Source organism: Narcine bancroftii, chromosome 3, assembly GCF_036971445.1.
Source record: "Narcine bancroftii isolate sNarBan1 chromosome 3, sNarBan1.hap1, whole genome shotgun sequence".
Taxonomy (NCBI): domain Eukaryota; kingdom Metazoa; phylum Chordata; class Chondrichthyes; order Torpediniformes; family Narcinidae; genus Narcine; species Narcine bancroftii.
Genome location: NC_091471.1, coordinates 132,367,806 through 132,944,521, shown reverse-complemented (window position 1 = coordinate 132,944,521; position 576,716 = coordinate 132,367,806). Strand labels below are relative to the sequence as shown.

At 40.8% G+C, this 576,716-nt stretch overlaps 3 protein-coding genes, 5 long non-coding RNA genes and 1 other non-coding gene across 28 annotated transcripts; 5 read left to right on the top strand and 4 right to left on the bottom strand.

The window, feature by feature from the left end:
- Positions 1–49,486: 49,486 nt before the first annotated feature.
- Positions 49,487–53,590, top strand: LOC138757573 (uncharacterized). Its single transcript, XR_011353706.1, has 3 exons — positions 49,487–49,649; positions 51,817–51,949; positions 52,104–53,590. It is a non-coding gene; the product is annotated as an uncharacterized lncRNA (long non-coding RNA).
- Positions 53,591–79,992: 26,402 nt separating this feature from the next.
- Positions 79,993–84,094, bottom strand: LOC138757572 (uncharacterized). The gene is made up of 3 exons (XR_011353705.1): positions 83,934–84,094; positions 81,634–81,766; positions 79,993–81,479 (listed from the first exon to the last, which is right to left on the bottom strand). It is a non-coding gene; the product is annotated as an uncharacterized lncRNA (long non-coding RNA).
- A 2,594-nt stretch (positions 84,095–86,688) lies between these two features.
- LOC138757571 (uncharacterized) lies at positions 86,689–109,451 on the top strand. The gene is made up of 3 exons (XR_011353704.1): positions 86,689–86,768; positions 103,982–104,082; positions 108,719–109,451. It is a non-coding gene; the product is annotated as an uncharacterized lncRNA (long non-coding RNA).
- Positions 109,452–152,403: 42,952 nt separating this feature from the next.
- On the top strand, positions 152,404–211,429 carry LOC138757570 (interleukin-8-like). The gene is made up of 6 exons (XM_069925154.1): positions 152,404–152,516; positions 168,153–168,409; positions 191,792–191,989; positions 198,511–198,646; positions 202,266–202,369; positions 207,680–211,429. The coding sequence occupies exons 3-5, from the start codon at positions 191,926–191,928 to the stop codon at positions 202,354–202,356; spliced, it is 291 nt and encodes a 96-aa protein (XP_069781255.1). The 5' UTR covers positions 152,404–152,516; positions 168,153–168,409; positions 191,792–191,925; the 3' UTR covers positions 202,357–202,369; positions 207,680–211,429.
- A 54,339-nt stretch (positions 211,430–265,768) lies between these two features.
- On the top strand, positions 265,769–269,855 carry LOC138757568 (interleukin-8-like). The gene is made up of 4 exons (XM_069925153.1): positions 265,769–265,904; positions 266,465–266,600; positions 266,720–266,803; positions 268,426–269,855. The coding sequence occupies exons 1-4, from the start codon at positions 265,841–265,843 to the stop codon at positions 268,442–268,444; spliced, it is 303 nt and encodes a 100-aa protein (XP_069781254.1). The 5' UTR covers positions 265,769–265,840; the 3' UTR covers positions 268,445–269,855.
- A 6,789-nt stretch (positions 269,856–276,644) lies between these two features.
- Positions 276,645–285,982, bottom strand: LOC138757569 (uncharacterized). 2 transcript variants are annotated; one of them, XR_011353703.1, is made up of 3 exons: positions 285,755–285,982; positions 280,670–280,796; positions 276,645–280,038 (listed from the first exon to the last, which is right to left on the bottom strand). It is a non-coding gene; the product is annotated as an uncharacterized lncRNA (long non-coding RNA). The 2 variants fall into 2 exon arrangements; XR_011353702.1 differs by having other exon boundaries at positions 285,809–285,979.
- Positions 285,983–335,631: 49,649 nt separating this feature from the next.
- Positions 335,632–575,016, bottom strand: prom1a (prominin 1a). 19 transcript variants are annotated; one of them, XM_069925132.1, is made up of 30 exons: positions 574,792–575,013; positions 544,183–544,216; positions 543,111–543,807; positions 466,483–466,541; positions 466,205–466,231; positions 464,147–464,352; positions 424,503–424,623; positions 424,361–424,424; positions 401,948–402,037; positions 396,231–396,448; positions 394,786–394,860; positions 386,135–386,198; positions 385,352–385,511; positions 384,418–384,570; positions 384,162–384,285; positions 382,728–382,831; positions 381,215–381,296; positions 379,687–379,833; positions 377,535–377,606; positions 374,758–374,850; positions 358,584–358,637; positions 358,050–358,130; positions 357,857–357,925; positions 355,137–355,226; positions 354,920–355,035; positions 353,950–353,973; positions 353,391–353,459; positions 351,791–351,884; positions 341,586–341,630; positions 335,632–336,587 (listed from the first exon to the last, which is right to left on the bottom strand). In XM_069925132.1, the coding sequence occupies exons 3-28, from the start codon at positions 543,331–543,333 to the stop codon at positions 351,815–351,817; spliced, it is 2,655 nt and encodes an 884-aa protein (XP_069781233.1). In that variant the 5' UTR covers positions 543,334–543,807; positions 544,183–544,216; positions 574,792–575,013; the 3' UTR covers positions 335,632–336,587; positions 341,586–341,630; positions 351,791–351,814. The 19 variants fall into 19 exon arrangements, with proteins under 19 accessions (XP_069781233.1, XP_069781235.1, XP_069781234.1 ...); XM_069925134.1 differs by lacking the exon at positions 574,792–575,013 and adding an exon at positions 573,254–573,705; XM_069925133.1 differs by lacking the exon at positions 574,792–575,013 and adding an exon at positions 573,174–573,234.
- On the bottom strand, positions 347,512–347,619 carry LOC138759694 (U6 spliceosomal RNA). The gene has a single exon (XR_011355036.1). It is a non-coding gene; the product is annotated as a U6 spliceosomal RNA (small nuclear RNA).
- LOC138757567 (uncharacterized) lies at positions 377,076–377,675 on the top strand. The gene is made up of 2 exons (XR_011353701.1): positions 377,076–377,277; positions 377,559–377,675. It is a non-coding gene; the product is annotated as an uncharacterized lncRNA (long non-coding RNA).
- Positions 575,017–576,716: the final 1,700 nt, after the last annotated feature.

Genomic DNA, 576,716 nt, shown 5'->3' with positions numbered 1-576,716 from the left:
CAGACACTGCCCAATCCATTGCCTCAAAGGTTTTTTTCAGTAACTAACTAAACATGTCAGAAAATTTATCTGGAAAGGTAAGATGACTAGAGTCTCCATAGAAAAATTAATATGGAAATATGAACCGGGAGGCTGACAACTCCCAAATGTTAAAATTTATTATTGGGCAACCCAGACTAAATTTCCTATCTCCCTATTGAGAGAGGAGATAAGTCTTCATGGGTGAAAATAGAATTGCATAAAGTGGGAGAAAACATAGCAGAGGATTTTACATATAAATGGGACTCAAAATTAATACCTGGTGAGAAAGAAGCCCCCTTGTTAAAACATATAATTAATATTTGGAGCAAAATAAATTTGCATATGGGGACTAAGGGGGACTATCTCCAAAAACACCCCTGACTCAGAATAGACTTATACCCTTAACAATGTGTAATAAGATTTTGGATACCTGGTCCTGAAAAGGAATCAGGTTTATTGAGGATTATTATGAGCAGGGATAACTTATGTCTTTTGAACAATTAAAACATAAATATGGTATTGCTAACAATGCAATATTCTGCTATTTTCAGTTAAGAGCATACTTAAAGGGATAAACTGGGCTGGACAATAAGTGGAGTGATATGGAGACTCTGATTCATAAGGGAAACACAAAGAAATGTATTTATCACTTCAAATGGGGGAACATAATTCAAGACCGAGATGGGAATCAGGCTTGAATATAAATATTGGTGACCAAAGCTGGTCTGATTTATGTCAGGACTCTATGACAAACACAATAAATATAGGATACAGATTAGTGCAATATAATTTTTTGCACCAGCTATATCTCACACTGCAAAAAAAATTAAAAATCAGACATTTCAGATCAATGCTTTAGGTGCAATGAGGAGATAGGAACTTTTTTACATTCAACTTGGGCATGTTCCAAGGTAAACACATTTTGGGTGGATCTGGGGAAACCAAGAGAAAATTACTGGAATTTAATTTCCACAGAACCCAGAACTATTCTTACTGGAGAATATTGCTGGTGTAAGACCTAAAATGAGGTTTGTCAAGATCACATTGGCAGTCACCAGAAAATGTAGAGCAGTTACTTAGAAGTCTGACTCACATCTAGGTGTAGCCCATTGGAATGCGGAAATGCATAGTTGTGTTCCCCTTGATAAGGTTACCTATAACCTAAGAAATAAGTATGACATTTTCTTACAATTATGACAGCCATATCTACAAAATGTAAGTGCAAATTTTTAATTGTGCCCTATCTCACCCACGAGACCTGCACAAGTATCCCCTTGAGATTCAGGTAAATTGTGAAAATGTGAAACTTGTGGGGTAGAAGATGGATCCCTGACAATCCCTCTTTCTCTTTTTCCTTTTTCTTTTCTCTCTTCCTTCTTCTCTTCAATCTTTTTATTTGAGACTTTCTTGTTTATTAACTTTTCATGGGAGGGTGGGATTATAGACATCATGTATGACATATCATTATGTTTACTCTGAATTAATTTTATTCTTTGTTTTTGGTGATTGCCTGTTTGGCTTTAAAAACTTAAATAAAATATTCAAACAAAAAGAAGCGGAGGAAGAGTTGGAGAATTTTAGCATGGATTGCTTCACATAACCAACAAAAAGGCTGAGGCCCATGTGGGTACCCATGGATACCCCATGGGAGTGGACCAGTGAGGGGCTCTGTGGCTGAAGAACATACAGATGGTGGGCTGTTGGTGACTTGAGGCAAGAAAATGCCACAGTTAGTGTGCTGCTAGTGACTCTGGTAGAAGGATTCACACCAGGCTGTGGACTGCTGGAGACTGGCTCGAGTCTGGCTGCAGGGGCATCAGGTATTGGAACTGGGATGTGAGAGGGTCTAAAGGGTGCTGAAGTCTTCAGGATTGTATCGGAGGTTTCGATCTGTGGCTCAGGTCACGATTGAAGTCTGTGGGCTGCTGAGGCTGTGGGCGTGGCTAATCCTTGGACCACCAGTGACTCTGGGGGAGTCTCTTTTGCTTCTCTTTTCTGACTATAAGGGGTGCTAGGCAATTTCTACTGTTGGTGAATTTTGATCAGCCATATGACAGACTAAAGTCAACTTGAAGAAAGTGGGATAAATGAAAGGAGAAGTTATTGAGGGTGAAGATAAGTTCTGCCTACTAGAGGAGGGTGTAGGAGGTGAGGGAGAGAAATCAGTCTGTTTTTTAAGAATAAATGAAGAGCTTTGAGGCCTTCAGTATGGGGGATAGAGGTGTAGAGCGATTGAATGTCCATGGTGAAGATAAGGCAGCTGAGTTCGGGGAACTGGAAGTTGTGGATGTAATGGAAAGGATATGAGATATCGTGGATGTAGGTGTGGAGGGACTGGACCATGTGCAATGAAATGGAGTCAATGTACTAGTTTGGTGGGGCAGGATCACATGGAAGCAATGGGTCTTGTGTGGCAAATGGGTTTATGGATCTTGGGTAGGAGGTAGAAGCGGACAGTGTGGGGTTGGAAACAATAATGTTGGAGGATGAGGACGGGAGATGACCAGAAGTGACAGCTTTATGATTTTTGGTGGGGCTCTTTGTTTGTGGTGATTGCCTGGTTCTTTCAAGAGGTAACTAAGAAGAGTTGTCTGAGAGCTGTCGTCTGGCCTTGACAAGGCAGAGATCAGTGTGTCACAACAACACCACACATATGCATCTTTATAGTGAGGTTATGGTGGGGAGAGATTGGAGGGAAGAATGTTCTGAGTGGTTGGGATTAGATAAGTCATGGGAGTGTGAAGTTGAGAAGTTTATGTCTAAGTGGAAGTTGAACGTGTGAAAATTAATTGTGGGCAGAAGGCCAAAATGAGGTGTACAAGAGGTGGATGCAGGTTCAAGGTGGGAGGATGGCTTTAGAAGGGGCTGAAGAATCCTGGTGGAAGAAGTAGGCATAGACACAGACGTTGGAAGAAGAGTTTATCTCTTTTTTCTTCATTTTTACTGTCTTTTGCACACACTCTTTCAGACGTGATACAGATGACCAATGGACATGATCCAATTTATTACCAGTTTTGACCATAGGAACAAAATTGCCATTTTCTCAGTAATGTTAGTTTCCTTGAAGTCGAGTGAGTGCCAATTTAATTACTCCTTATTGTGGGATTTTAAATTAAATTTTGAGAACTGCTTATACATAATTTACTTGTGCACCTTTGTAATATAAAAGTGAACAAGATGAAACATGATCACTGTTTCCATAGTTGATTGATTTAATTAGGAAATATTATTTAATGTGGTGAATGATTAGAATGGAAATAACATCTTCAGATTACGGCACCTTTTAGAGTGTGACAATCTTCAGTTTCACATCAAGGTACCAGGATGGATGATGTATTCAGCAACCTTGGTCATGAAGAATCGACCTTAAACTGAAGGCTCATCATTCCTCATCAGTGTGGGGTCGTGAGGAAAGAAATGAACTTCTCCAAGTCCTCCTCTACCCAGTTGTTGATTTTACCAACTTGATTGACATCTTGGGTGATTTGACAAAGAGGGTTGCTGAGGGTGGTGTGGTTAATAAATGGAATGGCTTTCAAAATGCCCCGGATAAAAAAAAAAATTTTGAATAGTTGAGAGAGCATGATGAGGCAAATGATCTCCTTCAGTACTCTATCACAGCACCATTATTGACAGAATTGTACCCATTGGATCCATGTGAGTTGGTTGAAATTTTAACAATGAGCAGGACTCAAAGCAGGGAGATGAAATATGTAATCACAAAATTGCATCTTTTATTGCATGGCAATTCTCAGTTTTCTATTAAGGTACCAGGATGGTATTTTAACATACACAAAATTTAATCTGCTCATTATGAAAATAAATTGCTGGAGAAAATCTCCATCCTTGGTCTCTATCCTCTGACAGACATTTCAAGCTAAGTCAAATTTATTGTCACTGATTTTGCAAGTACAATCCAATGAACAGTATTCTCCATCCTTGGTCCAAAACATGCAAACATACAACCAGACATAACCCACATGAAGACAAACAATACATATGCAGAAGAAGTAAACAAATAAATAAATATTGGTTTGTATATTTTAAAGTCTCTATTGGTTAGTGTGAGCAGTTTCTTTGGTTGTTCAGCATTCTCACTGCCACTTTCCCGGCAAGAGCAGCTGAAAGATACTGGGTGCAGGGTGGAAAGGGTCCTCTATGATATGCCCACCCTCATCAGACAACAATCCCAGTAGATCACGTCAATGTAGGTGAGTGAGAATCCAGTGAGCCTCTCTGCCACTCTTATGGTCCTGTGGATTGACCTCCGATCCATTTGATTTGTTGTCTCGACCTACCCAACTCCCTCACCACCCACTTCAACATTACACATATATTTTCTCAATTTTACAATTCTTATGAAGGGTCACTGACATAAATGTAAATGCTGTTCCGCTCTCTGCTAACCTGTTGGCTATCTCTTGTGTTTTTTATCTCTATTGCCAACTACTGGCATCACCAAGTTTTATCAATGACTGTTTAAACTACTAATTAATGAATCCCAAATTCAAGTTTTCCATAACTATGAAGCTGACACTCAATGCAGTTGGTAAATTAGAAGGTGCAGGGTTTTTTCCTTACACACAGAGAAAGCTGCTTAATTTCCAAGGCATGGCAGGAGTGTGACAGTAACTCTATAGTTCATGTTCAGGTTCCAATCTTCCCTGTTCTGACTTCTTGATTCAGCTTGGTTCTTCTTTTGTGTCTCCGATTAGCTTAACGCCAGTATTTATAATCTGAGGCTGAACAATTCATGGTTGGGCAAAATACTGGTTGTGCGGCCCTGAGGACAGTGATTGGTGCAGCAGAGAATATGGAGTTAATTAGAAAACTCAATATTAAAAAGAAATGTGTTGAAATTTTGAGATAGTTTCAAATATAATTTTGTAATTTGTTAAAAATTTAAAAAAAACTTGAAAAAGAGAATGAAGCTTTACAGAGCACAAAGTCAGAAGAAATAGGAACAGGAGTAGGCCATTCAGCTCCTTAACTACTTTCTCATTTAATAAAATCATGGCTAAGCAACATTCCACATTCACAGACATGTTCTATGCCAAAACCTTTGGTTCCCTTTGTCTCAGTTTTGAATATATACAAGTATTTATCTTTCACAGCTTTCTGGAGCAAGGAGTCCAATGATTCACAATCCATAATGAGAAGAAATTATTCCTCATTCATAAACATTTGCCTTCTTATTCTACGATGATGCTTTCTAATGTGAGATTTTCCCACAAATGAAAATATCCTAACATCACCTGAAAATGAAATTTCAGTTACAGCAAAAGCCTTGACAGAGTGATGTTAGATTTTGTGCAAGAGGATTTGCGTCCAGAAGTGGAGACTTCTAGCTTCATTTATATGGGGGTCAGATGAAACTGTATTCAATATTATTTTCAGGTCTGGTCTCCCTGCTTAAGCAAGGATACAGCTCTGATAAATTGAACTCAGCAAAGGTTTATCAAATCAATTCCCGGGATGGCAGCTTTGTCACTCTTGGAATGGTTAAGCAAACTCTGCATTTGTATTCTCCAGTTAGACACAATTCTTACAGGGTAGATTCATGATTAATCTATCCTCTGGATGATTTTTCAAGGATCGAGGGTTCTTAAAGGATTGTCCTCTCAGAATTATGAGAGAACAAATTTCTTCACCCAGATCCTTCGAAGACTCAGTTCAAGAGGACTGTAAAGGCTGGGTTACTGATTATATTTGAGGCAGATAAAATTAATAACTAAAAGTCTAAAGGATATGAAGTTAGTGCAGAAAGATGATGGTAGAAATTGGCCCTGATTTTATCAAATGGTGGAGGAAGCTTGAAAGGTAAATGGTTCCTGATACTAGTTTCTACGATTAAAAAAATAGCTTGATACACAAAAGTGTTGGAGAAACTCAGCAGATCCCGCAGCGTTCCTTCCGGAAAAGAGACTTTGCCAATGTTTTGGGCTGAAACCCTTCATCGTGGTATGAGCAAAAACCAGACAGGGCCTTGAATAAAACAGGGGTATGGGGGGGAGGGGTTTGGTGGGGGGAGGTGGGACAGAGGGAGGAGCACAGGTCCACACCACCCACAGCATAGGCAAGAGTGCTAGTTGGATATTGGTGGGGGGGGGGGGGTGGTAGAAGAAATAAAAAGCTGGGAAGTGATATGATGAGGGGATAATTCTCTGAGTGCAGAGCAAATGGAGGAAAGGAGACAGAGGGAAAGGGAAAGAGAGAAAGACAGAGGAGGGCCGTAGAGAAACTGGAGATGTTAACACCATATGGTTGGATAGTGCCCAGATGGAATATTAGGGTGCTCTTTCAATTCAAGGTTGGCCTCAGTTAGGCTGTGCATGAGGCCATTGACATATGTGTTGATGTGGGAGTGGGCCACAGAATTCAAATGGTTAGCCTCCGGGAGGCTACATCTCTGTCTACATCCAATTTCTGTGATGTAGAGGAGACCACAGATGGAGCTTTGAATGCAGTATACGACTCCTGCAGATTCCCGAGTGAAGGGCTGTTTGTGGCCCCGAATACTGGTGAGGCTGGAGGTATGGGCACAAGTGAAGCATTTCCTGGTCACACCTTGGTGAAAAGGAATGCGTGGTCCCTGTGGAAAGTGGGGATTAGTATGGTGGATGTTTTTGGGTGGAGGAGGATAGGGGACATCATGGTGGTAGGTGGAGTGTTTTGGGATGTGGGAGTGGAAGTGGAGGGTTGTGGATGAGATGGGATGGTGGAGCATAGGACAATCAGAGTGGGGAGGTGAAAGGTAGGGTGGTCAGAGGGGGAAGATGATAGGGAGATGAGAGGATCAGAGGGCTGGGGTGTGGGGAACATAGTCAGGGGATGAGTAGGGAGAGGTGTGAGGATAGGGTAGGGTAAGGAATGGTGGAGGAGGGATGAGGTAGTGGGATCTACCAGCAGATGTATCCAAGGCTTTAGGCTTATGGAGGATGAAGTTGGTGAGGGAGTTGGTGAAGGTGTCAGCATGGGCACTGGAATAGGGGTGGTTGTGACTGGGGTAAGACACTGTTTACATCCGGTACCGCATGGATGGCAGTCTCTTCAATCTGAGGCGCCTGCAAGCTCACACCAAGACACAAGAGCAACTTGTCCGTGAACGACTCTTTGCAGATGATGCCGCTTTAGTTGCCCATTCAGAGCCAGCTCTTCAGTGCTTGACGTCCTGTTTTGCAGAAACTGCCAAAATGTTTGGCCTGGAAGTCAGCCTGAAGAAAACTGAGGTCCTCCATCAGCCAGCTCCCCACCATGACTACCAGCGCCCCCACATCTCCGTCGGGCACACAAAACTCAAAACGGTAAACCAGTTTACCTATCTCGGCTGCACCATTTCATCAGATGCAAGGATCGACAACGAGATAGACAACAGACTCGCCAAGGCAAATAGCGCTTTTGGAAGACTACACAAAAGAGTCTGGAAAAACAACCAACTGAAAAACCTCACAAAGATAAGTATATACAGAGCCGTTGTCATACCCACACTCCTGTTCGGCTCCAAATCATGGGTCCTCTACCGGCATCACCTACGGCTCCTAGAACGCTTCCACCAGCATTGTCTCTGCTCCATCCTCAACATTCATTGGAGCGCCTTCATCCCTAACATCGAAGTACTCGAGATGGCAGAGGCCGACAGCATCGAGTCCACGCTGCTGAAGATCCAGCTGCGCTGGGTGAGTCATGTCTCCAGAATGGAGGACCATCGCCTTCCCAAGATCGTGTTATATGGCGAGCTCTCAACTGGCCACCTTGACAGAGGTGCACCAAAGAAGAGGTACAAGGACTGCCTAAAGAAATCTCTTGGTGCCTGCCACATTGACCACCGCCAGTGGGCTGATATCGCCTCAAACCGTGCATCTTGGCGCCTCACAGTTCGGCGGGCAGCAACCTCCTTTGAAGAAGACCGCAGAGCCCACCTCACCGACAAAAGACAAAGGAGGAAAAACCCAACACCCAACCCCAACCAACTAATTTTCCCCTGCAACCGCTGCAACTGTGTCTGCCTGTCCCGCATCGGACTTGTCAGCCACAATCGAACCTACAGCTGACGTGGACATTTACCCCCTCCATAAATCTTCGTCCGCGAAGCCAAGCCAAAGAATGTACCTGCATTGATGGGGTGTCGGGAGCACCTGTCTGTGGGTAATTGTGGCAGGATTTAGCAGTGGAGGATCAGTGGCTCCAGCCTGTGGAAGATCAGGATTGGGGTCAGGGGCAAAGTCATTGGTGGCTCTGGCATGCGGGTGGCCGGGACCAGGATGAGACTTGAAAAGGAAGGTTCCAGAACATGGGTGGCTGGAGCCAGCGTGAAATCCCACATCAAAATTTGCAGAGGGGACAGTCTCTAGGGAGGTGAGCTTGCAAACCTTGATGGACACCAGGTGAGAGAAGAATTAAGAATTACAACTGGATGTGTGTTAACAGTAAAACAAAATTGTAGGTTAATTACAACACTTTCAGTTTCATTGTAAAGCAATATTTGTTTGAATACTTGGTGCAAAAGTGTATTGGTTTAGAATGGAGGGGACTATTATCTGGAATACTACACACAAGCCTTCTTTCACACATTTTGCTTCTGTTTCTCAATTCAGTCACATACTGATCAATACCTTCCTCCATTTCCTCTATATATGTGAAAAATCTGGGCCTCTCAAATGTCACATTACGTTTAGGTATCCAGTATGCCTCAAACTGTTCCATTATTTTTTCCAATTTCATTTAGTCTCCTTCAGCAGCAAATGTGAAGTTATTATACACCTCCAGGGCTTCATCACCCACAACGTCTAAGAAAACTGACGCTTTCACTTTATCACTTTTCTCATCAACTCCGACTGCCACTAAATACAATTCAAAATGCTGTTTAAATCTGTTCGAACTTTCAGCCACATTACCTGTCAACTGAAGTTTTGCTGGTGGATGTTATCCTTCCACTTTTCTCTTTGTTAGCTTCTCTTCACTGATCCGTTGCTTATTTTAGATTTTACCTTTTAAAGTATTTCATTTTAATTTCCTTCATCCCACTTCTGACACAATGTTTCATTTTATATTTGTATGTGTGAGTTCTTTGACAACACATGGATGAAGGAAATGGTTCTTTACCTTAAAGTTGTTGTAAACAGCACCATGAAGCATGCCATGAGGCTGCAAGGCTCCATTACAGATCAAACATACTGTGCCTCCTGCTCTCTGTCAGCCCCCTGTTGGCAGCCAAGTCTAATCAAACAGTAACTGTAATCAAGGCCTTGCTAGTGGCCATGCAAATATGATCACTATCATTATATAGACAACATTCACAGCTTTTCCATAAGTTTTCCTGGTAACCTCCTTGAAAAACTCTATAAGATAGGTTAAACATAACATTACACATACAAAGCCATACTCAGTCCATGGCTATCCAAATACTTGTATATCTGATCTAACTGACCCATAATTTCCTGGGTTACTTTTCAAGTCTTTTTTAAACAACAGAACAATATGATCTACCCTCCAATTCTTCAGCACTTCACCTGTGGCTAAGGACATTTTAAATATTTCTGCCAGGGCCCCTGCAATTTCTGCAATAGCCTCCCTCAAGGTCTGAGGAAATATCTTGTCAGACACGTAGGAGTTATCCACCTTGTTTGTTTTAAGACAACAAGTACTTCCTCCTCTTTAATCTGTATGGATTCCATGCCCTTACTGCTTGTTTTCCTTACTTCCCATCACCCTGACATTTTCCTGTGTAAATACTGATGCAAAAAAAACATTAAATATCTCCCTCATCTCTTCTGACTCCATACAAAGCCAACCATTCTGATCTGCAAGGGGACCAATTTTGTTCTTTACTATCCTTTTGCTCTGTAGATACCCTTAGGAATTTCCTTCACATTGTCTGCCAAAGCAACCTCATGTCTTCTTTTGGCCTTCCTGATTTCTGTAAGTTTTTTTCTTGCATTTTTTTACTCCATGAGTACTTCATTTGCTCTTTGTTACCTGATATACCCCTCTCTTCTGAACCAAATCCCCAATATCCCTCAAATACCTAGGTTTCCTATGCATGTTAGCTTTTCCTTTACTCCTGACAGTAATATGTAAACTCTGTATTCTTATAATTTTGCCTTTGAAGGCTTTCCACTTACTGAAGTCATCCTTGCCAGAAAACAACTTGTCCCAATCACGCTTTCTGGATCCTTTCTCATTTCCTCAAAATTGATCTTTCTCCAGTTTAGAAATACAACCTGAGGAGCAGACCTATCCTTTTCCATAATTAACTTGAAACTAATGATCACTGGACCCAAAATGTTCCCCATACACATACTTCTGTCACCTGTCCTGTTTGGTCCTGAATAGGAAAACCTGTTTGCTTTCTCTCTGGTACCTCGATATATTGATTTAGAAAACGTTCCTGACCACATATGGTGAACTGCAAGCCATCCAGCCCTTCTAAATGTGACAGCTATTTGCAAGTAGTTCTATTTAAATAAAAATGAGGATCAACATAGTTCTGTAACTGGGGAGCCTTGGATATCAAGGGCTCTATGAAGTGAAAAAAGCAAAATCTCCTCAAAGCTTAAAACAGGGAAGGCCATTCAGTCCAGGGGGTATTGCAGGGGGTACAGAAGAAGTGCAGGGGTATTTAAGCAAAGAATTCAGGAGACTAGAAGGAGGGCAAAATATTAATGGTGCTTAAAGTTAAAAGAAGTTCCAAAGTTAAATATTTAAAGGCCAAGAAGATGACTAGGGAATGAGTAGGGGCTTTTGGGATCAAAATGGCCATATGTGCATTGAACCAGAGGGCAGAGGTGAATTCCTAATCAATTTTCCAATTTGTATTCACTACGAAGAAATGCATTTATATTTGTGGATTGTACAAAGGAAGCTATGAAATTCTTAAATGTGTTATCACTAAAAATAAATAATATTTTATTATTATGGAGCTTAAAGTGGATAAATCCCCTAGGCCTGCTGAGATATATCTGGGCAGCTATGAGAGGCAAGGGAGAAAATTGCTGTGGCCTAGACATGCTGGCCACAAATCTGCAAATGTCAACATCACTTTAACTGATGTTTTATTTTCCTAATATCCTCCTATTGTTTTTATCTCTGTTGCAAAAATACTTCTTGTGATTGCAGTATCTTTATTTACCCAACCCTAGCTTCTCTCTTTTTATTTTTATAATTTTTATTTAATAATTCACTGTGAACCACTTCAATAACAATTTTTCCAAACATTCATTAAAATATACACAGTGATATTTTTCCTCCATTTCTCCCCACCCCTACCCCTTATAACATAAAGCAAAACTAAAAGAAAGAAGAAAAATAAATAAACAATAAAAGAATACAAAAGAAAAAGAAAAAAAAATAGTGACATCCTAAATTCCATATTTAAGTATTTTTTGTTCTTGTAGCTTATCATTTTAAGTGATGGAGGTCTGAAATTGGTGGTTTCTAGTATACTTTATGTATGGTTTCCAAATTTGTTCAAATAAAGTATATTTGTCTTTTAGATTATGTAATTTTTTTGAATGGAATACACTTGTTCATTTCTATGTACCATTGTTGCATTTTTAAGGTTGCCTCCATTTTCCAATATGTTGCTGCTGCCAAGTGCAATCATAATAAATCTTTTTTTTGAATCCTGTCTATTTTAGGCCTAATTTTTTGTATTCTTTGTTGTTTAACAGGAAGATTTCTGGATCTTTTGGTATCTTATTTTTTGTAATTCTATTTAATATTAAGTTTAAATTCTGCCAAGAAGTTTTCATTTTTGCACATGTCCAAATTGTGTGTAATATTGTCCTAATTCCTTGTTTATCATGGAAACATCTGTCCAACATTGTTGGATTCCATTCTTTTAACTTTTGTGGTGTCACCTATAATCTAAATGCCAATTATATTGTATCATATGAATCCGAGTATTTATGGTTCCTGTGCATAGTTTCTCCCATGTTTTGTTCTTTATTCGGATTTTTAAATCTTTTTCCCAACCTTGTTTAAGTTTGTACATTGCTTCATCATTTTCTTTGTATTGCAATTTTCTATACATATTTGTGATCATTTTTTTTTACTATTGTTGTGTTTGTAATTAAGTATGCATAGCAGCTACTCTCAGGTCATCTAAAGCTAGCTCCCAATTTTTCTTTTAAATACATTTTCAACTGATAGTATGAAAATATTGTACGATGTGATATTCCGTATTTGTCTTTTAACTGTTCAAATGTTAATAAATTATTTCCCAAAAAGCAATCTTTTATTCTTTTAATACCTTTTCTCACCCATTCTTTAAAAAAATAAATTGTCTATTGTAAAAGGAATGAATGGGTTTTGTGTTAGTAGCATTTTTGGTATTTGATAATTTATCATATTTTGCTCCAGATGTATTCACTTCCATGTTTTTAGTATATGATGTAGTATTGGTAAATTGTTGTGTTGCACCAGTTTTTCATCCCATTTATAAAGTTAACGTTCTGGGATTTTTTCTCCTAGTTTGTATAATTTTATCTTGAGTCAGTTTGGTTTTTCTCCCATCTGATAAAATTCTGATAGATATCTTAATTATGCTGCCCTAGAATAAATTTTGAAATTTGGTAACTATAATCCTCCTTGTTTATACATCCTTGTTAATTTTTCTAAAGCTACTCTTGATTTTTTCCCCTTCCACAAAAAAATTTCTTATTAATTTATTCAGTTTCATTAAAAAAAAATCCTGTCAAGGGAATCGGTAGCATTTGAAATAGATATTCATCTTAATGCAGTTTACTCTTCCTATTAAAGTTAATGGCAAATCTTTCAATTTTTCTAAATCTTGTATTTTTTTATTAATGGTTCATAGTTAACTTATATAAATGATTTAAATTGTTATCTATCCTGATACCAAGGTAACGTATAGCCTGTGGTTGCCATTTAAAAGGGGTTTCCTTTTTATATTTTGCATAATTGAGTTTGTTCATTCAATTCACTTCACTTTTATTGATATTAACCTTGTATCCTGATATTTCTCCATATTCTTTCAATTTTATATATAATCTTTTTATTGATTTATTTGGGTCTGTTAAATATACTATAATGTCATCTGCAAACAAGCTAATTTTAAATTCTTCCTCTTTTACTTTTATTCCCTTTATCCTAGGTTCCCTTCTTATCAGTTCTGCCAATGGTTCTATGGCCAAAGCAAACAGGGAAGGTGATAGTGGACATCCCTATCTGGTTGACCTACTCAATTTAAAGTGATCTGAAATGTGTCCATTTGTTACTACTTTTGTCAAAGGTCCATTATACAATGCTCTAATCCAATTAATATATTTTTCAGGTAGTACTTTAAACAGATAATTCCATTCCACCCTATCGAAATATTTCTCAGCATCTAGAGTTACTGCTACAGTTGGTGCCTTATTTAATTGTGCTGTGTGGATTAAATTAATACATTTACAGACATTATCTGCCACTCTTCTATTTTTAACAAATCCTGTCTGATCTATTTTCACTAACTTTGGTACATAATCTGTCAATCTATTCACTAGTAATTTTGCAATTAATTTAGAATCTGTATTTAGCAAAGATATTCACTTTCCACTTGGAATGGGATGGATTCTTCAATGACATGTATTTCTGCCTTGGCAATCTCATCCTTGATGACTTCGAAGCCTTTACGAGCCTCCGCTGATGGGGGAAATTCCATTGTTTTCACTAATGACCAGGCCTTGTCCATGTAATTGGGAACCCATTGGGCATAATAAGAAAAGAACCCGAGGCATCTTTTCAGGGATTTCAGGTTCTGGGGCAACGGGAGTTCCCTAAGGGGCACATTCTCTCAGGGTCAGGGGACATGATCTCTCCCTCCACCACGTACCCCAATATCACCAGCTATAAGTGCAGAACACGCACTTCTTCTGATTATACATCAGGTTAAGATTTTTATCGTGACGAGGAATTCCCTTAGATTTGTATCGTGTTCCTCCACGTCATGGCCGCATATGGTGACATTATCCAAATACGGGAACATTACCTTTATTTTGTTGTTACAAGCCCAAAAGACTCCAAAACCCAGCAGCAATAGACAAAACAAAAGGTATTTTTAATCAACTTCAAACATGAAAATAGAATCAAACATTAACTCTTTACTTAACTAACCCAAATTAACCCCCTTCTAATTCTAAGCGCACGTGTATGCAATGTGTGTGTAATTCAAGAAAAGTTCTTTGGTTCGCAGTTCAATCTCACTTCTCCTTCCTCCAAGTTCTCTGGTTGCAGGCAATCACCATACTGTGCTCAGAATTTAACATGTATAAAGATCATCAGGCTTGGTGCTTGAAAGGTAAATGTTTACTGCTCAGGAAGGTTCTTGTAGGGTTTGCAGAGAGAGATATTTGTTGCTCCACGATTTCCACAACTGAGGTACCACCACTAGTCACCTCAGGGTCTCGCTGATGAAACTTGCCCCATCAGGGTCTTCAAGATGGTAACTTTGGTGGTATACCTACTGCAGGGGGCAATCTCTGTACCTGCAGGAGTGTAAGGAGACAGGCCAATCAGTCGGCCTGAATGGATCAAACCCCACCCGATCGGGTGTCAATCACCCTCCGGGATTATAAGCCTGTGCTGGCCTCCCGAGGCCTCACACTGAGTTGCTGCAGCCACAGCCAGCCTGGTTCTGTGGAGGTTTTTGTGGATTAAAGCCTGTTGTTCAGTTTTTATCTTGTGTGTGTCTGATTCTGTCCAACAGCACACCACAATTTAATCCACAAAATTTTCCCACAGCTGCCATGGAAAAACTCCTGTGTGCAGGGAGCCTCGAGGTCAACCCACGCCACCCGGAAGACCAGACATGCTTCGATATCTGGCAGCACGCGGTCAAAGCAATCATCGAGGCACACGAGGGCGACATCCTGGACTCCGATCAGAAGAGGTTGGTCCTACTCCGGTCAAAGCTGGGTCCCTGAGCCTTCCAGGTAACCAAAGGCTGCTCCACGTACAAGAGCGCAATGGAAACTCTTGAAAACTTGTACAAGCCCGCCATGAATGTGGTCTGTGCAAGGTATCTCCTCAACACCCAAGCCCAGCAACCCGGGGAGATGGCTGAGTCTTACCTGGGACACTTGCGAGAGTTGGCCCGACCATGTCTGGCTGAACCCGGGGTAGGTGAGAGGAGGTCGAGAGGCTGATCTGGGATGCCTTCGTCCGAGGGCTATGCTCGTGGGCCATCCGGCAGAAGCTGCTGGAGGACAACATCTATGCCCTAACCAGGACTGTGGAAGTGGTCCAAACCCTGGAAGCAGCAGCCAACCCTACACGTTGAAGCCTTCAATTCTGGGTTCCCCCAGGCTCTCTCATGGCCCTCTCACACTGCAGCTGCAGCCCCTGGCTGAGCTGGGGAGTAGAACATCGCTGCAGCAGGCGCCCAGCACCCCTGTAAGTACTGTGGGTCCTGGTGTGGGTCAGATCGATGATCATGCCAAAACTGCCCAGCTAGGAACCTATATTGTTCCCGATGCGGCAAGAAAGGCCACTTTGCAAAAGTGTGCCTCTCTAAACCTGCTGGCAGCTCAGCGCCCCTCTATGACCTCCCTACCTCCCCCACAGACCCCCCTCCACGTGCTCATGGCTGAAGGGTGCCATTGTCCCCGCGACGACTTCCGCCTTCCCCGACTTCGACCGCGCAACATCCGGCCCCGCCAGCAACCGTCGCAGTGTGTGCCCCGTGCATCTGCACCAGCCCTTGCCCTCGCCGTTCGCTGAGAACTACAGTGATGTCACTTCCGGCTGACTTAATGAAGTCACGGCCGCTGGCCGTGATGATGACACTTCTCTCGGTGCAGCGGACACGGCTGGGGAAGAAGGTCAGCCATGCAGCGGCTCCCTACGTGCCGCTGCCACCTTGGGCCAGGCACAGGGACACAGAGGGCCCCCGACGACATTGAGAATGATGTGGTCAACACGGGCGATGACCAGGCTGCCTTACCGACGCTCCCTACGCCTCCAGGTGCCATCAGCTGCTGAACCCCCCACCCAGCGACCGATGGCAACGTGGTCAACATGGGCGATGACCAGGCTGCCCTACCGACACTCCCCATGCCTCTGGAAGCCATTGCCTACTGCATGCTGCACCTCACGACCTTTGTCAACATGGCCAACATGGGCTATGACCAGGCCGCCCAATTGACGCTCCTCATCCCTCTTGATAGAGACGACTCCGACTCCGAGATGGTCCTGGCCGCCACCATGCTGACCAGGGACATTACCCACGATCTCGGGCACTCGATGATGGATGTGTGAGTCAATGGGCAGGTAACAAAGTGCCTGTTGAGCAGTGGCAACACTGAGAGCTTCATTCACCCAAGTGTGGCCCACTCCCTAAGGTTAAAGGTTCACCCCACCACCTGCTTGATCGCCCTCGCCACCAAGGATAAAAATGTTGGTACCCTCAGGCACTGCTCAGTCGATATAAAGGTGGGAGGGGAGACTTACACAGGATTCAGGCTCCTGGTCATGCCCAAACACTGCACACCACTCCTCCTGGGCCTGGATTTCCAGTGCCACCTGCAGAGTGTCACACTTGCCTTCGGGGGGCCCCAACCTCCACTCACATTGCACAGCACGCCAACCTACCAGCCCCGGCCATCCTGTGGCCTGTCCACACTGCACATTACCCCATTGGAGCTCTTCCCAGATCTTGCGCTAGGCTGCAAGCCGATCGCCGCCAGAAGTAGGCACTATTGCGCTGCAGACAAGGACTTCATCAAAGCGGAGGTGCGACGACTCCTGGTGGAAGGCATTACAGAGCCCAGTAACAGCCCTTGGAGAGCCCAAGTCCTGGTGGTCAAAGGGGGAAGTAAGCTGAGGATGGTCATGGATTACAACCAGACCATTAATCGGTACACCAAGCTGGATGCCTACCCCCTGCCGAGGATCGCCGACATGGTCAATGAGATTGCCCACTACCGGGTTTTTTCTATGATTGACCTGAAGTCGGCGTATCACCAAATACCTATTCACCCGAAGGACAAGCCCTACACTGCCTTTGAGGTGGACGGGAGCCTGTACCAGTTCCGCCGGATTCTTTTTGGGGTCACGAACGGGGTCTCTGTCTTCCAGCGGGAGATGGATCGCTTGGTGGATTGGCACAAGCTGAAGGTGATGTTCCCATATCTGGATAACGTCACTATCTGCGGCCGTGACCAGCAGTACCAAGATGATAACCTGGAAAAAATCCTCCAGATGGCCGCAGAGCTGAAACTCACAACAAAGAGAAGTATGTTCAGCACCACCCGCCTCGCCATCCTGGGGTACATCGTGGCCCATGGAGTTGTCGGCCCAGGTCCAGAAAGGATGCACCCATTAATGGAGTTACCCCTCCCCCCCATGCTAAAGGCCCTCCACAGGTGCCTGGGCCTGTTCTTTCATTACTCGCAATGGGTCCCTCACTTCCCCGACAAGGTCCGCCCATTGACCCAAGCCACAACTTTTCCATTCCTACCTGAGGCGCAGGTAGCCTTCACCTGCATCAGGCAAGACATCGTGGACACCATGATGCAGGCTGTGGATAAGGACTTCCCCTTCCAGGTGTAGAGCGATGCCTCCGAGGTGGCCCTCGCCACTACCCTCAACCAAGGGGGGCGCTGTCGCCTTCTTTTCCAGGACCCTCCATGGCTCCGAGCTAGGGCACTCTGCCATTGAAAAGGAGGCCCAGGCGATTGTGGAAGCGGGCCGCCACCGGCGCCACTACCTGGCTGGCAGGAAATTCATGCTCCTCACGGACCAGCACGCTGTGGCGTTCATGTTTAACACTACCCACGAGAGCAAAATAAAGAATGATAAGATCCTGCGCTGGAGAGTCGAGCTGGCAACCTACAGCTACGATATCCAGTACTGCCCCAGGAAGTTTAACGACTCCCCTGATGCTCTCTCTCTCGCACCTGCACCTCTATGCATGACGATAGGTTGCAGGTATTGCTTGAGTCCCTCTGCCATCCGGGCGTTACCTGGTTTTACCATTTCGTTAAGTCCTGAAATCTGCCATACACCATCAGGGACGTCAAGGACATGACCGAAGCCTGTTGGGTCTGTGCGGAGTGTAAACCCCGCTTCTTCCGCCCCCCCCCCCCAGGCCCATGTTGTAAAGGCTACTTGGCCTTTCGTGCATCTTGGCATGGACTTCAAAGGGCCCCTGCCTTCCACGAACCGAAATGTCTACTTCCTCACGGTAGTGGACGAGTACTCACGCTTCCCTTTCACCATCCCTTGTCTGGACACCTCCATGGCCACCATCATCAGGGCCCTGGGGCAGATCTTCACCATGTTTGGCTACCCCACCTTCATCCACAGAGACCGGGGGTCTAGTTCCATGAGCGACGAGCTGCGCCAGTATCTGATGGCAAGGGGCATCGCGACTAGTTGCACGACAAGCTATAACCCAAGAGGCAATGAGCAAGTGGAATGCGAGAATGGGGTGGTCTGGAAGGCAGTCCTCCTGGCTCTCAGGTCAAAAGGGTGGGCCGTTGAATTCTGGCAGGATGCCCTGCCCAAGGCGCTCCATGCCATTCAGTCACTGCTGTGCACGGCTACCAATGAGACTCCTCACGAACGTCTGTTCTCATTCCCCAGGAGGTCGGCGACTGGAATGTCACTCCCAGCAATGGCTCACGTCCCCGGGACCGGTGCTTCTGCGTGTGATAGATGAGTAAACTTGACATGAAAATATGAAAGATGGGGAAACTAGTACAGACACATGGAGTGATGGATTAAACCAGTATGAACAGGCTAAGCATTTCCATGCTTAGCCTGTCCATTGTGGCACTCAGTCCCCGCAGGGTAGCTGCAAACTCAGACATCAACTGGGCAAGCTTCTCCACTTTGGAGTGGCGCATTGCTTCCTCGTCTTCCCCCGGTCGGCAAGCATGACTCTCTCATGATTCAGCGCCTCCTCTGCACACTGGTGGTCTCTCTCACTGTCCTCCCTGTCAAGTACCAACATCATCGCCTACAGCTCCTTCATGAGAACCTGTCCCTTCTTCAGTTGCTGGCGCTTGCGTCTGGGACCAGAGGATGTGGGTGGAAACAGGAAAAGTGCATCAGCATTGGACTTAAATGCTTCTCCATAAACGCAACCTTAATGCTACTGTACCTATGTTCTCTGTTGAGAGTGCCGTCTCGCCACTTCCAGGGACAGTGACCTCTGCGTTCCCTCTCTCAGAGGCATCCAAATCTGTGGCTGCTGGGTCCTAGGCGGTGGCTGCCTCCTCCTGGACTGGCATGTCTCCTCCATTGCCGCTGTGTGAACCCTGAGATACCTCAGGGATGAGCTCTGGGGATTCAGGGGTCTCGAGAGTGCTGGCTACATTCAAGGGAGTAGCTGAGCAGCTAGCCCCCCAGAGAGTGTGGCACTGATCAAAGTACTGCCACTCCTTGCGCCCATTGCCGTTCCTCCTGTTGTGGTCCAGGACTGCATGGAATTTCTTCCTCATGCTCTTCAGCTTCGTGACCACCTGGTTTTTACTGCGCTGGTGCCCTTGTGCTGCGAGCCGCTCAAAAGTGGGACCATCCCTAACTGTCCCAGTGAGCTTTTCCTGGGATTCCTGAGTCAGATGGTCTAGAAGCAGTCTTACCTCTTCTTCAGACAAGTTACTAGCCTTTCTTGGACCCATTGTTCAAATCCACTGTTTCCATTCATTGCTAAAACAAAATGACGGAATCTGCACAAGCCTGCCTGCACAATGTGCTTCAAGATTTGTGCCAGGCATCTCAGGCTGGCGACGTCAGCAGCCTGACCTTTTAACATCCGCTTTCAGCCAGCTGCATTCAGGTGGCTGGGGGAGCCACTGAGCTGAGCTGATTATCCCTCTCTGAGGAGGATTACATAGCTCGCCTCAAGAGCGCCTCCTGCACATTCAGGTGGCCTCAAAACTGCCGCATATTGCCTAAACATGCGGCTTTACATGTGGGGCAATTGACCATCTAAAAGTGCCTATTGTGATCATCCACCATGCGGTCCATCTCCCTTTGGAATGTTGATACCCATTCGTCAGACCGAATGGCACTCTGAGGAACTGATACTGTTAGCCATCAGCTCCAAAAGCTGTGTAGGCCCTGTCCTCTGGGCGGGTTGGGATCTGATGGTATGTCTACTTAAGGTCTGGTGGAGAGGACCCTATATTGGGTAACTCATTCACCACGTCGGCAATTCAGGGTAGGGGGTGGGCATCCAGTAACATAAATCTATTCACAGTGTGGCTGTAGTCTATTACCACCCAGTTCTTCTCACCCCCTTCCCACCCCTTTTACCACCCACATCTGTGCTCGCCAGGGGCTGTTGTTGGGCTCTATGATGCCTTCGGCCTACAGTCTCTGGACTTCAGTTTTAATGAAACGTCTGTCCTCCAGGCTATATCTCCTGCTTTTGGCAGCTATTGGTCTGCAATTCTCTGATGTGGGGGCAGAGGGACCTGAAGGGCGGACAGCCCACACATACTGCCCAGCTTATTCTCATTGGCTGGGCTGAATTCTGCACCGTGATCGGGGGTGCTCTCTGTCAAACTGCATCGTTACACTTTCCAGCTGACACTGGAAGTCTAACCCCAGGATAACCAGCGCACAGAGTTTGGGAATTACCATGATTTTAAAATCCCTGTACTTCCTGTCCCACACCCTTAATTCTAACTGACAATACTCACACGTCTCTGCAGACTGGGCTTTAGATGCCAGGGATATTTGGCACTTTTCCAGAGACACCTTCAGTGCATAATGCTTTATTAAGTCTGGGTGGATAAAACTTTTGTGCTCCCTGTGTCAAACAAATAACCCGTGGCGTGACTGTTTACCTCAGTGTTCATTATCGATGGCGCCAGCTAGTGAGGCCTGTTCAGATCAGCATCTCAGAGGCTAGGATTAGGTCCAATTCAGAGTCACCATTGTACCATTCCTGTCGGTAATATGTCAGACTTGGCACCACAGAAGATGACCGCCCCCAGTACTCGCACATGGCTAGGACCAGAGGTGAAGTTAGCGATCGCTGATCCAAAGCCGGAAGTGATGTTAGCGATCGTCGTCTTAGTGACCGCTCCCCCAAAGATGGCGACTCATCCCTCAGATTGCACATGGTAATAGGCTGTCTCCGGCACACCTTTGCAGAGTGCCCTTTCTTTTTGCAAATTGAGCACACTGCATTCCTAGTCAGGCAGGACTTCCAGGGGTGCCTGGACAGCCTGCAGAACCTGCACTTGTCGGCCCCGGATGCCACTGTTGTTGGTGCCATATCCCAACATGGCAGCACCCTCATTCCCAATGAGGACACTGGACTGCCGACGGTGTAAGTCTCACAACTTTGCACTGCAGTCTCCATCGCCTCCCCCAGGTCCAGTACTTCTTGCAATGTGCAGTTTCCTTTCTCCAACAGTCTTTGACTTCAACTCATCGGCATACTCGGAGGCAATCACCATAGTACATGCACAGGCTCTAACCAGCTCTCTAATCGCCTGCTTGAACTGTGCAAAGGGCTCCAAGTGTCTTGACGCCGAGTCATTAATTTGTACCTCACGTACATTGGGTTCGTTGGGGTCCCGTACTGCTTCTACAGCAGGGTCATCACCTCATCATACATTCGGCAGTCTCTAATTATTTGAAATGCCCAATTGTCCATGGAGGCAAACAGGAGATCGTACTTATCTTCAACATCCCTTAGGTTGTGGTGGCGCATGGACGTCTGCATCCCATGCAGCCACCTCTTGTGCAGCCACCGTCTGTGTTGGGCTCCATGGGTTCAATCATGAGCATGGTTGGCTGGCAAACTTCTCCCATTACCCACTGCAGAGTTGATGCAGACCCCAGGGATGCATCTGCTACTGCACCACATGGTTGGCTCAACTCCACCATCTGTGGGTTGGGTGATCGGACATCTTCCTGATCACTGCTGCTTTGCCCTGTATTCTGAGCTTCCATGGCTTTTGTTTTGGTAATTAAATTGTGGTGCACATAATAATCACGTTGACATGATGGATTGATTAAACGGCTTTAATTACCAAAAACCTAAGCATTACTAATACACTACTTGGCCAGGTTCCAGGTACAGGAACAAGAGGGGGCAAGTCCCGGCACGTCAGCCTTTATTGGGAAATTCGGGGAGGAGTCAAGGGAGGCGTTAAGGAAGGTCAGGGTGGTTTGGAGTGGCCAGTCATAACATCTATGCAAATACCTTTCACCACAGCCCAGAGGATATCTATCTTTACTCACTGTAAGGCAGCAAGCACCACCTCCTCTTTAATCTCTATATGTTCCATGCCTCTACTTCTTATCCTGGCTTAAATTTTAAATTTAGACATACAGCGCAGTATCAGGGCCTTATGACCCAGGAGCCCATGCTGCCCAAATACCCCAATTAATCTTCAACCCCCAACCATTTTGAAGGGTGGGAGGAACACAGAAATGAGAAGATCATATAAACTCCTTAGAGATGGCACCGGATTCGAGCCTGGGTCGCTGGCACGGTGGTAGTGTTGTGCTAACTGTGCCACCTTGGTTTCATTGGCTTAGTACCAAAATGTTTCCTTCTGATTTGGCAGTTAGTGGTTTCCATTTCCTGGACATGAGTACCTAATTTAACAGTACACGAATTGGGAGAAATCCTTAATCAGTTGTATTTGCTGTGAATGAAAGACATGGGATTGGATAGATCCTTACAAGTATTTCTGGTCTGTATTTACTGTGGAAAAAGACATGAATGGTAGGGAACTCATGGAAGTTATTAGCGATGTATTAAAAAGAGACCAAATTACAAAAGAAGTGCTGGGGAACTTAAAACACCTACAGATAAAACCCCATTGTGAGAAGCTAGAGAAGAAATTGTGAAAGAGCCTGGCAGATTTAGCCACGGGTGAGTGCTGGTAGACAGGAGGACAAATAATATTATGCCTTTTTTTTAAGAAAGGCTGCAAGGACAATGCAGGGAACAAGATGATGGGGAACATCACATCAAGGGTGGAAAGGTTATTAGAGGGGTCTCTGAGAGAGAAGATCTATCAGCATCCAGAAAGGCAAGGACTGATTAGGGATAGTCAAAAGGCATTGTCTTAGGAAATAGAACACTTTGAATGTGAATGAGTTTTTTGAAGAGGTGACCAAGAAGTGTGATGAAGGTAGGATAATTGACATATTGACATCATCTACATGAACCTGAGCAAGGCATTTTACAAGATGCCACATGGTAGCCTGGTCCAGAAAGATAGATCATGTGAAATCCAAAGCCAGCCAGCCAAATAGATACAAAATTGGTCTGATGGTAGGAGGCAGAAGGTAGTGGTTTGGTTGCTTTTCAGGACTGTGACAAATAAACCAGGGCAGAATTTGCACAATAAATAGCAGGACCCTAAAAAATGTTGAAGAATAGGGAGAGCATAGGCATACAGGTGCATTGTTTCCTGGAAGTAGTAACACAGATAGACAAGGTGGTGAAAAAGGCATTTGGTATGTTTTCCCCATTGGTCAGAGGACAAGAGTTTGGACTTCATGTTATAACTATACAAGACATTGGTAAGGTTACATTTGGAAAACTGTGTGTTGTTCTGGTCATCTTGCTATAGGAAGGATATTATCACACATGCAAGAACATAAAAATATTACAGCACAGAACAGACCCTTTCAGCCACAATATATAATCCTATTCCATAACAATCTAACCCTTCCTTACCGCAGACCCTAACCCTCTATTTTTCTTATGTCAATGAACCAATCTAAGAGTCTTTTAAATGTTCCTATTATACCAGCCTCCACCACCACTTCCAGCAATGCATTCCAGGCACCCTCCACTCTTTATGTAAAAAACTTAGCTCTGATGTCTCCCCAAAACTTTCCTCCCCTCATCTTAAACAGATATCCTCTAGCACTTGTGTTATGGGGTATGTTAGAATGGTTATGGATAAATATGTCATTAAAAGAGATAAATTGTGGGGGTTTAGTGTAGGTTGTACTTCACAAACAGAGTGACACTTCACAAAAGACATCTCATTAAAATGCAAGAGCATTGCTGAAGCTAGACATTGAAGTTCCCCTGGTTAACTTTGCAGAAGCAATGAAGAATGCTGATCTATTGTGTATCGGCAATAAAGTCCAGGCTCAGAGATACTGATAGGATTTTTCAAAGATTGGGTTTGGAACCCTCTAAGAAGTCATATGGATTTTATAAGCAGAGAGAGGGAAAAAAATAAAACAGGTGATTTCTCTTTTAGAGAGAGAGAGAGAGAGAGAGAGTGAGAGAGAAAGAGAGAGAGAGAGAGAGAGAGAGAGAGAGAGAGAGGTCAGTTCTACAGTAGCAGTTGAGGCTGCAAAATTGCAAGCTGGCAGGCTTGTTGAAAACCCCATTTTAGAGACAGATTGTAGGTTCTAAGTTCAGCCTGTTCAAAACCCTTGTAGTCCTTACAAGAGGAAATGGCTGGCTAGAGTGTTTCTCCTGAAGTAAGAGAAACAAAAGGAACTCTGTGGTGACCTGGAAGAAGAGGTTATCATTTGGAAAACCCATGATGGGGCAAGTTTCTTTGGCAAGACACTGAAGTAACCAATTGGAGAAAATCAGTTTGTGTGTGTCCAACGAGCAACAAATTTCTCTCTGAAACCAACAAGAACCTTCCTGACTGGTAACCATTTAACTTTAAGCACCAGAGCCTGATGGAGATTAGAAATGTTGAATTCTGTGCACAGTATGACAATTGCCTGATACTGGTGAACTTGGACAAGTGAAAAGTGAATGATTGGACAGTGAAACAGAGAACTTTCCTGAACATATACACATTACATACAGATGTGCTTAGAATCAGGAGGGGGTTAAGTTAGGTTAAGTTGTTAATAGTAATAAGTTTAAGATTGATCTTGTTTAAGTAACCATTGTCTTGGTGAATTTCTATTTCTGCTGGGTTTTGGAGTCCTCTGGGCGTGAAACACTTGTGATTGTCACCCTGGGAAAAAAGTAAAAATCAAACCCTGCATACACTGTAATTGTAGTAAAAACACACTGAAATGCTGGAGGAACTCAATCAGTCTCACAGCATCGATTGGAGACAAAGATATATTGCCGACATTTCAGGCCTGAGCTCTTCTTCAAGGAATAAACAGAATAAATCAGAAGCAGGAAATCTCGGAAAGTCTCAGAATACAAACAATGAGGGAGGAATTGAGACCAACAAAAGGTGTTAATTGGATATGATAAGAATTTATCATGTCCATGCGAAAGGAGACAGGGAATGGAAATATGATGGGGGAAGGGAGGGGATGGTTAAGGAAAACCAGAGAAGTTGATATTAGTGACATCCATTTGGAGGGTACTCAATCGGAAGACGAGGTGTGTTCCTGCAGCTTGTGGGTTCTTTCAGTTTGGCAGTGCAAGAGACCATTAACAGCAAGGGAATGGTATGGAGAATTGAAATGGGTGGCCACAGGGAAATCCATGCTTTTGCAGGGGACAGAGTTGAAGTGCTCAACAAAGTGATCTCCCAGTCTGTGTCCAGTTTCTCTGATGTAGAGGAGACCACAGCAGGAATATTGGATGCAGTAGATGACCCTGCAGATTCACAAATGACATGTTGCTTCACTTGAAAGGACTGTTTGGGACCTCGAATGATGGTGAGGGAGGAGGTGAGGGTGCAAGTGGAGCATCTCCTGTGGTCACAAGGGTAAGTCTCAAGGGGATGACTGGTGGAGAGGGAGGAGTGGACAAGGAAGTCATGGAGGGAGTGGTCCCTATGGAAGGTGGAGAGGAGAATATGTATCTAGTGGTGTGATCACATAGTAGGTGGCGGAAATGGGAGAGGACCATATGTTGGATGTGGAGGCTGGTGGGGTGGTAGATGAGGACAAGGGGAATCCTGTCCTTGTTGTGCATGGGGGTGGAGGAGGCCAGGTCAGATATGCGGGTAATGGAGGATATGTGGGTGAGCACCGAGTTGATATTGTTAGAGGGAAAGCCACATTGTTTGAAGAAGGAGAACATCTCTGATGTTCTGGCATTTAAGTCTTTGTCCTGAGTGGAGACAGAGGAATTGAGAGAATGGTCTAGAATCCTTACAGGGGACAGGGTGGGAAGAGGTGTAGTCAAGGTTGCTGTTGGAGTTGGTGGGTTTATAGAAGATGTCTGTTGAGAGTTTGTCTCCAGAGAAGGGAACAGAGAGATCGTGGAAAGGGAAAGTGTCGCTAGAGATAGACCAAGTGAATTTGAGGACGGAGTGGATGTTGGCAGCAAAGTGGATGAAGTCAATGAGCTCATCATAGGTACATGAGGCAGCATCAAAGTAGTCATCAATATAGAGGAGGAAGAATTTAAGGGTCTTTCCCATGTAGACCTTTTTGTTGGCTCCATGTAGTCAACAAAAAGGGAGGCAAAGCTGGAGTCCATGCGGGTACCCATAGCTACCCATTTAACCTGGAGTAAGTGGGATGAGTCAAAGAAGAAATTATTGAGGATGAGGACAAGTTCTGCCAGCCAGTGGAGGGTGGTGGTGGAGGGGGACTGGTTGGTTCTATTGTCCAGAAAGAAACTAAGTAGCTTTTAGGCCTTCAGTATGGGGGATGGAGGTGTAAGGGATTGGATATCCATGGTAAACATGAGGTGATCGAGTTCAGAGAAATGGAAGTAATTAAAGTGATGGAGGACATGTGAAGGGTCATGGATGAGGGGTGGGGAGGGTCTGGATCGGGAGGGGAGGACAAAACAGAATCGAGGTAAGCGGAGATCAATTTGGTGGGGCATGAACACACAAGCATGATTGGTCTGGGACAATTTGGTTTGTAGATCTTGGGTCAAGGTAGAAACGAGTGGTACGGAGTTGGGAAACAATAATGTTGGAGGACGTGCCAGGGAAGTGATGGGAAGTGTTGGTGCATGATACAGTGGTTTGATGAGTTTTGGTGGGATCCTGTTGGAGGGGTGTCTGAGAGTTGTTGCCTGGCTTCAGCCAGATAAAGGTCAGTGCACCAGACCACAATAACACCACTCTTATCTGAAAGTTTGATAGTGAAGTTAGGATTGGTGCAGAGAGAGTGGAGGACCAGGTATTCCGAAAGGGTGAGATTGAAATGAGTGAGGGGAGGAGGAAAGTTGATATGGTTGATGTCACAGCAGCAGTTGGAAATATAAAGGACCAGAGCAGGCAGAAGACTGAAACAAAGTGTCTAGGAGGAGGAAGACATTTTAAAGTGGAAGAAGGGATCTGTAGTGGGGGGTGGAGAATCGTGGTTGTGGAAGTTGGCTTGGAGTTGGAGCTGACAGAAGAAGAGTTCAACATCATGATGTGCACAGAACTCGTTAAGGTACAGGAGAAGGGGACAATGGTAAGGCTGCTACTGAGGAGAGAGCGTTCATTCTCCAAGAAGGGAAGGTCAGAGGGGATGGTAAAGTCCTGGCAGGTATTAGGAGGAGGTTCAATGGGTGGAGGGTGTCAGGGAGGGGAGGAGGATGGTGGAAATCAGGAGGTGGAGGGTAGGAAGAGTCCAAGGGCGGATGGGGAGAGTTGGAAAAGTCAGAAGGTGGAGAGAGAGAGAAAGGGGGGTCCACGTGCTTCCAGAGCTAGGGTGGCAGTTCGTGAAGAAACTCAATCATGTAGGTTGCAGGGGCCAAGGTGAAAACCCATGTCTGAAGCTCGGTTCTGTCGGGAAATAGGTTCTGGCTGTCAACTCTATGTCTCTCATAATCTTATATATCTTTATTAAGTCTCCTCTCATCCTTCATCGCTCCCAAGAGAAAAACCTTAGCACTATCAATTTTATTTCATATGACATGTTCTCCGTTCTTCTGCTCCCTCTGTCTAAAGAATGTAAAAAGCATGCACAAGGATGTTTCTGGCACTCAAGGGGTTAAGAGAGACTGGATAGGCTTGGACCTTTTATTTTGGAGCGTAGGAGGCTGAGTGGTGACCTTGTAGAGGTATAGTATACAAAATCATAAGGGGTGTAGAGTCATTGTCTTTTCTCCAGAGTGGGAGAGTCCAAAGCTAAGGGAGACGGTTATGGTACAGGGGAAAATATATAAGACAACTGGATGTTGCATACATGGAATTAGCTGCCAGAGGAACTGGTGGAGGTGGTCAAAATTAAACATTTAAAATAAAATTTGACACGTTCATGGATAAGGAAAGCTTAGAGGATAAGCATAGACTAGCTCTGATCAGAAACCCACTTGGCATGAATGAGTTGGGCCAAATGATCTATTTCCATCTTGTACATCGTTATAGATCTGCTGAGAAGTTCTACACTTCAGATGTTTCAAGATTCATGAGCACAGTTTTAAAATGAAGGCAAAAGACATTGAGGATGAGAGGATTGTTTTTCACAGGGAATTGATACTGACCTGGAGCTGAATGTTTGCAAGGACAGTGAAAGAAAGACAATTAGGGTATCACACAGCAGGATAGATAGGCATTTGAGGAAAAATTAATTTATAAGACTAAAGATGAGGGAAAGGGACTGTACACATTTCTCCACAGGAATCTATAGAACCATTGAACCACAGAACATTACATCACAGAAACAGGCCCTTCAGCTCTTATCCCAGATACTTGGCCAATATTCATGCTCAAGCAAGATAAAAATAAAGTGCAGATATTTTTGTCACTTAAATCATTGTGGATTTTAGGAGCCATGCCATACACATGTCAATTATGCAGTTGGTTATAAATCACTTTTGGGATTCAAGAAGCATCAAAAAGAATAGTTAAATTGAAGGGAAAAAAAAATTCTACCTTAAAATGCTTGGTAGAATCTCCTTGTGGTCCAAGGAATGACTACAGTAAAAGTCTGAAGAATGAGTGAAAATCTAGGGATAAAAGCCTTTTTGATGCCAATAGCAAGGTTTCTATTTCCAAATTACATATATTGTTGGAGAACAAGAACTGAATGTTAATGCAAAATATGTAAATAAAGAGTAACAGTTTTATTTAAATCTAAATTGTTTTGCAGTTGTTCCTCTAGATCAGTGGTTCTCAACCTTTTTCTTTCCACCCTCATAGAGGTAAACAATCCTTTATCCAGAACCCTTGGGGAACAGTGTGTTCCAAATTTCAGATTTCAGAACAAAAACCAGCTGCCCCAGATTTAAGCCCACCCGAATTGTGCTGCTGCATCCACCCCACTTTGTGCTGGGGTCTCTCTCCCCCTCACCCACCAGAGTCACGCTGTTGTCTCTCTCCCTCCTCGCCCACCTGAGTCGCGCTGCCATCTCTCTCCCCCGCCCAAATCGTGGTGCCGCCTCTCTCTCCCCCCTCGCCCACCTGAGTTGCGCTGCTGTCTCTCTCTCCCCTTGCCCACCCGAGTCGTGCTGCCGTCTCTCTCCGCCTTTGCCCACCTGAGTCGTGCTGCTAACTCTCTCCCCCCCACCAAGTCGCACTGCTATCTCTACCCCCCCCCCCATCCACCCAACTTAGTTGAGCTGCTGTCTCTCTCTCTCCCTCTGCTGTACCAGCACCAGGATAAAAATGCTAGTTTTTGGAGATTTCTTGATTTTAGATGTCGGGATAAAGGATTGTGTACCTGTACCACTTTAAGTATTCCCTATGCCATCGGTGATCTATGATTAGTAAGGGATTGCTTAAGGTGGTATGTGGGTGGAAAGAAAAAGTTTGAGAACGACTGTGTGAGAAACAGAAGTACCTTTAAAGAAATTGCTCGAGACAAAAATTGAGAACAAAGAACATTTATTATACAACAATGCAAAGTTGGGTGCTTCCCCTTACCCTGGGAATACACACAGATACTGAGGCAGACCCAACTTTTATACATTTCATTTCAATACAGAGATACCTTCCCCTTAACATTCTTCTGCCTCCTGGATTGGTTTAGCATTAGGTAATTCTGCCCACGTGGATTCTAACTTCTTATCAGTTTATGTGGCTTCCTGCAAACTTGTTAGCCAGAGAAGTCTGATGTCTTTGTTCTTCACTCATTAATCAATCCCTAAGACTTGCTAAAGCTATCTACTTGTTATCCTGTTTTGAAGATCCTTAGTTTATTACACTTTTACAACCCTTCCTCTCATTCCAGCATCCCTTCACCCTGATTTAACCCATAATACTTCATCTCTAATGAGCACTTGCTTGACTCCTCACATTCCAGTATCCCTTCACCTTAAGTTAACCCATAATACTTTATTCTTAACTGGCACTTGCTTGACTCCTAACATTCCAGTATCCCTTCACCTTAAGTTAACCCATAATACTTTATTCTTAATTGGCACTTGCTTGACTCCTAACATTCCAGTATCCCTTCACCTTAAGTTAACCCATAATACTTTATTCTTAATTGGCACTTGCTTCCAGTATCTCTGGACTCCTAACATTCCAGTATCCCTCACAATCCACCCTTTTTCTTTAGCTACGCTTAGTAAATCCCCATTCGGTAGTGTTCTGTTAAGCTTGGTCCTTTTCCCAGCGTGTGAGTAAACGAACTGTGGCCTCAGCATCATCAGACGGAGTTTGGGAAGCATACATCATTTGGGTTGTAGTGACCTGCCGAAGGGCCCGTTGGATTAAACACTGCACACAAGTCTTTAGGCAGCGGAGCACCATAATGGCCAGAATAGTGAGTCCAGCTGCTATAAGGGCTATGGATATCAGACACCAATTACCAATAAAAAGTCTAGTTCATCCCACACCGGACGGACCAAGGTTGCCCCGTCTGAACCTGGGCATGGGAAGATTTTCGAACTCCTGAAGAAGTGTCTTTAACTGCCTGACCATTGTGAGCATTGTCCTTAACCAGTCTTTCACAAACGCTGCCTTCAGCAGCCAACGAGTAATCAAGAGCCAGACGGTTTTGTTGAACTGTGGCTCGTATCTGTCGTTTTTCTTCAGCCCCTAAATTCAGGGCCATTGCTATCTGTTCGGTGATGATCTCCAAGGCTGCCTGGAGTCTGATTAAACGATTTAAATGCCAAGCAGCTTTAGTATTCTGGAGCAGCTTACTTCGTTTACAGCTGGAACTCCCCTTACAGAGGTGGTTTTTTTAACATTCCGAATGTCTGTGTGACCCAAAGGATGCTTTACAGGAGACCAAGTTGGGGAGGGGTGTTTCTTGTCACTTAACCTGTGAGTTGCAGCTTGTCTGCGAACATTAGCATAAGTATCACTGAGCCTGTGAGTTGCAGCCTGTCTGTGAACATTAGCGTATGTATTAACTCTCTCTCTGCCACATGTACAATCCTGACTACCATTCTGTCTGTCTTTGTCCCACCATCTCCTTTGTGCTATCCCTTTAAAACTCCTCTCTTTAATACCTGTAGAGGCCAAAATACAAATCAAATCTACTCCTCTAGAGCCGTTCTGTTCCCCTGGTCCATGTTGGGATCCTATATTAACCCATACCCCACTATGACTATACTTTATATCTATGCCCTGTCTCTAAAGGTAAATAATTGTCACCTCTGCTGCCCCTATTCCAGGAGGACTTAATACATCGTGAGTAATTTAGGGATGTTCCAAAAACGGGGAACCAACAAGTAAACAATACAGTAAATGGTAAAAACAACATTACAGCACTTTTTCCCGGCGTAGTGTAACTTTCAGATCAGAAGGATGATGGACAGCATGCCCGGTGGAGGGTAGATCATCAATGTCTTTAGTCCATGGATCAGCAGCTTGTTTAATTCATTGTATTTGAGTCCACCCCTTTTCTTTCGTTCGCACTGCAGTGTCTGTAATCAAAAGTACACAATAGGGGCCATCCCAGACATGTTTTAGTTGGTGATCTTGCCATGCTTTTACATATACCCAATCACCAGGTTTAAGAATGAATAGGATACTCCAGGGGTGGGCAGTAACAGCTGCATGTCTATTTTCTCCGTGAGCGCAGCCTGTTTGGCAGCTGCATCTGCCTTTCTGTTCCCCTGTGCTTCAGGACTGTCACTACTTTGATGGCTCCGTACATGAACTACAGCTATTTCCTCAGGTAATGTGAGAGCATCTAGAGATTGGACAATTAAGTTTTCATGGATCAACTTTTGTCCTTTTCCAGTTATCATTTCCCGCTCTTTCCAGATCTCCCCAAAGTTGTGCACTACACCAAAAGCCTACTCTGAGTCTGTGTAGATCATGCCCACCTTGTTCTCTAGACCCTGGAGAGCTCTACAGAGGGCATACAATTCACAAGATTGTGCGGACCAATGACCGGGAAGGTGACCGGCTTCAATCACCACTCCTTCTTTCCCATCCACTACACTATACCCGCTATAGCGAGTGCCATCAATGCAACGAGAAGATCCATCAATAAACCACCTTTCACCCTCCTGTAAAGGCTCATCACTTAAATCCTCTCTAATTTTGGTCTGTAAATCTATTACCTCTAAACATACATGCTCTAACTCATTTATGGTACTGTCAGAATTTGGAGAAACCAAGAAAGCTGCTGGATTGTGTTCTTTATTCGTAATCAGGGTCAAATCATCCCTATCCATTAGGATCGCTTCATATTTTAAAATTCTAGAGTCTGTGAGTCACCTTCCAGCACGTCGTAAGAGAATATTGCGGACTGTGTGAGGGGTGTGAACTATCATCAGGGCACCAAACATAATCTTTCGTCCTTCCTCATCTAAAATAGCAGTGGCTGCGATAGCTTGCACACACTCTGGCAAACCACGACAAACAGGTCTAAAACTTTTGACAGAAAAGCAACTGGCTGTCTACAGTCTGCCCTCTCTTGTGTTAGTACTCCGGTGGCTACACCTCCTTTCGCATTGGTATATAGGTCAAATGGCTTATTTAGGTTGGGTAAAGCCAACACTGGGGCACTAATAAGGCACTGTTTCACCAAGTTAAAATCTTTAATCTCTTCCTCTGTCCAGACAACAGCTTCGCCCCCTAGAATCGTAAGTTTATAATAGAGAAATCTGACTAGGCTAGAATAATTTTATATCCAGATTCTACAGTATCCCACTAAACCAAGGAATTTCCTAAGTTCTTGGGCATTCTTGGGAGCGGGGGATCTGTAGAATACCACGTATCCTCTCTGGACTTATTTTCCTAGTTCCCTGACTTACCAGATGACCTAAGTATTTAACTTCTGATTGAACAAATTGTAATTTGGATTCGCTCACCCTGAGACCCTTATTCTCCAGAAAATTCAAAATTTCAACAGTATACTGTTTAACTAATTCGTAAGTTTTTCTCGTAATTAACAAATCATCAACATATTGTATCAACTGACAATTCTCTCTCCGAGGAGCCTCATCTAGTATTTGTTCTAAGACCTGGCCGAATAAATTTGGTGATTCTGTAAAGCCCTGGGGAAGGACCGTCCACCGGTATTGATTCTTGCGTCCAGTAAAAGGATTTTCCCATTCAAAGGCAAACATGTCTCTGCTCTCTGTTGCTAACGGACAGGTCCAAAAAGCATCTTTGAGGTCAATCACACTAAACCATTTACTATGTGGATCGATTTTACCCATTATCGTATAGGGATTAGGTACAACTGGGTGACGGGTGAGAATAATTTTGTTCAGCTCCCTCAAGTCCTGCACTAATCGATGGGTACCGTCTGGTTTTTGGACAGGTAAAATTGGGGTATTAAAAGGTGACATACAAGGTTCGAGTATACCATCTTTCACCAACTGGTCAATTACTGGCTGCAGCCCCTTTCGGCCCGCCATAGGAATTGGATACTGTTTTCGTCTAATTACTTGTTCAGAATCTTTTAAAGTAACTTGCAGGGGAGGAATATCTAACACTTCTCTATTGCCTCTTTCTGCCCATACTCCAGGATTTATTAGTTCTTGATCTTCCTCGCTTAATACATACAATTGAACCCCGATACCCGATTCCTGTGGTCTGGTGCCGATAGCCAATTGGTCCTGTAAATCTCATCCTAACAAACAAACTCCAGCTTGGGGAACTAGTAAAATATCCTCTGTTATTATCTTTTCTCCCATTTGTATTCTTACATCTCTTAATACAGGGACTGTAAAGTCTCTTCCTCCTACTCCCGAAATCATCACTGTCCCTTCTATCTTAACACCCTCGGGTGGTTGTAAAATACTAGACCGGGCTGCCCCAGAATCTACTAAAAAGGTCATCTTGTCACTGTGGGGTCCTATGCTTAAATTTACCAATGGTTCTCCGTGCAGCCCCACGGTGTGTATTGACTGAGAACCGTGACACCCCCCCCCCACTATTCATAATCTGCTTCCATCTGTCTGACTCTGGCTTTACTCTACCCTTAATTTAGTCTATGTGTCGTCTGAGCCCAGCGTGTTCGTTAAATGAAGTGATAGGAGAATCAGTTTATTACACAGCGCAGGAATAAAGCTTAACAAAGCTCTGGTTCAGTCATTAGTTCATAGGTCACCTGCACAGTGAGCTATTCCCCAAGACTGACCTCTACTGTCCAGTCTCTTTCTTTGGCTTGGCTTCGCGGACGAAGATTTATGGAGGGGGTAAATGTCCACGTCAGCTGCAGGCTCATTTGTGGCTGACAAGTCCGATGCGGGACAGGCAGACACAGTTGCAGCGGCAGCAGGGGAAAATTGGTTGGTTGGGGTTGGGTGTTGGGTTTTTCCTCCTTTGCCTTTTGTCAGTGAGGTGGGCTCTGCGGTCTTCTTCAAAGGAGGTTGCTGCCCGCCAAACTGTGAGGCGCCAAGATGCACGGTTTGAGGCGATATCAGCCCACTGGCGGTGGTCAATGTGGCAGGCACCAAGAGATTTCTTTAGGCAGTCCTTGTACCTTTTCTTTGGTGCACCTCTGTCACGGTGGCCAGTTGAGAGCTCGCCATATAACACGATCTTGGGAAGGCGATGGTCCTCCATTCTGGAGACGTGACCCACCCAGCGCAGCTGGATCTTCAGCAGTGTGGACTCGATGCTGTCGACCTCTGCTATCTCGAGTACTTCGACGTTAGGGATGAAAGCGCTCCAATGAATGTTGAGGATGGAGCGGAGACAACGCTGGTGGAAGCGTTCTAGGAGCCGTAGGTGATGCCGGTAGAGGACCCATGATTCTACAATTTATATAGCTCAACCTTATCATACAGAACAAAAGTTGGTTCTCTTTGCTAGATTTCTTGTATAAGATTTATCATAAGGAATTTCCTGCTCTGCAGTTATCTGGGTTGTAGAGCTCCCATCTTTTTAATCCTCAAGATCAGAATATCCTGTTGTTTTGATCAGAAATCAATTCATACCCCAGATATTTCTAATTATTTCTTTGTTCTCATCTGGCCATATTCTTCTGTTCTACTAAACACCTCCTTCTGTCTTAGCTTCTTACTGATTCCATTCTCTTTGTTTCTGACAGTCTCTGTCAGATTCTTTTTGTTTGTGCTAATCAACACCTCCTTTTGCCTTAACATTCCTACTAAATTGTTTCATACATATCCTCTCTTTTGTATTTTGGGACCAGACAATTCTAAACCTACTGTAATCAGCCAACTTTGCTACATACTGTGGCTGCCCCTTACTTACATTACTCTTTCCCTTCATCATGAGGTAAACATTAAACTGCCACAAACTGAACAGTACATAAGCACACACTCCACACACTCCCCACAATTAATTAACCCCTATATTCCAACACATCAGTGTGTAAGATCGCGTTTCCCTGGCTTGCATTGGGCATTCTCTCTTAAAATGTCCCTCCTTTTTACAATGGTAGCAAACTAATGCTCCTGTTTCCCAATTCCTACCGGGATTACCATGAGGTCCCGGGAATGGTCGTCATCCCCGGAATTCCCCTCGACCCTTGCCCCTGCTCTGGTCTCTACTCTCCCACTCCCGGAGCTTCTCCCACTCCCGGAGCTCCTCCCAATGTCCAGGAGCTGGCACACAGCCCCTACCCTTTCCTTGCTGTCCCTCCACGACTTCCTTGACTGCCTGCATCAAAATCTTAGCCTTTCCTTTCTGTTTATTGGGCATTCTCTCTTAAAATTACGCACCTCCGTACTAGTCAGGGGCACATTTATGAAACTGAGACCCCCTCCCATGGGAACTTCCCGTAAAGGTCTCATCCAGTTAATTTCTGGCTTATCTTCTCCTTTATAATGTCTAGATTCCTGCTCTCTGGGAAATGAATCAAAGGGTTCTGCCCTTTCTTCCCGGAGGGTCTCACACTGCTCTGAATTAAAGTCGCCTCTCTCTCTTGTCAATAGAGGTGGTAATCGAGTACTTTGTGAAGGGTCATCATTACCACCCCTACTTTCTTCTCCTTTCTTTAGCTGTGGGGGAGGAGGGGAAGGTGCAGCAGGGTAGAGCATAGGAGGGTGGGGAAAGATAGGAGCCGGCATAGGAGGAGCATAAGGTGGAGGAAGGGAATGTAACACATCCCATCCTTGTGTTTCAGGGACAAAAGGTTCCTCATCCTTCTTGTCCTTGCATTCCTTTTCATTCAAAACCAGTTGATCAACCGATCCACTGAGCCAGCAGGCTGTATATTCTCTGCTCTCAATATTATCTCTTTGATTTTGATAGAGTCAGATGTTCAATGCTTGACACCACCAGTCATCCTCGGATCCGAGCTTTGGCCAATATACTGAACTAGCTTTAATCGGACTTTTAACCCATTCCAAACTGGAATATCTGACCATGGTCTTTTTGTCCTTCCCACGGGTTCTCCCCGCACCCCAATCAGATAGCATTAATCCTAATGGACTTTGCTTAGTTATCTGATCGTCCCGTCCTTCCTTAGGACTATTTCCCTTGCTACTCACACCTCCCATACTAACAGGTAAGTAAAATTCCTCTTACTGGGATCCAGTAGCTATTCCTAGCGCACTTCCTTAACATCCTCCCGTCGTTTGTTCTCAATGCCTCTTCTCGGGTATCACTTGCTTCGTCCACTGACAAGTCACCCGCCGTCCGTGAGTCCAGCTGAATCAGCCGGGGTGCACCTACCCTCGTCGTCGGGCACTCTGTCAGTGGAGGGAGTGGGATCCCGGACGAGCCCCCATTTGTGAGAAACAGAAGTACCTTCACAGAATTTGCTCGAGACAAAAATTGAGACCAACGAACATTTATTATACAACAATGCAAAGTTGGGTGCTTCCCCTTACCCTGGGAATACACACAGATACTGAGGCAGATCCAACTTTTGTACATTTCATTTCAGTACAGAGATACCTTCCCCTTAACATTCTTCTTCCTCCTGGATTGGTTTAGCATTAGGTAATTCTGCCCACGTGGATACTAACTTCTTATCAGTTTATGTGCCTTCCTGCAAACTTGTTAGCCAGAGAAGTATCATGTCTTTGTTCTTCACTCATTAATCAATCCCTAAGACTTGCTAAAGCTATCTACTTTTTATCCTGTTTTGAAGATCCTTAGTTTATTACATTTTTACAACCCTTCCTCTCATTCCAGCATCCCTTCACCCTGATTTAACCCATAATACTTCATCTCTAATGAGCACTTGCTTGACTCCTCACATTCCAGTATCCCTTCACCTTAAGTTAACCCATAATACTTTATTCTTAATTGGCATTTGCTTGACTCCTCACATTCCAGTATCCCTTCACCTTAAGTTAACCCATAATACTTTATTCTTAATTGGCACTTGCTTCCAGTATCTCTGGACTCCTAACATTCCAGTATCCCTCACAACTGTTTTTAATCGTACCTAATTGACTCGTTCTGTGCTCAGTTTCATAACTCCAAAGGAAATGGGCCAATGACAATTTTTCTCAAGCAAAATATTTCAATAACAATTGGGTCTAGATCAGTAATTCTCAACCTTCCCTTCCCACTCATATCTTTGGCTTGGCTTCGCGGACAAAGATTAATGGAGGGGTAATGTTCACGTCAGCTGCAGGCTCGTTTGTGGCTAACAAGTCCGATGTGGGACAGGCAGACACGGTTGCAGCGGTTGCAAGGGAAAATTGGTTGGTTGGGGTTGGGTGTTGGGTTTTTCCTCCTTTGTCTTTTGTCAGTGAGGTGGGTTCTCATATATCACCTTAAGTAATCCCTTACTAATCACAGAGCACCGAGTTTGTGGGTATAATTTTACACTTTATCAATATATTTTCTCTCTGTATTGCATGGTATGTTTACATGTGTACATATCTTCTTGTTGTCAGCTCTTTGCACAATCAATAGGTAATTAAGGATTGTCTGCAGGAAAAAGAATCTCAGGCTTGTTTGTGATGTCACATTTGCACTCTGACAGTAAATTTGAACTTTTAACCTTGAAAACATCTGTTTTTTTTTGCTGAACCTATGGACTTGATATTAAATTCTATGGCCTGTATTGGAATTCGCCAAACCTGTAATCTTAGTCAGTTTGTTTCTTTCCATTAGCACAGCCTGACTTACTGGGGATAACCTGCAGCCTTGCATTTTGCAACTCTTGTCTGTGCTCTCTCTTTCTCTCTCTCTAACTGACCCCTTATTCCAGCCAGTTTAGCCAGTGGAAACCTCCCTCTATCTAATGTGGTAAGCCACATTTTGTACATTTCAGTGAGGGAACCTTTCATTCTTCTAAACTGCGTTTATCCTGATGGGACTTTTCCCAGTACTTTAAGGGAGGTCAGGGAACAAATAGCGGGGGCACTGACAGTGATTTTTCAAAGATTACTGGAGGAAGGGGTGGTACCACAGGATTGGAGGATTGCAAATGTTGATCCATTGTTCAAAAAAGGCAGTAAGTGTAGGCCAAGTAATTATCGGCCAGTATGTTTGACTTCGGTTGTAGGGGAGGTTATGGAGGATATTCTTCGAGATAGTATATACGCATATCTGGATAGGCAGGGATTGATTAGGGGCACCCAGCATGGGTTTGTAAAAGGAAAGTCATGTTGGACGAACACAAAAAAGGTGAATGAAGGTAGAGCGGTGGATGTGATCTATTTGAATTTTAGTAAGGCTTTTGATAAAGTTCCGCATGGAAGGTTAATAAGAAAGGTTCAGTCACTAGGAATTAGTAGAGAGATTGTGACATGGGTTCAGAGGTGGCTGGGAGATAGACAGCAGAGAGTCAGGTTGGAAGCCTGTGACAAGCGGGTTGCCTCAGGGATCGGTGCTGAGTCCCTTGTTGTTTATCATTTATATTAATGATTTAGAGGAGGGTGTGGTTAATTGGGTAAGCAAATATGCAGATGATACAAAAATAGGGGGAGTGGTGGATAGTGAGGTAGATTTTCTTGGATTACAGAAGGATTTGGTTTGTTTGGAGGAGTGGGCTGAAAGATGGCAGATGGAATTCAATGTAGACATGTGTGAGGTGTTGCATTTTGGTAAAAATAACCAGAATAGGACATATACAGTTAAGTGGAGGGCATGGAGGCACGCAGAGGAGCAGAGGGACCTGGGGTTATGGTACAGCGTTCACTGAAGGTGGATTCCCATGTAGACAGGGTGGTTAAGAAGGCATATGGTGTGCTGGCCTTCATAAATCATAGTATAGAGTAGAGGAGCTGGGAGGTGATGCTGCAGCTGTTTAAGGCATTGGTGAGGCCAGGTTTGTAGTACTGTGCTCAGTTCTGGTCTCCAAATTATAGAAAGGATATAGATAAGGTGGAGAGGGTGCAGAGAAGGTTTATAAGGATGTTGCCTGGCTTACAGCATCTGGATCACAGGGAGAGATTAAGGAGACTGGGACTTTATTCATTGGAACCTAGATGACTGAGAGGGGACTTGATAGAGGTATTTAAAATTATGAAAGGAATAGATAGACTAGACATAAACAGACTCTTTCCCCTGAGGGCAGGGGAGGTTGGAACAAGAGGCCATGAGTTAAGGGTCAGGGGGCAACACTTTAGGAGAAATATTAGAGGTGGCTTTTTCACTCAACGAGTGGTGGTAGAATGGAATGAACTTCCGAATGAGATAGTTGCGGCAGGGTCCCTTCTGTTATTTAAGAGAAGGTTGGATGTGAACATGGAGGTGAGGGGATTGGAGGGTTATTGGCAGAGAGCGGGAGGTTTGAGCTAGTGGAGTTGTTCTAGTGAACTGGTGCGGACTCGAAAGGCCGACATGGCCTGTTTCCACTACGTAGGTTATATGGTTATATGGTTAATATAATGTAGTTGTGAACTGGAGTACTAACACCTATGCCACTCCACTGTGTAGCCTCTCTCTCAACCTCTTTACCCTATTGACAATCCTCAATCTATGACAGAATATTATCTAAATACTATTTCAGTTGCCATTCATATTGTGCCTTATCAAAGACCATCTTAAAGTTCATATACAGCACATCTACTGGTTTTCCCATATCCATTCTGTTTGTTACAATCTCACAAACCTCCAAAGGTTTTGTTGAGCACTGTCGCTCTGTCTGTTGCTACAACAATAGCCTCCCAGTGGCCAGCCAATTTATTTCCACACACTATTCCTACACAACATGTTTATCCATGGCCCTATGCCCTGCCAAAAACTAAGGTTACCTGTAAATTGAGGAAACCCTTATATTCCATCTGGGCACTCTCCAACCAAACAGAATTAATATAGACTCTAGTATCCATTGAACCCCTCCCCGTGTCTCCCCCTTTTCCTATCTCAATGACTCCTTTACCACAGCTCCCCACTCCTTCCTTCCCTCTTCGATCAGAGAATACCCCTCCCCCTTTATCTCAGTTTTTTTTCACTCTTCTGCCCTCCCACCCATATCCACCTATGGCTCTGCTCTTTCACTCTGTCCCATCCTTCCTACTCTCCTCTTCACCACCCTCCCATCATTTTATTCTGAAATCTGCTTGCTTTTTAATTATACCTTGACGAAGGGCTCAGGCCTCAAATGTTGGTTACCCTTTGCTTCCTATAGAAGCTGTGTGACCTGCTGAATTTCTCCAGCACATTTAGGTATTGCTCTCAACCCCAGCACCTGAAGACTTTCTTGTTTAATTTCATAAATTCATGTTGACTCTCCCATTCCTATTATTTTTTCTTCCATAACTTAACACTTCCTTAATAATAAATAACAGCATTCCCCTGCTACTGACTTCAAGCTAACTGGACAGTCATTGCTTACTTTCTTCCTTCCAATTTTCTTTAATAATGGAGTCTTCTTCCAATCTGTAGGAACCATTCTAGATCCCTGGCAATTTGGAAAATGCTAAGCAATATATCCACTACCGTATATACTTGTGTAATAGTTGATCCCATGTAATAGCCCACCTCCCCCCTTTTTGACCCAAAAATTGCGTGTTTTCCATATGACCCATGTTGACCCCCTACTATTTTTGTTCCTGACTGCCCACACATTCTAGCTCCTGATGCTATGGCCATAAACTCTCACTTCATTCACTCGCCAAAGCGAGAACCTGACACCCTGACCTCCTGCCCTCCGAAGCTCCTGACAGCCTGACCGCATATCTTTGCCCCAAACGCCCACCCACTGGAGCTCCTCTAGTTCCAGCAACCTCCAGGGGTATATCCTCCACACCCTTTCCAAATTATTGACATCCTTTCTATAGCTGGGTGACTGGAACTGCACACAGTACCCTAAGTGTGGTCTCACCTATGCATTCTACAGCAAAATCAAGAGATCTAAATCTTTGAACTCAAAACCTCACCTAATGAAGGCAAGCATGTCAATGCCTCCTTCATCACCTTGTGTTCCTGAGTTACCACTTTCATGGAACTATGCAGTTGTTTTTTTTAATCTGTGACATTCTCCAAGGATCTCTCATTCACCATGTAAGTCCTGCCCTGTCTTGTCTTACCAAATTGCAACATTTCACACTTATCAAGGTTAAATTCTCTGTCATGTGTTGGCCAACCTCCCCAAATGATCCAGATTCTGGTGTAAACTTACATATTCTTCCTCAGTGTCCAGTATACCACTAATTTTGTTGTCATTTGCAAATTTACTAATCATGTTAACTACATTGCTATTTGAATTGTTAATATAGACAACAAACAGTAAATCCACTCCATCCCCACCCATCAGTAAAACATCATCCCACTACTAACCTCTGACTCCTTCCACTCATGAAACCAATCTTGAATCCAGTGGGCCAGCTCCCCTTGGATCCCAAGTGATACAACCTTCAAGACCAACTTGCCATGCAAGACACTGCCAGAGATGTTGCTAAAACCTATACATGCAACTTCCACTGCTCTGCCCTTATCAATCCCCTTTGTCACCTCTTCAAATATCCCCTCATCATATAAATGCCAATCCAAATTTAAAGAAAAATCTGATAGATATATTGCTCACAGTATAATATAGAAGGAAACCATTTAACTTGAGAAGTCTATGCTGGTTCTCTCATATCATTCAATCACATTCCCCCACATGTGATATATCTCTCACATTCATTGTTTTCCCCCAAATTTGTTACTACTAATTGATTCATAGTGAGAATAAGTCTCCCAACACATTATCAGAATATTGGATAAAACTAGAGCAGCTGGAAGATGACTACATGGTCACAGGAAAAACTTGCAAACTCCACAGGATATCAGCCTAGGAGCTGGGGCCAGGTCACAGCAGCACTAACTGCTGTGCCACTTTGCTCTGAGATCACAATACAACAAACTTCCTGTAACTGTTGAAATGGCTTTCACACCACAACTGCTTGTAGAACCAGCTCAGAAGTTTCTTAAAGTCAGCTCAGAATCAGAATTAACAAAAATAAATAAAAATAGTGCACAAAAAGTGAAAGTAAGGCTGTGTCTTTGGTTTATTGCTCATTCAGGAATCTGTGGTAGTGGTGAAGAAGCTGACCTTGTGCCGTTGAGTGGTCATCTTTTAACTCCTGTATCTGTATCTGGATGGTAGCGGGGTGAAGAGGGCATGGCCTGGGTGGTGGGGGTCCATGAGGATAGATTCTGTTTTTTTAAAGACTTTGGCTGGAGTAAAGTCTAGTGTCTGTAAAGTAACAGGCTGAGTTAACAACTCTCTGGAGTTTTTTCTTGTCCTGAGTGTTGGCACCTCCATACCAAACAGTGATGTAACCAGCCTGAATGCTCTCCACGGTTCACCTGTAGAAGTTTATAAGAGTTTTCGGTGACATACCTAATCTCCTCAAACACCTCACAAAGTATAGTCACTGGCGGGCCTTCTTTGTGATTGGATCAACATACAGGCTCCAGGACAGATCCTCGGAGATGTTGACATCCAGGAATTTGAAGTTCATGATCCTCTCCACTACTTAGCCCTCAATGAAGACTGGATCGTGTTCCCCTGACTTCCTCCTGAGTCCACAATCATCTCCTTGGTTTTGCTAATATTGAGTGCAAGGTTGTTGTTGTGACACCACTAAAGAACGGCTCTATCTCCTTGCTGTACGCTTCCTCATTGCCGTTTATGATTCTGCTGACAACCATGGAGTCATCAGCAAATTTGTAGATAGAATTGGTCAGTAGAGCAGATTCTCATTATTGGACTCAATGTGGTCACAGTTGGAAGAGAAACAAACAAAATAGAAAGAGGGTCAAACAAGTTGAGACAAACTAAAACTGAACCAGAAAAGTAACATCACAAAGGGTTAAAGTGGTTACTTGGAAGAATTACAAAAATATGTTGCCCTCATATATATATAGTCCAATTTACAAAAATGTTACTGAGGTTGGTGGACTTGAGTTATAAGGAGAGGAGGGATAAGTTTGGACTTTTTCTCCTAAACTCAAAAGACTGAGGGGTGTCCTTTTACACAAAATCATAAGATAAATAGCCACAGGGTTGGGGAGTCTAATCAATCCCATGATGCTCTCTCTGAATCCATCATGAGTCGACAGCATAATGTGGTGAAACCACTATGGTACATATTCGCTATATGTGAATTACATGACCTTTCCTGGTTAACCCTGCTCTCACTGGCCGGATCATGACTTCTCCCCTTTCTTCCCCATAAAGGCTGTCACACCACAAGCCTGCCCCCTAGTTCGAGTCCGGGTCAGTGTGAGTGAACAATAGAGGGATGCTGTTCATCTCTTTCAAATAAAAGCCTTTCATTTTCAGCAACTTCAGTCTTCGTGTAATTGATCATGAATCAATTTTATTTGCACTTCCGCCATCAGTTCCGGGGACCTGGGATGGCCGCACACACACACACCACGAAGACCGCTGACTGCAGTGATGTCACTTCCGCCTTCTACCCTTTCTCTTCTGGTGAACAATGATGGGGCTGTGTGAATGCCACGGGGGCTGCCATCTCAGGAGCCATCTTACTGGACCGCCAGCAGCCAACAGTACTCCTCAGACGACATGCTGACGCTGGCATCAGTAACCCTGGATCAGGACAGACTCCTTTAACTCTCCGGGGCCATAATGGATATTTAGGTAAACAGCCACCCCATCGCTTGCCTATTTGACAGTGGAAGTACTGAAAGCTTCATTCACCCTGACACTGCACAACACTACTTCCTTGAGGTGAAGCCTACAAGTCACAGTGTCTCCATGGTGTCCAAATCTCACTTGGCAAAGATTTGTGGCAGTTGCACATTATGTCGAGACTTTACACTCCTTGTACTGCCACACCTCTGTGCACCCATCTTACTGGGATGAGACTTAAAGTGCAACTTGAAGAGCGTCACCATGGAGTATGATAGGCCTCACACCTCTCACAGTCTGCAATGAGCAGTATTTAAACTGTCCATGCTCCCCCCTGCTCCCCACCATGGGGCCGACCAGCAGCTCCAAACCCAATCACCGCATCTGATATGCAGTCTCTCCATGCTCCGGATCTCTCCCCCACCCTTGTTTGCCAATCTCACCCCTGACTATAAGCCTGATGTCTCTAAAAGTCGGTGATATAGCTCTGGGGGAAGGGCATTTATTAAGCCAGAGGTGAGTTTCCTCCTTGCTGAGTGGGTGATAGAACAGTGTATGAGCCCCTGTAGAGCCCAGGTAGTGGTGGTGAAGAGTGGGGAGAAACACCGGATGGTCATCGATTACTACCACGGCTGGATGTCATCGCCAACATGGTGAACCAGATTGCACAATACAGGATGTTCTCCACCATAGACCTTAAGTCTGCATACTACCAGCTCCCCATCCGCTCCAAAGACCACCAGTACACCGCCTTCAAGGTGGATGGCTAGCTTCACCATTTCATGGATTCTCAAATGGAGTGTCAGTCTTTCAGAGGGAGATGGATCAGCTGGTGGACGAACACGAGCTGTGGGCCACTTCCCCATACCTCCATGTCACCATCTGCAGCCAGGATCAGCAGGATCATGATAGGGACCTCCAGAAATTCCTCCACACCATGAAATGCCTCAATTTGATATATAACACAGGGAAGTGTGTCTTCAGCACACGTCGATTGGCTGTTCAGGGCTGCATTGTGGATAATGGAGTCATCAGCCCTGAACCTGACTCCTTGTGCCTGCTGTTAGAGTTTTCACTTTCCCACTGCCTCAAGGCCTTGAAAAGGTGCCTGGGGTTTTTCTCTTATTACGCTTATTATGTGGAGAAGGCCTGACCCCTCATCAAGGCTATCATTTTCCCCCCGAGGGCAAAAGCCCATGAGGCATTTGACTGGATCAAAGCCAACATTGGAAAGGCTATGATGCCTGCAGTGGGCAAATCCATCCTGTTCCAGGTGCAGCGTGGTGTGTCAGACTTTGCCCTGGCTGCCACACTTAACCAGGTGGGCAGGCCCATAGTTTCTTCGTGCACCCTCCAAGGCCCCAAGATCCAGCACTCCTCCATCGAGAAAGAGGCACAGACTATTGTTGAAGAGGTATCGCACTGGAGACATTATCTCACCGAAATGCTTTTAATGTTGCTGACTGACCAATGGGCAGTCACCTTTATGTTTAATAATCAACAGCAGGGTAAAATCAAGTAGTGGACTATCAGTAACCACCAAGGCTAGGCTGATGGAACGATAGGCTTTAATATACAGAAGAACATTGCTGACCCAGACTCAGGTATGGGAATGAAGGGAAGGAAGAGGTGGCTCGACCTTTATGGCTCAAGACCATGGGGGAGGAGTCATAGGGTATGAGTCATCAGTGGGCGGGCCAGCTCCATATATACAGTAGCCAACAATAACTATATGCAATAGAGGAAACATATCACCACATTCACCCCACCTTTTAAAACAGAACCCCCGCCCCCCCTTAGTCTTTGAACACAATAAACAACAAAAAACAAACTGCCAAGGCAACTAATTCTGGTGTACCGGTGACCTCCTCTGTCCACGGGACCTGCAGGGAACAGGGATAGGGATAGCCTCCTGTTCCGCCGGCTGGGGTGTCTAGATGAGGGGCCACCAGCTGACTACTCGGAGAAGGTGTTGTCTGTGTTGGGGTGATATAAAACACAGGGTGATCAGAGGTGTATGGGATAGTTCTGGGCTCTCCGACATGAATGAGTTGCACCTCTTCGACCACTACCAGTCCTGAACGGGCTGAGCCTGGTGAGTGCCATTGCCTGTGGTGATGGTGAAACAATGACTGCGGCATTTGGTGTAGGCATTCACTCGAAGGCCAGTGTCCCAGAGGGGTGATCTACCCGCCTGGAGTCATTGAAAAGACGGGTACACTGGACATTTTTAATCCTATTGTTTCCACCATGCAGTCATCTGTGTGAAACATAATTGGTATGGTATTGTCTGCAGGGAGACCTCCTCCATTCTGCAGTGTGGTTTATCCCGAGCGTACCTGCTCTGATTTGGAAGCATTTGCAACAGATGTCGCACAAACATTATCAGCAGCGTCATTCCTGTCTCAGTTACAGTTGTCATGACTGCGAAGCTGTTCACGTCTGCGCTCGACAGCTGTTCAGTCATGTCAATCTGATGATTTAATTGTAGTGCACTATCAGAAACCACCAAGGCTAGGCTGAGGGAACGATAGGCTATAATATATAGAAGAACCTTGCTAGCCCAGATCCAGGTATAGGAATGGAGGGAAGGCCCAAGACCACAGGGTAGGAGATATAGGGAGTCCCATACTGAGCCCCAGATGGGGACTTGCCGGTCACAATGCTAAAGAAAACCGCTGGACAGACTAAACTTATGAGGGTCGGCTGACCATACCACACACCCCGGGAATTTCTTTTAAAAGAGAGGGTGAATGTGGTGAAACCTGTATTGTACGTATTCATTATATGTAAATTACATGACCTTTCCTGGTTAACCCTGCTCTACTGGCCGGCTTGTGACTCCACCCCTTTCTTCCCCATAAAGGCTGTCATGCCACAAGCCTGCCCCCAGTTCGAGTCCGGGTCAGTGTGAGAAACCATCACAGGGATGCTATCCATCTCTTGCAAATAACAGGCTTCAGTTTCAGCAACTTCATGCATCACATGTGTAATTGATCATGGATCACATAGATTTAGCTGAGGGGGAAAAGACTGAGGGGAAAATTTTTCACACCCAGGGCAGTGTATACATGGAAAGACCTCCCAAACGAAGTGGTAAAGGCAGATGTAAAACAACATTTAAAAGGCATTTAGGTAGGTACATAGATAGGAAAGCATCAGGGGGATATGAGTGATGTGCAGGCTAATGGCACTTGCTCAGGTGGGTACTTTGGTCAGCATGTTGTATGGCTCTATCTAGCTGTATTATTGTTAGAATCGATGTTATTTACACATATTGATCTTAACATGACCAATAGATCAACTGGTGCCAGTAGTTACCCAGGAACAGGGTCAAACAAAAAAGTGCCAAGAGAAAGCCAAAAGTTTGATCTGAGTTACCATTTATGACGTTGGACAGAGTGATCCTGAAAATTTAAAAAAATCACCTTAAAATTGGGATTGTCCTAAATGCTGGGTACAAAATCCAAAACTTGACAGCAAAGACTCAAAATTGCTGTTATCTTCCCGCCGGTTCTGACACAATCTCACACCTGCCCCGTTGGTTATTTGCAAAGTCTCAGTGCTCCTCTGTGGGGTCCATCTGCCCATTTGGACAGCTGTCGGCTCTGTACACAGGCTTTAAACGGCTTGTTACAGGAGCTGACAGTGGTTTATTTTAAAATAACCAAATAAAATTTAAACCTTTAAATGATAATTTGCTATTAAAATATTTGTGATTTGCTTTTAACGGCATCCATTGGTCAGAGGTAAGTGCCGGATTACGTGGGTCATCTTATACAAAGGGTAGAGCTCAAAACCACCATTTTAGGTGGAAATTCTGGGGTCGTCCTATACAGAGTCGTCGTATACAACAGCTTATAGGGTAGGATCATATTATTCAAGAGAGAACATAGTCATCACTTAACAAAGAAAATTTCTCTTCAGTCTCAGCTCAGATGAGCCAAAGTTTATCTTTATGGTCTTGAACGGGTTAACCCTATTGATAGAGGAAACCAATTTTACTTAATATGTAAAAAGCAATAAATAACAAGACTTAGATGTCAATTGTACCTCTTCTCAAAATTTATATGTAATACAGTTCAAGAATTTAATTTTGTTAAATAATTTCTTGTCCAAAATTCCAAAATGTTGTCATTCAAATACAATGATATCCTAACTGTACATTTATGTACAAAGTTAATGATACGCAGGTTTTCAATGAGAAGGAAGAGGTAGAAAAGTACTAGTAATCTCCAAAGTTCTGGACTGAATATCCTTGTTGTATACTACTGTGGTGCATGGTCCTGGAAAATACACAGGTCAGGCCACTTGTATGTACAAATTTAGTTTATGCCTTATGAATTCCAGGCCCCAATTTCCTCTCCCCAGCCTATAAAACTGGCACAGCTATTTGCTATTATTAAATATCTGGAAGATCACATTCCCCTGATGTTTCCTCTCAATCTGAGACAAATATCCATTCTTTGATGCGGCCATTTCTACTGAGCCCATCATGACATTGTCAGTCTTTGCAACAGTAGCACTGGTTGATCTTCCACTGCCCAATGATTTGAATTTCCAGCTCAGCAAGGGAAAAATGTTCAGGGTCAATAGCTCCAACCTTACCCTCTTATGAATGTGAAGAACATGAATTTCTAAGCTGGGTTCTTCTGCCAGATCAAGCTGCTTTCTAATCTACAGCCACTCATCACAGTCGATCGTGCTCCAAGACCCATCCTGTGGCCACCACAGTCCTGAAGCAATCTTTATTTGCTGTATTTCTGTTCTGCATTTGAGATGTTGTCAGTTTTTTTGCAGAATGGTTTAATGAGATAACTTATCTCTGAAATGTTTTTAAATAGTAATGAACACAGGTTAGTTTGAAAATTTGATAAGAATGAGGTTGAACAACAATCAACTTATTGCAACTCTAACTTGCCTTGTGAGCAAAAGTTGAATGAGGTGGGTCTGCACTAACTGGAACTTAAAAACTGAGAGGAGATCAGATTGAAACATATAAAATTCCTCGTGAGCTTGGCAGTCAGGTGTTGGAAGGATATTTTCATTTGTGGGAAATTCTAGAAGCAGAAAATCTTGTTGCAGGGTAAGGAGGCAGTTGACAATGGATGAGGAAGAGGCATGTTCCTGTACCAATCTTGTGGTCTCCAAACTACATTATCTTGTTCTGCTCTTTTTCTTTGAACTTTGATAAAATCTCCAAATTTCAACAGATTTCTTTTTACATATTTCTAACTGACTATATTTTTTCTCATCGATATTTTCTACTGCCTCAATGATGGTTTCTGTGGTTGGAAACTCATTATTTTGCACAACCAAGTTATTCAGCCTTATAAATACCAGTGATAAGCAAATTGAGGGCACAAAAGGAAAAAAAACCCAAACTGAATCAAAAAGGCAGAAGAGGGAAGATTGGAGCCTGAACATGAACAGTTGTGTTACTGTCACACTCCTCCTACTCCTGGGAAATTATGCAGCTTTTTCTATGGGTAAGGAAAAAACATTGCATCTTGTAATTTACAGTCAGAATTGAGTGCCAGCTTCATTGTTGTGGAACACTTGAACTTGGGAAGTAAAACACAAAAGTCTGCAGACAGTGTGGTTGAAGTAAAAACACAATGTTGGAGAAATTCAGCAGATCAAACCTTACCTTGATGAAGGGCTGAAGCCTGAAACATTGGTTCTGTATCTTTATCTTTACTATATAAAGTACACTGTTTGACCTGCTGAGTTTCTCCGCCATTGTGATTTTACTTGAATTTGGGATTTATTAGCGAGTGGTTTAAACAGTCGTGGATAAAAAGAGGTGATGCTGATGGTCTGCAATAGGAACAGAAATCACACGAGATAGTCAACACGTCAGCAGAGAGAGGAATAGCATTAACATTTACAGCAGTAAACCTTCTAAAGATGTGGAAAAGTTACAAAGTAAATATGCTTAATGTTGAAGTGGGTGGTGAGGGGTGTAGGTAGGTCAAGAGAACCAAGTAAATATCAGTGATAGAATAGTAAGCAAGGTTGCAGATTTTCTCCAGCATTTTCTGTTCACTATGAACAGATGAAATGCTGTGTATGTTAAAGTACCATCCTTATACCTTAATGTAAAAGTGAGGATTGCCACAGTGTAAATGGTACCATATTCTGAAGGAGATGTTTAACCCATTCCACTCATTCACCCCATTAAATAATGTCTCCTAATTTAACTTAATCATCTCAGGAAACAGCTGACACATTTAAACTTGTTTATCCTTTATAACAGAAAGTTATGCACAAGCAGGGCATGTCCAAGCAGTCCTCAACGTGTAATCCAAAAAGCCTCACTATAAGGTGCACCTAAAATCAACACTCTATCTGCTCCAAGATCATTTGCTCTTATGGTCAGAACTGGAGATAATTGGGATCAGGTTCTGTGATCATCTGTCCCAGAGGGCGCAGAAGGGATTTCTTGAATGGTTACTGGCAGGATGCAATACGGCAAGAGAGTTAAAGTGGAGAAGCTGGCTTGTTCTTTTTCAAACAAGAATACTTGAGAATTTTAATAGAAGTGTCAACAATTATGAAAGCTCTATAGGGTGTGACTAAGTTTTTTCTGATCTGGCCAGGCTGAGAATGGAAAATGGAGAATGACTTAATTCAAGGTTACATTTATTGTCACCTGTATCACAGAACTGTGAAAAAGATTTGTGTTGCAAGTCTATCCTTACATAAATACAGCAGAACAAAACAGAGCAATTTGAAAGGAACAAGGGCAACATTATCTTTCTAGTGTGAGTCTTTTTCAGTAGTCTGTTAATAGTGGGATAGAAACTCTCCTTGAACCTCATGATGCGTGATTTCACATTTTAATACCTTTTGGGAGGAGGGAAAAGAAGGCGTGGCTGTGATGAAATGAGCACTTCACTACTTTGACTGCTTTTCCAAGGCATTGGGAGGTGTCAATGCAGCAGATGGGAGTTTGTGTGATGGTCCAAGGTGAGTTCACAATTCTCTTTATTTTATTGCAGTCTTGGGTGAAACAGCTCTGATAACATGCAGTGATGCATCCTGACAGGATCATTTGAAGGTGCAGCTGTAGTTGAGGAATGCAGGACAATGCCAAATGCCCTCAGGTTTCGTCATGTAATGTACTGAAAACATAAAATGCAAGAAAATTCAACAAGCCAGGCAGCATCTGTGGAAAGAGGACAGGTTTTTTCTTTTTGTGTCCAGAGCCTTCATTAGACAAGAGTAAAAGAAAAACAAATGAATCTAGCTAGCAGGCAAGTTGAGGACAGAAATGATTAGAATAATGGAATTTTCTCTGACAGGCTGAAATAACATTACAGTTAAGGGGCAGTTAAGATGGAAATAATCCTGTCTATAAATGCATAGTCCAGACTATTTTATACAAAAAAGGGGGCTAAAAGTATGTCAGTCAAAATTGACCAATTCTCATACCATGACAAAGAAAGAATGAGTTATCTAAAGTTAGAGAATTCAGCGATGAGTCTATGAGCTACAACGTGCCCAGTTGGTGCATGAGTTAGGATTTCTCAAGATTACAAATTAGCTTGCTGTAACAGTGCAGAAGCCTATCATGAGGGCCACACTTAGAACAATGAATACAGTAAATCTCTATTAAAGAACAAATTTTTACCCAATGTCGTTCTTTTACAGATGTTTCTGTAGATAATGGTGATGAAACACGTTGTCAGTGCTCACATTATGTAAATAATGTGTTACCAATGAAGAGCTTTTCTGAATTTGAAATCTTCTCCAGTGGCACTAAATGTCCCCATACAGAAGTCATGTAAGAATTGTTCATGTATTTACATTTTCTTGTTTATATTTCAATCTGGAAGTGCAGATAAGCTGGAGAAATTGAATAAATGATGTATCTCCAGATCATCTGCCAAAGCTAAAAAGGAATTCTTACAAAATAAATCTCTTGTTATTTCTTTCAGAGCTATCCTAAGAAAAAGCCATCCAAAGAAAAAGATCTGTTTACACGGGCAAGCACCTTGGGTGAAGAAAATTATTGACTCTCTACTTAAAAAATCTACAACACCAGATACATTTTGAAGAGGTTCATTGCTGTCATGATATCCTGAGCTTTATAGTTGCAAATCTTTTCTTTAGTTGAAAGTGATTTTATTTCTGGAAGTAAGATTGATTATTCTACATAAATAATCCATCAAAGTATATGACTTTATAAAATTAATATGTTAAAACTGAATCTCCACTCCCTTCTCTGTTGAATAAATGCCTCCATCATCATACCATAGAATGAGAATCAGAGCAGATGCTTCAGTCTCTATGTCTCTGTGAGTTATGTAAAAAAGCTATTCAATTATCCCCCCCTGCAGCTCTTCATCTCCCACCTAACCCCTCCCTGCCCCATCAAATTCACTACCATTTCAGCCGTTATCAATAGACATCCAGGATTCTCTGCTTTAAAAGTACCACTCTCAATTGCAAGTTACCAGTAACCGGCTTCCTCTACATTTTCAGAACTACCATTACAGATAATAGCTTGTTTCCTTGACTTGTTTCTGGTGTAGAATTCTGTGTCCGCTGGTTACTGGGTCTTGTGTCTCTGGAAACAGTTCCATCTTACTTTCTCCATGTTATGGTTCCTGATATTGGATACGTAATTCAAATCTCTCCTTAACTCATTTGTCCTGGATAAAACTAGCCAAAATTCTCCACTTTTTCAGGGGCAGCGCAGTTGGCCGAGCGGTTAACGCAATGCCTTTACAGCACCCGTGATCGGGGCTGGACCGGGGTTCAAATCCATGCTGACTGTAAGGAGTTTGCACGTTCTCCCTGTGTCTGCATGGGTTTTCTCCAGGGGCTCTGGTTTCCTCTCACTGTTCAAAACTTACTGGAGGTCCACATTATGTGGTGTAAATTGGATGGATCGGACTCATGGGCTGAAATAGCCTGTGACCGTACTGTATGTCTAAATTTAAATTTAAATTTAAAAAATTTAAAGCAGAAGTTCCACAAAGATGGATTCATTTTCATAAATTTGCTCTGTCAGATTTGGATATTGAACTTGTAATATGTTGCCAATAAATGGAAAAAAATACTTCAGCTAGAAACCGAGCTAGTGATTTTTAATGGGTATATCCTTTGGATTTTGTATTCTGCCCTTAAAAGAAGAAAACAAAGAAACTCATTTTCATTTATAGCAGCTTTCAATCAATTTTGTAAATATCAATGGCTGGCCAGATGAAAGCATGGGAAAGTGCAATTCCTTCCTCATGTCATGACATTGGTGAGCTGGTGTGAGGAGTGATGAGCCTTCAGATTAAGGGTATGTCTTCATATTTTGAGCTATAAGCAATCTCGCACGGCAAGAAATTAGTCTGCAGATAAACGTTGCTATATTATCTGTATGAAACTTGATAAACAAAATGTTTTAATAAACTGGATTTGAATCCAATAATTGTATCCTTGTCATCATTTTGGTGGTATAGGAAGAGGCAAAAAGTGTGTAGAAGAGAGAAATACATGGATGGCAGGTTAGTGTAGCGATTAGTGCAATGCTGTTACAGTGCCAGTGAATCCCATGCATAACTGACATTTCAGGCTTGAGCCCTTCATCAAGGTATGGAAAAATGTTGACAGGTATTCACTTCTTCTTCCTTCCAGCTTTCCTGTTGTAACTAAATGTTCAAATGTATCTCTTCACATGATATGTCCAAAGAATTTTAATTGCTATTTTCTGATTCTTTTAAATGATGTTTGTTTTCTTTTTGTTTTTTTGTAGAACTTCTTCATTTGTTACCCTGTCTATATATGATGTGCACAACATTCTTCCGAGAAACCACATCTCTGCTGCATTGATTCTTTTTTCTATTGTGTTTGTGATGGCCCATGACTCGCAACCATATATCAACCAATATGTGAAGAATGTAGCAGCTGAGAGTTCTAAGACAGATGCCAATTGCTATTTACTTGCTCATTAGGATGTTTCTCATTTCTATAAATGCTGTTCTTGCCATTGTTATTCTTGCTTTTATGTTTATTTCGCATTTCCCACTATATGTTACCAATGAGCCAAGGAACTTGAAGTTGTGAACTTGTTTCAGGATTTCATTTCCCAATACGATGCTACAATTTGGAATATCAGGTTTCCTGGATATTACCATGTTACAGGATATGTTATAATAGTTATGGGTAAAATATGTCTTTAAAAGAGATAGATTGTGGGGTTTAGTTTAGGTTCAACTTCACAAAAGACATCTCCTTTAAAATGCAATAGCTTTGCTGAAGTGAGATATTGAGTCACCAGTGACTTTGCAGAGATAATGGAACTGCCTTGGAAAATACTTCAAAAGGAAGTACAAATGGAACATAATGTTGATCATGTCCAGGCTGAGATACTGACATGATCATTCAAAAATTGGGTTTACAGCGTTGGGAGAGATAATTTCATTTTTACAAGCAGAGAGAGGAAAAAACAAACAGATGATTTATCCTTATAGTGATGACTGCATTGGGGCAGCTTCATGCACCCATGATAAGTTCATCTACAAACTTCCATCCTGATCTCAAACTCACTTGGTCCATCTCTGCCAATACTCTCGCCTTTCTGGATCTTTCTGTCTCCATCTCACAAGACCAACTTTCCATCAACAAATATTACAAACCCACCAACTCCCACAAGTACCTGGACTACACTATAACAAAAAAAGAGTTGAGGGCTCTTGCCTATTTAGCCTTTCAGCCAGGATGGCTCCACAAAGCCCACAAACAAGCAGGCATAGCTGGGATCCACATTGGTATCCATGGCTACCCCTTTGGAGAAAGTGAGATGAGTCAAAGGAGAAGTAGTATAAAGTGAAGACAAGCTCTGCCAGGCAAAGGAGGAGGTGGTAGATGGTGACTGGTTGGGTTTCTGGTTCAGAAAGAAGCAAAGTGCTTTAAGACCTGTAATGGGATTGGAGGTATAAAGTGATTGGACATTCATTGTGAAAATGAGGTGGTCCAGTTCAAGGAATCTGAAGTCATTGAAGATGCCAACTTCCACCCCAATCTCTGCTGCCAACTTCCACCTTGATCTCAGCAATCCATGCTGCAAGCCTACACTGGCAAGGCCCTCCACTCTTTCTCTATTATATTGATGACTACATCAGGGCTGCCTCATTCACCTGCAACGAGCTTGTTAACTTCATTCACTTCATTGCCAACTTCCACCCTGATGTCAAACTCACCTGGTCCATCTCCGACAACCCTCCCCTTTCTGGATCTCTCTGTCTCCATCTCAGGAGACAAGCTTTCCACCAACATATATCACAAACCCACTAACTACCTCGACTACACTTCCTCGCACCCTGTCCCCTGCAAGGATTCTATTCCCTTCTCAGAATTTCTCCGTCTCCAGCACATCTGTTTGCAAGATGAGGTCTTATAGCCCAGATCATCTGAATTGTCTGCTTTCTTCAATAATCATGGCCTCCCCTCAACTCAGCCTTCATCTGCATCTCCTCTATTTCCCACTCATCTGCCCTGGCCACCTCTGTACCCAGATGCATAGGATTCCCCTTCTCCTTACTTCCCACCCCACCAACCTCTACATCCAACACATATTCCTCTGAAATTCCTGGAACTTACAACAGGATCCCACTACCAGACACATCTTCCCCTTTCCTCACCTCTATGCCTCCCATAGGGACTGCTCCTCCATGATTCCCTTGTGTACTCATCACTTCTCACCAATTGCCCCACCCCCAGCACCCTACCCTGTGGCTGCAGGAAGTGCCACATTTGTGCCCACACCTCCTCCTTCACCACAGGCCAGGGCCCCAAAGAAGCCTTTCAAGTGAAGCAACACTTCACTTGTGTATCTGCTGGATAGATTTACTGCATCCAGTGCTCTGCTTGTGGCCTTCTCTACATCAGAGGACTGGGCACAGATTGGGAGGTCGCTTCGCTGAGTATCTTTACTCTGTCCACACCAGTGACAGGGTCCTCCCAGTGGCCAACTATTTCAGTTCTGTGTCCCACTCCCATACTCGCATGTCTGTCCATGGCCTCCCTCCAAGGTATCCCGTAAATTGGAGGAACAATGCCTGATTTTCCATCTGGGCACTCTCCAGCCAGATGGCATTAGTTTCCAGTTTCGGCTAGCCTGCCCTCCCTTCCCCCCCCCCCCCCTTCTCTTCCCCCTGCCTTCTTTCCCTCATCTCTCTACCTCCTTCCGGCTCTATTCACAGAGCCATCCCTCCTCCCCCTGCTTGCTGCTGTGCCCTCTCTCCCTTCCCAACCTATTACTTCCTGCCTTTGTGACCATGCTCCTCCCGCCTTACCTTTATATACTGTATGCCTGCCAACAGTTTTCCATACCTTAATGAAGGGCTCAAGCCAAAATCATTGATTATGTATTTTTATCTTTCCTATAAATAGGACACTGTTTGACCTGCTGAATTTCTCCAGCATTGTGTTATTGCTTCAACCATTGTGCCTGCAGACTTTTGTGTTTTCCTACCATGCTGTATTGTTATGAGCCTAGAGGACACCAAAACCCAGCAGCAATAAAAATTCACCAAGACAAATGGTTACTTAAACAAAAGTTGCTTTTAATTAACTTTAAACATGAAAACAGGATCAAACTTTAACTTATTACTATTAACTTAATCCCCTTCTAATTCTAAGCGCACGTGTATGTAATGTGTGTGTAAATTCAGAAAAGTTATTTGATTCACAGTCCAATCTCACTTCTCGCTCCTCCAAGTTCACTGGTTGTAGGCAATTCTTATACTGTGCACAGAATTTAACATTTATGAAGTTCACCAGGCTTTGGTGCTTGAAAGGTAAATGGTTACTGCTCAGGAAGGTTCTTGTTGGTTTTCAGAGAGAGATTTGTTGCTCATTGGACACCCACAACTGATTCCTTCAGATCAGCCACTTCAGTGACTTGCTGAAGAAACTTGCCCCATAAGAGTTTTCCAGATAATAACCTTTTTCTTTCAGGTCACCAAAGAGTTCCTTTTTTTCTTTCCCTTATTTCAAGTGGAACATTATACAGCCAGCCATCTCCTTTTGTATGAACCAGAAAGGCTTTGACCAGACTGAACTAAGAATTCACAAACCATCTTCAAAATGGTTTTTTTCTACAAACTTGGCAGTTTGTCATATTCTAGTCCCAGCTGCTGCTTTTATCTCTCTCTCTCTCTCTCTCTCTCTCTCTCTCTCTCTCTCTCTCTCTCTCTCTCTCTCTCTCTCTCTCTCTCTCTCTCTCTCTCTCTCTCTCTCACACAAAAAACCTGTTAGATTCTCTCTGCTTGTAAAACCACTTGTCCCTTTTAGGACAGTCAACTGGACTCAGACAGACTGCAGCTCTGGACATAATCTTCCTAGTTTGTTCATCTGTTGTTTTCCAAAACAATAATCCATTGGTCCACAGCATGTCCAATTAACACCTACTTGTGAAGTTCTTCTAGGCATTCTTCAAAGTTTTTGTAAAGCACTAGGTCTGACTGGCTTGAGCAGAACTCCAACATTTTAAATGAGATCTGTTTTGAAGTTTTCGTATGTGACCTACACTAAAAAACCTGCTACAGTTTATCTTATTTAAAACATATCTATATACAAAATAAAAAAATAACATAATCTGTCACACCATTAACTAGATCTAGTGACAAGGATGTCCACTCTCTCCAGCTCTCTTTATTTTGGCTATAGAACTGCTAATGGAAGCAATTCACCAAGATCCAGATATTAAGGGATTCAGGATTAACCAGGAAGAATATAAGATATATTTGACAGAACCAATAACTTCATTACAGAAATTGTACTGAAAACTGAAAGAGTATGGGAACATTTCAGGTTATAAAATAAATTAGGATAAAAGCAAAATTATGCCACTTATGGATGGGGATTATAGTCAATGTCAAAGAAATACTCAATTTAAATGGTCACTGAAGACTGAACGAGATAAAATATTTAGGGAGTAAAAAATAATAATTTACAGAATTTATACAACTTAAATTATCTCCCCTTGCTTAACAATGTTAAAGAAGATTTGAACAGAGTCTAATATCTCTTTCAGACAATGCCATATCCATTGCCTCAGAGGTGTTTTTCAGTAACTAACTAAACATGTCAGAAAATTTATTTGGAAAGGTAAAATGACTAGAGTCTCCATAGAAATATTAACATGGAAATATGAACTGGGAGGTTTACAACTCCCAAACTTAAAAAATTATTATTGGGCAACCCAGATTAAATGTTTTACCTCCCTATTGAGAGAGGAGATAAGTATCTTTTTAAATTTTTTTAAATTTTTCACACTATGAACCATATTAATCAAAATACACACAAATATTTCCCTCTTGAATATACACAGTGCCATTTTCTCCCCTTTTTTCCCCCTCCCTTCCCTCCCTTCCTCCCACTTCTCTTCAAACTCCTTAAACGTTCAACATATACAATACAATAAACCCATTAAACAATGTCATCACACAAAGAAAATAAACAAGAAAATTGTGTCATCTACTTTTACACACTGGGTAGTTCATTTCGTCGACTTCTCATTCTATCATTTTAGGGGGTGGAGGTCCGCGGTAGGCCCTCTCTGTTGTGTTCCATGTACGGTTCCCAAATTTGTTCAAATAATGTGACTTTATTTTTTAAATTATATGTTATTTTTTCCAATGGAATACATTTATTCATTTCTATGTACCATTCCTGTACTCTCAGGCTCTCTTCTGATTTCCAAGTTGACATTACACATTTTTTTGTTACAGCTAAGGCTATCATAATAAATCTTTTTTGTACTTCATCCAGTTTGAGGCCTAATTCTTTACTTCTTATATTACTTAGAAGAAAGATCTCTGGATTTTTTGGTATGTTGCTTTTTGTGATTTTATTTAATACCTGATTTAGCTCTTCCCAAAACTTTTCCACTTTCTCACATGCCCAAATTGCATGTACTGTTGTTCCCATTTCCTTCTTACAGTGAAAACATCTATCTGATACTGTTGGATCCCATTTATTTAACTTTTGGGGCATGATATATAGCCTATGTAACCAGTTATATTGTATCATGCGTAACCTCGGGTTTATTGTGTTTCTCATAGTTCCAGAGCATAGCTTTTCCCATGTTTCATTCTTTATCTTTATGCTTAGATCTTGTTCCCACTTTTGTTTGGGTTTACAGCTTATTTCATCAGTTTCTTTCTCTTGCAGCTTGATGTAAATGTTTGTTATAAATCTTTTAATTATCATTGTGTCTGTAATCACATATTCAAAGCTGTTTCTTTCTCGTAACCTCAGCCTGCTTCCCAATTTGTCCTTTAAGTAGATTTTTAGTTGGTGGTATGCAAACATTGTACCGTGAGTTATTCCATATTTGTTCTTCATTTGTTCAAATGGTAATAAATTATTTCCCATAAAATTTTCTATTCTTTTAATTCCTTTTCTCTCTCATTCTCTAAAGGAAAGGTTATCTATTGTGAAAGGGATAAGTTGATTTTGCATTAATAATAATTTTGGTAGTTGGTAATTTATTTTTTCCTTTCTACGTGAATCTTCTTCCAAATGTTGAGCAGATGGTGCAGTACTGGTGAACTTCTATATTGCACCAGTTTTTCATCCCACTTATAAAGTATATGTTCTGGTACCTTCTCCCTTATTTTATCTAGCTCTATCTTGGTCCAATCTGGTTTTTCCCTTGTTTGATAAAAATCTGATAGATATCTTAATTGTGCTGCTCTATAATATTTTTTTAAGTTTGGTAGCTGCAAACCATCTTGTTCGTACCATTCTGTTAATTTATCTAGTGCTATCCTCGGTTTCCCCCCTTTCCATAAGAATTTACTTATTATACTTTTTAGTTCATTGAAGAATTTCTCTGTTAAGGGAATTAGTAACGATTGAAATAGATATTGTATCCTTGGGAAGATATTCATTTTAATGCAATTTACCCTTCCTATCAGTGTTAGTGGTAAATCTTTCCAATGTTCTAAGTAATCTTGTAATTTCTTCATTAATGGCTGATAGTTTAATTTGTATAGAGAGCCTAGATTATTATCTAGTCTAATAGCTAGGTATCGGATTGCTTGTGTTTGCCATTTAAATGGTGATTCTTCTTTAAATTCTGTATAATCCACATTACTCATTGGCATCGCTCCACTTTTATTTACATTGATATTTCTCCATATTCCTTCAATTTCTTATGTAGTTCTTTTATTGATATTTCTGGTTCTGTTAAGTATACTATGATTCATCTGCAAATAAACTGATTTTATACTCCTCCTTTATTTTTATCTCTTTTATTTTATTTTCTGTTCTTATCAGTTCTGCCAATGGTTCTATTGCTAAAACGAACAGTGAAGGACATAGTGGACATCCCTGCTTAGTTGACCTACTTAATTTAAATTGGTTCGTTACATATCCATTTACTGTCACCTTTGCCAATGGTCCATTATATAATGCTTTAATCCAATTAATATATTTTTCTGGTAGGTTGAACCTCTGTAATACTTCAAATAAATAATTCCATTCTACCATGTCAAAGGCTTTTTCTGTGTCTAAAGCAACAGCCACTGTTGGCATCTTATTTCCTTGAACTGCATGAATTAAATTAATAAATTTACAGATATTATCCGCTGTTTGTATTTTCTTAATAAATCCAGTTTGATCTAGTTTTACTACTTCTGGTACACAGTCGGCCAATCTGTTTGCTAATAGTTTTGCTACTATCTTATAATCTGAATTAAGTTGAGATATTGGTCTATATGATGCTGGTGTTAGTGGATTCTTCCCCGTCTTTGGTATTACTGTAATTATTGCTGTCTTACATGAATCTGGCAAGTTTTGTGTTTCTTCTATCTGGTTCATTACTTCCTGGAGAGGAGGAATTAATAACTCTTTAAACGTTTTATAGAATTCTATTAGGAATCCATCCTCTCCAGGCGTTTTATTGTTCTGCAGCTTTTTTAATATATCCTGCATTTCCTCTATTTCAAATAGTTTTTTCAGCTTGTTTTGCTCCTCTTCTTGCAATTTCGGCAGTTCAATTTTAGTTAAAATCCTTTCTATTTTGTCTTCTTTCCCCTCATTCTCAGTTTGGTTTAATTGTTCATAAAATTCCTTAAAGTTCTCATTAATCTCTATTGGATTATATGTAATTTGTTTGTCCTTTTTCCTGATGCCAATACCATTCTTTTAGCTTGTTCTGTTTTAAGCTGCCAAGCTATTATTTTGTGCGTTTTTTCTCCTAGCTCATAATACTTCTGCTTTGTCTTCATTATGTTCTTCTCCACCTTATACGCTTGTAGTGTTTCGTATTTTATTTTTGTCCAACAATTCTCTTCTTTTTGTTGCAACTTCCCTTGTTGCTAGTTCTTTTTCTGTACTTACTATTTCCCTTTCCAGCTGTTCTATTTCCCGATTGTAGTCCTTCTTCATCTTAGTTACATAACTTTTTATCTGCCCTCTGATGAAGGCTTTCATTGCATCCCATAATATAAATTTATCTTTCACTGATTCCGTATTTATTTCAAAGTACATTTTAATTTGGTGCTCAATGAATTCTTTAAAATCCTGTCTTTTAAGTAGCATGGTGGTTAATCTCCATCTATACGTTCTTGGTAGGATGTCCTCCAGCTCTATTGCTAATAACAGGGGTGAGTGATCCGATAACAATCTAGCTTTATATTCCATTTTCCTAACTCTCCCTTGGCTATGGGCTGACAACAGGAACAGGTCAATCCTTGAGTATGTTTTATGTCTACTCGAATAATATGAGTTTTCTTTCTCCTTTGGGCGTTGTCTCCTCCATATATCCAGAAGTTGCATTTCCTGCATTGATTTAACCATAAATTTGGCTACTTTGTTCTTTCTGCTAGTCTTCTGTCCAGTTTTATCCATCTTTGAATCCAAATTATGGTTAAAGTCCCCTCCTATCAATATATTCCCCTGCATATCTACAATCTTCAAAAAAATATCTTGCATAAACTTTTGATCCTCTTCATTAGGTGCATATATATTGCCAAATTCCAGAGTTCTGAATATATTTGACACTTTATTATTACATATCTCCCTGCTGGATCTATTATTTCCTCCTTTACTTTGATTGGTACATTTTTATTAATTAATATAGCTACACCTCTGGCTTTTGAGTTATATGATGCTGCTGTTACGTGCCCTACCCAGTCTCTTAATTTATTGTGTTCCACTTCAGTTAGATGCTGTCTTGGGTAAACTTATACCTCTCATTTTGTTCATTTTAGATTGGTCACAGTGTTTGAGCTACAGAAAGAAAATAGACACACACACCGAGAGCAGTTCAGTTTATACAAATGTTTATTACTAATTCAAAAGCTGATTTCACACTACAATATGTAAGCCCTTCCCAACTATACTTATCAACACTTGGACTGGTCCCAACTGCCAAAGCGAGGCAACGACTGCACACTTGTAGGTTGTCAGGGCGCCGGTAGCAGCTTCTCCACCTCCCCCGACCGGGACATTGCTCGGACTCTGGCTGTTCTTCCTTCTTGACAAGGGGTGTTCCCACCCCTCGGAGAGTCTAAACTTCAGCAGCAGGACCACAGGTTTATATACCCCAAAAAACAATTAATCATGCGCCTACTCCTTCTAACATTTGTCAGTCAAAATCAAAACTGAACATTATATTCTACAATTTAGAAGATTAATTATTATGGAACCAGGATGTTATGATTTCCTGGTTTATCTCGTAGATACAAAGACTTATTAAAACTTCTCGAGCAAGACAGGTTGTGACCAATTCATCAATTTCAGAGTGTTGCATTTGACAACTGTTTCCCTGGGCCTCACAGTGGAATTCCATTTCAAAGTGTATCTTCAGATAAATCCCCACGGCTGAGTTTAATTACATCTGTTAGTTCTCACAGTAAGGTGTCCTGCGTGTGGACCCAGTGTCGTCAGTTCCACAAGCAAAAAGCATCTGGGCACATGGTTTTAATCCTCCATTACAGATGTGTTTCCTGTACAAATGCTATATCTATTTTTTCTTTTTTTCAGTAAATTTAGAAGCCTCTTCCTTTTGATTTGGTTATGTATTCCGTTAATATTTATAGTCATATAGTTCAATATGACCACCTCATACTCTGTTAACATCTCATTTCCGCTTCCTCACCACCACCTTTCCTCTTTTCCCCATTTTCATTTCTCAGTTTTCCTTTTTTGAACGCACTGTATGACAACACTTCTAAAACATAAAATACTTCAACCACTCCCACATAGAGAAGATAAGTCTTCATGGGTGAAAATAGAATTGCATAAAGTGGGAGAGAACATAACAGAGGATTTTATATATAAATGGGACTCCCAGCATGGATCCCGCAGAGATCAACGCTGTCGTAGTAAAACTGCCCCCCTTCTGGACACATCGCCCATGTACATGGTTCAGGCAGGCGGAGGCACTGTTTCGCCTCAGGAACATTTCTTCAGATGGCACGATGTTTTACTACGTCATGAACATGCTCGATGAGGAGACTGCGGCCAGGGTGGACGACCTCATCCACAACCCGCCGGCTGAGAGTAAATACCCTACCCTCAAGAACCTCCTTCTTGGCACATTCAGTCACTCTCCACAGCAGCGTGCCTCCAGACTCCTGCATCTAGACGGGGTAGGAGACAGAACCCCATCGGCCCTAATGGATGAGATGCTGGTGCTGGTAAAGGATCACAAGCCCTGTTTCCTGTTCCACCAGATCTTCTTGGAGCAGATGGCTGAAGACATTCAGCTCCTGCTGGCGGTTGAGGACTTCACGGACCCTCGGTGAGTCGAGGCCTAAGCAGATACCCTCTGGCGAACCAAAAGAGAAAATGAAGCCGCTCTCAGCCAGGTCACCCGCCCAGGGCCCCGCCGGTCACAGCACCCCCCCCTCCAGCGCAAACTGGAGGAGCACCACCCCACTTGGTGCTTCTACCATCAACGCTGGGGGGCTCAAACTCGTAAGTGCAGGCAGCCCTGTACCTTTCAGGGAAACGACTCGGCCAGCCACCATTGATGGCTGTGGTGGCAGACCATGCAAACAGCCTCCTGCATGTGACTGATAAGTCCACCTGCCAGCGTTTCCTGATGGACACTGGAGTGAAACTGAGCATCTTACCCCCGACCGCCCTCGAGACTCGCACCCGAGCATGGGATCCCACCCTGCGGGCAGCCAACGGTTCTGCCATCAAAACCTTCGGCACCCGCAGGACGCAGATCCAGATTGGGAAAGACAAGTTCTGCTGGAGTTTAGTGCTGGCCTCACTGGGTACTGCGCTGTTGGGAGCCGACTTCCTCAGTGCGCATGGCCTGCTGGTGGATGTGAAGGGCAAATGACTAGTCAATGCTCGCACTTTCCCCTCAGTTTGCCTCGAAGGCACAGAAGTCTGCAAGCCGGAGATAGCCACCATCACCGCTCCCAGGGAAGAGTATTCCAGCATACTCGATGAGTTCCCCACCATCCTGCAGCCGCAGTTCACCACCGCCACGCCCCAGCACGGGGTCTATCATCACATCTCCACGCAAGGACCCCGCTGCACGCCAAGGCCAGGTGACTACCACCTGAGAAGCTACAGCTGGCCAAAGAGGGGTTCTCCTGCCTGCAGGAGTTGGAGATCATCCGTTGGTCCGACAGTCCCTGGGCATCCCCTCTCCACATGGTCCCCAAGACGTCTGGAGGCTGGCGACCCTGTGGGGATTATCGGTGCCTGTCCACCATAATTGCTTAAGTAAATCCCTTTTGCACACCCTCTGTCAGACGTGATACAGATGATCACTGGACATGATCGTATTTGTTACCACGTTTGATCATAGGAACAAATTTGCCTTTTTTTCAGTAATGTTAGTTTTCTTGAAGCTGATTGAGTGCCAATTTAATTACTCCTTATTGTGGGATTTTAAATTAAATTTTGAGAACTGCTTATACATAATTTACTTGTGCACCTTTGTAATATAAAAGTGAACAAGATGAAACATGATCACTGTTTCCATAGTTGATTGAGTTAATTAGGAAATATTATTTAATATGATGAATGATTAGAATGGAATTAACATCTTCAGATTACGGCACCTTTTAGAGTGTGACAATCTTCAGTTTCACATTAAGGTACCAGGATGGATGATGTATTCAGCAACCTTGGTCATGAAGAACTGACCTTAGAAACACAGAAACATAGAAGATAGGAGCAGGAGTAGGTCATTCGACCCTTCGAGCCTGCTCCGCCATTCAACGAGATCATGGCTGATCTTAAAGTTCAGTACCCTGTCCCCGCCTTCTCTCTGTAACCTTTAATATCCTTATACACAAAAGTGTTGTAGAAACTCAGCAGATCCCGCAGCGTTCCTTCTGGAAAAGAGACTTAGCCAATGCTGAGCAAAAACTAGGCAGGGCCTTGAATAAAACAGGGGTATGGTGGGGAGGGAGTTGGTGGGGGGGAGGTGGGACAGAGGGAGGAGCACAGGCCCATAGGCAAGAGTGCTAGTTGGATATTGGTGTGGGGGGATGGAGTAGTAGAAGAAATAAAAAGCTGGGAAGTGATATGATGAGGGGATAATTCTCTGAGTGCAGAGCAAATGGAAAAAAGGAGACAGAGGGAAAGGGAAAGAGAGAAAGACAGAGGAGGGCCATAGGGAAACTGGAGAAGTTAACACCATCTGATTGAATAGCGCCCAGATGGAATATTAGAGTGCTCCTCCAATTCATGGTTGTCCTCAGTTAGGCTGTGCATGAGGCTATTGACAGATGTGTTGATGTGTGAGTGGGCCACAGAATTCAAATGGTTAGCCTCTGGGAGGTCATCATTATTACAGCGGTCAGAGTAAAGGTGCTCAATGAAACAATCTCTCTTCTACATCCAGTTTCTGTGATGTAGAGGAGACCACAGTTGGAGCTTTGAATGCAGTATACGACTCCTGCAGATTCCCAAGTGAAGTATTACTTCACTTTGATGGGCTGTTTGTGGCCCTGAATACTGCTGAGGTTGGAGGTATGGGCACAAGTGAAGCATTTCCTGGTCACACCTTAGTGAAAAGAGATGCATGGTTCCTGTGGAAAGTGGTGAGGTGAGGGGAATATGTGTGTGTGGGTGGCAAAAATTGGAGAGAATAATATGTTGGATGCAGAGGCTGGTGATGTGGTAGGTGAGGACAAAGAGAAGCTCGCCCTAGTTGCACTTCAAAGCGAGGGGAGGCCAGAGCAGATGCTCAGAAAACAGAGGAAATGTGGAGTTGATGGCAGTAGAGAGGAAGCCACATTTTTTAAGAAGGAGTACAGCTCAGATGATCTGGAATGGAAGACCTCATCCTGAGAGCAGATGAGATCGAGATAGAGAAAATGAGAGTAAGGAACAGAATTCTTACAGGGGACAGGGAGTGAAGAGGTGCTGTCAATGTAACTTTAGGAGTTGGTGGGTTTTTAGCGAATGTCTGTCAAAATGTTCTTCTCCCAAGATGCAGAAAGAGAGATCGAGAAAAGGGAGGGTGTTGCCAGAGATGGATCAAGTCAATTTGGGTGAAACACTCCTCATGTCTTCATCTGCCCAGTCATTGATTTCTCCAACTTGATTGGAAGTTGCTATAAATGAAAATGGTGTTCTTTGCATTCGTCGTTTTAGCACAGAATCAAATTGAAAGGATTATGATAAAACCATCATAAATTTTGTGGTGCGCTGAGGTAACAGCAAGGAAGCACAAAACTCAAAAGACTGTACAACAGGCTTTATTCAGGTAAAAGTCTGAACACCAGTTCATGCTTCAGTGGCTCCCGTGTTACTGACTCAGGAGGGGCCAGCTCAGGTCTATATTCGGGTCGGCTGATTGACAGCCAGCCAGGTGGAGTCAGCCGTTAGGTGGTCTTCCTGCAGGATCAGAGATCGCCTCCTGCAGTAAGCTGGTGATCGCATCACCACAAATTTCCATTCAAGTTTCCAGACGAACTACTCTTTCAATTTCTTGGCATGCTATTGCAGGTTCAATATCAAATCCCCACAGAGCAGATTTTTGAGAACAAAACAATCTTTGTGGGATTTTTTTGTTATTGAAAGCATGGAGAATGTTGGATTGCTTTACCCAGGACAGATGAAATTATGGAGAGATTTAAAACATGTCTCCAATATCATGATCTATAACATGGAGAACGTAAGATGGAACTGTTTCCAGCCACACAAGACCCAGTAACCAGCAGACACAGAGTTCTAGTACCAAAAATAAGGCAAGGAAGTAAACTGTAATCGAATGCAGTAGATTGGAAAATGTGGTGGAAGCAGATTAAATGGTAACTTACAATGGAGAGTAGAAAATGCTTAAAAGTAGATAAACTTGCATGCCTTTGGAGAATAGTGGTGGAGTTTTGGTGCTGGGAAGAGGTTAGGGTGCAGGAGGGAGATGAAGAGCTGGAGGTGGGAATAATTGAATAACTCTTTTACATAACCCACAGAGATATACAAACTGAATAATCTGCTGAATTCCTCATTCTATGGTTTTATAATGGAGGAGTTTGCTTAACAGAGAATGGAGATTCAGCATTCGAAGTAGGACAACACATTAACTTTAGAAGGCCATGTACTTTGATGGATAATTTATATAGGAGAAACAATTTACTTCCAGAAATAAAATCATTTTGCAATAAAGAAAGAGTTTGCAGCTACAAAGCTTATTTCTTCAGCTCAGGATACCGTTACAGCAATGAAGCTCTTCAAAATGCATCTGGCATTGTAGAATTTGTCAGTAAAATGTCAACAAGTTTCTTCACCCAAGGCATAGACCGATGCAAACATATTTTATTCTGTGTCATTAAGTGAGCTCTGAAAGAAAGAGAGAGAGATTTCTTTTGGTTCATTGATTTTTTTTTTTGTTAGGATTTCTTCTTACATTTTGCTGGTTATCTGGAGATATCAATGCCTTACCCAATATCTCCAGATTATCTGTGATTCTCCATTGAAATATAAACAAGAAAATGTAAGTACATGAACATTTCTTACATGACTTCTGTATGTGCGCATCTTCTGCTACTAAGGAAGATTTCAATGTCATAAATTGACCCCAGTGGTACTTTTCTCTCTTCGTATTTCACGCATCGACATCGCATTTTCAAATGGTTATTTATAGGAGCCGCTGTTAAAAAATTACAAGTTGTAAAAATTTGTCCTTTAATGGAAGTTTTATTCCATTTAGTGTTCAAAGTGTGGCTCTCACTATTACCCTTCAGCACTGTTACAACAAGGCCAATTGTGAGATTGAGGAACTATATCTCATGTTCCATCTGGGCCACATCGCAGTCTCTGGACAACACTGAATTTTCTACTTCTATTATTATACCTATAGAATTGCCTCTCCAAACTCAGAAACATGAGGACATTTGGATTGTCCTGGCTGCCCTCACCTACAACATAGCCATCGGATTATCCTTTGAGGAAGCATCACTGCTATTTTGTCCAAGACTGAGATAAACTCAGAGAATTGTGAAAGTGCCTTGTTCTATCACACAATCTCCCATTTACTCCATCAACTCCATCTAAACCTCTCAATGTCTTGGTAAAATGGCCAACTTACTGAAGGGCTTCTCTCACCCCAGCCACACTCTCTTCTCCCTCCTCTCAAAGGGAAGAAGACTTAGAAGTGTGAAATCATGCATCAGCAGGTTCAAGGATAGTTCCTTTCAGAATGGGACAAATTGGCTGCGCTGCCAGAGCTACTGTAATGGTAGCACTGCCATTGGTGAATGCCCAGGCAAGCAGAGAGCAGAGACACAGCGCTGCTCAGAAGCCTTCAACTGTCTCATCCTCATGCCGATGGCTCTGCATGGCCTTTAACCAGTGTTTGTAAGTATAACCCTTCAACCAAGGGGCCCAAGATTGTGGCACCTGTGCTCAGACAGTGGCCACAAGAGGTTCCATAATCCGGGGAGCAGTTGCCCAGTGAAGTTCACCAAAATCTGGGAGAACTTTCCCCATTTCACACCCCCTCCCTCCTTCTGTTGAGATGGGGAAGCATAGGAGATGACTCTACAAGACTTTGACCACAGAAGTGGACTAGCAAGGGACTTGGTGGCTGAGGGACCACATAGGCTGCAAGTGACTTGTAGACAGGGGACCCACATGGACTGCAGGCTGCTAGAAACTGGTTCATGGGAATTAGGTATTGGAACCTGGATTCAAGAGGACGCTGAAGGGCAAAAGGGCTCCTGAAGGGCTTCAGGTGCTGAAAGCTTCCTGATTGTGTTGAGGTCTGGATCTGGAGTTTGGGTAGGCGATGGATCGAACAGGAGTCTGTGTGGCTGCAGAGGCTGCAGGAGCACTCCAGGCGAATTCACGACAATCAATAACTCTGAAGGGGCTCTCTTTTGCTTCTCTTCCTCTCTTTGTGCAAGGGGTGCCAGATGACACTAATAGCCATGCTTTATCTGCATTACGGTAGACGGAGGACAATTTTGTGTAATATTGCATGTTCTGTACATGACAATAAAGAAATCTAGAATCTTGAATCTTTCCTGCTACTATCAGACTTTTATAAATATCATACTAGTCAGTTACGTTGCTCTTATTCACAAGATGACAAGACAAAGGAACAGAAGCAGCCATTAGGCCCATCAAGTCTGTTCCATAAAATGACACTAAGCTACTCTACACTAGTTCCAATTTCCAGCCTTTTCCCCATATCCCTTGATGCCCATACTAATGAGATACTTGTCTATTTCTTGTTTAAATACTCCCAGTGATCTGGCTTCCACTGCTGTATGCAGCAGCGAGTTCCACAGATCCACGACCCTCTGGCTAAAGAAGTTCTTCCCAATCTCTGTTTTATATGGATAACCTCTAATTTTCAGACTATGACCCCTTGTCCTCGATTCACCCACCAAAGGAAATATCTTACCTACATCCACCTAAACCTTTCAAAATACAAAAAGTCTCTATGACATCTCTTCTCATTCTCCTATACTCCAATGAATACAACCCAGGAGATGCCCTTGCATTCCAGGAATTATCCTAGTAAATCTCCTCTGCACCTTCTCCAACAACATCACATCTTTTCTAAGATAGAGGCCCAAAACTGCACACAGTACTCCAAATGAGGCCACACCACTGCCCCATAGAACCTCAACAACACCTCCTTTCTCTTGTACACTATTCCTCTTGAAATGAATGCCAACATACCATTCGCTTTCTTCACTACGAATTTCACCTGGTCATTAACTTTTAGGTTTCCTTGCACGAGGACATCCAGGTCCCTTTGCACATCCAAGGTCTGAATTTTCACCCCATCCAAATAGTATTCTGCCTGTTTGTTTCCACTGCCAAAATGTACAGCTGTACATTTCTCTGTGTTAGATCTCATCTGCCATAATTTTGCCCAATCTCATAATCTGCCTATATCCTTCTGCAACTTGACGGTTTTCTACTTCTTACTCCGCCACCTATCTTGGTGTCATCTGCAAATATGGCCACAAAACCATTATACTACAATCCAAATCATTAATATAAATTGTGAACAGCAGCGGCCCCAAAATCGATCCCTGCAGAACACCACTAGTTACAGACAGCCATCCAGAACAAGAACCTTTAATTTCAACCCTTTGCTTCCTGCTTATCAGGCACTTATCTATCCATTTTAATAACTTCACTGTAATTCCATGGGCCCTCATCTTATTTAACAGCCTAATATGCAACACCTTATCGAAAGCCTTTTGAAAATCTAAATAGATAACATCCACAGCCTCTCCTTTGTCTATCCTACTTGAGATTTATTCAAAAAAAACTCTAATACGTTGGTCAGGCAGGATCTACCCTTTAAAAATCCATGCTGAGTAGGATCTATCCCGTCATGCATCTCTAGGTATTTCATCACATCATCCTTGAGGATCGAATCAAATATCTTCCCAACCACCATTAAAATCGATCCCTCAGAGCACTCCTACATTCTGTGCTGTATTTTGTTCTGATGTATTTACTTGCAGGACTTGTTGGGCAGCACACAAAACAAAACTTTTTCACTCTTACTCAGCAGAAGTGAAAATAAATGTAAACTTGAAGCTTGAATCAAACAAATGTCTTCTTTCAGTTGATATAGACTTTCAAAATCTCAGCCCATCCAAAAGTGCTTCTTTAAAATTAATGAATTACATTTGTTGTATATGTATTTCACACAGATATATACACAGTGCACTGTTGAAAAATGACCAGATAAGATGATTTTCAAGACTTTACTGCAGTAAAATATAAAACAGAACTCTGAGAGTTCCTACAATCTTCTTCAAATTATGGCATGTGATCTTATATATCCACCTGAGGAGATGGGAATTTAGTTCAACTATCTCATCTGAATGTCAGTGACTCCAACCGTACAAGATTCTTGTACAGGAGCACCAGCAGAAATGAATAATTGAATCCAAATCTTGACCTTATTACACAGACTGAGCATGCAGCAGTTGGGCCAATATCAACTATTATTATTAGGAGACAATGTACAAAGATAACTTTGGCAAAGTCTCTACTCATAAAGTATAAAAGCAGAATTGATGAAGCAAAGGTTGGAGTCAGTTGCCAAACAAGTTCATGCCAGATTCTGCAGAGTAATCTGTTAATTTCCATTTCTCCACTTTTCCCTGTAGCCAAACAATTTTATTCAAGTCACTATCCATCTTCCTATGAAAGGATCTGAACAGTTGACATCCACCTTTCTCAGCCTCCCCAGATTAGAGTTCTCTTTCTCCTCACACCGTCTGTTTATTCTGTTTCTCTGAATTTATCCTCTAAATCTTCCATGATTATTGAGACTCTTATCAAAATTCTGAAGCTTTCTTGTTCCAAGAAACCCTCTCCACCTTAAAAGTGCTGGAGAATCTCAACAGGTCCTACATTGTCCAAAGCAGGCAAAGATATATAACCAACTTGAGCCCTTTATCATGGTATGACCATAAAGCAGGGGGGAGGAAGTAAAAAAGGAGCAAGGGGCAACAGATAAGAGGCCATAGGCCCCCATGGATACGAGGGCAGGAGAGAAAAGGGGAGAATTGATCGGGGTTAGCTCTGTGAAAAGTAAAGCTGAGATAGAGCTGGAGGAAAGGAGACATAAGCATCGAGAAAGGGGAAGTTGTGGTTGGGAGAAGTTGCTGTTAATACCATCCGATTGCAGGGTGCCCAGTTGAAATATGAGGTATTGGTCCTCCAATTTACAGGTAGTCTCGGACTGAAAAGTCAAGTTGGTATGGGAATAGAGTGGAAAATTGAAGTGGCCACTGGGAGATGCCCACTATTGCAGCGGGGTGAAGGAGCTGAACAAAATGATCTCCAAGTTTGCGTCCAGTCTTTCCGATGTTGAGGAGGCCACAACAGGAGTATCAGATGCAATAGATGAACCCTGCAGATTCCCGAGTGAAATGTTACTTTACTCAGAGGGACTGTTTGGAATCCTGAATGGTGGTGAGGGGTGTGGGTACAAGCATAGCACCTCCTGTGGTCGCAAGAGTAGGTATCAAGAGAACGAATGGTGGGAAGAGAGGGGTGGACAAGGGAGTCATGGAAGGAGCAGTCCAAGTGGATGGCAGTGAGGGGAAAAAAGTGGTAGATGTATCGGGTGGTGGATCACATTATAGGTGGTGGAAATTGTTGAATGCAGAGGCTGGTGGTGTGGTAGGCAAGGGGAAGGGGAATCCTGTCCTTGTTGAATCTTGAGGTAGAGGGGACCAGGCCAGATGTGCGGGATATGGAAAAAATGTGGGAGACAACAGAGTTGATGTTTTTTGAAAAAGGAGAACACCTCAGATGCTCTGGAAAGGAAGGCCTTATCCTGGGTGCAGATGTGATGGAGATGTAGGAATCGAGAGAAAGGAATAGAATCCTTACAGGAAACAAGGTGTGACAAGGTGTGGTTGAGGTAACTGTGAGAGTTGTTGGGTTTATAGAGAGTTCTTCTCCTGAGATAGCGACAGAGAGATTTGGAATGGGGTGGGTGCTGCGAGAGGTGGATCAAGTGCATATGAAATTGGGGTGAAAGTTTGCAGCAAAGTGAATACATTTATGAGCTCATCATGAGTTTATGAGGCAGCACCAATTATAGTCATCAATGTAGCTAAGGAAGAATGGAGGAGCCTTACTTGTATCGGCTTATAACATGGATTGCTCCACATAGCCATTAAAAAGCCAGGCATAGCTGGGTCCTATGTGGGTCCCCACAGCTTCCACTTGGACTTGAGTCAAAGGAGAAATTATTGAGGCTGAGAACAGGTTTTGTCAGGTGGTAGAGGGGAACCGGTTGCGACTTTTGTTGAGAAAGAAACTAAGGGCTTTGAGGTCTTTGGTATGGAGGATAGAGGTGTAGATAGATTGGACATCCATGGTAAAAATAAGGCAGTCAAATTGGGCAGTCATATTTAAGGAATTGTAAGTTGTTGAAGAGATGTATTGTAGGTATTGTAGATGTAGGTGGGGAGTGACTAGGCCGGGGGGAAAAGGAGGTGAGATAATATGTTATCAGATGGGTGAGGCAAGAGCATGTGCAAATAATGGGTCTACTGGAACAATTGGGTTTGTGGATGTAGAAATGGGCAGTGTGGGGTTGGGAAACTATAAGGTTGGTGGCCATGGGAGGAAGATAACTAAAAGTGTAGAGGTCAGAGATGGTGCATGAGGCGAAAGCTTGATGTATTTTTGGTGGGGTCCTGTACAAGGGGGAAGTAAGAGGAGGTGTCCGAGGGCCGTCATTCAGCCTCGACAAGGTAGAAGTCAGTGCATTAGAACATAACAGCGCAACCCATGTCTGCGTGTTTAATAGTGACATTGGGATAGGTGTGGAAAGAATGGAAGGCAGAGCATTCTGGTGGTGAGATTAGAACAAGTGATGGTAGTGGTAAAGTTGAGATGGTTAATGTCTTGATGGCAGATGGTAATATTAAAGTCCAAAGTGGCAGAAAACTGGAATGAGATGTCCAAGAGGAGGAAGAAGGTTTTCAGAGGGAGAAAAATTCTGCAGTGGGGTGTGGTGAATCCGAGGAAAAGTAGGCATGGAGATGGAAATGTTGAAAAAACAGTTTGCCTATTTTTTTCTCCACTTTAACTCTCTTGCTGAAATCCATCCTGCCGTAACCATTCAAATAAATTGCTTCTGCGTACTCAAGAGGACCTGAAACAGATGAACACTGGACATGATCCAATTTATTACAGTTCTGACCATACAAACAAATTTGCCTTTTTCCCAGAAATATTAGTTTTCTTAGAGCAGATTGAGCGTCAATTTAAAATGCATCTTATAGTGAGTTTTAGATTAAATTTTGAGGATTACTTATGCACATCCTGCTGTGTGTACCTTCCTAATATGGAAGGTAAACAAGATGAAACGCCTCTGCTGTTTCAAGAGTTGTTTGAGTTAATTAAATATTGTTTAACGTGGTGAAAGAGTAGTGTGGGTGTAACATTTTCAGAATATGGCACCTTTTAGAGTGTGGTAATCCACACTTTTAAGATATCAGGATGGTACTTTAGCATACACAACATTTAATCTGCTCAAAGTGAACAGAAAATGCTGGAGAAAATCTGCAACCTTTAGCTCTCTATTCTATCAAAGAACTTTATTTTGTTTTCTCAACCAACCTTGGCCCCTTCACATCAACAAGTTAAAAAAAAATACTTAGTTTGTTACTTTTCCAATGGTTTTGAAAGATCACTGAGCTGAAATTTTAACACTGTTCGACTCTACATTCATTTATTGACTACTTTGTGTTTTTTGTTGCAATTTTAGACTATCGGAATCGCTGATTTATGTCGATGAGTGTTTAAACCACGAACTCAGTGGTTCTCAACCTCTTTCTTTCCACTCACATACCACTTTAAGTATTCCCTATGCCATAGGTGCTCTGTGATTAGTAAGGGATTGCTTCAGGTGATATCTGAGTGGAAAGAAAAAGTTTGAAAACCACTGTTTTAATCATATCTAAATGACTCGTGATGTGCACGGTTTCATAACTTCAAAGGAATTGGACCAATGACAATTTTTCTGAAGCAAAATATTTCAGTAACAATTGGGTTTAGACAAGAAATTCTCAACCTTCCCTTCCCACTCACATTCCACCTTAAGCAATCCCTTTCTAATCACTGAGCACTGATGGCATAGGGATTACTTAAAGTGGGATGTGAGTGGAAAGAGAAAGGTTGAGAACCACTGCTAACTAATGAATCCCAAATTCAAGTGTTCCAGAACTATGAAGCTGATACTGGATGCAGGCAGTAAATTACAAGGTGCAGGGTTTTTCCTTACCCATATAAAAAGCTGCATCATTTCCAAGGAGTAACAGGAGTGTGACAGTAACACTGTAGCTCATGTTCAGATTCCAGTCTTCACAGTCCTGTCTTTCTGATTCAGCCTGGTTCCTCTTTTATGTCTCCAATTTGATTAACACCAGTATTTATAATCTGAGGCTAAACAACTCATGTTGGGAAAAATACTGGTTGTGTGACCAAAAGGACACTGATTGGTGCACCAGAGAATACAGTACTATGACAAAATTATAGGCAATGAGAAACATGTAAAAAGAAATGTGTTGAAACTTTGATATCATATCAAAATAGATATTTGTAATTTATAATCTGTTAAAGATTTTAAAAAAGATAATGAAGTTTAACAGACCACAAGGTCAGAAGAGATAGGCCATTCAGCTCCTTGATTATTCTCTCATTTAAGGTTCCACGGTTCTGTCCAATCCCATGACCTTTGGTTCCCTTTAGTTCAGCTTTCAACATATACAAGCTTCACAGCTTTCTGAGGCAAGAAATTCTAATGATTTACAATCTATGGTGAGAAGAATTTCTTCCTAATTCATAAATGATTGCCTGTTAATTCTACAATGATGCTTTCTGGACCTAGACTTTCTCATAAATGAAAATATCCTCCTTTCATCTGAAAATGAACATTTATTTACAGCAATGAGAAAGGAAAAAAAGAAAAACCTTGATGAAGGGATGAAGGGTTCAAGTTTGAAAAGTTGGTTATGTCTCTTTATCTTTGCTCTTGTTAGGTCTGCTTTGTTCGAGAATGAGTGAGTCAGACACCAGACTGAGTCGAAATCAAGGTTCTTTATTACCGGATTGTAACACTTGCAACTAACAGTGTTAGTTGGAGAAGGCGCATTCTCCCGTTATCAGCAAGTGGTGTTTTTTTTATACCTCAGGACACGCACTTAGTAAATTATCATACCATTGTCCAATGAATAAGCTGTTGCTACCCTTCTCTGTTAGTCTGCTGCACATCATCTTGTTATTGCCACACTTATCTTGAGCGTACAAGGTCACACTTGCATCCTGTTACTCCTTAGTTCTGGGTGACTCCTTCTCCAGTCCCAACTCATGATGTTTTTACCTTACACTCTATAAAGTGCACTGTGTGACCAGCTGAGTTCCTCCAGCTTTGTGTTTTTATTTCAACCATGGTGTTTGCAGACTTTCCTTTTTTTTTCTAATGAGAAAGAGGATTTGAGTACTGGAGTAGAGACATCTTGCTTCAATTATATGGGACTCCAACAGTGTTGGTGTCAGAACAAATGTTAAAAGGAGATATTAGCGTGTTAGCAGTGCAAGGCTCATGAACTGACTTGGGTGGGGAGGTGCTGCTAACATCATCTGACGTAGGTGATGAGAGCGCTGCTTTTATTGCGTCAAGTGTCACTAAACACTAGTGATGCTTGACGCCAGCTAGTGATGCTGGAGGGGGTGGGGCAGGTCTGACAGCAAGCAATGGTCGCAACCATATGAGTGGGCACAGCACCTCCCCTGGGGGGACAAAACCCGCAGATGCCCCCCAGGTGCTGGCACTGGGCTCAGATGAAACTGTATTTAATATTATTTTAAGGTCTGGTCTCCCTACCTCATAAGGATACACTTGGATAGATTGAATGCAACAAGAATTATCAGATCAATTCCTCGATGGAGGCTTTGTCATACTTGGTGGGGGGGGGGTTAAGCAGACTCTGTATATGAGCTCTCCAGTCATACAAATTAAAAGATGAACTCATTGAAATTGATAAAATTCATAGAGGATAGATGCATGGATAATACATCCCCTGGATGAGATTTCAAGGGTTCTTGTAGGTTTGGCCTGTCAGAACTTATATGAGAAGAAATGTCTTCACCCAGATCCTGAGAAGTTTCCATCCAAGAGTATGTGGAGGCTGGGTTACTGATTATATTAGAGACAGATGACAATTGACTGCATTAATATCTTAAAAATCTAAAGGATATGAAGTTAGTGAAGAAAGATGATGGTAGGGATTGGCCCTGATTTCATCGAATGGTGGAGAAAGTGTGAAGGGCAGATGGTTCCTGATACTAGTTTCTATGATTAAAAAAATAATAACATGGTGTATATCAAAGTATAGCTTAATACTCAAATGTGTTGGAGAAACTCAGCAGATCATGCAGCGTTCTTTCTGGAAAAGATAAATAACCAACATTTTAGGCCATAGAATTTAGTCACGGTATAAGCAAAAAACAGGCAGGAACCTACATAAAATGGTGGCAGGGGTAGGGGGGGGTGAGAGGTAGGGGAAGAGCACAAGCAAGAGTGCTAGTTGGATATGGATGAGGGGACAGAAGAGAAAAATGCTAGGAGGTGACAGGGGGAGGAGATTATTCTCTGAATGAAGGGGTGGAAACCTAATCAAAGTCCTCCAGTAGCTCCATTGCAACCTATTCCTGTTGTTGGGGAACCTTTTGCTAGGTTTATTGTGGATTATGTGGGTCCCCTGCCTAAATATAAGTCTGGGAATCAGTACTTGTTAACAATTATGTGTATGGTGTCGAGATTTCCATGAGCTAAACCATTAAATATTAAACCAAAAACAGTGGTAAAGGCTTTGGAAAGATTCTTCACAGTTTTTGGATTACCTAAGGAGACCCAGAGTGATCAAGGATCTAACTTTATGTGTGGGTTGTTTCAGCAGTTGATTTATGAGTTGGGAATAAAACAGATCACTTCACCTTTGTACCATCCTGAAACTCTGGGAGCTTTGGAGAGATTTCATTCTATTCTTAAAAATATGATGAGGATTTATTGTCTGGAGAATGGGAAAGATTGGGGTGAAGGTATTCATTTACTGTTATTTGCAGCAAGGGAGGCTGTGCAGGATTTATTAGGTTTCAGCCCTTTTGAAATTGTGTTTCGACATCAGGTTAGAGGACTTTTAATGTTAAAAGAACAGTGGGTTAATGAGGATGTGCAGTTAGACAAAAAGAAAACTGAAGTAATGGTTGTTAGGAGCCCAGATGACTCCAAAATCCAGCAGCAATAGAAATTCACCAAGACGATGGTTACTTAAAACAAGTTGATTTTAATTTTCTTTAAATATAATAACTTATTACTATTAACTTAACTTAACCTAACTTAACCCCCTTCTAATTCTAAGCGCACTTGTATGTAATGTGTATGTGTTCAGGAAATTTCTTTGTTTCACTGTCCAATCATTCACTTTTCACTTGTCCAATTTCACCGATATTAGGCAATTCTTATACTGTGCACAGAATTCAACATTTATAATTTCTACCAGGCTTTGGTGCTTTGGTGGTTACTGTTCAAGAAGGTACTTGTTGGTTTCAGAGAGAAACTTGTTGCTCGTTGGATACACACAAACTGATTTCTCCAATTAGTCACTTCAGTGTATACCAAAGAAACTTGCCCCATCATAGGTTTTCCAAATGATAACCTCTTCTTCCAGGTCACTACAGCATCCCTCTTGTTTCCCTTATTTCAGGAGAAACACTCTAGCCAACCATTTCCTCCTGTAAGGACTACAAGGGTTTTGAACTGGCTGAACTCAGAACTCACAACCTGTCTTCAAAATGGGGATTTCAACAAGTCTGCCAGCTTGACATTTTGAAGCCTCAGCTGCTACTGTAAAACTGACTTCTCTCTCTCTCTCTCTCTCTCTCTCTCTCTCTCTCTCTCTCTCCCTCTCTCCCACCAAAGGAAAAATCACCTGTTTGCTTTTACCTCTCTGTGCTTGTAAAAACCAAATTACCTTCCCCAAGGCTTCAAACCCAATTTTTGAAAGATCTTGTCAGTATCTGAGCATGGATGTCTTTTGTGAAGTGTTACTCTGTGAAGTTTAACCTAAACTAAACCCCACAATCTATTTCTTTTAAAGACATATTTTACCTATAACATATCCTGTAACATGATAATATCCAGGAAACCTGATATTCCAAATTGTAGCATCGTATTGGGAAATGAAATCCTGAAACAAGTTCACAACTTCAAGTTCCTTGGCTCATTGGTAACATATAGTGGGAAATGCGAAATAGACATAAAAGCAAGAATAACAATGGCAAGAACAGCATTTATAGAAATGAGAAACATCCTAATGAGCAAGTAAATAGCAATTGGCATCTATCTTAGAACTCTCAGCTGCTACAATCTTCACATATTGGTTGATATATGGCTGCGAGTCATGGACCATCACAAACACAATAGAAAAAAGAATCAATGCAGCAGAGATGTGGTTTCTCGGAAGAATGTTGTGCACATCATATATAGACAGGGTAACAAATGAAGAAGTTCTACAAAAAAACAAAAAGAAAACAAACATCATTTAAAAGAATCAGAAAATAGCAATTAAAATTCTTTGGACATATCATGTGAAGAGATACATTTGAACATTTAGTTACAACAGGAAAGCTGGAAGGAAGAAGAAGTGAATACCTGTCAACATTTTTCCATACCTTGATGAAGGGCTCAAGCCTGAAATGTCAGTTATGCATGGGATTCACTGGCACTGTAACAGCATTGCACTAATCGCTACGCTAACCTGCCATCCATGTATTTCTCTCTTCTACACACTTTTTGCCTCTTCCTATACCACCAAAATGATGACAAGGATACAATTATTGGATTCAAATCCAGTTTATTAAAACATTTTGTTTATCAAGTTTCATACAGATAATATAGCAACGTTTATCTGCAGACTAATTTCTTGCCGTGCGAGATTGCTTATAGCTCAAAATATGAAGACATACCCTTAATCTGAAGGCTCATCACTCCTCACACCAGCTCACCAATGTCATGACATGAGGAAGGAATTGCACTTTCCCATGCTTTCATCTGGCCAGCCATTGATATTTACAAAATTGATTGAAAGCTGCTATAAATGAAAATGAGTTTCTTTCTTTTCTTCATTTAAGGGCAGAATACAAAATCCAAAGGATATACCCATTAAAAATCACTAGCTCGGTTTCTAGCTGAAGTATTTTTTTCCATTTCTTGGCAACATATTACAAGTTCAATATCCAATTCTCACAGAGCAAATTTATGAAAATGAATCCATCTTTGTGGAACTTCTGCTTTAAATTTTTTAAATTTAAATTTAAGTTTAGACATACAGTACGGTCACAGGCTATTTCAGCCCATGAGTCCGATCCATCCAATTTACACCACATAACGTGGACCTCCAGTAAGTTTTGAACAGTGAGAGGAAACCAGAGCCCCTGGAGAAAACCCATGCAGACACAGGGAGAATGTGCAAACTCCTTACAGTCAGCATGGATTTGAACCCCGGTCCAGTCCCGATCACGGGTGCTGTAAAGGCATTGCGTTAACCGCTCGGCCAACTGCGCTGCCCCTGAAAAAGTGGAGAATTTTGGACAGTTTTATCCAGGACAAATGAGTTAAGGAGAGATTTGAAATACGTATCCAATATCAGGAACCATAACATGGAGAAAGTAAGATGGAACTGTTTCCAGAGACACAAGACCCAGTAACCAGCGGACACAGAATTCTACACCAGAAACAAGTCAAGGAAACAAGCTATTATCTGTAATGGTAGTTCTGAAAATGTAGAGGAAGCCGTTTACTGGTAACTTGCAATTGAGAGTGGTACTTTTAAAGCAGAGAATCCTGGATGTCTATTGATAACGGCTGAAATGGTAGTGAATTTGATGGGGCAGGGAGGGGTTAGGTGGGAGATAAAGAGCTGCAGGGGGGAGTAATTGAATAGCTTTTTTACATAACTCACAGAGACATAGAGACTGAAGCATCTGCTCTGATTCTCATTCTATGGTATGATGATGGAGGCATTTATTCAACAGAGAAGGGAGTGGAGATTCAGTTTTAACATATTAATTTTATAAAGTCACATACTTTGATGGATTATTTATGTAGAATAATCAATCTTACTTCCAGAAATAAAATCACTTTCAACTAAAGAAAAGATTTGCAACTATAAAGCTCAGGATATCATGACAGCAATGAACCTCTTCAAAATGTATCTGGTGTTGTAGATTTTTTAAGTAGAGAGTCAATAATTTTCTTCACCCAAGGTGCTTGCCCGTGTAAACAGATCTTTTTCTTTGGATGGCTTTTTCTTAGGATAGCTCTGAAAGAAATAACAAGAGATTTATTTTGTAAGAATTCCTTTTTAGCTTTGGCAGATGATCTGGAGATACATCATTTATTCAATTTCTCCAGCTTATCTGCACTTCCAGATTGAAATATAAACAAGAAAATGTAAATACATGAACAATTCTTACATGACTTCTGTATGGGGACATTTAGTGCCACTGGAGAAGATTTCAAATTCAGAAAAGCTCTTCATTGGTAACACATTATTTACATAATGTGAGCACTGACAACGTGTTTCATCACCATTATCTACAGAAACATCTGTAAAAGAACGACATTGGGTAAAAATTTGTTCTTTAATAGAGATTTACTGTATTCATTGTTCTAAGTGTGGCCCTCATGATAGGCTTCTGCACTGTTACAGCAAGCTAATTTGTAATCTTGAGAAATCCTAACTCATGCACCAACTGGGCACGTTGTAGCCCATAGACTCATCGCTGAATTCTCTAACTTTAGATAACTCATTCTTTCTTTGTCATGGTATGAGAATTGGCCAATTTTGACTGACATACTTTTAGCCCCCTTTTTTGTATAAAATAGTCTGGACTATGCATTTATAGACAGGATTATTTCCATCTTAACTGCCCCTTAACTGTAATGTTATTTCAGCCTGTCAGAGAAAATTCCATTGTTCTAATCATTTCTGTCCTCAACTTGCCTGCTAGCTAGATTCATTTGTTTTTCTTTTACTCTTGTCTAATGAAGGCTCTGGACACAAAAAGAAAAAACCTGTCCTCTTTCCACAGATGCTGCCTGGCTTGTTGAATTTTCTTGCATTTTATGTTTTCAGTACATTACATGACGAAACCTGAGGGCATTTGGCATTGTCCTGCATTCCTCAACTACAGCTGCACCCTCAAATGATCCTGTCAGGATGCATCACTGCATGTTATCAGAGCTGCTTCACCCAAGACTGCAATAAAATAAAGAGAATTGTGAACTCACCTTGGACCATCACACAAACTCCCATCTGCTGCATTGACACCTCCCAATGCCTTGGAAAAGCAGTCAAAGTAGTGAAGTGCTCATTTCATCACAGCCACGCCTTCTTTTCCCTCCTCCCAAAAGGTATTAAAATGTGAAATCACGCATCATGAGGTTCAAGGAGAGTTTCTATCCCACTATTAACAGACTACTGAAAAAGACTCACACTAGAAAGATAATGTTGCCCTTGTTCCTTTCAAATTGCTCTGTTTTGTTCTGCTGTATTTATGTAAGGATAGACTTGCAAAACAAATCTTTTTCACAGTTCTGTGATACAGGTGACAATAAATGTAACCTTGAATTAAGTCATTCTCCATTTTCCATTCTCAGCCTGGCCAGATCAGAAAAAACTTAGTCACACCCTATAGAGCTTTCATAATTGTTGACACTTCTATTAAAATTCTCAAGTATTCTTGTTTGAAAAAGAACAAGCCAGCTTCTCCACTTTAACTCTCTTGCCGTATTGCATCCTGCCAGTAACCATTCAAGAAATCCCTTCTGCGCCCTCTGGGACAGATGATCACAGAACCTGATCCCAATTATCTCCAGTTCTGACCATAAAAGCAAACGATCTTGGAGCAGATAGAGTGTTGATTTTAGGTGCACCTTATAGTGAGGCTTTTTGGATTACACGTTGAGGACTGCTTGGACATGCCCTGCTTGTGCATAACTTTCTGTTATAAAGGATAAACAAGTTTAAATGTGTCTGCTGTTTCCCGAGATGATTAAGTTAAATTAGGAGACATTATTTAATGGGGTGAATGAGTGGAATGGGTTAAACATCTCCTTCAGCATATGGTACCATTTAGACTGTGGCAATCCTCACTTTTACATTAAGGTATAAGGATGGTACTTTAACATACACAGCATTTCATCTGTTCATAGTGAACAGAAAATGCTGGAGAAAATCTGCAACCTTGCTTTCTATTCTATCACTGATATTTACTTGGTTCTCTTGACCTACCTACACCCCTCACCACCCACTTCAACATTAAACATATTTACTTTGTAACTTTTCCACATCTTTAGAAGGTTTACTGCTGTAAATGTTAATGCTATTCCTCTCTCTGCTGACGTGTTGACTATCTCGTGTGATTTCTGTTCCTATTGCAGACCATCAGCATCACCTCTTTTTATCCACGACTGTTTAAACCACTCGCTAATAAATCCCAAATTCAAGTAAAATCACAATGGCGGAGAAACTCAGCAGGTCAAACAGTGTACTTTATATAGTAAAGATAAAGATACAGAACCAATGTTTCAGGCTTCAGCCCTTCATCAAGGTAAGGTTTGATCTGCTGAATTTCTCCAACATTGTGTTTTTACTTCAACCACACTGTCTGCAGACTTTTGTGTTTTACTTCCCAAGTTCAAGTGTTCCACAACAATGAAGCTGGCACTCAATTCTGACTGTAAATTACAAGATGCAATGTTTTTTCCTTACCCATAGAAAAAGCTGCATAATTTCCCAGGAGTAGGAGGAGTGTGACAGTAACACAACTGTTCATGTTCAGGCTCCAATCTTCCCTCTTCTGCCTTTTTGATTCAGTTTGGGTTTTTTTTCCTTTTGTGCCCTCAATTTGCTTATCACTGGTATTTATAAGGCTGAATAACTTGGTTGTGCAAAATAATGAGTTTCCAACCACAGAAACCATCATTGAGGCAGTAGAAAATATCGATGAGAAAAAATATAGTCAGTTAGAAATATGTAAAAAGAAATCTGTTGAAATTTGGAGATTTTATCAAAGTTCAAAGAAAAAGAGCAGAACAAGATAATGTAGTTTGGAGACCACAAGATTGGTACAGGAACATGCCTCTTCCTCATCCATTGTCAACTGCCTCCTTACCCTGCAACAAGATTTTCTGCTTCTAGAATTTCCCACAAATGAAAATATCCTTCCAACACCTGACTGCCAAGCTCACGAGGAATTTTATATGTTTCAATCTGATCTCCTCTCAGTTTTTAAGTTCCAGTTAGTGCAGACCCACCTCATTCAACTTTTGCTCACAAGGCAAGTTAGAGTTGCAATAAGTTGATTGTTGTTCAACCTCATTCTTATCAAATTTTCAAACTAACCTGTGTTCATTACTATTTAAAAACATTTCAGAGATAAGTTATCTCATTAAACCATTCTGCAAAAAAACTGACAACATCTCAAATGCAGAACAGAAATACAGCAAATAAAGATTGCTTCAGGACTGTGGTGGCCACAGGATGGGTCTTGGAGCACGATCGACTGTGATGAGTGGCTGTAGATTAGAAAGCAGCTTGATCTGGCAGAAGAACCCAGCTTAGAAATTCATGTTCTTCACATTCATAAGCGGGTAAGGTTGGAGCTATTGACCCTGAACACTTTTCCCTTGCTGAGTGGGAAATTCAAATCATTGGGCAGTGGAAGATCAACCAGTGCTACTGTTGCAAAGACTGACAATGTCAGGATGGGCTCAGGAGAAATGGCCGCATCAAAGAATGGATATTTGTCTCAGATTGAGAGGAAACATCAGGGGAATGTGATCTTCCAGATATTTAATAATAGCAAATAGCTGTGCCAGTTTTATAGGCTGGGGAGAGGAAATTGGGGCCTGGAATTCATAAGGCATAAACTAAATTTGTACATACAAGTGGCCTGACCTGTGTATTTTCCAGGACCATGCACCACAGTAGTATACAACAAGGATATTCAGTCCAGAACTTTGGAGATTACTAGTACTTTTCTACCTCTTCCTTCTCATTGAAAACCTGCGTATCATTAACTTTGTACATAAATGTACAGTTAGGATATCATTGTATTTGAATGACAACATTTTGGAATTTTGGACAAGAAATTATTTAACAAAATTAAATTCTTGAACGGTATTACATATAAATTTTGAGAAGAGGTACAATTGACATCTAAGTCTTGTTAGTTATTGCTTTTTACATATTATGCATAATTGGTTTCCTCTGTTTATAGGGTTAACCAGTTCAAGACCATAAAGATAAACTTTGGCTCATCTGAGCTGAGAGTGAAGAGAAATTTTCTTTGTTAAGTGACGACTATGTTCTCTCTTGAATAATATGATCCTACCCTATAAGCTGTTGTATACGACGACTCTGTATAGGACGACCCCAGAATTTCTACCTGACCTATACCCTTTGTATAAGATGACCCCCCTAATCTGGTACTTACCGCTGACCAATGGATGGTGTTAAAAGCAAATCACAACATTTTAATAACAAATTATCATTTAAAAGTTGAAATTTTATTTGGTTATTTTAAAATAAACCGCTGTCGGCTCCTGTAACAGGCCATTTAAAGCCTGTGTACAGAGCCGACAGCTGTCCAAATGGGCAGATGAACCCCACAGAGGAGCACTGAGACTTTGCAAATAACCAACAGGGCAGGTGTGAGATTGTGTCAGTACAGGTGGGAAGATAACAGCAGTGTTGAGTCTTTGCTGTCAAGGTTTGGATTATGTACCCAGCATTTAGGACAATCCCGATTTAAAGGTGAATTTTTTTAAATTTTGAGGATCACTCTGTACAGCGTCATATATGGTAACTCAGATCAAACTTTTGGCTTTCTCTTGGCACTTTTTTTGGTTGACCCTATTCCTGGGTAACTACTGGCACCAATTGATCTATTGATCATGTTATGTAAGATGTGATCAATATGTGTAAATAACGTCGATTCTAACAATATTACAGTTAGATAGAGTTAGATGCTGGGCAAGGTACCCACATGAGCAGATGCCATTAGCCTGCACATAACTCATAACTCCCTGATGCTTTCCTATCTATGTACCTACCTAAATGCCTTTTAAATGTTGTTTTACATCTGCCTTTACCACTTCGTTTGGGAGGTCTTTCCATGTATACACTTCCCTGGGTGTGAAAAATTTTCCCCTCAGTCCTTCTTAAATCTTTACCCCTCAGCTAAATCTATGTGATCCATGATCAATTACACATGTGATGCATGAAGTTGCTGAAACTGAAGCCTGTTATTTGCAAGAGATGGACAGCATCCCTGTGTTGGTTTCTCACACTGACCCGGACTCGAACTGGGGGCTGGCTTGTGGCATGACAGCCTTTATGGGAAAGAAAGGGGAGGAGCCACAAGCCGGCCAGTGAGAGCAGGGTTAACCAGGAAAGGTCATAATTTACATATAACGAATATGTACAATAGAGATTTCACCACATTCACCCTCTCTTTTAAAAGAAATGCCCGGGGTGTGAGGTGTGGTCAGCTGACCCTCAGAAGTTCAGTCTGTCTGGCGATTTTCTTTTGCATTGTGTACGGTGAGTCCCCTTCTGAGGCTCTGTAGTGCTTTCCATTGGTATCAGCTGATCCATCCCAGTTGACCAGGTGGGAGTACTTGGCTGCACTGGTGTTTGTGTGTGTGTGTGTGTGTGTGTGTATGTTTGTGTGTGTGTGTGTGTGTGTGTGTGTGTGTGTGTGTGTGTGTGTGTGTGTGTGTGTGTGTGTGTGTGTGTGTGTGTGTGTGAACTGTCAGATTTGGCATGGGTGGTGGGGTTGGGAAATTGGGCCCTGAAGAGCTATGGGGGAATGTTCCTGTTGGCTGGTTGTCCGAGGGTTGTGGTCCAGATGCTCTTGCGTGTGTCAGGACCTGGATAGATACCGTGACCTCATGCCCATCCATGAATGCCACGTAGGCGTACTGTGGGTTCGTTTGGAGCAGCTGGACTCACTCAGCCAGAAAGTCAGACTTATATCTCCTTACATGCCTACGGTGCATGGTCAGCCCGGGGAATGTCAACCAGGTAGGTAAGGTGGATCACGACGCCGATTTCCTGTGGAAAGTCTCTCATGAGGTGTCTCTGAGGTGGACAGACACAGGAGGGACTGGATAGCATGGAGCACCTTTGGGAGGACCTCTTGCCAGTGGGGGACAGGGAGGAGTCATGATCCGACCAGTGAGAGTCGGATCAAGCAGGATAGGTCATGAAATTCACATACAGCGATTATGTACAATAGTGGTTTCATCACATTATGCTGACAAACTCATGATGGATTCAGAGAGAGCATCATGGGATTGATTAAACTTCCCAACCCTGTGGCTATTTATCTTATGATTTTGTGTAAAAGGACACCCCTCAGTCTTTTGAGTTGAGGAGAAAAAGTCCAAACTTATCCCTCCTCTCCTTATAACTCAAGTCCACCAACCTCAGTAACATTTTTGTAAATTGGACTATATATATGAGGGCAACATATTTTTGTAATTCTTCCAAGTAACCACTTTAACCCCTTGTGATGTTACTTTTCTGGTTCAGTTTTAGTTTGTCTCAACTTGTTTGACCCTCTTTCTATTTTGTTTGTTTCTCTTCCAACTGTGACCACATTGAGTCCAATAATGAGAATCTGCTCTACTGACCAATTCTATCTACAAATTTGCTGATGACTCCATGGTTGTCAGCAGAATTATAAACGGCAATGAGGAAGCGTACAGCAAGGAGATAGAGCCGTTCTTGAGTGGTGTCACAACAACAACCTTGCACTCAATATTAGCAAAACCAAGGAGATGATTGTGGACTCAGGAGGAAGTCAGGGGAACACAATCCAGTCCCCATTGAGGGCTAAGTAGTGGAGAGGGTCATGAACTTCAAATTCCTGGATGTCAACATCTCCGAGGATCTGTCCTGGAGCCTGTATGTTGATGCAATCACAAAGAAGGCCCGCCAGTGACTATACTTTGTGAGGTGTTTGAGGAGATTAGGTATGTCACCGAAAACTCTCATAAACTTCTACAGGTGAACCATGGAGAGCATTCAGGCTGGTTGCATCGCTGTCTGGTAAGGAGGTGCCAACACTCAGGACAAGAAAAAACTCCAGAGGGTTGTTAACACAGCCTGTTACTTCACAGACACTAGACTTTACTCCAGCCAATGTCTTAAGAAAACAGAATCTATCCTCAAGGACCCCCACCACCCAGGCCATGCGCTCTTCACTCTGCTACCATCCGGATACAGGTACAGAAGTCTCGATTCCTCCCCCATTGTTTGAATTCTGAGACTTACTGCTTTTGATTTTCTCTGCTTATTCCTTGAAGAAGTGTTCAGGCCTGAAACGTCTTCTACAGATGCTGAAAAGATTGGCTGAATTCCTCCAGCATATCAGTGTGTTTTTACTACAATTACAGCATATACAGGCTTTCATGTTTACTTTTATCCCAGGGCGACAGTGTAATGCGCGTCGAAAGAACCAAAGACTTGTTGATCAAAACCAAGGCTTTTATTAACTAAAAGACTGGAGCATATCACAAGTAGGTCGACCAGTCCAGAATGACCTGGTCTGGCTAGGGGCAATTCTTTAAGACTTGCCAGTAGGTGTGGCTACACTCTCAGCCAATCACAGTCATCCTATAGTACCATCTGTACATATGTACATATACACATTGGTGATAGAATCTGTACTATCACAGACAGTCACAAATGTTTCAAGCCCAGAGGACTCCAAAACCCGGCAGCGATAGAAATTCACGAAGGCAATGGTTACTTAAACAAAAGTTGATTTTAATTTTCTTTAAATATAATAACAAGATCAATCTTAAACTTATTACTATTAACAACTTAACCTATCTTAATCCCCTTCTAATTCTATTGCACATGTATGTAATGTTCAGAAAAGTTCTCTGTTTCACTGTCCAATCATTTCCTTGTGTTTCACTTTGACCTGCATTCTCCTTGCACTCATATATTGGTACCTGAATATCCTGTTACCTTCACTTTTGTTCCATACATCTTTTGTCTCAGTCTAACCTTCATAATATCAGTCTCTGATATTACATTAATTTGTGCTCCAGTATCCTATTTAACTGAAATGTATATGTCATTCACTTCTAATCTCAACATCCAGTCTTTGTTTTCTTTCTTGTTTTCAGTCACAACATTTACTGCATGAGTGTAGCTTTGTTGCACTTGGTTCCTACAGCAACGGGCATAATGGTTGCTTTTGTTGCACATATTGCATGTTTTACCATATGCTGGACACTTTTTTGGTAGGTGTTGTGTACCAGATCGACGACATGGCTTTCGATTGTCCCTTTCATTCTTGTTCGCTGGTCACGCTTCTTTCTCCACTTTGGCGCGCTTTTTGTTAAATGGTTTTGTGGTGTTATTACACCACTAGGTTACCAGGGGCCACCACCTTGTCTATATAAACTAGTTGCAGCTCATTCTCCTTCACTCTGGCCTAGGCTTGCACAGAGGCAAGGCTTAGCTGTATATATTAGTTTATTAAAACTAGCATTTTACTTGCACTCTGTCTCATGTGGTTGATGCTAGTTACTATCAGGTTTATGTCTGTTCTTGCTCACTGCATACATGTTGAAGCTAGTTTCATGAAACAACTCTTTTGCCTGCAATTTTACAGTTTCTGTAGCCTTACAGAGTGCTATGGCTTTTTCCAGGTCTAGATTTTGCTCTCTTAGCAGTATTTCCCTTAGACTATTATCTGGAATACCACACACAAGTCTAGCTTTCATCAGCGAGTCGGTCAGTCCACCAAATTCACACATTTTACTTCTGTTTCTCAATTCAGTCACATACTGATCAATACTTTCTTCCATTTCTGTATACATGTGAAAAATCTGTCCTTCTCAAACATCACGTTACATTTAGGCATTCATTATGCCTCAACTGTTCCATTGTTTTTTTCCAATTTCATTTTGTCTCCTTCAGCAGCAAATGTGAAGTTATTATACACCTCCAAGGCTTCATCACCCATGACATATAGGAAAACTGATGCTTTCACTTTATCGCTTTTCTCGTCAGTTCCGACTGCCGCTAAATACAATCCAAAATGCTGTTTAAATCTGTTCCAATTTTCAGCCATGTTACCTGTCGGCTGAATTTTTGCTGGTGGATGTAATCCTTCCATTTTTCACAGAGCAGTTGCTGACTTTAGATTTTACCTTTTAAATTATTTCCTTTCAATTTCCTTCATCCCACTTCTGACACCATGTTTCATCTTTTATTTGTATGTGTGAGTTCTTAAGACAACACATGGATAAAGAAAAAGATTCTTTACTTTAAAGTTGTTGTAAACATGCCATGAGGATGTAAGGCTCCATTACAGATCTGCACACTGTGTGTCAGTTCCCTGCTGGCAGCCAAGTCTAATCAAACAGTAAGGCATTGCTAGTTGCATTGCCACCATGATCACTATCATTACAGTTAGGACTTTATTAAGTGGTGAATACTAGCTCAATTTTCACATTTAAGAAAAATTTGGGCAGGTATACGAATGGTGCAGGTCAATGGGACTCAGCAGTTTGGCAGAGATTAGAAGGGCCAAAGGGCCTGTATTCTGTGCTGTAATACTCTATGGTTTTATGGATCTGCCAGTCCATGTTTCCTAATTCATTTTAAAGGATATTGAAATTTGTCTTTCCTCTCTTCAGGACCTTCATTTAGGTACTGTCCTTATCCTTTACTATAACTACCTTGAAACATGCACAGTCACAGTCACTCTCTCTGAAATACTCTCCCACTACATGATCAGTACTGCCACCTGCCACTTCTTCAGATGGAATAGCTATGTACTGGCTGAGAGAACTTCCCTGTATGCAGTTTAAAAATTTCACTTCACAATGCTTTTTATATTAATATGACCCTGCTTAATGTCAGAAAAGTTGAAATTCCCTATTACTTCACCCCTCTTACTCACATATCCCTTTCCAATCTGTCTACATAATTGTCAGACTTTTGAATTTAATATTATTACAGGAGCTTGGTTGTATGTAGAGATGTCCTTGAATTGGAGTTCAATAAATTCGGGAACATAATTTATTTCATTGCCTTAGGCAAAGGGGAAATTGTTCAGTATGAGGACAAGTTCCATGAAGTAGAGGAGAGAGTTAGTAGATAGGGACTGAATGGTTCCCATTCAAGAAAGAAATGGAGGCCCCTGAGGCCTCTCTGATGGGGAATGGATGTGTAAAGGGACTGCACATCCATGGTGAAGATAAGACAATAGAAGTCAGAGAATTGGATACTTCAAAGACATGAAGAGTGTGGGTGCTGTCCTGAATATAGGTGGAAAAGACTGAATAAATTGGGGGGGGGGTGGGGAGGGGGAGATATCGTTGAGGTATGAAGAGATAAATTCGGTGGGGCAGGAGCATGCAGAAACAATCTGCCTTGCCCTGGCGGACCCAACAAAGTATTGGGAGATACACTGAAAGTCATATCCATAAATGTATTCAGAAGAACAAAATCGTAAGTAATGACAAAGTGAAAAGGGAAAGAGGAAGGGAGATAGAAATGAAATAATAAGAGGCTTTTGAGTTATAAAAAAAACAAAGAACTTTCTTCAACTATCACTTTAGCAACTCGGGATTATTTACCTTCTAAACAGTAGAAGAGTCTAGGACCAATATTCTTTTTTCTACTGTCATGTAATAAAGCAGAAAATGCAATATTACACAAAATTTCCTTTAGTCACTATTAGTGTCGCCTGGAACCCTTACAGTAAAAGAAAGAGAAAAAGAGTCACTGAGTGTCCTACATCCAGAGGGCTCAGATTCAGAATAAAAGGACGTCTCTTTGGAATACAGATGAAAGGATATTTCTTCAGCCAGAGGATGATGCGTCTGTGGAATGTGTTGTCACAGGTGGCTGTGGAGGCCAATTCATTGGGTATACTTAAAGCAGAGGTTGATAGGGTCTTGATAGGGCATCAAAGGTTATGGGGCAAAGGCAGGAGAATGGGGTGAAAAGGAAAAATAAATCAGCCATGATTTGAATGATGGAGCAAACTCAATGGGCTGAATAGTTTAATTCAGCTCCTAAGTCTTATGCTTGAATTCTCAATCTAAAGTACAGAACTAAATTTTTGGGATACTGATATTTTAATTTTAGTTCTGTACTCAGTCTCACTATGGCTGCATCTTTTCTTTAGTTCCTCCATTTCTTAATTCTTTGTGCACCTACAATCTGTTCCCTCAAAAAGTGGTTAGATGGAGACTTCCATGATTTTGATGCAATCAAAATGGAGAAAGACTGCTATATTTCTAAATTGCTGAGGTTGTGATTTGGAAGAGGACATAACTGAGTTAGGTCCTTCTGTGCACCTTCTGCCATTGACACTTGCTGTGGTTTAGGTTTGGAAGATCTGATTAGAGAAGCTTTGTGAACAATGGCAGTGTATGTTATATATGGTCCTTTCCAAGTCAGATGTTTGCTGGCATGCACCTCAGGGAAAGTACTTGTGGGTTCAGGACATGAGCTGCTCATCACAGAATATCCTGCCTCTAACTTGTATTGTAGCCAAAGATTTAGCTCGATTGGCAGATTTTGTCCTCTCAAAAGTCCTGAGCAAATCTGATGGATATTTGCAAAAATCTGGTAGTTTTATAGTCAGTCAACCTGATAACAACTACTTTTTACAAAAATCTGATTTCCTTCATTTATTATTGCTGTCATGGTAGACTTTGAATTCACGAATTGTTAATCCATATCTCAAGATTAATAGTTCAATTCCTTAATACACTTTGTCATAAACTCAATCTTATAAATGCTGAAAGTAAAATAGAAAATTTTGAAAATGTTCAACAAGTATTCAGTTTAAAAGTTACACCCTTTTCCATAACATTTTCAGTTGTCTGGTCCCTTCCTAAATCAAGATCTAAATGTGTATGTTCTTATGTTTCATTGTAGCTCTGTAGTAAACATAAGCATTTATTGCATGGTCATCTCTGAATAAACTAAAATCTCCTGGAAGATTTTTCAAATGGATAACTAAAACTCAATGTATTAGGAACATGTACAAATATTTCTGTTTAAGTTCTAAGCAAATAAAGGGCAGTTCTTTTATTTCTTTGGCTTGGCTTCGCGGATGAAGATTTATGGAGGGGTGTGTCCACGTCTGCTGCAGGCTCGTTGGTGACTGACAAGTCCGATGCGGGACAGGCAGGCACGGCTGCAGCGGTTGCAAGGCAAAATTGATTGGTTGGGGTTGGGTGTTGGGTTTTTCCTCCTTTGTCTTTTGACAGTGAGGTGGGCTCTGCGGTCTTCTTCAAAGGAGGTTGCTGCCCGCCGAACTGTGAGGCGCCAAGATGTACGGTTGGAGGCAATATCAGCCCACTGAAGGTGGTCAATGTGGCAGGCACCAAGAGATTTCTTTAAGCAGTCCTTGTACCTCTTCTTTGGTGCACCTCTGTCACGGTGGCCAGTGGAGAGCTCGCCATATAACACGATCTTGGGAAGGCGATGGTCCTCCATTCTGGAGATGTGACCCACCCAGCGCAGTTGGGTCTTCAGCAGCATGGATACGATGCTTGCGGACTCTGCCAGCTCGAGTACTTCGATGTTGATGATGAAGTCATTCCAATGAATGTTGAGGATGGAGCGGAGACAGCACTGATGGAAGCGTTCTAGGAGCCGTAGGTGATGTCGGTAGAGGACCCATGATTCGGAGTCGAACAGGAGCGTGGGTATGACAACGGCTCTGTACACGCTGATCTTTGTGTGTTTCTTCAGGTGGTTGTTTTTCCAAACTCTTTTGTGTAGTCTTCCAAAGGCGCTATTTGCCTTGGCAAGTCTGTTGTCTATCTCTTTGTCGATCCTTGCATCTGATGAAATGGTGCAGCCGAGATAGGTAAACTGGTTGACCATTTTGAGTTCTGTGTGCCCGATGGAGATGTGGGGGGGAGGGGGGGGCTGGTAGTCATGGTGGGAAGGTGGCTGATGGAGGACCTCAGTTTTCTTCAGGCTGACTTCCAGCCCAAACATTTTGGCAGTTTCCGCAAAACAGGACATCATGCGCTGGAGAGCTGGCTCTGAATGGGCAACTAAAGCGGCATCGTCTGCAAAGAATAGTTCACGGACAAGTTGCTCTTGTGTCTTGGTGTGAGCTTGCCGGCGCCTCAGATTGAAGAGGCTGCTATCCGTGTGGTACCGGATGTAAACAGCGTCTTCATTGTTGAGGTCTTTCATGGCTTGTTTCAGCATCATGCTGAAGAAGATAGTAAAGAGGGTTGGTGCGAGGATGCAGCCTTGCTTCACGCCATTGTCAATGGACTTATTGTCAATGGGCAGTTATTCTCTATATTAAAGCTTTCATTAAAGCTCCTAGAACGCTTCCACCAGAGTTGTCTCCGCTCCATCCTCAACATTTATTGGAGCGACTTCATCCCTAACATCGAAGTACTCGAGATGGCAGAGGCCGACAGCATCGAATCCACGCTACTGAAGATCCAACTGTGCTGGGTAGGTCACGTCTCCAGAATGGAGGACCATTGCCTTCCCAAGATCATGTTATATGGCGAGCTCTCCACTGGCCACCGTGACAGAGGTGCACCAAAGAAGAGGTACAAGGACTGCCTAAAGAAATCTCTTGGTGCCTGCCACATTGACCACTGCCAGTGGGCTGATATCGCCTCAAACCGTGCATCTTGGCGCCTCACAGTTCGGCGGGCAGCAACCTCCTTTGAAGAAGACCGCAGAGCCCACCTCACTGTCAAAAGACAAAGGAGGAAAAACCCAACACCCAACCCCAACCCACCAATTCTCCGCTGCAACCGCTGCAACCGTGACTTCCTGTCCCGCATCGGACTTGTCAGCCACAAACGAGCCTGCAGCTGATGTGGACATTTACCCCTCCATAAATCTTCGTCTGCGAAGCCAAGCCAAAGAAAGAAAGCTGTCATGGGCAACATCATTTAACTTTTAGGATTTGGTTTAAAGTAACTTGAAGAAGTAACTCCTTAATATTCTTATTGATATTAACAGAGTTATTTAAATATAAATATTTGCTTCAGAATTTATAAGATTAGTGCTGATATTCAACCCATGCCTAAGACTAGAATAGTGTATGCTTAGGTGTGTGAAACTGCAGGAGCACATCAGATCAACAGATTTTCTGTTTTAGCTGCCCATCATTGTAAAGTGGAGTATAGGATGAGACTTAATGCAGTGCAGTAAGATAATGTTGCCCTAACAGTTCAAACTGATCTCTCACTGTAACTGCACAGTTTTATCCAATTTTATATGCGTATGGATAGTCTTGCTGGGTAGGATATAAAACAAACCTTTTCCCTGAATCTCGACACATATGGCAATAAACATTCACTTGAAGCATAAACCTGAAGTATCATTAGACCCTTTATGTCAAAAAAGCCTCGTCTTCATGTGTCCAAAACTGAGAGGCACAAGGGATAGACATCAAGGGTCAGAACAGTGCTGTCGAGTTGGGATCAATAAGGTGCTGAGGACTGGCAGGTTCATATAGTGTAGAGTCAGTGAATGACATGAGTGCCAGTAAACCTATGTATGGATTTGGCAAATGTTGGCTAATGTAGGTTGGTAGTTAAGTTGGCAGATCTGTAGTCAAGGTGGGAAATATCTGCTGATTGTTGTGTTTTGGGTAGTGGTGATGGGTCAAGATGGCACCATCGAATCAAGGCCAAGGATCGTTATCTATCAGGAATAGTTGGATGGAAAAGGTGTACTCAGGGATAAGACAGGGAAGAAGTTCAACAGCATGGGAATTGCTTGAAGCATAAGCCACCATAGAACTCCATTAGGTTCCCTTTAAGAAATACTGAAGCAGGCCTCACATTGCAGTTAGTACTTTTTCTGCAAGAGAAACCCATCCTCTCTATAGGATGAACATCTTAAGGTGACATCTTGGTATTCCTTGCATAGAACAGTTTCTTGCTTCTCTGCACAGAGATTCCACAAGCAAAATTACAACACATATTTTACGTCTCTATAAGTTCCTGAATCTTCTTTGTTTATTTTTCATTAAAATTAAGTTACATGATACAACTTTCGGGCCTGAGTCCCTCATCAGGAAAGTGGATAAACAGGTAGATGTCTGAATAAAAAAGATGGTGGGGGAGGAGGAGAGCAGGGAGGAAGGGGAAGGTGCACAGATTAACAGGCAAGATGTATTAGGTGGATACAGATGGGAGGGTAGAAGAGAAAGAAGCAGAGAAGGGAAGAGGGCTTGTTAGCTTTCTGATGGGAGAAGGAAGTCAAGGGGGTGGTGAGTTTCAGGATGGATGGATAGGGAAAGAAAGATACCTTGGAAGGGGATTAATGGAAATTGGAAAAGTCAATATTGTTGCCACCTAGTTGGAGAGTGCCAAGGTGTTGTTCCTCCAAATTGCGATGGCTTTGATTTAACAATGCATGAGGCCATGGACAGACATGTCAGTGTGACTGTGGTGTGTGGGATTAAAATGGTTTGTCATTGGGAGATCCTTGCTGTTGCAGCAGGCAGAGTGAAGGTGCTCAACAAGATGATCTCATAGACGCCATCCAATCTTCCTGATGTAGATGAGCCTACATCAGGAACACTGGATGCAGTGAATAACCCCTACAGATTCACAAGTGAACAGTTGCTACACTAAGAAGGTGAATGAGGTGGTGCAAGTGTATATTTCTTGCGGTCTCAAGGGTTGTTTGGCGGAGGGGGGGTGGATGATTGGTAGGAAGGAATGAGTAAATGAGGGAGCTTTGAAGGGAGCAACTCATATTTATCTGGTGTTGGGATTATACATGACATTTTCCCAGATAGATCACTGCCTGTTCTACTATTCTTAACCTGAGATATACTACCCCGGGCTGCTTAGATACAGATTTGTACCATTTCTGTGCTGCTATAACCTGCTGAATTCTTATGTCAGCACTCTCAAGAGCTCCTGCTCAATTTCTTGAAATTTAGGTATTTATATGATCATCCTGAATCTCTTGGCTCATTTAGTCCAACAATGACGGAGAAATCTTTAGGGTCATTTTAATCCATATGGTAGATTGGTACAGGCATTCATATTTTTGAGTGTATTAATTATCAGTTAGCTTTGACTCTTCAAGTCCACATTCAATCTACTGACTATTGAGCACTTATCAGCTCTGCAAATAAATCTTGGGTGATGAGCAGGGGATACTGCCCACCATTAATTGGTCTGTTGAAGATAACCTGGTCATCCCTATATAATCACAGATCTATATAGATATAGATATATAGATATATCTATATATATATAAAAATAATTGGCACTATCGAGCAGAAAGTAGACACAAAACAAAGTCTGTTCAACAGGCTTTATTCCACATAAACTTTCACACAGAGCTGGCTGTGATAGTGCTGTGCTAGCTCTGAGACTGACATCATGGCCAGATCTAGCTTATATCCCAGAGGGTGATTAGCAGCCATCTGGGTAGGGCTTGGTCCATTCAGGTCGGGTGATTGACAGCTGGCCAGGTGTTGCCTTGTCCTCCAGTGCTCTTCTGCAGGTACACAGGTTTCCCCCTGAAGTAGGCTAGTAGTGTCTCACCACAGGGACCATTTATACTGGTTTTTGGTCTTATGTTCCAACTCATATCACTCCTCCTTGACTTGTAGGAGTCAACTTATGAACTTGGCTCCTGAACAAATAAGAATGTGGGGTTATACCCAACAAAGTTCCTTTACTTGTTCTTTACTTGTTCATGAAGAGATACTTGTGGCCCTCCAAAGCCTTCAGCAGGTTCATTCTCACTTGTTTGGTTGCTCAAAGAAAATCCTTTCCTATCATTATTGGATGTCTTGTCCAATTAGATACAATTAGTGGCAGGTTTCCCTCCAAGTCAAGAAGGAATTACAGAAGAAAATATGTTGGGAGATTGCAGATGGCTGGAAAAATTATAGGGTTGTATTATCAGGTGAAATGGAGTTCTCTTATATTAATTGGAACTGCCAGAGTGCTTGGGGCTTTGATGGGGCAGAATTTATCGAGTGGGTCTAGGTAAGTTTTTTCATACAATATGTAGATTGCCTTACTAGAGAGGGGAAACACTGGAGTATCTGTTGGGAAATGAGACAGGGCAAGTGACTGTCAGTGGGGAGCACTTTGGAACCAGTGACCATAATTCTATTATTTTTTAAATAGTTATGGCAAAAGACAGGACTGGTCTACAAATTGAAATGTACCAGAGGTTGTATGTTAATTGGATGTAATGGGTGGCATGGGCTTGTGGGCCAAAATGGCCTGTTACTGTGCTGTATGTTAAATTCAAAATTCAAAATTGGGTCAAAGTCAAATTGTAGGGGAAGTTAGGAGAAGTTAGGAGGCTTTTAAGTGAGTTCAGGGACATCATGTTCCTGTTAGAGTGAAGGACAATAAACAATTGGTGCAGGAGTAGGTCATTTGGCCCTTCGAGCCAGTACCGCTATTCAATGTGACCATGACTGATCATCCACAATCAGTTCCCTGTTCCTGCCTTTTCCTCATATCCCCTGACTCCACTATCTTTAAGAACTCTATCTAACTCTTGAAAGCATCCAGAGTATTGGCCTCCACTGCCTCTGAGGCAGAGAATTCCACAGATCAACAACTCTGTGTGAAAAAGTTTTTCCTCAACTCCACTCTAAATGGCCTACCCCTTATTATTAAACTGTGGCCTCTGGTTCTAGACTCCCCCAACATTCTGTTTCCATAATCTTATGATTCATAACTTCCTTAACCCTGTCAACATCTAACACCTCTGATACAGATTGTTGTCCACTACCTTTATCCTCATAATAAGGTTTCAACATATTTATATGACAAACCTGAGTTTTATTCTTTTGGTCTGGAATGTTAACAATGAGCTAGAGAGGCTAGTAATAGGAGGATGTGGAGGATGAATGCGTGGCTAAAGAACTGGTGCAGGGGGCAGGGGATGATTTTTGGATCATTTGGATCTCTTCTGGGGAAAGTTGGACTTGTACAAAAGGGACGGACTCCACTTGAACTGGAGGGGGACCAATATCCTGGCAAGCAGATTTGCTAGAGCTGTGGGGGAGAGTTTAAACTAGTTTGGCAGGGGGGTGAGGAGCAGAGTTTGCGAGCAGTGTCTAGGGTACATGGCCACCTAGTTAAGAATGATAAAGATAACAAAGGAAGGATGGAGGTTAAGGTAAGAGGTAGAATAGGGAATATATGTGAGGGTCATTCTCTGAAATGCGTGTACTTTAATGCAAGAAGCATAGTGAACAAGGTAGGTGAGCTTAGAGCATGGATTGGCACTTGGAATCATGATGTTGTGGCAATTAGTGAGACCTGGTTACAGGAGGGTCAGCACTGGCAACTAAATATTCCAGAATACAAATGTTTTAGATGTGATAGAACAGAGGGTAAAAAAAAAGGGTGAGGAGTTGCTCTGCTTGTTAAGGAGGACATTACTGCCATGAGGTGGCAGGATGGTTTGGAGGGATCGTCCAGTGAGACTGTTTGGGTGGAATTGAGGGGTGGAGGAGGCATGAGGGTACTAATAGGAGTGTATTATAGACAACAAAATGGGCCAAGAAAATTGGAAGAACAAATTTGTAAGGAGATAGCATATATGTGTAATAAACATAAGGTAGTGATCAGAGGAGATTTTAACTTCCCTCACATTGATTGGGATACTCATACAGTAAGAGGGCTGGATGGGCTAGAATTTGTCAAATGTGTACAAGATAGTTTTTTTAATCAATACGTAGAGGAACCGACTCGGGACGGTGTAATACTGGATGTATTAATTCCTGTTAGGGAACGAGATAGGTCAGGTGTCTGAGGTTAATGTTGGAGAACAAATTGGGTCTAGTGATCACATAACTCTATTAGTTTTAGGGTAGTTTTAGGGAAGAGCAAAGAAGGGCCTAAAGTTGAGGTTTTGGATTGGAGAAAAGCAAATTTCGAAGGAATGAGAATGGATTTGGGGAGTATTGATTGGGACATGATTTTTTCAGGAAAGGATGTAAATGAAAAATGGAGAATATTCAAAGAAGAAATTTTGAGAGTACAGAGTAGATATGTTCCAGTGAGGATCAAAGGAAAGGCTGAAAGTCATAGGGAGCCTTGGTTTTCGAGGAATATTAGAAATTTAGTTAGGAGAAAGAGGGAGGTGTACAAGAGGTATAAACAGCAGGGTGATGAGAAATTGAAAGAGGACTACAAGGAGTGTAGAAAAAATCTTAAGAAGGAAATTAGAAAGGCCAAAAAGAGGCATGAAGAGGCTTTGGCAGGCAGAATAAGAATACATCCAAAGGGTTTCTATAAGTACATTAAAAGTAAAAGATTAGTGAGGGATAAAATTGGACCCCTTGTAGATAGGGAGGGTAGGCTATCTGAAAAATCAGAGGAGATGGGCGAAATTTTAAATGGTTTAGTTTCCTTGGTATTCACTAGGGAAAAAAATATTGTACCAGTTGAAGTAAAGAAAAATAGTGGGGAGGTCATGAATCATATAAGGATAACTGAGGAGGTAGTGATGGCAGTGTTAAAAAAGATAAAAAGGTGGACAAATCTCCAGGTCCGGACAATGTATTCCCAAGGACACTCAGGGAGATTAGTGTACAGATAGTGGGGCCATTAACAGAGATATTTAGGATGTCACTGGTCACGGGGGTAGTGCCAGAGGATTGGAGGGTGGCTCATGTTGTTCCGCTGTTTAAGAAAGGGTCCAAATGTAAGCATGGAAATTATAGACCTGTGAGTCTGACGTCTGTGGTGGGTAAGTTGATGGAAAGTGTTCTGAGGGATGGCATTTACAAATATTTGGAAGAACAGGGATTGATAGGTTTTGTCAGGGGTAGATCATGCTTAACAAACCTTATAGAGTTTTTCGAGGGGGTTACAAAAAAGATTGATGAAGGGAAGGCTGTGGATGTTGTCTATTTAGACTTTAGTAAAGCTTTTGACAAAGTTCCCCACAGGAGGTTAGGAAAAAAGGTGGAGGCATTAGGTATAAATAAGGAGGTAGTGAAATGAATTCAGCAATGGTTGGATGGGAGGTATCAGAGAGTAGTGGTAGAAAATTGTTTGTCAAATTGGAGGCCGGTGACTAGTGGAGTTCCTCAGGGATCGGTCCTGGGTGCACTATTGTTTGTTATATATATTAACGATCTGGAAGAAGGGGTGGTAAATTGGATAAGTAAGTTTGCAGATGATACAAAGATTGGTGGTATTGTGGACAGCGAGGAAGATTACCATAGCTTAAAAAGAGATATAGGAAAGCTAGAGGAGTGGGCTGAGAAATGGCTGATGGAATTTAATACGGTTAAGTGTGAAGTGTTTCATTTTGGAAGGGCAAATCCAAATAGGTCATATACATTGAATGGTAGACGATTGAGGAGTGCAGAGCACTAAAGGGATTTAGGAGTTATGGTAAATAGTACCCTCAAAGTTGATACTCAGGTAGATAGAGTGGTGAAGAAGGCATTTGGAATGTTGCCCTTCATAAATTGGAGTATTGAATTCAAGAGTTGGGATGTTATGATGAAATTGTACAAAACATTGGTGAGGCCAAGTTTGGAATACTGTGTGCAGTTTTGGTCACCGAATTATAGGAAAGATATAAACAAAATAGAGAGAGTGCAGAGAAGGTTCACGAGAATGTTGACAGGATGTCAGGGTTTGAGTTACAGAGAAAGGTTGAGCAGCCTGGGGCTTTTTTCTCTGGAGCGTAGAAGATTGAGGGGGGATTTGATGGAGGTGTTCAAGATTTTAAAAGGGACAGAGAGAGTCAACGTGGATAAGCTTTTTCAATTAAGATTGGGGGATATTCAAACTAGAGGGCATGGTTTGAGATTGCAGGGGGAAAATTATAAGGGGAACATGAGGGGAAATTTCTTCATGCAAAGAGGGTTGGGATGTGGAATAAGCTTCCGGCAGAGCTGGTTGAAGCAAGGATGTTATTTACATTTAAGGAAAGACTGGATAATTACATGGAGGGGAGAGGATTGGAGGGGTATTGACCAGGTGCTGGTCAATGGGACTAGGAGGGTGGGGATTTGTTCCGGTATGGACTAGTAGGGCCAAACTGGCCTGTTCTGTGCTGTATATGGTTATATGGTTATATGGTTGTATGGTTAACATCATTCAGTTTTGATTTAACTACGACCAGTCCAGAAAATTTAGCTCTCAAAGGATTGTTATGTGTTGGAAACAAATTCAAAACTTTACTTCCTGTCTTAAAATTCCTCACTTGAGCTTTCCTGTCAAATAAACACTCCATTTTACCTTGAGCCATTACTAAATTCTCTTGAGCTAAAGTCCATACATTTTATAACCTATCTTTAAATTTAGAAACAAAATCCAGAAAGTCCAACAGCACATTCTCATTAACCCACTGTTTTTTCATCAACATTAAAGGTCCTCTAACCTGATGACCATAAAGTTAGATCCTTGATTACTCTGGATCTGTTGTTCAGGTTCGTGTGGGTCCCACGAGTTAAGAACCAGACCAATGTGCATGTACAAAGCACACTTTTATTTCAGGGATAGAATTGAAACAACAGGGTCGATATTTAAAGTAAACTTCTACACATACACAATACGCAGGGGGGCAAATGCACACTTTCGGATGACGAGGGGGAAACCGACAGAAACTGGGGAAGTTACAAAAGCATACACACTCAACAATGAGATCAAGGTGATATTACGTGCCCCCATCCCTTGACCAGAATGGACACGGCTCTGGTACCTAGCCTCGAGACCTACTCCAACCCAGTACAGAAGGTGATACTTACATGCCACGAGGAGTCTAAAGAGGCAGAACAAAGGGGCACATGGTCCTTTATAGTTCTGGGGGAAAGCTGGGGGGTGTAAGGTAAAAACATCATGAGATGGGACCGGAGAAGGAGTCACCCAGTACTAAGGAGTAACAGAATGCAGATGTGACCTTGTACACTCAAGATAAGCTTTGCACTAACAAGAATGATGTGCAGCAGACTAACAGAGAAGGGTAGCAACAGTTTATTTATTGGACAATGTAATGGTATGATAATTTATGATAAAGTACGTATCCTAAGGTATATAAAAAACACCATTTTCTGATAACGGCAGAATGCGCCTTCTCCAACTAACACTGTTAGTTGCAAGTGTTACAATCCGGCAATAAAGAACAAAGAACCTTGATTTCGACTCAGTCTGGTGTTTGACTCACTCATTCATGAACAAAGCAGACCTAACAATTTGGTGACCCCGATGTGATGGGTGAGTGGACACTGGACGACGGTTTCTGTTTTTCTTGACAATCATCTCAGCCGGCTGATAAAAAGGTCCAGAGAAGCCTGTTTTAACAAAATTCTCTCTTTTAAAATCTTTATGATTGTCAGTAAGAACTGGAGATCGGACAAATTAGACGACCATAATTGAAGGTCGTCACCTGCCGGGATTGTAACACGTAAGTGGTTACAGAGAGAAGAAAAGTCCTTAAGGTGGTTGAGTGACATTTGATAAGTGCTTCGCCGACAAACTACTAGAGTTTAAAAAGTCTTTATTGTGTCGTTGCAAAGTCCAATAGAGTGAGAAGGTGGTCTATGAACAATTGGGGACCTGAGTTTTCTGCCCTAAACTGGTTATTAAGAGGAGAAATCTCCCACGTGAAGGTTGGGCTTTGAAAGAAAACGAAGGTTCAGGCTTATTGGTCTCAATTGTATAAAAAGACTCACTTATAAATGTCCGCTAGGTATGATAATGTTTGTACACTTGAAAACTTAAGAATTTATTTCCCCAATTCGCCGTGGTGGAATACCACAGCGGACATTAGAGACCTTGAGACGATATAAAGAGTACTCAGGGACGCCTGCCTGGTGAACAAGGACGACGACGAAAGGCTGCAAAAGCTGTGTCCGGATCAGGTAGGAGATATCAATGAAAAAGTTGACAGAATCTTAAGAGACACCCAGTTTATTCGAAGTATTTTTGATAAGTTAAATGAGGGTATTCCCAGCATCACCAAGGAGATAAAGTTATGTAAATTCATAGATTGGTACAGGGAAACTGGACAAAAATATACCCCAGAAACTTGGTTTCCTAGTTGTAACCTAACTTTCAGACCTCTTTGGGAAAACAGAGAGTGGAAGACGAGCAATCAGAGTATACAGGACAGTCTGAGGTCCACCAGAGGACCAGACTTAGAGACTATTTCACTAAAAAAATTTTTTCATCCGGCCTGCAAAGAGACATTTTTAAAAGCAATTTTCGTTAACATAGATCCCCTAAATGGACAAGAACCTAAATTAAAAGAGGCATTAGGAAGCGACCCTGCAGCAATGGCTGCACAATTGTCTGCTAAGACCTTTGACCAAGTTATTAGGGAAATTAATCAGGAGTTAGGGAAGCGAAATACCAGTAATGTGGCATTGGAGAAACAAAAAATTCTCCGAAAATGTGTAGATCGCTGGAGGAAGATGGGGTGGTTACCTGGGAGCGCTGAGATGTTCCTGACAGGTGAGGGAAACAAAATTCTAAAGCGTAGGGTCTTAGATAAGCTGGAAGAAACATGACAGAAGGGAAAGGAAAAGTGCCTGTTTCCAGTTTCCAGCCACGAAGTGTCCGGGTTTGCTCTCTCCCTCCCTCCTTTCACCCTCCCCCCTCTCTCTTCTCTCCCCCTCTCTCTCTTCTCCCCCCCTCCTCTCTCACCCACTCCACCTCCCAATCCCAATCTGTGGCGGTGCTGCCCTGAAATCCCCAGGGCAGGGCAGAGAAATACAATTTGGTTTTAATTTTGTGCCCACAATTCCAGCTCCGCATCAAATGGGATCCTGTTTTATCCTCTCTCCCTCCCTCTTTCCCGCACCCCCACCATTGTGGGATCAGGGCAGACATTGTGGGCTGACGTGTAGCTCACTCGAGGTGGGAGGGAAGGAAGGAGTGATGGTTCCCAGTGGTGGGAGACCCAATCTGATCCAGACCAGTGATCACAGGATGAGAACCTTTTAAAGGTGTAACCATGAAACGAAAGTGTTAATCTGAAGACTTTTCTCCCAGTGGGGCCAGTGCAAGGCATTTTCTCTCTCTATCTCTCGTGCTCTGTGGATCTGCCTCTCTATCTCTTTCTCTCGCTATGCTCTCTCTCTCTCTCTCTCTCTCTCTCTCTCTCTCTCTCTCTCTCATAGTCTCTGGATGTATGTGATGTCATGTATGTACTCTGACAATAAATCATTTATAAGAGAGTCTTATACAATTATACAAACGGGACATAGAAAGGAAAATCATTAATCGAGAGTCTGCACAAAAAAAGATGAGAGATAAGGAGATGCAGTACTGCAATGTCCTAGCTATATTTGAAGAATTTGGTCTCCCCGATAACCCACCTATTATGGCCCCTGTAGAAATAGCTTGTAGACCCCCGCCCTATGCATATGTGGAGTCACAAGGTACCCCTGACACCCCAGACGGGACCCAGGAGTCACGTCCCTTATATCCAGATATTGAAACATTGGGACATGACAGGAACATCGGGAATAGGGACGCGTCAGACAAGGTACAGGCCCCTTTACTAAAAATAGAAGGGGGAGTAATAGATGTCGAGACCCCCACGGGATCCAAGAAAATAGAAAAAGACTTAGAGACGCAGAAAAGGAACATGAAAAAGGTTCAGGATAACATTGAAAACTTAAACAAAGATGTGAATGTGCTGGGGCAGACCAGCAAGGAACAAAAAGAATTAATGGTAGGTGTATTGAAAGAAATGGAAAAGATAACTACAACACTGTCAGCAGAACTCAAAGCTGGAGGAACAGTAATAGGAATAAAGGACGAAAAGTGTAGTACAGATGAGGAAACGAGATACGACCCACCATGGGAGGAAAGTAGCATAAAAGAACTCAGGGGGGAGAAGAGTAGACATGCCCGCCTGGACATAGTTAGGACGAAAGAGAAAGACGTGAAACCACTAGACTATGACCGAAAAAATTATCTTAGAGACGAGCGTGAACGATATACCTTTGACTCTGAGACATCAGAACCTGACGGGGACAGTGACAGTAGTGACGAAGAGGTGTCTGAACAGGGAGGACAAAATAGATGTATTCCAAGAGTAAGAAAGGAACAGAAATCCCCAAAATTGAGATATCAATGCCCATTGCTGATCACGGGGCGGGGAAATCAAAAATATGTACCCTGGTCACGAATGGACTTAGAGAGTCTAATGAAAAAACTTCCTCCATTGAGTAATGGGGCTGGTCCATGGATCTCTTGTTTTGAGCGAGAAACCTGTCAAGAACAATTAGCACTCGCAGATGTCAGAACTATCATGATAAAAATGAAGGCAGAAGGAGCCCTGAAGCAAATAGAGAGAATCCTTAGAAGCAGTAAATTGGGGGATGAAATAGAATTTGACCCACTTCGAAATAGATTTTGGGAAGCACTTAGAGAAACATTCCCTTCACCCTATAGTTTGGACGCCTTGGTAACCCTCCAACTAAAAGAAGGGGAGACTGCGCACGAGTACCTCTCTCAAGCATGGGACTTATGGGAGACAGGGACTGGAGAAAGACTCAACCACAGCCCCCTGGGAAATGCTCATTTTCGTAATGGGACAATAAACGGACTACCTGGTCCGGTTCAAGCAAAATTAAGGGACATTGTGGGATTAGAGAAGATGTCAGAGGACTTGTGGAAAAGACACCTGACACATGCACTCAAACGACATCGTCAATCAGAGCAGGCTAAGTCAGAAAGTGCATCCCAGAAGGGAGTGGACAAGACAACCGATAAATTGATGAGAGCCATAAAACAAATAGGGATTAAATTAGCGGCCCAACAGATAGTCCCACAGGCCATGGGGTCAGTGATAAATCCGGGACCCCACGTAAGGAATGGTTGGGAAAGACCCCTAAGTACCATGTATAGAGGAGAACATACCATATGCTGGCACTGCCAAAATCCTGGACACTACCAGTGGGACTGTCCAGAGGCAGGGAGAGGAAGGGGAAAAGGATTACCCTCTATGAGAGGCTATAGAGGAAGAGGAGGAAATTTAAGAGGACAAGCAAGGGGTAGGGGTGGACACTTTGATCGGCCCCAGAAAATTGGGGGATGGCAGAGTGATCAACAAGTCCAGGCACCCCAGTGAGATGACGATATTAGGGAAGGTGCTGAATTTGATTATTGACGGGGCCCTGGAGAATCAAAAATCACGCCTCCCTGGGAACCACCGAAAATTTGGGGGACGGTAAATGGAGAAAAAACTGAATTTATGATTGACACAGGGGCAGCGGTTACGACCGTGATTAAACAGCCCCCAGGGAGCACATATTCGGGCAAAACATTATCTACAATAGGATTCTCCGGGATAAGGGAAACACAGCCCTATACAGATAACATCGACATGACATTTGGATGACAAAGGGTTAGAGCACCTGTCCTGGTTGTGCCAAGTTGCCCCATTAATTTATTGGCAAGGGACATTCTTACTAAACTGGGAATAACTATACAATGTTCTGAGAAGGGCCTTCGGTTAACATACCCAGGGGACACAATAGAAAGGGAAGGACAGTTTATAGTAATGACTCCAACCAATGCTTCAGAAGACTCTGTGGAGGTTATTATTATCTGGAGTCGACTACTGTATGATGAACCAGGCCCGGGGTTGATTAAACAGTTTTTTGAGTGGAGGGCCAGTATTCCTCAGTATGGGGATTACCAATATCCACTGGATCCTATGCATGTAACATTAAACTATACCATCCACCCGGACCAGGAGTATGAGGAGAGGTGGGACTCTCTAAAAGAAGGGAAGACAGAAATGATACATTGTCCATTTATCTTTGTGGGTAAGGAGGGAATAGCTGCTATGGTTGTCATGACAGAAGAACAAATGGAGTGGTTCTGCTTAGGAGCAGAAAGTGTGCCACACGTAACCTTGGGAATTGCCAAAGATCACCACGCCCGACAGTTGGGTCCGATGGTGAAGGAAGCGATGGGGTGTAATTACAGGCAGACAGAAATCCCGGGATATTCCACCTCGGAGGGAGGGAAATTTATCAGACTGAATATTGAAGCATGGGACCGGGTAGTGAATGAGAAAGTAGAAAGAGACCGACCCATAAAAGGAGAAAATATTGATCACGGGGACAGACAAATATCTTTCTGATCTGAGTCCACAAATGTGGACAATGCCGAGGGCCCTATGGGCATTCCTGTTGGTGGGTTGCCAAACAAGCCAACAGAGTAGTTCGGATCCATGCGGGGCCAAAGTTATTCTGAAGATAGATAAAGACAAGGATAGCACCTTCCAGTTCGATCTATGCTGCACTTCTATCTCTAATAACACAGGGCAGATGGGTCACTCACTAAGGGGCTGACAAAACTTAAGGCATTGGCGAAGGAATTAAAAGCCCAATCTGGAGTCTCTAACCCTGTCAATGGAGTGTTTGGGAAATGAGGCACAATGTTGGGACAACTTTTCCTAGGATTGTTCATTTCTGTATCCATTTTTATCACTTGTGGCTGTTGTTGTATTCCATGGATTCGAACGCTGGTCACAAGGACCATTGAGAGAGCCTTTGCCAACCACGATGAGCTGCCTCCGAAATATCAAGCTATGCAGGCTGCGGAGCGGGACTATCTCACATCACAGGAGGCGTCAAAAGTTGCAGAGATCGATCTGGAGTCTGATGGAGAATGTGACGGGGAGGAGGGTTTATGAAATAGATTGTAGACTATATGTTAACTTGGGTAATTACTAATATTTGGGGGGTTAGCTAGTTATTTGCTTGGGGGCAAATGGGAATGAAACTTGTAAACGGGCAATGGGATCGGGGAAACGGATGGGGGTTGGGGGGAGCCCTCGCCCACCAGCCGAACAACCCCATGAACAGAACCCGTATAGAGCTTGGCAATAGTAGGCGAACTAATGTAACGTGGTGGTAGCGTAGTCAGGGCAAGATTGTCCTCTAAAGAGGACAAAGGAGGGATTGTAAGGTAAAAACATCATGAGATGGGACCGGAGAAGGAGTCACCCAGTACTAAGGAGTAACAGAATGCAGATGTGACCTTGTACACTCAAGATAAGCTTTGCACAAACAAGAATGATGTGCAGCAGACTAACAGAGAAGGATAGCAACAGTTTATTCATTGGACAATGTAATGGTATGATAATTTACTAAGTACGTATCCTGAGGTATAAAAAAAACACCACTTGCTGATAACGGCAGAATGTGCCTTCTCCAACTAACACTGTTAGTTGCAAGTGTTACAATCCGGCAATAAAGAACAAAGAACCTTGATTTCGACTCAGTCTGGTGTTTGACTCACTCATTCATGAACAAAGCAGACCTAACAGGGGCCATTCATAAGGATCAGTGTGGTTCCTGTGGCCAATGGCTCGAAGCCAAGTGCAGGGGCTCAGCAGGGGTGAACTAAACTGGATGCCTACCCCTGCCACACATCAATGAAATGATTAATCAGATAGCGCAATACAAAGTGTACTCCACTATTGACCTCAAAGCACCTGGAAATTAGAAGATAGCCTGAGAATACAGCAATGGTACATAGAAATGAATAAATGTATTCCATTGGAAAAAATAACATATAATTTAAGAAATAACATCACAGTATTCGAACAAATTTGGGAACCGTACATGGAACACAACAGAGAAGTCCTACTGCGGACCTCCACCACCTAAAATAACAGAAGGAGAGGAAGACGAAATGAACTGACCCAGTATGTAAAAGTAGAAGACACAAATTTCTTGTTTATTTTCATTGTGTGACGACATTGTTTAATGGGTTTAATGTATCATATATGTTGAATGTTGAGTGAGTGGGGAGGGGGCTGAAGGAGGGAGGGAAGGGAGGGGGGAAAAGGGGAGAAAATGACACTGTGTATATTCAAGAGGGAAATGTTTTTGTGTATTTTGGTCAGTATGGTTCATAGTGTGAAAAATTTTAAAAAAATTTAAAAAAGCAGCTTATCACCAAATCCCCATTAAGAAAAGGGAATAGCCCTATATGGCTTTTGAGGCTGATGGGGGTTATACCAGTTTAAAAGGGTTCCTTCTGGGATCACTAATGTTGTGTTCGTTTTTAAGAGGGAAATGGATAAGATTGTTAGGACGTATGAGTTACAGGGTACGTTTCCCTATCTGGATAATGTCACTATCTGTGGGAAAACACAGGCTGAGCACATCAACAACTTAAAGAAATTTTTTGCAACGGCTAAAGAACTCAACCTTACATTTAACAAGGGCAAATGTGTGTTCAACGTGACAGAGCTACCCATTCTAGGCTACATTGTCCGCAAGGGCGAAATCCGGAAAGAATGGACCCCCTTAAGAAGTTACCACCCCAAACTCAGCAAAAGTCCTTAAAAGGTGTATGGGATTCTTTTCCTACTACTACAAATGGGTTCGGGACTACGCCACGAAGGCACACCCTCTGTTTGACACTAAATCTTTTCCTTTCTCTCCAATAGCCTTGAAGGCTTTCAAGAGAATTAAAGCTGATATTGCCAAAGCTGCACTCTCATCCATTGACGAGGATGTCCCATTCCAAGTGGAAACTGATGCCTCAGATTGTGCCTTGACAGGAACCCTTAATTAAAAGGGCAGACCTGTGGCATTCTTCTCCTGCACGTAATGCAAACCTGAACTTAAACACCTTGTCATTGAAAAAGAAGCCCAGGCTATTATTGAAGCTGTTCGCTACTGGAGACACTTTCTAGCCGGGAGAAAATTTACTCTTGTCACTGATCAGAAATCTGTAGCCTACATGTTCAATACTAAACACAAAAGTAAAATCAAGAACGATAAGATGGCACGCTGGCGAATAGAACTCTCAACATAATTACGGGCAGGTTAAATGATCCCTCTGATGCATTGTCACGATCTGCTGCTGGTGCTCAGCTGGAGGGGCTAAAAGAGATCCATAACAGACTGTGCTACCCAGGAGTCATGAGATTCTTCCACTGCATAAGGGCTAACAACCTACCTTACTCTCTGGAAGAAGTCAGGGAATTGACTAAAAGGTGTCCTGTTTGCGCAGAATGCAAACCGCAATACTTCAAAGCTCCGGAGACCATTCTCATCAAGGCAACCCGACCTTTTGAGAGGATTAGCTTTGACTTTAAAGGACCGTTACCTTCCAACAACAAAAATGTATATTTCCTCACTGTAATTGACGAATATTCCAGGTTTCCCTTTGCGATACCCTGCCCTGACGTCTAGTCCGCGTCTGTCATTAAGTCATTTGACAGAATTTTCAGCATTTTTGGTTTTCCCAATTACATTCATACTGATAAGGGCTCAACATTCATGAGCACTGAACTGCAGTGAACCCTGCTACGAATGGAGATTGCTACTAGCCGTACCACGAGCTACAACCCACAGGGCAATGGGGAGGTTGAAAGGGCTAATGCTGGAAGACTGTTAATCTTGCTTTAAAAACATATGGTTACCCTGTTACCCAGTGGCAGGAGGTGCTGCCTGAGGCACTACATTCTATTCAGTCTTTATTGTGTACTGCAACAAATCAAACACCTCATGAACGTATGTTTGCCTTTCCTAGGAAATCAGGAATTGTGATGGACTGGCCAGCCTGTTTATCTGAGCCTGAAACCATGCTGCTGAAGAGCCACACTCAGGCGCATAAAACAGACCTCCTAGTCCAACTAGTTCAGCTACTGCATACTAACCCCAATTACGCTCATGTTAAATTCCCAGATGGGAGTACTGACACTGTACCCCTAAGAGATCTGGCCTCGCCTGGTTCGCCCCTTCCTCACACCCCTACTCAGAGTGAGCCTGAGAGGTTGGACTCATCCCCCCCACCCCCCCAGACTGTGAACCCTAGTCAGCTTTCAGATGGCCATGCTGAGGCTCCACTGCCTCACGCTGGTGATACTGGAACGGGTCCAGAAGTCAGTCCTTCCCACACGACAGACCCAGGACCTGTACCAGTTCCCAAGGTAGCAAAGGAGCCACCTGTTTTGAAATGAAGCACCAGAATTCGTAAACAACCTGATAGGCTGACATATTCATAAAACGTCTCATTATATTTCGATTGCTTGCTAGATACTGGCGTACTTTGGCTGTTAAAATATTCTCAAGGCCAAACATGGTATCCATGTATCGCTTGCTTCAGTCTTTCCTACCTTTAGATTTTAACCCTTCTTCTGCCAGGGGGAGACTATGGTGAATGTCTGCCAAGCTGCCTGTCTCCCCTCTGGCGAGCCTTGATGTACTAACATTGGCTGTGCATTATCTCTACTGTTAAAGACACTCCCCTTGGATATAACTGTATATGCACCTATTGTCTTTCATTTTTGTACCATGAGTTTCTGCTAATAAAAGCCATGATTATTGTTTGACCACATCGTCTTTGTCTACTTCATCAACTGGCACTTCACCCTTCAATACACTTTGGAGCATAAGAGGCCATTTTTCTTTTGGCCATCTTGAGCTCTCAGCAACCTTTTCAAAAAGCTGAAAATATGTATCTATACCTCCCCCATCAAAAGGAGGAACTAGATTTACCTCTCTACCAGTCAAAAGCCTCTTCCCAGGAGTTACAGCCTCAATCATCTTACTTCTCTCCTTCTCAATTTTTAACTTCTCTAATTGAAACTGTCTGTCCCTTTCAATTTCCTCATTCCGTCTTTCAGCTCCCTCTAACTCATATTCCCTCCATTTTTCAAAACTTCTATTGCCTTATATATCCTCTGTTTTTCAGCCTCTTCTCTTTGTTTTTCAGATTGGTCTACCTCATATTGTTGTCTCTACAACTCAAAATACCATTTCTCTCTTTCCTCTTCCACCTTCCATTTTCTCTTTTTTCTTCCACCCTCAAGTTTCTCCGACTCCAATTGCAATTCAACAGAAAATTTTCTAAGTCTTTCTCAACAAATTTTCCCTCACCTATATAATGTTTCACTATAATCCTCTGTATTTGTATTTTCCTCATCCAATGCTTGACTTCAGTCAGCTTTAATGCCTTAGAAATAGCCATCAGTTCCTCGTTTCTCTTGCTCTGCAGCTCATGGTTGTGACAAAAATGTATCAACATCTATTGCTGCTGTTTTTATCCACCAACAAGCTTAAAATAGCTTGAAAAACCCCAATTAACTAATAAATCACAAAAAAAAATCCAATTTTCAATCCGAAAGGACGATCCCCCATAAAATGTTTCGAGCCCAGAGGAGCCATGAACTCAGCAGCAATAGATATGTACCAAGACAAATGGTTACTTAAACAAAAGTTGCTTTTAATTATCTTTAAACATGAAAACAGAATCACACTTTAACTTATCACTATTGACTTAACTAACCTAACTTAACCTCCTTCGAATTCTAAGCGCACATTTATGTAATGTGTGTGAAGTTCAGAAACATACCTTGGTTCACAATCTAATCTCACTTCTCATTCCTCCAATTTCACTGGTGGCAGGCAATTCTTATAATGTGCACAGAATTTAACATTTATAAAGTACACAAGGCTTTGGTGCTTGAAAGGTAAACAGTTACTGCTCAGAAAGGTTCTTGTCAGCTTTCAGAGAGAGATTTGTTGTTCCAGGACATCCACAATTGATTTACTTCCATCAGCCACTTCAGTGACTTGCTGTCAAAATGTGCTCCCTCAGGGTCCTCCAGATGATAACCTCTTTCTTTCAGGTCACCACAGAGTTCCTTTTTGTTTCCCTTATTCCAAGTGAAACATTAGACAGCCAGTCCTCTCCTCTTGCATGAACCATAAGGGCTTTGACCAGCTGAACTAAGAACTCACAACCCGTCTTCTAAATGGGGTTTTCCAAAAGCTTGCTAGCTTGTTCTATTCCAGTCCCAGTTGCTGTTGCTGACTGTAACACTGTAGAAATTACCTCTGTGTCTCCCACTCTCTCTCTGAGAGAAAGCTTGTTTGACTCTCTTTGCTTGCTAAACCACATGACCCTTTTAGAACAGCAAGTTCCACTCCAGACAGAAGGTGGCTCCGACATCTGTTGCCATTTTGTAATCAAAAATCCATTGGTGAAGTCTCTTGGGCACTCTCCAAAGCTTCTGGAAAGACTGTTGGCCCTGACATGTCTAGCATTAGCAGAGCTCCAGTATTTTAAATAAGATCTGTTTTAAAGTGTTTGTATGTGACCTACTCTAAAACCTGCCCCACTTTATCTCCCAAAAACATACCTATATTCTGTCATTTGACAGACTTTGTATTGTTGAAAATATACAGTATTCATTTCAGTAACATGACTTGCAGGATAGTTTTGATTATTCCTCTGTCAATCAAATGCTGGCTAATGTAATTTTCCTCTCAACCCCATTCTCCTGACTTCCCTATAACCTTTGATACCCTAAAAAATTGAGAACCTCTCAACCTCCACTTTAAATCCACCCAATAACATTTCTTTCACAGCCGTATGTGGCAAAGAATTCTACCATTTCACCATCCTTTGTGTGAAGAAATTTCTTCTCATCTCTGTTTGATAGACATCCTTTTATCCTGAGGCTCTGCTCTCTGGTCTCAGTCTCTCCAACTACTGGAAATATCTTCTCGACATCCACTCTTTTCGAACCTTCTGATAGGTTTCAATGAGATCCCCCTTCATTCTTCCAAACTCCAGTGAGAACAGACCCAGAGCCATTAATCTTCTCATCCCTAGGATATTTCTTGTTAACCTTTCCTAGACCCTCTTTAAAGGCACATCCTTGTTTAGTTATGGGGCCAAAACAACTTACAAGACTCCAAATGTGGTCTGACCAACACTTTAAAAACCCCAGAATTGCATCCTTGCTTTTATTTTCTAGTCTTCTCAGAATGAATGAAATAACATTGCATTTGCCTTCCTTACCCTTTAATCAATGTGCAAGTTAACTTTTAGGGAATTCTGCACTTAAACTCCAAAGTCCTCTACTTCCTGAATTTTCACCCCATGTCTTTATTCCTCTACCAGAGTGTATGATCGTGCACTTTGATGTTTTATTTCATCTGCCACTTCTTTGCTTATTCTTCCAACCTGTCCAAATCCCATTGCAGACTCCCTGCTTCCTTAACATTACCAGCTTTTCCACCTAGTTTCATATCATCTTTCAAAGTTGGCCACAAAGCCATCAAATGCACCCCTAAATCATCAACGTGTAATGTGAAAAGTAGCAGATCCAACTCTGACCTTGTAGCCAGCCAGCCAGAAAAGGCCCCTTTTACTTCCACATTGCCCTCTGCTTACCAGCCAATTCTCTATCGTGTAATACCATGCCCCTATCTTGTTTCGCAACCTCACATGTGGTATCTTGTCAAAGGCATTCTGAAAATCCAAGTACACAACATCTGCTGACTCTTCTTTGTCTGACATACTTGTTACTTTTCAAAGAATTCCAACAGAATTCTCAGCAACAATCTCTCCTGATAAAAGCAGTGCTAATATCAGCCCATTTTATCATGTTTTTTCAAGTACCTGAAAACTCGTCTTTAATAATGGTTTCCAGGATCTTTCCAACCACAGAAATCAGACTAACCAGACTATAATTTCCTGTTTTATGCTTCTGTCCCTTTTTACAAAGTGGACTGACATAAGGAATTTTCCAGTCATCTAGAACCTTCCTGACTAGTGATTCTTGAAAGAACATTTTTCATACCTGTGGTGATATGTAATTACATCACTAGGTCACCAGGGGTCAACCCAGTGACCTTGTATATAAAGCAGTCCAGAGCTACAGTCTAGCCTTCCAGGTTCGTCTTGCAGAGAGATAAGACCTCTTAGTGTACATATTAGTTTATTAAAGCTGTCTTATACTCGCATCGCTGGTGTGGGTATTGTCAGTACAATTTAATAAACTAATATGATAGCTACTAGGATGGAAGCTGCTTCTGCTCCAATGCACATTCCCGACCTCCTGGAGACTCTTCCTGAGGAATGGAATTCAGGGACGACTAGCACGCACGTGCATCCGAGGACAGAGACGGTGAGGGACCGCTGTACTGGAATCATGGTGGAATGCGGGGAAGACCACAGAAGTACAATAGGGCAGGTAAGAAACGGCCAAGAGTCCTGCCTGCCCGTGGGTTCACCAGCACAGGCGCCGCCGACCCTAAACCCCGGTCCGATCAGAAAGGGGCCACTACAAGTGCAGGTGGAAGGATCTCCACAAGTTGTGCTCCCGACCGCCACGTATGTGCAGAATTCCTGACCACTCCAGAGCCAGGGAAAGCAGACACCGCTACCATCACTCCCCCCGCAGCAGTTTCCCCAGTACCATGGAGACTTGATGCTACCACTGGGATCCCCCCCAAGCCTGCTGCAAATGTCCCAAAGTCAGAGACCAGCCAAAAGCCCCAAGCACCCAGGTTACTCCTCCAGCAGACACAAGCCCCACAGAGGCTCTACCAGCAGCTCCCAGTACCCCAGGGTCCGCCCTTGCTACACCTAAGGGACCTGAGACTGCGGCTTAGCCACGTGCTGTAACCAGACAGACTGGAGCTCGACCCCAGAAATCCCGGAGCCAGCACGCACTTCGGCTGCTGGCAGAGATGCTTTCTGAATTACATGGAGGTTGCTGAGGCATCGGATAAAGAGCTATTAATGCTGCTGTTAGCGCAGCTGGGAGACCACCCTTATACAGGATGCCAGGTCCTACCAAGAGGCAATGAGCATTTTACAGAGGCATTACAGTAAGGGGCATAGTGAACTCCACTCCCGGTACAGGCTCATGACCAGGTCACAACAAGTAGGGGAGTCTGCCAGAGACTTTATACTCTCTCTGAAAGACCTGGCGAGAGGCTGCAACTTTAAAGCAGTATCAGCTCAGGAGTATGTGGAGGATCTTATTAGGGACAGAATTGCTGCGGGCATACGGTCCACTGAGACGAGACATCAATTGCTGGAGAAAAGAATGGTGGGGCTAGATGAGGCAGAGACTATTGCAGAAGCTTTAGAAAACATCATGAAAGAATTGGAGGAGTACTCTCAGGACCCTGGGGCTGGGACAAACGTCACACTGCTGGACTCTCCAGCCCCATGAAAAGAAAAGTATGGTGCCTCAAAGGAATTCACAGCAGCAGCAGCACGTCTTGAGGGTCCCGAGTGCTTTTTCTGTGGACAAAGAAAGCACCCCAGAGCCCTCAGCCCTGCCAGAAAAAATGTCTGTTCCAACTGTGGAAAATGTGGGCATTATGCAAAAGTCTGCAGAAGCCCCAAGGCCACAGCCAAGGCCCATTCTCATGCTAATGAGAGGTGGGAAAGCTCTTCTTTCTCCATAGACAAACAGAAGAAGAAGAATGCTATGTGCACCCGGCCATCTTGGACAAATGCTACAAAGCAGAGGATACAGTCTTCAGGAGATGAGTTCCAACTGAAAGCGCTGTTCCCCTACTTAGACAACATGACATTCTGTGGCCACACTCAGGAGGATCATGACATGAATTTAAAACGCTTCGCTGAAAGCACTAAAAAGGTGTTTGGAACTGTTCGTTTACTACGCCCAATGGGTCCCCAACTACGCTGACAAGGTGTCGGACTTTGGCTTTACCCTACCCTTAATTTAGTCTATGTGTCATCTGAGTCCAGCATGTTCGTTAAATGATGTGATAGGAGAAGGTATTCGGTTCAACAATCAGTTTATTACACAGCACAAGAATAAAGCTTAACAGAGCTCTGGTTCAGTCGTTAGTTCATAGGTCACCTGCACAGTGAGCTATTCCCCAAGACTGACCTCTACTGTCCAGTCTCCACAGTTTATATAGCTCAACCTTATTATACAGAACAAAAGTTGGCTTTCTTTGCTAGATTTCTTGCATAAGATTTATCAAAAGTAATTTCCTGCTCTGCAGATATCTGGGGTGTAGAGCTCCCATCTTAATCCTCAAGGCCAGAATATCCTGTTGTTTTGATCAGAAATCAATTCATACCCCAGATATTTCTAATTATTTCTTTGTTCTCATCTGGCCATATTCTTCTGTTCTACTCAACACCTCCTTCTGTTTTAGCCTTCTTACTGAGTTAGTTCCCATTCTCTTTGTTTCTGACAGTCTCTGTCAGGATTCTCTTTGTTCTTGTCTGGCCATCATCTCCTGAGCTATTCAACACCTCCTTTTGCCTTAACATTCCTACTAAATTGTTTCATACATATCCTCTCTTTTGTATTTGGGGAGCAGACAATTCTAAACCTACTGTAATCAGCCAACTTTGCTACATATTGTGGCTGCCCCTTACTTACATTACTCTTTCCCTTCACCATGAGGTAAATATTAAATTGTTACATAGTACTGGATTCATGTATACAAAATGAATAGTACATAAGCATATATTCTACATATTTTCTATGATTAATTAACCCCTATATTCCAACAAGGGCCAGCCCACATAAAAGCCTCAGTTTTCCCACTGTGCCCAGCAGCCACCAGAGCATTCAGGGACATTAGGGACCATATTGCTAAAGCTACCATGCGGTCCATAGATGAGTAGATCCCGTTTCAAGTAGAAATGGATGCATCCGATGTGGCTCTGGCAGCCGCCCTAAATGAAGATGGACGACCGGTGGCCTTTTTCTCGTGAACCCTACAGAGGTCAGAGGTAAGACACTCAGCAGTAGAGAAGGAGGCCCTAGGCATTGTGGAAGCAGTAAGGCACTGGCGACATTATCTGGCATGCAAACACATCACCCTTGTCACGGACCAACGGTCTGTGGCTTTTATGTTCGATAACCAGAACAGGGGGAGAATTAAGAATGACAAAATCCTGCGCTGGTGGATAGAATTGTCTACATTTAACTATGACATTCTATACTGCCCCGGCAGACTCAACGAGGCCCCAGACGCACTGTCCAGAGGCACTCGTGCCATCCTTAACCACACGTCCCAGTTGCAGAGCTTGCACAATGAGCTGGGCCATCCAAGGGTTGCTAGACTGTTTCACTTCATTAAAATCCAAAACCTCCCATTTTTGGTAGAGAAAGTGAGGTCAGTGAACAAGAGCTGCCCCATCTGTGCGGAATGCAAACCGCAATTTTACCGGCCAGACAAAGCCACCCTGATAAATGGTACCAAACCTTTTGAGAGCCTCAGCCTTAATTTTAAAGGCCCACTCCCATCCAATAATAGAAATGTCTATTTCCTAAACATAATAGATGAATATTCCCGTTTCCCCTTCGCAATCCCGTGTTCTGATGTATCAGCAGCCACCGTTATAAAAGGCCCCCAACCCATCTTCACCATATTTGGGTACCCGAACTACATACACACAGACAGGGGTGCTGCATTCATGAGCACAGAAGTACAGCAGTACCTGCTCGAGAGAGGGATTGCTACCAGCCGCACTACAAGTTACAATCCCAGGGGAATGGACAAGTCGAAAGGGAAAATGGCACTATCTGGAAAACGGTCCTCTTGACCTTAAAAGCAAAAGATCTGCCTGTTACTAGTTGGCAAGAAGTGTTACCAGAAGCCCTACACACTATACGTTCTTTGCTGTGTACTGCCACTAACATGACCCCACATGACCATACCTTTTCTTTCACAAGGAAAGCCACGACGGGCACAGTGCTGCCTAAATGGATGATGGCACCGGGAACTGTTCTCCTCCGGAAGCACTGCAGACCCCACAAAGCAGACCCACTGGTGGATCAAGTAGAGGTGAGGCACGCGAACCCCCAATACGCCTTCATCACATTCCCAGATGGAAGAGAAAACTCGGTGGCCACCAGGGATCTCGCGCCGGTCGGATGTGTGAACAACGCGGAGGAAACACAGATGTCTACAGATCAACAAGGAGCGCAGCAGCAGTCACTAGAACAGTCGTCCATCGAGTCACCCCAGAGGACTATGCCACCCACCCGGAAATCAGGACCCTGGGTACGCCCGCCCCACAAAATATCACCACCCTAGACTTAATGCCAGGACCTAATCCCATTCAAAAGGACCCCCAGCCCACACGGCCACATGGCCATCTAGTACTTCCCACTCCCACACCACCACCAAGAAAGGCCAAAAGGCAAACTGCACTCCCCACCCCTATACCACTACCAAGGAGGTCCAGAAGGCAACGGAAGGCACGAAAAATTTCTGACATGAACTTACAAACAAGGGAATGGGGGCGGGGGGGGAAATAATTTTTTTAAGGGGGAGTGAATGTTGTGATATGTAATTACAACACTAGAACACCAGGGGTCATCCAATGACCTTGTATATAAAGCAGTCCAGCACTACAGTCTAGCCTTACAGGTTCACCTTGCAGAGAGACAAGACCTCTTTGTGTACATATTAGTTTATTAAAGCTGTCTTATACTCGCACCGCTGGTGTGGTTATTGTCAGTACAATACCTCCACAGTCTCTTCAACTATCTCTTTCAGAACTCTGCAGTGTCATCTATTTGACCCAATTGACTTACTCACCTTCAGACCCTTCAGCTTCCCAAGTACCTCTCCTTAGTAATAGTGATTACACTCACTTCTGGCCCCAATATCAATAAATTATTTGTTCTTTATCAGACTGACACATTGTGTATGCACATATTCTGTTGTATTTCCTCCATTTTCCCAGTGACTATGTTTTCTAACTTCATTTGTCTTGCACTGAAACAGGCATCTTCAGCCCATCATGCCCATTCCAAATTTTTTGTCCACCTTTGCTCATACTGTTTGCATCACATCAGTCTCTTGTCAATTCAAGTGCCTGTCTGAATGTTTCTTGAATGTGGTAGTTGTATCTGATATCATTGCCTCAGCTGGTAGTAAATGTCAGATATCAATTACCCACTGTGTGAAAAGCTTTTCCTTCAGATCCCCTTTCAAACGCCTTCCTCTCACATTAAACCTATGGGCCTCTTGCTTTTCATACCACTACCACGGGAAACAACTCTGTCTATCCAATCCATAATTCCTATAATTTTATATACCTCTTATGAGGTCACCCCTCAGCCTCCTTTGCTCTGGGGAGAAAAAGCTCACAACTAAAGTCCTCATTCCAGGCAATTTCCTCAGTATGGTGAACAATAAGGAAAACCTGGGCCACCTGGCAGGTTACGGAGGGAAGGTGGATGCTGAATTGCTCCTCAAAGACGTCGAGGCTGACGAGGTAGAGGCTGCACTCAAGGAGATTAGGGAGGACAATGCTCCAGGTCCCAATGGAGTGAGGAGGCAGGGCCTGCTGCCACCAAAATGCTTTTCCCTTTGGGTAAAAGCAGGCATCATTCCAGACTGCCTAAAGACCAGTCGAATGGTCGTAATCCCCCCCAAATCTCTCCAGTGCTATCACATCCTTCTTTTAAAATGTTTTTCTCATTTCCATTTTAGGTTTGATATAAAATCAGGAGAGCTGAAGCGTAGAGTTGAGTGAAATAAGCAAATTAAGTTAAGGAAAATGGGGAAAAATAACAAGTGTATGAGTGTTTGAATGAGCCAATTGTAATCTCAGTGTCTCCTCAAAAAGCACATTTTTCCTTTCTCATACTGACTGTTCCCATAATCAAACCACAATTCATGCTGCAGATACAAAATAAATTCAGATGTTGCTGCAGTTTACAGGAGGCACCAAATTAATTTCTGTTCTCTCAACCAGGATTTGCCTTCTCTTAAAAACAAATCACTTTGAAACCCTTTGGGTGAAGCATGTAATTGAGATTTCCTGCTTGGTTCAGCTTGCAGCCGTCACTTTACCATGTATGCAACATTCCTGAAGGGTTCAGCATCACACTTATTGCACTGTTAGGTTTTCTCAACACTAAAAAAAATACAGGAAGTTTGGTAACTCTGACATAAGAATATTTTCAAATTGTCTGTCATGAGAGATTAATCCAAAACTCACCACTTCCATTAACTCAAGTCAGAGGAAATTTGAAATGAATTATGTAACACTGTATTAGAATAGGGGTCATTGAAATCCAAATCTTAAATGCAGTATTTGGTTTGTATGTATTTACATTTATAAATTTACATTTCTTATTTCAATGCAGTAAAGGATACACCTTTTCCAATTGTTCCAGTTAATGGATTAATATATTTTCCTCCTCTCCCCCCTCCCCGCCCCACCTTTTTATTTGGGCACCTACTTGGTCTTTTCTTCTTGATGAAGGGCTCAGGCCAGAATCATTTTGATACCTTTTTACTATAGATGCTTCATGACCTGCTGACCATGGTGTGTGAGGGCATGTGGGTGCATGTGTTGGCACCCTATGTGTTATTACTAAGCACGTTGGTTTTTGATTTCTTTGTATCAAAGGTAAATTCTGTCATTTTCCATTTACCGAGCAGCCCCAGCAACATAACCTTTGACTCTATCACCAAGAAGGTAAGGGCTGCAATTGCTTTGATGCTTTAACATCTTCAAGCAAACACTAATTTGACCTGGAAATATATTTCTCCCCCACTGTAGTTCTTCATTAATCTTTCTCTTTCTTCTCTCTTTGGCTTGGCTTCACAGACGAAGATTTATGGAGGGGGTAAAGGTCCACGTCAGCTGAAGGCTCGATTGTGGCTGGCAAGTCCGATGCGGGACAGGCAGACACGGTTGCAGCGGTTGCAGGGGAAAATTGGTGGGTTGGGGTTGGGTGTTGGGTTTTTCCTCCTTTGTCTTTTGTTAGTGAGGTGGGCTCTGCGGTCTTCTTCAAAGGAGGTTGCTGCCCGCTGAACTGTGAGGCGCCAAGATGCACGGTTTGAGGCGATATCAGCCCACTGGCGGTGGTCAATGTGGCAGGCACCAAGAGATTTCTTTAGGCAGTCCTTGTACCTCTTCTTTGGTGCACCTCTGTCACGGTGGCCAGTGGAGAGCTCGCCATATAACACGATCTTGGGAAGGCGATGGTCCTCCATTCTGGAGACGTGATCCACCCAGCGCAGCTGGATCTTCAGCAGCGTGGACTCGATGCTGTCGGCCTTCATTAATAATGTCAGAGAAAACCACATGATCATTTAAATGTATCTCAAGCATTACAAAAGATTAGAAAATTGATTTCTTAGTATCCTGAATGGCAATTAGTGATCATTGTAAATATTTATTTTTCTTACTTATGGTTTCAAACATCAATGTCCTAACCTGAGGGTTATTGTCTGTTCTTATCATGCAAAGTACAGATTGTATCTACAATGATTGGACATTATAAAGATTGCAAGTTTAATGGTTTGCATAGTGGTTGATACAACACTATTACACTCCCAGCAACTTGAGTTCGAATCCTCCACTGTCTGTAAGGAGTTTGTATGTTCTTCCCATGTCTACATAGATTTCCTCCATGTGCTCTGGTTTCCTCCCACCCTTCAAAATGTACCGGTGGTGTAGGTTAATTGGGTGGCACTTGTTCATTTGCCAGAAGGGCCTGTTACCATTCTGTATGTCTAAATTTAAAGAATCTAAACATTTAAATTTAAAATTTAATTTAAGAGCTGTGCTGTTGTCCAAGAAACTCATGTTATGAACCTGATGAAAGGTTTTGCTCCATCTATTCTACAAAAATGTGCAAGGTCAACATATGAAAAGTGTGTGCACACTCCTGTGTCAATCACACCATTCTTCCACAGTGCCCCAGCCTACACAATGGGTTCTAAAAATGTTTGAGGTACACTTTCCCTTTAAGAGTTACTTTTATCTATACAGATATTAAATGATGACGGGGCTTCCAATGTCATACACTACTATTATGTCCAAATGCAAAAAGCAGTCCCAATGCAACAGTTTGTTCAGTCAAGTCATTGCAATCAAATCTTGTGCAATCCACAAGAACCTCAATCATTTCAGAGCAGCACATTCTTCATAGGTGGTGTTAGAAACCATGCTTGTATCAGCTTGTGTGCATTCCATGTATGTGGGGGAGGTGGGGGGGGGGGGGGGGGGAAGAGAGAGAGATGAATTTTGACATATTTTAACACCAAAACAAGTTTTGGACATGGACAGATTCAAGATTATAGGTAACTTCTGTAGGTATTGTGGCAGAGGGACCAAATGACCATTTCAGGGCAGTAACATCACTTCCAAACCTTCAGCTACATTTGTGTAACCTCTTCTGTTTAGGATCACATTATTGACACAAAATGGTAGAACATAAGAAATTGACACAGGAGTAGATCATTCTGTCCCTTTTACCTTCATCATATCCCTTGATACCCTTAATATCAATAATTCATTGTCTCGAATGCACTGAATGACTGAATTGCCTTTTTGGTCAGTGAATTCCAAGGATTCACTGTTCACTAAGTAATTCATCTGTCCTGAATGATTAATATAGCATGGAGGATCATGTGAATCCTCCAGCAGGAATCTAGTCGAAAGCCACCACATCTGTCAATCAAGGTCAAAACCATCCACGGGAAGCGCACACCTTGCCATTGGCCCCTTTGAAGGAATACACACCACAGTACTGGCTCCCTTAATCACTTGCTCTATTTTGGCCATACCTGAGCTTGCCCCAACTAACCAGCTGGGAAATAAAGCCCAACACTTGGAACAGCTGGTTCTCTTTTTCGCTGAGGATGAACCTACACTCCACTTCAGGTCACAAACCATAGATGACGCTGGAGGGTTAATTACAAGTTATATGCCAATAATGGGTTGTGGGGTTATTGTGGTGCATATGTGCGAATTGCTCATTGTAACATCTTCCTTTCTAACCAACTGAGGTGCCTACCTGCACTGAGTTGAGGGAAGGCATGTATTGTTCTGTTTTTCTATTGTGTGTCTGGACATGACATTAAAATTTATTGTTTGAAACATAAGTGTAATGCCTAGACATACTGAAACTCATACTTGATGCAGCCACACTATACTTATGATACATTAGTATAAATTAAATTACCACAATGTGGCCTCAGGCAAAACAAAGATAATAAATATAGAATAATAGAGAAATAACTATTCATAGCTGCAGTGCAAAATAATATTTCAAAGGTATACTTTAAAAAAGGTGAACTTTATGGTCATCCTGGAGTAGTTTATGTTGAGGGGATTCATGAGCCTGATAGCTGATGGAAAAAAAAAACTATTCTTGAGCCTCAAAATGCCAGAATTAAGGCCTCAGGAGATAGCAGGGAGAAGAGATTATGACCAGGGTGAGAGGTTGCTATTTATTGTGTTTTCTGGTGTTCTTGAGCCAGCGCCTCACACAGATATTTTCAACAGATCAAAGGTTGATGCCTATGAAGGATTTGGCGAGATTGGCCACTTTCTGCAGCTTTCCGTGTTCTTGGATACTCAAGCTTCCAAACCAGGCTATGATACAACGTCAGTTTGTTTTCCCATAGTGCACATGTAGATATTCAATAGAATATTCAAAGGTATGCTGAATCTACTCAGCATTCTTAGAAAGTAGAAGTATCAGTGTGACTTCATGAATGCTTTGATGTGCTGGCTCCAGGAGAGGTCCTTCGAGATATGGATAACCAGAAATGAGAAGCTACTAACTTTCTCCACTGCTGTCTTGCTTAGTCCCTTGCCTTCACCTTCATAAATTTCACAATAAGAACTCTGGTCCTGCTGGTGTTAAGAGCAAAATTGTTAAGCAGCAATTTTATGTTTCAATGAGGTTACTTGCAGTTTTCTAAACTTGCACAGATATTGCAAACTCATCAAGGGGACATCACTGAGAAGTAGATTGTTCTCATGAGGGTGCAGATTGCTGTTCTGTGTGAACAGAGCTGAAAACTAAAAGTCCTCAATTGTCCGCAGGGACAGATGGATCCAGAGAGTTTGAAAACAACTCTTATTGCTCACTATGTCAGAGCAATTCTTTTGTCTAGGCAGCCCCAGAAGCACTCTATTAATATCATGAAGCATGAAATTGCTATCCTCCCACAAGCTATCAGTATTTCTATTCTCCTAGTGTTGATCCTGAACAATGCCTTCATCTCTGTCCATCAACCACTTACCCCACAATGCAGTCCCACATGATGAGGTGCTAAAGTCAGCTAATGCTCTTCACACTTGTCCATCACAATCACCTATTCATGATGGAGAGTAGCTTTCCAGGAGCCTGCCAACAGCTGTAGGGTGTGGAAGGGTCACAATGCCATTGTCTGAGCCAAGTAAATTGAGCTGGACAGTGTACACCAGAACAAAGCACTGGGCACACTATTGTTATTAATATGCATGCAAGATCCAGCACAGAGGAGCTTTTGGAGCAGACTATAGTTTTGAAGTCAAGAAAGTTGCACTTGTTTTTCCATTTTTGTTTTATCAGTTTTTCTCAATGTTGACCTTACAATCATTGGAGATTATAGTCACATTCATCCATGGGATGTGAACTTTGCAGGCAAGGACAGATTTTAATGCCTTTCCCTAGAACTGGTCCAGCCAATAAACCAATTCAGGAAGTAGCTCCAGGTAACAATGAAGGAATGACAATATATTTTCAATGGATAGAGTGCAACTGAGAGGGTAATTTGCAGGTGATAGGGTTCCTTTGAGTTTGTTTCCCTTGTCCTTCATGATGGTAGAGTTTGGGGGTTTAGGAGCTGCAGCTGAAACAGCCTGGATGAGTAATGACAGTACAATTTGTAGATGGGTCATTCCGCAATCATTGTGTGCCAGTGGTTTTGGGATTAAATGTTACAATGGTGGATACTGAATAGCATTTATCCATACAAACAGAGGATTCCATCACACTCCAGTTAATTGCCTTGTAAATGGTGGAAAATATTTGGGTTTCAGAAAGTGGAGTACTTATCCAGGATACCCAATCTTTGACCTGGCTGAACCTTTCTCTGCAGAAAAGGATGGAGATTTCAATGACATTTATATGTGAAGTTAACTAGAGCTGAAGATTGCTTTTCTGTGCATTCTTGGTAAATCACCAAGAAAACCTAGTTTTGAGGATGCACCCCCCCCCCCCCCCCCATCCTCAGTTAGAGGTTTAGATGCATCTGACCTGTTTGCCAAACCCATGGAAAAAGGACTCCAAAGTCATCTGGTGAGGTGGGGGTATTGGATTGGCTCTGGCAAGCAGAAAAGATGTCCCTTTGCTGTCATTCCCTGTGATCATCATTCCTTGCTACCTATGCTGCTGTCACTTCTCTACCTCCTCCTGCCTAAAGCTTCCTAAAGGCTTTTTGAGCTGGTGGTCATGGAACGCCCCCCCCCCCCACCCCACATGGCTACAACCAGCAGCTTCTGGGAGGAGGCTGCCTCGGAGGTCTCTGTAATGATACTTGGCTTCTGAATGCCTGTCCTTTGGGGAAATCCACAATGCCAGCGAAATGCCCTGCCCACTTTTCTTACTTCTATAGCCTGGAGTTCAAGTGGATGAAGTCCAGACCACAATCATTGAGTATGGATTTAGGAATTAAATCCCTGGATGAGTATTTAATGTAAAGAATCTGGTCTGAGAGCTCCAGCAGAATATCCAGATGGATTTTTTTGGTCTGCAGGAGAATCAAGAATGCTTTCAGCTCTGTAAATTGATGTGATCCCATTGTTGCAGATTAGACCAAATAATTAAAATGCCAATTCCAGTAGAAAGTTTCAGATCCCTTGCACTGTTTGGGTGATGAATATGTTCCTCAATTCCCCTCTACTCTCTGTAGCTTCTACCATAATACTGTGCAGTCTAGGGAAAAATAGGCCTTTCTTGTTCTGCTTAAGATTCTCATGTCGAGACACCAACAAACACATTCCTCTCCATGCCACCATGTCCTCTCCAACTCAGACTCTTGTGCTTTAAAATAGTTTCAACATAGCCAATATAACTACAGTTCTGGCAACATACTTCTTAACTTCCTCTTTACTCTCTCTAGTGTATTCACATCCTTCCTCTAGTTTGGAGATCAGAACTGTAAACATCAGTTGTATTTTGAGCTAAGAATTTTCATTGATTTTCTTGTATTCATTTTCTTTCATGTCAATTTTCCTTCTTTGTTACATTTGATCTGAAAAGATGTACAGTATATTGTATTAAGTTGGTCCATCCTAACATTGTAGCTTTTCTTTTCCTTCATCTACCAATCCTGTTAAGAATCCTTTGACTAGGTTTATCTTTTTCTGTCTGTTTGGGTTGAGCTTCACAGATTTCACTGCTTTCCTCCTTGTAGAGAGGGTCTCTTGGTAATAGAAGACCTGGCTACCGAAAATCTGACTTTCTGCAAATGTTTGAAAAAAAATAGGGAGGTTAGTTTCAGAAAAGCAAACTTCTTTAAGTTGGGGAATAAGGGTAGGAACAGTTCATTGAAAAAAAAACCAACCAGATTTTAAAAAACTACAGTATTTGCATACAACTTGCAGAATTAAGTTACCATTGCCTGTAAAGAATGAAGGCACTAGTTCCCAGCATGCTTTGGAAACTGACATGGCAATCTCTTCTATTGACACTTGTAAAATACTTTATCAGAAATACTTTATCAAACAACTCATGGATACTTTAAGGTCACTGAAAAGAGCCATTGGATGTGGGACATTCCAATTCTGTGTAATTGTAACTACACAGGAAGGCAATAAATAAATGTTCATGTTAATCAACCCTCATTAAAATTGTTTCTGTCTTTATGATAAAAATTGGTTTACAGAAAGTTTTCATGAGTATTATGAAGTAATAACTTATGTAACTAAGGACTGCCAGTATATATGTGCATTTTTATAATAAAAAAGAGAAAAGGTGCTTAAGTATGTGTTCTGGTTGGGGGGGGAGGGGGGAAATGGGACCGTGGCATACGCTGCAGCCAATCACAGAATGACTATTTCTGCTCAACTTGCCGTCAGCCAACTAACCCTGACTCTTTGATTCTGACAGCAGGCCAAAATATTGTAAGGTCATCCTGGAGGGCCTTCTTTCAAGACTTCAAGATTCCTTTATTGTCCTGAAATAAAACAGGTGTATGTAACACAAAATTGGCTTTAGTCTTCTTTAAGGCAGACAAGGATAAGCTATCAACAGAAATCGCCTGGTTCCCTTACAGTTGGAGAAAAAGAAGCAAAAGAGAGTACCCTCAGAGTCACCAAGTGCTATGGTTTTCGCAGCGTCCACTGCCACACTGACTTCAGTCCAAACCATCAACAACCCGAGCTCCAGATCCAAATCTCCAACACATTCGGGAAGCCTTCAGCACCCTCGGTACCCTCTTTCACTCCAGTTCTGATACCTGGTACCCATTCAGCCAGTCTCGGGCCAATCTCCATCAGTGAGCAAGGTGGTGTGAGCCATTTGACCGTAGTGTCCAGCCTTTCATGGGTTCCTCGCCTCGATTCACTAACAGCCTGTCATTTGTGTGTTCTTTAGCTGCAAAGCCCCACCTGGTCTGTCACTATGGTTACTGTCTCATAGGGTTGTTTTCTCTGCTGCTGCTCAAATGGTGGGGGATGGGGGGGGGGGGGGGTGTTCTCCCCATTTTCTGGTGCTCTGCGCTGCTTCCAAACACAGGATCTGCCATTTGTGTCTAGACCTAGATGTCACAAGATCATAAAATAAACTGCTTTTGGCTCCTTTAACCACTATTAGCACGTTTAAAAGCCTGTACAGAGCAGATGGTAGTCAGACTGGGTGATAGGACCCCATGGGGGGGAGTGCTGTGTCTTTGCTCCCTACCCTCCACAGGTCCACACCAGTCAACCGCCATTTTTTTCTGCAAACTCTGCCTCTTCAAACAAGGTGCCACCTTTCTTTGAGTGAAGAGGCATGACATGATGGAATATGATTGGTTGCAAATTTTATAGAAATGGCATGTGTGGAAGTACACAGTGCTTTAATTGAAAATATTGATTTTGTGTTTCCTTTTGTTTTTGTATGGCCTGGCCCATACTGTTCAGATCAGTAACAGAAGAAAGGCAGCAAAGGAGCTGTTGTGTGCAAAAGGAAACAAGTCTTATGTTAATCAAGACCATTGAGCACATGCTGTCCAAATACACCAATTAACCTACAAACCCCATTCATTTTGGGAGCTTGGGAGGAAATCAAAGCATTCAGAGAAAATCCATGCAGCTCATTGGAATAACTCCTTATAGGCAGTGACGGATTTGAATTCTGGTTACTTGCACACTGTAATAGGGCTGCACTGTGCAATTTCTGAAATCAAACTCGGACTTTCTTGTGTGGATTGTGGAGGGTCATGTGACTTCTCCATCTGGAACCTAATATAGTGTGGATTGTGGAGGATAATAGAACTTAGAACACTACAGCAGAGTACAGGCCCTTCGGCTCTCATAATGGTGCCAACTCATCACTAGTACTAAACCAACCCTACCTCATAACTCTCTATTTTCCTTCATCCAAGTGCCTGTCCGAGAGTCTCTTAAATGCCCCTAATCTGTCAGGACCAAGGTTGCCAAGTCTGAACCTGGGCATGGGAAGATTTTCGAACTCCTGAAGAAGTGTCTTTAACCGCCTGACTGTTGTGAGCATGGTCATTAACCAATCTTTCACAAACGCTGCCTTCAGCAGCCAACGAGTAATCGAGTGCCAGGCGGTTTTGTTGAACTGTGGCTCGTATCTGTCGTCTTTCTTCAGCTCATAAATTCAGGGCCATCACTGTCTGTTCGGTGATGATCTCCAAGGCTGGAGTCTGATTCAACGATTTAAATGCCAAGCAGCTGTGGTGTTCTGGAGCAGCTTACTTCGTTTACAACTGGAACTCCCCTTACAGTGGTTGTTCTTAACAATCTGAATGTCTGTGTGACCCAAAGGATGATTTACAGGAGACCAAGTTGGGGAGGGGTGTTTCTTGTCACTTAACCTGTGAATTGCAGCTTGTCTGCGAACATTAGCATAAGTATAACTGAACCTGTGAGTTGCAGCCTGTCTGTGAACATTAGCATATGTATTCACTCTATCTCTGCTACATGTACAATCCTGACTAACATTCTGTCTGTCATTGTCCCACCATCTTCTTTGTGCTATCTCTTTAAAACTCCTCTTTTTAATATCTGTAGAGGCCGGAATACAAACCAAGTCTACTCCCCTAGGGCCGTTCTGTTCCCCTGGTCGATGTTGGGATTCTATATTAACCCATACTAAATAAGGTACCCCACTATGACTGTACTCTATACCTGCGCCCTGTCTGCATTCTAAATACTTGTCACCTCTGCTTCCCCTATTCCAGGAGGACTTAATGCATTGTGAGCAATTTGGTGATTTCCCAAAAATTGGGAACCAACAAGTAAACAATACAGTAAATGGTAAAAACAACATTACAGCACTTTTTCCCGGCGTAGTGTAACTTTCAGATCAGAAGGATGAAGGACTGCACGCCCAGTGGAGGGTAGATTATCAATGTCTTTAGTCCGTGGATCAGCAGCTTGTTTAATTTGTTCTATGTGAGTCCACCCCTTCTCTTTCGTTCGCACTGCAGTGTCTGTAATCAAAAGTACACAATAGGGGCCGTCCCAGACAGGTTTTAGTTGGTGATCTTGCCATGCTTTTACATATACCCAATCACAGATTTAATAAAATTAATAGGATGCTCCAGGGGTGGGTTTTGAACTAATAAACCCTTCTGTCTTAATTAACTGCCAATGTATTAATTTTAATTAATATTGGTCAGTGACTGAAGTAAGAAGTCGTGATTTATGAAATTATCTCTGGTCTCTACTCTTCCACTCCCGGCGCTTCTCCCAATGTCCAGGAGCTGGCACACAGCCCCTAACATTTCGCTGCTGTCCCTCCACAACTTCCTTGACTGCCTGCATCAATCTTAGCCTTTCCTTTCTGTTTATCCTCAGACCTCTGGACGTATGCCCTTTGTGCGATCTGTAAAAGCTGTGTTATTCCCTGTTCATGCCAATTCTCAGTCTTCTGCAATTTTCTCCTGATGTCTGGAGCTGAATTAGTAACGAAGCCCGTTAATACCCATGTATATATATTTGGACCCAAAAATTGATCTAATTGTTCGGGACATCCTTGAGGATCCTCTATCAGGGAGGTCATTTCTCTCTTAAAGTTACGCACCTCCGTACTAGTCAGGAGTACATTTATGAAACCGAGACCTCCTCCCACGGGAACTTCCCGTAAAGGTCTCATCCAGTTAATTTCTGGCTTATCCTCTCCTTTATAATGTCTAGGTTCCTGCTCTCCGGGAAATGAATCAAAAGGTTCTGTCCTTCCTTCCCGGAGGGTCTCACACTGTTCTGAATCAAAAGTACACAATAGGGGCCGTCCCAGACAGGTTTTAGTTGGTGATCTTGCCATGCTTTTACATATACCCAATCACAGATTTAATAAAATTAATAGGATGCTCCAGGGGTGGGTTTTGAGCTAATACACCCTTCCGTTTTAATTTGTATAGAGAGGCAGAAAGTCCCTTTAAATATTTGGATATGTACTGGTCGTTAGCCTCAGGGGTAGGGGTATTAAAAGGTGACATACAAGGTTCGAGTATACCATATTTCACCAACTGGTCAATTACTGGCTGCAGCCCCTTTCGGCCAGCTATCGGAATTGGATACTGCTTTCGTCTAATTACTTGCTCAGGATCTTTTAAAGTAACTTGCAGCGGAGGAAATCTAACACTCCTCTATTGCTTCTTTTTGCCCATACTCCAGGATTTATTAGTTCCCGATCCTCCTCGGTTAATACGTACAATTGAACCCCGATACCTGATTCCTGTGGTCTGGTGCCGATAGCCAATTGGTCCTGTAAATCTCGTCCTAACAAACAAACTCCAGCTTGGGGAACTAGTAGAATGTCCTCCGTTACTAGCTTCTCTCCCATTTGTATTCTTACATCCCTTAATACAGGGACCGTAAAATCTCTTCCTCCTACTCCCGAAATCATCTCTGTTCCCTCTATCTTAACACCCTCGGGTGGTTGTAAAATACTAGACCGGGCTGCGCCAGAATCTACTAAAAAGGTCATCTTGTCACTGTGGGGTCCTATGCTTAAATTTACCAATGGTTCTCCGACCCCCCCTATTCATAATCTGCTTCCATCTGTCGGACTCTGGCTTTACCCTACCCTTAATTTAGTCTATGTGTCGTCTGAGTCCAGCGTGTTCGTTAAATGAAGTGATAGGAGAAGGTATTTGGTTCAACAATCAGTTTATTACAAGTACAAGAATAAAGCTTAACAGAGCTCTGGTTCAGTCGTTAGTTCATAGGTCACCTGCACAGTGAGCTATTCCCCAAGACTGACCTCTACTGTCCAGTCTCTACAGTTTATATAGCTCAACCTTATCATACAGAACAAAAGTTGGCTTCCTTTGCTAGATTTCATTATCATACAGAACAAAAGTTGGCTTTCTTTGCTAGATTTATCACAAGTAATTTCCTGTTCTGCCAGTTATCTGGGGTGTAGAGCAAGGGGGAGGCGGCGGCCCCAGTCCGGGCACAGGGAGAGCAGCGGCGGCCCCGGCCCCGGTCCGGGCGAAGGGTAGACGGCGGCGGCCCCGATACGGGCAGGAGCAAGGGGGAGACGGCGGCCCCGGCCTCGGTCGAGTGAGGCAGACGGAGGCCCCGGTCCGGGCAGTATGGACCGACCTAGGAGGGGAGGCAGGCCCCTCCAGCCCGGGTAAGAAACCTGCATAGGAGAAGGCCACTCCGATATAAAACCTACGACCCAAGGACCTCGCTGCCACGTCCCAGCTTGCTTGGCCACGGCACACGAACCATGGGTGTAAAGGGTGGGGCCAGTACTGCGCGCACTGCACTCCACCTAAAAGCTCCTTTGCGCAGGCCCGAGGACAGGTCCACGTCCTCCCCCTCCACGTCCTCCCCCTCCACGTCCTCCCCCTCCACGTCCTCCCCCTCCACGTCCTCCCCCTCAAAAGATGCTCACAAACTCAAGCTAGCATGCTGGAACATCAGAACCATGCTAGATAAGACTGACAGCCATCGACCTGAACGTCGGTCTGCCCTCATTGCACATGAACTCCTCAGACTTGACATCGACATAGCCGCTCTCAGTGAAGTCCGCCTGGCAGATGTAGGCAGCTTCCAAGAACGCGGCGCGGGCTACACACTCTACTGGTCTGGCAAGCCTTCGGATGAACGACGCCTATTTGGTGTAGGCTTCATGGTCAAGAGCTTCATTGCCTCCAAACTCGAAAACCTTCCGACAGGCCTCTCGGACCGAATCATGTCCATGCGACTCCCACTTCAAAACAAGCGTCACATCACCCTCATCAGTGTCTATGCTCCAACCCTCCAGGCGGAACCAGCAGAAAAGAACAAGTTCTACACCGACCTGCGCAACCTCATCCAACGTACCCCTACAGCCGACAAGGTTGTCATCCTGGGCGACTTCAACGCTCGTGTCGGCAAAGACTCAGAAACCTGGCCAGGAATCCTGGGCAAGCATGGCGTCGGCAAGTGCAACGACAATGGGCGCCTCCTGTTGGAGCTCTGCGCAGAACAGCGGCTTGTCATTACAAACACCCTTTTTCAGCAGAGGGACAGCCTTAAGACCACCTGGATGCATCCCCGATCCAAACACTGGCACCTCCTGGACTACATCCTGGTGCGAGAAAGTGACAAACAAGATGTGCTCCACACCAGGGTCATGCCTAGCGCGGAATGCCACACTGACCACCGGCTGGTTCGCTGCAAGCTCAACCTTCACTTCAAGCCAAAGCCCAGGAACAATAAAGCCCCCAGAAAGAGGTTCAATGTTGGAAAACTGCAGTCAGACGAAGCGAGAGGAAACTTCCAGGCAAACCTCAAAGCAAAGCTCGACGTTGCAACCCGCCTCACGGACCCGTCCCCTGAAACCCTCTGGGATCAGTTGAAGACTACCATACTGCAATCCACTGAAGAGGTACTGGGCTTCTCCTCCAGGAAAAACAAGGACTGGTTTGACGAAAACAGCCAGGAAATCCAGGAGCTGCTGGCAAAGAAGCGAGCTGCCCACCAGGCTCACCTTACAAAGCCGTCCTGTCCAGAGAAGAAACAAGCCTTCCGTCGCGCATGCAGCCATCTTCAGCGCAAACTCCGGGAGATCCAAAATGAGTGGTGGACTAGCCTCGCCAAACGAACACAGCTCAGCGCGGACATTGGCGACTTCAGGGGTTTCTACGAGGCTCTAAAGGCTGTGTACGGCCCCTCACCCCAAGTCCAAAGCCCGCTGCGCAGCTCAGATGGCAAAGTCCTCCTCAGCGACAAGATCTCCATCCTCAACCGATGGTCAGAACACTTCCAATCTCTTTTCAGTACCAACCGCTCAGTCCAAGATTCCGCCCTGCTCCAGCTCCCTCAACAGCCCCTAAGGCTAGAGCTGGATGAGGTTCCCACCCTGGATGAGACATATAAGGCAATCGAACAACTGAAAAGTGGCAAAGCAGCAGGTATGGATGGAATCCCCCCAGAAGTCTGGAAGGCTGGCGGCAAAACTCTGCATGCCAAACTGCATGAGTTTTTCAAGCTTTGTTGGGACCAAGGTAAACTGCCTCAGGATCTTCGTGATGCCACCATCATCACCCTGTACAAAAACAAAGGCGAGAAATCAGACTGCTCAAACTACAGGGGAATCACGTTGCTCTCCATTGCAGGCAAAATCTTCGCTAGGATTCTACTAAATAGAATAATACCTAGTGTCGCTGAGAATATTCTCCCAGAATCACAGTGCGGCTTTCGCGCTAACAGAGGAACCACTGACATGGTCTTTGCCCTCAGACAGCTCCAAGAAAAGTGTAGAGAACAAAACAAAGGACTCTACATCACCTTTGTTGACCTCACCAAAGCCTTCGACACCGTGAGCAGGAAAGGGCTTTGGCAAATACTAGAGCGCATCGGATGTCCCCCAAAGTTCCTCAACATGATTATCCAACTGCACGAAAACCAACAAGGTCGGGTCAGATACAGCAATGAGCTCTCTGAACCCTTCTCCATTAACAATGGCGTGAAGCAAGGCTGTGTTCTCGCACCAACCCTCTTTTCAATCTTCTTCAGCATGATGCTGAACCAAGCCATGAAAGACCCCAACAATGAAGACGCTGTTTACATCCGGTACCGCACGGATGGCAGTCTCTTCAATCTGAGGCGCCTGCAAGCTCACACCAAGACACAAGAGAAACTTGTCCGTGAACTACTCTTTGCAGATGATGCCGCTTTAGTTGCCCATTCAGAGCCAGCTCTTCAGCGCTTGACGTCCTGCTTTGCGGAAACTGCCAAAATGTTTGGCCTGGAAGTCAGCCTGAAGAAAACTGAGGTCCTCCATCAGCCAGCTCCCCACCATGACTACCAGCCCCCCCACATCTCCATCGGGCACACAAAACTCAAAACGGTCAACCAGTTTACCTATCTCGGCTGCACCATTTCATCAGATGCAAGGATCGACAATGAGATAGACAACAGACTCGCCAAGGCAAATAGCGCCTTTGGAAGACTACACAAAAGAGTCTGGAAAAACAACCAACTGAAAAACCTCACAAAGATAAGCGTATACAGAGCCGTTGTCATACCCACACTCCTGTTCGGCTCCGAATCATGGGTCCTCTACCGGCACCACCTACGGCTCCTAGAACGCTTCCACCAGCGTTGTCTCCGCTCCATCCTCAACATCCATTGGAGCGCTCACACCCCTAACGTCGAGGTACTCGAGATGGCAGAGGTCGACAGCATCGAGTCCACGCTGCTGAAGATCCAGCTGCGCTGGATGGGTCACGTCTCCAGAATGGAGGACCATCGCCTTCCCAAGATCGTATTATATGGCGAGCTCTCCACTGGCCACCGTGACAGAGGTGCACCAAAGAAAAGGTACAAGGACTGCCTAAAGAAATCTCTTGGTGCCTGCCACATTGACCACCGCCAGTGGGCTGATAACGCCTCAAACCGTGCATCTTGGCGCCTCACAGTTTGGCGGGCAGCAGCCTCCTTTGAAGAAGACCGCAGAGCCCACCTCACTGACAAAAGGCAAAGGAGGAAAAACCCAACACCCAACCCCAACCAACCAATTTTCCCTTGCAACCGCTGCAATCGTGTCTGCCTGTCCCGCATCGGACTGGTCAGCCACAAACGAGCCTGCAGCTGACGTGGACTTTTTACCCCCTCCATAAATCTTCGTCCGCGAAGCCAAGCCAAAGAAGGAGAGCTCCCATCTTAATCCTCAAGGTCAGAATATCCTGTTGTTTTGATCAGAAATCAATTCATACGCCAGATATTTCTAATTATTTCTTTGTTCTCATCTGGCCATATTCTTCTGTTCTACTAAACACCTCCTTCTGTCTTAGCTTCTTACTGATTCCATTCTCTTTGTTTCTGACAGTCTCTGTCAGATTCTTTTTGTTTGTGCTAATCAACACCTCCTTTTGCCTTAACATTCCTACTAAATTGTTTCATACATATCCTCTCTTTTGTATTTTGGAAGCAGACAATTCTAAACCTACTGTAATCAGCCAACTTTGCTACATACTGTGGCTGCCCCTTACTTACCCTTCACCATGAGGTAAATATTAAATTGTTACATACCGCATGGATGGCAGTCTCTTCAATCTGAGGCGCCTGCAAGCTCACACCAAGACACAAGAGCAACTTGTCCATGAACTACTCTTTGCAGACGATGCCGCTTTAGTTGCCCATTCAGTGCCAGCTCTTCAGCGCTTGACGTCCTGGTTTGAGGAAACTGCCAAAATGTTTGGCCTGGAAGTCAGCCTGAAGAAAACTGAGGTCCTCCATCAGCCAGCTCCCCACCATGACTACCAGCCCCCCACATCTCCATCGGGCACACAAAACTCAAAACGGTCAACCAGTTTACCTATCTCGGCTGCACCATTTCATCAGATGCAAGGATCGACAACGAGATAGACAACAGACTCGCCGAGGCAAATAGCGCCTTTGGAAGACTACACAAAAGAGTCTGGAAAAACAACCAACTGAAAAACCTCACAAAAATAAGCGTATACAGAGCCGTTGTCATACCCACACTCCTGTTTGGATCTGAATCATGGGTCCTCTACCGGCATCACCTACGGCTCCTAGAACGCTTCCACCAGCGTTGTCTCCGCTCCATCCTCAACATTCATTGGAGCGACTTCATTCCTAACATCGAAGTACTCGAGATGGCAGAGGCCGACAGCATCGAGTCCACGCTGTTGAAGATCCAACTGCGCTGGGTAGGTCACGTCTCCAGAATGGAGGACCATCGCCTTCCCAAGATCGTGTTATATGGCGAGCTCTCCACTGGCCATCGTGACAGAGGTGCATCAAAGAAGAGGTACAAGGACTGCCTAAAGAAATCTCTTGATGCCTGCCACATTGACCACTGCCAGTGGGCTGATATCGCCTCAAACCGTGCATCTTGGCGCCTCACAGTTCAGCGGGCAGCAACCTCCTTTGAAGAAGACCGCAGAGCCCACCTCACTGACAAACAACAAAGGAGGAAAAGCCCAACACCCAACCCCAACCAACAAATTTTCCCCTGCAACCGCTGCAACCGTGTCTCCCTGTCCCGCATCGGACTTGTCAGCCACAAACGAGCCTGCAGCTGACATGGACATTTACCCCTCCATAAATCTTCATCCGCGAAGCCAAGCCAAAGATGAAGACATAGTACTGGATTCATGTATACAAAATGAATAGTACATAAGCATATATTCTACATATTTTCTATGATTAATTAACCCCTATATTCCAACACATCAGTGTGTAAGATTATGTCTCCCTGGCTCGCATTGGGCATTCTCTCTTAAAATGTCCCTCCTTTTTACAATGGTAGCAAACTAATGCTCCTGTTTCCCAGTTCCTACCGGGATTACCACGAGGTCCCAGGAACTGTCGTCATCCCCGGAATTCCCCTCTACCCTTGCCCCTGCTCTGGTCTCTACTCTCCCACTCCCAGAGTTCCTCCCAATGTCCAGGAGCTGGCACACAGCCCCTACCCTTTCCTTGCTGTCCCTCCACGACTTCCTTGACTGCCTGCATCAAAATCTTAGCATTTCCTTTCTGTTTATTGGGCATTCTCTCTTAAAATTACTCACCTCCGTACTAGTCAGGGGCACATTTACGAAACCGAGACCCCCTCCCATGGGAACTTCCCGTAAAGGTCTCATCCAGTTAATTTCTGGCTTATCCTTTCCTTTATAATGTCTAAATTCCTGCTCTCCAGGAAATGAATCAAAGGGTTCTGCCCTTCTCTCCCGGAGGGTCTCACACTTGTTTTGAATCAGAGTCTCCTCCCTCTTGTCAATTGAGGTGGTAATCTAGTACTTTGCGAACAGGTCATCATACCACCCCTACTTTCTTCTCCTTTCTTTAGCTGTGGGGGAGGAGGGGTAGGTGAAGAAGGGTAGACCATAGGAGAGAGGGGAAAGGTAGGAGCCGGCATAGGAGGAGCATACGATGGAGGAAGGGAATGTAACTCATCCCATCCTTGTGTTTCAGGGACAAAAGGTTCCTCATCCTTCTTGTCCTTACATTCCTTTTCATTCAAAACCAGCTGATCAACCGATCAACTGAGCCATCAGGCTGCATATTCTCTGCTCTCAATATTATCTCTTTGATTTTGATAGAGCCAGATGTTCAATGCCTGACACATCCAGTCCTCATCGGATCCGAACTTTGGCCAATATACCGAATTCCCTTTTATCAGGTCTTTAACCCATTCCAGACAGCAATACCTGACCATGGTCTGTTTGTCTTTTCCGCGGGTTCTTCCCGCACCCCAATCAGATAGCATTAATCCTAACGGACTTTGCTTAGTTATCTGATTGTCCTGTCCTTCCTTAGGACTATTTCCCTTGCTACTCACACCTCCCATACTAACAGGTAAGTAAAATTCCTCTTACCAGGATCCAGTAGCTATTCCTACCACGCTTCCTTAACGTCCTCCCGTCGTTTGTTCTCATTGCCTCTTCTTGGATATCACTCGCTTCATCCACTGACCAGTCACCCGTTGTCCGTGAGTCCAGCTGAATCAGCCGGGGTGCACCTACCCTCGTCGTCGGGCACTCTGTCAGTGGAGGGAGTGGGATCCCGGACGAGCCCCCATTTGTGAGAAACAGAAGTACCTTCACAGAATTTGCTCGAGACAAAAATTGAGACCAACGAACATTTATTATACAACAATGCAAAGTTGGGTGCTTCCCCTTACCCTGGGAACACACACACACATAATGGGGCTCACCCAACTTTTATACAGTTCATTTCAGTGTAGAGGTACCCTCCCCCCCTAACATTCTTCTGCTTCCTGGATAAGTTTGGCATTAGGCAATCCTTCTGCCTACGTGCTGTTTCTGTGAACTTGGAGGACCAGGAGGTATCCTGTCGGTGTCCCATCATGTCATGGTCCTTATTCATCTGCCTTTGTCCTTATTCACACCTTCCCAACCCTCAGGGCTTACTAACTTATATGCAGAACTTGCTAACTGTCTAAGGCTTACTAATTACATATGTGGAACTTGCTGACTCTCTCTAAGGCTAGAAGACCCTTATCTTATTCAGACTTACTTCCTACATTCTATTATCTACCCTTATCCTATTCATACTGGCTTTATTTATTGCACATATTTTCATATTAGTTTTACTCATCTCTCACAGTATCATCCGTAAATTTACTGACCCATCCTTCTGTCTCTTCAACCAGATCATTTATAAAAGTCACAAAGCGCAGGGGTCCTAGAACAGATCCTTATGGTAACCTGCTAGTCACTATTCTCCAGGCAGAACATTTTCCTTCCATTTTCCTTCCATTACTACTCTCTGCTTTCTTCCTGCCAGCTAATGTTTTATCCACACTGATCCTGTGACTCATGACTTCCTGAATGAGTCTCTCAAGGGGGACCTTGTCAAATGCCTTGCTGAAATCCATGTAGACCTCATCTACCATCCTGTCCTCATCAATTTATTTTTTTACCTCCTAAAAAAAACTTAATTAGGCTCATGAAGCACGACCTTCCCTTCACAAATCCACACTGACTATCATTGAGTAGACTGTTTTTCTCCAAATGCTCACAGATCCTATCCTTAAGAATCCTCTCCAATAGTTTGCACACCACAGACTTTAGACTGACCGGTCTATAATTCCCAGGATTCTCCCTATTACCTTTTTTAAACCTTTTTTAAATGTGCTTTTTTAGCACATCCCCTGTGACCAAAGAGGATTCAAAGATCATAGCTATCTCTTCTCTGACTTCCCACAGCAACCTGGGGTATATCACATCCAGCCCCAGGGACTTACAATTTTGATGTTTTTAAGAAGAACCAACACTTCCTTAATCTTCACATTGTCCAGTACACAGGCCTGTTCTATTCTGACCTCACCCTGATCAAGGTCCTTTTCTTTAGTGAATACTGAACCAAAATATTCATTTAGGACAATGGTTTTCAACCTTTTTCTTTCCACCCACACACCACCTTAAGCAATCCCGTACTAATCACAAAGCACTTTATGGCATAGGGAATACTTAAAGTGGTATGTGAGTGGAAGGAAAAAGGTTGAGAACCACTGATTTAGGACCTCCCCGACCTCCTTCAGGCACATGTTTCCTCCCTTATCCTTTAGTGGACCCAATCCAATTTTATTAACCTTTCTTTTCTTCACATACACATAGAACACCTTGGGGCTCTCCTTAATTCCTCATGTCAAGCCTTTTCATGTTCCCCTTTGAGCTTTCCCAAGTCCTTTCTTCAGCTCCTTTCTGGCAACCATATACTTCTCATGAGCCCTTCCTGTTTCGTATATCTAACATATGCATCCTTCTTCCTTTTGATTAGTTTCCTGACCTGTTTCATCAGCCACAGTTCCATTTTCCTACCATATTTTCCTTGCCCCAGTTGGACAAACCCATCCTGAACCCAACACAAGAGGATCCTAAACTTCCTCCACATTTGTTCCGTGCTTTCACCTTGAACATCCATTACTAATTGTTCAACAATTGTTCTATTGCTTTAACCATATCTACACTGCAACCTAAAATTAAGGTTTCAAAGCAAAATCAGTATTTTTAACAGTGGATTTAAAAAAAAAATCAGGAAAATAAGGACTAAATAGAATTTAAACTAATAACCATATAATCATAACCATCTAACCACCTACAGCACAGAAACAGGCCAGTTTGGCCCTACTAGTCCATGCCGAACATTATCTTCCACCTAGTCCCACTGACCCGCATTTGGCCCATAACCCTCCACACCCATCCATATACCTATCCAACCTTACCTTGAATATTAACATCGATCTCGCTTCTACCACCACTGCTGGAAGTTCATTCCATACTCCCCACCACCCTCTGCATGAAGAAATTTCCCCTTGTGTTTCCTTTAAACTTTTCCCCTTTTACTCTCAATCCATGCCCTCTTATTTGAATCTCCCCCACTCTCAGTGGAAAAAAGCCTATCCACATTAACTCTATCTGTCCCCCTTATAATTTTGAATCCCTCTATCAAATCAGCCCTCAACCTTTTACACTCCAGGGAATAAAGTCCCAGCCTGCTCAACCATTCCCTGTAACTCAAACTCTGAAACCCTGGCAAAATTCTCATAAATCTCCTCTGCACTCTCTCTACTGTTTATATCCTTCTTGTAATTCGGCGACCATAATTGCACACAATATTCCAATCTGGACTCAATAATACCTTATACAATTTCAACATAACATCCCAATTCCTGTGTTCTATACTTTGATTTATGAAAGCCAACATACTAAATGCCTTCTTCACCACCCTATCCATATGTGATTCAACTTTCAGAGAATTATGTACCATGATTCCTAAATCCCTTTGTTCCACTGCACTCCTTAATTGTCTGCCATTTAACGTGCATGTCCTATTTTGATTAGTCCTACCAAACTGTAGCTCCTCACATTTATCAGTATTAACCTCCTTTTGCCATCTTTCAGTCCACTCTTCTAACTGTCCTATATCACCCTGTAAGCGTTGATAATATTCTTCACTGTCCACAACACCGCCAACCTTTATCATCTGCAAATTTACCTATCTAATTTGCCACTCTTATCATCTGGATCATTAATATATATGACAAACAGCAGTGGACCCAGTACCAATTCCTGAGGCTCTCCACTCATCACCAGCCTCCAATTCAACAATTTGATGTCTTTCTGTTATGACATGCTGCATGAGTTACAGGGATAAAATCTAACTGAGGTAAGGCAGCAAAGAGGTCAGAGTTCATAAAAGCCTCTGAAGGTTTTGCTTCAATGATTTGTCTTCGGAATGAAGAGTACAGATACTTAATTTAGCACTTGTATTAGTCACTCCACTTTACCATGGACTCAGGGCCAGAAAGGTGTGATCTTTCTATGTTTGAAGCCTAGGTAACTTTCAAACTTCTCTATTGTACTTGTTCCATTTGAGACCAACAGCTATTCTGCACGAGTATCTTGAAGATCAATTTAAATAAGGAAGTAACATCATTCAGGCTCTGAATGACTGTGCAGTCAGCAATATGTGCAAGATTACTTACACATTATTTCTAACCTCACCAAAAATGAATATGACGTCCTGAATGTGGAAATATTAATAAAGTCAAATCAAGGTGAGGAAAACCAAATGTAACTTACACCAAAAGATTTGCTGCAGAGCTGGTCTTGTAACTGCCATTCCCAAGCCAATGAACGCATTTGAGAAAGATAATTCTAGCCTTACCACGTGTCCCTAAACTATTCTTCCCGTCAAACATTGATGAAGTCCCAGTGTGTAATTGAATTACCAAACTTGTGGAACATTTTTTCTGATCATATTAGAAAGGCTTGACATTCAGTGAGCTTGACATCATTACTAGGTAAATTATTGGAAGGTGTTCTAAGAGAATGGATATACAAGTACTTAGATAGCCAGGGACTAATTATGGATAGTCAACATGACTTTGTGCCTGGTAGGTCATGTTTCACCAATCTGAGTTTTTTGAGGAGATAACCAGGAATGATGATGAAGGAAAGGCCAAGGATATTGTCCACATGAACTTTAGTAAGGCCTTTGAGAAGGTCCCACATGCAAGGTTAGTCAGGAAGGTTCAGACACTCAGTATTCATGGTGAGGTAGTGAACTGGATTCGACATTAGCTACAGAAAATGTCAGAGTGTTGGTGGATGATTGCTTTTCAGATACAGGACCTGTGACTAATGGTGTGTCTCAGGAATTGGTGCTGGCTCCATTGTTGTTTGTCATCTATATCAATGATCTCGAAGATAATGTGGTAAATTGGATCAGCATGTTTGAATGTGAACAGTGAGGAAGGTTTTCAAAGCTTGTAGAGGCATATGGACCAGCTGGAAAAATGGGCTACAAAATTATAGATAGAATTTAATGCAGACAAGTGTGAGATGTTGCATTTTGGATAGACAAACCAAGAAAGGACATACATGCTAAATGGTAATGCCCTGAGGGGTGAAGTAGAAAAGAGGGATCTCGGAAGACAAATACATAATTCCTTGAAAGTGGCGTCAAAGATTTGTAAAGAGATCTTTTGGCATATTGGCCTTCATAAATCAAAGTATTGAGTACAGGAGATGGGATGTTATTGTAAAGTTATATAAGACATTGGTGAGGCCAAATTTGGAGTATTGTGTGCAGTGTTGGTTAGCCAAATACAGGAAAGATAACAGCAAGATTGAAAGTGTGCAGAAAAGATTTACTAGGATGTTTCTCGCACCTCAGGAACTGAATTACAGGGAAAGGTTAAGTAGGTTAGGACTTTATTCCCTAGAGTGTAGAAGAATGAGGGGAGATTTTTTTTAGAGGTATTTAAAATGGAGGGTTTCTCCATGGCTTGGCTTCGCAAACGAAGATTTAGGAAGGATGCCTTCCCTGTCTGCTGTAGGCTCGCTGGTGACTGATGAGGCCAATGCAGGACAGACGTGCCCGGCTGCAGTGGATGCAAGGGAATTTTTGTTCTGGGTTTGGTGCTGCTGTGTCACGGTTGCTCTTTTTGTCATCAAGACCAGGCCTGGTGCATTCTCAAAGGAAAAGACAGACTGGTGTATATGCTCCAGAGTCTCAAGGGGCCTTGGAGAGGTTCTATTTAACTCTCAAACCCAGGATGAGGACCTATTTTGTGGCGCATGAGAAGGACTGGAATGAGGATGTCCATTGGCTTTAGTTTGAAGTACAAAAGTCATTGGGCTTTAGCATTTTTGAGTTGGGGTTTGGACAGAAAGTTGGAAAATCTTTTGAGTGGCTGAAGGAACAATGGATTAATAAAGATGTCTAGTTGAAATTCAAAGATCAGTTTCAGAAAATCTGTGAATTGGCCCAAGAGAAACTATTTAACAAACTCTCAAAGGTTAGTCTTACTGTTAATTTGACGAAGAGGGGACTTGGCAATGCTACTGTAACTTACTGTAAATATTTGTGTATAATGCATTCCATGTATAATATGACCCCCCCCCACCTCCCCTCACCCGCCAGAGTCGCACTGGCATCTCTCCATTCACCCTCCCGCCCGGCCTCCTGAATTGCACTCACATATCTCCGCCCACCCGCCTGGCCTCCTGAGTTGCACTCGCGTCTCTCCACTCACCCGGCCTCCTGAGTTGCACTCACATCTCTCCGCTCGCCGCCCAGCCGGCTGCCTGAGTTGCACTGGCATCTCTCCGCTTGCCCACTCGCCTTCCTAAGTCATGCTCACGTCTCTCTGCCCGCCCGGCCTCCTGGGTCGCGCTTGCTTCTTTCCGCCCACCCGGCCTCCTGGGTCGCGCTTGCTTCTTTCCGCCCACCTGGCCTCCTGAGTCGCACTCGCGTCTCTCCGCTCGCCCACCCGCCTGGCCTCCTGAGATGCGATTGCGTCTCTCTGCTCGCCCGCTCACCCGCCACCCAGCCTCCTGAGTCGCATTGCTGACTACCGCTCGCCTGCAGAAATTTAAAAAATTTACTCTCGTGTATAATGTGAGAGGAAAAAGGGGGAAATTTTTTCAAATTATACGTGAATATTTACGGTACCTTGGTTATATTGTTGGTCAAGACAAGTCTGTCCAGTTCAGACGATTTCGGAGTTCCCCATTCCCATGGGTAAGAAAACCACTGGGAGATTTTTAGAAATGTTTGGGCGGTACAAAGAGTTCTGTAAAAATTTTTGTTGATTGCCTTTCAAGAGATTAAGTTTGCCATGTTACTGAAAAATGTATATTTACCTGTGTTATGTCGTGTAATGTCCTATTTCTAGCATAATGGTTTCCATTTAAAAATTTGCTCTTACAGCTCAAATTTTTCTTTGACGGTGGAAGGTGTGACATTTCCCTCCATTTTCGAGTTCATTTCATTTGTGTGGGACTGCCTCTTTAGGAGACCAGATTTAGCAAAAGCCTGCAGGTTTTAGAAAGTGACTGTGAATTAGCAGCAGGCTTCGGATACAGCATGTTCTTTACTTGATCTATTTTGCACAGTGAAGGGGAGAAGCCCTGAAGCAGAGACCATGTGACCAGCTTCTTTAAAAGACAGGACACATTTTGTTCAAAAGGCCATTTTAAAAAGACAGCACAAGAGAAATGTCTCTTCAACCTCCTTTGCAAGATTGAGAAACCTCCTTTGCGAGATTCAGAAACCCACTTGACCTCATTTTGTGGTTATGGACATAAATGACAGATTTCCTCCTTTTGCTTACCGAGGGGTAAGAAACCAATTCGACTGACCCCCAAAAAGGGTTTTAAAGTTGCAGAAGAAATACTGCACTCTATTCGACTGACCTACGAGAAGTGTTCTCTGTTGCAGAAGAAATACGGCACTCCACTTCTACTGACCATAAAAGGGGTTCTAATTGCTGAAGAAAACCTTTGTATAAAAAGGACATTTCTCTGAAGTACCAAATCATGAGTTAATCAACTTTCTGTCATCCCTGGTCTCTTTCACCCACTTTATGAACTGCTCCTTCCACCTAACTGCACGTCTCACAATTCATCAAAAGGCCTGCATGCCTCAACCATTTAAAGCAGTGGTTCTCAACCTTTTTCTTTCCATTCACATACCACTTTAAGTATTCCCTATGCCATTGGTGCTCTGTGATTAGTAAGGGATTGCTCAAGGTGGTGTGCGGGTGGAGAGAAAAAGTTTGAAAACCACTGTTTTAATCATACCGTATTGACTTGTTATGTGCATGGTTTCATAACTCCAAAGGAAATGGGCCAATGACAATTTTTCTCAAGCAAAATATTTCAGTAACAATTGGGTCTGGAGCAGTGATTTTTGTGAGAAACACAACTCACTGATTAAATAATTTCACAGAGTCAATAGGTGAAGTGATATAACCTTTTATTCAGCGTTCTTGCAAGAGCGGGTGTTCTTCGGAGAAGGCACATACACTGATATTCAACAACCAATTTTTATACATTTCTTTGTGTTAATAACCACTCATTTGTTAATTTAATTGGTTAGTTAACTGAGTAATTGATATGTTAGTTTAACCTATCAAAAGTTGATCCTATCCTGTTCTTAAAGCCCACCTTGTTTACTTCTCCCATTCCCATAATTTTTGCTACCCCTACTCTTATTTATTCTATCCTTATTTGGTAAGATGCTTTGTCACATGTTCCCATTCTTTTGCAGTTTAAAAAAAATATCAAGTTGGCCTTGCCTGCAATCTCTTGCAGGAACTGTCCTTCCTTTGCATTCTAGCAGGACCCCTACCCCCCCTTTTCTTCTCTCATGTCTCATCTCTGCTTTCTCTGGACAGCCATTGTTAACACTGCTCATTACATTTTGCTGAAGGAGCACTTTGGATAATTTCGCATTCTCAACCTTCCCTTCCCTCGCACATACCACCTTAAGCAATCCCTTACTAATCACAGAGCACCAATGGCATTGGGATTACTTAAGGTGCTATGTGCGTGGAAAGAACAAGGTTGAGAACCACTGATTTAAAGTCTGTGTATCTCACCATTTATCTAGGCTTGTATGCCTCACCATCTAAAGCCATCATGTAACATCAATCTCAAGCCCACATATCATCATGGAATGTCTGAACTTTAAACTTGGAACTGCCTTGTGCTTTAGTAGCTTGAGGTATTTCACACACACCCCAATATATTCACACATAGTTACAATTTAAGTTAGATAATTGTATATAAATTTAGTTAAGTTTAGATAATTTAGTTACATTAGATTTGATGTTATATAAATATAACATCGTCTTGGCTAATCTTTATTGCTGCTGTCCTGTATGTAACAGTAATCAATACAACGGCTCTGTACACACTGATCTTTATGCCTTTCTTCAGATGCATGTTGATCTAGACTCTTTTGTACAGCCTGCCAAATGCGCTGTTCACCTTTGCCAGTCTGTTGACAATCTCTATCGATCTTGGCATCTGATGAGATGGTGCTGAACTTCAGCTCAGTCTTGCCAATGGTAATGCAGGGATGGGTGGTACTCTTCGTGAGGTGGGGGCTGATGGAGAACTTCTATCTTCTACAAGCTGGCTTCCAGTCCGAAGAGCTTGACAGCCTTCATAAAGCAGGATGTTATACGCTGCAAGGCTGTCCTGTGTAGGCAACAAGGACACCCTCGTTGGCGAAGATTAGTTCTCGAACGAGTTGCTCCAATGTCTTGGTGTGGGATTGTAGTCGCTTCAGGTGAACAGGCTGCCATTGGTGCGATATCAGATGTAGACACTGTCCTCGTCATCAAGGTCTTCTGTGACCATTTGGAGCATCATGTTGAAGAAGATGGTGAAGAGAGTTGGCACAAGACGCAACCTTGCCTTAGCAATATGCCATACTGTTTAAATCTGTTTTAAAAACCTACATAATCTTTTATCCAGATTAATTACTTTATGGTTTCATTGTACAAAATTTTTCAATAATAATAAATATATAAAAATGTAAAAATAGCAAATATTTAATTATTACAGCACAATAAATATATTAGGTTCTGTAACTTTGTGCATTCTTCCATACTCTGATGAAAGACCAGTGAAGAATTAATGAAATAAAGCTTATTTTGACAATGCTGCCAATTTCCTACTGTTATAAGTCCAGAGAACCCCAAAACCCAGCAGCAATAGATCTGTACCATGACAAAGGGGTTACTTAAACAAAAGATGCCTTTAATGATCTTTGAACATGAAAATAGAATCAAACTTTAACTTATCTCCATTGACTCACTTAACCTACTTAACCCCATTCTAATTCTAAGTGCAGGTATGTGTAATGTGTATGTAAGTTTCAGCAAAGTCTTTTGGTTCACAGTCCTCTCACTAGTTGCAGGCAATTCTTCTACTGTGCACAGAAGTTAACATTAATAAAGTTCACCAGGTTTTGGTGCTTAACAGGTAAATGGTTACCACACAGGAGGGTTCTTGTTGGTTTTCAGAGAGAGAGTTTTTTTTCTTGTTTCAGGTCACCACAGAGTTCCTTTCTGTTTCTCCTATTCCAAGGGAAACACTGGATAGCCAGTCCTCTCCTTTGACCAGGCCGTCTTCCAAAGCTTGCCAGCTTGTCCCTCTAAAGCTGATGTCTGTGTCTCTCCACTCTCTCTCTCTCTCTCTCTCTCTCTCTCTCTCTCACACACACACTCACTCCCTCCTCTCTGAGAGCATAGCCTCTTTTTTTCTGCTCTTTGCCTGCAAAGATCACATGACCTTCCAGACAGCAAGTTCTGTTTTCCAGACAAAGCTGCTACTGCACATTAGGGTTAAGAGTTAGGGTTAGGGTTAGGGTTGTTGCCTTTTTTAGATGTCCATCATGAGTCTGAGCTCTCCTGCAAAGGCTCCTGCAAAGATTTTGCGTTTTAAAGTGTGTGTGACCTGCTCTAACAAACTTTTCCCAGTTTATCTCCCAAACATCTCTATGTACTCTGTCACACTACAAAATAAGTTTTTTTTTAAATCCCGCAGTTTCAGGGAGCATAATATTATCAAAGATTTAAATATTTTAATCGCATAACCTCAAAATCACCACAAGAATATGGTCATCTGGCTGAATAACAACTCAAACAAAGGACGAAAATCACAGATCCAGCCTTTTGATGATTTTACATTTTACATTTAATCTCAGAACCACTGTCAACTATATTTTTTTTATCAACCACATAATTTAATTAAAACTCCATATTTAAATAATACTGTACTTTCAAAATTCAAGCAAATATTTATATCAAAGATTCAGTGGATAGATTTAAATCAATTCTTGAGAATTGATTTCACAAGAGGCTAAACCACAGTGACAGAACTGATGGTTGAAGCTCGTGTCAAGTCCCATGTACATCTCCACGGTTAAACTGCTTACTGTAGCACATGACACAAGGCGAGTACAGTCGATACTAACTTTACTGACTGCTTTCCCCCCCCCCCCCCCCCCCCACCACCACCTTTATATAGGCCTGCTGGGCCTGGTTGTCATGCTGTTTCTGGTGGAAATGACATCACTGGCTTGCCGGCTGAGGATAAGCCAGCATTCCCACTGGTGCTCAGTTTCCCACCCTGCGGCCGGCAGCCCGTGAAAAAAGCCAATTTAGTTGGCATGGTCCTTGCATGATTGCCACGTTCAGATGCCATCTTGTATGTCAGGTTGCCGTGGACCACAACATGACCCCTCCCCACCCCCCACCCCCAGAAATAGGAGCGTTATGTTGGCCAAGGCACCTTTGGCCTTCTGAAGTTTCCTCATTCCACAACCTCTTTTTGCTTCCCCACCATGAGCGAGAATAATGGGTGCATGATGTGGGCTACCGCCAGTATGAAGCAGTGATAGAAATTAATCATATTGATGAAATCCTGGAGGCCTTTTACCATATGTGGCTTGGTGAAATGCCTGACAGCCTCTACCTTTTCGGGCAGAAGTGTCGCCCCATGTCTATTGATTCTGAGATCTAGGAAGTCTATTGTCTCTCACCCAACTGGCATTTAGCCTGGGTTGATGGTCAGGCCAAACTCGCTGAGGCTGGTGCATAGTTGCCTTATGTGGGCCGTGTGTTCTTTTTGGTTGTGGCTGGCTATCAGAATGTCGTCCAAGTAAATGAATGCAAACTTGAGATCCCATGACCATCAGTCTCTGGAATGTCTGACCCACATTTTTAAGCCCAAAAAGCATCCCAAGGATCTCAAACAAACTGAAGGGTATGATAGCAATGTCCTTCAGGTGGACTGGGATTTAGTGATAGCCTCTTATGTGGTCGACCTTAGAGAATATCCATGCCCCCTGTAATTTGCAGTGAAGTTCTGTATGTGGGGCACCAGATACCTGTCCAGTGTGGTGGCCTCATTGAGGCGGCAATAATCCCCACACAGTCTCCATCCTCCTGCCGCCTATGGGACCATATACGGGGGGATGCCAAGGGAGCGTTGGACCGCCACTCTATTCCCAGGCCTTCCATCTTCTGGAACTCCTCCTTAGCAAGGTTGAGTTTCTCAGAGGGAGGCAGTGTGTCCTGGCATGTAGGCGGAGACCCTTAGTGAGGATGTGGTGCCATTCCCCATGTTTTGGTTCTGTTGAGGTAAATGATGGTACCACCATGGAGGGGAATTCCACCAGGATACATGCAAACTCGTTATCATCAGCAGAGATGGAAGGTAGGTAGGGGGTGGGGGTGTCTGCAAAGTATTGGCATGTTCTAACTGCCGTCCTTTTAGGACCACCAACAAGTAATGAGCCCTGAGAAAGTCTGCCCCCAGAAGTGGTTGTTGTACTGCTGCCAGGGTGAACCTTCACATGAAATGGCTGTTCCCAAAGTGAAGTGGGCTGGTGCGGGTGCTGAAGTTTCAGATGTTGGAATTGTTTGTGGCCCTCAGGGCTGGTCTTGGTTTTCTGTTATGGGTGTTACGACGCTGATATCGGCCCTGGTGTCATCTAGGAACCGTCGCTCTGATAGGAAGTCCAACATGTGGAGAAGGCTGTCTCATTGGCCAACCGCCACAGCCACTGGTGACGGTCAGTCATGGCATTTCTCTGAAATGCGCAGGGAGAGCGGCATTGACAGGCCTCCGAACAATACCATTGGTAATGGAAACAGTACTGCTCAAGGGGATTCCATTGGCCTGCTGGTCGTCTGTCGCAATCTAGTCATCCGCTGCACATGAGGCTTTGTGACTTGGCCTACCATGATGCTGGAATATCTCTTTGCTCTCCAGAGGATGTCCGCTCAAGCTGGATATCCTCCGGTAGTCATTCCAGGAAGATCTGCTCAAAGTGCAGGCAAGGCTTGTGGCCATCGATTAATGGTAATATACCATTCATGAGAGCGGAAGGGGCCCTGATCTCCAATCCATCCATGTGCAGCAGTCAAGCCATGGGCTTGCATTTCAAGAGTCCAAAAGTTAATAGCTCTTTGATAGCCACATATTTGCCCTGCTCTGAAGGCTGCCAGAGGAAACAATGACCCTGGTGGCTGTGTCCTAGTTGAGCAAGTTCACCATGTAGTAATACCTCTTGGCATTGGCTGTGATCTGTTGATTCTGGAACTGGGCCTTGGCCTGCTCTATCTATGCCAGCAGCTGTGAAGTCCAGAATGTCGACAGTTTCACTGAAACTGCATGGAATGTTGCTTGTTCCTCCATCCTTGGGTCCAAAATGCCATTTGGGTTAGTCAGGATCTCCAATGTAGTACGTGCTACGGCAGGACGTGAAAGCAAGTTACTTGCATGAGGTGAGTACAGTCAATGCTAACTTTATAAACAGTTCACCCTGCCTCTATATAGGCCTGTTGGGCCTGGTTGTCACACTGCTTCCAGCAGAAATGACATCACCAGTTTGCCAGCCACAGATAGGCTGGCATTCCCACTGGGCCTCGCTGTTTTCCTCCGTGGGGACAGCAGCCCTTAAAGGAAGCTGATTTAGTTGGTATGGCCCTTGTAGGATCTCCATGTTCAGTCGCCATCTTGGTGTGTTGGACACTGCGAACTGCCACATTATTAGACTTCTGTTTGCTTCATGGAACTATGGAAATTTCGTAAGGAATGAAGGCTATATCGTGCAATTTAAGAATAATTTAAATTCTTTATGAAAACTATCATAGTAAGAAAATTTGCTAAATATTTTGGAGAATCAATGATCAAACTTTGATACAATGTTATTATTTTGTGACAGTGGAATTTTGGATTGATGTAAATAATTTAAGAAAGGATCTCTCTGTAGTCTGAATGGTTTTAATTTAACTAAATATAACATAGGTGTAACATATACATAGTACCAGCTGAAGATATCCAATAGAATTTTATTGTGTTTCTATTGTCCCCCCTGTAGATTCATGGACATTAGGTAGGATTTTCCTGTCTGATCACATGGGTTAATAGGACAGAATGATTCAAAGTTGGGTGGTGATGCAAGCTACTCATCATTTCAATTAATTTTCCTCCTCAATTGCCTTCAGACATTCTTTCACAGCCTATCACAGAAATGTAGAGGGGATATTTTAGGCCAGCTTCAAGACTAATTTTCTCCTCTCTATCCCTCTTACAGCTAATCTTCATTCCCATTTGGTGAGCAATGTCAGTCTAAAATTATGCTGATAATGTCCCTGAATACTGGCGACAGAGGTCTTGTGGGACCTCCTTTTCCCCAGACAATGTATGTTCATTTATGTGAATTTTAATCTGGCATCTTTGCCCCAAGAGGTAAAACTTGAAGATTGAAGGGTAAGTTAACAGTGGAGTCTGTAGCCCATAATTCTGAGTCACTTTGCTCAATGCAGAAAGTTGTTAGCTGAGCATCATGTAGTAAGTAGTTTTAAAGGAGAATTGGAAATTGGAAATCTCCTTCTTAACTGCAAATTCACATGAATTCAAGGCTGCAGCTTTGATTTTAGCCCATGCATCTTCCAGAAAAAAGGAGCAGTTAAATAGAGAGTTAGAGTTGGTCAAATGTTTTCTGGCTTAATTCATGCACTTTGTCCGATAAAGCAGTGATATCTACACTATGGCAAATTTGCTGTGTACTTGAGTGGAGCAGGTTTGCTCTTCTGGCTCTGAGAGCACAGTTGCTGAGGGTAATGGAGTAAAACTTACCCATCGATCATCTGCATCCAGGCTGCGTCTGACTCCAGACAGACTCTGGTCTCACTTTTAAGGGTTGCACTGAGAGAGGAAAAAAAGTTGGCTCAAACGATCAGCTGCAACCCCAATTGAAATTACCATTAAAAGAAACGTACACGATGTTCACAGTGGGGACCTTCTGGGATGATTTCAATATTCTCCATAAACTTTGGGTGGATGAATTTAGACAATGTTTTAATACATTGACAGTGCAGGTTCATTCCTGACCTTCCAATCGATGCTGCTGCAGATGAGATAAACAATTAAATATTAGCCTTTAGCCTTTCTTGGATGTGTATTTTACTTAAACTTACATAAAGTTCAAAACAATTTTATATATTTTTACTTCTAATGATCATATCAATTCATAGAATTCTACAGCCCAGAAACATACCCTTTGGCCCAACTTTTCCACGTTGACTAAATAGTCCCATTTTCCTGCATTTGGCTCATACCCATCTAACCGTTTCATGTCAAATGTCTTTGAAGAGTTACAATTGTTCCTGACTCTACCACTTCCTCTGGTAGCTTGTTCTATATTCTGTACCTATTAAGACACCCTGTTAGGAGGTATTTTAGAAAGATATATTTGCTCATGCTTGTTCAGTTCCAGAAGGCAGAATAAAATATTTTGCCCAAAATGAGATACAATTCAATTTTTCCAGTTCTTTTAAATTATTAATTATCCCCGTTGTTTAATTTAAATTTAAACATACAGAATGGCAACAGGCCTTATCGGCCCATGAGACCGTGCTTCCCAATTTACACATTAACGTACACTCCCGGTACATTTTGAACGGTGGGTGGAACCAGAGCCTCCGTGGAAAACCCACACAGACATGGGGAGCATGTACAAATTCCTTACAGGCAGTGTGGGCTTCAAACCCCACTCCTGATCGCTGTTAACCACTTTTCCAATCCTGCCGGCCCATGTCATATCCTTGTTAAATTAACTTTCAATATTACTCCAGCTTTGATCGAGTTCATGTTTATGCCTTAGCTAATTAGTGAAAAAACAGACTCCTTGTCTTAGAGTGCATTCACTGTGATATTTTCCTAAAAAACCTTAGCCTGTGACATTCACATTTCTTTTACTTTCTTATATGGAATAATTGTAACCTCTGGCTACATCATCTATTATCCACTTAATAGATAATAGTAGATCCTAGAAAAATTAATGGCCTCCATCGAATGCTTTGTAATTTCTTAACTTGTTTGGAAGCTGCAGACGGCACAAAGAGGACAAGGATGCAGAGCATAAGTTTGCTGTTTATTATGCTGTCGAGTAGGATATTTTCTTTATCTTCATGCAGCTGCTTTCTCTAGCTAATCCACCTCCCTCAGATACTTTACATGTGTTGTCATTGCTGTGAATCAGCAATTTACGACTGCTTGGAGTTTCCCAGGAAATGAAAGTTTTATTTCATAACAAAAGGTAGTGACACAAAAACAAACACAGGAAATTATCCATTTAGACTCTAAGCTGATAAGAAAATATATCTCATGGAAATTTTTATATTTCACAAACTTATCCCCCCATTTTATCTTTTGTCTGAAGAAGCAAGCAAGGAATTGCTCAAAAACTTGGCAAAGATTGAGATGCGTTTAGCTAAAGGCTGCTGCCAACTTGGTGCAGTAAATAGCAAACATCCAATTGTCAGTAAAAATGTTATAGCTAAGAAGATCCAGAGTGAAAGGTAAAAAAGAAATAGTAAGGTGAACTGGAGCTACATCGGGGTGACGGGAGCTACATTGTGATGATAGGAGGTACATCAGGGTAACTAGAAATACCTCTGGAGAACTTGGCGATGCATCTGTGTGTCTGGAAGTTTGGAGGTCTGTCAGGGAATAGTGGAGGCCCATCAGGGGGATCACCGGAGGAGGGCAGGAGCATCCAGGAGTTGTGGGCATACATTAGGAGGAGTGCAGTTATATTGGAATACTGGAGGTATATCAAGAGGAGTGGAGGTAGATCGATCGGGAAGAGTGGAGCTATGCCAGGAGGAGGTGGAATAATGCAAACACTTCTTCATATTATCAGGTGCACAGAGCTCTTGGTGATATTTGTAGCTACTTAAATCTGCAAAGAGGATCGTTATTTAATTTTACACAGTTACAAAATAAATCATGGAACTTACTGCAAAAATTTTCAAAATTCTTTTACAATCTAGATTTATTCTCATTTCATTCATAATTTTATAATTGTTATTTACTTAATATTTGCATCATATTTTAAAGACCTCTGCTGTGTTGTAGTTGCTTGCATCCAACAAGCAAGCACAGCAGTTGTATTTCATAGAAACTAATTTATTTTTGTAAACTTTGAACTTTATTTATGTGTAACATTTTTAGATTTTTGTATATTTTAGTGAGGATTATCTGCAGGAATTATAGATCTATGATCTAATGTTATTAAAATACTAACACAGACATCACCACTATTTTCCCCTAATTAAACTTGTCACATTTCTTCATACTCAGCCACAGGATGTTGCTAACTGACTACGTGACATTACAGTCGTATACTGGAAAATGATGTTACCAATGATGCTACTGCATAAATGACCGATGTTTTGCGGCTCTAGGGGATTTTTGGCTATATTGCATGCAGAATTTTAAAAGCTACATTTTTTTCATGGAATACAATAATTTTGCAGGCTAAAAATTGAACTTTAATCAAATCAGCCCACCAAATATGATCAGATATTTTCCCAAAGAAATGACGAATGTATTAGAGATAATTTTTCAAAACTTTAGATTCTGGATTAGTTCCTGCGGATTGAAGGGTGGTAAATGTAACCCCACTCTTTAAGAAGAGAGGGAGAGAGAAATAGAGGAAACTATAGACCAGTTAGCCTGACATCGACAGTGGGGAAAATGCTAGAGGCGGTTATTAAAGAGGCGATGGCAGCACATTTGGAAAGTAGTGATATCATTGGACAGAGTCAGCATGGTTTTATGAAGGGAAAATCATGTCTGACGAATCTACTAGAATTTTTGAAGGATGTAAGTAATAGAGAACCAGTGGATTTGGTATATCTGGACTTTAAAAAGGCTTTTGATGAGGTCCCACACAGGAGATTAGTGTACAAACTTAAAGTGCATGGTATAGGAGGTATGGAAGTGAAGTGGATAGAGAATTGGTTGACAGACAGGAAACAAAGAGTAGGAATAAACGAGTTATTTTCAGAATGGCAGGCGGTGACTAGTGGGGTACCGCAAGGTTCAGTGCTGGGACCACAGTTATTTACAATATATATCAATGACTTAGATGAGGGACTAGAAAGCAACATCTCCAAGTTTGCAGATGACATGAAGCTGGGTGGCAGGGTTAGTTGTGTAGAGGATGCTAAGAGGATGCAGGGTGACTTGGACAAATTAGGTGAGTGGGCCAAGGCATGGCAGATGCAATATAATGTGGATAAATGTGAGGTTATCCACTTTGGAGGCAAGAGCAGGTAAGAAGATTATTACCTAAATGGTGTCCGATTAGGAAAAGGAGAGATGCAACAAGACCTGGGTGTTACTGTGCACCAGTCTTTGAAAGTGGGCATGCAGGTACAGCAGACAGTGAGGAAAGTGAATGGCATGTTGGCATTCATAGCAAGAGGATTTGAGTACAGGAGTAGGGAGGTCCTACTGCAGCTGTACAAGGCCTTGATGAGACCACACCTGGAGTATTGTGTACAGTTTTGGTCTCCTTATCTGAGGAAAGACATTCTTGCCATGGAGGGAGTGCAGAGAGGTTTACTAGATTGATACCAGGGATGGCAGGACTTCCATATGAAGAAAGGCTGAATTGACTAGGCTTATACTCACTGGAATTTAGAAGATTGAGGGGGATCTTATAGAAATGTGTACAATTCTTAAGGGATTGGACAGGCTTGATGCAGGAAGGTTGTTCCCGATGTTGGGGAAAACCAGAACTAGGGGACACAGTTTAAGGATAAGGGTCCTTCAAGACTGAGATGAGAAAAAAAATTCTCTCAGAAAGTGGTGAATCTGTGGAATTCTTTGCCACAGGAAGTTGTTTAAGCCAGTTCTTTATATTTAAGAGGAGTTAGATTTGGCTCTTGTGGCTAAGGGGTATGGGGAGAAGGCAGGTACTGGGTTCTGAGTACTGAGTAGATGATCAGCCATGAATGGAGTTGTAGGCTTGAAGGGCCAAATGGTCTACTCCTACACCTACACCTATTTTCTATGTCTCTATGTATGATGGACATGCATGGTGATATTAAATAATTGGTAATGCGTATCTTCATTACATCATTCACTCAACTTAACTAATGCAACATCAGCCAAATGTAGTTGAATGAGGCCATCTTTTCCCATTGCCCATCCCAACAAATGCCTCCCTCTAAAATCCCACAACCTATCATTCCTTCTTAAGGTTGGCTGAGGGGTAGCTCAGTTTACTGTGTTTATGCTGCTGTGAGAGAATCCCTCACTGTCGTTAAGCTTGTATTGAAAATAAGGAAAGTTGACACAAGAACAAGGAATGCAATGAAAGGAATGAAAAGATCATCTGTCAATCATCTCAGCAATCTCAAGTCAAAGGTGTGATGGAATCCTTGGGTCTTTATTCAGTTCAGGTGCAATAAAATCGTATATTTCAAAGCTGTCCAAAGAGAATGGACGGTTTCTTCAATTTTCTTGTCGTTAAAGCCATGGTTCTCTCCACTACTGCACACTGACTTCACTACCCACCAGATAATCGTACCAACAATATTTTAATAGTCCCCTCTTCCATGGAACCTCTTCATTGTAGGGCATAAGAGCAATCATATTATGAGTAGCCTGCAATTCCAATCCTCAAGTACGTTCCTCTCCAACTTGGATTGGCGATTAGAGAAATGCATGCAGAAGGAAACACAACCCCTCAGGCTTTCTGAACTGTGTATTTTGTCATTATTGCCTTTCTGCTTCTATTTAAAACATTTTTGAACAAAATTTATTACATTCAGTAATTTTTCTTTTCAGATCATTATTATCTTTTCAAATCTATAGGTCTGTGTTCATTTTTATTTCTGTTTCTTTTAATATTTGTCTTGTGTTATTTTTTCTATTCTTGATTTTTTCTACTTTCCTCTGTTTATTAGTATTTATTCAGTTTTATGCAATTAATATTAAATGTGTATTTTTCCTTTCCTGTTTTCTGGTGGTTACACGATCTTGTTGGCATGTTTATAAGGACAATGTTAAAGAAAGGGCTGATATATTGTCTGGAGCCCTGAGAAAACAGAATGCACCTTGGACTGACTCCACCTGTCTCCTGCTGGAGACATGTGGTGATTCATGTTGCTGAGATAAGACAAAGAGCTTCTGTCCATATTCTGTCTTTGAAATTACCTTGTGTTATGTCTCATTTTGATCTCCACCTCCCCCTTCCAGTCAAGTCACCATCTGAGGTGGAAAAATGAACAATTTCTGAGAATTTGCTATAATAGTATCTCGAATAAATTGCCTCTTTGCACTTCTGATGATTTATTTAAAAATAGGGGTATTTTCCAGATTCCCTACCTCATCAGAATTTGCAATTGAAATTTAATCTTTGCATCCTACCATTTCTGACCATAGAATGTAGAATCCACAGAGCTTGAAAAAGATTTTTAATTATAGAAACAGAGGTCGACTGCACAGAAATAGGCCCTTTGGTCCAACTTGTCCATGCTGGCCAAGCTAGTCTCATGTGTTGGCCCACATCTTAAAACTTCCCTAACCATATACTGGACCTGTCTCAATGACTTTTGGATGTTACAATTTTCCCTGCTTCTTCCATCTCCTCTGGCATCTCATCCATATACTCACCACCCTCTGTATGAAGAAGGTGCCCCTCAAATCCCCATTAAGCTTTCCCCTCTCATCTTGTCTATGCCCTCTAGATTTAGATTCATCTACTTTGGGAAAAGGACTATGACTATTTACTTTATCTTTGTGCCTCATGATTTTACAAACTTCTATCCTCCAAAAATACAGGGAAAAAAGTCGCAGCCTATCTAGTCTCTCTTTATAATTAAAGTCTAGCAGACCCAACAACATGCTCATTAATCTTTTCTGCATCCTTTCCAGATTAACAATATCACCCATGAATCTGGGTGATGAATACTGCTCACAATACTCACAAATGCAGACTTAACAACATCCTGTACAGTTGTAATGTAACACTCTGCTCCTGTCCTCAAGGCCCTAACCGATCAAGGCTATAACTATAATACCTGTTCCCTCAGTTCTTTGTTCTGCATTACTCTCAGGACTACCATTCACCATGTAAATCTTGTGCTGATTTAACCAGTTAAGTGCAATATCTTCACTTGTCCAATTTAAATTCCATCTGCCATTTCTTGGCCCATTTTCCCAAATCATCTATATAACTTTCTTCACCACCAATTTTGATTCATTTACAAAGTTATTACCATGCTAACTACATTGTCATCCAATTCATTAATATAGCTGACAAATAATAGTGAGCCTAGCACTCATCCCTGTGGCTCTGATGTCAAGTCACAGGCCTACAATCTGAGTAATAAATAATCCTCCACTCTGCCTCCTACCATCAAGCTATTTCAGTATCCAATTGGCCAGCTCACCTTGGATTTCAAGCAATCTGACCATCCAGACCAGCCTACTATGTGAGGCCTGTCAAGAGCCTTGCTAAAAACCAAGTAAATAGTGTCTGCCACCCTACCCTCAACAATAATCTGGCGGCCTCTACAAAAAAACTCAATCAAGTTCATGGCAGATGAATTCCCATCTGCAAGCCAAGTTAACTCAAAAAAACCCCACAGAAGTCTGCAGACCCTGTAGTTTTTAAACATTCAAAAAAAATTTTCACACTATGAACCATATTAACCAAAATACACACAAACATTTCCCTCTTGAATATACGGTGTCATTTTCTCCCCTTTATCCCCCCTCCCTTCCCTCCCTTCTTCCCACCCCACCCTCCTTCCCACCCCCTCCCTACCCACTAAACGTTCAACATATACAATACAATAAACCCATTAAACAATGTCATCACACAATGAAAATAAACAAGAAAATTGTGTCATCTACTTTTACACACATGTTCAGTTCATTTCGTCTTCTTCTCATTTTATCATTTTAGGGGGTGAAGGTCCGCAGTAGGCCCTCTCTGTTGTGTTCCATGTACAGTTCCCAAATTTGTTCGAATACTATGACTTTATTTTTTCCAATGGAATACATTTATTCATTTCCATGTACCATTGTTGTACTCTCAGGTTCTCTTCTGATTTCCAGGTTGACATAATACATTTTTTTGCTACAGCTAAGGCTATCATAATAAATCTTTTTTGTGCTCCATCCAAATCGAGTCCAAGTTCTTTACTTCTTATATTACTTAGAAGAAAGATCTCTGGCTTTTTTGGTATGTTGCTTTTTGTGATTTTATTTAATACCTGATTTAGATCTTCCCAAAACTTTTCCACTTTCTCACATGCCCAAATTGCATGTACTGTTGTTCCCGTTTCCTTCTTACAGCTAAAACATCTATCTGATACTGTTGGATCCCATTTATTTAACTTTTGGGGTGTGATATATAGCCTGTGTAACCAATTATATTGTATCATGCGTAACATCGTGTTTATTGTATTTCTCATAGTTCCGGAGCATAGCTTTTCCCATTTTTCATTTTTTATCTTTATGTTTAGAGCTTGTTCCCACTTTGTTTGGGTTTACAGCTTATTTCATCATTCTCTTTCTCTTGCAGCTTGATGTACATGTTTATTATAAATCTTTTAATTATCATTGTGTCTGTAATCACATATTCAAAACTGCTTCCTTCTGGTAACCTCAGCCTGCTTCCCAATTTGTCCTTTAAGTAGGTTTTCAGTTGGTGGTATGTAAACATTGTACCGTGAGTTATACCATATTTCTACTTCATTTGTTCAAAAGATAATAAATTATTTCCCAAAAAACAATTTTCTATTCTTTTGATCCCTTTTCTCTCCCATTCTCTAAAGGAAAGGTTATCTATTGTGAGAGAGATTGGTTAATTTTGCATCAATAATAATTTTGGTAGTTGTTAATTTGTTTTTTCCTTTCTATGTGAATCTTCTTCCAAATGTTGAGCAGATGGCGCAGTACTGATGAACTTCCATGTTGCACCAGTTTTTCATCTCAATTATAAAGTATATGTTCTGGTACCTTCTCCCCTATTTTATCTAGCTCTAACCTGGTCCAATCTGGTTTTTTCCTTGTTTGATTAAAAATCTGATATCTTAATTGTGCTGCTCTATATTAATTCTTAAAGTTTGGTAGCTGTAAGCCCCCTTGTTTGTACCATTCTGTTTATTTATCTAGTGCTATCCTTAGTTTCCCCCCCTTTCCGTAAGAATTTCCTTATTATTTTCTTTAGCTCGTTGAAGAATTTCTCTGTTAAGGGAATTGGTAACAATTGAAATAGGTATTGTATCCTTGGGAAGATATTAACATTTTAATGCAATTTACCCTTCCTATCAGTGTTAGTAGTAAATCTTTCCAATGTTCTAAGTCATCTTGTAATTTTTTCATTAATGGCTGATAATTTCTATAGATGGCCTAGATTATTATCTAGTCTAATAGCTAGGTATTGGATTGCTTGTGTTTGCCTTTTAAATGGTGATTCTTTCTTAAACGTGAAATCCGCATTATTCATTGGCATCGCTTCACTTTTATTTGCAATGATCTTGTACCCCGATATTTCTCCATATTCCTTCAATTTCTTATGTAATTTTTTTATTGATAATTCTGGTTCTGTTAAGTATACTATGATGTCATCTGCAAATAGTCTGATTTTATATTCCTTCTCTTTTATTTTTATCCCTTTTATCTTATTTTATTTTATTTTATTATCAGTTTTGCCAAGGATTCTATAAATGTTTCAATAAGACCACATAATATCGATCTGAACTTTTCTAGGAATAGAACTAGTCAAGTGAATCTCTTCAGGACTGCTTCCAATATTAGAATATTCCTTTCAAATTCAGGCAGCCAAAACAGTCTGCACAGATTGCTAGTATTTTACAATTCTCACATTGACAACAGCAGAACAAAACTGGGAACTGCATATTTCTTACCTGCTGATAAAAGAGCTCGCATGGCAAAAAGGACCTTGTTTATTCATTTCCTCAATTTGCTCAGATCAGAAGTTGTGATGTTTGGACTTTTCAGAATTGAGACTCTATTACCATTCATTTGAATTATTGGTGATCTCCCTTTAACTCATCTTCCTACATTCATTCCATTCACCTTAGTAGGCACGTGCTGCAATTTGTATTGATATTGTACTTTGGTCGACTTTTATGTCTTCCTTAATTTAAACAGATGTTCGAGTAAATATTTAATGTTCTTGTGTAAAGTTTACTTAAGATTTTGGTACTCAATTTTAATGATTGTAATCTGTTGTTCAACTGGAAATTTATTGATAAATTTGTGACATAGAATTATTAAGTTATTTTATAATTTTTAATTATTTTTTATTTATTTCTTTTCCTGATGTGAGGTCGCGACTGGAAGTATCAACAATTCCTTGCACCCTATAGATACTGCTCGACTCCTTGTGTTTCTCTAGCAGTTTATTTTTTACTCCACATTCCAGCATCTGCAGTCCCTTTTGTGTCTCAAATAATTAAAAAAATTTGTTCATTGCCAAATTTAGTGATCGCAAATTTAGTGATAAATTAGTGATATAAAATTATTCAATTAAAATATAATCCTTTTGCTCAGATGCAATGGGTTATTTTGGGGTTCTGTTTCAACCTTATTTAGCACGGATGTAGTTTGTGGTTAAAGGGGGAAATCAAGCTCTATTTATATTTGGAGAAGGTTATGGGCAAGAAATGGGCTAGAAATCTTTCATGAAGCACAACTTCTTCAGTGAACTACACAAACTCCTAATCTGCTCAGTAAATGTGATCAGGTCCTTTGCGTGTGCCGAGCACAAGACTGGATTCATGATCTATGCATAGCTCGAGGCTGCTGACATGCACAGTAAAGTGAGGAGAGCTTGTTTTGAACTTATACAGGCAAAATTTCCAAAGTTTCCTTTGAATCTTGTGAATAGGATAGCCTCCCATTCAAAGCAAGTCTCAGTGAGATGGAGGTAAGCAAGGAATCTGCAAATGCTGGAGAACTAGAGCAATACATAAAAATAGTGGAGGAACTCATGAGGTCATGAAGCATCTGTGGAAAGCAATAGGGAGTTGATGTTTTGTGCTGATTCCTTCTTCAGGGATGCCAAAGATCTGGGCATGGTGAAAATCTAAAACTCAAGCAAAAGATTATGGGATCACCCAGCAGGTCTAGAAATTTTACATATTTCCTCTTTAGATCTAATACTGTCATAGAGTAATAGAGTCGACAGCACAGAAACAGGCCTACGGTCTTTCTGTGGTTGTAAACTTATACCTCTCATTTTGTTCATTTTAGATTGGTCACAGCGTTTGAGCTACCGAAAGAAAACAGACACACACACACCGAGAGCAGTTCAGTTTATACAAGTCTTTATTACTAAATCTAAAGCTGAATTCACACTATAATATGCAAGCCCTTCCCAATTAAACTTATCAACGCCTGGACTGGTCCCAACTGCTGAAGCGAGGCAACGACTGCACACTTGTAGTAGGTTGTCGGGGCGCCGGTAGCAGCTTCACCACCTCCCTTGACTGGGGATGTTAGCTGGACTCTTGAAGTTCTTCTTCTTGCTGAGAGATGTTGCCACCTCTTGGAGAGTCTCAAACTTCAGCAGTGGGACCATGGCTTATATTACCCAAAAGTTGTTTATTTCAGATCTTATCTCTTTTTGAAACAAATGATTTAATTATCTTCAAGGTCTCCAGACAGTCTGCGACCAACAAAAGACAACGGCATCTCTGGGCCTCATGGTGGAAGTTGGATAATGTCTACTGATTCATATGCATCCCTGGGCCCCATAGTGCAAATTAGATAATGTCTTCTGATTCAGCTGTATCCTAGGCCCCATGGTGGAATTTAGGTGTGTCTACTAAATATGCATCCTGGGCCTCATGGTGTAAATTAGCTTATGTCTGCTGATTCTAAAAAACAAGCAGGTTCTCAGCCTTGTAGAAGCAAAGGCTGTAAAAGTAAAAAACAAGGTTTAAATCTTCCATTACAGATGCCAAAGATTTGGGCATGTTGAAAATCTAAAACTCAAGCAAAAGATTATGGGAACACCCAGCAGGTCTAGAAATTTTACATATTTCCTCTTTAGATCTAATACTGTCATAGAGTAATAGAATCTTACAGCACAGAAACAGACCCACGGTCTTTCTGTGGTTTTCCAAATGTTAGTTATAGGAAGCTAATGACCTGCCTTTCCCACTTTTTTTTGGCAACTCATTCCATATGCCCACCAACCTATGAGTAAAGAATTGTCCAATTCTGCCTCTTCTAAATCAAACCCCTTCACATTATAGTCATAGCCTCACCTTATAGCGATGCATTCTCATCTTAGATTCTCCTACTCCAGGAAACATTGTCACTATTCATATTATCTATGCCTTCATAATTGTATAGACTGCTTTGAGAAGAAGAACCAAACAGTGCCTACTAAAATCCCTGAAAAGGCTGAGGACCTTGTGATATCTGTATCTGAGGGTGAGAGCATCATTCAAGAGGGTGAACCCTCACAAGGCATCAGGTCCTGACGCCGTACCTGGCAGGGTACAGAAAATCTGTGCCAACCAACTAGCTGGTGTGTTCACAGACATTTTCAACCTCTCACTGCTGCAGTCAGAGGTTCGCACCAGCTTCAAAAGGGCATCAATGATCCCGGTGCCCAAGAAGAGTAGAGTGAGCTGCCTCAATGACAATGGCCCAGTAGCACTAACTTCTACTGTGATTAAATGCTTTGAGAAGGTCATCATGGCCAGAATTAACATGTACCTAAGCAAAGATCTGGACCCATTGCAATTCACTCAATGTCACAATCGCTCCATAGAAGATGCAATATCGTTGGCTCTCCATTCAGCTCTGGATCACCTCGAAAACAGCAATTCATACATGCAGCTGTACTTGGTCAACTACAGTTCAGCCTTCAATACTATTATTCCCTCAACGCTGGTCAAAAATCTACAAACTCTGGGCCTCTGTTCCCCACTCTGCAACTGGATCCTTGACTTTCTCTTCAGAAGACCACAGTCAGTATGAATTGGAAGCAATGTCTCCTTCTCACTGATTATGAACAAGGGCGCACCCCAAGGAAGTGTGCTTTGCTCACTGCTCTACTCATTACCCACCCATGATTGTGTGGCCAGGCACAATTCCTATGCTATCTACAAGTTTGCCAGTAACACCACAGTTGTCAGCAGAATCACAAATGGCAATGAGGAAGCATTCAGGAGGGAGATAGATCAGCTCCTTGAGTGGTGTCACAACAAAAACCTTGCACTCAATGTTAGCAAAACCAAGGATATGATTGTGGACTCCAGGAGGGAGTCAGAGGAACATGATCCAGTCCTCATCGAGGGCTCAGTAGCTGAGAGGGTCATGAACTTCAAATTCCTGGATGGCAACATCTCCAAGAATTTGTCCTGGAGTCTCCATATTGATGCATTCACGAAGGTGGCCTGCCAGTGGTTATACTTTGTGAGGTGCTTGAGGAGATTCACCAAAGACTCTTGAAAACTTGTACAGGTACACCGTGGAGAGCATTCTGGTTGGTTGCATCACTGTTTGGTATGGAAACGCCAATTCTCAGGGCAAGGAAGAACTCCAGAGGGTTGTTAACTTTGCCTGCGACATCATAAGCACCAGACTCCACTCCATTGAGGACATTTACATAAGGTGTGTCTTTAAAAAAAGCAGACTCTTCCCTCAAGGACCTCCACCACCCAGGCCATGCCCTCTTCATTCTGCTACCATCTGGAAAAAGGTAGAGGAGCCTAAAGTCAAGCACTCAGCAGCACATATTTCCATGTAATCAGCAAACTTACCTTGAAGCGTCACTGTCCAAATCATTTATGTATATGATAAAAATCAAGGGACTCAGTACCAAGTCCTGAGGCTCTACACTGTCATGCTCCTCCAGTTGGTAAAATGGCCATCAACAACCACTCGCTGACTTCTACCATGAGCCAATTTTTTGCCTTCTGTGTCACCAATTCAAAAAATTCTATTAAGTTTCTGAGAGAAGTTTCCCATGCACAACTTCTTTAACTTTCCCCTGGACATCCATATGAGGACATAATATCTTACACTCTTCTCCAGCAGTTTCTCTACCACTGATATCAAACCAGGTCTGCAGTTTCTCAGGTTGTCCTTACCATCCTTACCTTATTTTTTGAGTCCTGGCATTTTATTGGACATTTGGCTTTGTTGGTTGAGCTAACATTTAATTGGCCATCCCAAATAGCCTTTGAGAAGGTGGTGGTGAGATGTCTTCTTGCAATGCTATGGTCTTCAAGGTCTGGGTATGCCCACTAAACTGAGAATGAGAGCTCCAGGACTTTGGCCATACAACGGTGGAGGAACATTGATACATTTCCAAGTCCAAGTAGTCTATGATATGTAGGGCAACCTCCAAAATGTGGTGTTCCCATGCCTTTTCTGGCCTTGCCCTTCTAACTGACAGATATTGCATGTTTGGTTGATGCTGGTTAAGGAGCCTTAGTGAGATGTAGAAGGTACAAACAGTTGCTATGTGTATTGGAGTGTATTGGCTATGAATGGGATGTCTAAGAAGTGGGCTGTCATGTCCTGCATTGCACTTGTGAAAAATGGTTGTAAGTGATTAAACTCGCACCATTCTGTGAAAAGTGATGGAATGCAAAGTAAGTAGATTAGAGCTTGAGAGTAACAGTACGAGCTAGTGGGCCCCTTCTTATCTCAAGCCCCAAGGATGCAAGGATCTGCTTCAGGCTGTAGAGTGACCTAAGGTAGTCTATAGCTAGTACTGAGCTTGCTTAATAGAGACATGAATATTAACTTAGATGCCCCTAAGGAGGGGGTGAACTAATTAACATAACATGCGATGTATGAAGAGGGAGGAACTGAATGATAACTGGATTGATGGAAGGGAGAAGGAGAATGTTGTAATGTATTGGGATTCTGATTGGAAGAAGGTAAATGAAGGTGGGGTGATGTTGAGCACAGGACTGTACAAAGGAGTGATGATTCTGAACCTCCGGTGTGTCTCCAGACCAGGGATACCTGACTTTGCAGACTCGAAATAAAGCTGAACCTGTTCTCCAAGACTTTGTCTCCAGAGTAGTAATTGTGAACACTTTATATTTCAGAAGCTTGGGGACTCGTCCGGGATTCTCAACTCCCACCACTTGGTGACTGGCTATCGAAGAACGAGAAGGTGCACCCCACTGATTTTAGTGGTTTTCAATTTCCTTGCTTGCCGTCAGCATTTTGAGCAAGTGATATCGGACAGGAGTCTCTAGAGAACTGGACCTAGGGAAGCTCTGGTAGAAGGAGTGGAACAGAATGAAGCAACTCCGATAGGAGGAGTGATTCGGTCAGGGCAACTCTCGTGCACGAGACTCGGGTAAGAAAAATTTACTATTAAGTACTACTTGGGCGCCTGGGATTCTGTCAGGAGTGAGTGATCTGAGAGGGATATGGGTTATAAGAGTACCCGAGAGAAGAAGGGACTCCAGAGTGGGAGTCCCAGGATTGACATTCCGCCCGATAATCCATTGGGGTAGATGTTAGGAAACTGGGGTTCGGGTAGGACCCAGGGAAAGACTAAGGAAACTATGATAAAGTTTTGTTATTACAAATGACCTCAGACTCTGATTCTGGGGACTTTGGTTTGGTGGCCCCCGACTGGGGTCAGATGAAGATTGGATACGTCAGAAATTAAATGTATTCGTAAATGAAAGAAAGCCCTCCAGACCCAGAGGAGTCAGATTATGCAGCATGTTGGATCCAAGTGACCGAATTGTTTAAAGCTGCTGTGAAAAAATGAGGAGGAAGACGTACCTCCCTGGGATCCTTTGAAGCACCTCCCCCACTGTATGACAGTCAGAGGGGAGGGGAGAATCACCAGGATGCTGTTGATATCCCTCCCTAGGAACACCAACAGGTGAGAGAGACCGATGGAGGGGCAGAGGCCTGTGCCCCGGAGCTGTAGGAGACAGGACAGAAGAGCTCGGACAGGCAGGAAAAACATGAGAAAAAGAAAAACAGACCTGTAAAAGGGTCGGGTTGGAGACCAAGGAATGTCTCCGAGGAGATTTCAGGAAACTTGGCAGTCCAGGACCGTGGTTGAATAAGAGCTCAGGGAGCTCAGTTAAGAGTTCAGGGAACTAATCCGGTCAGGGACCGTTAATGTGTTTGTGTGTATGTGTGTGCTCAGGGAGCTCAGGTTTTGGGAACCTGAGGTACAATGGGGAATTGTGTCGATACAACTATCTGGAGGTTGAAAATATAATTCAAAAAGTTTCTGAGACGTCAAATAAAAGACTAGGGAGAGAAGGCTGGGCGTTGGGGGGGGGATACTTGGGATGATGAATTCATTAAAGAGCTCATTGGAAAGTGGCGCCTGTTAGAATAAGAAAGAAAAGAGATAGGCTTGCAGGTTGCCAAACTAATGCTGTAAAACTGGCAGAAGTGGGGACAGTAAACCTATGGATGTCCTCCAGAAAGAATGTGTACATAGAAAGGAGCAGGACAGGAAAAATCAGGAAAGGAAAAAAGGGTAGGCAGAAGAAGCCTCCTGCACAGGAGGATAAACAAAGACTACGTAGTCAAATGGAAGTCCCAAGGCTGATGGAGGAGGGAGAGACAAGTGATCCCGAGTACTCCTCGGGGACCCCCTAAGGACCACCACTAGCATATCATCTGCCTGTATCTAGACCCCAAGCCAGCAATACCCAAAGTATTTTCAGATACTGTTAGTGCTCGAACCATCCGGCCACCGTAACAAAGAAGTTAAGATTTAAAGTCTGTGGAAAATTCTAGAAGCTTTTATTAAAACACGTTTGTCTGCATATGCACAGTTTAAATATTAAGCTGTTCTTAATGAGGACAGAGAGAACTCAGCTTAAAAACATAAGATACCAGCCAGGCAAATTGGCAGGAAGCCCAGAAGAAGAGATAATGCAGCCATTTTGCGCCGAATACAACAGAGTAGTGAACGAAGACAGCCAGCAATACTCTTAAAGGGGCCACACAAGATACCAATTTGTTTGCAATTTAAAGTTGAGCACATACTCATGATAAAGATGTGATTCCTTAACTTAATGATGCAGCAGATAAAGTATCTAAAGGGTTATCAAGATTGGGACTCCAAAGATTTAGTCCAACATGAGTCCTCCTCAATGAGCCTTGTACCTTCCATCCAGGAGATCAGACTCCACCAGATAGAGAAATTGAGCGATGGAAATATTCCGGTTGTTATTATGTTGATGTACTTGAGTTTTGGGTAACCACAGCAGGCAGGGTGTTACTATTGTGGGAAAGTGGGACATTTCAAACAGGAATATCCGGAATTAGAGAGGGAAAAGGATGCTATCCCTCTGAATACTTTTGGGAAGGATTAAAGGTATCAGGGGTTTCTTCCAAGTGGGACCCAACAAAGAGGATGCCGTTTTTCTGGTAAACACAGAGGCCACTAGATCATCATTAAATGTTATACCGGAGAGAGAGTTAGATTCACTAGTCCACAATTAAAGGTATCGGGAGTAGGGGGGAGAGTCATGAAGACCCCCTCTGATCAAGGGGGTCTCTGTGAAATATCAAGACCTGATTCTGGTTCCTCAAGCTGGGGTGAATCTAATGGGACAAAATCTGCAAATTAGACTAGGAGTTGGTACTGCTCCAGTGGAAGGTCGTATAATGGTGAAATTGTACCCATTGAGGGAGGAGGATATCTGGGACATTGGGGACTGTGTTTCGGCTGGAGAGGGAAACAGGGGATGACTGCAAATATCCCCACTCAAAATAACCCTAAAGGAGGGGTTCCAGCCAGTACGGGTGGAACAGTATCCTATTTCGTAAGAAGGACGAAGAGGCCTTTAGCTGGTTATTGAAAATTTGCTGCAAGATGGAATGCTAGAAAGTTGCATGTCCCCATATAACACCCCTGTCCTCCCTGTACAGAAAACGGATGGGAGTTTCCGCTTGATCCAGGATCTACGAGAATTAAATAAGATTGTTCAGACACGTCATCCAGTAGTCCCAAACCCCTATAACATATTGAATCGAATTCCCCCGGAACACAAGTGGTTTAGTGTTGTAGATTTGAAAGATGCTTTTTGGAGTTGCCCCTTGGATGAGAATAATCAGGACTTGTTTGCATTTGAGTGGGAGGACCCTTACTTTGGAAGAAAACAGCAGTATCCATGGACAGTCCTCGCCCAAGGGTTTACAGAATCTCCCAATCTATTTGGACAAGTTTTAGAGCAAGTATTAGAAGAACGCCCAAGCACTCCGGGAACACAGTTAATACAGTATGTAGACAATCTGTTGATTTCATGAACAAAGGAAAATGAAGTTTGTGAAAGCACTATTGAGTTGCTAAACATTTGGGACACTTGATTAGCCAAGGGAAAAAAAAGAATCAGAGCTGAACGAATTGCTGGTATCACCGTTCTGCCTATAGCTAAAAATCAGAAGAAGTTCCTCGGATTAATTGGGTATTGCTGACTGTGGATAGATAAATATGCACAGAAAGTCTGATTTTTATATGAAAAACTAGGAAGCAAAAAAGAAAATGTGGAGTGGAACCTAGAGAAACAGGAGGAATTTAATCGCTTGAAGAAAGACTTGATAACCCAACAGAGATCAATGAAAACTTCAAGGAATTCTACGAGCAATTATACCAAACTGAGAACAAAGGGAAAGAAGACAAAATAGATGAGTTTCTAGCTAAAATTGAACTACTGAAATTGCAAGAAGAGGATCAAAACAAACTGATAAAACCATTTGAAATAGAGGAAATACAGGATATATCAAAAAAGCTACCGAACAATAAAACGCCTGGAGAGGATGGACTCCCGATAGAATTCTATAAAATATTTAAAGACTTATTAATTCCTCCTCTCCTGGAAGTAATGAACCAGATAGAAGAAACACAAAACATGCCAGATTCATGGAAAACAGCAATAATTACAGTAATACCAAAGATGGGGAAAGATCCACTAACACCAGCATCGTATAGACTAATATTTCTACTTAACTCAGATTATAAGATAATAGCAAAACTATTAGCAAACAGATTGGCTGACAGTGTACCAAAAATAGTAAAACTAGATAAAACAGGATTTATTAAGAAAAGACGAACAACGGATAATATCTGTAAGTTCATTAACTTAATCCATGCAGTACAAGAAAATATGATGCCAACAATGGTGGTTGCTTTAGATGTAGAGAAAGCCTTTGACAGGGTAGAATGGAATTATTTACATAAAGTGCTACAGAGCTTCAACCTACCAGAGAAATATATTAATTGGATTAAAACATGTATAAGGAACCATTGTGACAGTAAATGGATATATATCGAACCAATTTAAATTAAGCAGGTCAACTAGGCAGGGATGTCAACTATCTCCTCACTGTTCACTTTAGCTATAGAACCCTTGGCAGAACTGATAAGAACAGAAAATAAAATAAAAGGGATAAAAATAAAAGAGAAAGAATATAAAATCAGTCTATTTGCAGATGACATCATAGTATACTTAACAGAACCAGAATTATCAATAAAAGAATTACATAATAAATTGAAGGAATATGGAGAAATATCGGGGTACAAGATCAACGCAAATAAAAGTGAAGCGATGCCAATGAATAATGCAGATTTCACAAAGTTTAAGAAAGAATCACCATTTAAGTGGCAAACACAAGCAATCCAATACCTAGCTATTAGACTAGATAATAATCCTGGCCATTATAAAAATTAAATTATCAGCCATTAATGAAGAAATTACAAGATGACTTAGAACATTGGATAGATTTACCACTAACACTGATAGGAAGGGTAAATTGCATTAAAATGAATATCTTCCCAAGGATACAATACCTATTTCAATCGTTACCAATTCCCTTAACAGAGAAATTCTTCAATTAGCTAAAGAAAATAATAAGGAAATTCTTATGGAAAGGGGGGGAAACCGAAGATAGCACTAGATAAATTAACAGAATGGTACAAACAAGGGGGCTTACAGCTACCAAACTTTAAGAATTATTATAGAGCAGCACAATTAAGATATCTATCAGATTTTTAATCAAACAAGGAAAAAACCAGATTGGACCAGGTTAGAGCTAGATAAAATAGGGGAGAAGGTACCAGAACATATACTTTATAAGTGGGATGAAAAACTGGTGCAACATAGAAGTTCACCAGTACTGCGCCATCAGCTCAACATTTGGAAGAAGATTCACGTAGAAAGGAAAAAAAACCAATTACCAGCTACCAAAATTATTATTGACACAAAATTAACGAATCCCTCTCACAATAGATAACCTTTCCTTTAGAGAATGGGAGAGAAAAGTGATCAAAAGAATAGAAAATTGTTTTTTGGGAAATAATTTATTATCTTTTGGACAAATGAAGTAGAAATATGGTATAACTCACGGTACAATGTTTGCATACCACCAATTGAAAACCTACTTAAAGGACAAATTGGGAAGTAGGCTGAGGTTACCAGAAGGAAGCAGTTTTGAATATGTGATTACAGACACAATGATAATTAAAAGATTTATAACAAACATGTACATCAAAAAGAGAACGATGAAATAAGCTGTAAACTCAAACAAAAGTGGGAACAAGCTCTAAACATAAAGATAAAGAATGAAACATGGGAAAAGCTATGCTCCGGAACTATGAGAAATACAATAAACATGAGGTTATGCATGATACAATATAATTGGTTACACAGACTATACACCACACCCCAAAGTTAAATAAATGGGACCCAACAGTATCAGATAGATGTTTTAGCTGTAAGAAGGAAACGGGAACAACAGTACATGCAATTTGGGCATGTGAAAAAGTGGACAAGTTTTGGGAAGATCTAAATCAGTTATTAAATAAAATCACAAAAAGCAACATACCAAAAAATCCAGAGATCTTTCTTCTAAGTAATATAAGAAGTAAAGAATTTGACCTCGATTTGGATGGAGCACAAAAAAGATTTATTATGATAGCCTTAGGTGAAGCAAAAAAATGAATTATGTCAACCTGGAAATCAGAAGATAGCCTGAGAATACAGCAATGGTACATAGAAATGAATACATAGTATTCCATTGGGAATAAATAACATATAATTTAAGAAATAACATCACAGTATTCGAACAAATTTGGGATCCATACATGGAACACAACAGAGAGGTCCTATTGCGGACCTCCACCCCCTAAAATGATAGAATGAGAAAAGACAAAATGAACTGACCCAGTGTGTAAAAGAAGATGACATGATTTTCTTGTTTATTTTCATTGTGTGATGACATTGTTTAATGGGTTTAATGCATTGCATATGTTGAACATTTAGTGGGTGGGGAGGGGGGTGGGAAGGAGGGAGTGGAGGGGAGAAAAAGGCACTGTGTATATTCAAGGGAGAAATGTTTGTGTGTATTTTGGTCAATATGGTTCATAGTGTGAAAAATATTTTTTTTTTATTAAAAAAAAATTACACTGGACCAAGTGCTTACCGATAGCTCTTCTCAGAATTTGGACATCCCCACGACAAGACATTAGAATATCCCCTTATGAGATGTTATTTGGACTCCCATATTTGGGGCAGGTAGAAGTAATGCCTACAGTCGAAAGTAATGATGTTTTTTTAAGGAATTATTTACTGGCAGTCCCTTGTTCTCTTGCAGATTTAAAAGCTAAGGGTCTGCTGGTGCAGAGCCCTCCTCTGGATTTCACTATCCACTCTGTGAATGCGATGACTGGGTCCTGATCAAATTATGCTAAGAACCAAAAGTAAACAGATTGTTGGGCATGTGCGAAAATATCACACCATGGCAAGTCAGAAGTCCCCTTAGTAGCAGTCCCTCTCTCCCTACATAAATTATTTGTTATATATATACCTTGCCCAGCAACAATGATCCAACCACTGAAGATAAATACAAAGGGTGGTCTATACGACCAAAACCAACAAAGTCTGGAGTGTTGCTTCCTTTTGAGGAACCAATTAGGAGTTTCCAAATGCATGCAGAATTGGGCTGTCACATGACTTCAAATCCCTCAGCCTGTAAATGGCACATATTGGGTGTGTGGACATAAAATTATTCATGGTGACCCGCGGAAAAGGAAAGTTGGAATCGGACAAAAGGGTTTAAATTGACCCATACACTTAAAGGTTGGAGTGGATGTTGTTACCTGGGCTACTTAATTCCCCATTTCTGTGTTCTTAACCAGCTACCTGTACTAGTCTTGTCTCATGGGCAAAGCAAAAGAAGACGATCATCTCATGTGGATGTTTTTCCTGACATATGAAGCTGCACGAACTGGGGTTGAGATTCAAGAATTACCAGCCACCCTATATGAACTAGTAAATGATACGGACCTGGCGCTTTGGGAAGTCCAATCCCAAGTCCAGGCAATAACTACAGAAATGGCCGCCATGTGACTTAGTCCTCCAAAAACACATGGCCCTTGATTTTATTTTAGCAGAGAGAGGGGGGACTTGTGCTTTAATTGGCTCTGAATGTTGCACATATATCCTGGATGAATCAGCTAATATCTCAGATTTTGCAGTCCATATTAAAAAGTATAGAGAGAAGATCCTGAAGGCTAGAGACAAATATAAAAAAGGTGAAAGGGGTGACTGGACATGGGGAGATTGGAATTTCGAAGGTTGGGGGCCATGGTTAATGCACCTTGCTATATATGGTTTAATGATTCCACTGGGCTTATGGATTGGATTAGCCATCCTATGATGTATTATCGCTAGATTAATTTGCTCAGCTACTGGAGTGAAGCAAATGGTATTAAAAAACCCTATGGCAGATGAACAATGACATATTCAACTCATGTTACAACAACTTGAGGAAACAAAAGGTGAACAATAATGCAGTTTAATCAGAAATACATGGTAAAGAGAAAAAAGGAGGAATTGTGAAAAATGGTTGTAAGTGATTAAACTTGCACCATTCTGTGAAAAGTGATAAATTGCAAAGTATGTAGATTAGAGCTTGAGAGTAGACAGTACTAGCTAGTGGGCCCCTTCTTATCTCGAGCCCCAAGGATGCAAGGATCAGGTTCAGACTAGTACAGTGACGTATAAGGTAGTCTAAAGCTAGTACTGCGCTTGCATAATAGAGACATGAATATTAACTTAGACGCCCCTAAGGGGGGAATGAACTAATTAACATGACATGCAATGTATGATGAGGGAGGAACTGATTGATACCTGGTTTGATGGAAGGGAGAAGGAGAATGTTGTAATGTATTGGAATTCTGATTGGAAGAAGGTAAATGAAAGTGGGGTGATGTTGAGCACGGGACTGTACAAAGGAGTGATGATTCTGAACCTCCAGTGTGTCTCCAGACCAGGGACACCTGGCTCTGCAAGCTCGAAATAAGGCTGAACCTGTTCTCTAAGACTTTGGCTTGATTGTGAACACTTTACATTTCACACACTGAACTTTTAGAGTGCTGTTGTGACTGTATTCATCCAGGCACATGGGAAAGGTTCTATCATGCTCCTCAGATGAATCTTGTAATTGATAGACAAACTTTGGGGAGTTAGGAGGTGAGATATTTGCCACAGGATTCTTTACTTCTGATCTGCTCTTGTACCACATTGTGTGGGTGTGGATACTCCAGTTCAGTTTCAGGCCAAGGTAATCCCCAGGACAATTTCAGTAATAGTAACACTATTGAATGTTTTGTCATTGCCTGGTACTTGTGTGGGATTGTTGTGTTCAAGAATAGGATTGATGAGGATTGTGGCCATGCAATAAATTTAGACAGACCTGTTTTGGTTGAGGTCTCTGTGAAAAATACTGCATAGACATTCAAAACTTGAAAAATCAAGATTAACAATCAAAAATGGATAAAACTAGCACAAAGATGCCAAGGCAGCTGAGAGCAAAGATTGAAGAAGCTTCTATACAACCAGGAGCATCAGGTGAAAGTTCAAAAGGGAGTAGTGCAAAAAATGGAGATGGAACCAGCAGAACCAACTAAAACTGGGGAATCAGGTCAAGAGCTGAGCATCATCTCAGAAAAACTGGAGAATTTGAGTAACTGATTCATAAGTGTTGAAACAGTGATGAGAGATATGACAGAGAAATATAAGATTGTTGAAGACCTGATGGAAAAAAAACAAGTTGAGCAGAAAGTGAATTGACAAAAACCCATGAAAAACTTGAGGCTTTGGAAAAAAGTGCTAAAGAATGGGAGTTAGATAAACAAGGACTGCTTGACAAAATTGAGTTGATGAAATAATGTCCAAATTATTGGAGAAATTAAAGGAAGAGACCTGGTGATTTTTTTTTTCAAAAATGGATGCTATAAGAGTTTGGAGAAGATAAATTTGGAGAAAAACTGCATATCAAGAGAACTCACCAAACACTCGGACCCAGAAGAGCTGGCGATCAGAGACCAAGGCCAGTTATGGTGAGAGTTTTAAGCTACTGAGATTGGGAGATCATTCTGGGAGCAGCATATGATATCTCTAAGCAGAATAATGTTATGTCCAAGGTTGATCATGAAAAGATACCATTTTTTTTTAAAGATTAAATCTTGATTAAACAAGAAGAATTTGAAGATGCGAAAAGACAACTGCATGCTTAAAAACTTGAAATAATCAATGATACATCCTGCAATCTTGAGGGTCATAGTAGCAGAAAGGAACCAACGATTTCTTTCAAGACCAAGAACAAGGAGGAAGATTTTCTGCAAAGTTTATAAAGAAAAAAAGGTCAAGGTTGTGGAGGGAGAAGATTATGAAATGGAACTAAGTGAAAGAAGTAAAAGTTATATACTTAAAAAAAATTTTTTTACAAAACCATCTTTTTGTTTAAAAAAAAGTATATAGAAATGTTCATGGAGAGTTCAGTACAAGGAAGGAAGTCTGGGAAAAGTGGTAGCAGGATTCAAGCTCCTGTCAAAGGGGGAGAGTGGCACCTGGAAAGGAGTAGCAAAAAAAAAATTGTGCCAAAGGGAGGGGTTCTTCCTCAAGAGATTCCATGGGCTTTCAGAGCTCTACATATACGTCACTATCGGGGCGGGAACTTTGTCTGTTTTTTCTTAAAGGGGAAGGATCATTTTATTATTTAAAGAGTCAAAGAGATTTTATTGTTAAACTGTTTTAAAGAAGAATATGGATAGAACATTAAAAAGTATCAGTTTTAATGTTTATGGAATAAACGGGAAGATGAAGAGAAACAAAATGGAACTTGCAAAATTAAAAAGTGGATGAGTGGGGCAAGTAATATCATCTTCATTTGCATCTAAAGCAAGAGGTGTAGTGATTTTAATTAATAAAAATATGCCAATAATAATAGAAGAGACTTTAGCAGATCAAGATGGAAGATTTATAATGGCACACTGTAAAATTTATGCAGAATCATGAACATTTATGCCCCAAATTATGATTGTCTTTATGAAAGATATCTTTTTAAAAACCACAGGGGGAAGTTAAAATATATTGACTGCAGGAGATATCAATTTTTGTTTAGATCCAATATTAGACAAATCAGTGAGAACAGTAATAAGGGGGAAAGCTGCAAAAACAATATTGTCATTTATGAAGGATTTAAATTTAATTGATATATGGAGGCAGCTCAACCCCTTAGAAAGAAACTACTCATTCTATTCAAGGGTACATGATTCACATACAAGGGTTGCCTTATTTTTAATGTCTGACCAGCTTTCAAGTAGAGTGGTTAAAATGGAGTACTCGGCAAGACGTTTATCAGACCACTTGCTGTTAATGATAGTGATTACAAGAATGGAAATGCAAGAAAGTATGTATAGATGGTGCCTTAATGCTACGTTATTAAAGAGCAAGGATTTTTGTGAATTTATTAAAAGACAGAAATATTTTGATAAAACAATTTTCCTTTCATTGACATCAGTTTTCTAATATGGGGTACACTTAAAGCTTATCTGAAGGGACAAATTATTTCTTATACTAAAAATCTTCAGAGAATATGCAAGAGACATAGAATGTCTAGAGAAGGATATAACAAAATTGGAAAAGGACTATCAGATATCAGGAACACAAGAAAAAGAAAGAATATTGCCATACAAAAAGTTACAATATAACACACTATAAATTCATAGATGCATCCTTAGATGCATAAAAGGCATTTGACTGACAGGAATAGTCTTTCTTACATAAAATGTTGGAAAAAAATTGGTATAGGTAGAAAATTTATAAATTGGATAAAAACTCTATCATAAGCCACAAGCTAAAATTATAACAAATAATCAAATGCCATCTATTTTTCCCTTGAATAGATCAAGTGGACAGGGTACCCTCTATCTCCAGCATTATTCATACTAGTTATTGACCCTCTGGTAGAAATTATAAGAGATCTGGATGTTAAGGGCTTCAAAGTTGGACAGAAAAAACATAAAATTAGTTTATTTGCTGAAGACTTGCTATTATTTATATCTGACTCAGCTGAATCACTGATAAGATTACAAACATTAGAAAAATATGGAAGAATATCAGGATATAAAATAAATATGGACAAAAAAATTTTCCATTGCAAAACTTCGATTATAAAAGATACCAAAGTGGTAGTAGATTTAATTAGAAGAAAGATGGAATTAAATATTTAGGAATAATGACAGATAATAATTTACAGAATTTATACAAGCTCAAATATATACCTCTATTAGACAAAATAGAAAAATATTTACAGAAACTGAAAGATCTACCAATTGCATTAATCGCTTTCAATCGTTACCAATGACACTAGCTAAAATTTTCTTTAAATTATTACTTAATTCTTTAAGACAATTCCTATGGAATAACAAAGTACTGGAAAAATTAACACGTTATCACCAAGCAGTGGGCTTTATTTACACAGCGGAGAATTCACAAAAGGGAACGTACACACGAACACACAACTCGGAATAATACACAAATAGCTATACATCCGGTACAAGTAAATTCATGTTAAACATTCTGAACCCTCGATTGGGAATGCAAGGGTAAAACACACAATCATCATTCATCCACAGGCACAGCACACTAATGAACAGTAAATTAACTTGGGTGGCACAAACTCGTGGGCCGAAATGGTCTGTTACCATGTTGTATATCTAAATAAATAAATGAAAACATCACAACTAATAAGTACTGTATGTCAAATGAATCAGGTTTCCAGCATTGACCACAGCATGGGATCCATGATGGGCCAATTGCAGTCAGCCCTCAGGGAGTGTGAACACATGTGGGGGGATTGCAACATGATGAAGTGAGGTTAGACTGCAAATCCCTACTCTCCTCAAAAAAGTTGAAAAAACTATTTTAAAAAGGTTGAAGAAGATAAAAAAAATGAGAAGGAACAAGTGTCGTAAGACTTGGAAAGTAATTTAAAATGGCGCCAAAGAAAGAAAAAAAAGCTGTAACTACACAAATAGCTGAACAAAAAAAACAAGATAAGGAAGTTAGGCCTACCTTGAAGAAGGATTCTGTAGCTCTCCAGAAGGTAATGTCCCTTGGAGACAAGCCAGAAGCTGGTGTGATTAAATATGTGATAGATGTATTTGGGAGATAAATTGGTAAAATTAGAGTAGGTTACATACATACACACACTTTAAAACAGATCTTATTTGAAATACTGAATAATTCATATTTTTGTCATGATGTCATTAAAGCAACAAGCAGGAGACACTCTTGCTGTTGAAAGCTTTTGGCAAGGGTTTTAACAGAGTGCACAGAAAGGTCACTCTTGGATTTTTGTTTACCTAAAGACAACACCTTGAACAAGAAAACTAACCCCTATTTGCTGGAGAAGGTCAGGGGCTTTGCAAATAAGAGAGTCATATGGGTTTATGGCAGTTGGGGGGGGGGGGGGGCAGAGAGAGAGAGACAGAGACAGAGAGAGACAGAGAGAGAGAGACAGAGAGAGAGAGAGAGAAAGAGAGAGACTATTTAACTTTCTGCTAATGTAACCCTATCTGCCTTATGCATGAATGAAGTGGTTTGTGTAATATTGCACTTTATTACAGGACAATCAATTGAATTTTGATCTTGGCATGTTTAGCAGAATGTTCTTAAAGTGACAGTGACCCAGGTTCATATCTGTCCCCGTGTAAGGAGTGTTTTTATCTCACCCTTCACAAAATGGGAAGGTGAATGGGGGTATTTGTGTGGTTCTGTTCTGAATGTTTAAAGTTCCTGTCTCTGGATGTACAGTTCAGGAGTGAAATGTCCTGATGTCAATTCTTCTTTGTTCACACGTAGTAATAACTCAACCAATTTCTGTAGCGATGCAAATGCTGGAGAGGCTCAGCAGGTCAAGCAGTGAACTTTATATAGTACAGATACTTGCCCTGATAAAGGGCTCAAGCCTGAAATGCTGGTTGTGTGTTTATCTGAATACTGTCTGGAGCAAACAAACCAGGGTCTCCAATCAGAATTGGGTGGGGAGTTTTGTGCATTACAGTCCTATCGATGCAACATTTAAAAATCTTTAGGTTCATCTGTGTCTTAAATCTTTAAAGTTATACCTGCAGGACAATAACAGGCCCTTCACCCCCCAATTAACCTCCAGTCTCCAGAGAACAATACAGCAAAGAAGCAGGTCCTTTGGCCCTTCGAGTCTGTGCTGAACTATTATTTGGCCCATTCCCACTGACCTGCAACCAGTCCATAGCCCACCATACCCTTCCCATCCACATACCCATCCAAATTCTTCAATATTAAAATTGACTCCTCATTCACCATCACCCAGCAGCTCATTCCACATTCCCTCTACTCTCTAAACAAATTTCTTCCAATTTTCCCTCTCAACTTTTCCAATTTCACTCTTATCCCAAATCTGCTGGTTTGTCTTTGAGTGGATAACGCTGGCCTACCTTTACTGTTGTGAGAGATAATAGAATATAGGAAGTAAAGCTAGTTTGAATGAAATAAGGAATACTAGACTGGACTAGAGGAAGTTAAGTAAGTGCTGAGTAGGGATGAATTCCGATAAGAGTGTGAGGAAGGGTTATGCAAGGATAATAGAATAAGGGTCTTATAGTGATAGAAAGAATTAGCAAGTTCTGATATAGAATTAGTAAATCCTGGGGGTTGAGATGTGTGAATAAGGACAAAGGCAGATTCATGAATAAGGATAATGACATGATGGGACCCAGACAGGATACCCCATGGTCTTTCAAGTTTACAGAAACTGCACTTAGGCAGACAGAATTACCAAATGCCAAACCAATCCAGGAGGTAGAAGAATGTTAGGGGGGGGGGGGGGTGGAGGGTACCTCTGCACTGAAATGAACTGTATAAAAGTTGGGTGAGCCCCAGTATGTGTGTGCATTCCCAGGGTAAGGGGAAGCACCCAACTTTGCATTGTTGTACAATAAATGCTCTTTGTTCTCAATTTTTGTATGAGCGAAATCTGTGAAGGTACTTCTGTTTCTCACAAATGGGGGCTCGTCCGGGAAGGAAGTTATCATCTGGAGAACCCTGAAGGGACAAGTTTCATCAGCGAGACATTGAGGTGACTAATGGAGGTACCTCAGCTGTGGAAATCCTGGAATAACAAATCTCTTTCTACAAACCTACAAAGAACTTTCCTGAGCAGTAAACATTTACCTTTTGAGCACCAAAGCCTGCTGAACTTTATACATGTTAAATTTTGTGCACAGTATAAGAATTGCCTGCAACCAGTGAACTTGAGAAGTGAGATTGAATTAGTAGAAGGTTAGGTTGGGTTAGTTAAGTTAATAGAGATAAGTTTGATTCTGTTTTCATGTTTAAAGATAATTAAAAACAACTTTTGTTTAAGTAACTATGTGTCTTGGTGGATTTCTATTGCTGCTGGGTTTTGGGGTCCTTTGGGCTTGTAACACTGGGGAGACCTTGGACATTGCTGTGCAAGATCTCCCCCGACAATGGCCGCCTGTTACAGGTGAAGAAGTGACTCTGTGCATGTGCGATTAATGAGGAGGAAAGTTTTAACCTGTAAGTGATCTATATATTTAACAGATCCATAAATGGCTAAGAATATACAGACATAATGCAACAGGAGACCACTGCATTTTGAGTGAGTTAGTTGGGAGTATGGAACTAACTGCTGCGGAGTCATGAGTGCTGGTGTGATTTCCACCACAACTCAAATAGATTAGGATTTTAAAGATGCTATACTAATATTGTGAACCTTTTGGTGGAGGGTGGGAGGGTTTATCCTTTTATTGTTTCCCTTTCTTTCTTGTTCACCTAAATTAATCAAGAGCATTATGCAATATGTTGTTAATGTTATGAGAGCGAGAGGGGTGGGAGTGGAAAGGTGGATTGCTGACAAATTTAATAAAGATAATTGATGGTGGGAAAATTGAATTTTATTAGTATTACTATTAATGGGATACAGAATCAAATCGAAGAAAATATTAATATATATATATGAAAAAAGCAAAAATAGATATTGCTTTTTACAAGAAACACATTTGATGGAAAGAGAGCATAAAAAATTGAAAATATACTGGGTTGGAATGGTATTGGCATCTTCCTTTAATTTAAAAGCTAGAGGCACAGCAATATTGATAAATAAAAATTTATCAGTAAAAATATTATATACTTTCTGTCGATATAGCTGGAAGGTATGTAATGGTCAATTGTCAAATTTATTTAGAACAATGGACTTCAATGAATTTATATGCATCTAATGTAGATGATAGAAAACTTATACAAGATATATTTATGCAATTATCAAATGCTAAAGGGAAAATTTTATTAGGAGGAGCGTGGAAAATGGAGAATTTTGTAACAATAGACAGATGGAATACTGAAATGCAAAACTGTATACCATTAGAAAAATATTTTATAGTTTAAGGAATCAGATTGGGAGTTTTTAATAAGATTTGGGAATCATACATGGATTTCGTGAATAAAAGTCCATCCACGTCATCCATCTTACCTACCCCTCTCAGCTAATAATTAATAAAAGATTGTTAGTAAATATTAATTATGATAATAATGATTAAAATATAGATTTAGGTGTTTGCTTTGTTCTTTATTCCTTTCTTCCGGGTAGGGGGAGGGGAGTTGGAGAGAAAATAGAAAAACTTATTTTATCATTTTTTATTATGTTGTTACAAGTTACTATTTTCATTGAGTAAATGTTTGTATTGATGCAAATGATAAATAAAAATTTCCAAAAAAAGGGAGTCTGAACACAGATGGTTACAGGGAAAGATTAAATTGGTTAGCATTGTGCAAAATCATTGCAACAGCACAGGGACAGTCGAAGCTCCTTGAACCCTGCTCGCAGCGCCAAAAGTGTTCAAGTATAGGTTCAAAGGTTTCAAAGAGAAGGAAGGCTGGACAGGTATAAACAAATAATAGTATTAATTTACGTACAGGGAAATTCACAAAGGGGAACACACACACACATACCAACCCAGAATAATACACAAATATGTACACATCAGGTGCAAATAAATTGCTGCTGAGCATTTTGAACTCACGATTGGGAATATAAGGATTAAACATACAATGTCCATCCATCCACAGGAAACCACACTAATGAACAGTAAATTAGCTACAACTAACAAGTACTGAATGTCAAATGAACCTGGTTTACAGCATTAACCACAGCACAGGATCCAGGATGGGCCTATTGCAGTCAGTCCCATGATGCTCGGCCATGGCCAGCAGCTTAGACTTCAGTGCTGTTCTCAAGGCAGCGCCAAAAAAAAGACTAAACAGGCCCCATGCATTGCTCTTTTCAATGCAGGGCATGTTCACGTGACTTGCTTGAACCAATTCACGTCAGACACACCTGTGGGCAGATCTAACAATTGATTGACACCCAGAGGACCAATCACACATGAGCTGCAAGAACCAATCACACATCAGCCTCATGGATAGTCAGATCTAACCCTTGATTGGCAGGTGAGGTCACTTCCGATCTCAGGCTTACTGGAGAGGTCACTTGACCACCTACAATCCACACTACAGAGGAGAATGTTAGACACCTGTCAGTTCTGGCCTGAATATTGCTGCATTTGGTTGCCATCAACTTCATTATCTGAGCTAACACAAATGGTACTGAAATGTGCAATCTGTGAACATTTATTTATGAGGTGTCCATTCCTTTTGCAAAAACAACAAATGCATACACCCTGTATGTGTGTGTATATGGTAATATATGGTAACCTATGACTATGTTCTCCTTTGGAATGGCCACCCTACTTACAACTGAAGGATAGTCATTGGTGAAGCAACTAAAGATAGTTGGGCCTAGGACATGATCAAAAGACTTCCTGCAGAGATGTTCTGTGGGCCAAGGTAATTGACCTCCAACTACCATGACCATCTTCCTTTGTGCAAGGTATCATTCCAACCAATAGAGAGTTTTACTCCCAATTCCTCTTGACTCCAGTTTTGGCAGAGCTGCCTGAGACCAAACACAATCAAATGGTGCCTTGATGTCAATGTCTGTTACTCTCACTTCATCTCAGGATTTCAACTCAGGAAGATCCCAAACTGAGTTTCCATGAATAATGTCTTTCATAGGCGAAGCACGTGCTGCTTGATAGCACCAATGCTCATAGCAGCTTATATCTGACATCAATTTACTGATGATCAGGAGGAGACTGATGGGGCAGTAACTGGCCAGCTTTGATTTGTCTTGCTTCTTGTGAACAGGGCATACCAGGGCAATTTTCCACATTGCTGGGTAGATGCCAGAGATATAGCTGCACTGGAACAGTTTAGCCAAGGGAGCAGAAAATTCTGGAGCTCAAGTATTCAGGACTATTGCTGGAATGAGGCCAGGGCCCAGTAGCAGATATCTTTAGTCAATTCCTGATATTACCTGGAGTAAACTGAATTAGAGATTGACTAACATCTATTGTTCTGGGGACAACTAAAGAAGGCTGAAGATTCTTGCAAGAGCTTCAGCTTTTGCTCTAATGGGCTGGGCTTCCCCTTCTTTGAGAATGGGGATATTCTCCTCCAGTGAGTTGTTTGCTTGTCCACCATTGTTTGCTGCTGGATGTGGCAGCCCAAGAGCTTAGATCTAATTCGTTGGATGTGTAATTGCATAGTTCTAACTATTGCATGTTGCTTATTTTGCTTGGGATGCAAGTAATCCTGTCCTGCATCTTCAGCAGATTGAATCCTCCTGATTTGGAATGCCTGGTTCTACTACTGGTATGTCCTGGTGCATTCTTTGCTGAATCAGTGTTGATCCACTGGTTGATTTTTTTTTATTATTCTTTAAATGTTAGCTTTTGCCTGTCTATCTCATGCCTTGTGTTGAATCTTTCCAATTGATCAGAGCCACCTCACTTCTCAAGCCTTGATCCTTTCTTTTGTTTATATTCTGTTCCCTTATTTCACATTGAACTATTATACTTTCTTTCTTGTCATGTATTCTTCAATTTAACTCTTATCATGGGGGCTATACAAGAGGCAAAATTGTGGAAGATTAACAGCTCCAATCCTCTAATAACTTCCTGCTCAACCTTAACTAAAGACTTAAGATACACAATAAAAACAGACATTTATCACAAGCTTCCACAAGTCTTCTCATCATTAAGTAATTTGATGCAATACTTAAGTTCACCATTCCCACTGTGATAAACAAATATGACATGACCATGGGGTATACTGGTATGGGATGGCCATCTCAAGAAAGCTGAGAAGGAAACAGCGTTGTTGATTCAGTTCCAATAAACTCTTCAAGAGATGTATCAAAACATCAAGTCACAAAGGACTGATGGAATCAGGATAAGGAGATCAATAGACAAAATGTTGAGATATGAAATGTACCAGCTGGCTAAAATTAGCCATAAATGTAGAGCAAGATTTAAGCATTAAAAACATAAGACATTTTAGAGTGAAGATATTTGGCACCATTTAACAAGGCATTGAAGCTAAACATCTTGGAGTTCATGTGTTTTCTAGCATTGAAACACAGAAAGGGAAACAAAAATGATTGGGCCCCATGTCTCAGACTTATGCATGGATCATGGGAAGCTCTAGGTTAGTTACTTTTCCATCTGGGTACACCAAACATGGTCATGGGCAAGTTTGATTGTCACTCTATCTAAAAAATCCAAAATTTGATGCATTTTATGTTGGGGATGGCTTGCCAACAGATCTCCCTTGCATGTCAGCTTGTGCTGAATAAAGGCCTGTTTTATTTATGGCTCTAGACCAAGTGAACCACTGTGGTAACAACCTATTTCAATAGTGTTGTCAGTATCAACATTATCAATCAATGCCAATAATTGCAGTTTTATTAAACATCCATTTGATTCAATTAATTAGCTGTGTGTTGCCAAGACCAAATGTTGTTGACACAACTGTGCTTATAATTTGAGACACAAGCATTGGAGATGCTGGAATCTGGAGTTTGCCTCTCCCTTGTTCATCATTCCCCGACTGACCTTTGTCTCACTCCTGTTCCCACCCATTTGTCCTTTTGTTGCCTGTCTCCTATCAGTCTTGGTGAAAGGTTTTAACCCAAAATGTCAACAATTACTTTTTAACCTCTACAAATGCTCTTTGACCTACTGAATTCTTCTAATGGATTATTTGGAGCTTGTAAATTCCTTTGCTGCAGTTGCTATAGGATCAAAGAGGTTTTTGTGGACTAGACATTGTTTGAAGGCTAGAGTTTTATTACATTATTCATTGTTGCTTGTAATTCCCTATTAATCTATAACTATGCTATTCTCTCTCTTGTCCCTCTCCTTCTCTCTCTCTCTCTCTCTCTCTCTCTCTCTCTCTGCCCCTTGCAAGATTTACAATGATGGTTTACATCAGATACAGATTTAAATCAATTGGCAACAGAACTAGAAAAGAGGTAAAAAGAAATCCTTTTAGATTGCCTGTTGTTAAGTTCTGATTTTTGCATCCTGAGCAGAAGAGCAAATTCAAATGTAATTTTCAACAAGCCAATGAGATATGTGTTTTTTAAAAGAAAAAAATTTCTAGGCATGAGCAACTGGATCAGACTTAACTTAGAATCCCCTAACGAAACTAGCACAAAGACAATTTTGTTCATTACTAATGTCATACACAATGGAAATTTCCTGAGGGAGGGTAAAGAGCTAAAACTGATGACTCTTGCACACAACTTTTCCTCCATCTCAGCCCAGAAGAATGAACAGAGTAAGAATTGCTAGAGGAGTTCAACAGTTCTGGCAGCATCCCTGGATGCTGTCCGACCTTCTAATTTCCTTCAGTAATTCTTTGTCTGAACAATAATAGTCATAAAAAATAAATCATAACATTGAACAAACAGAAACTTTAGAAGAAGAATCAAATGCATTTGATTTTTTTTCTTAATTTAACCACAGTAAGTTAAATGGATATAATTTAACTTCCTTTCTTCCCGGAACAAAAACTCCATTCAAATGATTGGGTCCTTATAACCTGTTTGGGTCTAAACTGACATAGGTTAAGTGGAAATATTTCTCATCATTGCCACATATCTTATCTTGATTTTTTAAAATTATTTTTCCATGTTTATTAATATCTATTCAATGTTTATACGGTATATATTTTATGTGTTTTTATTACTTCCTTTTTCCCAGAAGTTTGCTGAAACTTTTAAAAATTGAATTTGGCATATTTTATAAAGATAACAAAAAAAGCACAGAATGTGGAAAATCACCAAGAAGTATATCTACTGATGTCCAGAAATGTGGACAAAAAAAAAAATCCCACACCATGAGGTTAACTCTACTTGTTCTATCTCACTGATCTATCCAGTGATTCATGAGTAAGTCTCCAAATACCATCTGTTGTAGACCACTGTTATGCCATGTTTGGCTGGATGGACATGCCTCCTGAGACCGATGATACCCATAGCACCTTGCATGCTCCCCCTTTCACTTTGCTTCTATAAGTCAAGAGGTAGACTGTTATTCCAGTCTTTAGTTAATAAAAGCCTGAGTGTTTCACAACTCCAGTTTTTTGTGATTATAGATGGTACATCACCATCCATAAAATAACATCAATTTTTTAAAATCTTTGTCTCTTCCTGCTCAGCCACTTCATAGCAAGAGTGGACAGGATAAATTTTCAATATGGAGCAAAGAAGGAGATCACCTGATACGATTCTGGTGATTCATTCAGAGTTTTGCTTTTTTCCCCAGATCCTTTGTTTTTTTTAATCAGATTTGGTATTTTGCCTGCTGTTTCTCTTAGTCACAAAAAGCAAGACAAATCTAATCTGGTTAATGAACTTCCAATCTGGCTAATCTAAATCAACAAATGAAAGCCGTTGTCAACTATCCTATCAGGTGGCATCTACTGATAAATAATTTCACCATTGCCCAGTTTAGGTCTTGTCAGCTACAGACCTCTTGACAGCTTTGGTCAGGATATGGTCTAAAGAGCTGAATTCCAATGTGCATATGATTGCCCTTGACATCAAGGCAGAATTTGACCAAGAGTAGCATTAAGATACCCTGGTAAAACTGAAATCAATAGGTAATGTTAGAAACAGAATTACCTTTAAAGAAATTGCTCGAGACAAAAATTGAGAACAAAGAACATTTATTATACAACAATGCAAAGTTGGGTGCTTCCCTTTACCCTGGGAATACACACATACACTGGGGCTCACCCAACTTTTATACAGTTTATCTCAGTATAGGAATAACCACCCCCCCTTACATTCTTCTGCCTCCTGCTGGAGAGGTTTGGCATTAGGCAATCCTGCCTGCCTACGTGCTGTTTCTGTGCACTTGGAGGACCAGGGGGTATCCTGTCGGTGTCTTCTCATGTCATTATCCTCATTGTCCTTATTCACAACCTTGCCCTTGTCCCCATTCACACCTCTCAGAGCTACAGTCTCTTCATATGCAGAGTTCGCTAATCCTGTCTAGGGTTTACTAGTTTAATATACATAACTTGATAAATCTGTGTAAGGCTTACTAATTATATATGTAGAACTGGCTAATACTGTCTAAGGTTTTCTAATTATTTATGCAAGCCTTGCTAATTCTATCTGGGGCTTGGAGACCCTTATCTCGTTCAGACTAACTCTACTTCTATCATCAATTGTCTGTCCTTATCTCCTTTCAGTTAGTGAACTTGCTGATTCTCTAGGAGATTCTTATCTTACTCAGACAGTGTCAGCTTCCTGCCTTCTAATATCCATGTCTCATGTTGTTTGTACTGGCTTCATTCATTTACTTATGTATCAATTTTATTTTCTTCATTTCTTCATGTTCATATTGCAATATCAGTTTTTCTCATCTCTCACAGTAACAATGGGAAACACCCCAATGGCTGGAGACATAAAGGTTGTTGTCTCAGGCCAAATATCTACATTGCTTCATCATTGACCTACCTTCCTTCATAAGGTCAGAAGTGCAGATGTTCACCAGTGGTTCCGTGGCATTGCACTCCATTCTTATCTCCTTAGCAAATGAAACAGTCCATGTCTGCAGGCAGCAGGACCTAAACTCCATTCAGGCATAGACTGACAGATGACAAGTAAAATCTGCGACACATAAGTTCCAGTAGAGTCTACCTCCAACAAGAGATTATCTAACTATTCACCTTCAATATTTAATGGTATTACCAACAGTGAGCCCTCCATCATTAATATTATAGATGTCACTATTGAACAGAAACTCAACTAGACCAGCCATATTAATGCTACGGCTATAAGAGATATTGGATAGATAAGAAAAGTCCAGACTAATGAATGACTACAGCCAAACAATTAATTTTTTCACACTCCTGGACGCGTACCTCCTCCCTCGAATTTGGACATGGTAAATGAAATTGCACAGTACCGGATCTATTCGACCATCGACCTGAAAGCTGCATACTATCAGTTAACTATCCCTTCTGAGGACCGCCCCTACATAGCATTTGAGGCAGACAGATGGCTCTATTGGTTCCAGAAGGTCACTTTTGGTATCACCAATGGGTCTTGGTCTTCCAGAGACAGATGGACAAAATGGTTGACCAGTACAGGTTGAAGGCAACTTTCCCTTATCTTGACAACGTCACCATTGGTGGACACTCTCTGGAAGACCATGACCATCTGTTCTCAGTTCTTCAATCACAATCCATTGCAGGAAAGAAACTTGTAACCCTGGTGCTCAGGGAGTCATGGAGTTATGTTTGCCTCAATCTAAACGGAAATAGGACAGTACCAATTCACAGCTGCATATTGGATGGCAAGAATTGATGACACTGAAATTGGGATAATCTAGTAGAGTTGCAATATTTTCCAACAGTATTGAACAAAGGTGGTGAGGAAGGGGTGTTAAGTTAGGATTGAGTTTATTAAGAAACTTGGAAGGTGAAGATGCTTAAGGGTTGGGCTAAAGCTAAAGGATTGAGTATGAGCATGAGGGATAATGTCACTTACACCAGTACAACCAAAATTTTTAATTGCTGCAGCACACAGGTTAGACACACCAACTGCAATAGCATAAATTAAATAAATTACAATAACATGCCAAGACAGAAAAAGAGATAATAAAAATATAAGGATAGATAAATAAATATTCATGTTAGAGTTAGCCCATTGAAAATAAATGTTTCAATTGTGCAGGCTGATCTATCGATGATCTCAGAGTAGTTTATGGTTAAGGTGAGGGTTGCAAAGGGAGGTTCATAAGTCTGATAAATGATGAAAAAGAACTGTTCAGTGTCAGAGGTAAAGAACAGAGAATGAAGAGATGATTTATCAAAGGCCAACCATTGAGATAGGATAAAGGCAAATGCATAAGTTGAATATGCAGTGTGTCTGAAAAAAAATATTTGATCCATCAAATAATGAGTCCTGTGTTTCTTATCATTGGTTTTAGGATTGCATAACTTCCTGTTTTCAAGTCAAGAAATTCCAGCTGGAATTCCAACTGAAATATAAAGACTGAGAAACAGACCACAGCAGCACAACTGTGAAAAATTATTTTTTAAAAAGCTGCACCGTGAAAAGAAAATGAACTCCAAAGTTATTTTCACCATCTTTGCTCTTTTTGTACTATATCTGCCTTCGACACAAGGTAAGAAATAATCAAAGTAACATCTTAAACTTTCAGCTATCATTAAAAAATCCTGCATGATGAGTCAATAATGGGAACAGGGCCAGGTTCTTTTTCTATTGTTCAGCATGGGAATCTGGCAGTAGGATAAAGTATTGCCTCTAGACATGCATGTGCAAGCAAGAGTGTTGTATATCATTTTGTTCTGGCTTTGAGTTTTGCAATAGGAATTAATGCATGATCAACTTCTGAAGATGACTGAGGTGCATTGCAATTTGTTCAGCCGGAGGGGAAAACCTGAACTGAATTAATACTCAATGTCGGGGGCAGAAGCTGATAAGGGAGAATGTTTGTGACCAAGTGGTGGAGGAAGGGCATGGGTGGGAGCTCGGGGTGAGAAAGAACAAGCAGAAATTTCATTCTTTACAAGAGATGAAAGGATAGGGACTTGTCTACTGAGGTATCCTTGCTTTTGCCATTCTGATCTTCTCTTTAGCCTCTCCTTGCGAATCACAAATTTCCTTTCCAATCACCTCGTGATTCTGATCCTCCAATCATCTTGGGGATCCCAAGCTACCCCTCCAACCACCTCAGGGATCCCAATCTTCCTCTCCAATCACCTCAGAATTCTGATCCTCCCTTCCATTACTCTTGGGAACCCCAATCCTTGTTAACTACTTTCTCTCATGAACACTCATAGTAAGTCCCATTACAACCTGCCCTTATTGATGGGACAAAATTATGACAATCCTACATCAGCATGAAAGTTGATCCAATGAGAAGAGAAATAACCAATTCCACCTTTTAATAGTTTCATTTAGTCCTTGAATGATGGACTGGCACCAGCATACAGGAGTGAACATCACTATAATCACAAAATGAAACAATGCGGAAGAAGCTATTTAATTCATTCTATAGGCTTTTTGAGTCTCAATTTTGACTTTCTCCCCATAGTATTGCAGCAAATCTTCATCCTTTTGATATATATTAAATTCCATTTTGTAAATGACTATTGAATTTGCATCTACCAATCATTTAGGAAGAGCTCTCTTGATCATAGTAGGGTCATAACAATGTCACTAAAAATTCTTTTGCCAGAAATCTGTTTTCTCTAATCATTGAACCTGTTGGGTCCCTCCTCATTTAACTTTTTAAAACTGTTAACACTTTTGGAACATCTATATCAAATCTATCTTAATCTTCTCTCCTTCAGAGAAAATAAATCAGTCTCTCCTGGATCTCCACATAATTGTGGACCCAGTAATTCCTTTCATAGATTTTGACATTTCAAAATTTATGGCATTCAGAACTTGGTTAATTCTCCAGCTAAGATGTAACCAGTGTTTTCTCAGGTTTTAGAATGATTTCATTGCTTTCAATCTCACTATTTATAAAATCAAAATCATTCTTAACAGCCTGAACAACATGTCCTTCTACCTCAAAGAGTTATAATATCTCTGTCACTTATAATTTTGTAGAGCTCTGTAGGGTCTCCCATCAGCCTCCTCTGCTCCAAAACAACCCAGCTAATTCACTCCCTTCTAACTTTGATGCTGTATTCCAGGAAATAACCAGGTTAAAAATAGCATGGTGGCTTTTAGCATCCTCCTCCCAGCTGATCCTACAAATATTCTACTCTCTATAAAATTAACTGCCATTTATAAACATAATAGTCTGCAGCTTTATTTTATTTTGCACTAACTATAGTATTGAGAGGTTGATTTGTTTGGATAGCCCATAAGACAAAGTTTTCCATTGTATCTCAGTAGAAGTGATGATAAACATTTCAGTTCAATCAATTCAATTTCATCTCCTCTGCACCCTTTCCAGTGCATTTAAGTCCTCCTGTAGAGCAGAGGGAAATGAAAACAAAGAAGAGCATTTAAAAATCAAGGCATTGGTTACCTGGGAAGTGATTGAAGAATAGGGTAAAGCGGTAATGGTAAGCAAGAAATGCTTCAATTTAGGATGAGAGAGGCAAAACTTTGGATGACCTGAAGCTCATGCAATGTGAAAGGTGAGTCTAGAAATGCCTCAAGCATTAAACTGTCAGGCAGATGGCCTTTCTATTGGGAACCATTGGCTGTCAGCCAACTTGCCTCAGTCACCCAGGAAGTTGGGCAGACATGACCTCCAAACCTGCAGTTGGATTTGCTGTCACCCAAGGGATGGAGAATTGAGGATGGGTTGGAGTTCCTTTAGTGTTTGCAGTCATGTTTATCTCAATCATTTGCATTGATTTCAATGGTTCTTAAATGCTTTATAATTAGATACATTTAAAAACATCATAAAAATAACAGCCAAATGATGTCAGAATATTCTAGGGCAGACACCTCTCGAGGGAAGAAGGTCAGCTCATTCAGTCCTTCACACTGTGAAAGTGGCAGGTGCACAGTGAGTCTGGACATTAACTGCCATTGGACATTGGAGGACTTTGGGGGATGCCCACACAATTCTGTATTGCATATCCCTTCCACCGTGCAGATATTTTCTTTCTGCTGAATATCAAGTTGAATTTATTTGAAACTAGACTTACAATATATCAATTACTAGATAGCATAGTTTTACCACACAGCATAAACTCAACATACTGAGTTTCCATGGGTGACCCTGCCTGTTAGTAAGGGCCTCTAAATGTATATGGAAAGGAAGAGAATGCCAAACTTAAGTATGAGGCCTCTGGCCACTGAGATGGGAAATGAACAACAATAAGTGAGGACATGCCAGATAAGTTAAATTGATACTTTGCATCAATGTGCATAGGCAAAGATGTAGCCAATATCCCAAAGATATTAGATGGGCTTATTTCAAAGAGATTAGAAAAATTTGCAACATTCCCTATCACAAGGGACAAAGTATTATAAGAAAGGCAGATGAACTTAGAGCTTGGATTGGCATGTGGAATTATGACATTGTAGCCATTAGTGAAACTTGATTAGAGGAGGGGCAGGACTGGCAACTCAATCTTCCAGGCTTCTGTTGTTTTAGATGTGATAGAATGGAGGGGATGAGAAGGGGAGGAGTGGCATTGCTCGTCAGGGAAAATATCACAGCTGTGCTTAGGCAGGACAGATCAGAGGGCTCATCTACTGAGGCGATATGGGTGGAACTGAGGAACGGGAAAAGTATGACCACACTCATGGGGTTGTATTATAGACCATCCAATAGTCAGCGAGAATTGGAGGAGCAAATCTGTAGAGAGATAGAAGACAGCTGCAGAAAACATAAGGGTGTGATCATTGGAAATTTTAACTTTCCACATATTGACTGGGACTCTCATACTTTAAAAGAGCTGGATGGCTTGGAGATTGTTAAATGTGTTCAGGGAAGTTTTCTAAATCAATATAAAGAGGTGCTAACTAGAGAGAGTGTAATACTAGATCTCTTATGAGGAAATGAGACAGGACAGGTGACAAAAGTATTTGTCAGGGAACATTTTGGGTCCAGTGATCATAATGCAATTACTGTAGTTTCAAGTTAATTATGGAGAAGGATAGGCCTGGGCCTCAGGTTGAGATTCTAAATTGGAGAAAGGCCAATTTTGAGGAAAAAAGGTTTTTTAAAAAAAGTAAAGGTTCTATTATTGTCACATAATATTACATTTAGAATGTAACATATGAGAAATTATCTCAAATGCATGGATTGAGATAAATTGTTTTCGGGCAAGGATACGCGAGGTAAATGGAGGATCTTCAAAGGTGAAATTTTGAGAGTACAGAGTTTGTACGTTCCTGTAAGGATCAAAGGCAAACTTAGAAGGCATAGGAAACCTTGTTTTTTGAAGGAAATTTGGAAGAGAGGAGTATACCAGGTATAGGCAACATGGAGCAAATGAGGTACTTGAGAAGTATAAAAAATGCAAGAAAAACCTCAAGAATGAAATCAGGAAGCTAAAAGAAGACATGAGGTTGATATGGCAGACAATATGAAGGAAAATCCAAAGGGCTTCTAAGTGCATATTAAGAGCAAAATGATAGTAAAGGACAAAATTAGTCCCCTTGCATATCAGCATGGTTGGCTTTGTATGAAGCCAAAAGAGATGGGAGAGGTCTTAAATATTTTTATTTTAAATCAATATTCACTCAGGAAATGGACACAGAGTTGTGGGAAGTAAGGAAAACAAGCAGTGAGTTCATGGAACCTATACAGATTAAAGAGGAGGAGGTATTTTCTATCTTAAAGCAAATAAGGATGGATACATACCCAGAGCCTGACAATGTATTCTCTCAGACCTTGAAGGAGGCTAGTGTAAAAATTACTGGGGCTCTGGCAGAAATATTTAAAATGTCCTTAGCCATGGGTGTGGTACCGAAGGATTGGAGGGCATCTCACATTGTTCCGTTGTTTAAAAATGGCTCCAAAAGAAACACTGGAAATGATAGACCAGTGAACTTGAGTCAGTAGTAAGTAAATTATTGGAAGGTGTTCTAAGAAGTCCAATATACAAGTATTTGGATAGCCATGGACTGATTAGGGATAGTCAACATGGCTTTGTGCGTGGTAGGTCATGTTTAATCATTCTTAAAGTTTTTTGAGGGGGTTACCAGGAAAATTGACAAAGGAAAGGCTGTGGATGTTGTCTACATGGACTTTAGTAAGGCCTTTGAAAAGCTCTCACATGGGAGGTTAGTCAGGAAGGTTCAGTCACTGGTAGTGAACTGGATTCAACAATGGCTAGACGGGAGAAGCCAGAGAGTAGTGGTGGATGATTGCTTCTTAGATTGGAGACTTGTGACTAGTGGTGTGCCTCAGGGATCGGTGCTGGAACGATCGTTGTTTATCATCTATATCAATGATCTGGATGATAATGTGGTAAATTGGATCAGCAAGTTTGCAGATGACACTAAGACTGGAGGTGTTGTGGACAGCAAAGAAGGATTTCAAAACTTGCAGAGGAATATGAGCCAGCTGGAAAAATGGGATGAAAATTGGCAGGGAGTTTAATGCAGACAAGTGTGAGGTGTTGTATCTTGGAAGGACAAGCCAAGAAAGGACATACATAGTAAATGATAGGGCACTGAGGAGTGCAATAGGTCAGAGGAATCTGGGAATACAAATACAAAATTCCCTGAAAATGCCATCACAGGTGGATAGGGTTGTTAAGAGAACTTTTTGTATATTGGCCTTCATAAATCAAAGTATTGAGTGTAGGAGTTGGGATGTTATGTTAAAGTTGTATAAGACATTGGCAGATAAAGGGTAATCTATAGATGTAGCATTTTCACATTTCCAGAAGGCATTTGATGAGGTAACTGCATGAGTATTGAGGACTGTTTATCACAAGGAGGAGAGAGAGAGAGAGAGAGAGAGAGAGAGAGAGAGAGAGAGAGAGAGAGAGAGAGAGAGAGAGAGAGGATAAATAGGTCTTTCTGAGACTGAAAGGATATAACTTTGGGAGGTCAAATGTAAAGGGAAAGATTTCAATTAATGTAGGAATCTTATAAGCAGAGATGTGCAGAGACACATGGAGGTCCAGGTTCATAGCAGGTAGGCTGGTAAAGAAAGCATATGGAACGCGTAGCTTCATTGGATAGGGAATTCAGTATAAATGTAGCTATGTTGCAGCTATGTAAAATTTGGGCTAAGGCATACTTGCAATACTGTGTACAATTTTATCTGCCCTATTATAGAAAAGTTATGGAGGCTTTGGAGATTTACCAAGATGCTGCCTGGATTAGAGGGTATGAGATATGGGGAGAGGTTGGATAAACTTGTGTCGTTTTTTTTCTGGAACATCGGAGGTTGAGGGGAAACCTATAAAAGTTTATAAAATTGTGAGAGGCATAGACTATAGACAATCAGAATCCTTTTCTCAGGGTAAAAATGAGGGATTTCTAAAGAACAGTTTGACTGCACCAATCATAATTGGCCCCAGTGACCTGGGTTCGAATTCAGTACTGTCTGTAAGGTAAATAAAGATAAGGGAGGCAAAATTTAAAGGAGATCTGCAGGGCAAAAGTTTTATAGAGATTGGTGAATGTCTGAAACTGTCAGCCAGGGTTAGTGATGGAAGCAGATATGATAGTGGTGTTAAGAGGCTTCTACACAGACACAGAAATTTATAGATACTCAAGGGATATATATCATGTGCAAGCAGCAGTGTTTTAGTTTAATTTAGGAATTTTAAAAATGTTTAATTTGGAATTTTAATGATTTAACATGATAGAACTCTTCCAGCCTATGGAACCCACATGGCTCAACTTCACCCAATTAACCTACCAATCCCATACACTTTGGAGAGTGGGAGGAAATCAAAACATCCAGAGAAAACCCATGAGGAGAATGTACAAACTCCTTACAGGCAATACTGAATTTGAATCCAGCTCACTGGTGCTGTAATAGCGATGTGCTAACATAATGTTTGATGCAGTCAGCCTGTTCCTGTGCTGTACTGCTCTATGTTTTAACGTAGTTAATTACCTGAGAGAACTCATTAGGTCAATATTAAATTAAGAAACAATTCAAGAAAAGAAATGCAAAATTCCAAAATGTTAAATTGAAATACCAGCTACAATAATTCCAATTCTGAAATGTTTTTACAGGCATGTCTATCATTATGCAGACTGACGAGCTTCGTTGCATGTGCATCAACTATGTCTCTAATTTCATCCCTCTGAATAAAATGAAAGATATTGACATTTTTCCAAAAGGACCTCACTGTTCAAATGTTGAAGTGATGTAAGTTAATTCATAAATGACTGTGGAATTTATGAAGTGCTGGCTTTACCTTTATACATGTGTTCTGGATTGATTAGGGTCTATTAAGTCTGGTAATGCAATGAGGAATGGAGAATGAGACAAAGAAATTAAGCTGGATACCCTTGGTGATGTTGACCAGAAAGGTGTTCATGGGAAATGAGTATTGATTAGTGGGTAAGAGCAACAATATAAATCTTCTTAGGACCAACGAGGTAATACCTGAGTGATTCAATATGGCTGATATCGAAGAGAGGTCCACATGGTATTATTAGTATTGTACAATTTGAAATGCAGCCAGCATCCTTCTTCGGTGATAAAAGAGCAAAATATAGTTCGAAGTTCAGATTTATTGTCAGAATACATACACAACAACACATGTAACCCCAAGATTCTTTTTTCCTATAGGCTCGTCAGAATTTCTGCTAATCAATAATGCAAAAAACTTTAAGAGAAAAATATAAATATAAATAAGAAGGAAATGCAAACAAACTGTCCAATTTCAATACATTTTCAATAATAAATAATACACAAAGTAAAAGTGCTTAAATGAGCCTCTAAATGAGTTTGTTATTGAGGAGTCTGCTGGTGGAGGGGTAGTAACTGTACCTGAACCTGGTGATATAAGTCTCTTTCCTGATGGCACCAGCGAGAACAGAGCATGACCTGGTTGGAGTGGATCTTTGATGATTGCTGCTGCTCTCCAAAAGCATCTTTCTCTGTAGATTTTCTCAATGATAGGAAGAGTTTTGCCTGTGGTGGACTGGGCTGAGTTAACTAGCTGGCCTTTTCACTTAGAGCTATTGGTGCCCCCTATGCTAGGCCATGATGCACATTTGTAAAGGTTTGCCAAAGTTTTTGATGTCATACCAATTTTTTGCAAATTCCCGAGGAAGTAGAGGTAATGACATGTTTTCTTCACGATGAAGTTTGTGTGTGGCATCCAGAAAAGGTCCTCTGAAATAGTGATTCCCAGGAATTTAAATTTGCTTGCCCTCTCCACCTCTGATTCCCCGATGATCATTGAATCATAAGCCTCTAGTTTTCCCCTCTTGAAATCCACAACCATCTCCTTGGCTTTGGAGATATTAAGCATGAGGTTGTTGTTAGTACACCATTCAGCCAAATTTTTATTCTCTCTCCTGAATGCTGACTCATTGCCCCACTTTTATTTAACTCATTAGCATGTCAGCAAATTTGTAGATGGTGCTATTGTCACACTGAGCCACAGTCATGGGTGTAAAGCTAGTAGAGCAGTGGGGTAAGAAAGCAGCCCTGTGGTGCTTTGGTACTGATGGAGATTGAGGAGGAACTTTTCTTGCCAAACTTCACTGATTATGGTCTTGAGTTGAGGAAATCCAGGATCCAAGTCTTGGAGTTTACTGATCAGTTTTGAGGGGATGATGGTGTTAAATGCCGAACTGTAGTTGATAAAAAGCATCCTGATGTATGGATCTTTACTGTCCAGGGCTTTGTGTAGAGCTAGTGAGATGGGATCCGCCATATTGGAATGGATCCATGTCACCACTCAGACAGGAGCTGATATACTTCAACACCAACCTCTCAAAACACCTTCACTGTGGACGTGAGTGCCATTGGTCAGTCATCATTTAGGCAGGTTACCTCACTCTTCTTGGGCACTGGTACAATTGAAGCATACCTGCCAGAGGGGGATTTTGAAGATATTATTACTTCATTGGAAAGTTGGTCAGCACAGGTTTTCAGTACTCAAATGGGAATTCTGTCCGAACCAGATCCTTTCCTCGGATTCACTCTCTTTAAGGCAGTCTGCATGTCATCTTCAGAAACTAACAGTAGAGAATCATTAGGGAACATGGGTGTGCTCAGGGAATCTTCCTTGTTCTTGTGCTCAAATCGGGCATAGAAAGCATTGAGTTCATCTGGAAGTGAAGCTTTGCTGTCTCCTAGTGCATCAGATTTGGTTCTGTAGCAGGCTATGTCATTTAGATCTTGCCACAGCTGTGGAATGGCCTTTGCTATTTCCATTTGCATCCAGCATCTCCATTTCTCCCAGGAGATGGCTTTTTGTAGGTTATATCAGCTCCTTGTGTAGTGTTCTGGATCTTTGGACTTAAATACCTGTTATCTGGCTTTCAGCAGGTTCTAGATTTCATTATTCATCCAGGACTTCTTCTTGTGGGAACTCCTGAATGATTTGCTGGGGACTCACTCACCCACAATTTTTTTGATAAAGTCTGTAATGGCACTGGTGTAATCGTTCAGATCCTCAGCTGAGTTCTTGGACACCGCCCAATCCACTGACTCATGGCAGTCCTGTAGCCATTCTTCAGCCTCCTGAAACCACCTTCTGCCTGTCCTAATCTCTAGGGCCACTCTTTTTAATCAGAAATTGTCCTGCCAGATGATCCAACTTACCAAAATGCGGTCTCAGGAAACAATGGTAGGCCTTCCTTATCTTGCAGATTCTGCAAGTCGAAGCCAACAAAAGAAAGAAGATAATTAAGTTATATGGACAATTGAATATGAAGAGATGTGCTTAGATATGCATATTCAGAACCTGGTCTGTCCCTAATTATCCTGAGAAGTGACAATGAGGTGCCATCATGAACATCTGCAGTTCCTATGGTGCTGTTGACAAGGAACTCCAAGATTTAGGGTCAGCAATATGATAGAGCCAAAATTCTAGTCTATTTACAAGTCTGCTAGCATTCATCTTGGTAGAGAACCTGCAAGTTATGATGTTCCTATGGTACTGGTGCCGTTGAATTTCTTGTTGGTCATGGTTGCGGCTTGGGAGTACTTGTTGGATAAGCCTGGGCAAGTCCAATGTGCATCTTTTAGACACTACAAAAGCTATGTGCTGGTGGTGAAGGGAATTGATGTTTAAAGAGGTGGATGTGGTCCCCATGGAGTTTTTTACCAGCACTTAGAGCAATCCCATTCCCCATTTCTTTCTTGGTAACCTATTGTCAATTCTTCTTTGATTCTACTACCAGTCACCTACACAATGACTAATTCATAGGAGCCAATCAGCAACCAATCATCACGTGTTTGAGATGTGGGACGTAACTAGTGCATAAATTCACAACAGGAAGATGGTAGCTCCAACACCAAACCTGGGTCACTGGACCAATGAGGCACCATGTGCCACCTGTGGCTACTTTGACCTGGCTGATGTAAATCATCTTGGAAAGCTATTTGCATGCAAGTGGAAAGTTTTACATCACATTCTTAACTTGTGCCTTTTGGATGTACCTTGGGCTGTCAACACGTGAGTCATTCCTCAAAGAATATCCAGCTTCTAGCATGTCTTTGTAGCCACACTATTTGATCCAAAAATGTGTCTGGATAATAGTGACCTCCACCATTGATAGTGAGAACAGAGTGATGGTGATACAATTAAACGTCGAGGGTAAAGGTTTAGACTCCCTTTAGTTGGAGCAGGTCTTTTGCCAAGCACTTTCATGGCTTGAAAGTTACTTACTACATATCTTGCCTGAAAATAGTCTAGTTCCGCTGCCTGCAGGTGTAAGTTGTTTCACTTAGTGAGGAGCTCTGATACTTTTTTTGCTGTGTGAGGTGTTAACTGATAAATTGAAATAATGTTTTTTTTTTCCAGAGCTACACTGAAAAATGGCAAGAAAATTTGTCTCTTGGCTGAAGCTTCTTGGGTGAAGAAAATGATTAACATAATTTTGAACAATATTTGAACAAATTTCCTGAGTAAGTTCCCTTTACTGTTTCTGGTTAGTAAATAAGGAAACTTTCATTTTGACTTTCTCTAATCACTAGGAGGGACAGATTATCAATTTGAGATAATTAGTGGCTGCTTATGTGAAGCATGTTTCATTTCAAAAAGTCAAGTCTACATCCATCTCAACAACATCGTGAAACTGTGGCTACTAACATTTATGCTAATAGTGGAAATGTGCCATCTCTTTCATTTTAACATTCTTATATTGAGGCACAACATCTACCAAAAGCAATCTGCCTATTCATTCCATTTAATTAACAAACTGAACCAGGCCCACGTGAAAAGAAAGTACCTGAGCAGGATACATTTTTATCGAAGAGGGTGCAGTGAAGATTTATGAGGAAGTTGCCAGGATTCGGGAGGCCTAAGCTGTAGTGAGAGGTTGAGCAAGCTAAGGCTTTATTCCTCAGGGCACAGGAAGATGAGGTATACACAATAGAGAGAGACAAAATCATGACAGGAATAAATCGGTGTCTTTTTCCCAAAGTAAGGGAACCAATAACCAGAGGCCACAGATTTAAGGGGGGGGGGAAATGGGAGAGATTTAATAAGAACCTGAAGCGTAACTTTTTTAAACAGTGGGTGGTGTGCATATGGTACAGGCTGCAGGAGGAGGTGATTGAGACAGATACTATTGCAGTATTTAAGAAACATTTGGACAGATTCATGGGTGAGATAGGTTTAACTCAAGCAGGTAGGACTAGTATGTTTTGAGGGGGTGGGGGGGTGGGGAAACATTTTGATTGATGTGGGAAAGTTGACCAAAGGGCCTATTTCTTTGTTGCATGGCTCAAGAACAATTTCCACTGTGACTTATCTGTCCTTGGCTGCATCCACTGTCAGGGTGAAGCTAAATGTAAACTTGGGGAACAACACATTATACTCTTCCTGAACAACCTAAAACCTAATGGCATGAACACTGATTTTTCTAATTTTAGATCACCCTTACACCCATCTGATCCTACTGTTTTCTTTATCGACTCTTTATTTATTCTCTTTCTCTCTACCCCTTCCTAATGGTTTTCCCCTCTGCTGTCTCTCTCTGCCTCCCATACCTTCTATCCTATACTCTATCACCTCTGCGACCCTCCCCCAGCTTCTTTTCCCCTTCATATAAATAATTTAATCCATTCTATCTTTGTGAAAAACAAAAGTCTGCAGATGTTGTGATTGTAGTAAAAACACAAAATTGCTGGAGGAACTCAGCAGGTCACTTAGTGTCCATAGGAGATGAAGATATATAAACAACGTTTTGGGCCTGAGCCCTTCTTCATACCTTGTCAACTATGAATATTTTTTATTTATTTTTGTATCTATCTTTTCTATGTATTGTCATTTGTTTTTCTTTTCTCTGGCATCTTAATTGTACTTAAATGATTATTTGCTTTAATTATATAGGAAGCTGCAGCCAGTCAGACTTCTAGTGCAGCTGCACTTTGTACTTACTATATGCAATTGACAAAAATCTCTCATTCATTCATTCGTGTCAATTAAATTAATTAATCAATTTAAAACCTCCAAACTACAATTGATCTAATTTCTCTTCCCTGTACAACATGCATCTCTGTATTTGAATGGATACATCATTCTCAGCTAGAATTTTACCAAATCAGCACAGATAGGATAACAGTTAGCACAACGCTGTTACAGCGCCAGCGACCGGGGTTCAAATCCAGCGCTGTTTGTAAGGAGTTTTTACGTTCTCCCTGTGCCTGCATGGGTTTCCTCCCACTGTTCAATAACGCACTGAAGTTGTAGGTCATTTGGGTGCAATTAGGTGGCATGGGCTCGTGGGCCAAAAGGGCCTTGTTACCATGAAATAAAACATAGCAAGTCATCTTTCCCTGCCCTTGCACACATCTCAATTCTTGATGCTGCTTCACAAGTATTTTCCACCCCTCCCCCCCCCACCCCCCACCACCAAAGTGAGACATTTTGATTATTTACTATTAAGAAACATGCATTTAAGTATCCCAGAGCACATTCAACAAAAGATTGAAGGAGTTTTTTTTCTGGCAGAATTTAATATATCATTTTAAAGAACCTCAGGGATATAAACAATTGCTGTTTTAGATTTGTAGATCCATTTGCTGTTTGAATGAAACATAAAATTGCTGGAGGAACTCACCAAATCACAAGCATCCAAGGAAAGCAGCTAGCATTTGATGTTTCAGGCCTGAGACTTTCACCAGTAATGCCAAAAATCAGGAAACTGCCTGAATAAGTTGGGGGGGAAGGGAGGAAGAGGAAAGCGCACAAGCTCATAAACATTGATGGCAGAGGGTAGAATAAAAGGAGATATGAGATGATAGGGAAGGGACAGAGGGATGAGAAAGATCCTCTCTGATTGGAGGAAAGAAGGGAAGAGGCTGGGGAGCTGGAGGCAGAAAGGTGTAGGTGACTGGCTGAGAAAAGGAAAAGAAAGGAGTCAGAGGGATGTGGGAAAGCGATGGGAGGGGAGAAAAGTGAATGGGGGAGGGGGTTACTGGAAATTGTAAAAGTCAGTACAGATGCTGTTTGATTGGAGACTGTAGTGATGGAATTTAGGGTGTTGTTTCTTCAATTTACACGTGGCCTCAACCTGGCAATACATGAGGCCATTGGCAGGCAAGACAATAGGATGTAGAATTGAAGTAGTTGGCCACTGGGAGGTCCTTGCTGTTGCACCAGATGGAGTGAATGTACTCAATGAAATTATCTCCCAGACTTCGGGAGAGGTGCATCAGGAGCTCCGGATACAGTAAATGACCCTCACAGATTCACGTGAAAAATTACTTTACTTGGAAGGATTGTTTGGGACCCTGAATGGTGGGGAGGGAGAAAGTGAAAGTGCAAGTGTAGCACTTCTTGCAGTCACAGGGGTAGGTACCAAGGGGGAAATTCGTGGGAAGGGGTGAGTAGATAAGGGAGTCGTGGAGGGAGTGATCCCTGCGGCAAGTGAAGAGGGGGAGGGAAGATGAATGGAAGGTATGTCTGGTGATGGGATCCAGATGTTGGTAGCAGAAATTGTGGAGAATAATGCAAAGGCTGATGGGGTGGTGAGTAAGGACAAGGAGCACCCTCTCCTTCTTATTTCTGGTGAGACAACTGGGTGGTGGTCAAGGGGCTATGGCAGGGGTGCAGGAAATAAACTAGATGCAGTTAAGAGCTGAGTTAATGGCAGTTGAGAGGAAGCCACATTTTCTGAAGTCCTGGAATGGAAAGCCTCCCCCCCCGGGAGCATTTACAACAGAGATGGAGACTGGGTGGGAAGAGATGTAGCCAAGATAACTGTGGGAGTCAGTAGGGTTGTAAAACATGTTTATAGATTGATTGTTTCATAAATAGAGCTCAAAAAGGGGATGGAATTACTGAAGATGGGCCAAGTGAATTGAGAGAAGGGTGGAAGTTGGCGGCAAGTTCTTCATGGGTGCAGGAGCCAGCATCAATGTCGTCATCAATGTAGCGGAGAAAAATTTGTGTAAGACTGCAGCATGGATCGTTCCAAGTAGCAAATGAAAGGACAGGCATCGCTGGTGCCTGTACCATTACTCACGAACAGGAAAGTTTGCAGATGCTGAGATTGTAGTACAATACACAAGAGTGCTGGAGAAACTCAACATGTCATGCAACATCTATAGAAAGTAAAGGGTAACCAACATTTTGGGCCTGATCAAGGTATGAGCTGGCAGGTGCCTGAGTAAAAGATGAGAGCAGGAGAGGGGAGAAAGGAGGAGGGGCAGGAGGAGGGGCACATGCTAACATGTAAGAGGTCAGCTGAATATGGGTGGGAGGGTAGAAGAGAAAAAAATCTGAGATGATGGGGGGAGGGAAAGGGAAAGGAAAGGGTGTGGTGCTGCAGGGAAGGAGTTGAGGGGTAAGGAAAGAGAGGCACTCGGAGGAGGGATTTAATGGGAACTTGAGAAGTCAATGTTAATGCCGTCAGATTTGAGAGTGCCAAGAAAGAATATTATGTGTAGTTTTTCAAATTTGCAGCTAGTCTCAGTTTGAATGTCCATGAGGCCATGGACAGATATGTTAGTATGGGAATGGTGTGTGGAATTGAAATGGTTGACCACCTGGAGGTCCCTGTTATTGCAGCAGACAGAGCGAACATTCTCATTGAAAAGATCTCCCAATCTGCATTCGGTCTCTCCTATGTAGAGGAGGCCACAACAGGAACACCATATGCAGTAGATGAACACTGCAGATTCACCTGAAGTGGAAGGACTGTTTTTGGCCCCAAGGGAGGAGGTGCCTTCGCTTTGTCCGCTGCCATAACAGTGGCAAACTGTTTTATTTCCACACACCATTTCTACACTAATATGTCTATCCATGGTCTCATGCATTGCCAAACCAAGCTACCCGCAAATTAGAAAGACAATACTTATATTTCCATCTGGGCACTCTTCAGCCAGATGGCATTAACATCAACTTCCCCAGTTTCCACTGAATTCCTCTCCTGAGTTCCTTTCTTTCCCTATCCCTCTCTCCTTTCCTCCAGCTCCCCACCCCCTACCCTTCCCTCTCTATTCAGAAAGTTAGCCCTCCCCATAACTTCTCAGCTTTGTTCTCTTCTACCCTGCCATCTTCTTCCACCTACGACCTCTTACCTGTTAACCTGTACTCTTCCTGCTGCCCCCTCCTCCCTTCTCTTCTTTCCTTCACCCACCTCTTTATTCAGATGCCTGCCTGCTTTTTGCTGAAGCCTTGATGATGGGTTCAGGCCTGAAATGCTGGTGACCTTTACTTCCTATAGATGTTCTGTGATCTGCTGAGGTTCTCCCGCATTTTTGTGTTTTGCACTATTGGAGAAAGTGGGTTGAGCCACAGGAGAAGTTATTAAGAGTGAGTACGAGTCCTACCAGGTGGAGGAAGGTGCTGGTAGAGGGAGACTGCTTGGGACTGTTATCTCAGTGACCAGCCACATCTATTCTATATCTCATTACCACACTGAGATATCTATCCATGGCCTCATCTTCTGCCAGTTTGAAGCCACTTATATAAATTGGATGAACAGCACCTTATATTCTGCCTTGGGAGTTTCCAACCAGGCAGCACCAATGTCGACTTTTCCAATTTTCTAGTAGCCCCTTCCCCATTCTCTTTTTTCTCCCCTTTCTCTTTCCCATATCCCTCTGACCCTTTCTTTCCCTTGTCCCTGCCCTTCACCTGCACCTCCCATGCATTGAGTAGTGTACTACAAATGAACCTGAAATATCCCATTTTTCTTCATTCTGAAATATTTATTTCTTGATGCAATAATGTATTCTGATTTTATTTATTTGTTCTTTCTGTAGATCATATGATACTGAAGAAGCTCGGAAAAGATAGGCCATCATTGACGCAGACGGATCAGGAAAACATCTTTGCTTCATCTACGCATAAGTGCTGGAATGTAACCTTAGCCTTTGGTTTGTTTCATTTCTGGCTGAATTTCACAAAACAATATATTTACTCATCTACATAGCTTCTTCATTTACATTTAATTAAACTGTAACCAGAACAGTGATAATTAAACTAAGAATAAAATAAAGATTGGAGTGATGTAACCAATCAGAATCATCGAATGGTATGGTTCAGAAGAAAGTGGTTGACTCACCTGCCTCTCTCTTCATCTATAATCAGTAATCCAATCTATTCTCACTTCCCTATTCTTGATAGCAGTTTGTGGGGAACAACTCCTTGATATTTAGGTAAGTTTGGATACAAAGAGTCGCAATACCTGTACCAGATGTGGGTTCAGAATCTTTCACTAAGAGGGAAAAGAATTATTCTGCCTTTGAATCCTGTAACCTTTCTTATTATTTTAAATTTATATGGGCCTGGTTAATAAACACCCTAAAATAAATAGTTCTTCCTATTTATTTTGTCCTGAGTGGGCAGAATTTGATACACCTCCAAGTAAATCTACCTTCAATCTCCTGTATCAGAGAAAAGAATCCCAGTTTAGCCTCTTGCTAACATTTTCCTGTCACAGCAGCCCTCTTGCTGTGAACTGACGAGCATTTTATGCTTTTCGAGCAACCTCACTGTTTGTCTTATAATTAATTTTTATATAATTTTTTATAATTAAAAAAAGTATTCATACACCTTCCAAAAATTCTAAACTTTTGTTTTGTTACTTTTGAGGGCCTACAGGGTCCACTGAGTATTGTGTTCCAACATCCCTTTGCTCCTCTATACTTCTCAATATTATACCATAAGTCCTCTGTATTCTTGACACATGTATCGTGCTACATAAATTCCATTTCCCACTAATCTGCTCACCAGCCCTTTGTCAACTTCCTGTAATCCATATCCTTCTTCCTCACGATGAACCACAAAATACATCATCAAGCTTATACCATATCAGCTTTCTTACAGATGTAAGAAGTCTAGTGCTGGGGCCTGAGGAATCTTATTTGGAAAAGGTTTTTCAATTACTAACAATTACTAAACTGTTATTGTTTGATTCCATTCACTGAATTAGTTTTGGATCCATTTCCACTTCCTCTAAAGTCCCATTTTATTTTCCTGATTCACTTAAATCCAATACCTTGATAAAGTTCTTGTTAAAATTGGTGTAGTGGACACAAACTCATTATTCTCTTTATTCTTCCTTATCTTATCAAATGTAATTGTTAGATACAGTCTTCTCCTAATGAATAAATGAAACCTTTGTAAACTTTATACTTTTAACTGTTCAATAAGTACATTACATGTCCCTCTGACAAAGCAAAAATGTCTATTTCTGTTCATACAAAACATATATTCATTATTTTTGAAATATTATGAATTGGCTATTTCACTATTTGTTTATGCATGTTTACATATCACTTTCTTTGCATATATGGATTTATAATGCTTTTGTTTTGTGACAACCAATAAAACATTTCCATAGGATTCATTTATAATTAACAAGAATATAAATAAACATTATAATCACCAGCATCTGTAATTTGTCACATATCTATCCTAGTCTTATCATCAGCTTTTAAACTAAATAGCATTTTGGTACCACAATATCATGTAAACCCAAGTATAAATGTGTAGAGCGTCAATCAATCTGGAACAATTTCTGTTTTCACATTATAAAGAATACCTGGTTCTATTATCTTATTAATTACCATATTTTATACATATAACCAGTGACTAATGTGTACACTATACAAGAATATTTTTACACGTTGAAAGAACATGCACAATTAATAGCTGCCATGGGAAAGACATGGCAGCAAATTATAGTGAGCATGGTAACATTAGCAAGCGTGGGAATATAATAGCAGCATTGAATAAATGCACACAATTAATCACAGACATGGGAAAGATGCACGGCCAATTTATAGTGAGCAGGGGAATATTGTAGCAAGTATGAGAACATAATAGTGCCAATGAAAGAATGGGCACAATTTATAATGGACCTGAATGCCATGGTATTCCTATAAACAAGACATTTTGGCTAGGGCACTGCACCTTATCAATGTTAATTGTCCAGACTCATCCCTGAGGGAGGAGATTAACATATCAAGTGCCTCTGACAGCATTAGAATTTCAAATCCTGCTTAACTCTATCCCCTTTCACACTTACATCCCACTAAATTGGCCATTCAGTACCATGAGATAGGAATGGGGGTTTGGCCTTTCACTCTAGATCACTCCTAACTGGGACACTTGCAAGGGTTTATCCCTGCCATTTGGTCTGTTCTACCTTCAATAGGAAGTGCTTGCAATATAATTGCCTGTTTCACACTTGCCTAATATCAATGCTGGCATCTACAGACACCAGGGATTATACTAGGGATCGAGGCCGGCACTCCCCGGCGTGAGATGACGTCATCTGATGCTGGCATTAAGCAGATTTTGCTTTCACACTTGCCACTTTAAAGGCCAATGGGCGTTCGATTCCTGGGATCACTGGCTAGTGTGAAAGGGGCTTCTGAAACCTATCTTTGATCTATTTAATTGATTTTCCTAAAGTGTGTTAATGTGTTGCAGCAGGATATCATTTTTTAATGGTGATTGACACCTCTGGGGGGAAGTTGATTGGGTGTTAATTGCAGGAGATTAACTGTGACATGTGCTTTGTCTCATGTCCCATTTAAAGGCAAATTGATTTTGCCAGTCAGAATTTAGAATACAACACCAATACGTGAGATGTGTATGCGTGTTATACAAAAATTCTTTTACAAATTTATGATTTTCTGCATGTTATATGCATGTGTGCGTTATGAGTGAAATATGGTATACGTTGAAACAATGGACTTGCACAAACATGGAAATCAATGCAACAATTCTGGAGTTATTGACTTTAAAAATAATTTACCTCCATGACTTAGTTTACAATGGAAACAGTTTTGTAAAATGCTGGAAAAGTTGGCAAAATATTTGTATGAAGTCTAAATTAACCTTCATTCCATGAGAAAAGAAAACCAACAGTAATTTCCACGAATAAAAGGAAGAATTTAAAAAAGTTTACAGTATAAACACATGTGAGAGATAAGTAAAACTAATATGAAAATATGAGAGATGAATAAAGCCAGTATGAATAGGATAAGGATAGATAATAGAATGTAGGAAGTAAAGTTAGTCTGAATAAGATAAGGGTCTTCTAGCCTTTTAGACAGAATTCAGCAAGTTCGCCAGTATGAATAAGATAAGGATAGATAATATAGGAAGGTAAAGTTAGTCTGGGCCTTCTAGCCTTTTAGACAGAATTAGCAAGTTCTGCATATAAGAAGTTAGTAAGCCCTGAGGGTCGGGAAGGTGTGAATAAGGACAAAGGCAGGTTTGTCAATAAGGACAATAAGGACAATGACATGATGGGACACCGACAGGATACCCCTTGGTCCCCCAAGTTCACAGAAACAGCACGTAGGCAGACAGGATTGCCTAATGCCAAACTTATCCAGGAGGCAGAAGAATGTTGGGGGGGGGGAGGGGGAGGGTACCTCTACACTGAAATGAACTGTATAAAAGTCGGGTGAGCCCCAGTGTGGGTGTGTATTCCCAGGGTAAGGGGAAAGCACCCAACTTTGCATTGTTGTATAATAAATGTTCTTTGTTCTCAATTTTTGTCTCGAGCAATTTCTGTGAAGGTACTTCTGTTTCTCACACAGGCAATACTGCAGGAATGCATGGATGTAAGCTACACTTGGGATGTCTGAAAGTGCCATGGTGTTGTTGTGGTCCCAGAGATCATGGCCTCTGGGCCACTCTGCCTGTGGCAGTTAATTAAGGTCTTTTTGGCACCTTCCTTTCTGCCGCTTGCCTTTTGTTTTCCAGTTTGAAGCATCTGACTCCAATAACATTTTCCAGCGCAGCACTGAATGAGGCCCTATGTTTCAACACACAAAGAGGGAATTGTTTTCTTTTTCAAACAACATCTGTGGAAAGAATTAACATTTTATCAGAACTCAAATAATATGTTTTTAAAACAGCTTGCCCTTTCCCTAGTCAGAGATGGAGGGGAAAGAGTGAGAGCAGATGTGCGGGAAATAATGAGATTGTAGTGGCTCACCAGAAGCTTAATCAAACTGACTGGGGAGGTTCCAAGTGATGACACCATTTGGAACGCGCGGCATTTTAAAAAGCTGCATGTGACTGTTTGAGCAAATTACTTTTACTGAACTTCGACTCAACTATGTCTGATCATTTTCTTGTTCTTCATTTCGCACTGTGACACAGTTCCTACATTGGTGACCCCGACAGGCCCAACAGAATTTGGACCCAACATGGACAATGCAGCGGTTTTGTCAAACTGCCTGTCTTTTGGACGACTCAACCTGAAGATTTGTTTGGGCAGGCTGAGGTGCAGTTCCACATTCGCAAGATAGAAGTGGACGCCACTATGTACTATCACGTAAGCACCCTCGACCACGACACGGCCAGTTGAGTAGTGGATTTCCTTTGGGAACCACTAGCTCTCAGCAAGTACAAAGGCCTAAAAGTTCTGGATTTATGGTCTCTCATGGCTTGAGCAAGCTGCACGTCTCCTCCATATTGATGGCCTGGGGGAACCATGCTCCTTCGGAGTTAATGAACGACATGTTGGCACTGGCAAACGGCCATAAGCCTTGCTTGCTCTTCAAGAAGTTGTTTTTAGAGCATAAACCGGAAGACATCTGTCTCATGCTGGCTAACGAGGACTTTGATAACCCTTGAACAGTGGTCACCCATGCAGCTATTCTGTGGCGTGTAAACCAGCAAGGCGCAAGGCTCACAGAAATTAGTGCTGCATCACACCCAGAGGCACAGGATCCACGTGTAACGGCAACAAGGGTGCACATTCTCCCTCACAAGCATGATTCCATTGCAATGGCTACAGCGACTGGCCACTGTAACAGCCTACTCTACGTCTGGGACGAACTCTCCCAGTGCAAATTTCTAGTGAACACTGGAGCAGAGGTTAGTGTCCTTCCTCCTTCGTGCTTTGACACCCCTACCAGGAGTGTCCACTGCTCACTGTGGTGAATAACAGTTCGATTCATATGTACGGCACCTGGACCATACCCCTGAAATTCAGTGACAATAAGTTCACATGGAAGTTCATTCTTGCTGCTGTGTCCCGGCCATTGCTGGGTGCCAACTTCCTCAGAGCCCACTCATTGGTTGCAGACTTAAAAGGACACCAGTGGGTGAATGACACAACATTCCAGACTTTCTGCCTTTGAAAAGCCAAACTAGCCACCCCACCCCTAGATACCATGAAGGACTCGAACAATGAATTCGCCAAACTTCTTGCAGAGTTTCTAGACATTGTCACTCGCCAGTTCTCCACTGACACACTCAAACATGGCATCGCACACCACATCCTCACCCAAGGTCCTCCTCTACTTGCCCAAGCCCGACGCCTGCTGCCCAACAAGTTGAGGCTTGCAAAACAAGAGTTCCACAAGATGGAGGAACTTGGAATCATACGCAAGTCTGATAGCTCATGGGCTTCTCCACCACATATGGTACCCAAAGCCACAGGAGGCTGGAGACCTTAAGGGGATTACACACGTCTCAATGACACTACCACTGCAGACCTCTACGCTGTGCCTCATATACAGGACCCTACTGCTAATCTTCATGGGGCCAGGATATTTTCTAAAAGTGACGGTGCGTGGGTACCTGTAAACCTGAGGATGTGCCCAAGACCGCTATCATAATGCCATTTTTGGCTCAAAAATATTGTACAAACATTCCAGTGACTAATGGATGCAGTGGGGTGTGGCATGGACTTCCTTTTCATATACTTGGATGACATACTCATCGCCAGCCACTCCCACAAAGAGCACTTGCAGCACCTCCATTTACTCTGCCTCCGCCTACAGGAGTTCAGACTAACAGTGAACTCTACCAAGTGCAAATTTGGGCAGTCCTCTATCAAGTTCTTGGGGCATCAGATCAGCAGCTGGCATGTTATTCCATTGCCTAGCAAGGTGGAAGCCATCCTCAAACTTGTGAGGCCCAATACTATTAAAGGACACCAGGAATTTGTGGGGATGGTCAATTTCTGTCACAGTTTTCTACCCTCTGCCTTTCACATTCTGAAACCCCTCTTCGACCTCATGTCCAGCGGTGCCAAAGAACTCAAGTTGACAAAGAGACGATGGTAACATTCCAGCAGACCAAAGACGCCCTATTGAAGGCAACGTTGCTGGTCCATCCACAAATGGATGCCTTGATGATAGACACATCTGATGCGGCAGTAGGCAGGGTCTAGGAACAGTACACCAATGGACAATGGAAGCAATGGAAGCCTCTGGCATTTTTTAGTAGGCATCTTTGCCCTCTGGAAACAAAATACAGCACATTGGAAAGGGAACTGCTGGCGCTGTACCTAGCAGTTCTGCTAACTTTTGGAAGGCAGGGACTTTACTGACCATAAACTGCTAACGTTTGCCTTCATGAAGGTATCAGGTCCCTGGTCAGCCCACCAACAATGCCACTTATCATATGTTTCCGAGTTTTCAACCAGGATTAAACATATCTCCAGTAAGAGTAATGTGGTGGCTAACGCCCTGTCCTGCTCCTTCATTTCAGCATGTGCTCAGTGTTGGGATGATGAACTCCTGGCTCATAGAACTTCTGTCACGACCCTGAAACTCAAGGATGTAGTCTTTAGTCTACAAGATACCACTCTCCTGTGCAACATTTCCATAGGTCAGCCTCGCCCTATGGTCCCTGCTGCGCGGAGACATTGCATTTTTTTATGCCATTCACAGACTGTCCCACCCCTCCATTCGAGTGACGGTCCACCTGACAGCTGACAAGTTTGTGTGGCATGGACTCAAAATGCAGGTCACACACTGGGCAAGGACGGGCACAGACTGTTGGTCTACAAAAGTGCAAAGTGTACGTGAAGGCGCCATTTCAGCCTTTCCAGCCTCCGCAGCACAGATTTGACCACATGTATGTCAACATTGTCTGCCCACTTCCGGTGTCGCGAGGGTCTAGGTACTTGTTTATGGTGATCGACAGATTCACTAGGTGGCTGGAGACAGTTCCTATGATGGACTCATCGTTCATGCACCAGGGCTTTTATTTCTGCCTGGGCATCTCTGTTCGGCCTACCCTCACACATCACATCTGACAGAGGCCCACAGTTTATCTCCACATTCCGAGACATTTTGTCATGACTGCTGGGAATGCAGCTCCACCACTCAATAGCCTACCACCAGCAGTCAAATGGCCTCATGGAGCAGTTCAATAGGCACATGAAGGTTGCACTAATGGGCCGCTTCCAGGGACTTGATTGGGTTGATGAGCAGCCCTGGATTCTCCTGGGAATAACAACAGCACTCAAGGAGGATCTCATCTCCTCATAGGCAGAGTTAGTTTATGAACCCCCCGCTCATTGTACCTGGGGAGTTCATGCCTGCAGTACATGGACAGGAGGTGCCACTGACTGAAGTCTTTGACAGACTTTAGGAGTGGGTTTGAAAATTGGCCCTAGTTCCCACGTAAAGGCATGGAACAATGACACCCTTCTTCCCAAAGGAACTCCAGGATTGTGAGTTTGTGTTTGTGCGTAGAGGTGCACACAGGCCACCCTTACGGAGGCCGAATGAAGGCCCTTCAGAGTGCAATGAAACAATCGTACAACTTGTGTACTGGACATTGGGGGCATCCAGAGACATTTATGATTGACCAACTAAAGCCCACTCATCTCAACATAATTAGCCCTTGCCACGACCCCGAATGCAAAGGCACGGACAACTGCCCAAGAATGGTAGTTGGTAATGGCACCAGAGGTTTAGCCTCTTATTGCTGGTTCTGGGGGTGGGTCACATAGTGGCTCACCAGAGGCTTAATCAAACCTGCTCGGGAGGTTCTGAGTGATGTCATGATGTCACAACGCGATGATGTCATTTGGAACATGCGGGGTTATAAAAGCTGAATGTGACTGTTTGAGAAAAAGACTTCTACTGAACTTTGACGCGACTATGTCTGATCTTTTTCTCATTCATTTTGTACCGTGACACTGTTGCTACAAGATCCATTCAATAATTTAGTTTACTGTGCAGAGAGGAAGCTTTAGGGCAATAATGTACAATGATGGAGGTGATTTCATTTTTAGCTGTGCAGAATTATTGTTGATTAAAGTCAGTCTTCCATCTCTGAATGGTCAGTTGTTCACTTCATGTGTTTCCTGCTGGAAGTTATTCCAAAGCTTTGGAGGTTTTTTAGTTTCAATGGCAATTAAATCACTGGATCAGAATACCAATTCTGTAGCTCAGCATTGGACATGAGGTCTGATGAGATGGACCCATGTGTCAGGAGACCAGATGGTTCACTAGCCCTACAAAAACAGCACTGAGGGAGGGGAGATTAATGAGAGAAGCGAAGATGTGATTGCAAAGCCAGAGGAGGTTTAAAACTTCACTTATGGGGACAAGGTCACTGAACCAGTTATCATGGGGTGGTAAATTGGGTTAGTAAATATGTGGATGATAATAAAATAGGTGGAATTGTGGATAATGAAGAAGGTTTTCAAAGATTGCAGGAGGATTTGGATTGCTTTGAAGAGTGGGCTGAAAGATGGCAGATGGAGTTTAATTCTGAAAAGTGTAAAGTGCTTCATTTTGGAAGGAATAATCAAAACAGGGCATATGTAGTAAATGGGAGGGCACTGAGGAATGCAGTGGAGAGGAAAGATCTAAGAATAACAGTTCCTTGTTCCTTGAAGGTGGAATCTCATGTGGATAGGGTGGTGAAGAAGGATTTTAGTCTGCTGGCCTTTATAAATCAAAGCATAGAATACAGAAGTTGAGAAGGGATGTTGAATCTGTTCAAGTCATTGGTGAGGCTAAATTAGTATGGTTGGGGGAAGGGGTCCATATAAAGGAGAACAGTAAAGAGAAGATTTGTACGCAAATAGAGAAGGCTTGTAGACAAAGTTTGGGGTGGAAAGGTGATCAAAAAGGAAAATTATCATTGCCATGATGGAGGGGGGGATGATGGTAATAAATAATAGAGTTGTCCAAAGATGGAGACAAGCAGAAGTTAATATTTGGGAAATCTCTGAAATGCAGTTACTTTAATGCTAGGAATATTGCAAAGAAGGTGGACGAGCTGAAGGTGTGGATAGACACTTGGCAGTATGACGTGGTAGCAATAAGTGAGTCATGGTTGCAGGGAGTTGTCACTGGCAGCTAAATATTCCATGATTTAGTTGCTTTAGGTGTGACAGAATTGGAGGAGTAAGAGGGAATAGTGTGGCATAGCTTGTCAGGGAAAATATTACAGTGGTGCTGATGCGAGATAGATTGGAGGATCAAGATAGATCAAGGGAAGTGTTGTGGATGGAATTAAAAAATGGAAAAGGAGAAGTTACATTTATAGGGGTGTATTATAGACCATCTCACTGTCAAAAGACAAAGGAGGAAAACCCCAACACCCAACCCCAACCAACCAATTTTCCCTTGTAACCGCTGCAACCGTGTCTGCCTGTCCCGCATCGGACTTGTTAGCCACAAACGAGCCTGCAGCTGACGTAGACTTTACCCCTCCATAAATCTTCGTCACAAATCCATGTTGAGTGCTCCTGATCAGACCCTGTCTATCCAGATGTTTATAAGTACTATCTCTAAGAATTTTCTCCATTAATTTACCTACCACAGACGTCAAACTTACAGGCCGATAGTTGCCAGGCTTCCTCCTTGAACCCTTTTTAAATAACAGAACCACATGCGCAATGCGCCAATCCTCCGGCACTATCCCCATATCTAATGACATTTGGAAAATTACCGCCAGAGCCTCTGCTATTTCCTCCTTCACTTCTCTCAATGTCCTGGGGAAGATCCCGTCTGGTCCCGGAGACTTATCCACCTTTATATTCTTCAAAAGCCTTAAAACTACACCTTTTGTAATCTCTATATTCCCCATATTTACCCAATTTGCTTTTTTTATCTCACATCTCCCAATATCCTTCTCCTTAGTGAATACCGAAGAAAAGAAACTGTTCAATATCTCCCCCATTTCTCTAGGCTCCACAAACAGTTTTCCGCTCTGATTTTCTAAGGGACCAATTTTGTCTCTAGCTTTCCTCTTACCATTAACATATTTGTAGAACTCTTTTGGATTAGTTTTCACCCTGCTTGCCATAGTTTTCTCGTACCTTCTTTTAGCTTTTCTAATTCCTCTCTTAAGATTCCTCTTTCATTCAATGTATCTTTCAAACATCTCCTTAACTCCATGCTTCTTATATCTAATGTACGCCTCCCTTTTTCTTCGAACCAAGTTTCCACTATTCCACTATTCCTTGAAAACAGTTCATCATTCTTTGAAAGTGAAATCTCATGTGGATAGAGTGGTAAAGAAGGCTTTTGGTATGCTGGCCTTTATAAATCAAAGCGTTGAATATAGGAGTTGGAAGGTGATGTTTAGACTATAAAAGGCATTGGAGAAACCAAATTTGGAATACTGTATGCAGTTCTAGTCCCCAGATTACAGGAAGGATATCAATAAGGTAGAGAGGGTGCAGAGAAGATTTACTAAAATGTTGCCTGGATTGCAGTATCTAGAATACAAAGAAGGAGTGTAGAAAGTTGGGGGGCGATTTGATAGAGGTATTAAAAATTATAAGGGGGATAGATAGAGTAGATGTGAATAGGCTCTTCCCCTTGAGGGTAGGTGAGATTGGAACAAGGGGTGATGAGTTAAGGGTTAGGGGGCAAAAGTTTAGAAGTAACATGAGGAGAGGGAGCTTCTTTACTCAGAGTGCCAGCTGAGTGGAATGACCTTCCGAATGAGGTTGTTGCAGCAAGGTCAATTTTGTCATTTAAAAAAAAGTTGGATAAATGCATGGATGTGAGGGGATTGGAGGGTTATGGACAGGGAGCAGGTGAGTGGGACTAGAGGAGATCACTTAAATTGGTATGGACTAGAGGGCCCAAGATGGCCTGTTTCTGTACTGTGATTATTATATGGTTATACTGTGTGCAGTTCTGGTCACTGGATTATAGAAAGGATATCAACAAGGTAGAGAGGGTGCAGAGAAGATATATGAAAATATTACCTGGCTTTCAGAATCTAGATTACAAAGAAATATTGAGCAGATTAGATCTTTATTCTTTGGAGCATAGAAGGTTGAGGGGTGATTTGAAAGAGGTATTTAAGATTATGAGGGGGATAGACAGAGTTGATGCAGATAGGCTTTTTCTCTTGAGGGTAGGAGTGATTGAAACAAGAGGTCATGAGATAAGAGTTAAGGGGCACAAGTTTAGAAGTAACATAAGGTGGAACCTCTTCACTCAGAGAGTGGTGTCTGTGTGGAATGAGCTTCCAGGAGAAGTAGTGGTGACAGGGTCTATTTTGACATTTAAGGAAAAATTGGATAGGTATATGAATGGGAGGGAAATGGAGGGTTATGGGCAAGGTGCAGGTAGATGGGAGTAGAGGAGAGTACTTGGTTCGGTGTGGACTAGAAGGAGTGAAATGGCCAGTTTCTGTGCTGTAATTGTTATATGGTTATATCTGCCAACAACTCCACCACTGACAGTAGTTCAAGTACCACACCTCCAACATTCAGCGAAGAACTATTAACCTCCATTTCCACTCACGCATTGATGCCTTGTATGCCAGCTCACCACAATGAACACCAATTCTACTCAGAGCACATTGCAGATCAGGACTGATGGTACCGGCTGAGAGCTGGCAGGTGGCAAGAAAGAAAGTCTAGATTTATACTTGCAAGTCATGACTGTTCCTGAATTCACCCTCATCAACATGAGACTAGAGGTTAGCTCCTTGTCAAAGCTCCACATCAAGTCAATGGAACAAGTTTTGGCTGCAGTCTCAGCTTTCACTGCAACCAAAGCAGAGCCAAGCAAAGCATGCTGCAATGAAGTTTAGAATTTTACCATGTATGCTGAGCCAACTGTGTCCTAGTCCAGGATTCCAGTGTTCCAACAATCTATCTGTCATCAGGGGCATAGGATTGATAAGGCATTCTCTTGGGTAACTGAGATAGGTGCATATTCTGAGGGAGCTCTACAGGAAGTAGTTCAACAGCCAAACCAGTGTTGATGACCAGCACAAAACACTTACACAAGAATAATTGAAATTCATTGCACAAGATTTATGAAATCTAATATGTGTCAATCTTTTTTGCTTGTTTCTTGCTCTAATTATTTATACGCAAGAGGATGAGCAACAGAGGGATAATTGTACAGGAATTGTGTCACTTATGTGAGAACTTATGTTCCTCACTGATGGATCATGGATATTGTCTGGGGATCAGGATGAAACGATCATCGCTAAGGTACCACTCTCCTGATCAGATGCAGTGCTTGTCATGAAGAAAATCTGAATTACACCAGATTTGATTTTTTTTTGTTATAATGAGGGTAGTTCAAAATTAGTTGATGTTCCAGTTCTCATGAATTTGCAAAGTTTTGGGGTGTACAGAGTTTACAGTGCCAAGCTAGCAAACCAGTAGAAATAGATGATTGATCAACCAAGTTCAAATCTCACTTTGACTCTGTGAGATGAATTTGTTTTCCTTTAAAGTATGTCAAAAATGGAAGTTCAGGCAAAAACTACTGGATTGGTGTAAACATTGATTTGGATTACCATTGCCCTTTTGGGGAGGAGGATATTTGACACTCTTACTTGCTCTGCCCTACATTTGATCCAGAATCACCAACGTGGTTGACCCTTAAATGCCCATAGAAACATTCCCGAGGTTACATCATAACTATAATGTTGAAATGCAGAAAAGGTAAAAACAGACTTAACCATGGCACTAAAATCAGACACAAGGATGCTCCCAGCTCAGTCAAGGTCTCATTCACAAATGTTGGAGTTTGGTGTCTAAAGTGGGAGAACAGTACCCCAGGCTAGTCAAGTCTGACGCAGTCATCCTTGCGGAATTGTAGCACTCTAGACTTGCCCATCTCAATTCCATTGTCTGCCCTGTCCCACAGGATTTATGTGCTGGTATGAGGGGTAGGTAGAGACCAGAGGGAGTAGCCTGAGAAGTCTTCAACACTGACATGATCACTATGCACTCTCATGACATCAGCTCTATACAGTCATGGAACCTCATTCTGATTGCCACCTACTAATCTCCACACTGAATTAACGCTCCTCCATGTTAGACTTGGAGGAAGTGCTGTAAGTAGCAACGGTCTTAATGTTCTCTAGTGGTGTCTCTTCATCAATAATGTCTTGTTAATACCATTGCTCACCAAATTGGCAAAGTCCCGAAGAACATAACTACCACCCTGGGTCTGTACCTAATAGTAAGTGAACCAACATGCAATAAACATACTTGACCTTCCTTTCACCAGTTTACCTGTGGCAGATACATCTGCCAATGGTTGTATCAGTAGAGGTGACCTTTGCACATCCTTGCTGAGACAAAGCCAACGTCCTTTATCATCTTGTGTAGCATGTGGGAGAGAATCAGAATTTTCTTAATCTCCCAATCAAAGTTACCATTTGACCTTTAAGGCAGCTCAATTCTGGGTATCCATGGGCATTTTTAACCAAGTGAGCAACAGAAATGTACAGCACCACAATCTGTAATTTCATGGGCCAGAATATCCCTCACTCTCCCATTAATGTCAAGGTATGTGATACACATTGTTTCAATGAGGAATGCAGAATTTGCATGTGTGTGCTGAAGGCTACAGTCAGTTGGTTGTTATTCTCAGCGGATCTATGAGCTTTAATGAAGGCTAGCCCTCAGGCTTCAGAAAAGGAAAGAGTTAAATTCCAACATGCACATTCCAGAGCATGATCTAGAACTTCCTTTTCCTGTTTGTCTCTTGGTATGAATAATTCTTCATGCATTTCCTTAATTTATAATGATTTGATGGTGTAGTCACTGATGTTGCCCACACGTGTGAGATCATTGAACTATGCTGCAGTATGTCTCTAGCGCTTAGCTTTCAATTACAAACCATCTTAGGAAATGAAGCATTCTAGTCAGGCAGAGTGAGCTTCAGTACTTTTCCATATCCAGGGGAGTACAGCAAATAGAGAGTTATTACATTATACATCCAGCAGCGACTCTGAGGGGACTCACTTTTGCTTCTCATTCTCTGATTGTTAAGGCACCAGGCAATACTAATAGTGAATCTTTGTCTTCCTTACAGCAGACTAAAAGCAATTTCATGTAATTTCACTGAATATTTCTGTTTTATTACATGACAATAAATAGTATCTGATCTGAGGTACCTGGAATCAGTCAGATGTATAAAAGTTCTGAACCACAATCACCTTGACAACCATAGCATTGTAGATAGTTCTCTTCATAGATATTTTTAATGCTGTTGACAGATTTAGCAAATGATTTACGAAGCTTTATTTAAGGGATTAGAAAATTGCACACTAAGGACCTTGTTAAAATGGACTCCCAGTGAGAGAACTTCTCTCCTTTTTTCTCAATTTGCAGCATGTTTTTAATGAACTGAAAAAAATTCAGCATGGGTTAACCATTCCCTCTATGAAACTTCAAATAAGTACAGGGAAAATGCAAAAACATTTATCCCTGGCATCGACATCTACGGCAGTGAAACAAACCAGGAATGGTGATGATGGAAGGCTTGCTATTGGATGCCAGTGACAATTAGTGCTAGGGCTCTTGTTGTTTGTAATGCATGGGGAGGACATGGATGTACATGTAAGAGGCAAGATCTGTAAACTTGCAGATGTCACAAAGATTGAGGGAGTTGTTGAGAATGTGGATAGTCTTAAGTGGCAGAGCCATGTTGCTGCTTTGGTAAAATGGACTGAAAATGGAGTTTAATCCAGACCAATGTGAGGTGATGAATTTTGGGAGCACTAATGAGAATAGAGCATGCACCATGATGGGTAGGGTCTTTGGTAAATATTGAGCCAATCTATTGGCCAACACTTTTGCTATAATTTTATAATCTACATCCAATAATTATAAGAGGTGGGGATCAATGGGTTGCTATCTTTTTTTGGGATCACCATAATTGTTATTGAGAAAGATTCCAGAAGGGTATGTGTCCTCGCTGCCTGTTCTACCACCTTCATAATAAGGGATAATAAAAAATCCTTAACCTCTTTAAAAAAATTCAGCGGGGAACCCATCCTCCCCCAGTGATGTTAGCCTGTAATGAGCCCATGGCTTTCTCAAACTCCTCTCAGACCCTCTTGTTTGACTTGATCCAAGCTTGGTAATTCCAATATAAGCAAGAAATCATCTATTTTAGATGATATTTTAGTCTGATTCTGATTTATATAACTCTGTATAGAACTTTCTAAATGTTTCATTCATCTCCTTTGGTTTATATGAAATCTTGTCTCTCCCCATTTGTTCTTGACACCTCTTCCACCCCCACCTGCCAAGACAAGATTTATTGGGACATTTCCCCAGCTCATAATACTATTGTTTAGATCTTAGAATCATCCTTTCAATCTTATATGTTTGCATTGTGTGGTATTTGAGCTTTGTGTTCATTAAATTCCTATATTTTCCCTCAGATCCCGATTTTTGATCATCTTTTTCCAATTGGGTTATTTCCTTCTCCAAATCATTTATCTCTTTCATATACCCTTTTTTAATACTTTTGGTATATCCCCTTAAATAAAACTTCAGTGAATACAATAGTAAGAAACTATTGTCAGTAAAGGTACAGTTCATCTCACAGAACAAATCTATCTGAAGTCTAATGAAGCTACAAAATTCCAGGTTTCCCAATAGCAACAAATTAAGGCGGCATCTATATGCTGTGGCCTGTTTATCTGGCATTCTAATGGCCATGTACTCGGTCTCCACTATACTACCCTCCAAATGGGCTGATGCCAAAAATAAATCAAATCTAGTATAGGAATTGTGTTGTTTCAAATAAAAGGAATAATCCCTCTCTCTCTCAGATGTTGCCTTCTCCAGACATCTACTAAATTCAACTCTTTCATAAAGACCATGGAGATTTGGCTGCTCTGCCCCTTGTTACTTTCCTCACTGATTTGACCAACACCAGATGCAGACAAAAATTAAAATACCCTCCAATCAAAACATTCTCACAACCCTCAGTTACTTTCAAAAATATATTTTGTATAAATTGTTTGTCATCAAAATTCAGGGCATATATATTCATAAGTATCCAATATTCTGGGTATATTTGACAATGAATTATCTCATATCTCCCAGCTAGGTCAACGACCATGCCCCAGACCACCACCAAAACATTTTTTCTTATGAGGATAGCGACACCCCTGGTTCTGGAATTAAAGCAGGACATTACCATCTGGCCCACCCACCCCATTTTTAACTTTACATGTTCTTGATTTGTGAGGTTGGTCTCCTATACTTCTATCTGTTTGCATTTTTTTAGGTGTGTAAAAACTCTTTTTCTTTTTATCATCTGTTCATCCTATTTATATTAAAACTCACAAATGTAATTGTCTTATCCATTATCCAGAGCCTCTCCATTATTTCCATGATACTTACCCTCTGTTCATCTTATCTTCCACAGATTTCTGACGCAGACGGGCGTGCTCAAAATAAAACCTAAACTGAAAAACTATAGCCTACAAATCAGAAAAAGACAAGAAATACCCCCATATAACCCCCCCACCAAATTTTCTTAATCCTCCTTGACCTCCTCTTCCCCTCCTGGCACCAATATCCGAGATACTGTCGCCAACTCCCCCATTATTTTGGTGTGTGCCTACCACACCCATCTAACTCCTTCACTATTCTTTTCCCATTCTTAGAGCTCTCCATATTAATTCTTCATTTAACTTTACATTCATCTTTGAAAACAATAAAACATTCCCATCTAAATTCTTATCATTTACAATATTTACAACAAACTATTCCATTAATTCCCCCCTTTTATGTCTTTTTTTCCCACATTGGCATTTAGTCCCATGAGAATGGCAAGGTTTTACGAAACACATTACCTCCCTAGCAATCTGTAAAAAAAAATTCTTCTCCCATCCAGGTCTTATTATTTTTAAAGTTGCTGCATGAAGGAGGGTGAATTCTATCTCCTCTGTCTTAATCGTTTTTTTAAAAAATTGGTTGAATTCTTTTCTGCAGTACAGTGCAGCTCTAATGTCTGGATAGAAGAGGACCTTCCTTCCTCCATATTCCGCCGGGGGGCTCCCCTTTCCTTCGCTCCCATTGCCACCACCCATAAAATTCTCTCTCTGTCCTGGTAGCGAAGAAATTTGACCAGGACAGAGTGGGGTCTTTGATTTGGGACCAAGTTGGGGAAGGGGGTGAGAGTCTGGTGGGCCCTCTCAATTTCTAATTCTCCCTCAATTTTATCCTGTCCCAGCACTTCTGGGATCCATTTTCTGAAGAATCCCACCAGATATCTTCCCTCCACACCCTCCTTTATCCCCATTATTTTAATACTATTCCTTCTGCTAAAATTTTCCAGGGAGTCCACCTTCTGCCATATCTTCTCCCTTTCCCTCACCCACACATCCATCTGACTTTCACTCTCTTTCAATCTCTCCTCCACTCTTTCAATCCTATCTTCTGTAATTGTTACTCTCTGTTAGATTATCCAATCTTTCTTTTATCACATTTTGGCCCATCACAAGTGTATTTAATGTTTTCTTTAACTTGCCTGATGGCCTCCATGATGTCCCTTGTAGAGGGCACTGTGCCGCCTCCTTCCTTTCCCGTCTTTCTTTCCCCACAGTCCATCACCCTAATCACTTTCTTCCTCTTCCTCCCCATCTGAATCATGCTCCTCATCTTCTGACATTATCAGGCTATGGCCACCCATCTTTCCGTCAGGTCCCAACACCTCCATGGTTGCGTCGCTCCCACTGCCCTCTAGGTCCGTCATTTTGTGATCTGACCGAAGTTTTTATTCACCTTTCTATGTGAGTTCCTCTCCTTCTGGGTGGTAAGAGGCTCCTGTCCTGCCGCCGCTGCTGCCAACCTCTCTGCATGCCTGGGTCGTTCTTTCTGTCTGCAGGTCCCACCTTCTCATGCACCTGACAGTGCTCTTGTCACTTCAACTGTGGCTTTTTCTCGGCTCCCTCATAAATTAACCTTACCTAGGCTGCCTTCACTCACCCTTCCAGGTGAGCTTTCTTCCCACAGGGTGGTCCGGGGCTCCGCTCCTGTTGCCGCTGCCATTGATTTCAGTGTAGGCCCAAGGTCAGCCTCTCTGCCCCAGCTGTCATGAGGTGAACTTCTCCCATTCTCCATCTTTTCCATCTTTTTTAGATTCGCTGTCTTTTGCTTTGTGCCCATTTTTTTTCACTCTTTCTTGTTTTGTCAATTTCTTCTTCTTTTCTAGGTCTTTTTTTCCTGTGGGAATTTTCCTTTGTCTATCTATTATTTTCTATTCACTGGGGAGCTCCAAGTTCCACCTAATACCCCATCTTGGATCTGAGAGAGTCAATGTTCAGGGAGAGAGAGGCAGTCATTACTCACTGGCAGAGATGTTTCAAAGACCTCCTCATCTGCATCTCTATTCTTGATCTGACTGCTCTAGATTCCATCCAACAGCAGCATATTCAGACAAGTCTTTGTCCCACCCTGGATGGACGAGAAATTGCAAAGGTCACATACCAACCAAAGGATAAGGTCTCAGAAAGAGCTGATAATCTTGTTGAAGTTTCAGTCATGACTCCACAACCTCACTACTCACATCTGGTATCTCAGAGACTCCAGGGACTTCCCTTTTAGAATGCCACTATTGTGAATTTGAATGACCCACATGGAGACAGAAGCTGTCAATGTAAAAGGTTTTTATTCACCATGACATTCTGGAAGAAACCCTCTACAAATCATCTCAAAAGAATCTGTCGGAACTCAAAATACAGTGAGGATTTTTATCCTTTAATCACAAAAATAATAGCAGGAGATTAAATAAAATTTTGATCTTAACATTTTGCATCTTTTTCCAATCTCGCACTGTCTGTACGTTCTCTCCGTGTCTGTGAGGGTTTCCCCGGGGGGCTCTGGTTTCCTCCCACTGTTCAAAATGCACCAGAGGTGTAGGTTAATTGGGTGTAAATTGGGTGGCATGGACTTGTGGGCTGAAATGACCTGTTATCATCCTATATGTTTCTTTTTAACCATGTGGGCTGGTAGCTCTGTAGGATTACATATTTGCAATAGGAGTGCATCTCAATTTAGAAGATAACTTTGAATATGGATGGTTTGAAGAGTTTTGAGCACAAAACCCCAGACATTCAAAATATTTTTATTTTATCACAATTTTCAGGGATGCACCCAAACTATTAATTGACAGAGCAAATATATCTAACAATACATTGTAATGGGAAAATTTATTCAACTATTTGTAACAAGATGGGCATTTAATCCCTTCTCTGATCTCATCCTGGGAGTTTCAAAGTGGACTAATTAAACCAAATTTTCCCCTTGCTTAGCATAAATAATAATGAATCAGAAAGTCTTATGCCCAAAATATGCTTTCAATATCTATAAATTATTAATGGATTTGAAACAGAAGGTCTCATCAGGTTGTATATGTACAGTCAGATGATAAACCTGAACTTGAATTTAATTAATGTTCGTAATGTTTTCTTGACTAGAACACGTTGACTTTGTTATCAAACCAATGATGAGATAATCAACAGAGAAGAAAATGAAAGAGAGGAACTTCAGTGCAACAGTGTATATTTTTCCTCCCTAGTGGATGTCAAAAGGATGGTCTACAATGGTTACTAACTTGAAAGGTTTCAGCTGCAAGATCAGACTATGAATTAGATTTGTTATTGATGCAGAAATCAGAAAAGGTTTCAACATGGAAGATAAAGAAGACTATTTCCATTAGAACATAGTTTAAGGCCCAGGAAATTGAACTTTGATTACAATATCTGTAGAAGGAATATAGATCAAAGCATTTTCTTATTCTGTCTAATGGTGATGGAATTAGTCAATCAGGACTTTCAGCAGGGAATTGGATAGACAGGAGGGAAAATCATTTTGCTGGTCCATGAGAAAAGAGTGTAGGAATGGAACAAAAGGGATTGGACTCCAGAGAGTAATCATCTAAATGGCCTTTTCTGTGCTCATTGATTTAACATAGTTCCTTCAGTGTTTTTGCATAGAACTCTCATAAATTTGATTACCTGGAAAGCCTGAGTTCACAGGGTTCCCTGGGGGGGAAATAAAAGGATAATGCTACAGTGCAATAGGTAATAAAAATGAGAATAATATCCAACAGTCCAGAAAATCTATTAGTCTGACACAAGCAAACTCCCAAGGGTATTGGATTATTGGAGTTCTACTGTGTCTGGATGTTAAATGAGGGACTACAATTGTGATGAATTAGCTTCAAGGAGCAAGCTTTCTGCTCCAGCTTCTGAAATTATCTTTCACACACTTATCGTGATGAAATGAACTCGAAAGAAGGTGCAGAGTACACAAAGCTCTTGTTGTAAGTTTTGAACCAACGGTGGCAATTGTGAAGAGTTTCTCACTCAATAATAGCTTGAAAGCAGGCAGATATGTTAAGCAAGCAGTGTCTACTCTGCCTAATAAGAGGTGGAATTTATGACTATTCACTGATAATTATAATTAACCCAATGATTTTTTTTGAAATCTGAATAGAAAATTTACCACGCTACAAAAAATACTCAAGTAAGTTACTCTCTGTGAAACGGTCAACCAGTTTACCTATCTCGGCTGCACCATTTCATCGGATGCAAGGATCGACAACGAGAAAGACAACAGACTCACCAAGCCAAATAGCACCTTTGGAAGACTACACAAAAGAGACTGGAAAAACAACCAACTGAAAAACCTCACAAAGATTAGCATATACAGAGCCGTTGTCATAACCACACTCCTGTTCGGCTTCGAATCATGGGTCCTTTACCAGCATCACCTATGGCTCCTAGAACGCTTCCACCAGCATTGTCTCCGCTCCATCCTCAACATTCATTGGAGCGACTTCAACTCCAACATCGAAGTACTCGAGATGGCAGAGGCCGACAGCATCGAATCCACGCTGCTGAAGATCAAACTGCGCTGGGTAGGTCACGTCTCCAGAATGGAAGACCATCGCCTTCCCAAGATCGTGTTCTATGGCGAGCTCTCCACTGGCCACCGAGACAGAGGTGCACCAAAGAAGAGGTACAAGGACTGCCTAAAGAAAGCTCTTGGTGCCTGCCACATTGACCACCGCCAGTGGGCTGATATCGCCTCAAACCGTGCATCTTGGCGCCTCACAGTTCGGCAGGCAGCAACCTCCTTTGAAGACCGCAGAGCCCACCTCACTGACAAAAGACAAAGGAGGAAAAACCCAACACCCAACCCCAACCAACCAATTTTCCTTTGCAACCGCTGCAACCGTGTCTGCCTGTCCCGCATCGGACTTGTCAGCCACAAACGAGCCTGCAGCTGACGTGGACATTACCCCTCCATAAATCTTCGTCCGCGAAGCCAAGCCAAAGAAGAAGAAGAAGATTGCTTCTGTATTACTGCTGCTGATATGCTTCCAGTGTTCGACACAGATCATGAGCATACACCTCCACAGTGAATTGTGCTGTTGGCTAAACAGTCAGCACAGTTGACCAGCAACTCCTGAACATAACAATTACAGCACGGAAACAGGCCATTAGGCCCTTCTAGTCCGCACCGAACCAAACACCCCTCTCTAGTCCCACCTCCCTGCACAATGCCCATAACCCTCCATCTTCTTCTCATCCATATACCTGTCCAACCTTTTCTTAAATAATACAATTGACTCCGCCGCCACTATTTCTCCTGGAAGCTCATTCCACACAGCTACCACTCTCTGAGTAAAGAAGTTCCCCCTCATGTTACCTCTAAACCTCTGCCCCTTAATTCTTAACTCATGTCCTCTTGTTTTAATCTTTCCTCCTCTTAACAGAAATAGTCCATCCACATCCATTCTGTCTATCCCTTTCATAATCTTAAATACTTCTATCAAATCCCCTCTCAACCTTCTACGCTCCAAAGAATAAAGACCTAATCTGTCCAATCTCTCCCTATACTCTAGATGCTTAAACCCAGGTAACATTCTGGTAAACCTTCTCTGCACTCTCTCCACTCTGTTTATATCCTTCCTATAATTAGGCGACCAGAACTGCACACAGAACTCCAAATTAGGCCGCACCAACGTCTTATACAATCTCAACATCACCTCCCAACTCCTATATTCCATGCAATGATTGATAAAGGCCAGCATACTAAAAGCCTTCTTCACCACCCTATTCACGTGAGTTTCTACCTTCAGGGAACGATGTACCGTTACTCCTAAATCTTTCTGCTCTTCTGTATTCCTCAATGCTCTCCCATTTACCACGTATGTCCTATTCTGATTCTTCTTACCAAAATGAAGCACCTCACACTTATCAGCATTAAATTCCATCTGCCATTTTTCAGCCCACTTTTCTAAGCAGCCCAAATCCCTCTGCAATCCTTGAAAACCTTCTTCATTATCCACTATTCCACCTATCTTAGTATCGTCTGCATATTTACTAATCCAATTCACCACCCCATCATCTAGATCATTAATGTATATAACGAACAACAATGGGCCCAATACAGATCCTTGAGGCACACCACTGGTCACCGGCCTCCAACCTGACAGACAATTATCCACTACCACTCTCCGGCCTCTCCCTTTCAGCCAATGTTCAATCCATTTGACTATCTTAAAATTTATACCTAAAGACTGCACCTTCCTAACTAACCTTCCATGTGGTACCTTATCGAAGGCCTTACTGAAGTCCATATAGACAACATCCACTGCGCTACCCTCATCCACATTCCTAGTCACCTCTTAAAATTCAATCAGATTGGTCAAACATGACCTTCCTCCCACAAATCCATGTTGAGTGCTCCTGATCAGACCCTGTCTATCTAGATGTTTATAAGTACTATCTCTAAGAATTTTTTCCATTAATTTACCTACCACAGACGTCAAACTTACAGGCCGATTGTTGCCAGGCTTCCTCCTTGAACCCTTTTTAAATAATGGAACCACATGCGCAATGCGCCAATCCTCCAGCACTATCCCCATATCTAATGACATTTGGAAAATTACCGCCAGAGCCTCTGCTATTTCCTCCTTCACTTCTCTCAATGTCCTGGGGAAGATCCCATCTGGTCCCGGAGACTTATCCACCTTTATATTCTTCAAAAGCCTTAAAACTACACCTTTTGTAATCTCTATATTCCCCATATTTACCCAATTTGCTTTTTTTATCCCACATCTCCCAATATCCTTCTCCTTAGTGAATACCGAAGAAAAGAAACTGTTCAATATCTCCCCCATTTCTCTAGGCTCTACACACAGTTTTCCGCTCTGATTTTCTAAGGGACCAATTTTGTCTCTAGCTTTCCTCTTACCATTAACATATTTGTAGAACTCTTTTGGATTAGTTTTCACCCTGCTTGCCATAGTTTTCTCGTACCTTCTTTTAGCTTTCCTAATTCCTCTCTTAAGATTCCTCTTACATTCAATGTATCTTTCAAACATCTCCTTAACTCCATGCTTCTTATATCTAATGTACGCCTCCCTTTTTCTTCGAACCAAGTTTCCAATATTCCTTGAAAACCACGGCTCTCTCAAACCTTTTGCCCCTCCTTTTAACCTAACAGCGAACAACAGAATGTGTCTGCTGTCTTTGTACCATATGAATTTGATATCACTGTCTACCCGAATGGCACATCTTAATTATATGGGAATCTAAGCAACCAGTTCCTGGAAGAACCCAACCACTTAATCAGTGCTATTTCAAAGAATTCTCACTGCTTGCAAGTTTACTAGCTGATTGGATTGTACAATGTTGCCTTATCTTCACTGCTGGATATCTTTTAATTTCTGAATTAAGGTGTGAGGCAATTTCTGGTGTTGCACAAGAATGCTCCTTGAGGCACATAAAACAGAGAGAGCTAAAAACTATCCGATTTAATTACAGCTTTCACAATGTTAAAGTCCCATCTCACCTTAGATTAAGAAGGTGAGCCAGAGTATTTAGAGGGAGGGCCTTCTTACCCGATTATCTGAACCCTAATACCTATCTGAACTTCAGGCTGCAGAGATCCAGAAAAAGAATGACCCTCTCAATTGTTCTATGATTGAACCCCCAGTGGCGGATTAGTCAAAGCTGGTTGGTTTAAGCAGACTTACACCATAATCAACTTGGTACTGTCAGTTAAATTAACAATCATGTTGAACTTCTAAGCTTGGATTTCTTTGAAGCAAATGATTGGAAGGTGAATCACTTCTCAGTAAATAGCACCACACTGGAGGCTAGGAAAGCTTTCTGTACAAAGGAAATTAAGAACATTTCCTTCTTCTCAGATAGAAGACAAGAGGGATGGGCTTTCCAATTGTTCTAAGGGCTCTGTTCATACTTCTGAATTACTAAAAACTGACAAGGGATTCAATTGCACAATATCTGGAACCATGATTTGAAAATCACCGGCATAGTTCAGGCATGAAGGAAAAGGCACCCAGTTCTTTCTACCTATGCTTCAGATCAAATGATGGTAGGCAAGTGGGGGCAGAGAATCCAGAGTGAGTGTGCTATCGCATCCTCTGTAATCAAAGACCATAAGGCTTATGAGCAGAATTAGCCCATTGAGTCTGTTCCACTATTCAAATCATTGCTGATGTATTTTTCCTTTTAACCCCATTCTCCAGTTTTCTCCCCATAACCTTTCACGCTCTTAATAATCAAGAACCTATCAACATTTACTTTATATATACTCAATGGCTTGGCTTCTACAGTCAGATGTGGCAACAATTCCATAAATTCATCACTCTGGTTTAAAGGAATGACCCTCTGGTCCTTGACTCTCCCACTATTGGAAACATCTTCTCCACATCTACTGTCTTTGATGAGATTCTCCCCCCCACCCCCATCCTTCTAAACTCCATCAAGAACAGACACAGAGCTATCAAATGTTCCTCATAGGTTAATCCTCTCATTCCCGTAAACGTCCTCTGGACGCTGTCTGACATCAGCACATCCTTCCTTCGATATGGGGCACAAAACAGTTCACAATATTAAAACCTGATAATTAATTGTCAACACTTGCACTCAGGAAACAAGAACACAATGAAATAGGAGTTGGAGTAGACCAGCAAGTCCTGAAACCTGCCCTGGCATTCAAATTGATCATGACTGATCTGGTCCAGAACTCAACTCCTCTTCTGTGCCATATCTCCATAGCTCTTCATCCCTGATTTTTCCAAATTATACCTACTTCCTCTTTAAGTATTTCTGATGAATTAGCTTTCACAACTTACATGGGTAAATAATTCCAGAAATATAACATAAATTGGAAGGAGAGGAGGTGTGAAAGGCCACTTTCTTATGGCTCCGTAGTTAAAGGCACATTGATAGCTTTGTACTTTCAGAAACCCCTAAATTGAATTCCTATTCAGTTTGGTGTTTCAGTCATTGATTGGTCACCATCTTCTACTGCAAGATGCATTCAAGTTTTACTGGAACATCCTGCAAATTATGTGAGAGATGTGGCTGCCATGATAGAAACTTTGGCTCTATACAGAATCTGTGTATCCTGGGGAGAATAGATTCGACAGGTTCAAGAAGTAACAAGTCCTGGACATGTATCAGTAGAAAACAGTGATCTATATTTACACATGGGAGAACATACTCACACACACAAAGAAATTATGCAAACTTCATGCATATAGCACCCAGCTAAACAACTGATACAATGCTACTAATTGTGACTCCAGATTGTGAAATGAGAGTTAAATAAACAGTACCCATATGGTGAAACCATTATTATGTGTGTAAATGTTATGTTCCTGCTCTCAGTGGCCAGCTTGTAACTCCTCCCCTTTAACCCCCATAGAGGCTATCATGCCACATCCCTGCCACCATATCGAGTCCGGGTCAGTGAGAGCCAGCAACATAAGGGATGTTAGCCATTTTTTGCTACTAAAAGCCTTCAGTTCCAGTAACTTTTGTCTTTGTATAATTGATTGTGCATCATTTTTATTAGCAAGAGATGGACAAATACTTGAAGCTGGACCACCTAGAGATCTACCTGAGAGAACCTGAAACAGCCGACAAATTTGCTCTCTGGCGGTGCTGTTTCGAAAGATTCCTCACAGTCTCTGAACCTGCGATCCAGGACAACAAAGACAAGCTCCATCTGCTATTTTCAGACATCGGGCACTGAGTCTTCCAGATGGTCTGGGCCTGCCAGACATACAGAGACGCCATGGGCACCCTGAAAGACCAGTACAAGGTACAGGTGAATGCACGGCACGCATTCCACTCACGCAGGCAGTGGCCCATAGAAACATCTTGCAAAAGTCTGTAAATCTAAGCAAGCCCTCAAGCCCAGCAGCACCACATGTGAATGGGAGTTGCCATCTTTAATGCAGTCACTTCAGCCGCCACTGCTGGGAACCTGGAATGCCCACATGTGCATGCCACGGAGATCACTGATCGCAATGACATCACTTCTGTCTTCCCCTTCTTCCCTTCCAGTGAACGATGACCGGGCCACTGCATGCCATGAGGGCCACCATCTTATCGAACCACTGGCAGCCAACGGAACTCCTCAGACGACGAGTTGACATTGGCATCAGTAACCCTGAATCAATGCAGACCACAGTAACTTTCCAGAGCCATGATGGACGTCCAGGTAAATGGCCGCCCCACTGCCAACCTATTGGACAGTGGGAGCACAGTGAGTTACATTCACCCAAACACCGTTCAGCTCTACTCCCTCAGGGTGCAGCCCGAGAGGGAAAGTGTCTCCCTAGCCTCCCAATCCAAATCGACTAAAGTTCATGGTAGTTGTACTATAACACTAACTATTCGAGCCACAGTATATCATGACGTCAAACTCCTTGTTCTGCCACAGCTCTGCGCACCCATTTTATTGGGGTTAGACTTCCAGTGCAACTTAAAGTGAGTCATCATGAAGTGCAACAGGCCCCATCCTCCTTTCATAGTCTGTAACAAACAGTTTGTAGACCGCCCGCCCCTTCCTCACCACATAGCTGACCAACAGCCTCAAACCCAATCACCACAGCCAATATGCAGCATCTCCATGCTCTGGATCCTGCCTCCCCCCATCCCTTATTCGCTAACTGTAAGCCCGTCACCACTAAAAGTCGGTGATATAGTGCCGGGGACAGGGCATTTATTAAGTCCAAGGTGAGACGCCTCCTCGCCAAAGGAATGACAGAGAAGAGTACGAGCTGCTGGAGAGCCCTTGTCATGAGTGAAAAGTGGGGAGAAACACCAGATGGTCATAGACTATTCCCAGACCATCTACAGGTTCAACCAGCTTGACGCATAACCCCTACCCCGCATTTCCAACATGGTGAATCAAATTGCTCAATACAGGGTGTTCTCAACCATAGACCTTAAGTCTGTCTATCACCAGCTCCCCATTCACCCTGAGGACCGACAGTACACTGCTTCTGAGGCAGATGGGTGACTGTACCATTTTCTGAGAGTCCCTTTTGGAGTCACGAATGGCGTTTCCATTTTCCAAAGGGAGATGGATCGGGTGGTGGACGATCACAGGTTGCGGGCCACTTTCCCATATCGATAACGCCACCATCTGTGGCCATAACTAGCAGGACCATGACGAGAATCTCCAAAAATTCCTCCACACCGCAAACCACCTCAATCTGATATACACACAGGAAAGTGTGGCTTCAGCTCATGTCACCTGGCTAAACTAGGCTGCATTGTGGAGAATGGAGTCATCAGCTGGAGCCTGACCTCATGCGCCCACTGTTAGAACTCCCTCCCCCCGCCCCACCCCACACACACTACTCCAAGACTCTGAAAAGGTGTCTGGGGTTTTTCTCCTATTATGCTCAGTGAGTCCCCAGCTATGCAGAGAATGCCCATCCATCATCAGGGCCACCATTTTCCCACAGCATCAGAAGCCCACGAGGAATTTGACCGTATTAAAGCCAACATCACAAAGCCCACGATGGACGCATCAGACTTTGCCCTGGCTACCACACTTAACCAGGTGGGCCGGCCAGTGGCCTTTTTTTAACGCACCCTCCAAGGCCCCAAGATCTGGTACTCCTCCATGGAGAAAGAGGCCCAGACTATTGTTGAAGTGGTACAGCACTGGAGGCATTACCTATCCAGTAAGCATTTTGCCCTGCTGACTGACCAATGGGCAGTTGCCTTCATGGTCAACAATCAGGAGTGGGGTAAAATCAAAAACGACAAATTCCTGAGGGAGAATCGAGCTCTCCACCACCTACAATGATGATGTACCTGTACCAGTTCGGAAAGCTCAATGAGCCTCCTGACCCCCTGTCTCAAGGGACATGTGCCAGTGCGCAGATGGCCTCTGCCACCCTGGGATCACCCATTTTTTTCACTTCATCAAGGCCTGTAATTGCCCATATTCCATTGAGGACATCAGAACGTTGACCAAAAATTGTCGGGTTTGCACGGAGAGCAAACCACATTTCTATCAGCCCAACAGGTCACATCTGATCAAGGCCACTCACCCTCTTCAAAGGTCCCCTACCCTTTACGAACCACAACGTGTACTTCATAACATCAACGATGAGTACTTGTGGTTCCCCTTTGCCATCCCTGCCCAGACATGACTGCAGCTACAGTCATAAAGGCTCTGAACAATCTGTTCACAATTTTCAGATACCCCTGCTACATCCACCATGATAGTGGTTCATCCCTCATGAGCGACAAGCTGTATCAATATTTGCTGTCCAAGGGCATTGCCTCTAGCCGTACCACTAGTTATAAACCCCCAAAGGGAATGGCCAGGTGGAGTGGGAGAATGGCACAGTCTGGAAGGCAGTACTACTGGTCTTAAAGTTCAAGGGTCTCCCTGTCCTTCATTGGTAAGAAGTCCTCCCAGAGGCCCTCCATGCTACCACAATAAGACACCTCATGAGAGACTCTTTATATTCCCCAGATCAGCGTCAGGAACTACCTTACCCACCTGGCTGAAGTTCCCCAGGCCTGTCTTACTTCACAAGCACATGAGGACCCATAAGTATGACCCTCTGGTCGAGAGGTCTGGCTACTCCATGCTAATCCTGCAGTGAACTGTCTGTATGTTGAATAGATGGCCGACCCCTCTTCTTTGCTCTTCCCCCGTGGGCCCCAATATAAACCCTGTTTTCCCGCATTACCCCAGAATGACCTGAAGACCTCTGTAAATACTGGCCATAAATAAAGAATGACAAGATTGTGAAGTGGAGGATCGAACTCTCCACCTATAACTATGAGATACTGTATAGGCCATGTCCACTCAATGAGCCCCCAGATGCCCTATATTAAGGAAGCTGTGCTGCTGCACACACCGACCAGTTGCGGTCACTTCACGATGAGCTTTGCCACATGGGCATCACCCGCATGGTCCACTTCATCAAGGAACGTAACCTGCTCTTCTCTATTGAGAATATCAGGGAGATGCCTAGGTCATGCCAGGTCTGTGCCAAGTGCAAACCACACTTCTACCGCCCCGACAAAGCACACCTGATAAAACCTTCCCGTCCCTTCAAATGACTCAGCGTCGATTTCAAGGGGCCCCTTCCTTTCACCAATGGAAGCATGTACTTTCTTAACGTTATTGATGTGTACTCGCATTTTACTTTTGCTACCCCTGCCCGGACACCTCCACTGCCAAAATCATCAGAGCTCTGCACTCCATTTTCACCATGTTTGGGTATCCCAGCTACGTTCATAGCGACCGGGGCTCATCATTTATGAGTGAAGAGCTACACCAATACCTGCTCATAAGAGGCATTGCTTCAAGTAGGATGATTAGCTACAACCCCTGGGGGAATGGACAAGTTGAAAAGGAGAACACAACTGTCTTGAAGGCTGTAAAACTGGCCCTTCCAGACTCAAGCTGGCAAGAGTTTTTGCCCATCACGCTCCACTCCATAAGGTCGCTCTTCTGCACTACAACCAATGAGACTCCTCACGAGCTAATGTTTGCATTCCTGAGGAAATCCACATCGGGGATCACTCTTCCAGCATGGCTAACGACACCAAGATCAGTCCTGCTGAAAAAGCATGTGAGAAGAAGTAAAATAGCCCTGTTGGTGAAGAGAGTGCACCTACTGCAGGCAAATCCGATGTATGCCTATGTGGCATACCCGGATGGCAGAGAGGATATGGTCTCAATCAGAGATCTGGCACCTTCAGGAACTGAGGTCCCAATGCCTACAGTGTGCCTAGAACCTCCAAACACCCCATGCAGTGTTCTGGACGACATGGTTCCAATGGAGCTACCATTAGACCCGGGACCCCAACAGGCACCCCAAAGTCCCCCTCTGAGCCCCATGACACAAGAACCACAGGAGACACAGGAAGTTCTGGAAGAGTGAAGTCCACCAGTACTAAGGCACTTGACCAGGATAACCAGACCCCCTGACAAACTCAACTTTGTAAATAACTGTAAAAAGATTTTTCTGAATGTAGTCTCTGTTTTCGCATGCAGGTTCTTTTCTGAAGGAAGGGGTGAATGCAGTGAACTGAAATTCACTGTCTGTATGTAGAGTAGATGGCTGACCCCTCTTCTTGACTCCATCCCCGTCAGCCTTGATATAAACCTTAGCCCAAAATGACCAGAAGACCTCTGTAAATACTGGCTGTTAACGTGTTTGTACTCACAAGTCTCTGAGTATGATCAATCACGTTACAAACCCACAGTACACCTACGTGACTTTCCAGAATAAACCATCTGGGACCTGGCACACGAAGGAGCATCTGGACTACCCTCCCCCACCTTCAACCATCCAACAGGTACACTCCTCTTAACTCTCCAGGGCCTCAGATCCCTACCCTCATCACCTTGGCCAACCTGCCAGTCAACACACATGCACCCACCCCCTCCCCCCAGCTCAACAAGCACCCCGACTGGGCCAACTGAGATGGAGCAGTCACAGCTGATAGAGACCACCACAGACCCCAAGTTGGGGCATGCTGGTCAAATGCCAAAACAGACTGAACTTATGAGACAATTTCCGCCCCCCCCCCCCCCACTGGATTTCTTTTAAAAGAGGGGTGTGAATGTGGAGAAACCACTATTGTGTATGCAAATGTTATGACCTTATATGGTTGACCCTGCTCTCACTGGCCAGTTCGTTACTCCTCCCCTTTATTCCCCATAAAGGGTGTCATGCCACATCCCTGCCCCCAGTTCGAGTTCAGGTCAGTGTGAGCCAGCAACCCAAGGGATGCTGTCCATCTCTTGACAATAAAAGCCTTCAGTTCCAGTAACTTCAGTCTTTATGTAATTGATCGTGCACCAAACCACCATTCCTCTCTCACAAGAAGGCACAAGAAGTAACTATAATGTACAAGTCTAGTTACAAACTTCCAATGAGTGAGATACTACTGTCTCTGTGGGTGCATGCTACAAAAAAAACCCCACACTGTATTGGCATATGTTCTCTAGTGTCATAATCTGGATTAGACCCCTCAGAGTTGGTCATCTGATGACGCCCATAGCCTGTAACCTGGAGTGGAACTCAAGGGAAACAAAAGAGGGTGATCTGCTTCATGTATTGGCCTTTATTCTGCAGCCGGCTAGAGGGGTTGGCCCAGGAAAATGACCTAGGAGAACCAATTGCGAGGCAGACTCACCTGTGGGGAGATCTAACCTTGATTAACATGGGGAAATAAATTTTGACTTGCCTCCTGCCTGGCTAGTCAGATGATCCTCCAGAAGCAAGCACATGAAATTTCCTTAGCTTGGACCAGTTTCCTGTCCAACCTGTTGTATCATACTCTGGGTAACAGATGTTTATGAATGTTTTGGTCGTTCAGAGCACATGTTGGGTGTTGTTGACCGGTGAATGATGGGGGTTACAAAAAATACCAGCTGCCAGAGGAAGACAGCGTGGCAATTAGTATCTGCAGAGGCAGAAAGATAACTAACATTTCAGGTCAAGACCCTGTGTCAGAGAAGAAAGCTAGCAAGGGAAGGATGAGACAGGGACTGCAAGCAACAGTCTGACCGAGGTGAGGGGTGAGATGATGTGCAGCTGGAGCCAGATAGGAAAGGGAGGATGAAGTCAAGAGACTGGGTGATGGGGGATTGGTAAATGAGGAAAGAGAAAGATGGGAGACAGAGCTCAGTGGTAGGAGGTAGAAACAGAGGCTGGAAATAAATGGTGAAACAAAAGGCTGCATTTGCTGAATATGCTAAGTAAGGAAGGGGATCTTCTTTTCTTCTTTGGCTTGGCTTCGCGGACGAAGATTTATGGAGGGGGTAAAAAGTCCACGTCAGCTGCAGGCTCGTTTGTGGCTGACCAGTCCGATGCGGGACAGGCAGACACGATTGCAGCGGTTGCAAGGGAAAATTGGTTGGTTGGGGTTGGGTGTTGGGTTTTTCCTCCTTTGCCTTTTGTCAGTGAGGTGGGCTCTGCGGTCTTCTTCAAAGGAGGCTGCTGCCCGCCAAACTGTGAGGCGCCAAGATGCACGGTTTAAGGCGTTATCAGCCCACTGGCGGTGGTCAATGTGGCAGGCACCAAGAGATTTCTTTAGGCAGTCCTTGTAAGGAAGGGGATATGTTGAAAGTAAATCACAAAAATCTGTAGACACTGTGGTTGAAGTAAAAACACAACCTGCCAGAGAAATTCAGCAGGTCAAACAGTATCCTTTATGTAGCAAAGGTAAAAATACACAACTGACGTTTCAGGTTTGAGCCCTTCATCAAGATTTGAGAAAATGCTGACAGGCATCTGAACAAAAGAATGGGGGGGGGAGAGTGGCAAAGGTAGGAGATGATGTGGAGTAAGGAGGGAGGGACAGCAGCAATAAGGGGGAGAGGAGGGATGGCTGGGTGGGTGAAGGGAAGAGAGATGGCTGGGTGGGTGAGGGGAAGAGAGAGAGAATTGGAAAGACAGGAAAGGAGGAGGGAAAAGAAAAGGCGAGGAAGTTTAATTGAAAGCAGTAAAGTCAATGTTAATGCCATCTGACTGGAGAGTGCCCAGACAGAAAATAAAGTAGTGTTTCTCCAACCTGTGGATAGTCTGGTTGGAATAGTACACAAGGCCATGGACAGACATGTGAGTCTGGGAGTGTGACTTGGAATTGAAGTGGTTGGCTACTGGGTGGTCACTGTTGCAGACGGAGAGATCTCCCAACTGCAGCCGGTCTCTCCGATGTAAAGAATTCCACAAAGGGAGCACTGGATGCTGGTAAATCAGTACAGTGGATACACAAATGAAGTGTTGCTTCACTTGAAAGGCCTGTTTGGGGCCCTGGACCATGGTGAGGTAGGAGTTGTGGGCACCAGTGTTGCACCTTCTATGGGCATAGGGGAAGGTGCCGGGGGTATGATGGGTGAAGAGGAATGACCGCATGAGGGAATGGTCCCTACAGAAGATGAGAGGGGAGAAGAGGAAAATATGTGTCTGATGGTGGGATTATGTAGTAATGCTGGAAATTCTGATGGATGATATGTTAGATGCAGAAGCTGGTGGGAATGAGGGAGATTCTATGTTTGTTGCATCTGTGGGCAGAAGGGGACCTGGGCCGATGAGTGGAAAATGGAGGAGATGCAGGTGAGGGCTAAGTTGATAGTGGTGCAGGGGAAGCCATGTTTGTGGATAAAGGTGAACATTTCAGAAGATCTGGACTTGAAGACCTCATCTTGGGAACTGAGATGGAGAAACTGAGTGGATGGAATCTTGCAGGGGACAGGGTGTAAGGATCATAGTCCAGGTAGATGTGGGAGTTGGACAGATTATCCTATATGTCAGTGGAAAGCTTGTCTCCTGATATGGAAACAGAGAGATCCAAGAAGGGAAGAATGTTGTCAGAGATGGACCAGGTGAGTTTGAGATCTGGGTGAAAAGGGATGAAGTTGACAAGCTCATCAAAGGTGGATGAGGCAGCTCCAATGTAGTCATCTATATATGGAGAAAGAGTTGAGGGGTCTTGTCTGTGTAGGTTTACAGTATAGTTTGCTCCACAAAGCCCACAAGTAGTCAAGCGTAGGGGGATTGTCACATAATGATGTTGGGGCCAGGATGGGAAATCTGCCTCCTCTGAGACAAAGTTTAAAAAAAGTGAAGAGAAAAGCTTGAAATTCATCTGAATAAATTATAAACAAATAAAGGAAAAAACTCAATGCTGCCAAAGAAAGACAAAGAAGAAGAAATTATAGAGAAAGCAGAAGAAATTATAGAGAAGGCAGAAGAAAAACAACTGGAGGAAAACAAAGACTTACCTTGGAGAAGAGGCCGGGACCTGTAGTGAAGCCTACTCTCAGATCAAAGAGGGCCTCCTGACTCACCTCCCAGTGAGCTGCAGCATCCCTGCAACAACAGGGACACCTGGATGAGTCAGGGAGGGGAGTGACTCAACTCCGCATGCGTGAGGAGTTGCAAATGAGCAGTAGACAGCAACGGGAGGCCCCCAACAGAATGGCTCACTAAACCCACTAGACAGGCTGTAGGGCAGTATGTGGAGAAAAAATTATTAGAGCTGGCAGATAAAGAAGAAGAAGAAGAAGAAGAAGAAGAAGAAGAAGAAGAAGAAGAAGGGATAAGAAAGAAAGTTAAAGTTATCTCAAAAGTTCAAGACCCACTGGTTATGATTATGGAAGAGTTAAAGTTAATAAGATGTGATATTAAGAGATCAGAGGTTAAAGTTAATAAAGTATGTGAAATTGTTAAAGAAATGCAGAAAAAGTACCAGGAAGTGGAAGAAAAAATTCAAAGCATTAATTTGGAAAATCAATTTCTTCAAGAAAAAGTAAATAAAATGGATGAAGGATGAGAGCAAGTTGTTGGCGATGAATAAACAATTGTCTGAAAAAGTGGATTCATTAGAAAATTTTAGTCAAAGAAATAATGTTAAGATATTAGCCTGAGTGAAGGAGAGGAAGGAGAAGATATTATTCCATTTATACAGCATTGGATCCTTCAAACATTTGAACAAGAGGAGGAGTCACGTGATGGAGTAGAGGCCGGTAGGAGAATACCAGCCCTCTTCAGAAAAGAAGAAATAAAGTGAAGAAAAAACAAAATTAAAGAAATACAAAACACAACAAATAAAGGATAAAGTTATGGAGAAAAGAAAGAAAATGGCACCCAAGAAGGAAAAAGTAAAAACAGTGGGTAGAAAAGACGCCGGAAGAGAAAGGAGAAGGCTTTACCTGCATGAAGAAACAGGGAGCCATCGTGGAGAAAAGAGTCCACTCCCCAAGGTTGGTGACGACCCCACAGAGTCGCGACCTCCCGATCGCTGGACTGGAAAAATGGCTGTCTGAGCCAAACAGAAGTACACAACTGCACATGCATGAGGAGTCACACATGCGCAATGTGCACACTAAATTAAAAAAAACACTGATGGGAGGGGGGCCCAGCTGAGGAGCGAACTAACACAGCGTGACCAGCTGAGGGATGGCCGACATCAGGGCTCTCAGCTGGAAGAAGAGGAAAGCGACAGGAAAGGGAATGATAGGAAAGAAGAACAGCAACAGGAGGCCCAACAGACAACTAGCCCAGAAGAAGAGGACCAACAACAAGAAGCCATGCAAAAAAATGCCCAGCAAAGTGAGGCAAGCAGCTCAACAAGAAAGTCAGAAGAGACACAAATACAAGGAAGAGAAGTAGAAGACACAAACACAGGTGCAGACACAGAAGAAGAGGAAGAAGAAGTCCAAGCTCTGCACAGATGAATAGAAGGTAAAATAGATGGACAATATATAGATAAAAAAATTTCAAGAACAAATGAGAGCATTAAAAGAATGGTTGACATTAGAATTTAGTGAAATGAAAAGAAAAATGAAAAGTACAGAAGAAAAAGTGAGTAGATTAGAGCTGGTCATGACAGAAATAGAGAAAAGATTAGAAAATGTGGAAGAACGAGAAATGGCTGTAGAAATGGAAGTGAATGACTTAAGAAGAATATTGGAAGACAGTGACCAAAAAGTTAAAGAGTCACAAGAGTTGTTAGTCAGAAGATGGATATAATGGAAAACTATAGTAGGTGAAACAATATAAAGATAGTGGGCCTAAAGGAAGATGAATAAGGCACAAATATGAAAGAATTTATAAAAGAATGGATCCCAAAGGTCCTGGGAATGCCAGAAATACAGGAAGGAATGGAAATAGAAAGGGCACACAGAACACTAAGCCCTAAACCACAGACACAACAAAAACCAAGATCCGTTTTAGAAAAATTTCTGAGATACTTGACAAGAGAAAATATACTGGAGAGGGCAATGAATAAAATTAGAGAATACAAAAGACCATTGGGATACAAGGGTCAAAAAACATTTTTTAACCAGACATAAGTTTTGAACTCCTAAAGAAGAGGAAGGAACACAGCAAAATCGATCCTATGGAAAAAAGGCTATAAATTTAAGTTAAGATATCCAGCTGTGCTTAAAATATTTAATGCGGGGGAGCAAAATGGACTGTTCTCGGATCCAGAGAAAGCACAAGAATTTGCAGAATGCCTGCAGGACAGAGGGAGAGATGAAGAGATGTAACAAGAATGAAGAACAACGACAAACTACATACAAAGATGTAAAAATAATATATAAGTAAAAACTAAAGAAGGAAAAGAAAAGGGAAGAAAGGAAGTAAGGGGGAAAGAGGGTGAGCTTTGTTATATGTGAAGATAAAAGTCTTTTCTGGAGGGGGTTGGGGGGGAGAGAATAACAGTCACTGTGAAATCAGTTGACGCTTGTGAGCGGGTTCGCAATCCAAATGGAGAGGGGAGTTGTGGTTGCCCGGCAATGGACAAGGGGCAACAGAGGTGGGGGGGGATATTTGGGGTTAAGGGAATTTTAGATGTGGGAATTGTTGAAGTATTTTATGTTTTAAAAGTGCTTCAGGACACGAGCCCCCATTTGTCAGAAATAAAACTTCTCACACATGAGTCTCTTTAAAACTGATGACACGACAAGCTTTATTTACAAGTCTGCAGAGTTGGACTCAACTGGCTTCTCACCAGTTAAGCCCCGATACATACAGTGCATTGATTTTTATACCCTTATTGTTTACCCTTCCCCTTCTTATTAATACTGTTTTAATTGGTTAGTATTGCAAAAGCATTCTAAGTATAACTGCATTTTTAATTATCACGTTCGTTACGTACGCTGCGAACTCTACATACACTAAATTCTCTTTCTCACCCTTCTTATCAATCTTTTGTCTCCTGCATGTCTCTCACTATGACCATGAAAAGATATGTTTAAAAAAAACATATCCAGCTGAACCTTTTGTCCTTGGCTGCTAATAAGCTCCCTGTCCGTTCTGGCTTCCCTTTTTATGATTAATCATCACATTTTAACTTAAGTCATTTTAACCTAAATTCTCTATATATAACATCATACATTGAATTCAAAAAGGGAAAACTGAGAGATGAAAATGGAGAAAAGGGGGATGCTGGTGTTGAGGAAGCGGAAATGAGGTGTAAACAGAATATGAGATGGCCATGTTGAACTATATAACTATAAATATTAATGGAATACATAACCAAATTAAATGAAAAAGGCTATTAAATTTCCTGAAAAAAGAGAAAATAGACATAGCATTTGTGCAGGAAATGCATCTAACTGAAGTGGAACATAATAAGTTAAGAAGAGACTGGGTAGGGCACATAACGGCAGCATCATATAATTCAAAAGCCAGAGGTGTAGCTATATTAATAAATAAAAATGTAACAATCAAAATAGAGGAGGAAATAATAGATCCAGCAGGGAGGTATGTAATTATAAAGTGTCAAATATATTCAGAATTCAGGTATTTGATCAATATATATGCACCTAATGAAGAGGATCAAAAGTTTATACAAGTTATTTTTTTGAAGATTGTAGATACGCAGAGGAATATATTGATAGGAGGGGATTTTAATCTTAAGTTGGACCCAATGTTGGATAAAACTGGACAAAAGACTAGCAAAAAGAATAAAGTGGCCAAATTTATGGTTAAATCAATGCAGGAAATGAAATTTACGGATATATGGGGGAGGTAGCAACCAAGGGAGAAGGAATACTCATATTATTCGAGTAGGCATAAAACATACTCAAGGATTGATATGTTTTTGTTGTCAGCCCATATTCAAGGGAGAGTTAAGAAAACTGAATATAAAGCTAGATTGCTATCTGATCACTCACCCCTGTTATTAGCAATAGAACTGGAGGACATCCCACCAAGAACATATTTTTTTCTTTGGCTTGGCTTCGCAGACGAAGATTTATGGAGAGGTAATGTCCACGTCAGCGCCGCTGCCGTCTTCCCTGTGCCCGGACTGGGGCCGCTGCCTCCTTCTTTCTGCCGGGACCGGGGCCTCCACCTGCCTCACTCTATCGAGGCCAGGGCCACCGCCTCCTCCTCGCTTTTGCCCGGATCGGGGCCGCCGCCGCTTACCTTCTGCTCGGACTGGGGCTGGGGCCGCTGCTGCCTTCCCTGTGCCCGGACTGGGGCCGCCGACTCCTTCTTTCTGCCCGGACCGGGGCCATCGCCTGCTTCGCTCTACCGAGGCCAGGGCCTCCGCCTCCCCCTCGCTTTTGCCCGGATCGGGGCCTCTGCCGCCTACCTTCTGCTCGGACTGGGGCCAGGGCCGCCGCCTCCTTCTTTCTGCCCGGACCGGGGCCACCGCCTGCTTCACACTGCCGAGGGTGGGGCCACCGCCTCCCCCTCGCTTTTTACTTTTTACACCCCAGTTACACAGCAGTAAGAAAGGGTGTGACTCGGTCAACCAAGAACATATAGATGGAGATTAAACTCCATGCTACTTAAAAGAAAGGAATTTAGAGAATTTATTGATATAGAAATGAATAAAATAGGTGAAAAAGGATCTGAAGAATTTCTATATAACTGGATTGAGGTATTATTAACTGGAGAAACAGGTACACTAATATTAAAACATTTGGTTGGAATGTGGCATAAGGTACAGATGTTGATGGGAGTTAAGGGGTATGGATTAGTGAGGACGCAACTGAGCAAAATAAATTGATCCTGTTTGCATTGAATAATATAAATTTTATTAATTAGTCAAAATGGAATAAAATTTTAAAAAGACTTTTATCAAGGCAGATGACATCTGGCCAATTGAATGCTAAATATGGAATACAAAATAATACAATATTCAGATATTAACAATTAAAGGCTTATCTATGAGAAAGATTAACTATATCTTATTTACTGTTAGAAGATGATGAAATAGAAACAATAATATCAAATTCAAATACAAAAACTTCATATCAGTTATGTTTTTATTACTTTTGAGGGGAGTAAAGAAGAAAGATTTTTATAAATATAAACAGAGGTGGGAAAGGGACCTGGGTATAGATATAAATGATAAAAATATGACACAAATATGTTATTATAGTATGAAAAATACAATAAATGTTAGATATAGAATGGTCCAATACAATTTTATAAATCGGTTATATTATACAGCACAAAACCTTGATAGATTGAAGTCAGATATTTCAGATAAGTGTTTTCAGTGTAAACAGGATACAGGCATCTTTTTACATTCTACAGGGTCATGCCCCAAATTGAATTATTTTTGGACTAATTTGATAGATTTTCTTCAACAGGTAATAGGTGTTAAACCCTCAAGAAACCCTATGTTGTTTCTTTTGAGGAATATATCAAGGATTAGTCCAGATTTAAAATTGGATTAGTTTCAAAAAGAATTTTTAAAGATTGCATTGGCAGTTGCTTGGAAATGTATAGCTGTTTCATGGAAATTAGACATGGATTTGGTATTAGATAGGTGGCATGGTGAAAAATGAAGTTGTATATCTCTGGATAAGATTACATATAATTCAAAGAACAAATATGATAATTTTTTGAAAATTTCATTTCCATATATGCAAAAGATTGGTGTTATTACTTTGAAAGTAATTACATTATGTCAATTGATAGAATTTGGTGTGAACTTTTGTCACTCCTGACCTTCACCTTAACGTATCTCATTTTATTTGACTTTATTAGATGTGTGGTCTTTTTTTAATATATATACTTAGATTTTGATTAAGTGTCATGTATTCTACAGCAATGTTTTATTTTACTATATACTTTATAATTAAAAAGTATAATGATTGAATCGGGAGAGGTCATGGCTGTCATGTGAGGGTTCTCCTTCCTACCTAGTCGGAGGACACACCAGCTGCCAATCAAGCTCCTGTTTTGCCCCACCTATCAGCACACACCTTGTTGTTAATTTCACACCCATGTTAATTACTGCACTACACCCTCCAGCCTGCCTATACTTGACCTCAGAACATTGGCTGCCATAATTAGATTAGCCTGCCTGGCACGGAGCCTTTGGCCTCCTCAGTCAATCACCTAGGTTGGACTCCCCAGCTCTCTAGCACTGAAAAGGTGTCATGTGTCCTTTGTTCGCTCTCTTGCCATCTTCCAGGGATCCCCTGCTCTGCCCTGAGCTGAGAAACTTGGACCTGTGCTGGAGAAGCTGCTGGTGAGATAAAGGTACTGTTTAATAGGGGTTGGGAGTGCTGATCAGTGTCCCTAGATTAACACAGAGTCAAGGGGTGGCAGGATATGAATTTACTTTTCCCTTGATTAAATGCATGTGTGCATCTTTTTTCCCACACCTGTTTATTACCTGTGCGCATGTGTTTCATTGCCACTATTATTTTTCCCATGCTATCAAATTCTTATTGGCAACCGTGCGGTTCCCACGCTAAGTAATAAACTGTACGCGTTTGTTCACCATTATTCCGCCCTTCCCATGTTGTTGTATATACCTTGTGTGTGTGTGTATGCGTGTGAGTGTGTGTGTGTGCGCGTGCGTGTGTGTGTGCGTGTGTGCGCGCGCGTGTGTGCATGTGCGTGCGTGTGTGTGCGCGTGTGTGTGTGTGAGTGTGTGTGTGTGTGTGTGTGTGTGCTGTGTATAACCTCATTTTTCCATGACTTCACTGCTAGGAAATAAAGCTTTTTGCTATCGAAACCTGCTTCCTCACTCATAACAACGATAGCTGTAAGTGTCAGAATAATTAGGTCATAGTTTATCCATAAGGTAATATCCAGTATTGTTTTAAGATCAGTCTATTCTTTCTTCTTTATTTCTTTGTTATTTTCCTTTTTCTTTTGCTTTCTTTGGGGGGTTTTCTGTGTGGGAGGGAGTGGGTGAGGGGGGGCGGTGTGAGGAGAGAAAATGAAAGAAGAGCATATTTTGATAGATAGAATTTTTGGCTCTGTATGCAATTTTGTTACATGTGCCAATAGAATTTTAAAAATTAAATAGTGGGCAGGCATAGCTGGGACCCATGGCTACTCCTTTAATTTGGAGGAAGTGAAATGAGTTAAAGAAGTTATTTAGAGTGAGGACAAGTTCTTCCAGGTGAAGGAGGATGGTGGTAGAGGGTGACTGCTCAGGTCTTTGGTCCAGGTAAGTTGTGTGGGGAAATGGAGGTATAAAGGGATTCAACATCCATTGTGAATCTGAAGTAATTGAGGAGCTGGAGGGTGTGTGAGGTGTCGTGGATGTAGGTGGGGAGGGATTGGACCAGGGGACAAAAGGTGAAACTAGTTAGGTGGGGCAAGAGCAGGCAGAAACAATGGGTCTGTCTGGATGGGTGGGGTATGTTGAACTGGATAAGGGAGGGATAATGGGCAGGGGCCAGGCAAGCCTGAAATGCAGTGTGTGAGAAAGCGTGGGTGATGGGCAGATGGAACTGAGTGGGTATGGGACAGGTGAACCAGAGATGCAATGCATGAGGACAGCAAAACAACATATATATATATATACAGAGGCTTGTTTTCCTCCTCTGTTGTTTTCCCTCTGCAACACACAGCATGCACTTGAAACTATATATAAGGCAGACCAGAAGTAAGACAGGAACTAAAACCCCTCCATTACTCAGGGACCAGCCTCACTTTCAAAACAGCTCATATTACAACAGGGTCAGGGACAGGCGAACCAGAGACCATGTGAGGGTGGGGAGTGATGGGCGGGGGAGGAAAACAAGAAAGACCGAGAAAGGCGCAGATGTTCCAAAGTTCATACCATTGGGTTGTAGGCAGAATATGAAGTCCTGCTTTTAATGGTGATGAAAAGCAAAGACTCATTGTAATGATGAGGGATGAGGGTGAGAGTTGGCTTCATGTGATGTTGGGGTCACTATTCTTGATGATGGGCATGTGATCAATGAACTTCTTGCAATGCGACATCAATATTCTTGGTCTTTATCCCTGTTATCGGCCTTTATTGCTACTTCCAGCCACCTCTGCCTGAGGACTTCTGAGTCTCATGTGACAAAGGACCTCTGCCATTCTCTCCAAGCGTCTGCAACCAGACCACTGCAGAATATCAAAGTATCTGCTCACCTCTGGATACCTATGTCTAACTGAAAACCCACCAGCAGTTGCAGCCACAAAGCACTTCATTGCTCAGAGTTACAGGGTTCATTTCAATCTCATAGCCACTACTCATGTGGATGTGCACCAAGGCGAAGTAAGAGTGGCTGGTGGCTGAAATCACTTTGTCAATGTTGAAGCACAAATGCTCTGTGCACCTGATATTGTGTCAAACGCCTTTCTACTGCTGTCCAATTTGGTCACACACCTGGTTGGAGCAAGATTCAACAGGTTGCTGGCAAGAGAACACTTAGTTAATAAACAGCATCCTCTTTGCTGAATGATTCATGCTATGTCATATTTTAACCACATTAATTATTCGTCAAACTGAATAAAGAAACTGCATTGAAGAAATGGTTTATCTTTGTCATTGCTATAATCATGGGAAAACTCAGCCAAAAGTCCCTTTCAGGTGGACTTTCCGCCTTGAGGGTGGCGGCAGGAGCGGATCTTAACTTGCAGACTCACCTTTCAGGTGGCAGCCCTAAAAAGCTGCTGCTGCATTACCTGGTCCACCTGAAAGGGCCTATTCATATCCAGAGGTGCCTCGTAGCACCTCCAGATCAAATGGAGGTGGGGTGACTGGTGCCGCAGCGCCACCCTTCATAAATATGCAGCATAGCAATGACCGTCTTCCCTACCTATAATCCCCCATGCAGGTGGAACTGCTCTGTGTTTCCCACAACAGTTCCAGCTGCAAGGGAGATTATGGGTAGGGAAGACCGCTATGCCGCATTTTGAGCCACAGAGAGCAGCCACGATGCAGGAGCGGCCAGATGATCTGTGACTGCCTGCACCAGCCACCTGCCAACGTACCCCGCCGGCAGCCCCTGCTTTGATGTCCCCCACTGGCCGCCCCTGCCCTGACGTTCCCCACCTGCCAGCCCTGCCTCGACGTTCCCGGCCAGCCGCCCCTGTCCTGATGTTCCCTACCTGCTGCCCCTGCCACGATGGCCTCCACTGACCTCCCCAGTGTGGCAAGGTCTGTCAGGTAATGGGACAGTGGGGGGCTGTCAGGCAGTAGGTGGGGGCTGTCAGGCAGTGGAGAGTTGGGTCGGCGGCTGATAGAGTCTCAGCCCGCCTCCAGACAGCCGCTGTACATTCAGGTGCCTCTGTGAAGCCGGGCACTCTGCCGATTATCCCTTCCCAAGGAGGGCTGCTGTCGGTGCCTCAGAGGCACTTCTGCTGCATTCAGATGAGTATGTGCTTAGTCACAAGGGGGGGAGATTATGCAGCTTTACAAGGGGGTGTTCAGGCCACCTGGAAGGGCCTAAAGTTAACCATAACAATAGTTATTAAATTCTCTCTGAAAAGTTCTAACAATGTGTGTTATTGTTTTCAACATGTTCAAAGCAGACAAATAAATGTTTAAATCTCACAGCAATCTGCGGGAGGAACTCAGCAAGTTGAACAGCACTGGTGGGAGAAAAAGAATGATTGAGTCTTCAAGCCTAAGCCCTTTATTTTTGAGGCTGGAGAATATAGGGAGGAATGCAGCTGGAAACAACCATTCTGTTTCTCCCTCTGATGCTACTAAGACCATAAGATATATAGGAGCCGAAGGAGGCCATTCAGTCTGTCAAATCTGCTCTGCCATTCCACCAAGAATTAATCTGTTCTTTTATTCAACTCCACTCCCCTGCGTTTTCCCCATAAGCTTTGATACCCTGACTATTCCGATACCTATCAATATCTGTCTTAAACACACCCAATTACTTGGCTTCCACAGCTGCCCTGGCAGCAAATTCCAGAGGTTCACCACTCTCTGGGTAAAGAGAAATTCCAGTATCTGCAGTCTCCTGTCTGTCTCACATTTTTAAGCCTGCAAGTGTGCTTCCTTATGAAGATCTGACTGAGCATCCCTCCTTGTTTCTCACCTGAGAGAAAGCAGGTTCAATGGATGTCTGTTAACATATACTTCTCTCTAACCATGGCCCAAAATATGACTGGTGAATGAGGGTCACCTCTCATTAGCTATGATCAAAAATCAGCCTGAGATAGAGGGACTCCTCTGCCAAGTCTGCTGTTGAACAATGATTCATTCTATGTCACATTTTATCCACTCCAATTAAAGTGCACTCTCTCTCTCTCTCTCTCTCTCTCTCTCTCTCTCTCTCCTCTCTCTCTCTCTCTCTTTCTCTCTCTCTGTTTCTTTCACATAAAGCTCTTCATCCATTCAAAAAGTTCCATGGGTGAATGGTGTTAGGACCGATGAAGTAATTATTAAAAGTCCTTGGTTGCTAAATTAAAGACAGTGACTATAAACCATGCATTCTTGCACTAGATAGAAGGGCATTTTTGGCAGTTCTGGTCTGAAGGGACCTTTTAGGACCCCTTATGCTCATCCCTAACTATGACCCTGTTAGAAAGAGAAGTACCTTCACAGAAATTTCTCGAGACAAAAATTGAGAACAAAGAACATTTATTATACAACAATGCAAAGTTGGGTGCTTCCCCTTACCCTGGGAATACACACATACACTGGGGCTCACCCAACTTTTATACAGTTGATTTCAGTATAGGAATACCCTCCCCCTTGCATTCTTCTGCCTCTTGGATAGGTTTGGCATTAGGCAATCTTGCCTGCCTACCTGCTGTTTCTGTGAACTTGGAGGACCAGGGGGTATCCTGTTGGTGTCTCATCATGTCATTATCCTCATTGTCCTTATTCACAAACCTGTCTTTGTTCTAATTTACACCTTCCCGACTCTCAGCTACAACCTCTTCATATGTAGAACTGGCTAATACTGTCTAGGGCTTACTAATTACATATGCAAAACCTGCTAATTCTATCTAGGGCTAGAAGACCCTTATCTTATTCAGACTAACTCTACTTCCAACATTCTAATATCCATTTCTTATCCAGTTCCTACTGGCTTTATTCATTTACCCATATATCTATATTAATTTCCTCATCTTCATATTTTTATATCGGTTTTACTCATCTCTTACAATCCTCACTTTTCTTTTAGATCAGTATTACTGATCTCTCAATTGAAATGTATTACTTGCAAACTTGATCTTTTTCCCAGCTGGTCAGTAAACGAACTGCAGTCTCAGTATCATTAGACAGAAGTAGGGAAACATACATCCTTTGGGTTATAGTGATCTGATGAGGGGTTCAATGAATTAAATACTGCACACAAGTCTTTAGGCAGGGGGAGCACCATAATGGTCAGAATTGCGAGTCCAGCTGCTATAAGGGCTGTGGGTATCAGACTCCAGTTACGAATAAAAAGTCTAGTCATCCCACACCGGACCAAGGTTGCCACGTCTGAACCTGGGCATGGGAAGATTTTCGAACTCCTGAAGAAGTGTCTTTAACTGCCTGACCATTGTGAGCATTGTCCTTAACCAGTCTTTCACAAACGCTGCCTTCAGCAGCCAACGAGTAATCGAGAGCCAGGCGGTTTTGTTGAACTGTGGCTCGTATCTGTCGTCTTTCTTCAGCCCCTAAATTCAGGGCCATTGCTATCTGTTCGGTGATGATCTCCAAGGCTGCCTGGAGTCTGATTAAACGATTTAAATGCCAAGCAGCTTTAGTATTCTGGAGCAGCTTACTTCGTTTACAGCTGGAACTCCCCTTACAGTGGTGGGTTTTTTTTTAACATTCCGAATGTCTGTGTGACCCAAAGGATGCTTTACAGGAGACCAAGTTGGGGAGGGGTGTTTCTTGTCACTTAACCTGTGAGTTGCAGCTTGTCTGCGAACATTAGCATAAGTATCACTGAGCCTGTGAGTTGCAGCCTGTCTGTGAACATTAGCATATGTATTCACTCTATCTCTGCCACATGTACAATCCTGACTACCATTCTGTCTGTCTTTGTCCCACCATCTCCTTTGCGCTATCCCTTTAAAACTCCTCTCTTTAATCCCTGTAGAGGCCAAAATACAAATCAAATCTACTCCTCTAGAGCCGTTCTGTTCCCCTGGTCCATGTTGGGATCCTATATTAACCCATACCCCACTATGACTATACTTTATATCTATGCCCTGTCCACATTCTAAAGGTAAATAATTGCCACCTCTGCTGCCCCTATTCCAGGAGGACTTAATACATCATGAGTAATTTAGGGATGTCCCAAAAACGGGGAACCAACAAGTAAACAATACAGTAAATGGTAAAAACAACATTACAGCACTTTTTCCTGGCGTAGTGTAACTTTCAGATCAGAAGGATGAAGGACAGCACGCCCAGTGGAGGGTAGATTATCAATGTCTTTAGTCTGTTGTTCAGCAGCTCGTTTAATTTGTTGGATGTGGCTCCATCCCTTTTCTTTCGTTCGCACGGCAGTGTCTGTAATCAAAAGTACACAATAGGGGCCATCCCAGACAGGTTTTAGTTGGTGATCTTGCCATGCTTTTACATATACACAATCACCAGGTTTAATAGAATGAATAGGATACTCCAGGGGTGGGCAGTAACAGCTGCATGTCTATTTTCTCCGTGAGCGCAGCCTGTTTGGCAGCTGCATCTGCCTGTCTGTTCCCCCGTGCTTCAGGACTGTCACCACTTTGATGGCTCCGTACATGAACTACAGCTATTTCCTCAGGTAATGTAAGAGCATCTAGAGATTGGACAATTAAGTTTTCATGGATCAACTTTTGTCCTTTTCCAGTTATCATTCCCCGCTCATTCCAGATCTTCCCAAAGGTGTGCACTACAACAAAAGCATACTCTGAGTCTGTGTAGATCATGCCCACCTTGTTCTCTAGACCCTGGAGAGCTCTACAGAGGGCATACAATTCGCAAGATTGTGCTGACCAATGACCGGGAAGGTGACCGGCTTTAATCACCACTCCTTCTTTCCCATCCACTACACTATACCCGCTATAGCGAGCGCCATTAATGCAATAAGATCCATCAATAAACCACCTTTCACCCTCCTGTAAAGGCTCATCACTTAAATCCTCTCTAATTTTGGTCTGTAAATCTATTACCTCTAAACATACATGCTCTAACTCATTTATGGTATTGTCAGAATTTGGAGAAACCAAGAAAGCTGCTGGATTGTGTTCTTTATTCGTAATCAGGGTCAAATCATCCCAATCCATTAAGATCGTTTCATATTTTAAAATTCTAGAGTCTGTGAACCACCTTCCAGCACGTTGTAAGAGAATATTGCGGACTGTGTGAGGGGTCTGAACTATCATCGGGGCACCAAACATAATCTTTCGTCCTTCCTCAACTAAAATAGCAGTGGCTGCGATGGCTTGCACACACTCTGGCCAACCACGACAAACAGGGTCTAAAACTTTTGACAGAAAAAAAACTGGCTGCTACAGCCTGCCCTCTCTTGTGTTAGTACTCCGGTGGCTACACCTCCTTTCGCATTGGTATATATGTCAAATGGCTTATTTAGGTTTGGGTAAAGCCAACACTGGGGCACTAATAAGGTGCTGTTTCACCAAGTTAAAATCTTTAATCTCTTCCTCTGTCCAGACAACAGCTTCGCCCCCTAGAATTGTGAGTTTATCATAGAGAAATCTGACCAGGCTAGAATAATTTTCAATCCAGATTCTACAGTATCCCACTAAACCAACGAATTTCCTAAGTTCTTGGGCATTCTTGGGAGGGGGGGATCTGTAGAATACCACGTATCCTCTCTGGACTTATTTTCCTAGTTCCCTGACTTACCAGATGACCTAAGTATTTAACTTCTGATTGAACAAATTGTAATTTGGATTCGCTCACCCTGAGACCCTTATTCTCCAGAAAATTCACAAGTTCAACAGTATACTATTTAACTAATTCGTAAGTTTTTTTCGTAATTAACAAATCATCAACATATTGTATCAACTGACAATTCTCTCTCTGAGCAGCCTCATCTAGTATTTGTTCTAAGACCTGGCCGAATAAATTTGGTGATTCTGTAAAGCCCTGGGGAAGGACCGTCCACCGGTATTGATTCTTGCGTCCAGTAAAAGGATTTTCCCATTCAAAGGCAAACATGTCTCTGCTCTCTGTTGCTAATGGAGAGGTCCAGAAAGCATCTTTGAGGTCAATCACACTAAACCATTTACTTTTTTTTTTCTTTGGCTTGGCTTCGCGGACGAAGATTTATGGAGGGGGTAAATGTCCACGTCAGCTGCAGGCTCGTTTGTGGCTAACAAGTCCGATGCGGGTCAGGCAGACACGGTTGCAGCAGTTGCGAGGGAAAAATTGTTGGTTGGGGTTGAGTGTTGGGATTTTCCTCCTTTGTCTTTTGTCAATGAGGTGGGCTTTGCAGTCTTCTTCAAAGGATGTTGCTGCCCGCCGAACTGTGAGGCGCCAAGATGCACGGTTTGAGGCGATATCAGCCCATTGGCGGTGATCAATGTGGCAGGCACCAAGAGATTTCTTTAGGCAGTCCTTGTACCTCTTCTTTGGTGCACCTTTGACACGATGGCCAGTGGAGAGCTCGCCATATAACATGATCTTGGGAAGGCGATGGTCCTCCATTCTGGAGACGTGACCCACCCAGCGCAGTTGGATCTTCAACAGCGTGGATTCGATGCTGTCGGCCTCTGCCATCTTGAGTACTTCGATGTTAGGGATGAAATTGCTCCAATGAATGTTGAGGATGGAGCGGAGACAACGCTGGTGGAAGCGTTGTAGGAGCCGTAGGTGATGCCGGTAGAGGACCCATGATTCGGATCCGAACAGGAGCGTGGGTATGACAACGGCTCTTTCCCGCTGATCTTTGTGTGTTTTTTCAGGTGATTGCTTTTCCAGACTCTTTTGTGTAGTCTTCCAAAGGGGCTATTTGCCTTGGCGAGTCTGTTGTCTATCTCGTTGTCGATCCTTGCATCTGATGAAATGGTGCAGCCGAGATAGGTAAACTGGTTGACCGTTTTGAGTTTTGTGTGCCTGATGGAGATGTGGGGGGGCTGGTAGTCATGGTGGGGAGCTGGCTGATGGAGGACCTCAGTTTTCTTCAGGCTGACTTCCAGGCCAAACATTTTGGCAGTTTCCGCAAAACAGGACGTCAAGCGCTGAAGAGCTGGCTCTGAATGGGCAACTAAAGCGGCATCGTCTGCAAAGAGTAGTTCACGGACAAGTTTCTCTTGTGTCTTGGTGTGAGCTTGCAGGTGCCTCAGATTGAAGAGACTGCCATCCGTGCGGTACCGGATGTAAACAGCGACTTCATTGTTGAGGTCTTTCATGGCTTGGACCTTCGTGATGCCATCATCATCACCCTGTACAAAAACAAAGACGAGAAATCAGGCTGCTCAAACTACAGGGGAATCACGCTGCTCTCCATTGCAGGCAAAATCTTCGCTAGGATTCTACTGAATAGAATAATACCTAATGTCGCCGAGAATGTTCTCCCAGAATCACAGTGCGGATTTCGCGCAAACAGAGGAACTACTGACATGGTCTTTGCCCTCAGACAGCTCCAAGAAAAGTGCAGAGAACAAAACAAAGGACTCTACATCACCTTTGTTGACCTCACCAAAGCCTTCGACACTGTGAGCAGGAATGGGCTTTGGCAAATACTAGAGCGCATCGGATGCCCCCCAAAGTTCCTCAACATGATTATCCAACTGCACGAAAACCAACAAGGTCGGGTCAGATACAGCAATGAGCTCTCTGAACCCTTCTCCATTAACAATGGCGTGAAGCAAGGCTGCGTTCTTGCACCAACCCTCTTTTCAAACCATTTACTATGGGGATCGATTTTACCCATTATTGTATAGGGATTAGGTACAACCGGGTGACGGGTGAGAATAATTTTGTTGAGCTCCCTCAAGTCCTGCACTAATCGATAGGTACCGTCTGGTTTTTGGACAGGTAAAATTGGGGTATTAAAAGGTGACATACAAGGTTCGAGTATACCATCTTTCACCAACTGGTCAATTACTGGCTGCAGTCTCTTTCGGCCAGTCATCGGTATTGGATACTGTTTTCGTCTAATTACTTGTTCAGAATCTTTTAAAGTAACTTGCAGGGGAGGAATATCTAACACTCCTCTATTGCCTCTTTCTGCCCATACTCCAGGATTTATTAGTTCTCGATCTTCCTCGCTTAATACATATAATTGAACCCTGATACCTGATTCCTGTGGTCTGGTGCCAGATAGCCAATTGGTCCTGTAAATCTCGTTCTAACAAACAAACTCCAGCTTGGGGAACGAGTAAAATATCCTCTGTTATTACCTTTCTCCCATTTGTATTCTTATATCTCTTAATACAGGGACTGTAAAGTCTCTTCCTCCTACGCCCGAAATCATCACTGTCCCTTCTGTTTTAACACCCTCGGGTGGTTGTAAAATACTAGACCGGGCTGCCCCAGAATCTACTAAAAAGGTCATCTTGTCACTGTGGGGTCCTATGCTTAAATTTACCAATGGTTCTCCTTGCAGCCTCACAATGTGTATTGACTGAGAACTGTGACCCCCCCCCCCCTATTCATAATCTGCTTCCATCTGTCGGACTCTGGCTTTACCTTACCCTTAATTTAGTCTATGTATCGTCTGAGTCCATCGTGTTCGTTAAATGAAGTGATAGGAGAATCAGTTTATTACACAGCATAAGAATAAAGCTTAACAGAGCTCTGGTTCAGTCATTAGTTCATAGGTCACCTGCACAGTGAGCTATTCCCCAAGACTGACCTCTACTGTCCAGTCTCTACAGTTTATATAGCTCAACCTTATACAGAACAAAAGTTGGCTTCCTTTGCTAGATTTCTTGCATAAGATTTATTACAAGTAATTTCCTGCTCTGCAGTTATCTGGGGTGTAGAGCTCCCATCTTAATCCCCAAGGCCAGAACATCCTGTTGTTTTGATCAGAAATCAATTCATACCCCAGATATTTCTAATTATTTCTTTGTTCTCATCTGGCCATATTCTTCTGTTCTACTAAACACCTCCTTCTGTCTTAGCTTCTTACTGATTCCATTCTCTTTGTTTCTAACAGTCTCTGTCAGGATTCTTTTTGTTTGTGCTAATCAACATCTCCTTTTGCCTTAACCTTCCTACTAAATTGTTTCATACATATCCTCTCTTTTGTATTTTGGGTGCAGCCAATTCTAAACCTACTGTAATCAGCCAACTTTGCTCCATACTGTGGCCGCCCCTGACTTACATTACTCTTTCCCTTCACCATGAGGTAAATATTAAATTGTTACATAGTACTGAATTCATGTATACAAACTGAATAGTACATAAGACATATTTTCTATGATTAATTAACCCCTATATTCCAACACATCAGTGCGTAAGGTCGCGTCTCCCTGGCTTGCATTGGGCATTCTCTCTTAAAATTACACACCTCCAGACTAGTCAGGGGCACATTTACAAAACCGAGACCCCCTCCCATGGGAACTTCCCTTAAAGGTCTCATCCAGTTAGTTTCTGGCTTATTATGACTAGGTTCCTGCTCTCTGGGAAATGAATCAAAGGGTTCTGCCCTTCCTGGAGGGTCTCACACTGCTCTGAATTAAAGTCGCCTCTCTCTCTTGTCAATAGAGGTGGTAATCGAATACTTTGTGAAGGGTCATCATACCACCCCTACTTTCTTCTCCTTTCTTTAGCTGTGGGGGAGGAGGGGAAGGTGCAGAAGGGTAGAGCATAGGGGGGGGGGGGGAAAGATAGGAGCCGGCATAGGAGGAGCATAAGGTGGAGGAAGGGAATGTAACACATCCCATCCTTGTGTTTCAGGGACAAAAGGTTCCTTATCTTTCTTTCCTTGCATTCCTTTTCATTCAAAACCAGTTGATCAAACAATCCCCTGAGCCAGCAGGCTGCATATTCCCTGCTCTCAAGATTATCTCTTTGGTTTTGATAGAGCCAGATATTCGATGCTTGACACATCCAGTCATCCTCGGATCCGAGCTTTGGCCAATATACAGAGCTCCCCTTAATATACAGAGCTCCCCTTAATCAGGCCAAACAACAATACCTGACCATAGTCAGCTTGTCCTTCCCACGGGTTCTCCTTGCACCCCAATCAGATAACATTAATCCTAACGGACTTGGCTTGGTTATCTGATCCTCTCATCCTTCACTAGGACTCTCTTCCTTACTACTCACACCTCCCATACTAACAGGTAAGTAAAATTTCTCTTACCGAGGTCCAGTAGTAGTTCTAGCGCGCTTCCTTAACGTCCTCTCGTTGTTTGTTCTCAATGCCTCTTCTCGGATATCACTCGCTTCATCCACTGACCAGTCCGTGAGTCCAGCTGAATCAGCTGGGGTGCACCTACCCCCGTCGTCGGGCACTCTGTCAGTGGAGGGAGTGGGATCCCGGACAAGCCCCTATTTGTTAGAAACAGAAGTACCTTCACAGAAATTGCTCGAGACAAAAATTGAGAACAAAGAACATTTATTATACAACAATGCAAAGTTGGGTGCTTCCCCTTACCCTGGGAATACACACATACACTGGGGCTCACCCAACTTTTATACAGTTGATTTCAGTATAGGAATACCCTCCCCCTTACATTCTTCTGCCTCCTGGATAGGTTTGGCATTAGGCAATCTTGCCTGCCTACCTGCTGTTTCTGTGAATATGGAGGACCAGGGGGTATCCTGTTGGTGTCTCATCATGTCATTATCCTCATTGTCCTTATTCACAAACCTGTCTTTGTTCTAATTTACACCTTCCCAACTCTCAGGGCTACAATCTCTTCATATGTAGAACTGGCTAATACTGTCTAGGGCTTACTAATTACATATGCAAAACCTGCTAATTCTATCTAGGGCTAGAAGACCCTTATCTTATTCAGACTAACTCTACTTCCAACATTCTAATATCCATTTCTTATCCTGTTCATACTGGCTTTATTCATTTACCCATATATCTATATTAATTTCCTCATCTTCATATTTTTATATCGGTTTTACTCATCTCTCACAACCCTAATTCTAAAAAGGAAAGGACTAGATAAAGAGTGCAAGTCAAGGCTGTCCTATCACAAGGCTAGATATAAAAAGCATGATAATTCCAAAAGGGTCAGGAAAACAAAAATCTACTTGCAACCTGCAATTGGGTGACCCAGAATGTGAAAAACCCAAAGGCAGAACAAGAAAAGCTGCCTGAAAGCTCTCAACATAACCTCTTTCCCACAGGGAGGCCACACAGATGAAGTCCACTTGAAGGAAGAAAGTGGGAAACACAAAAATGACCTTGTCTTTCAAAGATGAAAGTGACAAGCAAAGGTGTCATGTTGTTTTGGAAACAACAGCATTAAATGCTGACGTTGCCAATATCCCACAAATGAACAAAAACCTTCCTAGTACACCTTGCTGGTCACCTCAAAATCCACTGACCACAGACTACGCAAGACAGCACCATCAGAACAGAAAAAAACATGCCAAAAACAATCAAAAGAATCTTGCCAGGCCAATTAGCCTAACATCAATTAGCCTAACAATGTTGGAATGCATTATTAAGCATGTGATAACATGAGCATTAAAGCATAACACAATTCAATAGTTAACTTAAATTTATGAAATTAAAATTTGATGATTAATTGGCTTTGTCAGTCTTCACCAACAGTGTAACTGAAGAGAAGACAGTAAATTGGAGGTATTTACAGATTTTTAAAAAATCATCTGTGAAGATCCCATAAAAGATTAGTGCTATGAGTATGAGAGTATTGAAAATTGAATATCAAACAGAAACTAAAAAGTGAAGCTACTGTATATTGAACAATTTCAGTTTGGCAAGCTGAAACTAGGCTGCTGCTATTCACCTCCATGAATTCACAGTCTGTATTGGTAAAGGGACAAGATGCGAGTGAATTTATAATTGCTAATGAAACAAAAAAAGATAGAAGCATAAGTTTTGAAGCCTAAAGCAAATAAAAACTGCTGATGCTGGAATCTTGAGCAAATAATGAGAAGCTGGAAGGACTTTACAATTCAGTCCGCATCCGTGGAGAGAAATCGACAATCTATGTTTCAGATGGGGCCCTTTATTGAGGCTCCTGACCTGAAATGTTGACTGCCATTTGTCTCCATAGATTTGGCCTAGTCTGCTGAGTCTTTCCAGTTTCTCTTTGCAAGTTACAGAATGAAGGCACTACAGAGGATCTGTGGAAGATATAAACATGTTAAGTGATTGCCCAAATAGATGGCATATGGAGTTTATATGGGTCACTAGAAGATTATCTATTCTCGTAGGAAGAATCATGGCACAGAAGAGCTCTTGAAAAGAGTAAATTATAATAATCCACTGCTGTAAATTGTTTGCAAATCCTGGTGTTTTGGCATCTGACTCACCCAGTCCGGTTTCCCTGTTCCATTTAACACACTGATACCACATTTCCTGTGCTCCCTTTAAATTAACTAGTTCCCTGTTTACCTGCTCTCTTTCATAAACAGGAGCCAGTTGCCACTCCTTAGTAAATCACAAAATTCTGTAGGCATTGTAGTTGAAGTTAAAAATGCTGGAGAAGCTCAGCAGGTCAAAGTGTCCTCCAGCATTTTGAGTTTTTACTAAGTTGGCATTCCTTTATCACACCAGAGCCCTAGTTCTTGCTCTTCCTTTGTCATGTCAGGCTCCAGTTCCTGAAATCCATCAAACATACCAGTACTCTGTTCCCACTTTCCACACTCCCTTTAACATGCTAGGACCTGTTTTCCATGCTCCCTTTAACACAAAGGGACCCAGTTTTCTGCACTCTAACACAATCCCTTTGATGCTTACACTCACTTTAAAATTTTGTTGTTCTTTGGCAAGTTTATTGTACGATGAAAACACAGAATTAAAAGCACATTACTGTATCAACAGTAGTAGTAAATCTGCCAGTCTGAAGGTGCCAGACTATCAAACTATAAAATGATTAAATAATTGTGTTCAGAGTGACACAGATGTCCTAGTACAAGTAACACAGAATGTTAACTTGCAACCACAGTAGGGTATTAGAAAAGCAAGTGGAATGTTGACTTAAAGGCTGTGGTATGCAAGAAGTTTTACAGGCAGCTGAGGCAAGGTGATGAGGAATTTCATCTTTGAAAAAACTGAGGATATTTGGACCCATATGGATATTTATTCAAATTAATTAACGGAAGTTTCATAAGCAGAATCTACTGTGAACAAAATGAAATCTAGGATTCAGCTCTAACCTTGATCTGATTAGATTGATTTGGAACAAAAATTGTGTTGAAACTTCAGAAAGTTTAATGGATGGTCAATGTAAATTCAGAGCTCATATTTAACGCTTTGGACTCCATGTTCTGGTTTACAGGAACTATCAACAAGCACACATATATACTTCAGATCCCAGTTTTCCGGGACTAGTTTTATACCCAATCACCAGCTGGTTCACACTGGTGCTTGTACTGAAAAGGTTTACCCATGGACCCAGCCTGGATAAATAATTATGAAAGGTTAAAAATGGCCGGAGTCCAAAGGGTCAGCAAGTATTATTGCCTGCAATCTACAGGCTAATTTTAGAATAAGTTCAAGACCATAATGACATTTATTAATTATATTGGCAATATTAAGATGTGAGTGGGGTGGAGTCATTTAGGAATTATAGTGGAGAGCACTCGTAATTTATACTGGGCCTGCTAGTTTAATATCATGGCTACTCCAATTAGGTGAGCTTTTTTTAATGTTAAAAGGTGGCTCGGTTGGCATAGCAGTAGTGCAACACTGTTACAGCGCCAGCAATTGGGACTAGGGTTCGAATCCCACACTGTCTGTTAGGAGTTCATATGTTCTCCCCATGTCTGCGTGGGTTTTTTCCTGGGGCTCCGGTTTCCTCCCACCATTAAAAACGTACCAGGGATGGTAGGTTAATTGGGTGTAATTGGGCAGCGTGGGCTCATGGGCTGAAAGGCCCTATTACCATGCTATATGTCTAAAAAATTAAACATTTAAACCTACAGTGTTACAATTAGAATGAATTATATCATATGAATATGCTGCATTCATATGCTTTTACACACACTCCCTAGGTAGTGGAGTCTAAAATTAAATGGCATAGGTTTAAGGTGAGAGGGGAAAGATTGAAAGAATATCTGAAAGGCAAGTTTTTCACACAGAGGGTGGTGGGTATATTGAATGAGCTGCCAGAGAGAGTACATGTAAAAAAACATGTAGATAGGAACAGTTTAGAGGGACATGAGCCAAACCAGGTAAATGAGCAAACTTAAGGAGGCATCTTGGAGACAATGGATGAATTGGGCTGAAAGGCTTCTTTATGTGCTGTAAAATTCTATGACTATGACTTCCCACACTAGCTGTCTGTACTTGTATTTCATTGGATGTGATGAGGTTGTTTAAGCAGAATCAATAGTTCATTGATACATCAGTTGTTCAATAGTAAATAAATATTATTCTATTGCTTTAACCATATCTACACTGCAACCTAAAATTAAGGTTTCAAAGCAAAATCAGTATTTTCAACGGTGGATTTTTTTTAAATCAGGAAAATAAGGACTAAATAGAATTTAAACTAATAACCATATAACCATAACCAAATAACCATTTACAACACCATTTACAACACAAACAGGCCAGCTTGGCCCTACTCGTCCGTGCCAAACATCATCTTCCACCTAATCCCACTGACCTGCATTTGTCCCATAACCTTCCACACCCATTCATATACCTATTCAACCTTTCCTTGAATATTAACATCGATCTCACTTCTACCACCATTGCCAGAAATTCATTCCATACTCCCCACCACCCTCTGGATGAAGAAATTACCCCTTGTGTTTTCCTTAAACTTTTCTCCTTTTACTCTCATTCCATTCCCTCTTATTTGAATCTCCCCCACTCTCTGTAGAAAAAAGCCTCCATATTGACTCTATCTGTCCCCATTATAATTTTGAATACCTCTATCAAATCACCCCTCAAATTTCTATGCTCCAGGGAATAAAGTCCCAGCCTGCTCAACCGTTCCCTGTAATTCAAATCCTGAAACCCCGGCAAAATTCTCATAAATCTCCTCTGCACTCTCTCTAAACTGTTTATATCCTTCCTGTAATTCAGTGACCAAAACTGCACACAATATTCCAAATCTGGCCTCACCAATGCCTTATACAATTTCAACATAATATGCCAACTCCTGTGTTCTATACTCTGATTTATGAAAGCCAACATATTAAATGCTTTCTTCACCACCCTATCCACATGTGATTCAACTTTCAGAGAATTATGTACCATGACTCCTAAATCCTGTTGATCCACTGCACTCCTCAATTGTCCACCATTTAACGTTCATGTCCTATTTTGATTAGTCCTACCAAAATGTAGCTCCTCGCATTTATTGGTATTAATCTCCATCTGCCATCTTTCAACCCATTCTTCTAGCTTTAATAATCTTCCTCACAACATCACCAACCTTTGTATCATCTGAAAATTTACTAATTCAATTTGCCACCCTATCATCTAGATGGTTAATATATATGACAAACAGCAGTGGACCCAGTACTGATCCTTGAGGCATTCCACTTGTCACCGGCCTCCAATTCCACAAACAATTTTCTACCACTGCTCTCTGGAATTTCCCATCCAACCATTGTTGAATCTATTTCACTACTTAATTTTTCTAACAATCTGTGAATTTTTCATCCTTTGTGTATATTGTGGTTTAAAGGCATTGACTCATTCCCAGCCTTTCAACCTTTACTGGTGTTGTGTAACTTCCTGGAAAAATTTCAATGACATCATCTCACCATTGTGTAACAGTGCTATGAGTATAAGTAGAGGGCTGCACAACAGAGATCTCTTCAGGATCACAGCAGTAGTGAAAAGTACAGTTTCAAAACTGATTAAGCAAAAGAAAATGAACAGCCAAGTTCTTCTCGCTACTCTAACTCTGCTTTCACTCTATGTGGCATCTACACAAGGTAAGCAATAGTCTGGGTTTCTCTTTATCCAGCAATATACAGAATCTACAATTTTGTGAAAGCAGTTACACTTATTTATTAGATACATTTAATGATGGTTGCTTTAGCTATACAACTGCAAGATGTTTAGTATTTATAATTTTGTCACAAACATTAAATATATTAACACTTCAATCAGTTGTCATTGCTATTAATGCTTGGTATCATTTATAGGTTTTATAAGAAGATTCAAAAGATACTGGTAGTATATAACATTTCAGGGCTTGCTATTGAATATATTGATGTGACATAATGGATTGTTAGACATAGACTATGCAGGATACTTCCAGGAATACTTGTTTGATCAATGTAGGCTAGATAGTTGTGGATCATTTACCACTGAATAATTTAATTATAATTGCATAAATGAGGGATTACAATAACCTCAAGACTTCTGTGAAGAGAATGAACCATTGTCGTGTAGTAGTGACATGATATTTTCTCTAAATGGTATATATTCATTTATAAGGAAAAAGTCACAGTGGCATTAATGAAGTGTATACCATTGGTTCTTTCCATAGCCGCATCTCTTGGAAATTCCAAAGTGACCCTGCGCTGCCAGTGCATTAATACCAACTCCAAATTCATCCATCCAAAGCGCATGGAGAATATTGAAATTATTCCAAGTGGTCCACACTGCTCAGAAGTTGAAATCATGTAAGTTTTCATTAGAATGGTTATTGATAACACATAATTCATATGAAAAATATCAGCACAATTTTATTGGACATAATTATAATTTGTATTGCAATAATTGTTATCTTTCATTCCTTCAGTGCGATCCTTAAAAATGGTTCTTCAGTATGCTTGAATCCTGAAGCTCACTGGGTGAAGAAAATCATTGACATCATAACCAAGAGGTAGTTTTGAGTCTTATTTCCATTAAAACAATCGTAGATTGAACCTGGAAGATGAATGGATTGAATTTAGTAATGAGCTCTCCCAGACACAAAACAGAAATCAAAGGAAAGAAAGACACAAAATATGCAGGATGAATTTTTATTTTCTCAATCTGAGCAGATTGCTTGTCATTCATAGAAACACACTTCAAATTGTAAATGAATGTCAAGAACAATCTGGAAAGAGAAGGAGAAATGCTTCTGCAAATAGTCTCCACACAGTAAAGGAGGATACTTACTTCATGGAGTAGGGAAGTTAGCAATGGAATTTGCAAAGTTTTCAGGGGAGGTAGGATGCTTTTTCATCAATGATATTTGTTCAACATTTATCCTTGTTAACAGCACCTTAAGGGTTAGATAATGAAGAGAGATTATAGAAATTAGACACTCTCTGGAATGTGTAAGAGATAGTGTTGATTCATTTAAGGTTTCGTGAGTTTAAATGGATCTGAAAAGAGGGAAATAGAAAGTTTCTGCTGATTGGAAGTCTGGAATAATAGACTATAATTTAAATGAAATGCATTATATTCATAGGAGAAATTAAGGAACAGTGCTTGATTTAAAGATTTGATTTAAAAAAATCAATAGCTCCGAGCTCAGTCAATAACTTTAGCGTTAAGATTGATAGTTTGATTTTTCCAATGTAGGCTATTAAGAGATATGTAAGGCGTCCCAGGTGGCTTAGCGGTTACCGTAATGACGTTAGAGCACCAGTGATGAGACTGGGGTTCAAATCCCATGCTGTCTGTAAGGAGTTTGTAGGTTCTCCCTATGTCTGCTCTGATTTCCTCCCATCTTCCAAAACTTACTGGGGGTTGTAGGTCAATTGGGTGCAATTGGGCGACTCAAGCTTGTGGCCAAAAGGACCTGTTACCATGAAGTATGTCTAAAAAAAATTAAATCAAACCAATGCATGCAGTTCAATACAAATCAATGGTAATATCCTTGAATGACAGAAGAAGTTTATTCTTTTATTGAAGCAATAATTCTTAATTAGACTGCAGTGTTGGGCGCAACAGCGCACCAACAGCCATACAGTGCAATACAATGATACCTTACCATGTTCAAGGTGAATAAAATTGTTGTTTATGTTTTTGTGAACATCAGCCTTGGGAAAATTATTAATATGCAGTAGAAGTCCAAAATTCCACATGCCAGAAATCTGGACCACCCGAGAATCCAGACTTTCCGAAAACGCTCAAACTTTTTAAATTTAGTGGCTTTTGTGTGTATAAGTGTGTGCATACATAACTGCCACAGATGTATAGTGGCAACAAGCAACCACATTATTTTCTTTAAAACTGCTTGTTTTAATAAATGAAGAATGTTGTATTTGCTAAGGAATAAACTATCAAAAGTTAGCTGTTCATCTCTTATTTATTCCTCCTTAAATTTGAATTTTAAAAGTACTGCCCAAGAATCCAGAAAATCCAAAACTCCTGAGCAGTCTGGATTTTCATACTTCTACTGTACTAATTTACTGGAATAAATATTTAAAATGTTTTTTTTTAGAAATTGACTGATTTTTAAACATTTTTATGATGTGTGCGAGTGATTTTAATAAATCTTTATATTTTCTATAGATCCAAGAAAGCTCACTGAAAGAAGATCAAAAATATGATGCTTATCCGCAAAATGGGATTCTAAACCAGCTGAGGAATGTGCACTAACTTGCTTTTATGCTCAGACCTGAAACAGATTTATATCAGCTTGTGAAAGAATGTCCAGTTTCAAAAAATGTTATCTCTTTTTAACTATGAGGACATTCAGTTCATCTATGCCAGTGGTTTTCAAACTTTTTCTTTCCACTCACATACCACCTTAAGTACTCCCTATGCCATCAGTGCTCTGTGATTAGTAAAGGATTACTTAAAGTGGTATGTGAGAGGAAAGAAAAAACTTTGAAAACCACTGTTTTAATTGTAACTAATTGACTTGTTATGTGCACGGCTTCATAACTCCAAAGGAAATGGCCCAATAGGAATTTTTCTCAAGCAAAATATTTCAGTAACAATTGGTACTAGAGCAATGGTTCTCAATCTTCCCTTCCCACTCACATACCACTTGAAGTAATCCCTTACTAATCACAGAGCACCTATTGTAAAGGGATTACTTCAAGTGGTACATGAGTGGAAAGAAAACATTTGAAAACCACTGATCTATGCTATCATTCAGTTACTTACATTCCTCATGTAAGGTTTTGCAATTTAATATTTATTAATGTATTATAATGGGGATTTTACTAATTTAAAACTGAATTCAGCATCTGGTGATGGTACTGTGGTGAGAGATCAGTATGAAATGGAGTAATAGTAAAAAGAATTTTTCGATATCTCCAGGGCTGTTCTGAACCCTGTTCAGGTGATGGAAAGGGTCCAATGAAAAGTAGGGATATGGGTGTTCTCTTTGTTAATATTTCATTAATAGCTGATGCATCATCAGTCACTCAGGAGACTATTGTGGAAAAACCAATAGGCTTTAATTCACTTGAGAACATAGCATATCCTTACTGTTCAGCTGTCCTGCACTGAGTTGCAGGGGACTGTGGAACAGTCACCTTTTTCAGGAGTCCATGGGGAGGGGCCACAAGTACAACCAGCCAATAGGTATGCTTGACCAGATAATTATACATTTCAGTGTTGTACCACAATGGGTGTGGTGTAGAGATGGAATATATTTTTAAAAACTTGGAATTCTTTGATTCTGTTATATTAACAGTCACTTGGTATCACCTTATGGTTGTGTAAATGTAATAACTTGAGGAGAAAATGATTTGCATTATCAGCGCAGAATATTGGCAGTATTGTCACTGATATTTATTGTAATCAATTTTAGTTTTATGTTATTTTATTTATTTCCCCTGATATTTAAACATTTATTTATATCTTTTTATGGAAATATTTAATAACTTTGATATTGCAGTGTATGTCAAATTGACTGGTAATTTTTAATTATAAACTATTAATTATGAAATTCTGCATTTGAATAAATGAAAATTTGTTTTCTATCCTTATGACAATTTTTTTAAACAATTGGTCTAAATATTCTTTTTACTGCCAAACATTTGTATCCACACTGTGGGTGAATTCCAGCTGAAATCTTTTGTTTTCATGTAATATATTCCTGGAAATTCAAACCTCTGTCCCCTTTATGTGGGTGGCGATTGCAAATGGAGGGTCTGACTCCCCCAGGCCATGTGCTAGGAAGCAGAAATGTTTCTTGATCATTCACAACCTATTCGTTCTGCTAAAGCATTTCAGTATCTTCAGAATATCAAAGACAAAACAAGTGTTGAGCTGATGGAGATGTTTTCCAAGAGAATCATAATTTCCATCTGACCTCTTGCACATGTTCAGTATTTTGTTCAGATAACAGCTGGATATCTCTTGAGATAAGGGTGGGAACCATAAATGGATACACTAATTATCAATCATATTGGTATTAGATTAGCATAATTGTGTTAATGCATTCTTCCAGTTCTTCAGTGTGTCAGGTAAGCTGTGAGTACGGCTTCTCAATAACCACTTGAATGGTCCCAAACCCATCCACAGTGCTTGGTCATCCTTATCCCACTCATTCTTATTATTAACTATTTCATCTCCATCTTCATGGGTGACACTATTGGTCATAATTGTAAGAGTCTGTTTAACAGGTAAGGGATACCAGTCAGCTGTAAAGTGAGTAGACAAGGGGGCTAAGTATGCAGCTTTGTGGTGCTCCGATACTATTGGAGATTGAGGCAGAGATGCTCTTACCAATTCTCACTGATTGTCATCTGGAGCTGAGGAAATCCCGGATTCAATTATGCAGTGGGGTATTGAGGCCAAGGTCATGGAGTTTGATGATCAATTTTGAGAGGATTACGGTGTTAAAAGCCAAACTGTAGCCGGTAAAGAGCATCCTTATGTATGTCTCTTTGCTGTCCAGGTGTCCAAGTATTCCAGAGATTTGTGTAGCACCAGTGAGATAGCCTCTGCCAAAGACCTGTTGCTGCAGTAGGCAATTTGGAAATGATTCATGTGGCTGCTCAGATGGGAGCTGATGTGCTTCAACTCCAGCCTCTCAAAAAACATCCTCATTGTGGATGTGAGTGCTATTGGTCGATCGTTGGTTATCGAGGCAGGTTACCACACTCCACTTGGGCACAGGTACGATTGAAGCCTATATGAAATAAGCGGCTACCATGGCCTGCTGGAGTGAGATGTTGAAGATATCCATGAATGCATTGGCAAGTTAGTGAGCACAGGTTTTCAGTACTCAGCTGGGGGGTATTCCATCCAGATCAGATGCTTTCTTTGGATTCACTCTCCTAAAGGCAGCCCGCACATTATCCTTGGATACGGACAGGAGAGGTTCATCAGGGCACAGGGGGTATGCAGTGGCTCTTTGTTCTGATGGCCATATCAAGCATAAGAAGGCATTGAGTTCATCTGGCAGTGAAGCTTTGCTATCTCTTAATGGTTTTTTTAGAAGGTTATGTCACTTAGACCCTGCCACAAGTGTAAAAATCTAATTAATATTGTTGGTGAATTATACTCACCTAATTTAATCCCACTGAAAACATTTTGTGAAACTGAATTTGGTGGAGTAAACTCTCAAGTATTTTGAAAAAGTATGAGTTCCACTGCACCTTTAAACTCACAGGTACCAGAGCAGTCATCTTTAATGATTAAATCGCAGATAAGCACAGATATTTCCAGACAGGTTGTGCCTTTGTAAAAATATTTTGTTCAAAAATGTACCGGTGGTTAGTTGTAGGTCAATTGGGGGGAATTGGGTAGCATGGGTTCATGGGCCAAAAGGGGCTATTACCATGCTGCATGTCCAATTTTTAAAAAATTAAAAATTAAAGGCAGCACAGTTGGCATAGCGATTAGCACAACACCTTTACAGGCCAGTAATCAGGACCAGACTGGTTTGAATCCCGCACTGTCTGTAAGGAGTTTGTACATTCTCCCCATGTCTGTGTTGGCTTTCTCGGGGAACTCTGGTTTCCTTCCTCCCTTCAAAATATACTGGGGGGGTGGGTGTAGGTTAATGGGGTGTAAATTGGGTGGTACAGACTCATGGGCCAAAATGGCCTGTTACAATGCTGTCAATCTTCAATTAAAATTCTTTTCTTGGCATTCAACACCTCCCCCCTCCACTCAACTGCCCCTACAATAAATGCATTTCTCTTTCCTCCCTTTACACCCAAGATTTAATCAATTTGATCACTCTCCATGCCCCAGGTTTTTATCACTGATATTTTGTTAAGAAAAACACCCATCCTCTGCCAGGCAAGGATTTATTTCCAAAGTCCCAATTCTGTTTCTGAAATTTGTAGATAGATTTTAGATTCTTGAAGTTTCTGCATCCCTTGTCTCGCCTCTGGAGGGTCAGAAAATATTATTAGCTATTTTAAAACAACAAAATCCATTATGGCCCTGTTTCAGATCCCAGGGTTGGAATTTATCATTGTCAAAACATATCCATTTAAGATTGAATGACTTGAACAAAAGAAAACATTTAGCTAAGAGTTAATTTAGCTGCAAGCTTGGCCACACTGGCATCTTTACAAGAAATTCCTTAATCAAGCTTGTGACTAAAAACCTTTGCCAGTCCACTGTGAAGATTCAAAATCTTACAGAGTACAGCAAACTATGACCAACCTCACTTCCAACCAAGGAAAGTGTCCATCTTCATCAAGGATGATAAAAGTTGGGATTATACCTCAATTTGAATGCAATCTAATTTCAACAAACCCAATTGATTTATTTACAAATTCCAATTTTTAATGTGTGGAAATCTTTTATCCAAGATTAGAGTCTCCTGCAGAACTAACAATAAACTGACCATTGTGAAATTCAGATCTTTATTTCCTCCAAAGTTGTTACCTTTGCACTGAGCATGTTGCTATTACAGCGCCAGCAACAGGAGTTCGAATCCAGCACTGCCTGTAAGTTTTGAAGTTCTCCCCATGACCTGCATAGGTTTTCTTTGGGTCATTTGGTTTCTGCCCCCCTCCCCACCCTCCAAAAACATACAGGATTGCTAGGTTAATTAGGCATAATTGGGTAGCATGGGTTTCAATGGGCTTCTACTGTGTAGTAAATAAATTTAAATATTATTTCAGATCAATACTTATTTGAGTAAGGGATGTGCATGAAAATTATTATTTGTTGCTATTATACAGGAGCTTCGGAAAACTCAAAAACATTAAATATAACTGGAAAGAAAATAATTATCACATTTGAACCATGGAAAACTACAGCACAGAAACAAACCTTTCAGCCCATCTAGATCATGTTGAACCATTATTCCACCTCTTCCAAACAAGAACTTTTTCGTTATTCTACAAGGAGGAGCAGGTAAACGTTGATTTGGAAAGTCTGTTTGCAAGTAAAGATATATCTAGTAAATAGGAGGCTATTCAAAGTGAGATTGGGAGAGTTAAGAGACAGCAAGTTCCTGTCAGAATGAAAGGCAAGGTTGGCAGGATTAGGGAAACCTGGTTGATGAGGGATATTGAGGGCTATGGTCAGGAAAAAATATAGAAAATCAAGTAAATTCTTCTGTGTGTATTATAAATGGAAGAAAAAGCAATAAAAAAATTAGCAGGGCACATGAGATAGTTCTGGCAGATAGGGTAAAGGAGAATCTAAAGAGATTAAATAAATATTTCTCATCTACATATGATAGAAACATAGAAGATAGGAGCAGGTGTAGGTCATTCGGCCCTTCGAGCTTGCTCCGCCATTCAATGAGATCATGGCTGATCTTAAAGTTCAGTACCCCATCCATGGAGAAAGTCATGGAAGTTAAGGTATTAAGGGAAATGAAGAGTGATGTCTGAGAACAGTGGTTCTCAAACTTTTCCCCCACTCACATACCACCTTAAGTAATCCCGTATTAACCACAGAGCAACTATGGAATCCTATGCCACCCAGCGCACGCTCTGTTCTCTCCTCTGCCATCAAGAAAGAGGTTTAGGTGCCACAGGACTCACATCATCAAGTTCAGGAACAGCTGCTCCCCCTCCACCATCAGTCTCCACAGCAACAAACTCATTCAGGGACTCATTTAAAGACTCTTGCCATTGTACTTTATTGATTTTATTTTTATTCTCTCTGTATTGAACAGTCAGTTTGTTTATATTTGTTATCTATTTACAGTTATTTGTTTACATGTATACGCTGTGTATAGTTTTTTTTTGTACTACCAATAAGTGGCAATTCTGCCTCACCCGCAGGAAAAAGAATCTCAGGGATGTGATGTCATGTATGTACTCTGACAATAAATATGAAATCTTAGAACATATTCACAATTATAAAAGAGGAGGTGCTGGCAACCTAAAAGCAAATTAAAGCAGATCAATCCCTGAAATTTGATCAAGTGTATCCTAGGTCATTATGGGAAGCGAGGAAAGGGATTGCTGGGGCCTCTGACAGAGATACTTTGCCACATATGTAGCCATGGACAGGAACATTGCTAATGCTTGCTTTATTGAAAAAGAGCTGCAAGAAGAGACCAGGTAAGTGGGGGTATTTTATTTGAGGATATTTTGAGAGACAGGATCTACATGCTTTTGGAAAAGCAAGGATTGTCTGGGATCATTCAGCATGGTTTTGCATAAGAGAAATGTGTTTAATATATTTGAATGAGTTTTTGAAGAGGTAAAGAAGAGAATTGATGAGCTCTTTGACTTTGACTTTGGCTGGTCCAGAAAGTTAGATTACATGGGGTTCAGGGATTCAAATTGGCTTGCTGGAAGGAAGCAGATGATTGTAGTGGACAGTTGCTAATCAGATTGGGAACCTGTGACATGTCACAGATATCTGCTGGGTCCACTGTTGTTTGGCATCCACATTCGTGATTTAGATGACTATGTTGTTTACATTGTTAGCAAGTTTGCAAATGACAGCAAAATTGGCAGTACAGTGGACAATGAAGAAAGTTATCTAAGATTACAACAGGATTAAGAACGGTGGAATTCAACATTTGTTTTCCACTCACATAACACCTTAAGTAATCCCTTGCTAACCACAGAGCACCTATGCAATAGGATGCCATACCTAGGGGTTTTTACCGTAAAATTAAAAGCAAAATTGGTCCCCTTGAAGATCAGACTGGCTAGCTTTGTATGGAGGGAGAAGGTAGGGGAAATCTTAAATGGTTTTTTTTGCTATAATATTTACTCAGTAAACTGTCACAAAGATGCAGTGAGGTCATGCAACAAGACACATTAAATAGGAAGAGGTGGTTGCTGTCTTAAAGCGAATAAGGGTGTATAAATCCCCAGGGCCTGACAAGATATAGCCTTTCACCTTGAGGAAAGCTAGTGTAGAAATTGCATGGGCTCTGGCAGGAATATTTAAAATGTCTTTCACTATGGGTGTGGTGCAGTAGGAGTGGAGGGGAGCTCATGTTGTTCCATTATTATAAAAAGGCTCCAAAAGTAACCCAGGAAATTATAGGAAGGTGAGCCTGACGTCAGTAGTAGGTCAATTATTGAAAGGTGTTAAAAAAAAATCAGATACACAAGTATTTGGATAGCCAGGAACTGATCGTTGTTTGTCATCTACATTAATTATCTGAATGATAATGTAGTAAATTGGATCAGCAAGTTTGCAGATGACACTATGATTGGTGGTGTTGTGGATGTTGAGGAAGGCTTTCAAACCTTGTAAAGAGATTTGTACCAGCTGGAAAAATGGGCTGAAAAGTGACAAATTGAATTTAATGCAGAGTAGTTCCCCTCAGGGCACTGTCCCCCACCTCCCTCCCTCCCATACCATTTCCAACATTATCCCAACATAGACAGCACCCTATCCACATAGTCAGATGGTGAACCCCATTTCTTGACACCCAGCTGGCCGAACAGCAGACCACCCCCACCCCTGCTCCCCACAGGTCCCGTAGACAGAAGAAGTCACCAGTGTGACTGAATCTTTAGTTTTGGCAGCTTTTTTTTCTTTGTTGTTCAAAGACTGAGGAGGGTTCTGTTTTAAAAGGAGGGGTGAATGTGGTGATATGTTTCCTCCATTGGATATAGTTATTATTGGCTACTGCATATATGAAGCTGGCCACCCACTGATGACTCATACCCTATGACATAAAGTTCAAGCCACCTCTCCCTTCCCGCCATTCCTATACCTGGATCCGAGGCAGCAAGGTTCTTCTATACATTAAAGCCTATCGTTCCCTCAGCTAAGTCTTTGTGGTTACTGGTAGTGCCCTACAGAACAAAATGTGGGTCGGCACACAAACAAAATGGTGAGCGGGGCAAGAGGGTCAAGGAAAGGAGCACTCTCTCATAGGCAGGAGGTAATTGGTGGATAATGGAGGGAGGGCACACCAGTAAACCAGGGGAGAGTGGAAGGAAAGTAGACAGAGGGATGGTGAAGGAAGGTAGAATGGAAAGCAGGCTATAAGAAACCAGAGAATGCCATCAGATTGGAGAGTACCAAGAAGGAAAATTAGTTGTTGGTTCTCCAATTTTGGATGATTTGGGTTTGACAGTACATGAGGCCATGGACAGTCATGTCAGCATGTGAGTGGGAAGCAGAATTGAAATTATTGGCCTGGCTCAAGGACACACAATGGAGATCCCTGTCACTAATGCAGACAGAGTGAAAATGCTCAGCAAAGTGATCTTCAAGTCTGTGTCCAGTCTCTCTGATAGAGAGAAGGCCACACTGAAGACTGTGTTACTTTTGCATTGGATGTATTTCATTTTATACTTACAGGATGGAATGGAATAGTGTGTGGGCACAGAAAAATCATCCCATCTCCCTCATTTAAAGCAAATAAACATAGACCATTCCAAAGCAATCAGTGTATTAATGGTAGTAAAGATGAAAGAATTTAAATATTACATTCAATAATAGATATGCAAAGAGACAATTAGTAAACAATATAAACATAACAAAATAGCCAATTGGAATATTTCAAAAATGCATACATCTTTTTTTCGCAAATTTGTTGAGATTTTCTGCTGTAGAAATGTAGCATGTACTATGATTATTTAACATGTAGAGAATGGAGAAATTACAAACACACATATTAATCACATTACATTTACATTTTTAAAATTTAGACATACAGCACGGCATCAGGCCCTTTTGGCCCACAAGTCCATGCTGTTCAATTACACCCATTTGACCTCCAACCTCCGGTATGTTTTGAACAGTTGGAGGAAACTGGAGCCCCTGAGGAAAACTCATGCAGAGAAGGGCGAACATATAAACTCCTTACAGATAGTAGGGGATTCAAACCCCAGTCCTGATCGCTGGTGCTGTAACAGCGTTGTGCTAACTGCTACACTAACTGCGCTGCCCTAGGAAGGATAATACTGGCAATAATGATCTGATAGCAAGTTTATTATCATACATCTTGTTAAATGTGCACCTGCACCAAAATTCTTGCTGTGACTAGGCAGCAAGCCATTGACATATAGTATAGTTAAAGCATTGACAGTAGAAAGGATCTTGATTGTTCTTATCAAGATTAAATTTGAGGAAGCAATGAAGAAGACTGATGAGAAATTTGAATTTGATATTTTAGTAAAACCTTTAACAAGTTGTGAGATGAAAAACTGGTCAGAAAAATTAAAGCCCAATGGGACCTCTGAGAAAGACTGGTTAGATCCACAGATGACCTAGTGAACAAAAGCAGAGTAACAATTGATGAGTGTCGAATTGATGAAACAATATTCACCATGACCAGTGAGTTTATGCAGAACTATTACAGATTCTTGATGTGTTCTGGTATCTATCAATACATTGATATATTTTTGCATCATGATTAATAAGCTTCTAGATGGACTAAAAGCACCACACACATCTGATCTACTGTTCCCATCTCTCCTATTTTTTTTTGGTCCCCTTAATTTTTATTTTCCCCTTCCTAATGATTTCTTCCTCTTCCTGTCTCTCCACCTCTCACACCTGTCCGCTATTGCCTCTGGGCCCCTCCCCCTGAATTTTTCCTTCATTTTACATTTTTATATATTGTCTTGATAAAGTTTTCAGACCTGAATTGTTGACTGACCTTTTCTACTCATGAATGCTGTCTAACCTGTTGAGTTCCTGCACCAAATATTTGTCTGCTCAAGATCCTAGCATCTGCATCTTTTGAGTCATACCAGTGTTTGTGATAGGAAGAAAGGGAGTTATCAATGGACTGGTGGCAAGAGATATTCATTCTGAAGGGGTGTGAAGTAAAACATTTGGGGAGGACAAGAAAGGCAAACGGTTGTAGAATACTGAGAGAAAGAGAGAGTCATTAAACTGCATGTCTGTAGATTCCTGAAGGTAGTAGGATGTGCAGGTAGATGGTTCAGAAGTTATATGTGATACACCACTACTGGCTTTGCACTATTCCACAAAGTGCTGAACCTTTATAGTGTATTAGGCCCTGGGATCTGAACACTCAAGGAAAGTATTGCACTCTTCTTTAAAGTGATGACCAGGAATCTGCCATGATCGTCTTCCCTCTGCATCGCCACTTGGTGTTGTGAGGAGTGAACTGTCAAGGCAGCATGTGGAGACTGCTACTGGGTGATACTTGGGAAGTCATGTAACAACTCAGTGCTGAGGAGGTGTGGGGATTAGCAATGTATGCTGGTCAGCTGATACTTTTAAATATGATGGACACTGCCACTCTGTGAGTGCAGAGATTTCTCCAGGTTACAAGGGCAATGGCAGTCATGCTCATCAAGCCACAGAGAAAGCACTAGGATAGGAAGAACCACACAGCCAATTGTAAGAAGAGGGAGACCACAACTTATATTCCATCCAGCAATCATAAAGAGAGACCATAGAATCTGTCAACACATGGAGTGCATGATGTTAGTTCCCAGCAATGGCCTGCACTCGCTGTGACAGCCAGGTTTTAGCCCCTAGCCCCATATCTCAGTGCTGAGAGAAGCACCACATGCCCCAATTCTCACAGCAGTTGTCCATTGCTTCTGGGGCTCAATGGGGCCACAGGGCAATCATATCACTCTAGCCATTTCATTGCAGTGGTAAGTGCCAGCAAGGTCGCAGCCTCATCAGATTCTTGGCACAGCAGTGAACTCAGTACTGACTCTACCTGTATACAATACAATATGACCGTTTTTAGCTACAATAGCCCTTTCATTCCCAGGAAACAGCCTGAGCTGTCTGTGTGGAATTTGTCTGTTATCCCTGGGTTTTCCATAGGTGGATCTTGTTTCCTCCAAAATCCCAAAGATTTGCTGACAGGTTATCTCCCTTTAGTAGCAGGACATATTATGTAAGACCTGGAAAGTGGTGCTAAAACCGTGTAAAAACTGCTGCGTATCCAGAATGCTGCACAAGTCTGGCCATTGTCAAGCACAAATATATTTGCAGGGGAGTCTTATTTAACTGACAGGTTCAGTGAATTTTAGTTGCGAGTTAAGACTGCTGTGGCTTGCCACTGTTTTCTTTGGAATTTAGAAAATTTAGAGCCATTTTGGCTCACAAGTCTGTGCCGCCCAATTTACACCCAATTAACCTGAACGCCTGTTAAGTTTCGAACAGTGGGAGGAAACTGGAGCATCTGGGGAAAACCCACGCAGACAGTGGGAGAACATACAAATTCCTTACAGACAGCATTGGATTTGAATCCCAGTCCCAATTGCTAGCCTTGTAAGGGTGTTGAACTAACCTTGATGCCAACTGTGCCAATAAGGAACCAGGAAGGCATGAAGGAATTACTGGTGAAAACTGAGAATATACATGAGAGGAACTAGGAGAAGATTGTTGGTAGGTATATGCCCCTGGCAGCAAGGAACAGATATGCCACAGCTGTAGGTTTGACAAACTCTTGTCTTTCACAAAGAATTGTGAATTTCACTGTTCCCTATGAATTAATGTTGTTCTAATATCTGTACAGGAATGCAGGATGAAGAGATCCACACAGCACCAAAGGATGAGAGGTAAATCAGAGTAAACCTTCTATGGACAGAATCACCTTGCTCCATTTTTCTCATTGCAATTATATATGTGATCTTACTATATTTTTTAGGCAATGTCATTTTATATTGCCCTACCCAAGTAAATTAGCTCCCTTATCTCTTAATCCAATACAGAAATTGAAACATACTCAAAAAATTCTTTCAATTATTTTCTAAAATCCTGTTAATCAATATCTTCACCCAAGGGGATTCAGGGTTTAGACAAACATCCTCACCAGTCTTGAGCGAGACTCTGAAAAGAATTATAAAATTAAATCAATCTTTCATGAATCGACCTACCCAATGTAAATTTAAATTATAATAATTTTTTTCAAATAATATTTTTTTAATTTAAATTTTTAAAATTTAGACAGCATGGTAACAGGCCATTTCGGCCCATGAGTCCTTGCCGTCCAATTTACACCCAATTAACCTTCACCCCCAATGCATTTTGAACAATGGGAGGAAACTGGAGCCCCCAGGGAAAACCCACGCAGACAAGGGGAGAGCGTACAGACCATGTAGGGTTCAAACCCCAGTCCCGAATGCTGGCAATGTGAAGGCATTGTGCTAACCGTTACATCAACCATGCCAACCACAAATGTAACAAGCTTAATTCTATAGTTCCCTTTGGACATAGTGATCAATTAAGCATCACATTTTATATGTTGCAGGAAGTTATTTAAGTGTGATTTCAGCATATTTATGTGTGATTTTTCTGTTTGAAAACAAATGAGCAAACATAAAATGCTGAAGATATCCAGAAGATTGGCTGCATCTATGGAGAGTGAAACTGTTAGTATGTCAAGTCACATGAAAGTTGAACTAAGTAAAATAATAAAGTTAGTAATTTATAAATGCCACTATGAATCAATTAGACTTACATTATTTCTACACGTGGGCAATGAGGACCCTTTGGTAAAATGTCAAGATCCTTCATTAATCTTGGATGGATGAATCCAGAGACAAAAGTGATGCAATAGCAGCGAGGGATCAATCTCTCCATTGTGTCTGTGGAAGGAAAATAAGACAGAATTTTAATTGAAATTTCACACCTTAATCTAATTATGGGCCTTTCAAGGATTGTGAATGGTGCCAGGACAATACCTCTCACTCAATATCACCAAGACCAAAGAGCTGGTATGGACTTCCAGAGGAGCGTCAGATCTCTTTCCTGCTCCATATCAATGGTGCTGAGGTGGTGAGTAGTCAGGTTTAAGCTCCTGTGGGTGATCACCTCCAGTGATTTGTCCTGGTCCACCATATTGATGCAATGGCCAAGAAAGTGCATCAGTGCCTCTGCTTCCTCAGTAGACTGAAGAACTTTGGCAGCAACATCCCTCAACCATTTCAACAGGTGTGCCATTGAAAGCATTCTATCAGGGTCCATCACTGGGTGGTACAAGAACTGCTCTGCCCAAGACTGCAAGAAACTGAAGGGGGTTGGGAATGCAGGTCAGTCCATCACTCATCGACTCAATCTAGAACTCCAACTGCCTTGAAAAAGCAGCAATCCTACTGAAAGATTAATTCCTCCCCAGCCACAGTCTCTGAGCCTCCCTATCAGGATGAAGATTATTGAGTGAGTCAAATGCCATCAGATTCAAGGACACTTTCCTTCCCACCATTATACTGAAGGAACCAAAAAAAAGTAAGATTGTGTTGCTTTTGCTTTATCCTAACATGATCACTGTAACCTTGAAGAAGGGCTCAGGCTTAAAACATTAGCCATATATCTTTTCTTCCTAAGGATGCTGTGAGAGATACTAAGTTCCTCCATCATTTTTGTGTTTTTATTACAATCACAGTGTCTGCAGACTTATATTTCACTCAATCACTGTAACTCTGTCCTTCTGTTCTTTAGTATTTGATGTGTGATGTATGAAATGTCTACCGATTTGCTTGCAAAACAACCTGTTACTGGGACACTGCACCTTGGTTCATGTGACAATAAACTTGCTTTGGCTAAAGGTTAACTTTGTTTGAGTGAGTAACTAGGCACTCATGACCCATGCACACTGCTTGCTTTTGTGCAGTAATTGCTTCATCAAAACATTTGTATAAGATCTTGGTGGAGGGGGGGGAGGGAGCGTGCCACATGATGACGTGGGGCTAAACTGTCAATCCCTACTCTCCTCAATAAAGTTGAAAAAAAGTGATAAAAAAGTTATAAAGAGAAGAAAGAAGTGTTTAAAGATATTCTTTGGCTTGGCTTCGCGGACGAAGATTTATGGAGGGGGTAAATGTCCACGTCAGCTGCAGGCTCGTTTGTGGCTGACAAGTCCGATGCGGGACAGGCAGACACGGTTGCAGCGGCTGCAGGGGAAAATTGGTTGGTTGGGGTTGGGTGTTGGGTTTTTCCTCCTTTGTCTTTTGTCAGTGAGGTGGGCTCTGCGGTCTTCTTCAAAGGAGGTTGCTGCCTGCCAAACTGTGAGGCGCCAAGATGCATGGTTTGAGGTGATATCAGCCCACTGGCGGTGGTCAATGTGGCAGGCACCAAGAGATTTCTTTAGGCAGTCCTTGTACCTCTTCTTTGGTGCACCTCTGTCACGGTGGCCAGTGGAGAGCTCGCCATATAACACGATCTTGGGAAGGCGATGGTCCTCCATTCTGGAGATGTGACCCACCCAGCGCAGCTGGATCTTCAGCAGCGTGGACTCGATGCTGTCGACCTCTGCCATCTCGAGTACTTCGACATTAGGGATGAAAGCGCTCCAATGAATGTTGAGGATGGAGCGGAGACAACGCTGGTGGAAGCGTTCTAGGAGCCGTAGGTGATGCCGGTAGAGGACCCATGATTCGGAGCCGAACAGGAGTGTGGGTATGACAACGGCTCTGTATACGCTTATCTTTGTGAGGTTTTTCAGTTGGTTGTTTTTCCAGACTCTTTTGTGTAGTCTTCCAAAGGCGCTATTTGCCTTGGCGAGTCTGTTGTCTATCTCGTTGTCGATCCTTGCATCTGATGAAATGGTGCAGCCGAGATAGGTAAACTGGTTGACCGTTTTGAGTTTTGTGTGCCCGATGGAGATGTGGGGGGGCTGGTAGTCATGGTGGGGAGCTGGCTGATGGAGGACCTCAGTTTTCTTCAGGCTGACTTCCAGGCCAAACATTTTGGCAGTTTCCGCAAAACAGGACGTCAAGCGCTGAAGAGCTGGCTCTGAATGGGCAACTAAAGCGGCATCGTCTGCAAAGAGTAGTTCACGGACAAGTTTCTCTTGTGTCTTGGTGTGAGCTTGAAGGCGCCTCAGATTGAAGAGACTGCCATCCGTGCAGTACCGGATGTAAAGAGCGCATCGGATGCCGCCCAAAGTTCCTCAACATGATTATCCAACTGCACGAAAACCAACAAGGTCGGGTCAGATACAGCAATGAGCTCTCTGAACCCTTCTCCATTAACAATGACGTGAAGCAAGGCTGTGTTCTCGCACCAACCCTCTTTTCAATCTTCTTCAGCATTGTGCTGTTAAAGATATATAGAACAGATAAACATGCCACCAAAGACAAAGCTGCTACAGTGACACAAGAAACTGAACAAGAAAAAGACCAGGATAAAGAAGGGAGGCCTACCTTCAGGAAGGATCCTGGAGCTGTACGGAAGGTAATATCCAAGGGAGATAGGCTAGAAGCCATGGAGACTTTGGACACTGCTGTGCAGGGTCTCTCCCAACAATGGCCAACTACAATGGGAGAAGAAGTGACTCTGATTACATGCGAGGAGTCACGCATGCGCAGAACACATAAAAAAGGGAGTAATTTAAAAGAAAAACATTCCTGAAGCCTCCAGCTCCAGTAAACAAGACAAGTACCTGGAAGAACAAGGAAAGTGTCCAAAACAAGGAATTTTGAAGCAGAAAAAGGAAACAATTACAGATATTTCTGTGGATGCAGCTGAAATGAAGAATATGGAAACTTTTCAGCAGTCTATGGTGTCAATGGCTGATGAAGTAAAAAAAATGGATAGAAAATTGAGAGATTAAAGCAACAGGTGGACATGAGATTTGAAGTGGTGGATGGAAAAATTAAAGGTAATGAGTTTGAGATTCAAGGCATTAAAGAACAGATGAAGAAAATATAAGATGAAGGTGCTGCAAAGAATGAACAATTAATGCAAAAAATAGACATTTTGGAAAATTTCAGTGGAAGGAACAATATCAAGATTGTTGGACTTAAAGAAGGTGATGAGGGTCAAGACATAAAAAAAGTTTTTATAATGTTGGATACCAGAATCTATGGGACAGGCTGAATTCCAAGGTGACCTGGAGATTGAGAGAGCCCATCAAGCACCGAGATCAAAGCCATAACCTGATCAAAGGTCTCATCCAATACTTGTTAAATTCCTTTGGTATGAAGTGAGAGAGAAGATATTGGAATTGACAGCAACAGGTGAACGAACTCAGAAGATTGGGTCCGGAGCCGCAGTCTGTCTGTGTACAGTTGGCTGTTCTAAGAAGGTTGTGTGGTTTTCTCTGAGTGAGTGAGTGAGTGAGAGAGAGAATTAAGTTCTATAGCTCAGCAGCAGCAGCTGAGACTGGAACAGGACAAGCTGGCAAGCTTGTGGAAAATCCCAATTTTGAAGACAGGTTGTGAGTTCTTACTTCAGCCTGGTCAAAACCCTTGTGGTGCATACAAGAGGAGATGGCAGGGTGTATAATGTTCCACTTGAAATAAGGGAAACAAAAAGGAACTCTGTGGTGACCTGAAAGAAAGAGGTTATCATCTGGAAAACCCTGATGGGGCAGATTTCTTCGGCAAGACACTGAAGTGACAGTTTGGAAGGAATCAGTGTGGGCGTCCAACAAGCAACAAACCATTCTCTCTGAAAACTGACAAGAACCTTCCTGAGTGGTAACCATTTACCTTTCAAGCACCAAAGCCTGGTGAAATTCATAAATGTTAAATTCTGTACATAGTTTAAGAATTGCCTGCAACCAATGAACTTGGAGGAGTGAGAAGTGAAATTAGACTGTGAATTAAAGAACTTTTCTGAACTTACACACACATTACATACATGTACACTTCGAATTAGAAGAGCGTTAGGTTAAGTTAAGTAAATAGTAATAAGTTAAAGTTTGATCCTGTTTTCATGTTTAAATATAATTAAAAGCAACTTTTGTTTAAGTAACCATTTATCTTGGTGAATTTCTATTGCTGCTGGGTTTTGGGGTCCTCTGGGCTCAAAACAATAGCAGGTTGGGGACTTCACCATTGTGAGGAGCTGAAGTAGCCTGCTGCAACCTTGTGCGCACCATCTCACCCACATTTTACTTAATTTGATAGAATGGTTCAGCATGCAATTGGAAAAAAAACATTGGGTACTATCTCAGAAGCTCACAAAATATAGGAGAAGTAGATCCATTGGCCCATCCCATCTCTGTCATTCTAATCATGACCTGATCCATCCTTCAACTCAGCCCCACTCTCCACATCTCCAAAATGTTCTGCCACTGACACTTCCTCCACCAGCTACATTCTCTAAGGCAAGGGTCAGTGTGTTATTTTCCCTGTTGGTCTATCTTCTTACAAGGTCAAAAAGCTTACCTGGACATCCCCTCTGTGCCTTTTACACTAAAACAATCCCACATAATATCCCCTCGAACAGTAACCCTATTTTTTGTCTCCATATTTGTTGCTCTGTTGACTTTTAGGTGGTCTGTAATATATTCCCAGCAAAACGATGACACCCAATTTGCTCCTGATCTCTTCTCATATGGCTTTGTATGAGGAGTCCTCCCGGATATTGTCCTTGAATTCAGAAATAATTCACTCCTTCACTAAAAGTGCAATTTTACCTCCTCCTTTACTTTCCCCTCTGTCTCACCTGAAAATTCTTTACCCTAGGAAACTGAGTAGCCAGTTCTGTCTGCTTTTCAACTAAGTCACAACATGCAGTCCTATATGTTAATTAAAGCTTTGATCGGTTTGCTGAAAAAATAAAACTTAAACAATCTGATATGAAGGTCTGTACTCACCGATTAGATAGAAATTTTAAATGTTGACCAAAGTTATTCTGCACCATTTCTTACCTTGAGCGGTAGACACACGTATCACAAAAAGAATAAAAATAATAACAGGAACTTTGGCATTCATTTTGCTTCAGTTTTCTGATTTAAAAAAAAATCTTACTGCTGGAAATTGCCTCTCATTCCTCACTGCTCTATCAGAATGTTTAAAAACCAAAGATTTTTGGCTTGAAAAGAAGGAATTATGCAATCTTATAATCAAGATTAACAAACATGAAGCTAATCGTTGATAGGTCACGTCAAGTTCATGAGCTGGAGCCCATCTGTAAATTAAAATGCTTTCCAATTTTCATTTAATGCACGTTTATCCACTTGGGAAGAAGAAGGAGAAAAGCAAATCATTTTTAAACAGAGCAAAATAACAAAATACTGCAGAACAATCGGGTTGATGGGGATGTGAATTGTCCAGCTGCATGTTAATGATTTGGAAAATGAATTGAATATTGGCCTCTTATGACAATGGTGAAGAAGAGAAGTTTAGATGGAACTTTATAAAGCACTCTTTAGACCAGAGCTGGAGTAAAGTGCATGGTTTTGGTCATCATATCCAAGGAAGAACTGGACTGGAGATACTGAATTTTCCAATTCCAGCAAATTTACATCTCTCAGAGGTGTCCTCCCTCCCATCTAGTTTACTTCTCCCATTGTTCATCTCTCCCAATGCACCTGACCATTCATTTTCCCCACTCCCTATATCAGGTTCCATCTAAAATGCCTCCAGGCATCTGTTACACCCCCTTCTCACCTGGTTTTATCTGCCCATCAATTAACCCCCTCCAGTCTGGTTTCATTTCTCACCCACCTCCCTCTGACCCATCCCTCCGCCACCTGGATCCATCTACTCTTCATCCTCTTCTCATCTGCTTTTGCATATCATTACCAGCCTCTGTTACCCACCCCCACCCCCCCCATCCCCACATTCTACTACACACTGACAATCTTCACATCTGTTCTGCTGCCAGATTATTGGTGTACACCTTTTGCCTCCATGGATGCTGCTTGAACCATTGACATCTTCCAATGCTCATCTTTTGTTCTAGATTTGAACATCTGTAGTCTCTTTTGGCTTCATACTACTCCTTTCAATATTTTTATTTGTTTCATTGTATAAATGTTATATAGGTACATGAGAATAAAAAAGAATATTAACAAATCGTATAGAATAATACAGATGATATAGTTACCTATGTTACATTAAAAAGAAGCAAAAAAAATTAAACTACTGTTCTATTTATATACCCCCTCCCTACAGAGGCTATTGGCTTAACATGGACAGACCTCTACTAATAATAAAAAAAATAAGGAAATCAATGGGGTTAAAAACCAGAAATTAGTTAATCTTGTAAATTTTGAAAATATTTAAGAAAAGAAACTAATAAAGAAACAAAGTTAAGATTCATTTCAGTCGTGGAACATCTATTTTTTTTTCCAAAGACATACATGTCATCATGTCAGACACCCATTGATTATGGGACAACATCTTTCCATTTCATTAAAATGGCCCCTCTTGCAATAAGGGAGGCGATGACAACAACATGGGATTGTGAAGGAGTCAGAATTAAACCTGTTGGCCAACTTATTCCAAAGAGAGCAATAAAGAGATTTGAAATCAAATTAATATTAAGAACTAAAGACAAGGTACGAGTAATGGAAGATTTAAACCGTGTTTTTTACTTTTGCAGTCTTTGGTTCTGCAAGGCTGAGAACCTGCTTGTTTTTTAGAATCAGCAGACATAAGCTAAATTCCACCGAGGGGCCAGAGATGCTGTTATCTGACTAAAGGATATCTGCGTACCAAGAATATTTAATCTTCCTACTTCTTTTGGTCACAGATTGTCAGAGGCCTAGCCTTGATGCAAAATAAACCATTGTATTCAAAGTGATAAGCTGAAAATTATGTTATTCGATAGAAGCCTAGCATGCTAGCTGGCTCGCTTATCTTTCTTGCTGTGCTGGGAATAGGTGCTTGGGTAAGCAGTTTTTGGGTAATACAAGCCATGGTCCCACTGCTGAAGTTTGAGACTCTCCAAGAGGTGGCAACATCTCTCAGCAAGAAGAAGAACTTCTAGAGTCCAGCCAACGTCCCGGTTGGGGGAGGTGGAGAAGCTGCTACCGGCGCCCTGACAACCTACTACAAGTGTGCAGTCGTTGCCTTGCTTCGGCAGTTGGGACCAGTCCAGGCATTGATAAGTATAGTTGGGAAGGGCTTGCATATTGTAGTTTGAAATCAGCTTTTGAATTTGTAATACACATTGGTATAAACTGAACTGCTCTCGGTGTGTGTGTGTCTATTTTCTTGCGGTAGCTCAAACACTGTGACCAGTCTCAAACGAACAAAATGAGAGGTATAAGTTTACCCAGGACAGTATAAAATACTCATTCCCAAAAAGTGGGAAGAGAAGGACATACCAAAACATATGATACAGTGTACTATTATTTTATAATTTGGCTTTGGAACCTTTAGCAGTGATTTTTTGGCAATCGGCTGATATGTCAGGAATCACAAGCGCAGGTAATGTTCACATGGTGTTGCTTTGTGCAGATAACCTTTTGTTGTATATATCTAATCCTGATCAGTCGATCCCATCCATTTTATCACCTTTATCAATTTGGACAATTTTCAGGATATAAATTGAATTTTCAGAAGAATGAACTGTTCATTTTGGGTTCTTCTTGCTCTCTATTCCTTTTAAAATAGCTAAAAAATTAGTTCAACTATCCAGGTATTATATTACTAAGAAATTCAATAATTAGTTTCAAGAATTTTTTTTACCTTAATGAGTCATTTTAAGAAATCCTTGACATAGTGGTCCCCTCTTTCGATGACATTAATTGGAAGTGTCAATATTATTAAGATGAATAACCTTCATAAATTCTAATATATTTTTCAAGCTGTACAGTTTTTTGTCCCCGAATCCTTCTTTGATTCATTGGATTCTATCATCTCTTTTATATGGAAAAATGTGCCCCCGTTTTAGGAAAGTCTTCCTACAAAATTTTTTTTTAAATGAGGTTTAGCGTTGTCTAACTTTAGATTTTATTATTGGGCAGCTAATATTAGATACATTACCTTTTTGGATTCATCATAGGGAAAATTAAATTGCATTAATTTAGGAATTAAATCCACTCAAAATATTCTCTTCTTTCAATACCTGGAGAACCTTTACCATTTTTTGGCATCTAAATTAACTGATAATTTTGTTGTCAGATCTGCATTGAGAATCTGGTTTCAATTTAGGAAACATTTTTGGTATCATAGATTCTTATTAATTAGACCTATTTTAAATAATTCCCTTTTTAACCTTCAGATCAAGATATCGGTTACCATCAGTTAAATTTAGGTATCCAATCTTTTTTAGATATTTTTACTGACCAAAATTTTGATTCTTTTGAATAATTATCCACCAAATTTAAAATATCTGGACATCATTTTTTTCACTATTTACAGGTGAGAAGCTTTTTAAATTCTTTAATTTTGAAGCTCCCCAAAGACCTAGAACCTAATATAATAGGAATGATTTGTAATTTTCAACCTAATTATAAAGGGGTGGTATTTATGAATTACTTCTAAATTCTAGGGATAGTTCCCTGGACAGAATTTAAAAATTATCCAGACAGGATTTTCAACAGCCATTTTCTGAAACTACATGGGACTGTTACGGCACTATGGTGGCCCTATAACTCCCATGAGGCATTAAATTGACCATGTGACATCAGTGCATGATGACATCAGCGTGTGTCGAGCATGTGATTCTGGCTTTTAAAAGTTACGTGGGTGATAAAGAGTAAATCCGTTTGATTCACTCTAGAAACACCTTGTGTGGTTATTTTGTTGTGTTGGCAATATGGCAATTGGCAATGGAAATTATTAGCATTCTTTAGCCTTCATCTTCGTGAAGCAGAGAAGAAATACAGTGCTTTTGATGAGAAGCTTTTGTCCATTTACTTGTCTATTCGACACTTCTGTTATTTTTTGGAGGGCAGAGATTTTACTACGCTTCTGGGAGTACCTCTTGCCACTGGGACACATTCATCCCTCTTGCCTTTAGGGCCAACAGGACTGTCCTCGACATGGTGCCATTTTCCCTCTCTACCTGGCCATTTCCTCAGGGGTTGTAGCTGGTGGTTCTATTTGTCGCTCTGCCCCTGGAAAGGAAATAACATCACAGCTCCTCACTAATGAATGCTGAACCCCAGTCACTATGCACGTACACAGGGTACCCGAACAGAGTGAATATGGTGGGGAGCGCTTTAATGACCGTGGCTGTGGTCATGTCTGAGTAGGGAATGATGAATGGGAAGTGCGAGTATTTATCCACAATGTTCAGGAAATAGCTGTTCTGATTCGTGGATGGAGGGGCCCCTTGAAGTCTATGCTGAGATGTTCAAAGGGGCAGGTGGGTTCTTTCTGGCCTGTAAAACTGTGGCTTGCATTCCGTACAGACTGGACAATTGTGTGTCAGGTCTTTGACTTCCTCCATCGAGTAGGGTAGGTTACAGGCCCTCGTGAAGTGGTATAGTCTTGTGACCCTGAGGTGGCAGAGGCAATTGTGGAGGTGTGGAGGTGATCTACTTGCACCCTGGTGCAGGTTCCCCCGGACAGAGCGTCAGGCAGCTCGTTGAGCTTACCAGGCCAGTACAAGATCTCGCAATTATAGGTGGACAATTCAATTCTCCTTCACATGATCTTGTCATTCTTAATTTTGCCCCACTGTTTGTTATTAAACGTAGAGGCAACAGCTCTCTGGTCCGTCAACAGGGTGAATGGCCTGCTGACCAATAGTGCCTCCAGTGGTGCACGGCCTCCACTATAGCCTATATCTCCTTTTCCACAGCAGAGTGTCTGTGTTCGGGGCCCTGCACGGTGTGTGGAAAAAACTGCCACTGACCTGCCTGTCTGGTTCAGTGTGGCGGCCAGGGCGAAGTCGGAAGCATCACACTCCACTTGGAATGGGTCTGACTCGTCAATGACATGCATTCCTGTCTTGGCAATTTCATCCCTAATGCTCTCAAAAGCCTTATGGGCCTCCACCATTGGGGAAAAGGTCATGGTTTTCACCAGGGTTTGGGCCTTGTCAGTATAGTTGGGAACCCATTGTGCATAATACAAAAAAATCCCCAGGCACTTTTTTAAACCCTTGGGGTTCTATGGAAGAGGTAATTCCAGGAGGGGGTGCATGCACTCAGGGTCGGGGGCAACCACACCATGCTCCACCATGTACCCCAGGATCGCCAGCTGCTCCATGCTGAACACACACTTCTTCTGGTTGTATGTTAGGTTGAGGGCTTTTGAAGTGGCCAGTAACCTCCATAGGTTATCGTTATGTTCTTTCTGGTCATGGCCGCATATGGTGATATTATCCAGGTATGGGTAAGTGGCTTTTAATCCATTGTCATCTACCATGTGGTCCATTTCCTTTTGGAAAACTGACACCCAGTTTGTGAGGCTGAAAGGGTCCCGTAAGAATTGGAACAGTCGACCATTAGCCTCAAATGGTGTTAGGGCTGGTCCTTTGGGTGGATATGGATTTGACGGTATGCTAACTTGAGATCTATGGTCGAGACAACCCTGAATTTTGTGATCTCATTCACCATGTCATCAATTTGGGGCAGGGGGTAGGCATTCAATAGGGTGTACTGGTTGATGGTTTGACTGTAGTCAATCACCATCGGTTCTTCTCTGTCCCCTTTACCACCAGCACCTGTGCCCACCATGGACTATTACTGGGCTCTATTATGCCCTCCCTCAGCAACCATTCCCCCTCAGACTTAGTGAATCCCTTGTCCTCCAGGCTGTACCGGCTACTCTTAGTGGCCACAAGCCTACAGTGTGGGGTGAGGTTTTGGAACAACGAGGGTGGAAGGACCCGTAAGGTGGCCAGACCACAGGTTGGTAGTGCTGCCCGGCTTTCAGGTGCATGATTGGGCCTCTCCAGGAAAGGGGAAAGAACCTTCTGGAACTGGTCTTTCCTGACTGTGAGCAGAGTATGGGGGCCATCAAATGGCATCAGTACCCCTTTTAGCTGGCACTGGAAAAATGATAATAAATTATTAATAATGATAAATTCAAAGAAAAGTTTCTTGAGAGCTCACGTCTCTTCCATGGTCATTCCAAGAACAAGAAAAGAACTCCCGGTCCACTCGGATATTATGACATATGATGTCATAGTAACTATGGTAACTCTACAAAAACAATTAATCCTTAAAGGAAAAGTACAAAATCATAAGCACAAGGTTTTAACCTCTACATTTCTGTCCATAATTATTATAATAGACATTAATGACTAATACATAATAATTGGTATTACAGATACAAAAGCAAATATGATAAGTATCAAATTAAAATTCAAAACTTTCTGCTTCTTGTAAAAGGCAGATTTTAGTAATAGTTCAATTTAAGTAACCAGTCTTGGTTTTAATCCGCACTTGCCGAACGAAACCTTTCTTGTCCAGAACTGTTTCCATGATTTTCCCCAGCAATCAAGAATTTCTTGGTGCAGAATCATCCATAATAATTACAATGTTTCCACATACAAGATTGTGTTTAGCTTTAGTCCATTTTTGTCTTTCTTGTAATAATGAAAGATATTCTTTAATCTATCTTGTCCAAAATAAATCCGTACTAAACTACACTTGTCTCCAACTGCATCTTGCATAAATATCTTGATTCGGTGTAAGTGCCTTGATGTTATTTGAATTGATAGAAACTTTAGTTATTGGATGACTATTTAAAATAGCTTTAATCTCACACAATACGGTCTGAAGATTGTCATCATTCAGCATTCGATTATTCAAAATTGAATTAAGAATTTTCTTGATTGATCTAATCATTCTTTCCCACACACCTCCATGATGTGATCCTGTGGGTGGGTTAAATATCCAATTAATTTCCTTTTGAAGTAATGCATCATGAATTTGATGTTGATTCCAATGTTGAATTGCTTTTCATAATCTAGTTGGCTAGACCCATTATCAAAATATAACTCCTTCACTTGACCATGTCTGATGATAAAATGTCGAAGAACATTGATAAAAGAGTCTGTATCAAGTGATGACGCTACTTGAATGTGAATTGCTCTTGTAGTCAAACAAGTAAAAATAGCTCCGTATCACTTTTCAACACTGCTCCCTTGTTTTACTTTTTCTGGCATTATTTACAAGAATAGAATTTAACTTGTAAGTATGAATAGCTTTTGTAACATTCAGATTCTTCTTCAATTTTAATATTTCAGTATCAAACACTTTGCTCAGACAAAAACGAATTATCTCTAATTCACCTTTTTTCCAATTCATCAACTGACAGAAAACAGCTCCTTTGGGACTTCAAATTTCTTGATATGATATAAAAACATAGGCTTTAATCTGAGAATCCATGCTACTGCCTTTTTCCAATTTAAACCACGAGCAAATTAATTGAATAATCAGATCTTCCTCATTAGATATTTGAATTGTATTCACATTAGTGTTTTGGATTTCTGGATCCTCCAGAGAAATTTTCTTTACCTCTCCTGGATTTTGAGGCCAATCGTCTTGAGATTGCATAAGAAATTGAGGACCAAAAACCCAGGTGTTGGCTCGTTTCAGAAACGATTGAACTTTTGAACCTTGTGAAGCCATGTCAGTTTTAACATATCTCCATTGATTAACATGCAAAACCTTCTCAATCTCATTAATTGTTAGTCACAAAAGAACGAAACCTCATGTTTTTGTTATTAATGTATTTAAGCACTGATATACTATCAGACCAAAACACAGAATCTGCTAACTCCATCTGTAATTCACTTCTTAATACAGTGTCCATTTTACTTGCCATAGTAGTGACAGCCAATTTCATTTGAGGTATGGTGACTGGCTTTAATGGAGTCATTCTGGTGTTTCCCATTACAAATCCACATGTATTCGCTCTTGATTTTTTGCAGTACTAAATAACTGACAGCAAAATGGTGTAATTGAGCAAATGTGACAATTCCAAAGTCTGTTGGTTTTTAAACATGTCGACTTCAAAATTTTCTAACATTTTAAGACTTTCAACCCAATTCATCCAATCTTGTGCGATAATTCTTTCAACAGGTAGAACGTCACATGGGTTATCATGTCCAGCATGACATTGGTATATTCCAAATGAAAGGAAGGATTTCTCTTGAATTTTCTCTTCAAATTCAGCATTCGCTGTTCTGCAATTATTTTATTATCTGGGACACAAATTTCTCTTTTCTTCAAAGGTAATGCTGTACAGTAATGACCATCAACACGTTTAACAGAATTTGAAACTACATCTAGAATCTGTTTACCCTCTTTCGAAGGTTCTTGACATTCAGGGAAATCAATTTTAAACTGTTGTTCCCATAGATCATTAAGTTTGACAACTGAAATTCTGTTGATATTTATATTCAGCGACTCCTGATCATGATTCATTTTTCCTCCTAATGGTCCATTAATTGTCTATCCAAGCAATGTTCTTACAGCATAAGGTCCATCATTTTGACTCCTTATTCTCGAGGTTCAAGAGCCTTTGATATATCTAATCCGATTAACATCTCGATTTTAGCATCAATCTTGGGTAAGCAAACATCTTTTAGATGATCCCATTGTTTGATATCATCCTGAGATAGAATATTCTCCCTATTCATAGCCATAGTCTTCTGAGTATATTGGAAGATCACAAAATTCATTGCTATCTAATTTGGCAATCTGTAAACCTGAAACTATATTAGTTTCAATGTTCCTTTCATCATTCATTGTCTTCAATAAGATTTGTTTTCTTTTACCATGAAGATTAAGTTTATTCATTAATTCAACAGTACAAAATGATGTGGTACATCCTGGATCAAGAAATGCATAGGCCTTCAGTATGAAGCTTCCTTTTCTAGCTTTAACTTGCACAGGAACTATTGAGAGAGCTTTGTCACCAGCCCCAGTCAGACTGTCTGAACCAAAGCTGAAGTGTACTCTTTGACTATGTCTTTAGTCTTGGATTCAGATTGTTTGACAGCCTTCTCAATTTTATTTCATTGAATATGCATAATTTGGGATGCTTTAAACTGCATATATCACAACTGAGTCGCATATTACAAGTTTTGCTGATGTGTCCTTTGCACAAGCAGCCAAAACATATTCCATTCTTCTTTAAAAAGGTTAATTTCTCGTCATACAATTTTTTTTCTCCAATTGTGAACATCTTTTTAAAGCATGTTGTTCCTTACAATCAAACAGCTTTTCTAAACAGCTTAATCTTTTTTTTTCATTGTTTCCTTTTCCTTTCTTGTCCTTGTATCTGACACAGCAGTTACAAAGGTACTTCCCTTTGGTTTCTGTCAAGACGATGATTTAGACTTCTTTACAGCCTTAGGAACTATTGAGATATCCTTAATATTTCCAAATGCTGGTCAGGTATAAACATGCACATGCCATTCTACAAATTGTGCAACATCCTCAAAGGTAGCATCTTAAGCTCTGTGACTTTGGTTCTTCATAAGTCCTTTAACTTGTAAGGTAATTTATTGACAATAATCGTCAAATTAGCAAGCAAATTCAGTTCTCATTGTGTTACAACTTCCTCTCAGAAAGAATGCATCTGCTTGTAAAGCCTTTATGTCCTCTGATTTTATTGCTGGCCAAGCAAGAATCTTGTCTCTGTGGGCCCTTGTGATATTATGCTCATTGCCTTAATGATGATGCAATAATTCTTTTACCCTTTTGAAACCTTGATCTGGATCCATATGTTGGTGACTTTTGACTAACATCTTCACTTGTCCTCCAGTATACTATTCCAGGTAATACAAACGATCTTTGGCATTTTTAGTATTACTTTCAATGTGATGTTCAAAGGAATTCATGAACGTCAGATATTGTAATGGATCACCATTAAAAGCTGGAATTACCTTCTTAGGTAAACCATATGAACTTTATTGCTGCACTAACATAGCAGAAATTTCATTTTGTTTCACTATGAGTGATAATATATTGTCTTGTCCACCAGGGCTTGCTTTTGGTTGTCTTGTTGTCAATGGAGTTGGCTGAACTAGAACTGGTGCCATTGGTGTTGGACCCTGATATGTAAGTGATGGCATTGATGGGGTTCCTTGGTATGGCTGTGATGACATTGGCGGAGATCCTTGACTTATTGCTGGTTCTTCAGCAACACATGGTTGAGATATCAGTTGTCAAATATGATCAACTCTGGTTGAACCTGGTTGAGATACTCTACTCTCAGGAAGATTCATAAATTGTGCACTCGGAAAAGCTAGAATGTCGCTAGCCTTTTCCACAGGATTGCCCATTGACATTCGAGCATTAGCAGCACCACCTAAGGCTCCTTGCTTAAGTCTACTCGTTTCTTGAGGCTGTGGTACCCATTGACCTGCTGGTGGCTCTTTGGATACTTCAGGCTGAGTGATAGATCTTGCAGAAGCCTAAGTTAATGCTTTTACTCCGGCCAGCTTCATAGCATGCTGTTCCTCAAGCTCTAGTCTTTTCTCTCTCAAAAATAATCTTTTTGTTCTTCTTGCTGGAATTGTTGTTTCTTCATTTCAGCTTCCATATCTTCTAAAGCATGTTTTTTCACAAACATAGGAACATAGGAAGTAGGAACAGGGGTAGGCCAAAAATGGCCCATTGAGCCTGCTCCGCCATTCAATACGATCATGACTGATCTAATTTATGACCTAACTCCACCTACCTGCCTTCTCCCCATATCCCCTAATTCCTCTATCATGTAAAAATTTATCTAACCAAATTTTAAACCACTTCCCTGGTTAGAGAATTCCAAACATTCACTACTCTCTGGGAAAAACTATTTTTCCTCATCTCTGTCCTAAATCTACTCCCCCGAATCTTGAGACTGTGTCCTCTCGTTTTAGTTTCCCCGGCCAGCTCAAAAAACCTTCCTACATCTATCCTATCCATACCCTTCATAATCCTATATGTTTCTATAAGATCTCCTCTCATTCTTCTGAACTCGAGCGAATACAATGCTAGACGACTTAATCTTTCATCATAAGTCAACCCCTTCATCCCAGGGATCAACCTAGTAAACCTCCTCTGGACCGTCTCCAAAGCCAGTATCCTCAAATATGGAGACCAGAACAGGACACAGTCCTCCAGGTGTGGTCTCATCAGTACCTTATACAGTTGCAACATTACCTCCCTATTCCTGAATTCAATTCCTCTAGCGATGAAGGCCAACATTCCATTTGCCTTATTAATAACCTGCTGCATCTGCAACCTAACTTTTTGCGATTCATGCACAAGCACTCCCAAGTCCCTCTGCACAACAGCATGCTGTAGTTTTTCACCTTTAAAATAATATTCAGCTCTTTTATTTTTATTGCCAAAGTGGATAACCTCACACTTACTAACATTGTTCTCCATCTGCCAAACCTTTGTCCACTCATCCAGCTTAACTATATCCCTCTGCAGACTCTCTACATCCTCATTACAATTTGCTCTTCCACTCAATTTGTTGTCATCCGCAAACTTGGCTACACCACATTTTGTCCCCTCCTCCAAGTCATCAATGTAAATGATGAACAGTTGTGGGCCTAACACTGACCCCTTCAGCACCCCACTACCACTCTCTGCCAAACCACTCACGTTGTGCAGACAGTAGTCAAGTCTGCTTGCGTCCTAGCATGCATAGCCGATATGCTTGAAGTACACAAAGCTGTACTTGCTCTAGATATCTTTGAAGACTTCGAAGATCTTCCTCTACTCATAACCTTGGAAATACTACCATCAGGACTCACTTCTGAATATTCAGATATCGCTGATTGAGTCTCTATCTTCATCATTTCACTTGGTACAGCACCAGTGAGGCTTTGCAATGTACATTCATCTGTTCCAGTTCCACTAACCTCTAAACCAGCCATTGAGGTCTGCAGTGCCTTAATGGAGTCTTCTTCCTGCTTAGTAGTTGAAGCCACTTCTTCTCTGGCCACTGACCCCAACCTTCCACCAAGCCTTATCCATCCACCTTACTGGCTGAACTCAAGATCAGACAGCTCTGTGAGAGGATCTGTTTGCTCAAGTCTCTAGCCCGACAAGATTTCTTCTTCTCCATATTGGATTCTTCACATTGCAGTCTGTCTTCTTGGCCTCTTCTTGGAACTGTAAACAAATTTGTATCCTGCGTGGTCCCTTTATAGTATTCCTGGCTGTCATAGTTCTGTGTTCTGTAGTATTCTCCACACACTAGCTTTGTTATCTATGTTTATAGAACACAGGATCTGGACTTCCTGCCAATTTACCTAGCTGGTAAATTGTAGCATCTCTCATGTTTTTCTCTTTCAAGCTTTCAGCTGCCTAAAGATGCCCTAACTGTAAAATTTCCGAGATGTTCTCATAGATGCTTCCAGAATTTTCTAACAGACTTTCTTTAAATCTTAAATTCTTTCTTCCAATAAAATTCACAATTGTATAAAACACATTTTTCTTTGAATAAATTGTAGGTGACACTTCCCAGCTTGTAATATTTCTCAATCTCAAAACACGTCACCTTCCAAGAGAAGTAAGCCTCGATATTCCGAATTATATCTTATTCATCCAAATAAGTCAAACTTTGTAATTGCAGCTGTAAATAACTTTAATTTTTCTGTTGATAAAAGCAAATAAACATTTCGTAACTTTGCATTTCATAACGATGAGTAAAACAAGGCATATTGTAAATGCTAACGATACTTAACTTCAAACAAATATAAATGAATAAAAATGATAATAAATGATTAATAATGATAAACTGAAAGAAAAGTTTCTTGAGAGCTCACATCTCTTCTATGGTCATTTCAAGAATGAGAAAAGAACTCCCAGTCCATTTGGATATTATGAAATATGACATCATAGTAACATTGGTAACTCTACAAAAACAATTAATCTGTAAAGGAAAAGTACAAAAAACAACCATAAATCTTAAACACAAGGTTTTAACCTTTACACCATACTCTAATACTGTTGATGAATGTCATATGGCGTCTTATCGAAGACCTCTAAGCCAAAAGTTGTTGAGCACAATTTTCCTTTTAGAAGTCAATATTGATTTTGCCCAATACTTTTATTTTCCATGTGTACTATTTCCATTCTCTTAACAATCTTTCAGTATCTATATTCCATCGATTGAATACAATGGATTCTTCAAGAAGGCAACCAACTTCATAAAGGACTCCCACCATCCTGTCACCACCTATTCCCACTGCTACCTTCATGCAGAAGTGACAGAAGCCTGAAGACCATCATCTTTAGGCTGAAGAACAGTTTCCTTCCAACAACTATCAAGCTTTTGAACTTCCCCTTGTTACATCATGGACTGTTCTGACACCGCAAAAGGCTTGCCTGTGCTATCACAAAGTCACTTTATTTTCAACAAAGAAAACTGCGATAATTTATTATCTACCTTTTTTATTTATTACCATTTTAAATCAATTGTGTTCACTATTATAGTTTTTTTTCTCACAAAGTTCCTGTTCAGTTGCACCAACTAAGAATTTTGGTGATATGTCAAGAGAATACAGTGTTATGTCTGAAGAGAATAAAGAAAGTTGACTCAATTTGTATAAAAATACATAAATCACAATAATTTGAGGCCTAGATTTAAATCCAGCAATGTCTATGAGGAGTTTGCATGTTCTCCCATTTCTGCGTGGATTTCCTCCAGGTTCCCCAGTTTCCTTTCATTCCAAAGATGGGCTCGTAGGCTGGGACAGCCTGTTATTGTGAGCTATCTCTAAATTTTTTATAAATATTCAAATTAAAGTCTTCATTCTGCACCCCCTTTCCTCCAAAAGAGTATATCAAATACAGAATTGACATGATTGAAGATCAAGGGGAAAATCAGTTTTGAAGCAGCATAAGAAATAAATTGTTCAAAATTTTAAGATTTTTGCAAAACACTAAAGGGCGAGTTAATGGATAATGTTAAGAAAATATGTGGTAATTATTAACCTATTTGGAAAATAGGTATGACATAAACATGGTTAAAATTTTAAAATTTGCAAAGAAGTTGAGGTAAACAACAGCAAAAATCGAACAATGTTGAGAGAAATGGAAATAAAGAATTACACCAACAAAAAAAAACAAGAATAAAGCAATTTCTGTTTCAAGTTTCTCCATTTTTTTTTCTGAGCATCTAATTCTTTAGCTGCAATATTGACTTGATGCTGGAAGATCAGATCTGACCTGCCTCCAACTCATTGGCAGGCAAATTGTAGTCATCGAAGACTTTGAACAAAAACAAAATATCTTCACAAAGGTTGTGCCTGATTATGTATGTGTAAGTAAGGATGAAATTAGATGGTCTTTATGTCATGGCAATTTCTTTCTGTATAAAATTTCCCTCCATGAATATAATCACCCACATCTAGTTTGTGACTATCGTAATTTGCCAAATCCTTTTCTCTGCCTCAACAACATTGAGAGGGTTTATGCCAGAATAAAAGGAGGATAGATTAGTCCAGCGATTCTCCAGAAATACACACAGCAGTATCATTCAGATGTTTGCATTCAAGAAATGAAAAATTGGAGAAATCATACAAGATAATGTAAAATAATGTTTTTCAATATAAGCTTTCTGTTTTAATGTGAAGGCAAATAATGCAGTCAGATAGAGATCGTGAGAGGGAAGAAAGCGCAACTGGTCATTATCTTCATGTTACGTCTGGACAGATTTCATCAGTCAAATTATTTTTTTTCCATTCACGTAGCCCCCAATTGGTGGGGCTCTCCTCAAACTTAACTAATGTGGTTTGGCATTTCTCATCTGATTAATTCTGACATTAATTTTCAGTTAGATAGGTGGTTCTCAACCTTTTTCTTTCCACTCACATACCACTTTAAGTATTCCCTATGCTGTAGGTGCTCTGTGATTAGTAAGGGATTGTTTAAGATGGTATGTGAGTGGGGAGAAATTGTTTGAAAGGCACTGCTTTTATCGTATCTGATTGACTCGTTATGTTCCTGCTTTCAAAACTCCAAAGGAAATGGGCCAATGATAATTTACTCGAGCAAAATATTTCAGTAACAATTGGGTCTAGAGCAGTGATTCTCAACCTTCCCTTCCCACTCACATCCCACCTTAAACAATCCCTTACTAATCATAGAGCACCGATGGCACAGAGGTTGCTTAAATGGTATGTGAGTGGAAAGAAAAAGGTTGAAAACCACTGAGTTAGATTATATATGAAGGATTAAATCTGTCTCCTGGCCAAGGTACTAATTATATTTAATGGACTTTGGCATGTTCCAATACCTGAGACAGAAAAGTGACAATTCCATGAAAAACATATTTCATCATGACTCCATTCTCTAAACAGTATAATTATCATCAAATGACACTGATTCTCCCCCTCTGATTTTACTCCTCTGATTCCACCCCTCTGTTTCTATCCCTCTGTTTCTCCCCCCTGAGTTTCTATCCCTGTTTCTCCTTCTCTTTCTACCATTCTGTGTTGCCTGATTTTTCTCCCCCTCTGTTTCTACCACTTTTACCCCTCTGTTTCAATCCTTCTGTTTTTACCCCTCTGTTTCTATCCCTCTATTTTAATCCATCTGTTTCTCCCCCATCTGTTTCTACTCCTCGGTTTCACCTCCTCCATTTCTACCCCACTTATTTTACTCCCTATTTATTTCAAAATGTATTTATGGAGCATCAAAAACAACTTTGTACACATTATACAGATTTACATTGTGTTATTTTAATTTTTTTAACAGAAAAACCAACACACATATACAGAAATGTTCACATACACACTTGGATACACACCCAGATCCTCTATCTCCTGACCACCTTGGCACCTTTGCTGACAGTATCATCAATATATTATTGATTATCCTAGTAAAACCATCTCACAGTTAGTCTTTTTCTCCATAAGCATGTAATTCTGAGACAAAACACATAAAGGGGTGCAATTTTTTCTAATTTGGCAAGGGATCAAGACTATTACAGATCACAAGTCAAATTTGTGAGTTCAGGACAATGATGCCTCACCCTCCAGACAGACGGAACACCTTCTGTGCATGGTTTGATGGGAAGAACAGGATGATACCAAAAAAAGCTCTGTCCCCCTGATGAACAAGCCTCCTGCATAGCGGTAGCCAAGGTGAGGAGAACATTATCCAAGATGAACCCACACAAGGCAGCAGGATCATACCTAGTTGGGTACTGAAGGACTGTGTAGACCAATTGACGGATGTCTTCACAAGCGTCTTCAACACCTCACTGCAACAGTCCATCATTCCTGCAGGGGTCAAGATGGCTACCATCATCCCAGTGCCCAAGAAAGCAAAAATAACAGGCTTCAATGACTACCATCCTGTGACACTGACCTCCACCATTATGAAATGCGTTGAGTGTCTGGTGATGGAACACATCAAAGCACACCTCCCAGAGACACTGGATCCATTTCAATTCACCTATAGAAGATACCATTCCACAGAAGATGCTATAGCCTTGTCACTTCCCTCCACCCTGGCCTACCTGGAGAACGACGCTTCATATGCCACACTGCTGTTCATTGACTTCAGCTCAGTATTTAAGCAATCGTTCCCCAGAGTCAGGTGGTAAAGCTGTCCTCGCTGGGGCTCAACATCCTCTCTGTAACTGGATCCTGGACTTCCTACTGGAAAGACCACAGTCTGTCTGGGTCAGTTCAGAATATCAAGCATTTCCATGATTTTTTTTGGTATTTGTCCAATTTCAATTTTATATTGTTTTCATAAATATCTCCAAGTAAAAATATTATTGGATCCTCTGGTATCTTTATCTTCATAATTTGCCTTAATAATAAATCCAGTTCATTCCAAAACCTTTCCACTTTTTCACAAGACCACACTGAATGCAAAAAAGTCCCTATATCTTTTGTGCGTCGAAAATACTTATTTGAATAATTAGGATTAAGTCCATTTAACATATGTGGAGTATAATACAATTGATGAAGAAAATAATATTGAACCATTTGATATGTAACATTTACTGTATTCGTAACACTTTCATAACATAATTTTGACCAAATCTCCTCCGGAATTTGTATATTTAAATTTTTCTCCCATCGGATTTTTGATTTACGTAAATCTTTTTTCTTCTGGTGATTTTATATACATATTAGTAATAAATTTCTTAACAACAAATGTATCTGTTATTTTATCTTCAAATTGACTTTGTTTAGGGAGTCTCAAATCTGGCATGATCACCAAGACAGCCCCTGTGACTGCTTCGCCAGGTCTGTTGCTGCTAAAGCCTTACCTTTGTCATTTCTGGAGTCAATTCTTCTAACACTCTCCAGCCAGCCTCCTATTTTGTACCCTGAATTAGAATTTATTGTGAACAAGTCATGAATTTGTTGATTTGTGGCAGCATCACTGTGCAATCATTCATATAAGCCACCTTTCAAAAAATAAATAAAAATAGTGCACAAAAAGTTAAAGTAAGGCAGTGTCTTTGGTTCATTGATTATTCAGGAATCTGATGTAGCAGGGAAGAAGATGTCCTTGTGGTGCTCTGTGCTTGTCTTTAGGCTCCTGTACCTTTTCCCCGATGATAACAGAGTGAAAAGGGCATGGCCTGGGTAGTGGGGGTCTTTGAGGATTGAGGCTGCTTTTTAAAGACACCACCTCATGTAGATGTCCTCAATGGAGTGAAGTCTGGTGTCTGTGATGTTGCAGACTGAGTTAACAACCCTCCGGAGTTTTTTCTTGTCCTGAGCATTGGCACTTCCATACCAGAAAGTGACACAACCAGTCAGAATTCTCTCCACGGTGCACTTGTAGAAATTTTTGAGAGTCTTTGATGATATACCAAATAATATACAATAACAACAAACTAATCGAAAGCTTAACTGGCACTAGATTCTTTTTATCTCTTGCCCCTGTTCTCGTTAACTTACACTACATTCCTGTCTTGAGGTGGTTCACATATGTAAAAAAATTCAATCTTCCTTTCACATTCTTCAAAATTCTTGCCTTTCTTTTTCAATGTAATCGCCTCAAGTTTAACAATGCTCTGACGTTTCTGTGCAGTTCCTATTATTACCTCTCATACATCTCTGGTACTAATTGATCCACCACTAGCAGTTCTGACATCAATGATTTTGACCTTAAATATACCCAATACAACTGGAGAGCAAGTTCTTACACTTGCTTTTGGTGCCAGACATAGCTATGTCATCATCCCAAAACATGACTCTTTCTTGCCACAATGTTGCACCTCAGGCCCTTAAAAGATCTTCTGCAGAGGTGCAGCTAATCTTCAGAATTAATGGGGCTAAGGAGGACATACCTGAGCAGTCAACTTGCCAATTGCACAGGACACTTGCATTGTGCAGGGCCAGATGCTGAACTATTGCCACTTTTACTGAAGCATAGAAGAGGGTGTGCCTTACACTCAACATCCGCAAGATAAAGGTGCTTTTACATTTTGAGCAGATGTCAACTTGAGATTTCCAAGAGTCCTGGAGGTTTAGCATTTCCTCAGGGCAATTTGCATGTATCTTGTTCCTCTATCTGATCATTTCTTCCCATGACAAAGCTCAGTGTTCGATGTCAGACATATGAGGCATAACCAGACCAATGTTGCTGCCCCTTGGTGCATCACACTGCCTTCAAGCAGTAAACATGAAAAATGTGAACCATTTCTATCTCTCATTAAAGGCAAACCCTGTTAATGCATAAAAGTAGCCTTTATTGTGTTTGATGATCGATCTCAATCTTGGCATTGAAATCTTGGCATTGAAATCTTGCCAAGATCTCAATCTTGGCATAAAATGGTTGACAGAGCATCCAGAATCCCACATTCCTATATGGAGACTGAGACTACCCACAGCAGGCATCTCAGAATTCTGAAAAAATATCACCAGTACTTTCTTTGCAAACTCCTGCAAAATCACTCTAAAGATGTGAAATAATATGAATGTTATGTCCTGAGAATACATCCCCAAGGAGCTGGTTGCATTTGTTTCAAGGTTAGATAGGTTTCTACATCCTAAGGGAATGAAGGGATATGGGGAAAGACAGATAGGTGGCCATGAGCCCATCATCAGATCAGCCATGATCACATTGAATGGTGGAGCAGACTCGATAGGCCAGATGGCCTACTCCTGCTTCTATTTCTTATGTTATTATGTTTTCATGACCGTAGAATGCTGAACAAGTCATGAATTTGTTGATTTGTGGCAGCATCACTGTGCAATCATTCATATAAGCCACCTTTCAAAAAATAAATAAAAATAGTGCACAAAAAGTTAAAGATTCCTGTCTGACATGGGAATAGACAACCAATCAGTGGCAAGATTCAGAGATATGCTCAAAGCTGCATGGAAGAAATCCATAATTCCCTGGAAATCGTAAGCCCATAACTGTTCAAAGTGAAGAAAGAGCTTTCAGGATGATACTGAAATTTCCAGGTAATGCATTGGGATCACACAAATTATGTGGAATGAGTGGGCTACTTCACAGAATACCTCAAGCAAACAACTGTCACATTGACTTAATTTATTACCTTAGAACTGTGGTTCCCAACCTTTTTCTTTCCACTCACATACCACTTTAAGTATTCCCTTTACCATCAGTGCTCTGTGATTAGTAAGGGATTTCTTAAGGTGGGGTGTGGATGGAAAGAAAAAGGTTGAAAACATCTGTTGTAATTGTACCTAATTGACTTATGGTCCAAATACAATTTTTCTCAAGCAAAATATTTCAATAACAATTGGATCTAGAGCAATAATTCTTAACCTTTCCTTCCCACTCACATTCCACCTTAAGCAATCCCTTACTAATCACAGAGTACTGATAGTATAGGGAATAGGGTATGTGAGTGGAAAGAAACAGGTTGGGAACCACTGCTTAGAACAACAAAACCAGAAGTCACTTATGACTGTCCCCAAGGGACTGCCTAGGAAGAAAAGGCCAGTGAAATTGGCAAAGGGAATAATTAAATTATCAAACTGGATGATACTGAAGTGGGAGGTGGGTTTGCAGTTGGGACATAACTTCAAAGAGAAATACTATATTAGATTTATAAGATAAATGAAGGTTTTTGAGATGGAGCTGGTAAATGCTAAAATGTTGGGAGAAGCAGCCATGATGAGGAATGATGGTATACCAGTTAATTCAAACCAGTCCATTTTAAAATGGAACCTCCAAGGCAGCATTAGGTCCTAAAATAACAAAGGCAACTGTGTAAACGAGGATCAGATTTGGGAACAGAGCAGGTTACAGACTCTCAGCTGGAGGTCACTAAATAATTTTGCTTTGGAAACTGATGAGACAATCTCTTATCAGAGATGCATGAGTGACAGCACATGTTGGAAACTAGAGCAACACACAATTTGCTGGAGAAACTCGATTTGTGGTGCAGCATCAGTGGGAGAAAGGGAATTGCCAAAGTTGCAGGCTGGAATCCTTAAATTGGTTACTTTTGGAGCTTTTTTTAAAAACCACAGAACAATGTGAGCTACCCTCCAATTCTCCAGCACCACACATGTAGCTAAGGACATTTTAAATATTTCTGCCAGAGCCCCTGCAATTTCTACACTAGCCTCTCTCAAGGTCAGAGGGAATAACTTGTCAGCCCCTGGGGATTTATCCACCCTTTATTTGCAACATGCAGACTGGAAAGGTTCCATGACCTCACTACTTTTTTTTACTTATCTAGAATTTATGCTAGTTTTCTGAGTAAAAGAACTCGTTTTACATCTCCCCCATCTCTTTTGGCTCCATACTTACCCAACTATTCTGATTTTCAAGGGGACCAATTTTGTCCTTTGCTATCCTTTTACTCTTAGTATACCTGTAAAGACCATTGGAGATTTCCTTCACATTGTCTGCCAATGCAACCTCATGTCTTCTTTTACCTTCCTGATTTATTTCTTGAGGTTTTTCTTGCATTTTTTATACCCCTCAAGAACTTCATTTGCTCCATGTTGCCTATACCTGCTATGCACCTCTCTTCTTATGAACCAGATCCCCAATATCCCTCAAAAAAACAAAGTTCCCTATGGTTGTTAACTTTGCCTTTAATCCTGACATGAACATACAAACTCTGTACTCTCAAAATTTAATCTTTGGAAGTCGACCATTTACATCACACATCCTTGTTCAAAAACAACTTATCCCAATCCACATATTTTAAATCCTTTCTCAATTCGTCAAAATTGGCTTTTCTCCAATTTAGAATCTCAACCTGAGACCTAGACCTATCCTTTTCCATAATTAATTTGAAACTAATGGCATTATGATAACTGGACCCAAAATGTTCGGCTACAGACACTTCGGTCATCTATCCAGTTTCATTTCCTAATCTAATTTTACTACAAATTTTACATACATAAATTATTTTACTGGGGTCACTCTTCTGGAGGTTTTGCAAATCATCTTCTTTACCTTATGTTCTTTGTTGCCTATAAATCCTAAGCATACCAACAATCCAGTTGTGATCAATACAATAAAAATTTGATACCAAATGAGACATAATTTCAATTGAGCAGCTGCATCAGTTCAGGATCTCCTAAATAACAATCATTTACTCTCACCATTAGTTACTATTTTTTTTTATTGTATGGCAAACTAATGTTATCAAATGTCTTTAAGACCTCTAAGCAGAAGATGTGAAAAGACTAACAACTTGAATTACTCAATGATATATCCCACAAGTTTGAGAGATGAAGTAGTGGCGATTTTTCAAGACCAAGAACATGATGGAAGACTTTATGTGAAGTTTGTGAAAATGGAAGAGAGATTAAGGTTGCTGGGGGAGAAGATTGTGAAACAAAATTGGAAAAATATCAGATATCAGGAACACAAGAAAAATATAGAATATTATAGAACAAAAAGTTACAATATAACACACTATAAACATATAGAATAGAAAAAACGATCTTATAAATGAAACCAAAATATTATGAATTAGGAGGACGTGCACACAAATGTTATCTTGTCAGATTAAAACAGAGGAGTAATCCAGAATGATAAATGCAATAGAAACAGAGGCTGAAACTATAACATATAATCTAAAAAAATAAATAATACGTTTACAAAATACTATATGAAACTATATAACTCAGAATTAGTAGGGGATAAAAATGAGATGGAAAAGAATTTTTAACAAATTTGAACTTCTTAAACTAGAAGAGAGAAAAAAAACATGACTTAGATGCATCTTTTACAAGGGAAGAAATAGAGAAAGGTCTGGGTACTTTACAAGCTAATAAGTCCCTGGCAGAAGATGGGCACCCCTCCTGAGTTCTATAGATAATTTAAAGATTTTTTGATGTCTCTTGATGGTGGATATGTTAGACCAGGCAGTGGAGACCCAAACCCTCCAGGAAATGTTTCAAATGCTATAATTACAGTGCAACCAAGAAAGGTAGAAACCCATTAAAAACCCCATCATACAGACCAATATCACTCCTGAATGCAGAATATAAAATACTAGCAAAGGCACGAGCCACAGACTGGGTGAGTGTTAATACATCCAGACCAGGTGGGATTTGTTACAGGAAAACACTCTTCAAATAGTCCAGGTAGATTATTCAATAAAATACACATGGCAAAATCAAGCTTTAAAAAAAAATTGTTTAAAGATTTTATAAAACTATAAGCATAACAAAAAAGAATACAACATACAAAAGAAACAAAATTCCCCTTCCCCCTCCCACACCCCCCCCCCACTCATCTAAACTATCACCTCCCAACCCAACCCCCTCCATCGGAGCCTTAACAAAAAGTTTGTCCAGGTATTTAATATTAACTGTTTGGTATGCCAACTCTGTACATATCATTTACTTAAGATCTATGGCCATATATTCTAAATATAAACTCCACATTTTAACAAAAAAAGAATCATTATTTCGCAAATTATAAGTTATTTTTTCCAAATATAAACACGATTGTAATTCATTGTGCCATCAACTCTACATCGTTTTTCCATGAAACTGCTATACATTTTTTTGCTACTGCTAACTCTAATAATATAAAAGCCAATTGTGGTTTGTCCATCTGCAACCTTGCAATTAATGCATTCATATTCATATAACCTAATAAACACATCATGGATCCAATTGCAGATGAATTTTAAATAAATCTCTCAAAAACTTTATAACTTTTTCTCAAAAAGTTTTGACTTTTCCACATGCTCAAACAGAATGCATAAAAGTACCTGTCTGTTCCCCACATCTAAAACACAAATCTGACGAACTAAAACCATATCTCTTCAACTTTTCAGGAGTTAAATACAATTGATGTATACAATTATAATTAACTATATTATATCTCACATTGAGTAATTTCATAACACTGTCAACACACATATTTGACCATTCTTCCCAAGACAAAACAATATCTAAATCCTTCTCTCATTTTTCCTTTGTTTTATATACATCAATTTTATCTATTCTTTTCTTGCAACAACCTATACATATCTGAAATAATCCCCTTATTTCCTTTATCTGCAATTAACATCTCAAATTTTATTTGACCTGGTAAAACCAAATCCCATCCAAAATTTGTTGGTAAAAAATCTCAAACTTGATAATATGCAAAAAAAGATTTCAGTGAAATACCAAACTTCTCTAGTAATCTATTAAATGTAGAAAATCTACCTGCCTCAAAACAATCCTGTATCATACTTATTCCTTTCATTTCCTAATTTTTCAAATAAGGATTATTTAAAGAAAAAGGAATTAATTTATGCTGATATAACGGTGATTTTACTGAAAATTTTCCTTTAGATCCTATGTTGATCTCGCTTGTACCAAATATCCATTATATGTCTCAATACTGATAACTTGTATTTTTGTAACAATAAATAAAATGACTTATTTTATTTTCAAAAATCTGATCCAATTCAACTTTTGCCCACATAGGTGGTTGTTCAATATCAAATAACCTATTAATAAATTTCAATTGTGCCACCTTATAATAATTTTGAAAATGTGGTAATTGAAGTCCACCTATTCATGTCGCCATGTTAATTTTTGCATAGAAACTCTTGAAAATTTACCTTTCCACAAAAATAGTCGAATTACTTTATTTAATTCCTTAAAATATTTCTTTGGTACTACACTTGGAATAGACTGAAAAATATATTGTATGTGGGGATATATATTCATTTTTATAGAATTAACTCTCCCAATTAAAGTTAATGGTAAATCTTTCCATCTATGTAAATCAGCTTTAATCTTATTTAACAATGGTATATAATTTAAACTATATAAATCCTGAATATTTAATTTTATTAGACCATCTAAACTTAGTAATTCATCTACAATCTGTGTAATCCATCTGATATAGGTAATATTTCACTTTTTTCCCAGTTAACTTTATAACATATCATATCGATTTAACAAATTTTGTAAAGATTAGGGTATGCCAAATATATCAACACATCATCTGCAAACAAATTGATTTTCTACTTTTGTTCATCTATTATAATTCCTTTAATACTATAATCTTGGCTTAGAGCTTGAGCCAGAGGCTTTATTACTAAAGCAAACAAAGCTGGTGAAAGAAGACAACCCTGTATAGTTGATCGAGACAAATTAAGTGCCAATGAAATCTGTCCATTTGTCATTACTCTTGCAGAAGGACTAGTATACAAAGCTTTAACCTAGCCAGTAAAGAGCGGACTAAAATTAAATCTTTCAGGCACCTTAAACAAAAAAATTCCACTCAACCTGATCAAAAGCTTTTTCTACATCTAATGCTACTATCATTGGTTGATTCATCTGTTGTTATTTAAATCATTTTAGTAATATTGTCTGCAGAGTATCTGCCTTTAATAAAGTCAATGTGTACTAATTTTGGTAAAAAAAATTAGCTAATCTATTGTCACAATTTTGCCACAATTTTATAATCCACATTTATATGAAGCCACTTTTTGGGGATCCTATTTTTCTTTGGAATGACAGTTATCAATGCCCTTGAAAAAGAATCTGGAAATGAACCAGTTTCAGTTGCTTGTTTCAAAACTTCTATATATACTGGAAACAACAATCAACCCTTACACTAAATTATGGCTCCTTTTTTTTAAAAAAAATTCCTTCCTAAATCTAATTAAGAAAATACAAAAAAAATCCCAACAGAAACAAAACTTAAAATTAATACAAAAATCCCCTCCCCCTAAAAAAAAACTGCAAAGCAGTACCCCCCTTGTTGACCGGGTGTGGTCAATACCACTAGTGGCAGAAAACTTCAAATTCAGCAGGGTCATCGACCTCTCCCCGACCAGATTTTCAAAAAAATATAGTTCATCATTTTATTGTCCAAGTTGACTTTGAGTGTCTTCCATCACTTCAACTAGTTGCACCGTTTCCATCTTCTGCATTCCATTGCCATTTCCATTCTTAGCCTTGACAATGTTGACTTAAGGTTTCCTGGAGAGGTCATAACTTATTATCTGACAAAGAATTGGCAAAAGTTAGTGCATCCTGACCTTTCTCAAAAAACTGATTCTGATATTGCCCATAGAACACCTTTAACACTGCTGGATATCTAAATGCTGATTTATAGCCTTTCTTCCACCGTCTTAGCCTGATTAAACACCTTATGTCTCTGTATAACCTCCTGACTTAGATCAGGATAAAAGAAAACCCTGCTGCCCTGAACCATTATTGGGTTCTGATCAACACAGGCTTTCTGTACCGATCCTGATATCTTAAACATCTAATTAAAACCACTCATGGAGATTTCCCCTGAAAAGGCTTCCTTCTTAATGCTCGATGGGCTCTGTCCAATTCCAATCCTTCTGGAAAAGATTCCTTCCCCTAAATCTGGATATTAAGGGCTTCAAAGTTGGACAAGAAGACATAAAACTAGTTTATTTGCTGATGATGTGCTCGTATACATGTCTGACTCAGCTGAATCACTGATAAGGTTACAAATATTATTATAAAAATATGGAAGAATTATCAGTATATAAAATAAATATGAACAAAACTGAGTACCTGCAATACCATTGCAGAATTTTGACTATGAAAGATAACAAAACGGTAATAGACTTAAATGGAAGAAAGATGGAATTAAATACTTAGGAATAATGACAGACAATAATTTATAGAATTTATAATAAATAAGCTCAATTATATACCACTATTAGAAAAAATAGAAAAATATATATAGAAATGGAAAAAAAACATTCAAATGCTGGAGAAACTCAGCAGGTTAAACAGTGCCTTTATGTAGCAAAGATGAAGAAACATCACCAGCATTTCAGGCTTGAGCCCTTCATTAAGGTATGGGGGAACATGAGAGATGTTCAAACAAAAGGGGGAAGGGGGGTGGTAAGGGAAGGAGATGATGGGGGGAGGGGGGTATATAGGCTAGGTGGAGAGAGAAAGGAACTAGGAACTGGAATTACTAGTGAAAGGGGGAGGGGAGGTGGAAAAAAGCAAGCTTATTAATGGAATACAGTGAACTCAATGTTCATGCCCTGGGGTAAGAGGGTGCCCAATTACACTCAATTGACCTACAACACTGGTACATTTTTTTCTCCCTATTTCTACTCCTGTTTCTATTCCTCTGTTTCAACCACCCTTTTCCTACCCCTCTGTTTTAACCCCACTGTTTCAATCCCTGTTTCTACCCCTTTGTTACTTACCCTTTTTTCTTCCCTTTTGTTTTTTTTCTCCAAAATATATTTGAGCATTTAAACTTTGTTCATTTATACAGATGTACATTATAACCACCCCCCCCCCCCCCACCCATCCACCCCCCTCCCTGCCTTTATTACAGAAAACCAACACATAAACCCTCAGATACACGACCAGTTAAGGGAGGAGTACAAATAGGGAAAAAAAATGTACCGGGGTTGTAGGTCAATTGGGTGTAATTGGGTGCACAGTCTCGTGGGCCAAAAGGGCCTGTTACCATGCTGTATGTCTATATTTTTTTTAAAATTAAGAAAAGTCACAATCTACAGAGCTCCTGCGAACTGTATTAATAACATAATATTTCAAGTCAAGTTTATTGTCATCTGATCGAACAAGTACAACCCAATGAAACATTGTTCTCCAGTCCTTGGTGCAAAACATGCAGATACACAACCAGATGCTAAGGTTGTAAATGGCTCAATTCAATCTTTGATGGCATGTCAGAGAAGAGTTACTTGGAAATTAAGATTGCAAAAAGGATTAAAATTCCAAAGGGGAGTTAAGTTTGGAAAGAAAGTGAAGATTCTTGCCTTTCAAATAGGTGAAAGCAGAAAACTGCTTTTCATTCAGTACTGGAGGCAATTATAAGCTGTGAAAGCCAGAGTATTGTAGTCCAAGATTCCTTGATGTTGGTCAGGAACCTTCCACAATAGGGAAATTAAAACTGTAATAAAAAATTAGCACCATATTCTGCACTGTTAATCAACTAACCCATTTAGAATAAAGCTCTTTATTTACCAATTATATATCTACTAATTTGATGGAGCTCAGGACATCAAATTCCTCTCACGATAGATGATATCTGGAAAGATGTACATATAGATTCAGAACTATAGTCTGTTCTTCTAACATTGACTGTAGTTGCAAGCATTTTTTCTTTTGGTTTGGCCAACATCATCAGCTAAATTTCTGAAGCATTGCCTCAGCAAAATGTACATGCATTGTGGATGTGTCTTGAAATTTGTTCTTTAGATGCAGCTGAATGATGCAGAACAAGGTGTGAAATTACTATGCACTACAATTCTGTAAGTACAAGATTTTTAAAAAAATCAATAAATAGTACAAAAAAGAGAAAAAGTGAGGTAGTGTCCATTGGTTCATTATCCATTTAGAAATCTCATGGTGGAAGGAAGGAAGCAGCTGTTTATTTAATGTTGAGTGTGCATCTTCAGTCTCTTGTACTTCCTACTTGATGGTGGCAGTGAGAAAAGAGCATGACCAGGGTTGCGAGGGTCCTTGATGATAGATGCAGATTTCTTGAGGCATTAATGGAGGGAAGATTAATGTCCAAGGTGGTGCTGGCCAAGTTTGATAGTCTATTCCTGTCCTGATTATTGGCACCTCCATACCAGACAGTAATACCACCAGTCAGAATGCTCTCCATGGTGCAAACTCCAATCCAAGCTTGTAAGAGTCTTTGGTCACATACCAAATCTCTTTAAACTTCTAACAAAATATAGCCACTGTGTACCTTCTTCATGATTGTATTGACATGATAGTTTTTCAGAGATGTTGACACCTGCTGAGTTTCTACCGTATATTTGTGCTTTTCAAAGCAGAATATGTTTTATGCCTGATTTGTCTATTTTAACTTGGCATTGAAAGATAATGTCATTAATTGGCTGTGATCTGCAAGCTTAAAAACAACTAAGCATGAAGGATTGAATAAGAAACTTCTGAAATATTCCTATTTCATGTAACAAACTGTAATTGCTCAAGTTACCTTGGTGTTTTTAAAACATATAGTGCCATCTACTGTTGAAGAGCTGAACACCAAAAACAGAAGTTTAGAGTTTCAGAAATACTGTAAGTCAGATTCCTTATGGATTTTGGGCCTAAAATACACACTTCTGATGAGCCACAAATACAGTAGTCTGGGTGAAACCTTTTTTGCAAATTTAGGCCTGGAGTTCCTGTTAACTTAGGTTGCTATTTCCAGGCAATATCACCCAAAATTATAGTTGGAGTTCAACAGTAGGGAAACAGGCCCTTCAGCCCAACTTGTCCATGCCAGACAAGCTCATTCCATTTGATTGATTTTAGCCTATTTTCACCTAAATCTTCCCTATCCATGTACCTGCTTTGATATCTTTTGAATGATACAATTAACCCCATTTCTACCATTTGCTCTGGTAGCTTCTTTCATACACACACCACCCTGAAGAAGGTGCCCCTTAAGCTCCTTTTAAATCTTTCCCCTCTCACCTTAAACTATTGCCCTCTAGTTTTAGTACTCCACTTTGAAAGAATGACTGACCTTTTAGCTTATTTATGTCCCTCATGACTTTATAAATCATACAAGGTCTCCCCTTAGCCTTCATTCTCAGGAGAAAAGTCCCAGCCTCTCCTTGTAATTTAAGTTTGCCAGTCCCAGTAACATTCTAGTAATCTTTTCTGAACACCTTCCAGCTTAATGACATCTTTCCAATTGGCTGGGTGATCAAAACAATATTTTAAATGAGGTCTCAATCGGCATCTTGCACAGTTATAACAGGAAACTCCTGTTCCGGTACTCTGTGCCTTGACCGATGAAGTCAACCTTGCCAAATGCCTTCTTTACCACCTTGTCTACCTGTATCACCATTTACATGGCACTAGCATACTGGAACAAAGGATATAACTTGCCAAAATACTATAGGGATTTTTCAATGTCGATTTTCACCACCAAAAGCAATTTCTGCAAAATTTTCCAGTATAAAAATCTCTTGTAGAAGCTAACTCACAAAATTATCCTGGATGAATTGAATTGAAGGCATGGTTAGTTTTCACTGATTGTACCATGTGCAGCACTTTCAAAAGGGTTTTAAACATGTTCTCTTAAAAAAAGTACATGATAAGGCAATCTTTAAATATTTTTATTATTTTAAAACTAATCACTGTACACCAATGTAAACAGAAAAACGTTTTGAAAGCAATCATCAGTTCTTTTAAATCATCTTTAAATCTAACAACTTGCTGGTAAATTGTAGAATTTCACGATTAATAATTAGGAAAGCCAGCTATGTAATTTCATTCTATCAATAAATACAGGTACAGTACAACTCCGATTATCCCAAATGTTTGGGACCAGTCCTATGTCAGATAAATGTTTTTTTCGAATAGCTGCCTATTTTTTAAAAACAGCCAAGTGGCAATGGCAAATCTCTTGTTTTAATGTTTAAACAACAACTAATAACAAGGGAAGGCTTTTTAATCATTAAAATTTTAATTCTCACCAAAAAAAAATGCTGTCCGCAACACCGCCGCCGCTGATCCCTGACATATCTCCACCACTGCCACGGATCCTGGGAAGTCTTCTTGAGCCAGTGGAACACTCAATGGTGAGTCGGCCAGCTTATGACTCCCCGATCACTGGAGCTCCCGAAGGCAACGCCTGAGTTCCGACGTCGAATCCTCCCTTAGGCCCAGGGGAGTCTGGTAGTAAGCTGAGGGGAGGATTTGGAGTTGGCGTCGGGAACTCCGCTGTACTGATGAGGAAAAGAGAGAGGGAACACCATTGAGCCCAAGGTCCTGTTGCTGCTCTCCTTGATTATGCCAGGAGAAGGGATTCTTCCGACCACTTGTGGCTGGGAGGCAATGGCACGCAATTTCAAAAGGGAGAGTTGGAGAGAAAAGTCAATAAGGGAAGGTAAAGAAGAAATGGAAAGGGAGAGGAGAGGGAGTTACCCGAAATAGGACTGTCGTTCTAATTTCATGTCGTGTATTTTTTTTCAACCTAAGGGGTCAGTTCAGCTCCAAAAATATATTGGATAAATGAGGATTTCTGATTTGTTTTGGATATCCTCATTTATCTGAAATTTTTTTTTAAATTCAGATAAATGAGGATTTCGGATAGTCTGACTTTGGATAATTGGAGTTGTACAGTACTATATGGAGTTCAGCAGCAGAACTCCATCATGCAGAGATTCCCTGGTGTACAAGAACATCATCAACTTTTGACCTCTAGTCTGCCAAGCCAGTCAATGAGATCAAAGCTAAGTTTCTTATCTCAACACCATTTTTCTGCCCTGTCCCTATTTTCTTTGATTCCACTGATATCTTGAAATCTGTCGGTTTCAATTTCAAATTAAGCCTCCAAAGACCCAGGTCAGGGAATTCCAAAGTAAAAAAAAATATCACTAAGCATTTTATACTTACATTAAAAGCAAGAGGATAACCACCCAAGGACAAAGGAGTTTTGCTTGGAGTCTGTGATGTGGGAAAGGTTCTAAATAAGTACTTTGCTTTAGTATAGACCAGAGAGGACATAGAGGATAGTGACAGGTAGCATTGTGAGAATGCTAATGTGTAGGAGCATCTTAAGATTAAGAAAGACATGGTGGGGGCGGTGTGTAATGCATAAGGGAAGGTGGACTTACAACTCTCCCGGGGAATTAAAATATAAAGCACAAATTAAAAATTGATTTTAAATTTAAAATATATTAAAATCCTCTGGAACATACTTGGATATGGCATCTAGAGGGAGGAAAATAGCAAGAGAGAAGAAAATGGTAAGCAAAGATACTAAAAAAAAATGAGGAAGAGTGGCCTACCTTACAGTTGGATCCTAGGCCTCAAGTTCCAAAGCCCCCATGACTAACAAGGGCGATGATGGCTTACTTTCAGCCAAAGCCAGCCCCATCTCCTGCGAACACCGGAGAATATCTAGATTTCCCCTGAAGAATAAACTAACCTTATGCACATGTACAAAGGTTCCTCTCCATGCATGCATGAAGAGGAAGAACATGCTCTGGAATCGTTGCCCCATAGTGCCATTCCCAGTAGTGCTAGTGGAGTGAAGGAACTGCAGACAGATATACCAGACATGTCAAAACTATTAGGAGCATCTGCAGTTTTGATAGCTGGTGATCAAGAGAAGAAGGGAGATCAAGAAGAATCAGATCAAGATGAAGATTATCAAGAAGATGGAGAGGAAATACTGGGGGGTGATTGGGTCTTGGGGGGGGGGGAAAAAACAAATATGAAAGATCTTTACTTACTAATAATGGGTCACTATTTCCAGTTTAATTCCATTTGGAAAATTTTCTTCTCCCAAGATTCCAGGAATCAATTTTTGAAAAAATTCCACAGGGTCACCACTTCCTTCAAAATTTTCTTTTAGGCCATAAATCTTAACATTGCTCTGTCTACTTTGATTTTCCAACATACCTAAAATTTCTTTCCTCTGTTTTTCCCAAAGTGTATCTGAATTTTTTCCCCTTTCAATTCTATCCTTGTAGATGATCATTTAATTTTTAACTCTCTACAGATCCAAACTTTGGACTATTGCTTTAACTTCATCCACTTCTCAAGCATGCTTCAACATTTCAGTTTAACCTCTTTCATTTCAGATGACATTTTTAAGATCAGCCCTCATAGAGCTTCACAGAAGAAACCACTGCCAAATTAGCCACCTAGAGCTGTAATTGATTAAATGTCTGTGACATCAAGATAAAGAAAAATGTTAAGATTGGCAGAACATGGAGTCTATGATTATTGATGGAATTAAAATGTTCTTTTATGCAGATTTAAGTAAAGCAGTGGTGGATAGAAGAAAAAAATTTAATCCAGTGAAGGTGATTCTTTGGAAGAAAGACTATAAGTTTACTTGTAGATATCCAGTTATGTTTAAGGTGTTTTTGGTGAATGAACAACCCAAGTTCTTTATGGATGAAGAAGCAGCAAATATTTGAGGAATCACTTCCTACTATTAAGGAAGAGCAGCAAGAATTGTAAAGTCCTCAACGAGAAGTACAAAGAGAAATGTTGAGGATCCAAATTACACTGAAGAAAGCTGTGCCGAAGCAGATTGTAATCTGTCAAAAAGAGTCTCAGTTGAAGCTAGAAACCCAGATGGAAACATATTTAATTGATGATAATCAAGTTGATATGGACCTTGAAGTAGCTGGTGATTTCTTATTTCCTAATGTGCAACTAATAAATTTTTACCGTGAGGTGGGGGTGGTTGGATGTTCTTCCTTGCTTGGCTGAACCATTATGTGCCATATCGTGGCAGGAACCACAAGCCATATGGTGGAGGGAAATAGTGCTGTTATATTTTTATTCAGCACTTTTTGGGTGTTTTTTAAAATTATAGTTTTAAAAGTAATATTTCTTTTGTTCAAATACTAATTAATTTTTCCTTTTTTATTTCTTTTTCTATTTTTTTTCTTAAGAGACAGAAATGTACATGGGATTAAGTTAGAGTTGATAAAGAGACCTGGGAGAACAGGACTGGAAGGGATTTTGATGCAGGTTAGTGGATGATAAAAATATATTAACTTTTTTAGTTTTAATGATGGGATAAACAGTACAATTAAAAGGAAAAGAATATTGCTATGTGAAAAAAGATGAAGGTTGATATTCCATTTTTACAAGAAACTCATTTGACATAAAAAGAACATTCCAAATTAAAAAGGGATTTGGTAAGCCAAATTATAGCCTTGTCTTTTAATTCGAAAGCAAGGAGTAGCTATATTAATTTTTTTTAAATTATCAGTAATTTTTTTTGATACTATAATGGATCCTGTGGGAAGATATGATTTGATTAATTGCCAGATTTATTCTGAAATGTAGACACTTATGAATATTTATGCACCAAATGTAGATGAAAAGTATCTGAAGAATACCTTTTTTTAACTTTGGTGGAAGTGCAGAAAGTTTTTAATAGGAGGTGATTTCAATTGTCTTGATCCATTATCGGACAAATCAACTAAAAGGTTAACAAGAGCTAAACTGGCAAAGGCTATATTAAATTTTTTGAAGCAATTAAATTTAGGAGATATTTGGAGAAAGTTGAATCCTAAAGGAAGAGATTATTCTTTTTATTCTCATAGACATGACTCTTATTTGAGAATATATTTTTAAAAAATATTGGCACAGTTACAAGGAAGGATTAGTAAAATTGAGTATAGAGCAAGAATACATTCTGATCATTCACCACTTTTATTGATATGTTCAACTTTAGAGGAAAAATATATTCCTTATAGTTGGAGGTTTAATATTGCATTATTAAAAAAGAGTAGATTTCTGTGATTTTATAAGAAAACAAATTCAATTATTTTTAGAAGTGAATTTTAATTCAATAGATAATAAATGTATTATTTGGGATATGTTAAAACCATATATAAGAGGTCAAATAATGTTACTCCGCTAAAATTAAAAAAGGACTATATAAAGGAGACAAATCAATTAGAAAAATGTTTACAACAATTCTTCTGAAGAAAAAAAAACAAGCAATTAATTAATAAAAAAAAACAATATAACACTAGTCAGAGATAGAGAACAGAAAAGTTAATTTAAAGAACTAAACAGATATTATGAATGAGGATAAAGCACTCATAAAGTTCTTGGCAATTGAAAGCAGAAATGACATCTAGACTCATTAACACAGTTTCAAAAATCTCCAGGGACTATTACATATGAGCCACAAAAATAAAATGATGCATTTAAGGAATTTTATTCTGAATTATATCATTATGCTATGAAGGTATATTCTCTGCCGGAATCCTTATTAATTGCAATTATTACAGCAATTCCAAAAAAAGAGATCCAATGAAACCAGTATCTTCTAGACTAATTTCATTATTAAATGTTGATTATAGAATATTAGCTAAAATATTAGCAAATAGATTGGCAAAGTATTTACTAAAATTAATATATATGGATCGAACTAGATTTGTTAAGGGTTGGAAATCTGCAGATAATGTAGCAAGGCTTCTTAGTTGATACATTTGGTTCAAAAAAGGGGAGACATGAGTGTGGCAATGACTTTGGATATTGAAAAGGCATCTGATAGATTAGAATAGGATTTCCTCTTTAAAGTTTTAGAGAGAAATGTAGATTGGGTTCAATGTTTTTAGAATGGGTTAATATGTCATATAAAACCCTATTGCAAAAGTAGTGGCTATTTGAATTAATGAGATCAAGTAGACAAGGTCACCAGTATTATTTGTTTTAGCAATAGAACCATTAGCTGAATTAATAAGACAAGATTCAAAGATTATGGGTATTAAGGTGAAGCAAGAAGAATACAAAATAAATTTATTTGTAGATGTTTTATTTAACAGATCCTTTCAATTCTTTGCAACAACTTAAAATTAGAATAAGAGAATATGGAGATATATCAGGATATAAAATAAATTGGGAGAAGAGTGAGATTATGTCTTTAGTTAATGGAGATAATCAGAAATGTAAGGAGGTAAGTAAATCTAAATGGCCAGACCTTGGAATAAATTTTTTAGTTATTCATGTTTAATAAGATCTGACAAAAATATTTAAATTAAATTATTTGTTTTTATTAAATTAAAGAAGATTTGGAAAAATGGAATATGTTACCTATCATTCTGATTGGTAGAGTAAATTGTGATAAGATTAATGTTTTTCCTTGAATACAATATTTATTCCAATAGATTCCAATTTCAATTCCTCAAAACAATTTTAAGGAATTAATGTTTGTGTTAGAAAATTTTTATGGAAAGGAAAAATGGATAGGGTTTCTTTGGAGAAATTGATAAGTAAATATGATTTAGGTTTACAGCTCCCCAATTTTATGAATCATTATAAAGCAGCACAGCTGAGATTTATTAATGTAATATATGAGATAAATAATGTTCTAGCATGGGTGAATATAGAACTTGATTAAATAGGAGAATCAGATACACAATATTTTATTTATAAATGAATGCAAGATTGTTAATAGCAAATAAAGAAACACTCATAATGAAATATTTAATTGAACTTTGGAATAAAATTGATAAAGAGATTGGAGGAAGAGGTTTAATGTCTGGAAGAACACTATTTCAAATTAGACTTATTCCATTTTCTATGGAAAATGGATTTTTAAATATTTGCCAAAATTGTGGTATTAAGAAAATTAAAGATTGTTTTGAAGCTGGGAAATTTATTATTTTGTAGTAGAATTAAGGAAATTTTTAATATATTGGAAAATACAAAATGTTGTTATTCTCAAATTAATAGATTTCATCATGAAATTTTTGGTTAAGATTTAATATTATCACCAGAGACGGAAGTAGAACTATTATTAAGTAATATGGATGTAAACAGATTTATTTCAGAGAGGTATTAATTAATTACAAAAGAAGGCTTGAAAAGGATTCATAAATCAGGACATAATTGGAAGGTAGATTTAAATAGGCAAATAGGTGAACGTAGATGGATTCAAATTTGTAGATAGAGTATGAAAAATACAATAAATGTGAGATATCTGTTAGTTCAATATAATTTTATTCATCAGTTATATTTAGCAAACCAAAAGTTATATAATATGAATTATATTTATGTTTTACATGTGGACAAGAAGCTGGTACTTTTTTTGCACTCAACTTGGCAGTGTTCCACAATTAAACCTTTTTGTCTTGAAATGGGTAATTTGAACAAATAACTGGAGTAAGATTCCCACAGGATCCAATGTTATTTTTACTGGGAGATATTAGAGGGATTAAACCTAAATTAAAACTGAAAATATATATATCAATATGTATCAAGTAAAATTTGTTCAAATTGTCTTGGCAATAGCTATCAAATGTATTGCTATAACTTGGAAATTGGATACCAATTTGGGAATGGTTAGATGGCATGCAGAAGTTCAGAGTTGTATTCCACTTGAGAAAATTACTTACAATTTAAGAGATAAATATGATACATTTTGTGAAATATGTAGCCCATATTTACAATCCATTGATATTAAAATGTAAATAAATCTTTAATATACCTTTTCTCTTATTGGTCTCTATGAATATTTATATATTTGAAAGTATCGGATAGTGAAGTTCTGTTGAGGTTTTCTTGTCCCTCTTTTTCTTTTTTTTTTAAAGTTTGCAGGGGGTTGGGGAGGGGGTGGGAGATTAATAGTGGTTTTTCTTTCTTTTGTATTTCTTTACACTTTTTTTTTATAAACTACCACATGTATTTCGATTAAGTTTGAAATATTGTAATATGTTTCTAAGTGGTTTTATTTTAAATAAAGTTTTTAAAAATAAAGAAAGAGGCAGAGCTAGGTCTTTTGAAGAGTACTAAGTTGATAAATCTGAAGATTTGAGTGTATTTATCCCAGGTTATTGAAAGAGGCAGGGGAGGATATTGTTGGATTCCTACATTCTTTGCATCAATAGCAACTAGTGAGGAATCAGAAGATGAGAGTGTAGCCAAGGTTGTTCCTTTGGTAATTAGGGATAATTCAGTGAGCTTCATTTCAGTGATAGGGACACTATTGGAGAGGAAATTTAGGGACAGAATTGACATCATTTTGTAAAGGCATAGCCAGATTAGGTACCATATGCATGGCTTTGTGGGAGGCAAATCATGACTTGCAAAATTATCACATTTTGAGGTGATGAAGGTGGTTCATGGAGGAAGGGTAGTGGATATCATGTACATTGACTTTAGTAAGGCATTTGATAAGGTAACTCATGCTAGGATGAACCAGAAGGAAAATTACATGGGATCCATGGTGAATTGATAGTTTGGATTCAGAATTAATTTGACTATAGAAGACAGAGGGTAGTGGTTGAAAGGTAGTCATGCTAGAAGGATAGCATTCTGGCTGGAGATCAGTGACTGGTGGCGTTTCATGGTATTGGTGCTGGGATTCTAGTTTGTGATATTAATACATTATATACGACTTGGATGGAAAAGTAGATGGGTTTCTTAGTAAGTTTGCAGATGGGAAAGGTTGATAGAGTGGAGGACAGTGTAGAGCGCTATCAAAGAATGCAGTAGAATATTGCACACATTTAGATCTGGCAGAGAAAATGGCAGGTGGATTTTAACCCAGACAAGCCTGAGGTGTTGGACTTTGAGAGGAAAAATGCAAGATGAAAGTACATACTGTAGTTAATGGTAAGTTCATTAACAACATTGTTGTATGGGGGATCTTAGGGGAAAATGCCACAGTTACCTGAAAGTGGCCACATAATTAAGCCACATGGCATGCTTGCCTTTAATGGTCAAGGCATAGAGTACAAGGTAAGAAAGTCATGATGCACCTCTACAAAGCTTTGGTTAGGCTGCATTGGAGCACTGTGTGCAATTTTGGTTGTCCCATTTCAGGAAAAATTTGCAGTAATTGAAAAGAGTACAGAAGAGATTTATCAGGATGTTGCCTGGACTAGAACATAGGAAAGGTTGGACAAATTTGGGCTGTTTTCCCTGGAGCTTCAGAGGACAAGAGGAAATGTGTTGGTTTATAAAACTGAGAGGTATAGATTGATTAATATTATCAAATGCTAGAGGACATTTATTTCAGGTGAGGGGAAAGGTTTAAAGAAGATGTGTGCAAGTGTGCCTGGAATAGACTACCAGCGATACTGGTGGAAGCAAACATTTTAGTAGAGGTTTGGAGATTTCTAGATGGACACGCACATTTGCAGGGAATAGAAGAAAATGTATCATGTGCAGACAGAAGAGCTTTGGTACCAAGTTTGGTGCAGACATTATCAAACCAAAGGCTTTGCTGGAGGAACACTAGTCAGCTGCATCCATGGAGCCAAATGGACAGTGTCCAAATGAAGACTGGGGCTGAGGTATGAGCTGCCTCCCAAATAAGCCATGTCCCCATTGGACATCTGCAGGCTCATCTTTGCCACTGGAGCAGGGAGATGGCATCGAAGATCTACCACGCATGCCCCAGAAGTCATGCATGCGTGGATGAAAAGAGGCCCCGGAGGCAGCTGGAGTCACTAGCGATTTGCTAGTGGTAGCAGATACCAATCTGCAGCAGGAAATCATAGAAAAGTGACAATGAAGAAGATGAAGAAGATAAAGAGGAACAATTAATACAAGAAAAAATTAAAGTTTCTATGAAAGGTAAAGGAATAAAAGCTAAGAAACAATACGTTGAATACTCTAATGTAAACTTGTTGAGAGGGAAACCAGGATGTTAAGGAGAATTAAAGAATACAAACAGATTTTAAAATATTTTGCTATTGCGAATAAGATGCAAGTTACTTTTGACAATATGAATGAGAGTTAAAATGTGAAAGATGAGTGGAAAGTGTACAGGAAAGAGTGGAGAATGAAACTTGCATGGACTACAGAAAGGAAAAAAATAACTTTGGGAAAAGGTAGATATATTAGAAAATGTTAGTAGAAGAAATGACATTAAGATTGTTGTTCTCAAGAGGGTATTGAAGGTCAAGACCTGATAGTTTTTTTTTCAAGAATGGATACCTGAAGTTTTTGGAGTGGAAAAGTTTGAGCAACCTATTGAAATTGAGAGCACACATAGCTCTTAGACCACAAACCATCGCCAGATCAAAAGGCATGCTCTATACTGATAAAATATTTGAGATTCACTACAAAAATTAAATAAATTAGGGGGCGTGGCAAGATGGCGTAGGGAACAGACGTGCCTTCCAGACCTCTCCTGACTCTGATTTATTGTTTTGTCTTTAAGTGCCTGTTAAAGTTCTTTTAAAAGTTTATAAATAATAAGAGGTGTTGGATTAGTGCCTAATGGTTTATATGCAAAAAAAGGTAAAAGAAAATATCAACAGACTGTTAAAAAACTACATTTTCCGAAATTGTCTGAGCCTACTTGTTTACAAGAAGCCAGGACTCAACGTAGAATGGATCCAGAGGAGGACGTGCAGAGTTCGGCATTGAAGCTTTGTTTTAAGCCGGTGAGGCTCTCTGAAGGTCGCACTCAACAGCTTTCAGAACAAGGGGCTGGACGGATGCCAATGTTTCGCACGGTGGCCACTGCAGATGTTGTTGCTGAGGCTTTGACAGTTGAATCAGCTGGGGCGCCACCAGCTGGAGAGTTAAAGAGTTGTCATTCGACTGCTATAGTGGTGGCGCTGCAAAATGCATCTTCAATTACAACGGTTTTTCCAGACATCGATTCAGTGAAGATGATTAAAGAGATTTGGCTTAAAGATAACCCTGATCTTCAGTCTCCTGGCATTGCTGGGGGGACTTTGAGAGGGATTTTTATACGAAGTCAAACTGCTAGAAAAGAAACTAAATTAAGGGAAGGGACAGAAGATCCCATGGTCTCTAAGGAACAGCAAGACCCCATTATGCCTGAATCTACTTCTGTTGAAATGTCTGTTAAGGATCTTGAAGATAAGATATATTCTGTATCGAGTCACTTAGCTAATTTTGTGAACCTGTTTATTTCCAAGATTAATGCGATGGCAGAAGTCATTAATGGAGCTTTTAAGCTTGAAACCATTGAAAGATTTGAAATGTGTGATCAAGGTTTAGTCGATGCACAGGATCAACTGCAAGATGAAAATAGAATAATTGAAACATTGCAGATCCAAAATAAAAATTTAGCAAAAAAGGTTGATTATTTGGAGAATCAATCTAGATGGAACAACGTGAAAATTGTTGGTTTGCCCGAAGGCATAGAAGGACCAGATCCAAGAAAATTTTTTACTGAATGGATTCCACGAGTGTTAGGACAGGATAAATTCCCTGAAGGTTTAATACTGGAATATGCTTATAGAGTTTTAAGAAGAAAATCTTTTTCAGGACAGAATTCAAGATCTGTTTTGATCCGTTGTTTAAACTATTGTGACAGAGAGACAATTTTACGTACGGCTATTAGAAATGCCCAGCAAAATAGATCTCCTTTGATGGTTCAGAATAATCCTGTTTTCTTCTGTCAAGATTTGAGTCAAAAAATTATGTTTCAACGACGCGAATTTAATTCTGTGAAAGAACGGTTGTGGAAAAAAAGACATAAGGGAACATTCAGGTATTCTGCGGTACTGAAGATTTTTTAGGATGGAAATTAGCCAAAGTTCTTTGACAATCCTAAAGAGGTTATGGACTTTGCTCAGTCTCTACCAATCATGCAGTTTCAGGAACGATGTAGTCCTTCAGGTCTCCAAAGAGAGTAGAGATGTAAGGTGGGATCCAGTTTTTTAAAAGAAATGGAAGTAATGGTGACCGAAGTGGTAACATTGATTTAAAAAAATAAATCTTTTAACTTTTTTTTGAGAAGAGTTTAAATAGTTTAAATAATGATGATAGTTTAATGAAATGGGAGAGGGAACTGGGTGGGCACTAGTTTCCAGAAGTCATCAGCTACCTGTGAGTTATCTCACACCCAATATTTTGGGGGAGTTACCGCTTTGGGCGGTTTAAACAGGAGGAGGTAGTTGTGACCTCCGACCTGTTTTTTTTTCTTTTTAATTTTTGGGTTAAGAAGTGAAGGTTTTTTTATTATTATTATTTTTTAAATAAATAATTTTTTTTAACTCTTTTTGTTTTCTGATTGTAATTGAGAGGGAATTAGGATGTTTTTTTCTCTCATTTTTTCTCTTTTTTCTTTCTTTTTTAAGAGGATGATGTCACAGAAGATAATAAGTCAAAAATTGAGGATGTTGAATTAGATGAAGAGGAAGATGAGGGGAAAGGTGATAAGAAGAAAAAGAAGAAAATTAAGTACAAATACATTGAGGGAGAAGAGTTTAATAAAATTAAGTTAATTTCGATAGATGAAGAATATGGAGAATTTTATAAGAGTTTGAACTTTTTTCTTTTTTTTTCTTATTTTTATATAAGGGGAGGGGAAGGGAATCAAAAGTTTATCTGATTGTTTTTCTAAGGGATGTTTTTGTTCTCTCGATGAATTATAAAGGAAACTTGGTATTAATGGAAATTCTGTATTTATGTATTATTAATTATGATTTTTTTGAATAACAGATATGTGGTTGATATATGATTTTAATATTTGAACTTAGTTTTAAAGTGGATTTCATTTGTTAACTACATGTATTATGTTTGATTTAAATATATGTTTAAGGGTATTATTTTAGTATTGATTTTTTTTGTTGTTAGTAATTTTTTTTGTTGTTAAGTTTTATCCTTTTTTTGTAAGTGGGGTTTTTTCTATTTTATTTACAATATTGTTAATTAATTCTTCACTCTTTATTTTGGGGGGAGGGTTGGACTAATTTTAAATTAGATGATTAATGTTGTGTTATAATTATTGGGGGGGTGTTAATTTGTGTAGTTTAATGATGTAGTATTCTAATTTTTATTATCTTATTTTTTATTATTTCTTTAAATGTAATTTTTATTTTATTCATGTCATAAAATTTTAAATAAAGTTAAAAAAAATTAAATAAATTGAAGTCACATCTATCAGATCAATGTTTTAGATGTGGCCAAGAGGCAGGCACTTTTTAACATTCTACTTGGTCTTGCTCCAAAATGAGACCTCTTTGTTAAAACTTAGCTATTTATTTGGAACAGGTTATAGGAATTAAATTTCCACAAAATTCATTGTTATTTTTATTAGGTAATATTGAAGGGATAAGACCCAAGTTGAAGTTATCTGTATATATCAAAAGGAATTTTGAAAGATTGCCTTAGCAGCAGAAAGAAAATATACTGCAGTAACATGGAAATCTGACACCCACCTGGGTATGGAATGTTGGAACGTAGAGATGCATAGCTGCATTCCTTTGGAGATCACATAATCTGAGAAATAAGTATAATGTATTTTTGAAAGTTTGGTGTCTCTATTTACAAATTGAGAAAATTAACTTATAGAGCTTTTCCTTAAGTTCCAAACCTCATTAACCTCCTTGGATGCATTAAAAGATATAAATGACTAATGCCATGTGGTGAGGGGGACCCTCCGGCAACCAGGTTTCTATCCTAGTTTTCTTACTTCTCTTTACTCTTTTTTGGATGTCTTTTCTTGTTTTCATTTTTTTCTCCTTGGGCATTTGTTTGGGGGAAGGGGTTTGGATTTATATTATCATGTAATGGATTTGATATTAATGTTTAATTATTTAACTTCATATTTGTCTATGATTACATGTATGGAAAACTTTTAAATATATATATATTTTTTTTAAATGCAGAGAAGATATTGACTGCAGCAGCAGGAGCAAAAGCAAGAAGTGGTCCACTTGATTATCAAGGAAGCAGAGTTTTCTTCTGTCTAGACATAGGTGCAGCATTATTGAAGCAAAGAAAATTTAACCCAGTTAAAAATTATCTTTGGGGGAAAAAAAAGATATAGATTTATTCTACGTCATCCAGCCACTTTGAAGATTTTCTTGCTGGATGGCAGAAAATTCTTCTCAGATAATGACCGGGCAGAGGAGTTATTGCCAGATATCCAACCAGCGGAATGACTAAATTAATACATTATTTCTTTTGGTTTAATTAAAATATTATTTTTGAATATGAAAGAATGATTAAAAAATGTGTGGTTAATATCCAGGTTGGGAGGATGGTTGGGGGTAAGGGGTGACTGACTACTGAGTCATGTGTTTTTGTGGCATTTGCCACAATCTGCATAATAAGAGGGGGAGTAGTTAATGGGGGGGGGGGGGGGGGTTGTAGTTTGTTTATTTTCAATTGTTATGTGTATTATACTACTTGTATTTTAATTATTGGTGCGAGAACACAGCCTTGCTTCACGCCATTGTTAATGGAGAAGGGTTCAGAGAGCTCATTGCTGTATCTGACCCGACCTTGTTGGTTTTCGTGCAGTTGGATAACCAAAGAAAAGGTACAAGGACTGCCTAAAGAAATCTCTTGGTGCCTGCCACATTGACCACCGCCAGTAGGCTGATATCGCCTCAAACCATGCATCTTGGCGCCTCACAGTTTGGCGGGCAGCAACCTCCTTTGAAGAAGACCGCAGAGCCCACCTCACTGACAAAAGGCAAAGGAGGAAAAACCCAACACCCAACCCCAACCCACCAATTTTCCCCTGCAACCGCTGCAACCGTGTCTGCCTGTCCCGCATCGGACTTGTCAGCCACAAACGAGCCTGCAGCTGACGTGGACATTTACCCCCTCCATAAATCTTCGTCCGCAAAGCCAAGCCAAAGAAAAAGAATTTTAATTATATCTATCTTTTGCTTTTGGATTGCTGAGGAAGGTGTTCTCTAACACAAAAGAAAACAATTGATCAAATTACTGGAGGAGGTACGCGGAGAGGTGAAGAGGGAACATAAGAATAGTGTTCATTTTTTTTATAGAGAAGTAATAGTGAAATTTATAAGTTTCAATGTTAATGGGTTAAACGAGAGTGAAGAGAAAGAGGGTATTGGCACACGTTAAGAAAATGGGAACTGACAGCCTTTTTACAAGAAACTCACTTAATTGAGACAGAACATGAAAAATTAAAAAGATTGGGTTGGACATATTATAGCCTCTGTGAGGGAGTGGCAATTTTGTTGAGGAAGGATCTTCCAGGGGCGTGGCAAGATGGCGTAAGGAACAGACGTGCCTTCCAGTCCTCTCCTGACTCTAACTTATTGTTTTGTCTTTAAGTGCCCGTTAAAACTTTTTTTAAAAGTTTATAAATAGTATGAAGTGTTGAATTAATACCTAATGGTATATTCGTTAAAAAAAAGTAAAAGGAAACATCAACAGATTGTTAAAATTATATTTTCCGAAATTATCTGAGCCTGCTTGTTTACAAAAAGCCACGACTCAGCGTGAAATGGATCCAGGAAAACAAGCGAAGAATTCGGCCTTGGAGCTCCGTTCTGATTCCGAAAGTCTTTCTGAAGGTCGTTTTCAGCTGCCTTTAGAACAAAGGGCTGGCCAGATGCCAGTATTTTAAACAACGTCTACTGAGACTTTGACTGCTGAATTAGCTGGGGCGCCACCAGTTGGAGAGTTAAAGAGTTGTTATTTGACTGCTATACCACCAGTTATAACAGCTCTTCCAGATACTGACGTAACGAAGCTTTTAAAGGAGGTTTGGATCAAAGATAACCCTGATCATCAGCCTCCTGATACTTCTGGGGGGTCCGTGGCAGGGGCTCTTACACGGAGTCAAATTGCAAGAAAAGGTACTAAATTAAAAGAAGGGATAGAAGGTCCTCTGATTCCACAAGAACAGCAGAATCCCACCTTGTCTGGATCTACAGATGTTGATATACTTTTCAAGAGTCTTGAACATAAGATATTTTCTTCAATTATGCATTTAGGTGATTCTATGAATAATTTTACTTCTAAGATTAATGCACTGGTGGATGTCAATACTCAACAGATGGCTGATTATGGAGCTTTTAAAGTCGAAACTATTGAAAGACTTGAGATGTGTGATCAAGGATTATCTGATGTACAAGATCAATTGCAAGATGTCAATAAAACAATTGAAACGTTACAGATTCAGAATAAAAATTTAGCAAAAAAGGTTGATTATTTGGAGAACCAATCCAGACGGAATAATGTGAAAATTGTCAGCTTGCCAGAAGGCATAGAAGGGCCAGATCCAAGAAAATTTTTCACTGAATGGATTCCACAAGTGTTGGGACAAGATAAGTTTCCTGAAGGTTTAATATTGGAACGGACTCATAGAGCTTTGAGAAGGAGACCTTTTTCAGGACAGAATCCATGACCTGTTCTGGTTCGTTGTTTAAATTACTGTGATAGAGAGACTATTTTACGTATAGCTATTAGAAATGCACAGCAAAACAAATCTCCTTTGATGGTTCAGAGTAATCGTGTTTTCTTCTATCCGGATTTCAGTCAGGAAATTATGTTTCAACGGTGTGAATTTAATTCTGTGAAAGAATTATTGTGGAAAAAAGGATACAAGGCAACATTTAGATACCCTGCAGTACTGAATATTTTTCAGGATGGATATCAACCAAAGTTCTTTGATAATCCTAAAGAAGCTATGGATTTTGCTCAATCTTTACCAATTACGCAATTCCAGGAACGACATGGTCTCCAAAGAGGGCAGAGCTGCAAGAAGGGAATTTGATTTCTGGAAGAAATGGAAGAAACGGTGGTCGCAATGGCAAACGAAACTCATTTAATAGATAAGGAACATTTGAAACTCAAACGTGAATGGGTTGGGCAAGTTTTTTATTCTTCGTTTAATTCTAAGGCAAAAGGTGTGGCAATTTTGGTACATAAGAATCTACCATTTCAGTTACAGAGTGAAGAGAAAAATGGTGGAAGATTATTAAAATTAAATTGTACAATCTTTAATGAGGCATGGACTTTACTTGATGTTTATGCTCCTAATGTTGAGGATACAACTTTTGTTGTGGATATGTCTTTATTACCTGAACAATCGAACTCTAATGTGATGATTGGGGGAGATTTGAATGTGGTGTTGGAGCATTTATTGGATAAGTTCTCAAGAGTAATTAAGAAGTCTAAGATGGCAATCCAAGTGATTAATATGATGGCAGATTTGAATTTAATTGATATTTGGCGAAGAGTTAATCCTACAGAGAAAGATTTTTCTTTTTATTCCTCGCGACATAATTCTTTTTCTAGAATTGATTATTTTTTAATATCAGCACATTTTCAGGATAGGGTTACATCTGTGGAGTATAAGGACAGATTGGTTTCGGATCATTCACTATTATTATTAGAATATTTGAGTTCACAAGATGTGCAGAAAGCTTCAAGATGGAGATTTAATACTATGCTAATACGACACGAATTTAATTCTGTGTAAGAATGGTTGTGGAAAAACCATTCAGGTATTCTGCGGTACTGAAGATTTTTTAGGATGGAAATTAGCCAAAGTTCTTTGACAATCCTAAAGAGGTTATGGACTTTGCTCAGTCTCTACCAATCATGCAGTTTCAGGAACGATGTAGTCTCCAAAGAGAGTAGAGATGTAAGGTGGGATCCAGATTTTTAAAAGAAATGGAAGCAATGGTGACCGAAGTGGTAACGTTGATTTAAAAAAATAAATCTTTTATCTTTTTTTTTGAGAAGAGTTTAAATAGTTTAAATAATGATGATAGTTTAATGAAATGGGAGTTGGGAGAGGGAACTGGGTGGGCACTAGTTTCCAGAAGTCATCAGCTACCTGTGAGTTATCTCACACCCAATATTTTGGGGGAGTTACCGCTTTGGGCGGTTTAAACAGGAGGAGGTAGTTGTGACCTCCGACCTGTTTTTTTTCTTTTTAATTTTTGGGTTAAGAGTGAAGGTTTTTTTATTTTTTTTTAAATAAATAATTTTTTTTTAAACTCTTTTTGTTTTCTGATTGTAATTGAGAGGGAATTAGGAGGTTTTTTTCTCTCTTTTTTTCTCTTTTTTTCGGGGGGATTTTCTCTTTTTTCTTTCTTTTTTAAGAGGATGATGTCACAGAAGATAATAAGTCAAAAATTGAGGATGTTGAATTAGATGAAGAGGAAGATGAGGGGAAAGGTGATAAGAAGAAAAAGAAGAAAATTAAGTACAAATACATTGAGGGAGAAGAGTTTAATAAAATTAAGTTAATTTCGATAGATGAAGAATATGGAGAATTTTATAAGAGTTTGAACTTTTTTCTTTTTTTTTCTTATTTTTATATAAGGGGAGGGGAAGGGAATCAAAAGTTTATCTGATTGTTTTTCTAAGGGATGTTTTTGTTCTCTCGATGAATTATAAAGGAAACGGTATTAATGGAAATTCTGTATTTATGTATTATTAATTATGATTTTTTTGAATAACAGATATGTGGTTGATATATGATTTTAATATTTGAACTTAGTTTTAAAGTGGATTTCATTTGTTAACTACATGTATTATGTTTGATTTAAATATATGTTTAAGGGTATTATTTTAGTATTGATATTTTTTTATTGTTAGTAATTTTTTTTGTTGTTAAGTTTTATCCTTTTTTTGTAAGTGGGGTTTTTTCTATTTTATTTACAATATTGTTAATTAATTCTTCACTCTATTTTGGGGGGAGGGTTGAACTAATTTTAAATTAGATGATTAATGTTGTGTTATAATTATTGGGAGGGTTTAATTTGTGTAGTTTAATGATGTAGTATTCTAATTTTTATTATCTTATTTTTTATTATTTCTTTAAATGTAATTTTTATTTTATTCATGTCATAAAATTTTAAATAAAGTTTAAAAAAAAAGAAGGATCTTCCAGTTAAAATACAGAATGTAATAACAGATCCAGCAGGGAGAAATTAGAGAGGCCAAAAAAAGGCACAAAGAGGCTTTAGCAGATAGAGTAAAAATAAATCCAAAGGGTTTCTATAGGTACATTAAAAGCAAAAGATTAGTGAGGGATAAAATTGGACCCCTTGTAGATAGCGAGGGTAGGCTGAGTGAGAAGTCAGAGGAAATGGGGGAAATTTTGAATGATTTCTTTGCCTCAGTATTCACTAGGGAAAAAATATTGAACCAGTTGAAGAAAAGAAAAATAGTGGGGAGGTCACGAAGCATATAAGGATAACCGAGGAGGTAGTGATGGCTGTGTTGAAAAAGGTAAAGGTGGATAAATCTCCAGGACCTGACAAAATTGTAATTTTGTAATTGTAATTCAGTTAATAATAAATTTATTATATGGAATGTTCTGAAAGCATATTTAAGATGACAAATTATAAATGATAATTCTAAGATTAAGAAGGATTTTATAAGAGAGGTGGAACAATCAGAAAAGCGACTATATTTGGAAAAAGACCTTCCAAGGAGAGGATCTGGGGATAAATGTAGATAACTTGTTAATAAAAAAAAGTATAATAGCTTTCGAACATAAAAAGCAATAGTAAGAACTAAACAGAACTATTATGAGTTATGTCAGTGGTCCTCAACCTTTTTCTTTCCACTCACATATCACTTAAAGTAATCCCTATGCCATCAGTGTTCTATGATTAGTAAGGAATTGCTTAATGTGGTATGTGAATGGGAAGGGAAGGTTGAGAATCACTGCTCTAGACCCAATTGTGTAGCTTACTGAAATATTTTGCTTGTGAAAAATTGTCATTGGCCCATTTCCTTTGAGGTTACAAAATAGTGCACATTACAAGTCAATTAGGTACAATTAAAGCAGTGGTTTTCAAACTTTTTCTTTCCACCCACATACCATCTTAAGCAATCCATTGATAAGCACAGAGCACCCGTGGTATAGGGAATATTTAAAGTGCAATGCTAGTGGAAGAATATATACTGTGATCCATGTGATGCGTAGCAATTTATTGGCAATCCTTTCTTCTTCCTTTGTTTTTCTTTCTTCCTTTTTTACTTTTCCATTCTTGACTTTTTTCTTTTTCTCATTTTGGGGTTTCTCGGGTGGGAGGGGGTTGGGGGAGTGGGAGATGTAACCATCATGAAGTGTATAATGGATTTAATTTTTTTCTATTTTCACCTCACTGACAAAAGGCAAAGGAGGAAAAACCCAACACCCAACCCCAACCAACCATTGTTCCCCTGCAGCCGCTGCAACCGTGTCTGCCTGTCCCGCATCGGACTTGTCAGCCACAAACGAGCCTGCAGCTGACGTGGACTTTTACCCCCTCCATAAATCTTCGCCCGCGAAGCCAAGCCAAAGAAAAAATTTTTTATCTTTCCAATTTTGTAACTGACTCTATGTATGGACAAAAATTTTAAATGAGATATTTAAAAAAAAGATGGCCACACCCAGCGACGCCAACTATAAAGTACGTACACACATTTTGGCTCTTTCATGCCCTGTATCCCTAATATAGTTTGTCAAGTACAACATAAACACGTAAATTTTATATAGTTTCTTATTTTTAAAAAAATTCAGTTGTATTTACAGTCGGACACAAGTCACATAGGTCACAAGTACTTTTAATTATTTTAAAATGTTTGTGCTTGTAGGTGTAAACTTCAATAATTTTCAAGTTTATTCTAATAGAAAGATTCTCAATGGTAGGAGGATTCAAAAGCATCCATGTAGCTTTGCGGCCTTTGCTGTCAAAGATGAAGCTTAATCAGGTCAGGTGATGAGCAGGATAAGTCACTGAGGACTTAGTAATGGTTAGTGGAAACAAATTGGAAAATTCTGCCATAACTATGCAAGATAGCAATTATTAGAAATCCACACAAAAAAGAGTGGGAGAGTGAAAGGAAATACGAATAAAGATTGCCACCCAAAGCCACCGCTTGTTTTCACCTCCCCAAAGGGTTCCTTGCCAAATGGAAAATGTGACAGAAGAGCAGCCAAGGCCCCTGTTGCTTAACTTTCAGTATCGAAGTCTCAAACATCTTGGCAAAGGATTAAAAACCAGGAATTTGGAAGCCCTAGCAAGGTCACATGCCACAGCTGAATTCATTTAGGGATCTAATTGGGTTGGTGGGAGAAGAGCAACAATTTTAAAATGTAGCAAATTTTTCAGTTTGTTCCTTGATTTCCAATTGCACCTTATTGTGGTGTAATGCATAGTCAACATTTGGAATTTTCGTTGTCAAACATTTGGATCTTTTGCACAAAGTATCACAAAAAAACAATATCCAAGACATTTTATTGAATATTCAAAATAGAGGAAATTCCATAAATCTACAACTTTTAACATTATTTACAAATTAATTTCTAAAAGAAAATGGATAAACTATACAGTATTTGCACATTCTACCTAACAAGAAAATCAAATGAGCTACACAATGCCATAACAAACTCTAATTTAAATATTTTGACCACTGTATCCTTTTAATTGATGCACATGATTATTATTTGGTATGACAGCAATATGGTCATTTCAAAGTTCTAACCAATTTCAGTAAAATACTCTAGTCTTTATTAATATTTTCAAAAAAAGTTAGTCTAAATTAGAAAAGTATTCTTATTTTCCATTGAAAAACACCCTTCAAAAGCTTGAAATGTATTTTAGGATTCATTGCTATTTTTAACAAAAATCTCTTAATTTGAACAGCTATCCATATACCACAACAGCACAAATCCAATTATAATAGTGTATTGCTGCATTCAAACATTTCTAAATTTAGTTTCACAAAATATTTAATCCAATTCACAGTTATGTATACAAAACAATCTACGTTAGAAAATGCAAAATGCAATATACGTGGCTTATCTGGAAACACATTTAAACTGGGAGTTTAATTTTTTTAATAAACACACACGTATCAAAATGGTTAGCACACGTGTTAAAGTAATAAACTAAGTCAAAAGAGAAAATTCATCTCATACCAAAACACGCGAGCAGCATTTTGTGGAACAGTAACTAAATACTGCTCAAAACAAATGTACAAATAACATTTTGTGATGCAGAAAAAGAGTATCTGATTGTCTTTAAACTATCACTGAGCAAGATTTGTTAATAATGTTGATACCTTTTGACCATAGACCTCAAGTTTGTTTTTCTAAGTGCACGGTATATTCAATTGTATATTCCCAATGCTTCTTAACTCGTGGTTAATAAGGTGCACGTTGACTGGAATTATCTGCAGGCCTTCTGCTGTGAACTGTTGTACCCACCAATGTACATGAGTTCCTCCTATTGAAGGCAAATAACACAAAGATGTGAAACCAGGCCATTATCAAACTATGCTTCCAAGAATAAATTAATTTCTTGCGGAGTGCTCATTTGAAGGTTGTTAATTGAACATCTGAAAGTTTTCTTTAAAACAATTTCGACTTTACACTTGCTTTAAGTTACAAATTTAATTTATCCTTAATTTCTTTCTTTTTGTTAACATTGAAATTTCACACCCAAAAATAGAGTACATCCAGATATGTTAAAAGTCAAACAAGATACATTACCCTTAAATCATATTATTTCACCCAAGGTATCCCACATTTTAATCAGATTATATTGTAGAGATATTTTATTATTTTTTAAAAAATCTAAACCCACTACCAAGAAATAAGCCATTGGCCAAAAAAAAAGGAAGGCAGAATCCTTAAGAGTGATAAATTACCCCATTAGTCAATAGTTCCACCTTCATAACAAATCAAAGATCATAAAAGTAACTCAAAAAGGGTGAGGCAGGTGTGACTGACTGCAAGTATAAAACAGTAATTGACCAAATGTGGTAGTAAGGAACCCTGGCAGAAATGAAATCATTGGACTTCAAGGGAACATGCCAGTAGTTGGGAGTTATACCATGCACAAATAAAAGGGTTGTGGCTGCAGGGAGTCTTCCCAGTCCAAAGGTGTTCATCAGCAGTGTCTACGGCTGAACTATATTTAGTTGCTTCATAGTATCAGAGATGGGATCACAAGCTGGTGATGGCACAATGTTCAATTCCATTCATGACTCCCCATGAAATGGAGTGGTCCATGTCTGAAGGTAGCAAAATCTTGGCACTGCGGTATTGGACAATGACCATTTCCAACAAAAGGTCTGTGCAGGAGAGTAATCTCTGGCCCTCACCAGTTCCTTAGCATCATCATCAACAAGAAACTCAGACAAGGTCAGAAACTGGGCATCATCTCACAAAGAGCGATTGTCCTCGAGATCCAAGATCTTATCACTATTCACCAGACACAAATCAGGACCAATTGTAATACTCTCCACCTATCTGGAGCAAACATCACCAATAACTCTAACTTCGTGGATGATAGAGCCCTCTTTTGAATTTCTTCCTTTTTTGAATGTCTGCTTTCACCCCTCCCTCCCCCCACCACACCCAAAAGGACAAGGTTCTCCTTGGCCTCCCCTTTCACTGCACTACACCCTACAGCTGGTACATTATCCTTCATTTCCACCAGCTACAGAGTGTTCAGACCATTAGCCACATCCTCCCCTCTCACCCATCTCCTTCTACTGGATCCACTCTCCCTAGGATTCCCTAGCTCATTCATTCATCTGCACTCATATCTCACCAACCCCTGGCACCCTGCAACTGCAGGAAGTGCATCCCTTGTTACACCTTCCCCCTTAACACCATTGTATCAGCAGCAAAGGTAAAGATTCACATGCACCTCCTCCAACCTTGTTGATTGTATGAGGCCTCCTCTCCAGTCAGCCAGACATAGTGGCTGTTTTGCAGAGAACACCAGCCCTCTGCCCAAGCTCGAATTTGCATGCCATTTCAACACTCCTTCCTGACCACAGACCAAGCTGTCTGTCCTCTGACTTCTCCAATGTAAGAGTGATGCCAACACAAACTAGAGGAACATCTCATATTTCCTCCAAGTAGTCTATAACCAAATGGTATGAACATTGAATTTTCTAATTTCATGAGGCCCTCACCTCTGTTATGTCCCTCCTGATCCAACTCTATTCTTCCTATTTTTGTCCCCTTTCCCATACCCTTCCCCAATCAGTCATTTATATGTTTTTCCCTTCCTGATTCCATGCACCTATGACTCACACATTTCAAAAGATCACTTTTGCTAGCTGTCCATCATACGTCACCCTTCCTCAATCCACCAATCACTTTCTGGCCCTGGCTCACCACCTCTCATCTTCATTATACTGTCCATTTTCCCTCTATTATTATTCTTGATGCTGGGTCTTGACCCCAAATATCAACAATTCCTCCTCTATCCCAACATCCCAAAGAAGCTGCTCAACCCATGTCCCTCCAAGAATCCCCTTTTGCAGCATCTGCAGTCTTGCATTGCCAATGACCAAAGTAGCTTGACACTATCAAGCCTGATTGGCATTGCATCAACTACCCTAAATATTCATTCACCTCTCCACCAATGCACTGTGGATGTTATTATACTATCTACAAAACTCTCTCTTTCACTTGCCCAGTCTACACTGAAAGCACCCTTCCAAACCCATGACCTCAATCACCAGAGTTCAAAGCCACCTGTAGGTCCCCTTCTGACCCCTACAACATCTTGATTTAGAGTTACCAGACTGTCAGCATTCCTGGATTTAAATTCTGGAACTGCCCACCCATCACCTTTTGGAGTAACTTCTCCAGTATGACTGGAGTTGGTTCAAGCCAGGTAATGAATGCTGGTCTTGACAGTTATGCTCATATTGTGGAAAATGCTCCAAACTATTTAGACAGCTTTTAATTAAGTTTATAGCTTCACTTTATGTGGTGAAATGACCACCAGCCTACTACAGGGGGCGATCTCTGTACTTGCAGGAAGACCACCTAAGGGGCTGACTCCACCTCGCCGGCTGTCAATCAGCCAACCTGAGCCAGTCACACAGGGACCACCAAGGCTTGAACTTGTCTTCATACTTCTACTGGAATAAAACCTGTTGTACAGTCTTTTGAGTTTGTGCTTATTTGCTGCTACTTCAGCGCACCATACTTTATAAACTTAAGAAAATGATTATAGCCTTACAATAACAGTAAACCCTAGCCTCTCACACTCAATAGTCTTCTCATTCTTACAAATATTTCAAATAACCATATAACCACTTACAGCACAGAACAGGCCAGTTCGGCCCTACTAGTCCATGCCATAGCAAATCCCCACCCTCCTAGTCCCACTGACCAGCACCCGGTCCATGCCCCTCTAGTCCCTTCTTATCCATGTAACGATCCAGTCTTTCCTTAAATGTAACCAATGATCCCGCCTCGACCACGTCTGCCGGAAGCTCATTCCACATCCCCACCACCCTCTGCGTAAAGAAATTTCCCCTCATGTACCCCTTATAATTTTCCCCCTTCAATCATAAACCATGCCCTCTAGTTTGAATCTCCCCCTTTCTTAATTGAAAAAGCCTATCCACATTTACTCTGTCTGTCCCTTTTAAAATCTTAAACACCTCTATCAAGACCCCCTCAATCTTCTACGCTCCAGAGAAAAAAGCCCTAGTCTGCACAACCTTTCCCTGTAACTCAAACCTTGAAATCCTGTCAACATTCTCGTGAACCTTCTCTGCACTCTCTCTATTTTGTTTATATCTTTCCTATAATTTGGTGACCAAAACTGTACACAGTACTCCAAATTTGGCCTCACCAATGCCTTGTACAATTTCATCATAACCTCCCTACTCTTGAATTCAATACTCCGATTTATGAAGGCCAACATTCCAAATGCCTTCTTCACCACACCATCTACCTGAGTATCAGCCCTTTTCACTTGGTCAAAAGAAATTGTTGAAATGTAACTAAGTGAAGACATTTCATTGAAACCCATCTCCAAAGCATTGCTCTTCATTTCCAGGTATGAGTAAACATCTCTCCACACCCTCCCCACCCCCTGCACACAGTGCGCTAGTAAATAATGACTACCTCCCTAACAGACATTTGAATTTCTTAATCTCTGTGCCAGTTATTTACAGCTGCTTTCAGAAATGATAACCAGCTATTATCAATGCAAATATATTGCCCATAACATGCAAGATGCTACAAATATTGTTCCTGTCTGAAATCTTGCTCAAGCTCCAAAGTACTTGTGCTAACCTGCACTTAAGATCAAAATAAAAGTGGATCTGTTCTGTAGACTGACTTAGAAACCCCAAAATTATTTCAACATTGTTAAAAACACAAAAATAAATGCAGAACCATAGAACATTACAGTACAGAAACAGGCCCCTTCAGCTTCTAGTCTGTGCCGAAACATTTTTTTGCCTAGTCCCATTGACCTACACTATCCATAGCCCTTCATAGCTCTCCCATCCATGTATGCACACATGCAAATTCTTCTTAAATATTACAAATGAGCCTGTATTCACCACTTCTGCTGGCAGATCATTCCACACTCCCACCACTCTCTCTCTGTACTTTAGTTTTTTGGCTTTGTATATCACATTCCCAGTTCAGTGAAACTCTTGAGATTGTAGTGTAGATAAAAGCTCACACTCAACTGGAGGGAGAACTAACATTTTTAATAGCTTACAACAAAGATAGTGTTCATGAACAGGCTTCAGAGGGGTTCTGGGTTTAGACAGGAAACCAGGGTTATATACGGGCCCCCAGTGGAGAGGCCAGGAGGCAGAACCAGTTGCTAGTACAGGACACTTCTAGTGAATCCCAGTTCACTATAGAGACACAAGGGACAAGTTAACAAGGCCATCAGGATTAGATAAAGGGATTGACGGATAGGCCATAGAGAAGCTAATGTTTCCATTTGTAGCAGAGACTGGAAAAAAAGAGCAATACATTTAAAACTGAAATTTAGGGAGAATTTAGAATGTGTCAAAGTCATAATTTGAGGGGAATAGCTTAGATGTGTTCATAAAACCAACTTGGGAGAAGGAACCATAAAATTACTGAACAAAAATATATTGAAGAAGTGAAACAAAAAGGAAGACTTTGAATTTAGAGAACATTACAAGAGAATAGAAACACTAGATAAAGCAAAACAATGTCTGGAGTGAATGAGAAATTTGTGCTTTTCTTCCAAGTATCCTAAAACATCAAGAAGAATTTCAGTTTAGTGCCCTAAGAACATGAATTGCAGAAAAGTTGCCTCTCAGCTTAGTTTTCCATTAAGAGCACTGAAAATATCTGGTTACATACCAAAATAATAAGAAATGTCCTAATATTCAGCTGCATTTTCAATTAAAACTTTTGAAACCAAATGTAATTCTATTTAAATCAAAATTATAAAGACAATTAAGAAACATACCTTAAAGAAACTGCTCAGTTCCTCTACCAGTATTCCATTATACTGCTACAGTGTCAGGAAGAAATGCAAAAGGTTAAACTCAATACAATTACTTCACTTTCTGCATTTTAGCTATTCCATTTCATTTTTTGAAATATCTCATCCATTTAGTTCAGTGAAAAGCTTTTCTCAAGTATCTAATTTGTTTGTGTAGCATTGATAGTCAAATTCATATTGAATATTTCTACATATTTACCTGCAATGACATCTTTAAAATACAAGACATTAAATTCAAGTGAAATATTTACATTATTAGAATAGATTTGGATGGCATAAAACATTACACACATCTGAAATTCAAAAGTTGCCACTGCCCTCTACTGCTAAGAATAATCTACAAAATAAGACAGCAGTTTCAACAGTGCTGGAGAACATTTAGAAAGATTTTTAAAAGACAAATTAGGAGAAAGTTTTTCACACTTTCTTTCTCAGGCAACTCCTGGTGATCCACTTTAAATTAAGCAAACTGAGTCTCCCTTTGAAAATTGTTCAATTCCTTTTCAAGATCTCAATGAGGAAATTATATTGTTGTAAATAAATTAAGTGGAATGCAAGATTACTGTCCTTCCTATTATGTATCATTCATAAGTAACATCCAAAATGATTCAGTACACAAAAATATTGGGGAAAACTCAGCAGGTCTTACAGTGACCATTGGAAGCAAAGATATAACTAACGTTTCGAGTCTGAACCCTTCATGAAGGTACGAGAAAAAAGCAGGCGGGTGCTTGAATAAAGGAGAGGTGGGGAGGGAGAAAAGAGGTGGGAAGAAAGGTCAGAGGAGGAGCAGAGGCCAAAATGTAATAGATCATAGATGGACATGGATACGAGTGCAGAAGAGAAAAAAAGCTGAGAATTGATCGGGGAGGGGGTACCTCTGTCAATGCAGAGCTGGAGGAAAGGGACAGAGGGACAAGGAAGAAAGAGACAAGCTAGAGGAAAGGAGGCAAAAGCATTGTGAAAAGGAGAAACAGGGCCGACCTGATAGAAACCAGAGTTGATGTTAATGCCATCTGGCTGAAAGGTGCCTGGATGAAAAACGAGGTGGTGTTCCCCCAATTTGCGGGAGGTTCAGTCTGGCAGTGTACAAGACCATTCATAGACATATTGGCAAGGGAATAGGGCAAGAACTTGAAATAGGTTGCCAGTGGGAAATCCCAATTATTGCAGTGGACACAGCAAAATGCTCAACAAAGCAATCTCTCAGTTTGAATCCAGTGAAGTGACAAATTGTGACAAATAGAGTAGTGATGTCGTGTCATATGATTTCAGAGAAACATAAATGGAAGAGAGAGAGAAACATTTTGAAACCAGTTGGAAGAATCCCTACTTCCAGTGAATACAGGATTGCTTTCTCTGTCAAGAGAAGTTTCAAAATCATTTGAAAAGGATCTGTGTTCTTCTTATTAAAAGAAGGAACACCCAGTGGTATTTTAAAAGAAAATAGCCACTCTGACTGCTCTTTTAGGAAAAGAGAGGCAGCCTCATTTGTGTCCAGAGGAATGGTCACTTTTGATTAAGAAGTTTGAAATCATTGTGAAAGATACAAATGACGTAACTGCTAAGGAAAATAGAAGGAAGCTTGTGTAAAATCACTCGTATGGAGGATTGAAGAATTTCATTCGTTTGAAAATGACTCTACAAAAGGAATTTGTGAATTTTAAAGCAGTCTGATCATTTGATGTTTCAAAATACTTCATTATTGGTTTTGAGCAACAATTTTAAGAAATCTGATGCTTCACTCTAACTTCATAATTACTTCTGAACCACAATTTAAAAAGATCTTCAAGTTCAACAAGATGTTTGAAACTGGACTTTAAAATTGACTTTTTCCAGAATCAAGCATAAACCGTAACAGTTTGGGATTTAAACACACATTTGTGCATAGTGGGGTTTACGATAGAGTTAAGTAAGAAATTTTATTATTAATAGTTTAATAAAAACTATTATTTTGAATTTACCAGTGGTGTATTTTCTATTGTTAACCATATAACCACTTACAGCACAGAACAGGCCAGTTCAGCCCTACTAGTCCATGCCGTAGCAAATCCCCACCCTCCTAGTCCCACTGACCAGCACCCGGTCCATACCCCTCTAGTCCCCTCCTATCCATGTAACGATCCAGTCTTTCCTTAAATGTAACCAATGATCCCGCCTCGACCACGTCTGCCGGAAGCTCATTCCACATTCCCACCACCCTCTGCGTAAAGAAATTTCCCCTCATGTTCCCCTTATAATTTCCCCCCTTCAATCTTAAACCATGTCCTCTAGTTTGAATCTCCCCCTTTCTTAATTGAAAAAGCCTATCCACATTTACTCTGTCTGTCCCTTTTAAAATCTTAAACACCTCTATCAAGTCCCCTCTCAATCTTCTACGCTCCAGAGAAAAAAGCCCCAGTCTGCACCTTTCCCTGTAACTCAGACCCTGAAATCCTGTCAACATTCTCGTGAATCTTCTCTGCACTCTCTCTATTTTGTTTATATCTTTCCTATAATTTGGTGACCAAAACTGTACACAGTACTCCAAATTTGGCCTCACCAATGCCTTGTACAATTTCATCATGTTGTTCCTTTGTTAGCATTAATAAGATCTTATTAGTTCGTAGAAGCCTGCATTAAATTACATCTGCTTTTTTACAGCCTATTTTTCTGGCTGGTCCAGATCCCTCTGCAAGTTTTGAAACTTGCCTCGCTGTTCCCTATACCTCCAATCAATCATTGTGTAATCTGCAAGTTTGCTGACCCAATTTACCAGATTATAATCCAGATCATTGAGGCAGAGTACAAGTCACAGGCCTGCAATCATAGAGGCAATCATCCACTACCACTCTCTGGCTTCTCCCACAAAGCCAATGACTAATCCAATTTAATAACTCACTATGAACACTGAGTGAACATTCCTGACTAACATCCCATGTAGGATCTTGTCAGAGGTTACTAAGGTCCATGTAGGCAACATCCAGGGTCTTTCCTTTATTAGTTTTCCTGGTAACCTTGTCACAAAGCTCTACAATTTTGTTGAACATTTCCAACCACCCACAAAGCCATATCCCTAATCAGTCCATATCCATCCAAATACTTGCATATCTGATTTCTTTGAATACCTGCCAATAACTTACCTACTATTGACATCAGCCTCACCTGCCTATAATTTCCCAGATTATTTTTAGAGCCTTTTTCAAACAATGAAACAACATGAGCTACCCTCCAATCCTCCAGCACCTCACCCATGGCGAAGGCCATGTTGAATACATCTGCTAGGGCCCAGGCAATTTCTACTCTAAGCTCCCTCAACGTCTAAATAAATACCTTGTCAGGCCCTGGGGATTTATCCACCTTCATTTTCCTTCAGACAGCAAGCATCTAGTCTTCTTTAATCTGTACAGGTTCCATAACTTCACTGCTTGTTTGCCTTACCTCATAGACTTTGTGCCAATATCCTGAGTAACTGCAGATGCAGAAAACCCATTTAAAATCTCCCCCACCTCTTTTAGTTCCATCAGTAGCTGACTACTTTGATATTCAAGAGGATCAAATTTATCTCTCACTATACTTTTACTCTTAATATACCTGTAGAACTTCTTTAGGATTTTTCCTCCTTTCCTACCAAATGTCTTCTTTTAGCCCTGCTGCTTCACTTTTGTTTGCATTTTTATACTCCTCAAGTACCTTATTTGCTCCTTGTTGTCTATACCTCCTATAAACTTCTCTCTTCTTCTTAACCAGATCCCTCGAAAACCAATGTTCCCTATGCCTGTTAACTTTGCCTTTAATCCTAATACTTAAAAATTTCTCTCAAAATTTCACCTTTGTAAACCTCCCACTTACAAAGCACATCCATGGCATAGAACAATCCATCCCCAAAAGAGGACATCTCAGATGATCTCACATGGAAGACCTCTCCCTAGGAGTAGATGAAAAAATTGCGAGAAAGGAATCAAATCCTTATTGGGGATAGTGTGAAAACAGGTGTGGTCAAGGTAACTGCAGGAGTTGGTGGGCTTGTGGAAAATGTCTGCCGAGTTTGTCTCCTGAGATGGAAACAAAGAGAGACTGAGAAATGGGAGAGTATTGCCAGATGGACCAAGTGAATTTGAAGTTGGGTGGATGTTGGCAGCACACTGAATGAGGTCGAACACATCATGGGCACATGAGGCAGCACCAATGTAGTCATCAATGATGCAAAGAGTTGAGGAGAGTTGACTTGAAGGCTTGTAGCATGGATTGCTCCACATCGCCAGCAAAAAGGCAAGACTAGCTAGGGCCCCACCTGGGTACCCATAGCCATCCCTTCAACTTGGAGAAAGTGGAATGAGTCAAAAGTGGTTAGTGAAGGCGAGGACAAATTATGCCAACCGAAAGGTAGTGTAGAGGGACTGGTTAGGTCTGTTGTTGAGGATGAAACAAAAGGCTTGGAGACCTTTGGTATGGGGGAGGGAAGTGTATAACGATTGTATGTCCATTGTTGTTCCCCTATTGCTCCCTTTCCCTATCTCCTTCCCTCCATCTCTGCATTCATGGAGCTACTTCCCTACATCAATCAATTCCCACCTTTTTTCTCATGCCCTTCTATGCATGTCTTTTCTGTTGGCCTGTGTTCCTCCCTCTGCCCTTCTTCCCTCTTCCCCTACCTTTTTATTCTGGTACCTGCCTGCTTTTGCTCATTCCTTGATGAAGAGCTAAGGCCTGAAACATTGGTTGCATCTTTGCCTCCAATGGATGCCGTGGGACCTGCCGAGTTACTCCAGCACTTTTGTGTACCAACTAAAATCACAGCACAGCATTTGTTTCACTCCAAAATCATGTGTCATGGTGTTCAGTGTCATTTTTTGATCCAATTCAGTATCACAGCAATTTTTACACCAACATACATATATTAACTTATTCCGTATTAATCAATGAAAGGGGAAAGCCTAAGAAATTTTTGTCAGAAAACACTTCTGCAGTGGCAATAGCTTTTAATTTACACTGCTTTTGTGCACATTCATTTCCGCTCAATTACCAATCAATTATTCTTTGGAATTTACCTATCTCCTGCTTCCCTTTTTCCTATTGCTAGCTTTGTTGCCAGATTGAAATAGGTTTTAGCCTTGGAATCTGGATCTGCCTAGGTTAACAATACGCATTTTTTTTATTTTGAAGAGCCTCGACTTGCTGCTGAATGGGTAGTTGAGACAGGATTGTTATTTTTCAACTGCCAAAGCTGTGAGTCAAATGGCTTCCTTCAGAACTAGATTGCTTCTATTATTTTAGATTTAACTCTTCTGTTGACCTGGGTCATCATGGGAATGGAGAAAACAAGCATCAGCAATTCTTACATGCAAATCCTTTGTGGTAATAAATGCTGTGAAGTAAATGGGTACCAGAATCATACTGCACCCTAATTCTCTTTATAGAGGGAAGTCTGCATTAGCTTGCTTACTCTATTCAGGATCAGTGGAATTGAAATCAACTGGAAGACAGGAGAATTTTGGAGGGGAAGATCAGGCTTCACGAGGAAGAATATTACAAAACAGTATTTTAAAATATTCTTATCAACCAATATGAAGAACTGATTAAAGGTTACGTATTTGTTATGCATGACACTTGATTTCACATTCGTTGGTACATTTTCTTGCTTATCAAGCACTACTTTTCAATTAGTAGTAAACTGAGACTACAAGATACAACTGTACTCCATCCATAATTAATTGCATATTTAAAATTAGCTAACAACAAATCCAGTGTCCAACAATAACATTAAAGTAACCACTTTTTGTTAAATGAAAGGTAAATAACTACTGCAGTGTTGTGCAGATAAATTACAGCATCTTAATAGACAATAACAGTCAAATGTTATTGACCACAATATTTCAGTCAATAACTGAAATGTTATTGGTATTTCTTTGAAAATATGGAACACTTCACAAATTTGCATGTCATCCTTGTGTAGGGGCCATGTTAAATCTTTTCTCCATCGTTCCAATTTTAGTTGATGTGCTGCCGAAACAAGCACGCTTGCTATTTTCAATTAGAAAACAGCTTCTTGATGGTATTTCCTCAACAGACATACTGCACAAGTTTATTAATTCTTCATGTGGATTTAAATTTACATCTTTTTCAGGACAAGTAGAAAATGCTCTTCAGGTTTTAAAAAAATCATTACCTTTATGAAAACATATAAGTAAATATTTTGACAAATATGAACATGACAATCAAAACTATGCATGTACAAAGAGCCACTTCAAGAAAAAAAAATCCTAATAGTGGTATAAAGTAGAGAACAGCGGATATCCAATGAAATCGTTCAGTAAAACAAATGGTCATTCTTTAAGTACAAGGGAAATTGTCACAGAAAAATATCTTGATAGAGTCAATAAATCAAATGATATGGAAGAATTTAAAATATGATCAAAAGAGTTACATTTGGAATCATGGAACTTACTAAATATAAACACATTTAGTAAGGTGAATATGCTAACATCACAATGTTGAAAGAAATGGACAATAAATGAAGAATTCAACCATTCTTTAATAGAAAAAAAAACACCCAAAAGTATCCATGCCAAAAACATACCACATCTCTGAACAAGTTAATGTGTCAAATCCACTGGATGCTCCTGGAGGGAATAAAGTTGGTTTTACTGAATCATCAATAGATGGGATTTTAATGTAAGGTGATATAATGTGACGTAATGCTGCACATGGAAAAGATTCTAAAAGTGGAAGCCATAAAATAAATTTAACTAATTTTAAAACAGATGACGGGGGGTGGGGGGGGGGGGGATTACACCCAAGGGTTCTGAATAATAGCTAATTCTTGTGCATCAAGTTAAGATTATTTGACTTCCATTGATCACTGCCTTCAGGAGCAGAGCGAACCACATACCCCTGTCTCTATCAGTGATGCTGAGATGGAGATAATGGAGAGCCTTAGTTAATTAAGTGATGTGCAAGACAAGACTTTAAATGTCACCATCAATGAGTCCTGCTTCAACCATGCAACGTAACAGTGCATAAAAGCCTCAACTTGCTCAGAAATAAAGAAATTTGGCACATGCCCAGTGACAAGTTTTTAAAAAAAATAGATGCATGATTGCAAGCGTCTGGTCAGATTGGGATAACAGATTGGGATGAAACTGCTCGGCACACGATGGTTAAAAAATTGCAGAGTTGTGAATGAAGCTGAGGCCATCATGTAGACCAATCCCACCCCGCTCCGTCGACTCAATTTTCCTGTTGCCTCTGGAAACCAGCCAACATATTGAAAGGCCCACTTCACTCTCTCTTCTCCCCCTCCTGTATAGCAGAAGAGTTTGAAAATGCATATCACCAGATTTAAGGTCCTTCCCACTGTTATCAGACTATTGAACAGAAACAGACCTTTCAATTATAAAATAAATGCTGTCCTTGCACTGTTTTATCTAAACCTTTTCTCTCTGTAACACTGCACTCTGTACTTTATATATATATATATATATATATATATATATATATATATGTATATGTGTGTGTATATATATATATATATATATGTATATATATATATATATATATATATATATGTGTGTGTGTATATATATATTTATTTGGCTTGGCTTCGCGGACGAAGATTTATGGAGGGGTAAAGTCCACTTCAGCTGCAGGGACGTTTGTGGCTGACAAGTCCGATGCGGGACAGGCAGACACAGTTGCAGCGGTTGCAAGGGAAAATTGGTTGGTTGGGGTTGGGTGTTGGGTTTTTCCTCCTTTGTCTTTTGACAGTGAGGTGGGCTCTGCCGTCTTCTTCAAAGGAGGTTGCTGCCCGCCGAACTGTGAGGCTCCAAGATGCACGGTATCAGCCCACTGGCGATGGTCAATGTGGCAGGCACCAAGAGCTTTCTTTAGGCAGTCCTTGTACCTCTTCTTTGGTGCACCTCTGTCTCGGTGGCCAGTGGAGAGCTCGCCATATAACACGATCTTGGGAAGGCGATGGTCCTCCATTCTGGAGACATGACCTACCCAGCGCAGTTTGATCTTCAGCAGCGTGGATTCGATGCTGTCTGCCTCTGCCATCTCGAGTACTTCGATGTTGGAGATGAAGTCACTCCAATGAATGTTGAGGATGGAGCGGAGACAACGCTGGTGGAAGCGTTCTAGGAGCCGTTGGTGATGCTGGTAAAGGACTCATGAGTTGGAGCCGAATAGGAGTGAGGGTATGACAACGGCTCTGTATACGCTAATCTTTGTGAGGTTTTCCAGTTGGTTGTTTTTCCAGACTCTTTTGTGTAGTCTTCCAAAGGCGCTATTTGCCTTGGCGAGTCTGTTGTCTAACTCGTTGTCGATCCTTGCATCCGATGAAATGGTGCAGCCGAGATAGGTGTATATATATGTGTGTGTATCACACTTTTGCACTCAAGAATGACTAACTTGACAAGATAGGAAGCAAAACCAAGTTTATCCCACAGCATCTTGAATATGACAAATTCAATTCATTTCAATTGGAAATGAAGGTTTTTATGACCCAAAATTACAATCTTCATGATGTGGAAAGATTGCTTTCCTCTGGCCCACAAATTGCAACATAATGCACCTCTTTGGTGCTGGAATTGGAAAGGTAGAGTTTAGTTATAAAAAGATTCCTCTAATTTAACCTCAATCTAACAGAACAGCAAATTTGGGAAATGTGGACCCATTTCCTATGCTAAAGGAATTCCAAAAAATGGGAACACAACCACAAAACTGGAGCAAGCCACTCTGCAGCAAAATAACCACATAAAGAATTATGGAAATGTAAGATTTGCACTCAAATAAACATGCATATCAATTAAAAGTATTTTGTACCAAGATCAACAGGTATCAAGGAATTTGGATTGATGTTACATGAATGAAATTGATCATTTAGAATTTCAATGAAGCGTGGACCAAGATTGAAACATCTTCATGTTCCATTTCAATTTGATATCTTAAGGTGAACAGAGCTACAATTCCTTCATTCAAGTCAGTTTTGATTATTGACCTTATTTTTTGTAACATTGCAGAGAATTAACACATCAATCACACCAGTTTTGGATTATTCTTGGCTCCAAATCAGATGGCTGTTGATTTAAGTCCCCTTCCAAATATTTAATCACTAAAATAAAGACAGAAAAGCAAGATCGAGAGTACGACTGAGGGATTCTGAAATTGTTCGAAAGAATATCTGAGATGAGATATAAGCCTAGCTCCATCAGCCCTCTTAAGACACAAGAGATCCATCACAACATTTGTAACCACAAACGATGGCTCATGTACCCTGGGCAATGCCTACACTAGGGTTACCAACACGATGATAATAGACATATTGCAGGTGAAACCACGCAGTTGAATCTGCTCTCAGAAGCCAGATCTGTTGACCTTTGATTCCCCAGTACCAAAGAGATTTACAGATCTGAAGTGGTTTGTATTGTTGCTTTCTCTGGGATCTAGTGGCAATGCTGAGCTCTTCCCAAGTTGTGGGCCAGCTGCATCTCCAGCCCCTGCTTCAGCAGATGGCTTCCGACCAGTAATGTAGACCAGGGGTGGCCAACCTTTTAATCTAAACATACAGCATGGTAAGAGGCCATTATCGGCTCAAGAGTCTGTGTCACCCAATTACCTACACCCCTGGTACATACAAGTAAGTTGAAATGGCCTGTTACTGTGCTGTATGTCTAAATTAAAAATTAAAAGGTTGGCCACCCATGATATAGACAGTGGCAGCGTTGAATTGGTTTACCTCATCAACCAAATAAAAATAAGCACATATATGCCTTGAAGTGCGAGCAAATTTGGAGCCTCTCAACCATCCTACAGAAAGTGTAGGGTCATCAGATACTCCATCAGATACTCCTTTTATAGTGCACAATATTCGGGAATACCTGCCCCTGCCCCACAAGCATCTCTGGAAACATTGTTGAATGCATCAAAAATCATCCAGGACATCCACATTTTCTCTTTGACGCAGAAATCTCTGTACAACATGGTGCAGCAGGCAGTCCTACTCTACATATCAATTAACATTCAAGAACAGATTATCTGGACATTGCCATCAATGGGATCTTACGTTTCCTACACTTCAAAAGTAACTGATTGCACAGCACTAAGGTCATAAAAGGTTATTTAGTCTTCCCTTCTTATATAGTGCTGTCTCACAACATTTCAAGTGAAAGATGTAGTATATCTAGTACCTTATTCCCCAAGATGGGAGTGTCTCACCAACCAGAAAGCTTTGGAGGAGCGGAAGCTCTGGGAAATCTGGTCAAAGTATCATATGGTGGAGCGCTAATATGACAAAATAAAAACCCAGAAGCAATTGTTTATTGCATCAGTTAAACAATTAAACACTCAATTTAGAGACTATGCCATTTATAGTAAAACAAAACTATGTATTCTTTATTACCCCATTCTTTGTTTAAATGGAAGTAACCATACCAAAAGTTATTACAAAAATGAAGAATTTTAATTTCTGTAATGGCTGTATTTCTCAAAGTTTCTACATTTAAAATAATAGCAAAGTGGCAAACATTTGGGAAAAAATACAAATCTCATGAAACTATCAGCTGACATGCTCAAATTTAATAAAATGATTGAAGTTTGGTGTTTTATTCACAAACTGAATATTTTAAAGTATTGATCAATTCAAATCAAGGTAAAAGGTTTACAATCATCCATTTACTAACATGAACTGTTGCCAGTTCATATGTTGGAATTAGCTTGCTTTTTAAATTATTTAATGCAAAGCTTCCAAAACTATAATGCATCATCTTAAATTCTGATACTTCCAGTTTTGTAACTGAAGTTAACTAAAATATTTTAATCCAAAAGATATATAGAACCCTTGCTCAAATTGATCCAAAAAAAGACACCAAGACTTGCTTCACCTACATTTTTATATAAATAATATATTCAGCTTTGCATAATTAAAAAAAATGGATTATGATTATTATCCACAACAATGGAAATACTTAAGTTATGTTTTGATGTTCAAGTCTGATGCAAGAAACTACAGGGGATGCAACCTTAAAAACTGGCCACGCACAAAAAAAAAACAAAACATGAGAGCAATTTTGAAACCAATACGGACAACAAGCAAACAAATATTCTCTCTGCCATCCATTGGAGATGCTGGAAAAAATAGGTCATATGAACTTGCGTACCATGCCCAAGAGAATCAACAGATCTGAAATACCATCTGAAATTACCAAACACTCCACTGTTGGAACAATACTGAAAAATTGTCATATGCAGTTATTATTTTTCATCCGAACATTTGGTCCATACTCATTAGTTGACACAAAGCCAATATAGATCATGAGCTTTAAGATGCATCTTGAAATCTTCTCCTAGAATTTAGCATTTTTTAGAAAAAGATCATACACTGATGTCCAGATATATTCTGACAGCAATCAACTAACCAGACACCAATTTCAGGTCCAAGTCAACAATCAAATACATAAGAATGATCATGCTGTAACCTTCCACTCATGTATTTTTTTAGATTTTCATGAGATCACAAAACAAAAAAAAGTGGTAAAATATTTGTTTACAATGCCTTTTAAATTTTGTTAATCAATTCCATTTTCTATGGAGCTCGGTAAAATGACTGTCTATTAGAAGTATAAATAGCCCCACACTGTATTCATGCAAGTTAGTTAGAAAAGCATGCAAAAGTTTGAGGATTTTCACTGATTAGCTTGAGCAGTAAATATTTGTGTTAATTATAGATATATTTGTAGCTTGAGGGGGAAAAAAAAAGTAGCATGCAGAGATTCACATCAAGGCATTTACCTTATGAAAACTGGACTTTGAATATCATGAGAATGTTCATTATGATAACCATTACTACCATTTTCCAAACTGCAACAAAAAATAAATAATATGCACAGGGAAATAAAAGGAAAGTCTGGGATGTGAACGTACTCATTTTTTAAAAACTGCTTGTGGAAAAATGAAAAATGAATTGAAACCTATGTTAAACCTATTTCAAATTCATTTCAAAAAAAGCTATATATTTCCAAATCGCAGCATTATCCTATATTAGTTAGACTATTTTACAATAAAGTTATTAATATTTACATGCAGTTTTATCTATAAATGCAGGCAAAAACAATTCAAAGCATTTGTGCAAACAATTAAAGTGCATGACAATATTTTAATTCAATTATTTTTCACACCAAATATTGTGCTCAGTAAGTATTTTGGATTTAAGTGAAATTTTATTTTAATATACTACTGCAATCCCACATTTCCATGCAATACCATAAGTGCAACTCAGTTTGTGAACTATAACCCTGTCAGACTTATAAATTTAATCCCTAAAGTGCACCAGTATAAAACAAATTCTTACATTTTCATGGGAATATTCTCATTGCTACACAGGAATAGAAATGGTAATACTGTTAATGTGAACAAAAAGCATCAAAGCAGTGCCTATATTTTTTACGTGAATAATGTTTATGTGCCTGTTTTATTGGATGTTAAAAAAAACTTGCATTAAGTCTATTCACTGGCCTTTAAATGGTTAAACTCAATAAAAATATTTTAGAAAGAAAATTTACACAAGAAAAAAAATATAGTGATCATCAAGTTTTCTACCTTGCATTTGACACTAACTGAAAGCACCAATGAATGTCTCAAATTTAAAAAAAACTGAACTGAAAGGAAGTGGAAAGGGTACCAATGGTTATCACAAAGTAAAATGCCAAGTCCCTGAGATAGAAGAACTGTAAAGGAGAAAAGAAATATGCAAGATTTAGATTCTAAAAAATTAGCAAATGAACTGAAATGATCAGCTCTCTACATGACTTACTAAGAGGCAAAAAATGAAATTCAAGAGGATAATAGAATGGGAGAAGATGATTACTATTTTGCAGAGCACGACATTTGTCCAACACAAGGATTTTTTTTTGAGGACTAAAAAGAGCAAATAGCAAACAAAATTTTTTGATCAGTCCCGAACAAAGACACTTAATTTGTTCTCCATTTTACTGGAGGAACACAAGGATAACTCAGATCTGAGGAGGACAGTTGTTCAAGTCGAGTTCATTTAGTTTTATATGAAATCAGACAATTTGAACAGCAATTTATGTACAATGGACAGAAGAATTTTGTAAATTATTTGCTCTAATCACTATTTATTCAACTTCGGATTAAATAGAATTTTCTGGAAAATCAATTTTAATAAATGCTACGTATATTAAAAAATAAAATTTCCTAACAATCCCAATTTGTGTTCACAAATCCTTATATTTTACAAAATGGAGAAAAGACCAAGAACATTAAAAATATTGCAAAAATAATGTTCTCAATGTACTCACTCATCATACACGTCTTCAGTATCCATTCGTCGATAGAATTTGGCTAATTTCACAGCAATTATAATGCTTGGAATTAAAAATATTGTACAGCATCCAAGACTAAACCAAAATCCATTCTAAAAGAGAAACAAATACAGAAAACAGTTCTTCTTAGATAAATACATGATCAAAACAAAAGCAACATGCACGACAAAATAGATGTTTTTTTTTCTTTTACCAGGGAATCCACTATAAAACCGCATAGTATCATATCAACTGTATCCACCACATCAGCAACTGGCTTACAGACTGCAACCTCGTTGTTCATCTATGAAAGAGAGCAAACATTATTTTGAGGAAAATGAATCCCCCTCTTCACAAAACCAGCTACTTAATTATTTTGAATTTAAAAAAAATAAATAACAGCAGTAATGCCAGAAAACAAAGTAACCCTAGATATTTTAAGGGTGCGTGGTAGAGGGTGGAAGGAAGTGAAACAATCCTGACTGGGCAGATTTGATCCTTGTTATTGGGTAACAATTCCAGACTTCCACACTCACAGCACATTCACCAAATAAATAAAAACAGTTCATGACCAGCATTTTACCAGCAACTTGAAAGGTCACTGGAGTGTTGCATTTTAAAAAAATATACAAGCTGTTCCCCTAGCAGATCCACTCCTTACATTAATTTGGCCCTATATGTAGGTTGATTTGCCTGGATAGCATGCAAAACATTCTCCACTGCATCATAATTGGCACAACAATAAACAATTCAATGAGCATTGGCTAATAAATGGCATGACTGCTAAATATCTCACAGGTCAAACCCAGAAAGTTACACTATCTGCCCTTTTGGTAAGGAAGAACAGGGCAGGACCAAAATATTGGGTACCTCTCAAAGTATCAAATTAAATGGAACACGTTTTGGCAAGTCTAATCACTTGGCTTTGCTCCTTCTGCCTTCATATAAAGCCAGAGAAGAGAGGCTCCAGAGATCAGGACAGTAAGGAGGTGGATGTGGGAGGCTGAAGAACAGTTACTGGACTGCCTCATGACAGTGGATTGGGTACTGTTCAAGAACTCGGAGGTGAATCTAAATAATTACAGCAGGGCCATTACAAACTTTATGAAATCTGCTGTGGTTGCGTGTCCTCACCAAATAGTTCAGGTTTTCCCCCAACCAGAGCCCTGGTTAAACAATTAAATCTGGAACCTGCTGGGAGCAAGATCACAGGCACTTAAGCCAGGAGATCATGAACACTACACAAGGCGGAGGTACAAACTATGAAAAGCCATCTCCCGGACAAAGTTGAGAGTCTGGACAAGAATGCAATACACGAAGGATACCCAACAATTGTGGCAGGGCCTAAACCTGCTACAAAAACAAATCCAGTGCAGTAGGAGACAGCAAAGCTTCACTCCCAGACAAATTCAATGCCTTCTTCACCCAATTTGATCTCAAGAATAAGGAAGAACCACTGCGCTCCCCCATGTCCCCTGATGATCCTCTCCTGTTAGTATCTGAAGAGGACTCGTGGGCTGCCTTCAGGAGAGTGAATCCAAGATTCCTTTATTGTCATTATTACAGAACATGTAATATTACATGAAATTGTCTATTACCTGCCTTAAAGCAAAGAGCTACCATTGATATCAACAGGTTCCCCTTGCAGTACGAGAGAAAGAGAAATAAAAGAGTGTCCCTTCAGAGTCGCTGAGTGCCCGTGAATTCGCCTCCAGCATTCCTGTAGACTATGCAACTGCAGAGACTCCTGTTTGATCCATCAGCAACCTGAGCTTCAAATCCAAACCTTCAACATGATCAGGAAGCCTTCAGGGCCAGATGACTTTCGGGAGCCCTTCTTGATCTCAGCACCCATTCAAATACCAGTTCCAATACCTGGTCCCATGAGCCAGTCTCTAGCAGTCCATGTGGGTCCCTTGACCACAAGTCACCTGCAGCCTGTGTGGATCCCTCACTGGTCTGCCACCATGGTCACCATCATATAGGGTAGTTGTTTTGCTTCTCCTTCTCAATATAGGATATTCTGCACGATTCTGGTGCCCTGCGTCGGATCACTGCTCCCTAGAGTTGACAACCCCTTGTGCTTGTCGCTGAAGGACTTTAGTTAAAAAACACCATTGGCTCCTCCAATGCCTGATTTAGGAGCGGAGCTGTTAAATCCATGGGAGCACAGTCAGTACAGTCAATCCAAGGTATCTGGCCGAGCACAGGACACCTGTGGTAACAAACTTGCCAATATATCAACAGATATCTTCAATATCTACAGCAGGGCACCATATTCACCTGTTTCAAACAGGCCTCAATCGTACCAGTGCCAAAGAGTGTGGTAACCTGCTGAAATGACTACCAACCAGCAGCACTCACTCCTACAGTGATGAAATGTTTTGAGACTGGTGTTGAAGTACATCAGCTCCTGTGTGAGCAGTGACATGGATCCATTCCAATTTAGCCACAGGTCTATGGAAGATGCCTTCACACTGCCTCCACACCAGGGATTCCCAACTTTTTTGGGTGGTTATCCCCTTGGCCTCTGGCCCACATCGTGAGTGCTCTCCCCCCATACAAAGGTGCTGGGGGTGGGGAACGTTGGTGGCAGCATTGAGCGGGGTGGGGGGTGGCGCTTGGGATGGGAGGGTTGTTAGTGGCGGCGATGGGTGGGAGTGGGGTTGTTAGCGATGGCGCTGGGTGGGAGAGAGTTGTTAGCGGCGGCGCTGAGTGGGAGGGGGGTTGTTAATGGCGGCGCTGAGTGGGAGGGGGGTTGTTAATGGTGACGCTGAATGGGATGGGGTGTTAGTGGCGAGGCCGGGCAGTGCTTGTTGGGGGCGCGGCAGGGACGACACCCCCTTTTTCCTCACCACACCCTTGGATCTTTTCACTGCCCACAGTTAACTTATTCAAAACATCTCCTTACAACATAGGTTTGAAAATACTTACAGCATCCTTGGCCCATTCTAAATATTCTGTGAAGTAGCCAATTAGGGTCTTGAGGAAGTAATGGATTTCCTGGAGAAAAGGATGTATTTTAGGTATGCCATCAGTTACGTGAAGCAGATCAAAAGCAGGGTGTGAGGCACATCATATAAATCAAAGATGAGATATTCTGCTGAATGGTTAAAAAACATATTACCTGCTTTACTATCTCTGTGCCATTGTGGTGGATCAGATACTGAGCAGATTCAATGGCTGTAATAATACTTTCCACTTTCACCTGTGAAGCAGTAACACAAAGTAATCTACCAATTTCTCACTCAAGCACAAGAGCTCATGGAAGAACAAGAGTACTTGCCAGAAATCAAGTTGCTGTAGAACAAAGTAAGACGACACAATCATCAATGGAAGGGAAACAAATTTAATTATTCTCAATCCTGAATGAAGTTACTTACAACAGAGAAGTTGCAACTTAAGTCTGCATGGGTCAAAATTGAAACCCATTAGCAATTCAATGGAAATAGGTGCAAAGAGAAATTTCATATCTACTAGGAAAAACTGATTCAAGCTTGCCACATGGAGCTCAAGTGCACTGGAGTCAAAAGTGGCTTCTCCTTCTTGCACTGCATTCTTTGTACAATCCAGGATGGGTCATCAAACATGAGCAAGTACCAGCAAGAATATACAATTTCAAGATTAATCAAACATTCAACAAAATACATAAATTGTTTACCTTTAAGCCTGCTGCTACGTTCTGCAGTGTTCCAATACTTTGGTTCAATGTGCTCTATTAAAGTAAGCAGGTCATTTAAGTTTAAAAGCAGAGCAATATTTATAAATGTCAATACCAGTCATTGTGCAAAGGAAACTTTTCTTCCCTCAGGCTATATGGAAATATCCAGTTTATCCAACCGAAATTGCAAGGTTATAGAAAATAAAACATTATTGATGATGGCCTTGTATAATATTGTTACAGTGTAAAAACTGAGAAATAACCCAAGATGATGGATTTGAGATTTTTTTTGGGGGGTGGTGGGGGGGGGGGGGGGAAGTGGCTTAAAAAGTAAAATAATCTGGGAATGATGGAAAGGAACGATATTCCACTCGAATATTAAAATTAATTTAGAGATCATGACATGTTCTGACTTTAAAATAACTGGCACACCTAATAGTTAAGGACAAATTTCCACACAAAGGAATTAAGCTTAAGGGTTCTTAGGATTGAATAAACCCTTGAAATTGATCAGAAACTAATGTGGGCAGAACATGATCACCTGAAGGATAAAATGGTTAAAGTACCCATTACACAAAATAACAGATTTGAACAGGGAGTGGCAATTAAAAAATTGGAAATTCATTTATGCAGTAAAGTTTAATGTGAACAAATACATACTACCATACAAGGAAACAAAGAGGTTGAGAAAACTACGGTAGATAAATTTTTGGTGCCTGAAGAAACACGATCACTTAACAGGTGCAAGGAAATCAAATCCACACGCGTTGAACTACATTGCCAGAACCACACAAGATGTGTCAAAACACTGAGTCACCTGACCAAATCAAGTTCAAGTTTATTATCATCCAATTGCACAAGTACCACCCGACGAAACAGTGTTTGTCATTATGTGAAAGGGCCTATTTCCGTATTCATGGGATATCCTCATGCCGAATTTATCAACAAGATAGATTATGTGATGCTTTTAACAAACCAATTCCCCAAGCTGTGCTATCACTCCAGACCAACATCACCAGTCAATGTAATGAAGGGAGTGGTGAATGAGATATTTTACTTATTTATTTTTATACTGGCTGTAATTTGCATTTGTGGGAGAATAAAATTCAAATTCCAATTGTTCAGAATTTCAAATGGCTTGGCATCTGGTTCAATGGGGCTCCAATTCCCACACTCCCTTTAAACTTATTTGTTTCCCACATATTCCAGTGAGCAACATCTTTTTTTAAAAAAGTGTCTTCTGGAGTGCTAATGGGTGTAAATATTTAATAGACAGAAAAATATATCTGTGCTACACCAATGTCCCAAAGGAGATGGCTTATTGGAATTTTACTGTATATTTACCTGACCTCAGTTGGAGATTATACAAAATTGGTTTTAGTATAAAATTGTTTCAGTAAAGTGCATAACTATATGGCAAAGAGTTCTAAAATCTTCCATCTGTTCTGTCGCTCACATTACTGGGTGCAAGCATAGTTGCATTCCAATCAGAATATTCAAATACCATACAAAGAAATTGACAAAATATTATATCATTGTGTGAGTGTATACATTTGCACAATGACAGAGCAGAAAAAAACATATTACAATTGTTGATGTACATCCACCCATAACTCACCAGAAATTTAACTCTCTCCCCTACTTAAAGAACAAGGCAAAAAAGCAATCAAGAATGTTTACATTTGTTCAATAATACTGAGCATACATGCTATTTGGTTTAAATTAAAATGTTGAGATAAATAACAATCCAAATCTAAAACTTAAGTTAAAAAATAATAAAAGGCTAAATAAGGAAGAGCACTGTGGAATAAGTTGGCACATACAAATGTATGAACATTGCAAAACATGTTCAAAGCTATGTCGGAACAGGAAGGGGGCAATAACCCTACTATTATCAGCCCCCAATAGTATCAGAGACATTGAGAAGCAGATAGGCAGATTCTAGAAAGGTGCAAAAATAATGTTGACGTGGTGGATGATTTTACCTTTCCTAATATTGATTAGCACTTTTTCTTAGAGTGAAGAGTTTAGATGGAATGAAATTTGTGGGATGTGTTCAGGAAGGTTTCCTGATACAACATGTAGATAGCCCAAGTAGAGGAGAGGCCATATTGATCTGGAAAAGGGAAATTAACCAGGTCAGGTGCTATACCTCTCAGTGGGCAAACATTTTGGATAAACCAATCACAATTCCCTCACCTTTAGCACAGTGCTGGAGAAGGATATTAAACAATTTGTTAAAAACATTTAACTGAGGAATGGAAAAATATGATGCTATTAGGCAGGAGCTTGGGAGCACAAATTATGAGCAGATGTACTCAGGACAGTGCACAGCAGAAATGTGGCAAATGGTCAGGGAACATTTGCAAGGTGCTCTGCACAATTCCATTGAGGTATGAAAAGGATGATAAGGTGAAAAAACCATGGTGTACAAGAGATAGGAGAGTCTAGTTAAGAAAAGCTTACAAGATGATTAAGAAGATAGGAGCTGATAAAGCTCTAGAGAATTACAAGTCTGTCAGGAAAGAGCTTTAATAAAGGATTTAGGAGAGCTAAAAGGGGTCATTAGAAGGTACTGGTGAACAAGATGAAGGAAAACACCAAGGGCATTCTACAAGTATGTGAAGAACAAGAGGATGAGTCATGTGAAGGACCAATCAGGAGTGATGGTGGAATCATGTGCACAGAGTTGAAGGAGGCAGTGGAGGTCTTTAATGAATACTTTACTTCAGTATTTATCAGTGAAAAGCACCTTGGCAGAGGCAAGCAAGACTTAAAGCAGATTGAAATGCCCGAGTATAATGACAATAAGAGGATGTGTTAGACCTTTTGAAAAGCATGAGGCAAGTCACCAGGACCAGACAAAATTTACCAAAGTTTACTGTGGGAAGCGAGGGAGGAGATTGCTGAGCTACTGGCGATTATCTTCACACAGCCACTAGGGACAGGAGAAGAGCAAGAGGATTAGAGGGTTGCAAATGTTATTCCCTATTCAAGAAAGGGGGTAGAGTTAATCCAAGAAATTATAGACTTCAGTGCTGGGCAATTTGTTAGAAAATATCCTGAGGAACAGGATTTACAAGCATTTAAAGAGGGATAATCTGATTAAGGATAGTCAGTTTGGCCTCTTCATGGGAAGGTAATATCTCACAAGCCTAATTGAATTCTTTGAGTATGTAACAGAGCACATTAAAGGTAGAGTAGGGTATGTAGTGCATATGGATTTCATTAAGGCATTTGAAAATGTTTCCCATGAAAGGCTCATTCAAAACATAAAACTGCAGAGAATCCAACGAGGTCTTGCTTTGTGTATACAGAATTGGCAGTAAGCAAAGAGTGTGGATGGTTCATAATCTGTAAGGAGGTCAGTGAAAAGAGATATTCCACAGAGATCTTTTCTGGGACCTCACCTCTTGGTGATTTTTACAAATAACCTGGATGAGGAAATGGAAATAGGTTAGTAAATTCATGGATGACATAAAAGTTAGTGCTGTGGATTGTCTGGAATAAATATAATATACCTAAACCACTTTTTTTTTTAAAGATGCTTTCAAATTATGAAGAAGTTAATCTGGACCTTGAAGTGGCAGGTAATTTATTATTTCCTAATGTGTGACTCGACAGCATCGAGTCCACGCTGCTGAAGATCCAGCTGCGCTGGATGGGTCACGTCTCCAGAATGGAGGACCATCGCCTTCCCAAGATCGTATTATATGGCGAGCTCTCCACTGGCCACCGTGACAGAGGTGCACCAAAGAAAAGGTACAAGGACTGCCTAAAGAAATCTCTTGGTGCCTGCCACATTGACCACCGCCAGTGGGCTGATAACGCCTCAAACCGTGCATCTTGGCGCCTCACAGTTTGGCGGGCAGCAGCCTCCTTTGAAGAAGACCGCAGAGCCCACCTCACTGACAAAAGGCAAAGGAGGAAAAACCCAACACCCAACCCCAACCAACCAATTTTCCCTTGCAACCGCTGCAATCGTGTCTGCCTGTCCCGCATCGGACTGGTCAGCCACAAACGAGCCTGCAGCTGACGTGGACTTTTTACCCCCTCCATAAATCTTCGTCCGCGAAGCCAAGCCAAACAAAAGAAGAATGTGTGATTAATTAATTTTTTCCCTTGTGGGGTTTGGATGTTCTTCCTTGCTTGCCCGAACCATTATGTGCCATATCATGGCAGCTGCCACAGCCCGTATGATGGAGGGAAATAGTTTTTTTCTATTTTTATTCAGCACTCTTTGAATTTCAAAAAAAAATTAAGTACTAATTTTCTTGTTTGTTTTTTTAATGGATTTTTCTTTTTTTTTTAAACTCATTTTTTATTTTCTTTTTAAGGGACAGAGATGCACACAGATGTTGGTTTGAGTTGATAAAGAGACCTGGGAGAACGGAATTGGAAGAGATTTTGATTTGGAATACTGAATGATAAAAATATATTTTTTTTAGTTTTAATGTTAATGGGATAAATAGTACCATTAATTGGAAAATAATATTAAGTTATATGAAAAAGGTGAAGATTGATATTGCATTTTTACAAGAAAACTCATCTGACAGAAAAAGAACATTCTAAATTTAAAAATATGACTGGTTTGGCAAGTTATAGCTTCAGCTTTTAATTCTAAAGCAAGAGGGGTGACTATTAATTTTTAAAAATTACCAGTAAAAACTTTTGATACTACAATAGATCCTGTGGAGAGATATGTTTTGATTATCAGATTTATTCCAAAATATGGACACTTATGAATAGTTATGCACCAAATGTAGATGATGAATATTTTATAAAGAATACTTTGTTTAATCTTAGTGGAAACACAGGAAAAGGTTTTAATAGGCTGACATATTGTGGTCTTGATCCATTATTGGATAAATTAGCTAAAATGGTAATAAGAGTTAAAGCGGCGAAGGATATATTAAGTTTTATGAAGCGATTAAATTTAGTTGATATTTGGCAAAAGTGGAATCCTAAAGAAAGAGACTATTCTTCTTATTTGCATAGACTTGTTCGAGAATATATATAGATATATATATCTATATATATATTTTAGTATCGGCACATTTACAAGGAAGACTTAATAAAGTTGAGTATAAGGCAAGAATACTTTATGATTATTTGCCACTTTGTTCATCTTTAGAGGGAAAATATACCCTATAGATGGTTTAATCTTTCTTCTTTGGCTTGGCTTCGCGGACGAAGATTTATGGAGGGGGTAAAAAGTCCACGTCAGCTGCAGGCTCGTTTGTGGCTGACCAGTCCGATGCGGGACAGGCAGACACGATTGCAGCGGTTGCAAGGGAAAATTGGTTGGTTGGGGTTGGGTGTTGGGTTTTTCCTCCTTTGCCTTTTGTCAGTGAGGTGGGCTCTGCGGTCTTCTTCAAAGGAGGCTGCTGCCCGCCAAACTGTGAGGCGCCAAGATGCACGGTTTGAGGCGTTATCAGCCCACTGGCGGTGGTCAATGTGGCAGGCACCAAGAGATTTCTTTAGGCAGTCCTTGTACCTTTTCTTTGGTGCACCTCTGTCACGGTGGCCAGTGGAGAGCTCGCCATATAATACGATCTTGGGAAGGCGATGGTCCTCCATTCTGGAGACGTGACCCATCCAGCGCAGCTGGATCTTCAGCAGCGTGGACTCGATGCTGTCGACCTCTGCCATCTCGAGTACCTCGACGTTAGGGGTGTGAGCGCTCCAATGGATGTTGAGGATGGAGCGGAGACAACGCTGGTGGAAGCGTTCTAGGAGCCGTAGGTGGTGCCGGTAGAGGACCCATGATTCGGAGCCGAACAGGAGTGTGGGTATGACAACGGCTCTGTATACGCTTATCTTTGCCCTCAGACAGCTCCAAGAAAAGTGTAGAGAACAAAACAAAGGACTCTACATCACCTTTGTTGACCTCACCAAAGCCTTCGACACCGTGAGCAGGAAAGGGCTTTGGCAAATACTAGAGCGCATCGGATGTCCCCCAAAGTTCCTCAACATGATTATCCAACTGCACGAAAACCAACAAGGTCGGGTCAGATACAGCAATGAGCTCTCTGAACCCTTCTCCATTAACAATGGCGTGAAGCAAGGCTGTGTTCTCGCACCAACCCTCTTTTCAATCTTCTTCAGCATGATGCTGAACCAAGCCATGAAAGACCCCAACAATGAAGACGCTGTTTACATCCGGTACCGAACGGATGGCAGTCTCTTCAATCTGAGGCGCCTGCAAGCTCACACCAAGACACAAGAGAAACTTGTCCGTGAACTACTCTTTGCAGATGATGCCGCTTTAGTTGCCCATTCAGAGCCAGCTCTTCAGCGCTTGACGTCCTGCTTTGCGGAAACTGCCAAAATGTTTGGCCTGGAAGTCAGCCTGAAGAAAACTGAGGTCCTCCATCAGCCAGCTCCCCACCATGACTACCAGCCCCCCCACATCTCCATCGGGCACACAAAACTCAAAACGGTCAACCAGTTTACCTATCTCGGCTGCACCATTTCATCGGATGCAAGGATCGACAATGAGATAGACAACAGACTCGCCAAGGCAAATAGCGCCTTTGGAAGACTACACAAAAGAGTCTGGAAAAACAACCAACTGAAAGATGGTTTAATACTGCATTATTAAAAAGAGTTTCCGCAAAGCAGGACGTCCAAAATGTTTGGCCTGGAAGTCAGCCTGAAGAAAACTAAGGTCCTCCATCAGCCAGCTCCCCACCATGACTACCAGCCCCCCCACATCTCCATTGGGCACACAAAACTCAAAACGGTCAACCAGTTTACCTATCTCGGCTGCACCATTCCATCAGATGCAAGGATCGACAATGAGATAGACAACAGACTCGCCAAGGCAAATAGCGCCTTTGGAAGACTACACAAAAGAGTCTGGAAAAACAACCAACTGAAAAACCTCACAAAGATAAGCGTATACAGAGCTGTTGTCATACCCACACTCCTGTTCGGCTCCGAATCATGGGTCCTCTACCGGCATCACCTACGGCTCCAAGAACGCTTCCACCAGCGTCGTCTCCGCTCCATCCTCAACATCCATTGGAGCGCTTTCATCCCTAACGTCGAAGTACTCGAGATGGCAGAGGTCGACAGCATCGAGTCCACGCTGCTGAAGATCCAGCTGCGCTGGATGGGTCACGTCTCCAGAATGGAGGACCATCGCCTTCCCAAGATCGTGTTATATGGCGAGCTCTCCACTGGCCACCGTGACAGAGGTGCACCAAAGAAGAGGTACAAGGACTGCCTAAAGAAATCTCTTGGTGCCTGCCACATTGACCACCGCCAGTGGGCTGATATCGCCTCAAACCGTGCATCTTGGCGCCTCACAGTTTGGCGGGCAGCAACCTCCTTTGAAGAAGACCGCAGAGCCTACCTCACTGACAAAAGGCAAAGGAGGAAAAACCCAACACCCAACCCCAACCAACCAATTTTCCCCTGCAGCCGCTGCAACCGTGTCTGCCTGTCCCGCATCGGACTTGTCAGCCACAAACGAGCCTGCAGCTGACGTGGACTTTTACCCTCTCCATAAATCTTCGTCCGCGAAGCCAAGCCAAAGAAGAAAGATTAAAAAGAGTAAATTTTTGTGATTTTATAAGAAAAGCAAATTCAATTATTTTTTATGTTAAATTTAATTCAATATACAAGAGGTCAAATAATAAGTAATTCAACTAAAATTAAAAAGGAATATATAATAGAGAAATCAATTAGAACAGGGCATAGGTAAATTAGAAAAAGATCTACAAAGTAATTCTTCTGAAGAAAACAATTAATTAATAAAATTTTCAATATAACACGATCCGGACAGAGCAGAAAAATGAATTCAAAGAACTAAACAGAGATATTATGAATTAGGAGAAAGAGCTCAAAGTAGTAGCATGGCAATTGAAAGTTCAATAGACATCCAGTCATTAATGCAGTTAAAAAATCTTCAGGGACTCTTACATATAAACCACAAGATATCAATTATGTATTCATGGTATTTTATTCTGAATTATATCATTCAGAATCAGTTCATGATGAGAACAAGATTGATAAATTTTTAATCTCAAATTAATTTACCTAGTCTGAATGATAGGGAGCAGAAAGATTTGAATGTAATATTTATGATAAGGGAAATTAGTGAGGTAATGAGTTCAATGCAAAATAATAAATCGCCAGAAGACAGACTTCCTGTAGAATTTTTAAGAAAGTTAAAGATCTTTTAATATCTCCATTTATGGAGATGTTAAATTATGCTATGATGATACATTCTCTGCCAGAATCCATTTCAATGGCAATTATTACAGTAATTCTGAAAAAAGATAGAGATCCAATGAAACCAGTCTCTTATAGACCAATTTCATTATTAAATATTAATTTCAAAATATTAGCAAATAGATTGGAAAAATATTTACTAAAATTAATATATATAGGTAAAACTTGATTTGTTAAAGGTCAGAAATTTGCAAATATTTTAGCAATACATTTGGTTTGAAAAAAAAGGGAAGATCTGAGTGTGGTAATGATTTTGGTAGCTGAAAAGGCATTTGATAGATTAAAATAGGATTTCCTCTTTGAAGTTACAGTGAAATGTAAATTGGGTTCAATGTTTATAGATTAGGTTAGAATGATGTATTAAAAAAGTAGTGATAAATGGACAGATTTCAACATCTTTTAAATTAACGAGACCAAGTAGAAAAGGTTGCCCATTGTCATCAACCTTATTTGTTTTAGCAATAGAACCGTTAGCTGAATTAATAAGATTCAAAGATTGTGGGTATTCAGGTAAAGCAAGAGAATACAAAATAAATTTATTTGCAGATGTTTTATTTAACAGATCCTTTAAATTATTTGCAACAACTTAAAATTAGAATAAAAGGATATGGAGATATATCGGGATTTAAAATAAATTTGGAGTGAGATTATCAGAAACGTAAGGAAGTAAGTGAATCTAAATGGCCAGACCTTGGAATAAAATTTTCAGGTATTCATGTGCAATCAGATTGGACAAAAATATTTATATTAAATTATTTATTTTTAATTAAATAGATTTGGAAAAATGGAATACATTACCTATCACTTTGATTCATAGAGTAAATTGTGTTAAGATTAATGTTTTTCCTTGAATACAATATTTATTCCAACTGATTCCAATTTCAATTCCTCAAATTTTTTTTAAGGAATTAAATGTTTGTGTTAGTAAATTTTTATGGAAAGGATAAATGGATAAGGTTTCTTTGGAGAAATTGACAAGTAAATATGATTTAGGTTTACAGCTCCCCAATTTTATGAGAAATGCTGAAAGCATAAAGCAGAACAGCTGAGATTTATTAATGTAATGTATGAGATAAATAATGTTCTAGCATGGGTAAATATAGAACTTGGTAAAATAGGAGAAACAGATACACAATATTTTATTTATAAATGAACACAAGATTGTTAATAGCAAATAAAGAAACAATGAAATATTTAATTGAACTTTGGAATAAAATCGATAAAGAGATTGGAGGAAGAGGTTTAATGACTGGATTTATTCCATTTTCTATGGAAAATAGATTTTTTTTAATTTGGCAAAATTGTGGTACAGGTACACAATCCTTTATCCGGACCCTTGGGGGACAATGTGTTCCGAATTTTGGATTTTGGAAAGCTAGATTTAACCCTACCTGAATTGTGCTTCTGTATCCACCCCGACCTGCTTCCAATCGTGCTGCCGTCTCCCCCCCCCCACCCCCACGCCTGCCCGACTCGTGCTGCCGGTTTCTCCCCCTCGCCCGCCCGACTTGCGTAACCGTCTCTCTCCCCACTTGCCAGATTTTGGAGCTTTCTGGATTTTAGATATCCGGATAAAGGATAAAATTAAGAAAATTAAAAATTAAAGATTGTTTTGAAGCTATGAATCTATACAAGTTTAAAGTATTGGAAAGAGAAATGCTCCTGTTGTGGTTTTCTTGTTCTTTTAACTTTATAGAGGGTTTGGGGGAGGGGGTATTTACAAGTAATTTTTCTTTTTTCTTTCCTTTTTAATATATAAAATACCACATGTATTTGGATTGTTTGAAATTTTGTGATATGTTTGCTAAGTGGTTTTATATTAAATAAAATTTTTAAAAAAAGATACTTTCAAATTACTATCACACAACTTTCAACATTGTACCAACCGGATTTAGTTGATACTTTTTATTTTCATATTTTGAACCTTTCTCATAAAGGTTTAATAAGCAAGATTTAAAACAAGTTATTAAAATTGTAATCAAGTTCTAATGACAAAATTAAAAGGGCCTGGGAAGAGGAACTTCAGTTGCATCTTCCAAAGGATTTATGGGAGAAGATCTTTGGATTAGTTAATACCTCTTCAATATGCGCTTATCAATTTTTGATTCAGTTTAAAGTGGTACATTGGGCTCCTATGCCTGAATTTTATTTTCTAACATTCATCCTATTTGTGATAGTTGTAAATCAGAAGTGGCTTCTCTAACTCGTATGTTTTGGTCATGTCCGATGCTGGAAAGGTCTTGGTTAGATATTTTTAATACTTTGTTAACTATACTAGATATCAGTTTGCAATCTAACCCATTGACTGCTCTTTTTAGAATTATTGGGATGTAGCCTTTTCCACATTGCTGGCTAGGTCTTATTTAAATGGAAAGATTCTAATCCACCTACTTTGACTCAGTGGCTCTCTCAAATTAAGTCATGTTTAAGTTTAGAGAAAGTTAGGAGTTGAATTTTAATATTTCTGTTAGATTTGAAGAAACTTGGCGACCTTTCATAAATTAATTCTACGTGTACAATTATTTTCCCTTCCGGACTATATTTTATTTCTTTTCTCTTTGCTGGTGAAGGCCAGATGATTAAATTTTATTCACAAATTCTCAGGATAGGCTGCCCACTTTTTTTAAGATTAGGTGGGGTTTTTTTTTTTAATAATAATTTTTTTAAAAATTTCTGTTTGAGATAAGAACATATTTAGTAATTGTAGTGTAATGTTATATATGATGTCATAGTGAATTTCCCCTTTTTAATTATGTATTCCTATTCTCAAGTATTATTAATTTATAATATGATTAATTTAAAAATTGAAAAAGAAAGTTGTCTGGAGAACTCAAGAGCCATAAGGAAATGTTGCAGCAAAATAAGACCCTCGCTAGACCCCACTTGAAATATTGGATTGTAGAGCATGCCTTCAGGATAGGTTGAGTAAATTTAGTCTTTTCTCCTTTGAGCGACAGAGTTGTTTGTGAGCTATTTCCTAATAATGTAGAAAAAATGTATCCTAATGGTTTCTTATGCATGTTGGCCTCCAGCTAATTAGAAGCTTGATGACAGTTTGAGCATCTTTGATCCAGCATCATTGAGCTTCTTATTATAGGAACAATCTCAGGAGCAAGAAGTTTGCTAGGATGCTTTGTTTGGTTGCCATTTTTTGTAAGAGGTATTTAAATGTCCTGAAAACATGTTTCATTTTCCGAAGGCAGTGCGCACTTTAATTCAAGAAAACTCATATTTTTTTGCCTGCACACAATAAAAGACAAAACACAAATGTGTATTTTAAATGTTTGATATGACTGTACTTGGATCCAAATTCATCACATTAATTTATGTTTCAAAGTGAGTGCACTTTAGCAGTACAAAGACTGCTCCCTCATTAAAAGGCCACCATTGCAGTAAAAGGGTTTCATGTTATTTTTTTTTTAAAGATCCACCAGCCTTCGCTCATCAACAAAAAGCTCCAACATCTGGGTAATGAACATAACTCAAAACATTTATGAAAAAATATTTACAACAGTTAGGTAACAAGGAAATCTTACCCGTGCTTCAACATATTTCTGGTAAGCATTAAAAAAATTGAATACAAATTATTTAAAAAATTTAAAAACAGAGACAATAACTTAATGGGGAAAAATATATTGAGCCATTCATAAAAAAAGTGAAGAAGTGAAAATGTATAAAAAGATAAGATGTTGGAAGGACCTTGAACGACATAACTGCCAACCTTTGTAAGTTTCAAAATGAAAGACAAAATAAAATTACTCAGGGTCACAGAAATATTTTTCATTTTGCAGACTTCTCTCAATAATTTTGGTATTGTCTGGAAAAGTTCCAAACCTCATGTTTTGTTTGTACAATGCCAGTGCAAGACAGAAGATCAATTTAATTTCAGAGGAGTTGATACAGAGAACACCAATGATTCATGGTCTGGAATTCTTGCTAAACACATTGGACTGCTTGGTAGTTACTCTACAGCACTTGGCACTCAAAAGTAGTAATTGTATGAAAGCACAAATTCAGCATTTACACTCATCCAGCCTAAATCTGGAAATTAAATGACCAATAATATAAATTTTAATGAGGAGACACAGCATTGTAACAGGCCCTTCTGGCCCATAAGCCCTCACCACCCAAATACACCCATGTGACCAATTTTGAATGGGGGATGAAACCAGAACATCCAGAGCAAATCCACACAGACATAGGTAGAACATACAAATTCCTTACAGTCAGCTCCAGATTCAAACCTGGGTCACTGGCACACACAGTAATAGTGTTGCTCTAACCATGATGGTGAACAAGATATCCCTTGCTCAAATTCTGACATAAAAAAATATTAGTCAAGTTTTCACATACACGCTTTTCAGAAAGTTTGTGAAGAGCAAGCAAATTTCTCTGGAAAGTGACACAGTGCTCTCCCATGGCAAGGTTACAAAATGAAAAGGTGATAATTATACAAGTGATGGAAATGGGTATTATGCTGGACAAAGCTGATAGAGAAATCAGTTCTTTTTTAAAATTAAGACAGAATGTGCAAATGAATTCAAGGCTTCTAATCAGATGCACCTAAATGGTTAGCTTTTAATAATTGATATCCTCAACGAAGGGCAAAGACCATAAACATTGGTTATATGGAGCTGCATGACCAGAGTTTCTCCAGAAATTTTGTATATTTACTTCCGTCAAAGTGAAGTCTGTGGTTTGTTGGGTTAACTTTGTGGTAAATTGAAAACTAGGTCAAAACTTTTGATTTCAAATTAATAAGGTCTAAAATTTTGTAAGATTGGGATATTTTATCAGATTCTCACTACCATGTAGCCCATGCCCCACAACTTTCTGAATGAGTCTACATGGGAATCATGTCAAATGCCTTATTGAAATCTATCTGAACCACTGCCCAAGCTTCATTAACTTCTTTTGCCACCTGTTACGAGCCCAGAGGACCCCAAAACCCAGCAGCAAGACAAATGGTTACTTAAACAAAAGTTGCTTTTAATTATCTTTAAACATGAAAACAGATTCACACTTTAGCTTATCTATTATTAATTTATTTAACCCAACTTAACCCCCTTCTAATTCAAAGTGGATGTGCATGTAATGTGTGCTTAAGTTCAGAAAAGTTATTTGATTCACAGTCCAATCTCACTTCTCATTCCTCCAAGTTCACTGGTTGTAGACAATTTTTATACTGTGCTCAAAATTTATAAAGTTCACCTGGCTTTGATGCTTGAAAGATAAACGATTACTGTTCAGGAAGGTTCTTTGGAGGTTTTCAGAGAATGATTTGTTGTACGCTGGACATCCACAACTGATTCCTTTCTAATCAGCCACTTCAGCGTCTTGCTGAAGAAACTTGCCCCCTCAGGGTTCTCCAGATGATAACCTCTTTCTTTCAGGTCACCACAAAGTTCCTTTTTGTTTACCTTATTTCAAGTGAAACATTAGGCAGCCAGTCCTCTCCTCTTGCATGAACCACAAGGGCTTTGACCAGGCTGAACTAAGCACTCACAATCCATCTTCCAAATGAGGTTTTTCACAAGCTTTCCAGCTTGTCCTGTTCCAGTCCCAGCTGCTTCTGCTGACTATAAACCTGCAGAACTGATCTCTGTGTGTGTCTCTCTCACACCCAGAGAAAACCTGTTTGACTCTCTCTGCTTGCAAAAGCACATGACCCTCCTAGAACATCAATTTCCACTCCAGACAGAAAGCTTCGACAAGCTCTTTCATCTGTTGCCTTTTTGTAAACAATCCATTAGTGAAGTCCCTTGGGCACTCTCCAAAGCTTTTGCAAAGGCTCTGGGGCTGACATGTCTAGCATGAGCAGAGGTCCAGCATTTTAATCAAAATCTATTTTAAAGTATTTGTATATGACCGACACTAAAAGAAAACTACCCCAATTTATCTCCCAAAAACATATCTATATATCCTCTCACACTTCGAAAAGCTCAATTTGGCTTCTAAGGCATGATCTTCCCCTCAGAATGCCGTAGCTGCCATTAATTCTCAGTACTGAAGCTACCTACCTCAATCTTTAAAAGGGTTTGAGGTTTTGATTGATAACACATGCACAATACTAAAATCTTTAGGAATTATTCCCATGAAGTGGGCAACTTACTTTTTTTTTAAACCACACTTGGTCTGGAAAGGATACAACAAAACCTTGAGCCATTACAATAAACTTGCATTCACAACTAACTGGATTTATGAACATTTAGAGAATCATTGTCTTCTTAGGGATCGCCAGCATGGCATTCTGAGGGACAGGTCAGGCCTCAAAAGCCAAATTGAGCTTTTTGAAGTGACAAAAGAAATTAATGAAGCTTGGGCTGTACATGTGGAACATATGAATTTCATAAGGCATTTGACATAGTCTCCCATTGTCGGCTCATTCAGAAAGTTATGAGGCATGGGCTGCGTGGATTTGAAATTGGCTTGCTTGCAACATCCTGACTGAACATCGGTAACTAATGGCAGGGATGTGTTCTGGGACCCTGGCTTTTGTGATTTTTATAGATGATGTTTGAAGTGGTCAGTAACTTTTCAAATGACACGAAGGTTGGAGGTGTGGATAATCTTGAAGATTGTCACAGGTTATAATGGGATATAAGCAGGATGCAGAGTTGGGTGGAGAGATGACAGATGGAGTTCAATCCAGACATGTGTGAAGTGATGCACTTTGGAAGGTCAAACTTGAGGGTACAGTATGTGGTTAATGGCAGGATTCTTGACAATGTAGAGGAATAAAAGGATCTTGGGGTCAAGTCCAGAGACCCCTCAAAATTGCTGTACAAGTTGATGGGATGGTTAAAAAGGAGCATGGTTTGCTAGCCTTCATTAGAATGAATTCAAGAGCAATGAGGTAATGTTTCAGCTCTATAAAATTCTTGTTAGGCCATACCTAGTATTGCATGCATTTCTGGTCACCTCATTACAGAAAAGATGTAGAAGCTTTGGAGAGGGTACAGAGGAGATTTATCAGGATGCCACCTGGAATGAAGAATGTCTTATGAAGCAAGATTTTCTCTTTGAAGCAACAAAGGATGAGAGGAGATTTAAAGGTATTACAGAATATGAGGGACATAGGGCGGATAGTCACAACCTTTTTCCCAGGGAAACAATAACAAGTACTAAAGGACTTTTAAGGTAAGCGGAGGAAAGTTTAGGGGATTGTCAAAGTGGTGGATACCTGTAATGCATTGTCGGGGGTGGTCGTGGAGAACATTTATAAGACTCTTAGAAAGGGACATAGGTGGCATTATTATGGACTAGATTTACAGTCAGTGCATATCATGAGCAGAAGAATGGTGTAACATTCTATTAAATGACTGAACAATAAATCAGGGAAGTTTGTTAATGAGAACAATTTACCTCCCAAAATAATCTATAAAATGAAAAAACTCTGTTTTCACTGCTCTATTTTAACTTTCAGCTGAAACTGCCAGGGCCAAGAGATCCACCACCAATCTCTAAAATATCTTTCAGAACAAGATTATTCTTGGATTACATGTAATCTTTGGTCATTTTTTTTGACTGTTTTTCTTTTAAGTGCTTAAGACTCACCTAACTTTATCAAACACATTTGTCTTATTATGTTATCTTCTACTTTATATGGTGGAAAATACCTTTCACCATTTTTAACCATATTACTTTGATCTACGAGCTGCTACACTAGTTAACAGCTGTAACAATAGAAACTGATTTGAATTGGCAAAGTTTGCTTCTGGACTTTAAGCAAAAACACACAATGCAAAAATGTTTTTGTAGTCTATTAAGGCAAGAAGATTACAGCTGAAACATAATTCTGCATTTCATTAGTAAATAATACGGCTGTCAAATTTTATGCAGAATACATCTAAAAGAGAGATAATGACTCCAATCCTGTGCAATACATACCAATTTGACACTGTTATGAAAAAAAATTCTCTGCACGTCTTACCATTGCACCTTCTAGAGGTAGGACTTGCTGCTTGTAGATTTCACGAACATTATTTGCATGGCCTCTTAATGCATTTGCCAAGGCTCCTGCAGGCTGAAAAAGTTGCACATTTTATTTAGACAGTCACATACTGGAAATACCAATAAATTACAAAGACATGCCCATCAGTGGAGTATTTGAATGTTCAAGCATCTTTAATTCAATCAAATATTTGATTTGACTGATGTCTATAAATTAGTTATTTAATTTATGATCTCAGAACAGGATCATCCCTCTCAGCTGCAAATTATCCATTAGCAGCATTCAAAGTCCTTACAAGAATCTTGTGTTGCCTAATACGCCAAGTTCTGCAGAAGCAACTGTTGGTTTCTTTTGATTGAATTGCCACTTACAGCTGAGGCACGGAAAAGGAACAGACATTTAAGAGCAACCAACAGTGATGGAGAAAACCAAGATAATTAGTGCAGAAGTACTTATCTCAGTCCCTCTTAATGTTCAAAACACACTTTAGGTAACAAAAAACATACATGGGAATGTAATATCACCACTACAACAGATATAGAATGAATTTTTCCAGGAGGGACTTTTATTGCTTTATTGTTGCACCTTGTTCTGCAACAAAGAATTAATTTGCAAAATCCTTAGTTTAAAAACTCAAAAGCTTTCATTCTAACAAAAATAATTAAATGAGACCAAGGTTTTCATCGACATGGATGATAAATCAAAGCTATCATAATTTATTTGAGTTGTTTTTGGAACTCTGGAGTTACTATTTTAAACTACCAGTAAATAGTCGGGGGGGGTGGGGGGGGAATGTTCAACAGGTTGGAAAAGTGCAGATAAAATTAAAGGGAAGATGGAGACCATCAGACAGATTATTGAGGTCTCCAGAATAAAGAGGACAAAATTTAGAAAGGGAAAATAAAATGTAACCACAGGTAGCATGGAGACAAATGAAAAAACAGTGAATGAAGGACTGAAGGTTTTTATTTAAATGCACGCAGCGTATAAAAGAAGCCAGATAAGCTGAAATTGCAGGAACAACATTATGGGCATAACAGAGTAATGGCTGAAAGAGAATCATTCTTTGGAGCTAAAAACCCAAGGATAGACATCCCATCGAACAAACAAGCAGATGAGCAGAGGGGGTAGGATGGCCCTCAGTGAAAAATGAAATCAAATCCTTGGCAAGAAGAGACATAGGATCACAAGATGTAGAATCCAAAGAGAGTTCTGAAACTGCAAGTGTGAAAAGAACCTGACTGGAGTTATATACAGGCCTCCATATAGTGGCCAGGACGTGGGATACAAATAACAATAGGAGTTAGAGAAATTGTGTATTGAAGGCAATGCAGTGGTCATGGGGGACTTCAATGTCCAAGTCTGGGAACATCAGGTTGGCAATGGATCCCAACGGAAGGAATTTGTAGAATACCCACGATAGCTTTTTTGGAGGAGCTGGTGATCGAGCCCACAGGGTAAAGGGAATTCAGGATTTGGTGTAAACCAGACTTAGTTAGGGAGCTTCAGTTAAAGAAACCCTTGGAAAGCAGTGATCATGATAAAGAACCATAGAACACTACAGCACAGAAAACATGTATTTGGCCCTTCTAGTCTGTGCTGAAACATTATTCTGCTAGTCCCACTGACCTGCACCCATTCCATAACCCTCCAGACCTCTCTCATCCATGTATCTATCACATTTACCATGTCAGATGCAGCTCTTTTCACACTCCCACCAATCTCTGAGTGAAGAAGTTCCCCTAAACATTTCCCTTTTCACCCTAAATTTGATAGAATTCACTCAGCAGTTTGAGAGGGAGAAGCTAAAATTGGATATTTTGGTATAATACAAGTAAAGGTAAAAATTGGAAGTGGACCCTAGCAGGGCAGATGGTAGAGCAGCAATGGCAGGAGTATCTGGAAGTCATTTGAAAGACGCAGGATTGTTTCACTCCAAAGGAGCATTCTAAGGGGAGGGTAAGGCAACAGTGGCTAGGTTGAGCAGCAATGGCAGTATCTGGAAGTCATTTGAAAGACGCAGGATTGTTTCACTCCAAAGGAGCATTCTAAAGGGAGGGTAAGACAACAGTGGCTAGGTTGAGCAGCAATGGCAGGAGTATCTGGAAGTTATTTGAAAGACGCAGGATTGTTTCACTCCAAAGGAGCATTCTAAAGGGAGGGTAAGGCAACAGTGGCTAGGTTGAGCAGCAATGGCAGGAGTATCTGGAAGTCATTTGAAAGACGCAGGATTGTTTCACTCCAAAGGAGCATTCTAAAGGGAGGGTGAGGTAACAGTGGCTAAGAAGGGAAGTCAAGGCAACAAAGAAGCAGTGTTACAAAAAATGGCAGGAAGCCTGATGATTGGCCACTTTTAAAAAGTAACTGGAGGCAACTGAAAAATAAAGCAAAAAGGGAAGAAAAGTTAAAGAAGAGGATACCAGAAGTATTTTTTAGATGGAGTTAAAAAAAAAGGCAAGAGTGGATATCGAACCATTAGAAAATGTCAATGGAGAGGAGGTAATGGCGAACTAAGGAATGATGGACTGAATAGCTATTTTGGACCAGTCCTCACCATGGAAGACACCAGCAACATGTTAGGAACTGAGGGTCAGGGGCTAGTATTCATTTCAAGGTCTAGAATTTATTTAAAATTTTGTCATACTGCAAGGGTACAAGCCATTTCAGCCCATGAGCTTATGTGTACACAGAAACACACATGTATGCATGTATGCAACTGGCAAAGGTATAGGAGAAAACAAATTTCAAAAACTTACCAATGTATTTGCTCTTGTTTCCAGATCATTTGAAAATGTCCAAAGATCCACCTTCGTTACCTTTTTTTTGATCTGTAAATGACAAATCAATTCTGAAGAGAACTTGTTGGATAAAGTTGAAATACAGATTGCAGAAAATCAGTGAAGGTTACTTCTTGACTATATTTTGAGGATCCAAATGAATGCAAATCTAAGTAAATGTACTGTACACTGGTAGACAGGAGTAATGAACCATATCATAAAGCAGAACAGGCAAAACATCAAGCAAAAGTAAATGGTCACAATAACCATGTTTGTTTTATTGTGCATTGGAGACTTTTTTTTAGATAGTTTCAAATGTAGGGAAAAAAATGGGTCTTGGTGACAACATTTTCAAGGATTAAATTGGACATTCCAGATTTTATTCAAAGTAATTTGTACACATTTTGGTTTGATCATGTGGCAATTGCAGCACTTTTTATACATAGTCCCATCATATCAGGGCACCATAATATTTGGGACATAACAATTGCATGTAAATTAAAGTAGTCATGTTTAGTACTTTGTTACATATCCCTTGGATGCAATGACTGCTTGAAGTCTGTGATTCATAGATATGACCAGGTGCTGAGTATCTTCTCTGGTGATGCTTTGCCAGGCCTCTACTGCAGCTATCTTCAGCTCTTAGCTGTTTCGGGGGATTGTCCCCTCAAGTTTTTTCTTCAGCATTGGAAAGCATGGATTTAGATCAGAGGACTGATGTGGCCATCAAGAATTTTCCAGTTTTTAAGCTTTGTAAAAGTATGAGGCACAGTCCAATGAGCTTGGAGACATTTGCTCAAATTTACATTTCAGAATTTATTTTGCGACTGCCATCAGCAGTTATATCATTAATGAAGATAAATGTACTAGTACTGTATGTGTGACATATGGCCAGCCCACAACACTCCTATCACCACGTTTCAGATGAGGTTGTATGCTTTGGATCTTGGCACTTTCTTTACACCTCCACACTTTGATCTTGCCATCACTCTGATACAGGTAAATCTTGGTCTCATCTGTCCAGAAAACCTTTTCCAGAATTGAGCAGCCTCTTTTAAATATTTCTTGGCAAACTGTAATCTGGCCATCCTATTTCTGTGGCTAACTAGTGGTTTGCATCTTGCAGTGTAGCCTCTATTTCTGTTCATGAAGTCTTCTGCAGACAGTAGTCACTGACACATCCACACCTGCCTGCTGAAGAATGTTTCTGATCTGTCAGACAGGCGTTTGGGAATTTTTCTTCATTATGATGAGAATTTTTCTGTCTTTAGCAATGGAGGTCTTCCTTGGCCTACCAGTCCCTTTGCAAAAACAGATGTCCTCATGTTGAAAAATGACAACTACAGACTCCAAAGATTATCAAAACCTTAGAAGCAAGCCTAGCTCTCTTATACCTGCACCAATGAAGCAATTAAGCATACCTGAGTAATCACCTGTGAAGCCCAATGTCCCAAAAATTATGGTGCCCTGAAAAAGGGAGGGGGGTGGGCCAGAAACATGGTATGTATAGTGCTGTAATTTCTACATGCTCAAACCTAAATGTATACAAACAACAAATAAAATCTGGAATGTGCACTTTAAACTGTGGAGCACGGGGCAAATAAAGGAAAAAAGTGTATTTGTTCAATTCATCATGGAGGGCACTGTATATCTGTGATGGATTCCAGATTTTGGGAACTTGTTGCCATTTTTTCCTGTGGTCAGTGTTACCAAGGTGCCAGAATTGGAGCATGTGAAATTGGGAGACTGCACAACAGAAAGAGGTTTAAAACATAGAAAATATAACAAGTCAGGATGAGAATGTCACACGGGATTGGTGGAGTGGGGTATGAATACATGCTTTCAAAGGTGATAAAGAAGTAATTTTTAAATGATCATCTCCTTTGGTTATGGAAATTTTTTTAATCAAAACCTCACTGGGCAGCCAAGGTAAAATTTTGGACTTGTTAAAAATTGTGTTCAAATATAATGCAAGAATAAACTCTCATCTTATGCATATCAATTCAATTAACATTTATTGCAAGATGTTTCTGTCTTGGTGTAGCATAACTGGGATTGATCATGTTTTAATGAATACCTTCAATCAGCAAATGTTTCATTCCATTAAAAAGCAAGAAAACTAAAGTGATACCTCATTGAAGTAAGCAGTAAAATGAATTTTGTCAATGCCAGTATCAATGAAATCACGAAGACCATTTTTTGCCTCTTCATCCAGTATTATTATACTACTGAAGTTCACATCAATGTTGCCAAATTTGTCTGTCAAGTTTGCTGTATACTGAAAAATACATCAGTGTTATTAGAAAACCATACATATGAACTGCTTTTACATTCACTATAATTTTTGTACTATTTACATCCAAACTTCATCAAGTAAGTAAATATTCAGCCACATAAACAGTGTTTTAGTATAGCAGCCTTGGTTTGACCAGGTAGAAAAAAAAATCAAAATAGAACCTTAAAAGCTACTAGCAAGCAAATAAAAATAATGAAGTCCAATATTAACATCTCCACCTTCAGGTTTAGTCAGGGTCCAAATTCTCCACTTCAATTCAAATTCTGCTCCATTTTAATTTAATTTTCTGAGAGTAGCCTTTTGCATTCCTTTCAAAAGACCTTTATTTTAACTGCCATGCACTTGGTTGGGCGGGGGGGGGGGGGGCGGGATGCAAGAGGCAAGTTCTTCACATAGTGAGTGGTGGGTGCATAGAATCTGCTGCTGGAAATGGTGATGGAGGCAGGTATAATAGGATCTTTTAAGAGGCCATTAGGTAAGTACATAAAACAGAGAAAGAGGGTTATGCAGTAGGGAATTTCTAGGCGGTTGGTAGAGTAGGTTATTATGTTGGTACAACAGTGTGGGCTGAAAGGCCTTTACTGTGCTGTAGATTTTTATGGTCTGCTATTACAGTTCCAGAAAACCAGGTTCAAATTTGATGCTGTCTGTAAAGAGTTTGCATGTTCTCCCTGTGTCTGTGCTGGTTTCCTCCCATATTCCAGAAGAACAGGCTTTGTAGAGTGATTGGTCACATGGGTGTATTTGGGCAGTGTAGGCTTGTGGATGTTGAATGTCTGAATTATGGACATCCTCTGGTCAACATTTGAGGAAAGAAAAATTATTTATCGGCTGATTCAAATCAGCAAGTTAATTCTGTAATTATATGGTGGGTTACTGCAATGAGATGTTAAATTAAAACATGCAATTTCCTTGATGGAAGGAGAAAAGAAAAAAATCCAAGTGCAATTTTATAGCAACCGTTAACATTGATCAGGGTAGTACTATATGTAGATGCTCCATACTTTCCCTCTTTAGCCAGATTGACAGAGATAGAAAACACAAAAGGCAAAAAAAAAAAACCCTTCCAAGCCAATTTGCCCTGAAGACAAAACTGAACTTGCACAAGATCACAGGTTTTAACCAACTTTTGGTCTACGTCTCACTTCAAAAACAATTGAAATATAAAATTTGTAATGACCATAAAGCAAAGAGCAATGCAATACAATCACAGCATTTGCATACTTTTCTGATTAACAGCAATGTTTTAGTGCCATTTCTCTGCAATTGCAAACTTGTCTTTTCAACTTTGAGGAATTAATTACTAATTAATTACTGCTTTATATTATTCTATCCATAGACAAGCATCACTTCTTTTACTTACTGCCTTGAAATTTAGATCATCAATATTGAATAAATTTTGTAGTTCAAAGGCTGAATATACTCCTTCATTTCTGCGGCACTTGCTGCATAGAAATTAAAATGAGAATTTGATTTAATATATATATGTACACATCTTTTTAAATACATAGTACTCAATAAAGACAGACCTAAAATGATTCAGATAATTCCCATAGGTTTTAGATTGCATGACTCTACCCTTGGCAGTCTCCACTATTCCATCCTACTTTGAAAGTGCTACTTCGAATATTTCCATTTCTGTGTCAAAATAGTACAGCAAACCACTCATTGGTATTCTAATCAGATCCTAATGCTGAGATCAAAGGCTTGTGTGGTTATACAAGTTCCATCTGGTATTTGTTAACAATTTCAACAGAGAAACACATCACCAAACAGACATCTGCCAGATGATTTTGCAAGACTGATAACAACAAATATGAAAATCTGTCTGCCAATGTGATGTTGAGACTTGATAAGATACTGGTGAGATCTTACTTGGAGTATTATGAGCAGTTTTGGGCTCCTCATTTAAGAAAGGATGTGCTGATGTTGGAGAGGGTTCAGAGGAGGTTCACAAGGATGATTCCAGGAATTAAAAAGTTATCATACGAGGAGCATTGACAGCTCTTGTCTTGTACTCACTTGAAACATTTCGAATATTGAAAGACATGAAAATAGTAGATTTAGAAAGATTGTTCCCCATAGTAGGGGAGCCTAGGACAGGAGGACACAACTTCAGGATTGATGAGTGTCTCCGCTTCTCAGAGATATGGAGGAATTTCTTCAGCTAGAGGATGGCTAATCTGTGGAATTTGTTGCCAGATTGCTGTGGAGACCAGGCCATTGGGTGTATTTAAGGCAGAGAGCAATGAGTTCTTGATTAGCCAGTGCATCAAAGGTTATAAGGAGAAGGGCAAGCAGTGGAGCTGAGTGGGAAAATGGATCAGCTCATGATTACTTGGTAAATGGCAAGTAGACTTAATGGACTAACTAGCCCATCTCTACTCATGTCTTTCTAGTCTTATGTATTAAAATACTGATACAAATATAAAATTTAACTCTCATGAGTGCTAGAGATATATCTCTATTCCCAACTGTGGCAAAGCATTAATAAATGGCTTGTTAGCACACTTGTGAGAAGTTTCCTAATGGAAGAAAACTAAGGCAGAGGCCAAAACACCAGTACACTCCAAGATTGGTTTGAATGTGTGATAGGAAAAAAAGGATGAAAATTCCTTTCCTGGAGCATGGAAGCCATTCCCAAATCCTATTCATATAGGCATGACAAAGGACAGGGGAGAGCTTTCCTAGTCTCAAATGAATGAATAATCAGAGCATGACTCTGTTCAGACTTCCTTGCTTGACAAACCAGAATCCCTATCTTAGGGCCAATCATCTCTATTGGAAGATGCTGGTGACCAAGAGTTCACCGAAATGCAAGTTTTCTTTCCCAGGAAACAAACATCAAGATTTCGCAGTAAACTTAAGCATCTGACCTGTACACACTCTGAAAAGTGAGGTTTATGTTGTGTTCAGAAAACAGAAATCCTGAGAGGAAGTTTTTCCACTGCGGGTTCAATAAATAGGGAGTATCCAAAAGCTTGAAAATAGAAAAATGGCAGACTTATAAGCAGAAAATTAAGTACTATTTCCACAAACATGAATTTTCCTAAATATTTCATGTAATTGAAACTTATTTTTTAAGCAATTTTTTAAAGGAACATACAATCATTAAAATACCAGGATCTAGACACAATTGATTTTCACCAAAATAAAAATTATGAAATCAAAACAGAAATCTTACTCCTGCTGATTCAAGACATTTCAAGTAAGATTCAATATTTTATTATGTGCTCTTCAACATGGTAACCAAGGATTCCTTAATGTTAGTAAGAACCAAAACCACTTAGAACATGGGATCCTATTTTATATTTCGCTGATATTTGAGATTTCAGTAGTTATTTGTTAGATATCCCGAGCTTCATCAAAACAATCAAACTTGGCATCAAGCTACAAAAGGAGGTAATGGGCCAAAATCTCCTCCCAGATGAGTATACCGGAGGTTTGCATGGTCCTTCCACAAGTTTTTGTTCAGCTGAGTGACACATACCAAAACACATTTCTCCATTCCATTGCCAAATCCAGAAAAAAAAGTTGGAAGTTCTAGAATTCATCACCATAATACCTGAATGATCCTTTGCTTGTCTGACCTGATATATGGTCAGAATTCACATTCATCTGACAGCTCCCAAGGAGGGGAAAGTCCAAGCACTTTCACATATTTTCATGTCTTAATGAGCCAATCTCCTTGAGTGCTTCAATTTAAAAATGTTAAAACTTTTATTAAAAAATGCTCAAACAAATTTTTAAATGTCTTGAAATAAGAGTACTCATAACAAGACATTTGGACAACTTTGACCAAGATGAAACTTTCAGGGAGTTTCATGGATAGGGCCTCAAAAAGTGCAGTAGCTGGGGCCAAGCTACCATTGATGCCTTGCCACATTCATTGCCAAATTGCATTTAATCTAAACCAGGTTTCAGGGAGCAGGGTGAAGTCCACATTTCATGATCCAAATGTACAGGGCACATAGGGAAATGTAAGCTACTGTAGATAGTGTATTTACACACCTGTTTGGCTTCAACAAGCAAGAATTTTGTCAACTGTACACTGTATTTGTGATCTCTATTCACGTTTAAGAAAAAGCTCAATTGACAGCTAGAACCTAAGGATCATCTTGAACAAGAACGAAAGAGACATTAGGATAAGGAATCCCAATGTCTACAGCCTTGACATCTGAAATGGCTACAAACTCATGGACATCTAAAGACCCAAATGTTATTAGACAAAAGAGCTCAAATTTGGCTTAAAATAATCAGGAAAAAAACTGAAAAATCTTTGTTTCATTTCCAAAGATCTTGTCCATTACCTTAAATAAACTGTTATCTTTAAAAGACTGACAAGCAAGCCTTTCAACATTTCCTCCTGCAAGAAACGTGACCACAACTACCAGCATCAAAAGCCAAGAGAAGATAAAACTGACTGCAACACCTCTGAAAGAAATGCAGAATCAGAAGAGGTTATAAAGTTCCAAATAAATATCAGAAAAATTTATGTCTATTACAAAGAATTGTGCAATGCATTTGCAATCTGTGTGAGAACAAAATTCTTGACATTTCACTTACGCTAAAAGAAAGTTGCCTCCTGTGTTTGATACACAGCCTCTGGTGGTTGGAGAAGCATGTTTGTCAAAGCCACAGGATCCACACAGCAAACCAAGGTAGTTGAAAGTGAGGATAAGTACAACTAAACAGCAGAGTGCAATTCCACCAAGCCATCTGTAAACATGATGACAGATCTGAAATTAGTTCTACTTTCAACTTTCCTGCAGATTTTCACATCACAATGCCATGAAGTGGCATTGAAGGCTATGCACGACCTTAAAACATTTCAAGTAAACTGAAGGAACACTGTGGCATAGCTGATGTGTTACGCTGAGACCATACATGCAACTTACTCACTTTATGTCAGCTCAAATAAACTGGGAAACATGCAAACCAGGCACATGTTATCAACTTGAGATGAATATTTTCAAAATTGGTGGGTATATACCAATTAGTAATTTTGAGTTCCATTTATAAATAAATTCCATCATAGATTTTTCACCAATTTTGTCCAATTCTATTTTAGCCCAAGCAGTAGATTTCAACACATCAAACACTGCATTAATAAATTTTAATTGGGCTGTCTTGTAGTAATTCTGAAAGTGTGGAAATTGTAAACCTCCCGATTCAAATTTCCATGTCAATTTTTCCAAAGATACCCGATTAAAAAAATGAAAATTTTCAAGTAATGATGCATCCGAATTTTTAAAGCCACAGTTGGAAAGCATTAAGATGTAAAAAATTAAAGAATAAAAAATTAATATTAAAAGTAAAAGAAAGATTAAGAAATTTTAAAAATGCTAGAAATACTCAATGTCTGTGGAGAAGCAGGAGTTACCATTTCAGCCAGATGATATTTCATCAGAACTGATTAAATAATCAGTTATAGTCTTGAAAGCTAAATATTCCTTTTGCCAAAGGTGCCAGTATTTTACTTTTGAGAAATAAAACCTACCTATAGAAATCGTAAGTTTCCAAATATGGAAGATACTCAAGAAAGTATCTCTGACCCTGATCAAGATATGCAGTCGAAGTACTGATTAAGTCATCAATATCAGGCTTTTTACTGAAATCTGAAACCATCTCACTAATATCATTGAGCAGTTTCTTTACATCTGCAAGAAAGAAAAAATAATACAAAATGCACAACTCTCTGCACACACTTTCTATTACTGCAACTACTGAATGTAACCAATAGAATGGGCGCATGAAAAATATACTTTGGTATGGAGAGCTTCTGCACAGGTGGCAAAGTTCGTTCAAGGTATATGATCGATACAGATCAAAACATTTATCTGAATAAAAACATTAAGCTACTATGGAATTGTTATATTTTTCAATTTCTGCATAATTAAAACAATTTATTGAACTCCCCGGGCATACTTGGTTCATTTTAAGACAAGAAATTTTACAAAAAGATGTACATCTTCTGAAAACCAATTGCAATGGAATTAGAAAATTAACTCTGATGCATTGCAGACAAACACACAAAAAGACACAGTATGTCACTGCCTTTACATACTGTTCTTGAGCTTTGCTCAAACTTACGAGGTAATGCTGCAAAAATGAAAAAGTTGATGCCGTAAACAAGAGAAAGAGTAGCAATTAATTGGATAAGTAATTTTCACATTATTTTCATTTGCCACATCTATTTTAATAAACTATTGGTTAACATTTTTTACAAAAGACATTTGCTAGAATACAAAATCAAAAAAAAGTTAATTTTTTGTAACTGTACCTGATGAAACAGACTTGGTTTCATTTTGAATTAATTCTGGTGTATTATTAAATGATGAATGTCCCTAGAAATATATAAAAATAACATGAACCAATGGTAAATATTGTGAACTACTTTATTGCTTTCAATAATAGAATGAGCAGACAATTTGATGCAACATATCTTCAAAAAATCCATTGGAGAGAAAGAAGCTTTCTTTTTGAAAGAGTTTGCTATTTTCTTTCAATCTGGAATCTACTGCCCTATAGGATAGAGTCAGGAAACTCAAAAATAATCTGTATTTTCCAAATAATAAGCATTCTGGCACAGAAATACATAATTCAATTTGTATCACACTATCTGCATCCCAGGCACCATTACAACAAAAGCTGCAGTTCAGCATTGAGAACAATTAGCAACTCGCCACATATTATGGCTTTGTCAACAAGGCTCATTTCAGTAAAAGATCAAGAGATCTGCACTCTTCTCTTTAAAATACAAACAAGCTGCACAGCTTTAGGGGAAAAAAAATGCAAAGACCAACTAGCCAGCAGCAATCACCATAACCAAATTAGTGTTTCTTAGGAAAAAAAGTACAAATTTCTTTGTTATGTGTATTTTAAAGATTCCTTCATTATCATGTAATACTACACAACATGTAATATTACACAAAATTGCCTTCTTCCAGCAATAAGGCCGACAAAGAAGCTGCCATTAGCGCCATAAAGCACCCCTGAAAGTACAAGGGAAAGAGAAGCAAGAGAATCTGTTCAGTCACTGAATGTTCATGGATTTGCCTCCTGCAGCTGCACTGACTTCCCGTTCAATTCATCGGCAACCCAAGCTTCAGATCCAAACCTCCAGCACAAAGAGGAAGCCTTCAACACCCAAGGCCCTTCTAGTGCTCTTCTTTCCCTCTGTACCCTCTTGAATCACCAGTTCCAATACCCGATGCCCATGAGGCATTCTCCACCCTGTGCTGTTCCCCTGATTGCAAGTCGCTTGTGGGTCCCTTAGTCATTGAGCCCCTCGCCAGTTCACTGCCATGGTCATCAGTCTGTAAGGTTGTCTCTTCTGCTTCTCCTTGTCAACGGGGGTGTTATTCCAGTTTCTGGTATTCTGTGCCAGTCCACCATTTGGGCACAGACCAGTGGTTGCAGGATTATTTTTTTTGAATATTTTATTTAAAATTTTCTCCATACATGTAGTAGTCAAAAATTAATATTATACAAATTACAAAAAATACAAACTAGAAACTACATAAATGATGGTATATATCCACAAAACCTTCTCCCCCCCCTCAAAATAATTAAGATACAATATAGTTATGTAAAATAGAAGAAAAAAATTCAGGATTGCAGAGGGATGCCGTCTAACATACATGTTTAAACGGAGTTCCTTAATACAATTCAGAGCAGATTCTCACAGATCCAGAGGCACAGGAAGCACAAAATTACAAATTTAAACCTAATATTTGAGGAAACAGACACCAAATCTGTAAAAACGTAGCACATTTATTTCTTATTGGGAAAAAAAATTACATAAGAAATTCAACTTGGAATTTCTGCATTCCATCCTGCCATACCCAAATTCATAAGTAACATTTCCTTGCAACAACTAATACAAATTTGAGAAATTCCAATTGATATTCTGACACTTTTAGTTTAGGTCATGTCCTTCAATATTTCCTAATAAAAAATAAATCTGGATTTTGCAGAAATACAACATGTTCCAAAAAGTTCCCGAAATCCACCCAAAAGGGTCTTGCCTTAGGAAAAGACCAAGTTGAATCTAAAAAAATTCCTACATCCTCACCACATCTAAAACATTGATCTGATAAATCTGATTTCAATCTATTCAATTTTTGTGATGCAAGATATAACTGACGTAATAAATTATACTGAACTTATCCATACCTTACATTAATAGTGTTAAGTCATATAATCTCTGCAAAGATCTGCTTATCTTTGCTCTTCAATTGTAATATTCAAATCTCGTTCCCATCTCTGTCTAGAGTTTTGAATTCCATGTTTAGGAGTTGCTGTAATGGAGGATTAAAACCATGTACTCAGATGCTTTTTGCTTATGTGGAACTGACGACACTGGGTCCACACACAGGTCACCTTACTTTCAGAACTAGCAGATGTAATTAAACTCAGCCATGGGGACTTATCTGAAGATACACTTTGAAATGGAATTCCACCGTGAGGCCCAGGGAAAGCAGTTGTCAAATACGACACTCTGAAATTGACGTATTGGTCACAACCTGTCTTGCTCAAGAAGTTTTAATGAGTCCTTGTATCTACGAGATAAACCAGGATATCATAGCATCCTGCTCCATAATAATTAATCTTCTAAATTGTAGAATAGTATGCTCAGCTTTGATTTTGACTGACAAATGTTAGAGGGAGTGGGTGCATGATTAATTGTTTTTGGGGTATAAAAGTCTGTGGTCCTGCTGCTGAAGTTTAGACTCTCCGAGGGGTGGGAACACCCCTTGTCAAGAAGGAAGAACAGCCAGAGTCCGAGCAACGTCCCGGTCGGGGGAGGTGGAGAAGCTGCTACCAGCGCCCTGACAACCTACTACAAGTGTGCAGTTGTTGCCTCGCTTCGGCAGTTGGGACCAGTCCAAACGTTGATAAGTATAGTTGGGAAGGGCTTGCATATTGTAGTGTGAAATCAGCTTTTGAATTAGTAATAAACATTTGTATAAACTGAACTGCTCTCGGTGTGTGTGTCTATTTTCTTTCAGTAGCTCAAACACTGTGACCAATCTAAAATGAACAAAATGAGAGGTATAAGTTTACCCAAGACAGTTGCTACTTGTAATAAAGAACATATTGTAGAAGCAAAACTCTGAACAATTCCTCTCCTAATGAGAATTTCTACTTCACTTCAACCAGGTAATAATATGGTGGTTCCTAGCTTGTCCCTCAAATATGCTTTCAATTGAAAATAACAAAAAATAGAGTATTTTGGGTTCTTCTATATTTATTTTTCAATTATTCAAATGATATTAATCGACCCCTTTCATAACAATCTTCAACATTTATAATCCCCTCACGAAACCAAATGTCAAAAAATTGATTATCTTTTGAAAAAAAGATGAGAATTTTGAGTCAAAGGCATTATAGGCGATATACGTCCTCTTGCACCAATTTCATTATTTATTTTATTCCAGGTATTAATCAGGTGCTTCAACAATGGGGTTTCTTTTTCAACAACCATCAATTTTTCATCCCATTTATTTAAAAGTTCTGCTTTTCTCTCTCATTTTATTCAATTCTATTTTAACTCATGCTGGTTTTTCTTCTCTTTCAAAAGAAAAGTAAGAAATGTTATTTGTGCCACTCGATAGTAGTTTTTGAAATTAGGAAGTTGTAAGTCTCCCAATTTATATTTCCATGTTATCATTTCTATAGAAACTCTTGACATTTTACCTTTCCAGAGGGATATCCTTACATATTTGTTCAAACCTTGAAAAAACTTTTGAGGTAATAAAATAATTTATGTTTGAAAAACATATTGTATTCTTGAAAATATATTCATCTTAATACAATTAACCTTTCCCACTAAAGTTAAAGTAAATGTATCCGTTTGTTAAATTTTCTTAAACCTTTTTAAGTAATGATAAATAATTCAATTTATATAGATTCTTCAGATTATTATCTGTACAGATCCATAAATATTTAATACCATCTTTTGGCCATGTAAACTGGGCACTGACTAAAGTCCCCTTCCGTTAATAACATAATTTCACTTTTATCCCAATTTATTTTATAACCCAAAATTTTTCCATATTCTTCCAACATATTGTATTTTTTTTAGATTATAAAGAAGCCTCAGGTCCAGTGAAATTTGCTAAAACATAAGGAAAAAATTAATTTTATGTTCTTCTTGACCACCTTGAATCCTTTAATTTCCAAATCATTCCGAATACTTCTGCAAGTGGTTCTATATTGAAAATAAACAAAGATAAAGATAAGGGACATTCTTGTCCACTTGACCTTGCTAACTGAAACGGTGCAGATACATGTCCATTAGACACCTCTTTAGTTTTTGGATAATTATATAATGCCTTAATCCAGTTTACAAAGGTCGATCCAAATCAAATTTATCCAACACCTTAAACAAAAAGTCCCATTCCAGTCTGTCGAAAGCCTTTTCTGCATCTAAAGCCACTGTAACACTAAAATCATCTTTTTTTTTGCACTGTGAATTATGCTAAGTAACCTGGCCACATTGTCAACTGACTGTTTCTTTTCACAAAACCTGTCTGATCCATATTTATTAATTTAGGTAGTAGTTTGTAATTCTATTTGCCAAAATTTTTGCAACAATCTTCTAATCTACATTTAATAATGAAAGAGGTCCATAAAATGAAAGCTTTCAAGGGTCTCTGTCATTTTTAGGTATCACTCACACCGCTGTGTAAAATGAAGATTCCATGGAAATTTTCACGGGAACTTTCCTGTGAAAAGATCAGCCCAGGAATTTTAAGTGAATCTGCGATCCTATCTACGAGGTAGGGCCACGGCACCAGGAAATATTCCCAGACCACCCTCTTCCTGCAGTGCCAAGCAGTGAAGCAGTGCTTGTGTGGTATATCACATAGGTGATTAAAATTAAAGGATTCATACATCCTGACAACAGCAGGTGCTTCGGCATGTCATGATGGCAGCACAATCTGGGATGAATGGCTCTCCTCGTTAACCATTATCCCTCACACAGCTGGAACCACTCTATTTCCGAGAGCAGTTCCAGTTGCGTGAGGGATTATGGGAAACAAATTTGGCCATTCATCCCGCATTGTGCCACTGTCACAACCTGCCAAAGTGACCCTGAAGCGTGGGGGGGGGGTGGGGGCAGGTGACTGACTGATAGGCAAATGGTGGGGGGAAGCAGGCAGGCATCGGGGGGGGGAGGGGAAGTGAGCAGGAGAACAACTGACAGACGGCTGGGGGGGGGAGAGAGAGAGGGAGTGGTAGGCGAGCAACCAACCAATCGATGACGAGAGAGGGGAGGGGAGGGGGCATGAGAGCAACCGACCAATCAACGGACAGCCAGGGGAGAGGGAGCGGGCGGGTAAATGACCGAATGACAGCCGGGGAGGGTGCGGACAATCAATGGCCAGGGGAGAAACCTACTCTCACTCCTGTAAGTGCATAATATGTCATGGTTAGGGGGTGGGACTCCCCCTAAATTGCTGAGGAGGGCAAATTCCCAGGAATTCAGGACCACAGTGTGAAAGGTCCGGGAGGTCCTGAATTCCTGGGAATTTTTCCAGGACAAAGTAGGATCCCCACACACTTTCAGTGTGAAAACGCCTACAGTAATTATTGCGGTAAAAAATGATTCAGAGGGAATATGGGTTTCTGAAGCCTGATCTAATACTTCCATAACAAGGAATTTAAAAAAAATTAAATTAAATCTTTATAAAATTCAGACTGGAATCTATACTCTTCTGGAGGTTTATTACTTTGTAATAAACTCATAGCCTTCCTCACATCTAACTGAGTCAAGGGAGCATAATTTGCTCTTCCAAACCTAATTTAGGTAAAGTTATCTGTAAGGATTTAGTTTAAAAATACAATCAGTTCCTATAACAGGCAATTTAATTCCTGTACAGAGCCACTGACATAAGGGACCAAGCAGATGAACCTCTCTGCCAATTCATAATTTCATGATAATTACAAAGTAAATTTTGAATGTCCTCCCCCACCCCCCACACCCCCCCTTTAATGGGTTTAAGAACTAACAGTGTAAAATTGCAAATTTTGCTTTTGTAAATGAGTTTTATTTGTTTCAATTCATTTCTTAATGATCACCAATTCTTACCATAAAGCTTGCCATTATGCAGTATATTTGTCAATCTCACTTTTATTAGTTAAATACAGAATGACATTCTTGTTTAAGCAAAAGATTAAAAATGAATTGAATTAATGCAGGTGACAAATGTTGAATATTGTGATATAGAGTCGTTGATCCAATTTTGAGAGCTTGATTTTACAACATTTCCTGAATGAAGGGAAGGAAACTGCTCTCTCCAACAAAGTGTACAACTAACCTGAATGTATTGCACCCCAACTCTATTGTCAACTATTTCTAAACCTGACAAATATCAGAATATTTTTGATAAATTACTAAATGGTGCTATAATGTAGTGACAAATCTTCACATTACAACACAAAGAATCAGACACACAACTTTGTTAAAAATTAGTTTAAATTGAATTACTTGGAGGCAAGACACTTCCTAAAAGGGTCTCAGAAAATATTGTGCAGCTGGTGGATAGCATGGATAGTACAACCGTCATAATCGGGGAAGGAACCTTGTTCCACAGACCCCAAGATGAAACGAGCTAAATATTTTTTACTGCAGATCTAAAGCACTGTTTTGGCAAGGTTTTCATGTTTTTGGATGTTGCAAATTGTTTGAAGCACAGAAAAAAAAACAACTGAAGCGAGCACATCCTACATGAACAAGGCAAGCAGCTATGATCACCTCAACCAATATAAATAATTGAGTATGAGGTGCAAATCGGTGTACTTGAATTTAATGGGAAATCAATGAAAGAATGGACTGATGAAGAATAAAACAATGACTTTTCAGTTCCATTTTTTACAGCTTTTTAATTTGCACGTTTTTGAATAAAGTGCAAATATAATTTAATCATCAGATTAACAGGCATGCATCCTACATATTTAGCATGCTTATGCAATCATCCAAAATCATTTATTACACAAAACACAAAATACATTGATTTCAGATTTATTGTCAGAGTACATACATGACATCACATACAACTGAGATTCTTTTTACTGTGGATGAGGCAAAATTACCACTTATTGGTAGTGCAAAATAAACTGTACACAGTGTATATATGTAAATGAATAAAGAACTGTCAACATATTCTTTGGCTTGGCTTCGCGGACGAAGATTTATGGAGGGGTAATGTCCACGTCAACTGCAGGCTCGTTTGTGGCTGACAAGTCCGATGCAGGACAGGCAGACACGGTTGCAGCGGTTGCAAGGGAAAATTGGTTGGTTGGGGTTGGGTGTTGGGTTTTTCCTCCTTTGACTTTTGTCAGTGAGGTGGGCTCTGCGGTCTTCTTCAAAGGAGGTTGCTACCCGCCGAACTGTGAGGCTCCAAGATGCATGGTTTGAGGTGATATCAGCCTACTGGCGGTGGTCAATGTGGCAGGCACCAAGAGCTTTCTTTAAGCAGTCCTTGTACCTCTTCTTTGGTGCACCTGTGTCTCGGTGGCCAGTGGAGAGCTCGCCATATAACACGATCTTGGGAAGGCGATGGTCCTCCATTCTGGAGACGTGACCTACCCAGGGCAGTTTGATCTTCAGCAGCGTGGATTCAATGCTGTCGGCCTCTGCCACCTCGAGTACTTCGATGTTGGAGATGAAGTCGCTCCAATGAATGTTGAGGATGGAGCAGAGACAACGCTGGTGGAAGCTTTCTAGGAGCCGTAGGTGATGCCGGTAGAGGACCCATGATTGGAGCCCAACAGGAGAGTGGGTATGACAACAGCTCTGTATACGCTAATCTTTGTGAGGTTTTTCAGGTGGTTGTTTTTCCAGACTCTTTTGTGTAGTCTTCCAAAGGTGCTATTTGCCTTGGCGAGTCTGTTGTCTATCTCGTTGTCGATCCTTGCATCCGATGAAATGGTGCAGCCGAGATAGGTAAACTGGTTGACCGTTTTGAGTTTTGTGTGCCCGATGGAGATGTGGGGGAGCTGGTAGTCATGGTGGGGAGCTGGCTGATGGAGGACCTCAGTTTTCTTCAGGCTGACTTCCAGGCCAAACATTTTGGCAGTTTCCGCAAAACAGGACGTCAAGCGCTGAAGAGCTGGCTCTGAATGGGCAACTAAAGCGGCATCGTCTGCAAAGAGTAGTTCACGGACAAGTTGCTCTTGTGTCTTGGTGTGGAGCTTGCAGGCCACACAGATTGAAGAGACTGCCATCCGTGCGGTACCGGATGTAAACAGCGTCTTCGTTGTTGAGGTCTTTCATGGCTGCAACTTTACAAGGTACTGCTAAGGCTGCATCTGGTGTACTGTGTGCAGTTCTGGTTTCCTTTCTTCAGGAAGAATGTAATGGCTTTGGAGGCAGTCCAGAGGAGGCTCATCAGGTTAATTGCAGAGACAAGGGGGTTAGTCGATGAGGAGATACTGAAGTGTCTAGGTATGTACTCACTGGAATTTAGAATAAGGGGATCTTATAGAAATGTATAAATTTATGAAAGGCATAGATAAAATAGAGGTAGGAAAGTTGTTTCCATTGTTAGAGGAAGTCTAGAACTAGGGGACAGAACCTCAGGATTTGGGGTAGTAAATTTAAGATGGAGATGAGGAAGACTATTTTTTCCAAATGGTGGTGAATCTATGCCCATTCAGCAGTGAAATCTGCCTCAGTAAATATATTGAAGATAAGGTTGCATAGATTTTTACATATAAAGAGAATCAAGGAATATGGGGAAAAGGCAGAAAGGTGGAGATCATCAGATCAGCCATGATTTCATTGAATGGCAGAGCAGGCTCGACTGGCCTGATGACCTGCTCCAGCTCCTATTACTTATTTTCTCATGTTCTCAATGTTGTAATTAGCAATAATGCAATACCATATCTTGGAAATTCCACAAAGAATCAAGTTCTAGTTACCTTCTGAATCAAGGCTTCAAAATCAGTTTTCATCACATCATTTACATTGGCAAGTTCAGAATCCACATCTTGTAACTGAAATGTTCAAAGTGAAATGTAACAGCAATCAACAAAAAGGACACATTTATAAGCCATAATGCACTTTTTCAGATTAAATGTATTTAAGAGTCAATAAAGTAATATTTGGTAGCTTCAGTGTTTCCTTCATGGAAACAAATTTGAATACACAACACTTCCACAAAGTGATAATACCAGATTATTTACTGGAGTTAAATTATAAATTTTAACTTAGGTTTTTCATCTGTTCCACTCTTTGAAACCATGTCAAGGGAGGATTGTTTTAGAAAACAGACAGACGCTCATTTAGTGTTTCATCTGAAAGACAGCACTTCTGACAATGCAGCTTTCCAAGAGTTCTGGACAATCTGTGAATTTGCATTTAAATCAACATGTTTGTTGCAGGAAATGTGTAACTTATTGAGTTCCATCTGTCAAGGAAAACCTTCAGGTTAAAAATGTGACAACACAATCATTACTTAACAATTAAGAAAATTTAATTAAAATTTTAAAAATTCAAGCAGATTTTATTTTCTTTCAGATGTCTTAGTAATGCAAAGATATACCAATAAATTAGAAACATATAACATTACAATATTATTAACACTATGTTTAAACTCCAAATTTTATGAGTTGTTCATGACAAATTCTGATATATACCTGTAGTACATCGACCTGGATTTTGAGTGAATTCTGTAGAGTCCAGAGCAACAAATTTACAAGTAAATTTATAGCAAGATAAAACTCAAAGAAAGCTCTTGCAATACCATTTAATTAAAATGTCAGTGAGGAATATCTACAGATTGAGAATGGAATAAGTCAAAATTAACTCTGAAGAGTGAAAAGTTTTCTCCATAATCATTAAAAAAACAAGATGGCATAGGGTTAAAGGTGAGGAGCAAGACAATCAGAGGGTGCTGCAATCTGGAATACATAGTCTGAGAAGGAGGAGGGGGCCAGAACTCAGCATACAAATATCTGATCAAGTACTTGAATTGTCAAAGCATAGAAAACTAGACTGATGACTGACAAACAGGATTGGTAAAAATGGGTATCCAATGGTCCTCATGCACATAGACCAAATTGCTTTTCCTTTGGTATACAACCTTTGAATAACCTTAATGAAAGTATTTTCCCAAGAGTCACGCTGGCATCCTAATATCCACATTTTAGAGGTGTTGTTTTTTTCTTATGTTTGTGTAGTAAATAAACAACCTATGAGAACCACCGTAACCTCTTTCCAAATTAGTATGTAGGTTGGGATTGTGGAGGTGGGGGGGGGGGAGAGAAGAACTGTGAAGAAAAGGCAAGACAATATTAAGCACAAGTACGCATGTGAAAGGCCAAACAAATTATTGATAGGTGCAGCAAGGGGGAAGAGGTCCTACCTGGTTAAAATCTGCATCTATGCTGAGGGTGTCCAGTGAATCCCTTACATCATTACAGTGGTCAACTGATCCTGGAACTTTGCAAGCTGCATCATTCAGTGTGTTGTTGAGATTTGTTCGAACATCAGTCAGGTTTGCCTCAAGTTTGCTGGTTGCTTCCTCTAATGTTCGCTTGGAGACAATTACATTTTCCAAAGCTCCCTTGCTTTCTCTGATGGCTGCAGATTTAAAAAGGTCAATCAAAAGTTAGTCCATGGTCCAAGTGAAACATTTAACATTTATCTGGCTTGACAAAACCACCATCATTGTGTTCCATTCTGCCAAAGTAAAAAATATATTCCCAGATTTTGATGGAAAAGTGAGCCAATCAATAGCATTTTTTTTCATTTGAAGAACAAACTTGCCAAATAGAAATCTGAAGTCACCAATTTCTACCAATGTTGAAGAGGTAGCCAACCTCCATTACTTACTAAGGCAAAGGAACATATCCTGCACAAGGGAGGACCTGACACACATAATGCCTCTGCATCATATTGAAGAGAATAATGCATAAACTGGTTAGGTGATTTCCTTTCCACATTTCAGGGTATTAATGTTTTGTTTTAAATATTAGAAGTATCTCAGAAAGGAATATACACCTTCCTAAAAATCTGGCAGCCTTATTTAGAGCATATAGGTATCTCGCTGGTGCCATTATAGGGTTACAATCGCCACTGACCAGCCATAGACCACTGTAAAGATTTTAACACTGTGGTATTATTGTGTCTCCATATGTTTTATTGAAAGCACTGACAATGGGATGCCTTTTTTTGGGTTTCTTTTTCTTTATTCTTTCCCTATTTAATAGGGCATATAGAGGGGAGGGGGTAGAGGGAGGGGCTCTCTCGATGCTTTGTATTTGGTATGATTGTTGATTGTTAACTATATTTAAAATGATACACAAAATATTTTTTAAAACTTTAGAAATATTTGATTGAACAAAGTTTTATAAATAATTTAATAGCCTGCAAATATTCTTGAATGACACAAAGAGCATTTTAAAGCTTTGATACACACTGAGCTAATGGCATAACACCATGGATTGTCAAAATTATTTTGGCTTTCCTATGGGTGGAGCCGTTTGTTAGAAGTTCCAGCCTCTGCAGAGGCTCTCTGTGAGCAAGTAGCGAACTGCAAATTTATGATGACAGAAACACATTTGCTGTATGTGAAATTGGTGCAAAAGTACATATGCTGGGGCCAAACATGGTGTGTGCAGATGCTGGAGAGAGTCATGCAGCAACCATGGAGCAATAGGCAGTAGTCATTTTGGGCTTTCCCCCTTCTTCTGGATTGCCCAAAATGAGGCAAGTGCCCAAATAAGATGGGGGGGGGGGTGTGTTGAGGAAGATGCAAGAAGGGGAAGAAGCACAGGCTTTCAGGTATATAATGATACAGGTGGGAGAAGGATGAGGAAAGAGCTGAGATGTGATGAGGTAGAGGACTAGAAAGATGCTCTATAATAGGAGAAAGGAAAGGGGTTGTGGAGCTGGTGGAAGGAAGGTGTGGGTGATGGACAAGGGAACATGATTCCACTGAGCCTGTACCAGGTTTAAGGTTCAATGGTTCCTTTTATTGTCACATAATAATACATTAAAACTGCAATATATATTATATACCTCGTCCACTGCAAAGCAAACTAATAATTGCCATGAGCATTGCTGGGCACCCCTAACAATAGGAGAAAGAGAAGCAAAGAGAGTCTCTTCAGATGCACCGAGTAATAGTGGATTAATCTGAAGTGCTCCTGCAGCCACACAGACACCAGTTCAAAGCATTGGCAATCTGAACTCCAGATCCAAACCCAATGTGATCACCAAGTCTTCAGCACCAGAGGTTCTTCAGGAGTCTTTATTACCCTCAGCATCCTCTTGACACACAATTCCTGGTTCCCCTGAGTCTCTCTCTCTCTCTCTCTCTCTCCTGCAGCCCACATGGGTCCCTTATCAGCTGAGCACCTCCCTAGTCCACTGTCATGGTCACCGAACTGTAGGGTCATCTCTTCCTCTACTGGGAGTGCTCTTCCCTTTTCCAGAACCCTGCACCCGTCCACTGCATACCCTCAAACTGCAACACCTCATGGTACACTATCTAGCACAGGTGCCGCTATCTTGGGTACAGAACCTGTGTTTGCAGGTCGTCGGCTCTTTAACAGGCCATTTAAAGCCTGCAAGGCATGAACCATCTGGGCAGTAGGACCATGTGGAGTAACACTGTGTCTCCACTCCCTGCTCTCCTGGGTCTTACATCAGCAGCATCCCTGCCATCACAGCAGCTCCAGCAGCACTACCCTACAGTATTCAACCAACAACAGCTGCTGCAGAAGTTTTATAACACTACCTACTGTTACAGGGTCTTTAAAAGAGAGAGATTGAGGGGATTTAGAGTAGGTCACCACAAAGATACTTACAAAATAGATCTCATTTTAAATGCCAGAGCTTTGCTCAAGCCAGACAGTCCAGGCTCTGAGTGCCTTTGCAAAGACAATGAAATTGCTTTAGAAGGGACTTCAGAAGCAAATGCAAATAGCTCAAAGCCCAGGCTAAAGTGCTGATAAAGACCTTTCAAAGATTGGGTTTGGAGCCTTGGAAGTGGTTGTTTGGTTTTTACAAGCAGAAAGAGAGGAATGACTAAACAGGATTTCTTTTAGGAAGGGAGAGTTCTGCAGTGGCTTTTGAGGCTCAACATGACAAGCTGGCAGACTTGTTGAAGACCCCATTTTGAAGACGGTTGTGAGTTCTGGGTTTAGCCCGGTAAAAAGCCTTGTAGTATTTAAAAGAGAAAATGGCTGGCTAGAGTGTTTCTCCTGAAATAAGGGAAACAAGAGGAACTCTGTGGTGACCAGGAAGAAGAGGTTATCATGTTTGAAAACCCATGATGGGGAAAGTTTCTTTGGCAAGACATTCAAGTGACTGATCAGAGGAAATCAGTTTATGTGTGTGTCTAACGAGCAACAAATATCTCTCTGAAACCAACTAGAACCTTCCTGAGCAGTAACCATTTATCTCTAAGCACCAGAGCCTGGTAAAAATTCATAAATGTTAAATTCTGTGCACAGTATAAGGAATGCCTGATCCCAGTGAACTTGGAGTGAGAAGTGAGATTGGACTGTGAATCAAGGAACTTTCCTGAACATATATATATTACATACATGTGTGCTTAGAATTAGAAGGGGGTTAAGTTAGGTGATGTTAAGTTAATAGTAATAAGTTAAAATTTGATCCTGTTTTTATGTTTAAAGAATATTAAAAGTAACTTTTGTTTAAGTAACCACTTTGTCTTGGTGAATTTCTATTACTGCTGGGTTTGGACTCGTAGCATTACATTCATCTAATGTGTACAATTGGAGAGTGGAATTTTATTATGTTTTTAATACTATTGATAGGTTCAATATCTGAACGTTAAAAATAATTACAAATGCAATGACAAAGACCATTGGTGAATCTGGGACACAGCTGCTGCAGCAGCTAATAATGCCATTGTGGGTGAAGACCTGCTACTTGTGCTCAGAGGGGGGTTTAACCCATGCTGATCCATCTTTACCTATCAACCAAGTTCCCAATTGAACACTCCACTAAGCGGCAGATGACAACATCTAGCCTCAATGTCCTTTGTCCTCCCAACTTTGAACTGAAGGAAATTTCAGTTCAGCATCTAGTGGTGCAAATATTCAGAGCAGGAGAACAACAAATGGTCAACTTCAAAACCTTGAAAGATCCAGCAGAACATGGAAAACAATATTCAAAAATTGTACAACAATTAACTGGATTTTACTAAAAAAAATCACTAGCTTTACCCATGGTCTGCAAACAAATATGGTTGTTTAGTGCCATTAAAAAGCTACTTTCTGAATACTTTTCCACTTTTTCATGCAATATTCCATTAAAAACTCTTCTAAATCTGAAAATGGATCTTTAAAGTATTTAGTGTCAGGCATGTGTTTATATTGAAATATTATCCATGCCTTTTGAGGATCTAACATAAAATGATCACTCCACTAGGTGGCTACCTCTTTCCAACATCATTTTCACAACTGGTGTGGAAAAAGTTTTAAAAATCTAATACTAAAGCATACAGGAATGAAAAATACTATATTTTGAATTTGTACCATTTAACTCAAGATTTATTACAAATTGTCAAATTCATTTTTAAAAGGCTTGTTTGCATATTTGCTCATCTACAATTGTTAAAAAATGACCGACAATCATTTTTGAACAGTGGTACCAATCGAAAGGAATGAATTGTGCAAAATATTTGAGAATCAAGACACGTTCAACGGGATTACTGAAATACAATTTTTATTTAAATCATACCAGAATAGAACTCTTTCCGACTGGTGGATTTTGTGCAAATGATTTTCAAGATGATTGAAATAAATATGACTAGCCAATAACGTCACACCAAAGTCAAGTACAACAATATGGATTCAGTTAAAAAAATCTCAAAAGATCATGAACAAACAAGTATACAGACTTCACAAATCTGATGCCAAAGTTACCTTTTATAGCCCTTTTCACTGTGGCTTCAATGCAGGGAAAGAAAGCAAAAAGATAACAGGAGAGTGTAGAACGTAGCAGGAATAAGGTATGTTGGTAACTGCTAATAATTGACACATGTCCTAACTTTTCTTGGTGTGTGCTATATTATAAATGATCACCATTTATTTTCTATAAAAACTTAACATTACTGTGCTTAAAAAAATATCTACCTTATGAGTTGTTGACCCATATCAGATCCTATTTCAGATTATTCTGTCAGCTGATTCCCATCAGAATATTAAAGGAGAAATCAAATGAACTGACAACTTTTTCCACCTCGTGCTCTTGCAGAGTATTATAAAGTGTGCAGAATGTACACTTTAATTTAACTACTGCATTCTTCCCTCCCACCTTCGAATAGACTAGCATCGCAAATCAATGACAAACCAACAGAAAGCTGGACATGGCACCCATGATCAGAAAAAGTAAGTCACGGAATTGAAGAGAAATATAAAAACAAAGCCAAAGGTAGAAAATTTAGAATGAAGATGGAGCCAACTAAAAAAGCTTCAGTGCAGAAAATATGGTCAAAAAAAGTACTTGCAAAATTAGACATATTTTCAAACTTATCGTCAGGATAGCCAGAAATTCTAACAATGCAATTTTTAGTCACTAATCTGTTTCATTCATTTTAGAGAAACAAAAAGTAAATTCTAAATTCATTTTAGTCCCAGCCTCAAGTGGTCAAGTGCACAACCTTATAGCAAGTTTTCTATTCTTTAAGGGACATAATGAAACTGATGAACAATTTCTTGTTTTTTTTTAAATCATGTGGCCATGTTGATTGCAAGAAATGTCAAGAGTAAGTGCAATTACTTTAATAAGTAAACATAAATGAAAGAAAATGATCCATGGAACTGTTTTAATTTTTTTTGACTAAAATAGGTTTCTTTATATCGCAGCTCAGTAAATTCTCCGCATAACTCGAGAGAGAGAGGGAAAATTTCTGCAGAAATATGCTAGAAGTGTGAAATTTGTCTAATTAATAACAGATTTTGGTGAGAATTTCAAATTCTTCATTGTGTTAACCCGGTAGAATATTTTCTGCATGTTTTGACATATGTCCAAATGAATTTCTATACTACTACCATTGAAAATATTTTGTAATTGAAGTGCAACACAGACTCAATGCATACAAACCTCTGGCCATATTGAAGGAAGCATCCAGTGCAGGAATAACATCCTTTGCAAAGCGAGCTTTAATTTTACCACCAAGAACACTGTCAATTTCTGCAATGGAGAAAGAATGAAAAATTTAGTTTGGTGAAATGCTCTTGCATCCAAAAAAATTGATAGATTACCTATACATCAAAAAAATATTCAAAAATAATAAAACTGACAAATATTTTCCTTTGGAAAATAAAACACTGATTATTACTGCTCCTCAGGCTTGTATTCTGCACTTGCGCAAAACCGAAAATGTTTAGAAAACCGATCTCAAAGGGAAGTGAATAAAGCTCTTCATGAAGTGACTCAGTGATTGAAAAAGAAACAGGCATTTCCCCACAGATGGTGCCTTACCTGCATTTTCCCTTTATTTACATACTTACATTCGCTTTAACGAAGTAGTTCAAAAGGAAGAAAGCAGTATCATAATGTGGAAAATGGCAACCGAGGGCTTGCTTAGAAGTTGCTTTTCAATGAAGCAATAATGATGGAGTTGGAAATAAATATTTGAAGAAAAAGTTTACATAGAGCAAGACAATGCATTTCAGATGATACCAACAGTGGATCAGAAGTGAAGCATGTAAGCAGACCAAAGGACCTGAAGCAAGTGTGAACAGAATTCATCATTGTAGCTCCAGGAAGTCACTAAAGATCGTATGAACAAGATAGCATTTGAGAAGTATCAAAATATGCAAATACAAACTTTTTTTCATAAGAACATAAGAAATAGGAGTAGGAGTAGATCATCGAGCCTGCTCCGCCATTCAATAAGATCACTGCTGATCTGATCATTGACTCAACTCCACCTACCTGCCTTTTCTCCATATCCCTTAATTCCTTTTTTATGTAAAATCTAACTGAACCTTAAATATGTTTAATGAAGTAGCCTCAACCGCTTCCCTGGGTAGAGAATTCCACAGATTCACTACTCTCTGGGAAAAAGTTTTTCCTGATCTCCGTCTTAAATCTACTCCCCTGAACCTTGAGGCTGTGTCCCCTAGCTCTGGTCTCACCTACCAGTGAAAATAATTTTCCTGCCTCTATCCTATCTATCTCTTTCATAATTTTATATGTTTCTATAATTTCTCCTCTCATTTTTCAGAATTCAAGTGAGTATAATCCCAGACAATTTAGTCTCTCCTCGTGGGCCAACCCCCTCATCTCTGGGATTAACATGAATACTATTTTTCTTAATGGAAAGATTCTTCTGGAATGGTATAAATTTTACTAAGGAAATCCTTAAATATTCTCATTCACGACTCTAATATTCTAATTTGACTCAAGGGTCCTAAACTGGAGCTTCCAATCATATTTACAAGAATCCACTTCAAAACTGGAGCAACAAATCTGATGTCCCATTTCTCTGCTCCTTCACCATTACCCATCCCCACCATCCACCTTAACACCAAACTAAAATGTTTACTAGTTTTAGAGAAGCTGGTGTAATAACTTCTGAATCACAAGAATCATGAAGAAAAAAAGCTAAAAATGATAAACTAAACGAATCTAACTCCCTCTGGTCAAGGTTATCTTTTCTGTTTAGTAATGAAAAAAGAATGAACCACAGAACAATTACAGAACAGAAACAGGTCACCTAGGCCTAGTCTATGCTGAACCACTTTATTTTTGCCTAGTCTCACTAACCTGCACTCAGTCTTTGGCCCTCCATACCTCTGCCATCCATATGCATGTCCAAATTTCTTTTAAATGCTAAAATCAAGCCAACATCTACCTCTTCAGTTGGAAGCTCTTTCCTCCTCCCACCACTCTGAGTGAAGAAGTTCCCCCTCATATTCTCCCTAAACTTTTCCTCTTTCACCCTTAACCCATGTCCTCTTGTTTGAATCTCACCCACCCTCAATGGAAAAAGCCTATCTACAATTACTCTGTCTATTCACCTCATAATTTTAAATACACCTATCAAATCACCCCTCATTTTCTGACGCTTCGTGGAATAAAGTCCTAACCTGTTTAACCTTTCCCTGTAACTCAGTTCCTGAAGACCAGGCAACATCTCGTAAATCTTCTCTGCACTCTTATTGATATCCTTCCTGTAGTTAGATAGCCAAAACTGCACACCATACTCCAAAATTGGCCTGACTAATGTCTTCTACAACTTGAACAGAACATCCCAATTCCTGAACTCAATACTTTGATTTATGAAGGCCAATATGCCAAAAGCTTTATTAACGCCCCATCCACGTGTGACGCCACTCTCAGGGAATTATGTATCTGTATTCCAAGATCCCTCTGTTCTACTTCACTCCTCAGTGCCCTACCATTTACCATGCATGTCCTTTCTTGGTTTGTCCTTCCAAAATGCAACACCTCATGTTTGACTGCATTAAATTCCATCTGCCATTTTTCAACTCATTTTACCAGCTGGTCCAGATCCCTCTGCAAGCTTTGAAAACCTTCTTCGCTGTCCACAGCACCTCCAATCATAGAGTCATCTGCACATTTACTAATCCAATTTACCTTGTGATACAGATGACAAACAAATCAATAATAATGTGGAATCATTGGCGACCCCTGGAGAACAGGCAAAGAATCACTGGAACATAAAGTAATATTTAATTCTTCTAATTATTTTAAAAATTATAAAAATGGGCCCCATAATTTCATAAATTGAAACATTCTACCTTTAATATTATATCTGATTTTATCTAAACTTAAATAGGACATTACATCATAAAACCATGGTGTAAGAGTAGGGGATGAATCGCCTTTCCATTTCAATAAAATAGCTCGTCTGGCTATCAATGTAGTAAAAGCTAAGACTTTTTCCTAATATGCTGATAAAGGTTTATCTGAGTCACTAGAAAAATCAAACAGAGCAATTAATGGGCATGGTTCCAAATTAATCTTCAAAGTTGTTTATAAGAGTTTGAAAAATCTCTTCTTAGAATCTCCCTAAAGCTTCTAAAATTTTACATTTCTCACCAAATGGATCAATATCTGCATAGACATTGTTCACTGACAACACAACTGTGATGGGCCTGATTAATAAGAATGACAAGTACAGAGATGGCTTGCAGACACTAATAGACCTGCGTAGAGCAACAATCTGTATCTGAATGTGAAAAAAAGAAAAGAGATAGTTGTCAACTTCAGGAGGGCCCAGGGGACTGCCCTCTACTGACCATTGATGGCTCCACTGATGAGATTGTCAAGAGTATTAGGTTCCTCAGAGTGCATTTGGCAGAAAATCTCACCTGGTCCCTGAACACCAGCTCCATAGCCAAGAAAGCCCAGCAGCACTTCCACTACCTGTGAAGGCTGAGGAAAGTTAATCTCCCATCATCTATCCTCTCTACATTCTACAGAGAATATATTGAGAGCACCCTGTGCAACTGCATCACCGCCTGGTTTGGTAGCTGTACGTCTTAGACCACAAGACCATGCAAAGGATAGTGAAGTCAGCGAAAAAGATCATTGGGAGCTTTCTTCCTACCATGAAAGATATCTACAACACTCAATCCAGGTGAAAGGCAATAAACATTGTGAAGGACTCCACACACTCCTCAAGTAAACTGTTCACCTTCTGCCATCTGGTAGGAGGTACTGCAGCACTAGAGTCCATATATCCAGATTGGGTAACAGTTTTTATTTCCCCCAAGGCCATCAAACTCCTGAATTTCCAGAACATATGTGAATAGAGTACCTTGGTACTGAGGACTCTTACAGCATATGTGTTAATATTTAATATTTTACGTATTTAACTTCTATTTTACTTACATTTATGTAAATATGCTGCATGGTCCTGGAAACACATCATGTCATCTTTACCATGCAAGCATGGTATAAATGGTAAATAAAGGTGACTTTGTTGCATTTTGGAAGGACAAACCAAGAAAGGACTCCAAAACCCAGCAGCAATAGAAATTCACCAAGACAAATGGTTACTCAAACAAAAGTTGCTTTTAATTTTCTTTAAACATGAAAACAGGATCAAACTTTAACTTACTACTATTAACTTAACCCCCTTCTAATTCTAAGCACATTTGTATGCAATGTATGTGTAAGTTCTGAAAAGTTCTTTAATTCACAGTCCAATCTCACTTCTCACTCTTCCAATTTCATTGGTTGCAGGCAATTCTTATACTGTGCTAGAAAGGTTCTTGTTGGTTTTCAGAGAGAGATTTGTTGCTCATTGGACACACACAAACTGATTCCTTCCAATCTGCCACATCAGTATCTTACTGAAGAAACTTGCCCCTTCAGGGTTTTCCCAGATGATAACCTCTTTCTTTTAAGTCACCGCAGAGTTTTTTTTCTGTTTCCCTGATCTCAGGCGAAACATTATACAGCCAGCCATCTCCTCTTGTATGGACTACAATGGCTTTAAACAGGCTGAACTCAAAACTCACAACCCGTCTTCAAAATGGGGTTTCAAACAAGCTTCCAAAGCCACTGCAGAAAACCAGCACTCTCTCTCTAACACACTTCGAGAAAAATCTGTTCCGACTCTCACTGCTTGCAAAACCACATGACCTACCTAAAACAGCCCACTCCATCAAAACAGCTTGCTGTCTCCCCAAATCAATTCATGAGAGATCTTATCAGTTTTCCGAGATGGACCCTTCCATTTGCACCTCATTGTGAAAATCTCCAGCACAAGAGTCTATTGTCTTTACAGACTTGTAGGCACCACCTTATGCATAACTCTTGCATTTTAAAATGAGTTCTGTTTTGAAGTGTCTGTATCTGTTTGTGTCCTACACTACTCCCACAATCTATCTTCCAAAAACATATCTATACTTAATATAACATCATCTTTCACAACTTGACAGTGTTACAAGATCAAACCAGCAACCACAAATAAGGCACATTACACAGGGGTAAAGATGAACATTTACTTTATTATCAAAAATTCACTTTCAAACTTTAATTCAAAATCCCCCCCCCTCTTTTATAACAATGCCCACTGGTTACTATGCAAATTTCTATAACAGAGTAAAAGTAATAAATTACCCAGCCTAAATATAACATATGTAATTAAAGTCTAAGTTATATTTCCAACCAGCCCACAGAAAAACTTAAAACACAAAACAAACACAAAACACACAACACTCACAAAACTTTGATCTTAATCGAAGCAAAGACCATAAACAAAATTCAGTTTGTTTGGTAAACTGAAGCCAAAAGATGAGGATGAGAGAGACAGAGACAGAGAGAGAGAGACAGAGACAGAGAGGGAAAGAGAGAGACAGAGAGAGAGAGAGAGAGAGAGAGAGAGAGAGAGAGAGAGAGAGAGAGAGGAGAGAGCACAAAATTCAAAATTGTCTTCTAGTGTTGCTTGCAGAGGAGAGGAACCAAGGCTTGGTCTGGATCCTTCCGGCTGCCTTCGGAATCTTCCCCCCTTTTAAAATGCCCAACATTCCAAGCTGTCTCCCAGACAATGACTCATGTTTTGGGCCTCCTTCCACTCCACAGCACACCCAGTGGTGGTTTGTTTTCCAAGTCCAGAAATTTCGAGATCATTTTCTGCACATGCCCAGTCTGTCTCCCACTCTCTCAGCAGTCCACCTTCACCTTGGAAAACTGTCACTTTCCAACACAAAACCACACAACACATATACCAGTACACCACACAGAATTCTGTAACAACAGAAACAAGATAATTTAAGTTTGGACACGAGTTCTATCCACCACCTTAAATTGTAATAAGCAATGTCTTGCACAAAATGAGGATTCATTAATCACATTGAGAGTAGAGTTCATCTGAAAATGTGATGATCAAGTCTTATTTCCAATCTCTTGATCCCAGCCATGGGGACTAAAATTAAGTCCAATAAATTATTATAAATACATGCTATTCATCCACCATGAAAATAAAATCATATATTAAAAACAATGCGATGGTACTGAAAATACAATTCCCAGACCCACAACTGCCTGAAAAATATTTCTTTCCAATGACTTGTCCCCATTCAGATTCAGTGATATTGCCATGATGATTATTGTAAGTTGAACAGATATTTATATGTGTTCAAATCCAAAGCTCAATTGGCCCACTTTTCATTGGATGGTCCATTCTGTTCCTTTGCATTATCGTGGTTGTTTCTCGACACAGTTGTGCCTGTGAAACTCTTCATTCAAATCCAATAATCTTGTGTCAGACAGAAGATCAGCAACTACCTTGGTGCCCACCAACCTAATATTACTCAGCTCGCAAATTAAGGTTTTACATTGCTAGTTCTCTGATGTGTTGTAGTTGCCCAAGTTAAGAAGATCTGGTGCTGAAGGTTGGGCCTCAAGCTGAACTAACATGAAGCATGTAGTCAATGGCAAAAATCATCTTGGTTCGGCTGGGAGTCGAAGGAGGAGCTTGGAGAGAGTTGGGCTTTGAGTCAGGAGGAGGAGCTTGCTGAAAGTGAGGAGAAGGTAAGCTATTAAAGTCGGGGGCTTACTGGGGCTTGGGCCTACATGGTTCGGCTGGGAGTCGGAGGAGGAGCTTGGAGAGAGTTGGGCTTTGAGTCAGGAGGAGGAGCTTGCTGAAAGTGAGGAGAAGGTAAGCTATTAAAGTCGGGGGCTTACCGGGGCTTGGGCCTACTTGGTTGTTCGGATGGGAGTCGGAAGAGCAGCTTGGAGAAAATCGGGCTGTGAGTCAGAGGAGGAGGAGCTTGCTGAAAGTGACAGGGTTAATTGGTCAAGGGGCCAATAAAAGGAGTGAAAGGGGGAGGGAGTGGGCAGCGAGGAGCGGCTCAGTGAGTGAGTGGAAAGCAGGCAAGGAAAAAAGGTAAGCAGAGTTATTTGCCTTCGTATTCAGAGTCGTGCCAGTAGGGTTAGTGCTCTGTACTGGGTGTCAGATGTGGGAACAATGGGTGACCTCCACCCTCTCAAATGGCCACATCTGCACCAGGTGTACCGAGATGCAGTTACTAAAGGAGCGAATTAGGGATATGGAGTTGCAGATTGATGACCTGCAGCTTGTAAGGGAGAGTGAGGAGTTAATCGACTCAACTTTCAGGGTGATAAATACTCCAGAACCCATGTCAGGTAAGTGGGAAACCGTCAGGGGGGGAAAGAAAAAAGCGAGAAAAATGGAGAGCACACCAGTGACTATCCCACTCAGCAACAGTTATGTTGTGTTGGATTCTGCTGAGGGAGATGACCGGTCAGAAGATGGCCAAGGGCACCAGGTCAATGACAATGAGCCTGGCAGAGTGGTGCAAAAGAAAAGGAAAAGGAGAAATGCAGTAATTTTTGGGGACTCTATTGTCAGGGGTACAGACAGGAGGTTCTGTGAGCCAGATAAGTATACTGGCATGGTGTGCTGCCTCCCTGGTGCAAGTGTACAAGATATCACAAATCGGGTCCAAAATATTCTGAGAGGAAAGGGAGAGCAGCCTGATGTCTTGGTACATGTGGGTACAAACGACATTGACAAGAAAAGGGAGGAGGTAATGAAAAGGGATTACAGTGAGCTGGGACGAAAGCTGAAAGACAGGAATGCTAGGGTGGTGACCTCGGGATTACTACCTGTTCCAAATGCAAGTGATGAAAAGAATGTAAGGATAAGGAAAATGCACGTGTGGCTGAGGTGCTGGTGTACAAGGCAAGGATTTGGCTTCTTGGATCATTGGGATCTCTTTTGGGGAAGGCATGATCTTTACAAGAGGGACGGGTTGGACCTAAATCCAAAAGGTGTCAACATTTTGGCAAGTATGTCTGGTGCAGCAGTGGAGCAAGGTTTAAACTAATTTGGCAGGGGTATGGCAACCAGAGTGATAGGGAAAAGGGTAGGGAAGATAAAGTAATGGTCAGGAAAAGTAAAATAGGAAAAGTAATGTTGGGAGGAGAAAGTAAAAAATCAGATGGTGCAGTGAGTTTTCGGGTCAATGATAGTGTTAAGAAAATTACAAAGAAAAATAGTGGGCAAAAAAATCAAAAGAAAAGGTTACAGAAGTCTCTAGATATTAAAAGGACAAAGAGCATAAGAGCACTTTATCTGAATGCCCGCAGTATTAGAAATAAGGTTAGTGAACTTGAGGCGCAAATCGGTACCCATGCCTATAATTTGGTAGCCATCACAGAAACATGGCTACAAGGTGACCCTAAATGGGAATTAAACTTTCAAGGGTATCAGGTGGTGCAAAGAGATAGACAGGATGGTAAGGGAGGTGGAGTTGCACTCTTAATCAAAGATGAGCTCCAGGCAGTAGTGAGGGATGATATAAGATCTAAAGAGCATAATGTTGAGTCCATTTGGGTAGAGATAAAGAATAACAAAGGGAAAAAATTATTGGTGGGTGTTATCTATTGCCCACCAAATAACAATAGTTTAGTGACACAGGAAATAAATAGAGAGATAAGCGAGACATGTAATAATGATACATATGGCAGAAGTCATGGGGGACTTTATCTTCCACATAGATTGGGAAAATCAAGTTGGTCGTGGGAGTCTGGCAGAGGACTTCATAGAATGCATCCGCGATAGCTTTCTTGAGCAGCATGTTAAGGAACCAACAAGAGAAAATGCTCTCCTGGATCTAATGTTGTGCAATGAGATAGGTAGAGTAAATGATGTAATAGTCAGAGACCATCTGGGAAATAGCGATCATAGTATGATTGAATTTCTCATTCAGATGGAAGGGGAAATAGTTAGATCTAAAACTAATATATTATGCTTAAACAGGGGTGACTACCATAGGATGAGGGAGGAATAGGGCAGAATGGACTGGGAGCACAGGTTAATTGATGAAACAGTTGAGGAACAGTGGAAAATTTTCAAAGAAATATTTTGTAATGCTCAACAAAAATATATTCCGGTCAGGAAAAAGGGCAGCAAGGGAGGGAAAAAGCAACCATGGTTAACAAAGGAAATAAAGGAGAGTATAAAATTGAAGGCGCAGGTATAAAAAGCTGCAAAGAGCAGTGGGAAACTGGAAGATTGGGATAACTTTAAGAGACAACAAGGGGTTACAAAGAGGGTAATAAGAAATGGGAAAAAGGATTATGAAAATAAATTGGCACAAAATATAAAAACAGAAAGCAAAAAATTTTATAAATATATAAAATGGAAGAGGATGGCCAGAGTTAACATAGGACCCTTGGAGGATGAGAAAAGAAAACTGGTAGCAAATAATGAGGAAATGGCCGCGGCATTAAACAAATATTTTGTGTCAGTCTTCACGGTGGAAGACACATCCAGCATGCCCAAGTGTGGAGTTAAGGATGCGAATGCGAAGGGGAGGGCCTTGATAAAATAGTTGTTACAAAGGAAGTAGTGATGGAGAAACTAATGCGACTAAAGCCAGACAAATCACCAGGTCCTGATGATATGCATCCAAGGGTTCTGAAGGAAATGGCAGAAGTTATAGTTGATGCATTGGTGGTCATATACCAAAATTCTTTGGATTCTGGGCAGGTCCCGGCAGACTGGAAGACAGCAAATGTCACGCCACTTTTTAAGAAGGGATGTAGGCAGAAGACTGGAAATTATCGGCCAATTAGCTTGACGTCTGTAGTTGGAAAAATGCTTGAAGCCGTCATTAAAGATGAAATAGTGAAACTTTTGGAGCGTAAGGGTTCAATCAGGCAGACGCAGCATGGTTTTAGAAAGGGAAGACTTGTTAGGATTCTTTGAGGATATAATGGGTGCGGTGGATAGAGGGGAACAGGTTGATGTTGTTTATTTGGATTTCCAGAAAGCATTTGATAAGGTGCCGCACAAGAGACTTCTCAGTAAGTTACAGGAAAGTGGAGTCCGGGGAAGTATATTGGCCTGGATTGAAAATTGGTTGTCTGACAGGAGGCAGAGAGTCTGGAAAAATCGGAGTTTTTTAGTTTGGCAGAGAGTGGTAAGTGGGATGCTGCAGGGGTCAGTGTTAGGCCCACAACTGTTCATCATTTACATTGATGACTTGGAGGAGGGGACAAAATGTGGTGTAGCCAAGTTTGCGGATGACAACAAATTGAGTGGAAGAGCAAATTGTAATGAGGATGTAGAGAGTCTGCAGAGGGATATAGTTAACCTGGATGAGTGGGCAAAGGTCTGGCAGATGGAGTACAATGTTAGTAAGTGTGAGGTTATCCACTTTGGCAATAAAAATAAAAGAGCTGAATATTATTTAAAGGGTGAAAAACTACAGCATGCTGTAGTGCAGAGGGACTTGGGAGTGCTTGTGCATGAATTGCAAAAAGTTAGGTTGCAGGTGCAGTAGGTTATTAAGAAGGCAAATGGAATGTTGGCCTTCATCACTAGAGGAATTGAATTCAGGAGTAGGGAGGTAATGTTGCAACTGTATAAGGTACTGGTGAGACTGCATCTGGAGTACTGTGTCCAGTTCTGGTCTCCATATTTGAGGAAGGATATACTGGCTTTGGAGACAGTCCAGAGGAGGTTCACTAGGTTGATCTCTGGGATGAAGGGGTTGACTTATGATGAAAGATTAAATCGTCTAGCATCGTATTCGCTCAAGTTCAGAAGAATGAGAGGAGATCTTATAGAAACATATAGGATTATGAAGGGTATGGATAGGATAGATATAGGAAGGTTTTTTGAGCTGGCTGGGGAAACTAAAACGAGAGGACACAGTCTCAAGATTCGGGGGAGTAGATTTAAGGACAGAGATGAGGAAAAATAGTTTTTCCCAGAGAGTAGTGAATGTTTGGAATTCTCTATCCAGGGAAGTGGTTGAGGTTGCCTCATTAAACATATTTAAAATTCGGTTAGATACATTTTTACATGATAGAGGAATGATGGGGAGAAGGCAGGTAGGTGGAGTTAGGTCATAAATTAGATCAGCCATGATCGTATTGAAAGGCGGAGCAGGTGCGATGGGCCATTTTTGGCCTACTCTTGTTCCTACTTTCTATGTTCCTATCATGTTATTATTCAGCTGCAAAGAAACACCTGCTGATAATCAGTCCAAGGTTTTGATCGCACTATGCAAAGTAATGCATCAGACATATAAGATGAAACGTAGGCCAGATTGAAGTCTTTAGTTAGGGTGGAAGAGATGATGGAGTTCAACTTTAGTCCAAGGAGCATATTATGTCATATGTTTGCATTTGTATTATTGCATCTTTTTGAAAAAGAAATTAATAATATACGAAAATCAGTGAAGAACAAGATGCTCGTTAGACAAAATAAACTTTCTGGAACAACTTCTGTTTGGAGGCTACAAGATCCCAGCTTCAAGACTATCAAAGAAAAGTAATACAGTAAAACCTCTGATATTCAGAATTCAAGGAATCAGCAAAAAAAGGAGGAAAATGAATTAAAAATATATAAAAAAAGAATAAAAGGTAAAAAAATACACTTGTTTAAAATTGTAAAAGTAAACACTCTCTGAAGTAACACTAAAACCTTTGCTGAAGACGGGTGCAAATTCAGTGGCAAAGTACTTTGGTTGTTCTTTCTTTGGCTTGGCTTCGCGGACGAAGATTTATGGAGGGGGTAAAAAGTCCACGTCAGCTGCAGGCTCGTTTGTGGCTGACAAGTCCGATGCGGGACAGGCAGACACGGTTGCAGCGGAAAATTGGTTGGTTGGGGTTGGGTGTTGGGTTTTTCCTCCTTTGCCTTTTGTCAGTGAGGTGGGCTCTGCAGTCTTCTTCAAAGGAGGTTGCTGCCCGCCAAACTGTGAGGCGCCAAGATGTATGGTTTGAGGCGATATCAGCCCACTGGCGGTGGTCAATGTGGCAGGCACCAAGAGATTTCTTTAGGCAGTCCTTGTACCTTTTCTTTGGTGCACCTCTGTCACGGTGGCCAGTGGAGAGCTCGCCATATAACACGATCTTGGGAAGGCAATGGTCCTCCATTCTGGAGACGTGACCCACCCAGCGCAGCTGGATCTTCAGCAGCGTGGACTCGATGCTGTCAACCTCTGCCATCTCGATACTTCGACGTTAGGGATGAAAGCGCTCCAATGGATGTTGAGGATGGAGCGGAGACAACGCTGGTGGAAGCGTTCTAGGAGCCGTAGGTGATGCCGGTAGAGGACCCATGATTCGGAGCCGAACAGGAGTGTGGGTATGACAACGGCTCTGTATACGCTTATCTTTGTGAGGTTTTTCAGTTGGTTGTTTTTCCAGACTCTTTTGTGTAGTCTTCCAAAGGCGCTATTTGCCTTGGCGAGTCTGTTGTCTATCTCATTGTCGATCCTTGCATCTGATGAAATGGTGCAGCCGAGATAGGTAAACTGGTTGACCGTTTTGAGTTTTGTGTGCCCAATGGAGATGTGGGGGGGCTGGTAGTCATGGTGGGGAGCTGGCTGATGGAGGACCTCAGTTTTCTTCAGGCTGACTTCCAGGCCAAACATTTTGGCAGTTTCCGCAAAGCAGGACGTCAAGCACTGAAGAGCTGGCTCTGAATGGGCAACTAAAGCGGCATCGTCTGCAAAGAGTAGTTCACGGACAAGTTTCTCTTGTGTCTTGGTGTGAGCTGCAGGCGCCTCAGATTGAAGAGACTGCCATCCGTGCGGTACCAGATGTAAACAGCGTCTTAATTGTTGAGGTCTTTCATGGCTTGGTTCAGCATCATGCTGAAGAAGATTGAAAAGAGGGTTGGTGCGAGAACACAGCCTTGCTTCACGCCATTGTTAATAGAGAAGGGTTCAGAGTGCACATTTCTGTATCTGACCCGACCTTGTTGGTTTTCGTGCAGTTGGATAACCATGTTGAGGAACTTTGGGGGACATCCGATGCGCTCTAGTATTTGCCAAAGCCCTTTCCTGCTCACGGTGTCGAAGGCTTTGGTGAGGTCAACAAAGGTGATGTAGAGTCCTTTGTTTTGTTCTCTGCACTTTTTTTGGAGCTGTCTGAGGGCAAAGACCATGTCAGTAGTTCCTCTGTTTGCGCGAAAGCCGCACTGTGATTCTGGGAGAATATTCTCGGCGACACTAGGTATTATTCTGTTTAGTAGAATCCTAGCGAAAATTTTGCCTGCAATGGAGAGCAGCGTGATTCCCCTGTAGTTTGAGCAGTCTGATTTCTCGCCTTTGTTTTTGTACAGGGTGATGATGGTGGCATCACGAAGGTCCTGAGGAAGTTTTCCTTGGTCCCAACAAAGCTTGAAAAACTCATGCAGTTTGGCATGCAGAGTTTTGCCGCCAGCCTTCCAGACCTCTGGGGGGATTCCATCCATACCTGCTGCTTTGCCACTTTTCAGTTGTTCGATTGCCTTATATGTCTCATCCTGGGTGAGGACCTCATCCAGCTCTAGCCTTAGGTTTCTGTTGAGGGAGCTGGAGCTGGGCAGAATCTTGGACTGAGTGGTTGGCACTGAAAAGAGATTGGAAGTGTTCTGACCATCGGTTGAGGATGGAGATCTTGTCGCTGAGGAGGACTTTGCCGTCTGAGCTGAGCAGCGGGCTTTGGACTTGGGGTGAGGGGCCGAACACAGCCTTTAGAGCCTCGTAGAAACCCCTGAAGTCGCCAATGTCCGCGCTGAGCTGGGTTCATTTGGCGAGGCTAGTCCACCACTCATTTTGGATCTCCCGGAGTTTGCGCTGAAGATGGCTGCATGCGCGACGGAAGGCTTGTTTCTTCTCTGGACAGGACGGCTTTGTAAGGTGAGCCTGGTGGGCAGCTCGCTTCTTTGCCAGCAGCTCCTGGATTTCCTGGCTGTTTTCGTCGAACCAGTCCTTGTTTTTCCTGGAGGAGAAGCCCAGTACCTCTTCAGTGGATTGCAGTATGGTAGTCTTCAACTGATCCCAGAGGGTTTCAGGGGACGGGTCCGTGAGGTGGGTTGCATCGTCGAGCTTTGCTTTGAGGTTTGCCTGGAAGTTTCCTCTCGCTTCGTCTGACTGCAGGTTTCCAACATTGAACCTCTTTCTGGGGGCTTTACTGTTCCTGGGCTTTGGCTTGAAGTGAAGGTTGAGCTTGCAGCGAACCAGCCGGTGGTCAGTGTGGCATTCCGTGCTGGGCATGACCCTGGTGTGGAGCACATCTCGTTTGTCACTTTCTCGCACCAAGATGTAGTCCAGGAGGTTGTACTTTGATCATAACAGCTGTTTGGATAAAGTTGTGTGAAACAGCAATGGTGTCACCCAGGATGGAGCTGGTTGATACTGCTTACCATTGGAGTGACTCTCTTAAAATGTTTCCTTATCCCTGATGAGTAAGTTGCCCCAGTCTGGGGCCTTATCTGTAAATTTGGAGGAGGGGGAGGTGAACTATCTAACATGTTATTATTCAACTTCAGGCAGCTCATGGAGGAGGAGTACGAACCTGCATATGCAGCAACGGTTAAATGATTTCAAAGAATGTGACTGAAAATAAGGAAAAATGCTTTAAGATTTATATATTTGTGCAAGTGAAGTTTGTTCAGTGTAAGTACAGCATAGTATTTTTGTTTTTTAAACTGTTTATTCTTAATGCAGGTGTATTAGTTAGGCATTGTAGGAGCAAGTCTCAAGCAACCAGAAAATACACTTGGGTGTTGGATATCATAGGTTTTACTGTAATTAGAATGAGGAAACTAGACTTTAATCTTTAAATGTATACTTAAACTCACCAATACCACATTATGCTTGATTAAAATTAATCATGCTGTCTAGCTTGTCAATCCATCCTTCCCCACAAAAATGCAGTGCACTCTCATTTATGGTTATATTTTATTCAACCAGCTTCATTACCAGAATATGAAACTAAATGGTTGACAGCTACAGGAACTCGTAAAGGGTAAATTCCTGCTAGAGATCGCTTGTTCTTTTTCAGCAGCTTGAGATCAGCTGCAGGTGCTTTGGCTTCAATCTAATCCACAGATCATAGATCAGAGAAAAAGGAGAGAGTTCTGGAGCGACTTGGCATTCAAAATATGAAAGTGACAAGCAAGGGAGAATGCTTTCCTGATAAACACAAGTAACTCAACTAAAGACTAATGTGTCCTTCAGTTGACAGCAATTTAAACCAAAATAGGTCACAGCTTTCAAATGGATCTCTTGAGAATTAATTGAAGCTTCAATCTGCAATATTAAATTATATGAAGTAAATCAGATTATAATAATTTAAAATTAAATAAATCACAAGATATTCAATCACACCTCACTTTGCTATGCTTTCCTTCAGAATATCAATATTTATATACCCCAAGTGATCAGAAAAATTTTGGTACAGGAAACCTTGTCCCAAGATAGATAGATAGAGAAATCCTATTGCCTGTATCCTATGCTTCCCATATTCCAATCAAGTTCTAGCAGCTTCAAACACCTATCTACATGAGGGTCAATACAGTGGCTATTCAACCTAGCAAGCCGCACGTCTTTATAATACAGGAAGAAATCCACAGGGCCACAGGTAGAACATGCAAAGGATACCACCAGAGCTCAGGATTAAATCAAGTTCATTGCACTAAGCCACAGTCTGCCACCCTATAATTATAGTTTCTCCACCCTGTCTCAAATCATTAAAATTTACACATAGATTCAATTAATTTCAGAAGAATTTTGAAAAGGAGTGTGATGAGCATGCAGTGCTCTTACTCCTGTTCAACACTAAAGATGAATTTCAAGTGGCAAGATGGAGTAGAAGGAAGACGTGTGTTCCACCTCTCCCCAGCTGGATCATTAAATACCCGGTTTTTCAATAGTATAAAAGTGATTAAAAATAAGATTTACAGTTATTTAAATAACAGTGCTTTATGATGACATCTAATGTGAAAAAATTTAAACCTCAGCTTCAGTAAAAACTACCATATAAAAGTGCGGAAGAATTGAGGCCTACCTGCCTAGCTGAATCCACGGAGTCGTTGCTGGGAGTCTCCAAGTCTCAGAGGACTCCAGCCCCTTCGAGTTTGACTCCGGCGCTGATCCTGCATCCGCAAGATGGCACTGGCACATCGGTGAATTCGGCCTTTGCCAACCCGCGTTCACATGAAAAAAAGCTGTGTGCGCAGACGGCACGGCCGATAAGGGGACCCGTGAACCCGTGACCTCGCTGGGCGGCCCAGTGGCGTCCAGGGTAGCGTCGGAGGATGCCTCTGCGCGTCCGACAGCCTTGCCTGGCCAGCGTGCAGCATTTCGGGCCCGAAAGCTGTTGGAGAAAGTCGGTGCTGTGGGCGAGCCTGAACGCCGGCATCCCGAAGAGGTTAGGGTGCCAGCGTCGGGTGTCCAGACCCACAATCATTCAGTCAAAGGATCTACGATGACTGAGGAAGAAGAGGAACTTACCTTATTGGAATTCGTCCAGGAGGAGGAGCCTGCAGTTAAAGAAGGTGAATCTCAATAAATGGAAGTGGAATCTGAACTGGATTCAGTGTTCACTGTTTTGGAAGGGATTGCTTGTCAAATATAGCAAATGCATAAGATGTCAAAACAAATATCAACTCAAATGAATCAAGGATTTATGGAGATGAAAATAAAAATTAATACTTTGTGTGATGAAATGTCAATGTGAAACAGGAAATGACTGTAGTTAAAAGTGATATTAATACCGGCATCACCTACAGCTCCTAGAACGCTTCCACCAGCGTTGTCTCCGCTCCATCCTCAACATCCATTGGAGCGCTTTCATCCCTAACGTCGAAGTACTCGAGATGGCAGAGGTCGATAGCATCGAGTCCACGCTGCTGAAGATCCAGCTGCGCTGGGTGGGTCACGTCTCCAGAATGGAGGACCATCGCCTTCCCAAGATCGTGTTATATGGCGAGCTCTCCACTGGCCACCGTGACAGAGGTGCACCAAAGAAAAGGTACAAGGACTGCCTAAAGAAATCTCTTGGTGCCTGCCACATTGACCACCGCCAGTGGGCTGATATCGCCTCAAACCGTGCATCTTGGTGCCTCACAGTTTGGCGGGCAGCAACCTCCTTTGAAGAAGACCGCAGAGCCCACCTCACTGACAAAAGGCAAAGGAGGAAAAACCCAACACCCAACCCCAACCAACCAATTTTCCCCTGCAGCCGCTGCAACCGTGTCTGCCTGTCCCGCATCGGACTTGTCAGCCACAAACGAGCCTGCAGTTGACGTGGACTTTTACCCCCTCCATAAATCTTCGTCCGCGAAGCCAAGCCAAAGAAAGAAAGAAAGAAGAATAAATGTATAAAATCAGTTGATACCATGCAAGAACATTTTAAGAAAATTGAAACAGCTTTCTCTGAGTGTCAAACTCAGGAAGAACGTAATAGAGAAAAAATGGAAAAAGTGTAAGGTTCTTTTGTAGATTGGGGGATTCAGAAAAGAGATTTAATGAAGATTGATTCGTTGGAAAATCAAAGTCGGAGGAAAAATGTGAAAATAGTTGGTCTCCCAGAGGATATTGAAGGTGCTGACCCTATAAAAATTTTTAAGCACTGGATCCCAGAGGTGCTGAGTAAAGAGCTTTTCCCTGAAGGTTTGGAATTGGATAGGGCTCATAGAACTCTGAGAAGACGACCTCTTCCAGGACAAGCACCGAGAGCAGTCTTGATTAGTTGTTTAAAATATCAAGATCGTTTAAAATATCAAGATCGTGAAATGATTTTACATATGGCAGTGCAGAACGCAAGACAGAATCGATCTCCATTAATGGTTCAATATAATAGGGTGTTTTTTTTTAAATGCTGATTTGAGTCAAGAGGTTATTAGAAGATGACGAGAATTTAATACAGCTAAAGATGTTTTGTGGTGAAAAGGCTACAAGTTTACTTTTCGTTATCCTGCAATTTAAGGTTTTCTATGGAAATTTTCAATCTCAATTTTTTGAGAATGATCATGATGCTTTGGTTTTTGCTAATTCTTTGCCGGAATTGTGAAGAAATGGATCTTCTCCACCGTTATCTCCTAAGAGGAGAGTAAACGGAAATGAAAATGGACATGGGAATGGAAAGAATGGAAAGCATGGAAAGAATAGAAAGAAAGAAGATGACATAAAGTCTTCTTGATGTTGAAGATCCGGAGCAGTCGTTGGGCTTGGAATCATTGGGCTGAATATATGGACTATATTTGACTGTGTTTGATTAAATAATTAATATGTATCTGGCTGGGGGGGGTGGGGAGAAAATTAGATATAAAGCGATCAAGGTTGAATTCATGGACATTCATGGACAATTATCATAATTTGATTATTAGACAGAGGTGCTCTGGGGATTTTCTATACGACGTCTGAGAGCTGATAATCGATTCTTTACCATTTATTTGCTAGTGACTGGGTTTAGTGGGAGGGGTTAGATCAGTATGGGTTTTTTCTTCTTTTTTTTCTTTTTGTTTTTTTTCTACAAGTAGAAGAGATTGGACTATTTGGATAACCACAAAGAACATCTCAACATTAAAATACGAGGTGAAATTCTCATAAGGATTTTTCACTTTTTTCAAGAATTATCTAAGACCATATATAATTTATACATGACTCATTCTGTATTGCATTATATAAAATGATACAATTAATTAATGTCTGAAACATATATATGTAATATTTCTCTCCAACAAATTTTAAATATTTTGAAAAATAGGTGCAAATGAGTGACAAAAAAAGTAATGTTGCAAAACAAAACTTTCCATCAATGCTCCTTTGGCTAAAATACATAATGTGACATCTTGAGGCTTAACATAGACTGCAGAATGTTTGCCAATAAATTGGAGATGAGCACAAAAGACATCCATGGAATTAAAACAAAAATTTGCTGGAACTACGCAGTATAGGCAGCACTCGCAAGGAAAAGTTAGTTTTTAAAATTCTGTTAAGTTTGCCTGGTACTTCTATGTTGATGGACAAAATTCTCAAATTGTCCATCATTTTAATATTTAAATAATGACAACTTTAATGCAAAGCATGCCTAAATTATTAACTGACTGCTACACCCAAATTCAAGATTTCTTCCCCAGGCCTTTCTGCTTTCCACTGGGAAAATTCACTCCATTACTCTCTGGTTGGCACATCCCTCCCCATCCACTTCTCTGCTCAGGAAAAGCAACACTTGTTCTCTCCTTCACCATCATCTACGGACCTTTCAACTCCTTGAAAATTATCCATACTCAGAGCTTTCAATATGGACTCCTCTATATTGGTTAAATAAAACACAGAGAACCTGCTGTGGGACACAAAGACCATCAAGTTTCCAGTTACATATCATTTCACTCCCCTTTCCACTCCCATATCAACCTGTTTATCCTCAGCCTTCTCCACTGCCAGTAAAGTCAAACAAAACTAGAATACCACCAAGTTTATTGTCATCTGATTGAACATAAACAACCCAACAAAATAGCGCACACAGACACACAGTACACCCTACACTCAAACAACATATATACTGTGTATAGCGATCCAAAATAAATAAAGATAAAAATAATTTATGGGCTTCTCAAATTGTTCAGCAGTCTCACTGCCTGTAGGAAGAAATTGTTTCCCAGCCTGGCAGTCTTGGTTTTTATGCTCCTTGAAGGTAGAGTCTCAAAGATAGTGTGCTGGATAATAAGGGTAATCAATGATTCTCTGAACCCTCTTTAAGTACCGCTCCCTGTAGATATTATCAATAGGCAGATGATAGACACCAGTGATCTTCTTGACAATTTTAATCATCTGCAGTACTGATTTCCAATTTGATGCTTTGCATGGCCATACCATCATGCAGCCAGTCAGGACACTCTCTATTGTGCTCCTGTAGAATGTTGTTAGGATGATGGCTGGTAGTTTTGCCTTCCTAAATCTCCTTTGGAAGTGTAGGCACTGCTGTAGCTTCCTGACTAATGAGGTATTGTGGGTCTAGGATAAGTTGTCATTTAAATGGACGCGAAGGAACTTTGTGCTCCCCATTCCTCAATAGAGCCATTACTAAGTTCTGCTGATATGACCATCTTGTATTCTATTACACTATTCCCTGCCTGTTTTTCTTTTTAAAATTCATATTTAAACTGCTCATAAAATTAATCCAAGATTTAAGAATACAGAGTGTGTATGTTCCTGTCAGGAACAGCAAGTTGGATCAGCACGTTTGCAGATGACACTAAGATAGGAGGGGTTGTGGACAGCAAAGAACATTTTCAAAGCTTGCAGAGGGATAAATGGCAGATGGAGTTTAATACAGACAAGTGTAGGGTGTTGCATTTTGGAAGGACAAACAAAGGTGGGACATTCATGGTAAATGGTAGGGCACTGAGGAGTGTGGCAGAACAGAGGGATCTGGGAATACAGATACATAATTCCCTGAAAGTGGCGTCACAGGTGGATGGGGTTGTAAAGAGAGCTTTTGGAATATTGGCCTCCATAAATCAATGTATTGATTTATAGGAGTTGGGATGTTATGGTAAAGTTGTATGAGATATTGGTGAGGCCAAATTTGGAGCATTGTGTGCAGTTTGGTTATGTTACTACAGGAAAGATATCAATAAGATAGAGAGTGCAGAGATTTATGAGATGTTGCCCAGTCTCAGAATCTAAGTTACAGGGAAAGGTTAAACATGTAAGGACTTCATTCCCTGGAACATAGGAAAATGAGGTGAGATTTGATAGAGGTATTTAAAATTATGAAGAGGATAGAGAGAGTAAATATAGATAGGCTTTTTTCCAGAGGGTAGGTGAGATACAAACTAGAGGACGTGGGTTAAGAGGGAAAGAGGAAAATTTTAGGGGGAACACAGAGAGGAGTGGGAGTGTGGAACGAGCTGCCACCTGAAGTGGTGAATGCAGGCTCAATTTTAACATTTTAAAAAGATGGACAGGTACACAGATGGGAGAGGTGTAGAGGGCAATGGACTGGGTGCAGGTCAGTGGGACTAGGCAAAAAAAAAAATGATTTGGCAGACAAGAAGGGCCAAAGGGGCCTGTTTATGTGTTGTAATGTTCTATGGTTTTATTACTGCACAAATGAGAATGCTGCTACAACCATGCTCATAGGAAGAAAGAGACAGCCTCCAAACAAGTAAACTCAAGAATCATTTAGCTCATTGCATAGGTGAGGGTATGTTTCCTCAAAATCTTGTCCAAGATCTCTTTACTAAGTTAAATACAGCATCAAATGTTTGGAACTGAAAGGATGAAAGCTTTTAAAGTGTTTGTTTCAATAAAAAGATCTGCCTAACTTTCTTTGCACTGTGCACACCAAAGCAGCAAGGTTTTCAAAACAATTTTAATTATTTTTTGTAAGCTTCTGGCCACCACTCCCCCCTCCGGTAGCACTGCTCATCACACAAAATATAAATCACTGGAAAGAATAAATATGTTTCCTCACTTTGCAAGCTTTCTCTAAAGCACAAAGAACCTGCTGCAGGAACACAGCATCTACGGAGGCAAAGGGATGGGCAATGTTACAGGTCAAGACTCTGCATCTGGACAACCCCTCTGTCTCCACAAATGCTGTTTGATCCACTGAGTTCATCCAGCAGTTTGGTTTTTTTTGCTCCAGATAACAGCATCTGCATTCTTTTGTAGAATCTTCAAATGGACCAAATGTAAGTAGTTGATAGTTTATTTAGAGCAAATTGTTACGAGCCCAAAGGACCCCAAAGCCCAGCAGCAATATTCACCACAACAAGTAGATACTTAAACAAAAGTTGTTTTTAATTATCTTTAAACATGAAAACAGAATCAAACTTTAACTTATCACTATTAACTTAACTACCCAACTTAACCCCCTTCTAATTCTAAGTACACGTGTATGTAATGTGTGTGTAAATTTAAGAAAAGTTCTTTGGTTCACAGTTCAATCTCACCTCATTCTTCCAAGTTCACTGGTTGCAGGCAATTCTTATACTGTGTACAGAATTTAACATGTATAAAGTTCACCAGGTTTTGGTGCTCGAAAGGTAAATGTTTACCACTCAGGAAGGTTCTTGTAGGTTTGCAGAGAGAGATGTGTGGTTTCAGGATTTCCACAACTGAGGGACCACCATTAGTTACCTCAATGTCTTGCTGAAGAAACTTGCCCCATCAGGGTTCTCCAGATGATAACCTCTTTCTTTCAAACTACCACAGAATTTATTTCTGTTCCTCTTATTCCAAGAGAAACATCAGACAGATAGCACTTCCAGCCATCCGCCACTCTGGAGCTTATGTTTCAGTTCCAACAAGCTTCTCCTGGCTTGTTTTAGCTGTGTCTCTATCGGAGATTCAAACTGCCAGCCACATGTCCTTCACTCTCTCACTTGCAGAACCCTCTCCTTCTCAATCAAACAATAGAAGTTAGTCTTCTTGTTCAATCTGTTGTTTTTAGGTAAAAAAGAACCCAGGAGTGACCTTTCTGTGCACTCTGTCAAAACCCTTGCAAAGAGCTATCAATAGCTCCTGCTTGTTGCTTTAAAGACAACACTCCATTCATTTATAATGTCATTTCAATTAGCACCTACTTGTGAAAGGTGCATAGCATTCTCCATAGTTTCTGTAAAGTCACTGAATATGAATTCTTCAGTTTTTCAAATAAAATTTGTTTTAAATTGTGTGTATGTATGTAACCTACTCTAATTTTACCAATTTATCTCCCAAAAACATCTCCAAATATTCCATCACAAAACAAAAATGGACTACTTACGGTTAAGATCAGAGAATGCTTGGTTCTTGGTTGTGTCATATTGTTGAGTGATGTAATTTATTTGCTGAAAGAAAAATCAATTATTGCTGAAATCCACCACTTCTTAAATCTTCTCTCTATATTCAGTCAAAATCTTTCTTACAGTTGGTGCTTGATTGAGCAAGGTGTGTAGATCCTGGAAGTTGTAGTTCACCAGCTTCTTAACTCCTTTAACTTGGTTTGTGAGGTTTTGATTTGTTGCAAACATGCACAGAGTTCCCACCCTAGTTTTAGTATGCAAAAAAAGTTACAAAATAAGCAAAGAACTGTTTACAGATTATGCCAAATTTAATTACACACCGCATAAATTACTGAAGAAACAGTATCTGTTAAATGATCATAATTTAAATTTATCAATATGGATCAGTAATTAAAATCTGAATTACACCAGGGTCAAGTCTTTATTCATTCTTGCATTATTTTGGAGTTTCTAAACCAATCAGCACTCTAAAAAGTAGAAAAGAATTTTAAAATATGTTTCATCAGCAAAATTTCACAACTTTAAAGACCTGGGTAATTTTGCTTGCATCTCATGTGCTATTTCCATGAAATCAAATTAGTTTGCTCTAAGATTGTAATTTTTGTCATTTTATGAATATGTCAAAATAAGTTATTGGTGTTGGTACCAGTAAACACGAATTATTTAATCAAATACATACACCTGTGTATTTATGACATGGATTATAAATGCAAGTGAATCAAAAGCGATCAAAAATATTAATGCTCAAGGATGAACCAAATGCAAATGGAGGAGTTTTAATTTCAATGCATTTTATTTACTTAAAATTATGAAAGATACAATTTGCAGTGTAGATTAGTCAGCCCTTCATGCATATTCCACAGTTGAATAAACTATTTTTAACCTCAGTACCAAATATCATTGCACGCACTGAATTTCCACAGCAGCAAATGTATTTTTTAAACTTAACTTTTATTTCCATGAGCAGTCTTATACAAAAAATATACATAGATCATGTAACAGATGTATACAGCGCATCAATCTATCTTATTTGAGTTCTGTTCCTTAGAAACATCGCAGATTTGAGCACCGAATTAACCTAATTCTAATCAATATGCAGTCACCTATATATTTAACCATGCATTTCTTCATATGCCCATTGTAACACTTCTGAATATAAATAGGAGAGGGTCAGAGTAAATCTTACTCAATTTATCACTGTGTCATCATTCTATATGCACTTGTGTACAATCACAATCTCATCTGTACACATTACTCCAATTACATGTAGAGTGCACCAGTCGAACTCCTCCCCACCACTGAGATTACCGAGAGGTTATATTCTTAATCTTGGTAATGGTAGTATTACCAGTGATCATTTGATGTGAAATCATCAGCCCTTCGTTGGAGTTTAGCTGTTATGCTTTCCATCAAATATACACTTTTTAATCTTTCCCTCTATTGTTGGACAGTTGGTGGCTTTATTTGGAAGACTACACAAAAGAGTCTGGAAAAACAACCAACTGAAAAACCTCACAAAGATTAGCGTATACAGAGCCGTTGTCATACCCACACTCCTGTTCGGCTCCGAATCATGGGTCCTCTACCGGCATCACCTACGGCTCCTAGAACGCTTCCACCAGCGTTGTCTCCGCTCCATCCTCAAAATTCATTGGAGCGACTTCATCCCTAACATCGAAGTACTCGAGATGACAGAGGCCGACAGCATCGAGTCCACGATGCTGAAGATCCAGCTGCGCTGGGTGGGTCACGTCTCCAGAATGGAGGACCATCGCCTTCCCAAGATCGCGTTATATGGCGAGCTCTCCACTGGCCACCGTGACAGAGGTGCACCAAAGAAGAGGTACAAGGACTGCCTAAAGAAAGCTCTTGACCATTGACCACCGCCAGTGGGCTGATATCGCCTCAAACTGTGCATCTTGGCACCTCACAGTTTGGCGGGCAGCAACCTCCTTTGAAGAAGACCGCAGAGCCCACCTCACTGACAAAAGACAAAGGAGGAAAAACCCAACACCCAACCCCAACCAACCAATTTTCCCCTGCAACCGCTGCAACCGTGTCTGCCTGTCCCACATCGGACTTGTCAGCCACAATCGAGCCTGCAGCTGACGTGGACTTTTACCCCCTCCATAAATCTTCGTCCGCGAAGCCAAGCCAAAGAAAGAAAGATTTCTACACAATACTGTAATCATCTTCTTTGCAATCAACAGCAAAACCCCAAGTAAACATGCCTGGTTTTTGGTATCTATATCCTCTGGAGTCTCCCCCAATATAAAAAAATATGTTGGCTCCAAAGGTGGGTCTACCACCATGACTTGCTTAATTTCCACCTGAATCTCTCTTCAATATTGACATAGTTTGGGACAGTGGGTATGATCGCCAATCTTCCCACATTCTCTCCAGCATAATTCTGAAGTTCTACTGTATCTCCCCAACACCTGAGGAGTCTTAAATACTCTCATTTTATTTTCCATTCAAACTCCTTCCTAGCCAGGCTACTTGTTAACTTGTGACCACCAAGGCATGTCTTTTTTCACATTTCATCTGTAAGACAAATATTCATTTCTAATTCCCATTTCTGTTTTATTTCCATAGCATTTCCTGTTACATTATCTTGAAGTCATCTGTATAATTGAGCTATCAGGTTCGTCTTTATCACTCCCTCCATAGTCAGCATGAAAATCTTTTCTAATGTTGATGGTTTTATACATATCTGCTCCCAATCTGCACGTGTCTGGAGTGCCACACTTGAATGAATCTTTAAAAAAAATTAATCCCTGATAAATCAAATTCTTTCTGAAGATGTTCATATGATTTCAAAGTTTCCCCACAAAAAAGCAAATCCACAATTTGCCCATTTTCTAAAGCCATTATCTACTATTCCAGGTAGGAATTCTGGGATAGTTACTATTTTTAATGCTTTGGATGTAGAGTTAAAAAGGTTTAGTTGTTTTCTAAAAGCCAATCAAGTTTTCATTGTGAATTTAATCCATTCATTGTCTATTTTTAATTTCTTCCAATTTTCTTGGTTTAGGAATGGTAGCCCATCCAGATACTTGGGCTTGAATTTTGTTCTATACTCGCCCAACCCATTTCCATATCATTTGCTATCCATGTCCGCTCCGTAAATGGTTATATGGTTATGTTATCAGGGTCCTCAGCTATGCTGTCCAGTAGTAATATGTAATGTTGGGCAAATTGAGGCCCCCTTTTTGTCTTAAGTCTAACTTCAGGTTTTTTTATTTTGCCATACAAATCTTGATATCAATTTGTCAAGAGCTTTAAATACCACCTTAGGAACTCCTATCAGCAAAGATTGGACTAAAAACAGTCTTGGCAAAATATTCATACAGATAGTTTCAATTCTACTAATTAATGATAAGGTGAATATCTCTCAACTGAGCATATCTACCTTTATCTCCTTCAATAACTTTCCATAATTGGCTTCATACAGTTTTAAGATGGAAGGAATGATAATAACACCTAGGTACCTAAAGCCCTCTCTAGACTAATAAAATCTGACCTGTTTATCTATTTGTGATGGCCACAAATATTGCTTCCGATTTTGATCATTAATTCAGGCACTGAAGAAATAGGGTCGGTCACATACAGCATGATACCATCCACAAATAGGGATCATTTATGTTCCACTCCTCTATCGTCTTTTATACCCTTTATATTACCCTCTTGCCAATAATTTCCAAAAGTGGAAATGTATATAGAAGAGCAGAGGACTCAAACTGTTTTTCTGCCTAACTCCACATTTCAACCTGAAAAACTGAGAGCAACATCCATTCATCCTCGCTCTTGATCTTGGGTTTAAATATAATACATTCACCCATTTTATAAATTTCAGCTGAAATCTCATCTTATGTAATGTATGGTTGAGATAGACCCAGTCTACTCTATCAAAAGCCTTTTGTGCATCTAAACTAAGAATCATAGATGTCTTATGTTTCTTTTTTCCTCATGACATAATGTTAAGAACATGCCTAATATTATTGTCTCCCTATCTACCAGGTATAAGTCCTGTTTGAACAGAATGTATCAAACAGACATGCAGACATGTCTTCGATGAGCTCTTTGTGAAGAGTTTTAATTAGATGGTTTAAAAGTTTAAAGTGAAGAATTTTTTCACTGTGCATGAACAAAATGAACACTAAGAAGCCAAGACATCAAAAAACAAAATTGAAAGAGACACCGACTCAGCCACGAATATCGAGTGAAAGCCTGAAAAGGTATGGCACAAGAACGATCTTGGGACCGACTGAGCCTGGCAGTGCTGGGGGGTTGGGGTTGGCGCGAGACCGGAATCTAATCCTGGAAGAGACTTTATGCAAACATTTCACGAGTGTTGAAACCGCAATGAGAGATCTGTCAGGGAAGATGACTGAATTTAAACAGTCAATTGAATGAGTGAATGGGCCAAGTGTAAGTCGACTTGGTTAAAATGCAAGAAAAGCGAAAGCTTTGGAAGATGACGCGAAGAAGTGGGACTTGGATAAACAAGCTATGCTGGATAAGATTGACCACATGGAGAACTTCAGTAGATGGAGTAATATTCAGATTATTGGATTGAAGGAAGGGACCGAAGGGAGAGACCTGATGAGTTTCTTTGAAACTTGGATCCCAAGAGTGTTGGAAGAAAAGAAATTTAACAGAAAACTACAAATAGAAAGGGCTCATCGGACCAAGAAGATCTGACAAGCAGCGACTACAGCCAGTTCTGGTAAGACTTTTAACTTACTGGGAACAGGAAGCGATTTTGGAGGCAGCATCTGATTACTCCAAGCAACACAATGGCTCGCTTGAGGTCAATGGAGGAAAGATGTAATTCTTTCAAGACTTTAGCCCAACTTTGATTAAGCAAAGGAAGGAGTTTAACGATGTAAAAAGGCAATTGCGGTCAAAGTACATAAAATACTCAATGATATATCCTGGAACACAGTGGGTCAAAGCAACGGAAGGCAATTGACATTTTATCAAGACTAAGGAAGTGTAAAAATTTTTTAAGGTTATGAAATTATTAAAGATATTAAACAAGAATATTAAGAACAATGTTTATAATGGGACCAAGTAAAAAGTTTATTTTTTGAACCATCTTGTATTTATTGTTGAATGTTATGGGAATTTACATCGAGAGCTCAAGAAAGAGAGTGAACTTGTTAAAAAATAGTAGCAGGGTGGAGACACTGGTCTAAGCGGGATAATGGCGCTGGGAGAGGAGCAGTTTTGTAAGATGGCACTTAAGGGAGAGGTTCTTCTTTCTCAAAAGATTCTATGAGCTTTTTTTTGCAGGCTTCCGGGATTTTTTGTTTCTATCACCGTCAGAGCAGGGGCACTATGTATGTTTTTTTTAATATAAAGGGGAAAGATCACTATTATTTGAAAATTCAAAAATGGTTTTATTGCTGAATAATATTTGTTTAAAAACTGGCATGGATAAAACATTAAAGTATATTATTAGTCTGAATGTTAATGGGCTAAAGGGGCCAGGAAATAAGAAAAGTATCTTGGCACACTTAAAAAAAAACCAAATGCAGATGTAGTTTTCCTGCAGGAAAAACACATTACTAAATTGGAACATGCCAAATTAAAAAGAGGATGGGTGGGGCAAGTAATATTGTCCTTTTTCGGTTCAAAGACGAGTGGAGTAACAATTTTAATTAATAGAAATGTACCAGTAATAGTAGAAGATATATCAATTGACCAAACCTGAAGGTTTGTAATGGTACATTGTAAAATTTATGCAAAATCCTGGACACTTATGAATATTTACACTCCAAATTATGATGATGAAGCTTTATAAAGGATATCTTTTCAAAAGCAGCAGAAGGTAGACAAAATATATTGGTGGTGGGGGGGGGATTTTAATTTCTGTCTTGATCCAACATTGGATAAATAAGTGAGAATGGTAATGAGAGCGAAGGCCGCAAAACCGACACTATCATTTAGGCAAGATTTAAATCTGATTGAAATCTGGAGACAGCTCAACCCCACAGAGAGAGACTACTCATTCTACTCAAAGGTCCATGACTTGCACACATATTTTTAATGTCTGCACAGTTAAAAAGCAGAGTGATAAAAATGGAATACTTGGTGAGGCCATTATCAAACCACTCACCATTAAACTTAATTATTGCAATCGTGGAAAAACAAGAAAATGAGTACAGATGATGTTTTAATGCAACGTACAGACCTATGAGTTTATTAGGAGACAGGTGGTCCTATTTTGTGAGACAAATCTCTCCTCCATTTGAAAATTTATTTATCACTTGTATCAATACCAAACAATTATTCAATTATATATAGATAATACATTCAAATCAAAATGATACAAGAACTTTTATATTTTTCATCCAAACCCCCCTCCCCCAAGGAGGAAAGAAAAAAAAGACCAAGACTATATATTAATCATTAAACATATTCTCTTGATATAACGATTGTATCGCCTGATTATTGATTGAGAGAAGAGGGTGATGCGGATGGGTTTTTATTAACAAATTCCAAATATGGTTCCCAAATCTTATAAAAGTCCCAATCTAATTCCTTAAATTATAAGTAACTTTTTTCTAATAGTGTACAGTTTTGTATTTCAGTGTTCCATCTGTCGATCATTATAAAATTTTCTATTTTCCACATCACTGCTACACATTTTTTTGCTACTGCTATTGCAATATGAAGAATTTTTTCTTGATATTTATCCAACTTCAATTTCACATCTTCTTCACATATATATTCCTAAGTAAAAATATTCTTGGATCCTGTTGTATTTTTATCTTTATAATTTGTACTAATAATATACTCAAATCTTCCAGTCGTTTTTCCACTTTTACACAGGACCAAACTGAATGTACAAAGGTCTCTACTTCCTTATTACATCTAAAACTTTTATCAGAATAATTTGAGTTTAATCTTTTTAATTTATATGGAGTATAATACACTTGATGTAAAAAAGTACTGTATCATTTGATATCTAACATTAATTGTATTTGTTACACTCTCTAGGCACAATCTTGACCAAATTTATTCTTGAATTTGTATATTTAGTTCTTTTTCCCATTTTTGTTTGATTTACATAACTTTTTTTCATAGAATCTTGTAATTTTATAAACATATTTGTAATAATTTTTTCAATAAATGTATCTGTTATTAAATATTCAGTCTTAAACCAGCAGTCTTAAACTCGCACCTATTTTCCCTTTTAACTATATTTTAAGTTGATAGCATGAAAAAATTGTATTATTTGGTATTTCATATTTCTTTAATTTATTCAAAAGTCATAAAAGGAACCTAAAATCTTTCATTCGCTGTATACATTTATTATACCAAAATAACAAAAAAGGATATTCAAAGTAATTTTCCAATGAGATGCTTTAATATCATCTTTAGTACTTGATAATTTTTAATTCCCCTTTCCATACCTTAAGCAAATGCTTTAATATTGGTACTTCTGTTTTCTCTTTCAATAACTCATTATTCCAATTATATAAAAAGTACTCTGGGTTGATTTCTCCTATTTTATTCATTTTAATATGAACCCATGCTGCTTTTTCTCCAATTTGATAACAGGAAGACAAGAATCTTAATTGAGCTACTTTATAATAATTTTTAAAATTTGGTAATCTTAATCCTCCTTGTTCAAATTTCCAATCCAAGACAGTCTTTTCTTGGCATTTTAATCTCCAAATAAATTTCCTTATATTTTTATTTGGCTCTTGAAAAAACTTCTCTGGAAAAGGATAGGTAATGATTTAAATACTGTAATTTTGGAAAAATTTTCATCTTGACATAATTTACCTGTCCTATTAAAGTTATTGGCAAATATTTCCATTTTTAAAAATCTTCCTCAATTTTTTTAAAATAATGGTATTTTATTCAATTTAAATAAATTATTTTATCTATCTATTTTTATTCCTAAATATTTTTTTTTCCATTTAACTTTTGTCTTATTTTTAAAAAAACTTTGTGTATAATCTATATCAACCATAGGCATCTCTTCACTTTTACCAACATTTAACTTTATAACCTGACACTAAACTATATTCTGCTAATCTTACATTTAATTTTCACAATGATATTTCTGGTTTTGTTAAATAGATGATAACATCATCTGCAAATAAACTAATTTTATGTTCTTTATTGTCTATCTTGAAACCTTTAATCTCATTGTCTCTTCTACTTATTTCCACCAAAGGTGGCCAAAGCAAATAAAAAAGGTGATAATGGGCATTTTTGCCTAGATGATCTCTCTAATAAAAAAGACTTTGATATCTTCCTATTTCTGACCATTTTAGCTTTTGGTTGATTATATAATGCTTTTATCCAATCTATAATGTGACAGATGATATTTTATATTGTATATAAATATGTTTGAAAAAAGGAGATAAATTGTGACAGGTTTTTATTAGTGTAGGTCATATACAAGCACCTCAAAACAGATCTCATTTAAAATGCCAGAGCACTGCTCAAGCCAGAGAGAGAGAGAGAGAGAGAGAGAGAGAGAGAGAGAGAGAGAGAGAGAGAGAGAGGGAGGCCTGAAACATGACAAGCTTATGGAAAAAAATACATTTTGAAGACAGGTTGTGAGTTCTTAGTTCAGCCTGGTCAAAGCCCTTGTGGTCATACAAAGGGAGAGGACTGGCTGCATAATGTTTCACTTGAAATAAAGGAAACAATAAGGCACTCTGTGGTGACCTGAATGAAAGAGGTTATCATCTGGAAAACCCTGATGGGGCAAGTTTCTTCAGCAAGACACTGAAGTGGCTGATAGGAAGTAATGAGTTGTGTGTGTCCAGTGAACAACAAATCTCTCTCTGAAAACAGACAAGAACTTTCCTGAGCGGTAACCATGTACCTTTCAAGCACCAAAGCCTGGTGAAATTCATAAATGTTAAATTCTGTGCACAGTGAAGAATTGCCTGCAACCAGTGAACTTGGAGGAATGAGAAGTGAGATTGGTCTGTGAATCAAATAACTTTTCTGAACTTACACATACATTACCTACATGTGCACTTCGAATTAGAAGGGGGTTAAGTTAACTGTAATAAGTTAAACTTTGATCCTGTTTTCATGTTTAAAGATAATTAAAAACAACTTTTGTTTAAGTAACCATTTGCCTTGGTGAATTTCTATTGCTGCTGGGTTTTGGGGTCCTCTGGGCTCATAACAACAAAAACAGTGAGAATTCCAAATATACTTAACACCTTAAATAAAAAGTCTCTTTCTAATATGTCAAATGTTTTTTCTGCCTCTAATGCGACCACTACTGCTGGTTTTTCTTTTTGTACTACACTTAATAAACATAAATTTAACTAAATTATTTAGAGATCTTCTATTTTTAATAAACCCTGTTTGATCCATATTTATTAATTTTGGTAAATATTTAATGTATAATCTAATAATTTAGATAGTTTTATAATCTGTATTTAATAATGATATAGGTTTATAAGAGGAAGGTTGTAAAGGATCTTTCCCTTATTTTAGAATAACTGTTATTAATGCTGTTTTAAAAGATTCTGGAAGATCATGTGATTCTCTCATTTGATCTAATACAGGTACATAATCCTTTATCCAGAACCCTTGGGGAACAGTGTGTTCCGAATTTCTGATTTTTCTGGATTTTGGAAAGCCCACCCGAATTGTGCTGTCGTATCTACCCCTTCCAGTCGCGCTGCCAGTCTGCCTGTCTCTTGCCCGCCCGACGCGCGGTCTGCCTGTCTCTCGCCCGCTCGACGCGCGGTCTGCCTGTTTCTCGCCCGCCCGACGCGCGGTCTGCCTGTCTCTCGCCTGCCCGACGCGCGGTCTGCCTGTCTCTCGCCCGCCCGACGCGCGGTCTGCCTGTCTCTCGCCCGCCCGACGCGCGGTCTGCCTGTCTCTCGCCCGCCCGACGCGCGGTCTGCCTGTCTCTCGCCCGCCCGACGCGCGGTCTGCCTGTCTCTCGCCCGCCCGACGCACGGTCTGCCTGTCTCTCGCCCACTCGATGCACGGTCTGCCTGTCTCTCGCCCACCCGATGCACGGTCTGCCTGTCTCTCGCCCACCCGGCACTGCCGTCTCTCTTCCCACTTGCCAGATTTTGGAGCTTTCCGGATTTTAGATGTCCGGATAAAGGATTGTGTACTTGTACTTTCAATAATACAGGAGTTAACAATTCCTTAAATTCTTTATAAAACTCCAGAGGAAAACCATCTTATCCTGGGGCTTTATTATTCTGTAATGACACCAGATTCTCATACACTTCTATCACAGGAAAAGGATTAGATAACTCTAATTTTTTTTCTATATTTAACATAGGTAATGTAAATTGTGACTTTTTTTCATCTTTCAGAGATTCTGATATAATGTTTTGTAAAAATCTCTAAAAATTATCATTTATTTCTTGCATCTTATAAGTGATTTGGCCAGTTTCCTTCTTCAATGCAACTATTGTTCTTGATACTTGTTCAACTTTTAATCGTCATGCTAATACTTTGTGAGCTCTTTCACCTGGTGTATAATATTTCTGTTGAGTTATCATGATATCTCTTTCTACTCTAAGTTTGTACTGTATTAAATCTTAATTTTTTTGATTCCAATAATCTTTTCTTCTCTAAATTTAATATTTCCTTTTCCAAACTGGTCTATCGCTTTCATATGTTATTTATCTTAGATTTATAACTTACTATTTCACCTCTTAAATATGCCTTCATTTTCATTAGCTTCTAAAAAAAATTTACCTGATGTGTTAGAGTCCAGAGGACCCCAAAAACCAGCAGCAATAGATATGTCCCACAACACAGGGTTACTTAAACAAAAGTAGTTTTTAAATCATATTTGAACAAGAAAACAAAATTAAACTTTAACTTATTACTTAATCTACCTAACCCACTTAATCCCCCCTCTAATACTAAGCGAAGGTGTGTGTAATGTATATTTAAGATTAGAAAAGTTCTTTGGATCACAGTCCAATCTCACAGGTTGCAGGCAATTCTTGTACTGTGCACAGAAGTTAGCATTAACAAATTTCACCAGTCTTTGGTGCTTCAGGCAAATGGTTACCACTCAGGAGGGTTCTTGCTGGTTTTCAGAAAGTGATTCCTTTTCTAGGACATCCGCAACAGATTCCTTCTCAATCAGTCTTGCTGACGAAACTTGCCCCCTTCAGGGTTCTCCAGATGATCCTCTTTCTTTCAGGTGCGCTGTAATAACTTCTTCAGACCACCAGTCTTCTCCTTTGACCAGGCAGCCTTCCAAAGTTTGCCTCCCTCTGAAACTGACTCCTTCTCTCTCTGAGAGCAAAGCTGTTCTGTGTCCTGCCTGCAAAAATCACATGCTCTCCTAGGCAAGCTGTATGTCGATACTTTGTTGCTCCTCTGCAAAAAAGCACTCTGCAAAAGTTCTGCAAAAACTCTGTTTCAAAATGTGTGTGTGCAAGGTACTCTAGCAATTGCTCCCAAGCCACCACAAAATATCCTGTCACAGTTGTCTCATAAAAATCTTTCCTGTTTAATAATACTGTATTAAGCCTCCATCTATAGTCTATATTTTGTTCTTTCTCCAAAGCAATTGATAAAATTAAAGGTGAATGATCAGAAAAATCTTGCTTGATATTCTACCTTTTGAACGCTAGCTTGTAACTGTGCAGAGACTATAAACATAACTATATGTGAATATGTTTTATGTCTAAAAGAAGAAAAAGAATAGTCTCTGTCACTTGGATGAGTTTTTCTCCAAATATCTTCAAGACCTACATCTTTCATTAAATCTAAAGCAATTTTTTTAAAATATAATTTTACTATCCGATCTATCTTACTTTGGATCTAAGGTAAAATTGAAATCTCCTTGCTACTAATATTTTCCAATTTGTACTCGTTAATTGCAGAAATATGTCTGATATAAATTTTTCATCATCTGCATTTAGTGCGTAAACATTCAATAAAATTGAATATTCTGAATAGATTTTACATGTAACCATACCTTCTGGCTGTATCTATAGAAGTATTTAATATTCTAATTGGTAAATTTTTATGTACTAATATTGCCACACCTCTAGCATTTGAATTAAATGAAGATGCCAATTCCAATCCAACCCATTTCTTTTTAACCTTTGAAGATCTTTTTCCATCAAATGAGTTTTTTGCAAAGAAATTATATCTACTTTTGGTTTTATTTCATATATATTAGTAATTATTTTCTGTTTTATTTTCCCTGCCATCAGGTACCTCTATAAAATCCTTTGTCCATCCAATATAGAAAAAACAACCAAAAAAAGGAAAGAAATCTTTCCCCCTCCCCCCAAGATGCATGATGTTTTAATGACTTTAACATCCTAATTGATATGGGTGGTTGTAAAAACCCCACTTGCTCGCAAGATTCTGCAGTAATCAGTTCCATTTTCCCAACTAACTCACTCAAAATATACAGCAATGAGCTCTCCGAACCCTTCTCCATTGGTAACGGCGTGAAGCAAGGCTGCTTCCTCGCACCAACCCTCTTTACTATCTTCTTCAGCATGATGCTGAAACAAGCCATGAAAGACCTCAACAATGAAGACGCTGTTTACATCCGGTACCGCACGGATGGCATTCTCTTCAATCTGAGGCGCCTGCAAACTCACACCAAGACACAAGAGAAACATGTCCGTGAACTACTCTTTGCAGACGATGCCGCTTTAGTTGCCCATTCAGAGCCAGCTCTCCAGCACATGACGTCCTGTTTTGCGGAAACTGCCAAAATGTTTGGCCTGGAAGTCAGCCTGAAGAAAACTGAGGTCCTCCATCAGCCAGCTCCCCACCATTACCACCAGCCCCCCCACATCTCCATCGGGCACATAGAACTCAAAACAGTCAACCAGTTTACCTACCTCGGCTGCACCATTTCATCTGATGCAAGGATCGACAAAGAGATAGACAACAGACTTGCCAAGGCAAATAGGGCCTTTGGAAGACTACACAAAAGAGTCTGGAAAAACAACCACCTGAAGAAACACACAAAGATCAGCGTGTACAGAGCCGTTGTCATACCCACGCTCCAGTTCGGCTCCGAATCATGGGTCCTCTTCCAGCATCACCTATGGCTCCTAGAACGTTTCCACCAGCGTTGTCTCCGCTCCATCCTCAACATTCATTGGAGCGACTTCATCTCCAACATCGAAGTACTCGAGATGGCAGAGGCAGACAGCATCTAATCCACGCTGCTGAAGATCAAACTGCGCTGGGTAGGTCATGTCTCCAGAATGGAGGACCATCGCCTTCCCAAGATCGTGTTATATGGCGAGCTCTCCACTGGCCACCGAGACAGAGGTGCACCAAAGAAGAGGTACAAGGACTGCCTAAAGAAAGCTCTTGGTGCCTGCCACATTGACCATCGCCAGTGGGCTGATATCGCCTCAAACCGTGCATCTTGGCGCCTCACAGTTCGTTGGGCAGCAACCTCCTTTGAAGAAGACTGCAGAGCCCACCTCACTGTCAAAAGACAAAGGAGGAAAAACCCAACACCCAACCCCAACCAACCAATTTTCCCTTGCAACCGCTGCAACCGTGCCTGCCTGTCCCGCATCGGACTTGTCAGTCACCAACAAGCCTGCAGCAGACGTGGACATACCCCTCCATAAATCTTCATCCGCGAAGCCAAGCCAAAGAAGACAATACCATACAAAACTATATAAATCAAAATTATTAGATGATCATGAGATGGACGACCTCCTAGTGAGCGCAGAACTTCCAAAATTAGAGGTGAGAGAACAGATGGAGTTATATGCCCCTTTCACAAGAGAAGTAATTGAGAAGGATCTGAACACTCTGCAAGCCAATCTCTTGGGGGAGGATGGGTTCTTGCCAGAGTTCTACAGACAATTTAACGATTTGTTGATACCTCTTATAATGGATGTGCTGGACCAGGCAGTGGAGCCTCAGACTCTCCCAAACTCTTTTTCAACAGCTATTATTAGCGTTGCCAAAAAAAAAACAGGGCCCCATTAAAAACCTCATTATATTGACCTATCTTGCTTTTGAATGCTGATAATAAGATATTGGTGAAGGAGTTAGCTATTAGACTGCGACAATATTTACCTAAATTGATACATACAGATCAGGTAGGATTTGTTAAAGGAAGATACACTTCAAATAGTTTGAGTGGGCTACTCAAATGTCATAAAACATATGGCTAAATCAAAATTGAATTCCAGTTGAATAGTCTCCCTCAACGCAGAAGAGGCATTCAACTGCTTAGAATGGCCTTTCTTATTTAAAATGTTGAGAGAAATTTGGAATAGGTAAAATTGAATAAAAGCTCTTTATCATAAACCACAAGCTAACAAATAGTTAAATGTCAGCAGGTGAATAGACTGAGTAGACAGGGGTGGCCCCTGTCCTCACTGCTTTTCATTCTTGCAATTGATCTGCTGATTGAGTTTTAAGGAGAAATCTGGATATTAAAGGCTTCAAAGTTGGACAAGAAGAACATAAAACCAGCCAATTTGCTGATGATGTGCCACTATATTTATCTGCTCCAGCTGAGTCTCTGTAGAAATTGCAAACACAAGAAAAAAAAGGAAGAGTTTCAGGTTATAAAATTAATATGGATATAAGTGAGATAATGTAAATGGTGGCACTGCTAGAGATGGAGATGAGATGGTGCTGTAGCAGCAATGCAGAATCTAGCTAACAGAATATTAAACTCATGGTTTGACAAAGGAAAAAGATACATTGAAGACTGCTATGCAGAGGGGACTCGTGTCTTTTGATCAACTAAAACAGAACTATGGAGTAGCTGATGGAACTTTCTTTTTTCTCCAGCTAAGATCATTCTTGATAGAAGATGGGGGCCAATATTAAGCCCATCTGAAATAAGTGAAATGGAGCAAATGATCTGGCTGGGGAATATACCCAAATTTATTAAAAAATGTACTATGCTCTCCAGAGAGAAAGAGCAAAACCAGGTTTACAGAGGTCAAGATATAGAGATGGGAATCGGACTTGGGTGTTGGAATATCAGAAAGGTGTTGGTCTGATTGGTGTTTGGATTATATGACATCAATTATAAATGCAAGATATGGATTGGTTCAGTATAACTTCCTACACCAATGATATCTTACGCCACAGAAGCAACAGTTTAAAATCTGAAATATCGGAGATATGCTTTTGATTTAGGATTGAAACAATAACATTTTTACATGCCATATGGTTGTGTGTGAAGGTGAGGCCCTTTTAGCTGGATATTGTGGAAATGTTAACAAGGATAACAGGAGTGGCCTTCGCAGATGACCCAGAGCTTTCTCTTTTGGGTAATCTTATTGAAATAAGCAATAAATTAACTAAATTCCAAATTTCTTTTGTCAAAGTAGCGTTAGCAGTGGCTAAGTGTATTACAATTACTTGGAAGTCCAACTCTCCCTTTCTCATAGTACGTTGGACTGCAGAGATGAATAGCTCTGGAGAAAATGACACTATAAATCTATAAAGCAAATATGACATATTTGTCAAGATATGACAGCCATATTTGGACCATATAGGAGCCTAATTATAATAACAGATGCTATTACAATATAAACAGATGTGACTTTCCCACAGATTTTTTATAGATAGTATAAATGTAAGCTCTGATGCTATGTGGATTTATATTTTGTAGGGAGGGAGGGAGGAGGGGTTTTTCTTTGCTTTTTGTGTGAAAAAGTTTAATATATATTGTAACATTGAAGATTTTACTATGTACATTTATAAAACATGAAAAGTATTAAAAAAACCTTTTGAATTATATAAAAGACTTATCAGCTTATAAAATGATGCAAATTCTTCTGCTATTTCTCTGGTTATGAAACTAACTTCCTTGAGGCTGGGTGAAAGACTTTGGAGACCACTCGATTAGCTTGCTCTTTACGCAGCTGAAATGCCAAGAGGCAACGAGCTCTGATTCCCTTCTCATAATATTTTTGATTTGAAAATCTCAGGGCCCCTGTCAAGAGCTTCTCTAATTTGTGTCTTTTTTGACTGAATTCATTTAGGAGTTCTTCATTTTTATGTACTGACTTTAGTATCTTTATTTTACTTTCCAGGTCTGATTGCTTCTTCAACCTCTTCTTTCTTATTCTACTTGATATGTCAATCATTTTACCCCTTATTATTGCTTTAGAGGCATCCCTCAAGATAGATGATGTATCTTGACCATTATCATTGATATCAAAATACTCCTCCATGTAACTGTTTAATTTTCAGAGTCAGTAAAGGGTCAATAAATAGAAAAATGTTTGTTTTCCAATATTTAAAACACTTCTATTTCTAAATCCAGGATGAGGATTGTAGTTGTGTGGTCACTGATGGTTATTGAGTTTATTTTACAATCTATTATTTTATACATTTTATAATGTTCAGGAACACAAAACATATCTATACATGAATAACTCCTATGTATGTTTAAGAAAAGACTAAAGTCCCTGCCTTTTGGGTTTCTGTCTCCATGGGTCTATTCACCCCAGGTCTCCTAACATATTATTCAATGCTTTACATCTTTTTTTGATTGCTTGTGCACTATTGGTGATCTATCCAGCCTCCCATCCAGAAGAACATTAAAGTCCCCTTAAACAATTATCATACCTTTAGCATTATTTGCAATTATATTTGCAATGTCTCCAAAAAAAAGAGGAATCATCTTCTGTTGGAGCATAAATATTCAGTATCAATACATCTTCCCACTTATTGCACCGATTACCATGACATATCTCCCCAATGTGTCTTGGATCACTTTTTTCTGCAGAGAAGACCACATTCCTATTGAATAAGATAGCCTCTCCTTTCCCTTTCCTGTAGGAGGCACTAAATACCTGACCCACTCTCTCTTGAGCTTTTTTTTATGCTCAATGTCCACCAAATGGGTTTCCTGTATCATTGCCACTCCACATCCAAGGTTTTTAAGTTGGCTAAGAATTTTTCTCCTCTTTATTGGGTGATTTAGTCCATGAACATTATAGCTTACTATCTTTATATTCATCATTTTCCAACATTTTGTATTCTAAAATCAACTCGATGTGCCATTTAGGTTTCTTGTTTTGGTTGGCCTGTATATGACTGTGATACCTCAGAGAGAATTTACAGGACTGCGTTACTGTAATATTGCTCCATGTATGAGAAAATGTTTGCAAAACAAGCTAATGCAAGAAGAAAAATAAAGGAGAAAAAAGATACTTTTCACCTAATCAACCCAACTGGACACCCAGAACAAATTGGTGTGCCCCAGCTCCTTGTGCAGAGGAGAAAAGATATGACTAGATCTCTCCTGGGTGAGCCCACTTTTTGTGTGGTTGCAACTAAATGAGGTTGCTTAAAATCTTTCTTTGGGAATCCTTAACAGTTATAAGGTAAATAAATATCAGGTATACTCCCCTGTTCTGAGAAAACCCTCTCCAGTCCCTCTCTTAGATATTACTTATGTGAAATACAGAAATAATTTTTTTTTAAAAACAAACCAAGATATAAACACATTTTTTTCTTGTCTGTTCCATAATGACAATAGCCTTTTGTTTTCAATTTCCATTTGATCCTCATTTCTATATTTGTTTCAAATCTGTCTATAAGAAAAACGCAAAGATCTGTTGGTCCTCTCTGCCCCCTAGTTCTTCTGCTGACAACTGACTAGTGATCCTGTAGCAGTTCTCCATTCAGCTTCTCTCTGGGATCAGTTCGACAAGGATCCCTATCTTCTCCAGTGTGGGCACTGCTTCAGTCAGTGTCTTGAAAGCCTTAACTCCAGAGTATAGAAAAATCCTGATCTGCGCGAGGATTGGAGACTTGGCCTTCGATGTTTTTCTCCCGCAGTTGCTTAATCACCTGTTGTACATCCTTGCACTTTCTCGGAATTTCTAGAGAGTAGCCTTGGTCAAAATACACCCTGTCTCCTCATGTTATCAGCCACTGTTTCCAAGCCTGCTGCAACACGACATTTTTCGTGTAATAGTCTAAATATCTGACCATGATAGATCATGGTAGGGCTTGCTCCACTCTCAGTTTGCCTGCAAGGGCCCTATGTGCTCTCTATATACAGATATTTAGGTCTTCTGGCAGTTCTAGTGATTTCTTTCAGAGTTAAATCACATACCATTTCATGTCATTTTTTTCCTTTTCTCTCTGCAACTCTGTAAATCCACAAGTTCTTATGTCTTGACCTATTTTCCAGGTCTAAATATTTCTCCATCAGCTTAGCCTCTCTGTCTATCAGGAACTTGATCACCCTTTCATGTCGCATTCCTCGATTTTTTGTTGAGGTTACTTTGTCCTCCATTTCCTCCAGCTTTTCCATTTGAGCAGTTAAATCTTTCATATCATCCTCCACTCTCGTAAGCCTCTGTTTAATATGTTCTGAGGCCACTTTGTGTTCTTTTCTCAGTTTGTGGATCTTGGAGAGAATTAATGATTCTTCCTCATCAGATTCCCCACCATCATGTGGGGATGGTGGGGTGCATACTCCATCTGTCCTCATTCATCACTTCATCCCTTTCCTCCGCACTCCTCAACCCTACGCCAGCTCATCACACTTAATTAATCATTAATACTTGAATTATAGCTTATACCTCAGTAATTATTTTATATATGGCTGGTTTTAAAGAGGGTTTCTCAACGAGCAAGTCGACTACTTAGCTGCTGCTTTCATGATGTCACCTGAAATCAGCTCTTGTATAAAATGCCAAAGATTCATCACCCAACCTACAAAACCAGAAGACAAAGGACATAATAGGCTATTCAACTCATCGACTCTGCCCCACAATTTAATCTTGGGCTGATCCATTTTCCCACTCAGCCCCACTGCCCAGCCTTCTTTCCATAACCTTTGATGCCCTGGCTAATCAAGAACCTATCAATCTCAAGAAATTTCTCTTTATCTCTGTCCTACGTGTTTACCCAATTTTAAGAAAATGATTTCTAATTTCAGACATGGAATCCAGGAAACATTGATTTTATGATTGTTAGGCCAAAACTGCTTTCTCTCTTCAATAAGTCCACAACCTCCCTTACCTATTTCCTGGAATCCATGTGGCTCACTCTGTCAGAAGTATATCTAGTAGTAGGTTTGATCTGCACACAATATTCCAGGTGCTGTTCCATAGAGAAGTATCCCCTTGAACATTGAAGTCCATGTGGATAGGGTAATTGCAGGAACTGTATCACAGTGAAATGTCTTCGGCAGGGAAACTATGCTGATTACCTCATCTCAGCTGACAAATCAATACTGCTCCATATAGAACTCAACTTGGAGGAAACACAGATTGGCAAAGGTGCAGAATATCCATCACCAAGTGTGGCTTGACAAGATCATTACTGAATGAGTGGTGTTTGAATGAGTCTGCAACAGGTGACAAAGAACAAGGAGGGAGAAATAATCTACCGATTGCAGATACATCTATTCATGACAGCATCTGTAGGAGTAATTAATGCATTGTCATAGTTGAAATGAAGTCCCATCTTCACAGTGAAAATACATTTTGTGATGTGCAAAATGGGGCTATCCGTGAACAGCTCAGCACTTGGTATCCACGAGGCGCAGTAGGCCATCAACAGCAGCATAATTCTACTCGACCACTATCTGCCATGTCATGGCCCAGCATATCCCCCACTGCACCATCAAATCAGAGAATCAACCTCAGTTCAATGAAGCATACACGAGGCTTGTCAGAAGCAGAATATGGCACACTTCAATGAGGACTCAACCTGGTAAAATGACAAGACACACCTGCATGAACACAAGTAGCATGCAATAGACAAAGCTAAGCGATCCCACAATCAATGGGTCAGATCCAGCTCAGCAGTCCTGTCATATCTCATCGTGAATGATGCTAGACAATAAAACTCACTAGAGGTGGCAACTTCACAAATATCCCCATTCTCCACGACATCATTCACGTTGATGCAATCACAAAGAAGGCTCATCTGCAGCTTTACTTTGTGAGATGTCCGAAGAGATTTGGTAAATTTCTACAGGTGTACCATGGAGAGCATTCTGGCTGGTTGCATCACTGCTTGGTATGGAGGTGCCAACTCTCAGGACAAGAATAAACTCCAGAAGGTTGTTAACTCTGCCTGTGACATCACAGGCACCAGACTTCACTCCATCGAGGACATCTTAAAAAAGCAGCCTCTATCCACAAAGGCCCCCACTACCCTCCTCACTCTGCTACCATCAAGAAAAGGTACAGGAGCCTAAAGACAAGGATTCAACGGCTTCATCCCTGCTGCCATCAGATTACTAAATAATCAATGAATTAAAGACAGAGTCTTATTTTTTGTGCTCTATTATTTTTAAATTTCGTAGTAATGTCGTATGGTTATAATGAATGTTTACACTGTGATGCTGCCACAAATCACCGAATTTCATGACTTGTTCAGGACAATAAATTCTGATTCAAGTGGATGATCCATCTCTTCTTCTTCTCCTCAGTGACAGACCTTCCATATTATATTAAGAAACAACTAAATACATTTAACCCTGACAATACTCAAGCACTGATACTCAAGACCTGCTTTCCAGAACTTGCTGCAGCCTTGGCCAAGCTTTTCTAGCACAATTACAAGATTAAATTCTACCCAACAATGTGGGAAATTATCCAGGTATGGACAAAAGAGTTGAAATTGCAAAGGTAAAGTGAGTAACTATCCTTTATATTAAGATGGGGTTTGATTGGGTATTACATCAAGGAGCCCTGATTGAACTGGTGTTAATTGGAATCAGGGGGACAACTCTATGCTGGCTGGAGTCACTAACAGCACAAAGTAAGATGCCTATGGTGGTTGGAGGTCTACCTTCTCACAGGAAATCACTGCAGGAGTTCCTGAGGGCAGTGACTCAGGCCCAACCATCTTCAGCTGTTCCAATGGCTTTCCTTCAATCATCAGTTCAGAAATAGGAAAATTCACTAATTGTTCAATGTTTGTGGTTTCTCAGATCATGAATCAGTCCACATCCAAAAGCAGCAAGACCTGGACAATACCCTGGCCTGAGCTGGGATCATGGGTGACAAGTAACATTTGAACCACGTAAATGCAGGCAATTATGATATCCAACAAAGGAAAATCCAGTTATTTCTCCTTGGCATTCAATGGCATCACTATCAATAGACCCCCAACAATCAATATTCTGGGAGTTACCACTGACCAGAAATTGAACTGGAAAAAGCAATATACAAGAATGTAGCTGCAAGTCTCGGAATATTGCATCACGTATCTCATCTCTTTACTCTGCAAAGTCCATCCACCATCGACAAGGTTTAAGGTCAGGAAGGTGATGGAATTACTTCCACTTGCCAGGATGAGTGCAGCAGCTTCAACAACACAAGCTCAATACCATTCAGGAAATATCAGTTCATTTCATAAGGCACTCATCCACACAATACTACTTATACCATCCACAGAATGCACTGCAACAACTCAGTAAGACTTTGTCGACATGCCTGCCAAACCTACAATCTACACCAGCTGGTAGGACAAGGGCAACAAAAGATGTCTTCCAAGCCCCAGACTATCCTGACATTGAAGTACTTCACCATCAATGGGTCAAAATAAATCCTGGGAAACTTCCTGCGTAACAGCATTGAATCTGTGTGGGTTTCCTCTTGGTGCTCTTGTTTCCTTTCACGTTCCAAAGACATACAGGGTCATATTAATTGGTCATATGGGTATGTGGGCACATAAGCTGGAAGGGCCTTTTACCTTGCTGAGTCTCAAAAAAAATGATTGATCATTCCTCAAAGCACCAGCCTTGAAAAATTCTGTCTTGCTACCTCAATCTGAGCAGTTATATTCAAAGAGCAAGCTCAGTGAGCAAGTTCAGTTTATGGGGCAATGACAAGAACAGCCCAATTTATCCATGTTCTATTCTTAATTTAAAAAGCAAATCTCTCCCTCTTTCTTTATTCCTCTGCATTCAGAGCGAATCTCAATTGGCATTTTTACTCAGGAGTAAATGAGAAATACCAAAAAAAATTACCTCCCGAGTGGCTGGTCACACAGACAAGGCATTTAAACCACAGTTGCAGTGCTTTCGGAGCTGGACATTTGAGATGGGGGTAGGTTAAGGTGGGAGTAGGTCAACCGCCCCCCTCTCCAATCACCGTCATTCTTCATCCTCGCCCCCATGAGTACCCCTCTCTTACCTTTGGTGGAAAGGTGACTCAGCCCCCAGCGGGAGAGAAACAGGCAGCAGCTGGGCTCAATGCTAGAGCAATGGGTGTCATCCTTACCCATGATCCCCCACGCAGCTGGCTCAGGCAAAGCCGTTCTAGCTGTGTGGGGGATTATGGGTAAGAAAGGTGGCCATTGAGCCATTTCCGCCTGCTTCTCACTACCGCCACCTGCTTCTTGCTGCGACGCTCAGATGAACTCTGGGCTTGGCAGGACTGCACCTCTGCTGCCACGTCTGGAGCTAGATTAGGGCGGAGGGGTCGGGGCAACAGACAGCCAGGGGGTGGGGGCAACAGATAGCCAGGGCTAGGAGCCCATTTTTGGAGTGCCTGCAGTTTATTTAAATTGCAGACAGCAGCTCTGTAAAAATCTGTAATAAATTCTGTCTTGGCATTTTAAACTGCCAGCGGAGCAGCAAATTTGCACATTTTTTCTGGTTCTCAGCAGTTGTATAGAAGTGCTTAGAAGGCATTTTATACCATTTAGGGATAGGGGAGAAACAAGTAAATTATGGAGTGGTAATAGCAGTTATACATCAAACAACTTTCTCACATTTTGAAATAAAGCCCTCTTGCATTATTCATTCCACAAATCAACAACACACACCCTTGAGGCCCCAAAATGTTAACATTCCGAAGTAACAACTTGTCAATGACACCATACAAACAACCTTCATGTGTTTGATGTGCTTGAACAAGAGGGAATATGAAGCACTGCCAAAGGGGGCGGGGGAAAAAAGCCTTGAAATATCACAACACTGCTTTCACTCAACAGCAAGATGAGGGTAGAGATATACTTGTCTTGCACTTATAGGGAAAACAAGGTACACATTGCTAATTTGCAAAAGAGCTGTGTGTACAGATATTACTTCTCCCTTTGTAGATTTTCAGTTTCCTCACAATAGGACAAATAATTATCACATTACAGCAAAATGTTTAATAGAATTATCGTACCAATTTGACTACAAATATCATATGGGCATTGTAACTTTGGATCCAAGTAAAACTGATCTTATCCTTCAATAGTACCAGTAGTTTTCAAGCTATTTATATTCTAGTCCAAAACATCCTTCCGGGCAGCTTACAAGTTGCCATAGTGACAGCAACATATACCACAAACTCCTCTTTTTTCCCCCTATTTCTAATAGTTCTACAGCTGCAATGTTCAGAGCTTTTTTATTGTCCAATATCCATATCATAAAAGATTTCAAGCCAAGTGAAATAATTAGTGGTGGGATGGAGGAAATGGGGAAATCCTTGGTCATCGTATAAAATTTGTCAAATATTTAATTTTTATGTGCATTTAAACCAGTGTTTACTGACACTGATAATTTACAAAAAGTACATTTCCCTTCATAAAGGTTTCCCTAAGTTAATGACTGCAAAGTTCAATTACTATTGAAACAATCATTCCATAGTTCAGCCAATCTGAGAGGTGAAACAATGTCTGAAGATACAAGTGTTAATTATGCAAGAAAAATATTTTTCTTCCAAGATACAGCTTACCCTACTTAGCTTATAAACAGTGTGCTCCTCCTCCATTTCCAGTTCAAAGCCCAGAGGATCAGTATCAAATTATATGCTTTTTAAATATGTTATTAAATCTCCTCATTAAAAGATAACTGATAGTTGGGTACAAGTGGATGGATACAATGCTTGCACTATTAATTGCTTCTAGCTACAAGATTAAAATTGGGTAAATCATAATCAACTCTAAATTCTGAGAAAGATCTCTTTGTCCCAGTTTTCTAAAGCAAGGACAGACAGTATCCCAAGGCTCTCAAGGTCATCTACACTATTAGAACAAAGAGTCTTTGAAGACAAGAGAGATGTTAAGAAAACAAAGGGTCTTTCATAGAATAAAAATTCCCATATATTCAGTTTTAAATTATTATGCCATTACAATAACATTGCTTTTTTCAGAAAGCACACCTGCATCCTGTGCTTTGAATACAGTGAACTTTTGGATTTGCTGCTGTTAGGTCTGCTTTGTTCATGAATGAGTGAGACAAACACCAGGCTGAGTCGAAATCAGGGTTCTTTGTTCTTTATTACCGGATTGTAACACTTGCGACTAACAAAGTTAGTCGGAGAATGCATTCTGCCGTTATCAGCAAAATGGTGATTTTTTATACCCTTGGATATGTGCTTAGAACATCATCATATCATTACTTGTCCAATGACTAAAACTGTTGCTATCCTTTCCCTGCTAGCTTCCTGCCTCTCAATCCATCAATGTCTCTCTTATCTTGTAAGTACAAGGATGCATTCTGTTACTCCTTAGTACTGGGTGACTCCTTCTCCGGTCCCATCTCATGATGTTTTACCTAACAGGAGTACAAGGACACCTCCCCTTCTTGTTACTGCCCTGTACAGGGTAACTCCCTACACATTCCCATCTCATGATGTTTTACCTTACACTGCCCAAGGAAGCACTAAATTTCTTAAATTGTCAGATAATATCCACTTTCTCCTGATTAAATGAAAGTCAAAAACTTAGGTTTGTTTCATACAGATCATTTTAAAACTTAGAAGATTTGAAAGGATGTATCCTTAGAAAAATACAATTCAGGCAAGTTTGGAGGAATGAGGCTGTAAAAGTATAAGATACATTCTACATTAAATGAGACCAGAGATTTAAAAGCAAAGGCAGTAAGGCAATATTGAAAGATGGGAATTAAATGATTCCTTGAGGTGTGCATTTACTGCTGAAGATGTCAAAGGCAGTAATTAAGTAATGAACTGGTGTACAAGAGTAAAATGCTCATCTGCCAATCATCCCTGCAAACTCTTGTGGCTTCTTCCATTACCTACCAGCCAATGTCCCTTCCTCCATTAATTCTGCTATCTACTTCCCTCTTCCATTAATTCTGCTATCTACTTCCCTCTTCCTTCTCAATCCTGATATAGGTCTCAACCCAAAAAATAAACTTGTATATTTTGCCTCCCTGAACCAACTTAACCTAGTGAGATCTTCTAGCAATTTGCTTTTGATTCTGGATTCTAGCATTTTTTCTTGAAGATTAATCTTTAAACAGAGGCTAAATATCTTTTCAGTGCCAACCGCTCAGTCCAAGATTCCGCCCTGCTCCAGCACCCTCAACAGCCCCTAAGGCTAGAGCTGGATGAGGTCCTCACCCGGGATGAGACATAAAAGGTAATTGAACAACTGAAAAGTGGCAAAGCAGCAGGTATGGATGGAATCCCCCCAGAAGTCTGGAAGTCTGGCGGCAAAACTCTGCATGTCAAACTGCATGAGTTTTTAAAGCTTTCTTGGGACCAAACAAAACTGCCTCAGGACCTTCGTGATGCCATCATCATCACCTTGTACAAAAACAAAGGCGAGAAATCAGACTGCTCAAACTACAGGGGAATCACGCTGCTCTCCATTGCAGGCAAAATATTCGCTAGGATTCTCCTAAATAGATTAATACCTAGTGTCGCCGAGAATATTCTCCCAGAATCACAGTGCGGCTTTCACGCAAACAGAGGAACTACTGACATGGTCTTTGCCCTCAGACAGCTCCAAGAAAAGTGCAGAGAACAAAACAAAGGACTCTACATCACCTTTGTTGACCTCACCAAAGCCTTCGACACCGTGAGCAGGAAAGGGCTTTGGCAAATACTAGAGCGCATCGGATGCCCCCCAAAGTTCCTCAACATGGTTATCCAACTGCACGAAAACCAACAAGGTCGGGTCAGATACAGCAATGAGCTCTCTGGACCCTTCTCCATTAACAATGGCGTGAAGCAAGGCTGCGTTCTCGCACCAACCCTCTTTTCAATCTTCTTCAGCATGATGCTGAACCAAGCCATGAAAGATCTCAACAATGAAGACGCTGTTTACATCCGGTACCGCACGGATGGCAATCTCTTCAATCTGAGGCGCCTGCAAGCTCACACCAAGACACAAGAGGAACTTGTCCGTGAACTACTCTTTGCAGACAATGCCGCTTTAGTTGCCCATTCAGAGCCAGCTCTTCAGCGCTTGACGTCCTGTTTTGCGGAAACTGCCAAAATGTTTGGCCTGGAAGTCAGCCTGAAGAAAACTGAGGTCCTCCATCAGCCAGCTCCCCACCATGACTACCAGCCCCCCAACATCTCCATCGGGCACACAAAACTCAAAACGGTCAACCAGTTTACCTATCTCGGCTGCACCATTTCATCAGATGCAAGGATCGACAACGAGATAGACAACAGACTCTCCAAGGCAAATAGCGCCTTTGGAAGACTACACAAAAGAGTCTGGAAAAACAACCAACTGAAAAACCTCACAAAGATAAGCGTATACAGAGCCGTTGTCATACCCACACTCCTGTTCGGCTCCGAATCATGGGTCCTTTACCGGCATCACCTACGGCTCCTAGAACGCTTCCACCAGCGTTGTCTCCGCTCCATCCTCAACATTCATTGGAGCGACTTCATCCCTAACATCGAAGTACTCGAGATGGCAGAGGTCGACAGTATCGAGTCCACGCTGCTGAAGATCCAGCTGTGCTGGGTGGGTCACGTCTCCAGAATGGAGGACCATCGCCTTCCCAAGATCGTGTTATATGGCGAGCTCTCCACAGGCCACCGTGACAGAGGTGCACCAAAGAAGAGGTACAAGGACTGCCTAAAGAAATCTCTTGGTGCCTGCCACATTAACCACCGCCAGTGGGCTGATACCGCCTCAAACCGTACATCTTGGCGCCTCACAGTTCGGCGGGCAGCAACCTCCTTTGAAGAAGACCGCAGAGCCCACCTCACTGACAAAAGACAAAGGAGGAAAAACCCAACACCCAACCCCAACCAACCAATTTTCCCCTGCAACCGCTGCAACCTTGTCTGCCTGTCCCGCATCGGACATGTCAGCCACAAACGAGCCTGCAGCTGACGTGGACATTTACCCCCTCCATAAATCTTCGTCCGCGAAGCCAGGCCAAAGAAGAAATATAATAGGAAGCAAACTGATAGTGAAGAGCTGCAAAATGGGAGAGGAACCTTGATAGAATTGGAACACAGGAATCTAGTTGAAAAAGCTGAAAGTTCAGAACTTTAATTGCAGTTTTTTTTAATTTAAAATTTAGACATACAACTCTGTAACAGACCCGATGAGCCTGTGCCAATTTACACCCCATTAACCTACTGTAATGGATTTGTGTTAACCTTTTAAGGTTAAACTGTATTTCTCATAAAAATTACAAAGTTAAAATAATGTATCTGTATTTTTAGTAAATTAGCTGTGGGTTGGTATAGGATCACATACAGCACATTTATAGAAAACAATTGTTTTCTGAGAAGCAGGTTCATTCATAGAGTTGATGTGTCTTGGACAGACAGAGCTAATGGATTTCAAGTCAGTCTTAATTATTCAAGAACTGCTGAGGAAGCCATCTGTTTTTAATCAAAGCCATTTAAGCTGCTTGAACAGAGATGAGGTCGGAGGTTGTTATGGGTATGGAATAGTTTTCAAAAAGGTCCAAAATTTTGGCAGAAATAAAACCGATGGTCATGTGGTTTCCACGAATTGGGACTCACCTTGATGATGATGTGACAGTCACATGATTTGGAGAAATATATTACCGAATTCAGACATTTTGAGTTTCAGTTTAGGAAGAGTTAAGTTTAGAGAGTAAAGAAGTCAAAACCCGTGAAACAGGGTTTGAAACCTTTTGCAAGACAGAGTTGAGTTACAGTAACCAGAATTGGTGCTGTTGTGTGTTACTCCTAGGAAAAGAGAAAAATAGAATCAGTGGCTTTTGAAATAAGGAACACCATTTTACTGTCTCTTTGGAAAAGAGGACAGATTTCGACTGGGTCTATTTTTGTGTATGGTAACTTCATTTAACCCTATCTGGGATTTTGAATTCATCATGGAAGAAGATGGCCACTGTGAGTAAAAAGGCCTGAAGATACAATGTTTAAAAGCGTTTTATAATGATTTCTGAATGTAAGACCTTCAAAGAAAACTAAAATGATGCAGATCTTCTAAAGATAGACTTTCAGAGTGGAACATTAATTACACACACACATGCTTACATTTGCACATTGTGGGGTTAAATTTAGGGTTAAGTTAAGTTTAGAGCTATGTAAGAAATGTTACGCTGTTAATAGTTTAATTAAAAACTATTATTTTGAATTTACCATTTTCTGGTGAATTTTCCTTTGCTGTTCCTATGTTAGCACTAACAAAGTCCCTTTAGTCCTAAACAAAATTTAAAAGGGTTGTTATTTTTTAACACTACACTCTGATACATTCTTGAAGGTTGGGAGGAAACAGGAGCACCCTGAGAAAACCCACGTAGACACGGGGAGAATGTACAAACTCCTTACAGACAGCACAAGATTTGAGCCAGGTCTGGTCCCAATCATTGGTGCTGTAAGGTGTTGTGCTAACCGCTACGCCAACCATGCCATCTCAACCTTCAGAGATTAGGATGAAAGCAGATAGGTGATTTTACTAAGTTAGAGTTAAGCAGACTGTGATATCAAATATGCCAGAAGCTCAATTCAGTAATAAAAAAAAGCCAAAGTTGCCATGAATAATGATGGCTGAAGAACATGTCAGTGAGTCATTGTTTGGCCAAAGGTTAAAAATTGCCCAGTATTAAATTTTAAACAGAAGGGCAGACAACAGATTGACAAAGGTAGTAGATGGCAGGATCATTTGGATATACATCCAAATGAAGACAGGACGAGAAAGTAATCAAGGGTATGGCACCTCCTCTCTCACTACCATTCAGGGCCTCAAACAGTTCTTCCAAGTGAAGCAACATTTCACTTGTGAATTGGCAAGGGTCATCTACTGCAAATGGTGCTCCCATTGAGATCTCACCTACATCAGAGAGACTGGGCGTAGACCAAGAGATCGCTTTGTTGAGCACCTTGGCTTGGATCTCCCAGCGGCCACCCATTTCAATTCCCTATCCCATTCCCTTGCTGACATGACCCATGGTCTCAGGGAGGAACAAGACCTCATCTTCCATCTGGGAACCCTCCCAACCAGGTGGCATTAATTTGTTAAAATCCATCTCCCTTCCCCCTCCCCCACTTCTTCCCTCCATTCTGTCTATCTCCCTTTTCCCTGTCTCCTTTCACACAGACAAAATCAATTCTCACCTCTCCCTTTATCATATCTAATTAACACCTCTGGACTCCTCCCCCAACCAGCACTGTCTCTATTCTCAGATTTCCTGCATTTTGCTTATTTTTTGCTTATTCCTTGAAGAAGGCCTGAGGCCTGAAACATCCTTAAGTTTTATGAACGCTGCAAAACCAGCTGAGTTCCTCTAGCATTTCAGTGTGTTTTTTAATATTTAAGTAAAGGTTGAATCACAGGAGAGCATAATTATTGTCACTGAGAAGAGAAGCCATTGGTTAGGATCAAATAAAACACCTAATCACAAAAACTCAATGCATCAAGTTAGGCTCACTTTAGTTGGGAATGATATATCAGCTTGCAGTTTTCAAAGGTCAATAGCATCATTCTTGTTTATATGGGACATTATGAAGCAGCAGTACCAAAAAAGAAATACTATCATCTGTTCGTTTATTTACCATGGGATGTACATACCTGCAAATTTTCTACCAGAATTACAAATTTAAAGATCACTTCAAATAACAATTTGTCAACAAGTGCTTTACACTATTTATGAAAAGTTAAATGCAAGCTCAGGCTTGCAGAAACACCCAACAAAAAACGATTCTTCACCATGAATGTCAATCAATAAGAAATCTAATAAATAATACTTAAATTTTGGCTAAATATTAATTATTCCCAAGAAATCAATAGAGAGATGGGTGTTGGGTTCCAGAACTGGCCACGGTATTATCACTCATGAAAGGGCAAATTATACACAAACTGGAATAACACAAAACAGCTGGATTGGTTTTCTAAATTCTTATAAAAATACAATTAATGTGGTATTTTCCTGCTAATGATGAATTATTGCTTTTCAAATCATTTGATCGATTTTCAACTTTGAAGAAATAAAATATATATTTTTTTAGAAACAGAAATTCATTGACAAATTGCAAACAAAAGAGTATGCCACACACAGCAAACATTTACTGGGGTTGGAAGAAGAAATTGGTCTTTCTTCCATGTGCAGAAATGGGTGCTGGTCAGGGTAGTGGGAAACAAATGAAGTCTCATCATAATAAAGCAGTCAAGAAGCTTGTAGCTAACCTGCCACATTAGAATGTGTTACAGGGGAAGGGGCATGGATGAAAAACAAGTGGAATCTGGGCTTTCAATTATTCTAGAATTGTAAAAGGCTGGAAATAATGCATACATACTAATAATACATACTTGTAGATTCACCTCAAACATTTCATTGATGGGTAGTACCAAAAGAACCAGATGTTCTTAAGATATTAGTGTATCCTACAATACAACATCCAAAAACCAACTCCAAGTAATATGATGATCACAAGAGCAGCCAAATCTTTTTAGAACCACATGCCAGGGACAGTTGGCATGAACTGATTTATACGACAAAAACCAAATGAACACAAAGAGTTTTAAGGGTATCTCTCACACACAATAGGAGCAGGACTAGGCCAATGGCTCAAGATACTTCAGCCACAATTCCTCTTTGGAGCCCATTCTCAATAACCCACAATTCCAAATATTTATCCATCTCCATCTAATATGCATCTTCCCTCCTCCCCCTCAGGGGAAGATTCTCCAACCTCTGCAAAAAAAAAAAAATTATGCACCTCAGTTTCAAATGACCAGCTCCATTTTTTTTTAACCTCAGTTAAAAAAATCCTCAACATCTCCTTGAGCACACTCAAAATGCTGGAGGAACTTTGTGGGTCAGACTCCATGGAAACAATCAAATAGTCAGTTTCAGGCCAAAACCCCTTCATCAGGAATTATGTCCCTTGCCAAGCCCCCTTAAGATCTTAACATAACATAACAATTACAGCACGGAAACAGGCCATTAGGCCCTTCTAGTCCGCACCGAACCAAACACCCCTTTCTAGTCCCACCTCCCTGCACAATGCCCATAACCCTCCATCTTCTTCTCATCCATATACCTGTCCAACCTTTTCTTAAATAATACAATTGACTCCGCCGCCACTATTTCTCCCGGAAGATCATTCCACACAGCTACCACTCTCTGAGTAAAGAAGTTCCCCCTCATGTTACCTCTAAACCTCTGCCCCTTAATTCTTAACTCATGTCCTCTTGTTTTAAACTTTCCTCCTCTTAACGGAAATAGTCTATCCACATCCATTCTGTCTATCCCTTTCATAATCTTAAATACTTCTATCAAATCCCCTCTCAACCTTCTACGCTCCAAAGAATAAAGACCCAATCTGTCCAATCTCTCCCCATACTCCAGATGCTTAAACCCAGGCAACATTCTGGTAAACCTTCTCTGCACTCTCTCCACTCTGTTTATATCCTTCCTATAATTAGGCGACCAGAACTGCACACAGAACTCCAAATTAGGCCGCACCAACGTCTTATACAATCTCAACATCACCTCCCAACTCCTATATTCCATGCAATGATTGATAAAGGCCAGCATACTAAAAGCCTTCTTCACCACCCTATTCACGTGAGTTTCTACCTTCAGGGAACGATGTACCGTTACTCCTAAATCTTTCTGCTCTTCTGTATTCCTCAATGCTCTCCCATTTACCACATATGTCCTATTCTGATTCTTCTTACCAAAATGAAGCACCTCACACTTATCAGCATTAAATTCCATCTGCCATTTTTCAGCCCACTTTTCTAAGCAGCCCAAATCCCTCTGCAATCCTTGAAAACCTTCTTCATTATCCACTATCCCACCTATCTTAGTATCGTCTGCATATTTACTAATCCAATTCACCACCCCATCATCTAGATCATTAATGTATATAACGAACAACAATGGGCCCAATACAGATCCTTGAGGCACACCACTGGTCACCGGCCTCCAACCTGACAGACAATTATCCACTACCACTCTCTGGCCTCTCCCTTTCAGCCAATGTTCAATCCATTTGACTATCTCAAAATTTATACCTAAAGACTGCACCTTCCTAACTAACCTTCCATGTGGTACCTTATCGAAGGCCTTACTGAAGTCCATCTTTTGTGTAGTCTGCCTAAAGAAATCTCTTGGTGCCTGCCACATTGACCACCGCCAGTGGGCTGATATCGCCTCAAACCGTGCATCTTGGCGCCTCACAGTTTGGCGGGCAGCAACCTCCTTTGAAGAAGACCGCAGAGCCTACCTCACTGACAAAAGGCAAAGGAGGAAAAACCCAACACCCATCCCCAACCAACCAATTTTCCCCTGCAACCGCTGCAATCGTGTCTGCCTGTCCCGCATCGGACTTGTCAGCCACAAACGAGTCTGCAGCTGACGTGGACTTTTTACCCCCTCCATAAATCTTCGTCCGCGAAGCCAAGCCAAAGACAAAGACTGAAGTCCATATAGACAACATCCACTGTGCTACCCTCATCCACATTCCTAGTCACCTCTTCAAAAAATTCAATCAGATTGGTCAAACATGACCTTCCTCCCACAAATCCATGTTGAGTGCTCCTGATCAGACCCTGTCTATCCAGATGTTTATAAGTACTATCTCTAAGAATTTTCTCCATTAATTTACCTACCACAGACGTCAAACTTACAGGCCGATAGTTGCCAGGCTTCCTCCTTGAACCCTTTTTAAATAACGGAATCACATGCGCAATGCGCCAATCCTCCGGCACTATCCCCATATCTAATGACATTTGAAAAATTACCGCCAGAGCCTCTGCTATTTCCTCCTTCACTTCTCTCAATGTCCTGGGGAAGATCCCGTCTGGTCCCGGAGACTTATCCACCTTTATATTCTTCAAAAGCCTTAAAACTACACCTTTTGTAATCTCTATATTCCCCATATTTACCCAATTTGCTTTTTTTAATCCCACATCTCCCAATATCCTTCTCCTTAGTGAATAGCGAAGAAAAGAAACTGTTCAATATCTTCCCCATTTCTCTAGGTTCCACACACAGTTTTCCACTCTGATTTTCTAAGGGACCAATTTTGTCTCTAGCTTTCCTCTTACCATTAACATATTTGTAGAACTCTTTTGGATTAGTTTTCACCCTGCTTGCCATAGTTTTCTCGTACCTTCTTTTAGCTTTCCTAATTCCTCTCTTAAGATTCCTCTTACATTCAATGTATCTTTCAAACATCTCCTTAACTCCATGCTTCTTATATCTAATGTACGCCTCCCTTTTTCTTCGAACCAAGTTTCCAATATTCCTTGAAAACCACGGCTCTCTCAAACCTTTTGCCCCTCCTTTTAACCTAACAGGAACATAAAGCTTTTGCACTCTCAAAATCTGATCTTTTAAAGACTTCCATCTCTCTACTACATCCTGCCCATAAAACAAATTGTCCCAATGCACACCCTGCAAGTCCTTTCGCATCTCCTCAAATCTAGCTTTTCCCCAATCAAAATCCTCAATCCTTGGCCCTGATTTCTCTCTTTCCATAATGACATTGAAGCTGATGGCATTATGATCACTGGACCCGAAGTGCTCGCCAACACTTACCTCCGTCACTTGACCCATCCCATTTGCCAACAGTAGATCTAACACTGTTCCTTCTCTGATCGGCACCTCTACATATTGTTGTAAAAAACTATCTTGCACACATTTCACAAACTCTAACCCATCCATTCCTTTCACAGAATGTGTTTCCCAATCTATATGTGGAAAATTAAAATCTCCCATAATTACAACCCTGTGCTTATCACAAATATCTACTATCTCCCTACAGATTTGCTCCTCTAGGTCTCGGTCCCCTCCGGGTGGTCTATAATACACCCCTACAAGTGTAACCTCTCCTTTCCTACTCCTCAGTTCCACCCAAATAGCCTCCGTGGATGTGCCCTCTAATCTATCCTTCCTCGGCACCGCTGTAATATTTTCCCTGACAAGCAATGCAACCCCACCTCCTCTTGCCCCTCCGACTCTATCACACCTAAAACAACGAAACCCAGGGATATTCAGTTGCCAATCACATCCCTCCTGCAACCATGTCTCACTAATCGCTACCACATCATACTTCCAAGTATCAATCCACACCTTCAGCTCATCCACCTTTTTTACAATACTCCTGGCATTAAAATATATGAATTTCAGGGATTTCCCATTTTTTAATCCCTGTTTTCCCTCATCTTTAAGAACAACATTATTTACTTTTCCTGCCAATTGCCCTTCATCTTCTTCCAGAGCATTTCCCTTCTCTATCACCTGCCCATCCATATTCAAATACTTACTACAAACTTTCATTGTTTGCATTCTAACCTTCTCCTTACTGCTCTGTACTATTTTGTTCCCTCCCCCCAACCATTCTAGTTTAAAGGATCCTGAGTAGCCCTAGCAAATACCTCTGCCAGGATTCTGGTCCCCCTGGGATTTAAGTGTAACCCGTCCTTACTGTACAGGTCACATCTCCCCCAAAAAAGGTCCCAGTTATCCAGAAACTTAAAACCCTGCCCCTTACTCCACCCCTTCAGCCACGTGTTAATCATCCACCTCATTCTATTTCTATTCACACTTTCACGTGGCACAGGGAGTAATCCAGAGATTACCCCCTTTGCGGTCCTTCTTTTTAACTCCCTACCTAACTGCCTGTACTCACTTTTTAGGACCTCTTCTCTAATTCTCCCTATGTCATTGGTACCTACATGTACCACGACCTCTGGCTCCTGTCCCTCCCACTTTAGGATATCTGGGACACGAGCAGCAACATCTCGGACCCTGGCACCAGGGAGGCAAACCACCATCCGGTTCTCCTTGCTGCGTCCGCAGAATCCCCTATCCGTCCTCTTAACTATGGAGTCTCCTACCACAATTGCCCTCCTCTTCCTTTCCCTCCCTTTCTGAGCTACAGGGGCCGACCTCGTGCCGGAGGCACAGCCACTGTCACTCCCCCCAACCTTGATGTCCCCCTCAACAGTGCTCAAAGAGGCGTACTTATTGCTGAGGGTTACATTCACAGGGCTCGTCTCTGGCACCTTACGTTCTTTTGTCCCTCTCCTAACAGTTACCCACCTTTCATCCTCCCGTGGCCCTGGCGTGACCACCTGGCTGTAACTCCTGTCTATGACTACCTCTGTTTCCCTAACCAGCCTGAGGTCATCGAGCTGCAGCTCTAGTTCCCTAACACGGTCCCTGACAATCTGCAGCTCGACACACCTAGTGCAGATATGGACATCCGGGAGTCTGGAAGACTCCAGGACCTCCCACATCCGGCACTCCCGACAACACACAGCCTTAACGCTCATCCCTTACCCCAATGAAGAAGTAATGAAGACTATCTTAGCTTTCTCTCCGCCTGCTTTCGCCGAAACCTGATGAGCCAAAGCCTGGAAGTCCCACTCCTTCACTGGGCCTGCTGAGCCAAAGCCTGGAAGTCCCACTCCTTCACTGGGCCTGCTGAGCCAAAGCCTGGAAGTCCCACTCCTTCACTGGGCCACTCACTCGCTGGGCCGCTCGCTGTCCCTCTTATTTATTGGCCTTTTACCAATTAACCCCTTCACACTCTCCTGTACGCTGGCTCGACCAATGGCCGCCTCCGACGCCGACTCCTCCCCGCAGACCCTGGTAAGAGACTTTTAAAAAAGTTTTCTTACCTGCCCCGGACTCTTTTCTTTTCTGTCCTTCTCCTCTCCTCTCCCTACTGCTAAGCTCTGTCCCCAGTAAGAGTCTTTAAAAAGACCTTACCTTCCCGTCACACTCTCCTGTACGCTGGCTCGACCAATGGCCGCCTCCGACGCCGACTCCTCCCCGCAGACCCTGATAAGAGACTTTTAAAAAAGTTTTCTTACCTGCTCCGGACTCTTTTCTTTTCTGTCCTTCTCCTCTCCTCTCCTCTTATTTCAATAAGATTACACCTCATTCTTGAAAACTCCAAAGACTCCATACACAATCAATTTAACCTCTCTTGATAGGACAACTCTTATCGAAAGTACATACTCTTTGAACTGCCTCCACAAACACTATATCCTTCAACATTTAACACCTTGGATAATTCTAACGCAACTTCAATTTCTAAACTCCATCCCCACAAGGAGATGAAAAATGAATTAAACAGACATTTTGCATCCACCTTCACTTCAGAGTAATTCTAGCAGCATCTCAGAATTAGCTATAAATTAGGAAGAGATGAACACTTACAGAGAAGAAAAATTACATTCACCATGGAAATGGTGCTGAGTAAATTGCTAGAGCTGTAGTCTGGTGTGGTTGTGAGGGACTTCATAAAATTGCAACAGTCACTGAGAGATGGTTGATGTGTCAGTTTTAATTTTCCAAACTTGAACTCATTAACGAGAGAACTGGATTGGAAAACAGTAAATGTGATACCATAATTCAAATAAGACGCACCAGGTTTCATGACAGTTTGCAGGGCAGTTCGGAAACAAGATGGCAAAAATCAACATGACTTTGTGAAAGCGAAATAGTGTTCAATCATTTTACTGGGTTTCTTTTAAATATATTGAGCCGTATTACTTCAGTGTAATACAAGTGGGAACACTGTTGAAGTTACAATCAGAAGAATTCAACAGCTGAGCAGGCACAAGGATGTGAGTGGTTCCCTCTTGCTCTTATTTCACATTTTGTGTTACTCAGGGAAGCCTTAGCTTTTCTATTTCTTGTCTAAAATTACTTTATTGAATTGGAAATAACAACAAAGCTAACAAAGAAAACAAAGTATATGTGGATAAACTCATGGCACAAAGGGAACATTAAAAAAATTACTAAAATATGAAACAAATCTATGGGGCTAATAGGTGACAAATCCATTGGATTCCACTAGCATTCAGATACTCAAAATAAGAAATTTGCAGAAGCACAGATTGCAATCTTCCAAGATTTCCTCTATTTTAGAAAGATCTCTGGATTGGAAAACTGCTAGTCTAAAATCGATATTCCAGAGGGAGGCAAAGAACAAGCAACAACCTGCAGGCCAGATAAACTAATGCCTCTCATTTGGATATTTTTGAAATTCTTTTTAAAATATCCTGCTTCTACCACAACGATATGCTTACGCAGAATCAACGATTTTGTCAAAGAGAAATCCCATTTGATAAATTCATCAGAATCCTTAGAGCATGTAACAACCAACATGGATAATGAGAGGCATTGATTTAGATTTCAAAAAAGCATGAATATGCAAGATGCTCCTAGCACTGGGGTGATACTTGCATGTTTGACCAACTAAAAAATGTCAGGATAATAGCTTGCAGGTTGGCAAGTGGGATATCTCACAAATCAGTGTTGCAGTCTCAACTCTACTTTGTATAAATAACCCACTTAAATGGCAATGGCAATACAAAAAAGCAAATGAAATGCAAGTTGCAAACAGGAGACAAAGAGGCAGCAAAGGGATCAGATACATTAAATGAATGGGCAAACATGCAGCAGACAAAGTTTAATTTATGGAAATAAATAGAAAACCAAAATGTTGTACAAATGGATCAGAGAGCCAAAATTAACATTCAGGTGCAGCAAGGAATTTAGAAGATGACGTAACACTGGTCTTTATTGCAAAGACAGGGTATTAGAGAACTTACACCTGGTAAATTATGCTCAGTTTGGGATATACCAAAATTGACATCAGTTTGGAGAATATACACTTGTTCATTGCTGGATTAAATGGGCAGAAGGAAGAGAGCTCAAAGGCCTATTCACACTGAAATTTACAAGAATATAATATGCAAGGTTCTGAGGGCATTTCATACATGAGATGTTAAATCAATGTTTTCCTTCATGGAAAATCTACAGGATATAAGACTGCCCTTTCAAGGCACAGATCAGGAACATGAATAGTGGTCATGAATCTGTAAAATTCTTTGCTCCAGGCCCACTCATCTAATAATTCATGCCACACATATTTTGTAGTTGAGGCCATGATCTAACGAAAAGAAGGTATTTGAAAAGTCACATGCGTGCATGATCCAATGATCATTGGGGGAAAATCAGAGGTGGAGAGGGTGAGCACCAATTCCTCTACTTACTTAGAAAGACTGAGGAAATTTGCATGTCCCCCATGTCCCTTAACAGCTTCCATAAGTCCATTATCAAAAGTTAACCTTGGGAGTTACTATCTCAGAGGATCTTTCCTGGACCCAACACACTAATGGCATCGTGAAGAAAGCACGACAGTGCCTCTACTTCCTCAGGAATTTGCAGAGATTTAGTAAGACATTGGAAAACCTGGAAAATTTCTATATAGATGTGTGGTGGAAAGCGTGCTGACCAGCTACATAATAGTCTGGTATGGGGACACAAATATACCTGAGTGGAAAGCCATGAAAAAGGTAATGGATCATGTCTGATCTATATGTTTGGGATTGTCCAAAACAAAGATTTTTTGGAACAATTTTTCCAAATTCTATCAGAAATTCTCAGCATCAAATTGAGTCCTTGCCCTTGTATTGCTTTGTTTGGTTATTCTCAACAGGAAAATATTTCCTTGAATCTAATTCAAAAAAAGAGTTGTAGCTTTAACTTCACTGATAGCCAAATGAGCAATTTGGATTAAATGGAAAGATAGTTTACCACCTGCTCATATGCAATGGATACAGGATATTATGTCTTGCTCAAGTTTGGAGAAAATCAGATATAATATTAAAGAAATTATGATTGAATTTGACAAGATACAGGGCCCATTCATGGAATATTATCATAACTTGATTACATTGAGTGCTCTGGGGGCTACTGCTCATTGTCTGGAGACCGAACCTTGATTCTTTGTTTACTTTTTGTTGATGACCATGTTTAGTGGGAGGGGTAGGATTAGTATGGTGAGGGGTGGGGGGGGGGGTGTTCTTTTTTTTTAAATCTTTCTTTGATTTCAGTTTTCTTTCCTTTTTTCTTTACAATCAGAAGAGATAATTTTATTTAGTTATTTTACCAGGAATACATTTCAATAATAGAATATGAACCAGTTTATCTCAATGAATTTCTATTATATATGAATATTGTAATCAAGATCATGTATAAATTCCTTATGATTCATATTCTGTATTTTTTATTTCTCTCTCCCAAACCAATAATATATTAAAAAAAGGTAGTGGACATAGGTCAGCACATTACAGGCAAAATCCTCCCCACCCTCGAGAATATCTACAGGGAACACTGCCAACTGAGGGCAGCAGCAATCATGAAAGACCCAGACCACACATTCTCTGTTCTCATTGCTGCCATCAGGAAAGAGGTCTAGGTGCCACAAGACTCGCACCACCAGGTTCAGGAACAGCTGCTACCCCTCACCATCAGACTCCTCAACAACAAACTCAATCAGGGACTCATTCAAGGACACTTACTTTTGCAATTTATTGATTATTTTTTTCTCTTTATATTGCAGTTTATTTACATTTCTTTATTTGTTTAAATGTGTACATTGAGTACAATTTTTTTTGCACAACAAATAAGTGGTAATTCTGCCACACCTACGAGAAAAAAAATCTCGCGATAACATGTGATGTCATACAGGTACTGAAAATAAATCTGAATCTGCCTATACTGTCATCAGGAGAAAAAAGTCAGTCACTTCAGAATGGGATTTCCTGCAAAGCAACCAAGTGTTACCAATGCAAATATTTCCAAATACTGTGTTGCAATTGGAACTTACGTTATGAGTACAGTTACAAGCAGCAAAGTTGTTGCAAAGCAGCTTCTTCGACAATCAGCATTTTTCTTTTGTCGCTGATGCAACTCTCCTCCACAGTTGTCACAGCAACGGCACATGCAGAAACACAGGCCCAAAATAGGCATGAGTAGAATAAACACAATTCCCAAAGCTGCACAGATGATGAAACCAATCTCATAGTATATTATCTGTTTCAAAAGGAAAATATAACAGATTCATCATCATGGAAATGTAACACCACAAATCATAAAAGACAACCTAATCTTAATTTCAATACATTAAAATGATGCAATAAATAGACTAAATATAACTAAAGTATTCTGTCTGTATTAAAATGCTTTTTACCAAAAAGCTCAAGTCCCACTGTACCAGGTACAATGTAAGGGTTCTTCAGCAAACAAGCTAGCTAGTCAACTGTAAGATTGATACAGTTGTTCAAAAGAAGAGGGAAGAGCAGTTTATAGACTTGCAGCCAAAAAAAATAGCATATAGCAAGGGAAGCATGAGAGCACAATTATGGAGTTCAATCAATAGCCTAATGGTGGCTTCTTCCCTGCATCCTTTAAGCTCATCGATGTGCGATTGCACACTCTTGAACCTTCACCTCAAAGGGTGGACGGAAAAAGTGTGCCTGGCATGAAACAATTCCTGCAGTACATTGGTCATTTTTTTTAGGCAGTAGATGGGATAAATTGAGTTGGAGCAGAGTGAGGTTTGCATGACGTTCTGAACTGCATTCACTTCCTTCTGCAGCTTCCTCGGATCTTGGACAGAGCAACCACCATACTAGGATGCTTTTGATAATGGACTTGTGGAAGTTATTAAGGGACATGGGGGACATGCAAACCTTCCTCAGTTTTTCTAAGTAAACAGAGGAGTTGGTGTGTTTTCCTGACCGTCATTGGAAATAGTTACTCTCCACTAAATTGAAGCTGTCATATCAACAAGGTTGGTCCAGGGCCCACCATTGGAAATAGTTACTCTCCACTAAAATAGAAGCCATCTGCTAAGTAAGAGAGTCAAGAAAGCACACCAATCCCTTTATTTTATTGGACATTAAATAACCACTTAATAAAAAAATTAGGAAATCAGTTATTAAATCTAACACAAAGATAGGAGTAGAGCAGAATAACCCATAGTGGATGGCAGCTACCATAATGGGTACAGAATTTCATTTGTACTTAGGCTCTTTTACATCCCTTGATATCTTTACCCAAAACAAGGGGAAAAGCACTAATGTTATTCATTGTAATATTGTTCTGGAAAATCTCCAGAAAAAAATTCACTATATCTCTTAAACCAATCTTTCACGATAAACCATCCCATGAATAAAATCACCCTTCAAAGTTAACCAAAGATTTTGTGCAATATTTTCTGAAAATTTAATCCTTCAAGGCATCATTTGAGCAAATCTTTGCAGTATCTCCTCCAAATTTATATTTTTTTTGCTGCACTGAGTTTGGTGATAAATTACAATCAGATCTTTTTCTAAGAAAAAGTGAAAACACAGCAACAAAAAAACCAAAGTGGTTGGCTATTCCTTTAATAAGTACATTTTTGCACCATGAACAATAGATTTCCAAATTCTGCAAACAATATTCAAAAATGTACCGGAGGTGAAGGTTAATGGGGTGTAAATTTGGCCGCATAGACTCGTGGGCCAAAATTGCCTGTTACTGTGCTGTATGTCTAAATTGAAATTTTAAAAATTTAAATATTAAGCTTCAAGAGAAAAATGAACACATACTGAAAGGAAAAATTAGGGGACTTGCATTTCCATTTCCTACCCTATTTGCCCTCTTGTAATACTTACAAATGGGTTACCTATGTTTCCACGTACAATTCATGTGTTTCAAAAGTTGTCATAAATAAATTAGGTCTGAAGTCCATACAACCCAAATAATTAATAATTTTTATCAACTTAAAAAGTAACCAGACCATCAAATATTTTAACATTTATCTCAACGTTTGACCTTGATCACTAAACCAAAATAAAAGGATTAATTTGTACATTAAAAAAAAGTTTAAGAAAAAATGTACCTGTAGCGTCAGAACAACATTTTCTGGCTGTGCAGCCAAATTAGATGCATTTAAATAGATGTAATGATGCATGCAGAACAAAAAGAAATTAACAAAATTCAAACATCATGGAATAACATGATCTCAAAAACAGTGTACAACAAAGAAATGTGGTTTTAAAATTCAAAGAGTCAATGCCAATGTCCCAATAACAAACTCAACATGCCACATCACTACAAACATCAATTTAAAACAGTCAAATATTATAGAATAGATCAGACTGTCTAATTAACCATTACCTCTTGGTACTGCTGTAGGACTTGTCTGTAGTTCTGTTTTATTACCTCAATGACCAATTCTGCAACAAAGAAAAAATATGCAATTTTAAGTAGTAGATCTTTTACTCCCTTGTTGAATATTTTCTGTAGATTCCAATCACTGTAATAGTTATCTGATACATCTAGAAGTTCATAATGTAAAATAATTAAAATGTACTATTATAATGCATTATAAAGTACAGTATAGATAATTGTACCAATCATTCTGTGCAGGGAAACGTGCAAGAGGAATAGATACATTATAATTTTCAAAATAACCAATAAAAAATCATTTCTAGCTCATAGATTAGAAAATATTCTACCAATAATTATCGATTCCAACCAAACTAGTTTTATGAAATATTGTTATTCTTATTATAACATACATTGATTATTGAATACCTTATATTTACTCTCTACCCTAGCAATAGAATGCGTTCTTTCATTAGATGCGGAGAAAGCATTTGATTGGGTGGAATGGGTATACAGTTGATATTTTAGGAAAATTTAACTTTGGTTCAGATTTCATTGATTGGATTAAATTACTTTATTCATGTCCTGTGGCTTCAATTCACAACAATCTAAAATGTTTAGTCTTCATATGGGAACTCGGCAAGGATGCCCTTTAAGCCCATTGCTTTTTGGCATGGAGTACTGGAACTCTTAACTGTTGCTCTTTGACAATGCATAGAATTTAAAGGAATAACTAGAAGTGGAGTTGAACATAAACTCTCTCTTTCTGTGGATGATCTTTTTCTTTTTATTTCAAATCGTGAGGTTTTATACCAAATATATTAACTTTCCCCAATTTAGCTAGTTTTTGGGTTATAATTTAAATTTGCACAAAAGTGAACCATTACCCCTAAAAGGATCTTTTTCAAGGTATCCTAATTTCCCATATAAAATAGTGAAAGACCAATTCCAATATTTAGGAATTATAATTATGAGAAGTTATAAAAAGTTATTGAAAGAAAATTTTTTGATCTTACTTAATCAGATTAAAGTACTATCATCGGGAAGGTCAGCCTTATCTATTACAATGATTGGATGTTATCAATTTGATTAAAGTGAATATACCTTTTTCAAGTTTTACCAACTTTCATCCCTAAATCCTTTAATTCATTAGATCCAGTTATTTGGCGGAGAAAAAAAAACACATAAATAAAGGCCATCTTCAAAGGACTAAATGGAATGGGGGATTATCACTTCCAAATTTTAGATTTTATTATTAGGTGGTTAATATAATTGTACCAATCATTCTGTGCAGGGAAATGTGCAAGAGGAATAGATACATTGTAATTTATGTATTGCAATGTATAATACATAAATTACAATGTAATCTACTCTTATTCTTAGATTTTGATAAATTAGTGAATCGTCCTTCTTGGATAGAAATTGAACTGAATTTTTCTTTTAAAAAATCATCTATGTTGGCAATTTTAGGCCCCTTTTTACCCTTTTCCTTTCCTAAATTGACATATAATCTGATAATGAGAAATAGGTTGAGAATATGGGCTCAATTCAGAAAATATTTTGGTTATAATAGTTTCTTGCTTATTGGTCACATTATAGGTTTTAAGGAATGGTATAGATTCGGTATCAAAAGTTAAAGATCTTTTTATTCAAGACAAATAGAGGAAATGAGATTGCTGACATGACAGAATTGATGGGCCAAATAGCCAACTCCCATACTGAGAAAACACCAGGCCACATATTCTAAGATTGAGTGGTGCAAGATGAAAGGCAGATGGGAAGATGTATTTATAGTCATTATTCTTCACTTTTATGTTTTACAACATGTAGTGAAACATGATCCTTCATGGATGGAATAAAAGGCAATCCACAATTCAGCTAGAAAAACAGCAAAAAAAAGGATAAACTTTGGGCCAAAGTAGTAATCAGCTTCAGAAATGTTCAGTTAGAGACACAATGCAAACATGATCACAGTCAAGATCAGAATCAAATTTATTGTCATGATACATCACGAAATTTGTTGTTTTGCTGTAGCACCACAGTGCAAATATTGCTATAACTTGCATTGAAAAATAAATAAATTAATGCTAAAATGAGAAAAAGTGAAGTAGAGTCTGTGGTTCATTGTCCAATCAGAAATTTGATGGCAGAGGGGAAGAAGCTGTCCTTATGCCGCTGGGTTTTTGTCTTCAGGCTCCTGACCCTCTTCCCAATCGTAGCAGTGTGAAGAGGGTATGGCCTGGAGGTCCTTGAGGATAGAGGATGCTTTAAGACGCAACCTCTTGTAGATATCCTTAGTGGAGTGCAACTAATTTTTTTTCCTGTGCTGTGCATCGACACCTCCATACAAGACAGTGATGCTACCAGTCAGAATTGTCTCCACAGTACACGTGTAGAAATTTGCAAGTCTTTGGAAGGCATACCAAATCTTCTCAAACTCCTAATGAAATATAGCCACTGGCAAGCCTTCTTCATGATTGCATTAACAGAGAGGCCCCAAGACAGATCTTCAGAAATGTGACACACAGAAACTAGAAGTTCTTGATCCTTTCCTTTGCTGACCCCTCAAAGAGGACTCGTTTGTGTTCTCCTGATTTACCCCTCCTGAAGTCCACAATCACCTCCTTGGTTTTACTCACGTTGAGTGCAAGGCTGTGGTGGTGACACCACTCAAATAGCTGATCTACCTCCCTCCTATACACTTCCTCATTACTATCTGTAATTCTGCCAACGATCTTAGTATCATTGGCAAATTTGTAGTAGGCATTTAAATTGTGCCTCATAAGTAGAACAGTGGGCTAAGCACACATCCTTGAGGTGTGCTGTGTTGATTGCCAGACTGAAAATAATAATTCCTGTAAGATCAATTTCAATTGATGAACTTTGGGGAATTATCTTTTCAGCATGTATTACATTTTCTGTAGAAGACAAAGAATAATAAAGTATTATCTCAGCAAGCAATAACAGTTCCCCTGACCTAGAGCAGTCTCCATAATGTTTGGGACAAAGACACTTGTTTTCCTTTATTTGCCCCATGCTCATTTGAAATTTGTAATTAAACAATTCACATGTGATAAAAGAGCACATTCCAGATTTTATTCAAGGTTATTTGTATACCATGTAGAAATTACAGCACTTTTTATACATTGGTCCCTAATTTCAGGGCACCGTAATATTTGGGACATAGCAATGGTATGGACCATAAGACATTACAGCACAGAAACAGGGCCCTTCTAGTCTCTGCCAAACAATTTTTTTTTGCCTAGTCCCAACTCAACTGCACCCAGTCCATAGCCTTCCACACCTCTCCCAACTGTGTACCTGTCCAAATTCTTCTTAAATGTTAAAATTGAGCCCATATTCACCACTTCAGCTGGCAGCTTGTTCCTCACTCCAACCACTCTCTGTGCGAAGAAGTATGTATGTTAAAGTAGTCATGTTTAGTACTTTGTTGTACATCCTTTGCATTCAATGACTGCTTGAAGTCTGTGATCAGACATTACCAGGTACTAGGCACCTTCTCTAGTGATGCTCTGCCAAGCCTCTACTGCAACCATTTTCAACTTGTTACGGGGACTTGTCCACTTAAGTTTTCTATTCAGTATATGGAAGACATGCTCAAGTAGATTTAGCTTGGGTGACTGACTTGGCCATTCAAGAATTTTCCAGTTTTTAAGCTTTGAAAAAATTCTTTGTTGCTTTTGTAGTATGTTTGGGATCATTGTCTTCCTGTAGGATGAAGCACCATCCAATGAGTTTGGAGGCAATTGCTCAAACTTAAGCAGATAAAATGTTCTTACGCACCTCAGAATTTATTTTGCTACTGCCATCAGTCATAATGAAGATAAGTGCACCAGTACCTGTGGCAGCCATACTATATATGCCCAGGCCATAATACCCCCACCTCCATGTTTCACAGATAAGGTCCTATGCTTTGGATCTTGGCCAGTTCCTTTATGCCTCCACACTTTGCTCTTGCCATCCCCCTGATACAGGTTATTCTTGGTCTCATCTGTCCACAAGACTTTCCAGAATTCTGCAGGCTCTTTTAAAAACTTCTTGGCAAACTGTAATCTGGCCACCGATGGTTTACACACTGCAACATTGCCTCTGTATTTCTGTTCATGAAGTCTTCTGCAGCACTAGTCTTTGACACACCCACACCTGCCTTCTGAAAAATATTTCTGATCTGTCAGACAGGCATTTTGGGATTTTTCTCATTATGAGAATTTTTCGGTATTCTGCAGTGGAGGTTTTCCTTGGCCTCCTAGTTCCTTTATGATTACTGAGCTCACCAGCACACTTTCTTCTTAATGATTTTCCAAACTGTAGATTTTGATAATCCTAAAGTTTGGGCAATGTCTCTTACTGTTTTATTCTTGTTTTTAGCCTCATAATGGCTTCTTGATTTTCATTGGCACAGCTCTGGTCCTCGTTGAAAAATGGCAACTATAAACTCCAAAGGTCATCAAAAGCTAAGAAGCAAGTCCAACTCTCTTATACCTGCAATTAAACAAACCTGAGTACTCACAAACACCTATGAAGCCAAATGTCCCAATATTATGGTGCCCTGAAATGAGGAGATTATGTACAAAAAGTGCTGTAATTTCTACATGGTTAAACCAAAATGTATACAAGTAACCATGAATAAAATATGGAATATGCACTTTAATTACATGTGAATTGTTTAATTGCAAATTTAAGACTGTGCAGCACAGGGACAAATAAAAGGAAAAATGTTTCTTTGTCCCAAATATGATGGTGGGTAAATGTTAGAAGCCAATTGAGACAAGCTTGACCTTCAATCAATCTCAATCTCCCACACTAATTACCCCAGATTCCACCATTAACCTGCACACCAGGGGGTCAATTAATCTATTAATTATGTTAGTTTTTGGGAGGAGAGATGAAATCAGAGCACATCAAGACAGCTATGCAGACACAGGAAAAACATGAAAACTCCCCACAGACAGCACCCAAATTCAGGATTTAACTCATGTCTCTGTCACAGTAAAGCAGCTCTACCATCTGCATCCTTTTGCCACTCTTGAACTTGGATCTCAAATGGTCACCAATGAACATTCTGCATTGGCCCACAGTAAATACCCAAATAAAGTCAAGACACAATTTAGTTTAACTGTCAAAGTAAAAACTGTCTTCTGATGTTTGAACAAACTTATATTGGAGGGGGGTGGGGGTGGGGGGGGAGTATGGGATAATGTAATCAATGAGTCACTAATCTTAATACCATGTGATTAAAAAGGACACTTCACTTAACTAATCATTGGCTTCATTTTTCACAACTAGCCTGCTCTATATTTTATTAATCACAAAGTAACAGGAATTATAGACACATACAATAACCTAAAGCTATTATATTTTGCTGAAAAGTAATCTATAAAAAATGATAGTTAAAATCAGTCCACTTCAAATAACAGAAAATTCATGATACAGGTACAATACCAACAGGTGCTTATTGTATGCTTTCAAGGACAAAAGTGTTTCCATAAATGATTTCTATATTTTTTAATTAAATAAATATTTGATGAGACAATTGTTTCAACTTCCTCAATACTTTGCAATTTTAAAAAAAGGATATGTTGAAGCCCTTTAAAAGGAAGTGATGGAAGAAAGTGTTCTAATGGTTCAATTCCATTAAGACTTTTCAGTACAATTCAATGAGTAACCCCCAAGATCAAGTAACCTTGATCACAAGTTAACTTTAAGACATTTCATCTCCTCTCTTCCACAAGCAAATGGCCAACACAAATAATTAGAGGAAAAAGAATGCATTTGGATAGAAGGAGTTAATATGCACAACCGATAAAATGCCTTAGCATTATTCATTCCGTACTGCATCTTTGAAGTCAGAGTATAATTAATACCACTATTAGGCTAAAAATAAAACATTGGAAACATTTTTGCCCATTGTAAATTGACACAGTTTCCCAAAATACAATCCCTAATGAGGATGACCACAGAAACACCAAGTGATGTCTAATAAATAACATTGCACAGGGCATGCTTATGTATTCTTTTTAAAATTTAGAAGTACAGCACTGTATTTCAGCCATTTCAGCCCACGAGCCCATGCCGCCCAATTTACACCCAATCAATCTACACCTCCAGTACATTTTCCACACAGTCACAGTGAAAATGCACAAACTCCTTACAGACAGCATGGGATTCAATCACTGGCACTGTATAGGCATTGCGCTAACTGCCCAAAGCTGATATTTCAAAGCTGATATTTTGAGATTATAATTTCCAGTAATATTTGATTTGGTTGCCTGTGATAAATTCAGCAAGAAAGGGTTAGAAAAAAAATCAAAATAGTGAGCCAGATCACACTAATGAATCCCATGGTGAAATTTGAGTATTACAAAGAGGCTTTCATTGAATTGCCTATCCTCACAAGGGAGACATTCAAAACACACAACTTAATTGAACGGAACTCAGAAAATGCACCTAGACCTATATACATTTTGCTCTTCAACGTTGACTACATAATTCAGGGCTGTTTTCACTTCATTTTGATATGGAGCTGTGCATAATTCACAAACAATCTGCAAAAGACCATCCCTACCTATTCAACAATACTACACCTGCATTAGATGCCACAATTTAATGTGATTCATCAAGTAGTGAACCTCAATGGAGAGCCAGCAAGTAGAACATTACTCCACTTCCTCCCCCAATTGCGCAGTGGCCAAGCCTCGGTTTCCAGAAATGAACAAACCAGGTTCCTTGCCCATAGTTCTTAATATTAAATATATTTGCATAGTAAACTAAATACTCTAATTCTGGGCACCTGCTGAAACAAGTTACTGAAAATTATGCTTCAGTCCCATCTGCTCCAAATGTTAATGGTTCCACTTCAATATTCTCCTTCAAGGGACTTTCCACCATTGACCCAGAGTTACCAGCAAATTTTGGGCTTGTCTCCTCCACAGTATCCCCACCTCAAGAGTTTGCTGGTCAGCTGATCCACACCCTGTTGTAACTCCAATTGGAGAAAAATCAATGCCTCCTCACCTATTTAATGGCACTGCTCTGAAATGTGTGGCCCATTTCTTTTTTCTAACTTGTTTTGAAACCCATTGTGCAATGCAGGCATGGACAAGAATATCAAAAGGAAATCAGAATGCAACAAGTGATTGAATGTGGAGACTTAAAGGAGAAAATATCTTGAAGACAGAAATATTACAAAACCACCACTAAAAAAAATGAACATGTGTTACAAGACCACCACTAAAAAAAAATATGTGATCATAGCTAATGATGGGTAGACAGGAACAGGCAAAACAGCAATGGAGAATTAGAAGGATTCATTTGAACAGTAACTAGGCATTTGCAAAATATCCAGAATAGGAATCCATTTCTTCTATTCAAGTCTCAGTTATCAGCAGAATTTTGCCTTTGCTCCTCAACAGAATTCCAACGTTTATGTCTCAGCTCAACTGCGTCCTGCTGCATCTCAAAATATTGGGCTCAGTTCCTGTTGAGCAATGTTTAATCAAAAGAATCAACCCCTTCCCCAACTATTTAATGTGTTGCTGTAAAATTTGACCCAACTACATGTAACTACTTCAAGTCAGATTGGGTGTATCGACTGATAAAAGACGTTTAAGGACATGCCATCTGGTCTTGCTGAGCATCACACTTATCAGAACAATTAACTTAGTTTCATTGTATGTACTTCCTCTTCTTGACAAACATTTGGTGTTTCATCCTCAAATGCATTGACAGCTCAGTTTAGATTACTACATTTATTACTGTGACTATTCTTGTCTGGTGTGAAAACAATTGAAAGAGCTCATGGTCAGATTTGCTTCAAGTTTCAGATTAGAAACTATTTACTGTCATGTATTAAAACAGAAATGTAATATATGAAACTGCCTTTCATCTGTCATAAGGCAATCAAAGATTCACCATTAGCATTGCCCGGCACTGCTTACAATCAAAGAAAGAGAAACAAGAGTCACCAAGCTTCCATGGAATCTCCTCCAGCCAGAAAAGATTCCAGTTCAGTTCAGTTAAAACCATTGGCAACCTGTGACCAGATCCAAACCTCCGACAAGATGAGAAAACTTTCAGCACTCAGCACACTTCGGGAGCCCCTCTTGCCCTCAGTCGCCTCTAATTCCGGTTCTAATATCTGATTCTCATGAGCCAGACTCCAGCAGCTCACAGCCTGGTGTGAAGCCTGGACCTCAAGTCACCAACATCTTGCTGTCTGCGCGTGTCCTTCAACTAAAGAGCCCCTCGCTGGTCTGCTACTGCAAAACTCTGCATGCCAAACTGCATTAGTTTTTCAAGCTCTGCTGGGACCAAGGAAAGCTGCCTCAGGACCTTTGTGATGCCATCATCATCACCCTGTACAAAAACAAAGGCTAGAAATTAGACTGTTCAAACTTCAGGGGAATCACGCTGCTCTCCATTGCAGGCAAAATATTCGCTAGGAATCTCCTAAATAGAATAACTAGTGTCGCCGAGAATATTCTCCCAGAATCACAGTGCGGCTTTCGCGCAAACAGAGGAACTACTGACATGGTCTTTGCCCTCAGACAGCTCCAAGAAAAGTGCAGAGAACAAAACAAAGGACTCTATATCACCTTTGTTGACCTCACCAAAGCCTTCGACACCGTGAGTAGGAAAGGGCTTTGGCAAACACTAGAGAGCCTCAGATACCCCCCAAAGTTCCTCAACATGGTTATCCAACTGCACGAAAACCAACAAGGTCGGATCAGATACAGCAATGAGCTCTCTGAACCCTTCTCCATTAATAATGGCGTGAAGCAAGGCTGCGTTCTCGCACCAACCCTCTTTTCAATCTTCTTCAGCATGATGCTGAAACAAGCCATGAAAGACCTCCACAATGAAGACGCTGTTTACATCCGGTACCGCACGGATGGCAGTCTCTTCAATCTGAGGTGCCTGCAAGCTCACACCAAGACACAAGAGCAACTTGTCCGTGAACTACTCTCTGCAGACGATGCCGATTTAGTTGCCCATTCAGAGCTAGCTCTTCAGCGCTTGACGTCCTGTTTTGCAGAAACTGCCAAAATGTTTGGCCTGGAAGTCAGCCTGAAGAAAACGGAGGTCCTCCATCAGCCAGCTCCCCACCATGACTACCAGCACCCCCCCCCCCCCCCCCACATTTCCATCGGGCACACAAAACTCAAAACGGTCAACCAGTTTACCTATCTCGGCTGCACCATTTCATTAGATGCAAGGATCGACAACGAGATAGACAACAAGACTCGCCAAGGCAAATAGCGCCTTTGGAAGACTACACAAAAGGGTCTGAAAAAACAACCAACTGATAAACATCACAAAGATTAGCGTTTACAGAGCCGTTGTCATACCCACACTCCTGTTCGGCTCCGAAACAAGGGTCCTCTACCGGCATCACCTACGGCTCCTAGAACGCTTCCACCAGCGTTGTCTCCGCTCCATCCTCAACATTCATCGGAGCGACTTCATCTCCAACATCGAAATACTCGAGAAGGCAGAGACCGACAGCATCGAATCCACGCTGCTGAAGATCAAACTGCGCTGGGTAGGTCACGTCTCCAGAATGGAGGACCATCGCCTTCCCAAGATCATGTTTTATGGCGAGCTCTCCACTGGCCACCGAGACAGAGGTGCACCAAAGAAGAGGTACAAGGACTGCCTAAAGAAAGCTCTTGCTGCCTGCCACATTGACCATCGCCAGTGGGCTGATATCGCCTCAAACTGTGCATCTTGGCGCCTCACAGTTCGGCGGGCAGCAACCTCCTTTGAAGAAGACCGCCGAGCCCACCTCACTGACAAAAGACAAAGGATGAAAAACCCAACACCCAACTCCAATCAACCAATTTTCCCTTGCAACCGCTGCAACCGTGTCTGCCTGTCCCGCATCGGACTTGTCAGCCACAAACGAGCCTGCAGTTGACGTGGACATTACCCCTCCATAAATCTTCGTCTGCAAAGCCATTATTGAGGTCTTTCATGGCTTGTTTCAGCATCATGCTGAAGAAGATTGAAAAGAGGGTTGGTGCGAGAACGCAGCCTTGCTTCACGTCATTATTAATGTAGAAGGGTTCAGAGAGCTCATTGCTGTATCTGACCTGACCTTATTGGTTTTCGTACAGTTGGATAACCATGTTGAGGAACTTTGGGGGGCATCCGAGGCGCTCTAGTATTTGCCAAAGCCCTTTCTTACTCACGGTGTCGAAGGCTTTGGTGAGGTCAACAAAGGTGATGTAGAGTCCTTTGTTTTGTTCTCTGCACTTTTCTTGGAGCTGTCTGAGGGCAAAGACCATGTCAGTAATTCAACTAGATCTGATGAATATACAAATGGAAAGTTCGGTAATATGGCATTTAAGAAATTTCTACTCTGTAAATATCTTTTAAAAAAATTTGGTCACCAGTTCAAAAGACATTAAACTATCTTCCTTTAATAAATTTGCAAAATAAATAATACCTTTGATTTTCCCTGTAGAGAAGGATTAATCAATAATTGATGGTCAAAAAAAATAATTATGAGATAGGACTAGATAAAGCAAAGTTTTTTTTTTAAATAAAAACATTTCCTAAATTGGAACCAGATTCGCAATATATACTTGAGTATTGAATGAGATATATCCTTTTTAATCTTGGAAAAACTAAATGGAAGAGAGGTACCCAACAAAGAGGCCACTGAATACCACTGTATAGATTTCAATTCTAAAAATGTCGATAATGGACAATCCAATTTGTCAGAATTTTTAAAAAATCCAAAAAGTTAGAAAACAAATATTAACAGATTTTTTTTCTTCCAAATAAAGGAAGAAACTTTTGAGTCAATATTATCAAAAAAACTGGGATGAAAACTGGAATCGCTTGAAATAGATATAAAGGTAATATTAACATTTTAACTGCATTAATATGATCTATTAAATGATAAAGGAGACCACCTAGAAAAAGACAATCTCACATACTCAAATAGAGAAAAATTGAGTTTGTGGCAGTGTGAGCAATGCAAGAAGCACAGCCACCACGTTGAGGGCTGTTAACAACTGTTTTATTTGAATCTGGTGTGTGCTCCTTCAAGGGTAGCGTTGGTTCAGTCACCACGCTGCCTGGGGCACACGCCATGGGGAGGTTTGATTGAGGAAGAAACCCCCGACAGCTCCATCTTCCCACGGCTGCCCCACCACGTGGCGTTATAAGCGGTTCACCCTGAGCGAGTGCACCGCCACAAGTTTATATAAATCTTTCAATTGTTTAGTAATTTTAACCCTTAAGAATGTGAAATTATCTGACTATCTTTAATGGAACTTTAATGCAGATAGGGACCTGCATATTAATCAGAAAAAGTTCATTTTTATGAAGGTTCAATTTACATCCATAAAAATAGCTGAATTGAGAAAACACTGATAACATAGCTGGGATAGATCTTTTGGGATCTGAAATATAAACTAATAGGTCATCTGCATACAAGGAAACCTTATGAGTTACTCAGTTTCTGACAATACCTTAAGCCTCAAGAGTGTCTGTAAGGGTTATTGCCAGAGTTTCTAAAGCTAGATCAAATAGCAAGGGGCTAAGGGGACATTCATGTCTAGTTCCCCTATGCAGCCTAAATAAGGAGGATTTGTTATTAGTAACCACCATAGCTCAGGGGGTACTATAAATCAATTCAATCCATGATATAAAGATCTTTTGGTGATATTTTTGAAATATTCAATTGTTGCAAGAATCTATCCACTGAAATAGAATTATCAGGAAATTCAGATTTGTAAAGCTCTTCATAGAATTCCTAAACACTATTAATTTCAGCATGATAATTTACATATCTTTGTAATATGTCTTTTAGATGCCATTGCCTTCAGTTAAACAGCTAACAGCTCATCTGATTTCTCTCCATGTATGCAAAATTGAGATTTAAGTTTAAGTAGTTGATTCTCAATAGGGTGTTAATAATAAACCATGCTATAATGGGCATCACAGAATATAATTTGTCGATCTCTTTAATTCTGTTAGCGAGTACCTCCAGATAACTTTTAGTATGTTTACTAAGTCCAGCAGAAAAATAAATTATTGGTCCTCATAAAAATGCTTTATAGGCCCGTGAGTCTGACGTCTGTGGTGGGTAAGTTGATGGAAAGTGTTCTGAGGGATGGTATTTACAAATTTTTGGAGGTACAGGGATTGATAGGGAGTAATCAGCATGGTTTTGTCAGGGGTAGATCATGCTTGACAAACCTGATTGAGTTTTTCGAGGGGGTTACAAAAAAGGTTGATGAAGGGAAGGCTATTTAGACTTTAGTAAAGCTTTTGCCAAAGTTCCCCACAGGAGGTTAGGAAAAAAGGTGGAGGCATTAGGTATAAATAAGGAGGTAGTGAAATGGATTCAGCAATGGTTGGATGGGAGGTGCCAGAGAGTAGTGGTAGAAAATTGTTTGTCCAATTGGAGGCCGGTGACTAGTGGAGTTCCTCAGGGATCGGTCCTCGGTCCACTATTGTTTGTTATATATATTAACGATCTGGAAGTAGGGGTAGAGAATTGGATAAGCAAGTTTGCGGATGATACAAAGATTGGTGATGTTGTGGACAGTGAGGAAGATTACCGTAGATTAAAAGGTGATTTAGGAAGGCTGGAAGTGTGGGCTGAGAAATGGCTGATGGAATTTAATACAGATAAGTATGCGGTGTTATATTTTGGAAAGGCAAATCTAAATAGGTCATGTGCATTAAATGGTAGGCTATTGAGATGTGCAGAGCAACAAAGGGATTTAGGAGTGATGGTAAATAGTACCCTGAAGGCTGATACTCAGGTAGATGGTGTGGTGAAGAAGGCATTTGGAATGTTGGCCTTCATAAATCGGAGTACTGAATTCAAGAGTAGGGAGGTTATGATGAAATTGTACAAGGCATTGGTGAGGCCAAATTTGGAGTACTGTGTACAGTTTTGGTCACCAAATTATAGGAAAGATATAAACAAAATAGAGAGAGTACAGAGAAGGTTCACAAGAATGTTGACAGGATTTCAAGGTTTGAGTTACAGGGAAAGGTTGTGCAGACTAGGGCTTTTATCTCTGGAGCGTAGAAGTTTGAGGGGGGACTTGATAGAGGTGTTTAAGATTTTAAAAGGGACAGATAGAGTAAATGTGGATAGGCTTTTTCAGTTAAGAGTGGGGGAGATTCAAACTAGAGGGTATGGTTTAAGATTGAAGGGGGAAAATTATAAGGGGAACATGAGGGGAAATTTCTTTACGCAAAGGGTGGTAGGGATGTGGAATGAGCTTCCGGCAGATGTAGTTGAGGCGGGATCATTGGTTACATTTAAGGATAGACTGGATAGTTACATGGAGAGGAGAGGACTGGAGGGGTATGGACCAGGTGCTGGTCAGTGGGACTAGGAGGGTGGGAATTTGTTACGGCATGGACTAGTAGGGCCAAACTGGCCTGTTCTGTGCTGTAAGTGGTTATATGGTTATATCCCTAATTGCTAGATTGGATATTTCTTCAGTCGAGTTTGTTTGAAAAAAGAGATCTGATCTTTAATTTCTCATTCCCCTATGGACATTGCCCATAATGATCGAAAGCCAGCCAGGGTTACCAAGGGTTAATAAAAAGACCAAAAAGGAGATGGGTCAAAAATCATTTGAAACTAGTTACTAAATTAATGGGCAATGGAAGCCAACGAAACATTAAACCGCAAAAAAATGACTTTAATCATGTCTATCCATGGCTTGCCTTCGTGAACTAAGATTTAAGAAGGGGGCTGTCCACATCTGCTGCAGAGTCACTGGTGGCTGACGAGGCCAATGCAGGCCAAACATGCCCAGCCATAGTGGCTGCAAGGGAAATTCTTTTATGAGTTTGGTGCTGCTATGTCATGGTCCTTCCTCCATCTCCTTTTATCCTCAATGCCATTCCTGCATGTGTTCTCGAAGGAGGAGAGAGAACCTGACCCAAAAAGAACCATACAGTTGAAAATATTGAACAAAATAAATCAAATTAGACAAGTTTCAGGAGAACTAGTGGGAACCTCTCATTGCTGCAGTCAGGGGTTCCCACTTGCTTCAAAAGGGTATCAATCATCCTGGGGCCCAAGAAGAGTAGAGTGACCTGCCTCAACAATTATCACCCAATAGCGCTAACTGCTACTGCAATGAAATGCTTTGAGAGGCTGGTCATGGTCAGAATTAACACAAACCTAAGCAATGATCTGGACCCATTGCAATTCACCAATCATCACAATCTGTCCACAGCAGATGCAATATCGCTGGCTCTCCACTCAGCTCTGAAACACCTCAAAAACAGGAATTCATAAATATGGCTATTATTCATCAACTACAGCCTTCAATACCACTAATCCCCCAGTGCTGGTCAAAAAGCTACAAATTTTGGGGCCGCTGCAACTGAATCCTTGACTTTCTCATCGAAGACAACAGTCAGTACAAATTGGAAGCAACATCTCCTTCTCACTGATTATCAACACAGGTTCACTCCAAGAATGCGTGTTTAGCCCATGAATTTGTGGCCAGGCAAAATTCCAATATCATCTATTAGTTTGCCAATAACACTACAGTTGTCAGCAAAATCACAAATAGCAATGAGGAAGCATACAGATCAGATCAGCTCTGAATCATGTCACATCAACAATCTTGCACTCAACATTAGCAAAACCAAGGAAATAATGGCGGACTTCAGGAGGGAGTCAAGAGAACATGACCAGTCCTCATCAAGGACACTATAGTGGAGAGGGTCAAGAACTTCAAATAGCTGGGTGTCAACATCTCCAAGGATCTGTCCTGGAGTTTCTCCAAGTTGATGCAATCACGAAGGTGGCTCACCAGTGGCTTTACTTTGTGAAGTGCTTGAGGAGATTCGGTATTTCACCAAAGACTCTCAAAAACTTCAACAGGTCCACCGTGGAGAGCATTCTAGCTGGTTGCATCACTGCCTGGTATGGAGGTGCCAACTCTCAGGACAAGAATAAACTCCAGATCGTTGTTAACTCGGCCTGTGACATCACAGGCACCAGACTTCACTCCATTGAGGTCATCCACGAGGCGATGTCTTAAAAAATCAGCCTCTATCCTCAGACTCCCACCACCCAGGCCATGCTCTCTTCACTCTGTTACCATTGGGAAAAAGGTATAGGAGCCTAAAGACGAGCACTCAGCAGGACAAGGACAGCTTCTTCCCTGCTGCCATCAGATTCCTGAAAAATAAATGAACCAAAGACACTATCTTACTTTTTGTGCTCTATTATTTTTTTTTATATATTATTGTTGTAAGATGGATTACAATATGAATGATTGCACTATGATACTGCCACAAAATGCTAAATTCGTGACGTTTTCACTACGATAAATTCTGATTCTAAATAATTTGAAAAGCTCTGTTTAAGTACTTTTTTTTGCAGGTTCTAACAATGCTGAAGTCAGCCTTCTGAAGAAAACCTGGTGATCAAGGCTGATAAGTTTCAGATCTCGTGCTTTCAGGTAACAAGCAAGGTACAAGGCTGGACATCTTCCAAACTAAAGTAATAATCTAGCTGCCCTGTATCACGTTAACAGATCCTAGTGGCCAGCCCAGCTGCCTTAAGCAGTTCATCTGTTTGTCCTCTCAGAACAATAGCATGCTCTGGAGAAAATAACTTAGTGCAGTGGCAATAAAAGCTACCAATGCAAAAATAAAAGCCCCCTTGAGATCACACCAAAATAGTTCACATATCCCTCATGCCGATTTATTTTTCTTTTCTTGATGCACAAGCATGTACTCCTGCATTCAAGCCTTTGCAAAATATTTAATGCTATGGCACCTTATCTATTGCCAAACAACATCTTTACCACAAACAAATGGAGTCCAAGTTCTTCAGATTTGCATGTTTGGAACCTCGAAAAGTTATTTTCTGGGTTTTTTTTTAAAAAAACCTCACTTTCATTACAATTTTACTTTCCCTGTAAATTTCATGAGGTGAGTCAAGATGGTGAATAGAATAATGGAGACATAACTAAAATAATGTCTTGGAATAAAAACAGGAAAAAGGATTAAGTGGCTAAGATTTACACAAAGGGCAAGAATATATACACAAGTTGTGCAATAACAGGAAAAAAGATGAAGAGATGGAGAGGAGCAAGTGGTGAGAAAAAAAACGGAGAGGAAAATGCAAAAGGAAGTGAACAATGATAAAAAATGCAAATACCATATGGTGAATCGTGTTAACTCAATCGATGATATTTTCAACTATCATTAAACATTTGATAACAGTATCCATAAATTAGCATCTACATAGCCCTCAACACCCCCATGAAACTATTTTGAGTTCAGTATAGAGAACAGATGTTTTATCCTATAATTTAATGAAGCCAAACCAACTTGTTGACCATTCATCCATTAAAATCAAATGCATGAAGTACCGTAAATCTGCTCTCATTCAGAATTACCATGACAACCATCATAGGCTGCAGGATCAACCAACCAAGATTAGCCATGAATGTTAAGTTATTGTACCAATATTCAGCCAAAAATAACCTCAAACTTCTTGTCAACACTGCACTTAAATTTACTTGTTTCATTTCTTAAAGAAAAGCAGTCACAATCCTTGCAAAATCCTACCCCCAACATATTCAATTAGTAATCGTGCCCAAAAGAAAAATCCCCTCTTTACAGTCTTTGGAAAAGGCCGTAATATTAAGTTTGTAAAATTACAATACACTGTCCTGCTTATGCTGCCAAATTGAACCAAGTTCTTCTGGCATGAAGAAGTAAATAATCAGAATCAGAATTTAATGTCATGAACAAGTCATGATATTCAGTGCTTTGCAGCAGCATCGTTGTTCAGACATTCACAAAATCATTTTTACAACAATCAATTAAAAAAAATAGTGCATGAAAAGTAAGCCAGTGTCTTTGGTTCATTGATTATTCAGGAATCTGACGGCAGCAGGGAAGAAGCTGTCCTTGTGCCATTGAGTGCTTGCCTTTAGGCTCCTGTAACTTTTTCCTCAGTGGTAGCAGAGTGAAGAAGGGATGGCCTGGTTGGTGGGGGTCTTTGAGGATAGAGGCTGCTCTATAAAGAGACTGCATCTTATAGATGTCCTCGATGGAGTGAAGGCTAGTGCCTGTGACGTTGCAGGCCAAGTTAATAACGCTCTGAAGTTTATTCTTGTCCTGAGAGTTGGCACCTCCTTACCAGACAATGATGAAAATAGCCAGAATGGTCTCCACGTTACACCTGTAGAAAGTTTTGGCAACATACCGAATCTCCTCACGAAGTATAACCGCTGGTGGGCCTTCTTCATGATTGCACTGATATGGAGGCTTCTAGGACAGATCCTCAGAATCTGCTCAACATCCAGGAATTTGAAGTTATTGATCCTCTCCACCACTAAGCCCTCATTGGGGGCTGGGTCATGTTCCCCTAACTTCTTCCTGAAGTCCACCATCATCTCCTTGGCTTTGCTAACATTGAGCGCAAGGTTGTTGGCATGACACTACTCAACGAGTTGTTCTATCTCCCTCCTGTACCCCTCTTCATTGCCATTTGTGATTCTGCCAACAATTGTGGTGTCTTCAGAAAATTTATAAATAGCATTGAAATTGTGCCTGACCACACAGTTATGGGTGTATAATGACTAAAGCTGTGAGCTAAGCATGCATCTTTGAAGTGCACCTGTGGTGAGTGACGAGGAGATGTTATTTCCAATTCTTACTGACTGGGGTCTTCCGATGAGGAATTCAAAGATCCAGTTGCATAGGGGAATGCAGAGGTCCAGCATTTGTAGCTTCTTGACCAGCACTGAGAGAATAACAGTACTGGAGGCTGAGCTGCAGTCAATGAAGAGGATCCGTATGTATAAGTTGCTGTTTTCAAGGTAATCCAGAACTGAGTGGAGAGCCAAAGATATTGTGTCTGCTGTGGAGCGACTGTGATGATGGGGGAACAGTAAAGATGTCAAATTAGGTGTAAGAATTCTGCTACAAGCTGGTAAGATAGATTTTCAAACTGAAACTTTTCTAACCTCCAAAACACTAAAATAGAAATGCAAGCAAAAGAGATAAAGAATATAAGGAGCTTTAATATTTTAATGAAGCTGATGCAAATTATCCAAGGACCTAACCCGTCACCTTAAAAGGTTAATTAGATCAAAATAAAAATCTAATGGCAATTTTACTGTGACCCCAATTGCACAATCAGCCCCTTTTCCAAATTCCCATTACAGGTGGCATGATTTATGTCCCACTTTCTTTCCATCAACAAAGTACTTTCATCCAAGCTCAAAAACCTCCCAAATATTTTAAATCTATTGTGCTCTCTCCTATAGCCCTCAAAGTTCTGAATGAATCCAATTTCTGCAGTCCTTTTTTTTTTAAAATCGTTGTAGAACAACTTCCAGCCCAAAATCAATCACATCAGTGAAACAACTGACCAAACCATGCAATGCCTGTCGCATTCAAACCTTTGTTCTGTGAGACTACTTTTGAGCCATTTTTTTCATACAAAATGTCCAGTCTCAACCACTTCCTGCCCTTTTCTTGTCTACATTCTGCCACACCATTTAAATAAGAGGAACAATGTCCATGCAAACAGTGACAGTACTGCACTCCTGTTCTTTATTCACTTAACTGCAATTGACCGAGGTGTATTTTCCAAGTCAACAATGGAAAAATTGAAACAAAAATCTTTATAGCCAAGCCATCCTTGTCCAAGCCTGCAAAACACACTTCATTGTTAATGATTCTTGCTCCTCTAAAGACCACATTAATCAAGCAGCATTGCCCACACTCCAGAGGACAAGGCTACCAGTCCCCCCATCTTGACATTTATTTTACAGAAACAAATGCTTGCATTATTGTGTGATGCAGCAGTTGCAAAGCATCAGAACAGAAGTCAATACAGAGGATCATCAAAATGGCTGAGAAGATCACTGGAGTCTCCCTTTCCTTTACTGACAACATTCACCAGGATCTTGGCTTAAATAGGGCTCAAAGAATTGTTGAGGATCCTTTCCATCCAGCACACAGCATCTTTGACCCACTACCATTGAAGTGCATCAAAATCAGGACTGCCAGGCTGGAAAAATCATTTCTTCCTACTAGTTGTGAAATTAATGAACTCTATCTGGTCACATTTTCTGTCTCTTACAAATGAAATGAGTAAATTATTCCAAAATGTTTACATTTTATTTTATGTCATTATGAATACAAAGTGTGTGTGCACAGTGGTCTGGAAACCAGTTTCATCTGGTAAGTGCACAGTCAGAGGATAATGAACTTGAACTTGAAAGGGCTACCTTCTGCAGCATTGTTCACTTTTACCCCGAAATCGTCATGTCCAAAACCAACTACAGTTCTGGTACTCCACCTTCTTGAAATTTCAACTTTTTAAGCAGCTACAGGACATTCTGGAAGCAGGTGAACAGCCAAAAATTGTGGCTTATATGGGAAACAAAACAAGTCATTGTCTATCCTGAAGGGCCACCCCACAAATATGGAGCCTTGCATGACTGAGATGACCTTAAATTCATGCAACTGGGAAGGTGCAACATAAACTCACAGCTCAGTTTAAAAAAAAGTAATGATCCATTCATCCAGCAAAATCAATGATGTTCAACCTAGCTACAGATTTAAATGTATTATCCAGTCTTTCCCCCCTCCACCCCCCCCCCATCCACAGAAATACCAATAGCCATTTGCTCTATAAGAGGCAATTCCGAGGGAAGCAAGACACAGAGTCAGATTCTCACCAGCTCTGGCAGGGACTGCAGGACATTACATCCTACAAGGTGAAGCAGACATCATTTATGGTCACATTGAGAAGGAGAACTTAAGGGTGCCTATAAGAATCCCTATAGAGGTTGAAGACACTGTAATATGTCTCTGAGGCAGATGTCAGAAAATTATTCAAGAGGGAGCACCCTCACAAAGCATACCAGGGTACTGTGCCAACCAACTAGCTGGAGTGTTCAGAGATAATTTCAATCTCTCCTTGCTGTAGTCAGAGGGCATCAATCATCCCAGTGCCCAAGAGCAGAGTGAGCTGACTCAATGACTATCACCCAGTAGCATCACATCTACTGTTATGAAATGCTGAGATGTTGGTCATGATCAGAATTAACACATATCCAAGATCTGAACCCACTGCAATTTGCTTACTGCCACTCAGCTTTGGATCAGCTAGACAACAGCAACATATACATCTAGATACCCTTAATCGACTATAGCTCAACCTTCAACACCATAGTTCCCTCAGTGCTGGTCAACAAGCACCAAAACATGGGCCTCTGCACCTCCTTCTGCAACTGGATGCTTGACTATCTCATTAAAGACCACATTCAGTACAAATTAGAAATAAAATCTCGTTCTCACTATCAACACAGGCACACTTCGAGGATGTGTGCTTAGCCCACTGCTCTACTCACTGTTCCATAATGACTGCATGACTAGCCACAATTCAAATGCCATTTACAAATTTGTCGATGACACAACAGTGGTCGACAGAATAACAGACAGCAATAAGAAAGGGTACAGGAGGGAGATAATTCAACAAGTTGAGTGGTATCGCAATGTGGCTCAAAAGTAGTCTCAAAAGGAGCTGATTGTGGACTTCATGAGGAAATCAATAGAACATGAACATCAACAGGTCAGCAGAGGAGAGGGTCAATAACTTCAAATTCCTGGCTGTCAACATCTGAAAATCTGTCCAGGTGCCTCCATTTTGAAGGTTTACCAATGGCTATAATTCTTGAGGATTTTGAGGAGATTTGGTACGTCAACAAAGACTCTCAAAAATTTCTACAGGTGTATTGTGAAGAACATTCTGTCTTGTATGGAATGGAGGTGCCAATGCACAAGAGAGTTTTAAAAAAAACTCCAAAGAATTGTTAACTCAGCAGCGACATCACTGGCACCAATCTTTACTCCAAGAGGCAGAGTCTTAAGAAAGCAGCCTCTATCCTTAAGGACCCCACCACCCAGGTCATGCCCTCTTTGCAAAGTTACCATCAGGAAAGAGGTACAGGCGCCTGAAGACTCGCACCTGGCAGCACAAGGACAGCCTCTTCCCCATGATCAGATTTCTGAATGTACTGTGAACCATAGACATGACTTCTCCCATTTTCTTGCACTAATTCTTTATTTTTGAAATTAAATTTTTGCTGCAGCAAAACAATGAATTTTAGGACTTATTCATGACAATAAATTCTGAACTTCCAAAAACGTAATGGATACATTACATTACTACCACTGAATAAAACTGGTTCAATTTTTACTCAGCTGTTCTGATAAATAAAATTTAAAATATTTCAAAGAATTAACAAGAGTAACCAAGAGTTGGAAAAAAAGCTATAATTTAAAGATTATGAAATGCAGTGTAGACTTCTGAGACAACACAACCCACTGCACATTTCCATAAGCAATAAGTGTACCATGCAAGTCAAAGTACACAAATCAGTCCAATTCAAACAAGATCTTTAACTGCCTATTCTGATACTTCAAGTGACTTTGCAATTCTCTGAGCACAACCACAGGGTACCATTTCTACAACCAACATTTATTGCAAAAAGATTAAATTGCAATTGGCCCAATTTCCAACTTGTTGACCTTGATATGCACAGATTGGCTGTCACATTTGCACACAAGTTTGAAGAGAAATATTAAATGTTTTGTGGTATTCTGCAAATCTGATAAATTGATATGCAAATTCAATTAAATCAGCAAGGACAACTGAGCTCCGTGTTGCCTGTTATTTTAATTCTCCTTCTGCTCCCACTCTTGTCTGTCTGTGACCTCCAACCTTACACAACACAAGCATGAGGATTTGCACTTCATCTCCCATCCAGGCACATTGCATACCTCAAGTATCAGTATACAGATACAAAGCTTTCGATAATTAATTTTGTCCATATCAGAATCACTCACTCCTGTTGCAAGTCATGGATCTTTGCTATCAACTTATTTTCCAATATTAGTTCAGCATGACCCACAAGACATATCCCACTTTCCTGAATTTCATAACTTTTACATTCATGTTCCCACTTTCTCAATGCCCTCATTCATCTTTTGAACATTCTTCCCTTCCCACTTTTTTACTGCAACTATTGATGGATGACCTCTACAATTTAGCCCAACAGCAACACTGGTCTCTCCCCACTTATCAACTTAAAACTCACTCTTAACATTTCCCAAGTTCTAAGGACTTCAACCAAAAATGTCATCTCTCCACAGATGTTGGCTGACCTGCTGAGTAGAGCCTCAAGTATTTTCTATTTTTCTTTCAAGTTCATTCAATCCTTTCAAAATTACTCATGTAAATATGAGCAAAAGCCTTATTCAATGTCCGTTTCATCTGTACATAGTCCTCTCAATCACTTCCTCGTCAATCATGTTCAACTAATCTCTGGATATGATTAGAGCTCATCTTCGACAAAAATCGTCTCCATTATCCCAACTGTCACCAGGAAACACTTTCTGCTTCAGGTCCTTTAACAACAATCCCAAAAACACTCTTCTTCCCAAATACCCCAAAATGCTAATGTGCATTTATTATCCTTCAACTGTTGCAAAGCAACTTTCTTATTCTTTTGGAAAAAAAAACAATCTGCTGCAGGAACTTGGCAGGTTGAGCTACAACAGTGGGATGGATGAAGAATTAGTGTTTTCTAGTTCAAACCCATCAAAACTAATTATAAAAGGCAACATCTCATATTTCCACTTGCAAATTCTTCTGTGCCCTCATCCTTACAAATCTTGATATCACCATGCACCAATCACCAACTGTTCATATAATGAAGCTGATCTTTTACCTCTAACAGCCTGGTTTCAAATTTAATATCCCTTTCTTCTCGACTCTGTTAGAAAATTTTCTTCAAAGAATCCTTCAAAATCTTAAATCCCAATCAAGTCAACTTTATTCAGGGAATATTAGTCCATTGAATTAATTTTCACTATATAACCCTCTAAGTCACTAAGCAGCATGTTTTGATCTACATAAAAGGCTTTACATGTTCAGTATTCTGTTATGGGCCCAGAGGTCCCCAGCAGCAATAGAAATTCACCAAGACAAATGGTTGCTTAAACAAAAGTTGATTTTAATTATTTTTAAACATGAAAACAGGATCTAACTTTAACTTATTACTATTAACTTAACCCCCTTCTAATTCTAAGCACACATGTATGTAATGTGTTTATGTTCAGGAAAGGTCTTTGCTTTAATAGTCCAGTCATTCACTTTACACTTCTCCAAGTTCACTGGTATCAGGCAATTCTTGTACTGTGCACAGAATTTAACATTTATGAATTTTCACCAGGCCCTGGTGCTTAAAGGTAAATGGTTATCACTTAGGAAGGTTTTAGTTGGTTTCAGAGAGAGATTTGTCACTTGTTGGACACACACACTGATTTCCTCTGATCACTTCAGTGTCTTTCCAAAGAAACTTTTCCAATCATGGATTTTCCAAATGATAATCTCTTCTTCCAGGTCACCACAGAGTTCCTCTTGTTTCCCTTATTTCAGAAACATTCTAGCCAGCCAGTTCCTCTGGTAAGGACTACAAGGGTTTTCAACAGGCTGAACTCAGAACTCACAACCCATCTTCAAAATGAGGTTTTCAACATGCCTACCAGTTTGCCATGTTGTAGCCTCAAAAGCTGCTGCAGACTGATGAATCTCTCTCTTCCAAAAGAGAAATCATCTGTTTTTTTCCTCTCTCTGCTTGTAAAAGCCAAATAACTTCTTACAGGGCTCCAAAACCAATCTTTGAAAGATCTTATCAGCCTGAGTATGGACATTATCTATTTGCACCTTCTTTTGAAGTTCTTTCCAAAGCAGTTCCATTGTCTCTGCAAACTCACTCAGAGCCTGAATGTCTAACTTTATCAAAGCTTTTTCATTTTAAATGAGATGTGTTTTGTTACTCTGTGAAGTGACCTATATTGAACCCCCATAATTTCTTTTAAAGACATATCTCTCTCTCTCTCTATATATATATAGATATCTATATCTATATATATATATATCTATATATATCTAATACAACCCATAACAATACTGTATACTTTTATAGTGTTTTGCCCAAAACTGTACACCATACTGTTAGTAGTCTAAGCAGGTCCCTGTCTTCAGATAATGAAAGGTTACCAACTCCATTATACACAAACTTCATAATTATTCTTTTTAGACCTCTATTGTTCCAACTCAGTTTTTTGGTGGTCCCAGATAAATGCACATTTTACCAGTATCAAAATCCATATGCTACTGTGTGCCCTCCCATCTTAATCAGCCGATATTTATTCACAATTTTATTTTACCTTCATTACTTCTAATACCATCAATTCTTACACACTTGCAAACACAAATACATGATGCTGTATTATGCATTCATTCTCTCACCACTCTTCAAACCACACTCTGACTGATGGTCATAATCTAGGATGCAAAGGGGGATTTAAAATAAAATAGTGTCAAGTATCAACAATGGTAATACAGTATCAATGAACATTAACAGTGATGATAAAACCTAAATCTTCCTGTATCAAATGAAGTTCACCATACATTTAATTTCACTTGATTTCTCCACAATCCAAAATTCAGTCAGTTCAAAGAGAAAACACTCAACGCATAGTGAATGTCATCTTTGTCAATGATATCTCAGTGGACAAAACATTTACTCATGGATCTGGAGAAAACTGAGGAATTCTGGAAGGCAAAGGGAGATTCAAGGGACTAATGAAGTGACAATGTGACATCCAAAACTAGGTCAAGTGCAGGGATGCCAAAGGGTAGCATCAAAATATACTACCCACTGGTATCAGGAAAGTGGTCATGATAGTAACGAGGGAAAAAGGAGAGGGCAAATGTGGGATGTGCCTTGGAGGGGCTCCAGGGCAAAACTGCATTGTTTAACCTTCATTATTTTTGGAAATACCTCAACAGAGGTCACTCCAAGTCTCCCAGACCAACTTAATTTCAAGACACAAGAGACTGCAGATGCTGGAATCTGGAGCAAATGAAACAATCTGCTGGAAGAAGCAGGTTGACCAGCATCAGTGATAGAAGAATTGTCAACGTTTCAGGTCAGAACCTTCAATCAAGATTGGATTTTTTCCCTTCCCCTCCACATTTCTCTACAAAGTGTTGCACAGGGAGCAACAACATCATATTCTTGAGTGAAGCAGGAATAATATCAGGCATGCAATGGTCAAGCACTTATAGATAGAATTTAGAGCATGACAAAAATGCCTTGAAATGGCCATTACTATGTTTCATTCCAGATGAAGCCAACATTCAAAAAACATGACATTTAAAAAAGATAATAAGGCAACTACATTTCTTGACTATCCATTGGAGAATAAAAATTACACCACCCAGTAGTATTTAAATTCTCAGTGGAAATTGAATCACTAAGTTTTATAAATCAGGAAATAACATGGTGCAATAAATTGTTGCTGAAAATACAGTAACTGTAGGCTATAGATCAAGAGTCAATCACGAACAGTCCAGGGATCTCTAAGAGGCAACTGATTCTAGATTTAATACAGAATTTTTCCCATCTAATTTAAAATTGCAGTACTCTGAAGTACCCAGGACATGTACATATAAATAAGATTAAAGGTTTAAAATAACAAAGGAATAATACACTAGCATAAGAATGGGAATGTTAATATCAAAATTTAAAAAAGTAGACTTTCAATATGCATGGTTTCTTTCACTGTAGTGATTTCAAAAACAATGTTTAAAGAGAAAAAACTATTAGTCCTGTACAACGTTCATCAATAAATCACACTATAAAGCAAACAGTTCAATATTCCATTACTACTTGATGCAAATTATTGCTCAACACACAATTAGTGCAGATTGCTCCATATCACCCCAGACCTGGGTGCACATTTCCACAAGCCAAACAATTTGATGTTTACCCTGTATAGAACAGCAGTTTTATAGAACTTAAAGAAAGTAAACAAATTATGCAAGAGGAGCATTTCTGCAATTAGCTATGGTTTTTCACCCCTACATGAACAATAACTTTCCTGAATGTGTAACCTTGTTTATCGTTAGACAAGAGCAGTCATGGACTTTTAACTTGTCAGAAAAAAATCCAAAGATCCTGCTCACAAATGTCTCTGATACTGGTCGTAGCATCCAAAGAACATGCCTCACACTTACAGAAACATACCACGAATATGGACTGTTTTGACTTTATGCACAAATATCCTTCCCATCAAGATATCCAAGCACACACAGAACAAGCACGACTTATGGGAAATACAAGGTGAATGCACAGTGTCTTGGCCTATTGCTTGGATCAAGGATTATTACAGATGGGGAAAAAAGCACCTTGAAAACACTGCAGTACAACATCATATGTTTTAATTGAATGATACAAAACACCCAAAGTCGATCTGTTTTCGTGAAAATTCTTCAATGTATTCACAATATAAGTGTGCTTCAAATGTAATTGCTGAACAGCTCAACATGGAACAGATCAAGAAGATCCAGAATGCTGCCATTGGAAACAGCAATCAAGGATCCACATCGTGTAGGATATGCTCTGTTCCTGCTGTTGCCATTAGGAAAGAGGTATAGGTGCCATAAGACCCACATCACTAAGTTCTGGAACAGTTGCCACTCCTCCACCATCAGACTACAAAATAAACTCAATGAGAGACTCATTTAAGGATTCTTACTGTGATGGAATATTTCAAAATGTTTTTGAGAGATAAATTGGTAAAATTGGAGTAGGTTACATACATACACACATTTTAAAACAGATCCTATTTGAAATACTGAAGAATTAATATTCAGTGACTTTACAGGAACTATGGAGAATGATATGCACGTTTCACAAGTAGGTGCTAATTGAAATGATGTCATGAAATGAATGGACGGGAGATAGGTTGTCTGTATTGGACATTTCTGACCTCTCTCCCAAGTGCTCACTCAAAGGTCAATGAGAGGTTTGTTTACCTAAAACAACAGATGGGAGCAGAAGACTAACTCCTATCGTTTGCTGGAGAAGGAGGTGGTTTTGCAAGTGAGAGAGAGAAGGACATGTGGCTGGCAGTTTGAATCTCAGATGGAGAGAGAGTGACAGCTGAACTGTGTTAGCCAGAAGAAGCAGGATAGAACTGAAACAGAAGCTCCAGAGTGGTGGATAGCTGGAAGCGCTATCTGACTGATGGAATTCCCTTGGAATAAGGGAACAGAAAGGAATTCTGTGGTAGCCTGAAAGAAAGTGGTAATCATCTGGAGAACCCTGATGGGGCAAGTTTCATCAGCAAGACATTGAGGTGATTAATGTTGTGGAAATCCTGGAAATACACATCTCTCTCTGCAAACCCTACAAGAACCTTCCTAAGCAGTAAACATTTACCTTTTGAGCACCAAAGCCTGGTGAATATAAGAATTGCCTGCAACCAGTGAACTTGGAAGAATGAGAAGTGAGATTAAAATGTGAAGCAAAGAACTTTTCGTAAATTTACACACACATTACATACATGTGCACTTAGAATTAGAAGGGGGTTAAGTTAATAGTGATAAGTTAAAGTTTGATTCTATTTTCATGTTTCAAGATAATTAAAAACAACCTTTGTTTAAGTAACTATTTGTCTTGGTGAATGTCTTGCTGCTAGGTTTTGGGGTCCTTTGGGCCCGTAACATAACTTTACACATTATTATTGAATATTTATTTTCTGTATTGGACAACATGTTTGCATTTGTTTACATTTTTCCCTTTTGTATACACATCTTTTCTGGAGTACATTTTTTTTTGTATAAATTCTGCCTGGTTCGCAGGGAAAAAAATCTCAGGGTTGTGCATGATGTCATCCATGTACTCTGACAATAAATCTGAACTTAAAAGAACATAAATACCATTTAGGAACAAATAGAGTAGATGAAATATGTTCAAATCTCAAATGATAAGAAGTTCAGCCTTAAGCTTGTCACAGAAAATTAGAAGGGAGATGGGTGGTGGTGACTGCCATGCAACACCAACATTTTCCAATCTAAAGTTAAATTCTCCAGCTTTGCTTTTTTTCTTTCCAAATGAAGTAGATAATTTCACATTAAGCAAAATAAGGTCATATTCAGTACAATCAAAATTGTCTCAAAGCCTCAGACACAATAATAATTAAAAGGTTTATAACAAATATGTACATTAAGTTGCAAGGCAAGGAAAATGATGAAATAAGGTACAAACCTAAACAAAGATGGGAAAAGGGTTTAAACAAAGATAAAGAACAAAACATGGGAAAAGTTATGTTCTGGAACTATGAAGAATGCAAACACAAGGCTATGTATGATACAATATAATTGGTTACACAGGCTATATATCACCCCTCAAAAATTAAAAGAATGGGGCCCAACAATATCAGATAGATGCTTTCACAGTAAAAAATGAAATTGGAACAACAATACACATAATTTGGGCATGTGCAAAAGTGAAAAGCTTTTGGGAAGAACTAAATCAGATATTAAATAAAATCACAAAAAACAACATAACAAAAAAATCCAGAAACTTTTCTTTTAAATAACATAAGAAGTAAAGAACTAGGTCTCAAATTGGATAGAGCACAAAAAAATTCATGATAGCCCTTGCACTAGCAAAAAAAATGTATAATGTCAACCTAGAAAATGGGAAGAGAGCCTGAAATTACAACAATGGTACATGGAAATAAATAAGTGTATTCCATTGGAAAAAATTACATATAATTTACAAGACAAAGTTACATTGTTTGAACAAATCTGGGAACCATACATGAAACATAACAGAAAATGTCGGCCTCGGACCTCCACCTCCTAAAATGAAAAGAAGATAAACATGATTAGATTTAATATGTAAAAGCAGATGACACGTCTTTTTTTTGGTTTTTATTTTGTGTGCAAATGTTGTTTTATTGTATTTTATATGTTTAATATTTATTGGTTTTGGAGGGGGGTGGGAAGGAGGGGGAAGGAGGGATTGGGGATAAAAGAGAGAAAGTGTCATTGTGCATATTTAATGATAAATATTTGTACATATTTTGGTTGATATGGTTCATAGTGCGATAAATAAAAAATTACCAATATAAAGAAGCCTCTGTACACCATATGCAGCTCACAATCCCATTCAGTTTCATGTTCACAAAGTCAGAGATGTTACAGTTGATTTCCCTTCATTCAAATCACTTGATATCACTTGAAACACTTGCCTGTTTCACTAGTAACTATCTGCTACTCCAAAAACACTATTTAATCCTACCATTTCCTGCCTCTCAGACAATTGTTAATACTGGTGAATTTAAAGCCCTGATCACATGCTTTAATTTTGCATATTAACCTCTTGTTGGATTTTCTTAAATTTCAACATACAATAATCATCGGTTAGTCCTCATCTATTCTACCCATTAAAAAGAGATTAACAAAATTGAAGTGTCCCATTATTACATCAGAATCCAAAATTATTGTCATAAACAAGTCATGAAAGCACTCCAGTCATGCGCTGCCTATAGCAGCTGTATGAATAAAGTTTCAATAAAGTTGTGTTTGAATAAAATGGCATTGCCCAGGATGAAGAGCCAGCTGATGCTACTCACTGCTGGGACAACTCTCCTAATGTCTCTCCATCCCTACCCAGTCACATTCTTGACAACAAACTAGCATTTTACCTTCAACTGTTTGGTAACTGGAATGTAGTTTCCCCATTCTTGCCTTCTTTAAAAAAAAGAAGTGGGACTACATTCACCACTGTCAAATCTCAGGGTACTGTTCCAGTGAATTTTGGAAATGGCAATTCATGCTGTTGCTGCCCTTCAGTATTCTGGAATGCAGATCAGATTCTGGGGATTTAGAACATAGAACACTACAGTACAGTACAGGCTTTTTGGCCCTCAATATTGCACCAACCTTTATTCCATTTAAAACATTTATAACCTCCTTATCTTGTAACCCTCTCTTTTTCTTTCATCCATGTGCCTGGTCTAAGAGTCTCTTAAATGCCCCTAATGTTTCAGTCTCCACTGTCATCCCTGGAAAAAAAAAATTCCAGATACCCACAACTCTGTGTTTAAAAGAAAAACTTTCCACTGATGTCTCCCCTAAACTTCCCTGCCTTCACTTTGTACATACTTTCTCTGGAGTTTGCTATTCCTGTTCTGGGAAAAAGGCACTAGTTGTCCACCCTATTTGTGCCCTTCAAAATCTTATAGACCTCAATTAAGTCTCCACTCATCCTTCTAGCTCCAAAGAGAAAAGTCCTAGCTCTGCCAATGTTTTCCAATCCAGGTAACAGCCTAGTAAATCTCCTCTGCAACCTCTCCATAGCTTCCACATCCTTCCTATAATGAGGTGACCAAAATTAATAAGTGTGATCTCACCTGAGATTTGTAGAGTTGCAACATGATCTCTCTACTCCTGAACTCAATCCCCTATTAATGAAGCCCAACATCCCATGGGCCTTCTTAACTATCCTATCAATTTGTGCGGCAATTGAGGAATATATGGATATGCATCCACCATTATCCACCGACCATTAACCCTGAGCTCAGACTTCTGGTCTGTCTTTCCAAATTTATGCTTTTATTACTAATTATTCCACATATTTCTTCCCCTTCCCCCTCCCACCCAATTCTCCTTTTCAGATTTTTGATTCATTCAAGGGGACAAAAATAACTTAATTGAAATTTATGGAAACCAAAGTATTTGTTTAAATGCCATTTTACCATTTTTCCCTGTTATAAATGTTCCCATTTCTGATTGTGACCTACAGTTGTCCTGACAAATCATTTATATATTTGTAGAATCCTTAAGAGTCTATTTTTATACTCCTTACAAGTTTGGGAAATAGAGCATCCTCATGCACCATTTTACTTGCCTTAAAAATCTTGGTTCCCTAATGCTGAATTGCAAATTGTTACCAAGCCTTGGGCCTGTACTTTTCCTGGCATCTTCATATCTTCTTCAGAACCAATCCATTTATTTTTAGTCATTGGGTTATTTTACCTCTCAACATGTGTGCTCCAGAAAGGAATGTACAACTGCTCCAGTAGCTTCTTAAATGTTAGCTACTGTTCAACCATTCTCATCTCTTACTGATTGTGGAGGGGTAACAGCTGTTCCTGAACCTGGTGGTACTAGTCTTTTACTGAAACTCTCCATCACAACCAATGCACACCTCAAACCTTCATTGATTTCTTTAATTTTACAGCCTTAGTTCTTAAGGTAGAATTATTTCATTTCACATCTCAAAATTCTACAATGTTATGGTCATTATTCCATAATATTCCACTCACAACCACCTGTCCCCTTCACAGCATACAAAAATCTACTGATCAATCTTCAAAACAAAATACATTTTGTTCATATTCCACAAATTCATCCTCCATGGAACAACTGCTTTTTTATATAAAAAAAAGCTTTAGCTAGTATACACTAAAGTTTCCCCACTATTATGGCAAAACACTGCTTACATCCATCTCTAATTTCCATTTCTGACATTATCACTACTGTTCAGTGGCTCAGAAGTCAAAACACTCAAATTTCCACCCAAACCAATTCCAAATCTTGACTTTTTGAAATCAGCATCTTTGCTCACTGTTGTCCAAATTTTATACTTGGAAAGGGAAAACAGAAGTAAACCTCATTTGAATTCAGCTGTGAGCTTTTGTCACCCTGAAGGCACATTTCCATTGTGCCCTAAACATTTACAACTATTTGCACTATTGAATCCACAACTATTAAGGCTTTACAAATTCAAATTACAACATTGTGGCATTATGCCAGCAAGTATGTCAACTGTTGTCTCCCAGCAACCCAGGATCAATTTTGCTTGCAAAGCCAGCAGAAGGGTTTGGAAAATATCCATATGGGTTTGCTCTTAAATCCAAAGACATGCAGGTTGTAGGCGAAATGGCCAGTGTAATTTGCCCTGGTATTAGGTACAGAATCTGGAGTGAGGGGCAGATGGCAATGTGGCGAGAATAAAATGGGATCAGTGGAAATGGGTACTTGGTTAGTGCAGATTGTTGGGCCAAAGGTCCGGCTTTCAAGCAATATAACTTTTTCTGAGTTTTCTATTTATCATTTTAACTTTTTAAAAAGAGATACCTTAATTTTTGTACTGTCTTTTAGTATTTTACTCAACTAGACCCAATTAGTCGACTCTGAATTGTAGGTTCTGATACTATCTGGTTACTCCTATCCCAATCACTATCCAAATGCAAAATTTTCTGTTCAGCATTCTAAATTTTCCTCCCTCCCATTACCTTTCTACTTCATTTGAACATAGAGAGACAAGTTCTGGAAATGCTGGAACCTTGAGCAAAAAAAGAATTGGTGGAGAAACTCAACAGATCAAACTGCAAAAGGTCAGGCAACGTTTTGAAAGGGTATGAAGGAAAGAAGATGGGGGTAACAGGATATAGAATGCAAGGTATAGAGACAGGTAGAGGGAGAGGCCTTCAGGGGTAGGTGTCAAGGTACTGATTGATGGGAAAGGATGAGTGGTCAAGGAAGTCATGGAGGAAGTAGTCCCTGCAGAAGACGGAGAGGGGAAGATATGTCTGATGGTGGGATCACATTGTAGGCGGCAGAAATTATGGAGGAAATATGTTGGATTCCGAGGCAGGTGGAGTGGTAGGTGAGGACAAGGGGAATCCTGTCCTTGTTGCATCCGGAGGAGGAAGAGGGGCCAGGGCAGATGTGTGGGAAATAGAGGAGTTGATGGTAATGATGGCAAAGGGGAGGGTCCAGCCAGAAATGGAGGGGGAAGGAAGAAAAAGTTGAAAAAAAGTACAAGAGTAGGTGAAGAGATGGAAAATAGTGAAACCAAAAGGGAGTGCTGTAAGGGAAAAAGGTTGTGCAGGAGGAACACAATTTATTGCTCCTTGGGTTAACATTTGGTTTCACCCTGACAATGGATGATGCGTAGGACAGATAAATCTAAATGACTGGGTGAGTGAAAATGGTTAGCAAGAGGGAAATCATGTTCATGAAAGAGAGAAAACATTTCTGATGTCATGGAGTAGAAGGCCTCACTTTGGTAACAGATGTGGCAGAAGCAAAGGAACTGGGAGAAAGGGATGGTATAATTCAAGTGGACCTGACAGTGCACTTGAATTTGATGTCTGTAAATAGTTTGCCTTGAGAGGCAGACCAAGAGATCAAAGCCCCCAGGTGTTCCAGGGCTCTACCCAAAGCTATGGAATGCCTGGACAGACAAGATGCATTCATCGCGATGCTCTTTATCAACTATAGTTCATCATTTAACATCCATATCCCCTCAAAACTGATCAACAAACTCCAAGACCTGGGACTCAACACTCACCTATGTAATTGGATCCTAGATTTCATCACCTCCAGACCACAATCAGTGAGGATTGGCAAGAACATCTCCACAATCTCCATCAGTACTGAGCAGCACAAAGCAATGTTCTTCGCCCCCTGCTCTTCTCACTTTACACCTATGACTGTGTAACTCAATACAACAATAACACTATCTACAAATTTGCTGATAATACCACAGATGTGGGTTGGATTAAAAAGGGCAATGAATCAGAATACAGGAGGGAGATGGAAAACCTGGCTGAATGGTAAACTAACAACAACCTTGCATTCATTGTCTCCAAAAACAAGGAGCTGATGGTTGACTTCAGGAAGGGAAAACCAGATGTGTATGATTCAGTGATCATTGGGGCATGAGAAGTGGAGAGGGTGAACAAATTTAAATTCTTGGGAGTCACTATCTAGGAGGATCTTTCCTGGACCCATGCAATAATGGGATTCTGAAGAAAGCAAGTCAATGCCTCTCCTTCCTCAGGAGTTTGCAGAAGTTTGATATGACATTGGAAACACTGCCAAATTGTGCTGACCAGCTGCAACAAAGTCTGGTATTGGAACATCAATACCCCCAAGCACAAAGCCATCCATGAGGTAGTGAGCACAGTCCAGGACATCAAAGCAAAACCCTCCCCCACTATCAAGAATATCTACTGCTGTCGGAGGGCAAGAGAAATCATCAATTATCAACGCCACTGCTGCTATCAGGAAAGAGGTCTAGGTGCCACAAGACTTGCACCACCAGGTTCAGGAACAGCTGCTACCCCTTAACCATCAGACTCCTCAACAACAAACTCAATCAGGGACTCATTTAAGGACTCTTATATTTGCACTTTATTGATTATTTTAATTTTCTCTGAATTGCAGTTTGTTTACATTTTGTTATTTGTTCATATTTTTTTTCCATGTGGACTGTTTGCACAACTAACAAGGGGTAATTTTGCATTGCTCGCTGGAAAAAGAATTTCAGTGCTGCATATGATATCATGTATATCTTCTCTTCTCTTTGGCTTGGCTTCATGGACGAAGATTTATGGAGGGGGTAAAATGTCCACGTCAGCTGCAGGCTCGTTGGTGGCTGACAAGTCCGATGCGGGACAGGCAGACACGGTTGCAGCGGTTGCAGGGGAAAATTGGTTGGTTGGGGTTGGGTGTTGGTTTTTCCTCCTTTGCCTTTTGTCAGTGAGGTGGGCTCTGCAGTCTTCTTCAAAGGAGGTTGCTGCCCGCCAAACTGTGAGGCGCCAAGATGCACAGTTTGAGGCGATATCAGCCCACTGGCGGTGGTCAATGTGGCAGGCACCAAGAGATTTTTTTAGACAGTCCTTGTACCTTTTCTTTGGTGCATCTCTGTCACGGTGGCCAGTGGAGAGCTCGCCATATAACACGATCTTGGGAAGGCGATGGTCCTCCATTCTGGAGACATGACCCACCCAGTGCAGCTGGATCTTCAGCAGCGTGGACTCGATGCTGTCGACCTCTGCCATCTCGAGTACTTCGACGTTAGGGGTGAAAGCGCTCCAATGAATGTTGAGGATGGAGCGGAGACAACGCTGGTGGAAGCATTCTAGGAGCCGTAGGTGATGCCGGTAGAAGACCCATGATTCGGAGCCGAACAGGAGTGTGGGTATGACAACGGCTCTGTATACGCTTATCTTTGTGAGGTTTTTCAGTTGGTTGTTTTTCCAGACTCTTTTGTGTAGTCTTCCAAAGGCGCTATTTGCCTTGGAGAGTCTGTTGTCTATCTCGTTGTCGATCCTTGCATCTGATGAAATGGTGCAGCTGAGATAGGTAAACTGGTTGACCGTTTTGAGTTTTGTGTGCCCGATGGAGATGTGGGGGGGCTGGTAGTCATGGTGGGGAGAAGGCTGATGGAGGACCTCAGTTTTCTTCAGGTTGACTTCCAGGCCAAACATTTTGGCAATTTCCGCAAAACAGGACGTCAAGCGCTGAAGAGCTGGCTCCGAATGGGCAACTAAAGCGGCATCGTCTGCAAAGAGTAGTTCACGGACAAGTTTCTCTTGTATCTTGGTGTGAGCTTGCAGGCGCCTCAGATTGAAGAGACTGCCATCCGTGCGGTACCGGACGTAAACAGCGTCTTCATTGTTGAGGTCTTTCATGGCTTGGTTCAGCATCATGCTGAAGAAGATTGAAAAGAGGGTTGGTGCGAGAACACAGCCTTGCTTCACGCCATTGTTAATGGAGAAGGGTTCAGAGAGCTCATTGCTGTATCTGACCCGACCTTGTTGGTTTTCGTGCAGTTGGATAATCACATTGAGGAACTTTGGGGGGCATCCGAGGCGCTCTAGTATTTGCCAAAGCCCTTTCCTGCTCACGGTGTCAAAGGCTTTGGTGAGGTCAACAAAGGTGATGTAGAGTCCTTTGTTTTGTTCTCTGCACTTTTCTTGGAGCTGTCTGAGGGCAAAGACCATGTTAGTAGTTCCTCTGTTTGCACGAAAGCCACACTGTGATTCTGGGAGAATATTCTCGGCGACACTAGGTATTATTCTATTTAGGATAATCCTAGCGAAGATTTTGCCTGCAATGGGAGTGGGAGGCGGCGGCCCCCGTCCGGGCACAGGGAGAGCAGCGGCGGCCCCGCCCCTGGTCCGGGCTGAGGGTAGGCGGCGGCGGCCCCAATCCGGGCAGGAGCAAGGGAGAGGCGGCGGCCCCGGTCGAGTGAGGCAGGCGGAGGCCCCGATCCGGGCAGAGAGTGGGAGGCGGCGGCCCCAGTCCGGGCACAGGGAGAGCAGCGGCAGCGGCGGCCCTGGCCTCGATCCGGGCTGAGGGTAGGCGGCGGCGGCCCCAATCCGGGCAGAAGCAAGGGGGAGGCAGCGGCCCCGGCCTCGGTCGAGTGAGTATCATGTATATACTCTGACAGTAAACCTGAAATCTGATCTGAAGGGGAGAAAGGCATCAGAAACAGTCTAGATAAATTTGAGGGTAGGGTGGAAATTGGTAGTGAAGTTAATTACATTTTCAAGCTCTGCACAGTACAAGAGGTAACATTAATTCAGCTGATGTAGTGGAGCAAGAGCTCTCACAGCTACCTGGATTATAATACTTCCCACCTTGTAACTTGCAATGACTCCATTCCTTTTTCCCCCAAATTCATCTACCACATCAGTTTCCTGGATTGAGGCTTTCTGGTCCCTGCTCCAGTACATCAGAAATGTGGATCCATTTCCCCCACCTTTAGTCATTGATAAAACCCATACCTACATCTCTTAAATTTCTCATGTTTTCATTCTCAATTTACCACCTCTCAGGCAGAACAAGGACAGGGTCCCTTTCATACTCACTTTCCACCCCATCAGCCTCTGTATCGAACACATTAGTGGGGCACCTACAACATCTCTGCCAATTTTAGCATGATCTGACAACCAGCAAATTTCTTGCACTCTCTACATCCATCCTGCTTTCCAAAGGGAAGTCACTCAGAGGCCCCATTGTCCACTCTTCCCTCTCTATCCATCCTTCCTCACCTTGGCTACTTCCCATAGTGATTGCAGAAAGTGCAAAACTTGTCCCAACATCTCCTCCTCTATTCAGGGATGCAAACATTTCTTCCAGTTAGGGAATTGGAGATTGAGTTGGATGAACTCCTGATCATTCAGGAAGCTATGGGGAAATTGACAGGAGTTACAGGGACGCAATCATTCCAAGGAGGCAGTCAGGAGAGGGAAAAAGGAACAGACAGTCAATGCAGAGCATCCCTGTGGCTGTTCTCAATAACAAGTTTAGTAAAACCCCTCGTATCCGGCACCTATGGGGATTGGTTGATGCTGGATAAGTGCATTTTCTGGTTGCATGAAACTTATTCTCATCATGCCTAACTAATATACCTGCATTAAGAACAAAGAGATTAAAAGATAAAAGACTTGCACTGAACAAATTTCACTTGCTTGAATATATAAACCTTAAAACGTTTTACTTTATTTTCGGTCACAGACCTTGAAAACATTTAACCGTAGCTGCATCTACAGGTTCCTCCCCTCCACAGAGCTGCCCGAAAAGAAAATTTTATATAAATATATATATAATTAACCCCCTGACCCAGAACTTACAGATAAAGTCACCGACCCAAGGAGACTCTTATGAACCAGGGATAAGCAAACTTTTGAAGAGTCACCCCAAAGGTTAGTGACATCATCCAGTTCTTCATCCTAGGCAACTTCATTGCTGTTTCACACAACTTTATTCAAACAGCTGCTACAAACAAAACAAGACCAAGCACCCAGCTGGCTGAACATTTGCTTCCATCTTCACAAAAGGTTTGCGTTACTTCAGAGAACATTTACAATTTTAACTTCCTTATTTTTACCAATTATTTTATTCTTATTTAATTTATGTTTTAAATTTGTTTTTCTCAATTTTTTTTGCCAGATGTTTGAGGCTGCCAGTTGCTTGAATTCCACATACAGGTTTTAGTATATATAAAGGAGTTGGGATATTACAATAAAGTTGTACAAGACATTGCGGAGGCCAAATTTGGAGTATTGTGTGCAGTTTTGGTCACCAAACTACAGGAATTAAACAGATTTATGATGATGGAACATTGTTTGACAAACCTTCATCAATTGAAGTTTAACTGAGGCAGAATTGGAAACCAATGCAGTTTATTAGTTAAAGCCTTCAATCAAGATACCACACGAGATCGCAAAAAATTAAGACACTTGGGAATGGGATAATATGTTAGTGTTGACTGAGAATTGGATGACAGACATAAAACAAGAGATTGAGAGACATTGGGTCCTTCAGAAATCAATCCTTCAACACCAGCTGTGAACAGCCCAAAATCATTTAGCTGAAGAGACCACGTGCAACATATCCAGGTTCACGGCTGACAGACTGAGCTTCTGTAGGCTGCAAACAAAATACAGACGGACATCAGGTTGGGAGCTTCAGGCTAAAGCAATGGGCAACGACATGGCACATGCATGATAAGCACCGTGACAGAGGTGCTCCAAAGAAAAGGTACAAGGACTGCCTAAAGAAATCTCTTGGTGCCTGCCACATTGACCACCGCCAGTGGGCTGATATCGCCTCAAACCGTGCATCTTGGCGCCTCACAGTTTGGCAGGCAGCAACCTCCTTTGAAGAAGACTGCAGAGCCCACCTCACTGACAAAAGGCAAAGGAGGAAAAACCCAACACCCAACCCCAACCCACCAATTTTCCCCTGCAACCGCTGCAACCGTGTCTGCCTGTCCCGCATCGGACTTGTCAGCCACAAACGAGCCTGCAGCTGACATGGACATTTACCCCCTCCATAAATCTTCCTCCGCGAAGCCAAGCCAAAGAAGAACAATATACAACATTTTTTTTTTAAGTATTTTTCTCAATAAGAGAAACAAATATTGAACCAGTTGACAAACTGCGGTGGGGCCCAGTCTTTTATTTAGGTACATGTGAATTCTGGCCATGACCAACCATTCAAAGCATTTCATCAGCAAACATTTGGGAAGGTGAAGAATATTTCAGGTCAAGATTTTTTTTAAATAGCAACTAAAATTAAATTGGTTCCTGGCACAACCACACCTACAATAGCATGCCTTGATCAAGTCCCCCAAGCCAAGAAAAACAAGAGACAAGAGGAGAAAACTACTTGAGCAAATTCTTCAATCAGTCAGTCCATGGATGATCTGGTCATGGCCTCAACATCATGTTACCACCCTCTCCCCAAACTCCCAAGTTTGAATGTCCACCAACCATTGCCTCCAAAATAAATCAACAATTTCATCTTCTGGAATTTTCTTCAGAGAATTCCAAAGATTCACAATGCTCAAGACAAAATTCTCATTGGCACTGGTTTAAATAGGCAACCCCATATTCTGAAATGTCCTTAATTCTTGATCCACACCTCAAAATGAAAGCCAGATTACTATCACCCTGATGATCCCACTCAGAACCTTCTGTTTACAAAAATTATTCTTTTATATTCCAAATCCCAGAATAAACATGCTCTGCGTTAACTCAATGCAAGTACACGGATCCTAAATATTCAGGTGTTGCCTCATTAGCATTTGCAACAATGCATGAAAATGTTTAGTATTCCATATCCTTTGCAATAAAATCAAACATTAATTTGCCATCCCAACTACTTGGTGTGGTCATGTAGTTTTAGGTTTCATCTAATAAAGTGCCCAGATTCCTTCGTTTCACAACATTTTTGGTTTCAAGAGAGGGAAAAAAAAACTTGTGGTAGAGAAAAGGTTCATTTTGATCCTTGGCATCAGTTAGTATTAACCTTTGAGGAAAAATTAAATTCAATAGGCTTGCACTCTCTAGTGTTTAGAGGACTATTTGAGACTGAGGGAGGGAGGGAGAAAACGGGAAATTATAGACCGGTTAGCCTGACATCAGTGGTGGGGAAGATATTGGAGTCCATCATAAAAGGAGAAATAGCAGAACACTTAGTCAGTAATAATAGTATAAGGGCTAGTCAGCATGGATTCCTTAAGGGTAAGTCATGCTTGACTAACCTTCTGGAATTTTTTGAGGATGTGACAAAGAGGGTGGACTCGGGAGAGCCAGTGAATGTGGTGTATTTGGACTTCCAGAAGGCCTTTGATAAGGTACCGCACGGGAGTCTAGTGGGCAAGATCAGGGAGCATGGTATTGGAGGTAAGGTGCTGACATGGATAGGAAATTGGTTAAGAGATAGGAAACAAAGGGTTGGAGTAAATTGGTCTTTTTCAGAATGGCAGGATGTGACGAGTGGAGTGCCTCAGGGATCGGTGTTGGGTCCTCAGTTGTTTGTAATTTATGTTAATAATTTGGATGAGGGGATTATAAATAATATGAGCAAATTTGCAGATGACACTAAACTGGGTGGCGGTGTGGGGTGTGAGGAGGATGTAAGGAAAATGCAGAGGGACTTGGACAGGCTGGAGGAGTGGGCGGCTAAATGGAAGATGAATTTCAATGTGAACAAATGTGAGGTTATTCATTTTGGGGGAAGTAATAGGAAAGCTGAGTATTATTTAAATGGAGACAAGCTAGGGAGTGGGGAAGTGCAAATGGATCTGGGTGTACTTGTTTACCAGTCACTGAAGGCTAGCATGCAGGTTCAGAAAGCTGTGAAGAAGGCAAATGGAATGTTGGCTTTCATAAAGAGGGGATTGGAGTATAGGAACAGAGACGCCCTTCTGCAGTTATACAGGGCCCTGGTGAGACCCCACCTGGAGTATTGCGTCCAGTTCTAGTCTCCAAACTTGAGGAAGGACATACTAGCTATAGAGGGTGTGCAGCGCAGATTTACAAGGTTAGTTCCAGGGATATGCAGCAAGGCTAGAAAAACTGGACTTGTATCCATTGGAGTTTAGAAGGATGAGGGGGGACATGATTGAGGTATACAAAATCATCAGGGGGATAGACAAGGTGAAGTCTGATTATTTGTTCCCAATGATGGGGGAGACGAGGACTAGAGGGCATAGTTTAAGAATACAGGGTAGGCCCTTTAGGACGGAGATGAGAAAGCATTTTTTTTTACCCAGAGAAGTGTGAATCTGTGGAATGCTCTGCCACAGAGGGTGGTAGAGGCGGATTCGCTGACTATGTTCAAAAGAGAGTTAGATAAGACTCTTGTGGGTAACGGAGTTAAGGGTTGTGGGAATAAGGCTGGAAAGGGGTACTGATGGTAATGATCAGCCATGATCTAAAATGGCGGTGCTGGCCCGACAGGCCAAATGGCCTACTCCAGCACCTATTGTCTATTGTCTATTGTCTGAATTGTGGTGAGGGAGGAAGTGCATTTTTTGTGGTCATAGATGGGAAACAAGTGGGTGACTGGCAGGAAGGGATGAGTGGAGCTGTGGAGGGAGCATTCCCTGCAGAAAGCAAAAAATGTGTCATGTAGTTGGATTCTGTTTGCAATGGCAAAAATTGCCAAGAATGTTGGATGCTGGTGGGCAGAAGGTTTTAAAAAATGGCGGCATCGCTGGAGCTGCTGTAACAGCAGCACTGCTGCGGGCCCATGGAGAGCAGGAAGCAAAGACCCCTGGCAGGGTCCAACTGCCGTCAGCTCTGCATAGGCTTTAAAAGTCTGTTAACCAAGCAGACAGTGGTTTATTTTAAAAACCCACAACAGCAGGGTCTGTGCCTACAAGCGACAGCTGCCACGAGAGTTTGCAGTCTCCGAGGAAGCAGAGGACTGTCACCGGGCACCAGAAAATGGGGTGACCACCCTCCGTTTGAGAAGAAACAGGAGATGGCCCATAGTACTGTGACCTTAGCGGTGAACCAGTGAGGGGCTCTGAGGTTAAAGAACACACAAGAGGTAGGCTTTTGGTGAATCAAGGCGAGGTATTCGCTTAGGATGCGGGCTGCTAGCGACTCGCACCACACTGCAGACTGGTTGAGGCTGGCTCAAGACTGGCTGAAGGGTTACCAGATACTGGAAGTGAGATGAGAGACTTCCTAATTGTGTTAGAGGTGTGCATCTGGTGCTCGGGTTGCTGATGGTTCTGTCTGAAAGCTGTGTGGCTGCTGGAAAGCTGGAGGCGAAGCCATGGACATATAGTGACTCTAGGGGGACTCTTTTACTTCTCCTTCTCTGGCTGTTAGGGGTACTGGGCAATTTTTACTGATAACAAACCTTTGTCTGCCTTACAGTAGATTAAAGGAAAGTTATGTCAAATCACATTTTCTGCTTTATTACATGACAATAAAAGACTCTTGAAAAAAGAGATGGTCACAATAAAATGAACCACATCTTTATACATAGCTAACACAGACTCTGGTTGAGGTACTTAAAAGGCAGGGACCACAGTCAAAAAAGATTTAACCATTCAGGAAAGGAAGGAGACATTTATTTAGCTGGCCACACTTGCTGAGACTTCAAAACCTGTAAAGTGTTGGAGAAACTCAGCAAGTCATGCAGCATCCATAGAAAGCATAAGGCAGTCGAGGATTCTGGTCCAAGCCCTTCCTCAGGAGTGCCAAAAATCAGGTTGAATAAAAATAAGAGGGGGAGGGGGTGGGAGAAGGAGCATAGGCTAACAAGAAAGAACCAATGGGTGATTATCAGTGGAAGGTGAGAAGAGAGAGAAACTGATGTGCTAGGCAAAGAAGACAGAGTGCAAGGTTCCACTTGTCTTTATCATCTACCCCACCAGCCTCTGCATCTAAAATTCTTGGCAATTTCTATCATTACAAACAGGATCTCACCACCTGCTACATCTTTCTATCTCCTCTCTGTTGGGACTACTCCCTACGCAACTCCTTCGTCCACTCACCCCTTCTCGCTAATCACACCCTTGTTATCTACCCATGACCACAAAAAAATGTTGCACTTGCACCTCCACCCTCACCTCCATTGAGGTCTCAGAGTCCTTCCAAGTAAAGAAAAACTTCATTTGTCAATCCGTAAAGGCCATTTACTGCATCCAGCGCTCATGCTATGGCCTACTCCAAATCAGGAAGGCTGGCTGTAGACTGGGAAATCAATACACTGAACACCTTTTCTCCATCAGATGTAACAGCTATGCCAACCTCAAGCCCAACGGCCAACCACTTGAATTCCACATTTGTGATGGAATTGTGTTATTAATCTTTAGTTATAAAATATATATTTTTAGTAAAGTTAATTTTGTGGGTTTGGACACACACACACACACACACACACAATCACATAGAAACATAGAAGATAGGAGCTGGAGTAGGTCATTTGACCCTTCGAGCCTGCTCCGCCATTCAACGAGTTCATGGCTGATCTTAAAGTTCAGTACCCCGTCCCCGCCTTCTCTCCGTAACCTTGAATACCCTTATACTGAAGAAATATATCTAATTCCCTCTTAAATATATTTAATGAACCTGCCTCTACTGCCCTCTGTGGCAATGAATTCCACAGATTCACCACCCTCTGGGTAAAGAAATTCCTCCTCATCTCGGTCCTAAATGGTTTGTCTATTATCCTCAAACCATGGCCCCGGGTTCTGGATTTTCCCATCATTGGAAACATCCCATCTGCATCCATTCTGTCCAGTCCTGCCAGAATTTTATAGGTCTCTATGAGATCCCCTCTCAATCTTCTAAACTCCAGCGAGTACAATCCCAATTTGCGCAATCTTTCCTCATAAGTCATTCCTGCCATTCCAGGTATCAGCCTGGTGAATCGCCTCTGCACTCCCTCCATTGCAAGAACATCCTTCCTTAGATAAGGTGACCAAAACTGCACACAATACTCCAGGTGGGGTCTTACCAAGGCCCTGTACAGCTGCAGTAAGGTATCCTTGTTCCTATACTCAAACCCTCTTGATATGAAGGCCAACATACCATTTGCCTTTTTAAGCACCTGCTGTACCTGCATGCTCGCCTTCAGAGATTGATGTACAAGTACCCCTAGGTCTCTCTGCACTTCCCCATCTCTTAATCTATTGCCATTCAAATAGTAATCTGCCCTCCAGTTTGTATTACCAAAGTGGATAACCTCACATTGATCCACATTGTAGTTCTTTTGCCATGTATCTGCCCAGTCCCTCAATTTATCCAAATCACACTGGAGCTTCCTGACCCCCTCTTCCGTACACACAACCCCTCCTAGCTTAGTGTCAACTGCAAATTTGGAGATATTACATCCAATCTCCTCATCCAGATCATTAATGTAAATTGTGAACAGCTGGGGTCCCAGTACAGATCCCTGTGGTACCCCACTGGTCACCGCCTGCCACTCAGAAAACGAGCCATTTATCCCAACTCTCTGTCTTCTACCTGCCAGCCAGTTCTCAATCCACAATTACACTCAGAGAGAAGCCATTTTCAGAGTCACAAAGCCTAAGAAGTGACCCCTATATCTATGACAATGGGGTTACTCAAGGAAGACATCTCATGAAACAAAACAATCTTTGCTTGTTTACCCATGTTGTTAGAATGGAAACTCAGATGGCACCCGAGTTGGTGTGCAGAAAGCTCAGTCGGTGGCATTGGCTCGTAAAACTTTTGGAAGAGGCAATGTCATAAGCAAATACCGTAGATGTGAAGCAATTTTGAAAGAAACTTCAAAAGACAGGAATGATTTCATGTGGTAAAGACACCAAGATAAAAAGGATTTTTGAATATTAAGGAACTAATTTCAAACTTAAGCGAGAGGACACATGGACATCCTGTAGGTAACAAAGAATTGAAGAAGATACTTGACCATTCTAAGTCATACAGAGTTGAAAAGCAGTATCAAAAGGCTGCCTGTGTTCTCCTTATGAAAAGGAGGAACACCAAAAAAATGGTTTTGAAGAAACTAGCCACTTCCTACTGTCTCTTGGAGAGGACAGTCTCATTGTGTCCATTGAAATGGTCACTTTTGATTAAGAAAGTAAAATTAATCTTGCATCTGAAACATAATTTTTTTAAATTATTACTTTGTTCAACCCTTGTCTAAGTTTGTGAAATCATCACTGAAGAAAACCAAGCACTGAAACCTCCATGCAAGAGGAGGAAATTATTTATGAAGAAACAATTGCTCTAAAAATACCTCTACAAGAAATTTGTGAGTTTTGAGAAGCTTGATGCCTCACACCAAATCTAAAAACACCTTAAAGAATCTGAACTTCAAAACAAAACTGACTGAACTTTAAAATGATCTCTTCAGAATTATACCTGAACTGCAATGGTTTTGGTTTAGCCACACACATAGTGGGGTTAAGTTAAAGTTAAGAAGTGCCATGTTATTAATAATAAAAATTGTTTTTGAAAATACCATTGTCTTGGTGAATTTCCATTGTTGGTCTAGTTCAAAACAACATCCCATTGCCAAAGTGGCAATGTCCGTCCATGGCCTCGTGTACTGCCAAGTTGAGGCCACCTACAAATCTGAGGAACACGTGTATTTCGTCTCGACACTCTACAACTAGATAGCCTTAGTATCTACTTCTCCTGTTTCCATTAGCCCTGTCCCCTTATTTTGCCCTCTATCATCCTTGGTCATCCTTCCTCTTGCTCCCCACCCTCTCCATTCCTTCTCCTATCAGAGAGCTATCTTTCTTAACCTTCTGCCCAATTGCTTCTCAGCTTCTTTCTCTTTAACCCTTACACCTGCATCCACCTCTTACCCCAAGCTCCTCCCTCCTCTTTCCCCCCCCCTCCACCCCCCACCACCTTTTTATTCTGGCATCTGCCTGATTTTCAGCGCTCCTCAGGCCTGCAGTGTCAACTGCCTTTTACTTTTGGTGGATGCTGTGTGACCTGCTGAGTTTCTCCTCCAGAACATTGGTGCACTACAAGCCCAGGAATGCAGATGCCTAGCATCTGCAGATTTTCTAGAGCACTTCCCAGCATTTTACTGGGCAGAGTTTTTGCCATAGTTTATTGCTTTTAAATTCCCCAAGCATATCTGCCTCTTATTAAAATCATAATTTTAAAAACTATTAAAATTCAAGTACAGCATTTTATAAAATTGCTCCAATGTAACAGACATTTTTAAAAATTACAGGCCTTGCCCTAGCCTTGATCAAAGCTGGTCAGGGCTTACACACTAAAAGTTGAAGCCAAATTGTTGTCAAGAACCTGCCTTTAACTCAAGGGTGCCGAAATTAATAGCTTCAATTCCCTGCATCCAATTAGGCAACAGCACATGCAGACCATTGGTTTAGGACAATCTAGCCCATCTGCCATTTCAATGCTTTAATCCAATTTTACCCAACATTGGTCACATGCTCCTTCCATTTGGTGACCCACAAGTTGCCAGAAAACTTGGTTCTTCACTCTCAAATTTGAGCTAACAGAAAGTTTTCCCTGGATTAAATGTAATAGAATAATCCTGTGCACTACACCAAAAATCCCTTAAATGGTCAAACACATACGTAACTATAGTAACCAAAATTCTTAATAACCCAACTCCGACAACTTCTGTAAATGAAAGAGGCCAGCAAAGAAGATTTTAAACTCAAAAGCAGGATAAAGTCAATACTAATTTCAAGGATTCCTCTGCTCATAAATTAGAGAGCATGTTAGCTTGTGACTAGTCCCTCAAAAAGTGATAATAAATGTTGTCAGCATATAGATAAAATCAACTGTCTGAACATTAATTTTAAGAATTTCAAGCACTGCAGAAGAAGCCAGATTTAGTAACCCTCAAGTATAAATTGAGCATTCTACAAGTTGTGTATTGTCTGCAGCTTTCAAATGTCAGCATTTCTGTTCAAATGCCAGATTAAGATAACATGTTAATGAGATTGGGGAACCAAGATAACAATTCCCAAAATAGTTTCCAAATAACGTATACCAATTTACCAGTATAAAATTAAAGTAATTTAAAGTCATTAAGCTAATATCTCAAATTCAAAGACAAATCAAAGAATGTCTTCTTGTAATTTAACTCCAACCAACACCCCATGCCAACTCACATTGTTCTCTGTCCAAGCATGAAGCATGTTAAAAAGGGAAGTACAATTAAATATGGGTCAGGTATGCTTGCATCTGAAGAAACACACAAATACTCAAATGCAAAGCAACAAAACAGGCATGCAACAGGTTCCACTGCATGGTCAAAGAATTAAAATATAATTTCAAGTATCGCTTTAGAAAAAAAAATGATAATAGGTTAACTGTCCATAAACTTGAATGGGAGTTACCCATGCTGATAGTGTTCAACATCCATTTAGAAAAAAAGGGCTGATTTATCAACATCACCAAGATCGATAATATGGCTTGTTAAAGTATCCATACTCAAGCTTGTCAGTATACAATGATTTGTAGAAAATATTTGATGAGGAAAATTCATCCTGAAGAAAAGTTATGCATTTCTTGAAATTCATAAATCCAATGCAGAATCTGGAGGCTGCTGGCCTGCTCTCTGCCATTAGAGTGCCAGCAACTCAGGTTCAAATCTGGCACTGTCTGTAAGGAATTTGTACATTCTCAGTGTTTGCATGGTTTGTCTTCACGTCCCAAAGACATACACACTTGGCTGGGCTAATTGAGCAGCATGGGCCAGAGGGCCTATTTCCATGCTGTATTCCCAAATGAAAAAAATTTAAAATACAAATTTGCGTAAAGGACCCCTACAAAAGTGTTCAATATTTGTTACCCAAGATTTAAAACTTTGTTACAGGCTGAACTCGTGTAATCAATTTGCCAGACCACAGCCGAGCGAGCTCCCCGTCTTATTCAGCTATGCAAACCAGGGAGAACGGTGCGGGACTTCACAAGCTGGCATGCTGGGCATGTACGCACGACTATGCGGACATCTCCTGATGGACGGGTAAGGCACGTGTACGGGCCCACATAGCTGATCCCTTCTCCCCCAAATGGCCACTCTGTTCATGTGCCCATCGAGCCAGGGGGCACAGGGGGCACGGCTGATACAGGCAAGCTGATCTGCTACTGCATTATGTTGTGCCATGTTCGTCATCGCATTGGTTTGGGCGTCAACGTGATATACGGTTATCTCACGATGGTGGGAAGCATCCCACAACAGCTGCCACAACTGTTTGTCCAATTCTGGCCGGTCATGTACCAGCCAGTCATTCTTTTGCCAATCAGGCATCCATACCACTAGTCCATTAGCCACAGCCCAGGAATCAGTAAACAGGCGAAGAGGGTGATCATGAGTCTAGTGGTAAAGTGACCGCTCTCAACTCAGCATACTGGCTGGAGCCACCATCCCCCTCCTCCAATAAGTGAGTTCCTGACCTGTGATAGTAAGCCACTGCCTTCCACTTCTGCTTTCCTTGCACCCACCGGCTGCTACCATCAGTAAACCAGGCATCCTCTTGTTCTGCTGGAGTGAGCGAATCATATGGTTTACCCCACTGAACTGGTGAAAGGGGGTAAGGGAGGGGGCAAGGCGGGTTCAACGTCCTCATGACGAAACAGAAGATCAGCCACCTGTTCGTGTATGCGGCCCACCCCTTCAGGCCCTCTGATCGCACGATTCTGAATATACCACTTCCATTTAACAATAGAAGACTGCTGAGCCCTTCCGATCCTTAGATTAGTGTCATTAGCCAGGACCCAGTTCATTATTGGAAGTCCAGGTCGCAACTGGACATCTGCATCGCCTGTCATTCTTTCAGTCTCCAGCAGGGCCCAGTAACTGGCCAGTAACTGTTGTTCAAAAGCAGAATAACAAGTGGCAGCCTCGGGCATGGTACGTGACCAGAATCCCAGCGGGACTCGGCAGCCCTCTTGTTTCTGCCAGAGGCTCCAGGAGTTCATAGGGAGTATTTGATATGCGGGGAGAAATGGGCAGGGCCTGAAGAATAGCCTGCTTGGCGGACTGGAACTCTCTTTCCTGATTGTCACCCCATAAAACGTCTGTTTTCTTTCGGGTAGAGGACGTAAAAGCAACGCCAAATGTGGAATATGGCATTGCCAGTATCCCAATAACCCTAGGAAACGCTGGGTCTCTTTTTTACTAGTAGGAGTGGCCAAGACTGCGATCTTATTGCGAACTTTATTGGGAACCACCTGTTCTCCAGCATGCCAATGAATTCCAAGGAACATAACCCCCTGGGATGGGCCCTGCACCTTGGCGGGGTTAATGGCCCATCCTCTTTGCATCAGGGCATCTTGGACATTCTCCATACCTTCCTGTACCATCTCTTCCGTGGCCCCTTGGATCATCACATCATCAATATAATGGTGAATCGAGAGAGAAAGCGATACTGGAACTGCCTCCAAATCACGGGCAATTAGGCTGTGGCAAATAGTGGGAGAGTGTACATAGCCCTGAGGGAGGCAGCTGAAGGTATACTGGCGCCCCCTGCCAGGTAAAGGCGAACTGATCCTGTGAGACCTCAGCTATAACAATACTGAAGATCAAAGACAGCATATCATGTTCCCGAGTTCCCAGTAACAATGTTTTCAGTAACAATGTCCGGAACTGGCGAAGCAAGTGGTGGGGCATGTTTGTTCAAAAAACGATAATCAACTGTCAACCTCCAGGAGCCATCCGGCTTCTAGACCGGCCAAACAGGGCTATTAAAGGGCGATGTTGCGGGCCTCTCTACCCCTTCTTCTTGCAAAGCATCGATGGTGGCAGTACTCTCTTCCTGCCTTCCAGGAAGGCGATATTGTGGAATGCATCACAGGATCCCACTTAGCCCGACCCACCACTAGTCTTTTTGTAATAGTCCGAATTCCAAATGCAAATCCCCCTTGGCTAGTATTAAGGGCCGTACCGGCCAATATATTGATACCCAGGATACACTTATCAGTTGCAGCCACCAGGGCATGTAACCATATAGGGGAAGGGCCATCACCCACCGTGGCACGGACTTTTATTTCCTTCACCAGGGTGATTGCTCCTCCCATCCCCTCTATTCGAAATGTCGATCCAGTTCAGATGTCAGGGTTACCAGGAATCACCAAGTGCTCTGCACCGATATTGACCAAGGCCAAAATTGACGGTCATTACCCCCACCCCAATGGATTGTTAACAATATGTAGGACCGCGGGTCCCCGTGTATCCGCCGTATCTCAATAGAGTAGACACAGGAACCCCGCCCGCACCCTCATGCCTTAGTAGGGTTCGGGGGCTTCCAGGGCCATATGCTACTATTATCCATAAGAGCCTTTTTAACCAATTGTTGTATCTCATCATGGGTAACTGGAGCAAGAGAAGCTGGCTCGATAGGAGCAGCATTGGGAGCAGAAGGCACAGCTGGGCCAGGAGGACTCAACAGCTGGGGATGATGTTCCCCTGCCTTCCTCTTATGAAGGACCATGGTAGGAGAAAACTGGAGGGGTATGGGCCGGGTGCTGGTCAGTGGGACTAGGAGGGTGGTGATTTGTTACGGCATGGACTAGAAGGGCCGAACTGGCCTGTTCTGTGCTGTAAGTGGTTATATGGTTATAATATCACTTTTAGGTACGCCTAACTTTAACAAGGTTAGAAAAATGTCCTTTCTTGTCAGTGCGTTATTAGTAACAGCCCCTCTCCTTTCATCCTGCTTGTCTGATTTAACCTGGGTTGACGTGAGTGGATTTTACCTCCCAACTCTAATTCTCGAAACCCAGATAAGGCGTGCACCGCCTCAGACTCAGAGTGCCCAATTAGCGGACTAGTTACGGACAGAACCAGTCCCCGTACAGTGGGTTGGGCGGAACGAACCAATCGGGTATGCATTCCGACCGTGAATATCTCTTCGTCAGGGCTCCCCCCCATGTACCCACAGCCTCAAACGCCCTGCATACAAGGCAGAGGCCAGGGCCTGTTGAAAAATTACTGCAATACCTTCCTCTGGGGTGCCCCAATTGTTCTGCAAATGTAAATACCAATCTACTGGTTACGGGTATACTCGTAACAGGGCATCCCCTAGAGTGGCAAGTAAGTAATCCACCCCTCTCCTTCTACCACGTAGCTCAGCAGTGACCTGGATATCAGTAGTCAATGTTCCTAATCCCAACAATTCCTCAGGGGTTAAATATACATTACCCCCTCCTTGTTCCCAAACACGCAGGAGCCAGGGCGCCAGAGTTTCTCCCGTCTTTTGCCTAAATCGATCTCCAATGGTGGCCAGTTCTTTTATAGAGAAGTCACGTATCATTGACTGCTCACGACCCCTGTTCCCACCTTGGCCCACAGGGCCCTCTGCCCAATGGACGGGAGGATGCCCAAGCCATCCCATAGAAGGAGGGGGGCATTGAGAACAACCAGGGGTTCGGGTACCTTCCCAAGTCCACTTGGGAGGCCGGGACATCATCTATCCCTTCAATATCTTCAATTACATCATCCCCTCTTCCATCTTCGTTGTTTGGAAAGTCCACTGCCTTACAGGGTGGGCGTGAACAGTGGGTGGAGTGGGGAGTACGTCAGGCACATGCCAAGGGATACCTACATTATTACCATTGTCATCATTCCAGATATTCCCATCCCAATCATCAATTACATCAGGATCATCGCCATTCCTTATCATGGCACAAATACGATGTGGATCAGGTTCTACCCCTTGCTTTCCTTTTCTGCACAGAGCTGCTGCCGGAGTTTAATACTACGGCAAATCGTTTGGACATGCTTATCCTCCCATTAAAGGGTGATGATTCAAATTGTCGACTGCCTGCTGCAGCACATGGCACCACCCCTTCAGGGTCCCCAGTGGTGTCAGTAAACGAATTTGTTCCTTCAGTAAGCCGTTCATTCGTTCAACTAACCCGGCAGCCTGTGGGTAATAAGGAATATGGTGGACCCATAAGATACTGTTGTCAGTTGCCCAATCACAGATTGCCTTCCCGGAGAAGTGCGAGTCATTATCAGACTGAATCTCCTCTGGTACATCATAACGAGAAATTAAATGGTTTAGTCCTTGGATAGTGCTAGCTTGGTCAGCCATCTTGGTGGGAAAATCAAAAACCAGGCCCGAAAAGGTGTCAACCATTACTAGGACATAACGTTTACCCATACAGTCTGGCACGGCAATTACGTTTATCACAGTTATTGAAAAGTATTCCATCAAGTTACGCAAGTCAGAGCTTTTCAAAAATTTTCAACTCGCACCAAAACTTCCAATTAGAAGAAAAAAATTATTTACTCCTGCAATCATTTATCTCAGCATGAGGCATTATACTTAAGTGAATTTTCAAACTGTTTAGATCCCCTTTGAAAACCATATGGGCTTTGAACTATTTTTAAATGTTAGGCAGGAATTTTATTTTTCAAATTGTTTAGGACTTGGAAAACCACAAAGTGGGCACCTTTGTGTTAAAACTCCTAATTATGGCCAAAACACAATCCTGAAGCTCAAATGCATGAGTCACCTATTGTCAGATCAGGCAAACAAACCATATCATTCATGGTTTACCATTCAGAACCACTACAGAAATTTTTTTTTAAACTGCAAAACAAGTTTTTGTCTTTCAGTTCAGCTATGCCAGTGGACTTTTTCTTTGCCCTTCCTGTCCTGAATGGTGAAAAACCGAAGACTTTTTTGCTCCATTAGCAGCTCCTTGAACATTTTCCACTCACACCTCAAATGGTGAATACAAGTCCATACTGATTAAGCCGGGTATAGAAATGTTGCAGCATAAAAGGAATCAAGACTATGCTTGGTCCAGAGTCTGTGCCATTCCAGTGTTCATCTCTTATGACTAAGCATTTCCACTCAATTCTTTTGTTCAAGTACATCTCTGTGAGACATACAGGTCACAATTTCCAGATCCTACTATTCTTAAAAGAGTGTTGCCCTTCATAGTGGCTTTTGTCCAAAATTAAAATCTGCTTCTCTGCTCTCTGAACTCAGCAGAAAGGAACAGGTTCTTTCTAATTAACATGTTTAAAGTAATCACAATACTGTGCAACCTCATCAATTTTGCTCTCAAACCTTATTGTTTCTCCAGTCAACCCTTGTGGCTAAATCCCTCATCCCCGACCTCGTTCCAGTAAATCTACTTTCCACCCAGTCTTGAATTCTTTGGAATCCCATATTCGAAATGTTTCAATCATGATTCTCAGGGATTTAATTCAAATACACTCTGGCCTCTCTGCTCAAGATGTATTTTAGCACTCTGATGTAGGGTTCAATCAGTTATGAGTTTCTTCATTGATGCTGGTTACCTTCATTGATGCCTCCACATTTTGATTCCCCTCTCCCACACTCCCCACTTTTCCTCATCCATTCTGTAAACCTGCACAATTTTACAATTCCCTGTGTTACCTCACCTGCCTTCCCATGCAGCCTGGTTGGTGTATTTGTGAAGTCTCCCACTATTCCACTTGGTAAAACACAGAATTCTTTTGACTCCGTGGTTAAGTGAAAAAAAAACCACAAATGCTGGAGAAACTCAGCAGGTCAAACAGTGCCTTTACGTACAAATAACAAGCCTTCACAGGCAAGATTCCCCCAACTCTTCCTCCGGAACATCGACGACTACATCGGGGCAGCCTCATGCACCCACAATGAGATCAACAATTTCGCGGCCAATTTCCACCTGGACCTCAAACACATCTGATCACACTCTCCCTTTTCTGGATCTCTCAGTCTCCATCTCAGGAGATGGCATTTATTACAAACCCTCTAACTCTCATAACTACTCATCCTCACACCCTGTCACCTGCAAGGACACCATTCCCTTCTCTCAATTTCTCCATCTCAGCCACATCTGCTCCCAAGATGGCATCTTCTAGTCCAGAGCCTCTGAAATGTCTGCCTTCTTCCTCAAACATGGCTTCCCCTCCACCACTATTAACTTGGCCCTCACCTGCACCTCCTCCATTCCCCCTCATTTGCCCTAGCCACCCCTGCCCCTAGAAACAATAAATTCAGAATCCCCCTCATCCTCACCTCCCATCCCACCAGCCTCTGCATCCAACACATTATCCACCAGAATTTCTGGTACTTACTACAGGACCCCACCACCAGACATTTTCCTTCTCCTCCCCTCTCAGCCTTCCATAGGGACCGCTCCCTCTATGACTCCCTTGTGCACTCTTCCCTCCCCACCCATCACCCCCCCGGCACCTTCCACTGTGGTCGTAGGAGGTGTAATACTTGCACCAACACCTCCTCCCTCAACATAGTCAGAGGTCCCAAACTGATCTTTCAGGCAAAGCACCACTCTCAAGCTCACACGTCTGTCCATAGCCTTTCACACTACCGCACCCTGACCACCGAAATTTTGGAGGACCACCACCTCATTTTTCTTCTGGGCACTGTCCAAACCCAGGTCATAAACATTGAGTTCACTGCATTCCACTAATCAGTTTGCTTCTCTTCCCCCCCCACCCCTTAACTAGTTATTCCAGTTCCTACTTCCTTTCTTTCTCCACCTAGCCTAGACTTCTCCACCCTCCTGAGGTATCCATCTATCATCTCTCACCCTCACCACCCCCTCCCGTTCAGGCATCTCTTGTTCCCCACACCTTGATGAAGGGCTCAAGCCCAAAACACTGGTTATGTATCTTCACCTTTGCTACAAAAAAAGTACCGTTTGACCTGCTGACTTTCTCAGTTTTTTTTCACTATTCCACTTCATCATTTGGCTCCTTTCTATACTGACAAAAATTGGAAATTTCTATCCTAGACACCTAGATAGCCCATCAAACACATTCTGGGAGGTTTGCTAATGTTGTTTGGGGGAAGAGGCGGAGGTCTCAAACTACGTATGTAGAGAGATAGCAAACCAAAGTGGAGGCAGGACAGATGGTAGGGAGCATATTGTGGACAGGCAGATAGAGCAAAATTTCAGCCAGTGGGATTGGGATGAGTTGTAATGCATCTGGGACACAGTCAAAAAAAAGTAACAAATACAGGCCTAAGGGATTTGTATTTAAATGCACGCAACAGAAGAAATGAAGTAGATGACTTTGAACAGATTGGCAGATACGATGCAGTGACTATCACAGGTTGTGGCTAAAGAATGGATGACATTGGGGGCTGAATATCCAAGGATACATTGTATATTAAATGGATAGGCAGGTAAGCAGAGTGGGTACCATGGCTCTGTTGGTAAGGAATAACATTAGAAAGAGATGACAAAGGATGAAAAAGAAATATTACTTGTCCAATTAGACCTTTTATCAGTTACAATCCTTCCTTAGGGCCAAATTGAGCCCTGATATGACTTTACCAGGGCTCGTTGAAAAGAAACTACTCCATGAAGGAAATGTATATGTTTGTTTCTAGAATGCACTTTTTATTGATGAGTGAGAGACCAAAACCAGGTTTGCACAAGCCTAGAATGAGATGGGAATCAGACCTAGACAACTGACGAACAACTCTGGTCAGATTTGTGTCAGGGAAGTGTGTCGGCTACTTTCAATGCCGGGTATAGATTTATCCATTATAATTTTCTCCATTATCTGTACCTCACCCCACAGAAATTACACATATATAAACCTGAAATATCAGAGATGTCTTTTAGGTGTGGTATAGAGGATAGTTCCTTTTTACATTCTACCTTGCTTTGCACAAAGGTGAGGCCCTTCTGGTATAACCTCTGTGATATCTGAACTAAGATCATGGGAGTCACCTTCCCTGTAGGCCCAGATCTTTGTTTTCAGGGGAACTTTACCATAGTTGGTAGATTACTAACTAATTCTCAAATTAAATTCACAGAAATTGACTTGTGTGGCCAGGAAATGCATAGTGGTAACATGGAAATTTGACTCCAATCAGTTTGGGACCTCTGACTGTGTTGAGGGAGGAGGTGTTGGTGCAGATATTACATGGAAAGGTGGTCTTCGGAGATGAATAGTTGCATCAGACTTAAAAAGGTTACATACAGTCTTAGCAAGGGATATAACACCCTACTAAAATCATGGCAGCCTTATTTAGAGCATATAGATACCTCAATATTGCCAAAATAGAGTTACAATTGCTGCTGGCTAGCCGGTAGACCTCTAAAGATTTCAACACTGTGGTATTATCGTGTCTCCGTGATTTATTGCATGCACTGACAATGGGATGCTTTTTTAAATTTTCATTCTTTCTCTGTTTAATAGGAATTATATAGAGGAGAGGGGATGGAGGGAGATTTTTTTTTAATGCTTTACATTTGGTATTATTGTTAATTGTTAATTATATTAAAATTATGAATAAAATATTAAAAAAGGAATAATATTGCAACTGTGGCTGACAAGGATGTCAAAGCCAACGGAAATCAAAAGAGGGCATACAAGAAGCAACATTAGTGGGAAGATATAAAATTTGCAGATGGCAACTAAAAAAAACTCAAAAGGAGGGAAAAGATGTAGTATGAAATTAGGCTAGGAAATAATAAACAAAGAGGATACAAAAACTTCAAATACCAGTAAAGTGTAAATGAGAGGCACTAGAAAATAAAGTTGGAGAAATAATAATGGGAGACGAGGAGATGACATACTGTGGAAGACATTAGCAGTGTGCCACATGTCAAAGGGCATCAATCAGCAAGAGGAAGTAAGTGTAATTACTATTTCAAGGAAGAAGGTGCTCAGTATGCAGAATTGGACTAGGGGTAGATAAATCACCCAAACCAGATGGATTGCAACCTCTGTTTTGAAAAGGAGTAGCAGTAGAGATTGTGGAGGCATTATTAATGAGGTTTCGGGAATCAATAGATTGGTATTGTCCCAGAAGACTGCAAGAATCACAAATGTCACCCCACCATTCAAGAAGGGAGGGAGATAGCAGAAAGGAAATTTCGACCAGTTAGGCTAACATCAGCAGTTGGGAATATATAGGCTTCGATTGTCAAGGATGAGATTTTGAAGTACTGTACTTAGAGGCATAGGACAAGTTAGGTCGAAGTCAGCATGGTTTCCTACTGGAATTCCTTGAAGAAGTGACAAGCAGGGTAGATAGAGGAGATGCAATGGATATTGCGTATTTTGTATTTTCATAAGGCCTTTGACAAGGTGTTGCACATGAGACTACTTAACAAGATCAGAACCCATGGTATTACAGAAAACAGACTAGCATAAGTAGAGCAATGACTAACTGACAGGAAGCAGAGGGTTGAAATACAGGAATCATTTTGGTTGGCTACCCCTTGCAGTAGTGTTCATTAGGGGTCAGTGTTTGAGGCCACTGCATTTTATGTTGTGCATTAATGATTTAGATTTATGAAATGAATGGAATTGTGGCCAAGTTTGCAAATTGTACAAATGTAGGAGGAGGAGCAAGTAGTGATGAGAAAACAGGGAGGCTGCAGGAGGACTTCGACAGAGAAGTGGCAAATGAAACACAATGTCAGAAAGTGGACTTTAGTGTGAAAAAAATAAACAAGTAGACAAATAGAAAATACCCAGATGCAAAGGGACCTGAGAGTCCTCATGGAGGATAGTCTGAAGGTAAACCTGCATATTGAGTTGGTGGTGAAGAAGGCAAAGGGAATACTGGCATTCCTTTCAAGAGGAATAGAATACAAGAGCAGGGATGTGATTTTGAGACCTCTGGAGAATTGTGAGCAGTTCTAGGATTCTTAATTAAGAAAGGATGTGCTGATGTTGGACAGTTCAAAGGATATTCTCAAGAATGATTCTAAGAATGAAAGGGTAACAATATGAGGAGTGTTTGACAGCTCTTGGCCTACATTCATTGAAATTGAGGATAATCTCATCAAAACATTTCAAATGTTGAAAGGTATGGGCAGAGTTGACGGAGAAAGGTTGTTTCCCAAGGTGGGAGAGTCTAGGACAAGAAGCCACAACTTCAGGGTTGAAGGGCGTCCATTTGGAACAGAGATATGGAGGAATTTGTTTAGCCAGAGGCTGGTAAATCTGTTGGCACAGGCTGTTATTGAGGCTGTCATAGGGTGTATTTAAGGCAGAGATTGATAGGTCCTTGATTAGCCAGGGAATCAAAGGTTATAGGGAGAAAGCCAGGTAGTGATGCTTAGTGGGTAAAATGGATCAGCTCATGATTAAATGGTGAAGACACCATGGGATGAATAGCCTATTTCTGCAACTGTAGCTTATGGCTTAAATGATAAATAAAAAACAATAATCAGCACTCAACTTCAGGGGATGACCAAGAGGGCATGTTTCATTTTGAAACATCATTTACTGTTATTCACCACTTTGAAGCCACATCATCCAGGCATGATCCTTTGGTTCCCTTGGGTGATCCTTCCAGTCCAAATCATCTGAAATGTCCACTTTCTTCCTGAAAGATAGCTTCTCCCCCAACAACCATAAACTCAGCCCTTATCCGCATTTCCTGTTCATCTGCCCTGGCCCCCTCTGCTCCCAGATGTAATAAACACAGGATTTTCCTTGTCCTTACATACCATTCCACCAGCCTCCACATCCAACACATTCGATAATTTTCGCAATCTCAAACATGATGCCACTACTAGGTATATTTTCCCCTCACTGGTGTCTCGGGGGGGGGGGGGGGGGGGGAGGGGTGGGAGATGCAGACCACACCAGGTGATACCATCTGTGATGGAGGATTTAGACCAGCTTATGCAAGAAGGGATGCAGTTGCATCAGAAGACATAATCTAAATTCCACCATGGGGCCCAGGATGCATATTTAGTAGACACATCTAAATTCCACATGGGGCCCAGGATGAAGTTGAATAGGAAGACATTATCTAAATTTACACTATGGGGCCCAGGGGTGCATATGAATCAGTAGACATTATCCAACTTCCACCATGAAGGCAAGAGATGCAGTTGTCTTTTGTTGGTCACAGGAGACCTTGAAGATAATTAAAGATAAGATCTGAAGTAAACAACTTTTGGGTAATATAAGCCATGGTCCCACTGCTGAAGTTTGAGACTCTCCAAGAGGTGGCAACATCTCTCAGCAAGAAGAAGAACTTCAAGATTCCAAACCAACGTCCCGGTCCAGGGAGGTGAAGAAGCTGCTACTGGCGCCCCGACAACCTACTACAAGTGTGCAGTCGTCACCTCGCTTTGGCAGTTGGGACCAGTCCAGGCATTGATAAGTATAATTGGGAAGGGCTTGCATATTGTAGTGTGAATTCAGCTTTAGATTTAGTAATAAAGACTTCTATAAACTGAAGTGCTCTCGGTGTGTGTGTCTATTTTCTTTCGGTAGCTCGAAAACTGTGACCAATCTAAAACGAACAAAGTGAGAGGTATAAGTTTACCCGGGACACCATCAGAGGGGGCAAAACTAAAATAATTGTCTATAAAATTTTTGTGCAGTGTTTCAGCAGAAATTTAACAATAAAAACATTTTTCATAAGCCCAACTTACATGTGTCAATATATCTTCAGGGCTAAAACTTTACGCTAATTTAATTATTGAACTTTCTAATGCGCTCCAGTAAGAGTTGTCATTATTACTCAATTAAAATGGTGCTTCGAATCACATGGTTTTGTCTGCACGCGCTACAAGCACACGCTGTTATTTTTGTTGCTGCTGGTGTTTTTCTAGTCGCTTCTTTTGTCAAATTTTCTGGTGTTTTAGCTACAATATTTATAATCACTAACTCTTTTTATGAATGAAGTAATTAAAGGAAAAAGAAATATCAAAAAATATCCACTCAGTTTCTAATAATGTACCTACTAATGTTGTAATTCAATGTAGAAAAATTTAACAAAACATTTTTGTTGTTAGTATTCATATAATCTAATAAATATTACATTTAAAGAATTTACAACTATGTCACATTTAATATTTTTACAACTATATATTTTTTTCAAATATTGCTAATTTCTTTTTTACATTTAGACTGCATATACTATAATTTAAAGGTGTAAATTGCTAGTTGTTTATCTCACTATTATTGCCATTACATGCAGTGCTATATGGGAATTATGATTTACACTAGTACAAAAAAAATTAAGAATTCTGTATGTTCTGGTACATGTGTGTGAGGGGGAGGGGAGGGGGAGTCGTGACACCAAGCTTAGTGATGCCACTGCTTCCCCCTCTGCCTTCCACAAGAACCATTCGCTCCACGACTCCCTCGTCCATTCATCCCTCCCCAATTGCCGCACCTCCCCCCCAACTTCCCCGTGACTGCAGGAACTGTCACACTTGCTCCTCCTCCCTCACCACTATTCGGGGCCCAAAATAGTCCTTTCAAGTGAATGATCCACTGTATCTGGTGTTCCCTTTGTGGCCTTCTCTACATTAAAGGGACTTGGGCGCAGGCTAGCAGATCACTTCGCTGAGCACCTTTGCTCTGTCTGCATCAGTGACAGGGTTCTCCCAATGGCCAACTATTTTAAATTTGCACCCCACTCCTATGGCAACATGCTTGTCTATGGCCTCATGTACTAAGACCAACCGAAATTGGAGGAACAACACTTGACTTTCCATCTGGCTACTCTCCAACCGGATGACATTGACAAATTTCTACAGTTTCTGCAAGCTGATTCTGTTTTACCTCCCTTCCCTTTCCCTTTTCACCAGCTCTCCACTCCCTTTGCTCTCCATTCACAAAGCCATCCCTCCTCCCCCTGCTTACTGGTGTGCCCTCCCTCATCCACCTGTTACCTCCTGCCTTTGGGACCACGCTGCTCCCTCTATCCATCCTCCCCTCCAATTTTCCATATCTTGATAAAGGGCTCAAGCCCGAACATTGGTGTTGTATCTTTATCTTAGCATTATGAAGTACAGTTTGACCTGCTGAGTTTCTCCAGCATTGTGTTTCAACATTTAGTTCAATTGATCGCAATTGTATTATCCTGCATGATGGTGGATAGACAATAAAATCCAGCTTTATCAAAATAACATCTGAAAATGCATACAATCTCTTCTATTTTTGAAGAATTGTATGAAGCATGTGCCTCATTTGTAATTTTACAGTCCCCAGTACTGCCACTGAACAGAGAGATTATACCATGACTGAGCAATCTCCACACATTTTTCTTTGCAACCAAGGACAAATCCCATCCAGACTTGGAATATGTTTACTTTTTGCTCCATAAACCTCAAAATAATTACATATTATCCCTATACCACAAAAGAAAATGCAACAAAAATCTCAGCAGTTGAGAAGAAAGACCAATAACAAAACTCAATTAGAATTCCAGCTCTGCGTAGCATCTCTTCTTGGATCACTCCTCTTGCAACCATCCTATTATTTACAAACCGATGGAAGCTGAAGTGTTCACGGACATTTTCAATATCTTATTGCTGCAGTCAGAGATTCCCATGTGCTTCAAATGGGCAATCAAATTGGTGCTCCGGAAGAACAGTGTAAGCTGCCTCAATGACTATCACCCAGTTGCACTCACATCCATTGTAATTAAACAATTAGAGGTTGGTAATGGCCAGAATGAATTTGACCCAATATCTGGAAGCACTGCAATTTGCTTACCACCACAATCTCTCCACAGCAGATGCCATCTTATTGGCTCTCTGCTGAGCCTTGGATCACCTTGACAATAGCAACACATATATCAGGCTGATTTTCATTGATTACAGCTCAGCTTACAACACCATCACCCCATCAGTTCTGGTCAGCAAACTTCTCAATCTGGGCCTCTGCAATTGGATCCCGGATGTCCTCATTGGAAGACTATATTCAGTACAGATTGGTAACAATGTCCCCCTTGTCACTGACAACCAACACAGGCACAACTCAAGGATGCATTCTTTGCCCACTGCTTTACTTTCTGCACCCATGTCTGTGTCGCTCAGCACAATTCAAATGCCATCTACAAATTGTCGATGACTTCATGGTTGTTGGCAGAATCACAACAGATGAAAGATCTTGTCGGAGCCATAGACATGCTGAAAAAGCATATAGGAGTGAGAAAGATTAGCTAGTTTAGTGGAGTGACAAAAACAACTTTGCACTCAATGTTGGCAAAACAAGAACTGATGGTAGACTTCAGGAAGGGGAAATAAGAAGAACACAAACCAGTCCTCATCAAGTGGTCAGCAATGGAAAGGCTAAAAAAAACTTGAAATTCCTGGGGTGACAACATTTCTGAAGATCTGTCCTAGGGCATCCATGTTAATGCAATCATGAAGGTGGCTTGCCAGCTGCAATACTTTATGAAGCATTTTGAGGATTTGATGTCACCAAGGACTCTTGCAAATTTATACGGTGGAGAACATTCCAACTGGTTGATTAACTGCCTGGTGTGAAGGTGTCAATGGACAAGACAGGAAAAAGCTACTGAAAGTTGTGAATTCAGCCAGCGCTATCACACGTATTAGTTTTTGCTCCATTAAGGACATCTACATTAGGCAGCTTCTGTCATCTGTGTCATAGTATATAGTTATGATTTTGGAAGATAAATTGGGAAAGGTTTGTTGGAGTAGGTTACATACAAACACTTTAAAACAGATCTTATTTAAAATACTGGAGCTCTGTCCCATTGGGGCCAACAGTCTTTGCAAGAGCTTTGAAGTCTCTCTCCAAAAGAGACTTCACTAATTGATTGTTTACAAAAGACAACAGATGAAAGACCTTGTCAGAACCACAGACAAACTGAAGGAGAACTTGCTGTTCTAAGTGGGTCATGTGGTTTTGCAAGCAGAGAATCAAACAGGCTTTCTCAAAGAGAGAAAGAGAGCACGCGTGTGAGCAAGAGAGCGCATTCATTTGAAGGACGACCTGGTCAAAGCCTTTGTGGTTCATGCAAGAGGACTGGCTGTCTAATGTTTCACTTGGAATAAAGTAAACAAAAAGGAACTCTGTGGTGACCTGAAAGAAAGAGGTTATCATCTGGAGAACCCTGAAGGGGCAAGTCTTGTCAGCAAGACACTGGAGTGGCTGATGAAGTACATCAGTTGTGATGTCCTGGAACAACAAATCTCTCTGAAAACCGACAACAAACTTCCTGAGCTGCAACCATTTACCTTTCAAATGTGAACTTTACAAATGTTAAATTCTGTGCACAGTATAAGAATTGCCTGCAACCAGTGAACTTGGAGGAATGAGAAGTGAGATTGGACTGTGAACCAAATAACTTTTCTGAACTTACACACACATGACATACACGTGCGCTTAGAATTAGAAGGGGGTTAAGTTAGGTTAGTTAAGTCAATAGTGATAAGTAAAGTGTGATTCTGTTTTCATGTTTAAAGATAATTAAAAGCAACTTTTGTTTAAGTAACCATTTATCTTTGTGAATATCTATTTCTATGTGTTTATGGGTCCTCTAGGGACGTAACACATCAAGCCATGTCCTCTTCTCACTGGTGTCATCAGGAAGGAAGTACAGGAGCCTGAAGACAAACACCCAATGGAACAAAAACAGCTTCTTCCCCTCCACCAACAGATTTCTGAATGAACAATGAACCACAGACTCCACCTCACTTTCTATTTTGCACAAATTTATTGAATTTTTTTTTGTCTTTTTACAGGAATGTAAGTTACAGCAATTTTTTCCCACCTACATTGCACAATCTTTGGCTTGGCTTCGCGGACGAAGATTTATGGAGGGGGTAAATGTCCACGTCAGCTGCAGGCTCGATTGTGGCTGACAAGTCCGATGCGGGACAGGCAGACACGGTTGCAGGGGAAAATTGGTTGGTTGGGGTTGGGTGTTGGGTTTTTCCTCCTTTGTCTTTTGTCAGTGAGGCGGGCTCTGCGGTCTTCTTCGAAGGAGGTTGCTGCCCGCCGAACTGTGAGGCGCCAAGATGCACGGTTTGAGGCGATATCAGCCCACTGGCGGTGGTCAATGTGGCAGGCACCAAGAGATTTCTTTAGGCAGTCCTTGTACCTTTTCTTTGGTGCACCTCTGTCACGGTGGCCAGTGGAGAGCTCGCCATATAACACGATCTTGGGAAGGCGAAGGTCCTCCATTCTGGAGACGTGACCCACCCAACGCAGCTGGATCTTCAGCAGCGTGGACTCGATACTGTCGGCCTCTGCCATCTCGACTACTTCGATGTTAGGGATGAAGTCGCTCCAATGAATTTTGACGATGGAGCGGAGACAATGCTGGTGGAAGCGTTCTAGGAGCCATAGGTGATGCCGGTAGAGGACCCATGATTCGGAGCCGAACAGGAGTGTGGGTATGACAACGGCTCTGTATACGCTTATCTTTGTGAGGTTTTTCAGTTGGTTGTTTTTCCAGACTCTTTTGTGTAGTCTTCCAAAGGCGCTATTTGCCTTGGCGAGTCTGTGTCTATCTCGTTGTCAATCCTTGCATCTGATGAAATGGTGCAGCCGAGATAGGTAAACTGGTTGACCGTTTTGAGTTACAAAACAAATTTTGTGACACATACAAAGATCTTTTCTCTTGTTTCAACAGCTATTCACTCCTGCACATTGTTTTCCTTTTTATTTCCCCTCTCAGCTCACTACATTCAATTTATCATCTAACATGAATTATACATGTTTTTTTCCTCTTTTATTCTTAATCCAAGTAATGCTGGCTTTAGGTTCCCATACCTTTCCCCAAGTGGAAGTCTACCTGACCTGCACCAGAAACACCTGTTCTTTAAAATTCACCAACTGTTCCACTTTTTAAAAAAATCAATCATGGTTCTGCTTAATCCTGGCCAGGTCCTGTCATTTTCTGTGGAAGTTCAGTTTCCTCCAGCTTTCAAACAACATAAATATTTGCTACCTGGCTCACCAGATAATATTTGTACTCTCCACTTGCTGTTGCCCCAGTTCCCAGTACTCCCTGATCAATTGCCAGACCCAGAGTTCCCAACAATCCCTTTAACCTTGCCAATTCTTTTGGCCACACTTCTTTGATACTTACAAACTTCACCAAAAATCTTGCTATAGATGTTGAAGCAGTAATAAACTGGCATCTGATATTACAGTAGATCTGGCAGTATGGCACCAGCAGCTCCCATGTTATGCCACCAGAATGATGGGAGTTTTACTTTACTCCAGATTTTTCCTCGCCCTTGTCCTATTTTTAAAAAAAATAGGACCCAACAGTGCAGTGAACTAAGAGAATAGAAACAAATTTTGAGAGAACAATTGACAGCCCCACAGAAAGGGAAAACATGCAACAATTTAATGCAGAAAAAAGTGTTGCATTTCAATCGTAAGAGTAACTAAAACCACAGATTTGGGACGAAAAATGCATAAAGTGTTGAGTCATGGGGCATTTGGAACAAAGTTTCAACAAATCTACAGGATCCTGGACTTCATCGTAGAGTCACAGTACCAGAATTAGGGGGTTAATGATGCATTGTGCAGGGCACTCAAGGAAAAGATATTAGAAGATGTAAAAAAGGTTTTCTTCAATGGTTCCCAGGACGGACAATTTTGTTATGACAGTAAACTGGAGATGTTTGCAGAACAGAGAAGATTGAAAAGGAATTTTTAAATCCTGTCATGTCTGGCAGGCTATATTGAAACAAACTTAGCCTTAATCCCAAAGGCAAAAAAGGCTTCATATGAAGGCAATTAACAAACAAAAGTGACCAGCAGAAAAAGAATCTTTGCGTAAAAGTAACAGCAAGTGATTACAGTATGGCGGGGTGGGGTTAGCAGAATATTAAAATGCGATGTTCAAGGCTAAGATCTTGAAAGGAAGATTACAGGCTATGGGGAAAGATCGTAGTACTCCTGTAATGGCTGTTACCTTTGCCTTCTTGCCTCATGGAGAGTGGCAAGAAGAAAAACAGAACTCCTTTCTGGAGTCCTACTACCCAGTTACGCCACTGGCCCCATGCAGGGTTTAAATAGCCTGTTAAAGGGGCCAAATGTTTTGAACTTTTTTTGAAACCACGGAGGTCCGGCCAAGATAGCGGAGCTCATGTTTTGCAGTGGACTATGTGGAACTTTGGGCTCTGAGAACGGGGAGGTGGGGGGGGGGGGGGAAAGGGGTGGTGGGTGAAAAAAAAACCAGCACAGTTGCAACAGAAATGGGAGATCATTTGCCCAATGAGAAAGGGGAGCTGAGGAGGGGGACTTGTAGGGAAGATGACCAAGGCAGGGAAGGGCTCACCTGAAGGACCCACAAAGGCAACTGGCTCTTAGAAAACAGGTATCATGATCAATTTGTGAGGGTGCTGTTGGCAACAAGAGTCCCATAAGGACCTCGGTTGCTGAAACCCTTCTGATCATGTCGGAGATTCTGGGAGATCAGATTCATCAATGAAGTTGTGCAGGTGCACAGATAGGGGGAACACTGAAGGTAAATCCACAGTGTCTTCAAAGGGATGTCTCTGCTTCTCTTTCACTTGCTGATAGAATGCCAAGCAATGCTCGTGACACCTATGTGTGCCTTTATTGCAGGCAAAAGTTAACAAATTATGTCAATAATGAAATCTTGAAAGGGCTGGAGTAGAACCAGCTGGATTGCTTTTGCAAAGAGTTGTGCAGACTCTAGTCATGTACACTCCTCCTTGTACATTGTAATGCAGGACCGCAATCTTTTAACAAAACCTGCTCCTTCTTGCACAAGTTCTCCCATTGATGCATAGCTCATTTGCCGTAATTCAATCCAACGATGTCTCTTCTATCAAAAGGATGAGAAGCATACCAAAAAATGAGTTTCTTTTCAATCCATTTTAAAACAACTTTGTCCTTTACTCTCCGAGTCATCCTTTGAAACCATCTTACCTTTCTGGAATTGCTCTGCAGATTTGCTATTGCAGGCATCTTTTGATATTTGGCCCCAGACAGACTACACCCAGAAATACAAAAGTTTTCTTCTTGCTTTTCAACTAAGCATTGATTTTAACCTCATTACCCCAGGTCATCTTCTCCAAACATTATTCCCCCAAATAGTTTAGAGTACCCAGAACCAATTCATAAGAACATAAGAAATAGGAGCAGGTGTAGGCCATTCAGACTGTCGGGCCTGCTCTGCCATTCAATAAGATCATGACTGATCTGATAGTTGACTCAACTCCACCTACTTGCCTTTTCCCCATACCCTTGATTCCTTTTTTATGTAAAAATCTATCTAACTAAACCTTAAATATGTTAAGGAAGTAGCCTCAGCTGCTTCCCTGGGTAGAGAATTCCACAGATTCACTACTCTCTGGGTAAAACAGTTTTTCTCATCTCCATCTTCAATCTACTCCCCTGAATCTTGAGGTTGTATCCCCATAGTTCTGGTGTCACCTACCAGTGAAAACAATTTTCCTGCCTCTATCTTTTCTATCCCTTTCATAATTGTATATGTTTCTAAAAGATCTCCTCTCATTCTTCTGAATTCGAATGAGTATAATCCCAGACAATTTAGTTTCTCCTCGTAGGTCAACCCCCTCATCTCCATGATCAACCTGGTGAACCTTCTCTCGACTCCCTCCAAGGCCAGTATATCGTTCAAGTATGGAGACCAGAACTGAACACAGTACTCAGGTGCATCCTCACCAGTATCTTGTACAGTTGCAGCATGACCTCCTCTGCCCTTTACTGAAATCGAAAACTCACAGCTTTCCAAACTTGAAGTTCACACATTCTACTCAATAAAGCTAATATTTACTCACACGCATTCCAGAATAATTTTTGACTTTGGTTCCTTGAATAAGAATAGAAACTGGACAGCATTAGAAGACAGTAAACTGACACTCTAATTCCTTGTTCTACCTGATTACCTTTTCCCACTATTACATGGTGTACCTCCACCCACCAATTCAGTTCAAACCACCCACTCATCCCCTCTACAACACCACATCCCATCAGAACAATGGTTTCTGTTATATTAAAATGAAGCCCATCCATCCTAAAAAAAGATGGGTCCCACCCCAGAATCCCATGGAGAGCAGGGAGCAGAGACACAGCACTACTCCAGAGTCCATCTGCCCAGTCCAACTCCCGTTGGCTTCGCAAAGGTATGTTAAAGGAGCAGACAGTGTTTTATTTTAAAATCCTGTGTCCGTGGGATGTGGGCCCAAGATGGCAGTGCCTGAGCACAAGGGTTTGCAAACTACAGGGAGGCAGAGGACTGGTGCAGGGCACCAGAAAACGGAGATCATTCCCCACCCACCCTGTTTGAGAAGGGGGATCAGAAAAGATGATCCATTAGATAATGACCATGACGGCGGACTAATCAGTGGCTCTGAGGCTGAATAACACACAGGCAGCATTTATATCAGCTCTTGGTGACTTGAGGTGAGAAACCCACGCAAGCTGTGAGCTACTAGCGAATGCTGTCAAGGGACTTTCACCAGGCTTCAGAGTGCTGGAGACTGGCCGAGTCTGGATGAAGGAGTACCAGGTAATGGAACTGGGATGCAAGAGGGTTCTGCGAGTGGTGGAGGCTTCTGATCGTGTCCAAGGTTTGGATCTGGAGCTTGTGTGGCTGATGGTTTGGACTGAAGGCTATGTAGCTGCAGAAAATGTGGGAGCATTCAAGGTGCTCCCACCTCAACACTCTTTCACTTCTCTTTCTCTGACGGTTAGGGGTCATTTCTGCTGATGGAAATGTTTGCCTTATGGAAGGCTAAATGAAATTTTGTGCAAGATCACATTTTCTGTTTTATTACAAGAAAACAGAATCTTGAATTCTGAAATGTAGGAAAAGATCATATTTTTGATGATCACGTTCAAATTTCTATTCACATTCCTCTTTCCTTCAATAATCCAGCTCAAGGAACATTCAAAAATGACACCAATTCTGCCAGTCCACATTAGATCAAACCATGCCTCCATAACAAGGGACAATCTTTGCATAATTCCACTGTATTAAACATAACTAATGTATGCCTTTCATTGCTTAATTTCATTTCCATCTCTCATTTTCAAAGCTCTTTCAACCAACCTTTCTCCCTTACCAACACTACCCCATTCTGTTAAATGCAGATTATATAAACATATTTAAAGAGGACATAGGTAGATTGGTGGAATGACAGCCAAAGATTCAAGTACATTAATGTAAGGAAGTGCAAAGTAGCTCATTTGAGAAAAAATGTAGTAGCACAACTTTAAAAGGTGTATGCTAAAGCAGAGATATATTTTTGAATGCAGGATTGCAGTATGTTGTATGTACTCAAAATCAACGTTTGAGATAAAAGCTAATTATGATCTTGAATACACTAAATGTATAAGCGAAGGTTTTACAGTAAACTTCAAAAGGGAAATTGGATACATGTTTGAAAGCAAAAGGGTTGTCACCAAGTTGTGTAATGTAATAACATAGCATCACCATTTATATCGGCAATACCCACCTCAATCATTTCTGCCAAGAACTTCCACAGAACAAGACTTGCTGGAATAGTTTAAGAAGACCAGGTGAGAAATTTCACAACTTAATTTCACAAGATAACCTTCAAACTCCGGCCCTTCTTCAACTCAAAGGTAGACTTATTTCCAGACACGTGTACACTCAATTGTTTCTTTGCTGGTACAGTACCATTTACACTTTCAAAATGTCCAATTCTCTGTTCACTTAAAAGAAAAAATATTCAAAATGAATCTGTTCAACCATGTTCATAATTTCTCTCCAAAAAACAAAAGTAGCATCAGTAGCATGGTCACAACTTTCTCATTGGAAGCCCACAGTTGGTACCAATTAGAAACAACGACAGGTGCACCCTAAGGATGCATGCTTAGCCCACTGCTAATTTGTTATACATCCATGACTTTGCGGCCAAGATACAATTCCAATGCCAGCCACAGGTTTGCCAATGACACCACAATTGTCGGCAGATGCAGAAGTGGAAATGAGGAAACGTACAGGAGAGAGATAGATCAGTTCGTTGAATGGTGTAACAACAACCTTGCGCTCAACAACAACAAAACCAAGGAGATGACTGGACTTCAGGAGGAAGTCAGGGACTCAGTAGTGCAGAGGGTCAAGAACTTCAAATTCCTGGATGTCAACATCTCCAAAGATCTGTCCTTGAACCTCCACATTGATGACAAGAGAGCTCGCGGGTGTGAGGGCGATCTGGCTGCGACATCTGTCACCCCATTGATCGCTAGGGATGATTCGGCTGATCTGGCTGGCTAGGCGGGTGTCACCCTTCCCTCACAGCTCCATGTGCGTCCCTCCCGAAGCTCAGCGCTCGGTCGCAGAGGATGGCCCCCTAGAAGAGGAGAAAAAAAAAGACAAGAGAGCTCGCCAATGGCTATACATTGAGAAGTGTCTGAGGCAGTTCAGTATGTCACCAAAGACTCAAACGTCTACAGGTGTAACATAGAAAAGATTCTGGCTGGTTACATCTCTGCCTGATATGAAGGCGCCAACTCTCAGGATAAGAATAAACTCCAGAGGGTTGTTAACTCGGCCTGTGACATCACAGGTACCAGACTTCACTCCATCAAGGACATCTACATGAGGCGGTGTCTTAAACAAGCAGCCTCAATCCTCAAAGATCCTCCCCACCCAGACCATCCCTTATTCACTCTGCTACCATCATGGAAAAGGTACAGGAGCCTAAAGACGAGCACTCTGCGGCACAAGGACAGCTTCTTCCCCACGGCCATCGGATTCCTGAATAATCAATGAACCAAAGACATGGCCTTATTTTCCGTGCATTATTATTGCTATTAATATTTTATTTTTTATAGTGAGGTTGTAAGATGGTTATAATATGAATGTTTGCACTTTGATGCTGCCACAAAACACAGAATTTCATGACTTGTTTGTGACAATAAATCTTGATTCTGATCTTCATACACTTTTCCACATGTGAAATATTCAAGTGTTCCCTGTCATCATTGTTCAAACATTTGAGTTTACATACTGACAATTACTGAGGTTTCTTTTCCACTGCTTGACACTTTTAGACTTTGGGAGAGAGAGCTAACAGCCTTGGTTCATGTTTATTTATTGTTGTTCATACACAATTATTTATCTACTGGAGCAGTGAACTCCAATGCAAGAACCAGGCAATAAAACTAAAGATTTGCTGTGCACATTACGCAAGCAAATGAATCCAAGATTATCAGCTTACTAAAGCTAACACCTGGTCTCCACCAAAACAGACAAGATGCTATAAATAAGCTACTGCCAGCAACCTGCAGAAAAATACTAATTCTTCACCATCTGGTGTCAGTTGAACTCAACCAAGAAGGTTAGAAAAAACTCTTGACAGCAAAAAAAAGCCACATTTGATGCAAACTCAGCAATACTAAATCACACTTGGAGTTCCTACCTCATTAAGATTGTAAGTAAAATATTTTAAATTTCAATTTAGACATCGGGCAATTTCAGCCCATGAGCCCATGCTGCCCAATTAACCTACAACCCCCAGTACGCTTCAAACAGTGGGAGGAAACCAGAGCCCTCGGGCAAACCCACACAGACATGGAGAGAACATACAAACTCTTTAGACAGCACAGGATTCAATCCCTGGTCCCTATCGCTGCCACTTTAACAGCTTTGCACTGCTACCCTAACCTTGCTGCTTTATGTATTTGACAATACTGGTCTCCCAAATTACCACTGTAAAACAAAATCAGAAAACACATTGCAAGCTTTTTATTTAGAAATGTTAACACACCTATGATAACATTGGACTAAGGTGAGAAAATTAAATACACCAGCTGCATCAATCTACTGCCTGATTATTGAAGCTAGTGGTGGAAAAAATATTTAAATATTACATAACTATTTGTGATGCAAATTAATATCTGCATGAGCCTGCATATGGCCATAATGCTCTGGGAAGGAGTTTTCAGAATGTTTCAACTATGCAAATAATGAAGGATCCTCTTGATTTTTCAATTTTTTTGAGAAAGGATGCATGAAGTTTTTTTTGTCCCTCTCCCATTTAATCAAAACATTCAGTAGCCAAAAAATCTTTGTTTCTGACAAGCTGAGGACATCCAGGGTAATCACAAAATATTTAATTATTCTTTTTAGACACATTATTCAAAGTTAGTATATTGCTCACTCAAAAGAACAAATATTTTGAAGCCATCAATTCACACATCAGTCCCAAAATTAACATGATATAATTATGAAAAGCAACGCTGATTAAAACCAAGTGCTTCACAAAAAATCTGTACAAACCCTGTGCTACAATCAATCCTTTGACTGATAATAATACAAGATTTCCAAAGTCATCTCTAAGATTACATGATGGAAACAGCGGGAGTTTTGTAGCAATACATAACAATACACATCCCATGTGTATGTTAATTGACCACTGAAATTGAGTGTTAGAATCCAGAAAATAGTTGAGAATAAGTGGAAATAGGTTCTTGATGGAAAGATCCACACATCTCCCACTAATAACAGTGGCATAACTTCACGTGTCAATGGCACAAAGTTCAATTTCCAGAATGATCATATTCTGACTCACTGGCATCTGTTTGCATAGTATTCCAATTTAAGATATATAGCTATTCTAATGTAGTGCACAACTTTGCAACCATCAAGATGGTGGATAATGGCATACGACCAATACAGAGGTAAAAGATAATGACTGTGACTTACAAAAGTTAACAAGAGGATTCAATGAGAGACAAATCATGGAGGAAAATTATGCAACTACTTATTGTCTACAAAATAAATATCTTTCATCTTATTTATATGCAACCCTAAGAAGCAAACAGCAAATATAATAAGGGTTTGCTTAAAGCAGAAAGGAATGCAATTTTCAGTAGTCACACCTATGAATAAAAATATTGTTGGAGCCTTCCCATAGAAAATCCATTTAGCTTCAGAATGCATTTTGGACATTTATCTCAAAAAGAGGAGAGTGGCTCAATTTCTCCGCTTCTGGTGGGTAGGGCTTACATATAAAGTGGTCCCGGTTTCTCCAGTCTCTTCTCATCAGAACACCCATAATCCAAAGTACGTACACTAACTTGGTCTACACCCGAAACAATTCTGGGTGGGCAACTGATCTTTGGATAGCATTTATTATCAACTGTGGAGGAAGCACAACTAGCAATTTGACTTGAATGTTGCAGACTGCCCAAAAGCTGCATTTCCTTAAGTTTATAAAGTTAACAGATGATTTGATTGAAGTTTTCCCAAATATTGCCAGGCAATCCTCTTCCCTGTCCTGATGCAGGCTTTCATCTTGAAATTTTAACATACATTTTTTGCTTCCACAAATATTGTTTGATCTTTGAGTTCTTCCAACATGTTTTTAGTTCTGGATTCCATCTGGAAAGGTAGCAGGTGTTCCTCATTCTGGTGATGAGAGTCTTGAGGCACCTATTCCTCTTTCCTTATGGTAGGAGCGAGAAAAGGGCATGAGCTGGATTATGTGCATCCTTGATAATTGCTGCTGTTCTCTGATGGCAGCAATCCATGTAGATGTTCTTGGTGGTGGGGAGGGCTTTGCCTGTGATGTCTTGGGCTGTGTCCACTACCTTTTGTAGAGTTTTACACTCAAGGGTATTTGTGTCCCCATACCAGATCATGATGCAGCCAGTCTGCTCCACATAACTGGAGAAATTTGCCAAGGTTTCTGTTGTCATAACTATAGCTCTGCAAACTCCTGAGCCAGAAGTGTGTTGGATCCAGGAAAGATCCTCTGAGATAGTGGATCCCAAAAACTTGCTCACCCTGTCTACCTCTGATCACCCAATAATCACTGGATTGTACACCTCTGGTTTTCCCTTCCTTAAGTCAACAATCAGCTCCTTGGTCTTGGTGACATTGAGTGAGGTTGTTGTTGGTGCACCATTCAGCCAAGTTTTCAATCTCCCTCCTGTATCCTGACTCATTGCCCTTTTTAATCCAACCCACTACTATGATATCATCAGCGAATTTGTAGATGGTATTGTTGTCATATCAAGCCATACAGTCATGGGTGTATAGCCAATAGAGCAGGGGGGCTAAGAACACAGTACTGATGGAGAGTGGGGAGGAGATGTTCTTACCAGACCTCACTGATTGTGGTCTGGAGGCAAGGAAATCCAGGATCCATTTACACCATTGGGTGTTGAATCCCAGGACTTTGAGTTCACTGATGACTTTTGAGGGGATGATGACATTGAATGCAGAACTGTAGTTGATGAAGAGCATCCTGATATATCCATCTTTGCGGTCGAGGTGCCCCTTATCGGTAGGCCTTCCTTATCTTGGTGTAGCAGTGTAGAGCCAGAGAGGTTGCATTCGCAGTAAACAAGCTGCTACAGTAGGTGAATTGGAATGGATCCAGGTCGCCACTCAGGAAGTAATATGCTTCAACACCATTCTTTCAAAACACTATCACTGTTGATATGAGTCCCACTGGTTGATAGGCTTGTTACCACTTTTCTCTGGCACTGGTACAATTGACACCTGTTTGAAACAGGTGGGTACAACACTTAACTGAATACATTGACAATTTGGTCAGCATAGGTTTTTAACTACTCAGCAAGGTACTTCATATGGACCAAATGCTTTGCTTGGATTCACTCTCCTGAAGGCAGCAAGCACGTCATCCTTGGATAGGAGAGGATCATCAAGGAACATGGGGGTGTGCAGTGATGGTTCTTCCTTATTCTTATAGTAGAATTGGGCATAGAAAGCATCGAGTTCACCTGGGAGAGACCTGCTGACTCCTTCTGCACCAGATTTGGTTTTGTAGTAGATTATTAGGCTCACCACAGCTGTTGTCCTTTGTTTCCATTTTCATCCAGAAACTCCACTTTGCCAGGGAGATGGCTTTTCATAAGTCATACCTGTGACTTCTGTATTGATCTGGATCTATAGACTTAAAAGTCTGTGATCATGCTCTCAGCAGGTTCTAGATTTCATTGTTCATCCAGGACTTTTGGTTGTGGAAAACCTTAGAACCATTTGGTGGGGACACATTCATCCACAGCTGTTTTGACAGAGTGACAGATCCTGAGCCGAGTCCTTGAACACTGCCCAATTCACTGACTCGAGAAAGTCTATAAATGCTCTTCAGCCTTCTATGACCAGCTTCTAGCTGTCCTGATCTCTTTTTAAGCTCTGTCTGAAGGCAGAAGGAGCACACCCAGGTGATCTGGCTTGCCAAAATGTAGTGTCAGGAAAATCAGTAGGCCTTCCTTATCTTGGTGTAGCAGTGAGAGAATGTACAGCAGATTACATGCTGGTGGTAGTTGGGCAGGGTTTTCTTGAGACAAGTATGGTTAAAGTCACCAACTAAATAGTGTGTCAAAGTGGTCCACCTCTTGTTTACTAACCACACTGTGCAGCTCCAAAGTGCCTGTTTGTAATCGGCATCGGCAGGGATAAACTCGGGTGAGAATCACTGATAAGAACCAACAAGGTAGATGGAAGGGTCTGCATCTGATCGAGATTTGCTTCAAGGCAATAGAGCCATAACTCAACAGAGCCATAACTCCAATTTCTGAGCACCAGGAGTTGCATTGCAATTTCACATAACAAAGTCGCATCAATGGTGCATATCATAAATAGTTTTTTATTAATTTTTTTTTTAATTTAAAAATACAGCATGGTAACAGGCCATTTTGGGGCACAATTCTGTGCCGCCCAATTAACCTACACCCTCAGTACGCTTCAATCGGTAGGAGGGAAGCGGAACTCCCAGGGAAAAACCACAGAGACACTGGGAGAAAAGACAAACTCCTTCCAGACAGCGCAAATTCAAACCCCAGATCCAAATCGCTGGTGCTGTAAAGGCATTGTGCTCACACTTCGCCAACCGTGCCGATGTGTTTACTCCCCACTCCACCCATTACATTATGAAGGCAAGTTTTAGTCACACATCTCAAATGTTCAGGTATCAATTTCAGGATTCCAAAAGGGAGAATTTCCATAACCAAACAGTCACTCTGCATTCCAAATATGGTGGCTTAGATCTGCTTTACCTGGGCTTACTGGTAGCAGGGAAATCAGTGTCACAAGGCTAGGAAATTCCATTAGTTGAGGTACTTGCTAGATTGGCAGTAAATTGACTACAAAAAAAGTGCCAAATTAACTTAGTTGTCTGTCAGCCAAAACTTCTGATAATAAAAGCTCCAATTACAGGAATAATTGGTGATAGGCCATCACAAGACCTGCCTGATTATCAATGGCTCATTGAATTCAATGTCAGGATCATCTAGTTTGCTAGTGAGGAACAATGAAGAGGAATAAATCTCTAGCAAAGGGTACAACTTGGGGAGAGAAAAATCTAATTTGCCCAAGTCCATTAAAAGTCACCTTTTGGTTCTCAAGTAATTGCATAACTTAAATGATAGATTAAATTAACCCTTAATTGAAACATTCAAGCTTAGGCCTTTTCCAAAGTTATTGCCAGAATTGCTTATTTCCATCAATCTATTTTTGTTGGACTCCCAAACAACTGTAGATTTTCTTCATCTCTGTTCCAGCATGGACTAGTAGGGCCAAAGTGGCCTGTTCTGTGCTGTATATGGTTATATGAAACGCAGTGAAGCTGCCGTAAATAAATTTAATAAAGTTAAAATTCACATTTTGTCTCTGTTCCCAAAATTAGATACTTGTTATGCATGTAATATTTTAAAATACATGATCCTGCATTCATTAAGAACTTCTTATACTTTCACAGTATTTCTTGGTAACAAATACAAAGTTGTTATTTTATTGTGGAAGGGGGTCAGCTTGCATTAAGATGATATTTTGCACACTAATCGCATTAGAATTAGGTAAAAATTAGCTTACAGTAAAGTGGTCCTCCTCATTAAAGTACACAGATGAAGGCTCTGACTCATTTGTCAGTCTCAAGATTTCAGCCTCAGCCAAGATATTCATTACCACCAAAGTAACATATGGTGAAAGAGCTTATAAGATTTACAAATTAGATCAGGTGATTCAACTAGCCACACCTGATCCGAGGATTTATCAAGCAGTTATAGATCCAGTACTTCCAGACATCTACTGAAAATGCCATATAGGTATGGGTGATAATACAGATTTCAAGGTTAGAGTTTGCTATATAACAGAAAATAATGTAGCTTTTTTTTTAAAAAAACAGCTCAATGTTTAAATATTGCTTCAAAGAGAATAAATCACAGGCAATGGATGAAATTTGGTACTTATTGTTCATGCAAACTACTTGATGAAAATGCATCACCTGAAATCAAATATTTGAGGCCTGCAAAAGTAATTTTTCAAAGTAATGACAATTAACCGTAAAGCAATTAGAAGTTTTCTTTAAACAAAGCCAAAATTGAATAAGAATTACAGTATTCACAAATCAGCAATTAGTAAAGAGTTCAAAGTTTCAATGATACAGAATTCTATACCATATGATAATTTAATCATATTTACCTCGAGGAAAAGGATTTGGTTGTACAACATTCAGAAATGTACGTGCCAGCTGAAATAGGATTCCAACAAGTCCAGGATCATAATATACCTGAGTCACATAGTTTCCAGCAGGTACAGCCCCAAAATCCAATGCTTCAGTTTTAGCTACATAGCTCCACAGTTGACCATCACTTCCAGTGTGAGCACAAAGCATCAATAAAAGCACTGTTACCACGATAACCATGACTGTAAACTTACAATCCAGAAGAAACTTTTGTGTCCAATTTTAAATTGGGACAGAATAAAACTGATCTTGAAGCAATGCAGAGTAGCTTTGGGGTAACCAGGAGAACGGGGAGCCACTTCAGTCTCTATGCCTTGGTGTCAGCATCTTTTTTTTTTAAATTGTTCCCACATCAATATTCAGGAAACAAAGCACAACAATCTCTCAATTCTTTATCCAGTCTTCAAACAGCAATCAGATTCCAAATTTCAGACATGACCATTCAAGCCTTCTTCAGAAACCAATGTAGTGTACCATTTCTGGCATAATAGAAAATGTCAGCTGGAAACGTTGTTTAAGATTCTGCAGTCTTAGCTTCCCGAATTAATGCTCAGAAGGAAAAGCTGCATTTGTGTAGGGAAGGATAAGTTAACCCGCCTACCGATGAGTATTAGCTGGCTCAAGCACAGTAAAAGACATCTTACAGGTCCTTATCTGTAACAGAAAGGTACAGTAAAACGATGTCAGGGAAAACAAATTCTTAGTCAAAAGTTTACATTTTTAGATGAATTAACTGTAAACCACAATTTTCATTCTGGAAAACACACAAATTACATCAAAGGTTTTAACTATAACTTGGGAGTGGCATTCTTGCGGCATGTGGGCATACAAAAGATCATTTACAGTGATGCATAATGCAGACAAGTTTCATTTGAAATGTTCAGGAGTTAAATGTTCAAAATGTAGTTTTACTTAAAAAATAGTGTAAACTGTCACATTAAAAATATTACTTGAGCAACAATGGGAAAAAATCATCTTCAAACATTAATGGGTCAACTAGGATAATATATCCCAAAGAAACACTCTTACTTCTTGGCCAAATTGTTCTTGTTTCTCCAAAGTCCTAAAATAAACAAAAAGATCATGAATGAACAATATGGCTGTTCAGCAAAATATCACATTTGTGAATTCCATCCACATATGCAAGAGTACTAGACTGACAAGGACCGCTCCTTCCATGACTCCCTTGTCCACTCCTCCATCCCCACCAATATTTCCCTTGGGACCTATCCCTGTGACCACAGAAAATGCTCCCACACCTCCTCCTTCACCACCTTTCAGGGCCCCAGTCCTGCCAAGCAAAGCAACAGTTCACTTGTGAATCTGCTGGGGTTATCTACTGTGGTCTTACTATGGTCTCTTCTACATTGCAGAAACTGGACACAGACCTGGAGATTGCTTTGTTGCTTTGTTGAGCATCTCTGCTCTGTCCATGCAGTCGCATGGATATCCCAGTAGCCACCCATTTCAATTCTCCATTCCAATGCCAATGTGTCTGTCCATAGTCTCATGTACTGCCAGACTGAGACCACCTGTAAATTAGAGGAACGACACCTCATCTTCTGACTGGGCACCTTCTAAACAGATGGCATTAATATCAACTTCTCTGCCTTTCATTAAAACACCCACCTCCGTCGTACCCCATTCCCTGTCTCCTTTCACACAGAAAGGATAAATTCTACCTAATCCCTTATCATATCAAATCAACCTCTTCTGTTGGTCTGGATTCCTCCCCCATTATTTGAATTCTGAGACTTTCTGATATATCCTGTTTCTGCCTTTTCTGATTTTTCCTTGAAGAAGGGCTTAGATCCGAAATGTCAGCAATACATCTTTGTCTCCTATAGATGCTGAAAAGACCAGCTGAGTTCCTCCAACATTTCAGTATTTTAACTACAAGCACAGTATCTGCAGCCCATAGTGTTTCACATAATGCTTTAATCCCACCAGGAAAACAAAAGCAGTATTCTCACGTCAATCTTATCTTGTTTGTACATCATCCAGGAAGATAAAGATGCAGACAATTACAATTTTTAGGCACAAATCAAAGTGTGGGATTTCTCAAGTAGGTTCCTCTGGATGAATAATGCCATAAAGAAATCCAGAACCCCATCAAAAATTAAACCCAACTTATTGGTCACATGACCCATTATCACCAAGCAGCACTTTGATGAATTGTGATCTTTCTATATTCATAGTTGTATATAAATGTACACTGCTGGGTGCATTGCCCAGGCCCTCATAAACAAACTGACTTATGATGCAAGAAGTAACCAAGTTCTTGCGTTGACTTCAAATAGATTAAAGATAGAATCTCTAATGTGCTTCATATAAAATGAGATGTTTAGCAGTCTTTCTCTTCTCGTGCAGACCTTTGTGATTAAGGAAGAGTTGCTGCCCACTTTATTTTTGAGGTGTTGCTCTGTGGGAACCACAGAAAGAGGAAAGTGCATTCAACATTCACGAGATCCCAGCATCTACAGCCTTTAGTATTTTGCAGAAAAGGGAAAAATACCTTTTCAAATGACATGGGCTAGTAATTTTTGAGGTAATACACTCTTTCCATGGACTGCCAATGTATGGATGAGATTATCCATGCCATCCTAAATTTATGTGGCTATAGAGCAGAGATTCTCAGGAATCAGCGGGGATGTCGAAATTTACAGAACCCCGGGCAACAAGTCCACCAATGTGGACTTGAATTCAGCACCGTAAGGAGCTGGTACTTTTTGCCTGTGTCTGTAGGTCGAAGACGTCTGCTATAAAACACAAGTGGCACCCATTGTTCTTTTACGCGTTGTTGCAACACTGCACCAATTGCATGGTCGGATGCGTCTGTAGTTAGCGAAAGGAGCGCTTTGTGATCTGGGTGGGCAAGACTTGCCACAGATGCCAAAAATTCCTTGGTTCTTTCGAAACTTCCTCATTCCAATGCAATATATTTGATCTTTTTCTATTTAGTAGGTCAAACAGTGGGCGCATCATGGCTGCCGCTCCTCTAATGAAACAATGGTAAAAGGTAACCATTCCTATGAATCGTTGCAAATCCTTCTGAGTAAGAGGCCGGGGAAAATTGCACATGGCAATCTCTTTGTCCAACAATGGTATAGTTCCAGTACAAGAAATCCTGTGGCCAAGAAAATCAATTTCAGCTGTACTGAATTGGCGTTTTGCGGGGTTGACTGAAAGGCCAAAATTCTGTAATCTAGTGAACAGGAGACGGAGGTGTCGTTTATGCGATTCCTCATCGGGGCTCGCTATGAGGATGTCATCCAAATGTACGAAGGTTCCTTCTAAGTCCCTAGTGACAACGTCCATCAATCTTTGAAACGTCTGGGCTGCGTTCTTCAACCCAAACGGCATTCTGATAAATTCAAAGAGACCAAAGGGGCTTATAATAGCCGTCTTTGGAACATCCTCAGGGTGAACTGGAATCTGATAGTATCCCTTTACTAAATCTACTTTGGAAAATATAGTAGCATTAGCCAACTGTGCTGAGAAATCCTGAATATGAATGATTGGATAGCGAACAGGGATGGTTGTATCGTTCAACTGCCTGTAGTCCCCAACCACCACAGCTTTTAGGCACCACGTGAAGGGGTGAAGCCCAACCATGGACTTTTGGACTTGCATACCACCCCTAATTCCTCCATTACTGCAAATTCTGCTCTTGCAATTGTAAGCTTGTCTTTTGGAAGCCTACGAGCCCTAGCATATACAGGTGGACCAGTTGTATCAATATAATGATATACACCATACTGCGGCTTATTATCCTCAAAATTAGTCGTCAACAGTCCCAGGAAATCCAAGTATTGAGGCGTATGCATTCTGCTGAATCGCCTGAACTCTTACCTGTTGGAAAGAACGACACATTCTTTTAAGAGGCAAACTTTGGAAGTTAGCCATGTTTATCAGACAGCATTTATGTATATTGTTAGGTCTGCTTTGTTCATGAATGAGTGAGACAAACACCAGGCTGAGTCGAAATCAGGGTTCTTTGTTCTTTATTACCGGATTGTAACACTTGTGACTAAACATGTTAGTCGGAGAATGCATTCTGCCGTTATCAGCAAAATGGTGATTTTTTATACCCTTGGATATGTGCTTAGAACATCATCATATCATTACTTGTCCAATGACTAAAACTGTTGCTATCCTTTCCCTGCTAGCTTCCTGCCTCTCAATCCATCAATGTCTCTCTTATCTTGTAAGTACAAGGATGCATTTACATCTTGTTACAGCCCTGTACATTCCCATCTCATGATGTTTTACCTAACAGGAGTACAAGGACACCTCCCCTTCTTGTTACTGCCCTGTACAGGGTAACTCCCTACACATTCCCATCTCATGATGTTTTACCTAACAGGAGTACAAGGACACCTCCCCTTCTTGTTACTGCCCTGTACAGGGTAACTCCCTACACATTCCCATCTCATGATGTTTTACCTTACAATATCAACCAGGAGTCCATGCTCTCTCAAAAAATCCACGCCTAACAGGGGAAAACTTACTGAGGCCACCATGAATTTCCAGTAGAATACCGCTGAACCCATATGTATCGTGACCTTCCTCATTCCGAAAGTAGGAATCATGGTACCTTTAACTGCTGAAAGCAGTGGAGTACGTGCACCTTGTGCCAATTCAAACTCCAGCCAGGCCGAGGATACGTGGGTGACCATCATAACATCAAAACTGTCATCTTCTTCGGCCTGCTGAACCATGCATTTTCTGGGGGAAACACGATAGTGCATCAGTTAAGTGCATCTCCTTTCCACACTTGTGCATCAGAGTGATGTTGTACTTCTAGAGTCTGAGCATCATTCGCTATAGTTCTGCTGGCAACGCGTGTATTGTCAGCAGGGTAGGTGGTCGGTTTCTATGATAATTGGCCTCCCATAGAGCAGGCAAAAACAACCGTTAATTGTTCTTTTTCAATTTGTGCGTTCCTGGTTTCCATGTCAGTAAGTGACCTTGAAGCATATGCCACCAGTTTTCCATCTTGCAGTCATGCTGCACCTGGCCATATTGCAAGGCATCAGAGGTCAGCATCACTAGTCTTCGTATGTCGTAGTAGGAGGACTGGTGGGCACGACAAGTGTCTCTTTAAAGCGTCAAAAGCTTTCGACTGCTGTTTGTGCTAGATTCACTGTTCATCTCTGTGCATCACCTGCCTCAGCAGGGCTGTCAGCTCACTCAAGTTGGGAATAAATTTTCCAGATAGTTTACCATGCCAAGGAATCTTTGCAGGGCTGCCACATCTGTTGGCATTGGCATTTCACTCATTTGGAGGAGTCCACCTTCAGGTTGTTGCTGGTAAACACGTTTATCTTCCATGCTCAGCCAAACACCTTCTTTGTGTCTCTATGGATCTTTGGAATACTTCGCTAGTTGAATGGATTCCAAATGGCATCTGCAGGAACCTGTACCAACCAAATGCAGTACTGAACATGGTCAGTAGCAATGAATTATTGTCGAGTGAAACTTGACAGAACAAGTTTTTCACATCTGGGATCTAAAAAATACTGTTGCGCTGGCCTTCTGTGAGGAAACAACTTCTACGGTGTGCATGGGCTGCATTGAGGTCTCGCGGGTTTATGCAGATCCAGACCTCCCATCGATCTTTCTTCTTGGCGGCCACCACGGAGGACACCCATTTGGTCTGCTCCAAAACTGAAGTGATTACATCCAAGTCCTACATTCTGTTGAGCTCTGTCTTGACCTTTATCGCCACCGGTATGCGGTGCACCGGATGAACTACAGGTCTTTCCACCAGGTTGAGCCATATGGAGTACATCACCGCAGCTCCCCAACTCATCTGAGAAAAGCTTGCTGTATTCAGGAAAAAACAATTCTGCGATAGATCTTCTTCAGAGGTGCTTATCTGGTGTACCCCTCTGCTGAACGAAACTAGACCCATGTCCATGACTGCACTCAGGCCTAGCAGAGGCATGAACCACAAAGAACATGTAACCATCCCTGCAGCGCACTGTGCCATTGGCTTGGACTCTGCTGCCTCCATATGCTCCAGACTCATTGACCTGATGGATGGTTTAACCTGTTCCACAGTTTTCAGCCAGTTGCATGCCTTTTGTGATAGGAGTTGCACTTTGCTCCTGTGTCGACCTTCATCTCTGCCACCTTGCCTTTGACTTTCATGAATAAGAGGGCCTCATTGTTTCCACTGGGTTGTCTGCTATCCATGGGGTCAGCCCATTGACACAGTTCTGGCTCCAGCTGGTTGATTATCCTTCTGGGTGTGGCCCGTATATTGGTCTGCTGTCTGGATCTGCGGCATCTGCTGAAATGGTTCAACTTCCCACAGGTTCTGCATGGCTGGCCAAACACTGGGCATATTTCTCTTCTCGGCATGTGATCGCCTCCGCAGCTGCCGCACCAGGCCCTGAACAAAAGTGTGGGGTGGCCTGGCTGACTCTTGCTCCTCCCCTCCAGCCACTGTCCGTTCACTGGTCTCTCCTGGATTACGTCGATGCTCATGGCCTGCTGTTGTGGAAAGGCCAGCTTTTTACTGTTTTCCTCAGCGGTTTTGTACGCCGAATAGGTAGAAATGGCCTCTGCTAGCATTAGTTCTTTTCGCATACTGTCATCATAAATACCACAACCATCCTATCTTTAATTAATTCCTCACAGACCGTTCCAAGTTACAGGTCCTCGTCCTGATTTTCAAATCACTGATGTATGATTGACTCACCAGGCTTTTGATCTTTAGTATTAAATTTGTGCCTTTGTATCATCATATTTTTCTGTGGATTGCACATTGCCCTAAATTTTCATTTTAAACATTCAGGGTCCTCTCTCGACTTAGCCGGGCTGGTAATGAGTTCCCTACGCACACTTCATTTGTGTACTCAAACGACCTCTCCCTTTCAATGACTTTCAGGCCCACTAAATTTAACAAAATGTACGCTCTGGCGCAGGCAGGCTTGTCACTGTGCGCTGCCGCAATAAGTATGTCATACTCTAACTCAAAAATACACCAGTTCTCCGCTACATTTCCTTCAAGTGCAAGTGGGTCAGACCATCTAAATCTATCCACCATTATGGCAACTGTTGCAAATATGATTCTCGTTACTCACCAATTGGAAGGCCTCAGGCTTCTGACACTGGGAATGTCGACCACAAGTGGCAGTTGTTCAAACAACTATTCATACTGTATCTGCAAACTATTGGACTCAATAACAAACTGGATGGACAAGTTCAAGAGTAGACAGAATCTATTTCCACTTCAAAAGAGACAAATTCAGTCAGTATTAACCCAATACATAATTAATACAAGAATGAAGTTGCAAGTGCCAGGGAAAAAGGAAAGGGATTGGCAGCAATTGGATGGACCAAAGTATTGAAGGGAACTGTAGACTCCCCTCGCCAAATTAAGCTTGCCTCCATGCAGATTTTGTCAACAATTATTCCATTCTTCATTACATATTTTCAATAGAAAATTCTTTCCATATCAGTGGTTATAATGCAACTCCCTCTAACCCAATCATCAAGGATCCTTATTAATCACATCTTTAATGTACATCCTGAACTTTCTACTCACATATCCTTTCTTTCCAGAAGCAACATGGCATTGTCAATGCTCCCACATTTCAACACAATCTCCAGGTCCAATCATCCTCAATTCTACCTCAATTCCTTCATCTCATCACTTACCAGAGAAAAAGTCTTCAAACATCAACAACTGAACTTTGGATATTCTGCTACTCTAATTTTTTTAATATTCAGCAAGTTAAGTTCATTTATCATTAAAATGAGCCAGTACTTAGTCTGTCCAGGTCTGTAACAGAACGTCGAGCATTGGTACACTGAGCAAAGGCACACCTCGGGGCTGTGTGCTCAGCCCACTCCTGTTCACACTACTGACCCACAACTGCATTGCCAGATCCAGCTTCAGCAGAGTCATCCAGTTTCCAGATGACACAACAGTAGTTGGCCTCATCAACAACAATGAAGAGTCACACTACAGAGAAGAGATGGAAAATCTTGCAATGTGGTGCAAGAATAACGAGTCTCAATGTAGAAAAGACTACAAGAGATGATAGTGAACTTCAGGAGGACCAGAGAAGACCACCCTCCACTACACATCAATAACTGAGGAGATTGTAGCGAGCACCAAGTTTCTTGGAGTTCACCTAACTAGTGACCTATCACGGACACACATCATATCCTCACTTGTCACGATACTGACACATGGTTACATTGGTGGAGCAGTGGTTGGACAGGCCCCTTTACATTCTGGGCCCCCTTTACATTCTGGGCCCCCTTTACATTCTGGGCCCCCTTTACATTCTGGGCCCCCTTTACATTCTGGGCCCCCTTTACATTCTGGGCCCCCTTTACATTCTGGGCCCCCTTTACATTCTGGGCCCCCTTTACATTCTGGGCCCCCTTTACATTCTGGGCCCCCTTTACATTCTGGGCCCCCTTTACATTCTGGGCCCCCTTTACATTCTGGGCCCCCTTTACATTCTGGGCCCCCTTTACATTCTGGGCCCCCTTTACATTCTGGGCCCCCTTTACATTCTGGGCCCCCTTTACATTCTGGGCCCCCTTTACATTCTGGGCCCCCTTTACATTCTGGGCCCCCTTTACATTCTGGGCCCCCTTTACATTCTGGGCCCCCTTTACATTCTGGGCCCCCTTTACATTCTGGGCCCCCTTTACATTCTGGGCCCCCTTTACATTCTGGGCCCCCTTTACATTCTGGGCCCCCTTTACATTCTGGGCCCCCTTTACATTCTGGGCCCCCTTTACATTCTGGGCCCCCTTTACATTCTGGGCCCCCTTTACATTCTGGGCCCCCTTTACATTCTGGGCCCCCTTTACATTCTGGGCCCCCTTTACATTCTGGGCCCCCTTTACATTCTGGGCCCCCTTTACATTCTGGGCCCCCTTTACATTCTGGGCCCCCTTTACATTCTGGGCCCCCTTTACATTCTGGGCCCCCTTTACATTCTGGGCCCCCTTTACATTCTGGGCCCCCTTTACATTCTGGGCCCCCTTTACATTCTGGGCCCCCTTTACATTCTGGGCCCCCTTTACATTCTGGGCCCCCTTTACATTCTGGGCCCCCTTTACATTCTGGGCCCCCTTTACATTCTGGGCCCCCTTTACATTCTGGGCCCCCTTTACATTCTGGGCCCCCTTTACATTCTGGGCCCCCTTTACATTCTGGGCCCCCTTTACATTCTGGGCCCCCTTTACATTCTGGGCCCCCTTTACATTCTGGGCCCCCTTTACATTCTGGGCCCCCTTTACATTCTGGGCCCCCTTTACATTCTGGGCCCCCTTTACATTCTGGGCCCCCTTTACATTCTGGGCCCCCTTTACATTCTGGGCCCCCTTTACATTCTGGGCCCCCTTTACATTCTGGGCCCCCTTTACATTCTGGGCCCCCTTTACATTCTGGGCCCCCTTTACATTCTGGGCCCCCTTTACATTCTGGGCCCCCTTTACATTCTGGGCCCCCTTTACATTCTGGGCCCCCTTTACATTCTGGGCCCCCTTTACATTCTGGGCCCCCTTTACATTCTGGGCCCCCTTTACATTCTGGGCCCCCTTTACATTCTGGGCCCCCTTTACATTCTGGGCCCCCTTTACATTCTGGGCCCCCTTTACATTCTGGGCCCCCTTTACATTCTGGGCCCCCTTTACATTCTGGGCCCCCTTTACATTCTGGGCCCCCTTTACATTCTGGGCCCCCTTTACATTCTGGGCCCCCTTTACATTCTGGGCCCCCTTTACATTCTGGGCCCCCTTTACATTCTGGGCCCCCTTTACATTCTGGGCCCCCTTTACATTCTGGGCCCCCTTTACATTCTGGGCCCCCTTTACATTCTGGGCCCCCTTTACATTCTGGGCCCCCTTTACATTCTGGGCCCCCTTTACATTCTGGGCCCCCTTTACATTCTGGGCCCCCTTTACATTCTGGGCCCCCTTTACATTCTGGGCCCCCTTTACATTCTGGGCCCCCTTTACATTCTGGGCCCCCTTTACATTCTGGGCCCCCTTTACATTCTGGGCCCCCTTTACATTCTGGGCCCCCTTTACATTCTGGGCCCCCTTTACATTCTGGGCCCCCTTTACATTCTGGGCCCCCTTTACATTCTGGGCCCCCTTTACATTCTGGGCCCCCTTTACATTCTGGGCCCCCTTTACATTCTGGGCCCCCTTTACATTCTGGGCCCCCTTTACATTCTGGGCCCCCTTTACATTCTGGGCCCCCTTTACATTCTGGGCCCCCTTTACATTCTGGGCCCCCTTTACATTCTGGGCCCCCTTTACATTCTGGGCCCCCTTTACATTCTGGGCCCCCTTTACATTCTGGGCCCCCTTTACATTCTGGGCCCCCTTTACATTCTGGGCCCCCTTTACATTCTGGGCCCCCTTTACATTCTGGGCCCCCTTTACATTCTGGGCCCCCTTTACATTCTGGGCCCCAAGGCTTCAGCCAACTCACCCTCATAATTAATCTGCCACTTTTCTAAGGTATTGGTGTCACAAGACTTATACCACCAGGTTCCGGAACAGTTGCTACTCCTCCACTATCAGACTCCCAAACAACACTCATTCAATGACTCTTACCTTGTACATTATTTATTACTCTATTTTTTTTTTTGTTTTACAGGTCTCTTTGTAACCTAGTTATCTTTCTCGTTCCGTTTTCAGTTACCAATAAGTAGAAATTCAGCCTGGCTGCAAGAATCTCAGGATTGTATGCGATGTCATGCATGTATTCTGACAATAAATTTGAACACTGAATTTTATTCCCGCTTAAACCTCCAAGACAAGACTCAAGGATTCTGTTTTGTTATCACCTGTTCCAGTTTCAATTCACATTCTATGGTTTCTCAGTGGTTACTGAGCAATGCGAGGTCTTTGCCAGTGATGCCAATTTCAAAGGCAAGCAACAACTTGACATCAAAGCACCATTTCACCAAGTATGATGCTTATAAACCTGAAGTTAATGTCCAACGAGAAAAACACTTAAGTTACTCTAATCCTCCCCTTCATTGTAGTTTTGTGGGCATTCATACCATCTCTTCCAATTAATGGTTGGGGGCTGTCCTGCCAATGCCAAGGTCCTTTCCTTGGCTCCTCACATTTTCTTGAGGATCGTCATTCGTCTCATTTAACCAGCCCCGATTTCTAGTATTCTAATGAACACTCTCAAAAAAAAATTAACTCTTTCCATAGATCAGTGGTTCTCAACCTTTTTCTTTCCACTCATATACTACTTTAAATATTTCCTACGCCATCGGTGTTCTGTGATTAGTAAGGAATTGCTTAAGGTGGTTTGTGTGTTGGAAGGAAAGGTTGAGAATCACTGCTCTAGACCCAATTGTTACTGAAATATTTTGCTTGAGAAAAATTGTCATTGACCCATTTCCTATGGAGTTATGAAATAGTGCACATTAGAAGTCAATCAGGTACGATTAAAACAGTGGTTTTCAAACATTTTCTTTCCACCCACATACCACCTTAAGCAATCCCTTACTAATTACAGAGCACCTATGGCATAGGGAATACTTAAAGCGGTGTGTGAGTGGAAAGAAAAAGGTTGAGAGCCATTGCCATGCTGAACTTATTACATCAGAATCAGAATTTATGGTCAAGAAATTCAGTGTTTGCAGAAGCATCATGGTGCAAATATAACCATCTTACAACATTACTATTAAAAAAACAATAATAGTGCACGTCAGACAGTGTCTTTGGTTCACTGATTATTCAGAAATTCGATGGCAGCGGGGAAGAAGCTGTCCTTGTGCGGTTGAGTGCTCATCTTGAGGCTCCTGAACCTTTTCCTTGATGGTAGCAGAGTGAAGAGGGAATGGCCTGGTTAGTGAGGGTCTTTGAGGATTGAGGCTGCTTTTTTAAGACACCTCCTCATGTAGATGTCCTTGATGGAGTGAAGTCTGGTATTTGTGATGTCACAGGCTGAGTTAACAACCCTCTGGAGTTTATTCTTGTCCTGAGAGTTGGCGCCTCCATAACAGGCAGTGATGCAACCAGCCAGAATGCTCTCCATGGTACACTTGTAGAAGTTTACAAGAGTCTTCGGTGACATACTGAACTGTTTCAGACACCTCTCAAAGAATAGATGCTGGCGAGTCTTCTTTGAGATTGCATCAATGTGGAAGCTCCAGGACAGATCCTCGGAGATGTTAACACCCAGGAATTTGAAGTTCTTGACTCTCTCTTCTTCAGACTCCTTGATGAGGACTGGGTCAAGTTCCCCTGACTTGCTCCTGAAGTCCACAATCATCTCCTTGGTTTTGCTGACGTTGAGCACAAGGTCGGTGTCATTACACCATTCAACGAGTTGATCTATCTCCCTCCTGTACCTTCCTCATTATAGTTTGTGATTCTGCCAACAACTGTGGTGTCATTGGCAAACATAGATGGTACTGGAATTGTGCCTGATCACACAGTCATGGATGTATAACATGTACAGCAGTGGGTTAAGCACACATCCTTGGGGTGCGCCTACGTTGATAATCAGTGAGGAGTAGACATTGCTTTCTATTCGTACTGACTGTGGTCTTCTGATGAGAAAGTCAAGAGTGGGGTACAGAGGCCAAGAGTGTGTAGCTTCTTGACCATCACTGGGGGAATAATGGTATTGAAGGCCAAGTGGTAGTCTATGAAGAGCAGCCGTATATATGAATTGCTGTTTACAAGGTGATCCAGAGCTAAATGGATAGCCACCAATTTTGCATCTGCTGTAGCGTGATTGTGACAATAGGTGAATTGCAGTGGATCCAGATCTTTACTTAAGTACATGTTAATTCTGGCCATGACCAGCCTCTTGAAACATTTCATCACAGTACAAGTTAGTGCTACTGGATTAGAGTTAGCCTAAATCATATCCTGATTTGGGAATTCAAATATCTGGGAACCCACGTTAGCAAATATAGCCACATCCACCACAGCTTCTGATTTCCCATCCATTAAATGCCTCAATGTGAGACACTGCATCAAGAAGGCAACCATCATAAAAGACCACCAACATCCTAGTCACAACCTCTTCTCACTGCCACCTTCAGGCAGTAGGTAAAGAAGGCCAAAAACCAGGTCCTCTCGGTTTAAGAACAGTTTCTTTTTAACTAAATTAATAATGACTCTAGTATCGGCTCATTGCAGTGATAAATTTCCACTGATAAAATTCTCTGTGAAAATGTTTAAATTCAAAGTCTAAGGTGCCTTTTACACAGCCACTTTGTTTCAGGATATTTGCAGCTTTTTTTAAAAACACTACACCCTCTATGTAAAAGGCTCCAACATGGCCGTCAGTCATCCCCCGACCCCTCTCCCCCCTGTGGCAGCCCGCTCCCTCTGCCCCTACTCCCGCAACAATGACCACTCCCCCCATGTCAGCGACCTCACTCCCCTCAATTATGGCCCCCTCCCCCCCTCATGGCAGTGACCTCTCTCTCTACCCCCAATCATGGCAGACACTTCAGCCGGGGTTTCCATGTGATGTCACAGCACAAGCGCTGACGTCAGAGGAGTAACTGGGTCAGCCATTTTTATTTTCAAGCCGCCAGTGGACGAGACCTAGGTAAGTTTAACTGGGTTCCCTGACTACCTCCGAGGTAGGGCAGGGACCCTGTTGATTTTGGAGCCCGCTGACTGGGTCAGATCCTTTCAAGCTGCCTTGTGAGTGGGGCACCAACCAGTCAAATTGCCCAGTTAACCCAATTTTACAGAGCAGCTTGAAAGTCCCTACTGATGTGTTGCTGGGAGGAGAATGAGAGATGATTTAATTCATAAGTACATAATTCATGGTTTAGAAGTAAGGTGACTTGGTCTTTCAAAAAAAAGGGCTTGATCATTCATGAATAAGATAAAAAGTATGTTTCAAAGGGTAATGAATCTGGAACTCAACAGAAGGAGATTGCGAATGCTCAGTTATTGAATGTATTCAAGACAGTCACTGACAGACCTTCAGGTATTAAGGGATAGGAGATTAGTGTTAGGGAGTTGCATTGTGATCCCACTGCCCCACTCTCATCTGTCCCCAGTTGTTTCTAGACACCTTGTGCTGTGAGCAAGCTGGTCTGTGGGTTTGTCCTCATTTTGAACAGCCTGAAAACCCCCAATGTTATATTTTTTTAATCTGTCACCAGCCTCCAACGATAGTTAGAAGTGATTAGTAAGAGATTACTTAAAGTGGTGAGTGGAAAGAAAAAGTTTTAAAACCACTGTTTTAATCATATCTAATTGACTCATTATGTGCAGTTTCATAACTCGAGAGGAAATGGGCTAATGACAATTTTTCAAGCAAAATATTTCAGGAACAATTAGTTATAGAGCAGTGGTTCTCAACAATTTTTTCCCACTCAAAAACCACCTTAAGCAATCCCTTATTGAGCACCCATGGGATAGGGATTACTTAAGGGGTATATGAGTGGAAAGAAAAAGTTTGAAAACCATTGCTATAGATTAACACTTGCAGTAGATTTTCCTACTCTTATAAATTGTGCATGTTTTATTAAATTGTGCACATATTTTCCCACGCTCTTCTATAAATTGTGCTTGTGTATGTTTTATTCCCACTATGATTTTCCCATTCTCTTCTATTAATTGTTATTTGTTAATAAAAGTAAAATTTGATTGCAAACCCTTGCGTCCAGGCTCATCTCTTTCGAACTTGACACTTTCTCAACACAATGACCAGTGCAGGGGCTGATAGCAGGCCGCCGGGAGAGTCTCCTGACAGCCTGCCACCAGCCATTTTTTTTGAGGGAAAAAAAGTGTCTAACATACCGTCAAATATGGTATGTTATATGTGGCACTAGATGCCGACGCTGTTGTGTTACACGTCCTGGCTCTTTCCTCCCAGATTGCCGGCTTGTTGTGTAAAATGACATATAACCCAGCATTACGCCAGCTTTGTTTGGTTCAGCTATTCATCTGACAACTTTTTTTGCATCCTTAGGAACCGTCTTATATTCTTTTTACACAGAAAACCTGCAATATTGCCGTAAAAATCTAGTATTAGGCCAAATTTGGTCTAGCTCATGTGCTTCAGGACTTTGAGATAATTGGGTCCTTGATCCAGTGATCAGGGACTTGAGCCCCTCTTGGAACACTGATCACGGACTGTGCCTGACTCTATACTATTGTAACTTTTTTTGTACTAGGATAACTGAATACTTATTACCTTTTGTGTTTATTTTGTCTATTTTAATTCAATTATACATACTGTTGACATTTTTTTGAGTTCAGCTGAAAGCAAGAATTTTGGTGCACGTGTACACGACAAATCATCATGAATCACATTTTGTTTACAGCTCTAATCAATGCATACAGTAACATCCAAACATGCAATAAGGGATTTGCCAATATATCACTAATGAGAAACTAATCATAAATACAAACACAAATTATCCCCAGAAGCAGAGATGGCCAAGACAAATCACAAGGGATGTGCAAATTATAATGATTTTGATCTACTAGAGGAAAACCACGTTCTCTGGTTAGAGAATTGGTGATAAATGTGAGTGTTTAATGTTCTCTTGCAGCATTTCAACAAAAAAAAATGCAAGGACTGATAGAAGTCAGATGCCATTCCCACAAGAAAATAAATGTTTGAAGTAGTTGAGGTTGAGAGTGGAGAGGAATGTTTTGGTATGCTCCCACAAAGTGGCAGCTCAAGCTGATTGGGCCAAATAGCACTTGGCCTATAAACAATGAAAATGAGTCACATGAATTCGCCCATCATTATTGAATGAAGATCTACCGACCAATGCCTGAAGAGGGTGCACAAAATCAGTGAACCGGTGCGGACTCGAAAGGCCAACATGGCCTGTTTCCGCTCCGTAAATGGTTATATGGTTATAACTGATCAGCAAATTCACGTTGGCAATCCATCAAGCTATTAAGCCTGCTCGTGAAAAGATTAATTTGTCTGTTTGCAAACCACAGGGTTCAATGCCACAAGCATGAACTTTTATTTTCTTTAAATTTGTTATAAAGTTTTGCTGAAGAAGAGTTGTCAATTTAATCTTCTTTGTTCCAATTTGGAAAAAAAGTTAAATCTGAACAAGACTTTTAACAATTCTGTTCAATTGCAGCAGACAAATTCAGTTTCATGTGCACGCTTTCTTGGATATTGGTCTGGGTACACACAGGGGTTTATTGCAGTAATTTATTTTGTTTTAAATTCAATTTTAATTCCAAGATAATAATTGTAAACATTTTTTAACATGAAATGAGAAATGAATATTGTTCAATTTTACATTTCCAAAAAAATAGAAACCTCATTGTTCAAATCACATCACCTGGTAGTCTGGAGAACAATGGGGCTTGGGCCAATTCCAATCAGTAGTGTATAGTGTAAACATTATTAAATTTGACACTTTCCATGGAGAGCAGAGTTTCACTTGAGATTTCCACTTATTTCTTGACAGTCAACAAAACATCTACTTACTTTCACTCAATTTAAAAATCATTGAATATACAACCGAGAAAGGAGCCACTTTACATTCCTAAATCTCAGCTTGGGGCACACTTAAAGTTACACATACATCATCATTCAAAGACTGATCAGAAAACAAACACTCAAGTCTGAGAGATCATGATGAATGTCAATAGAATGTTCAGTTATTTTACTTCTTTTGGCACAATAATTAGAAATGAAGTCAGCCATGAAACAACCCAGAATTCATAAAATCCCTCTCCAAACCACTTCAGCATTCAATCATTTCTTCAAAATCCAGAGATTATAACCGTGAATACAGGTCATTTCCAGTTCTTAACCATATAACCACTTACAGCACAGAACAGGCCAGTTCGGCCCTACTAGTCCATGCCGTAACAAATTCCCACCCTCCTAGCCCCACCGACCAGCACCTGGTCCATACCCCTCCAGTCCTCTCCACTCCATGTAACTATCCAGTCTATCCTTAAATGTAACCAATGATCCCGCCTCAACTACGTCTGCCGGAATCTCATTCCACATCCCTACCACCCTTTGCGTAAAGAAATTTCCCCTCATGTTCCCCTTATAATTTTCCCCCTTCAATCTTAAACCATGCCCTCTAGTTTGAATCTCCCCCACTCTTAATTGAAAAAGCCCATCCATATTTACTCTGTCTGTCCCTTTTAAAATCTTAAACACCTCTATCAAGTCCCCCCTCAATCTTCTACGCTCCAGAGAAAAAAGCCCTAGTCTGCACAACCTTACCCTGTAACTCAAACCTTGAAATCCTGTCAACATTCTCGTGAACCTTCTCTGCACTCTCTCTATTTTGTTTATATCTTTCCTATAATTTGATGACCAAAACTGTACACAGTACTCCAAATTTGGCCTCACCATTGCCTTGTACAATTTCATCATAACCTCCCTACTCTTGAATTCAATACTCCGATTTATGAAGGCCAACATTCCAAATGCCTTCTTCACCACACCATCTACCTGAGTATCAGCCTTGAGGGTACTATTTACCATCACTCCTAAATCCCTTTGTTGCTCTGTACATCTCAATAGCCTACCATTTAATGCACATGACCTATATAGATTTGCCTTTCCAAAATGTAACACCTCATACTTATCTGTATTAAATTCCATCAGCCATTTCTCAGCCCACACTTCCAGCCTTCCTAAATCACCTTTTAATCTACGGTAATCTTCCTCACTGTCCACAACATCACCAATCTTTGTATCATCCACAAACTTGCTTATCCAATTCTCCACCCCTACTTCCAGATCGTTAATATATATAACAAACAATAGTGGACCAAGGGCCGATCCCTGAGGAACTCCACTAGTCACCGGCCTCCAATTGGACAAACAATTTTCTACCACTACTCTCTGACACCTCCCATCTAACCATTGCTGAATCCATTTCACTACCTCCTTATTTATACCTTATGCCTCCACCTTTTTTCCTAACCTCCTGTGGGGAACTTTGTCAAAAGCTTTACTAAAGTCTAAATAGACAACATCCACAGCTTTCCCTTCATCAACCTTTTTTGTAACCCCCTCGAAAAACTCAATCAGGTTTGTCAAGCATGATCTACCCCTGACAAAACCATGCTGATTACTCCCTATCAATCCCTGTACCTCCAAATATTTGTAAATACCATCCCTCAGAACACTTTCCATCAACTTACCCACCACAGACGTCAGACTCACGGGCCTATAATTCCCAGGTTTAAATTTGGACCCTTTCTTAAACAACGGAACCACATGAGCCACCCTCCAATCATTTGGCACTACCCCCGTGACCAGTGACATCCTAAATATCTCTGTTAATGGCCCCACTATCTGTCCACAAGCTTCCCTGAGTGTCCTTGGGAATATTTTGTCCGGTCCTGGATATTTATCCACCTTTATCTTTTTCAACACAGCCATCACTACCTCCTCGGTTATCCTTATATGCTTCATGACCTCCCCACTATTTTTCTTTACCTCAACTGGTTCAATATTTTTTTCCCTAGTGAATACCAAGGCAAAGAAATCATTCAAAATTTCCCCCATTTCCTCTGACTTCTCACTCAGCCTACCCTCGCTATCTACAAGGGGTCCAATTTTATCCCTCACTAATCTTTTACTTTTAATGTACCTATAGAAACCCTTTGAATTTATTTTTACTCTATGCCTCATGCAGAACTTTTAATGTAGAATGCAACTTAAGGCACTTTCAGGTGGCCAAAATATCCCGACGTAAAGCCATATATTCTACCCCTCTGCGGCTTAAAGAAATCTCTTGGTGCCTGCCACATTGACCACCGCCAGTGGGCTGATATCGCCTCCAACCATGCATCTTGGTGCCTCACAGTTCGACAGGCAGCAACCTCCTTTGAAGAAAACAGCAGAGCCCACTTCACTGACAAAAGACAAAGGAGGAAAAACCCCACACCCAACCCCAACCAACCAATTTTCCCTTGCAACCGTGCCTGCCTGTCCCGCATCTGACTTGTCAGTCACCAACGAGCCTGCAGCAGATGTGGACATACCCCTCTATAAATCTTCGTCTGCGAAGCCAAGCCAAAGAAAGAAAGATGCGGCTGTCAGGAGGCACCTGAAAGAGCAGGAGGTGCCTCTGAGGCGCACTTTCCAACTCTTCTCCGAGAGGGATAATTGCCTGGAGCACTGTCCCCCTAGGCACCTGAATGCAGCCGCCTGAAAGCGGCTGCTAAGGTGATGACAATCAGCTGGCCCCCCTCCCTACTGCCCCTTGGCGCGGGACGTCAGGGCAGACTGGCTGCGCGGGACGTCAAGCAGGGCCGCCCCAGCGCCGGCATCCCGCGACAGCCGTCCAAAGGGACAGGAGCCAGAGTGCGCTCCGAGGCGCCTCACGTGCAGCTGTCCCTTTCAGGTGGCCAGTGCTGAGCTTTTAGCACTGCCACCTGAACGACCATTCCACAGGTCTGAATCTGCTTCTGCAGGCTTATTCTTGGCAGAGAATGCACCTGAAAGTGGCTTTATTTAACATGTTTCATTCTTTATAACTTTTTCTCAACCATGCTTTATGGCAGAAAAAAATTAGTTTCCCCCCCTCCTCCAAAAATAAAAGGTAGGAACATCAATTCAATGTGCTCGCTCTTCAATTTCAATTCTGGTCTTTCATGTCACATTTTTTGGCAACCCAAAAACTACAATCAGAGCCATTCACAAAAAAATTACATTTAGTATTGCCATTTCAGACAACACCAAATGAGTCTTTTTACAGCTCAAACTAAACTATTCATTTTTCTTTGTCAGGTGCAAGACTTCACTGCATTAAATTTCAATTGCCATTGTTCAACACATTTACACACGTCTTGTTCAACTCATTTTTTTTTATAACTAGTGCTGCCTCCTCCAATTCCACTACCCTGCACAGCTCTATTATCCACAAATCTGACAGCATGGAGTTTCAGATTCGAGTTTTTTTTTTAAATTGTTTTACAAAAGCAGCAGTGATCTCAACGTCAAGCCCTGAAGCACATCAACTCAATTATTTACCTCACACAACTTGTTTCCCATCCCTAAAACAGTCTTAAAATTTAAACATTTCTACAGAGAATGTTATCACTGCAACGTGCAGATAGTAGAGTCATTATTAATTGTTTTCAAATGAAAATTTGTAAAAAAAAAAGACACTAAACATTTCTCAACATTTTTTCAGATATGGCTCCCCTCTGCTCAAATTTTATGGGCCCCTTTCCCTGTGAAGCAATCAAGTCCATACATCTCTCTAACAGAATGCAGAAAAATAAAAAATATTTTTGTTACTTGAGGTGAAAAGAAAACAAACCTTTTATTTAAATGTGCAGTGGTCCCCTACAGGGGGTAGAGGGGCAGCATGCTGCCCCCCCCCCACTGAGATTGGCTGTACTTAACAAGCATTCCTGGAAAAAAAAGTGCACGCATCTATCAATGAAAGAAAATTAATCATCTAGTTTCTCCATGAACTGAGGAGATTTCCCAACTAATCACATCCTATAAATCTCGCTACCTTCAGTGGATTAGCCAATTTGTTTTCAACATCCATGCCTATGCATTGCAATAACCATATAACCACATACAGCACAGAACAGGCCAGTTCGGCCCTACTAGTCCTTGCCGTAACAAATCCCCACCCTCCTAGTTCCACTGACCAGCACCCGGTCCATGCCCCTCCAGTCCTCTCCTATCCATGTAACTATCCAGTCTTTACTTAAATGTAACCAATGATCCCGCCTCGACCATGTCTGTCGGAAGCTCATTACACATCCCTACCACCCTTTGCGTAAAGAAATTTCCCCTCATGTTCCCCTTATAATTTTCCCCCTTCAATCTTAAACCATGTCCTCTAGTTTGAATCTCCCCCACTCTTAATTGAAAAAGCCCATCCACATTTACTCTGTCTGTCCCTTTTAAAATCTTAAAACACCTCTATCAAGTCCCCTCTCAATCTTCTACGCTCCGGAGAAAAAAGCTCCAATCTGCACAACCTTTCCCTGTAACTCAAACCTTGAAATCCTGTCAACATTCTCGTGAACCGTCTCTGCACTCTCTCTATTTTGTTTATATCTTTCCTATAATTTGGTGACTAAAACTGTACACAGTACTCCAAATTTGGCCTCACTATTGCCTTGTACAATTTCATCATAACCTCCCTACTCTTGAATTCAATACTCCGATTTATGAAGGCCAACATTCCAAATGCCTTCTTCACCACACCATCTACCCGAGTATCAGCCTTGAGGGTACTATTTACCATCACTCCTAAATCCCTTTGTTGCTCTGCACATCTCAATAGCCTACCATTTAATGCACATGACCTATATAGATTTGCCTTTCCAAAATGTAACACCTCATACTTATCTGTATTAAATTCCATCAGCCATTTCTCAGCCCACACTTCCAGCCTTCCTAAATCACCTTTTAATCTACGGTAATCTTCCTCACTATCCACAACACCACCAATCTTTGTATCATCGACAAACTTGCTTATCCAATTCTCCACCCCTACTTCCAGATCGTTAATATATATAACAAACAATAGTGGACCGAGGACCGATCCCTGAGGAACTCCACTAGTCACCGGCCTCCAATTGGACAAACAATTTTCTACCACTACTCTCTGACACCTCCCATCTAACCATTGCTGAATCCATTCCACTACCTCCTTATTTATACCTAATGCCTCCACCTTTTTTCCTAACCTCCTGTGGGGAACTTTGTCAAAAGCTTTACTAAAGTCTAAATAGACAACATCCACAGCTTTCCCTTCATCAACCTTTTTTGTAACCCCCTCGAAAAACTCAATCAGGTTTGTCAAGCATGATCTACCCCTGACAAAACCATGCTGATTACTCCCTATCAATCTCTGTACCTCCAAATATTTGTAAATACCATCCCTCAGAACACTTTCCATCAGCTTACCCACCACAGACGTCAGACTCACGGGCCTATAATTCCCAGGTTTAAATTTGGACCCTTTCATTACCTCCCCACTATTTTTCTTTACCTCAACTGGTTCAATATTTTTTTCCCAGTGAATACCAAGGCAAAGAAATCATTCAAAATTTCCCCCATTTCCTCTGACTTCTCACTCAGCCTACCCTCGCTATCTACAAGGGGTCCAATTTTATCCCTCACTAATCTTTTACTTTTAATGTACTTATATTTTTACTCTGTCTGCCAAAGCCTCTTCGTGCCTTTTTTTGGCCTAATTTCTTTCTTAAGATTCCTTCTACACTCCTTGTAGTCCTCCTTCAAATTGTCAGCTCCCTGTTCTTTATACCTTTTGTACACCTCCCTTTTTCTCTTAACCAAATTTCCAATATTCCTTGAAAACCAAGCCTCCCTATGACTTCCAGCCTTTCCTTAGATCCTCACTGGGACATAACTACTCTGTACCCTCAAAATTTCTTTTTTGAATATCCTCCATTTTTTATTTACACCCTCACCTGAAAATATCCTGTCCCACTCAATACTCCCCAAATCCCTTGTGTGAAGAACACACAAGTGGCTTTACTTCTGAATTTTATAAAATATTTCAGAACTTATTAATTCCATTATTGATGGAAGTATTGAAACAGGCGACAGAGATTCATTCTTTTCCAGACTCTCTTTCTCAATCAATTATTAGTTATTCTTAAGAAAGATAAGGACCTATTAAAAGCTGGGTCTTATAGACCAATTTCATTACTGAATGTTGATTATAAAGTTGTAATGAAGGTTTTAATTAATAGATTGGCTAAATATTTACCAGATTTAATTCATTTAGATCAGGCGGGTTTTATCAAAAATCGTCATTCGACAAATAATATTGTGGAGTTGATTTCTTTGATTAACACTTCTCGGGAGGGATCCAACCTACCAACGGTTATTTGATTGGATGCAGAAGAGGCCTTTGATAGAGTAAAGTGGAGTTTTTATTTAAAGTTTTAGAGAATTTTTAATTTGGCCCAATTTTTAATCGGTTGGATATAGAAGTCCTACTTCCAGAGTTGTCATGGTTGATTTCTTTTTCTTTTCTTTCGGGTAGGCTAGTGGGGGATGGGGTTGGGTGGGTGGCGGTTTTGTAGGGGGTTAGTTTATTGAAAATATCATGTTTTTTGAATTGTTTTTTATTCATTAATTGTATGTTCCAATATATGCATCATGATCTAATAAATATTCAAAAAAATAAGAACACACAAGTGTCAGTTGCCAACACATCCAACTTCTTGCCCAACCAGTGTACCGTGTTTTCAATCATATCACGTATACACATATAACACACAGAAAATTATAAATTGTATAAATATATTTTCATATAACATTCATACCAATATACCACGCAGGTGTAGTATTCTAAATTTGGAATGACAAAATTAATTTGCATTTAAATAGAACATGAGACAAAGCACATACCAGTGTCTGCCAGTTAATCTCCCGCAATTAAAACCCAGTCAACTTCCCCCAGAGGTGTCAATCACCCAAGGTTTGGAGAGGAATCAATTAAAGAGATCAAAGATAGACTTCAGAGTCAAACAGGATTTTAATTCTAATGTTGCCTCAAATCAGAGGCACTTGATATGTTAATCTCCTCCCTCAGGGAGGAATCTGGGCAATTAACATTGATAAGGTGCAGTTCCCTAGCCAGAATGTCCTGTTTATAGAAATACCGTGGCATCTGTATGAAGAGATATTCCCAAGATCAAAATTTCCTATGCCCGCCCTAAATTGTGCACGTTCATTGCCACTATTACATTCTCATGCTCTCTATAACATTCCTATGCTTGCCATAAATTGCTGCCATGTCTTTGCCACAGCCGCTGTTATATTCCCATATCTGCTGTAGATTGCCAGTTCAACTTTCCTACATTCACTATTAATTGTGCATGTTCTTTCAACATGTGAAAATATTGTTGTACAACACACACATGCATGTAACGCGCGGGGAGGTGCCTAGTTTGTAAAATACGCATATAACGCGTGATATATGCGTAAAAACAGTACAAACCAAGAAGATGCCTTAGTTTAAAAAAACTGATGAGACCAAGGTAAAAGCACAGAATACTGGACATTAAATGGCATCTTCACTTTCGGATGCAAAAGGTTCTGCAAAAGAAAGAAAAAGAGATCAAACCAGCCTTAAACCCAAAGTCTTCTTTGGCTTGGCTTCGCGGACGAAGATTTATGGAGGGGGTAAAAAGTCCACGTCAGCTGCAGGCTCGTTTGTGGCTGACAAGTCCGATGTGGGACAGGCAGACACGGTTGCAGCGGTTGCAGGGGAAAATTGGTTGGTTGGGGTTGGGTTTTTCCTCCTTTGCCTTTTGTCAGTGAGGTGGGCTCTGCGGTCTTCTTCAAAGGAGGTTGCTGCCCGCCAAACTGTGAGGCGCCAAGATGCACGGTTTGAGGTGTTATCAGCCCACTGGCGATGGTCAATGTGGCAGGCACCAAGAGATTTCTTTAGGCAGTCCTTGTATCTTTTCTTTGGTGCACCTCTGTCATGGTGGCCAGTGGAGAGCTTGCCATATAACACGATCTTGGGAAGGCGATGGTCCTCCATTCTGGAGACGTGACCCATCCAGCGCAGCTGGATCTTCAGCAGCGTGGACTCGATGCTGTCGACCTCTGCCATCTCGAGTACTTCGACGTTAGGGATGAAAGCGCTCCAATGGATGTTGAGGATGGAGCGGAGACAACGCTGGTGGAAGCGTTCTAGGAGCCGTAGGTGGTGCCGGTAGAGGACCCATGATTCGGAGCCGAACAGGAGTGTGGGTATGACAACGGCTCTGTATACGCTTATCTTTGTGAGGTTTTTCAGTTGGTTGTTTTTCCAGACTCTTTTGTGTAGTCTTCCAAAGGTGCTATTTGCCTTGGCGAGTCTATTGTCTATCTCATTGTCGATCCTTGCATCTGATGAAATGGTGCAGCCGAGATAGGTAAACTGGTTGACCGTTTTGAGTTTTGTGTGCCCGATGGACCCAAAAGTACAGAAGGAAGACAAAAAATAAATTGTTCTCAATGCATGAGCAGACAAATTTGGAGGTGATGTTGTGTCGGACTCTGGCTTTACCTTACTCTTAATTTAGTCTATGTGTGGTCTGAGTCCAGCGTGTTCTTTGAATGAAGTGATAGGAGAAGGTATTCGGTTCAACAGTCAATTTATTACACAGCACAAAAATAAAACTTAACAGAGCTCTGGGTCAATCGTTAGTTCATAGGTCACCTGCACAGTGAGCTATTCCCCAAGACTGACTCCTATTGTCCAGTTGGCTGTTTATATAGATCAACCTTATCATACAGAACAAAAGTTGTCTTCCTTTGCTAGATCTTTTTGCATAAGGGTTATCACAAGTCATCTCCTGTTTTGCAGATATCTGGGGTGTAGCGCTCCCATCTTAATCCTCCAGGCCATACTATCCTGTTGTTTTGATCAGAAATTAATTCATCCCCAGATATTTCTAATCACCATTCTGTTCCTGTCTGGCCAATTTCTGCTGTTCTCTTTAACACCTCCTCATGCCTTAATCTTCCTCCTAGACTGGTTTTCCATTCCCTTTGTTTCTTGCAGGCCATTCTTTGTTCTGGTCTGGCCTGTGTCTCCTGTGCTACCCACCACCTCCTTCAGTTTGAGCATTCCTCCTAAATTGTTTTATGCATTTCCTCTCCCTGTATTTGGGAGCAGACAACTTTGCTCAGCCAACTTTGCTCCATGCTGTGATTGCCACTTAATCACATTCCTCTTTTCCCCTGAACCATGCAGTAAATATAAACTTATTAATTAATCATTTCTTTCATAATGTTTTAACCCCAAGATTCCAACAGTTGACAACAATCATCATGCACCAAATTGCCAATTTACTCAGTGAGCAACATCAACCTCCACCAATTAAAGTATACTTTGGCTTGGCTTCGCGGACGAAGATTTACGGAGGGGGTAAGAGTCCACGTCAGCTGCAGGCTCGATTGTAGCTGACAAGTCCGATGCGGGACAGGCAGACACGGTTGCAGGGGAAAATTGGTTGGTTGGGTGTTGGGTTTTTCCTCCTGTCTTTTGTCAGTGAGGTGGGCTCTGCGGTCTTCTTCAAAGGAGGTTGCTGCCCGCCGAACTGTGAGGCGCCAAGATGCACGGTTTGAGGCGATATCAGCCCACTGGCAGTGGTCAATGTGGCAGGCACCAAGAGATTTCTTTAGGCAGTCCTTGTACCTCTTCTTTGGTGCACCTCTGTCACGGTGGCCAGTGGAGAGCTTGCCATATAACACGATCTTGGGAAGGCGATGGTCCTCCATTCTGGAGACGTGACCCACCCAGCGCAGCTGGATCTTCAGCAGCGTGGACTCGATGCTGTTGGCCTCTGCCATCTCGAGTACTTCGATGTTAGGGATGAAGTTGCTCCAATGAATTTTGAGGATGGAGCGGAGACAACGCTGGTGGAAGCGTTCTAGGAGGCGTAGGTGATGCCGGTAGAGGACCCATGATTCGGAGCCGAACAGGAGTGTGGGTATGACAACAGGTCTGTATACGCTTATCTTTGTGAGGTTTTTCAGTTGGTTGTTTTTCCAGACTCTTTTGTGTAGTCTTCCAAAGGCGCTATTTGCCTTGGAGAGTCTGTTGTCTATCTCGTTGTCGATCCTTGCATCTGATGAAATGGTGCAGCCGAGATAGGTAAACTGGTTGACCGTTTTGAGTTTTGTGTGCCCGATGGAGATGTGGGGGAGCTGGTAGGCATGGTGGGGAGCTGGCTGATGGAGGACCTCCGTTTTCTTCAGGCTGACTTCCAGGCCAAATATTTTGGCAGTTTCCGCAAAACAGGACGTCAAGCACTGAAGAGCTGGCTCTGAATGGGCAACTAAAGCGGCATAGTCTGCAAAGAGTAGTTCACGGTCAAGTTGCTCTTGTGTCTTGGTGTGAGCTTGCAGGCGCCTCAGATTGAAGAGACTGCCATCCGTTCGGTACCGGATGTAAACAGCATCTTCATTGTTGAGGTCTTTCATGGCTTGGTTCAGCATCATGCTGAAGAAGATTGAAAAGAGGGTTGGTGCGAGAACACAGCCTTGCTTCACGCCATTGTTAATGGAGAAGGGTTCAGAGAGCTCATTGCTGTATCTGACCCGACTTTGTTGGTTTTCGTGCAATTGGATAATCATGTTGAGGAACTTTGGGGGGCATCCGATGCGCTCTAGTATTTGCCAAAGCCCTTTCCTGCTCACAGTGTCGAAGGCTTTGGTGAGGTCAACAAAGGTGATGTAGAGTCCTTTGTATTGTTCTCTGCACTTTTCTTGGAGCTGTCTGAGGGCAAAGACCATGTCAGTAGTTCCTCTCTTTGCGCGAAAGCCGCACTGTGATTCTGGGAGAATATTCTCGGAGACACTAGGTATTATTCTATTTAGGAGAATCCTAGCGAAGATTTTGCCTGCAATGGAGAGCAGCGTGATTCCCCTGTAGTTTGAGCAGTCTGATTTCTCGCCTTTGTTTTTGTACAGGGTGATGATGGCATCACAAAGGTCCTGAGGCAGTTTTCCTTGGTCCCAACAAAGCTTGAAAAACTCATGCAGTTTGACATGCAGAGTTTTGCCGCCAGCCTTCCAGACCTCTGGGGGTCTGGAATTAAAGTATAACATCTCTACAAAAACACCTGGAAGGGTTCTTCAACAAAGGCTGAATTGGGTTAATGAATGGGTTCCATTTTTATAAATGTAAATTGGAAAATACAAATATAATTTGATATGGTAACCAAACTCCCACAGTATTGTAAAGAATGGCATCAAAAATACACGATGGATTTTTAAAAATTACTAAATGTCGAAAGAGCAGTAACTCTAAAGCAGGGGTCAGCAAACTTTTTAAATCATCAACCTCTTTGTGGAATCCTTGATCTCTCATAGACCCCCAAGGATATAAAATAAATAAATAAATAGTATCAATGATTAATTTCTCTATAGCCTAGACACTTATCAACCCCAGGGGTCAATATAGTCCATTTTGCTGACCCCTGCTCTAAAGCAAATGTACATACAAACTTATTAACTTAATATTTTATGAGTTTGCTCACAAGAGTGTACATAAGGTGGGTGTTTGTTATCTGGGTACAAACTGTAAATCATATGCATACAAACTGATTTGCTTCTAACAGCTGTTGGGGGAGTAAGCTTGATTGAAAAGGAAATTCACCAGGACAAGATAAAGTGTGAGGACCTGCTCCTAAAAGAAAGTTAAAACTGTTTGTACAGCAATACAAACATTATCTGCAGTAAAACAAAGGAAATAAATAGAAGTGTGCATTGCAATTAACCAAGCAGTGGGATTGCAGAAACGTTAGACAGCTCTTTAGGCATTTCAACTCACTCAACAAGGATTGGCTTGTATAGCAAGATGCAATAAAAGTAGTGAAAATTACATCTGCTGTCCAGAACTTGCCATGTCTGCAGCCAAGCTGTCCCACAAGTTACAGCACTGGCACCAATACAACAAAGTGGAAATCAAATCTGGCTAATGAGCTGGCACCCTATCTATTCTCAATCAAGATAATGGAAGCTGGCATTAACAATGCTATCAAGCAGTTGGTAGTCATCAGTAACCTGCAAATTGATGCTCAATTTGTATTTTACCTGAACCACTTGGTTCCACTTATTCACTCTCTCATCTGAGCAAGAAAAGTTATCCATGTTACTGCCATTGAAATAATAGCAGCATTTGATCAAGAGTAGCATCAAGGACTCCTGGTAAAATTTAATGGCTATACAAAGGAAATCCCACCAATGATTGGAGCCATACCTCACACAAAGGAAGACAATTACAATGGTTCATCATTCCCAGCCCAAGGACAACACAAATCATCAAATTTGGGGAATTCAATTTTTATACAGCTCATACTGTTGACCATGGTAAGTTCCTACGTCATTCGAAGTGTTGGGAGCTCAGGCAGCAGGACCAGGTGGCAAGACCACATTCAGGGCATTAGGAGCTCGGATGGGCGGGCTGCTGGAGTGTCAGAAGCTCAAATGGGCAGGTGGCCTGGGCCAAAAAAGTGGGGTGTTGACTTTTACATGGGTCATACAAAAACACACAATTTTTGAGCCAAAAAAGGGTGGGGGGGGTCAACTATTACACAGATTCAACAATTACACAAACATACATGATTAGTCAGGTCAGAACCCTCTTTCTACAAGGTCAGATGATTTTTATTGATAATTCCACTGACAAAGATGGATGTCAGAGGAGGCAGTGGGATGTTGAATTCAAGTGATGTGCAAGAAAGTTCACAATAACCCTTGCAAGTCAGAAGTGATTCTACAGCGTTCCCAACAAACACATTTAGTTACTTCGTGCGCACATTGTGGTTGTCTCAACTGAAAGATTTAGAAATGAATTGCTGCCTCATCAAATATAGTTGGATGTCACCATACCCCAGCTTTCTCAAGAGACACCCCAAACTCAAATTTAAATTCTTCACCCCAATGTCATCAACATTCACCTGCATCTCCTCCATTTCCTGCACACAGGCCCTTCTCCCCCCCCCCCCACCCCGAGTCACAACAACAGGGTTCCCCTCATCCTCCACCCATCAGCTTCTGCTTCCCACACATTATCCACTGCAATTACCACCACCAGATACATCATTCCAAACACTAATGCCACACTGATGTGTCTGTCCATTGCCTTGTATTCTTCCAAATAGAGGCCACTACCAATTGAAGGAATGGCACTTGGTATTCTGTCTCAGCAGTCTCCAATAAGAAAGCATCAATATCCCCTCCCCTGCTGTTTTTCCAGCACATTTGTGTATAGCATAAATCTGATGAAAAGTCATTTGCAGGAAACTAACTTTTTAATCACGGATTAAAATTGCTTTTCTTTCCAACATTTACTTTCGAGTTCTAAGTGTTTTATTTTACTCCCAACCCACACCCGCCTTCATTCCTCTATTATTTATATATTCTCAGGTAGGTTAGATGAAATTAACAAGACAATCACTCCTCTAGTCTCATCTAATCCCCCTCTGTTGTCTGCAGACCTCGTCTTCCTCAGCCAACAAAAAAATTGTTGATTTCTAAAATCATTAAAAAGCTTAATCGGAAACATTACCCGTTTTTCTCTATACCGTGTCCTTCAAAATTATTCCTGATAGATGTGCAATACTTGGAATTTATAAGGAATGTCTTTACCCCAGAGTGGTGAAAAAATGGAACTCTTCGCCGCACAGAGCGGCTGAGGTAAAGTGCCTGGATTAATTTAAGGCTACATCCACATCGGGAGTGATTGGAAGGATGAGGTTAATGAATGCGGTGGAATAAACCAGAACACGTGCTAGCTGAGCCAAATGAACCAGTTCTGGTTTGTCGATTCCGTCCGACACGTACTAACTGCGGTGAATCGTGTAACCAGTGAGGCGGGGAGGATTTTGCCCGATAGATGTGCCCAAAGTTGACTTTCCCAGCACTGTGTTGCAGACGAGAATTTCTAGCGTGAACACGACGCGAGGTGTTTAAATTTCAAATGCACATTTTTTAACTGCAAACACAGTCGCCTTTGATTCAGGTTCGCAAATAAATTGGAATGCTGACAGCGGAGCGGCAAGAGCACGGACTCGAGCTTTCGACGGGTTTCCCCATCTCCAGAGATTCCTCTTCTATTCAGCGGACTTTGTTTTTCCGCTTGCTAACATCGGCGCACAGCAGACGCTGGTGTAGCCGGCAGGCGCTCCGAGACCCCTCAAAATTACTTCTCAACTCTCACTTCCCACACAACCCGCCCCTCCTTCCCACACAGCCCGCCCCCCCTTCCCACACAGCCCCCCCCCTTCCCACACAGCCCCCCCCTTCCCACACAGCCCCCCCCTTCCCACACAGCCCCCCCCCTTCCCACACAGCCCCCCCCCTTCCCACACAGCCCCCCCCCCTTCCCACACAGCCCCCCCCCCTTCCCACACAGCCCCCCCCCCCTTCCCACACAGCCCCCCCCCTTCCCACACAGCCCCCCCCCTTCCCACACAGCCCCCCCCCTTCCCACACAGCCCCCCCCTTCCCACACAGCCCCCCCCTCCCACACAGCCCCCCCTTCCCACACAGCCCCCCCCCTTCCCACACAGCCCCCCCCTTCCCACACAGCCCCCCCCTTCCCACACAGCCCCCCCCTTCCCACACAGCCCCCCCCTTCCCACACAGCCCCCCCCTTCCCACACAGCCCCCCCTTCCCACACAGCCCCCCCTTCCCACACAGCCCCCCCTTCCCACACAGCCCCCCCTTCCCACACAGCCCCCCCCTTCCCACACAGCCCCCCCTTCCCACACAGCCCCCCCCTTCCCACACAGCCCCCCCCTTCCCACACAGCCCCCCCCTTCCCACACAGCCCCCCCCTTCCCACACAGCCCGCCCCCCTTCCCACACAGCCCGCCCCCCTTCCCACACAGCCCGCCCCCCTTCCCACACAACCCTCCCCTCCCTCCCACACAACCCTCCCCTCCCTCCCACACAACCCACCCCCCCTTCCCACACAACCCGCCCCCCTTTCCCACACAACCCGCCCCCCTTCCCACACAAGCCCCCCTTCCCACACAACCCTCCCCTCCCTCCCACACAACCCTCCCCCCCTTCCCACACAAGCCCCTCTTCCCACACAAGCCCCCCTTCCCACACAACCCGCCCCCCCTTCCCACACAACCCTTCCCCCCTTCCCACACAACCCTTCCCCTCCTTTACTTACAATTCTCCCAAAACTCTTGGGAATTCCACGAGCAGCGCAGAAGGTGCCGCGGCTGATACTCGCCAGCCAGTCCGCGCTCCACCTGTCCGTCTCCAACCCCACTTGCAGCCACTTCCAATCTGCGCCACGCGGTCCGAGTCGCCAGCTCCAATCCGATCCGCGCGCACCTTCCCCAGACCCCTCCGCCTGCGGATGACGTCACGCGTACAACGAGCCACGAGGGTCCCAGTGGTATTGAGGGAACGGCTGACAAGATTTTTTTTGCCATTTGTATCAAGTCTTTCAGATAGCGTGCTAGTGATCCTCCTGACCACTAGAGGGAGGTGGAGACTAGTTTGTGGCAGCTCAGTTGGATTCAGGATGGATGCCACCACAGGATCCTGAGTGAGTTCTGCTTTAACTAATTAAATATAGTTGTTTTAAAGAACCCAAGTTTCTTTATTACATTAAAAAGAAACATCACAGCTTTCACATGGCTCCAGACCTTCAGAGCCAATGAAGAACCTGAGACCAACATCAACCATACAAAGCAGAGTGAAGGTTAAATGCAGGCTTTAATAAGGTGATACATACAGCTCGGCTGCACCATTTCATCAGATGCAAGGATCGACAATGAGGTAGACAACAGACTCGCCAAGGCAAATAGCGCCTTTGGAAGACTACACAAAAGAGTCTGGAAAAACAACCAACTGAAAAACCTCACAAAGATAAGCGTATACAGAGCCGTTGTCATACCCACACTCCTGTTCGGCTCCGAATCATGCGTCCTCTACCGGCATCACCTACGGCTCCTAGAACACTTCCACCAGCGTTGTCTCCGCTCCATCCTCAACATTGGAGCGCTTTCATCCCTAACGTCGAAGTACTCGAGATAGCAGAGGTCGACAGCATCGAGTCCACGATGCTGAAGATCCAGCTGCGCTGGGTGGGTCACGTCTCTAGAATGGAGGACCATCACCTTCCCAGGATCGTGTTATATGGCGAGCTCTCCACTGGCCACCGTGACAGAGGTGCACCAAAGAAAAGGTACAAGGACTGCCTAAAGAAATCTCTTGGTGCCTGCCACATTGACCACCGCCAGTGGGCTGATATCGCCTCAAACCGTGCATCTTGGCGCCTCACAGTTCGGCGGGCAGCAACCTCCTTTGAAGAAGACCGCAGAGCCCACCTCACTGACAAAAGGCAAAGGAAGAAAAACCCAACACCCAACCCCAACCAACCAATTTTCCCCTGCAGCCGCTGCAACCGTGTCTGCCTGTCCCGCATCGGACTTGTCAGCCACAAACGAGCCTGCAGCTGACGTGGACTTTTTACCCCCTCCATAAATCTTCGTCCGCGAAGCCAAGCCAAAGAGAGAAGACATACAGCTCGGTCCTGCCTCTGTGCAAGCCCAGGTCAGAAGGAGGAGCATGAGCTCCGATCTGCTCTGTGTCGTAGGTACTGCTGGACTTCTGCACACATGAATGCAGCACCCCTTTCGGGGGTATATATAGCTAGGGTACCCACACATGCTGAAAATAGATTGCAGGCACTTTATTACTGCAGCTGCTGACACAACAGGGCATGGAATTGCGAAAGGGAAGTGGGAGTATTCATCTATGGCATTAAGGAAATAGACGTTCCTGTCGTAGGAGGGGACGGGCCTTTAAAGTCAAAGCTGAAGCGTTCAAAGGGTTCGGTGGCTTTTATCAATGTAACCCTGTCTGGCCAGTAGAACTGTGGTTTACATTCCACGCAGATGGGACAGCCCTTTTTTTACTGTCCTTACCTCCACCGAGAACGGGAGATTGTGGGTCCTTATGAAATGGAACAATCTAGCGACCCCTGGGTGGCCTTGCTCATTGTGCAAGCTCTGCAGTAGGGACGTTTGATTAGGGCCACGCAGAAGCCCCTGGACAGCGCACCTGGGAGCTCATTGAGCTTCC

Bases quoted from the DNA above. Each gene is read 5' to 3' on its own strand.
- LOC138757570 (XM_069925154.1), top strand. From the start codon at position 191,926: ATGAACTCCAAAGTTATTTTCACCATCTTTGCTCTTTTTGTACTATAT. The intron at 191,990-198,510 runs GTAAGAAATAAT...ATGTTTTTACAG, and splicing joins ATATCTGCCTTCGACACAAG to GCATGTCTATCATTATGCAG. The intron at 198,647-202,265 runs GTAAGTTAATTC...TTTTTTTTCCAG, and splicing joins TGTTCAAATGTTGAAGTGAT to AGCTACACTGAAAAATGGCA.
- LOC138757568 (XM_069925153.1), top strand. From the start codon at position 265,841: ATGAACAGCCAAGTTCTTCTCGCTACTCTAACTCTGCTTTCACTCTAT. The intron at 265,905-266,464 runs GTAAGCAATAGT...TTCTTTCCATAG, and splicing joins CTATGTGGCATCTACACAAG to CCGCATCTCTTGGAAATTCC. The intron at 266,601-266,719 runs GTAAGTTTTCAT...TCATTCCTTCAG, and splicing joins TGCTCAGAAGTTGAAATCAT to TGCGATCCTTAAAAATGGTT.
- prom1a (XM_069925132.1), bottom strand. From the start codon at position 543,333: ATGGTTATCGTGGTAACAGTGCTTTTATTGATGCTTTGTGCTCACACT. The intron at 384,571-385,351 runs GTAGGTTTTATT...TCATGTTTACAG, and splicing joins GAAACTTACGATTTCTATAG to ATGGCTTGGTGGAATTGCAC. The intron at 357,926-358,049 runs GTAATATGTTTT...CCTTTTCTCCAG, and splicing joins GCACAGAGATAGTAAAGCAG to GAAATCCATTACTTCCTCAA.